The following is a 576,716-nucleotide window of genomic DNA, read 5'->3' on the forward strand; positions in this document are numbered from 1 at the left end:
TTGGCCAATCAGGGATGATGTCATCTCACGTATGCACACACAAGTCAGTCATTTTGGCACAGCCTGAGTGTGCTGGGAATGCTTAGGAGTTAAACTGTGAGCGGACAGGTAAGTGTATATTATTGTGGAGGAGACAACATAGCATGTTTTCTGCAAAAAAGAGTTGCCTGCGCACAGTCTTCAAGTTAGGTTTCGTTCCACTTTATTCCTTATTCCTTGCTAACTCGAAGTTGGAGGGGTTATATGGTGGTCCTAACAGACAGAAACCGTTTTTTTCCTCCCCAAACATAGCAGTGCTGCATTCTTTTTAATTTATTTGTATCGGAACTGATGTAAACTGGGGCTATCCGTTTACATCTGTTTCATTTGTCTGTTTGGCAAGGTATATTTTTTGTATACTTTTGTCACCTCTACAACACCTTCTACAATAAAAAAAAAAAAAAAAGCGAAACACAAAATAATTGCAGGCAGATGTAAACTGAAGTGCACTACTTTTGGCAACTTTGGGGGCAATTTCAATGGACATCGTGCATGAACCCGTACAGATGTCTTTCAAATTGCCCCCGAAGTCGGACTGAAATGCTGAACTCTCATAATTTCAAACTTGCCCTCAGTGTGAACGTGGGCTAAAACCTGGAAGCTAATTGGACATTATGCACAGCTGCACCAGATTCTGTGTCCACCAGTTTTAGTAAATCTCTGCCAATGACTTTATCTGTTTTTCTTGAATTGCACTCCTTGTTATGCAATAGGTTTAAGCTAAATTTGTAATGTTTTCGTCTGCTGCTTTGACCCTTATTGGGATGAAGATGCAGAATCCCTTTATTTTTCAGTTAGTATGATTTTATATTGACGTATTTTAGTATTATATTTTGTGACTGCTCTTCACTGACCTTTTAAGTTTCTTTGTAATATCCTCACCCTGTGGCGCTTTTAAGCACACTTTTGATATTAATGTAAAAAAAAAAAAAAAAACACATGCGCTTTCACTGGAATGTTTAGATTGTGTTGTGTGTAGACGAGTGCATTTTTTCCATTTTGGTTAGATTAAAAAAACTTCCATTGTATCAGTTGGTCACACATATCAACTAACATTTTTACATTCTGAATAAAAGCTCACGTCAGGGTTCCCCCTCATTAACATACACTGCCAGAAGCCAAAGTGTCTAAAACTTTATTCCTGTTAGGACAGAAAATGTTCAAATCTAGTGTACAACTCAAAGTTGAGATCTGCCTGCACAGTACAGACAGGATTAATTATGGCAAACACAGCTGCCCATCCACCTTTTAGGATTTTTACAGTTCTGGAGGTTCCAGAATAGAGCATTTAAAAAGGGTTTGCTGCATTTTTTAAATGTAGGTTGTGATTGAGGACAAGTAACAAATATAAAGTAGTTATCCTAATATGGCTGCAAAGGTGGAAATACACTATAGGCACAAGAGTTGTTCTTGAAAAATGATTGGCTATGCCTGCCCTATCTACATGTATCCTTGCATGAAAACAAGTTAATAAAAATTACATTTTAATAAGATTTGCGTAAACCTGGTCACTGTTAAGTTTTAGACGTTCAATGTACTGTATATTCCAGGAATTGGTTATTCAGCCCCCACATTACTGAGGAGTTGTGTATTAATGTTTTAATTTCAACAATGCAGGAAAAAAAGATATAAGACCAGGCAGGAGGTTCGATGAACCCAGCGGAATGTTTGCGAACCTTAAACATAGTACGAAACCCTGGTGAAGTCTATGGGGGCCAAATCTTGCTATTTTTTTTTGCCTTTTTTCAAGGCCAATTTGCAAGCTATTTAAAAAAAAAAAAAAAAATGTTGCTGGGCACTGCCTTGGGGAACATGTACATTTAAAAAAAAAAAATAATTCCATTCAGCTAGACAGGAATTTTACTGCAGCTTGAAAGCGCAGTTCTGAAAATACACAAATCCTGATGCTTAGGGATGTTTTAAAGTTGCACATTTTACAGAACAGTACAATGTAGTCCATAACCTCTTTACGACTGCCCGACACTTATATGCGGCAGGGGCAAAAGGGTAGGATTTAAGTTTTATCTGCGTACACTTAGCACCAAGACTGAGCTGTCTCAGACAGCTCTCTGTCTGGGCTACAGATCTGTATCCGGAGCGACTACTTTCTGATCATGTGACCACTTATTTCTCCTTGTGCTTTTTGAAGTGTTTAAAGGAAATGCTGGAGAGAGCAAGAATTAGTTGACATTTAAAAAAAAAAAAAAAAACTTGAACAAAACAATGTAGTATCCCTTAAAATTTAAGAAAAGAAAAGGGCAGCAAGTGTGTGCCCTTGCTCAACTGTACCTGGCCACATGCCATTCAACATTGGAGGGTAACTGGGTCGGGGGCAGCAAGACACCTTGTTTCATGTTGTGGGGGCATCATGTTGTGGGGGCAGCAAGTCGCAATGTTCTCATGTTGTGACATATGTTTAGGGAGACACACCTACATGGATATCACATTGGGAGCAGCGGCAGTATCCATGCATCTGCTGCATCCCAATTTGACAGCAATTGGACTGTTTTATACAGGGATGCACAGAACATCCTCATGAAGGTAGACATGAACCTCCATGAGCATACGGTTATGTAGGCTTGCTTCCTGACAGCATTGCTGAAATAGGAAACAAACTGGTGTGTGTTTAAGCCTTATCTACATTTTTAAAAAAAATGTAAATATCCATTTTGACTGAATTTGCCCTTTAAGCCTTACACGGTGACAATAGCTTGTGCAAATTATAGTCAGGTTTGCTTTGAAGACGTGAGTAAATTATTTAATACGACTTTTTCATGTCCTCTGCAGATGCTTCATCATTTTGTGTCTTGGGACTTTTTCGTGTCATTAAATGAATAGAGAAGGCAGTGTGCCCAAGATGCATTTATGAGAGCACTTGAGGCAGACAAGTGTCTTTGCTTATTTAATAAATCATTGTTTAATGTACAGTGGTGTTGCTTAGGGGAATGCATGTGTTTTATTTAAACTTTATTCTGTTTGCCTTTCTTCACAGGGTATTGCTGGAACAGATGTTGCAAAAGAAGCCTCTGATATTATTCTCACAGATGACAACTTCTCCAGCATTGTGAAAGCAGTAATGTGGGGAAGAAATGTGTATGACAGCATCTCGAAATTTCTACAATTCCAGCTTACCGTCAATGTAGTTGCGGTTATTGTAGCTTTTACTGGAGCTTGTATCACACAAGTAAGCACAGTGTTTCTCATTCACATTAAATATGCAGTACTTGACAGATGACAGTGCATACACAAGTGCTGTGACCTAGATGTATCTAGGAAGGTTAAGGTTACTTGCTCTTACTACTTTTCATACACAAGTTGAACAGCTATTTTCAGGGATATACCTCTACCCCAACCCCACATAAAATAACCTAAGCGTTCTACTCCTATGGTAAATACCTATTCTCACCGAAGGGAGTCCTTTTTCAGCTCTTAGTCATGTACCCCTAAATCAAGATTGAGTCCACTCTATGAAGCAATCCTCGGGTCCCTAAAACCCTCCAAACCTACCTAGATGTCCTATTCACAGTGATGAATTGCATTTGCACCAGTCTGGATCAGAGATGTCCCAATCACTGCGTTTAAGTTGTTTCTAGGGACTACAAAATATAATTTCTCTTTTGTTCATTGACGGACACAGCTCTCTATTATTCAGAACCATAGGGTTATATTGTCCCCTCCAGGAGTAGGACACTAGGCAGAAAAAGACTTGGCTACACCTATTGGCTGTCCCAGGTGGTATACTCTCCCTCTCTGCTATAGGTCTAAAGCTTTTTTCTGCCTAGTCAGAAGGACCTAGTTCCCTGCCGGGATTGCTGGTCCTGGCAATTTTTTCTTTTTATAAATGGCATGTGCCGATTGGAAGTGCCGATCTATCATTCTTCGCAGTCGCTGACTTTGACAGCCTGGCTGTTGGAAGCCAGGAGTTGGGGGAAAGAGGTTTGCCTGGGTTGGTGTTTCAGACACTGCTGAAGGCTAGGACGTCTACCTCTAGGAAGATCTACCATCGTACGTGGAAAGCATACACTTCGTGGTGGGAGTTAGTTGGAGTTCACCCTCGCTCTTTTTCGGTGGCTCGGATTTTGACCTTTCTTCAAAAAGGTGTTGAGCAGAAATTGGCCTTGATTAACATCAACGGCCAGGTTGTCGGCCTTAGTGGTCTTTCTTCAGCGACCTTGGTCACACTCCCATCTGACTCCACTGGTGCGGTCTGTACCACCTTTGGATTTGAACTTGGTGCTTTCAGTTCTCCATAAGCCTCCCTTTAATAATGTTTGGGAGACTCCCCTGCTTACGCTGTCTCAGAAGGTAGCCTGTTTGGTGGCTATCGCCTCTGCTTGCAGGGTGTCAGAGCTGGCGGCCTTATCTGGTCGTATCCCTTGGTGGTCCACAAGATAAGGGGTTTCTTCGCCCATGTCCTTCTTTCCTTCCTAAGGTTGTCTCTGATTTCCATTTAAATGAAGACCTTGTGTTGCCTTCCCTGTGTCCCAGGCCCAAACAGCCTAAGGATTTTGATTTGCATACCCTGGATGTAGTTTGGGCGATTCAGGTGTATTTGAAAGCAATGGAGTCTTTTCAGAGGTCGGACTCACTGTCTGGGATCACAGATGGGCCAAGAATAGGGCTGTCCACTTTGTCTGTGTCCAATTCCAGATGGATCAGACAGGTGGTGTCTAAAGCCTATTCTATCAAGGGTCGGGTTCCTTCTTTCCCTGTAACCGCGCACTCTACTTGGGCGCTTAGTGCTTCTGGGCCTTCCGTCATCAGGCGTCAGTGGCGCAAGTTTGCAAGGCGGCCACTACATAGTGGTCCCTTCGAAAAAGTCAGTAAGTGACGAAACATCAGGGATGTGGCCATACGACGTGCTTGGTGATAGGGTGAGCGGCGGTGTCTCACCGTAGAATCCTGGACCTGAACGCGTCCGGAGCAATTGGCTCTCCACTTTTATGGTATATGTGGAGCGGCATCTTGAGAATTACCAAGGATCCATTATATCCTGTGCAGTGGTGCATATTCCAAAGCGTAATCAGCCCTATCCATGAGAGTAAAGGGCAAAAAGTGGGGGTGAGTGTTCTAGCTGAGGGGAGTGGAGCACAAAGGTGGCGGAACTCTTTGTTGGTGTTTTTCTGTTCAGCTTGCACTAGAATCTCACTGGATCATCACATATAACTATTCTCCTACTATTGGACTTTTAGTTATACATTGATTTATTCAGGTGTGTTTCACTGGAATTTTTTCACTGATTTTTTTTTCACTATTTTGGGATTGGATTTTCAGTGATTATTTGAACACAAATATTGATTCAATTGTTTGTTAATTTTGTTCACATATATTGTGTGCACTTTTCTGAGTTGAGCGCTGCTAGGTTGGATTATTTTTGTTTTTCACTTTTTTGGTATATTTTTAAGCAGCAGCACAATCATTAAAATATTTTTTTTCTGATGCAGGATCAGCTCATTAGTGCAGGAGCCTGCTAAATATAATATAACCCTATGGTTCTGAATAATGGAGCGTTGTGTCCGTCAGTGAACTCAAGGAAATTGATTTTTTGGTAGGTACAAAAATCCAATTTTCCTTTTTGTTCATTAATGGACACAGCTCCAGAATATTACCCATTGGGTTATGCTGCCCCCTACAGGTGTAAGACACTAGGCTGGAAAAAGCTGTGTCACGCCTATGGGGCAGTCCCAGGGAATATACTCCCACACTCTGCTATAGGCATTCAGTTTTTTTTCTGCCTAGTCAGGAGTAAGGACCTAGTTCCTTGCTGGGATCTCTGGTCCTAGCATTTTTTCCTTTTTTTAAATGGAATTCCTATGGGCTTTAACGGCTTTGCGCGGGTACAGAAGTCCCGAATGGAATCCATTTGTACAGTCGTGGCGTCTTTATATCGGGGGGTTCTCGCTTCTATCGATATCAAGGATGCTTACATTCATATTCCTATATATGCAGGTCATAAGGGTTTCCTCAGTTTTGCCATTGGCAAGGAGCATTATCCGTTTGTGGCGTTAGCCCTTGGCCTCCTTTCCACTTTTTGGGCCTTCACGACCGGGTTGACCCAGGTGCTGGCCTTGTTGCGTCCGCGAGGGATCGCGGTACTGGAGTACCTGGATGATCATCTTCTGCGAAGTGTCCCCAACAGTTCCGATGGACTACGGGGAAAGTATTCTGCAAACTCTGAAGGAGTCTGGTGGGATTCTGATTTTCCGAAGTCTGTTCTGGTTCATTCCACCAAGTTGGACTGTCTGGGTCTGTCTCTGGTCTGGACCTCAGCCACAGTGTCTTGCCTCTGGACGAGCTTCAGAAATTGCAGGATGCAATTCTGCTGTTCAGCAGACTGTCGTCTTTCTAGACCTCCATGCACAGTTCCATTCGAGATCTCTGCAAAAGGATTTCTGTCAAATGGGACAAGGTCACCACAGTCTCTAGACAACCTGATCCTGTTGAGTTAGTGTACAAAAGGATCCCTGCATTGGTGGCTTTGTTCTCTGGCATGTCGACAGGGGTGTTCTTTCCTTCCTTTATACTGGACAGTGGCCATCCCGGATGCTAGCCTGTCCCAGTGGGGAGGCGTTCTCGGCACAGATTGTGCTCAGGGGGTCTGGATTCTGGAGGAGTCTAGACTGTCTGTCAATCAATGTACTGGAACTTCGAGTGTTCAGACCTTGTCTGGATCTTCGATAAATCATCTTAGGCGAATTCAAGTGGCCAATGCCTTGGCTGTGGCCTATGTCAGTCAAAAATGGATTTAAGCTCAACCTCCTTCCCATATATACAAATTCAAACTCAAACTTGAGTTTGAATTTGTATATATGGGAAGGAGGTTGAGCTTAAACCTATTTTCTTTTGTGGTCCTATTGTGGAGAAGCTCCCCCTATCTGTGACCTTGTAGGACTTCAGGAGTTTGTTGGTTGGTGCAATCACCAAAGGGGCACAATAAATGTCCTGGCGGCTTGGAAGGTAGCCGGAATTCTAAGGTGGGCATAACATTTGTTCCAGCCCTCTCTGCTGTACACTCTCCAGGAGGGGATAATTGGCAGATTACCTCAGTTGGACCAGGCGGAATGGTCACTTCATCTGAAGGTGTTCTTCAGTTGGGTCTCCGGTGGAGTATTCCCGAGGTGGGGCTGTTGGCCCCACGTCTTAACAGTAAGGTCCAGGGATATGGTCTCGGGATCCTCTAGCCGACGCCTCAGACGCACTAGTGGCTCCCTGGGGTCAGTATTTTCTGACTACGCCTTCTCCCCTTTTAAGCTTCTGCGCAGGATCGAGGCAGAAGGGGAATCCTGGTCATTCTTGAGAATTCTCCAGACTGGCCTTGCCGGTCTTGGTACTCTGATCTGGTATGGCTGGTCGCCGCTGCTTCTTGGAGACTTCCTCTCGGAGAAGATCTATTGGCCCAAGGGCCAATCTTCCATCCTGCTTACAGTCGCTGGCTTTAACGGCTTGGCTGTTGAAAGCCAGGTGCTGAAGGATAGGGGGTTGTCTGAATCGGTGATTCCCATGCTATTAAAGGCTAGAACATCTACCTTCTAGGAAGATTTACCCTCGTGCCTGGAAGACGTACATTTCGTGGTGTGAGTCTCTTGGTCACCCCCGTTCCCTTTCGGTGGCTTGGATTTTGGCATTCCTCCAACGAGGTGTTGATCAGCGCCTGGCCTTGGGGTACCATCAAGGGCCAGGTTTTTCGGCCTTGGCGGTCTTTTATCATTTTGGCTATGCATTCTTTAGTTTGCACCTTTATTCGGGGGTTTACCCCTTGGCTCCCCCAATACGGTCTCCTTTGCCTCCGTGGGATCTCAATTTGGTGCTGTCTGTTTTCCAGTAACCGCCTTTCAAAGATATTCGCAAGCTTTCTCTGCTTACTTTGTCTCAGAAGGTAGCCTTCTTGGTGGCTATTACTTCTGCATGCAGGGTGTCAGAGCTGGCAGCGTTGTCTTGTCGTTCACCTTACCTGGTGGCTTACAGAGATAAAGTGGTGCTTCGCCCTTGTCAGTCTTTCCTTCATAAGGTTGTTTCTAGTTTCCATCTGAATGAAGACATTGTGTTGCCTTCCCTGTGCCCGAAGCCTAAACATCCTAGGGAGATTGCCTTGCACTCTCTGAATGTGGGTCGGGCACCCAGGGTGTACCTTGCGGGCAACTGAGTAGTTTAGGAAATCAGCCTGTTTGTCCTTAAGGATAGACCTCGCAAAGGGTTGGTCGCGTTTGCCGCGACCATTTCCAGATGGACAACACAGAGGGTGGTGCAAGCCTATTCCATCAAGGGCAGGTTCCCCTGTTCCTGTTAAGGCGCTTTCTAAGCAGGCGCTTAGTGCCTCTTGGGCTTTCCGCCATCAGGCGTCAGTGAAGCAGGTTTGCCAGGTGGCCATCTGGTCGTCTGTGCACACTTTCACAAAATGTTATAAAGTGGATGTACTGGCATCTGCGGATGCTGCTGTTGGCCGCAAGGTTTTGCAGGCCGCTATTTGAGAGGACTTGGTTCTCTTTGAGGTTGTATTGTTTTCAGGTCAGCTCCAGTTGTTCCTGGTTGAGCTCCATGTTACCTGGAGCTCAAGCAGTCCAAAAACTAAACCTAGCCAAAAGGCTAGGTTTAGCCTTTTGGGATTTTTTTCTGCTGTTTTTCCCCACCCCTCATGTTTAACACTGCTTTGGGACATCCCAATAGATAAGATTCTGGAGCTGTGTCCGTCAATGAACGAAAGATAAAATTGAATTTTTGTCTTACTGTAAAATCCTTTTCTCTGATCATTGATGTACACCGCACCCACCCCTCTATTGAGTTGGGTTATTTTTCTTCTGACACTACTTGCAACAACATTGAATGCCTATAGCAGTGTGTAGGATTATATCCCCTGGGACTGCCCCATAGGCGTGGTAAAACTTTTTCCTGCCTAGTATCCTACTCCTGTAGGGGGCATGACCCAATGGTTAAGAAGATTTTGGAGCTGTATCCGCTAATGAACATTAGAGAAAAAATTTCCGGTGAGACAGAAATCCAATTTCCTGAATTCCTACTCTGTCTGCCAGTTTCACCTTAAAAACACCCAGACCCAAGGGTATCTCTATTACCTTTAACGTTAGGGAATAATGACCCCAGTTCCTGCAAAGGAAAGGTTTAGAGTTTTTTCAAACCTACTCATGGCCTCAAAACCGAATGGAGGCATTTGTTCCGTTTTTAGACCTATGCCCTGAACAGATATTGGAGTGTCCCCAAATTCTGCATGGAATTCCGAATGATTATCGCTTCATTCAGATAAGGGGAATTTCTGGCATCAATGGACATCTTCATTGATGTCTATCTTCATATTCCTATTTTTACCCACACACCACACAGTCCGCACTTTGCCATAGGAAATGAAGGCTTTCAATTTGTCCCCCTGACTTTTTTATGCACTACCCGTCTTTACAAAGTTAGTTGCTCTGCCTCTTGCCCTGCTAAGATCTCAGGGTGTCAATGTCGTGCCAGCTTTCTCATCACCTGGAGTATCTGGGACTGATTTTTAGATATGGCCCAGGCAAAAAGATTGCTTCTCTGTGGTCCAACTGTCGAACTGTTAGATCAACCAGGTATCCCTCAACTCGACACTGGACAGGCTTGCACCTACATGTAGGAATCCCCTGGCTTTTACAGTGGATTCCCCCTTCATCTCCATTCAAACTGGTGTATACATTCCCTCCAGTGAAACCCCACCACCCACTGCTCTCCAAGATTGGATAACTGATTCTGGTTATCCTTATTCCTCTAAAATCAGGGGTGTCCAAACTTTTTTCAAAGAGGGCCAGATTTGATAAAGTGAACATCCGTGAGGGCCGACCATTTTGCCTGACATTCTTTGGACCATTAAAATTAAATGCAAATTAACTATTTTATGCAAAGTTTATTGCAAATGGCATACTTTTCCATTGCATCACATGGATGACAAATCGAAACGGGTGTTATGCCAGTTCTCATGGAGAGAGCGCTGGTCCTGTCATAGTAGCGCCAAATTTATTTGTGTTTTTAGTGCTCCCTAATCAGGCTAAGTCTGAGGCCATATTGAGCAAAGGATATAAAGCTGGTGGGGATGGGCGGTGGGTGTTAACAGTCTATTCACAAGTAACATGGGCGTTGAAAGATCCAGAGATCCCAGTGGTCCTGAGCAGTGCTCTGGGATTCACAGGGGCCACAACAATAGACTTTTCCAAATGACCTGTGGGGCCGTATTAAAGCAGCCTGGGGGCAGCAATTGGCCTGCGGGCCGGACTTTGGAAATGCCTGCTCTAAATTGATCCAAGAGATCTTGGCACACAGGCATACTCATACTTCTGGTGGATGGGCCCTGGCCAAACAGGCCAGTCCTCCCTCCATGTAGTCAGTGTATTTTTTTTTTTTTTTTCCTTCTTTTTTTTACAAAATGCATGTTTAGCACATAGTTGCACATAAAGATGTTAAATGATAGAGAAATATATTGAAACACAGCCAGATTAACTAGAAGGGTTTGTTGTCGTTAGAATGCTAGGTGCACTAAATGCAGTCTAGGGAGCTGTACCCCCCTACGACTTGAATCCACTCTTGTTTGGATGCTTAATCAGTTCCTGTAAAATTAAAACTAATAGGAAAAACTAAGTCCTCCCAGGGCGTATTATAAAGGGACAGGTGTCTTGGCACTTCTAGGGTCTGTTATTCTTTAGGGAAACCAAACCTGATAGCACTAGGAAGTTTTTTGTCAATCGATGAAATATTTAACCACCCCCCTCCATGAAATGCAATATGTGGTGTCAGAGAGGGTGGGCTTTAACACCGCACATATGCATCTATGGGCATCAGAAGCTTTTGTGCTAAGAGCACTCTTACTGCACGCTCCCAGCACAGAGACAGACTGCCTCCTGGTCATGTGACCATTGGCGAGCACAGTGGTCACATGATTAGGCAGACCTTCCTGCCTGCCCCACCCCCCCAGTGTACAAACCCACTTAAAGGGGTGGCTGGGAAGAGGTGAATAAGATCATTGTACAACGTTTAGGACTTTGCAATTTCAGTGTTCCATGCAACACTTTTCATAATTTTTTTTAACTTTTTTTTTTTTTTTATTTTGTCTCTCTCTCAGGACTCTCCACTTAAGGCTGTTCAGATGTTATGGGTAAATCTTATTATGGACACATTTGCATCACTTGCTTTGGCAACTGAACCTCCAACAGAATCTCTATTATTGAGAAAACCTTATGGGAGAAATAAACCCCTCATATCTCGCACAATGATGAAAAATATTTTAGGCCATGCAGTCTACCAGTTAATTGTGGTCTTCACACTACTATTTGCGGGTAAGTGTGTTTTTGCATTGCTTATTGTTATACTTTTTTTCTCTATCATCCATTGACAGACGCAGCTCTCATACTAAGACCATTGGGTTATGCTGCCTACTGCAGGAATAGTACAAAGCAGTGAAAAAATTCACTGACACACCTACAGGGGCTGTTCTTCACGGCATAACCTAACACACACTCTGCCACAAGTCAGTTTCTTGCTGCCTAGTGAAGGAGTAGGACTTAGGTTTCCTGCTGGGACTTCGGTCTGTTTTTTTTGTTCTTTTTAAGAATTTTTCTGTTTATTTCTCTTTACTCACTAACGCTAGCTAGTGTCAGGGGGATCCTCCTGGGGAACTACAAGCGACAGCCGGCTGAGGTTTTGCACTGGATAATATAGATCCTTACGGTCTCCCAGCCTGGCCGAAGAGCGTGAGCAGGTTATAGTCCCGCCCTAGGCCTCACCCCGACTGAGCCCCTGTAGACGGGGACGAGCCTGCGAGTGGATGTCTCGCTAGGACACATCGACCAGGAACGCCCTGAGTTGCAGCGTACCCCTCGGCTGGCAGCACCCCAACTCAGGGTGGGAGGTGGTCCATGGTATGGTGAGTAAACTGAGCCCCTCATGTCCCTAGTGGTATCTGGGGGGGGGGGGGGGGTTGGGCCCACTCCTGGGGATAATAGGACCCCGTTTTCCCAAAAGATCCCCTGGCCTATCAGGATTTCGGCCCTGCCCTCCCTGCACTATCATGGGGGCGCTATATTCAGCGCCTGGCGCCCGAGGGGGGGCTGTACAGCGGTACCTTATCCTGTGGGGTCTTTTTAGGTAGATCCCTGGTGTGGCCTTGTATTTGCAGGTTAACCACATTGCAGCGTTCGGCTGCTATCTTAGGTGTGGGCTTCGGCTCCTTGTGTGTGAGGTGATGTGGCCATTTTCCCTGGGCTTGCTATACATTGTATTGGCGCCATTTTGTTGTAGCCTGGAGCTACACAAGCAGATGGGCCTCTTGTAGATTGATGTCACTTCCTGTGCTCAGTTCTCCATGTGCAGAGGTTGCTGGTTCCTCTGTGAGGTGATACAGTATTGGGGGTCGTTTCTGGGCATTCCCTGCAAACTCTGCTACCTGCAGAGTACAGCGCGATTGGGCAGTGCGGACCGCGATCGTGAATTTAAAGTGACAGTGCACGTTTTTTGTAACCTTGCAAAATTTAGTCCCAGGCGGTAAATTTTGCATCAGACCCCCTCAGTGCGCCTGCCGGTACGTCCGGCTCGCAGTCCATAGTGTCTTTCTGCAGCATTGGAAAATGGCATCAAAGGTTGATTTTGTCTTGAAACAAGTTGCTAGCCAAAAACTGACACTGCCTTCTCTGTCTTCCGACTCAGTCTAATATGATCATCATGTACAACGCCCTCCCTGAGGGATCCCTGTCCTCGCAATCAGATGGCGAAGAGGACCTGTCCTCAGCCACAGCACGGGAACGCGCTATGATGGAAGCACTGATTTGTTGAGTGAGGGAAACTTTACAATTGACGGATAAGCCCACACGGTCAGGAACACGGGTAGTTTTTGGCTCCTGCAAAGCCCAGAAATCGGGTCAGGTGTTTTCTTGTCTCGAGGAATTTCACGATATTGTGAATGAACAATGACGGCACATTAAGCACGGTCTCGAACCGATGGACAGTGCCACCTCGAGTGGACCACCCTGTTTCCAGGTTTAACAAATCTACTGTGGTACCTTTGGAAGTTTCCCCGGACTTCAAGGACCTAGTGGACAGATGGGTGGAATCCCTTTTCCTGCCACTTCCATGTTTTGGTGGGTTCGGTACTAAAACCGATCCTTGTGTCCGTTCTGGTTTCACAGATGGTAACGGAATGGGTTAAAGTGCTAAAGTTCCCCCGTCCCCCCTGGTGTTTGTGTGATGCATCCTTGGACGCGGCCCATCTGGTTGCCAGAGTCAGCGGTAGGGATTGCCATACGCCGCATGGTGTGGCTTAAGAGCTGGTCGGCTGACCAGGCTTCTAAGAAGGCCTTAACAGAGCTCCCCTTTCTGGGTGAGCGATTGTTTGGAGGCTCCTTGAATGAGTTGATATAAGGCTTAATGGGGGGTAAGGGTATTCTTCTTCCCCAATACTCCAAAGGTAAGGAACCCTGAGGTAGGCGGGGGCCGCCTTTCACGGCTCATAGGTGTTTTTTTCATGCCTCGGGCACAAGCGAAAGGTAAACCGTTCAGCGCCTCTGGAGGGAGCAAAAAGGCTTGGTGGGGTAAGCCCAAGACCAGTCAGTCCGGTTCAGCAGACAAATCCTCTTCTGCATGAAGGGGCGCCCTCACCCCTTTTGGGGATGGGGGGGGGGGGAGGTCTGCGATTCTTTCAAGAATCCTGGATGTCCTTGATCCAGGACAAATGGGTTCACCAACCGATTCGTTCAGGATACAAGATCGAATTTCGCTCTCGGCCAGCAAACAGATTCTTTCCCCTTAAATCTTGGTCTGTCTCCAGATCGCTTGAAGGATCTCAGGGAGGCAGTGCAGGACCTCCTTGCACAAGGAGTGATTGTGTCGGTTCCTCTGCAGGAACGATTTTTAGGTTTTTATTTAAACCTGTTCACGGTGCCCAGGAAAGAGGGCAAGGTCCGTTCTATTTTGGACCTCAGTCTCTGAACCGCTTTGTGCATTTGCAGACGTTTCGGATGGAATCCATTCGGTCGGTAGTAGCGTCTTTAAATCAGGGGGATTTTCTAGCCTCCCATCGACATCAAAGATGCGTATCTGCACATCCCTATATACGGGGGGACACGTATCTCTGTTTTGCGGTGGCAGAGGAGCACTTTCAATTTTTGGCATTACCCTTTGGTCTCTCCTCCGCTCCGAGTCTTCACCAAGGTTTTGGCCGCCTGTGTTGGCATTGCTGCGCAAAAGAGGGATTGTGATCCTAAGCTATCTGGACGATCTCCTGTTGAGCAAATTCTCACTCTTGTTGGGCAATCTGTCAATCATGGTTCAGACCCTTCAAGAGTTCAGGTGTACCATCAATTCGAAAAAATCGGTGCGACTGGATTACCTGGGACTAATGCTAGACTCCTCCGTGGCGAGGGTCTGTCTTCCTGGGACAAACTTCAGAAATTTCGGGGAGAGATCCGGTTGCTGCTGGAAAGAAATCTCTTTTCTCTAAGGACATGCAGGAGAGCCCTGGGTCTGATGGTGTTTACCGTCAGACCTTATCAAAATAAGTAAAAAAGGCGGTCCCATTCGTTCAGTTTAATTCCAGGCCTCTTCAAAAGGAGATCCTTGTCAAGTGGAGAGGGAAGGGGCTGAGATCCTCCTCTGACAGCTATGAGAGGAGAAAACAGCAGAGTGGGAGATTAGCGAGGAGAGCCCGGAGCAGCGATGTAATGAAGGTATTTCCCACTATTCTATTACAAAAACACAAACTGGACATTATATAAAACACTAATAATGTGGATTCTAGGATTTTGACACTAAACTAGGTTCACACGGGATTCCTGGCAGGAAGGGAAGACCGCACATGTTCAGTACCAGATTTGTGTCAAAAATTTCTTGTTTTCAAAACTTTAAATGTAAAAAATATCGGCCCATACCGAAACTTAGTGACTAAAATATCGGTAATCGGTATCGGCCCTGGAAAAACCATATCGGTCTATCCCTACTCCAGACTGGTCCCCTCGGTCTTGGTACGCAGACCTGGTAAAGATGGTCGTCAAGCCTCACTGGCGGTTGCCTCTGAGGGAGGACCTGCTGTCTCATGGGCCGATCTTCCATCCTGCTTTATGGTCGCTGGCTTTAACAGCATGGCTGTTGAAGGCCTGATGCTGAAGAATAGAGGTCTCTCGGAGTCTGTGATTCTTATCCTGCTGAGGCCTAGAAAAAGGACTTCCAGAAAGATTTATCATCGCACTTGGCAAATGTATATTTCATGGTGTGAATCGCAAAAATTTCACCCTCGCCTTTTTTCGGGGGCTAGGGTCTTGGCTTTCTTGCAGAAAGGAATTGAGCAACGGTTGGCCTTGGGCACAATCAAGGGCCAAGTGTCGGCCTTGGCGATCTACTTCCAACGCCCATGGGCTGCCAATACCTTAATTCGCACCTTTATTCAGGGGGTGCGTCATATGGCTCCTCCGAGAAGATCCCCCTTGCCTCCGTAGGAATTTACTTTTGGTTTTGTCTATTCTTCAAAAGCCTCCTTTTGAGAATATTAGGGACATCTCTGCCTTTATCTCAGAAGGTTGCCTTTTTGGTGGTTATTACTTCTGCCCGCAGGGAGTATCTGAGTTGGCTGCCCTTTCCTGTCGTTCGCCTTATTTTGTCGTCCACAGAGATTTAAGTGCCTCTCCGACCTAATCCGTCTTTTCTTCCTAAGGATGTCTCTGATTTCCATTTAAATGAAGACATTGTTTTGCCTTCACTGTCCTAAGCCTAAGCATCCCAAGGAAATTGCCTTGCACTCTGGATGTGGTTCGGGTGATCAGGTTTTACCGGTCGGCCACAGGAGCCCTTTAGGAAATCAGACACTGTCCTTACTGAGGGATCTCGTGAGGGTTTCGCTGCGTCTGCTGCGACTATATTCAGATGGATAAGGCAAACTGTTGTATAGGCTTAATCAATAATGATTAAGCACACATAGTAGTGTGTGAAACGCGTCTACCTTGCCACTTTTTGTCACATTGGGATGTCCAGCAATAAACCTGGATTTTGACCATATCTGGAGTGCAGCCATTTCTTTTCATTATTGATTATCCACGGAGGCGAGCCGGGGCGTGCACCGCTGTTGGTCATCAAGCTTCCTAATCACCTTGAGCAGTGAGTCTCTTTTCCTTGTTTGGAAAAATGTTACCTGTTTTTTTGGTTGCATTCCTCCCACCCCTCATGCCTACACTGCTTTGGGACATCCCAATGGTCTCAGAAGTATGAGAGCTGCGTCTGTCAATTGACGATAGAGAAAATTGGATTTTTGTAAGAACTTACCGTAAAATCCTTTTCTCTGAAGTCCGTTGACAGACGCAGCACCCACCCTTCTGTTATGGGGATGGTTTGTGTCTTCTTTTTCACTGCTTGCTATGAAACTGGCTTATGGCAGAGTGTGTGTGTGGGCTTATGCCATGAAGGACAGCCCCTGTATAGGCGTGTCAGTTAATTTTTTCACTGCCTAGTACTACTCCTGTAGGGGACAGCATAACCAATGGTCTAAGAAGTATGAGAGCTGCGTCTGTCAATGGATTTTAGAGAAAAGGATTTTATGGTAAGTTCTTACAAAAATTCAGTTTTTTTATCTTTACACTAAGGCCCCTTTCACACGGGTTTTCCGATCCGGTCTGCCTGTCATTTATTCAGGCGGACCTGATCGGATGCCCCATGCTGCTATCCGATCCTGTCCGTGAAATCCGTATGGATGGAAACCTTTATTTTCCATCCGTCTGGAGGATCAGATGAAAACTGACAGGCGATCCGTTCTCATCTGATCTCCCATAGAGGAGAGCGGGGCTCTAACTGCTCCGTTTCCACAAAGTAAGTAGAGACGGAGCGGTCATCCGCCTGCTCAGTGGGGATCGGCGGATCGGTCCCCACTGAGGAAAACTAGTCCATCGGGCGCACCGCCCGTGTGAAAGGGGCCCAATGGCCCATTTACTCTAATTTGTTGTAATGTGCGGTGTATTCATTTCAGTCGGCTGCCTAGCGTACCAAAACACCAGAAAAGTGCATGTACAGTTTCTAAGAAGGGGACTGCAATACACATGCATTGGCAATGTGCATTGGGATGCCATTCAAAATAAATGGCACCATAGTGTATCAACGCGAGTAACGTGTCACAACGCATTATTGTGAATGAATGAATGGGTAACAGTTGTGTTTAACAGTTCTTGGTTACATACATTCTTGATCATATTGTTTCAAACAACGATAACCCCATCATGTGCACCCTGATAACCCCATCATGTGCATATCAGTTGGTTGCTATCACTAAGGATTATGTGACTCATGACATATGAGCAGGTGATCTATAGATGGGTTAAAAGCAGTAGTTAGGAGTTAGTGTAACTAAAGGCAAAATGTTTTTGTAACGGAACCGCATCCCACACTGTACTTGTGGACTTCTGTCAGTATATGGCTTCCTCGTAGTTGTGAACATAGATATCAGATTTTCCAGCCGCCCCCATACAAAGCTATCCGACAACTTTGCTTGTACTGGAATCTTCCATTTATTAAACAGTCACACAGAAGTTATATACAGCAGTGGTCCTCAACCCTGGCCTACAGGGCCCACTACCAGGCCAGATTTTCAAGGTAACTGAAATACATCCCAAGTGATAGCATTTGCTGCTCAGTGATTGCAGTACTCTAGTCTGCATCTCCCAAAGGTAATACCCAAAATCTGGCCTGTTAGTGGGCTTATATACAGCATGGACCCCTCCTGTTCAGATTACCACACACAGGTCAGGGGTTGCCTGATTACATTATCATATGCAGATGAAATGGTATACAGAAATATAATTAACCTGAACTAATTATCTAGCCATCTGGACCGAAACAATGTGAGTTCATTAACATTTAACAATGGGACAGCCAGGCTTAACAGAATGCACAACACATCTCAATACACAAACAATAGGGAGAGCCTGTCTCTGCCATTGAAGTACAATACACATTAGCATAAGTGTAAATACAGACCCCATTTGAAGCAATCCAAGCCATATTCTCAGTGTCCATTAAGTATCTGTCTTTCACTCCCAGTGACGGTGACTACTGTCAGTTTTCTTTAGTTTTGAATAGTGGAGAGGGGTTAAAAGACCTGTCAAGTTTTTATAGCTGTCTGTGCCCCATTAGGGAGATGCACCTTCTCTATTTGTCCTGTTTTTACCTTTCGCATTGAAAGTGAAAAGAAAATCCCACATTTTGGGTTGTCCCCAGACAAGGAATAGAGGGGAAATGTTCCACTGGGGACATTAGTTCTAATGGCCTGGGAGCCCCCAGAGGAAATCACTTAATTTTCAGGGATTTCCCTTTGACTTCCTGTTTGGCTATGGAACAGGAAGTGGAGGTAAATCTCCCTGATGGAGACACAGATGGCAAAAAAAACACCAACGGGTTCCAACACTTCCTTACTCCAAAATTTATACATTTGCCTATAGTTCTACTTTAATGGAAATTAAATAAGATCATCCTTTACTTGTAGCCTATTGAAGTCCTAGGTCAGGGGTCGGTAATCTTTTTGGCTGACAGAACCATGAACACCACATATTTTCAAATGTAATTCAGTGAGAGCCATACACTATATTTCAGGGGTTGGGAACCTTTATTTCATATTCATGGGCCGCAGCTATACAGTGAGTAGATGGAGCCGTGTGAAATTGCCTGGAGTCCAGTCGGGAAGAGAGCGGAGCAGGCAGGTATGCAAAAAGGCCGGAGTGGTGAAGCGCCTGCAGGCCTGCGAGTGGTGGAGGTGAGTATAGGCCCTGAGAAAATGGCGGCCGGCCGCTGAAGGCCTCAGAAGTGGATGTGAGAGGCAGCTTCGCGGGTCCCCGGGTGTCGGAGGGGAAGGAGATCGTGTCAGAGGGGCACAGGGAGCGGATGGCAGGTCTCCTTACCGGGCAGTGATTGCCAAGGCCCTCAGATGCACAGCACACACACCGGCTGTGGGGTCCATAGCGCGGCAATCCTGTCACTCAGAGATGAACTGAGGGTAGCGGTGGGTAGCCCACAAAGTGTACCGTCGATGGGTGCAGAAATCTCCTTGGCACCGGGCACAGCTACGCAGATGGCATTGGATTGAGTGGCGGAGCTCTGAGACTACATGTCCAGCGCGGCTCGCGTCCGGACACGCCCCCCTTTATTAAAGATTTGTCTGCGAGCCAGATGCAGCCATCAAGAGCCACGTCTGGCTCGCGAGCCATAGGTTCCCTGCCCTAGGTGGTGGTATACTTTTTGTCAGAAATGTGGGATTATTCTTTAGGAAATATATCAAATAGTCATTTTTAGTGAACTACAGCAACATTTTTAGAACCCTTATGCCTAGTACATACGATCAGAAAATCTGATAACAAAAATCGCTTTCGGGCGATCGTATGATCTGATCGTTATTACACCGCTTTCAAAAGCCGATCACAACAGTTCTTACAACAATTACTGAAGGGACAAGCACGAAAACTGGTTCTCGTACGTTACCCAATCATATGATTTTTTCCTTCAATCAGTACATTATTCTAAAAAAAATATTGGAAGATTAAGATCACGCATGCTCCTAAATGAGAGAATGCATTACAATACATTACATCACTTCCCAAGTTGTATTCTGTCGTACGAGAATTTTCGTAACTTCAGTAGCCTCTTCAGTTTCGATACAAGACCAGCATGCAACAAAAACAGACGATCATTCGTCCGATAATCTCATGGTGTGTACGAGGCATAAGATAAGTGATTAAAAGTTATCTTTTCACAGAGACAGTAATTTTGGTTAAGTATGTGAATTCTTTTTAACAGGCGAGAAACTTTTTGATATCGACAGTGGTAGAAACGCTCCCCTCCATGCACCTCCATCGCAGCATTATACTATTGTGTTCAACACCTTCGTTATGATGCAGCTTTTCAACGAAATTAATGCTAGGAAGATTCATGGAGAAAGAAATGTGTTTGAAGGGATATTTAACAATATTATATTCTGCAGCATTGTATTAGGTACTTTTATAATACAGGTAAGTGAACAATGTTTTCGGTGTTAAACTGTAAACAATACATGTCTGTATGTAATAAAACTGCTGTCTCCCAAGTCTACGATAGCATTCCTTTTTTTTTGTAAGTAGAAGTACAGAACCCTCTCATCTGACTAAAGTTAACATGAATTTTTATGACTTTTTGCACTACTAGAATTTGTATGACTGTATAATGCATTTGCTGCACTTCTAGTATGTCTGTTTGATAAGCATTGCTTTTAACCAATTTGTGTATTTGTAGAAGTCCTCTTCGTCAATATTAAATGTAGTGACTAAACAATTTTTCTTATCCCTTTTGTAGATCGTAATTGTTCAGTTTGGCGGAAAACCTTTTAGTTGTGCAGAATTGACAGTAGATCAGTGGCTTTGGTCGGTTTTCCTGGGTATGGGAACATTACTTTGGGGCCAGGTAACTTTTTTTTTTTTTTTTTTTTTTTAACTTTAGGTTTTGAGATTTTGCATATTCTGTTGAATTCAAGCAAGACCTTCCCTGCCCCATTTAAAAAAACATTTTCTTGCTAGATCAGTATGTGCTTTCCACAATCATGTTTTGCCTTCAGAATCTCCTTGATTGGTTATTAGATTGTGCACAGGTTGTATTTTAATATTTGATTCTTAGTTTCGGATTTAAAAGAATGTCAAAGCTTTAGAGGTAAATGAAAGGTAAAGTTTAAAAATGCATGTTGTATTAACTTTTTACATTAAGCATGCTTTATGGTTTTTCATTTTTTTTGGTGCATTTATTCGGATTATATTACCTATGTTTGTACATATGTATACAAACTTAGAATAAGGAGATTAACTTAGGTAAAGATGTTGCTAATTGATAAGCTTGCATTTTTTCTGCTAAACTGACATATTTTTGCCTTTGTTTAGCTGGTAACCACGATACCAACGAGTCGTTTGAAGTTCCTCAAAGAGGCAGGACATGGGACACATAAGGATGAAATTCCAGAAGAAGAGCTTGCTGAAGATGCAGAGGAGATTGATCATGCAGAGAGGGAGTTACGCCGTGGTCAGATCTTATGGTTTAGGGGCCTAAACAGAATTCAGACTCAGGTATGGTCTTGAATAAGGCAAACCCTTTATTTGGGCTAAGGGAATATATTTAAAGTTGTAGCTCATTTGTTAGCGCTAACTAAGTTTAGGTGGCTGATTCAGAATGGTGTGCGTGAGCTCTCTACCTTCTTTGTATTTTCCCTAAATACGCTTGAAAGAATCTTAGTTTCTTTTGATCTTCTTTTAAGCTTTCTTCAATTTGCTTTTATTAGCTACTCTATAAAAGTGCCTTTCTCTTTTTTTTGCTTTTTTTTATTTGTTGTAGATGGGATGGTCCTTTCTCTTGTTCTCTCTCTCTCTTGCTGAGCAAGCTGTCACAATCTCTGATTCCTTGCAGATGGATGTAGTGAATGCTTTCCAAAGTGGAAGTTCCATTCAGGGGGCTTTAAGGCGGCAACCCTCCATCGCCAGCCAGCATCATGATGTAACAAATATTTCTACCCCTACACATGTAGTGTTTTCCTCCTCTACCGCTTCTACTACTGTGGGGTGTGAGTGTGTGTTCCTAAGTGCATGAAATTAACACATCCTAATCCACACACCTAACCTTTCTCATTTTCTCCTCAGTAATCTCATTGTTCAGGCTGTTCATAAAGCTTTCCCTTCACAAGGATAATACACCCTGTGTGTTTATTTTTAGAGGGCTAATGGACTGGTTTGATTATTAGCAAATGCAAGCTTAAAGTCTGATATCCTGCACGTTTAATTTATAGATCTTGCTTCATCAGTTATTTGTTTTATATTGATGTTTTTGTATATATGGAAGGTGGCAGTGTTGGTAAATTTTCGAGTATATGCCTAGTGTTGTGAATATTTGTTTTGGTTGTCCAGATCTTTACATCCATGGCACACTGATTGTCCTTTGTGCTTTTATACACAGGTCTGCTTTAGGAACTTTTTTTTTTTTGGAAGTGTATTGAACAGTGATATATTTGACAACAAATGTATATTGATAAACATTTCTTAACACCATATTAATAAGACCCCTTTCACGCTTGTACAACCTGAAAGTCGTGAGACTTTGCCGCGCCTTGAAGCAATGCCTGTGTAATCTTTAGGTCTATGGACCTCAAGTCGCATCAGTCGGACCAAAGTAGTGCAGAGACCACTTTGAAGTCACACAGAAATTAATGGTACCCATTGAAAATCATGAGGTACGACTTGTCATGCCACTTCGCAGTCCCAAGTTGCAGGACAAGTTGCACAAGTGTGAAGAGGCCTTAGTTCCACATACCTTAATTTTTTTCCTCTTTCAATAAGTAGCACAGTATTCCTCCCCTTTGATCTTAGCAGTCGGACATTTACATCTGTATTATGGAGGTGGCTTCCTTTTTTAGGTCCGTGCTTTCCTAAACTGTCCTAGTCTTGTAAGCAGTGCAATGAGACTTAAAAGAACAAGTCCATTAGTAAGCATCACTTAGAAATAAAATTCCTTGACCATTTTAATGGGAAAAATGCAGGGATACCAAATGTGCATAACAGCCCGTATATTTTCTACAACTACATAATAAAATCATAGAACAAAGTCTGAGATATAAATCAATGCTGTCCCAACCTCATGTAATCTGCTTTCTCCTGTCCTACTGCTTAATAGCCATAAACACTAATCATTTTTGGTTCTATATATTTGGTATATCAGTTGCCTTCAAAATAAAGTACATTCATGATCCTAAATGATGCATCCAGTTACCAAAGTTCCAGAAGATCAGTTTTCATACAAATGTATTTATACAAATAAAAATAAAAACTAGACATGAACTGATGGTGAGACTGTAACAGTTTTCGAAAACGCTGCTGTAAAGTGAATAGCTATAATTTGCTTAAGAAAAACACCTTTAAAATGCTGGACATGCCCAACACCCAGGTTGTTGACTCACCTGAAATGACACCTGGAGGCCTACATTTCTTGAGCTGTTCCTATAGGTGGCAAGAACTATTTCCTGTCTCTTTAGTTGCCCACTGTCTGCTAAATTTAAAGCGGAGCTCTAGCTTCTAGGGAAGTTTAAATAGTTTGGACCAAGCCTCTGGTACATTCAGTATACAGAGCCATATTCGATAAGTCGCCTGGGAATGGTTACAAAGTAAAACTTTTTTAAATAAAGAACCACAAATATTGTAACAAAAATACTTTAATAGATTGAATGAAGCTACAAATTAGCCAAATTGCATAACAATTCACAAGGAAAAGACCTTCCTGCCATCCTCATTAAAAAAGACAAAGTTGTCTCAAAAATAAAATAAAAAAGAAACACCATACATACTCTGGGCCCCAACAACCCACATACAAAGCAACTCAAAATCAATATGAAATCGCTACCAAGCAATAATCAAAGTGAGGAGTGCATAATATCCACCTACTGAGACTCATTGAAAGCTGCAGCAAATAAAGGGTAAATTATCTTATGAGTATACTCAATGCTAAATGATGCAATCTGTATCCTTGAAAGATGCAGGACTGAGTCACCGGGAGCGCACCACATATATAGAGTAGATAGTACACTGTATCTGCTGACTTGGGAACCCCATGGCTGGATCCGTGAAATCGTCCAGAAGTAAAAATAACTGTATATACCCTGAACTGTAAATAACCACAATTGGTTATAGATAAAGGCAATTGTAAAGAGTCAAATCAGCAACCACATAAAGTGGCAGGTAAGCAGTAGTGAGTATTGCAACATGAAATAATATGTCATCCACTGACAGTAATGTGTAACCATAAGAAAGGCAAGAAGTGATCTGCAGAGAGTAGCAAGCAGACAGTGCCTGAGTCTATCAGAGCAGCGGGAGCAGAGGCGGCAGGCAAGTGGTATAAACTTTTAAATATGAGACAATCCACAGGCATATAGATAAATATACTAGAGTGCGGCAATCTTAGGTGCGGAGTGGAGGAGCCTGCAGAATGATCATACAGGTCAATGGAAGTATGTGCACCACAGATCAATGTAGACCAAACTCCACATCCCATAGCTGTTTCCAACAATTCAAATGAACAAGCCGATTCCATGGTAAAGCGACAAGTAGGCAGAGACGCGTTTGCATCCCTGGCAGGTTTGGATGTCTCTCCCGATGAGCCTGCCGCATGCAGTCACTGTCTCCGACTGGAAGTCCACTCTATCTGGTGTGCTGTGCCTGTAGGTAACTCACATCCCATAGACCCAGGATCGGCCGTAAGTTGGCTGCTCCCTAGTTAATCACGTGGCGCCTCCAAATTGGTGAAAGCGTGGTCAGTAGCGTTCAGTAGGCATGGCGCGTTTCGATGAGAAAACCGCTTCTTCAGGACGTAGCGCCCCCTAGCTGATCCGTGTTTAAATACACATTCCACCCTCATTTCAAAGATTGTTTAAAGGGAACTAGCAACGTGTCACATTCAATATTCATATAGACATGATTGACTGCAGTCATGCACCCGGAATTCTAAAAGGGTAATTACATAATTTTATACAGGTTTAAATGGGGAACACACAAAAAAAAAGCCAAAGCAAAAAATCCAAAACGTACTAGATAAAATGCAATAGATTACAAACTACACAAAATAAATATTTTGGGTCAAATAAGACATAAGCTATGTCCTTTTTAAATGATCAATGTATTGTCAGTCTAAAAAGACTTGCAGATTAATTTTTCTATTTAACCCATGAGGTACCAGAGTATTTAATTCATAAATCTACAATTTCTCCTTTTTAAGGAGAATCCTGCCGAAATTACCTTGTCTGCTACTAATCTTTAAAGAAATACCTTTCACACCTAAGTCCCATAGCACTTGAGCCATGAAATTCAAGGAAATGTTGTGCTAGTGAGCTTTCTGGTTCTTTCTTCTTGCTATCTCTAAGGTGTTCCCTGATGCAGATGCACAACTGCCTTACTTAGTTTTCCCTATGTACATTTTGTTACATGGGCATTGGATACTGTAGATCACACGAGTGGTGGCACAGTTAATTAAACTTTTGCTAGAAGAGACATTTAACCCATCCGCATTGGTGAAAACATCCGTACGTTCCACATGTGAACAAATCTGACAGTGACCAAATTGGACCATCCCCAAGATTCTAGAAATTGTAGAAAGCCAGGTCTCATCTTGGGACTGCATATACTCTGAGTTAATCTATCTTTGAGATTAGGGGCACGGCGAGCAGCCATATTTGGGTAATCACCCACAGCCTTAGATAAAAGGGGACATTGGCGTACAACAAGACCAGTGAGGTGTTAAGGTCTCCTTCACTTTGTTCCATTGGGCAACCATACTCTGTGATGAATCTTACCGGTTCACGGGCTTCCTTAGAGGGGGTAACATGCACTTTATTAACAAAGTAAAACGATTTCTAATTGAAGCAGCCTTTTTAGCTTTCTTTAATACTTTTAGTATAACCTCTTTCTTTGAATCTGGTATAGATTCTGTGTGCTTCTTTGTTGAAATCTGTTTTTTGGTACAGTTTCTTCGAATTCGAAGAAACTGGCCCACCGGAATACCTTGTATCAAAGGTAAGAGATGGAAGCTGTCTGCCCTCCAAAGCCCTAGCCGCAGTTTGTTTACAAAATGTAGACGTTATTAGTTGATTTTTTTCCTTGGTGATCTTGGAGGTCTAGGAAGGAAATCTTGACCTGATCATAAGCATAGGTCAGTTTGATTTAGTTCTTTCATGAACCTATTTAATTCATCCTCTTGGCCCCTCCAGCACACCAGCATATCCTCAATGTAACATATCCAGAGGGCCACTAACACAACGTTGTATTGTGTGAATGAATTCAAAGCTTCCACTGATTGGCTAAGTTGGAGATCTTGACATTATCTGCCTACCTATAGAATATAAAGCTTCCCTGTGGGTGTCAGGCCAGCACTCATCCTGACTAGATTTTCTTCTAGTAGTGGGACAGGGAGCTCTCATCCCACTGACAGAAAACAATGCTGTATACTGTATGCAGTTGAGGCTACATGGTTTATACAGCACTTCCAGCCAGTGCAACATAATAGTTTAATTTGTGGACCAGCTTAGTCCAAAAAAGCTATTTAAACTTCACTAAAAGCTGAAGATCAGCTTTAAGTATACAGGATTGTAGGAAAAGTTCTAGCTTTAATGTTTTATGGACTAGAAAGCCGCGTGGGTCAGGCCCAAACATAGAGCTTTGTGCTATACATTTTTTTTTTTCTAATTCTGCCTTGCAGATACCTCATCTCTTCAAGCAAGATTGGCCACAAATTGTGTTTTTTAAAGTGGTTTATTTTGCTTTACTATGGTATTAGGATTTTTTTTTACTCCACCTATTTTTTAGTACACATTTAAAAACACTGAAATCAATGAACGATGACAATGCATAAAAAGCTCCCTTAGTAGGACATGGTATATACAATTACATACATTACAATGCCTGCTGGCTTAAGGTAGCGCATTGTTTTTCCTGCTGTAGATGGCTTGACGTGTTTGGCGGTAATCACATCTTCAGGAGCTTCTTTGGATGCGTGTGAAGAATCAGATGCATTTGTGGTTTGGAAGGATATGGCCGGGCCAATAAAGGGATCTACCTATAAATCATGGCCCACAACCACATAGGGTACTGTTTTTTAGAAGTATTTATAAAGACCTGGGTCAATCTAAGGTCAAAATCTGAAGGCTCACTCATTAAGTGCGGTTTGAGCCCAAGTACTAATGGTAATTATGTTGCTTGCGGCATTATATTTTTTTATCAGGGACCAACAAATTCCCATGACTAGTCTAATGCAAATCCACCACTGGGAAAGCCCCTAGATCATCTTCATTATTGAAGACTGTCAGTGTAGCTGGAAGTGTTCTGGGGGGTCGCAGCTCAGTCTACAATGATCATAGTACAGGCAACCACGCTAAGTCTACGTTTCCACTAGTGTGACTTGTCATGCGACTTTGGACACAGTTACATGATCAGTCACAGCCTATTGATTGCAATGGCACCCGTTCCCATCTATGCGACTTTGAAAAGGTACCTGCATTACTTTGATGCAACTTTGATGTGACTTTAAACCATAGAGTGTAAAGTTGGATCAAAGCTGTGCTCTAGCCTAGTGGCTAGGTTTCCACTAATGCGAATCATAAGTTGTTGTGCAGCTTTAATTCAACTTTACACTCTCTGAATCAAAGTCACATCAAAATAGTGCAGGCACCTTTTCAAAGTTGCTGATTTTCAAAGTGGCATATATGGGAACGGTTGCCATTGAAATCAATAGGCTGTGACCAATGTTCCCTCTAATTTTTTACTGTGCTGAGCAAATAAAAAAAATTTCTGAGCGCAAACCTTTAGATTGAGCAATGGGGGGGGGGGGGGGGGACGTCAATGCAGAGTGACCAGCTTGCCCCAATCAACTGCAGAGTGCCACAGCAATGCCCCCAATAAACTGCAGAGTGCCACAGCAATGCCCCCAATAAACTGCAGAGTGCCACAGCAATGCCCCCAATAAATTGCAGAGTGTCACAGCAATGCCCCCAATAAACTGCAGAGTGCCACAGCAATGCCCCCAATACATTGCAGAGTGCCACAGCAATGCCCCCAATACATTGCAGAGTGCCACAGCAATGCCCCCAATACATTGCAGAGTGCCACAGCATTGCCCCCAATAAACTGCAGAGTGCCACAGCAATGCCCCCAATAAATTGCAGAGTGTCACAGCAATGCCCCCAATAAACTGCAGAGTGCCACAGCATTGCCCCCAATAAACTGCAGAGTGCCACAGCATTGCCCCCAATAAATTGCAGAGTGCCACAGCAATGCCCCCAATAAAATGCAGAGTGCCACAGCATTGCCCCCAATAAAATGCAGAGTGCCACAGCAATGCCCCCAATAAAATGCAGAGTGCCACAGCATTGCCCCCAATAAAATGCAGAGTGCCACAGCATTGCCCCCAATAAACTGCAGAGTGCCACAGCATTGCCCCCAATAAATTGCAGAGTGCCACAGCAATGCCCACAATAAACTGCAGAGTGCCACAGCAATGCCCCCAATAAACTGCAGAGTGCCACAGCAATGCCCCCAATACATTGCAGAGTGCCACAGCAATGCCCCCAATACATTGCAGAGTGCCACAGCAATGCCCCCAATAAATTGCAGAGTGCCACAGCAATGCCCCCAATAAACTGCAGAGTGCCACAGCAATGCCCCCAATAAACTGCAGAGTGCCACAGCAATGCCCCCAATAAACTGCAGAGTGCCACAGCAATGCCCCCAATAAACTGCAGAGTGCCACAGCAATGCCCCCAATAAAATGCAGAGTGCCACAGCAATGCCCCCAATACATTGCAGAGTGCCACAGCAATGCCCCCAATAAACTGCAGAGTGCCACATCAATGCCCCCAATAAACTGCAGAGTGCCACAGCATTGCCCCCAATAAATTGCAGAGTGTCACATCAATGCCCCCAATAAACTGCAGAGTGCCACAGCATTGCCCCCAATAAACTGCAGAGTGCCACAGCAATGCCCCCAATAAATTGCAGAGTGTCACAGCAATGCCCCCAATAAACTGCAGAGTGCCACAGCATTGCCCCCAATAAACTGCAGAGTGCCACAGCATTGCCCCCAATAAATTGCAGAGTGCCACAGCAATGCCCCCAATAAAATGCAGAGTGCCACAGCATTGCCCCCAATAAAATGCAGAGTGCCACAGCAATGCCCCCAATAAAATGCAGAGTGCCACAGCATTGCCCCCAATAAAATGCAGAGTGCCACAGCATTGCCCCCAATAAACTGCAGAGTGCCACAGCATTGCCCCCAATAAACTGCAGAGTGCCACAGCAATGCCCCCAATAAACTGCAGAGTGCCACAGCAATGCCCCCAATAAACTGCAGAGTGCCGCAGCAATGCCCCCAATAAACTGCAGAGTGCCACAGCAATGCCCCCAATAAACTGCAGAGTGCCACAGCAATGCCCCCAATAAACTGCAGAGTGCCACAGCAATGCCCCCAATAAACTGCAGAGTGCCACAGCAATGCCCCCAATAAACTGCAGAGTGCCACAGCAATGCCCCCAATAAACTGCAGAGTGCCGCAGCAATGCCCCCAATAAACTGCAGAGTGCCGCAGCAATGCCCCCAATAAACTGCAGAGTGCCACAGCAATGCCCCCAATAAACTGCAGAGTGCCGCAGCAATGCCCCCAATAAACTGCAGAGTGCCACAGCAATGCCCCCAATAAACTGCAGAGTGCCACAGCAATGCCCCCAATACATTGCAGAGTGCCACAGCAATGCCCCCAATACATTGCAGAGTGCCACAGCAATGCCCCCAATACATTGCAGAGTGCCACAGCAATGCCCCCAATACATTGCAGAGTGCCACAGCAATGCCCCCAATAAACTGCAGAGTGCCACAGCAATGCCCCCAATAAACTGCAGAGTGCCACAGCAATGCCACCAATAAAATGCAGAGTGCCACAGCAATGCCCCCAATAAAATGCAGAGTGCCACAGCAATGCCCCCAATAAAATGCAGAGTGCCACAGCAATGCCCCCAATAAAATGCAGAGTGCCACAGCAATGCCCCCAATAAACTGCAGAGTGCCACAGCAATGCCCCCAATAAATTGCAGAGTGCCACAGCAATGCCCCCCCGCGACCCCGTGCACTTACCTCACGGACGGTCACGGCACTCTGTCTTCAGTCCCCGGCTTCCAGCTTCCCGCGTCTCCATCCTCCCGAGTCCCGGCGCCTCCTCCTCGGCCAATGGCATGAAGTTGGCCTTTCGGCCAATCAGGAAGCGGGAGGACCCGCTCCCTGATTGGCCAGGAGGAGGATCCGTATGACAATAGCGAATTTTCATTCGCTATTGTCACACGATGGGCGTGCTCTCGGGGGGTGCACGCTCTGCTCCCTGGCCGCTCTGTCTGCGGCTGCGCCGTCTAACTAGGTGCTTGCGCGGGACGTAATTTCCACTGCGCGTCCGCGCACGCGCGCACCTTAAAGGGAACACTGGCTGTGACCCCCCTCTCAGGACAAGCTGCTGGCCTAAACAAGGCTAAGACCGGAGGAGATCATGGTGAATGATAGGAGGGGTGGCGCTGGGCCGGTCTAGGCATGCCTGTCTAAGAAAGACCGACAACCTTTTAAGGAAGTGAAAGACAGCTTAGCAAATTCAGATAAAGTGAGATAACGTTGTAGGTGAAGAACAGGAAGACGCTGATTGTCCAGCTTAGATAAGTCTTTCTAAGCAACACAAGCAGCTAGACAGAAAATGAATAATATCAAAGCTAAAGGTATTTAACATACTATTAATAGGAAAATTTTCATTTTTGACTAGCATTTCCCTTTAAGCAGTAAACCTAAGCTATAATGTCCGGAGACAGCTTTCAGTTTGAAATACCTAATAAACTGACTTCCAAACTAATAATCAGGTGCCAGTCAAGTTTCCAGTTTTATTCAAGTTGGTCATCAGGTGCGTGCGTGTCTTACATTCAGCTTAAAGGGGTTGTAAATGACCCACTCAGTTTGAAAAAAAAAAAAATGAAAAGCAAAACATTTTGTGTATATATGAAAAAAATAAAAAACATAAGTACATTTTGTTTTCCCTATTTTTAGAAGTGATTACCTTCCCTCTGTTCTTCTGCAGCTGAGGGCTGGTGGGAGGGGAAGCAGCAGTACACAGAGCTTCCCAGTGGAAGCTGCATGCAGAACGTTTTTTTACTTTAATGCATAGAATGCATTAAGATAAAAAAAAAACTTTCTGCCTTTTAGACCCAATTTATTTTAGTTTCAAGTTGACAGAAAAGGGTTTAGTCATCTGCCACTATAGCTTTGAAAGGGCCCCAGGAGTTGGGAAGCAGTTGAAGTCAAGGAGATAATCTTACCGTAAAAGTCCCTGAGAGTGCTGAGAGATCCCCATCTGGTTTTACATGCCAGCAGACACATAAAAATATTTGTTGGAAAAATTACCTTCTAGTGTGCAGATGTGTAACAAATGTGACAAATTTCATTTAAGGCATGGCAACAAAAGAATTTGAAATGAAGTAAAACTTATAGTAGAATTCCAACCTAACTAGCCCTAGAAAGGACCCATCCCCTCACAACACCTATAATGACAAACCTGTGTGAAAGATGTGTGTGTGTGTATATATATATATATATATATATATATATATATATATATATATATATATATATATATATACATGACCCCTAAGATGTATATATGTGCCTATTTTCGGCTTGCCTCAGTCCAGTCACGTTATCCCCTTGTGAAGGCTGCAGGGGAAAGCAGTGACATCAATCATTGGCTCCCATGTCTCAGCCTTTGGCATTGCTTCCTCCTCTCCATTGTAGCTGCTGCTGGCTGACACAGGGAAGCCAGATCATGTGACTGGACCAGAGTGGGGTGAAAATGGGTAAGTATATACATTTTACACAGGTTAGCCAGCTTAGGTGTTTGAAACATTTCAAAGGCTAGTTGGGTTTTTGCTGAAATTTTACTTTAACCACTTAAGCCCCAGAAGATTTTACCCCCTTCCTGACCAGGGGGTATTTTACGATTCGGGTACGAGCGGGGGCGCGCCTCCAGCGGCGCGCGCTCGCCCCTATTCGCTCCCAGGCTAGTGACGTACCAGTACGTCACTTTGCCTGGGAGGGGCTGACCGCCGCCGTATATATTCGGGTGGCGGTCGGCAAGTGGTTCATAAACTGTTTACTCATTCTAGTTCTGAAGATGGTTACAGTACCAAGTTGGCTTTGTGTGATATTAACTCTGCAGTTATGAGTTTTTTTAAATATTTTGCCTAGTTTTAAAGTGGTTGTAAACCTCCAACCATGAAATATGCACAAAGCATAACCCTCTATAGTGTGTACTTGTCACAATCCAGAGCATTAAGTGTCATTTCTGTCTGCTGCTTCATTCCTCTATCAGCATGAATCACTTCTGACAAGTTTTCTTGACACCAAGAGAAAAATGGGGGCAGGGAAGGGACCTCCAGCTGATAGCCTCAGTGCTGTGTGGAGGGGTCCTTTCCCTCCACTCCCAATAAGATGTAGGAGCTGTTCTCAGTGAGCTCTGAAGAGTCTTACTTGAGCTCTCTGCTGCTTTTTCTGAACTGTCAAACAAGCTTTATAAATTCAGCACTTTGAACATAGTAGAGAAGACTTCACAGATAATCAGGTACAACGTATGTAGGGGGATTTGTTTCATCTGTGTATCACTTGAGGCCAGTCACTCTACTGGGTATATGTAAGGGTTTTCAACCACTTTAATGTGCAGTTTGGTCTAGCCCAAGAGTGTTTTTTTGGCTTAATACAGATTTCATTCTGCAGTCTGCCTCTGTGACCAAATAAATCTTTTAAAATCGTGTAGAGAAATATTCTGTTGAGTAAGACCCAACTTCAGACAAAACGTTTTTTGTTCTAGATAAAATGGGGAAGGGTTTGAACCAGGTTTTATTGTCCCTATTTTGATTGCCCTGGTGACAGGTTCATATTGATTGGAATGAGCTTTACAGAGATGGGAATTGTTTTCTATGGAGAACAAGACCGCAATAAAACCTTATTAGAGGGTAAAGGTTTGAACCACTGTGGTTTTTACTAGTCTTTGAACATTTTCTCAAAGGGCTTATTTTATGCTATGTACACATTTATGTAAGCAAATTTTTCTTTTGGCTCCTCATATGCTGCTTAATTAGTATCTGGACCATCTAGCATATATGGGCATCTTCTTTAGCGGAAAGTAAAATGCTTTAGAACTGATAGAATTGGTAATGATTTTTTAGGGAACTGGTCAGTTTTGTAAAGTTAGCTTTTGTAAAGAGCACCTAATTAAATGTATAATCTGGCAAAACATGGTGGTTTGCCACCTTCTATTCAGCATATACTGAACATTCTCATACTGGGGACACCAAAATATAAAATAAAACCTACGGCATATAAGTGCCACTTTTTTTTTTTTCTGTCCCCTTCTGGGAGGGGACTCGGAGAGTGAATATTTTCTTTAATGCTCTTTACAGGGATGCATGGTGCCTGTTTAATTTTATTTCACTTCATCCACATTTATCCATCCTAAAATAACTTATTGCTTCTATTGAACCTTTGGCAACGGACAGTGAAATGTTTGACTGCCAGTCTATGTATACAGATCATATACTGTATATTTAAATCTAGTGCGCCACAAAAAGCCAAATAGTTTCATGTTTTTGCTTAACACTATACAGTGTATAAATGCATATGTAATTCTGCATGAGGTTTAAAATATTAGGCGATATTTGGTTGCTGATCCTTAGGCCTGACAAAGGAAGACTTCTGTAAAACATTGCAATGTGCTAAACATGGAAATAGTCTCTGTGCTGCACTGCCAACTTGTGCAGTATAATAGGCATAGTGTAAAAAGCGAAGAATACAAAACTGACCATTGTTGGTGTCTGGTAGAACAGTTAGTGCTGCCCATGGTATGTAAACAGATTCCCACATACTGCTATGGTTTTCTATGTGAAAAAGGAGAAAAAAAATAAACCTTTTTCTTTTAAACACTTTAGATCATGTAGTCTGTCACTTGTAGTGCTCATGAGTTATGCTTCCATTTTTTTATTTTTTGCTTTGGTTGTTTCTAGTTATACAAATCATAAGCAGATTTTTAATGATTTGGTATATACTCGAATATTTACACTCGTGAGATATATTACACAGTTGTGTGTTTTTGTTTGCTTTACTGCATGACTTTCTGCAGCTCCAAGTTCATTGTGCCATTCAGCTTACATAATGCTTGGCTTCATAGTTGGTATCCTAATTCCTGGCATGAGAATTGGTTTACCTGTTGTGCCAATATTTTTTTTTTTCCTCAATTTGTTTATAAAAAGCATCTAAACGTTTTTAGCACTTGTAAAATATTTTGGCACTGATTTTTTTTTTTTTTCTATAGTGTTCGTCACTAAATGCAGTATGAAAGTAATGACTTTATGTTCTCCACCACAAAAAAAATACATCAGTGTTCTTTTATATTGACTAAAATGTCTGTTTATTTTTACAGTGTGTTGCAAGTCCACTGCATTTTGCACAGTTTTGACTCATTGTTGTAGTATTTGTGAATTCAAAATCACATACAAACCATATCCAGACCACTTTTATGCCTATGCTCATTAAAATCTCTTTTTTCTTTCCCTTTGCTCTATGACTTTGACAGATTCGAGTGGTGAATGCATTTCGTAGTTCTCTGTATGAAGGATTGGAAAAGCCTGAATCCCGAAGCTCTATCCACAATTTCATGACACACCCAGAGTTTAGAATAGAAGACTCCGAGCCTCATATTCCGCTCATTGATGACACAGATGCTGAAGATGATGCTCCCACAAAACGTCACTCTACTCCACCTCCCTCTCCCAATCAAAATAATAATGCTGTCGATAGTGGAATACATCTTACTATAGAACCGAACAAGTCAGCTACCTCTTCATCCCCAGGCAGTCCACTACATAGTCTGGAGACTTCACTCTGATTGTAAGATGAATGTCAACATTCTAGCTGATTTGAAAAGAAAACTGGGTCCTTTAAACACAGTGCAGTGGGCAGATGAGTGCCTGCTCCTTGGACTTCAAATGAAGACTCACTTGTATGAATGTAGATTTATTTTTTTAAAAAATGCTTTCTGCCAGACTGAGGGTGCTTTTCTTGGGAAGGAAAAGGGATGGGATAATGGGGATGAACTCTTTGACAAGATACTTTGTAACCCAGCAAAAGCAACCTGCAGAGCATCAGTTACACTAAACGGTGATTGGCCTGGACTGTATGTTAGGAACATTCTAGTTTATATTGATCCACATTATTATTTTTTTGGGGGGCCCGGGGTTGTTCATTTGATTATTTATGTTATAAATGATACAGATCTGTTTACAAGGTTTATAGATATTTTTTTCCTGTTCATAGAAGGGAAGTTTCCTTATTTGCAATGAAAGCGAACATGTCCTTTAAACACTGCTGTATTTTCAAGAAAAAAGGGGTGTTTCTATTGAAATTGTTTGAAAAACTTTGCCTGCAATTTACTCAATATGGTAGATAAATGAACTAATAGCCAAATAGAAAAAAAAAAAAAAAAAAACACTAATGCTTCACAGAAGATGAGAGCAGCAGTGTTATAATGAGAACGACGGCCTCTGTCCTTAGTTTCTTTAAAAAAAAAAAAGAAATAAAAAAATAAAAAAAAGAAAAAAAACTCACATTTACTACTTAATGGTTTTCAAATGATTTTTTTTTTTTATGTTCAAGAAATGAAAACTTTTTGTTCCAAAGCTCAACAGAATTTTGTGAAATGCAGGACATCCATGTGTGACGGATCTTGCTTGAAACCTTTTTCTTATCTCCGTCAAAATATATAAAATCAAAATACATCAAAACTTTAGTCTTCTTAATTTTCTTTTTTTTTTTTTGTTTGTCTAAACATGTTAGTTTTAGATCTGTCTTGGTGAACTGTGAGTGGAACCGTGTTGATTTTCTAATAAATCTTTAGATGACCTTCATGCAGCATGAGGGCCTGTTGGCATTTTGGGAAAAAACACAGATACTACTAGGAAGTAGTAGTCATACATGTTTCCCTTTTTTGTTTTTGGAACTTGTTTGTAAACACAATAAACATGCCCTTTTACTAAATACAAATGCAGCAATGTTTTCTTGCTTATGTTGCCACTGTGCATTTCAGTGGCTGTACATGTTTCAAGATAACACCAATAATGTGTTTTTGAAATATGTATGTAATTTAGTAGTTGCTGAATTCAGCCAGATCGCGGACTGCTCTAACATTTTATTTAGCAGTTAAATAAAAAATAAAAAAAGTTGAAATGAAGGGCTTTAAGGGCTTGTCCACCTAATAAGAGTTTATCTTTGTGTAGACGTTGATGGGCTAAATTTTCCTTTTATCTCTTGGAATGTTTAAGTAAAACATACCTGGAGCTCTTGCTCTTTTACCCTTACATTAGCATGCAGCGTACATTGTTTGTTTTTTGTTGCATTGCTTTAGTATTTTGTTGCATTCTCTGTGAGGGAAGTGAGAGCAGTGAACAAACCTGGTCACCTGTGAGCAGGGCCACTTTCTCCATATTCTTCAGTAGATAGAAATTGACAAGACTTTGACGAAAACCCAAATAATTATGTTTTGGTTCTGCATGAATGTGTTCATGTACTCTATTGGTGTTGTCTTTTAAGGGTATACAAATTTTCTGTTTGGATTCATAATCTAAAACAAGAACATTATTTTAATTATTGGCTTAGCATTACCCACTGTACTATTGTATTCTGAAAGCAGGAAATCTCCAGAACACACGGATTAGTGTCTGCAGCCGACGGGCGTTGATTGATAAAACTTGTCCCATGTGACCGAAGTTCACCTATTGATAGACTTCTGTCAAACAGGAGGTGCCACACAGAGATAGAAATTCAGCTGAACCAGCCAAGTTTTGATCTGTGTACCTACCTTAAGTCAGTCATTAGAGTGTACCTCAAGGCTACTGCTCAATCAGACTGATGGATTCCCCTTTGTCAGGTTTTCTGGACCTCGCAAGTGACACCTGCTTCAAGGTCCACCATTGTACAATGCATATAGAATCTGATTGCAGTAACCTACATTCGTAAAGAAATCGCCTCCTGCACTTCTACACGCCCATTCCACTAGATCTGTGGGTGTTTAATGGGCATTTTAGCACCAAGCCTTGATAGCACAGTTGTGTAAGGCCACAGTCTCATCTTCTGTTTATACTTTTCCAAAGGTATACCAGTTGGACATCCAATCTTCTGCTAATGCAGCTTTTGGCTGCAAGGTTCTCGAAGTTGCTCTCTGAAATTGGGTGTTTCGACCCTTGTTGGACCTGTTGGCACAGTTCTGAATGCCTCCTTGTTGCCCACCCTTCCTATTCATTGCTTAGGGATGTCCCATGGTGTATAAATATTCTACCTGTGTCCTGTACTGTACAATTAAGATAAGAATTGACTTGCCTGTAAATTCTATATTCTGGAGTACTGTACTGGACACAGGTCACTCTCCCAATTCCACTGCTTGCTACAAAACTGAGGATTCACGGACTGGGGTCGGGTCACAGGGGAGGTGCCCAGGGGGCATGTCCACTAAAGCTTTTCCAGTATCTAGTAACCTGAACGTACATATAACCCATGGTGTATGAATATCCTGCCTGTGTTATGTATTGTAGTCTAAGATATGGAAATTACAGGTAAGCCAAAATTCCTCTTTTGTGTTTTGTGTAGTTATCTTTTAGGCTTTTCCCTTTTAAGTAGAACAATTTATTTTCTTGTAATCTCAGTAAAATAGCTAGAAAAAAACTGCATGTATGCATACCTTCCCTGTGGTGGTATCAGAAACTAACCATCTTGCAAAAAAAAACCTTTGTTATTGATGGTGGTGCCTTTGTTCGGTTACCTCCCTTACAGAATTAATCTTCAGCAATTACTTTCATGTTGTGTATACAGTATATATTATATATACATTTTTTTCCCCTCAACCATTACTTTACCCACGCAACCCCCGTATACTCCTCTTGCCTGTGCTCCCTTAGTTGCCGCTGTTGACATTACCTGGTGCTTCCAGGTATCCGTGAGCATGTGACCTACTCCCCTGTACAGTGTGCTTGGGTCTAGCAGGCACTTGCTAGGCACGAGCACTGTCACATGACCAAAGAATTGATGTCCACTCTTTACCTCCCCTTTTTAAAGTGGAGTTCCACCTATTTTAATAAGTTTAGATGTACGTAATCCCCTTTTTAAAAATGCTTTTACCAATGTAAACTTTTTTTTTTGCAAGGAAATACCTTTTCTCTTACTTCCTCTGACAGTCGTCGCCCACTCATACAGTCTTCGCTACTGGGTATTTGTCTTATCCACAGGAGTAAGCTAGGCAGAAGATTTTGTTAGAAACATTCACAAAAACTTTGCATAGACACGCCTATAGGGGGCTGTCCCTCTGGTCCAATACCCCCCTGCTAGCAGCATTCTCATTTCAGTTTGTCTTTTGCCTAGTTAGGAGTAGGCAGGCTTCCCTTGGCTGGGGCTGCAGCCTCAGCATTTTCTTCTGCTTCTTAATTTTTATTTCTGCTAAGTGATTTTTCTTTACACTGATAGCTTTTTATTTGTTCCTGTGCTTAGTTTGCCAGACTTCGGAAGACTACAGCATTTGTGGAGCTGGGAATCGCACTGGTTGTACTAGAGCCTTACGGAATCCCAGCCTGCCATCGAGCGTTAGCAGGCTATGCGTACGCCTTGGCCTCGCAAACGACCTGTCCCTGTCCTCAGGGACAAAGCCTGCGGAGTGGCAACTTCGCTAGGATGTCTCAACTGCGGTACGCCGCGTGTTGCTAGCGTCCTGTTCGGCTGACGGCACCCTCATCCAGAGTGGGAGGCTTTCCGTCGCAGAGTGGCACCCCCGTTTTCGCTGGATCGGTGAGTACCATGCTACCCCTCTGTCTATGGCATTTTCTGTCGGGGGGTGTATGTGGGGGGCCTCTGTTATGGGGATGACCGTCTAGTTGGAGTCTGTTATCCCCCTCATGTCTGTATGGTTCCTCATGGTCCCTGCGGGGGCGCTATAGCGTTCCTGCCACGGTGTGGGGGGTTTGCGGGGGTCCCTGTGTCCCTTGTGGTGCTTGTGCTACATTTTGGGGCTACAGACATGTTGGTGGGAGCCGCAGCGGTGTAAAATCGCGGGGCCGCCATTTCGGGTGTGGGCAGGCTATTTGGCCTCATGTAAGGGCAGCAGTTATTTGCTCTGTAATGCTTGGCGCCCTTTCGGGCACCATCTTTAGTGTGGGCAATGTGTTTCCCCATGTGCTCAGTGGCCATTTTCTCGGAGCCTTCCCCATAGATTTACATTGGCAACCATTTTCTTGTAGCTCAGACCTATGTCCGGCCTTTAGTGACGTGACATTTCCTCTCTCCAAGCACAGATCGAGCTGGCAGCGTGCTATTGTATAGATACACTTCTGGGGGGCTTTTCTGCTATTTTTTGGGTTTCTATCTCTGCTGGCAGTTATATCCTTCAGTGCTTAGTAGCACAGGCTAGTCACTCATTGTGGTGGGAACCGCCGCTATCGCCAATTTAAAGGGCCAGCGCCATACAATTTCTAAGTGTGTTTTATGGAGTCCCAGGATAGCAAATTCCCCCCACCTCTGGTGGAGGGTTCAGGTACTCCTGAATTCTCTGCAATAGTCTCACTTCTGCACTCGTGACTTTAGCATCAAAAGTGGATCTGTTGATGTCTGAGCGGGATTTTAAGAAAAGTCCCAGGCTTTCTCAATCTTCTGATTCGGAGCTAGATATGGTTGCCACGGACAGTGTACCCCCTGAGGGGTCTGTCTGATGGGGAGGAGGAGGGGAGGATTCCCCCTCGGGTCGGCCAGAGAATGCGCTGCAATGTCTGCGCTCATTAGCTCTGTTAAACACACGTTACATTTAGAGGATGAGCCCCACCCTTTGGGACCCGCAGAACCCAGAAGTCGGTTCAGGTGTTTCCCTGTCCCGCTGAGTTTCACGAAACCGTGAACGAGCAAATGCGCAATTATGTGTTACCTAAGCGGTTTCAGTACCGTTATCCCTTTGTGTCTCCGACGGATTTGCGCTGGACTGTGGCCCCTAAGGTGGACCACACGTTATCCAGGTTAAATAAAGCCACTCTGCCCGCGGAGGATTCTCCGGTGTTCCGGGACCTGGCGGATAGGCAGGTGGAATCTCTTACCCGCCACTCCTATATGGTGGCAGGTTCCTTGATGAAACCTGTGTTCGCCTTAGTAATGGTCTCTCAGGCTGTGGTGTAGTGGACTAAGGTGCTAAGACGCACCCTTGTGGCTGATTCCGCCCTCCGGCTACTCTAGAGATGGTGGACCAAATTATTCAGGCTGTTTTATACCTGTGTGACGCGGCCTTGGATGAGGCCCCTTTTGTCTCCCGCTTATCTGCGGTCGCACTGATGATCCGTCGCATCGTGTGGTTGAAAAGCTGGTCGGCCGACCAGACTTCCAAGAAGACGGTGTCTGACATCCCTTATGCAGGGAATCGCTTTTTTGGGGACTCATTGGACGAATTGGTTAAGGGGGTCACTGGGGGTAAAAAGCACACTGCTGCCCCAGGTGTCCAGGGGCAAGTCTTTCCGTGGTAAGCGGGGCCCTTCCTTTAAACCTAACCAGGGGTCCTTTCGTGCCTTCAAGGCACAAGACAAGGGCAAATGCTTCAAGGCCTCTGGTGGCCAGAAGAAGCCTTGGGCGGGCAAGCCTAAAGCCGCCCACACTGGCACGGCGGCCCAGTCCGCCTCGACCATAAGGGGCGCCCTCACCCGTTTCCGGGGTGGGGGAACATCTGCGCTGTTTTCCCGGACCTTGGCTGGCCAAGATTCAGGACAGATGTGTTCAGGAACTCATTCGGTCAGGGTACAAGATCGAATTTCGATCGCGCCCAGCAGACAGATTCTTTCCCTCAAATCTTCATTTGACCCCAGATCATTTCTGCGATCTTCAACGGGCGGTTCAGGATGTCCTCGCCCAGGGCGTGATAGTCCTGGCGCCACATCGGGACAGGTTTCACAGTTTCTACTCGAATCTGTTCACGGTGCCCAGAAAGGAGGGCAAGTTGCGTCCAATTCTGGACTTAAAGTTTCTGAACCGCTTTGTGCGGGTTCAAAAGTTCCGCATGGAATCCATATGATCGGTGGTGGCCTCCCTGAGCCTGGGAGCTTTCCTGGCTTCCATCGACCTCAAGGATGCGTATTTACACATCCCCATTTATGAAGGTTATCAGAGGTACCTCCGATTCGCAATCGCAGAGGAGCACTATCAGTTCGTGGCGTTGCCTTTCGGTCTCGCTTCGGCTCCAAGGGTGTTTACCAAAGTATTGGCTCCTGTCCTGGCCCTGTTGCGGGCGCAGGGGATTGCAATCCTTGGATATCTGGACGATCTCCTTTTAGGATCGAGCTCCAGTGCCACTCTGTTGCACGATCTGTCAACCACGGTTCAGATGCTCCAGGAGTTCGGTTGGACCATCAATTTTCAGAAGTCAACATTGTCTCCTTTTGTTCGCCTCCCTTACCTGGGGATGGTTCTGGACTCGGCCCAGGCGAAAGTCTTGCTGCCGGAGGACAAACTCCGGACTCTATAGAACGAGGTCAGGTCCCTCAGGGACAACGAATCCTCATCGCTCAGAACATGCATGCGGTCCCTGGGATTGATGGTGTCAGCCTTCAAGGCGATACCATTTACACAGTTCCACACACGATCTCTGCAAGCGGAGATTCTGGCCAGGTGGGACAGGCATCCTCAGTCCTTGCACAGGAGGATATCTTTGAGCCACCAAGTCAGAGCGGATCTTCTGTGGTGGCTCCACTCTCCGGATCTGACGGAAGGGAAATCCTTCCGGCCGTTATGGACAGTGATCACCACGGACGCCAGCCTATCGGGCTGGGGTGGCGTTCTGGGCAATTTGTCTGCCCAGGGCACTTGGTCGGAGGAGGAATCCTCTACCGATCAATGTCTTGGAACTGAGAGAGATCAGACTGTTTGCTCCATTGGTCAGATCGGCTTCGGGGCCGCCCTGTGCGTGTGCAGACGGACAACGCAACTGCGGTGGCTTACATCAATCACCAAGGGGGCACCAGGAGTGCCCGGGCAGCCAAGGAAGTGGCCGAGATTCTGTCTTGGTCCGAGACGCAGGTCTCAGAGCTTTTGGCAGTTCACATTCCAGGTGTGGAGCAGGGGAAATGGTCTCTACACCCGGAGGTGTTTCAGCTGCTGTGTGCGCGATGGGGATCCCCGAAAGTGGATCTGTACACGTCTCGTCTAAACAAGGTGGGAAGGTTCATGGCAAGAACATGCAATCCTCTGGCACAGCCTTGTTCAACCAGGATGCCTTAAGGTTTCTTCAGGGGTGCCTTGGCAAAATGCCTAAAAATTGCCCAAAAATTGTATACAACTTGGCATGTGGATGAAGCCTACCTTTTAGTTACACAAAGCCACAGGTTTTCTTTGTGCACCATTACAATCTTCTTGCTGCCAGCGTCCTAACGACCAATGACATCATCAGTTGATAAGGAGGATGTCAGTCGCCTGCACAGCATCCTTGTTTGACCCTCTGCTGCCCCTCTCCATCAGTGCTGGGGTCCCATTAGCTGACTTAGGGAGAAGGGAACATTGGATTACTAGTCGGTATCAGTTTGCAAAAGTTTAATTGCTTTGGAAGAAATCACCTCTAACGTTTGGTTTCCTGTGTGTTTGGGTGTTGCTTCATTATGTAAGCGATTAGAATAGTTTTTACATATTAGAATGTGGTGCCTCAAGACTGTCCCTACTTTTAAAGGGTGCCTTTTGATTGTCCATAATTTTTAAAGGGTGCCTTGACGGAAAAAAGGTTGAGAAACGCTGCTCTGGCAGACACCTCGGACGCGCTGGTGGTGCCATGAAATCTGTATCGCCTGATTTATGCCTTCCCCCCGATTCAGTTGTTGTCCAGGTTCCTTCGCAGGTTGGTCTCGGAACCGAGGTTGGTGATTATAGTGGCCCCAGACTGGGCGCGCCGGTCTTGGTACGCGGACATCATGCAACTGGTCGTCGAGCCTCCTTGGCGGCTCCCACTATGGGATGATCTGCTGTCTCAGGGGCCGATCTTTCATCCTGCTTTACAGTCGCTGGCTTTAATGACGTGGCTGTTGAAAGCCAGGTCTTGAGAGATCGGGGTCTCTCGCCGGCGGTCATTCCTACCTTACTCAAGGCAAGGAAGGCCTCGTCCGGTAAGATTTATTATCGTACCTGGAAGGCCTATTTCGCCTGGTGCGAATTGCAGGGTTTCCATCCTTGCTCCTTTTCGGTGGCAAGGGTTTTGGCCTTTCTGCAATCTGGTGTGGACCAGCGTCTTGCACTGACGACTATCAAGGGTCAGTTATCTGCGCTGGCCATTCTTTTACAGCGCCCCTTTGCGTCACACTCCTTGTTCCGCACCTTTATTCAAGGGGTGCGTCATCTGGCTCCCCCCTAGGAGGGCACCCTTGCCTCCTTGGGACTTGAACTTGGTTTTGTCCATTTTGCAACATCCTCCAGGTGGTGTCTGATTTCCATCTCAATGAGGACATTGTCTTGCCTTCGCTGTGTGCGAATCCTAAGCATCCTAAGGAGTTTGCCATGCATTCCTTGGATGTGGTCCGGGCGATCGGGGTTTACCTATCTACTGAATCCTTCAGAAAGTTGGATTCTTTTTGTCCTTCCTGAGGGACCTCGGAAGGGTATGGCTGCGTCTGCGGCAACCATTTCTAAATGGATCAGACAGACGATTGTACAAGCTTATTCGCTTAGGGAACGGGCTCCACCCTTCCCTGTCACTGCGCACTCTACCAGAGCGGTGAGTGCGTCTTGGGCCTTCCGCCATCAGGCCAGGCGACCTGGTCGTCAGTGCACACCTTTACAAACTCGATGTTTTGACGTCGGCAGATGCCTCCTTTGGCCGCCAAGTTCTGAGTGCGGCAGTGCCTTAGGGGAGACATGGCATTTTTTAGCCTGTGTCCTCCTGTTGGGGTTTTTTTTCCCTGGTTATTTTGCTTTCCTGGGTTTGTTCGCTCCTGTTGAGCTTTCCTGTTACCCAGTGTGTTACCTTTCTGGTTCAGATAAGGTTCTTTTCTCTGATTTGGGTGCTGCGTTGCGTTTGAGACGGTTACGTTTCCCACCCCTCACATCTACACTGCTTTGGGACATCCCAGTAGTGAAAACTGTATGAGTGGGCGGCGTCTATCAGAGGATGTAAGAGAAAATAGAATTTTTGTAAGAACTTACCGTAAAATTCTTTTCTCTGAGCCCTCTGACAGTCGCCGCCCCCCACCCCTCTTTTGGGGTTCATGGACTATCTACTGCTTGCTACCAAACTGAATTGGGAATGCTGCTAGCAGGGGGGTATTGGACCAGAGGGACAGCCCCCTATAGGGGTGTGTATGCAAAGTTTTTGTGAATGTTTCTAACAAAATCTTCTGCCTAGCTTACTCTTGTGGATGAGACCAATACCCATTAGTGAAGACTGAGTGGCGGGGACTGTCAGGACTCAGAGAAAATAATTTTTACGGTAAGTTCTTACAACAATTATTTTTTTCTTCATTATTCACCCGCACTTCCGGGTCCGGCCGCCTAAAGGCGATTTAAGTCACTAGGTGATTCGCAAGGGCTGCTGGGATGTATCCCAGCAGCCTGTGCATTCACCTAGTGACGAAATCTCGCATTATTACACCGGCACCAGCTGTACTCGGGGTTGGATTGCTTGGAGTTCGCGCTTCGCCCCGCCGCCTCTCAGTGAGCTCTACGGGATGTATTGCTTGGAGTCTGCGCTCCGCCTCCTCAGTGAGCGTGGACTGAAAGCATTACATCCCATAGAGCTCACTGAGAGGGGGCGGAGCACGGACTCCAAGCAATCTGAGTACACCTGGTGCTGGTGTAATGCGAGATTTCGTCACTAGGCGATTCGCAAGGGCTGCTGGGATAGTGACGTAATCGCCTATAGGCGGCCGGACCTGGAAGTGCAGATGAATAAAGAAGAAAAAAAAGGTATTTCCTTGCACAAAAAAAAAAGTTTACATTGGTAAAAGCATTTTTAAAGGGGATTACGTACGACTAAACGTATTATAATGGGTGGAACTCCACTTTTTAACACTGCTGATTTTAGTGCAGACTGCAGTTGAGAGGGGAACTCAGGCAAAGTGAGTCTATACAGGGGAAGAGGGATAGGGAGGGTCCATTTGCAGAGACACTGTCACTTTGCCTTGCATGAGCAAGTTGACCATGTCAAGATATTTTTTCGTTTATGTATTTTAATTAAAGACAGTGCATTGTACACAGATGTATACAAAACTATAGTTGCTCAAAAGTCATTTTAGATTTGGCTGGAAGAAAAAAGCACCGGAGTTGCAAAACCATACCCTATGCATTCCTGGCTATAAAGCTCATTTATTAAATTCTAATCTGCTTAATGTTCCACAAAAACTTTACTGCACAGTTTCTACATGTTCGTTCTCATAGGGCGATATTTATTCTAAGTGTAGAAAAAGAAACCAAAACAGAAGTTATCTTGTTACCCAATGACCAAACAAATGTGTGTATTTCTTTTCTGAGAAATTTAAGTCTAGAATCCTCACTCATATTCATTCTTATTTCTAAAGTTTTTATAAATGGTTCATTTATTATGCCATTTCAGGTTTGAAACTTGCTGGGTTGAATGGGGAAAGATAGATATTGACAGTGGAGTCTAAACAAAGCTGGTATTTACAGCTTTACTTCCTCAGCCTTTATTTACCACACAATTATAAAAATGCTATGGGTAGGATTTTTGCTAATACATATAGAGCAGCATATGTTAAAATAGCAGGGTTTGAGTTTACAGAAAATCCACATTGTGTCGGGTAAGTATGCATCTGTTGTAGGTAGTGTTACTGATGCTTATCAGAATTTGCGCTGAGTATGGTAAAGACCAAAGACTGATAACATCACACAAGTTCATTTTAGAGTAATGTTCATACATAGTTGTAAATGAATAAAGCTATTGCGAGTCATTGTCATGACCAAACACTGGTAAAAATTCACATTGCAGCAGCTATAAAGTGTTTTTAAACTTTGTGTAATATATATTGCGTAATATCTATAATAAAGGATTACACTTTGAAATACTTCTAAATGTTACTTTGTGAGACTTGAGGAGAGGTTTGATGGTCATTTGCAGGGATGTTGCCTTATACTCATTTAATAGGAGGTATGGACATGTTTATTTGGATTCTGGTAGTCATTTCAGACCTCTTCCACATAACTTAAAGGGTAAGTCCACCCTAACACTAAAATGGCTACATCTGCAGTCACCCACAATCTAAGACTAACCTATCTAGCCCTGTAAAGAAGAAATATATATATTCGATCCAGCGGCGGAAGCTCTGCAGAGGACCCAGCTGACAACGGCTGTAAAGTGAATGGGAAGTGATATCACCCATAGAGTTTTATTATGGGGCTTCCATTTTCGGCTGTCTCCTCTGCACCTGCCTTCACAGCAAAGCCACCGCTGATAGCCCAGGACTAGACCAGAGTGGCTTCAGAGAAGGTATGTATACTGATTTCTTTTTTTACAGGGTTAGATAGGTCTTAGATCATGGATGCCTGTAGATGTAGCAATTTTAGTGTTAGGGTGGACTTTAATATTTAAGTGTGTCCATTTACAAAAACAATTTTATAAATTCTCATTGACACTTGTGATGTATATATTACAGTGGGACAGTCCAGGGTCTTATCTATGTCCAGTTTTTTCTGCAATCTAAATTCAGATACCCTTTTGGTTGGAAAAAAAAAACTGCAGTTTTAAGGTACAGGTTTTTGCAGTACGACAACACTGTTTATTACTGGTCTAGCTGTTATAGTCCCTCAACTTTACCTAGTTTGTCAGTGTCCAAACCCTCTGTACTGAGGGAGATTTCAGTACTTTGAGTTGTGGAAACCGAAGTAGGCAGATTAGAAGTTCTGACTTAAAGCTGATCCCAGTGTTTTAGTGAACTTTAAATATTATGTCTGGACCAAGCTGATCCAAGTGAACTATTTCCTTCAGTAAGAGATACGACTGTGTGCGCTGTATAAACTGTATACAGCACTATCTTCCAGCAGCTGGATGGCGAGTTGGTCCCGCAACAAAATCGAGCCAGACTGAGCGCTCCTCAGCCATTCACAGGGAACTTTGGATTCTATGGATGAATACAAAGCTTCCTCTAGTTGGCCATTGTGACATAATTGGTCTGTTTCATTCAGAGGAAGATTTATATTCATCCATAGAATACAAAGCTCCCTGTGAATGGCCGAGCACAGCTCAGGCCAACTCTGTTTTGTTCAGTTGGATAGGAAGTTCCCGTCCTGCATGTAGCAGAGGCTACTGCATACAGTTTATACAGCACTCTCAGCTACTGCATCTGTTAGTGAAGTCATTTTTGTTTGGACCAGCTTCACTGCAACCTGGAGTTCTGCTTTACTTTTACCTTTTCGGATCTGCATGCTTGTTCCAGGTCAGTGAATCAAAGTACTGAAGCCATTGGATCTGCACAAGATGCAGTTAGTAGTTTTAGGAGGTGTTCGGCAGTGGTATCAAGCCATAGTACAGATTTTCCTTTAGGCCTCATGCACATGGGACGTTTTTACAGCGGCTTTTTTTGCCATCAGATGTTTTCTTTTCCTGCAGGCAGTAAACTCCCCAGCATGTTATCTTATGTGTCCATGCACACATAGGCTGTTAAAAGCAGTTTTTGGCAGTGGCATTTGCTTGCTAGAAACCCCCCCCCCCCTCCCCAGAACTAGTGGGTTTTAGGATGTGTTTTTCAGCTGTATAAACGCTCTAACTCTAATGGCTGAAAAATGCTAAACACGGCTATTCTGCGTTTATCAATGTTTTTGAGCCATAAGCTTTTGTTGGAGTATAGTTTTGTTATAAAAAGCTCAAACGCTACAGCTGAAAAACTCCTACAGCTACAGCTTTCTTCAGACGTTTTGAAAACGTCCAGTGTGCATGAGGCCTTTAAAGTCTAGAAATCACAATTTTTTTTTTCTCCATATTGTCAGTTAAATTATGTTGTCTACAGACCCAAACTGCACCAGGAGTCATTGCTAAACACAATTCAATGCAATTTTTCAAATTCATCAATGCTGAATTTTCTTTAGTGGCTTAGTATTGGAGCTCAATGCTGTTAGGCTCCTGTATGAAAGTGGCAGGTAACACAAACATTCAACTTTTGAGGCTGCTGAAGACACAGGAACATACAAGGTGTATATTCCAACATATCAACATTTTTTTTACCCTGTATTGAATGTAGACTTTAAACAAAAGGGAAATCTCCTATCAGCACTGAGCATAGGCTTTTTTATTTGAGTGTGTCATGACTAATACAGAAAGCAGCAAATTGACTTGACACCAGTACATATAGAGTAAACACTGTATTTTTGTGCTCCTTTTGAGGTAGCAATGACAATTTGACCCTGCATTTTAGGGTATGAAACAAAAATATTCAAGCAAATTGTTGAACAAGTGACTCTTGACACTTGTTTGCTTACAAGTTAAAATCCAAACTTGCATATATATATATATATATATATATATATATATATATATATATATATACAGAAACCCTAGGGGAAAAAATGGTGGTTGTTGCAATATTTTGTTACACTGTATTTGAGCAGAGGTCTTTCAAACGCTATTTTCTCTTGCCTCCTCTGACAGACGCAGCTCTGGAAGTTCCTTCACTAATGGGTTATGCGCGCCCTCTTCAGTAGCTAGGCAGTGAAAGCTTTCACCAGGCACGCCTTTAGGGGCCGTCCTATTCACATGACCCCAGACACACCTGCTCATAGTTTCTTGCTGCCTAGCTTAGGAGTAGGACCTAGGTTCCCTGCTGGGACTTCGGTCTCAGTTTTCATTTCTTTTAAGACATGTTTTTATTTTTCTTTACTCACAAGCTAGTGTCAGGAGGATCCTCCTCTAGAACTATAAGCGACAGCTGGACTGAGGTTTCGCACTGGATAATCTAGATCCTTACGGTCTCCCAGCCTGGCCAACGAGCGTGAGCAGGTTGTGGTCCGCCATGACAGAGCCCCAACAGATGGAGACGAGCCTGCGAACAGATGCTTTTGCTGGGATGCCTCAACCTGGAACGCCTGGAGTTGCAGCGTACCCCTCTTGGCTGGCAGCACCCCCACTCAGGGTGGGAGGCGAGCTGTATCTGAGCAGAGCCCCAAGGTTCATGGTATGGTGAGTGCTACAAGCCCCCCCCCCCCCCGTGTCCCTGGGATAGATGCCTATGAGGGAGCTTTGGGCCCACTCCTAGGGATAAAATGGCTGGGTTTCCTAAAATATCAGTCTGTCTCCGAATCATTTGGCCGATCTCAGAGAGGGGCAGTGCAGGATCTCCTTACACAGGGCGTTGTCCCGGTTCCTCAGCTGGACAGGTTTGTGGTTTTTATTCGAACCTGTTCACTGTGCCCAGGAAGAAGGGCAAGGTGCGTCCGATTCTGGACCTCAAATCGCTGAACCGCTTTGTGCGGGTACAGAAGTTTTGGATGGAATCCATCCGATCAGGGGTGGCGTCTTTGCAACAAGGAGACTTTCTGGCCTCCATCGATTTAAAAAAAAAAAAAAAAAGTATCTGCACATCCCTATTTACGAGGGCCACCAACGATATCTCAGTTTTGCGGTGGCGGAAGAGCACTATAAATTTGTGGCATTACCCTTTGGTCTTGCCTCCGCTCCCAGGGTCTTCACCAAGATTTTGGCCCCGGTGTTGGCTTTGCTCCGCAAGAAGGATTGCGGTCCTCGGTTATCTGAACGATCTCCTGTTAAGGGCGAGCTCTTGTGTCACCCTGTCCGCGCGACCTGGCATTCACAATTCAGACGCTTCAGGAGTTTGGGTGGACCATCAACTTCCTGAAATCTATGCCGACTCAGTCGGTACGACTGAGTTATCTGGGCATGATCTTGGACTCCGCTTAAGCGAGGGTCCTTCTCCCAGAGGAAAAGCTCCAGACCTTGCAGGGTGAGATCAGGATCCTGAAGGACAACGATCTCTCCTCTGCGGACCTGTGTGAAGGCTCTGGGGCTGATAGTGTCCGCCTTCGAGGCAGGCCCGTTTGCCTAATTTCATACGAGACCTCTGCAAGCAGAGATTCTTGCCAAGTGGAACAAGGATCCGCAGTCTTTGGACAGGAGGATTTGTCTGAGCGGTCAGAGCTCTCGTGGTGGCTTCTGTCGCCCGTTCTGAGCCAGTGCAGGTCCTTTCTACTGCTGTTGGGGACGGTGATCACCATGGATGCCAGCCTGACAGGCTGGGGTGGAGTACTGGACACTCTTTGCATCCAAGGAACGTGGTCAACAGTGGAGTCGTCTCTATCGATCAATGTCCTGGATCTCAGGGCGATCAAGCTCTGCCTGCTCCATTGGGCACCTCGGTTACAGGGTCTCCTGGTTTGAGTTCAAACCGACAATGCCACGGCTGTGGCTTACATTAATCGCCAAGGGGGCACCAAGAGTGCTCGGGCAGGCAAGGAAGTGGCCGAGATTTTGACCTGGGCTGAGGCGCACGTTCCTGCTCTTTCTGCAGTTCACATCCCAGGGGGTGGAGAACTGGCAGGAGGATTACCCGAGTCATCAGACTCTAGATCAGGGGGAATGGTCCTTGCATCTGGAGGTCTTTCGCCTCCTGTATGCCCGATGGGGAACTCCGGAGGTGGATCTGGATCTGTTTGCATCTCGTCTAAACAGAAAAGTAGAGCAGTTTGTGGCCAGGGCTCGAGATCCTCTGGCCAACGCCACGGACGCACTGGTGGTGCCTTGGAGCCGTTATCGGCTGATCTATGCTTTTCCTCCGCTACAGCTGTTGTCTCGGTTCCTCCGCAGGTTGGCGGTGGAGACGGTGCAGTTGATCCTAGTAGCGTTAGACTGGCCTTGCCGGTTTTGGTACGCAGACGTGGTGAGGATGGCTGTCGAGCCTCCATGGCGGCTCCCTCTGAGAGAAGATCTGCTGTCTCGAGAACCGATCTTCCATCCTGCCTTACAGTCGCTGGCTTTAACGGCTTGGCGCAAGGACGCTCAGAGCGCTCCCTCTTTTATTGGGGTCCCGCTGTATACCACCCCTCATTTGTCCACACCTAGCTCACCCCTCCTACCCCCCTAGGGGTGTCCATACAAACCTGGCTGTTTTGGGGATGAGAGCAGGCGATGGGGGCCGGGGGGGGGGGGGCGCCTCCGGCTGCTACTTACGCCATCTCGTTTCTGGGGGTCCCGGGAGCCGCCATTTTGTCGTGGTCTCTGCTGTAGCTATCGGCAGCCATGTTCAGTCCGGCGGCCATTTTCTTGAAGTTTCCCATTGCATAAAGCGGCAGCCATGTTTTTAGAAGCTACAGAGCGGTGATTCAGCGGTGGGCCTCTAGTGTTAACTCCAGCACTTCCTCCTCTCTGATCGTCACACTGCATGCAGCAGAACACTCTGTACCTGGGTTGGTGTGGTGAGTCCCTGTGGGGGTAAATGGCTCTCCCTCTTCTCTGCTATAGCAGCAACTTGGTGGGCTGGGACCTTTTTTTAGCAGCATTTTTTCCTATCTGCTAAGGGTAGTCCCTGGGTTAACCATGGAGCCCTCTGGAGCATGTATCAGCACCTGACCCTCTCTGAGGCTGCAGGGCCCTCTGGGGCCAAATCCGCTTTCTCTGCTATGATGGCGGTCCTGGAGTCACTAGTGTCCAAGGTGAAGGTTGATTTGGCTGCTGCGGACACGAGTCTCCCTACTGGGTCTGCATCCACGTACCCTGAGTGCTCTGATAGTGAGGATGATTCCTCTTTCACTACAGCCATGCACGAAAAGCCGCTAGTGGATGCATTGGTTGTAGCAGTGCAGGAAATTTTATAACTGGAGGACGCGGCTGCCGCGGCGTCGGAGGAGGTGATATGTTTCAGTACCCGCAAATCCTCTAAGGCGACAAGGGTGTTTCCTTTTCCTGCCTATTTTTGACAAAATTGTCAAGGCAGTGGGGTTCACCTAAACGCAATGTCGGGGTGCCAAAGTGTTTCACTAGAAGGTACCCATTTGAAGAATCTCTGTTAATAAACCTGACTGTCCCTCCCGTGCTTCCAGGTTAAATAAAGCCACCCTTCTCCCGGTGGAGGACTCTGTCTTTTAAAGACCCTTTTGACAGGAGAGTGGAGTCTCTGGTCAGACATCTTTTTATTATGGCCAGTTCCATCCTTAGACCCGTGTTTACCATAACTTTGGTCTCCTAGACCTTAACGGAATGGGCAAAACTTTTGCACCAGGATTTGGAGGGGGAACGGATTTCCCCCTAACCTCACGGAGCTGGTGGACCAGTTGGTCCAGGGTTTGCAGTTCATCTGTGATGACTCTCTGGATGTGGCTCCTTTAGTCTGCAGGGTATCTGTAACAGCAGTGACCCTGAGGCGCATGAATTGGCTCAAACACTGGTCTGTGAACAAGGCTTCCATGAAGGTCCTGTCTGAGCTTGCCTGTTTGAGGTTTCCATGGATGAGATCATAAAGGTTCTCACGGGGAGGCACTCCTCTTCTCCCACAGGCTACCAGAAGCAAGGAGGCTCATCGCAAAGGTGGACCTTTTCTTCTCTGTTCACAAGCATCCCTTTCGTTTCTCAGGACACAGGATCTAAATCCCCTCAAACCCCTCCGGGAGGTTCCAAGAGGCCCTGGTCTGGTAAGTTGAGAGCGAGTCCCTTCAGACTCAGACATGCCCTCTTCTGCCTAAAGGGGCGCCCTCACCCGTATCTGTGGTTGGGGGGGGCGTCTTCGCTTTTTTCCAGGCCGTGGACCGCCTTGATGAAAGACAGGTGGGTCCACGAGCTGATCCAGTTTGGTTACAAGATAAAGTTTCGGTCTTTGCCTCCGGCAAGGTTCTTCCCTTCCAACCTGCGTTTGTCCCCCAGATTGCCTGTGCGGTCTACTCAGGCGGTGCAAGATTTACTTGAACAAGGGGTCATTGTACCGGTTCCTGAGTTGGAATGTTTTCAGGGGTTTTACTCAAACCTGTTTACTGTTCCCAGGAAGGAGGAAAAGGTTCATCCGATCTTGGACCTCAAGGCCTTGAACAGCTTTGTGTGGGTACAAAAATTCCTGGATGGAGTCAATTTGCAATGGTGGTGGCATTCCTTAATCAAAGGGATCTTCTGGCCCCCCAAAGATATCAAGGACGCTTGCCTTCATATCCCAATATATGTCTGGCATCATCGTTTTCTTTGCTTTGCCGTGGGCGAGGAGCATTATCAATTTGTGGCATTACCCTTTGGTCTAGCCTCAGCTCCTTGGGTGTTCACAAAAGTGTCGGCCCCGGTGTTAGCATTGTTGCGTCAGCGGTGGATTGCGGTACTAAGGTACCTGGAAGACCACCTTCTGCGAGCAGTCTTCTACTGCCTTGAAGGACTACCTGGACATCACTGTGAGAACCCTGCAAGAGTTCGGATGGAAACTGAATTTCCAAATTCTGCTCTCTGGTTCCGTCCACCAAGCTGGACTACCTGGGCCTGACCTTGAACTCTGCCTCAGCCTGGGTGTGTGTTCCGGGGGAAAAAAAAAATTCCAAAAGTTGCAGGTTGTGATTCGGCTCCTGTTGTCCAACAGGAGGTTATCTCTCAGGGCTTGTATGCAAGTGCTGGGCCTGATGGTTTCCACGAGGCTGTTCCGTTTGCACAGTTCCAATACAAGACCTCTGCAAAGGGAGATTCTTGCCAAGTGGGACAAGAATCCACGTTCTCTAGACAATGTGATCCTGTTGAGTCGGGGTAAGAGAAGGTCCCTGATTTGGTGGCTTCGCTCTCTGGCTCTTCGACAGTAAACATCCTTTCTTTCCCTGTATTAGACAGTCGTCCCCATGGATGCCAGCCTGTGCGGGTGGGGAGGCATCTTAGGCACAGATTGTGTGCTCAGGGAGTTTGAACTCTGGAGGAGTCCAGGCTGCCGATTCCATATCCTGGAACTTCGGGCGACCAGGCTTTGCCTGACCCATTGGACGGATTGTCTGCAGGGGCGCCTGGTCTGGATTCAGTTGGACAATGCCACGGCCGTGGCATATGTCAATTACTAAGGAGGCACAAAATGTGTCCTAGCGGCCCGGTAAGTTGCCGACACTCTACAGTGGGCAGAATGCTTTGTACCAGTCCTCTCTGCTATGCATATTCCAGGGGTGGAAAATTGGCAGGCAGACTACCTCAGTCGACAGGCGTTGGAGCAGAGAGAATTATCTCTTCAGGGGTGTTTCATCAACTGTGTTGCTGGTGGGGGACTCTCGAAGTGGACCTGTTGGCCTCTCATTTCAACAGGAAGGTACAGAGGTTTGTAGCACTGTCTTGGGATCCTCTGGCCGACACCACAGATGCTCTGGTGGCCCCTTGGGGCCAGTGTCGTCTGATATACGCATTTTTTCCTCTGAAACTTCCGCCAAGATTGCTGCGTAGAGTTGAGGCAGAAGGGATTCCGATCATCCTAGTGGCCCCAGACTGGCCTCGCCAGCCTTGGTACTCAGATCTGATTCTGATGTCCCTTGGAGACTCCCTCCTAGAGAGGATCTTTTGGCTTAAGGGTCGATCTTCCATCCTGCTTTAGTCGCTGGCTTTAACGGCGTGGCTTTTGAAAGCCAGGTGCTAAAGGATAGGGAGGTGTCAGAATCTGCGATTCCCGCGTTTGTTAAAAGCTAGAAAATCTACTTCTAGGAAGATTTATCATGGCGTCTGGAAGGCCTATATTGCGTGGGGGGGTTCCCTGTTCCTTTTCGGTGGCTAGAATTTTGGAGTTTCTCCAAAAAGGGGTAGATCAACGCTTGGCCTTGGGAACCATCAAGGACCAAGTTTCAGCCTTGGCGATTTTCTTTCAATGCCCTTTTGGCTATGCACTCCTTGATTCATACTTTTATTCAGGGGGTCTGCCACTTGGCTCCCCCCCTGAGGTATCTGTTGCCGACGTGAGACCTCAATTTGGTGCAGTCGGTTCTTCATAAACCGCCTTTTGAAAATAATTGTGAGATTCCTCTGCTCACTTTTACACAGAAGGTTAGCGTTCTTGGTGGCTAATCTGCATGCAGGGTGTCTGAGTTGGGTTGTTGTTCCCCTTATCTGGTGGTCCACAGAGACAATGTAGTACTTCGTCCCTGTCAGTTGTTCCTTCCTAAGGTCGTTTCTGGTTTCCATTTAAATGAAGACATGGTGTTGCCTTCCTTGTGTCCTAAGAGTAAACACTGTAAAGAGCTTGCCTTACCTTCACTGGATGTGGTTCAGGCAATCAGGGTGTATCTGGCAGTGACTGAGTCGTTTAGAAAATCTCAATATTTGTCCTTACTGATGGACCTTGTAAGGGCTGGCTGTGTCTGCTGCGACTATTTCCAGATGGATCAGGCAGACGGTCGTGCAGGCCTATTCTATTATGGGTCAGGAGGATCCTCCTTTCCCATTTCAGGTGCATTATACAAGGGCGCTTAGTGCCTCTTGGGCCTTTCGTCATGAGACGTCCATGATGCAGGTTTGCAAGGCCACCACCTGGTGGTGTGTGCACACTTTTTCAAAAAATTTTACAAAGTGGATGTGTTGGCATTTGTGGATGCTGCCTTTGGCCGCAAAGTTTTGCAGGCTGTTGTTCGAGAGGACTAGTCCTCTTTGAGGGTGTAATTTTCAAGTGCGCTCCGATTGTTCTTGGTTGAGCTATTGTTACCTGGTTGGCTAGGTTTTAGCATTTCTGGGAATTTTTTCTGCTGTTTTTTTTTTTTTTCTACCCCTCATGTTTGACACTGCCTTGGGACATCCCAATGGTCAAGAAGATCTGGAGCTGTGTCCGTTAATGAACAAAAGCAAAAACTGTTTTTTTTTTTTTTTTTTTGTCCTACCGAAAAATCCTTTTCTTTGATGTTCATTGACGGACACAGCACCCACCCCTGTATTGAGTTGGGTTATATATTCTTCTGACACTGCTTGCAACAAAACTGAGTGCCTATAGTGGGAAGTGGGAGTATACCCCCTGGGACTGCCTCATAGGTGTGGTAAAGTTTTTTTTTTTTTTTTTTTTTTTTTTTTTCCTGCCTAGTGTCCTACTTCTGTAGGGAGCAGCATACCCCAATGGTCAAAAAGATCTGAAGCTGTATCCGTCATTGAACATAAAAGAAAAGGATTTTAAGACAAAAATCTAATTATTTTTGGAAAAAATAATTTCATGAATTAAAAAAAAAAAAAATAACAGTAAAGTTGGCACATTGTTTTCTATGATGTGTAAGATCTTACACCAAGCAAATAGATACCGAACATGTCATGCATTAAAACTGCGCACACACTTGGAATGGAGACAAATGACGATACTTAACAACATTAAGACCGGGCCTATTTTTGACACTTGGTGTCGACAAGCTAAAAGCATTTTTTTTTTTTTGCTAGAAAACTTAGAACCCCCAAACATATAGTTTTTTTTTTTCTTAGCAGAGACCCTAGAGAATAAAATGTAGATTGTTGTAATATTTTTTATCACACTGTATTTGCGCAGCGATCTTCCAACCGCAATTCTTTTGGAAAAATTTTTTTTTTTAAATTGGATAAGAAAACAGTAAAGTTAGCCCATTTTTTCCCCCATAATGTGATAACGTTATGCCGAGTAAATAAGATACCCAACATGTCTTGCTTCAAAATTGCGTGCGCTCGCGGCATGGCGACAAACATTGGTACTTAAAAATCCCCTTTTCTCTTACGTCCTCCGACAGTCGCCGCCCATTCACACAGTCTTCACCAATGGGTATTGACCTTTGCTCCGCAGGAGTAGCTAGGCACAAGACTTGTTAGTAACAAAAGCTTTTAGCATAGACACACCCCTAGGGGCTGTCCCACTAGTCAATACCTCCCTGCACCAGCATTCCCAACTCAGTTTGATCTTGCCTAGCTCAGGAGTAGCAGGCTTTCCTGGGCTGGGGCTTCAGTCTCAGCCTTCTACCCTTTTTTTGATTTTATTTCAAGTGTTTTTCTCTTTACTTTACTAGCTGTTATTTTGTCAGCTCTTAGTTAGGGATCTTCGGATGAAGATGCATCATGCGGAGCTGGGTATCGGACTGGCCGCCCTGGATCACAGGGCTGAGGGCCAGATTGATCCCCAGCCTGCCATCGAGCATTCAGCTACGGTTCGTCCTGGCGCCATGAACGACCCATCCCTGCTCGCTGCAGGGATGCTGCCTGTGAGGTGGCTACCTCACTGGACGCCCTCTGCGGTCATGTGCTGCAGTATCCTGCGTCCCGGCTGCGGCACTCCCTGTCAAAAAGGATAGCGGTTTGTCGTTTTTGAGACGGTTCCCCACGCCATCCGGTACCGTAAGCACCTTCTGTGTGGGGACCATTTGTCTGGGGTGTCAGTCTGTGGCTGTGTTCCCCCCATGTCTGTTATGTGCGGGCTCCCTGCTACGATCCCCCTGGGGGTTACATGCCTTTATTTGTGCTGTAGGGAGGGGCCCCTCTCGCTCTGCTGGAAAATTCCTTTTGGGGCGATGTGAGTGCAGACATGCCGTGGCGGCGACCGCCATTGCGGTCCGCCATTTTTTTGTAATACTGTAGGCGGCCTGTTTCTGGGCTTTGTGCAGAGTGCGGTAGTGCTTTGGCGCCAATCGGCGCCATTTTGGCGGTGACATGTGCGCTCGATCCGAGCACATGTCGGCGGCCATCTTCCTGTAGCCTCTATTCCCTTATGCCGGGCAGCCATTTTCCCTGAGCCTCGTGGGTTATATAGTTCAGCCTCTTCTTGCATCACTTCCTCTTTCTCTGGAACCGCGATCGGTGGCAGCAGCCTGCAGTGCTCTCTCCAGGTTTTTTCTCTGTACTATCCTTCCTAACTCAGTGTCTTCCTGTCCCTGCGGGGGTCGGTGCATACAGTTAGTGTACGGTGGGCTGCGCTCGCCGTAGTGTTAAAGGGCCTGTGCCTATTTTAGACATGGATTCTCAGGATAGCAAGTTTCCCCCCGCCCTGGTGGGGGACCAGGGGACTGCTGCACCCCCCGAGGGGGCTCATCTGGCCACTGTAGTGGCGTCCTTGGTGTCACAGATGCAGGTGCTGATGGCTGAACGTTCTGCTAAGAGGGCCAGGTTATCTATTTCCTCTGATTCAGAGGGTGATGGGGTTGCTGTGGCTGGCGTGCCCTTTTCAGGGTCTCGCTCATCTCTGGACCTTATGGAGTCTGAGGCGGAGGTGGAAGGGGTTGATACTTCTCCCCCTGGCTCGCCTGAAGAGTTTGCACTCATGGATGAGCTGATTGCCTCCATAAAGGATACGCTGCACCTGGAGGATGAGCCCACTCCTCCTGCTAGGGTGTCCTCCTTTGGGACACATAGAACTCGCAAATCAGCGCAGGTTTTCCCCTGCCCTGCGGAGTTTCATCATACTCTTAATGAGCAATTGCGCACTTTGAAGAAGCCCTTTACAGTGCCCAGCAGGTTTAAATTGCTTTATCCCTTTGCGCCTTCCACCGACGAGCGCTGGTGTGTTGCCCCTCAAGTGGATCACGCTGTAGCAGTTTTAAACAAGGCTACCCTGGTTCCTACTGAGGATACCCCGGTTTTCCGGGACCCTACGGACAGGAGATTGGAGTCTCTTGCCCGTCATGCATATATGGTGGCTGGCTCTATGCTCAAGCCTATTTTTGCTTCGGTTATGGCAGCCCAGGCGGTGGCCGATTGGACAAAGGTGCTCAGACGCACTCTGGTGGCTGATTCGGCTCCGCCGACCACGCTGGCTATGGTGGACCAGATCCATCAGGAAGTCATGTACTTGTGCGATGCGGCCTTGAATGAGGCCCCTTTGGCTGCACGCCTGTCTAGTGTTGCGGTACTTAACCGTCGTCTGATATGGCTGAAGAGTTGGTCTGCCGACCAATCATCTCGCAAGACGGTAGCGGATTTTCCCTACGCTGGTTCTCGCCTTTTCGGTGAGGCTTTGGATACTCTAGTAAAAGGAGTTACTGGGGGCAAGAGTACTCTCTTGCCCCAGAATCCCAAGAACAAGTCATTTCGTGGCAAGCGGAACCCTTCATTTAGGCCCTCTCAAGGGTCCTTTCGTGCCTTTAGGTCGCAATCCAAGGGCAAGTCCTTCAAAGGCCAAGGCACCCAGAAGAAGCCGTGGGCAGGTAAGCAGAAATCCGGACAGGTCGGTTCTGCGACCCACTCCGCTTCCGCCTGAAGGGACGCCCTTACCCATTTCTGGGGTGGGGGGACATTTGCGCTGTTTCCTCCAACCTTGGCTGCTCCGCATCCAGGACAGGTGGGTTCAGGAGATCATTCGATCGGGTTACGAGATCGAATTCCTTTCTCGGCCGGCGGGCAGATTTTTTTCCTCAAATCTTCACTTGCCTCCGGAGCGTTTGCGGGATCTGCACCTAGCGGTGCGGGACCTGCGGGCCCAGGGGGTGGTGGTTCCGGTGCCTCATCAGGACAGATTTCGGGGGTTTTACTCCAATCTGTTCACTGTGCCCAGAAAGGAGGGCAAGGTGCGTCCGATTCTGGACTTAAAAGCTCTGAACCGCTTCGTGCGTGTTCGGAAGTTCCGCATGGAATCCCTGCGCTCAGTGGTGGCTGCCCTGAGCCCGGGAGAATTCATGGCCTCCATCGATTTGAAGGATGCGTACCTACACATCCCCATTTTGAAGGGCCACCAGAGGTACCTTCGATTCGCCATTGCGGAGGAACACTACCAGTTCGTGGCGTTACCTTTCGGTCTCGCTTCGGCTCCGCGGGTTTTCACCAAGACTCTGGCGCCGGTTCTGGCACTGTTACGTGCCCAGGGCATTGCGGTCTTGGGATATCTGGACGATCTTCTGTTAAGGTCGAATGCCAGCCAGAGCCTGCTGACCGACCTGTCCGTCATGGTGCAGACTCTTCAGGAGTTCGGTTGGACCATAAATGTTCCGAAGTCAACTCTGTGTCCTTCGGTTCGCCTTCCCTATCTGGGGATGATTTTGGACTCTGTTCAGGCGAAGGTTTTCCTGCCGGAGGACAAGCTCCGGACGCTTCAGGACGAAGTCAGGTCCCTCAGGGACAACCGATTCTCGTCAATCAGGACATGCATGAGATGCCTGGGGTTGATGGTCTTGACCTTCGAGGCGATCCCTTTTGCTCAGTTTCACATGCGGGGTCTCCAAGCGGAGATTCTTGCCAAGTGGGACGGGCGACCGCAGTCTCTTGATCTGCGAGTCTCATTGAGCCACCGCACCAGAAGGAGTCTTCTGTGGTGGCTCCAGTCCCCGGCGGTGTCGGGGGGCAAGTCTTTTCGTCCATTGTTCTGGATGGTCACCACGGATGCCAGCCTGTCGGGCTGGGGTGGTGTTCTGGGCAATCTGTCCGCCCAGGGAACTTGGTCGAAGGAGGAGTCCTCCCTTCCGATCAACATTCTGGAGTTGAGAGCGATAAAGCTTTGCCTTCTCCAATGATCGGGACGGCTTCAGGGCCGTCCGGTTCGGGTTCAGACGGACAATGCCACCGCGGTGGCTTACATCAACCACCAAGGGGGCACCAGGAGTGCCCGAGCGGCTCGGGAAGTGGCCGACATTCTGTTTTGGGCCGAGACTCACGTCCCGGCGATAACGGCGGTACACATACCGGGGGTGGAGAACTGGATTATCTGAGTCGCCATGTTGTGCGCGAGGTGAGGTTCACCAGATGTGGACCTGTTTGCGTCTCGTCTAAACAACAAGGTGGAAAGGTTCGTGGCAAGGACGCGCGATCCTCGGGCGGACGCGTTGGTGGCGCCCTGGCATCAGTATCGTCTGATGTATGCCTTTCCTCCAATTCAGCTGCTGTCCAGGCTCCTTCGCAGGTTGGCCTCGGAACCGCACACGGTGATTCTGGTGGCACCGGACTGGCCTCGCCGGTCTTGGTACGCAGACCTCGTTCATCTGGCAGTCGAGCCTCCGTGGCGCCTGCCGATCCGGGGAGACCTTCTGTCTCAAGGGCCGATATTCCATCCTGCTTTACAGTCACTGGCTTTAACGGCCTGGCTGTTGAGTGCCAGGTCCTGAGGGACAAGGGTCTCTCCCCTGAGGTGATTCCCACTTTGATCAAGGCTAGAAAGGCCTCTTCGGGGAAGATTTATTACCGTACTTGGAAAGCGTATTTTGCCTGGTGTGAGTCCAGGGGGTTTTCCCCATCGCTCATACTCGGTGTCGAGAGTGTTGGCTTTCCTCCAAACGGGTGTGGACCAGCGTTTGGCGCTGGCCACGATAAAGGGCCAGATTTCTGCATTGGCCGTTCTTTTTCAGCGCCCTGTGGCGTCTAATTCCCACCTTTGTTCAAGGGGTGCGTCATTTGGCCCCTCCTAGGAGGGAGCCCTTACCTCCGTGGGACTTGAACTTAGTTCTGTCCGTGTTGCAACACGCTCCCTTTGAAAGGATCAGGGAGATCTCGTTACCTCTGCTGTCCAAGAAGGTCGCCTTTTTGGTGGCGATCACCTCGGCTCGCAGGGTGTCGGAGCTGGCAGCGTTGTCCTGCAGCTCTCCCTACTTGGTGCTTCACAAGGATAAAGTGGTCTTGCGACCTAACCCGTCCTTTCTTCTGAAAGTGATCTCAGATTTTCACCTTAATGAAGACATTGTATTGCCTTCGCTCTGCGCAAAGCCAAAACATCCTAAGGAGGTTGCCTTGCATTCCTTGGATGTTGTCCGGGCAATCAGGGTTTTAAACCTTTTCGCAAGTCGGATTCCCTCTTTGTCCTTCCGGAGGGACCTCGGAAGGGCATGGCAGCGTCGGCTGCGACCATCGCCAAATGGATCAGACAAACCATTGTGCAGGCCTATGCCTTAAAGGAAAGGGTTCCGCCCTTCCCTGTGAAGGCGCACTCTACCAGGTCTTTGAGTGCGTCTTGGGCTTTCCGGCATCAGGCTTCAGTGGCCCAGGTGTGTAAGGCGGCGACTTGGTCGTCCGTGCACACATTCTCTAAGTTTTATAAGGTGGATGTTCAGGCATCGGCCGATGCCTCCTTTGGCCGTAAAGTTCTCAGTGCGGCAGTGCCTTAGGGACCCTGGTTTTTTGTTTGGGTCCTTGACTGTTGGGGTGTTTTACCCCTGGGTTACTTGTTTTTCCTGGGTTGTTTCTCCTGTTGAGCACGTTTACTGTTGCCCAGCTGGTTCTCTTACCATGTGTAAGGTTCCTTTCTCTAATGTGGGTACTGCGTTGCCTTTTCTGCGGCTGCGTCTCCCACCCCTCATGTCTACACTGCTTTGGGACATCCCATTGGTGAAGACGGCAACTGTCGGAGGACGTAAGAGAAAACTGAATTTTTGTAAAATCTTACCGTAAAATTCCTTTCTCTGAGTCCTCCGACAGTCGCCGTCCCCCGCCCCTCTTTTGGGGTTTTTGTGTACTCTTACTGCTATGCTACCAAACTGAGTTGGGAATGCTGGTGCAGGGAGGTATTGACTAGTGGGACAGCCCCTAGGGGTGTGTCTATGCTAAAAGCTTTTGTTACTAACAAGTCTTGTGCCTAGCTACTCCTGCGGAGCAAAGGTCAATACCCATTGGTGAAGACTGTGTGAATGGGCGGCGACTGTCGGAGGACTCAGAGAAAGGAATTTTACGGTAAGATTTTACAAAAATTCTGTTTACAAATTTCTACAGGTTACCAGCTTAGAGTTAAGAGGTCTAGGGCTCATATTATTGCTCTCGCTCTATTGATTGCGGTGATACCTCACATGTGTGGTTTGAACGCCTTTTACATATGTGGGCCGGACTTCCGTATACGTTCGCTTCTGCGCGCAAGCTCACGGGAACGGCGCTTTAATTTTTTTCCCTATTTATTTTTACAGTTTTTAAGAAAAAAAATTTTTTTTTATCATTTTTATTCCTATTACAAGGAATGTAAACATCCCTTGTACTAGAAATAGCCATGACAGGACCTCTTTATTGTGAGATCTGTTGTCAAAAAGACCTTTAGATCTCACAACTACACTAACAAAGAAAAAAAAATGTCCCTTTAAACTGGTTGCTAGGCAACGACGTTTGACGTCGCTCCCGTCCTCCAAGACCATAGAATCGAGTGAGGGCGATCTTGCCCTCACTTGACTTCCTGTCTTCGAGGATCCGGGACTGGATTGTTTTCCCCGCTGCCGGCGGGTCCGGTAAGGGGTGAAAACAGCCGGGAGAGGCACCTATTCCGCCGCACCGTAAGGGTGATCCCACGGCGAATCCGTTGCTGGGACCGCCCTTATCTGAAAGCCGATCGCCTGCCGTTTTAAAAAAATACTGGGGTTATGGCAGCTATCTGCTGCCATGACCCTGGTATTTAGCATCAAAGGACCAGCTTAAATAGACTGCGGGCGGTTGGTAAGTGGTTAAAAATCTCTATAGGCGACACTTTAAACAATTTTACCAGTTACCTGCGTTACAGAGGAGGTCTAGGGCTAGAATTGCTCTTGCTTGAACTGGCAGTATCCCACGTGTGGTTTGAACACGGTTTACATTTGTGGGTGTGACTTACGTATGCGTTTGTTTCTGCACGTGAGCACACAGGGATGGGGTGCTTAAAGTTTGGTAATTTTTTTTTTTTTTCTTCTTACTGTTCCATTAAAAAAAATGATCACTATTTTTTGCTGTCACAAAGATTTAAACATCCATGTGACAGCAATAGTCACGTGTTGGATATTTTTTTTGATGGATTTGGGATTCTAAAAGACCCCAGATTCCTCCTTTGCACTTAAAAGTAAGTTTGACTGTTTTGAATATTGACTTTTTTTTTTTTTTTAAATCTGGTGCCTTTAGGGCTTCAGTAAACCAGAAGAGATGTCATGACATCACGTCCGGGTTACTAGATCCAAGACCCAAATAATGCAGATTTTGTTTGGGTCTATGGCCAGCCGGTGGATGTGCTGGCTGGTCGCTCAGGCCTCCTGGTGGGACAGGAGAGCCTGGGCAAGTAGTTGCAGGCATCACCCCAGTACAACCACTTGAAGCAGAAGGCTGCATATGAGTTGCATTAGTGTGAAGGGGTTAATGTTGCAGTTACTATTTCACTTACGTCCTCTTGACAGTTGCCGCCCGATGGTGTTAGCCTTCACTAATGGGTAATGGCGAACTCTGCAGGAGCAGACTAGGCAGATAATTATCAGGTTAATACAAAAAACTTTTGTACCTCAGCACGCCACTAGAGGGTCATCCCACAGCCATTACCAGCAACCCAATCTGATATTACTTCAGATTCATTCTGCCTAGCGTCAGGAGCAGAGCTTAGGTCTTTCCCTGCTGAGACCTAGCGTCTTGGCTTTCTTATATTTTTTTCTGAATTTCAGTGTTTTTTCTTTCCACACTAAATTTTTCTCTCCCTATCACTAGTTATTCAGGGATTCCTCTCCTGGAGGACTACAAGTGACTGCAGAGCTGGGCCTCTGACTGGGTAATATAGATCCTTCTAGAGTCCCAGCCTCGCAACGATTTTAGTATTCTTTTTTTTTTTCTTTTTAGAGAGCGCTAGAATTCCTGCATCTCCAGCCCATGTCTTTACCATTAGCTTCCTCGCCCCTGCCCCCTTGTTAACGTCTATGGACGAAAAGCTTCGGGAGGTGCCGTATCCACGTCTCTCGTCACGCCCCAACATCGGAATTGCCTGCCCTGTGCTTTGGTGTTATCTATCTTGCTTTTGGCTCATGTTCACCTCAGGGTGAGTGCATGTCCTTTCCTATTTTAATAAATTAAGTTTTAAGCGGTATTATGCTATGGGCTTGTTTCCGTTTTGTATCCTATGCAAACTTTAGTGAAAGAGGATCCAGCCCATTCCAGCTGATTTGGAACCTATCCCTGGTGGTCTCCTCCCTTTTGGGCGAGTTTGTTTGAAGTCTACTGGAGCTGTCTTGCAGGATATAGGTGGTAGTAGCCCTAAACTACTCACTGCTTTATTCCTTCCATCCTCTGGTAAGAGGCTTCATGTGGTGGAGGGTTTCACGGAGTGTTTTGTGTCATCCTAACACACACCAGGGTGTATATCTTCACAGAGCATCACTTTTATGAACTAAAATTGTTCGCTTGAACGTATAGAGGACTTTGCATCTCTTGTTATGATTGTTGATGTTTCCTTGTGTCCATTCTTATGATTTAGGGACTAGAGAAGTCTACACATGAGAGAACACACTTTAAAATATCTAGTGCGACTCTTGTTGTACATCATGTCTTTACCATTAGTTTCCTGAAATTTTTTTTGAAAAAAAAAAAGCACGGTTAGATCGTTGGTGTAAACTATAGAGGCTGGAACAATTCTCTCGCTCACATGCCTTTAATCAGATCAGAAAAATTAACTCCGATGGGGTACATTGTAAACAGCAGAAGTTTACCTTAATTGTGATAGTATTTTTACTAGCCTGAGCTAACCCCACATTACCAAAGCTAAAGGGTTGGAATTGCCCACAACTGCCCTGATGGTCAAACAACATGTCTTCCTAAATTGACTATCTCCCACAAAATGTTTTGCCATTCTGTTCACATTCTCCTGGCACACTGCATTGCCAGGGGTGAGAATTTGTTTCTTTATAACAGATGAACATTACAGCTTGATTGCTGTTTTACCCCAACCTGCTAACTGGAAAATTTAGTAATGTAAGGATATTATAGATTTTTATGGAAGAGCTGATTGTCACGGCAAAGTGAACATGGGCATTGCCAATGCAGAGAAAAGCAACAGGTTCACCGTAATTGTGACCCCACTGATAGAAGTACCTTCCCTTCAATATTCTGTTCAGCCACTGAGCGCTAAGAAAAATACTGAATTTTTTGGGGATATGGTGAGCATGTGATTAATTCCTCTCCTTTTCATGTGACATGCACAGAACAGCTTGGAGATTAAGAAAAGAGGAGGCCAATGCGCTACCAATGGGGTATAAGATAGAATAGGAGTGGGGATTAGTCTGTATATTTCAACCAAAATTCCTGAAACAGACAGCCAATTCTGAAGTGTCACCACTTAGAAATAGGAAAAAGAAGGGGGGGATCGGTGCTTGTTTCACTAAATAATGATCCAAAAATAGGTTCCTAGCACTAAGTATGGCACAAAATCCTAGTTGCAGTGTAATACACGCTCCAATGGGTAAATGTGATGAAGCAAAATAATAATAAAGTGGATACAAATCGAATATGTGACATCAGTGAAAGGTCTTTGTGACTTTAGTGAAAAAATAAAACATTCATAGGTGCATAAAACCTATATGAGAAAAGGTAGGTTAATGCAATATAACAAAATATCCACAATAGGAAAATGATAATCCATAAATAAATGGATGAATAAATATATAATTGTGGGGTGATATTAAATAAACAGTCCATGTGCAGGAAAGTGCAAATATTGCTTGAAAGGAAAGGTGACTTTTGTGACTCTTCACAGTAATTTAAGTGACTTTCGTGGAACTCCTGAAAACCGTGTCCCTAGAAGTGAGCTAGATCCTTTAATAGGTGTAATGGCCGCTCACATCCAAAAACACCTTTAAAGGCGTTTAGTGATAACAATCACTGGACCAGGATATCTAATCCTCATCCACTGGGGGACACAGATGGCTGACATGGTGACAGGAATCTATTTTTTTTACAATCCAGTTGCAGATGGCTGACATTCATTAGCGGTTTTTATTTTCTTAGCTCTACAGTGAAGCACTCACTTCTAGGCTCCTTGGAGATTGGTAGCTCAGAGCAGCACTCTGTGCGCGGAGTGTCACCACAATGAATAATTCTAAATCTGGCCTAAATGTTGCTGAAAGCCTGCTAACCACTTGAATATATGATTGAAACTCCAATAACCTTTGTTCAACATCTTTAAACTGGAGATGATCTTGTAGGGTCTTGTTCACACAATCCTACTGTAGTAACGTGTATTGATGCGATGTGGTGCCATTTATTACCTCAGAGCACCTTCTCAACACACCTACGTTGCGCTGCTGTAAATGCTCCATGCACCTTTGCTGAAGTGGACAGCCAATTCAAATGAGGTAGGTGCTAAGTAAAATATAGTGGGCCTTGTCTGCTTATCAGCAGGACCATGTTTTGTTCACCTAGGTTGTCATGGTTCCCAGCTGTGGCTGTTGAGACTGGGGAGTCTCCCCACTGTGTCCCAATGAGGGTTTTCATTGGGCAGTGGAGGAAACCCGGCCAATGGCACACCCAGGCTTGTATCTATCCCAGGAGGGTAGATTATGCTACACAGCATTCTGGGAGGGGGTATAATTTTGAGGGGAGCACATGACACAGAATCTTTGGTGGGAAGCAGAGTCCCAGGAGGGAGGGTATGGCTGTCACTCCTCCTGTCAGGAAGAATCAGGTATCCCAGGTGGCTGCCTGAGGGAATACAGGGCTGAGCTGAGTTGCCAGAAGGATCCAGTGTGCTGAGGACCAGCAGAGCGGTGAGGGATCGAGTTCCAGGAAAGCATTCTGAGCCGTGAGTACTGCAAACTGTCCCTGGGGGTCTGCCTAGTCAGAGGGGACCTGGAGCGAGCTAGCCGGTGCAGGAATAGAGTAAAGGGGGTGCCAGCGGTTGGACCCTATAGTATACAGTATTACAGTGTTGAGAGTTGCAGCAGTGTCTACAAGTGGCTACCTCAGTCAGGAAGGACTGGAGGAAGCAGTGTAAAGGACTTTTGAGCTAACCAGAGTGTCAGAAGTCAGTCTTCAGTTCAGTGACAGCAAGTCAGTATCTACAAGCGCCAGCTGGCATTCAGCCGGCGTCAAGCCAGCGTTTGATGGCATTTTTCGTCAAGTGTCCCAATTTGTACCTAGTTGAGTCAGAGAAGTATCCCACTCATTCTCTTCTCCCATCCCCATATAAAATAAACAAAACAAACCAAAGATGCCGGACTGTTCATTGTCTCAGACCTAACACTTGGGAAATCAGCTTAAATGTGCTGTTAGTGTTACCGGTGACCATGGCAGACCCACATCAGGCTCAATGTCTGGAAATACTGCTACATAGCTGTCTTAATGCAAAGTTAACGTGCATGATCTAATTGAGTGCAACAGTGGGAAAAGACCAAAGAGTAACGTTGGTTTTTATTAACCCCTTCTGGACCAGAAGGATTTGCCCCCTTTATGACCAGGCCATTTTTTGCGATTCTGCACTGCGTTACTTTAACAGACAATTGTGTGGTCACGCAATGCTGTACCGAAATTAAATTAATGTCCTTTTTTTCCCCACAAACAGAGCATTCTTTTTGTGGTATTTGATCACCTGTGTGATCATTTTTTGCGCTATAAATAAAAAAAGAGAGACAATTCTGGGAAATAAAAAAAAACATTTTCACTTTCTGCTATATAACATTCCCCCCAAAATGTAAAAAAAAAATTTTTTTCATCCTTTTAGGCCAATTTGTATTCTGATACTTGTTTTTGGTAAAAAAAAAATCCCAATAAGCGTATCTTGATTGGTTTGCGCAAAAGCTATCGCGTCTACAAACTAGGGGAAAGATTTGTCGTCTTTTTTTTTTTTTTTTTAACTAGTAATGGCGGTGATCTGTGTTTTTTTAGCGGGGCTGCAACATTAAGGTGAACAGACCGGACCCTTGGGGGAAGGATTTGTGAAATCAATACAAAGACCTGTGATCCTATATAGGAGGATCACAGGCGCTCTGTGATAATTTCAGAGAGAACAATGGTCTGCTGTGTTTACAACAGCTGACCGTCGTTCTCTCTCAGCGGGGAGTGATCACAGATGCCCAGAGGCAATCGTTGTAACCGGCCCCATGGATCAGCTTCCCCTGATAACTGTAACAAAAGTGACCTCGCGCTTATGGATAAAATTATAAAAAGAGTAAAGTGCTTGTGTGGCAAAATCTAAACAAATATGAGCTGCTGCTAACAAAAAAGTGCCTGTGCCTTTAAATAAAAAATACCAAAAAAAAATGTCAGCGCTGCTACAAATACGGATAAAGTGCCAATATTGCTGAATCTTGAAGTGCAATAAAGAGTGCAATCCTCTATAACATTAAATAAATACCGTATTTATCGGCATATAAATAAATAATTTTTATTTAACCACTTTACTACCAGTCACGTAACCTCTACGTCGGCTGACTTTGAGTGGTTATACCGGGATGATGCCTCTAGCTAGAGGCATCATCCCGGTACCGTTGTTTGAAGCCGACGGTCGGCTTTCCGTCGGTAACGATCGATGCGGCTCGGGAGCCGCTCGATCGTTACCCGGGGGGGCGGGAGGGGACGTCCCCCCCCTCCCGCCGCCTTCCGCGGCTTTGCTCGGGGCTACCGTCCCACCGGGAGCCCCGAGCACCCAGCCGGCACGTCCGCCGGCTGGATGGAGTCCCGATGAATGCCGGAAACGGCATCGATCGGGTCTCCGATGACGTAACCCGGAGGTGGCGTCCATGACGTCACGTCCGGGTTACTGTGCTGCAAAAGGCGGCAGATTTGAAAAACGGCTGTATGCAAAAATGCCGTTTTCGGCGTTTTGCATACAGGGAAGTGTAGTGGAGGGGTCTAGGGTCTTTTAGACCCTCGATCCCTCCATAAAGTGTACCTGTCACGACATATTGCTGTCACCAGGGATGTTTACATTGCTTGTGACAGCAATAAAAGTGATCAGATTTTTTTTTTTTTTAAAAACCTGTAATAAAGTTTAAAAAAAAAGAAAAAATAAATAGGAAAAAAAAAAAAAAAAAAAATTTAGCCGTCCCCGTCACCGTTAGCTCGCGCACAAAAAAAAACGTATACGCAAGTCGAGCCGCAAATGAAATCGCTGTTCAAACCACACATGTGAGGTATCGCCTCGATCGCCAGAGCGTGGGCAATAATTAAAAAAAAAGAGCTACACTCTAACTCTAAACTGGTAACCGTTAAATAAATTTAAAGCGTCGCAGATTGAGATCTCTATTGACCGTAGTTTGTCGCCATCCCACGGGGGGGCGCAATTTTAAACCGTAACATGTTTGGTATCTATTTACTCGGCGTGACATCATCTTTCACAATATACAAAAAAAATGGGCTAACTTTACTGTTTAGTATTTTTTAAATGCAGTGAAATGTGATTTTTCAAATTTTTTCCAAAAAAATGGCGTTTTAAAGACCGCTGCGCAAATACCGCGTGACAAAAAATTTTGCAATGACCGACATTTTATTCTCCAGAGTCTTTGCTAAAAAAATATATATAATGTTTGGGGGTTCTAAGTAGTTTTCTAGGAAAAAATACTGGTTTTAACTTGTGAACAAAAAGTGTCCGAAATAGGGCTGGGGCTAAAGTGGTTAATAATAAAAATGGAGGAAAAAGCAATAGTGCGTGTTATACGCCGATATTTTTAAAAAAAAGGCCAGGAAGCAGCGCAGAGGAGAAGGAAGGACGAGCTGTCATAGGAAGTCCCGCCTCCTCTGCCGAGACCTGTGACGTCTATCATAGGCGGGACTTCCAAAGACAACGAGCGCTCGTTCTCCCTTCTCGGCCCGGCCCGCCCCCCTTCTGCTCTCGGCGCTGCTTCCCGGCCTTTTTAAAAACTGATAGTGGCAATGGCGCTTGCGAGGCTGCATTAGTGGATACTGCGCTGGCGAGGCTGCATTGCTGGACACTGGTGAGATGTCATTTGATTAAAAACAAATGTTCTGAGTTCAAAGCTGTTTATTTTAAATTTAAACTTTTTTTCCTGAAATTTCTCTCCTAATATTGAGGTGCGTGTTGTATGCCGATAAATACGATATACTCGTGTAGCACCACCCCCGCAGGAGCTGCTGATTATGTTATTGGGTCTACACCCTGCCTAACAACCCTATAGAACTGGCTCGATCCCTCCTCAGGCACAACTGACCAGAATAGGACTGGACCTTCAAATGGATACACAGATTGGACTACAATACTTCAATATGCAACAGTGACTTATTACCTTCTTCAATGGTAGTCTTTCTGGGTGACACAATGGAACAGCACACAGGATTGTAATTAACCAAAGCTTAATTTACTGTATATCAAATTAAGCAAGTGAGATACAATGAAATACGGTTATTTTAAAGGGTTACTTAAATCGGCTTTAAAAAGATAAAAGAAATATCCCACACTACTCCCTCATTGATGCTAGACACAGTACAAGATAGATAGGCCTATCTGAGTCCCTTCCCCAAAGTCCTCTTCTTTCTTCTTCTTGAATCTTCGCTAGCAAGATAACTGCGCAGATATATTTGTAATCCGCATTAGGAATGAAGATCAAGAGAGAGAAAAAGAGCAGTGAGCTGTTGGTTGTCACCACAGGGTATCTGTGTAGCTGAGCAATAACTTCTGTGAGAGAGATGGGCCTCTGGCGACTCCTTTACAGATATTATTGTTTGTCTATGAATCTCCTGAGTATGCTGATCTACCCCGGGGTTTATCACCTTCTGTTACACTATAGCTATCTGTGGATAACGTTACTTCTTTTGGTAGATAAAGTCAGGTTTGGGCAAGTGCCCTCTCACCAACAGGATTTTCCCTTAGAACTCTCCACGGCTGTCTTAGTCTCTGTTCTCTGTCCCCAGCCGCGCGAGGTGTTTGGGGTGGATGGCTCCGGTCTCTGCAAACAGCGATGGGACCTCTGGGAAGGGTCTCTTGCTTTGCATGGAACGTTTCAGCGTCGTCACTTCAGGCCCAGAGGCTTCGGCCTAGCATGCAGCATCAGCCCACAGCGCTGGCTTCCTGCTTGTCTCACTGTGTCTCTCCCAAGAGACTGAGCCTGGCTCCTCCCTTCCTTTATAAAGCTTCCCCCAGAAGGCTGTGCGGTGAAGCAGTGCATCCTGGTAGTCCAAGAGCACTATGGATGATGAAGTCTCTCAACTTCCTGAAAGGAAAATCACATCACAAGAAATTCCATAGTAGCTGCAGTGTGTCGTTTGGCCACTAGATGGAGCCGAGTTCCTCTCAAATGTCAAACAATCATCTTTCAGGCATATTAAACACCGCTACACACTCCCCCCACTTAAGAAACTTTGGTCCCCAAAGAGGACAACAGCATGTACTCCAGTGCATATGTTGGCAGTACACAACAAAAACATTAACATATGCATAACAGGGAATTATCTTCCTTTTCATAAGCAGAATTCAAACTCAACAACTGCATATTACAACACAGGTTCGACATAGGAACCTCCCACCAATTGTCAGGGGAGGGAAGGTAATTCTGTTCACAGACCCCTGACACTTGGGTGGCTTGTACAGATGTGCCTGGGGGTGAGCTAGGGTTGTCCTCCACCAAATCTGCGGTGGAAGAACTAGGCTGATCAAGAGATCGTTTGGAAGTAAAGATAGCTTCTTCCGAGCATTCACCCAATTGGTCATAGGTCAGTCTTTTGGGTGGGTGAATGACTCTCCTGTCCCTCTGTTCTTTGGGAGGCACGATCTCAGAGGTACTAGGACCAGCCACTTCTGGGGATTCTTCAATGTCCTCCTCCTCATGTTCCAACACACAGGAATCTGATGTTTCAAGAGCGGTCAGTTCTTCTTCAGAGAAAGGTGCAACCTCCTCCTCAGGATCTTCATCATCAACTACTTCTTCTGGAAGCATGTGAAAAGGTATGAATTCGGGGGCTTCTGCCCGAAGGGTTCCTCTTTCAGCCAATTCGGATGAAGACAGGGAGGCAGGTGTGGGTTCTGGTAACTGAGATGACCACATCCAGTCAGGTACCTCCTCTTCATCTTCCAGATCTTCAGATGAAGAATTTCCCTCCCTCACATCTGGGAGTGTCGACTGAGATCTGGTGACTGGTCTGGATAGGCGGGAGGTCGAAGGGGTATCTGGCGAATCTACGACAGGAGGCATGCGAACTGCTTCAGAGAGAGGCAGTAGATGGTTCCTATGCCAAGTCTTCAATGGGCCCACACTTCCTTCAGGCCGAATTTGATACACAGGGAGGTTTGGTAGTTGCTTGCAGATAACATAAGGTTGGGATTTCCAGCGGTCTGCCAACTTGTGTTTTCCCGGGACACCCAAGTTCCTCAACAATACCCTGTCCCCGGGTTGCAAGTCTTGGATCCGAACTTTTAAGTCGAAATTCCTTTTATTCCTCAGTCCACGTTGATCAGATGTGGCCTGAGCTTTATCATAGGCCGATTTCAGACTCTTCCGCAGTCGGTCCACATATCCCTTGTGCGATGCTGAAGAGGTGTGATCGGGCGAGATGCCAAAGGCCAAATCCACTGGCAACCGAGCCTCTCGTCCAAACATTAGACGATAAGGGGAATATCCAGTAGCATCACTGACAGTACTGTTGTAGGCATGCACAATGGCAGCTACATGTTTGCCCCAATGCTGTTTCTTCTCTGAGCTCAAAGTCCCCAACATGTCCAAAAGAGTCCTGTTAAATCTTTCCGGCTGGGCATCCCCTTGTGGATGGTAGGGAGTAGTTCTAGTCTTTTGGATGCCTAACAGATCTAACAGTCTCTTGATCAGTCTGCTTTCAAAGTCTCTTCCCTGATCTGAATGGAGGCGTTGTGGTAACCCATAGTGTACAAAGAACTTTTCTACAAGAACTTTGGCTACCGTTGAGGCCTTCTGATCCTTTGTTGGGAATGCTTGGGCGTATCTGGTAAAATGGTCTGTTATCACAAGGACATTCCCTTGGCCACTCAGATCAGGCTCTAGGCAAAGGAAATCAATGCACACCAGTTCCATGGGTCCCTGGCTTTGCAGATGGCCCATTGGGGCTGCTTGACGTGGCAGAGTCTTCCTTTGTATACATCGGACACAAGAATGACAGTATCCTTCAACTTCGGCCCTCATACAGGGCCAGTAGAACCTGTCTCTGACAAGCTGAAAAGTTCTTTCAGGTCCCAGATGGCCATGATTATCATGAAGAGCAGCCAGAACTCTCTCCCTGTATTTAGCTGGTAAGAACAGTTGCCACTTCTCCTCCAGATCTTCAGATGGGCCTCTTCGGTAGGCCACCCCTTCTCGGATCTGTAACCGGGTCCACTCTCTATGCAACAGGCGGGCCCCCTGAGGAGAATCGGTTAGAAGCAACTCAGGGCGCTGGATCTCCAAGGCTTCCAAAAGAAGTTTTCCCAGAGGGTCTTCCAGCTGCTCCTTCCTCAAGTCCCTTTTGGATAGCCGGGGTAAATCTTCCCCTTCAACCTGGGTCCCCCTGCAATAGTATTTGGGTACCCCGACAGCCGAAACCCCAATCTCTTCGGCTCTTGATCCTCCTCTGGATCGAAGTTCAGTTCCCTGATATAGGGCACGCACCCCTTCTGGAGCCAAATGGGTCCATTCTTCATCAGGTTCGTGTGGTGCATGCAACCTTCTGGATAGGGCATCTGCATCCCTGTTCCCGATTCCTGGCCGATACTTCAGGCTGAAGTTGAAGCTAGAGAGGGCAGCCAACCATCTGTGTCCTGTGGCATCCAGCTTGGCTGTAGTCAACAGATAGGTAAGGGGATTATTATCCGTCTTGACAATGAATTCAGCTCCGTACAGGTAATCTTTCAATTTGTCAACCACTGCCCACTTCAAGGCCAAGAATTCAAGTTTGTGGGTAGGATAATTCCTTTCAGCAGGTAGTAGACTCCTGCTCACGTAGGCGACAGGTCGCAAGTGACCCTCATGTTCCTGGTAGAGTACCCCACCCAGCCCATCTCGGCTGGCATCGACATGCAGTTCATATGGTTTCATGGGGTCTGCATAGGCCAACACAGGGGCAGTGGTTAGATTCTTTTTCAGCTGAATGAAAGCCCCTTCACATTCTGGGGTCCACTGATCCTGGATGGATTCCTTAGCCTTCCGGGGTCCCATGGTGGACTTCGTCGGCTTGACCAGTTCAGGAACGTCATCTTCCTCGTTCTTTAGTAGCTCATTGAGGGGTCGGGCAATCTTGGCGAACCCCTCCACAAACCTCCTGTAATAGGAGCAAAAGCCCAGGAATGACCGAAGTTCGGTCACATTTGTAGGTCTCGGCCAGGAGGAGACAGCATCCAGCTTGTCCGGGTCGGTGGCTACCCCTTCTGCAGACACGATGTGGCCCAGGTAATGGACCGAGGATTGATAGAACTGACACTTCTCAGGAGAAAGTTTCAGGCCTTCTTCGTGTAGCCTCTTCAGGACCTTTTCCAACCTCTCCTCGTGTTCTTCCAAAGTCCTGCCAAACACGATAACATCATCCAAGTATACCAGTACCTCTATCAAATTCATATCCCCAACAGTCCTTTCCATCAGCCTCTGGAAAGTAGCAGGGGCTCCTGACAACCCCTGCGGCATGCGATTGAACTCAAAGAACCCCACGGGGGTTATGAAGGCTGTCTTCTCCCGGTCTTCAGGGTGCATGGGGATCTGATAGTACCCACTCTTTAAGTCCATCACACTGAACCACTTCGCCCCTGACAGGCTCTGTAGGGCGTCTTCAATTCGAGGAGTGGTATACTGGTCTGGGATGGTTCTTCTGTTCAGTGTTCGGTAGTCGATACAAAGCCTCAAAGATCCGTTTTTCTTCCGGACTACCACTATCGGAGAAGCATATGGGCTCCTGGATTCTCGAATAACCCCAGTCTTCTTGAGTTCCGCCAGCTGCTGACGTAGATCTTCTAAGTCACCCAAGGGAACTCGCCGGACTCTTTCTCGGAAAGGTTTGTCCTCACTCAGGCGGATCTTATGAGTGGCACTCCTGGCGCAGCCCACGTCAAACTCATCCTTAGAAAATATTCCTCGCCATCGAGCAAGTTGTGCCTTGGCCCTCTTCACCCATTCCGGTGGGAGGGCAGCGCTTCCAGAGCAGAGCTCTTCTATGACAACTTCACCACTTCCCTCCTCTTTAAGATCAGATGGGACAACTGGGGTAGCCGGGTTAACTTGGCCCAACAGCAATCTGGCCGGTACCTTCACCGGTGTAGTAGAGGTGTTTCTGACACTCACTAAAACCCTTCCACGGTTTTTCTGTAACACCTTCAAAGGGATCACTTCAGGGATTACTTCTATCCCTCTCTCCTCTTCCTGTGGACCTGATTCAAAGATGATAAAAGGGCCAGGCTGTTTCCATGTGAGTTTAACTGAAGCTTTCAGACAAGCCACCTCTCCTGGCTGCAAGACCTTTTCTGTTCTGTCCAACTTCCAGAGTCTTCCAACTCCTTCTGCAGGAGTCTCTTGCTCCAATACTAGTCGTTGATAGGCCTGCCGTAGCATGGGGTGAATCCTTGGCGCTGGAGAATCCTGTCCCTGGACCAGTTGTGTCAGGAGGCGCCTTACTAGGTCAGTGTTGGTCCCTACAATGAGAGAGCTTTTGTTGGCCCCTGGCGGACGAGGACAGACCACCGCTAGGGTGTCAAAGGTTTCAGCTTCACCAGCCACTGATGGGTCAAAGGTCAACTTGATTGGCAGATACCCGTCATAGGGAAAACTTTGAGTCCCGATACCCCATATCTCCAGATCTTCCAACTTCTGCAGAGGTAGATGGGTAAGGTGTTTATCATAGAAGTCTCTATACAGAAGAGTCACTTGGGCCCCAGTGTCGAGGAGGGCTCTTGTGTAAATTCCTTCTACCTGGACGGAGACTACAGGGGAAGGCCCGACCAAGTTAGTTGGGAATTCTCTTGAAGTGGCCTTGTTGTCTGATTCAGTTCTCTGCACCCAAGCTCTTTTCTTCTTTCTTTTTTTTCTTGGATTCAGTCCCCGCTGGGCACGGTGTGCATTGATTTTCCTCCCCCCAGTAGCCTGGAGTATAGAACGAGGGGCGTTGTACCTAGATCTTACTCCCTGACTCAGTTTCCCTGAACCAGTGAGCCTCCTGGAGTCCCTTGAAACTGGCGGGCACCCGGTTGACTCCTTCACCGGGGGCCCTCTGAAGTTTTCCGCTGGCTTGCGAGGTTTTGAGACAACCTTTCCTGGGCTGGGACATACTCCTCTAACATGACCTACTCCCCCACAGTTGAAACAAGTTAACAATCTTGTAGGTCTCGGTTCCGGATCTGCTCTAAGGTTAGCAGGTTCATCTGGCTTCTCTGATATGTTCCCATTAGGTAGAGTGGATGCCTGACTAGTCAGGATAGACACCATTTCTATCAACTGGGACACCTGGGTCTTTAGGAGTTCAACTTGCGAATCACCTTCTTCTACACTTATCACTCTGACTCGAGCAGTTGAGTCAAACTGCCGACTCTTCTTTTTGTTGTCCAACATGACCTCTTCCTCTCTGACCATTCGAATCAGGTCAGGGTATTCTAGAATGCCACCGTCTTGACGAGTTCGCAACAGTATGGCAATGGGATCTAAAGGTTGAGCCCCTCTCAGCACCTGCCGTGCACGAGTCTCATCTACCTTCCGGGGGTCTATCCCTTTCTTTAACAGGATCTGGTGGATGATCTTATCCAGGCGTCTAATAAATTCGGACAACTTCTCTTCCTCTTCTTGGTAACAGTAGTCTAACTGGTAAAGAAGTTCAGCCACGTTCTCCGTCCGACCAAATACATCTTGTAGAATGTCTAGATAATCCTGTGCAGTACAGTTCTTTTTGCTTAGCTTGAGATTACGTACGGCCTCTAGTGCAGGTCCCCTTAAACTTTCTGTGATTCTCTGTTTCTTATGCTGTTCTGGTACCTCCCACTCTTCCAAAGCCTGAGTGGCGGTATCTAACCACTCTTCAAACCCATCTTCTGTTGAAGGCACAGGCTGTTTCCCAGAGAATGTCCTGAGCTTCCTATATCCAGTCATCAGATAGTTTGGGGAGTCCTTACTACATTTTGCTACGATTTCCCCGAGAACAGCACACAGTTCTGAGCTAAAGGTAGACAAAGGTGGTGACTCTGGACTTCCTTCTTGGACACCTTTTTCTTTGCTGGATCCCCCAGGAGTGGTGGATGAGGGACCTTCAGTAAGGACTTCTGGATGTATTAAAAAAAGTTCTGTTTGGTCAGTAGTCTTTACACTGGTTCCCTTAAAGTAATCGGGGACCCCCTTCCTCCACTCACACAATGCATACGTGTGTGGAACGGTGGTGTCTGTCTTTATGTCAGTCACCCAGAATTTCCTGTCTGTGGACAGTGCCCTTAAAACTGGGAGGAGTTTTTCCTCAGTCCAGACCTCTCCCTTGATTTCAACCACCAGGCCATTTTCCACTACGACATTCTCTTCCCTGCACCACTCGGCTGCAGCGGTAGGATCCATTTCTGCGTTGAGGGGGATTCTGTGGCTGAGAGGGTTGTGTTGCAGGACTGTAGAGATCCCGGACGAGCCCCCACGTGTAGCACCACCCCCGCAGGAGCTGCTGATTATGTTATTGGGTCTACACCCTGCCTAACAACCCTATAGAACTGGCTCGATCCCTCCTCAGGCACAACTGACCAGAATAGGACTGGACCTTCAAATGGATACACAGATTGGACTACAATACTTCAATATGCAACAGTGACTTATTACCTTCTTCAATGGTAGTCTTTCTGGGTGACACAATGGAACAGCACACAGGATTGTAATTAACCAAAGCTTAATTTACTGTATATCAAATTAAGCAAGTGAGATACAATGAAATACGGTTATTTTAAAGGGTTACTTAAATCGGCTTTAAAAAGATAAAAGAAATATCCCACACTACTCCCTCATTGATGCTAGACACAGTACAAGATAGATAGGCCTATCTGAGTCCCTTCCCCAAAGTCCTCTTCTTTCTTCTTCTTGAATCTTCGCTAGCAAGATAACTGCGCAGATATATTTGTAATCCGCATTAGGAATGAAGATCAAGAGAGAGAAAAAGAGCAGTGAGCTGTTGGTTGTCACCACAGGGTATCTGTGTAGCTGAGCAATAACTTCTGTGAGAGAGATGGGCCTCTGGCGACTCCTTTACAGATATTATTGTTTGTCTATGAATCTCCTGAGAGAGTATGCTGATCTACCCCGGGGTTTATCACCTTCTGTTACACTATAGCTATCTGTGGATAACGTTACTTCTTTTGGTAGATAAAGTCAGGTTTGGGCAAGTGCCCTCTCACCAACAGGATTTTCCCTTAGAACTCTCCACGGCTGTCTTAGTCTCTGTTCTCTGTCCCCAGCCGCGCGAGGTGTTTGGGGTGGAGGGCTCCGGTCTCTGCAAACAGCGATGGGACCTCTGGGAAGGGTCTCTTGCTTTGCATGGAACGTTTCAGCGTCGTCACTTCAGGCCCAGAGGCTTCGGCCTAGCATGCAGCATCAGCCCACAGCGCTGGCTTCCTGCTTGTCTCACTGTGTCTCTCCCAAGAGACTGAGCCTGGCTCCTCCCTTCCTTTATAAAGCTTCCCCCAGAAGGCTGTGCGGTGAAGCAGTGCATCCTGGTAGTCCAAGAGCACTATGGATGATGAAGTCTCTCAACTTCCTGAAAGGAAAATCACATCACAAGAAATTCCATAGTAGCTGCAGTGTGTCGTTTTGGCCACTAGATGGAGCCGAGTTCCTCTCAAATGTCAAACAATCATCTTTCAGGCATATTAAACACCGCTACACTCATATCTGTGCTAAAATATAAATAATGAATAACTAACAATCAATAATCAATATTCAAGTACAGCAAATAAATACAATAAATAAAAGTCCATATAAAGTGCTCTCAGTGCTTTAAGTGCTGGGTAAACGTTTTTTGATCCCCTGGTGCCTACTGTGGGCAGGTGTGTGCTTGCCCCCAGGAGCGCCACTGCGAATCGCTGTACCTGGAGCCAGTCTGCCGCAGTATATATATGCAAGTGGTTAAGCAAAAAAATTCCCCTCTGGGTGATTTAACAAACTTGGAAGCAGATCCCTATCTTTAGGGCTCTTTCACACGGCCGCTCCGTGTGAGAGCTCCGCTGCGGTCCTTTTTTTTTTTTTTTCACGGAGCGGATGACATTTCTGTCATCCGCTCCGTAGGTCCGCATATCATCCCATCCGTTTGCGGATGATATGCGGACCTAATGTAAGTCTATGGGGATTGCGGATGACACCGCTGACATCCGATTTTCCTTCCTTTCCGTTTTTTGAACGGAGGAAAAATAGGGTTCTGTTCCGTTCCAAAAAACGGAAAAAAGAACTGAAAGGAAGAAAATCGGATGTCAGCAAATGGTATTCCGCTGACATCCGCAATGCCATAGACTTACATTATGTCCGCAAATCATCCGCAAAAAAATAGGATGATTTGCGGACATACGGAAAGCTCGTGTGAAAGAGCCCTAAGTTGCATTGAAGAGATAGCTAGCTGCTTGTTTCAACAGACTGATAAGTGCACCATCTGAATACAATGAACCAGCCACTTCCATTTGGAATCAGTATGCTGTGTTGGAAAGCCGCAGTGTCTGAGAAGTATTTAACCCTTTGGTATCTCAGCAAAGCGTAATGGCTTTTTAGAGGGTGGTGTCTAAAATTTGACTTGTATCTTAGTGAGGACTTTAGGGAAAATCCGTGAGCCAAACCTACAAGCAGGAAAGGACATTTATGGAGTTGTATGGTACAACAACAGCGTAACAAACTCCTCCAGGTTGCATTGAATTTTACAGAGGCTATAGATTTGAAAATGAAAGGTAGTTTTTAACAACCTTAAATTACAGCATGGCTTGTGTAGCAATAGTGTATGCAATATTTTATCTTAGTACAGTACGGAGCAAGAGAATGTCACCAGCACATGGTGCTGCTGCTCTGACTATACATGGTTTCAGCGGGTGGTCGCGTCAGCACCCACTTATATGCACAGCCATTTCCACAAGAAACGTGTGCGTTGGGATCTTGGTACAGTACAGGACACAAGCTAAATATTCATAGTCCCTGGTTATTGGACCCTGGCAATCTTTTGAGGACATGCCCCTGTGTGTCCCTCTATTACCATTTACTTTGTGGATCCTCTCCTTTTTTTTACATGAATGTGGAGTTCCTGCAAACCCACTAAACTAAACCCATTGATTTAACAGTTTAAAAAAAAAAAACGGTTGCATTCCTGGCATGTGCTGGGAATGTAACTGTCACACTGGTGTGCTCCCAAACATACTGTCAAACCATCCAATGGCTGGTGTCATAACTGATCACATGTGCAGCACCATGGCAGCTTAAGATCAAACAGAGGCCAAGATGGCAGCTTCCTTGGCTGAAAACGATAGGAAGGTTTAGTTCTGTTAAGAAAACTGGCTAAAAGTGGTGCACACTGTTCTTCAGACTACGGTTTACACCCACAGGAACTAGTAACCGTGCACAAAAGAGGTATTTCTAAATCATTGTGTAGTTAAAAGTTAAAATGACACCGGTCCATCCAGTTAAACCTGTGTTTGTGTGTTTGGATCTCTAAGAATTCTATATCCCTATAGATTATGCTTACTAAAGAAGACATCTAAACTTTTTTGGCTTTTATTAACGCACTCAGCAAAGACCATTATCTGGGAAGGGAGCTCCACATTTTCACTGCTCTAATAGTAAAAATCCCCTTACACAATTTAGGATTAACTGCATCCCATCCAGCATACATATATAAATGTTCTGGATGGTAAGTGGCTAAACCAGCTGCAGCCAGGATCCTAGTGTAATTTTTTTCAGCTAGCGATCTTTTTTTATGGAAAACTTATCTTAGCAGCTTTGCAGCTGTCTAATCCCTTTTTGGCCCCTTTCACACTAGTGCGACTTGTCCTGCGATTTCGGACTGCAAAATCGCATGATAAGTCGTTTTCCATTATTTTCAATGAGCCCCATTCATATCGGTGCGACTTGAAGTCGCACCGACTTCAAAGTAGTCCCTGCACTACTTTGGCACGATTTTGAGGCCACAGACATTCCAGCCCAGTCAAAATCGCGGTAAATCGCGCGACTTTGAAGTCGCACAAGTGTGAAAGGGGCCTTACAGGGCTCAGAAGTGAGAGTTATAATGGTAACGCTAGAGATCACGTTTAACTCTAAACTGGTAACCTGTAAACGCTTTTAAGTTTAATTTGAGTTATTGAAATTTGTTTCAATAACAAAATAGACAAAGAAACATAGCAAATATATACCAAGTCCATTCTTCTACACTAAAGAAGGTAATAGCATAGTACAAGCAGTCTCATTCAAAGGTCAAGTGGGGTATCTTCCATAACAAGGCAGAGATTAACAAAGAGATTACATACAGTGGGGGAAAAAATTATTATATCCCCGGCAGATTTTCTAGGTTTTCCCACTTGCAAAGAAATGAAGGATCTATAATTTTTATCATAGGTGTATTTTAAATGATAGAGACAGAATATCAACCAAAAATTCAGAAAAAAAACACATTATTTGAGCCCCAAGCAAAACATGCCTTAGTACTTGGTGGAGAAACCCTTGTTGGCAAGCACAGAGGTAAGAGGTTTCTTGTAGTTGGTTACCAGGTTTGCACACATCTCAGAAGGGATTTTGGTCCACTCTTTACAGATCTTCTCGAAATCCTTAAGATTGGTAGTCACTTGGTAACTTGAAGTTTCAGGTCCCTTTGTATATTCCTTATAGGATTCAGGTCTGGAGACTGGCTAGGCCACTCTATGAACTTAATGAGCTTCTTCTTGAACCACTCCTTTGTTGCCTTGGCGGCACGTTTTGGGTCATAGTCGTGCTGGAAAACCCATCCACGACCCATCTTCAGTGTTCTGGCTGAGGGAAGAAAGTTTTACAGCGCCGTCCATTGGCCCTCTCAATGTGACAAAGTCAGCCTGTACCTTTAGCAGAGAAATAGCCCCAAAGCATAATGTTTTCACCTCTGTGCTTGACTGTAGGGATAGTGCTCTTAGAGTCATAGTCAGCATTTTACTTCCTCCAAACAGAGTTGGGTTAATGCCAAAGAGCTCAATTTTTGGTCTCATCTGACCACAATACTTTATCCCAAACCTTCTCTGAATCATTTGGATGTTCATTGGCAAACTTCGGAGGGGGCCTGTACATGTGGCTTCTTGAGGAGGGAGACTTATTGTGTTACCAATGGTTTGGTGACTGAGGCAACTGCCTTGAGATTCTTCCCATGTAGTTCTGGGCTCACTTTTTTCATGATTATCCTTACCCCATGAGGTGAAATCTTGCATGGAGCTCCATACCAAAGGCAATTAATGGTTATCTTGCATTTCTTCCATTTGCGAATAATGGCTCCAACGATTATCTCCTTCTCACCAAGCTTCTTGCTGATGGTCTGGTAGCCAATTCCAGCCTTGTGCAGGTATACAATCTTGTCCCTGATGTCCTTGTTTTGTGTTTTGGTCTTGTCCATGCTCTTGAGGTTTGAATGGAAGAAAGAGATTCTGTGGACAGGTGTCTTTATACATATGAGTTGTCGGTCGGGGCACCTTCTTAAATTGATAGGACCAATCTGTGTACCACATGAGCACATACTGTAGCAAGTCTGTGGGAGTCAGAATTATTGTTGGTTGGTGGGGGATCAAATACTTATTTTATTGACTGAACTGCAACTCAATTTATAAAATTTGTATCATGTTTTTTTTCTGGATTTGTGGTTGATTTTCTGTCTCATTTAAAATACACCTATAATAACAATTATAGACCCTTCATTTCTTTGTAAGTGGGCAAACTTAAAAAAGCTGCAGGGGTTTAAATAATTCTCTTTCGTTCATTGACGGACACAGCTCCTGAGAATCTTGACCTGTAGGTTATACTGCCCCATACAGGAGTAGGACACTAGGCAGGAAAAACACTCCACTACGCCTATGGGCAGTCCCAGGAGGTATACTCCCCCTCTCTGCTACAGGTACTTTGTTTTTTTTCTGCCTAGTCAAGAGTAGTAAGAGACCTAGTTCTTTGCTGGGATCTCTAAATAAAAAGAAGAGGGAAGCGCCTCTTGAGTGTGGTAAAAAGCACAATTTATTACAAGACAATGTAGTAACTTACATATAAGTAAGCTGGTAAGTGCATGGCTCTCCGAGGGCGGCTGCTGGAGATTGCATCCAAGTATCCAGGTGTCCAGGCGTAGGCTTAATGTCCAGGAACTGGTGGAGACTTAGCTCAATCGTTCCGGAAGTGCCGTGCAGCGGTGGAGACTTGTGCGGCAGCCGGGAGTCAGCGGAGGCGTCTGACGTCACTGGTAGGTGTGGGCAGTCTGGGCTTCACAACTAGTGTCAGAGCATGCGCGAAAGTCCTGTCCTGGACCTGCGCTCTCCTTTTTCAAGTGTCCAGACAATGGTGCTGAGCGGTGTATATACCCCTCGAGGGGGGCGTGTTCAATAACAATCATTCAGTGCAGGTGGAAGCAATGAGAGTCTTACAGCAATGCAAGGAGTCAGATGAAGACTCCCAGATGGGTAAATTAAAAGTTAAGAAATGTAAGCTTAAAATTATATAAAAGTATATAAAAGCTGTATGGGTGAAAATAATCCAATAGAAATAAAAGGAATATATTTGTAAATAGGTTAGTACATTATCTCTAAGACTTCTAGCACGACTCTGTAGCAAAAGTAAACTGCGGCTTTCAGTGCGACTTGTCCCTCATTATAGAGGGAAGTCGCACTGAAGCCGGCTCAAAAGTAGTGCACGAACTACCCTTGAAGTCGCCGCAACTGAAGTCGCGGCAGTGGAAACGGGCCGAATTGAAATCAATGGCTCTTGACTTGCTGTGCGATTTGACATGTGTCAAGTCGCACTAGTGGAAACCGGCCTTAAACGTTATGGAATGGCCAAATATATTGGAAGTGCAACCACTGAAATCCCAATATAGGGGACTAGGGACTGTGGGGGAGGAAAAAAATAAAAAAAGGGGGGGGAAGAAGGGAAAGGGGGAAGGGGATGTAATTAAATAATTAATAAAAGGAAATTAGGGGAGAAAGGGAAAAACTGGGATGGTGGGGGATGGTGGGTATGTTATACTTACTAGGGGGTCCAGTGGTTATGAACGGTGTGTTGGGCAAAGTGGAGATGCCTGGAATAATAACAACAACAACACATGTAAGTAGGGAGAGGTATGTGAGCAGATAGGATGGGGGGGGGGGGAAGGATAGGACGGGGGAAGGGAATTGAATATAATTGTATATCATAATGGGATTCACAGAATGGTGTTAACGTCCAGTTCCTCATTGAGCCCATTGGGGCTGAGGCTATCAAAGGTGTATATCCAGAACGTTTCCCTCTCACAAAGTAAGGAGAAACGTTCTGCAGCTGGTAGATCCCTGGGGATGGACTCCAGGATCCAAACCTGTAATCCAGTGGTGGATTTTTGGTGGGCCTCCAGGAAATGACGAGGGACACTATGTTGGTCGCAGCCAGTTTCAATGAAACGTCGGTGTTTCCCAAAGCGCTGTCTTAGGGGACAGATGGTGCGACCGACATAAAGAAGTGGACATGGACAAGTGAGACAGTAAACCACGTGGTCTGTGGAGCAGTTGTGGAAGTCATTGAAGGTGTATGTTTTGCCTTTGTGGCTAAATGATTTTTGGCCATGGTGGACAAATTCGCAAGTTTTGCATAGGGCTTTTTTACATTGGAACATCCCCTTAAGGGGTACAAGGCAAAGGGGGTTGGGCCTGGGATTTTTTAATTTGCTGGGGGCTATTTTGTTTTTGAGGGAGGGGGCCCTCCGGTAAGTGATGCGGGGTTTGTCAGGGATGTTATCGGACAGATGGGGATCTTGTTTGAGAATACCCCAATGTTTTGAAAAGATGCTTTCCATCTTTTTATGGCGGGCATGAAACCTAGTGATGAATCGGGTAGTGGAGTCAGATATAGGGTTTGATTTTTTGGGGGGGCTTGTCAGAGATATAAGTGTTATAAGCTGCATCAATAAGACTGTTGGGATAACCTTTATCCAAAAATTTCTGTTTAAGGTGGTTGCTCTGGGCGGTGTAATCCGAGATTTTTGTACAGTTTTGCCGTAGACGGCAGAACTGACCCTTGGGGATGTTTTTGATCCACAAAGGGTGTGTGTAATTATGAATTACCAGCAGTCGGTTTTGAATAATTGCGAGAAATGATGGTGCCACCATCATGGCTGAGTTCTAAATCTAGAAAAGGGAATACGTCTTGGTGCCAAGCAGAAGTGAATGATAGGCCAAAAGGATTATTGTTGCAATGTTGAATAAAGTCCTGAATGATATTGGATGGGCCGTCCCAGATGTGCCTGTGGTTTGACGGTAATATGCATCTTGAAACAGGAAATAGTTGAGGGTGAGGCAGAATTGTATGGCTTGTAGTATGAAGAGGGCTTGATCCGGATTAATCATATTGTTGTTGGTTAGGAAGTATTCGGTGGCTCTTAGTCCTACGTCGTGGGGGATGGACGTATATAGAGAATTTACGTCCAAAGAGAACCATAAATACTGCTCTTCCCAGGTGTATGGGCCCAACATCTCCATAAGGTGGGCTGAGTCTCAGATATATGATGGGAGGGCTTGGGCAAGGGGTTGAAGGAAGGTGTCTACATATTGGGAAAGGCTGCTGGTGACGCTATCTATGGAGGCGACTATGGGACGGCCAGGGGGGACGGTGGGGTGTTTGTGTATTTTTGGTAAATGGTAAAAGTAGGGTGTTTTATAGTAGTTTCTATTCAGGAACAATGTTTCTTTTTGATCAATAATGTTTAGTTGATTGGCAGTGTTTGAGTTGTTGAACCTCAGTTTGGAAATTTGGTAGTCTCTGGTCCTGGCAATTTATTTTCTTTTTTTTTCTTGTAGTTTATTTTCCTGTGAGATCTATATTCAACTGCCAGAATGGACGACATGCTGGATAAATCCAGATCCAGTGGACACACACACGCACACACACACACACACGCACACCTTAACCCTTTGCTCGCCCCTGTTATCCCCTGTGCCTAATGTTAACACATTTAACACACCGCTCTGTACACAGTTAAAGCGGAGTTCCACCCTAAAATTCTACTTACCTCCATCTTCATGCCCGGGGTCACCTGAAAAACAAATGGATAATCGCAATTTTTTTTTTTTTATTTACCTGGTTTAGAAGAAAATATACTCCCCTTACTTCCTCTTCCTCCCCTCGGCGGCCACGGCGATTCGTCACTTCCTGGCTTGCAATGATTCCTGGGAGCTGAACGTCATCGCTGGAAGGTAGTTTCAGATTGCTGGATATTTATCACTTTGTAGTAGAGCGCACAGGGTGTGCCAGGTGTGCACACCCCTTGTACATTAACATTATCACTTTTTGTGTTGGCAGGAAGATGGGAAAAATCTCTATCTTACTGGCTCTGCCATATAAGAAGTCTTTAAGCACTTCCCTTTCAATGTGTCGGCAGGGAGATAAATGTGCTGGGATCATATATACGTAGACACACACAAACACGTGTGTTTGAGCTTTGGGGTGCACACCCTAATTTAATAGACTGCACAACTCTGGATAAAATGAGAATCACAATTTTATTTTTTTTGCTTAAATCAAAGATCACGATTCTTTTAACATCTTTTACATTAAACAAAAAATTGGGCTAACTGTTTGTTTTTTTTTTAATTCATTAAAGTGTATTTTTTCCCCCAAAAACTGTGTTTGAAAGACTTCTACGCAAATACAGTGACATAAAAGATTGCAACGATCGCCATTTTATTTTCTAGGGTCTCCGCTAAAAAGAAATATATATATAATGTTTGGGGGTTCTAAATAATTTTATAGCAAAAAATATTGATTTTTAACTTGTAAGCAGCAAGTGTCAGAAAAAGGCTTGGTCTTTAAGAGGTTAAACTGCCCTCCCTTACAGACAGAAGTTCAATTGATCCAAAAGAATGAAAAGATACATTGTAAAGCATTGTGTTTAGCTTTATCTAGCAGCCTTAATAATGTTGGTAAGTATTTGCAGGGGCTCTTTTTTTTTTTTTTTTTGACAGCTGTGAGTGAGCGAGAACGACTCTGTAAGAATTGAGGACATGCTGTTTTAAGATTGTGAGGTGGGGTTGGGGGGGGGTGAATCGAGATTGCGATTTTTTTAGAATTAGTCGTGCATCGCTACTTTGGTTTGCATAAAAGTTATAGTGCCTACAATCAATATACACTTATTGGAAATTTTTATTTTTTTTTAGCAAAAACTGGTAGCAGGATACATTTTGGCCAACATTTATGAAGAAATTTGTTTTTTTTTCTTTTTTTTTTTCTTTTTTTTACTGGATGTTTTATGGCAGAAAAAAAAAAAAAAAAAAAAAAAAAATATATATATATATATATATATATATATATATAAACTTTGTTTTTTTTTTTTTTATAGCGCAAAAAATTAAAAACCCAGTGGTGATCAAATAGCACCAATAGAAAAAAATATAAATTTTGTTTGGGTACAGCATTGCAAAACTGCGCAATCGTCAGTTAAAGATGCACAGTGGTGAATAGCAAAAAATGGGAGGGGGTAAATCTTCCAGAGCTGAAGTGTTTAACAAATTGCCGGTTTGTGCTCCACCTGTGTTCCAGCTGACCTGAGGAAATCAGACATAGACTTACGAAACAGCGTTGGGTGGTGTTTGAGATACGTAATTTCCGGTCAGCTGAAATGCAGTTGCAACGCAAAACGGTGATTCCTATATAATACATGCTGATCCCTGTCTTCTTTGATGTAAGTGCAATACAACCTTTTTTTTTTAAAATAAATGATTTCAAATACTGCACCATGAGAGTGTTCTTTCCACTCCCTCTCTATATGGCAACAACGGGGCTTTGAATACGCTATGTATATACACATTGAATGGATGCCAGCAGCGGTTTGAATTCATTCCTGTGACCTCATGTATGACATCTTGGATTTTCCCCTATGCGTAATTTGACTCCCTGTAATAGGGGGTCAATTAAGTATCGTTATTGTATAGTGCGTCTGCATGCGGGTGGAGAGGAACCTTTCCTATACTCACTGAGGACCAGGGCTGCGGAGTCGGAGGAAATTTTGGGTACCTGGAGTCGGAGTCGGCAAACAATGCACCGACTCCTACTAAATTTAGATTGGAATTTAAAAAAAAGCAAGTTTAAATGTCCCAATTCACAAAAAGTTATAATTAATGACTTAGTATAATGAAACTTACAATTGAGGAGGCCAAATGTAAAAAGGAAGAACTACAGAAAGTTCTGAAAGGACGTTTTGTCTTCCTTAAAATGGATGCATGCACACGTCAGAGTCAATTATTTTGCTATTAATGTTAGATTTGTGGATGAAAATAACAAAACAATAACACGGACCCTCGGATTAAAGGACACTCAGGGACATCACACCAGTGATTACCTTCAGAAGTTAGTGGAGGGTGTTCTAGAAGATTTTGAAATTACAAAGGAACAGATTTTATGTGTTGTGACAGATAACGCTTCTAACTTGTTAAGCACAATTGAGAAGATGAACGCAGATGAAGAAGGTAACAAACAGATATTATAGTTAGATGAAGAAGACAGCTCTGCAAGTATTGGAGAAAGTTTAGAAACTGAAGAGAATGTTGACATTTTTTTAGACAACTTTGTTGAAAAAGGATTAAAGCTTGCTACTATTCATCATATGCAATGTGCTGGTCATACACTGCAACTTGCCATATGAGATGGATTAAAAGATCGCCATGCAGCTACACTAATTGGCAAATTACGGCAAGTAACTGTTGCAGCCAGGGCCCCGAAAACAGATGCAATTTTGAAAAGATGTGCAGGAAAAGGAGCCATTTTGGATCAAACAACTCGCTGGGGAAGCACTTATTTAATGGTGAAGCGTTTGCTTGAACTTAAAGACTTCATAGAAGAAATGTACAATGAAAATCTTGCATTAACTGAAGGTTGCAATGTGACGATCTAACCACCAGTAAATTCCTCTGGAATGGAAGAGCCTGTTATATCGCCTGAACAAAAATGGAGGGTTAATAGCTGAGGGCATTGCATCTTCAATGATGAAAAGAGAGTGTCTTTTGCTGGAAAATGAAATCTTGTTAGCGGCTATTTATGTCGACCCAATGAGCCAACTTTTGTTGAACAGTGAACAGACTGATACTGGGAAAAAGGCCCTCTATGATGTAGCAGTTCGCATTAAGGGATTACGACCTGAAATACCTCCACAGGATGAAGTTCTTTTAACCACTTAAGCCCCAAAAGATTTTACCCCCTTCCTGACCAGGCCCTATTTTGCGATTCGGCACTGCGTGAATTTAACGGACAATTTCGCGGTCGTGCGACGCTGTACCCAAATGAAATTGACGTCCTTTTTTTCCCACAAACAGAGCTTTCTTTTGGTGGTATTTGATCACCTGTGCGATTGTTACTTTTTGCGCTATAAACAAAAAAACAGCGACAATTTTGAAAAAAATAACAATATTTTTCAAATTTTTTTATATGAAATTTTCCCCCAAAAAAATGTAAAAATCAAAATTTTTTAACATTTTAGGCCAATTTGTTTTCTGCTACATATGTTTGGTAAAAAAAGATCGCAATAAGCGTATTTTGATTGGTTTGCACAAAAGTTATTGCGTTTACTAAGGGAAAGATTTCTGTCATTTTTGGTGTTTTCTTTTTTAACGAGTAATGGCAGCGATCTGCGATTTTTATTGCGGGACTGCGACATTGCGGCGGACAGATAGGACCCTTGACTGACATTTTTGACACTTTTGGGGGTACCAGTGACATTACCACAGTAATCAGTGCTATACATATGCACTGTTACTGTAAAAATGACACTGGCAGGGAAGGAGTTAACTTTATTGGTGATGCAGGGGTTAAGTGTGTCCCTAGGGGCGTGCTTCTAACTGTAAAGGGGTGTGGCTAGTGATGTAACCACAGAGACATACGATCCTACATAGCAGGATCGTATGATCTCTGCAGTTAGATCAGGGAGAATGACAGGTGGCTTTGTTTACATCAGCTGCCTGCCTTTCTCCCTCTCCACGGGGAGATCGCGAGTGACCGGCGGACATCGGGTCCGCCGGACACATGCGCGGACTTGTTAGGGAACGAGCGGGGGTGGGAGCGTGCCTCTGGTGACGCGTGCTCGCCCCCTAGAGGCTCTCAGGCTAGCAACGTAGTACTACGTCACTTTGCCTGTACGGGGCTGACCGCCGCGGTAAATAGTCGGCAAGTGGTTAAGCAATAGTGGTAACTCAGGATCATCTTCAATCGAAGAATTAGACTTTGATTCCTTCTTAGACAAAATGGAAGTTGTTAAAGGAAAGCGACGTCGCATAAGCGTTACAGAACCAGTAAATGTCCAAATAAAAAAATTCCAACAGGAGTTTTATAAAGCACTAAAAGAAGTTAAAAAGTATGATCGCTCATCAAAACTTACTGTTGAAGAAGCCATCCTTGTTTATCCAGAGATCGTTAGTGATGTGGCCAGAATAGTTACCGCAATGCCACCCACCATAGTCAGTGTCGAAAGATTAATACATATTAATACAGAGGAGTCGGGAGTACAAAAGACTGAGGAGTCTTAACATTTATCTACCGACTCCACAGCCCTGCTGAGGACGCTATTCACGTGTGGGATCAGATATGAACTTCACAATTTTTATGTATTTCCTATAATTTAAATGAAGATTTGTTTATTCACTATGGTGATATGTATTTTATATTATAAGAGCGCCGTTCCTTTGTCTCAGGTTGGCTACAGTCACTCCTTCACTGTGAAAAGAATCAAAGTGTGTTACTGGCTGATCACCACATGAAAACATAAGAATAAAACGTGGAAAACGAAAAATGACAGGAGAGTGTGCCCAGCTCCCACATCTCCGTGGCAGATGCAGAGCAGATTGCACAGGGGTTGTGCGTGTCAGGTCTGAATTCAGGTAAACATTCAGGCCTTATTCGTCCCTGAAACAGAGAACAGGGACGCACCGGACTCCTGCTGTGAGCCACATCAGATGTAAGTGTGAACCCAGCTTTAAGATTGAAAGCTGTTTTCAAGTCCTTTCTCCCCAGCAGGTCCTGCCCTGTAACCTGTCATTGATGTCATGCTCATCTGCCAGACTTTGTGTGTCTGGTCCAGGGAAATATTTAAGGCTGCACTGACACTAGAATGGACAGCTGCTGGAGTGTTTTACCTCTCTGGTAGCTGTCCATTAGGGGGCAGTGTGGTGTGTAATTCAGCACATCACGCAGCTTACTTTAGTTTTTTTGTACAAACTTATTTTTAAAAAAATGTACAAAAGTACACTTCATTCATGGTGCTGTACAGCAGCATGCTGCAATACCATGCAGCATGTCTACATTTTATCACAGCTCCAGTTTTCTGTGTATCCATGTGGTGGCAGGCATTTTACAATGCAGTAAAACACCTTCACTATATGTGAATTAACCCTAAAGCTCATGGATCAGTCTTAATTGATAATTGAACAAAACATTAGATAAATAAAAACTCTTTTGCATAAGCCATTTGGTGATGAACACTTCTTCAAACACCTTTATCAAGGTTATTAGTGAAGGAGAACTTCCCCTTCTGCTCCAGTCAAAAACAAAAAAAAAACATAAGCCTCAGGATGGAAGGCCTTCTACTTCTTAGGCTAAAAAGAGCGCTTTGATTTCTCCCAGACCTCTAAGTCAATTTCCAAAAACCTTCCAAACCTGTCAGCAAGTTAATAAGGGGATGTCCCCACCTTTCAAAATGGGGGGGGAGTTTGTTGGCTAATGACTTATCAAGCGTACATTCATATAGTCCTGATTATCAGTGTCACAAGAACACATATAATAAATTGTGATCGCAATATTCCACCACAATACAAGTTTAAAACGCAATTGAGTATATGCAATATGTGAGTTCAAAAGTCCAATGTGCAAGTGAGAGGGGAGGGTTCCACCACAATTGTAATACTGTAAATGTAATACACAGCTTCTGAAATCCAGACTAGTGTTATGTTTAGCAATATGTGAAATGTTCCATGTACCCCAATGTGACCACTCTTCAGTGAGTTCCACCACCAATCACTCTCCGCACTCACCCTAATGACCAAACCTACTACAGATCACCAAAAAAGCTCCTTATGCCACCCCAGAGACGAGCAGATCCCTGATCAGTGACCTGTATTAGGTTTGGGCATTATACAGGACTTCATACATGTCGCTGTGACCAAATGCTTAGGGTGGCACAATGAGTGGCAGCCATCTTTGGTGCTGGCAAGCTGGGACATTTGAGTGTATGAAGCGCTATATTATCCACAATCATTTATAAGTGCATTTTACATAATAAAAACTAGTTTACTGTTAGTTTTACACTATAGATGTTTCTTTTATTGCACATGTGGTTACATTTCCGGTCTCATTGAGCTAATCCTTGGGTGAGCTGGTGGTTCTGGAGAGGTTGTAGAGGGGCACTGTGACAGTCTGCTGCATCCCCCTCATGGTATTAAAGGTTGGAGAGGTTATATTTACCTGCGAAATGCATATTCACAAGCTCTTTTTGACCACTCTTTCACTCAGGGTCGCAATCTATTGGGTAAGTCTAACTTGCATGTAGAGTGAAGGGTTTCACATTGGAGGCTTAGGAATATTAAAACTGCTTTGCTACCAGCACTGAATAAAGGACTGCTCATCTTCCCAATAATGTGGATGGAAATTTCCTGCATGGACTCCATTGATGTTATATTGATGCAAGATATATGTTAATATTTTTGTGTTGACCATGCATTTTTCACTGTTTGCATTTTAAGTTTATAGATTTTTGATAAATGTTTACATTTCTATACAAGTGGGATATACTGCTTTGGACTCATTTTGAGATGAGTTGCCCTTTACATTTATGTACACTGCTCATAAAAATGAAAGGAACACTTTTTAATCAGAGTTTAGCATCAAGTCAATTACACTCCTGGGATATTGATCTGGCCAGTTAAGCAGCAGAGGGGGTTATTAATCAGTTTTAGCTGCTTTGGTGTTAATGAAATTAACAAGTGCACTAGATGGGCAACAATGAGACGACCTCCAAAGCAGGAATGTTTTTGTTTTTTTATATACAGGTCCCTCTCAAAAAATTAGCATATTGTGATAACGTTCATTATTTTCTGTAATGTACTGATAAACATTAGACTTTCATATATTTTAGATTCATTATACACAACTGAAGTAGTGCAAGCCTTTTATTGTTTTAATATTGATGATTTTGGCATACAGCTCATGAAAACCCAAAATTCCTAGCTCAAAAAATTAGCATATCATGAAAAGGTTCTCTAAACGAGCTATTAACCTAATCAGAGGCGGCTCTAGACTTTTTGAGGCCTTAGGCGAAAATCATGTAGGAGGCCCCCCCACGCACGATAAAATAAATAAATAAGCAGGTGATATTAAAATGAACTGCATATTGTGGCAGCGGTGGTGATGGGGGGTGGGATGTGTGGCAGCGGTGGAGATGGGGGGGTGGGATGAGTGACAGCCGTGGTGATGGGGGGTGGGATGAGTGGCAGCAGTGGCGATGGGGGGTGGGATGAGTGGCAGCAGTGGTGATGGGGGGTGGGATGAGTGGCAGCCGTGGTGATGGGGGGTGGGATGAGTGGCAGCAGTGGTGATGTGGGGGGTGGGATGAGTGGCAGCAGTGGTGATGTGGGGGGTGGGATGAGTGGCAGCGGTGGTAATGTGGGGGTGGGATGAGTGGCAGCGGTGGTGATGGTGCCTGGGATGAGTGGCAGCGGTGTTGATGGGGGGTGGGATGAGTGGCAGCGGTGGTGATGGTGCGTGGGATGAGTGGCAGCGGTGGTGATGGGGGGTGGGATGAGTGGCAGCGGTGGTGATGGGGGGTGGGATGTGTGGCAGCGGTGGTGATGGGGGGTGGGATGTGTGGCAGCGGTGGTGATGGGGGGTGGGATGAGTGGCAGCGGTGGTGATGGGGGGTGGGATGTGTGGCAGCGGTGGTGATAGGGGGTGGGATGTGTGGCAGCGTTGGTGATGGAGGGTGGGATGTGTGGCAGCGGTGGTGATGTGGGGGTGGGATGAGTGGCAGCTGTAGTGGTGAGGGGGCATGTGGTAATGGGGGGGGTGCCATCCTCCCCCACCACCACCACCTCTTACTAATCCCCCCCCCCAAACAGGGATGAGATCTGTGAAGGTTGTGGGGGGATGGGATCAGAAAGAGGCAGTGGGGATGGTGGGGGAGAACGGCACCAATTACCAATCAATTGCACTGGCAATTACTTACTTTGTCAGTCGATTTCCTCCTCAGCTTCAGACGGTCGTTCAGCCTCAGCGCTTCTGCCTCTCCCGACTTCCTGGATGCCTTTTCTTCATGGGGTCTCCATGCAGAGCCAGCCAGAGCTCCTCCCGCCTCACTCTATTGGCCGTCAGGCGTCAGCTGACTTTCTCCTTTCCTTTCAGTGTCCAGATTCTCTCTGGATCTATGGCCGGAGGATAGGCGGGGCGGTCCGCACTTCACAGTGACACAGTGCTTAGCCTCCCCTCTGCAACGAGCGGACAATAGCGTCTCTGCCCCTCCATCACACAGTCTCAGACAGTAATTTTGTGCCCCCTCCAAGCGGCGGAACGGATGGGCAGGACGCGGGCAGGCTCCGGGAACAAACAGAGACAGCGCCGCACCGGCCCTGACTACATGGATTATGCGGCCGCGAGGCCCCTCTTAGCGCGAGGCCTTCGGCGGCCACCTAAACTGCCTAATTAGAGAGCCGCCTCTGAACCTAATCATCTGAATCAACTAATTAACTCTAAACACCTGCAAAAGATTCCTGAGGCTTTTAAAAACTCCCAGCCTGGTTCATTACTCAAAACCGCAATCATGGGTAAGACTGCCGACCTGACTGCTGTCCAGAAGGCCATCATTGACACCCTCAAGCTGGTCACTGGCACTGCATTGATGATGGGGGCACGGCAAGCTGGTCACTGGCACTGTATTGATGATGGGGGCACGGCAAGCTGGTCACTGGCACTGATGATGGGCGCACGGCAAGCTGGTCACTGCATTGATGATGGGGGCACGGCAAGCTGGTCACTGCATTGATAATGGGGGCATGGCAAGCTGGTCACTGCATTGATGATGGGGGCACGGCAAGCTGGTCACTGCATTGATGATGGGGGCACGGCTAGTTGGTCACTGCATTGATGATGGGGGCACGGCAAGCTGGTCACTGCATTGATGGGGGCACGGCAAGCTGGTCTGTGCATTTATGATGGGGGCAGACAAGCTGGTCACTGCATTAATGGGGGCACGGCAAGCTGGTCATGTCTAAGGCATGAACCAAACTGTTACCACGGAACCCCCCAGGGGGATGTGTCTGAGAGATCAAGCCTGGTGGATGGGTTGTCCTTGACTAGTGTCATTCTTATATCAAGTAAGATGGTATGATCCAACTTGGGAACCATCTTATACCAGGCAGCTGTGTGCCATTTACTATTAACCACTTAAGCCCCGGAAGATTTTACCGCCATTCCGACCAGGGGGTATTTTGCGATTCGGCACTGCGTGACTTTAACGGACAATTGCGCGGTCGTGCGACGCTGTACCTAGACAAATTTGGCGTCCTTTTTTTCCCACAAACAGAGCTTTCTTTTGGTGGTATTTGATCACCTGTGCGATTTTTTGATCACGCGCTATAAACAAAAAAAGAGCGTCATTTTGCAAAAATAGCAATATTTTTCACATTTTTTTATATGAAATTCCCCCCCAAAAAAATGTAAAAATCAAAATTTTTTAACATTTTCGGCCAATTTGTTTTATGCTACCTATGTTTGGTAAAAAAAATCGCAAAAAGCGTATTTTGATTGGTTTGCGCAAAAGTTATCGCGTTTACTAACAAAGGGAAAGATTTTTGTCATTTTTGTTGTTTTTTTTTTAACGCGTAATGGCGGCGATCTGCGATTTTTTTTGCGGGACTGCGACATTGCGGCGGACAGATCAGACCCTTGACTGACATTTTTGACACTTTTGGGGTTACCAGTGACATTTCTACAGTAATCAGTGCTATACATATGCACTGTTACTGTAAAAATACACTGGTAGTGAAGGGGTTAACTTTATTTGGGAGGGAGGGGCTGTGTGTGTCCCTAGGGGCGTGCTTTCTACTGTGATTGGCTGTGGCTTCAGCTGTAAGGACACTGATCAACGGATCTACATAGTAGATCCGTGTGCTCAGTGTCTTTACACCGAGGAGAATGACAGGTGGCTTGTTTACACAAGCTGCCTGCCTTTCTCCCTCTCCCCCGCCGATCGCCGAGTGACCGGCTGACATCGGGTCCGCTGGTCACACGCGCGGGGGGGTCCGTGACCACGCGCCTCCGGGGGCGCACGCTCGCTCCCTCCCTAGACCCTCACAAGCTAGTGACGTAGCCCTACGTCACTTTGCCTGTGAGGGGCTGACTGCCGATGTAGATCGGCGTTAGGCAGTCAGCAAGTGGTTAAAGTGGAGTTCCGGCCTCAAATACCTTTTTTAACTAAAAATACCCCTATAATACTAATCCATCGCCCTTTACAGAACCGCTATTCTCATACTTACAAGGTGTACAGTATTGTATTCTAGTCAAAATCTTACTTTTAAAAACGCTGCCTGAGCGTGGCCATCTTGGATGTGGGCATCTGAAGCCGCAGTGTAATCTGCTGTGTCCTTCTTCCTGATTCCAGGGAGTGTTCTGGGAGTTCTTCCTGATTCCAGCCTCCTGGGAGTGATGACAAACAGCTCCCAGGATGCAATGCAAAGCAAAGGCGGAAGTGATGTCGGTGGCCGTGGCCAAAGAGGGGGTTGAAGGAGGAAGTACAATGAAAAATGCCCTGAAAATAAGGTAAGGGACCCCAGAAAAAATTGAAAATGTCCAATTGTTGATCAGCATAGTGAGCACTCCAGGAATCACTAAAGTTGCAAAATAGGCCGGAACTCCACTTTAATAAATATATAGTGCCAGCCAGGCCAGCAGCCTGCTTAGCAGTGTACACAATATAAGACAGTTCAGGCCAGGCCAATTACATTGTACACAGGTAAAGTACTATGCTAAGTGGGATTTGTGCTAGGGGGTCTGTACTGTGGGATAAGTGCTAGGCAGTCTGTACTGTGGGATTAGTGCTAGGGGGTCTGTACTGTGGGATTAGTGCTAGGGGGTCTGTACTGTGGGATTAGTGCTAGGGGGTCTGTACTGTGGGGTTTGTGCTAGGGGGCCTGTACTGTGTGGTTTGTGCTAGGGGGCCTGTACTGTGTGGTTTGTGCCAGGGGGCCTGTACTGTGGGGTTTGTGCTAGGGGGCCTGCACTGTTGGATTAGTGCTAGGGGGCCTGCACTGTGGGGTTTGTGCTAGGGGGCCTGTACTGTGGGGTTTGTGCCACTCTCAGTCAGTGTATCCCATAATAGGGTGTCTCTCACAGTATATCCCATAATAGGGCCCCTGCTCCCTATTATGGGATATACTAGTACTGATGGACCCCTTAATATGTGATATATTGGGAGAATTTGTTCACGCAAGCAAAATACAGGGGACAAAATGGGTGGAGTCTAAGGGGTGGGGCTCCTGAGAAATGGGTGGGGTCAAATGCAAGGGCGGGGTCTTGCACCCCACCATCTTAAAACTTCACCAGCCGCCACTGTATATATATATATATATATATATATATATACATACACATATACAGGTGAGGGCCTCTGACATTTTTTTGGCTAGGGTCAGTGTCACTACTGGTAGTGTGAAGCGATACCTGGACCATATAGAGGTTGCACAGGAAGAGTCCATCTCCTCCAGGATGGCACATCAATGCGTATCATTGCCAGAAGATATGCTGTGTCTCCCAGCACAGTTTTAAGAGCATGGAGGAGATTCCAGGAGACAGGTAGTTACTCTGGGAGAGCTGGACAGGGCCGTAGAAGGTCCTTAACCCATCAGCAGGACCGGTATCTGCTCCTTTGTGCAAGGAGGAATATGATGAACACTGCCAGAGCGCTACAAAATGATCTCCAGCAGGCCACTGGTGTGAATGTCTCTGACCAAACAATCAGAAACTGACTTCATGTGGGAGGCCTGAGTGCCCGACGTCCTCTAGTGGGCCCTGTGCTCATTGTCTGGCACCGTGCGGCTCAATTGCATTTGCCTTTGAACACCAGAATTAGCAGGTCCGCCACTGGCTCCCTGTGCTTTTCACAGAAGAGAGCAGGTTCACCCTGAGCACATGTGGCAGACAGGAAAGGGTCTGGAGAAGCAGCGGAGAACGTTATGGTGCCTGTAACATCGTTGAGCATGACTGGTTTGGTGGTGGGTCAGTGATGGTCTGGGGAGGCATATGCATGGATGGACGCACAGACCACTACAGGCTAGACAAGGGCCCCCATTGTCAGACCCTACGCTGGTGCAGTCTTTGAGTCCTGGTGCACAACAATGCCCAACCTCATGTGGTGAGAGTATGCAGCCAGTTCCTGGAGGATAAAGAGATTGATACCATTGAATTGCCCCCACGATTGCCTGACCTAAATGCAATAGTACAACTCTAGGACATTATGTTTCGGTCCATCCGACGCTGTCATGTTGCACCTCAGTCAGTTCAGGAGCTCAGTGATGCCCTGGTCCAGATCTGGGAGGAAATACCCCAGGACACCATCCATCTTCTCATTAGGAGCATGCCCCAACATTGTCAGGAATACAAGCACGTGGGGGGCCATACAAACTACTGAGTACAATTTTGAGTTGCTGCAATGAAATTTCAGCAAAATGGACTAGTCTGCAGTATCATTTTTCACTTTGATTTCCGGGGTTTCTTTAAATTCAGCCCTCTGTAGGTTGATAATTTCCATTTCCATCAAAGGACATGGCATTCCTTTGTTCCAAACAAATTACGCAGTCCATATCAGTATAGATATCCAGCATGATATTGTTCCCCATTAGGATCTAATGTGGTTTCAAAGTGTTCCTTCATTTTTCTTTTTGAGCAGTGTCTATAGAAAAGGACAAATACAGCCTTAGCTGTCTGTTTTCTTTTTTTTTTTTTTAAGATCTATTTATTGAGTTTCATAAAAAAAAAAAAAAAATACAGAGTTCATAAAAAAAACCCAACCTGGCAAAAGAAAACTCTAATGCAGAGAAAAAAAAAAACCCTGAGATGTTTCTCAATGCTTCACAAGTCATACCAGAGTAGTAGCAGAGTCAATACACCAAATACCACGAGTCATATCAAAAATGAGGTTATAATAAAAAGCATGGAAATACAATTAGTAACTGTCTGGAGTAGTAACTGTCTGGAGTAGCAGGGGCAAGAGCAAAGCCGGCCATAGATGGAGCAATTTTGTTTCTTGCATCCATGGGTTGCAGGAAAGAAAAACAGCGTGATTACCCCATGAACACTGACTGGGGAGCTATTGTGTTCTCCTGGCAGGGGGGAGAACGGTAAGCCGTCCCCACAGGAGAACACAGTGATTATTGCTAGTGGCTGGTCGTACACATGTTGATTGGTCCATAAACTTGGGTACATTCAGCTTGACCATACATGGTTCAAATCTTGGCCAGTTCAGCAGGGCATTCAAACTGTCTATGGCTGGCTTTAGCAGGTTAGAAAGCCAGCGGTCCCAAACATCATCGAACAAGCATGGCTTCTTTCGAAGCTCATCTATTATAATAAAGTAGAAATGTCTCTGCATCCAGTCCCTGTGTGAGTGGGATTGCGCTACTGCGCATGTGCCCCATGGACAGCCATTGGGACTTGGAGCGCAGAGACTTCGGGCGGTCGGACGAAAATGTTGAAGCGGCGGGCGCCTTCGCCCTGCCCTACTTCAAACTGTTAGGGCATGAGCTGAGCCCCTCCTACCCCCGTAATGCCCTGCCCAGTCTGCCCGCGCTGCTCTCTGGGAGATGTAGTCCCGGCGCCTCGCTCCCCGGGGAGAAGCCGGCGGTGTCGGGAACTACAACTCCCAGAGTTCCCCCCGCGGGCCGCTTGGCCAGTCTGTGTGTGTGTGTGTGTGTGTGTGAGAGAGAGAGCGCGTGTTCCTCCGCTCACCTCCACACCCCCTCTTGGCTGACGTTTGCACCCTACTCTGTGCGAATCTCTGCATCCCAACCCCTCCTCTGATACCCTCTTTGCCTCTTTGCTCACCAATGCTTTAGGGCAGGATTGTGTGTGTGCAGCATCCACGAGGCTGTGGGTGGTGCTGGCCAAGGTGATCATGCTAGCTGTCTGGGGAAAGCAGTGCTGCGAGGAACTGTAACTGTAGAAGGCAGTCCAAACCCAGGGCACTTAGTAGCATTTAGGGTGCTTGCATGGCAAACCCCCACCCCCCGTTTGTCTCAGAACTTTCCCTGCATCTTCTGCATGGTGCACTGATTCCCCGCCTTTGATCCCCTGCCAGCTGCCACTGCAGTAGTTGCATCTCTCTCTGCCAGAAAATTAAGTTAAGGGAGCCAAGAACCTGTTCTGGCCTTCTGCTGTGGTATACAGCCCAGACCTGTGGGACTTCGGGACTTGCTTCAAGTTCCAGGAAGGGCCTGCAGGATCCGTGACAGTTGGAAGGTATGTTTTTATACAATGTCCTAGGTTTCCTCTGGAAAGCAACTCAAGTTACTACTAGAGTTCTGAAGTTTACTTCTGTTCTCAGTTTATAAAGTTTTTATATAGGTTTACTTTAATAGTTAAGCTGGTCTCACTTCACTGAGCTAAATTGGATAAGTAACAAAGCAGATTAATATCAAGAGAACAGTCACAGCTGTATTCAGAATGGGTAAATGTTCCTCCTTTTGTCCCCAGTCATTTTAGTACGGAGAAAATTAAAATAAGTTAGAATTATGTCTGATTTATATGCAGATACACGTAAACATTACAGTTTAGAAATCAATAATTTTTTTTTTGCTTTGTGAATTGTTTTTGGAGGCGATGGCTGTCACCAAAGAAGAGCCTAACTGGAAAAGATGGTAGCTGAGAGTGAATTTAATCTCAAATGTATAATTTCTGGTTATGATATGTGGGCTAAATAGCACTCTATCAGATGGGTAATTCCAAAAAGGCACTATTAGGCTTAGCTGCTTTCTACTCTAGGGAGTTTATTAGTCTCCCAAATATTAGAGCTTTATTGAGCTTTCTACCAGAGGACTGGTCCTGGTTTACTGTGTCAGTAAGTTGCACTGGGTCTCTTATTGTTTACTTGGCATCAGTGATACAAAGGAGCTAATTTTACTATATAAAGTACAAGTGTCTCTGCGTCCAGTCCCTGTGTCCGTGGGATTGCGCTACTGCGCATGTGCCCCACGGACAGCCGTTGGGACTTGGGAGCGCAGAAACTTTGGGCGGCCAGGCGAAAATGTTGAAGCGTGCGGGCACCTTCGCCCCGCCCTACTTCAGTCTGTTAGGGCATGAGCTGAGCCCCGCCACCCCCCATAATGCCCCGCCCAGTCTGCCCGCGCTGCTCTCTGGGAGATGTAGTACCCGGCGCCTCGCTCCCCGAGGAGAAGCCGGCGGTGTCGGGAACTACAACTCCCAGAGTTCCCCCCGCGGGGTCGCTCGGCCAGTCTGTGTGTGTGTGTGAGAGAGAGAGAGTGTTGAGGTGGGGGGGGGGGGTGGAAGGTGCGCGGTGCTGAGTGTCAACATGGCGGCCGGGAGACAGACAAAGACGAGTCAGGTGGCTGGGATGTGAGCGGCAGGGGAGCGCAGAGGAGCTCAGGCTTGGAGGGCGGATATCACCACCCGGAGAGGGCCCACCGCCGCCCGGATACAGGGCTGTACACCGCTACTGTACAGGTGAGCGACATCCCCTCCCCCTTCCTCCTGTCATATCATCACACATCAGGTGAGCGGCCCGACAAAACTTCACCTCACCGTCACCGTAGAGACCCCCCCATTACACAGACAGGTCACCCCCTCCCCCCATTGTAATCTTACTATATAAAGTACAAGTGTCTCTGCGTCCAGTCCCTGTGTCCATGGGATTGCGCTACTGCACATGTGCCCCACGGACAGCCGTTGGGACTTGGAGCGCAGAGACTTCGGGCGGCCGGGCAAAAATGTTGAAGCGGCGGGTGCGCGCTCGCACGCGAAAGCCGCTCGGTCAGCTCTGCGCGTGTCCCCAATGTTGCTAGGGCAACAGGGACGCTACATATGTTCTAGCGCCCATTAATTTAACGGGCTTAATGTCTAGTAAATAAATAAATATAAAGTGTCTGTGCGACTAAGCTGCTTTATATTTATATTTATTTATTCACATTTGACAAAATCACTGTTTGATTTTACATTTACCATAAGCGCGGGGTTTTTTACTGTTACACATTAATGTCTAGTAAGTTTATAAAGTGGGAGGCTATTGTCAATTAATTATAGCCAATGGGTATAGTGGAGCAGTGACACCTTTCCACGTAAGTAGGAGGGTCTTTTTAGCATAAATATACAGTATAATATCCGCAGTAAGTGCTTCTCATATTTGGAAAACAGGTCTCCTAAAATACCATGGAGACAGTTTTTATGGTGGAAAATATTGGGCAGGCCCAAGGTTGAGGAGATAAAGGTGTTGGCCTTAGACCAAAAGGCCTTGACAACTGGGCTGGTCCAAAGGCAGTGGAGGAAGTCAGCCACATCTTCGCAACCTCTGAAGCAGGAAGTGTCTGGTTGCATGCCCATTTTATGTAGACTTACGGGTTAAAGTGACTATGGTGGAATAGTGTGTAACGCTCTAGCGTTTGTTTAGAGAGTTGGATTTGCAGCTGCAGAATCTCCACTCAGTAGTCATGTAGAGATGTGTTGAATCACCATGTCCAACTCTCCAGACTCATCATTGTGGCCAGCCTGCTTCAGCATACAATATACAAACACTCAATAAGATGTTCCTGGAGTGATAGGTTGTATATGATAGTATAGAGGTGATGTGCTGAAAGGACAGGCGTGAGTTGTGATAGCAATGATGAGTACTCAATAGTAATGTTCAGGAGAGTAGTAGATGATGGTAGATAGGTTAGCAATCATGTGCAATAACAGGTGGTAGGGGACAGCAGATGGAGTGTACAAGAGAGGCTAACTTAGTGCAAGGATATAGATGGTAGTAGACTCAAGAGCTAGCAATCTATGTAACAGTGCAGATGATAGAAATAGTAATGCATAGATAGTAACAGTCCTTAGTATGCAGAAGTAGATAGTGTAAGTTTGATAAGAAGGAATCCCCTGTGGGGTACTTATCACTAGTTAGATTAGTAAGCTGAAGGGTCCGGTAATGAGTGAATGATCGGGTAGCGAGATACGGGATCAATAGCGAGGTTCCGGTCTATCCAGGTATGGCAATAGCTGGAGGCTCCGGCAGCGTAAGACAAGGCTGTATACCATGCGGTTTGAACGAACAATTTGTGAGAGAGAAGCCGGCGATTGAAATAGCCGCTCAGAGCGGCGCTTAGTGAGGACGTCATGCGGCTTAAAGGTATATGCGTTCCACCTAGCTGAAAATGTGGGACGCAATATGAAGAAGGAAATGACCTATAAGGGTACCGAAGGTATCGGAATCTTACAGTACCCCCCCCCTTAAGGCCGGCTCCGGAAGGCCTATAGCACTGGTCTCTCCGGGTATTTGGAGTGAAACCTTCGTATAAGCCTGGGTGCGCGAACGTCAGAAGTATCCAACCAGGTGTCGTCTTGGGGTCCATAGTTCTTCCATCTTATGAGATATTGGAGTTTTCCTCTGTGGATACGAGAATCCAAAATCTCCCTAATCTCAAATTCCTCTCCACCTTCAACTTGTACTGGAGGTAGAGGTGAGATGGTAGGCCTTATTCCTTGGTTGGGAACATGTGGTTTCAGTAACGACACGTGAAAGAAGGGATGTATTCTAAGATCTGCCGGTAAAGTGAGTTGCACTGCAGCTCTTCCAATGAGCTTTTTAATTGGAAAAGGTCCAAGAAATAGAGGTCCAAGCTTTTTACTGGGTATCTTTAACCTCAAATTTTTTGTAGATAGCCAAACGAGATCCCTAATAGCGTATTGAGGAGAAGGTTTTCTACGAAGGTCGTAATACCTTTTTTGTTGGCTATGAGCATGTGAGATGGTGGTGTTAAGTAAACCCAGAGAGTCTTTTATTTGGGTAAGATAATCTGAGGCTACTGGGTTACTTGATGGAAGGATGCGTGGTGGAAGAAGTGTTGGATGAAACCCATAGTTTAAGTAGAACGGACTCTGCTTAGTAGTACTGTGGGTTGCATTGTTATAAGCAAATTCTGCCAGAGGGAGGAGGTCCACCCAATCATCCTGTAGGTATGAGGTATAGCAACGTAGGTATTGTTCAATGCACTGATTGACTCTTTCAGTTTGTCCGTTGGTCTGAGGATGGTAAGGAGAAGTGAGTTTTTGCTCAATACGTAGTATCTGACATAGAGCTTGCCAGAACTTGGAGATGAACTGTGAACCTCGGTCAGATAGAAGAGTCTTTGGAATTCCATGTAGCTTGAACACATGTTTCACTAGTAATTCCGCTGTTTGTTTAGATGAAGGTAGTCTGCGAATAGAAATGAAATGTGCCATCTTTGTCAGATGGTCCACTGACACTAGAATGGTATTAAATCCCCTGGAAGGTGGTAATTCTACTATAAAGTCCAATGATACAACTTCCCATGGAACCTGGGGTATTGGTAGACTGCAAAGTAGACCAGATGGTTTTGTAGTGTCAATTTTGGACCTTGCACAGATGTCACATGAGGAAACAAACTTTTGTACAGACGTTTTCATATCAGGCCACCAAAACTGCCTGGTGAGCAAATGAAATGTCTTAGTCATACCCATATGTCCTGCCATAGGTACGTCATGTGATAATTCCAAGATCTTGGTACACATACTAGGAGGTATGTAGAGTTTGTCGTTAAAGTAGAGGAAGCCTTCTGCATCAGCAGTTAGTTGTGGTGGAGGTGAATCCAGTCCTATACTGTGCAGAATCTCTTCCTTCAGGGAGCGAACAACACCAACAATACGATCATAGGGTATTATAGGAAATGAAGGGATTTCGGCGCAGTTATCTTCGGTTAATCGTGATAGCGCATCCGCTTTTTTGTTTTTGTCTGCAGGCATGTAGGTCACTAGGAAGTTGAATCTTAGGAAGAATAGTGACCAACGTACCTGCCGGTGGGAAAGGGTCTTGTTAGTCTGAAGGTATTGGAGATTTTTATGATCTGTATATATGAGTATTGGCAATCGAGTACCTTCAAGTAGATGTCGCCAATTCTCTAGTGCCAGTTTTATGGCAAGCAACTCTTTTTCACCCACTGGGTAATTCACCTCTGGGTTGCTTAATGATTTAGAGAAGAAAGCAACTGGGTGAAGTGGTGAAGTATTTGTTGGTCGTTGGGAGAGAACTGCTCCTACTGCCATATTTGACGCATCTACCTCCAGTATATATTGGAGGGATGGGTCTGGATGGCGTAGTATGGGAGCGGAAGTGAAGCTTGATTTTAACAAGCGGAAAGCTCCATTGGCTTCTTCAGACCATTTAAATGGTTTCTTTACACTTGTAAGTTGTGTGAGAGGTCTCACAATAGCAGAGAAGTTCTTGATGAACTTCCTATAGAAGTTTGAGAATCCAAGGAATCGTTGTAATGCTTTACGAGTTGTTGGTACAGGCCAATCCAGAATACACAATATCTTGCTCATATCCATTTTGATTCCGTTCTTAGATATGATGTATCCTAAGAATAGTACTTCTTTATGAAATAGGCATTTTTTTAATTTTACGTATAAATTGTGTGCGAGTAATCTGGACAACACAAGTCTTACATGTTTTATATGTTCAGACAAAGATTGAGAATAAATGAGTATATCATCCAGATATACCACAACACAAACATCAAGTAAGTCTCTGAAGATGTCATTTATGAATCGCTGAAAAGCTGCGGGAGCATTACACAACCCGAAAGGCATCACAAGATATTCGAATAATCCGTATCTGGTTCTGAATGCTGTTTTCCACTCATCCCCGTCACGGATTCGGATTAGGTTGTATGCCCCTTTTAGGTCCAATTTAGAGAAGTAGGTAGCTCCGCGCACTTGTTCAATGAGTTCAGGAATGAGAGGTAAAGGATAGCGATCCTTTATCGTAATGGTATTTAATTGCCTATAGTCAATAATAGGCCTAAGACTTGAATCCTTATTGCGGACAAAGAAAAGGCCTGCAGCTGTGGAAGAAGTAGAGGGTCTGATGAACCCTTTCGCTAAATTCTCATCCAAGTATTCCTTGAGATGAGAAAGTTCATCCTGAGAAAGAGGATAAACATGACCGAAAGGTAATTTGCTATTAGGGAGTAGATCAATAGAACAATCATAGTCCCTATGGGGAGGCAACACTTGAGCGTTTTTTTCAAGGAAGACTTCTGACAGATCCTGGTAGCATGGTGGTGGTGTAATTTCATCTGACACCAAAGACAGGATTTTTTTATATGATTGGAGGTTACACGTGATCTCGCAATAGTGAGAAGGGAAGGTTAGAGTCCGTGTCTTCCAATCAATGGTTGGTTGATGTATGTGTAACCAGGGAAGTCCCAAAATAATGGGAAAATGTGGTGAAGGTAATACATCAAAAGTGGTTGTCTCCGCATGAGACTCGTTAGCAGTAACAAGGAGTGCTTGTGTCTGATTGGTGATTGGACCAGAAGATAACGGGAGACCGTTAATGAAATTAACAGAGACAGGTTTAGGTTTTGAAATAATAGGTATTTTATTTAAGGTAACAAAACGAGTATCGATGTAGTTCCCACAAGATCCTGTGTCGATCATAGCCTTGGTGGTGATCCTAATTTGGTCCCACTGTAGTGTCAAATGAATAAAGAGATAGGGATTAGAAAAGGAAGTCGTTAAACCCCCCAGCAAGACATGTGAACACTCACCGTCTTTTTTGCGGACAAGGGGACAGACGCTTATCAAATGATCCGAGGAGGCGCAGTACATGCAGAGGTTTTCGGATCTTCTCCTGGCTCGTTCAGTAGTCGATAAAGGTGGGCGTATCGTTCCTACCTCCATAGGAGTAGGGTCAATGGGCGAAACCCGAGAAGGACTGGACAATGGCATTCCCATCTTCTCAGCCTTTCTTTCTCGCAGTCACCTGTCAATATTGATGCTGAGCTGTATTAAGGCATCCAAAGTGCCAGGTAAATCCGCTCGGGCGAGCTCGTCTTTAATGGCTTCTGATAACCCGAGTCTGAACTGAGTTCGCAGAGATGCATCATTCCACCCAGAATCAAGGGTCCATCTTTTGAACTCTGCTATGAAGTCTTCAACAGGTCTCCTTCCTTGTTTTAAAGCCCTCAATTGGCTATCAGCAGTACTCTGCCTATTGGGGTCTTCATATAAGCTAGCAAGTTCCGCTATGAACAAAGGATAGGAGTTGAGAAGAGGGTCCTCTTTCTCAAAGAGAGAGTCTGCCCAAGCCCGTGGATCACCCGATAAATATGAAATAGTAGTACAGACTTTAATTTGGTCTGTAGTATAAGTACGAGGTTTTAAATTAAAAAGCAATTGACATGCGTTTTTAAATTCACTAAATTTTTTCCGATCACCTGTAAACACTAGAGGAGGGTTTATTTTAGGCTCACGAGGTTGAGCAGCAGTGAGTTGTGAAACAGGGGCTATCTGCTGTCTTAAAGTCTGATTTTCATTTTTTACTTCAGCAAGAGCAAGGATTATTGCATCTACCTTTTGTGTTAATTGTATCACTTGAGTGGCTAATTCTGCTGAATCCATTTTTTAAAGGTTCGTTCAATCTGTAACGCTCTAGCGTTTGTTTAGAGAGTTGGATTTGCAGCTGCAGAATCTCCACTCAGTAGTCATGTAGAGCTGTGTTGAATCACCATGTCCAACTCTCCAGACTCATCATTGTGGCCAGCCTGCTTCAGCATACAATATACAAACACTCAATAAGATGTTCCTGGAGCGATAGGTTGTATATGATAGTATAGAGGTGATGTGCTGAAAGGACAGGCGTGAGTTGTGATAGCAATGATGAGTACTCAATAGTAATGTTCAGGAGAGTAGTAGATGATGGTAGATAGGTTAGCAATCATGTGCAATAACAGGTGGTAGGGGACAGCAGATGGAGTGTACAAGAGAGGCTAACTTAGTGCAAGGATATAGATGGTAGTAGACTCAAGAGCTAGCAATCTATGTAACAGTGCAGATGATAGAAATAGTAATGCATAGATAGTAACAGTCCTTAGTATGCAGAAGTAGATAGTGTAAGTTTGATAGGAAGGAATCCCCTGTGGGGTTCTTATCACTAGTTAGATTAGTAAGCTGAAGGGTCCGGTAATGAGTGAATGATCGGGTAGCGAGATACGGGATCAATAGCGAGGTTCCGGTCTATCCAGGTATGGCAATAGCTGGAGGCTCTGGCAGCGTAAGACAAGGCTGTATACCATGCGGTTTGAACGAACAATTTGTGAGAGAGAAGCCGGCGATTGAAATAGCCGCTCAGAGCGGCGCTTAGTGATGACCTCATGCGGCTTAAAGGTATATCGTTCCACCTAGCTGAAAAGGTGGGACGCAATATAAAGAAGGAAATGACCTATAAGGGTACCGAAGGTACCAGAATCTTACATAGTGTAAGTTGGATGACCCTATCTTTAGAGGAGATGACGGAGGATTTGTATGTCCTTTCAAACTCCAACCATTCTGCCTCTGTAATGTGTAATTCAAATGACAGCCATTTTCGTTGGGCCACTGAGAATATATTAGTAGTATCACTAGTAAGAGCGGAATAATACAAGGATGCTAACCCAGTGGTTTCAGATCTATGCAGTAGCTTTTCTAGATGAGTAACTCCTATATGGCTGGAATAGGGGCCAAATTGAGCTCTAATGGTATGGCAAAGTTGGCTGGGAGTTTAAATCTTTCACGTAACTGATCGAAGGTCTTGGAACCCGGTGAGAGTATATACTGTATGTTGCAAACAAATACTTTTAGAGTACCACAACTGCACATCGGGAATAGTACTTCGTTCCTGAAGGGAAGGATTTGACCACAGGGGAAAATTAGGTCAAGTAGACCATTGGGCAGGCATAAGACATTTCTGAATACGGTGGGGCCTGGCGACTGTAAACAATATTATGCCTCAAAGGAGGAAGCTATGGCAGCCTCAGTGGCTGTACAAGCATTGATAGCAGTAGGATAAAGCCAATCATGTACATTCATGAGTTGGGAGGCTTGATAAAAAGCAGAAATTTTGATAGACTAGTCTCATCTTCAAGGTTAGACACTTAAGACTACCCAAGGGTTGCGTTTCTGGTATAGAAGTTCAGTACATATTGCATCTGTCTGTTTGCACAAGGACATGGACACTCTACAGTGGCAGTTAGCCAGTATACATTGCCTTGAAAAAGTATTCATACCCCTTAACATTTTCTACATTTTGTCATGTTACAACCAAAATGTAAATGTATTTTATTGGGATATTATGTGACAGACCAACACAGAGGTTGATTTACTAAAACTGGAGAGTGCAAAATCTGGTGCAGCGCTGCATGGTAACCAATCAGCTTCCAGGTTGTTTTATCAAAGCTTAATTGAATGAGCTGAAGTTAGAACCTAATTGACTACCATGCACAGCTGTACCAGATTTGGCACTCTCCAGTTTAAATCAACTCCAATGTGGCACATAATTGTGCAGTTCAAGGAAAATGATAAATAGTTTTCGAAACTTTTTACAAATAAAGATCTAAAAAGTTTGGCGTGCATTTGTATTCAGCCCCCTCTACTCTCTCTGATACCCCTAACTAAAATCTAGTGGAACCAATTGTCTTCAGAAGTCACCTAATTAGTAAATAGAGTCCACCTGTGTCTAATTTAATTCCAGTATGAATACAGCTGTTCTGTGAAGCCCTCAGAAGTTTGTTAGAGAAACTTGGTGAACAAAAAGCATCATGAAGGCCAAGGAACACCAGACAGGTCAGGGATAAAGCTGTAGGAAAGTTTAAAGCAGGGTTGTTTTAAAAAAATATCCCAAGCTTTGAACATCTCATAGAGCACTGTTCAATCCATCACCCGAAAATGGAAAGAGTATGGCACAACTGTAAACCAACCAAGACATGTCTACCTAAACTGAGCGACCTGGCAAGGAGAGCAACAATCAGAGAAGCAGCCAAGAGGCCCATGGTAACTCTGGGGAAGCTGCAGAAATCCACAGCTCAGGCGGGACAATCTGTCCACAGGACAACTATTAGTTGTGCACTCCACAAACCTGGCCTTTATGAAAGAGTGGCAAAAAGAAAGCTATTGTTGAAAGAAAGCTATAAGAAGTCCCGTTAGCAGTTTGTGAGGAGCCATGTGGGGGACACAGCAAACACGTGGAAGAAGGTGCTCTGGTCAGATGAGACCAAAATTGAACTTTTTGGCTTAAAAGCAAAACACTGTGTGGCAGAAAACTAACACTGCACATCACCCTGAACACACCAACCCCACCGTCTAATGTGGTGATGGCAGCATCATGTTGTGGGAATGCTTTGCAGCAGGGACAGGGAAGCTGGTCAGAGTGGATGGGAAGATGGATGGAGCCAAATCCAGAGCAATCTTAGAAGAAAACCTGTTAGGAGTCTGCCAAAGTCTGGAGTGACTGGGGTGGGATTTCACTTTCCAGCAGGACAACGACCCTGAACATACAGCCAGAGCTATAATGGAATATTTTAGATCAAAGCATATTCATTTGTTAGAATGGCCCAGTCAAAGTCCAGACCTAAATTTGATTGAGAATCTGTGGCAAGATGTGGAAATTGCTGTTCACAGACGCTCTCCATACAATCTGGCAGAGCTTGAGCTATTTTGCAAAAAAGAACAAGCAAAAATTTCACTCTAGATGTGCAAACCTGGTAGAGACATACCCAAAACGACTAGCAACTGTAATTGCAGCGAAAGTTGGTTCTACAAAATATTGACTTAGGAGGGCTGAATACAAATGCACGCCACACTTTTCGGATAATAATTTGTAAAACATTTTTGAAAACCATATAAAATTTTCATACCACTTCACAATTATGTGCCAGTTTGTGTTGGTCCATCACATAAAATACCAATAAAATACATTTATGTTTTTGGTTGTAACATGACAAAATGTGGAAAATTTCAAGGGGTATAAATACTTTTTCAAGGCACTGTATAAAGCAATTTAGGTAGCAAGATCATGTTGATCATTGCTTAGCTTTCTGTTGCAGCAGGGAGATTTGGGGGTATAGATTATTAGCGATGAAAGCACAGTGAAGTAGTTGGACCATGACATCAAGATATTTAAAGGAGTGAGTGAAGCTGCAAGCACATCTCAAGAACCTGAAAAGCCCCCGGATTAATGGAGAAAAGTCTGGTAACTACTCCGGCTTCCGGGCTAACTTGGAGAAATCCAAACACCTTGACTAAATCAAGTAAACAGTTTAGAATACTCATTAGGGTCCGCTAAATATATTAGGGTGTCGGTGGCATAAAGTGAGACACGCTTATTCAGATTGCCAAAGGCAAGACCTTTTATGTCCGAGGGGTTGCGGATAGGAATGGCCAGTAGTTAAATGGCTAAATCAAACAACAGGTTGCCTGGTACCTCGGTGTATTTTAAAAGGGTCAGAGATATAAATATTAATCTGTCCCATGGCGGGTCAGGACATGCAATAGAAAGGACCATTTAACAATAAATGAGCACGTGGAAATTGGAGATTTTAAAACAATCTACAGATATTCATCCTTGTGGATCTACCAGGAATGAAGCCCCCATAATCACTGTCCACCAGGAGGGTAATTATTGTATTGATACTGTTTGCCTAAACTTTCTCCTGAATCTTGGCATCTACGTTAATAAAGGAGATAGTGTCAAGGTCTTACCTTGCCTTCCTGTTGGCAGCCATCCTGGATATGTGCAGACTGCTGTCTCTTATAAACTCTGTTTGCATCATCACTTGCCTGCTGCCTGGGCATTGTTCAGTGATGATGTTGCACACCTGACTATATATATGACTTGAGGGCTTGCCTTCCTTGCCCTAGTGTTTGTGCTCCAAGGTGCATCACTGCTTGCAGTCTTCTGTTCTCCGTGTTCCTCTGTGCATGACCTGGCTTGGCTGACGACTTTCCTGGCTCTCGATTCCGCATCGGGAGGCGATCCGGCATTGGCAGACTACCCACTACTGGACTTGACCCCAGCTTAGATGACTACCTGCTTCTGGACTTGACCCCGGCTGTTCCTGATTTCGCTCCTCATTCTTGCTGTGTGTTTTTTTTTGTTGCCCTAATAAACTGCTTTATTTTACTTGCATCTTTGTATGGTCTGGTTTCCTGGCACCCTGACAGATAGGTCAGTAAGATTCACATCTGGTAGGTGTGCTCCACCTGAAGCATAGCCGAGTCAAGCTCCTCAGTGACTATGTGGTTATTTTTATGCAAGATACCTATCATGAACATGAGAGTTGATTTACAGGACTCCCACTCGAGCTAGGGGAAGCGGTATCAGTGTTAAGTTGCCAGTAGTCGGCTATACCCTTAGCGCATTCACCAAACACACCCTGGTCCAACAACCATTGAGAGTGAAGATGCCACATACCCCTACTCGGGGGTAAAATGTGGAGAGTCATTACCAGAGGAGCGTGATCTGAAATACCCCTGGGGAGGTATGTAGCATCAACTATCAAAGGAGAGAGGTCTGGGAGGTAGCAAGGACTAGGTTAATTCTAGGCGTAGTGTTGAAGGTGTCTCAATGACAAGAGAACTGCCTGGTGCCCAGGTGCTTGCACCTCCATACTTCAGTAAGATCAAACGTATGCAACCAATCAAGTAACATATGTATATACTGCTTACACAAACCCGGAACCAACACTAATTGGTAAGCAACCAAGCGCTTAGTGAGGATAGCTACCTCTAATCTGGTGTGATAACAAATGCTGCTACTTAATAAAAATGCATGAATAAATAGAATATGTGTAAATACAAACTATATGTAGATACAAAATATATTCCAGTAGCGCAAACGAGAATGATCAGCTCACTCCCCAATCACAATCAATGAAAACTTAATAAAATCCAGTATAAAATGTATAAAATAATATGTAGTCCCAACATGGATCAGTCCACCAAAGCAGCGTAGGAAAACATATGACAAATGACGATACTCCACACTGAAGTATCCCTTGGGAAGTTATAATGGTGCAGATATACAGGATCACCTTGACCACCACCACTGTGCTCTGAAGGGGGGAAGGTAATGCACACTCACCGACTTCACTGGCCCAGTGATTCTCACCACTGAGCAAACAAGCCAAATTACAGCCACATCCGCTTAGGACTCCGGAATAAGACCAATAACAGGCTCAGCTACATCCACTTAGGATTCCAGGATAAGACCGATAATAGGCTCATTCAGGTGCAAGTGACATGTAAAGGAAGGAATAGAGCTCCACTAGTGTGATAACGTATAACACTCACTTTATTCCAAAATCAAAATTATTGAGGAAGTATTTGGCGCATCAAGCACTTCCTTCTTCCCAGGTCGGCGAGGGTTCCATATGTGTGGGAGGTGCAGGACGTGTTCCTTCACTACCATGAACCTGAGGAGACGGTATTCCTTTTATGTGTGGGCCATTGATAAGGAGTTTGACGTTAAACATCTAATTACGTGCGATACCACCCATGTGGTCTACGCACTAATGTGTCCCTGCCAACTAATATATATTGGCCGCACAAAACGTACCCTGAGCATAAGGGTTGGTGAGCATATCACTAACATTATTAAAGGTAAAAAAGAACACAGTGTGCCGGCTCATTTCCGGTTACACCACCAACGTGACCCAAGTTGCCTACAGTTCTGGGGCATAGAACGTGTCACACCATCATGGAGGGGGGCCAATTGGGTGAGAGAGTTGTCCAAGTGCGAAACTAAATGGATATATATGACCCAATCTCTCAGCCTGATTGGCTTGAATATCGAATTGGACTTAAATTGTTTCATTAGTGATTTTTAATTAGATATTGATTTTTAATTAGTTATCCTTTTCTCAGTGGTTTTAGGAGTTTATATGTCAGATTTTTGGAATATTTTAAACATTTCCTGAACTGTTATTGATGATCTCTTACTTTTATTTATATTTTATTCATATATTTTAGAGAAGATATATTATATATGATACACAATTATATGTTATATTTGTACAATTTTAATATTTTCTGAGGTATATCCCAGTTTTAAATTGTACTAGTGCTCCTTGTTGTATTGATGTACAATGGCAACAGTGGTGTTAATATTGTTGTAGGATGTGTGCATTTACTATAATTCACTATATGGTGTTACCAGTAATTATGGAGTGCAGCACAGTTCATGGCGTTATACATTTCCCCTGTTCGCAGTGAGGCGCCTTATTGCCCGTGTTAACTATGTTCCCTAGTTTGATAGCCGATGAGCTATGTGAGGCGCATTGAAGTCTCCTCAAAGTGGTACTGGGAGCGGAACATTTGGCCAAAATCCACGGGAGTCGTGGTTGCTTGGCAACCGCGTCTGTTGGTGTCCGTCCGGAACAGGAAATGTTTAGCCATTGACAGATTACGTACACCACGGCCCCGCCCAGATGGGCGGAGAGTCTTAGGTATTTAGTTTGCTGCCATACCGCCGCGGCCACGCCCCCGTGAGGAAGTCGGAAGTACGAAACGCGTCGGGGCGTGGCCAGGCGGCGTAACCTAGTCGAAGTGTACGAGGAGTGTGAGCACCCGGAAGGCGCGATCCACGGCGTGGAGTCAGGATACGGGTCCCAATGGGTATACACCTCCAGACATGCGAATATCCAACTGATGCAATGTGAATGTGATGTATTTTGATTTTGGAATAAAGTGAGTGTTATACGTTATCACACTAATGGAGCTCTATTCCTTCCTTTACATGTCACTTGCACCTGACTGAGCCTATTATCGGTCTTATCCCGGAATCCTAAGTGGATGTAGCTGAGCCTGTTATTGGTCTTATTCCGGAGTCCTAAGCGGATGTGGCTGTAATTTGGCTTGTTTGCTCAGTGGTGAGAATCACTGGGCCAGTGAAGTCGGTGAGTGTGCATTACCTTCCCCCCTTCAGAGCACAGTGGTGGTGGTCAAGGTGATCCTGTATATCTGCACCATTAGAACTTCCCAAGGGATACATCAGTGTGGAGTATCGTCATTTGTCATATGTTTTCCTACGCTGCTTTGGTGGACTGATCCATGTTGGGACTACATATTATTTTATACATTTTATACTGGATTTTATTAAGTTTTCAGTGATTGTGATTGGGGAGTGAGCTTATCATTCTCGTTTGCGCTACTGGAATATATTTTGTATCTACATATAGTTTGTATTTACACATATTCTATTTATTCAATCAAGTAACATAGGCTGAGTTTTAATAAAAAAGGGGGCAGAGGTTTGTGTTCCAAAATAGGCCTAAACAGGGGACCCACTCAAAAGGTTTTGGAAGGAAAATTAACCCTGTACTAATGCAATATATTAAAACATGTCATGGATGGTGACCGTTGGTCAGACAATGTCATATAAGGAAAAGGGGGTTGTTGAGTTGACAGGCTAGGGTCTGGCAATCTCAAACAAAGAGACCAACTAAGGGCACTCCAGACAATGTGGTATGAAAAATAACCAATGAATTTTATTAGGCACGTATGCCTTGAAAACACATGAACACAGATAGAAAAATCGGGGTGGCAAAGTAGACACTACACAACAACACATTAAAACCATAAAAATACATGAATGCACATAGAAGTTGGGGATTCACCACATGAATAGATATCACAGGACCAGACAGGCATCAACATACCTAGTAGGCTGTTTGCCCTGAATGGTGGTGTGAGAGGACCTCATAAATGTAGTGCTAAGAGCTCATGATCCCTTGGACTTGTGGGCCGGCATCAAGGTGAAGACCCAGTGTGGTGCACACAATATATTTGCCCAATGAAAAGGAGAAATGGAGGGTATGTATGCTGGACCGTGCCACAGGTGTGGATGCTAGGGAAATGGCAGGTATGCAACACTGTGTTGGTCTGTAGCCAGAGAGTCCCCTCAATGTCCGTATATAAGGATTAGGGGATGTGCGCCAATCCAATTGAGGGCTGCAGAAGTAAAATAGTGGTCACAACAGGGGACAGTCGGACTTTGAGGATGCCCAGAGTCAGGACTTCAGCAGAAAGAAACTTAGTTATTAAAATGGAGACCCCTCTTAAATATGAAATATGGGTGGCATGAAATGATTTAGCTATCCAGAATTTGTTAAGGGCTAAAATTCTAGTGCCTGTAAGAGGAGTCTCCTTGAGGCAAATAAAGTGTGGCTTATATTTCTTAACCTCTTGCCAACCGCCGCACGACTATTTACGTCGGCAGTCAGCCCCTCACAGGCAAAGTCACGTAGTACTACGTCACTAGCCTGTGAGGCTCTAGGGGGCGAGCGCACGCCGCCGGAGGCGCGCTCCCGCCCCCGCTCGTTCACGGACCCCCCCCCCCCCATGTCCGCCGCTCACTCGCGATCGTCCGGTACAGCGGGAGAAAGGCAGGCGGCTAATGTAAACAAAATCGCCTGTCATTCTCCCCTGTGTAAGTGCAGAGATCATACGGTTCGTATTTCTCTGTAGTTACACAAACAGCCACATCCAATAACAGTAAGAAGCACGCCCCTAGGGACACACTTAACCCCTCCTTCTCAAATAAAGTTAACCCCTTCCCTGCCAGTGTCATTTTTATAGTAACAGTGCATATGTATAGCACTGATTACTGTAGTAATGTCACTGGTACCCCCAAAAGTGTCAAAAATGTCAGTCAAGGGTCGATCTGTCTGCCGCAATGTCGCAGTCCCGCAAAAAAAAAAAAAAAAAATCGCAGATCGCCGCCATTACTCGTTTAAAAAAAAAAACATCAAAAATCATTCCCTTAGTTAGTAAACGCAATAACTTTTGTGCAAACCAATCAAATTACGCTTTTTGCGATTTTTTTTTACCACATATATGTAGCAGAAAACAAATTGGCCTAAAATGTTAAAAAATTTTGATTTTTACATTTTTTTAGGGGAATTTCCTATAAAAAATGTGAAAAATATTGTTATTTTTGCAAAACTGTCGCTCTTTTTTTGTTTATAGCGCATGATCAAAAAATCGCACAGGTGACCAAATACCACCAAAAGAAAGCTCTGTTTGTGGGAAAAAAAAAGGACGTCAATTTCATTTGGGTACAACGTCGCACGACCGCGCAATTGTCCGTTAAAGTCACGCAGTGCCGAATCGCAAAATAGGCCCTGGTCAGGAAGGGGGTAAAATCTTCCGGGGCTTAAGTGGTTTTAAGGAAGGAGAAAACCAGGGAGCGCTTATGTGGAGTACCAAGGCCTCTGACATTCCAGAATACAATTTAAGATAGAGACCTTGTTTACATAAAGACCTATGAATGCAGGATACAAAACAGTAAAAAGGTGTACCACATACAATAAGGAGGTAGTTTCCAAGCAACATATAATGCATAGCATGAGAAACAAAAAGTATCTAAACTCTAGACATACAAACAATAGAAAAAGCCCATTCTGTCCCACCCTGCTCATCCATCCCAATCACATAGAGCATATAATACCAAAACAATAAATAGACAAGAAATTAAACTTGGGATGGGGAGGGGGGGGGGGGGTAGCAAAGGCCAGTCAAAAGTTAAGTAGTCCTTTCTAAAACAACAGAATGGAAGCATAGAAAATAAAGGCAGCATTCGGTCACAAAGTTCCAGCGTGCCACAATGAGTTAGTTATGGGATGGGCAGAGAGGTGGCAGTATAAGCAAGAGCATCAGGCTGCAGAGTTGGAGTAGTGTAGATAAGTTGGCAATTATGGGGAGTGCAACCCCCCTAACTAGCACAATGAAAACAGGGCAGTAGACACAAGGATACCAGAAAAAGGGGGCAGGGGCCGCTGAGACCCCGGGATCTAGGGTCATCACAACAGTTCAATAATAAGAAAAAAGTGGTATACTCAGCAAAGGAATCAGGAACAGCCAACTTATGCAGGAAGTCAGAAGGACTCATTCAGCCATTACGTGCCTTACAAGAGGTTTTGAAGAATATCACCTTGCCCGCCAAGATGACCCGAAGCTTGGCTGGATAAAACATGGAGTATTGTAGGCCTTGGGCCGTGTTTTACTATCAGGGTAGTAGGCTCGCTGCTTCTGTACCTCCGTCGAGAAGTCAGGGTAGAAGTAAATCTGATTACAGAGTGTCAGCGGCATCCACAGGTTGAAGAGCAGGAGAGGAGGAGGAGAAGGCTTGCAGATCAGATGGCAACTGCAGAGATGTTGAAGCCTCGTGGAAGCCAGCACCATGTTGCCAACAGAACCCGGCAAGTTTCTCAGCAGGGGTAGGTTGGTTTTTCTGTCCTATCTTTACCATGCCAGCAGCGGGTAGGCAGAGCAGGGGTGGAGGAGCAGTGTCCCGGCACTGGAGGAGGCAAAGGAAGTGCAGGACACCTGGATGGATGGAGCAAAAGGCTCGAAGATCAGTTCTCTGCCAGGTCCGCCATCAAACCACGACCCCCTGAGCACTTGTGGGTTTCATTAATCATTTTTTTCCCCCATAATTCTCCTTTAACCTTTTCCCGCCCACATGACGTCATTTGACGCCGTGGACTTTAGGTGGAGATATCTGGATAATGCCTGCAGCTACAGGCATCATCCAAAAATCTTTTTTTTTTTCAGCCAGCCATTCCCTGCAATGTAAAAGCCATCCTAGTGGCTTATTAGCAGCTGGATTGCTTTTACAGGCAGCAGGAGGGGACACACCCCCCTCCCCCGCCAGTGCCTCTTTGGGCTGTCCCGTGTGATTGGGAAGCCGGAGATCTGATCCTGTGGTGGCACTAGTTTAACACAGAGCTAGCTGAAGACTGGATGGTCCCCGGCCATCTCTATGACCATGGGGAGGACAGAAGCGTTGTAATAACAACACTTCCGGCTTCGGAAGATGTAAACACTGCCTTTTTTTCTAACCTAGAAACCAGAGATCAATGTTTTTTTTTTTTTTTGATCTCATGCTTTCCAAAGTAAAGGAGATATCTGTGGTCTTATGGACCCCCAATCTCTATCTTCTATCACAAGGGATGTTTACATTTCTTGTGATAGGAATAAAAGTGATCAAAAAAATTTAAATAAATAAAAGGACAGTGTAAAAATAAAATAAATAATGAATAAAAAAAAGTTTTAAAGCGCCTCGTCCCCTCATACTCGCACGCAGAAGCAAACACATACGTAGGTTGTGCCCGCATATGTAAACCGTGTTCACACATGTGAGGTATCGCCATGAATGTTAGAGCAAAAGCAATAATTCTAGTGCTAGATCTCCTCTGTAACTGGTCCTCTTAGCTGGTAACCTGTTAAAATGTTTAAAGTGTTGCCTATGAAGATTTTTAAAGTGATTATAAAGTCTTTTTTTTTTTTAAATAACAAATATGTTATACTTACCTCCTCTGTGCAGTTGGTTTTGCACAGAGTAGCCCAGATCCTCCTCTTCTCAGTTCCCTCTTCATTGCTCATGGCCCCTCCCTCCTGTTGAGTGCCCCCACAGCAAGCAGCTTGCTATGGGGGCACCCGAGCCAAGCTGCAGCTCCGTGTGTCCATTTAGACACAGAGGTGCGGTTCGACCCCACCTCCTCTCCCCTTTTGATTGGCTTCCACAGCTTTATTTCAGCCAATCAGGAGGGAGGGTCCTGAATGGCTGAGGGGCTCGTGGACATCGCTGGACAGAGATGGGGCACAGGTAATAGGAGGGGCTGGGGAAGCTGCTGCACACAGAAGGCATAGAATGCATTAGGATATAAAACCTTCTGTCCTTACAACTCCTTTACATACTGTAGTTTGGCCCCATTCCATAGGTGTGTGCAATTTTAAAGCGTAACATGTTAGGTATCTATTTACGCAACTTCATCTTTTAGATCTTACAAAAAAAATGGGTTATCTATTATGTTTTTTGCATTAAAATTCATGTGTACACACTTCAGCTCTTTGGACGTACTTGAATCTTAAATCACAAGCAGTAGCAGCCATCAGCTTGTGTGGGTTTTGTTCAGCTGACTTCAAAGGGAAAGTGATGTGGTGGCTCCATAGCTTTCACAGAGCCAGCAGTGCGGTGACTCCTCCCCCTCCTGCTGACAGCCCCCTCCTCCTGTAGTTACTGGGCTCTCCCGCTATTACCGGTGCCTGGGAACACAGCTGCCGGCTAGGAGAGAGAGAGTGCATTGAGACCGAGTCACTTCCAGTTTCAGATGCACCATTTCCTGGCCAGTACAGTCAGGGGACACATCTAACCGAGCCGATCTGAGCTTTGTTAGATGGTGTGAAGAGCAGGGGAGACATTGGGGTCTATTAGACCCTTAATGTCTCCATAAAGAGTACCTGTCACCTGCCCAATGCTATTATGTGTGTTTATTAGACCCCGTTCAGACAGGGGCAACACGACTTCATGGGGCGACCTATGAAGTGCACGCTGTGCACCGCGACCTTGGCGCGACTTGCACGGACTTCATATCATTGAAGTCAATGCAAGTTGCCTCCAGGTCGCCCCAAAGTAGTACAGGACACTTTTTCTAAGTCGGAGCGACTTGTGTCGCTCCTATTAGAACGGGTCCTGTGCTAATCAATGGCGAGCGACCCACCGCGACTTGTCAGGCGACCAAGTCGCGCTAGTGTGAATGGGGTCTTAGGCCCCGTTCACATGCACGTGATCCGACTTCGGGTGGCGACCTCCGAGGTCGCGGTGCGAGCAGCACGCCGCGACCTCGGAGCGGCCGCCACGGACTTCATAACATTGAAGTCTATGGCGGTCGCCTCCTGGTCGCCCCAAAGAAGCTCCGGACCCTTTTTCTAGGTCGGAGCGACTTGTGTCGCTCCTATTAGAACGGGTCCGCAGCTTCCCTATGGGAGGCGACCTGTGGCGACCTGTGAGGCGACCAGGTCGCCCTAGTGTGAACCGGGACTTAACCCCTTGCAATAGCAAACAAGTAAAAATAAATAAAAAAGTTTAAAAAAATAAAATTATAATAAAATATATTACAATGAAAAAAAAAAAAATTGCCAAAACCCCCGTTGCCCTGCAACACCTGAGCAAACACAAGTCCAGAGTGTGCATGTGTATGTAAACCCTCGGTCGCACCACATGTGTACTATATCACCGCGAATGTCAGAGCAAGAGCAATAATTCTAGCACAGGAGCTCCTAGTTAACTCTAAAATGATGAGCTGTGAAGGCTTTAAAGCGTCGCTCATGGTGATTTGTGGGCATTATAGTTTTTGGCAATATCGCAGGCGCACACATTTTTAAGTCATAAGATGTTTGGTATGTATTTACTCTATGCAACCTCATCTTTTATATTTTTTTGTCCAAAAATGGGTATTATAGGGTTTTTTTTTTTGCATTTTATTACATTTTGTGTTTCTGACAATTTGCATTTAATAAACAGCTGCACAATAATCACGTGACACAAAAATAGAAAAAGAACAGAAAATATAAAATGTTCTGGGTGTGTAAGTAATTTTATTGCCACAAATTAAGATTTTTTACATGTATGCAAAAAAAAAAAAAATTGCTCTGGAGCTGAACTGGGTATATTTTTCCCTAAAAAAAATTGCTGCGCAAATACTGTGTTGCATAACAAATTGCAACGATCATCATTTTATTCTCTAGGGTCTCTGCTAAAAAAAAGAAAAAAGCATATATAATGTTTGGGGGTTCTGAGTCATTTTCTAGCAAAAAAAAAAAAAAAACAATTGCTCTGGAGCTGAACTGGGTATATTTTTCCCTAAAAATACTGTGTTGCATAACAAATTGCAACGATCATCATTTTATTCTCTAGGGTCTCTGCTTAAAAAAAAAAAAAAAAGCATGTATAATGTTTGGGGGTTCTGAGTCATTTTCTAGCAAAAAAAAAAATACTGATTTTTACAAGATAGAAATGTCAGAAATGACCTGGGTGGGAACAAGTTAAGTGGGCGTGGCAAAGGGTGTGTCCTATGCCTGCATACTTTTGCTTATTGGCGTCCCTCATTCCAGTCTCAAAAAGTGGGGAGGTGTGGCTTATGCTGAGGGCAAACAAAGATGGCCACTAGCATCGTGCTTTCAGATAGTATTTGCGCCTCCGATACGTCCCGTGACCAGCGAGTCAAGCGTTTGTTCTCTTCCACTGGTGTCCGCGTTTGGAAATGACTCTCCATACATACACATGAATCATACCTCATCCGCTCTTCTCAGATACACCTCTCTGTGCTGTTCTTATAAACACCGCCCCCGTAACCCAGCCTGACCAATGAGCGCAACTTCTTCCAATAGTCCCGATGCAGTTTTCTTATTGGCGCTCTACAATCACATGGTAGAGAACGTCACCTCCCAACCCGGTCATGTGACGCGAAGGTTGTTGTGACGGAGATTTGAATGTGGCGCTTTTGGGCTCCATGGCGTCTGTTCTGGTGAGACCTTGTCAGTCGGCCTTCAGACATAACATGATTGTTTACGCCTGGGGGCGCTGTGTTTCCATATGAGAGAAACCTGTAGGGTGTCATAGACTACTCCCGGACAATGGACCGGTGACTGCATGGAAAGGACTCCTGGTACAGTTAGTTCCTGTCTGACAGTGGGGTTACCACCTTTTAAACCAGGACACATAATAATTACACAGGTTCTGAGGCTAATATAAGGCACTAAGTAAGTTTAATTACTCCCTTACCACTTTTAGACCGGAAGGTTTACCCCCCTTCACGACCAGGACATTTTTTGCGATACGGCACTACGTTACTTTGACAATTTTGCGGTCATGCAACGCTGTACCCAAATAAAATAGGTGTCCTTTTTTTTCCCCACACATAGAGTTTTCTTTTAGTGGTGTTTGATCACCTCTGCGATTTTTATTTTTGGCATTATAAAAAAAAAGAGCGACAATTCTGAAAAAAAAAAAAAAACTATTTTTTTTTACCTTCTGCTATAAAACATTCCTCTTAACCACTTAAGCCCCGAAAGATTTTACCCCCTTCCTGACCAGGGCCTATTTTGCGATTCGGCACTGCGTGACTTTAATGGACAATTGCGCGGTCGTGCAACGTTGTACCCAAATGAAATTGACGTCCTTTTTTTCCCACAAACAAGGCTTTCTTTTGGTGGTATTTGATCACCTGTGCGATTTTTTTGATCATGCGCTATAAACAAAAAAAGAGCGACAATTTTGCAAAAATAACAATATTTTTCACATTTTTTTATATGAAATTCCCCCCAAAAAAATGTAAAAATCAAAATTTTTTAACATTTTCGGCCAATTTGTTTCATGCTACATATGTTTGGTAAAAAAAAAAAACGCAAAAAGCGTATTTTGATTGGTTTGCGCAAAAGTTATCGCATTTACTAACAAAGGGAAAGATTTTTGTTGTTTTTTTTTCAAGGCGTAATGGCGGCAATCTGGGATTTTCTTTGCGGCACTGCGACATTGTGGAGGACAGATCAGACCCTTGACATTTTTTACACCTTTGGGGTTACCAGTGACATTACTACAGTAATCAGTGCTATACATATGCACTGTTACTGTAAAATTACACTGGCAGTGAAGGGGTTAACTTTTTTTGAGAGGGAGGAGTTATGTGTGTCCCTAGGGGCGTGATTCTAACCGTGATTGGCTGTGGCTTGAGGTGTAGGAACAGTGATTAACGGTCCTACATAGTAGAACCATATGATCACTATTTCTACACAGGGGAGAATGACAGGCAACTTTGATTACATCAGCCGCCTGCCTTTCTCCCTCTCCACCCGACGATCACAGAGTGACCGGCGAACATCGGGTCCGGCGGTCACACGCGCGGGGGGGTCCGTGACCGCGTGGGAGCGGGAGTGTGCCTCCGGGGGCGCATGCTCGCTCCCTAGACCCTCACAGGCTAGCGACGTAGATCTACGTCACTCTGCCTGTGAGGGGCTGACTGCCGACATAAATAGTCGTGCGGCAGTCGGCAAGTGGTTAAAAAAAAAAATTAAAAATATTTTTTTTTTTCATCATTTTAGGCACATATGCTTACTGCTACATACTTTTTGTAAACAAAAAAAAAATCCTAATAAGTGTATATTAATTGGTTTGCGCAAAAGTTATTGCGTCTACAAACTAGAGGAAATTTGTCAAAATTGTCAATTTGTCTCCAGCGGGAGAACACGAGTGACCGGCGGACATCGGAGCCGCTGGTCACTCGCGCGGGGGCGGGAGCACGCCGCCGGTCACTCGCGTGGGGGCGGGGAGCATGCCCGCCCTCTAGAGGCTCGTGGGCGAGTAAGGTACCGGTACGTCACTTTGCCCAGGAGGGGCTTACCGCCGCCGTATATAGTCGTGCGGCGGTCGGCAAGTGGTTAAAGAGATGAGGTGGCAACCCTAGCTGGCAGTGCTGTTCGTATACAGATTTCAGTCTATTTAGATTAGCTGGGTGGCAGTGTCCCAGCCTAGTCCTGTAATATCAGGAACACTGGGGGAGATGTACTAAATGTGGTGCACACAGAGTCTAATGCAGTTGTGCATAGTAACCAGTCAGCTTCTACGTTTTAGCCCACGTTCACATTGGGCCGATTTAACAGTTCAAATTGCAGCCTATTGTGGGCAATGGCACTGTCCCAACTGGTGTGATGCCGACTTTCCGGTGCCGCACCGTTTACCAAAAGTAGTTCCTGCAATATTGGCATCCTCAGGCGGCTATTTCAATAGACACCTGTGCAGAAACCCACACCGATGTCTGCCAAATCGCCTCCCGAAGTTGGACTGAAAATGCTGGTTTTAAATCCTGCGAGTTAAGCTGAACCCACCCTCTGTGAACCTACACTTTGGGTACGTTCACACTAAAAGCGGATATGAAATGGTGCGAGTTCGGATTTAAAACCCGCATTTCAGTGCGAGTTCTGGTGTGAATTTAATGAACCTGCACAGATGTCATGTCTTTTGGAATTGCCCCTGAAGTCGCCAAAAGTAGTGCAGTACATACTTTTGGAAATCGGTGCTGCGCCGCATAGTCAACGTCGCACCAATTGGGACAGTGCCGTTACCAACAATAAGCTGCGACTTGACAGTTCAAACCGCATGTACAATTGCGTAGATGTGAACGGGTGAGATTTTGGCAAGTGATTGTAAAGTTTTTTTTTTTTTTTCCTATAAAAAAAAAAAACATTATATTTACAGTATTAACAGGGATGGGCCAGAATTCTCGGCGCTCCTCTGATCGGTAGGGTGAGTCCTTGGGGGTCCTTGTTGTATCTCTCTCTCTCTCTCTCTCTCTCTGCTGACCGCCCACAGTATATTGCCGACCGCCCACAGTATATTTACTGCGGCAGTCAGCCCCATACTGGTAAAGTGACGTAGTACTACGTTGCTAGCCTGAGAGCCTCTAGGGGGCGAGCCCCCGCTCATTCCCTAACATGTCCGCGCGGTCACTCGCGATCTCCCAGTGGAGAGGGAGAAAGGCAGGCGGCTGATGTAAACAAAGCCACCTGTCATTCTCCCTGATCTAACTGCAGAGATCATACAATCCTGCTATGTAGGATCGTATGTCTCTGTGGTTACATCACTAGTTACACCCCTTTACAGTTAGAAGCACGCCCCTAGGGACGCACTTAACCCCTGCATTACCAATAAAGTTAACCCCTTCCCTGCCAGTGTCATTTTTACAGTAACAGTGCATATGTATAGCACTGATTACTGTAGTAATGTCACTGGTACCCCCAAAAGTGTCAAAAATGTCAGTCAAGGGTCCGATCTGTCCGTCGCAATGTCGCAGTTCGGCAAAAAAAAAAAATCGCAAATCACCGACATTACTCGTTAAAAATAAAAACAATAAAAATGACATAAATCTTTCCCTTAGTTAGTAAACGCAATAACTTTTGCGCAAACCAATCAAAATACGCTTATTGCGATTTTCTTTACCAAACATATGTAGCAGAAAACAAATTGGCCTAAAATGTTAAAAAATTTAGATTTTTACATTTTTTTTTTGGGGAATTTCATATAAAAAAATGTGAAAAATATTATTATTTTTTCAAAATTGTTGCTCTTTTTTTGTTTATAGCGCAAAAAGTAAAAATCGCACAGGTGATCAAATACCACCAAAAGAAAGCTCTGTTTGTGGGAAAAAAAGGATTTCAATTTAATTTGGGTACAGCGTCGCACGACCGGGCAATTGTCCGTTAAAGTCACGCAGTGCCGAATCGCAAAATAGGGCCTGGTCTTTGGGCAGCCAAATCCTCCGGGGCTTAAGTGGTTAATGGTGCCAAAAGATCGTTTTTGTACTGCAAGGTCTTCCTTTCCTTATGGAGCCTCAGAGTCACATCTCCCCCACTGACCCCCTATGAAAGTGGCAGGTCCCTCAGAACCCAAGCTTCCCAAGGTTGCACTGATGGTGGTCCTGCAGTCCTTAGTGTCCCGGTGGAAGTGGCGTGTGGGCAAGGGCCCAGGAGGAAGTGCCCCACGCCTTTCCCTGCTCAGTCTGTCTCATCTGGGCCTGATTCCGCTGTGGACGCGGCCCATCCAGGGGGCTTAATATCACACCCCCACATCCATCCAGCAAATTAAAAAGCGTGCTTCTGGGATGGAGAATAAGGGAAATAGGTCTTTCAAATCCTCCCCGGGCGGTTCCATGCATCCTTAGTCCGGTAAACCTAGAGCTAGCTTTTCCGGACCCTCAGATAAGACCCCTTCAGCACAAAGGTCTGCCGTCACCCATGCTGCAGGTGATTAAATCACTGTAATTTAAGACATATGCACCAGCAAAATACACCTGCAGTGTAAATGTCACATTCACTGCTATATACAGTAAATATGCCCCTTAAGTGTGTATGTATTCTTACCTGTTCTGTCCTATAATAAACCAGTTTAGCAGCATCTTTCCAGCAACCTTTTTTTTAGCTCATTTAATAATATTAGTACTCTAGTGTACTGATCCCAATATTTGTATTTTTCCCCCAGGAAGATCCAGCTCTGCAGCAGCATTTCAGAGGACATAAAGATGCAGTCACATCTATTGACTTTAGTCCAGACAACAAACAACTTGGTATTTTTTATCATCATATATATTGTAAATGTAGATCAAATATTTTCCTAGGAAGGAGTCTGCAAGTTTGAGTAATTGATATAGTAAAATGTGATTTAAACCACAATTATATAGATAAAGAGATGGAAACATAGATGTCAGTCACATGAGCTGTGATATTGTGTGAAATGGCTTTATAACACACTGTGAATTACCCAAAAAGGATGATATATCTGAAATAGAATAAAAGTGATTAAAGTAAGGCGCTGTTAGAATGTGATAATTCCATACTGTATCCGTGTAAAGAAAGGCCCTTTTAGCCAGTGCGTGTTATAAATGGATATGTGACCAGCTATAAAGAATATATTATATATATATACATATATATGTGTCCCTTTTTATATATATATTTTAATACTTGAGAGCCGTAAGTGAAAAAACATAGATAACAGTCCATAATTCAATGCTAATATGAATGCTCTTCATTTATAAACTTCCACCAGCACAGAGATTTCTTCTTTTATATTTGGGTGCTCCACCACGTGAATTACAAGTAAAAATGCTCACCCCAAGTCCCCAGGTCCCGTTAATCAGAAAACTACAAGGTCTGACAGCCTTTGTGGCTGTCGGCTTCTAGTCCTCAATGAACTACCATGGGGCTACCCAGGAACCAAAAAGCTTTCACAACTCCCCAGAATACCCAGACTATAACTGGTATTCTACGGGGATGCAAATATATATGCCATTCAAGCTGGTGGTGGTCTGGGCACTATTGATGTAAACAGAACCATTGGCTGTGCTCCTGGTGACCAATATTCAATAAAAGCAGGGTTGCACTATTATGTGGGGTTTTGTTTGCCTACATGTACATGTCACCGGTTACCTGAGAGAAGATTGGGGAGGAGTTTTTTTCTGGTCGATCTGTGGGATCTGAGTTGTGAAAGCTTTTGGGTCCCTGGGTAGCCCCGTGGTAGTTCATTGAAGACTAGAAGCCGAAAGCCACAAAGGCTGTCGGACCTTGTAGTTTTCGGATTAACAAAAATCAGATTGAGACTGCTAGCGGGGCATTTGTAACAGACACAGATTTAACCGTTGTGATATATAACGTCTTTAAAAATAAAATCAAGTTTCATAAACAAACAGAAGTGCAAATCTAAGGGTCCTTTCACACGGCCGCTCCGCTGCTTAAGTCCGCTGCAGGACTTTTTTTTTTTTTTTTCACGGAGCGGATGACATTTCTGTCATCCGCTCCGTGTGCCCGCATATCATCCCATCCGTTTGCGGATGATATGCGGACATAATGTAAGTATATGGCATTGCGGATGTCAGCGGATGACACCGCTGACATCCGATTTTCCTTCCTTTCCGTTTTTTACACGGATGAAAAAATGGGGTTCTGTTCCATTCGAAAAAAACTGAACAGAACTGAAAGGAGGAAAATCGGATGTCAGTGGATGGTATTCCGCTGACATCCGCAGTGCCATTCACTTACATTATGTCCGCAAATCATCCGCAAACGGATGGGATGATTTGCGGACACACAGAGCGGCCGTGTGAAAGGACCCTAAGGCCTCATGTACACTGCTACTTGTAAGCGGACGTTTAGAAGCAGTTGGGTGTTTCTTTCAGAAGCCCCTGAACCCTCCTCTATGTTATCTTATCTGTCCATGTACACTGGGTCGTTTACAGTCATTTAGAGGCAGTTGAGTTTAGTGTCGTTTTTTGGAAGGCAATTATTTGCGTTCAGGATGTTCAGAACGTGTGTTTACCGGCGTTTCAAAGGCAAAACACGACCGAACCCGATCACCCGCGTTTAGCGCTTGTGTTTTTACTGTTTAAAGGCTAATGATTTTTTGACCTCTAAATGCCGCTAAACGCGGCTGCAAATGCGACACAACGGACGTTTTAAACGTCCTTTACATAGCTGTAAAATTCCAGCGTTCAAAGGACTTTTTAAAACGTCCTGTGTACATGTAGCCTAAAACATAAAAACAAAAACTGTTAAGTCTATTGGCTGTAATGCCATTGTACATATTACCTGAATATATTACTAACATTCAATATTAAGAAAAAAATAAAGCCTTTTTCTTATTTTATTTTTCTTTCAGCAGCTTAGTAGATGCCCCCTACTTATTCTTATGTGGTAGTGTAATATTAAAGGGGTGATAAACACTTGTGTTTTTTTTTTTTAATAAAAATAACAAATACACCTGCTCTGTGCAATCATGTTGCACAGAGCAGCCCCAATCCTCTTCTTCTGGGGTGCTCCACCAGCGCTCCAGGCCCCTCTTCTTCATCTGGAGCCCCCACAGGAAGCCGCTTTTCCTGGAGGCACCCATGCGTGCTCTCTCCCGAGTCCTGCAGCTGGTTCCATGGACACAGACAATGGGAATGGGCCGCTCCCATGTCACTGGATTTGATTGATCACAGCGGGAGCCAATGGCTCCTGCTGCTATTAATTTGTCCAGTGAGGAGAGGCACAGCGGCTGAAGCACATCACTGGAACGGATCGGGCTCAGGTAAGAAAAAAGGGGGATCTGGGGGGAGCTGCAGTACAGAGGGTTTTAATGTGTTAAATTGAAAACCTTGAGGCTTTACAACCACTTTTAACTTTAATGTGCTATTAATATAGGCTGGGGATGGAATCGTGTTGCCGATTTAGAAAACGCCAGCAGATGAGTGTTAATTTTGATGTCCAAATTGGATTGTTTTAGTCATAGTCTTTTGACAAAAAAGCCATTTTAGTTTTAGTCGTATTTTAGTCAAATTAATTGTTTTAGTCAACTAAAATTTCCAGTACCAGGTTTAAAATATTTTTGTCAACTAAATTAACACAGGTGGACCTTTCGTTTAAAAAATGACTTTTGACTTAATAACATTTTTGTAGATGATCTTGCAGTGCCAATGTGCTTAAGGAACCTTAAAGGGGGCTATGCTATGTGATAAAATAACTAAAAATCAACTTGGGCAACTATGTATCAAAGAAGGTACTAGGAACAACATGTAGCTCAATATATATAGTTACATGGATGGTAAGGTTAAAAAAAGACACTCTGATTCACAGAACACAGATTGTGACAGCTAGCGGGAGGGAGACGATCCCCCGCTAGCTGTCAGACTAGGGGGAGCGGGGGCTGGTGTATCTGTAGCATGTTGCACCCTGAATATGGGTGTACAACCAGTCCTCGCTCACTAACACCACTATTAACCACTTCAGCCCCGGAAGATTTTACCCCCTTCCTGACCAGGCCCTATTCGGAACTGCGTTTCAAATAGAGCTTTCTTTTGGTGGTATTTGATCACCTGTGCGATTTTTATTTTTTGCGCTATAAACAAAAAAAGAGCGACAATTTTGAGAAAAAAAAAACAATATTTTTCGCATTCTGCTATATGATATTCCCCCAAAAGAATTTAAAAATCAACATTTTTTAACATTTTAGTCCAATTTGTTTTCTGCTACATATTTTTGGTAAAACATAATCGCAATAAGCGTATTTTGATTGGTTTGCACAAAAGTTATCGCGTCTACTAACAACGGGAAAGATTTGTCATTTTTTTTTTTTACTAGTAATGGCAGCGATCTGCCATTACTAGTAAAAATTCTATGGATTGCACAGTGATTTTGTTGTATGGTCACATGGAATCCACAGAGAATTTTAGTGTATGTTCACAATCAGTCACACTCATTAAAAATATATGCACCAGGAAGATTCACCTGCAGACAATGTTGGATTAACTGCTTTATAAATATACCCCCAAGGGTTTTGATCACATGGGCAGCCAGGGAGTGTTAAAAGTAGGCAGTTGATCCGCAGTATTGCCGCCTGCGTAAATGCAGCTGCTCAGGGCATATGCTGCAGACATATGAAAAATTAAATGGCATTTCACATTAGGCAGGCGTTACTGCAGGTGAAGGTGCCCACTTAAGTAAATGGGGCCGTGCCACAACTGTTTGCAATGCACGTGGTTGCGGCGCGTTGGTTCGACATTTTGAGTCTTCACCGCTAGTCAAATGCCCACTAAGAAGCAATCACTCTTCAGAAGGGTGGCAATATTAGCCACCATTGTGATCAAGCCCTAAGAGTGCATGGTTAAGGATTACGCAATCAAAATCTTTTGTGCAGTATGTAATCGGGGTTTTTCTGCTGAACTTTATGCTGGTGCTTTGACTTCCACTTTAAGGCACAATTTAGTGCAGGTATGTCTGAAGAGTTTGACAAATTGAATAGAAAAAAATATTTCTAATGCAGACAATTAATATAGAACTATAACTTGTTGAGAAATACTTCTCTGTAACATTTTGAGGTGAGTAGAAAAGCTGGCAGCTACATTCATTCATTTACAAAATTGCTGATGTTCATCTTGGCATGATACCTCTATGTATACAGTATATCATCATATATTAAAGAGTAACTCCAAATGGAATTGTGAAGCAAGTACATCTTTTTTTTACTTAATGTAAAATCCTTATTTTAGCCACAATTTATGCTAGTTTAAGAAGTTTTCCTAATTTTAGATAATCACATAATGGGTTTGTTGGCACATACAGTACCTTTTGTATCTAAAATGACTGACTGAAAGAGGTGTTCATTTAATAACAATAAAGCCATATTCACATAATGTATTTTTAGCTTTGTTTAGCTTAAAAAGCCTAATGTAGTTTGGGAACAATTCCTGAAAAAGCATAAACCTTTAATGTTTAGAATTTAGGGCACCCATTGGCCTAAAATTATATCTGTAGGTTTAAAAAGCAATAAGAAATTCCCCAGTACACTCTCTAGCTAGTCAGCCCGAACGCCTAGGAAATTCAAAATGTGAGACTGCACTCAGGTTGTTGTTTTGTTGAAATCAAAAAGTTTTCTTTTATTCCTCAAATAAAATGGACAGACAGTGTACAGGCAGATGTGTCAGGTTGACGCGTTTCACGACATTGCTAGTCGCTTACTCATAACCACATTTATATCTGTAAGTTTAAAAAGACGCAAAGCAATAAGAAATTCCCCAGTACACTCTCTAGCTAGTCAGCCCGAATGCCTAACTAAACTGTTTTAACATCTCGTGTATAAATAATTAAATAAAAAGCTTCTCTTCTTTTTTCCTCGGCTAAGATATTGATTGTGTTTTACTTTTGTAGCAACGTCTGCAGCTGATACATTTGTCATGATCTGGAACTTCAAGCCTCAGTCACGTGCCTTCAGGTTTATTGGACACAAGGAGGCAGTACTGAGCGTGCAGTTTTCTCCAATAGGATACTTGGTGGCATCAGCTGCTAAAGACAGGACAGTGAGACTCTGGACCCCTAATATGTAAGTAAGGTTTTTTTTTTTTTTTAAACAAATTTTATTGAAAATTTTCAAACCATACAACATTATGCAACAGCCTTCAAATAGCAAAGATATCAACAAATAAACAATACTGATAAGACAAACATGGTCAATAACAACCAGAGGGGATAAGGCGAGGATGGGGGGGATACTGCAGACGACAGAAGAGTGGAGTGGAGGGAAGGGACCAGTTAGAAGAGAGAGGGGGGGGGGGGAAGAGTTGGGAAATGAAGAGGGAGTCAAGAAGGGAGGAAGAAACAAAGGGGGGGGAGGAAGAAGGGGTAGACAGGTATGGCTCAGGAAAACAAGTGGAATATGGCCAGTGGGGGGTAATTAAACAAAAAGAACAGGCCCGAGGCCTTCAGGGAACACATGTAAATCTGAAAACCACTGGTAGTTTGATTCTGAGGAGGGGCTTTTCATTTCAGTCTGGGGGGGTAAACAGGTAGTGGTGAGTTAGAGCTACTGGACGAATGTAGAAAAAAAAAAAATCCACAGTTTCAATGTGGGAATTCCCTCTAGGGGAAGACCACACTAGGTATTACCAGTAAATACAAAGAGTCGCTGGGTGCTTGTTGCACTTATCTTGCTGTTGAAGTGGGGGGGGTCCATAGTGGTAGGAAGTCTCAGGTTTGCATGGCAAATCAATCTGAAAAGGAAGTGTTGGAGTGACTAGAGGGAAGGGAAGTCGGCCCGGGCACAGAGGAATGCCCAGCTATTGTTGTGGAAGGTTGATCCAACTCTTGCTGTGAGATCAAGGGCAAGGGGTGATAAGTAAGGTTTTAATTTACATTTTTGTGCACTACACCCAAAGCCCTGATGTATCCACCTTGGCAGCGGTGCTGATAACAAGCCACTTTTACATACATGTTTTTGATGTTGATGTGAAACTAGGCTAACTATATAACTGCAGCTACCACTAATGGAAAGTTGCAGCTAATGTGGTCCTCCTTAGAAGGGCAGACCTGAAGCTCTGTGAAGTATTCTTGATATAGTATATTGCTACAAACATTTAGTATAAATTGCATTTGCAACACTGTATTAATTGCATTAGAAAAATATGCAGCATTAGGCCTCACTTATATTATATGGTACTGTCAGTGCTTTGCTTGCATGGCAATAATTATCCCTGTTGTCAACCCTTCCAACTAAATTGGGACTCCCCACAACTGCATGCATTTGAGGTTTGTTGTTTAACTACTTCAATACCAGACAACACTGTACCCAAGTGAAAATTTTATCAAATTCTTTTGGAGGTATTTAATCACCACTGGGTTTCTTCTTCTTCTTCTTATTATTTTTTTTTTTTTTTAAGAATTATTCTTTATAAATTTTGGCCAAAATTTATACTGCTACATTTTTTGGTGAAATTAACCCAAATCAGGGTATATTATTTAGTCTGTAGGAATGTTAGAGTGAGACTATGGTATATATGAAAATTGATCAGTCCTGATGTACTGTGTCATTTCTTGAGACCCTATAATGCAAGGACACTACAAATATCCAAGACATTTAGTAAGAGGCATGGTAAGTTTTTTTTTTTTTTAAGTTGTAATTTTTGTTTTCTCAATTTTTTAAAAAATAAATAAAAATTTCACAATTTTTAAAATTATTTTACATACTGTCACCCGTTGTTGTACAGCACCATCATATAACTGGTGTGGCGGTGATCAGGGACACTGACTGGTGACAAAATATAAAAAAAAAAAATACATGTTGTTTTAATTTATTATCTTTTTTATTACATTTTTTTTTCATATTGTGACCATAGCAATACGGTGTTATCATTTGGCGCTTTTCCACTGCATAGAACCGTACCGGCTCGGCACGCTTTTGTGCTTTTCTACTGCGGTACCGCATGGTATAGGGTCGGAACGGTTCGGTACGGTACGGTATAGGTTTGCTTTTCTACTGCATGGAACCGAATGGTACGGTACGGTACGGCTCGGCTCTGAAAAAACAGTACCTACTCGATTGTGGTTCCAACAGGTACCAAACTGGTACCATATCCCACAATCCTTTGCATGCAGTCACTACTAGCCACTGATTGGTCAGAGAATCACACCCACCCCGTTGTTATCCCACCCACTTAACTTTAGTACTACTTTAGTGGAAAAGCAAACCTATACTGTACCGAACCGTTCTGACACTATACCATGCGGTACCGCAGTGGAAAAGCAAAACGGGCCAAGCAGGGCCGAGTAGAGCCGAGCCGGTACTAGCCGGTACTTGCAGTGGAAAAGAGCCAATAGTAACAGTACTACTTTGTGGAGGACAACTGGGAATTTTACAGTTATAGGCAACCATATATTCATTGTTTACTATTGTGATTAGCTGTGTTTGGCCCAAGCTAATCACATGCTACAGATGGGCTGTAATTGGCCCTATCTTTATCATGTGATCACTGTGAGCAATCACAGAGCTCATCACAATAGTACACAATAAAAGGCATGAATCAAAGCTGTTCATTGTGTAAAGCTGTCATGTGATTGGCCACAGCGATCACATGGTACTGGCAAAGGGCCAGTACAGTGATCTGTCATCACCTGTATCCAGCGGACAAAGCAGGTAACAAATCACACCAGAACGTGGCCTATGGCGCGATCCTAGGAGGAAATTATATTACAATAGTCCGGGCAGGAGAGGGTTAAAACTGGCAGTAAGGAAGTGATATAACACCTCCCCACCGCCTGCCAAGTGCCCTCTGAAGAGCGATCAAATGGTGGCTCGCTCTTTGGAGTGTACACGTGTAAACGAGCCCTTAGGGCTTTGGTCTGTGTCCATGGCATCAGTTTGAGATGCTTCTGTGATCATGTATAATTGACTGACACATGCAGTGGACCTCCTTCTGACTTCTTGAACTGTTTCAAGTGGGTTTTGTATTCTCATAGACTTGTATGGGATTTTAAATCCCATTTGAAAAAAAAAAAAACAACCTGGTCAACACAGGCCCATAAAGTACCAAGAAAAACAAGCTAAAGAAAAATGGAGGTGTCAAAGAAAATAATCAGCCAAAGAAGTAGGACAAAAAAATCAATAGGACAAATTTGAGTGAACAAGAAGGGGAGGGAAAATTAGTTACAGAAATGAATATGCGGGGCTACAAAAAAAAAAAGCCCCAGTATTTGTACAGTTAAAAAGATTGGCTTTGTCAGGCCCCGAGGCAGTGGATGAGTCACCCGCTCAGTGGCTTCATTGAGATCTCCAGCATTAGATGCAACTGTAAATTCCCAGTTTTATCACATGCATTGAACATACGGAACACATATCCACCGGCCAGTACATTAAAAAAAGGAGGTTGTGAAAAGCAAATAATATTGAAAATAAGAAGGGAATTAATATGGTTGAAACATAAAATACAGTATCTCACAAAAGTGAGTACACCCCTCACATTTTTGTAAATATTTTATTATATCTTTTCATGTGACAACACTGAAGAAATGACAATAAAATCAATAAACCCTATGAGCAACAAATCATTTTTTTTTTTTTATACTGAAGAAATAACACTTTGCTACAATGTAAAGTAGTGAGTGTACAGCTTGTATAACCGTGTAAATTTGCTGTCCCCTCAAAATAACTCAACACACAACCATTAATGTCTAAACCGCTGGCAACATAAGTGAGTACACCCCTAAGTTAAAATGTCCAAATTGGGTCCAAAGTGTCAATATTTTGTGTAGCCACCATTCTTTTCCAGCACTGCCTTAACCCTCTTGGGCATGGAGTTCACCAGAGCTTCACAGGTTGCCAGTGGATTCCTCTTCTACTCCTCCATGACAACATCACAAAGCTGGTGAATGTTAGAGAGCTTGCGCTTCTCCACCTTCTGTTTGAAGATGCTCAATAGGGTTTAGGTCTGGAGACATGCTTGGCCAGTCCATCACTATTAGCTTTTTTTAGCAAGGCAGTGGGCGTCTTGGAGGTGTGTTTGGGGTCGTTATCATGTTGGAATAATGCCCTGCAGCCCAGTCCCTGAAGGGAGGGGGATCATGCTCTGCTTCAGTATGTCACAGTACATGTTGACATTCATGGTTCCTTCAATGAACTGTAGCTCCCCAGTGCCGGCAGCACTCATGCAGCCCCAGACCATGACACTCCCACCACCATTCTTGACCGTGGGCAAGACACACTTGTCTTTGTACTCCTCACCTTGCTGCCACCACACACGCTTGACACCAGCTGAACCAAATAAGTTTATCTTGGTCTCATCAGACCACAGGACATGGTTCCAGTAATCCATGCACTTAATCTGCTTGTCTTCAGCAAACTGTTTGTAGGCTTTCTTGTGCATCATCTTTAGAAGAGGCTTCCTTCTGGGACGACAGCCATGCAGACCAATTTGATGCAGTGTGAAGCGCATTGTCTGAACACTGACAGGCTGGCCCCCACCCCTTCAACCTCTGCAGCAATGCTGGCAGCACTCATACGTCTATTTCCCGAAAACAACCTCTGGATATGACGCAGAGCACGTGCACTCAACCTCTTTGGTTGACCATGGCGAGGCCTGTTCTGAGTGGAACCTGTCCTGTTAATCCACTGTATGGTCTTAACCACCGTGCTGCAGCTCAGTTTCAGGGTCTTGGCAATCTTCTTAAAGCCTAGGCCATCTTTATGTAGATCAACAATTCTTTTTTTCAGATCTTCAGAGAGTTTTTTGCCATGAGGTGCCATGTTGAACTTCCAGTGACCAGTATGAGAGAGTGAGAGTGATAACACCAAATTTAACACACCTGCTCCCCATTCACACCTGAGACCTTGTAACACTAACGAGTCACATGACATAGGGAGGGAAAATGGCTAACTGGGCCCAATTTGGACATTTTAACTTAGGGGTGTAATCACTTTTGTTGCCAGCAATTTAGACATTATTGGTTGTTTGTATAGTTATTGTGAGGGGACAGCAAATTTACACTGTTATACAAGCTGTACACTCACTACTTTACATTGTAGCAAAGTGTAATTTCTTCAGTGTTGTCACATGAAAAGATATAATAAAATATTTACAAAAATGTGAGGGGTCTACTCACATTTGTGAGGTACTGTATATCCTGAAGAGTAAAATGGTTGTAGTTCCAATTTTTTAAGTCACACAATATTAGTACAACAGTTTCTCAAATGCAAGCTTTCAGTAAAAATACTATTAAGTTAATTTTTTTGCACACAAATGCAATTTTCTTTTAGTAAAATATAAAAGGTGAGGTTGCGTGCCCATAAAACCACAAAAAATGTCAGTACCCAAATTTTTTATTGACCCGTGCTTTAAAAGCACTTACAGATCATTAATTTAGAGGTAACTGAATAGTGGCCCTAGAAGTATTGCTCCAACTCTGATGTGTGCTACAATATGTAACATGTATAGAACAATTAACGTTTTTGTGCGCTTGACGGTTTTTGTATGTATGTACGGGGGGCTCAAAAAATAGTTTCGTTTTTTTGGTGGTTGGATGTACCTTTTTAATTTCTTCGCAAGGTTTTTCATTTATTGCTCTATTGCTTTTACATAATTGACAAATAGTCCTCTATGTGATAGCATGTTTATAGTGACAGGTTGTCTTTAATGAATCACCAGGGTTCTATTAGACCCCTGATGTTTCCCCTGCCTTCCGACTCTGAACAAGTAGGCAGTTAGAAAATTCTGATTGCATTCTGCTGTATGCTTGTTTTAGCTATTTGCTGGTTCATCTTTTACTACAAAAAGTATTGGAAACCCTTTTACCAACCTAAAAAATTATAGGTAAAAAACAGAGACAAATTGGGCTCCTTTCTCATCCATTAAAGGACACAGAAAATCTTTAACCTTCATGTTATACTGGCACCTAGGGGAGGGATGGACACTGGCCCAGTATTTATTGTGTTTCTCTCTGTACAGCGAAACATTGTTTTTTTTTTTTTTTTGTTTTTTTTTTTTTTTTGTTTTTTTTTTTTTGAGAATGGTAAGGCATTGCTAGTGACTTTTTGTACAGTTTGGATCCCAGGATAACTGGGTGTGTATACTGCTGGTGCATTGTGAGACACAGCCTAACTTAGCAGCTCTCCAGGAGGGACAGCAGCTTGGAGGGGAGAGTGATTTTGGCCACTATCCTCCTCCTCATGTGGACCCTGAGAATGGAAAAGCAAGCCATGTGGCTAAGTGGGAAAACATCGGTGAGTACCTCCTTTTGCCTTGGGAATTTAGCAGCAGAATTCCTAATAGCAGCCAGGTGGTTTCTGGGCATTTTGAGATAGCTTTTTCCCTTGGGCTGGAAACAAATAGCCCAGAAGCTTCAGCTAATCCTCTGTCTACAGCTTTCTCTATGTCCGTAGATACTGTGCTTATTGCAACATTAGGTGGCCAGCCTACCACTATAAGCCCTATTGTAGTCCATTATTAAGGGTGAATCCAGTGAAGAGTTGAGACCTGTTAGATGCAAAAACGCAAACAAAAAATATGGGACTTTGAAAGAGATCAACTGGACATATAATTTTATTGAATGGATACATGTATAGTATAAACAATGATATATGGATACATACAGAGATGACATAACAAATTGTAATACATATTGAATATGGGTAAATACAGTACAACATGGATCTCCAAGAGGTATAGCGAATTCAATATGACATCATGTCTCTGTAAACTCACAGTCCCTAAATAAATCAAAATTAGATAAAACATCTAAGTTATTGTAGTCTCTACGCGTTTCATGGACCTCTGTCCATTCGCCAGGAGCTTAGATATAAATAATATCTGAAATTGGAAGTAAAAGTTGTGTTGAAATAATTGTTGGACAAAAAATTGGAATCTAAAAAATATGATAAAAAGGTGTGTGGAATTCCATTACCTTAAGTAATGTCATATGCCAAAACACATCCAGTTCTGGAACAGGAGAGCAAAGCCAATCAGGGGAGTGCCCGACCCGGGGCTGAGGCATGGACACCATTGACATCAAAAGGGGAAAGGGCCAGCGGAGAGGAGGGGACCACATGCAGAGTGGGGCTCAAAAAGGAATGATGGAGGCAGACTAGGGCCAACAGGATCTAAAAGTATAGATGTAAATATGTAGGATCATTAGGATAATACGAAAAACAATTTAGAGATTAGCATGGGTTGAAAGGTATAAATAATACAACCATTTAAGCCCAGGGAATGCCAAAATATAATCACCAAGATAGTATCCTAATAGGAGATGCCAAGAGATTATGCATAAAAATGGACATGCCATATAGAGGTGAGAAATGTAGGGGGAAAAAAGAGTGTACTAGAAAGTGATGAGGCAAAAGAAAGGCACCTCATAACCTGTAAGGAGAGCCAAAGTGGAGTTCTGGAGTAGGGGGGGGGGGGGGGAAGAAAAAATGAGAACATAGTGGGGATAAGTGAGAAAAAAATAGATTGAGGTGCTCGATAGAAGTGCTTATAAGAATAAAAGCATTGAAACTCATTAACCACTTTACCACCGAAGGATTTTGCTCTTACGTCCAGGCCACTTTTTGCGATTCGGCACTGTGCGACTTTAACTGACAATTGCGCGGTCATGCAACGCTGTACCCAAACTAAATTTACGTCCTTTTTTTCCCACAAACAGAGCTTTCTTTTAGTGGTATTTGATCACCTCTGTGCTTTTTATTTTTTGCGATATTCATAAAAACAAATGCGAAAATTTTGAAAAAATAACAATATTTTTCTACTTTGACAGTTCAAAAATATCCAATATATTACATTTTTGTCATATATTTAGGCCAAAATGTATTTAGCTACATGTCTTTGACAAAAAAATTCTCAATGAGCCTATTTTTAACTGCTTTATGACCGGAAGGTTTTACCCCATTCCTGACCAGGCCATATTTTGCGATTCGGCACTGTGTTACTTTAACGGACAATTGCACGGACGTGCGATGCTGTACCCAAATTAAATTGACATCCTTTTTTTCCCCACAAATCGAACTTTCTTTTGGTGGTATTTGATCACCTGTGGGATTTTTACTTTTTGCGCTATAAACAAAAAAAGAGCGACAATTTTGAAAAAATAACAATATTTTTCACATTTTTTTTTTATATGAAATTCCCCAAAAGAAAATGTAAAAATCTTTTTTTATTATTTTAGGCCAATTTGTTTTCTGCTACATATTTTTGGTAAAAAAAATCACAAAAAGCGTATTTTGATTGGTTTGCGCAAAAGTTATTGCGTTTACTAAGGGAAAGATTTTTGTCATTTTTATTGTTGTTTTTTTTTTTTTTAACGAGTAATGGCGATCTGCGATTTTTTTTTTTGCGGGACTGTGACATTGTGGCGGACAGATCGGACCCTTGACTGACATTTTTGACACTTTTGGGGGTACCAGTAACATTACTACAATAATCAGTGCTATACATATGCACTGTTACTGTAAAAATGACACTGGCAGGGAAGGGGTTAATTTTTATTGGAGAGGGAGGGGTTAATGTATGCCTGGTGCTTACTAACGTGTGTGGGTGGAGGTGACTGAGTGACACAGGGACAGATCGCAGGTTCAGCTATGCTGAACCCTGTAATCTGTCCCTGCCTGTCACTTAGGAGATCCGCCCGCTTTCCGAGCCGCCCACAAGGGGGGGGGGGGAGTCCAGCAACGTAGGTCTATGCCGCTGGACAAGATCGAGCCACTTTGCCGCAGTACGCTCAACGTGAGTGGTCGGCAAGTGGTTAAAGTGATAATACCAGAATTGCCAAAACATAAGTAAAGAGATCGTCCAAAAGAGTCTAGTGAAGGTGAAGACCGGTCCGATCGAAGCTGGATACCCCGATGTGTGCAAATGAGTCCACGCCAACGCCATGCTGGCGTCAACATTTATGGACGGAAGCTGCTCCTCCCAACATCCGGTCTACCAGACCGGAAGTCGGTAGGAGCAAGCCGCCCATGACGCAGATGGACGTAAGAGGTAGCCCTGGTAACATGACGCCAAATAGGCGCCACGCACCAGGTACACCAGGCATGTCGCCAATGGGAGGCATGACACCCCGCCCCCAGCCCGGATGCACCCGCAGAGGCGGGAGAGGAAGCAGGCCTCCCATCGCAGCCCCAGATCAGGAGACCCATACCGACTTAAAGGCTCCCGTTGCACACTGGATGGTGGAAGAATTTGATTGAACACAAAATAGTATTAAAGGTACACAATGTATAATGGAAATATTGGGTAATGAATAAAGATTTAAAAGGATGTGGCAGTGCAAAAAAATACGGGTGACTTCCACCCAATGCAATATGAACAAAACAAACTATGAACTGCCACATGCGAAGTCTAGTTGTCTCCATCCCTAATATATGCAAAAACACAAACAAAAAATATGGGTCTTTGAATGAGTTCAACTGGACATATAACATTTTATTGAATGGATACATGTATAAACAATGATATATGGATACATACAGAGAGATGACATAACAAGAAATTGTAATACATATTGAATATGGGTAAATACAGTACAACAGGGATCAAACATGGATCTCCAAGAGGTATAGCGAATTCAATATGACATCATGTCTCTGTAAACTCACAGTTTCTAAATATATCAAAATTAGATAAAACATCTGAGTTATTGTAGGCTCTACGCGTTTCATGGGCCGTTTTCAAGCTCCTGACGAATGGACGGAGGTCCATGAAACGTATTTACTGTATTTTGCTGTATATCAGAAAAACACAACAGTGTAGGGTGTTTTGTCTCTTCTGTTTCTTATTGTTTTACTTTGTTGCACTACAGAAATACACAGCAGTGAAGGTTATTTGTGTCCTGTAATTATAGCCTCATTTTTGCTGCACACCAGAAGAACACAACAGTGGAGGTTGTTTGTCTTTTTTGGTTTGTTTTGCTGCACAGCAGAAATGTTTACCATTGAGGTTGTGGCAGCTCTGGTCATATTTTGTTTCATTGCTGCACATCAGAATTACACAACATTGATGGTTGTTTGTGTCTTTTCTGACCTATAGGTATTACCTTACTTTGCTGCAAGCCAGGAAAACACAGCAGTAAAGGTTGTCTGTCTGTTTGGTTTATGGTTTTTCTACACAGCAGAAATACATAACATTAAAGGTTATTGGTGTATTCTGTTTCATATTGCCTCACCTAGCTGCACTTCAGAAAATTACAACACTGAAGGTTGCTTGTGTCCTTTTTCTATTTTGGTTCTATTTCCTTACTGGTTGCACTTCAGAACTACATAATAGTAAAGGTTGTTTTGTGTTTCATATAATTTATTAGAAATGCACAACATGGAAGTTTGTTGGTGTCTTTTCTGTTTTCATATTGGTTAAATAGCTGTATTGGTTGCTCGTCAGAAATACACAACATCGAAGGTTGTTGTGTCTTTCTGTCTTATATTTATTAGCTTATTTTGCTGTACATCAGAAAAACACCACAGTAAAGAGTCTTGGTGTCCTTTGTGTTACATAGTGGTTATATGGCTTCGCTTTCTGCACAACATTGAAGTTCAGGTTTGATATGTCGGTTTATCTAGCTGCACTTCAGAAATAAACAACATTGTTCTGGCTGCAGAGACTTCAGATGTCAGAAAATTCAGCCCCTTACATTCAGGAAAGCCAGAATCATTCCCTGTGCTTGAAACCCGTTATAGGGCACTGGAAAAAAGGTTATAAAATCACCCTTTTTAGTAATAACTTGGGAGTTCTGTTCAGAGGAGGGAAAATTATTATGGCTGGGAAATGAAGTATAAGAACTTATAGCCTAACCCGTATACCCAACTTGGCAGGTTTATGGCTTGGTACATAGCCTTCATATCCCCCTCCTAGGAGAGCTGGATGTAGCAATGCGACTGTTCTGCTCCTGCTATGGACTTAATCCTCTGAAGTAAGCATTCATCTGCAGGTGTATGGGGAGCTTGGGTATATAGAACACTTTCACAGCTGACATGCCAGCATTCAGATTTAAGGAAAGCATAGGTTGGGTGTGCCTTCTAAACCCAGGGATTAAGCTTCTGTTAATCCATTATCCTTAAAGTAGAACTTCACTCTCCCAATCACAATTGATTAGCTTTATTCCTTATACTGCTAGCATTAGTAAATAGATAGAAAAATATGTCATATTTACTTGTTTTAAACTTTTTTTTTTTTTTTTACATTTCTTCAGTTACTTCCTGTTTTCATGCCTACGCCAATTATGTCATACATCCCAGGAGTCTTCAGGAGGGCAGAAGGGGGTTTTCACAGCTCAGCACACTCTCATGTATGCATACTTGAGCTAAGGGCAGAAAGTAAATGCTACATGAATCATTTGCCCTTATTCAAGATGACCACGGTCAGAAATGCTATTGGATGTTTTTCAAAGGGACTTCTCACCAAAGTATAAAGCATGGAGACATGGATGGATGGGGGAGTTTGCTTTAAATGTTAAAAATGAATTAGATAGTGTTTTTGTTTTGTGGCGCTCAGATGCACCGAAGATCCGTTTAAGTGGGATTTCCCTTAGCCTTCACTGACGTCATAATAAAAAATAAAAAATGAATAAAAGGGGACCTGCAAGGGTTGTCTATCAGAAGCCTTTTGTAAAATCATTCTCCTGAACACACAGAGTAATGTTTAAAACCAACCTTATTTGTTGGCCAAAGTAGTGTCCTTGTCTTACAGAACAAGTCTCTGATTAGTCCTGTTAGCAGTCCTGAGAAGCAGATACAGGCATGATAGGTCGCATTGGCTTGATGGTTGAGAGTCAGCATTGCTAAACTACAAGAGTAACACGATTTCTGATTCCATCTTTAAGAGCCCACTCCACCTAGAGCCTGCATCTAAAACGGAGAAGGCAGGGACATCGGTGGAGCAGACCTGCAGATCAACCACATGATCTAGCTAAAATACCTTCACCAGGCATTATGGAATGGAGGTAAAACTTACTGCTGAACCTTACATTCGGCAAGAAGGTCCTACCTTAAGGTAGGCCTGCGGTTACTTGTTTATCCTCTCAGGTTGGTTGTCCTGGAAGGTGATAGAAGAAAACCTACATTAGATTTATCGGTAACGTTATTTCTACGAACCTCCCAGGACAGCAGGCCTACTTTGCACCCATTGGAGAAGGGAAAATTGTTGAACACTAGGTGGTAAGTACCTATGAGGAATAATTCCCCTTATGAACCGGGTTCAGAAGTTACTTTATTACAAAAAATTTATGTTGAAAATAATGAGCCTCCAGACAGCAGCTATCTGGGCCATTATATATAGCACCTGGTGGTGCCCCTATCCTTAATTATATCATTAGAATGGAAGGGTTAGGAGACAAGGATTTCGGGCACAGAACTTATAAAAAATTCACTTTTTATTAAACAAATTATTTAAAAACATACACTGTTGCAGGCAGATAAGTTTTCTACATTGAAAACGAGACCTATACATTGGTCTACATCATAGAATGTAGGTGTTATGCCTCAACTTTGCATAGTAATATATATGTACAGAAAGATTTACAATTAGTATAGATCAGACATAGTATACTTCAAATCAGGAGATTCCTGCCAACGGATACCCGAATAGTCAAGGTGCCGGTCAACAGGGTCAGCTGAGAAATGTAGTAGGTTTACATCATACATTACTTTACGTTTTTGCTCATCATGTTTCGCTTTGCTGTGAAAAGCTTCGTCTGGAGCATACTATTTGACTTATCTGTGTGAAGATGTAAATATATTCAAACAAACAATATGTAATTTTTATGTACATTCTTACAATTGTAGTTACTTTCTATCAGTATACATTGCATTAGTGAGTTGCACAGGGTAATTAACATCAATGTAGAAACACATCTAAATATTTAAATTTCTTCTAGAGCCAGGAGGAGGCTGCCGGGGGCACAGAGGAGCAGCCATTTGTGAGTGCATGTGGGGACCCACACCGTACATTTTGGATAACTAATGGTCTATACATATGAATAAATTTTATAAAAAACCATATGCATACCTGTACATTGTATATTTCAAACTTCTCTGATAGTTAACGAGGAGGACTATTAAGTGATCAACAGCTCATATACTGGAGAACGAATATTCACATAGGTGTGAGGGTAATCACCCCATGTGTTATATCTGGGCAAAATATAAAAGATACATGTTATATCTTGCTTGTCATCCACATATTATAGTTTAAATATGAAGACACCCGGTGTTCATATTTTTAAGAAAAGGTTTCTAGAGTGCCAGCCCCTATATAATGGATGAAAAAATCCATATATAGTAGATTAAAAAAGGGAAGAAACAAGAAAAAAGAATAAAATAAAATGAAATAAAAGAAAAAACGGCATCCCAAGGGGAGGTAGGTATGCATAGACATTCGCCGCGGGGGGAACAAGGTGTTTTTGTGATACAGCACTCTCAAACACATCGATAAATGCGTAGATATTAGAGAGTTACCACGTGTTTGTATGTATACGGTTCTGTGGGGAGATATAAATGGTCATTTATCGACCACATCATAGATTTCTGTAAATATCTTCAATTTAATATATAATTTGTCCACAGACTGCAACACTATAGCCTAATAAGGACCATTTTAATTACCCCCTCTGGCAAGTGTCTATGCATAAAGTCAGTTTTGACCCAGTTTAAGCCCAAAGGCCAGCCAGATAGTAGTATTAAAGGAATGCAGAGTAACTGTATATGACACACTGATAATTTAAATGCTCACCGGTCTTTAGAAGGTAAAGCACATATGGTATAAAGTTTTGGACCCAAACTACAAGTAATGGATGCTAGCAAACAAGAGAAGATGGGAGTAACGCTGTAAGTATCGAGTTTGTATCAATTGCCCAGTATTTCAGAGAATCAAAGTCAGGCTTACCCCATGTTGAGCTGTATTGAACGCCACAAGAGTCCTCCCCGGATGGGGAACCGCCGCCATACCAGGACACTTGTGCGGCGCCCCTATATGGCGTGGATCCCGGGCGGTTCGTTAGATGACGTCGCCGCCCCGGCCACTCCCCCTGGACGTGACGATGTAGCAGGGGCGGAGATAACTCCGCTCCAACCAATCACCAGCGTCAACGGGGGTAGATTAGACCCCCAGAGCCGCAACTGCTCCCAAAGTCCGCTCTAGTGCCACAGGAAGCTCCGCCAGCACAGGGCGAGACTATACTGTGGCCTACCTGGCCGCACATACCTCACCTGATCGGCTGACTTCCTCCATGCCCCACAGCGCCCCCAAAGGCGTCAAACGACAATTACATGGAAATATCTCATCTGCAAAGATAGAAAACAAATACAATATGAGATTACATATGCTAGTAAAAGAGTTTATGTTTCCATTTACTCATATTGTACGGCAATCATCTACTATTAAGATAATATCACAAAGAGAAAAGAAAATTATATCTACAAAAATATTTAGAGAATACCTTAAAAAAAACAAAGGATATATTATCGCCCGAGGTAATGGTGATTATCCTATAGGAAGGATAGGGCTAATAGACGCCCAAAATAAGAAACACTCGCTACATTTATTCCTAAATCAGGGAATCTCACCTATGAATTATATTTCCACAAATTTTGTTCCCATGGCAGCTAAATTCTTTCAGGACTTTTATATAGGACGCTATTTTTCAGAAATTGTGACTTCTAATTTAATAGGGAATAAAAACCCTGTTGTAGGCATCAGGAAAGGGGAGGGAAAGATGATCACACCAACCGAGTGCCCCACCCCTACAGGTTCCATTATTCATAAGAAAGGAAGAAGAGACCCCATATTGTAATATATGTTATTTAATGGGGTAAAACGGCTCTAAACTTATAAGAATGATCTATAGGACTGAGTTTCATTCAGGCCTGGTCTGCTAGTAGCATTTAGGCGTTCAATCCAGATAGTTTCCTTCTGGAGAATTCTTTTATCCCAGTTGCCTCCCCGTGGGTCTTGGGGGATGACATCAAGAACGTAAAATCTTGCTTTCTTTGGATTGAACCTGTGGTATAGGTTTAGATGTCTACTCACGGGTGTGATCATCTTTCCCCCCTCTGATACGTATACATGATCGTTAATTCTCTGGCGTAGCTCTCTCATTGTTTTACCAACGTAAAACATACCGCAGGCACAATGCATGAGATATACTAGTCCGCGGGTATTGCAGTCGGCATGGAACCTAGGGGAAAAGGTTTCACCATTTGGTAAAGTAAATTGAGACCCCTCCTCTACCCAAGGACAAAGGGCACAGCTGCTGCATTTATATGTTCCTCTAGAGATTGTTTTGTGGTTTTTAATGGGTTGGTAATGGCTCGCTGTCAATTGATCTCGCAGAGATCTGGTTCGTCTAAATACGATCTGTGGGTGTTTGCCTACATATTTTCTCGTAATAGGGTCGTCACGTAGCAAGTGCCAGTGTCGTTCGAGGATGCCTCTAAGGACATTCTCATGATTAGAGTACTTGGTTATAAGCTTAACCGTTGGTTGTGTATTGCGTGATTTTGTTCTAAAGATAAGGCTGTTTCGATTCTGTGAAAAAGCCCTATTATAGGCTGTTCATAAGAGACGTTTGCTGTAACCCCGAGCTGTTAAACGTTCACGTAGGAGATTGGCCTGAATTTTAAAATCACTATCAGTTGTACAGTTTCGCCGAAGGCGTATGTACTGGGCATATGGGATGCTACGTATTAGTGCCGCTGGATGGGCACTAGATGCGTGCAATATTACATTTCCAGATGTTTCTTTTCGATATAGGTTAGTAGCAAGCTGTCCGTTATCGTGTTTGACCACCGTCAGGTCAAGGAAATTAACTCTCGAATTATCTATAGTACATGTCAGTTTTAGATTGAAATCATTTGTGTTTAGGGCCAAAATAAATTCTTCCAGTAGTTGTTTTGAACCCATCCAGACCCCAAACACATTTTCCGCCACATACATGAAAAAATTTGACAATGTTTCGCCTGATATAATTTGTCGCTCCCACCCCCCCCAGGTACAAGTTCGCGTAGGCCGGGGCACAGCATGTGCCCATGGCCACGCCTTGCACCTGGAGGTAGTGGGACCCGTTGAATGTAAACCAATTATGTTGCAAAATGAACAGAAGTAGTTCTAACAAAAACTCACAGAAAGGCCAAGTACGGTGGTTTTGTTCATATAAGAAGGTGCGTATCATCCCGACGCCCTGCTCGTGAGGGATGCTAGAGTATAATGCCTCTACATCCAAAGTCACGAGCAGGGCGTCGGGAGGAACCACCATATCTTCAATCATTTTCAGAAATTCGAGTGTGTCCTTGACGTATGACGGTAGTCGAACAACGTGAGGTAGTAGGAAGAAGTCTACCAGGCGACTAGCGTTTTCAGTTAAATTCCCAATGCCTGATACAATAGGTCTCCCTGGTGGCATCGTCAGATTTTTATGAGTTTTAGGGAGAGAATAAAACATGGCTTGTCTCGGGAATTTATTATTCAAGTAATTATAACAGTCCTTATCTATTAGACCCGATTGGTATGCGCGTCCGAACTCAGGACAGAGGGAAACCGATTGGGAATCGGACTCGTCCTCGATTTCTGTACAATCTGACAGATCCAAAGCGTCGGCGAGATTCAATCAGGACACTAGACCTAAAATAGATTCAGGAACACGAAAACGGGACCCACAAGAGGGGGGTACCTATACACCACGTTCTAAAAAACGACCAGACGAGAGGTCCAAGTTCCAGCCCCCCCTACTCGGGGCTGGTCAGATTTGACACACGTCTAGGCCGGCTGACACTGTGACACATGAAGCCTTGGAGGCCCAGGACCCCTATCTTGGGGGCCTGGCCCTCCAAGCAATACAAATGTTGGAGCCATCCTCCACCAACACTAGTTCAACCACCTCAGTATCACATGGACTTATTTCCAACCTTCACACCCAACCTTTAGGAGCGAGTTCACTTGTTTCACTTAATAGCACATTGCCAACTAGCACGCCTCACGCTGTCACACAGAGACAGACCACTATTGATGCTCACTTTTCGGCCTCACAGGCACAAGCTTCAAATTTTCAGTTAAACACAGCACTAAACCTTCCCACTTAAAATTATCCATTATTAATTTAACCCCATATCAACTATCCCCGCAAGAACAAGAAATTCTTGAATTAGGCCTTACTTTTTGTCCATCAGTTTCTATGGATAGATACGAAACCATAAAAGACATTTACATGTTTGCCAGGAATTTGACTTATAAACACATTTTTGACCCTGAACGAAAACGGAATGCGCAAGATAAGGAAATTTCCGAAAAAATTAAGCACTTCACGATGCAGGAGTTTCGAGCTCTACGTGACCTAATCCTATTACTAGAAGAGGGGGACCCCTCTGATTCTCAATCCTTTAGCCAACCTCCACCAAGTGTTACCCCTAATGAAAGACAGGCATCTTTCAAACCAAAATCGAATAATTTCCCTGATCTAACCACAAATCCCAATATATGGGCTTTTCTAACCATGGTGGTGGGTGAGATTAAGAACTGTGAACTACAACCCACACAACATAATTTATCCAAACAACAAACGCAAATAATCAATAAGTTAAAAAATCATACAGACCTGGTTATAAAGCCCTCGGATAAGGGAGGAAACTTAGTATTAATGACCCGGGAGGGATATGAAAAAATATGTTTAGACATTCTTACAAACAAAATATGGTACAAAAAAATTTCTCTGTCAGCTACAAAAAGATTTCAGGTCGAGTACTTGGATATAATCGGACGCGCATACCAATCGGGTCTAATAGATAGGACTGTTATAATTACTTGAATAATAAATTCCCGAGACAAGCCACGTTTTATTCTCTCCCTAAAACTCATAAAAATCTGACAATGCCACCAGGGAGACCTATTGTATCAGGCATTGGGAATTTAACTGAAAACGCTAGTCGCCTGGTAGACTTCTTCCTACTACCTCACGTTGTTCGACTACCGTCGAGGACACACTCGAATTTCTGAAAATGATTGAAGATATGGTGGTTCCTCCCGACGCCCTGCTCGTGACTTTGGATGTAGAGGCATTATACTCTAGCATCCCTCACGAGCAGGGCGTCGGGATGATACGCACCTTCTTATATGAACAAAACCACCGTACTTGGCCTTTCTGTGAGTTTTTTTGTTAGAACTACTTCTGTTCCTTTTGCAACATAATTGGTTTACATTCAACGGGTCCCACTACCTCCAGGTGCAAGGCGTGGCCATGGGCACATGCTGTGCCCCGGCCTACGCGAACTTGTACCTGGGGGGGTGGGAGCGACAAATTACATCGGACAAAACATTGTCAAATTTTTTCATGTATGTGGCGGTTTGGTATCGTTATATAGACGATGTGTTTGTGGTCTGGACGGGTTCAAAACAACTACTGGAAGAATTTATTTTGGCCCTAAACACAAATGATTTCAATCTAAAACTGACATGTACTATAGATAATTCGAGAGTTAATTTCCTTGACCTGACGGTGGTCAAACACGATAATGGACAGCTTGCTACTAACCTATAACCTATATCGAAAAGAAACATCTGTAAATGTAATATTGCACCCATCTAGTGCCCATCCAGCGGCACTAATACGTAGCATCCCATATGCCCAGTACATACGCCTTCGGCGAAACTGTACAACTGATAGTGATTTTAAAATTCAGGCCAATCTCCTACGTGAACGTTTAACAGCTCGGGGGTTACAGCAAACGTCTCTTATGAACAGCCTATAATAGGGCTTTTTCACAGAATCGAAACAGCCTTATCTTTAGAACAAAATCACGCAATACACAACCAACGGTTAAGCTTATAACCAAGTACTCTAATCATGAGAATGTCCTTAGAGGCATCCTCGAACGACACTGGCACTTGCTACGTGACGACCCTATTACGAGAAAATATGTAGGCAAACACCCACAGATCGTATTTAGACGAACCAGATCTCTGCGAGATCAATTGACAGCGAGCCATTACCAACCCATTAAAAACCACAAAACAATCTCTAGAGGAACATATAAATGCAGCAGCTGTGCCCTTTGTCCTTGGGTAGAGGAGGGGTCTCAATTTACTTTACCAAATGGTGAAACCTTTTCCCCTAGGTTCCATGCCGACTGCAATACCCGCGGACTAGTATATCTCATGCATTGTGCCTGCGGTATGTTTTACGTTGGTAAAACAATGAGAGAGCTACGCCAGAGAATTAACGATCATGTATACGTATCAGAGGGGGGAAAGATGATCACACCCGTGAGTAGACATCTAGACCTATACCACAGGTTCAATCCAAAGAAAGCAAGATTTTACGTTCTTGATGTCATCCCCCAAGACCCACGGGGAGGCAACTGGGATAAAAGAATTCTCCAGAAGGAAACTATCTGGATTGAACGCCTAAATGCTACTAGCAGACCAGGCCTGAATGAAACTCAGTCCTATAGATCATTCTTATAAGTTTAGAGCCGTTTTACCCCATTAAATAACATATATTACAATATGGGGTCTCTTCTTCCTTTCTTATGAATAATGGAACCTGTAGGGGTGGGGCACTCGGTTGGTGTGATCATCTTTCCCTCCCCTTTCCTGATGCCTACAACAGGGTTTTTATTCCCTATTAAATTAGAAGTCACAATTTCTGAAAAATAGCACGTGTCCTATATAAAAGTCCTGAAAGAATTTAGCTGCCATGGGAACAAGATTTGTGGAAATATAATTCATAGGTGAGATTCCCTGATTTAGGAATAAATGTAGCGAGTGTTTCTTATTTTGGGCGTCTATTAGCCCTATCCTTCCTATAGGATAATCACCATTACCTCGGGCGATAATATATCCTTTGTTTTTTTTAAGGTATTCTCTAAATAAAAAGGGTCTAATCTACCCCCGTTGACGCTGGTGATTGGTTGGAGCGGAGTTATCTCCGCCCCTGCTACATCGTCACGTCCGGTGGGAATGGCCGGGGCGGCGACGTCACCTGACGAACCGCCCGGGATCCACGCCATATAAGGGCGCCGCACAAGCGTCCTGGTATGGCGGCGGTTCCCCATCCGGGGAGGACTCTTGTGGCGTTCAATACAGCTCAACATGGGGTAAGCCGGACTTTGATTCTCTGAAATACTGGGCAATTGATACAAACTCGATACTTACAGCGTTACTCCCATCTTCTCTTGTTTGCTAGCATCCATTACTTGTAGTTTGGGTCCAAAACTTTATACCATATGTGCTTTACCTTCTAAAGACCGGTGAGCATTTAAATTATCAGTGTGTCATATACAGTTACTCTGCATGTCTTTAATACTACTATCTGGCTGGCCTTTGGGCTTAAACTGGGTCAAAACTGACTTTATGCATAGACACTTGCCAGAGGGGGTAATTAAAATGGTCCTTATTAGGCTATAGTGTTGCAGTCTGTGGACAAATTATATATTAAATTGAAGATATTTACAGAAATCTATGATGTGGTCGATAAATGACCATTTATATCTCCCCACAGAACCGTATACATACAAACACGTGGTAACTCTCTAATATCTACGCATTTATCGATGTGTTTGAGAGTGCTGTATCACAAAAACACCTTGTTCCCCCCGCGGCGAATGTCTATGCATACCTACCTCCCCTTGGGATGCCGGTTTTTCTTTTATTTTCTTTTTTTCTTTTTTCTTGTTTCTTCCCTTTTTTAATCTACTATATATGGATTTTTTCATCCATTATATAGGGGCTGGCACTCTAGAAACCTTTTCTTAAAAATATGAACACCGGGTGTCTTCATATTTAAACTATAATATGTGGATGACAAGCAAGATATAACATGTATCTTTTATATTTTGCCCAGATATAACACATGGGGTGATTACCCTCACACCTATGTGAATATTCGTTCTCCAGTATATGAGCTGTTGATCACTTAATAGTCCTCCTCGTTAACTATCAGAGAAGTTTGAAATATACAATGTACAGGTATGCATATGGTTTTTTATAAAATGTATTCATATGTATAGACCATTAGTTATCCAAATGTACGGTGTGGGTCCCCACATGCGCTCACAAATGGCTGCTCCTCTGTGCCCCCGGCAGCCTCCTGGCTCTAGAAGAAATTTAAATATTTAGATGTGTTTCTACATTGATGTTAATTACCCTGTGCAACTCACTAATGCAATGTATACTGATAGAAAGTAACTACAATTGTAAGAATGTACATAAAAATTACATATTGTTTGTTTGAATATATTTACATCTTCACACAGATAAGTCAAATAGTATGCTCCAGACGAAGCTTTCCACAGCAAAGCGAAACATGTTGAGCAAAAACGTAAAGTAATGTATGATGTAAACCTACTACATTTCTCAGCTGACCCTGTTGACCGGCACCTTGACTATTCGGGTATCTGTCGGCAGGAATCTCCTGATTTGAAGTATACTATGTCTGATCTATACTAATTGTAAATCTTTCTGTACATATATATTACTATGCAAAGTTGAGGCATAACACCTCATGAGCTATTGTATTCTATGATGTAGACCAATGTATAGGTCTCGTTTTCAATGTAGAAAACGTATCTGCCTGCAACAGTGTATGTTTTTAAATAATTTGTTTAATAAAAAGTGAATTTTTTTATAAGTTCTGTGCCCGAAATCCTTGTCTCCCAACCCTTCCATTCTATTTTATTACAAAACTTAGGTTCAAGGGGAAGGGTGGAGACTTTAAACAGCTGTCAAGTGATAGTGTTTCTTGTAGGGAGAAGCCTCTCATCTCTCAGGTGTGCCGTCCTGGAGGGATCGTAGAAATAATGTTACTGGTAAGTCTAACATAGGTTTTTTTTTTCAGCTCTGCTGTGTTAAAAGACTAACCAATCTTTAGCTACCACTTTTTTTTTTTTTTCTCAATATATTTTTACTTCAAGCAAGACTCATCTCTGCATCACTGTTGAAGTTTATCTCTTTGCAGTCTGACTTTTGGAATACCGCCTCTGGACCCCAGTGCACTGGACTTTGCAGGGAAAGCCTGGAAGTGACCGCCGAAGGACGCTGTGGGACCAAGCACTGACGTCATTCACTGGGTGGGGTCCATACATTGCATTACCATCACACAGTTGTAACATGTACATGTCAGATTCTTGACGTGGGGGGCAGCAGTCTGTTGTACCGGATGTCCCTAGCTCATTATCTATTAATGGTTCTGCGGCTATCCTTTTTTAGCTTTGTTGGGTATGGCTGAGTTTCTCTGCCTTTCCAGCTGAGGATTTTGCTATAGTCATGCAAGATTTTAGTGCCCAAATCACTTAGGTTTTTGCTGACTCTGATCACAGAGGCCATAAATATGGTCCTGCGCCCTCTCATGTACATTCTATATCTGATTTTCTCACAGCCTTAATTGCTTCCAAGCCAGAGGCTGCAGAGGCTCTGATTCCAGTCCTTGTTCCATAAGGTCACCCCTGGGGTGTCACTTTCTACAGTATTTTTATTACTTTCAAGTTAAAGGGGGCCTTTTGGGCTTTTTATTTACCTCTACCTATTCTGATGCTTGTACAGCTTACATCTCAGAAGTTTGATGCAGGAGGTGGTATCCTTTGGTTACGAACTGAAGTATTGATTCCTGCCTTCTCACCTCCTCCAACCTTCCTTGCCCTTGCATAAATTAGTGAATCTTCAAGAGGCTGTAAACCTCCAAAAAACAAATAAAACCTGAAAGACAAAGGCATAATGAGCTAGTATGCATCGCATACTAGCTCTTTATGAAAAACTTACCTTAGAACGAAGCCCCCGCAGCGGTGCCTGCCCACTGCTGACATTGCCAACATGTTCACCTGTCCTTCTCCCGGGTTCTCCGGCCATCTGATTGGCCGGAACCGCAATGACGTCACTACCGTGCATGCGCGCGGGAGTCGCCGTTCATGACACAGGGCTATGAAGGAACAGCTCAGGCAGCTGTTCCTTTAGAGCGCTTGCACCAGTGATGTCACTGGCTGCATGCAAAGTAAATATCTCCTAAAAGGTGCATGTTTAGGAGATATTTACAGTACCTATAGGTAAGCCTTATAGGCTTACCTATACGTACAAGTTACAGAAGAAGCTTGCCTCTTTCATTGAGCCCCCTTGGGATTTCAGGATGAAGATGTTGTTGCCCCAGTTCATGTGCACCTTTTAAACTGCAGGCAGTTCCTAGATTTTCTGTTGCTTTTTTTTTTTCCAGGGCTGCTGATTGTCTGCTGCTTTGCCCACCCCTAAATTGGACTTTCTTTGGATGTACCAGGGTTAAAGACTTCCTATATCCCCCAATGGATGAGAAAGGGAATATGATTTTTCTTCAAGTTAAAAATCCTTTTCTTTGATTCATTGAGGGACATAGGTCCTACTGCACTGTGTTAATGGTCATGCTTCCAGAACTGCTTTCCTACTAAGCTGAGGCATGCTGGTATATCCTGGTCTTGCCTATAGTTGCAAGCTTTTTTTTTGTTTTGTTTTTGTGGCAGTGTCCAATATCACAGGAGGTGGCAGTATAACCTGAAGGTGTCCCTCAATGCACTCCAAGAAAAAGATTTTATGGTTAGAAGTAAGTGTCTTTTTACTCTTGTATTAGCCAAAATCCTCTTCCTCCTACATATCCTTTCACATAGCTATTAGGAGAGGAGCAAAGGGGAATAGTATAGAGTTTATCCTAACGGCTCTGAGGCTGGTGGCATCATATCCAAGAAGGCAGTGCCCAGCCCAGCAGCAGTTTTTGGGGCATTTGGATGTCTACACAAGGAAGGCTTTTACTGATAGATTGCAAATAACATGTCTAAAAAAAATGCGAATGAACATACAGGATATTCTTAAGGGAAGATTTTTGTTAAAAGGAATCACCTGGCTATCTTCTAAATTAGCATTACCTGACAGCTGTCAGAAATCAGCAGTTGAAGCCTCCTTATTTTCTCTACCATTCATCGACAGACGCAGCTCCTTATCTTCATGACTCCTAGGGAGATGCTCCTCCTCCTAGGAATAGGCACTAGGCAGGAAAAAAATGTAACCACGCTGTCCATGTGGGCTGTCCCTGCAGGCATAACCCCTCAGATTCTGCTATCATCAAACAGTTTGTTCTGCCTAGTGTTAGGAATAGGACCTAGCTCCGTGCTGGGACTTTCGGTCTTAGCTGTAACAGGGAAAGATTGTGATTTTTTTTTTTTATTCTTTAACTAGTTAGTTCCTGAGGACCAAGTACCAGAGGAACTACAAGCAACAGCCAGCTGCGGTTTCGCACTGGATAAACTAGATCCTTAAGGTCTCCCAGCCTGGCCATCGAGCGTGAGCAGGTTATAGTCCAGAACTAGGCCTCGCCATGACAGTGCCTGGATGGATGGGGACGAGCCTGCGGGTGGAGAGTCTTGCTGGGACGCATCAACCTGGAACGCCCCGAGTCGCAGCTTCCCCTTGGCTGACAGCCCCCCCATCCCGGGTGGGAGGTAATTTGTTTTGGAGTGGCGCCCACCTGGTACCGTGGTATGGTCAGTAAAATTGTCCCCCCAAACACCCTTGGTGGTCACGGGGCGGACGCGGGCCCCTCCCTGAGATGGTCGGACCTTAGGTACTCCCTCAGTTCCCTGGCACCCCAGAGGACGAATCTGTTGTACCCCTTGGCATTCCCCTACCTCTAGCAGATTTTACCTTTGGGGGGGGGAGGCGGTAATAATGTGGCCGTTATGGCGCTTATTTGAGGGGGGTGGATTGTCCTGAGTGGGTCCCTGGCTAGGGACCTTTTAGATGCTGATTGTTCTGGGACACCTTTTGGGGGTCCTGGAGACCGCATGGTGCACCGTGGGGGCCACCATTTTGCTGTGGTTCGTGATCTCTGTGTTCCCATTAGTTTGCATGGGCAGCCATTTTCTATATTTCCCCATTGAGAATGTATGATCGGCCATTTTCTTGAGGTCTTTGGGATGGACAGGCATGCGGCATGGCTTGTAATGATAGAGGCAGAGCTTCTTCCTCTTCCTGTGCAGACAGTGTTGGTTTTGTTTTTACACTTTTCAGGCTGGATGCTTCTCTGTGGTCTGGTAACGTTCCTGGGTTTCCTGTGGGTTTGTTCCTCTTCTGCTCTGCTATTATTACATTATAATGAGGGATTGTGAATCTGCAGTAATAGCAGTGGGACCGTGTTTTTCACGGACTTAAGGGGACATTACACAAAAAAATGTTTTATTTGAGCAATGGAGTCCCAGGATAAAAATTCACCTGCAGACCCCCCAGAAGCGACTGCAGGACCCTCCCTTTCAGTCGCAGCCAGAAATTGCAGTTTTCTCTTACGTCCTCGGACAGTCGCCGCCCACTCATACAGTCTTCACCAATGGGGTATTGACTTCCTCTCCTTAGGAGTAGCTAGGCAAAAGGTTTCAACTTCTCTATCCTTTTGCGTCTACTACGGTTGCACGCTGGTGTGTGGCTCCTCGAGTGGATCACACTGTAGCCAGATTGAACAAGGCTACTCTGGTTCCTACCAAAGATTCTCCGGTATTTAGGGATCCTACGGATAGGAGGCTGGAATCACTTGCCCGCCACACCTATGTGGTGGCGGGTTCCATGCTCAAGCCTATTTTCGCCTCTGTCATGGCGGCTCAGGCTGTGGCGGATTGGACCAAGGTGCTGAGATGCACACTCGTGGCTGATTCTGCCCCCCCCACTACCGTGGAGATGGTGGACCAGATTTATCAAGGGGTCATGTATTTGTGCGATGCGGCCTAAAATGAGGCCCCTTTGGCTGCGCGCCTGTCCAGTGTCGCGGTGCTTAACCGTCGGCTGATATGGTTGAAGAGCTGGTCGGCTGACCAGAAATCTAGAAAGGCGGTGGCTGATATTCCCTATGTGGGGTCTCGCCTTTTTGGAGAATCCCTGGATGAATTGGTTAATGGAGTCACTGGGGGCAAGAGCACTCTGCTGCCCCAGAATCCTAAGGGCAAGTTTTTCCACGCAAGCGGGGTCCCGCCTCTAAACCTAATCAGGGGTCCTTTTGTGCCTTCAAGACACAGTACAAGGGGAAACCCTTCAAGGGCCAGGGTGGCCTCTGCCTGAAGGGGCACCCTCACCCATTTCAGGGGTGGGGGGACGTTTGTGCGGTTTCCTCCAACCTTGGCTGCTCTGAGTTCAGGACAGGTGAGTTCAGGAAATCATTCGATCAGGGTACAAGATCGAATTTCTTTCACGGCCGGCAGACAGATTCTTTCCCTCAAATCTTCATTTGACCCCAGGGCGGTTACAAGACCTGCATCAAGCGGTACAGGATCTCCTCGCTCAGGGGGTAATCGTCACGGTGCCTCATCGGGACAGGTTTCGGGGGTTTTTACTCAAATCTGTTCACTGTGCCCAGAAAGTAGGGCAAAGTGCGCCGATTCTGGACTTGAAAGCTCTGAACCGCTTTGTGCGCGTTCGAAAGTTCCGCATGGAATCGCTCCGCTCGGTGGTGGCCTCTCTGAGTCCAGGATAATTCCTGGCCTCTATTGACCTGAAGGATGCGTATCTTCACATCCCTATTTTCGAGGGTCATCAGAGGTATCTCCGATTCGCTATCGCGGAGGATCATTATCAGTTTGTGGCATTACCTTTCGGTCTCGCTTCGGCTCCAAGGGTCTTTACCAAGGTGTTGGCGCCTGTTCTGGGCCTGTTACAGGCACAGGGCATTGCGGTCTTGGGTTATCTGGACGATCTCCTGTTAAGATCGAGTTCCAGTCAGAGCCTGCTGCGCGATCGGTCCACTACGGTCCAGACGCTCCAGGAGTTCGGTTGGACCATCAACGTTCAGATGTCGACCTTGTCTCTTTCGGTTCGTCTCCCGTATTTGGGAATGGTTCTGGACTCTGCTCAAGCAAAGGTGTTCTTGCCGGAGGACAAGTTCCGGACCCTGCAGTCCAAGATCAGGTCCCTCAGGGACAACGAATCCTCGTCACTCAGGATCTGTATGCGGCCCCTGGGGTTGATGGTATCGGCCTTCGAGGCGATACCATTTGCACAGTTTCACACGCGGTCTCTCCAAGCGGGAGATCCTGGCCAGATGGGACAGACTACCTCAGTCCTTGGACGTGAGAATATCTGAGTCGCCAAACCAGAATGGATCTCTTGTGGTGGGCTTCAGTCCCCGGCTGTTTCGGAAGGGAAGTCCTTCCGGCCGTTACTGTGGACGGTGATTACCATGAATGCCAGCCTGTCGGGCTGGGGTGGCGTCCTGGGCAACCTATCTGCCCAGGGCACTTGGTCGGAGGAGGAATCCTCCCTTCCGATAAACATATTGGAATTGAGAGCGATCAGGCTGTGCCTGCTCCATTGGTCGGATCGTCTTCAGGGCCGTCCTGTACGGGTGCAGATGGACAATGCCACTGTGGTGGCATACATCCACCACCAAGGGGGCACCAGAAGTGCCCGGGTGGCCCAGGAAGTGACCAGTATTCTGTCTTGGGCCGAGACTCATGTCCCGGCGATATCGGCAGTTCACATTCCGGGTGTGGAGAATTGACAGGCAGATTATCTGAGCCGCCAGACCCTGGACCAGGGGGAATGGTCCCTGCACCCGGAGGTTTTTCAAATGCTGTGTGCGAAGTGGGGATTCCCGGATGTGGATCTGTTCGCGTCTTGGCTAAACCCCTAGGTGGAAAGGTTTGTGGCAAGAACGCGCGATCCTCTGGCAGACGCCTCGGATGCGTTGGTAGTGCCTTGGCATCAGTATCGTCTGATCTATGCCTTTCCTCCAATTCAGTTGTTGTCCAGGTTCCTTCGCAGGTTGGCCTCGGAACAAACACTGGTGATTCTGGTGGCGCCGGACTGGCCAATGCCGGTCCTGGTATGCGGACATCGTTCACATGGCTGTCGAGCCTCCATGGCGGCTGCCAATGCAGGAAGATCTGCTGTGTCAGGGACCGATCTTCCATCCTGCTTTACAGGTGCTGGCTTTAACGGCATGGCTGTTGAAAGCCAGGTCCTGAGAGACAGGGGTCTCTCCTCAGAGGTCATTCCTACTTTAATCAAGGCTAGAAAAGCCTTGTCTGGTAAGATTTATTACCGAACATGGAAAGCTTATTTTGCCTGGTGAGTCCAGGGGTTTCTCTCCTCGTTCATACTCGGTGGCGAGAGTGTTGGCTTTCCTTCAGTCTGGTGTGGACCAGCGCCTTGCGTTGGCCACGATTAAGACCAGGTTTCTGCACTTGCTGTTCTTTTTCAGTGCCCTGTGGCGTCTAATTCTTTCATTTGCACCTTCATTCAAGGTGTGCGTCACTTGGCCCCTCCTAGAAGGGAGCCTCTGCCTCCAGGGGACTTGAACTTGGTTCTGTCCGTGTTACAACATTCCCCGTTTGAAAACATCAGGGAAATTTCGTTGCGTTGCCTTTCTGGTAGCGATCACTTCTGCTCGCAGAGTGTCGGAGTTGGCGGCGTTGTCTTGCCGCTCCCCTTACCTGGTGGTTCATAGGGATAAGGTGGTCTTGCGACCTAACCCGTCCTTTCTTCCAAAGGTGGTTTTGGATTTTCACCTCAATGAGGACATTGTCTTACCTTCGCTCTGTGCGAATCCTAAACATCCTAAAGAGATTGCCTTGCATTCTTTGGATGTTGTCAGGGTGATCAGGGTTTACCTGTCGTCGACTGAATCCTTTCGAAAATCGGATTCTCTCTTTGTCCTTCCTGAGGGACCTGGAAGGGTATGGCTGCGTCTGCGGCGACCATTTCAAAATGGATCAGACAATTGTTCAGGCCTATTCGTTGAGGGAACGGGTACCACCTTCCCGGTCAAGGCGCACTCTACCAGGTCGGTGAGTACATCCTGGGCCCTCCGGCATCAGGCTTCGGTGGCCCAGGTGTGCAAGGCTGCGACTTGGTCGTCAGTGCACACTTTTTCAAAATTCTACAAAATTGATGTTCTGGCATCAGCTGATGCCTCCTTTTGCCGCAAAGTTCTCTGTGCGGCAGTACCGTAGGGGACCCAGGTTATGTGTGGGTCCCTGGCTGTTGGCTGTCCACCTTAACGTAGCCCTATCAGAGGGAGTGGGTCTCTCGTATGCCTGTGCTGTAGGCTGGGGAATAGACCATGAGCAGGAAGTGACGAGGGACACCGGTGCAGGCGCATTGACTCCTGGGATTAATGACACTCCTCTCCCAGGAGTCAATACAAAGCAGGAAATGATGTTGGCGGTCAGGGCCGCATGAGGAAGTGGCAGGAAGGTGAGTAATTTTGATTAAAAATAAGGTAAGTGAAACAAAAAAAAAAATAACTATCCAATTCGTTTTTAGAATGTTTTAATGTTATTGATTGTGTAAAGTTCAAAATTAGGGTGAAACTCCGCTTTAATCGATAGACGCAGCACCCGCCCCTCTGCTTCTGAGTGAATGGGGTTTTTTTGTCTTCTAAACACCGCTTGCAACAAAACTGGCTGCTATAGCAGAGTGTGTGGGGTTATGCCTGCAAGGACAGCCCCCATAGGCGTGGTAAAGCTTTTTCCTGCCTAGTGTCCTATTCCTGATTGGAGGATGAACTTCAGAGAAAAGGATTTTAAGGTAAGTACAAAAATCCAGTTTTTCCCTCCCCGGTGTCATGTGACTCGTTAGTGTTACAAGGTCTCAGGTGTGAATGGGGAGCATGCGTGTTAAATTTGGTGTTATCGCTCTCATTATCTCATACTGTTTACTGGAAGTTCAACATGGCACCTTATGGCAAAGCACTATCTGAGGATCTGAAAAATGAATTGTTGCTCTACATAAAGATGGCCTAGGCTATAAGAAGATTGCCAAGATCCTGGAACTGAGCTGCAGCACAGTGGCCAAGACCATACAGCGGTTTAACAGGACAGGTCCCACTCAGAAAAGCACTCGCCATGGTCAACCAAAGAGGTTGAATGTACGTGCCCAGCGTCATATCCAGAGGTTGTCTTTGGGAAATAGACGTATGAGTGCTGCCAGCTGCAGAGGTTGAAGGGATGGGAGGTCAGCCTGTCAGTGCTCAGACCACACGCCGCACACTGCATCAAATTGGTCTGCATGGCTGTCGTCCCAGAAGGAAGCCTCTTCAAAAGATGATGCACAAGAAAGCCCGCAAACAGTTTGCTGAAGACAAGCAGACTAAGGACATGTGAGGGGTGTACTCACTTTTGTGAGATACTGTAGGTACTAATGACTGATAAAATATATTTACTGGTCTTGTCTTTACAAGCCCTCTTATTTTTTGTTTTACAGATTTGTGTTTGTAATGTGTTTTTAGCTTTTACAGTCAGCAGTCCAGTGCCAGCTAAATTATTCATAAGTGTCTAGTTTTGGGTGTCGGTAAAACGACATACACAGTGCACTTTAAACAGCGTTCATACTTTCTGCCTACTAATTGTAATAGCTTGTTTTACACAGTACCTATGGGAAGCTCGTTTCAGAACACAATGTGCTTGAAGGTGTTCTGGGAATCCTTCCAAAAGTTACATCTAGCTTTACTTACATTTTTATAGATGTCCCTTAGAGTAAATTGCCATTGAATGCTTTGCTGTAAAATTACATTTAGAAACATCTGAACTCAACCATGACTTGCATACCCTCATGTATAAATGGAGTATATTTTATTCTGTTACAGGAGAATTTATTTTATTGGTTTATCTATATTTGAACATCTAAATTGATTTGTTTTTCTTGTATTCAGCAAAGGTGAATCAACCATATTTAAGGCTCATACATCCTCTGTGCGATGCGTTGACTTCTCGAGTGATGGTCAAACCATTATCACTGCATCCGATGACAAGTCAATCAAAGCGTGGAATGTGCATCACCAAGGTTTCCTTTTCTCACTTAGCCAGCATACAAACTGGGTGAGATGTGCCAAGTAGGTATTGTATAATATTTACATGTTTTGGTGTGATTGCATTGATTATGCTGAAAATATTTTCACCTTAACAAATTTTTCCTTTTAAAAAAAGTAGTAAAGTATTAAATTGTTTTCATTGATTAATGCAGAGTTTTGGCGTTTAAATTATAATATTTATTGACTAACTTGGGACCTGTTAAGTCGTTTCCCTGGGTTTATACAATTCTTAAAATGGTTTTAAATGCACATACAGGGAATGCAGAATTATTAGGCAAATTAGTATTTTTGAGGATTAATTTTATTATTGAACAACAACCATGTTCTCAATGAACCCAAAAAACTCATTAATATCAAAGCTGACTATTTTTGGAAGTAGTTTTTATTTTGTTTTTAGTTTTAGCTATTTTAGGGGGATATCTGTGTGTGCAGGTGACTATTACTGTGCATAATTATTAGGCAACTTAACAAAAATAAAATATACTGTACAGTATACCCATTTCAATTATTTATGTTTACCAGTGAAACCAATATAACATCTCAACATTCACAAATATACATTTCTGACATTCAAAAACAAAACAAAAACAAATCAGTGACCAATATAGCCACCTTTCTTTGCAAGGACACTCAAAAGCCTGCCATCCATGGATTCTGTCAGTGTTTTGATCTGTTCACCATCAACATTGCGTGCAGCAGCAACCACAGCCTCACAGACACTGTTCAGAGAGGTGTACTGTTTTCCCTCCTTGTAAATCTCACATTTGATGATGGACCACAGGTTCTCAATGGGGTTCAGATCAGGTGACAAGGAGGCCATATCATTAGCTTTTCTTCTTTTATACCCTTTCTTGCCAGCCATGCTGTGGAGTACTTGGACGTGTGTGATGGAGCATTGTCCTGCATGAAAATCATGTTTTTCTTGAAGGATGCAGACTTCTTCCTGTACCACTGCTTGAAGAAGGTGTCTTCCAGAAACTGGCAGTAGGACTGGGAGTTGAGCTTGACTCCATCCTCAACCCGAAAAGGCCCCACAAGCTCATCTTTGATGATACCAGCCCAAACCAGTACTCCACCTCCACTTTGCTGGCGTCTGAGTCGGACTGGAGCTCTCTGCCCTTTACCAATCCAGCCACGGGCCCATCCATCTGGCCCATCAAGACTCACTCTCATTTCATCAGTCCATAAAACCTTTGAAAAATCAGTCTTGAGATATTTCTTGGCCCAGTCTTGACGTTTCAGCTTGTGTGTCTTGTTCAGTGGTGGTCGTCTTTCAGCCTTTCTTACCTTGGCCATGTCTCTGAGTATTGCACACCTTGTGCTTTTGGACACTCCAGTGATGTTGCAGCTCTGAAATATGGCCAAACTGGTGGCAAGTGGCATCTTGGCAGCTGCACGCTTGACTTTTCTCAGTTCATGGGCTGTTATTTTGCGCCTTGGTTTTTCCACATGCTTCTTGCGACCCTGTTGACTATTTTGAATGAAATGCTTGATTGTTCGATGATCACGCTTCAGAAGCTTTGCAATTTTAAGAGTGCTGCATCCCTCTGCAAGATATCTCACTATTTTTGACTTTTCTGAGCCTGTCAAGTCCTTCTTTTGACCCATTTTGCCCAAGGAAAGGAAGTTGCCTAATAATTATGCACACCTGATATAGGGTGTTGATGTCATTAGACCACACCCCTTCTCATTGCAGAGATGCACATCACCTAATATGCTTAATTGGTAGTAGGCTTTCGAGCCTATACAGCTTGGAGTAAGACAACATGCATAAAGAGGATGATGTGGTCAAAATACTCATTTGCCTAATAATTCTGCACTCCCTGTACTGTATACAAAGAAAAGCAATAAAATACAACCATTAAACAAAATAAAAATATTGTTTCTCTATCGTCCATTGACAGACGCAGTCTCCATCTTCATTAGCTGAATGGGTTATGTTGCCCCCTGCAGGAGTAGTCTAGGCAGGAAAAATGTTACATGTACACGCCTACTGGGCCTTCCCCACATGCATAACCCACACACCCTCTGCTCAGCAAACCAGTTTGTTTATGCCTAGAGAAGGAGTAGGACCTAGGTTTCCTGGTGGGACTTCGGTCTCATTTTTTTGTTCTTTTCAGAATATTTTGTTTTATTTCTCTTTACTCACTTTGCTAGCTGGTGTTCAGGGGGATCTCCTGGGGATCTACAAGCAATGCCGGCTGGGGCTTCGCACTGGATAATCTTGATCCTTATATTCCCCCCAGCCTGGCCTACAAGCGTGAGCAGGTTATAATTCTGCACTAGGCCTCACCACGGCAATGCCCCTTTCCGGATGGGGACGAGCCTGTGAGCGGATGCCTCGCCGAGACGCTACGACCTGGAATGCCCTGAGTCGCAGCGTACCCCTCGGCTGGCAGCACCTCCAGGGTGGGAGGAGGTCTGCCCGGAGCGAAGCCCACCCGATCCATGGTATGGTGAGTAAATGTGACCCCCCCTTGCCCCTAGTGGCCTGGGGGGGATGTGAGCCCTATAACGCGATTTTTTTTTTCCCCACTTTTTGCTACAGGGTACCACTGGTGCAACATGGACCCTGCGGAACATTTTTCCCCATCTGACCCCCCTCAAGGAGGCCTCGGGCCCTCCGGATCCCAGCTATCCATAGATGCACTGTCGTCGGTCTTGAAATCCTTTGTGTCCCGGTGGAGATGGCCTGTAAAGGACGGGTTGCCAAAAAACGCCCCCCTCCTACCCCTGCCTCATCTGATGTATCAGATTCTGTATCTGGTTCAGCCACTGCAGACGTGGGTCTTCCTGCCAGGTCTGCTACCTCGTGCCCTGTCTCCTCTGATAGTGAGGATGACACCTCTCCCTCCGCCACAGCGCAAGAAAAGGCACAAGTGGACGCACTGGTTGTATCTGTACGTGACACCCTGAAAATGGAGGATACTGCTGCAACTGAGGCGCATGTTACTTTTGGCACTCACAAGCCATCCAGAGCGGTTAAGGTTTTCCCCTTTCCCGTGTATTTTGACACCATGGTCAAGAGTGGGACCGCCCAAAGCACCCCCCTGGGGTGCCTAAGGGGATTGCTAGGCACTACCCCTTTTGAAGATTCCGTTGTTAAGAAGTGGACTGTGCCACCTACAGTGGACCCTCCGGTCTCCAGACTGAATGACGCTACCATGATTCCAGTGGAGGATCCCCTGTCCTTTAGGATCCGGCAGGTAGAAAGGCGGAGTCTGTGGTCCGCAATATGTACTCCGTGGCGGGGTCTGCGCTCACACCAGTGTTTACTATTGCCCTTGTGTCGCAAACTTTGACTGAATGGGCTAAGTTACTACGCCTTGACCTGGAGGGGGTAACAACTACACCCTGCCTTTAAGGAGCTGACGGACCATTTGATCCAGGGGCTGCATTTTTTTTACAATGCCTCGCTGGATGCGACTCCAATATTGGCACAACTGTCGATGTCGGCAGTGGTCCTCCGGGATATACTTTGGCTAAAATGCTGGTCTGCGCATCGCTTACAGGCGCTCTTTGGGGCGGTACAGGACCTGGAACAACAAGGAGTAATCGTTCCGTTCTCGGAACGTTTTCAGGGCTTTTACTCAAATCTGTTTATGGTCCCCAGGAAGGAGGGCAAGGTGCATCCAATTCTGGACCTAAAGGCACTGAATTGCTTTGTGCGAGTTCAAAAATTCAAGATGAAATCCATTCGCACGATGGTGGCCTCCCTACACCAGGGGGGCTTTCCTGGCCTCGGTAGACATCAAAGATGCCTACCTTCACATCCCAATCTGCAAGACATCAGCAGTTTCTACGTTTTGCCGTGGGAAAGGATCACTATCAGTTTGTGGCGTTACCCTTTGGTCTCGCCTCTGCTCCTCGGGTCTTCACAAAGGTGTTGGCTCCGGTCCTGGCTTTGTTACGCCAGCGGGGGATATCGGTCCTGAGATACCTGGACGATCTGCTTCTCCGTGTGGATTCTCCATCTGGCACTGGTGACAAACTTAGAGATCACCGTGAGAACTCTGGAGGAGTTTGGGGGGATTGTTAATCTCCAGAAGTCGTCCCTGGTTCCTTCCATGAGGCTGGACTATCTGGGCCTGACTTTGGACTCGTCCTCAGCCAGGGTGTTTCTTCCTCCCGACAAACTTCAAAAACTCCAGTCTGCAATTCAGCTATTGCTGTCCAGCAAATGGTCATCCCTTCGGATCTTTATGAGAGTTCTGGGACTGATGGTATCGTCCTTCGAGGCGGTGCTTAACGCTCAATTTCATAGGAGAATACTCCAGAAGGAAATTCTTCTCAAATGGAACAAAGATCCAAGTTCTCTGGACAAATCCAGTTGAGCCAGATGACCCCTGATATGGTGGCTTCAGTCCCCGACGCTCAAACAAAGAAAATCTTTCCTCCCTATATATTGGACAGTGATCACCACGGTTGCCAATCTGTCTGGGTGGCGAGGTGTTCTCGGCATGCTTTCTGCTCAAGGGGTCTGGTCTCTGGAGGTATCCAGGTTACTGATCAATGTTCTGGAACTGAGAGCGATCAGGTTTTCCTTAAGCCACTGTACAGAGCACCTTCGGGGCTGTCCAGTGCGCGTTCAACGGATAATACCACGGCTGTGGCTTATGTCAATCACCAAGGGGGCACCAGAAGTGTTCTTGCGGCCTTCTTCGGTTGGCGGAACACTTTGTTTTCCGGCTCTCTCCGTCGTTTACATTCCAGGAGTGGAAAATTGGCAGGCAGATTACCTCAGTCGGCAGACCTTGGCTCCAGGGGAATTGTCTCTCCATCCGGAGGTGTTCCAGCAACTGTGCCTTCGTTGGGGCACTCCAGACGTATATTTGTTGGCATCTCGGAACAACAGAAAAGTGCAGAGGTTTGTGGCCCGTTCTCAGGACCCTCTGGCAGACGCCACAGACGCGTTGGTGGCTCAGTTGGGTCAGTGTCGGCTGAAGTGTGTGTTTCCTCCGCTCAAGTTACTGCCAAAACTTCTTCACAGGATAGCAGCAGGAAGGGATTCTGCTCATCCTTGTGGCTCTGGAATGGCCTCGTCGGGCTTGATACGTCGACCTGGTCAGGCTAGTCGCAGACGTTCCTTGGAGACTTTCTCTCAGGGAGGATCTGCTTTCTCTTATGTCCTCTGACAGAGGCAGCTCTCAATGCTTCTTCACTAATGGGTTATGCACCATCTACAGGAGTAGACTAGGCAGTGAAAAACTTTCACTCAATACGCCTATAGGGGCTGTCCCTCATGACATAACCCCAAACACACTGAGCTCTAAAACCAGTTTCTTGCTGCCGAGTAGGACCTAGGTTCCCTGCTGCAACTTTGGTCTCGGTTTTTATTTTCTTTTGAGAATGTTTGTTTGTTTATCTTTACTCACTATCGCTAGCTAGTGTCAGGTGGGCCGGACTGAGGTTTTGCAGTGGATAATCTAGATCCTTGCGGTCTCCCAGCCTGGCCAACGAGCGTGAGCAGGTTGTGGTCTGCCCAGGCCTCCCCACGATGGAGCCCCGGTGGTTGGGGACGAGCCTGCGAGCGGATGCTTTGCTGGGACACATCGAGCTGGAACGCCCTGAGTCGCAGCGTGACCCTTTTTGGGTGGCACTCAGGGTGGGAGGCGAGCTGTTTCGGGGCAGAGACCCCTGGTCCATGGTATAGTGAGTGATGCAATGTCCCCCGTGTCCCTGAGACAAACCTCTGAGGGTGAGATGGGGCCCATTCCTGGGGATATCAGGGCTGTGTCTCTCTGGAAGATCCCCCAGGCCTGTCAGGACAGGTTTTGCCCTCCCCGCTCCCGCTGGGGGCGCTATAGCGGTGTCTGATGCCCAGGGGCTGGGGGGGGGGTATTTAAGATGTAGCCTTGTCCTGGGGGGTCCTTTTAGGTGGATTCCCACGGTGGCCTTCATTCCTGGGTTTCTGTGTGCTTGGTGCAGTTTTCGGCCGCCATCTCAGGTATGGGCATGGGCCGCTTCTGTGTTAGGGCAGCAGCCATTTTCCCTTAGTTTCCTGAGTGCTTGGCATCGTTTTTGGCCACCATTTTTAGTGTGGGCATAGGCTGCGCTGTCTGGGCGGCTGCCATTTTCCCTTTGCTTCCTATACTTTTCTATTGGCACCATTTTATTGTAGCTTTTAGACTACACAGGTGAGCTCGGCCTCTAGTGATGTTTGGTCACTTCCTCAGAAGTTTCACATGCTGAAGACTGCTTGCAGAGCGGCTGCTTCTCAGGGTTGCTGGTACAGTAAGGGGGTTTTTAATCCTTTGGGCATTCCTCGGACACACTTCACTCCTGTCAGGGCACATACAAACCTTAAAGGGGGACTCCGGCTTTAGCGTGGTATTGCGGTGCGGATCGCGTTTTAAAGGGGCAGTGTACTCATTTTCTTCTTTGCTGCAAAATGGAGTCCCAAGGTGAACATTTTCCCTCTGATTTTATTTGTGCGTCCGGATCGCCATCTCTCCTGTCTCTGTCTGCAGCCTTAGAAACTCTGGCGTCAAAGGTGGATCTTGTGATGAAACAAGTTACTACCCAAAAACGGCAGATGCCCTCTCTGTCTTGTGAATCAGAGCCTGATGTGGTTGCCACGGACATTACCATTTCTGAGGGATCCATGTCCTCACAGTCAGACAGTGAGGAGGATGAGTCGTCCTCATCTGCAGCTCGGGAACGCGCTCTGGTGGAAGCACTGATTCGTTCAGTAAGGGAAACGTTGCATCTGGATGATGAGCCCACACAGTCAGGAAAGCGGGTTGTCTTCGGCTCACGCAAAGCCCAGAATTCGGGTCAGGTTTTTCCTTGTCCCGAGGAATTTCACAATATTGTGAATGAGCAAAGGCGGTGCATTAAGCACATGCTGGTGGTGCCCAAGCGCTTTCAATGCCATTACCCTTTGCAGACTCAATTTCCAATCGTTGGACAGTGTCACCTAAGGTGGATCACACTGTTTCCCCGTTGAATAAATTTACTGTGGTGCCTATTGAAGACTTCCCGGTGTTTAAGGACCCGGTGGACAGGCAAATTAAATCCCTTTCCCACCACCTGCACTTAATGGCGAGTTCGCTTCTAAAACCTGTTTTCGCCTCCGTCCTGGTTTCTCAGACGGTTACAGAATGGGTCAAGGTGCTTAGGAGCAACTTGAATGCTGAGTCGGTTCCTCCTACTCTAATTGAGCTCAGTAGATCAGATGGCCCAGGCCATGGTGTACTTGTGTGATGCGGCCCTGGACGTGGCTCCTCTGGTTGCCAGAGCATCTGCGGTGGGGATGGCCATACTCTACATGGTGTGGGTGAAGAGCTGGTCGGCTGACCAGGCTTCTAAGAAGGCCGTAACGGATCTTCCCATTTTAGGTTAACGTCTGTTTGGTGACTCCTTGGATGAGTTAATCAAGGGTCTAACAGAAGGTAGAGTACTCTTCTCCCCCAATCCGCGAACGGTAAGGTACCTTGCAGTAAGCACATAGAGGGCTTTATCGTGCCTCCGGTGTGCAGGAAAAAGGCAAAAACGTTCAGAGCCCCAGGAGGACACAAGAAGGCTTGGTCGGGTTAGCCCAAGGCCGGCCAGTCCGGTGGATAAATCATCCTCTGCATGACGGGACGCCCTCACCCGATTCAGGGGTGGGGGGACGTCTGTGTTACTTTCAGGAACCCTGGACGTCTCTGATTCAAGACAAATGGGTTCAGAAACTGATTTGTACAGGGCACAAGATCGAATATATCAGTCTCGCCCAGCAGACAGGTTCTTTCCATCAAATCTCCATCTGTCTCCAGGACGTTTGACAGATCTCAGGGAGGCAGTGCAGGATCTCCTTGCACAGGGCGTAATCATCCCGGTTTCTCAGCAGGACAGGTTTCAAGGTTTTTTACTCAAAACTGATCACTGTGCCCAGGAAGGAGGGCAAGGTGCGTCCAATCCTGGACCTCAAATAGATGAACTGCTTTGTGCGGGTGCAGAAGTTTCGGATGGAATCCATTCGGTCGGTAGTGTCATCTTTAAATCAAGGGGATTTTCTGGCCTGCATCGATTTAAAGGATGCATATCTGCACATCCCTATTTACGATGGTCATCAGCGGTATCTCCGTTTCGCAGTGGCGAAGGAGCACTTTCAGTTTGTGGCATTATCCTTTGGTCTAGCTTCTGCTCCCAGAGTCTTCACCAAGGTTTTGGCCCCGGTGCTGGCTTTGCTGCGCAAAAGGGGGATTGCGGTCCTCGGTTATCTGGACGATCTCCCATTAAGGGCGAGCTCTTGTGCCACCCTGTCAGGCGACCTGACATTTACGGTTCAGACGCTTCAGGAGTTCGGGTGGACCATCAACTTCCAGAAGTCTGCGCTGACCCTGTCAGTATGTCTGAGTTATCTGGGCATGGTCTTAGACTCCTCTCGAGCGAGGGTCTTTCTTCCAGGGGAAATACTCCAGACCTTGCAGGGCGAGATCAGGGTCCTGATGGACAACGATCTCTCCTCCCTGCGGACGTGTATGAGATCCCTGGGACTGATGGTGTCGGCCTTCGGGGCGGTCCCGTTTGCCCAGTTTCACACAAGGCCTCTACAAGCAAAGATTCTTGCCAAGTGGAACAAGGATCCTCAGTCCTTGGACAGGATGATATGTCTAAGCCGTGTCACAAGGTCGGAGCTCACGTGGTGGCTTCAGTCTCCAGCTCTGAGCCAGGGCAGGTCGTTTTCTGCCGCTGTTGTGGACGGTGATCACCATGGATGCCAGCCTGACGGGCTGGGGTGGAGTGCTGGACACCCTTTGTGCCCAAGGAAGGTGGTCGCTGGAAGAATCGTCTTTACCGATAAATGTACTGGAGCTCAGGGCGCTCAAACTCTGCCTGCTCCATTGGACGCCTTGGCTACATGGTCTTTCGGTTCGGGTGTAATCCGACAATGCCACGGCTGTAGCTTACATCAATCACCAAGAGGGCACCAAGAGTGCCCTGGCAGCCAAGGAAGTGGCTGCGATTGTGACTTGGGCCGAGGGACATGTTCCGGCTCTCTCCACAGTTCACATTCCAGGAGTGGAGAACTGGCAGGTGGATTACCTGAGTCGTCAGGTTCTGGATCAGGGGGAATGGTCCCTGCATCCGGAAGTTTTTCGCCTCCTGTGTGCATGATGGGGAACTCCCAAGGTGGATCGGTTTGTGTCTCGTCTAAACAAAATGGTAGAGCGGTTTGTGGCCAGGGCTCGAGATCCTCTGGCCGACGCCACAGACCCATTGGTTGTGCCTTGGGGCCAATATCGGCTTCTTGGTGGCGAGGGTCTTAGCCTTCTTGCAAAAGGGGGTGGAGCAACGTTTGGCTTTAGGCACCATTAAAGGTCAGGTGTCGGCCTTAGCCATTTACTTCCAACGTCCCTTGGCAACTAATTCCTTGATTCGCACCTTTATTTAAGGGGTGCATTTTTTCGCTCCGCCGAGGAGATCCCCTTTACCTCCGTGGGATCTGAATTTGGTTTTGTCCATTCTTCAACGACCTCCCTTTGAAAATATCAGAGAAATTTCTCTGCCGTTGTTGTCTCAGAAGGTTGCCTTTTTGGCGCCTATCACCTCGCAGGGTGTCTGAGTTGGCGGCTCTGTCCTGCCGTTCTCCTTATGTAGTTGTTCATAGGGATAAGGTTGTTCTGCGTCCTAACCAATCTTTTCTCCCTAAGGTGGTGTCAGATTTCTACCTTAATGAAGATATTGTTTTGCCTTCGCTCTGTGCTAAGCCCAAGCATCCCAAGAAATTTGCCTTGCATTCGCTGTATGTGGTTCGGGCGATCAGGGTCTACTTGTCAGCCACGGAGTCCTTTCGGACATCTGATTCTCTGTTTGTCCTTACTGAGGGATCTCGTAAGGGTTCGGCTGCATCTGCTGCACCCATATCAAAGTGGATCAGACAGACTATTGTTCAGGTCTATTCTTTGAAGGGTCAGGTTCCTCTTTTCCCTGTGAGGGCACATTCTACTAGAGCGCTGAGTGCCTCTTGGGCTTTTTGCCATCAGGCTTCTGTGGCTCAGGTTTGTAAAGCGGTGACCTGGTCGTCTGTACACACTTTTACAAAATTCTACAAGATTGTTTTGATGGCATCCTCGGATGCTTCCTTTGGCCACAAAGTTTTGAAGGCTGCTGTTTAAAGAGACTTGGTCTTTTCACTTTAAGGGGTTGTATTTTTTCTTTTGTGGGTACGCTCCTATTGTTATTGGTTGAGCTTTTTGTTGCCCAGTTGGCTATGTTTTTGGCCTTGGAAATACGTTAACAATTTTTGGTTGCGTTCTTCCACCCCTCATGCCTACACTGCTTTTGGACGTCCCATTAGTGAAGAAGCATTGAGAGTTGCCTCTTTTAGAGGACGTAAGAGAAAATTGGATTTTTGTAAGAACTTACCGTAAAATCCTTTTCTCTGAGTCCTCTGACAGACGCAGCTCCCACCCCTCTATTTTGGAGTTGGTTGTGTCTTCTTTCACTGCTTGCTACAAAACTGATTTTAGAGCACAGTATGTCTGGGGTTATGTCATGAGGGACAGCCCCTATAGGTGTGCCGAGTGAATATTTTTGACTGCCTATTCTACTCCTGTAGATGGCGCATAACCCATTAGTGAAAAAGCATTGAGAGCTGCATCTGTCAGAGGACTCAGAGAAAAGGTTTTTACGGTAAGTTACAGTCGCTGGCTTTGACAGCTTGGCTGTTGAAAGCCAGGTGCTGAAGTACGGGATTGTCTGCTTCTGTGATTCCCACTCTGGGAGAAAAGAGAAAAGCGACTTCTAGAAAGATCTATCATCTCACGTGGAAGTCGTATATTGCATAGTGTGAGTTTCTAAGGGTTCCCCCCTTGCTCTTACTCGGTGGCTGGGATCTTGGCTTTCCTTCAACGTGGTGTTGAGCAAAAGTTGGCCTTGAGCACTATTAAGGGTCAGGTCTCAGCCTTGTCAATTTTCTTCCAAAGACCATTAGCCACCCATTCCCTGGTATGTAGCTTTATCCAGGGGGTGCGACATTTGGTTCCTCCGGTGCGGTCTCCGTTGCCACCTTGGGATCTGAATTTGGTGCTGTCGGTTCTCCAGAAACGTCCCTTTGAAAATTTTCAGAATTTACTTCTGCGCGCAGGGTGTCGGAACTGGTGGCGTTGTCCTGTCGTTCTCCCTATCTGGTAGTTCACAGGCATAAAGTGGTACTTCGTCTGGATCCGTCCCTCCTTCCGAAGGTGGTTTCCATTTAAGTGAGGACATTGTGCTGCCCTCCTTGTGTCCTAAGCCTAAACTTCCTAAGGAATTTGCATTGCATACTTTGGATGTGGTTCGGGCAATCGGGCTGTACTTGACGACTACTGAGTCTTTTCGAAAATCAGATTCTCTTTTTGATCTCACGAATGGACCAAAGAAAGGGCTGCCTGCATCTGCTGCGACTATTTCCAGATGGATCAGACAGACGGTTGTGCAGGCTTATTCAATTAAGGATTAGGTTCCTCCTTTCCCTGTTGAGGCACATTCTACTTGGGCGCTTAGTGCTTCCTGGGCCTTTCACCATCAGGCATCTGTGGTTCAGGTTTGCAAGGCGGGTACCTTGTTGTCTGTTCATACTTTCACAAAGTTTTATAGGGTGGATGTGCTGGCATCTGCGGATGCTTCTTTTTTGCAGGCCGCCATTTAAGGGTGTTTTTAGTCTCCCTTGAGGGTGTTTAACCACTTTAAGACCGGAGGATTTTGCTGCTCAATGACCAGGCCACTTTTTTCAACTTGGCACTGTGTGACTTTAACTGACAATCGCGCGGTCATGCAATGCTGTACCCAAACGAAATTTATGTCCTTTTTTCCTCACAAACAGAGCTTTCTTTAGGTGGTATTTAATCACCTCTACGCTTTTTATTTTTTTGCGATTATTAATAAAAAAAGAGCGAAAATTTTGCAAGAAATTTATATTTTCTACTTTGACAGTTAAAAATATCCAATATATTCAATTTTTGTCATATATTTAGGCCAAAATGTATTTAGCTACATGTCTTTGACAAAAAAATTCTCAATGAGCGTATTTTTATACACTTAAAGACCGGAAGATTTTACCCCCTTCCTGAACAGGCCATATTTTGCGATTCGGCACTGCATTACTTTAACAGACAATTGCGCGGTCGTGCGACACTGTACCCAAATTAATTTACGTCCTTTTTTCCCCACAAATAGGGATTTCTTTTGATGGTATTTGATCACCTGCGCGATTTTTAATGTTTGAAAAAAAGAGCGACAATTTTGAAAAAAAAACAATACTTTTAGTATTCGGCCCCATTGATTTTTGCGACCTTTTGCCACATTTCAGGCTTCAAACATAAAGATAAAAAAATGTACTTTTTTGTGAAGAATCAACAAGTGGGACACAATCATGAAGTGGAATGAAATTTATTGGATATTTCAAACTTTGTTAACAAATAAAAAACTGAAAAATTGGGCGTGCAAAATTATTCAGCCCCTTTACTTTCAGTGCAGCAAACTCTCTCCAGAAGTTCAGTGAGGATCTCTGAATGATCCAATGTTGACCTAAATGACTAATGATGATAAATAGAATCCACCTTTGTGTAATCAAGTCTCCGTATAAATGCACCTGCACTGTGATAGTCTCAGAGGTCCGTTTAAAGGGCAGAAAGCACCATGAAGAACAAGGAACATACCAGGCAGGTCCGAGATACTGTTGTGGAGAAGTTTAAAGCTGGATTTGGATACAAAAAGATTTCCCAAGCTTTAAACATCCCAAGGAGCACTATGTAAGCGATAATATTGAAATGGAAGGAGTATCAGACCACTGCAAATCTACGAAGACCTGGCCGTCCCTCTAAACTTTCAGCTCATACAAGACTGATCAGAGATGCAGCCAAGAGGCCCATGATCACTCTGGATGAACTGCAGAGATCTACAGCTGAGGTGGGAGACTCTGTCCATAGGACAACAATCAGTCATATACTGCACAAATCTGGCCTTTATGGAAGAGTGGCAAGAAGAAAGCCATTTCTTAAAGATATCCATAAAAAGTGTAGTATAAGTTTGCCACAAGTCACCTGGGAGACACACCAAACATGTGGAAGAAGGTGCTCTGGTCAGAGGAAACCAAAATCAAACTTTTTGGCAACAATGCAAAACGTTATGCTTGGCGTAAAAGCAACACAGCTCATCACCCTGAACCCACCATCCCCACTGTCAAACATGGTGGTGGCAGTATCATGGTTTGGGCCTGCTTTTCTTCAGCAGGGACAGGGAAGATGGTTAAAATTGATGGAAGATGGATGGAGCCAAATACAGGACCATTCTGGAAGAAAACCTGATGGAGTCTGCAAAAGACCTGAGACTGGGACGGAGATTTGTCTTCCAACAAGACAATGATCCAAAACATAAAGCAAAATCTACAATGGAATGGTTCACAAATAAACCTATCCAGGTGTTAGAATGGCCAAGTCAAAGTCCAGACCTGAATCCAATCGAGAATCTGTGGAAAGAATTGAAAACTGCTGTTCACAAACGCTCTCCATCCAACCTCACTGAGCTCAAGCTGTTTTGCAAGGAGGAATGGGCAAAAATTTCAGTCTCTCGATGTGCAAAACTGATAGAGACGCCAAAGACACCACTGACAAATACTACAAATCGTGGGCACCTTGGATACATTTTACGACCCTACCAGAATTTCAGAGTCTTAGTGCTGCCCCATAACCCGACACCACCGCCTGCTGCTTGCTTCCCTAAATCGGTATTTGGTATTCTCCCCTCAGGGTTAGCTGCTACAATTTTCTATATTTCACTGTCAGCTCCTCTGTAACCCTTTATTCCTTCACACCCCTTTTCAACCTCCCCCCACCCAGTTCTCCCTCCCTCCCTCCCTCCCTTCCCCCCTCCCATCTCCCCTCTCTCCTTTCCTCCCCCTCCTCCCTCTCCCCGCCCCTCACTGACAGACCCGTATCGCTTATGGGCCGCCAAGCTTTACCCTCACTGATGGTCCCTACCGGCCAGTTCTTGCCGATCAGCACTAGCTTGGGTACTATACCTGAATGGTGACTGCCCCCTGTGCTCTGACACAGCAAGTTCCCCGTTGGGGGTGTCGGTACACAGGTGGCACCGCCGCCGCCCGCATTTGCTCTAATACCCACTGCCTCCATGTTCCTGCGGAGGTTGTCGCTGCTGTGGCCCAGGGGACAAACCCTTAGCCCCAATCAGTACTACAGTCACCCACATGACTTCAGTACGATTGTGGTCGTACCATTGCAAACTCATAACCGTCATGTATGTTTCTGTAGTTTTGTAAGCGACCGAGTTCGGGTCTGTTTCAACCCGTCTCGTCTAGCACCATGTTCTTCTAACTCATGTTATTGTTCCTTCATTTACTGTGTGCTTTCCGACTGTCCGATTGTCTGATGTTTTGTACATTTGCTTTACTGAGATTTCAATAAAATGTTTTGGAAAAAAAAAAAAAACTGATAGAGACATACCCCAAGCGACTTACAGCTGTAATTGCAGCAAAAGGTGGCGCTACAAAGTATTAACTTCAGGGGGCTGAATAATTTTGCACGCCCAATTTTCAGTTTTTTTATTTGTTAAAAAAGTTTGAAATATCCACTAAATTTAAATTTGTTCCACTTCATGATTGTGTCCCACTTGTTGATTCTTCTAATGCCTGAAATGTGGCAAAAGGTCGCAAATTTCAAGGCAAGGCACTGTATATAACATTCCCAAAAAAAAATGTAAAATCTAAATTTTTTAACATTTTAGGCCAATTTGTTTTCTGCTACATATTTTTGGTAAAAAAAATCGCAGTAAGCTTATTTTGATTGGTTTGAGCAAAAGTTATCGTGTTTACTAACTACGGGAAAGATTTGTCATTTTCATTGTTTTTTTTACTACTAGTAATAGTGGCAATCTGCGATTTTTTTTTTTGCGGGACTGTGACATTGCGGCAGACAGATCAGACCCCTAACTGACATTTTTGATACTTTTGGGGGGACCAGTGACATTACTACAGTAATCAGTACTAAAAATATGCACTGTTACTGTAATAATGACACTGGCAGGGAAGGGTTTAACACTGTTGGTGATCAAGGGGTAAAATGTATGCCTCATGCTTACTGACGTGTGTGGGGGGAGGGGGTTCTGTGACAGAGACCGAGATCGCAGGTTCAGCTATGCTGAATCCTGTGATCTGTCTGTCACAGAGAAGATCCGCCTGCTTTGTTTACACAAGTGGGCGGATCTTCTCACTTTCTCCGATGATCGGGGAAGAGAGACGGTGATCGCCGCATCTCCTCCTCTGGCCCGACTCCCGCTGTGTCTAAACGCAGCCGCCGGAGGCTCGCTCCCGCTGTGTCTAGACACAGTGCCGCAGTAGCAGCACAGTGAGCAGTCGGAAAGTGGTTTATGTTTTTCAGGTGGATCTCATCTTCTGTTCTGATGGGTCCTATGTTGCCTGGTGGTTCATCCTTGGGGACTTATTTTCTTCTGTTCCCACCCCTCGTGTTTTTATGACACTGCTTTGGGATGTCCCCTACTGCTTTTGAGAATAAGAAGACTGCGTCCATCAATGAACGATAGAGAAAATGGGATTTTTTTTTTTACCGTTAAAGTTCATTGACGGACATAGTACCGCCCCTCTATTATTGAGTTGGGTTGGTATTGTTTTCTTTGACACTGCTTTTATACAAAACTGACATCCTATAGCAGGGAGAGAGGGTATACCCCCCGGGACTGCCCATAGGCGTAGTCAGAACTTTTTTCTGCCTAATGTCTTACTCCTGTAGGGGGCAGCATAACCCTACTGCTATTGAGAACAAGAAGACTGCGTCTGTCAATGAACTTCAGAGAAAAGGATTCTACGGTAAGACAAAAATCCCATTTTTACCTTAATGCGTTCTAGTGCATTAAGGTAAAAAACCTTCTAGATGCAGCTCCTTCCCCAGCCCCCCTCTTAATCTTGCCATTGGCTCCTGCTGCTGTCAGTCATAGCCAGTGAGTCAATGAGGACAGAGCGGGGGGTGGGCCCAAGCCACGCATAGTATGTGAATGGACAAGAGCCTGCTCAAGTGCCCCCCATAGTAAGAGACTTGCTATTGGGGCACTCGGCGGGGGGGAGGAGCCAGGTTTGCCGATGGGGGACTCAAAAAGAAGAGGATCTGGGCTGTTCTGTGAAAACCCATTGCACAGAGCAGGAAAGTATAACCTGTTTATTTTAGTTTTTTAAACGACAACCTTTAGAATCACTTTAAAGTTAGAGGATCTCTTATAAGAGAGAAATCGTAATCTGTATATAGAATACTAGGCAGAAGTCATGCTGCTGAGGATTGCTGCAGTAATTAGAATAGAAGTTTTTAGGAGCATGATAGGACATGCATTGTAAGTGAATAAAAGTCCTTGTGATGAAAAATCCTTGTAATTCACCCTAAGAGAGAAGGAGATGACGATCATTGAAAGATGCAAGTGTAGGAAAAACAGTCTTCCTTGTGAAGCAGCAAGTAAGAAAGTGTAGCAGAGAAAAAAAACAGGACATCAATAAAGACCTCCAAAAGGGGAGTTTACCTTTAAAAGAGGTGCAAAAGGGACCTTTCATAGAGGCATTCTGCCAACTAGGCTCTAAAGTGTTGGTAAAAGGCTAAGTATAACTATTCTTTAAAATGTTCCTTTCCCCCTCCTACCTATCCTGCATAACCTGTATAAAAAAAAAAAAGATCTGTGTACGTACTTTTTTTTTTTTTAATCCGGTCTGATCATGTGATTCAGTAGTATTTTATCCTCTGTGCAAGGGAGCGCTCGACAACGGCTGTAAATTCGCCAACCCATGATGTCACCCCGAGGTTCTCATGGTCCAGCTGTTGCGGGCAGTCCCCATCATTCCTACAGCAGCTGCTCACTGGCCCAGGGAAGCCAGAGCTGCTGGATAATGTGACCGGACTTGATTTAAAAAGGGGAAGTAGACAGATTTTTTTTTTTTTTTTTTACAGGGTGTGCAGGATAGGAAGGTAGAGGGCGAGGAAATAGTTTTAAGATTAGTTATAGTTAGCCTTAACTTCCACTTTAAGCCAAAAGATTCTGCACATATGTACAGAAAGTAAGGACATTCTGAAGATCTCCATGGTGTCACCCAGAAAAGCGGTGCTGAGTTCAATAGTTACATAGTATTACATAGTAGGTGAGGTTGAATAAAGACAATTGTCCATCCAGTTCAACCTGTGTAGGTGTGTGTGGCTGTAATCATCTCACATAGCCCTGAATGTTCTGATCCTTGAGATGTACGTCTAAGAGTCTTTTGAAAGCCACCATACTACCCGCAGAAACCACCTCTTGTGGTAGAGAATTCCACAATCTTGTAGCCCTAACAGTAAAGAACCCCCCCACGTTGCCTGAGGTTAAAACGCTTCTCCTCTAATCGCATTGTATGCCCTCATGCAATCCCTTCGACTGAACAGCTTATTTTCTAAGCTGAGATCCCCATTGAGATATTTAAAGATTGCTATCATGTCCCCCCTCAGGCGTCTCTTCTCCAGGGAGAATAAATCAAGCGATTGCAGACGCTCTTCATAATTAAGGTCCTCCAATCCCCTAATTAGTTTAGTTGCCCTTCTCTGGACTCTCTCCAGCTCCAACACATCCCTCCTGAGGACCGGCGACCAGAACTGGACAAAATACTCCAGATGCGGTCGGACCAGAGTTTTATAAAGTGGAAGGATTATAGACTTATCTCTGGAATACATACCTTTCTTTATGCATGCTAATATTCTGCCGGCTTTGGCAGCTGCCGCTTGACATTGCATGCTATTGCCTAGTCTATCATCAACCAAGACTCCCAGATCTTTCTACATTTTTGATTCCCCCAAGGATTCCCCTCCTAATGTGTATTGTGCTTTTATGTTTCCAGTCCCCAAGTGCAAAACCTTACACTTCTCCAAATTAAACCTCATTTGCCAAGTCGTTTCCCATTCCGTTATTTTGTCCAGGTCATCCTGTAGGATATCTGCTTCATGCTGTGCAGGTATTGCCCTGCCTAATTTTGTGTCATCTGCAAAAACTGATATCGAACTACTGATCCCGTCCTCAATGCTGTTTATGAATAAATTGAACAAGGTTGGTCCCAGGACTGAGCCTTGGGGCACCCCGCTTGCCACCTCAGACCAGTCTGAGTATGCGCTGTTTATTACCACCCTTTGGACACGCCCTTTTAGCCAGTTCCGTATCCAAGAGCAAACCCTGCTGTCGATACCTGCAGACCTTATTTTATAAATTAAGTGCTTATGGGGAACTGTATCAAAAGCCTTAGCGAAATCTAAGTACACCACATCTACTGGTCTGCCCCTATCTAGCTCACAGCTCACCTCCTCGTAGAATGTTAGGAGATTGGTTTGACAAGAACGCCCATTTGTAAACCCATGCTGATTACTGCTGATGATGTTGTTGTCTTTAGCAAACTCTACGATATAGTCCCTTATCATCCCCTCCAGAAGTTTACATATTATTGATGTCAAACTGACAGGCCTATAATTTCCCGGTATATGCCTCTGACCCTTTTTGAATATCGGAATCACGTTTGCTTTCCTCCACTCCCCTGGTACATCTCCTGTCCTAATACTGTCAGCAAAGATCAGGAACAACCTTACTAATAATAATAACCTTACTGAGTTCCTTGAGTACTCTCGGATGTACGCCATCCGGGCCTGGTGATTTGTTTGTGTTAAGTTTATCCAGCCTTTCCCTGATTTCACCCTCTGTAAGCCATAGTGGCAAGTCCTGTGTATTACTACTAACCATACAGTCATGGTCAGTGTACCCCTCCGTTTCCTGTGTAAATACTGATAAAAGCATTCAACACGGTTGCTTTTTCAGTGTCCTCTGTAACCATCCTCCCATCATCGTTGATTATGTGTGCAATATGCTCTGCCCTAGTTTTTTCGCTGTTGATATATTTAAAGAATTTCTTTGGGTTTTTGTTACTATCCCAAGCTATTTGTCTCTCAAATTTTATTTTAGCCATCTTGATTTCGTGTTTACTTTTCTTATTTGCCTCCTTGTTGCAATCTTGCAACCAGATTAGGATCAGCTATAAGTGGGGAAAGTTCCCTATCAATGCATTATTAAGAATTGTCAGGTCCACAGCAGGAACAGACCATTTCTTCTTAAACTACCTTTCCATAGGGTACAAGTCATCAAGATTATCAGGAGAAAGGCATACCCAATCTAAATTGTGCCAATCATTATATAAGGCCTTCTTGGCTTTATTAAGAAATGGGAAAGGCTTTTAGGAATAGTCTTTTATTTTGTTATTTGAAGGATACGTGGGGATGAGCAACACTAGGTGTATCTATCCAGAGACTAGAACAGACTGCTTAATCTAGTGAGTCCAAAGTAGCTAGCATGTGGCGAGAAGCTGAAGAAGTAACTTCATTAAATTTTGGGGCTGAAAAAGCATCTGCAGCCTCTGCTAAAAAATCAGTGTCCCCCTTGCCTTCTGCAAATAGAAGTGCACAAAGCAGTTTAGGTTCTAAGTTCTGAAGATCATCAGAGGGTGCAAAGGCAGAAGAACATATATTGGTGTTAGTACCTGCCGATTTCCAGAATTGGCGATAGGCTTTAGAATAGGTCTTCAGGGTCTGGGTGCCATAGAGATGTGCCATGGCTCTAGACCTGTATAGCCACCTTCGACTAACTTGTTGCATGTACCGAGGTGAGCCCTGAAAGCAGGATCCAGTGCCCAAACATTACAAGCTGGCCTCACTGTTGCGGGATTCGGTTACAGTTCCCAAGATGTGCATTGAGGGTATTTGATCTGAAAACTGCTAGTGAGCCATAATGTAATAAGCAGTCAGATCTTTATAGAAGTGGAGCCTCGTAGAGTAGGCAGGGTTATATACTGTAGGTACACTGGAGAGGGGGGGCGGCTCTAATCAGCTAAACGTAATGTAATGGCATATAATCCATGGTCAAGGAATGATCTCATGTGTCCTGTACTGTTTGCATAAGATAACAAATACTGTATTATGTAGTGGTATTACCAATGGCTCATTTTTTGCACTTAGTTGTTTAATAGTAATTGTCCTTTATATTGTTGTCTTGTATATCTTCCCTTTTTCAGTGACTGTGCCCTGCTGTTACCCAATTTGACTGATTTTCTGATCTTATATGAGGTTTAGTTTTACCCCAACCTACCCGCTGTTCTTTGTCTGTACTGTCTCAATGGTTCCCTTTTTTCTACGGTGCTAAAAAATATAACTATTTTTTTTTATTCATCAACCTCTCTGCTGTTCTCTCCACATGTTTCTTCATTTACAGATTTTCCCCAGATGGAAGACTAATCACCTCATGCAGTGATGACAAGACTGTAAGAATCTGGGACACAACAAACAGAGTTTGCATTAACACTTTCATGGATTACAAAGGGTAACAAAGTTCCTCTACTTGACTGAACATTTGACCATTGAGTTGTAGTCATAATCTAACATGAATAATTTTACTTCCCATACAAGTTTCATACTGTACTGTGTTTATAACCATGCCTAAATTTTCATTCATGTTGGACAAACGCTACAAAAAATGGCATTACTGTACATTTTCTTTTCTTTTTATAGTTTCTATAAAAGCATATAGTATCCTATTGTGTGAGTGATAGTCAAATCGCTTCATGACTACCAGAAACCATGTTCTGGCCTATGTATTAAAAAGTAGAGCGAATGTCGATTACTGAGTGTAAAATCATAACCCAGAGCAGGCTTTTAGTTTTCAAGTTTGTGTGACTGTAAATGGCCAGATGTCATCCTAATTTAATGGCCTGATGTAATAAAAAAAAAAAAAAACCAGTTGTGTTAAAAAAAAAACACATTTATTGCAAGCATATCAAACTGGTGTTTTTTTTGGGATGCAGAGAGGCCAAATGCTCTTATGCCCTAACTACCCTTTTGCTAGGTTCACACTTGCAGTTTGATCATACACAATAGCTGTGACCACTCGCCGCTAAAACAATAGTACAACCTGTAAGTGAATGGATGCCATTCATAAAAATGATTGGTTATAACAGTGATAATCAAATTCTGATCACCTCCCCAGAGCAGAACAGTGTCAGTATGTTCACAATGTACTGCTCTGGTCACAGTATGTGTAAAAAAAAAAAAAAAAAAAAACTTTTTTTTTTTTTTTTTTAACATACTGTTACCAGTCAGTGGCCCTAATCACCACTATACCTGTCATAAGATGACTGTACTGCTCTGGTGACAGTATGTAAAAAAGAAAAAAAATATGCAAAACAAAACTGATTTAATTTCATTTTACAAAAAATTACAACTTCAAAAATTCACCATGCCTTAGTACATCAGGGTCAATTTTATACCTTAGTTTAGAGAATGTAAAACTTTAACACAGACAAAATAATATACACTGATTTGAGTTGTTACCAAATGTAAACAAAACTGGCTAATTACGGTACCCTTTATCATCATTAACAGCCAAAAAAACTAATAGAAACCTACTGGACTTTACTGGTACCCGAGAAGGACGGTGACAACAATGTAGATAAGAAAATACATTTTATTACAAATTCAAAAAAAAAACATTTTTTTTTTTTAAAAGCATAGAAAAATTCTAGTTTTGGCCAGTTAATAATATTAATATTATTACTAGCACTGCTTGTATTGCTTCATGTACTGCTAGGGGTCGACACATTTCGCCAACATTGCTTCTTCAAGACCTCTTAGTCTTTGCAGCTAAAAGCATTGGCCTGTATGCTTGCACCAAAAAATTACAACTATATGTGGTGATCTAATATTAGGGTAGACTTCTTTAGTTAGTTGCTGAATGTGTTAATCAGCTGTCATGTCATATGATGCAAAATGTTTTTCTTTACTGTAACAGACTTCATCAGAAAAATAGAGACAGTCTGTTTTCAGGCATAGGTTACCACTGTAAATAATTAGCAGCAGCATTGATGCATATAATGTGTGTCAGATGGTGCAATAAGGCCTATCTGTGATGCATACTCTCCATCTCCAGAAACTCATCCTCAAGCCCACAGTAGATGCAGATGGTGATATGCATCAGGATAGGCCTTATTGCACCATCTGATGCACATTATTTGCATCAATGCTGCTGCTAATTATTTACAGTGGTAACCTATGCCTGATAACAGACTGTCTCTATTTTTCGGATGATGTGTGATGTTTCTTTCAGGAAACAGTAAAGAAACACATTTTGCATCATATGATATTACAGCTGATTAACACATTCAGCAACTTACTACGGAACTCTACCCTAAAATTATATCACCATCTATAGCTGGGCTCTGGTACAGGTATACAGGCCAATGCTTTGCTGCTAAGGCTAAGAGGTCCTGAAGAAGCCATGTTGGCGAAACGCATTGACCTTTAGCAGTACATTAGGCAATACAAGCAGTTCTAGTAATTATATCTGTACTGGCCAAACCAAGCATTTTCCTATGTTTTAAAAATAATGTGTTTTATTTTTTATGGATTTGCAAAAAAATTTTATTTCTTGTCTACATTGTTGTCACTGTCCTTCTCTGGTACCAGTAAAGTCCAGTAGGTTTCTATTTGTTTTTTGGCTGTTATTGTTACCAAATTAACATGCAGAATACATTTTATCCTAAACTTATGAAGAAAAATGTTTCTCTTTCGTTCATTGACGGACATAGCTCTTCAGGATTCTTGAACCATTGGGTTATACTGCCCCCTACAGTAGTATAACACTAGGCAGAAAAAAAAGAGCTCGACTATGCCTAGGTCCTCAGTTTTTCTTTTCTGCCTAGTCAGGAGTAAGGTCTTAGTTCTCTGCTGGAATCTCTGTTCCTGGCAATTTTTTTCTTTTTGAATTACTTTTTTCTCCCAGATTTTTCCTGCGAAATCTACAATCAACTCCCGGACTGGGCGACGGGCTGGATAATCTAGATCCATTGGTCACCCCAGTCTGGCCAGCGAGCATGCGTAGACCACAGCTCCATGCTAGGTCAGCCGCGACATAGCCCCACTGGACCGGGGCTTGCCTGCGAGTTAAATGCCCTGCAAAGTCGCATATGACCTGGTCTCGGCCTGAGTCGCAGCGTTTCTCCTTGTTGACAGCCCCCACCATTGCAATGGTGATGAGTTTTTGTCTGAAGCGGTGCCTGCCTGGTTACTGGTATGGTGATTAGCTGTCCCCCCCCCTCCCTCTGGAGGGTTTTAGCGTGGACGCGGGCCCCTCCCTGGGACGGTCAGATCCTTGGGTTCCCCTCCTTCCCATCAGAGCCTGCATACTGGTGGTCCTTGTGGATTACTGGTGGTCCTTGTGGATCATCTAGATCCCCAGCCACCCTCTCCTATCTGGGGTAGCGTGGTGGTCTGTAATGTGTCTGGGGCTGGGGTATGGGACTGTATTGTTAGTGGGGGCGGGTGGGTGCACTGTCGGCGATCTGGCTATCCGCCAGGGGAAGAGCTCTACCTGCTGTGGGGCCCTGTGCCCGGTTCCTTTTTCTCCTTGGGTTGCAGACTGGGCTCCAGGGATCCCTCCTGGGTGCCTCATGGAGGCATGCACCGCAGCCATTTTGTCGTAGCTTGTTTCAGTGACCGGCGGTCATGTTGGTGTAATCCGGCGGCCATTTTTCATTGGTCCGGCATTCTACAAGGCTGAGGCCATTACAGGGGAGCCTGTGGGCAGCAGTCTCGGCTGTCAGGGCTCCTCCTTTTCCCCTGGTGCTGATTCCTGGGTTTTTCTTTCCCTTGGACCCTGCATGTGGAGCAAGTGATATCCCTGGTGCAGCCGGTGCTTCTTTGGTGGGTCCCTCCCTCTCTCTGCTGCAGGATAGTGGGGTGCTCTGTTGCTGGCGACCTGGTGGTGCTTCTAGCGCGGTGGGGGTGTTCTTTTGCAGTGCTAGATACTTTTGTGGGGGTCCCCCTCTTTACCAAATGGAGTCTCTGGAGCATGTTTCCCCACCTGACCCCCTCTCAGAGGCTGCCGGTCTCTCAGGGTCCCAACCATCTATTGATGCACTGACAGCGGTCCTGGAGTCCTTTGTGTCCCGGGTGGAGGTGGCTTAGTGGCAGCGGGCTAGCAAAAAGCGCCCACTGCCTTCCCTTGCCTCATCTGTCTCCTCAGATCCTGAAACAGATTCGGCCGCCGTAGACATGGCCCACCATGCTGGGGTCTGCGGCCACGCTCCCTGACTTATTAGACAGTGAGGATGATTACTTCACACCTGTAGCTGTGCATGAGAAGGCGCTGGTGAATGCACTGATCTATTAATTTGTTGTCCCACCCCTTATGTTTGCCACTGCTTTGGGATGTCCTAATGGTTCAAGAATCATGAAGAGCTGTCCATCAATGAACAAAAGAGAAAATTAGATTGTTTGACTTACCGTAAAATCCATTTCTTTGCGTTCATTGATGGACACAGCACCCACCCCTCTATGAAGTTAAAATACTTCTGACATTGCTTGTTACAAAACTGAGGACCTATAGCAGAGAGGGGGAGTATACCACCAGGGACTGCCCATAGGCATATTCAAGCTCTTTTTTCTGCCTAGTGTTCTACTCCTTTAGGGGCCAGAATAACCCAATGGTTCAAGAATCCTGAAGAGCTGTGTCCATCAATGAACCCACAGAAATGGATGGTAAGTCAAACAATCTCGTTATTTGCTAACTTTTATAACAGAAACGAAGAAAACCATGTTTTCTCTATCGTTCATTGACAGACGCAGCTCCATATTCTTCTTGACCATTGGGTTATGCCACCCCCTACAGGAGTAGGACACTAGGCAGGAAAAATCGTTAACACGCCTATGGGGCAGTCCCTGCAGGCATACGCCCACTCACTGCTATAGGATTCAGTTTGTTTCTGCCTAGTTTAGGAGTAGGACCTAGTTCCCAGCTGGGACTTCGGTCTTAGCTTCTTTTTTTTGTACTTTAAAGGGAACCTTTGTTAAAAAATTAAATTTTTTAGCTATTTATGTTCCTGAGAGAATTGCGATCAACAGCCGGACTGGGCTTTCGGACTGGATATCCTAGATCCTTAAGGTCTCCCAGCCCGGCCAGCGAGCGTGTGCAGGTTATAGCCCAGCGCTAGGCCTCGCCACGACAGAGCCCCAATGGACTGGGGCTGGCCTGCGAAGGAAACGCCTCGCGGGACGCACACGTCCTGGTTCGGCCTGAGTCGCAGCGTACCCTTTGGCCGCCAGCACCCCCACCCCGAGTGGAGAGGTAGTCTGTCCGGAGTGGCGCCCACCCGATGTCGTTGGTATGGTGAGTAGTGTCCCCCCCCCATAGCTCTGGCGGTCTCAGGGCAGGACGTGGGCCCCTCCCTGGGAAGTTTAGACCCTTGGGTACCCCTCATTCCCCCTGGCCTCTTGGTATGTACCAGGCTCCCCCAAGGCCTTCCTCCCCACCATCTTAGAGGTTGGATGCGCCAATGCCACCATAGCAGGGGGGGGGGGTTAATCCTGGCGGGGGTCCCTTACGGGGACCCCCCAATGCCACTAATGGCTCGGACCTCTTCGGGGGTCCTGGAAACCACATGGCACACCGAGGGGGCCTATTGAAATGGATGGGCAGCTATGTTTTTGTGGTTTCTCCATAGGAATGCATTGGGCGGCCATTTTCTCCGTGAACGCTGGATAGCAAAGAGCAGCTAGGCCTTTACTCTAGTGATGACCCAGTTACTTCCTCTTCCTGTGAAGATTGTTTTCTCTGCACAGCAGACCGATCCTGTTCTCCTCCATATCAAATGGTAGTATGTCTATTGGGTCCCTGTAGGTCTCTCTCTCACCCTGCTACCTGCAGTGCTAGTGGCTGGGACTTGTAGTACCGCTGGTGCAGTGGTGTAGGTCCGTTTTTCACTGTTTTCTTAAAGTGACACTGCGCTATTGCAGGGTTCATATGGAGTCCCAGGAACAAATTTCACCTACAGATCTCCTCCTTGCGGTTGCGGGGACCTCTGGGTCGCAACCCCTGTCTACCTTAACAGCGGTTTTGGAAAACCTGGTGTCAAAAGTGGATTTGGTTTTAAAAAATGTCGCTAGTAAAAAGCGCCCTATGCCCTCCCCGGCCTCTCCTGTATCCTCAGATTATGAGGTAGATATAGCCTCCGTGGATGCATGTCACCCTGAGGGGTCTGCGTCATCGCACTCGAATGGCGAGGACGACATATCCTTGTCTGCAGCCGTGTGGGGAAGCGCGCTGGTGGAGGCACTTATAGTGTCAGTGCGGGAAACTCTAAAAATGTCTGATTCTGCAGCGTCAGGAAGCAGGTGTCATTTGGCACTCGCAAATCCCAGAAGTCGGGCAAGGTTTTCTATTGTCTGGAACCTTTTGACAAAATTGTTTCTGACCAATGGGGGCGCCTCAAATAGAAGTTAGTGGTGCCGAAGCGTTTTAAGAGGCGCTATTCATTCGCGGATGCGCTATCCGAAAAATGGACTGTTCCACTGAAGGTGGACCATCCGGTCTCCAGATTGAACAAATCTACTGTGATCCAGGTGGAGTAGTCCGTAGTCTTTACAGATCCTGTGGATAGAAGGATTGAGTCTCTGTCCTGCCACTTACATGTGATAGCGGGCTCAATACTTAAACCGATCTTCGTGATCACTCTGGTGTCCCAGACCATAACTGAATGGGCAAAGTTACTAAAAAGTGACCTAGAAACAGAATAGCTCCCTCCGGGCCTGTCAGAGCTAACGGACCAAATGGTCCAAGCCTTACTATTTATGTGATGCATCGCTAGATGCGGCCCCTCTTGTAGCCAGAGTATCCGCGGTGGGGGTAGCTATTAGACGCATGGTGTGGCTAAAAAGCTGGTCTGTGGATCAGGCTTCAAAAAAGGCTCTATCAGAGCTCCCCTTTACAGGGGACCGTTTGTTTGGATCCTCATTGGATGAACTGATCAAGGGTCTTACAGGTGGGAAGAGTACTCTTCTTCCTCAATCCTCCAAGGGCAAGTCACCACATAATAGACGGGGGCCTTATTTTACAGTCCACAGGCGGCCCTTTCGTGCCTCCAGCACGCAGGAGAAAGGATCTAAGCCATTTAGGTCTTCTGGGGGTTCCAAGAAGACATGGTCGGGTAAGCCGAGAGCAGACCAATCCAGATCTACAGACATCCCCGTCTGCATGAAAGGACGCCCTCACCGGTAACTAGGGTGGGGGTACGTCTTCGCTCCTTTCCGGAACCATGGACCTCCTTGATTTTGGACAAATGGGTCCACAAACTGATCCAATAGGGTTACAAGATCGAATTCAGGTCTCAACCTTTGGACAGATTCTTGCTGTACAATCTACGCCTATCTGCAGATCGGTTAAGGGATCTACGAGAGGCGGTATAAGATCTGCTGTCGCAAGGGGTGATTGTGCCGGTTCCATCTCGGGAACGCTTTCAGGGGTTCTATTCAAACCTATTCACTGTTCCCAGGAAAGAAGACAAAGTGCGTCCAATCCTTGACCTCAAGTCTCTGAACCACTTTGTGTGGGTACAGAAGTTTCAAATGGAGTCTATTTGCACGATAGTGGCATCCCTACACCAAGGAGACTTTTTGGCCTCCATCGATATCAAGGACGCATATCTACACATCACTTTTTACGCTGGACACCAGCATTTTATTCACTTCACTGTAGGAGAGGAGCATTATCAATTTGTGGCATTACCCTTTGGTCTCACCTCCGCTGCCAGGGTCTTCACCAAAGTGTTGGCTCCGGTATTGGCATTACTGCGACAACAGGGGATTGCGGTACTGGGGTATCTGGACGATCTCCTTTTGCGACAAACGGGGGATTGCGGTACTGGGGTATCTGGACGATCTCCTTTTAGGAGCAGACTCACGTTCGCTACTGTTGGGTGACTTGACAATCACCGTAAGGACTTTGCAAGAGTTCGGTTGGAACATCAATTTAAAAAAATCTGCTCTGGTACCATCTTCAAAACTGGATTTTCTGGGCCTGACTCTGGACTCCACGTCGGCGAGGGTGTTTCTTTCCCCCAGAAAAGCTGCACATTTCTGCATTTGCAGAGGGCAATTTGCTGTTATCCAGAAACCTGTCCTCTCTGCAGACTTGCATGCGAGCATTAGGTCTGATGGTGTCAACCTTCAAGGCTGTTCAGTTTGCTCAGTTCCACACGAGACCCTTACAAAGGGAAATTCTTGTCAAGTGGAACAAAGATCCTAAATCCTTGGACACTATGATTCGAGTGAGTCACAGCACAGTTCTGTGGTGGCTTTGTTGGCCCTACGCCAGGACAAATCCTTCCTCCCATTGTATTGGACGGTGGTAACCACAGATGCCAGCCTGTCTGGCTGGGGAGGAGTGCTTGGGAAGCTGTGTATCCAGGAGTCCTCGACCATTGAGTCCAGACTACCGATCAATATTCTGGAACTCAGAGAGATAAAGCTTTGCCTGAGTTACTGGACAAATCGTCTTCAGGGTTGTCCAGTTCGGATTCAATCGGACAATGCCACGGCCGTGGCTTATGTCAATCATCAGGGGGCACCAAGAGTGTCTTGGCAGCCCGGGAGGTGGCCGAGATCCTGAAATGGGCAGAAAATGTTGTTCCAGCCCTTTCGGCTGTGCATATCCCAGGAGTGAAGAACTGGCAGGCGGATTACCAGAGTCGTCAGGTGTTGGATCAGGGGGCATGGTCCCTGCACCCAGAGGTGTTTCACCTGCTGTGTGTACGGTAGGGGACACCCGACGTTGACCTGTTAGCCTCTCAACTCAACAAGAAAGGTGCAGAGGTTTGTAACCAGGTCTCGGGATCCTCTGGCCAACGCCACAGATGCACTGGTAGCTCCTTGGGGTCAGTATTGGCTGATCTATGCATTCCCTCCGCTGAAACTCCTGCCGAGGCTTCTGCACAGAATAGAGGTGGAAGGGATTTCGGTCATTCTGGTGCCCCCAGACTGGCCTCGCCAGTCTTGGTATGCAGATCTGGTAAGGTTGGTCACCGATGCTCCTTGGAGACTTCCTCTCAGGTAAGATCTGCTGTCTCAAGGGCCAATCTTCCATCCTGCTTTACAGCCGCTGGCTTTAATGGTGTGGCTGTTGAAAGCCAGGTATTGAAGGGCAGGGGTCTTTCTGACTCAGTGATTCCTACACTGTTAAAGGCTAGAAAATCTACCTCCAGGAAGATCTATCATTGTACGTTGAAATCGTACATCTCATGATGTGAATTGCTAAAGGTGCATCCTCGCCTTTTTTTAGTGGCTAGGATTTTGACCTTTCTCCAAAGAGGGGTTGAACAGCGGTTGGCCTTGGATACTATTAAAGGCCAAGTGTCAGCTTTAGCAAAAAACAGGGAAGGGGGGACTCCTCTGGGTTGCCACTGGATAGGGGTTCCTGAAAAGTTAACAGGAGAAAATACGCCCCTCCAATTTACACCTGATTGGTGGGCGTTGATAGACAACAGTAAATACTACAAAGGGCAGGAGACACAGAGGTTCTCCTAAAAGATCAACTGGGGAAACCAGGGGTAGGTGAAAAAGAAAATGAACTTTATTAGGCACAAAAGGTCACACATGGAAGATACAGGGTGTAGCACAACTCACTGGTAAAAAACATTATTAAAAACAAGGCAAACACAATGGGACATGAGTAGCAACCCGGGTTGTACAATGAATGCACGCTGGAGGGAGAATGGTGTAAGATAATGGGGGGGGGCGGGCAGGATGGTCCTGCTCAAAACATGAAAACACACATTCCCTGCAGCAAGAATGTTATTCAAAACAGCCGCGTATGGACAGAGGATTGAATCCTAGTGAGAACAGATCCAATAATATTAGTGTAATGTTCCGGTACCTTTGGTACCCTAAATTACACTTTCCACAAGTGTATGCGCCCTACCATTTACTTTTGGAAAGGTGCGCATACACCTTTAAGACTGGAGCTGTCATCACTCAGCGCCGGACTAGATGGCTATTTAAGGCGTCGGCTCTCACTCACATGTGTTCGTTCAAACACCCTTATCTGGATGCTAACCTTGCTTGAAGCTTCCATGCTTGCAAGCTTACTTCGCTGACGGAACCTCGCTGCGCTGATCCCTGTATCCCGCTACTGGATCATCCGCCTCTCCTGAACCACCCTTCGGCTGTATCGCTAATAGTGCTAAGTACCCCGCAGGGGAATTCTCTATAAACTTATACTAAGCTTACACTATCTAGCTCTGCATAGTAGAGACTGTTTATCACATCTGCATAAACTAGATTGCTAGCTCTTGAGACTACTGCTACTTTTCTGCACTGGGTTGATCTCTTTTGTATGTCCACCTGCTATTCTATCATCTGCTATCATACAACATTGTTAAACCTTCCTGCATCCATCTGCTACTGTCTCACCTTCAAGTGTCTATCACCTACCACCTCCACTCAACCTATCCCTCAAACCTTCATCATTGTGTTACCACATATATAAAGTCACTCTAGGAACCAGCTTGCTAATTGTGTGTATTTACTGGCTGAAATAAGACCTTCCACACATGATGAGTCATTGAGGTTGGGAATGGTATCTCAGCATATCTCTTACATGACAACTGACGTGGAACTATTTCTGCAGCTGAAAATCCACACCATATAAGAAACGCAGGAGCGTTACAGATTGAACGAACCTAAAAAATGGATTCAGCAGAAATAGCCACTCAGGTGACACAATTAAAACAGCAAGTATCTGCGTTAATACACGCACTTGCTGAATTAAAAGAAGACAATCAGGCTCTGTCGCAGCAGGTAATTAGACTGACACAACTTACCTCTGCTCAGTCCCCTGAACCCAAGATAAATCCCCCTTTGGTATTTACAGGCGATCGCAAAAAATTTTGCGAATTTAAAAACGCATGTGAGTTACTTTTTTTGCTAAAACCTCGTACCTACCTTACTGATCACATTAAGGTTTTTACTATTATTTCTTACCTATCAAGCGATCCTTGAGCCTGGGCAGATTCTCTTTTTGAGAAAAACGACCAGCTTCTCAACTCCTATGCCTTGTTCCTGGCAGAGCTCACTAGCCTATATGATGACCCCAATAGGCAGAGTACTGCTGATCTTCAGTTAAGATCCTTGAAACAAGGAAGGAGGCCTGTGGAAGACTTTGTCGCAGAGTTCAAGAGATGGACCCTTGATTCAGAATGGAATGATGCATCTCTGAAAACCCAATTTAGGCTTGGCCTATCAGAAGCCGAGCTCGCTCGAGCGGATCTGCCAAAAACCCTGGATGCATTAATACAACTCAGTATTACCATAGATAGAAGACTACGAGAAAGAAAGGCTGAAAAGATGGGAATGCCATTATCCGTTTCCTCTCGGAGTCTGGCCGTTGACCCCGTTCCTATGGAGATAGGAACCATACGCCCACCGCTATCAACTATGGAAAAAGCCAAAAGACGAAATGAAAATCTCTGCTTGTACTGTGCATCCCCGGATCACAAGATAAACGTCTGTCCCCTAGTCAACAAAAAGAAGGGTGAGTGTTCACATGTCTCTCTAGGAGGATTGACAACTTCATTCACTAACCCCTACATTTCTGTTTTTTTGACATTACAGTGGGACCAGAACAGGATTACTACTAAGGCCATGATTGACACAGGATCTTGTGGAAATTATATGGATATATGTTTTGCTGCTTTAAATAAAATTCCTATTATTTCTAAACTCAAACCTGTCTCAGTAAGTCTTATTACCGGTGTTCCGTTATCCTCTGGTCCGATCACCGATCAGACACAAGCACTTCTAGTCACTATTAACGAGTCTCATAGGGAGACTTCTACCTTCGATTTAATACCATCACCCCACTTTCCCATTGTGTTGGGACTTCCCTGGTTGCACACACACCAACCAACCATAGATTGGAAGAAACGGTCCTTGACCTTCCCTTCTTGTTATTGCGAGGAAACGTGTAACCTCCCGTTTTCCGGGAAGATTCTGTCTGTGGTGACAGATGAGATTGCACCACTATGTTATCAGGATCTTTCTGAGGTTTTTCTTGAGAAAAATGCTCAAGCATTACCTCCTCATCGAGACTATGATTGTAGCATTGATCTACTCCCAAATAGCAAATTGCCGTTCGGTCATGTTTATCCTCTTTCACAGGATGAACTTGCCCATCTCAAAACCTATTTGGATGAGAACTTGGAAAAAGGTTTTATTAGACCTTCCACTTCTTCCACAGCAGCAGGACTCTTTTTTGTTCGCAATAAAGATTCAAGTCTCAGACCTATCATCGACTACAGGAAATTGAATGCTATCACAATAAAAGATCGCTATCCTCTACCGCTTATCCCTGAGCTCATTGAGCAGGTGCGTGGAGCTACCTATTTTTCAAAATTAGACCTGAAAGGAGCATACAATCTCATTCGAATCCGTGATGGACACGAGTGGAAGACTGCGTTCAGAACTAGATACGGATTGTTCGAGTATCTTGTGATGCCATTCGGCCTATGCAATGCCCCTGCAGTTTTCCAACGATTTATAAACGATATTTTTAAAGACTTACTAGATGTCTGTGTTGTGGTATATCTGGACGATATACTTATATATTCACGGACCCTGTCTGAACACATAAGACATGTAAGACTTGTATTATCGAGATTGCTTGCACATAATCTTTATGTGAAGCTGAAGAAATGCTTGTTCCATAAAGATGAGGTACTCTTTCTAGGCTACATCATATCCAAAACAGGAATCGAGATGGACATGAGTAAAATATCCTGCATTCAGGATTGGCCTACACCAACTACACGCAAGGCGCTACAGCGATTCCTGGGATTTTCAAATTTCTACAGGAAGTTCATAAAAAACTTTTCTGCTATTGTGAGACCCCTCACACAGCTCACTAGCATAAAAATACCATTTAAATGGTCAGAAGAAGCAAATAAGGCTTTCCACTTGTTAAAGACGAGGTTTACTTCCGCTCCCATATTACGCCATCCAGACCCATCCCTCCAATACATTCTGGAGGTAGATGCGTCAAACCTGGCAGTAGGAGCAATACTCTCCCAACGACCTACCCCCACTTCACCACTTCATCCAGTCGCCTTTTTTTCGAAATCCCTGAGCAGTCCCGAGATAAATTACCCCGTGGGTGAGAAGGAACTGCTTGCTATGAAATTGGCTCTGGAGAATTGGCGACATTTACTCGAAGGCACCCAATTACCAATAATTATATACACGGACCATAAAAACCTCCAGTATCTTCAGACTAGCAAAACTCTCTCGCATCGACAGGTACGATGGTCACTATTCTTTCTAAGGTTTAACTTCCTAGTGACCTACACACCTGCAGATAAGAACAAAAAGGCGGATGCACTATCACGACTAACTGAAGAAAATTACTTTGAAATTCCTTCCGTTCCTATAATACCTCACAAACGCATTATTGGAGTTGTCCGTTCCTTGAAGGAAGAGGTTCTGCATGGTATAAGGTTGGATTCACCCCCACCACAACTAAATACCGATGCAGAAGGCTTCCTCTACTACAACAACAAACTTTACATACCACCTACCCTATGCACCAAGATCTTGGAATTATCGCATGATGTGCCTATGACAGGACATATGGGTATGACAAAGACTTTCAATTTGATTTCTCGGCAATTCTGGTGGCCTGACATGAAAACATCTATACAAAAATTCGTCTCTTCATGCAATGTCTGTGCCAGGTCCAAAATTGACACTACGAGACCATCCGGCCTACTATGCAGTCTACCAATACCCCAAACTCCATGGGAGGTTCTGTCATTGGACTTCATCGTAGAATTGCCTCCTTCCAAAGGATTTAATACCATCTTGGTGTCAGTGGACCATCTGACAAAGATGGCACATTTCATTGCTATTTGCAGACTACCTTCGTCCAAACAAACGGCAGAACTCCTATGAAACATGTCTTCAGATTACATGGAATCCCAAAAACTCTTCTGTCTGACCGTGGATCCCAATTTATTTCTAAATTCTGGCAAGAACTATGTCACATACTACGGATTGAGCGGAAGCTCACTTCTCCTTACCATCTGCAGACCAACGGACAGACTGAAAGAGTCAACCAATGCATCGAGCAGTATTTACGTTGTTACACTTCTTACCAACAGGATGATTGGTTGGATCTTCTCCCCCTGGCAGAATTTGCCTACAACAACGCAACTCACAGTACAACCAAGCAGAGTTCGTTCTACTTGAACTATGGGTTCCATCCCTCTTTTCTCCCTCCACGCATCCTTCCTTCAAATAACCCAGTAGCCTCAGACTATCTTTCCCAAATAAAGGATTCTCTGGGTTTACTAAATACTACCATTGCACACACTCACAGTCAACAAAAGAAGTACTATGATCTTCGTAGAAGACCTTCTCCACAGTATACTATCGGGGACCTCGTTTGGCTCTCAACAAAAAACTTGAGACTGAAGATCCCTAGCAAAAAGCTTGGACCTCTGTTCTTGGGACCTTTCCCAATCAAGAAACTTATTGGAAAAGCTGCAGTGCAGCTTACATTGCCAATGGACCTAAAAATCCATCCCATTTTCCATGTGTCGCTACTAAAACCCCATGTTCCGGACCAAGGAATAAGGCCTAATATTCCACCTCCCCCTCCTGTACAAGTTGAAGGTGGAGAAGAATACGAGATAAGAGATTCTGGATTCTCGTATCTACAGAAGAAGACTTCAGTACTTGGTTAGATGGAAGAACTATGGGCCCCAAGACGACACCTGGCTAAACACCTCTGACATACATGCCCCTAGATTAATCCGCAATTTTCATGCGAGATACCCAGACAAACCAGCTCCAGAGGCCTTCAGGAGCAGGCCTTAAAGGGGGGGTATTGTAATGTTCCGGTACCTTTGGTACCCTAAATTACACTTTCCACAAGTGTATGCGCCCTACCATTTACTTTTGGAAAGGTGCGCATACACCTTTAAGACTGGAGCTGTCATCACTCAGCGCCGGACTAGATGGCTATTTAAGGCGTCGGCTCTCACTCACATGTGTTCGTTCAAACACCCTTATCTGGATGCTAACCTTGCTTGAAGCTTCCATGCTTGCAAGCTTACTTCGCTGACGGAACCTCGCTGCGCTGATCCCTGTATCCCGCTACTGGATCATCCGCCTCTCCTGAACCACCCTTCGGCTGTATCGCTAATAGTGCTAAGTACCCCGCAGGGGAATTCTCTATAAACTTATACTAAGCTTACACTATCTAGCTCTGCATAGTAGAGACTGTTTATCACATCTGCATAAACTAGATTGCTAGCTCTTGAGACTACTGCTACTTTTCTGCACTGGGTTGATCTCTTTTGTATGTCCACCTGCTATTCTATCATCTGCTATCATACAACATTGTTAAACCTTCCTGCATCCATCTGCTACTGTCTCACCTTCAAGTGTCTATCACCTACCACCTCCACTCAACCTATCCCTCAAACCTTCATCATTGTGTTACCACATATATAAAGTCACTCTAGGAACCAGCTTGCTAATTGTGTGTATTTACTGGCTGAAATAAGACCTTCCACACATGATGAGTCATTGAGGTTGGGAATGGTATCTCAGCATATCTCTTACATGACAACTGACGTGGAACTATTTCTGCAGCTGAAAATCCACACCATATAAGAAACGCAGGAGCGTTACAATTAGAGGTAAAAAGGTTTGGTGGGGTAAGTCAATGTGCCAGTTGTGAAGACTGACCAGAATGTATGCCGGTAACTGAGGTCCTGCAGAATTGGTAGTACTTGTGGGGGAGAAGCAAGTCAGCGCTCGTTGGCAGGATGACTCCGTATGGAAGGGCAGGGTGGACAGTACCGGAGTACGTAAGTTCAGATAACTGACACAGTACCTATTGGAGCAATGACCATTTACTGGTTAAGCATGCTGGCTAGTAGAGGTCCCGGGAGAAGACAGCAGAATCTCGCTCAGTGCAGCCCGCTGTTCCTGCCAGTCCTCCTTCGCTCATCCGAGCTTCCTAGGGAGTGGGCGGGCTTTCAGGTGGTGGCCCGACGTCATGCCGGACGTAGAGGGCGGGTAATGTTGGAAGTGTCAGCTTTGGCTGCGTTTTTCCAACGCCCTTTAGCTACACATGCTTTCATTCGCATTATTATTCAAGGGTACATCATATGGCTCCTCCGATATGATCTCTGTTACCTCCGTGGGATCTTAACTTGGTACTGTCTGTTCTTATGAAACCTCCCTTTGAGAACATTAGGGAGATTCCTCTGCTTACACTGTCACAGAAGGTAGCCTTTTTGGTGGCTATTACCTCTGTTCGCAGAGTATCTGAATTGGCAGCACTATCCTGCCGTTCACCTTCTCTGGTGGTCCACAGAGATAAGATGGTACTTTGACCTAATCAGTCGTTTCTTCCTAAGGTGGAAGAAGCCAAAGCATCCCAAGGAAATTGCCTTGCATTCTTTGGATGTGGTTCAGGCAATTAGGGTTTACCTGGCGGTTACTGAATCTTTAAGGAAATCAGACTGACTTTTTGTACACTCACGGAAGGACCTTGAAAAGGGTTGGCTGCGTCTGCCGAGATCCATATCCAGATGGATCAGGCAGACGGTGGTACAGGCTTATTCACTGTGAAGGCTCATTCTACTAGGGCGCTGAGTGCCTCTTGGGCTTTTCGCCATCAGGCGTCAGTAATGCATGTTTGCAAAGCGGCAACGTCTGTGCACACGTTCACAAAATTCTACAAAATAAATGTGTTGGCATCCTCGGATGCTTCTTTTGGCCGTAAGGTTTTGAAGGCTGCTGTTTAAAAGAGAAAATATTCTCTTTGAGGGTGTATGTTTTCTAGGTGAACTCCAGTTGTTCCTGGTTGAGCTCCATGTTCACTGGTTGGCTAAGTTTAGTCTTTGGGAAATTTATGTTCTTTTCTGCGTTGTTTTCCAACCCCTCAGGCAAATACTGCTTTGGGACGTCCCAATGGTCAAGAAGAATATGGAGCTGCGTCTGTCAATCAACGATAGAGAAAACTGGATTTTTGACTTACCGTAAAATCCTTTTCTCTGAAGTTCATTGACAGACGCAGCACCCACCTCTCTATTTCTAAATGGGGGGTATTTTCTTCTAAACACTGCTTGCAGCAAAACGAAAATCTTATAGCAGAGTGAGTGGGTGTATGCCTGCAGGGACTGCTCCATAGGTGTGGTAAAGATTTTTCCTGCCTAGTGTCCTACTCCTGTAGGGGGCAGTATAACCCAATGGTCAAGAAAAATATGAAGCTGCGTCTGTCAATGAACTTCAGAGAAAAGGATTTTACGGTAAGTCAAAAATCCCGTTTTTTTGTTTTTTCGCTTATATATTATTTGGATACAGTGTTGCATGACTGAGTAATTTTAATCCAACTTGTGACAGCACTCAAATCTGAAAATAGGCTTAGGCAGGAAGGGGGTATAAGTGTCTGATATTGAGGTGGTTAAATCTCATGCTTTTATATAATTTCCAAGGATTACCATAGCATTCTATTTGCAGAATAACAGACTTTCTTTATCATACATCACGGGACACAGAGCCATATTCATTACCATATGGGTTATACGCCACCTATAGGTGAATGGACACTGGCAACCAATCCGAAAGGCAGTCCCCCCTATATAACCCCTCCTACACAGGAAGTACCTCCATTTTTTTGCCAGTGTCTTAAAGGGGATGGTCACGGTGGAGAAGCTCTCCACATTTTTTGCTTTTTTCAAAAAAGAAGAAAGAAACATTATGCTACAATCCCTGATCAAAGATCTCTGAATCGAAGAGGTTAGCAATCCGATCCATCCCAAAGAGTCAAAGACTAAAAGCATGGTACCTGAGCCTCGGGAAAGGAGATACAGGGTTTTACCTGTAATGTTGTCCTTTTTAGGCACTGGACCCTGGGATCTGGACCCTTGGTAAAACCAACCCCAAAGGCGCTCCGGCAGGGTGCTCTACAGGTCCAAGGGAGTGGCCCCTCAAAAACAAGGGGACCCAGTCCTTGAAGGTCGGCAAGTGACAGAAACTCACCATGATGGGTGAAGATTGGATTCTTGTTAGAAGACAGAATCCTACGGCGGGACTGGTAAGTCCACTTTAAAAATATTTTTATGCACTGTTCTCTTTAAAAGACAACAGATACCGTGTGCCATGTTGGTCTCTATAAAGAGACAATAGGGGTATTAGCTGTATCAAAGCAGACCTTGTTTGTTTAAACGTTTTTTGCTCTACCTATGCAAAACAGTAGGTGTATCAGCTATGTTAAAGCACACCCTGTTTGTTTAAACATATTGTTTTCACCCTGTGCTGATCACCTGTAAGGTGTATCAGCTGTGACAAAACGCACTTTGTTTGCTTAATCTGCTCTCACCTTATGTTGTTTGGCGTACAGAATTTTGCCTTGGTGCGAAAGTGCCCACGCATTTTTCTCCTCGGAAAGCTCCGGCAATGCAACGCCTTCACTGGCGTGTCTGTGGCGAAGGATCGTCCGCGCACGTGAATGTTCACCATTTAAGCACAAGCGTACGCATGAAGTCAGGAGGGGCGTGCCATGATGTGATTGGCGTGCACGTGGACGTCACGTAGCACACCACACTTGCACAGGAAAAGTGCAAACTGCGCAATTTCTTAAGGAAGTGTTTCCAGCGCGCAAGTCTCTGTCAAGGCTGGAGGAGACACAGAGCAGCAGCAGCTGGGTTGCGCGAGTCACTGCTTGCTGGTTCTGTTATTTTGGGATAAGCAGTGCTGTGTAAGCAGTGCTGTGTGTGATAAGCTGTATAGCTTGGCACAAGCCTTGAGTGCACTAAAGTTAGTACCTCAAGTTTGTCTTGCCTAAGAGCAATGTCCTGAAAGAGGAGTGGGGGGGGGGGGGCACAGCTGGAACGGGCACTGTGGTGCCGCCGAAAGGACTTGAAGATCCTAGTTGTGCTTTCTTCGTGTTTACCTCCCCTGAAGGGCCAGAGGCGACTAGCCAGTCTGAGCCATTACTGTTTTCAGGCATAGTAGCCACATCTAGTGCTTCTGCCGCAGCATACATCACCAAGGAAGATTTGGCATCAGCATTGGCCAGCTTTGAGGGTAAGATTGCTGGCCTGATTGCAGCTTCACAAGGATGAAGAAATCGTAATAGATCCCCCTTACCTGAGCCACCCTGCGAGCTGTAAAGAAGTAGTTGTAAATTACCCTGTAGAAGGTCAAGCTGAGGTTTCCACTTCTGGGGAGTCAGGACCCGAGGAGTCCTACTCGGCCTCTCAATCCCAGAGATTGTTAATTCAGGCTGGATTCTGAACTTGGCAATGTCAGCATTACAGCCGGTCCAGCCTCTGGAATATCTGTGTTTCCTTGTGGACACAATGCAGGCAAAGGTATTCTTGCCATCAAGAAAGGTCACAGACCTGAAAGATCTGGTTCGATCCATAGGAAGGTTATTAGGGAGATGGGATCCTCATTCAGAGCAGTTCCCTCTGCTCGATTCCATGCCAGACCTTTACAGAACAACATTCCTTCAGCATGGACCAGAAAGGTCCAGTCCCTAGACTGGTGCATGTCTTTGGTACCAAGAGTAAGTCAGTGTCTTAAGTTGGTGGTTGATGACCAGAAATTTGGAGAAAGGGAATTCCTTTCTTCCGGTAGTCTGGAAAGTAGTGACTACAGATGCCAGTCTCTCCGGCTGGGGGGCAGTTCTGGAGGGAGCCATCAATGTCTTGGAAATCCGAGCAGTTTGTCTGACATTAAAGTACTGGACGTCCAGACTTCGGGGTTACCCTGTCAGGTTACAATCCGACAATGCCACAGCCGTGGCTTATATCAACCATCAGGGGGGCACCAAAAGTCAGTTAGCCCAGAAGGAGGTGGAGATCATCCTATCTTTGGCAGAAAAATTTGTTCCATGCCTATCAGCAGTTTTCATTCCAGGAATAGAAAACTGGCAGGCAGACTTTCTAAGTCATCAACAGATGTTTCCAGGAGAATGGTCCCTACAACCAAGATCTTTGCATTGATTTGCCAACGCTGGGGGCTCCCAGATGTGGAACTATTGGCATCCAGGTTCAACAAGTAGAAGAGATTTGTGTCTTGGACCAGGGATCCACTCGCAGTCGGAGTAGATGCCTTGGTGACTCCTTGGGAGGAGTTTTCCCTGATCTATGCCTTTCTTTCGGTTCAGCTGCTGCCACGTCTGTTACGCAGAATCCAGCTAGAGGGGAAAACCAGTGATCCTGGTTGCTCCAGCATGGCTGAGGAGGTTTTGATATGCACAAATTCAAAAATTGCCAGTAGCAAGGCCTTGGGCTCTTCCACTGCGTCCAGACCTGCTCTCTCAAGGTCTGATATTCTACCCTGCTTTACAGTCCCTAAATTTGATAGCTTGGCTATTGAAACCTTGATTTTGAAAGACCGGGGTATATCTGGCCCTGCAGTTTCTATCCTGATAAATGCTAGAAAAACAGTCTCTAGAGGCATTTATTACAGAGTCTGGAAATCTTACATTACTTGGTGTGAGGCCAGGAAATTACATCCCTGCAAATATATTGTCGGGAGAATTCTAGCCTTCTTACAAGTAGGTGTAGATATGAAATTAGCCTTAGGCACTATTAATGGTCAAATTTCAGCCTTATCAGTTTTTTCCAGAGAACAATTGCATTACATTCCTTGGTTCAAGCCTTCCTTAAAGGGGTATTGCATATGCTTCCACCAGTGAAGCCACCATTGTGTCCTTGGGATCTAAATTTGGTGCTGGCAGTTTTACAGAAACAGACTTTTGAGCCCATGGGGCATATTCCCCTGGTTCTTTTGGCCAGAAAATTGGTCTTTTTGATTTTGATAACTTCAGCCAGAAGAGTATCAGAACTAGCAGCTCTTTCTTGTAAAGAGCCATTCTTGATTTTACATCAAGATAGGGTGATTCTAAGTCCACACCCAGGTTTTTTGCCCAAGATGGTGTCCGCTTTTCATTGAAATCAGGACATTCTAGTGCCTTCCTTGTTTCCAAATCCTCAAACAGCGGAGGAAAAGTTATTACATTCTCTTGATGTAGTTCGTGCATTTAAGATTTACTTGAAAAAGTAAGCTCAGATTCGAAAGACCGACCTTTTTTTTCATGCTGTCAGAAGGGTCCAGGAAAGGGCAAGCAGCATATAAGTCTTCGATTTCTCAATGGATTACCCAGGTTATTATGCAGGCGTATGGTTTGAAAGGGAAGGTGCCACCTTTTCCAATAAAGGCACACTCTACCAGAAGAGTAGCTGCCTCTTGGACAGTTCGTCATCAAGCTTCTATGGCTCAGATTTGCAAGGCCACGACTTGGTCATCAGTGCATACGTCACTAGATTCTATCAAGTGGATGATAGGACCCGGGAGGAGTCTGCATTGGGTCACAGTGTTCTGCAGGCAGCTATGTAGATCTTGTGGTCTGATGGCGGTATTTACGGTGTGCCCCTGCCCTCAAGTGCATTGCTATGGGACGTCCCATATGGTAATGAAAATGGCTCTGTGTCCTGTGATGTACGATAAAGAAATGTGGATTTTTCTTACAGCTGACCTGTAAAATCAATTTCTTGGAGTACATCATAGGACACAGAGGTCCCCTCCCCTTTTGTATGGGACGTCTATTGCTGGCTAAAAAACTGAGGTACTTCCTGTGTAGGAGGGGTTATATAGGGCAACTTCCTGTCTGATTGGTTGCCAGTGCCCATTCACCTATAGGTGGCGTATAACCCATATAGTAATGGATATGGCTCTGTGTCCCATGATGTATGGATTTTACAGGTAAGCTATAAAAAAATCCACTTTTTTACATCATTGTGAAATGACTGCTTATTCTCTTTGATTTCAGGCATTCCAACTATGTGAACTTCAACCCATCGGGAACATGTGTAGCGTCTGCTGGTGCGGATAGTACAGTAAAAGTATGGGATATTCGAATAAACAAATTGCTGCAGCATTATCAAGGTAAAATGTCAGTATAATAAATAGTTTACCAAGAAAGGCAGGTTTTAGATTAAAACTTCAGGTATTGCAGCGCTGGGCTTGATATTCATGGCTAGTTGGGTTGTATTACTACATGTCAGGTGAATGGACAGTGGCCAAAAAAAGACAGAAATTCCTATTCAGACATTAACCCTCCCAACTCAGTTAATCATTGTTTTTGTTAGCTTGTATCCATAGACGATGGATGTGTCTACAGGTTTTTCTGAAGATTTTCCTATCATGGGATTTATCATGTCTTATTCCTAACTCTCCTTTTGGGGTACAGAGGGCTTCATGTTGAATCGGCTGCTATGGCCTAATGGCAAAGAGGGACTGTACCAGGACCCTGCACGCAAGAGCAGGAATGGCCTGTAATGTCTGCCAGTCTGTGCAGGTTCCTGTGTTCCTTCCTTCTTTAACCACTTCTGGACCGAAAGGTTTTGCCCCCTTAATGACCAAGCGATTCGGCACTGCGTTACTTTAACTGACAATTGCGCAGTCGTGCAACACTGTACCCTTATAAAATTGATGTCCTTTTTTCCCCACAAATAGAGCTTTCTTTTGGTGATATTTGATCACCTGTGATATTTCTATTTTTTGCGCTATAAATAAAATAAAGTGACAATTCTGGAAAAAAAAACCACAATACTTTCTCTTATGTCCTCTGACAGTCGCCGCCCACTCATACAGTCTTCACTAAAGGGTATTGGTCTTATCCACAGGAGTAAGCTAGGCAGAAGATTTTGTTAGAAACATTCACAAAAACTTTGCATAGACACACCTATAGGGGGCTATCCCTCTGGTCCAATACCCCCCTGCTGGCAGCATTCCCAATTCAGTTTGTCTTTTGCCTAGTTAGGAATAGGCAGGCTTCCCTTGGCTGGGGCTGCAGTCTCAGCCTTTTCTTCTGCTTCTTGATTTTTATTTCTGCTAAGTGATTTTTCTTTACACCGATAGCTTTTTATTTATTCCTGCGCTTAGTTAGTCAGACTTCGGAAGACTACAGCGTTTGCGGAGCTGGGAATCGCACTGGTTGTACTAAAGCCTTACGGAATCCCAGCCTGCCATTGAGCGTTAGCAGGCTATGCGTACGTCCTGGCCTCGCAAACGACCTGTCCCTGTCCTCAGGGACAAAGCCTGTAGAGTGGCTACTTCGCTAGGATGTCTCAACTGCGGTACGCCGCGTGTTGCTAGTGTCCTGTTCGACTGACGGCACCCCCACCCTGAGTGGGAGGCTTTCAGTCAGAGTGGCACCCACGTTTTCGCTGGATCGGTGAGTACCATGCTACCACTCTGTCTATGGCATTTTCTGTCGGGGGGGTGTATGTGGGGCCTCTGTTATGGGGATGGCAATCTATTTGGAGTCTGTGTTTTCCCCCTCATGTCTGTCTGTATGGTTCCCGTGTGTCCCTCATGGTCCCTGCGGGGGCGCTATAGTGGTCCTGCCGCAGTGTGGGGGTCCCTGTGTCCCTTGTGGTGCTTGTGCTACATTTTGGGGGTACAGACCAGCAGCGGTGTAAAATCGCTGGGCCGCCATTTCAGGTGTGGGCAGGCTGTTTGGCCTCATGTAAGGGTAGCAGCCATTTCCTCTGTAATGCTTGGCGCCCTTTCGGGCACCATCTTTAGTGTGGGCAATGTGTTTCCCCATGTGCTCGGCGGCCATTTTCTCTGAGCCTCCCACAGACTTACATTGGCAACCATTTTCTTGTGGCTCAGACCTATGTTCAGCCTCTAGTGGCGTGACATAATTTCCTCTCTCCAAGCACTCAGATTGAGCTGGCAGCGTGGTATTGTATAGATACACTTCTGGGGGGCTTTTCTGCTATTTTTACGGGTTTCCATCTCTGCTGGCAGTTATATCCTTCAGTGCTTAGTAGCACAGGCTAGTCACTCATTGCGGTACATTGCGGTGGGAACCGCCGCTATCGCCAATTTAAAGGGCCAGCGCCATAAAATTTCTAAGTTTGTTTTATGGAGTCCCAGGATAGCAAATTCCCCCCAGCTCTGATGGAGGGTTCTGGTACTCCTGAATCCTCTGCAATAGTCTCGCTTACTGCTGCACTCGCGACTTTAGCTTCAAAAGTGGATCTGTTGATGTCTAAGCGGGCTTCTAAGAAAAGGCCCAGGCTTCCTCAATCTTCTGATTCGGAGCTAGATATGGTTGCCACGGACAGTGTACCCCCTGGGTCTCAGTCGGATGGGGAGGAGGGGGAGGATTCCCCCCTCCGGGTTGGCCAGAGAACGCGCTGCAATGTCTGCGCTCATTAGCTCTGTTAAAGACACGCTACATTTAGAGGATGAGCCCCACCCGCCGGGTAAGCGGTCTTCTTTTGGGACCCGCAGAACCCAGAAGTCGGTTCAGGTGTTTCCCTGTCCCGCTGAGTTTCACGAAACCGTGAACGAACAATGGCGCAATTTAAAGCGCAATTTTGTGGTACCTAAGCGGTTTCAGTACCATTATGCCTTTGCGTCTCCGACAGATTCGCGCTGGACTGTGGCCCCTAACACGGTATCCAGGTTAAATAAAGCCACTCTGATGCCCGCGGAGGATTCTCCGGTGTTCCTGGACCCGGCGGGTGGAATCTCTTACCCGCCACTCCTATATGGTGGCAGGTTCCTTGATGAAACCTGTGTTCGCCTCAGTAATGGTCTCTCAGGCTGTGGTGGAGTGGACTAAGGTGCTAAGACGCACCCTTGTGGCTGATTCCGCCCCTCCGGCTACTCTGCAAATGGTGGACCAAATTATTCAGGCTGTTTTATACCTGTGTGACGCGGCCTTGGATAAGGCCCCTTTAGTCTCCCGCTTTTCTGCGGTTGCAGGGACGATCCGTCGCATCGTGTGGTTAAAAAGCTGGTCGGCCGACCAGACTTCCAAGAAGACTGTGTCTGACATCCCTTATGCAGGGAATCGCCATTTTGGGGACTCACTAGACGAATTGGTTAAGAGGGTCACTGGGGGTAAAAGCACACTGCTGCCCCAGGTGTCCAGGGGCAAGTCTTTCCGTGGTAGGCGGGGCCCTTCCTTTAAACTCTTTCGTGCCTTCAAGGCACAAGACAAGGGCAAATCCTTCAAGGCTTCTGGGGGCCAGAAGAAGCCTTGGGTGGGCAAGCCTAAAGCCGCCCACACTGGCACGGCGGCCCAGTCCGCCTCGACCTGAAGGGGCGCCCTCACCCGTTTCCGGGGTGGGGGGACGTCTGCGCTGTTTTCCCTGACCTTGGCTGGCCAAGATTCAAGACAGATGGGTTCAGGAACTCATTCGGTCAGGGTACAAGATCGAATTTCGATCGCACCCAGCAGACAGATTCTTTCCTTCAAATCTTCATTTGACCCCAGATCGTTTCCACGATCTTCAACGGGCGGTTCAGGATCTCCTTGCCCAGGGGGTGATAGTCCTGGTGCCACATCGGGACAGGTTTCGGGGTCTCTACTCAAATCTGTTCACGGTGCCCAGAAAGGAGGGCAAGGTGCGTCCAATTCTGGACTTAAAGTTTCTGAACCGCTTCGTGCGGGTTCAAAAGTTCCGCATGGAATCCCTCCGATTGGTGGTGGCCTCCCTGAGCCCGGGAGATTTCCAGGCTTCCATTGACCTCAAGGATGCGTATTTACACATCCCCATTTACAAAGGTCATCAGAGGTACCTCCGATTCACAATCGGGGAGGAGCACTATCAGTTCATGGCGTTGCCTTTCGGTCTCGCTTCGGCTCCAAGGGTGTTTACCAAAGTATTGGCTCCTGTCAATGCAATCCTTGGATATCTGGACGATATCCTGTTAAGGTCGAGCTCCAGTGCCACTCTGTTGCACGATCTGTCAACCACGGTTCAGATGCTCCAGGAGTTCGGGTGGACCATCAATTTTCAGAAGTCGACATTGTCTCCTTCTGTTCACCTCCCTTACCTGGGGATGGTTCTGGACTACGCCGAGGTGAAAGTCTTCCTGCCGGAGGACAAACTCCAGACTCTACAGAACGAGGTCAGGTTCCTCAGGGACAACGAATCCTCATCGCTCAGAACCTGCATGCGGTCCCTGGGATTGATGGTGTCAGCCTTCGAGGCGGTACCATTTGCACAGTTCCACACACGATCTCTGCAAGCGGAGATTCTGGCCAGGTGGGACAGGCATCCTCAGTCCTTGGACAGGAGGATATCTTTGAGCCACCAAGTCAGAGCAGATCTTCTGTGGTGGCTCCGGTCTCCGGCTCTGACGGAAGGGAAATCCTTCCGGCTGTTATGGACGGTGATCACCACGGACGCCATCCTGTCGGGCTGGGGTGGCGTTCTGGGCAATTTGTCTGCCTAGGGCACTTGGTCGGAGGAGGAATCCTCTCTACCGATCAATGTCTTGGAACTGAGAGCGATCAGACTGCGTTTGCTCCGTTGGTCGGATCAGCTTCGGGGCCGCCCTGTGCGTGTGCAGACGGACAACGCGACTGCGGTGGCTTTCATCAATCACCAAGGGGGCACCAGGAGTGCACGGGCGGCCAAGGAAGTGGTCGAGATTCTGTCTTGGGCCGAGATACAGGTCTCGGCGCTTTCGGCAGTTCACATTCCAGGTGTGGAGAACTGGCAGACCGACTATCTGAGCCGTCAGTCCCTGGACCAGGGGGAATGGTCCCTACACCCGGAGGTGTTTCAGATGCTGTGTGCGTGATGGGGATCCCCGGACGTGGATCTGTTCGCGTCTCGTCTAATCAACAAGGTGGGAAGGTTCGTGGCAAAAACACGCGATCCTCTGGCAGATGCCTCGGAAGCGCTGGTGGTGCCTTGGAATCGGTATCGCCTGATTTATGCCTTCCCCATGATTCAGTTGTTGTCCAGGTTCCTTCGCAGGTTGGTGATTCTAGTGGCCCCAGACTGTCGGCGCCGGTCTTGGTACGCGGACATCATGCAACTGTCGTCGAGCCTCCTTGGCGGCTCCCACTACGTGACGATCTGCTGTCTCAGGGGCCGATCTTCCACCCTGCTTTACAGTTGCTGGCTTTAACAGTGTGGCTGTTGAAAGCCAGGTCTTGAGAGATCGGGGTCTCTCGTCGGCGGTCATTCCTACCTTACTCAAGGCAAGGAAGGCCTTGTCCGGTAAGATTTATTATTGTACCTGGAAGGCCTATTTCGCCTGGTGCGAATCGCAGGGTTTCCATCCTCGCTCCTTTTCGGTGGCGAGGGTGTTGGCCTTTCTGCAATCTGGTGTGGACCAGCCAGCGTCTTGCACTGACGACTATCAAGGGTCAGGTATCTGCGCTGGCCATTCTTTTCCAGCGCCCCTTGGCGTCACACTCCTTGATCCGCACCTTTATTCAAGGGGTGCGTCATCTGGCTCCCCCCTAGGCGGGCACCCTTGCCTTTTTGGGACTTGAACTTGGTTTTGTCCGTTTTGCATCCTGTTTGCATTTTGTTCCTCCATTTGAGAACATCCGGGAGATTCCTCTGCCTGTGCTGTCACGGACAGTCGCTTTTCTGGTGGCGATCACATCTGCTCGCAGGGTGTTGGAGTTGGCGGCCCTATCTTGCCGCTCCCCCTACCTGGTTGTTCATAGGGATAAGGTGGTCTTGCGACCTCATCAATCTTTCCTTCCAAAGGTGGTGTCTGATTTCCATCTCAATGAGGACATTGTCTTGCCTTCGCTGTGTGCGAATCCTAAGCATCCTAAGGAGTTTGCCTTGCATTCCTTGGATGTGGTCCGGGTGATCAGGGTTTACCTGTCGTCTACTGAATCCTTCAGAAAGTCGGATTCTCTTTTTGTCCTTCTTGAGTGACCTCGCAAGGGTATGGCTGCGTCTGCGGCAACCATTTCTAAATGGATCAGACAGACGATTGTACAAGCTTATAAGCTTACGGAACGGGCTCCGCCCTTCCCTGTCACGGTGCACTCTACCAGAGCGGTGAGTGCGTCTTGGGCCTTCTGCAATCAGGCGTTGGTGTCCCAGGTGTGCAAAGCTTGATGTTTTAGCGTCGGCAGATGCCTCCCTTGGCCGCAAAGTGCGGCAGTGCCTTAGGGGAGACATGGCGTTTTTTAGCCTATCCCTTCCTGTTGGGGTTTTTTCCCTGGTTAATTTGCTTTCCTGGGTTTGTTCGCTCCTGTTGAGCTTTCCTGTTACCCATTGTGTTACTTTTCTGGTTCAGATAAGGTTCTTTTCTCTGATTTGGGTGCTGCGTTGCCTTTGAGACAGTTACGTTTCCCACCCCTCACATCTACACTGCTTTGGGACATCCCAGTAGTGAAGACTGTATGAGTGGGCGGCGACTGTCAGAGAACGTAAGAGAAAATAGAATTTTTGTAAGAACTTACCGTAAAATTATTTTCTCTGAGTCCTCTGACAGTCGCCGCCGCCCCCCGCCCCTCTTTTGGGGTTCATGGACTATCCACTGCTTGCTACCAAACTGAATTGGGAATGCTGCTAGCAAGGGGGTATTGGACCAGAGGGACAGCCCCCTATAGGTGTGTCTATGCAAAGTTTTTGTGAATGTTTTCTAACAAAATCTTCTGCCTAGCTTACTCCTGTGGATAAGACCAATACCCAGTAGTGAAGACTGTATGAGTGGGCGGCGACTGTCAGAGGACTCAGAAAAAGAATTTTACGGTAAGTTCTTACAAAAATTCTATTTTTTCACTTTCTGCTATATAACATTCCTCAAAATGTGTTTTGATTGGTTTGCGCAAAAGTTATCGTGTCTATGAACTAAGGGAAAGATTTTTATTCATTTGGTTTTTTACTCATAATGGCGGCGATCTGCGATTTTTAGCGAGACTGCAACATTGCGCTGACAGATCGGACCCCTAACTGACATTTTTTACACTTTTGGGGGGGACCAGTGACATTACTACAGTTATTTTTTTTAGTACAGTTTTTACTACTAAAAATATGCACTGTTACTGTAATAATGACGATGGCAGGGAAGGGGTTAACCCAGGGGTGATCAAAGGGTTAATTGTGAGCCTAGGGGGTGTTTTCTAACCGTATGGTGGAGGGACTTGTGGAATCAACACAGACCTGTGATCCTAAATAGGAGGATCACAGGCGCTCTGTGTTCATTCCAGAGAGAACAACGGTCTGCTGTGTTTACAATAGCAGACCGTAGTTCTCTTTCTACGGGGAGCGATCACGGGTGCCCGGCATCAATTGCGCCCGCCGGCCCGTGGATCGGCTTTCTAATGGGTGCAGTCGCGTGGCTCCGACGGTGCGCCCGCGCCTCCAGGAGCGCTCCCTGTGAACCGAGCCAGCCTGCCGCAGTATATCTGCGGCGGTCGGCAAGTGGTTAATAAGATTGGTGCTTGAGTTCCTGGTCTTTAAAGACACAACAAATAAAAAGTCTCTCTCTCTCCCCCCTCTCTCTCTCCCCCCACCCTCTCTCTCTCTCCCCCTCTCTCCCCCTCTCCCCCCCTCTCCCCCCTCTCCCCCTCTCTCTCTCTCTCTCTCTCTCTCCCCTCTCTCTCTCTCCCCCCTCTCTCTCTTCTCTCTCCCCCCTCTCTCTCTCCCCCTCCCTATCTTTCGCCCTCCCTTCCTCTTCCCCTCCCCCTTCTTTTGAGACAACGTATGTGTACTGGGGTATTTCCTCCCAAATCTGGACCAGGGGGAGACACAGCAAACCTTATTGCAATGGCACATAATTATGTGCCATCCCTGAGGAGTTGGAATGCCCATGCAACCTCTATAGGGCCCAGGTATCGCCACATGCTACCAGTAGTGACACTGACCTTTGCCAAACTAGTGAAAAACAGTCAGAAGAGATGAGTAGGGAAAAAAAAATCTCAGTGGCCTCCACCTGTAAAACCATTCTGTTTTGGAGGTTGTCTCATTGTTTCCCATCTAGCGCCCCTGTTATTAATTTCAGTAACACCAAGGCAGCTGAACCTGATTAACAACTACCTCTGACACTTAACTTGCTACCTAACTGACCAGATCAATATTCCAGGAGTTTAATTGACTTGATGCTATACTCTGATTAAAAAGTGTTCCTTTAATTTTTTTCAGCATTGTGTAAATATGTATGTGTGTGTGTGTGTATGTGTGTGTATATATATATATATATATAATATACATACATACACAGTTAGGTCCATATATATATACAGCTGCAAGAAAAAAAGTATGTGAACCCTTTAGAATGATATGGATTTCTGCACAAATTGGTCATAAAATGTGATCTGATCATCATCTAAGTCACAACAATAGACAATCACAATCTGCTTAAACTAATAACACACAAAGAATGAAATGTTGCCATTTTTTTATTGAACACACCATGTAAACATTCACAGTGCAAGTGGAAAAAGTATGTCAACCCCTAGACAAATGACATCTCCAAGAGCTAATTGGAGTGAGATGTCAGCCAACTGGAGTCCAATCAATGAGATGAGATTGGAGGTGTTGGTTACAGCTGCCCTGCCCTATAAAAAACACACACCAGTTCTGGGTTTGCTTTTCACAAAGAGCATTGCCTGATGTGAATGATGCCTCGCACAAAAGAGCTCTCAGAAGACCTACGATTAAGAATTGTCGACTTGCATAAAGCTGGAAAGGGTTATAAAAGTATCCCCAAAAGCCTTGCTGTTAATCAGTCCACTGTAAGACAAATTGTCTATAAATGGAGAAAGTTCAGCACTGCTGCTACTCTCCCTAGGAGTGGTCGTCCTGGAAAGATGACTGCAAGAGCAAAGCGCAGACTGCTCAATGAGGTGAAGAAGAATCCTAGAGTGTCAGCTAAAGACTTACAAAAGTCACTGGCAAATGCTAACATCCCTGTTAGCGAATCTACAATATGTAAAACACTAAACAAGAATGGATTTCATGGGAGGATACCACAGAGGAAGCCACTGCTGTCCAAACAAAATATTGCTGCACGTTTACAGTTTGCACAAGAGCACCTGGTCGTTCCACAGCAGTACTGGCAAAATATTCTGTGGACAGATGAAACCAAAGTTGAGTTGTTTGGAAGAACAACACTATGTGTGGTGAAAAAGTGGCACAGCACACCAACATCAAAACCTCATCCCAACTGTGAATTATGGTGGTGGGGGCATCATGGTTTGAGGCTGCTTTGCTGTGTCAGGGCCTTGACTGATTGCTATCATCGAAGGAAAAATGAATTCCCTAGTTTATCAAGACATTTTGCAGGAGAACTTCAGGCCATCTGTCTACCAGCTGAAGCTTAACAGAAGATGGGTCTTGCAACAGGACAATGACCCAAAGCATAGAAGTAAATCAACAACAGAATGGCTTAAACAGAAGAAAATACGCCTTCTGAAGTGGCCCAGTCAGAGTCCTGACCTCAACTCGATTGAGATGCTGTGGTATGACCTCAAGAAAGCGATTAACAGCAGACATCCCAAGAATATTGCTCAACTGAAACAGTTCTGTAAAGAGGAATGGTCAAGAATTACTCCTGACCGTTGTGCACGTCTGATCTGCAACTACAGGAAACTGGTTGAAGTTATTGCTGCCAATGGAGGTTCAACCAGTTATTAAATCCAAGGGTTCACATACTTTTTCCACCTGCACTGTGAATGTTTACATGGTGTGTTCAATAAAAACATGGCAACATTTCATTCTTTGTGTGTTATTAGTTTAAGCAGACTGTGATTGCCTATTGTGACTTAGATGATGATCAGATCACATTTTATGACCAGTTTGTTCAGAAATCCATATCATTCCAAAGGGTTCACATACTTTTTCTTGCAGCTGTGTGTGTATGTATGTGTATATATGTATACAGTATGTATGTATGTGTGTGTGTGTGTGTGTGTGTGTGTGTATATATATATATATATATATATATATATATATATATATATATGGACACAGGCACAATTTTCATACTTTTGGCTCTGTATGCCACTAGGATAAAATTTAAATTAAACCATCCAAATGAATTTGAAGTGCAGACTTTTAGCTTTAATTCGAGGGGTTGAACATAAATATCAAGTACAAATTTTAGGAACTGCAAACATTTTTATACACAGTCCCCCCATTTTCAGGGGCTCAAATGTATTTGAACAAATGAATATAATCATGTATGCCAGGCGCTAACTGCAGCTGTCTTCAGTTGTTCTTTGTTTGTGGGTCTTTCTGCCTTTAGTTTTTCCTTCAGCAAGTGAAATGCATGCTCAATTGGGTTGAGATCAGGCGATTGACTCGGCCATTGCAGAACATTCCACTTATTTTCCTTCAAAAGCTACTGGGTTGCTTTTTGTGTTTTTGATCATTGTCCATCTGTACTGTGAAGCACCATCCAATCAACTTTGCTGCATTTGTCTGAACCTGGGCTGACAGAATATCTCTAAACATTGCAGAATTAATCCGGCTACTTCTGTCTTCTGTCACATCATCAATAAACACAAATGACCCAGTGCCACTGAAAGCAATGCATACCCATGCCATCACACTGCCTCCACCATGTTTTACATGTTGTGTGCTTTGGATCATGAGCTGTTCCAAGCCTTCTCCATACTTTTTTCTTCCTGTCTTTCTGGTACAGATTAATCTAAGTTTCATCCATCCAAAGAATGCTTTTTCAGAACTGGTCTGGCTTTTTTAGATGTTTTTTTGGCAAAGTCAGATCTGTCTTTTCTATTCTTCAGGCTTATGAATGTTTTGCACCTTGTATTTAACCCTCTGTATTTGCTCTAGTAAAGTCTTCTCTTGTAGACTTTAACAATGATACGCCCACCTCCTGGAGAGTGTCTTTCACTTGTCTGGATGTTGTGAATATGTTTTTCTTTACCATAGAGAGGATCCTGCGATCATCTACCACTTGTCTTCTGTGGACTTCCAGGCTTTTTTATGTTGCTGAGCACACCAGTGCGTCCTTCTTTCCTAATAATGTACCAAACTGTTGATTTGGCCACTCCTAATGTTGCTGCTATCTCTCTGATGGATTTGTTTAATTTTTTTAGCTTTACAATGGCCTGCTTCACTTGCATGGACAACTCCTTTAAAAGCATGATGTAGGTTAACAGCAATAGATTCCAAATGCAAATACTACACCTAGAATCAACACCAGACCTTTTACCTGCTTATTTGATGAAGAAACAATGAAGCGGTAACCTACACCTGGCCATGAAACAGCTTTTGATTTAATTGCAAATTACTTTTGGTCCCTTGAAAAAGGGGGGGGGGGCTATTTCTATGAGCTGTAATTCCTGAACCCTTCGTCCTATTTGGATGATACCCTCAAATTAAACCTGAGAGTATACTTTCAGCCCATATCCATTCTATAACTATAGCGACTCAGCTTTGAAGGAAAATGTAGGACCTAGGGTGGAGATAAATGGCAGGAAGTGCTCTGGACTGAGGAGTCAAATGTGAAATATTTGGCTGTAAAAAGAGGCAGTTTGTTTGCCAAAAGGCCGGAGAGAGGTACAATAATGAGTGTCTGCAGGCAACACTGAAGAATGGTGGAAGTTGCTTGGAAGCTTGGTTCTTGCATTTCTGCAAAAGGAGTTGGAGATTTGGTCAGGATCAATGGTATCCTCCAATGCTCAGAAATACAGGCACATATTTCTCCATCATGCTATACAATCAGGGAGGAGTGCGACTGGCCCCAAATTTATTCTGCAGCAGGAAAACAACCCCAAACATGCAGCCAATGTCATTAAGAGCTATCTTAAGTGTAAAGAAGAACAAGGAGTCCTGGAAGTGATGCTTTGGCCCCCACAGAGCCCTGATCTCAACATTGATTCTTTCTGGAATTACATGAAGAGGGAAGGATTCGAGGCACCCTATATCCACAGAAGATTTGTGGTTAGTTCTCCAGGATGTTTGAAACAATCTACTTGCCAAATGCCTTCAAAAACTGTGTGCAAGTGAACCTAGAAGAATTGCTGCTTTTAAAGGCAAAGGGTGGTCACATCAAATTTTTGATTTGATTTGGATTTCTCTTCTGTTTACTTTCCATTTTGTTGATTGCTAAAAAAATATATATATATAAATAACCCTTTAATTCCTGCATTCTTAATCTATAGCATTTTTTCAGACCTGCCTACGACTTTTGTGTGTGTGTATGTATATTCGAGCTGCATGATTAAAAACTTGTGATCTCAATCCTCCCCCCTCTCACAATCTTAAAACTGCATATTCTCAATTCATACAGAGCTGTTCTCTGCTCATTCAAAAAAAAAAGAGCCTCCAAATGTTTATCAACATTGTTAAGGCTACTAGATAACTATAAACACAATGTTTTACAATGCAATGCATTATTTTATTCTTTTAGATCAGGGATATACAAACTGTGGCCCTCCAGCTGTTGCAGAACTAAAAGTCCCATAAAGGCATAGCAAGACTCTGACAGCCACAAGCATGACACCCAGAGACAGAGGCATGATGGGACTTGTAGTTTTGCAACAGCTGGAGGGCCACAGTTTGCATATCCATATTTTAGATCAAAGGAATTAACTTTCGACTGTAAGTGAGGGTAGTTTAATCTCTTAAAAACTAACCCTTTTTCTGACACTTATTGCTTACAAGTTAAAATCAGTATTTTCTCTTTCGTTCATTTATGGACACAGCTCCATATCTTTTTTGACCCTTGGGTTATGCTGCTCTCCATAGGAGTAGGACTAGGCGGAAACAAATTTGACTACGCCCCTAGAGCAGTCCTAGGGAGTATACTCCCACTTCCTGCCACAGGACTTCAGTTTTTTCTGCCAGGAGTCAGTCAGGAGTAAGGACCTGGTTCCTTGCTGGGATCACTGGTCCTGGCATTTTTTTCCTTTTTTAAATGGAATTTTTTTTCTTTTATTTATTTCTATCCCCGTGAGAACCTCAATCAGTTTGGTTCCTGTGAGAACTACAATCAACTGCCGGACTGGGCAACGCATTGAATATCCTAGATCTTTATGGTCTTCCCAGTCTGGCCAGTGAGTGCGACCCAACTTTAGCTCCGTGCTAGGTTGACCACGACATAGCCCCACTGGATGGGGGCTGGCCGGTGAGTGAAACACCTCACGAGGACGCATAGCCCTGGTCACGACCTTAGTTGCAGCGTACCTCTGGCCCACAGCACCCTCATTCCAAGATGGTGCGGTGGACTGCCCAGAGTGGTGCCCGCTCAGTTCCAGGGTGTGGGGAGTAGTGTCATCTATTTCCTCTGGGGAAATGTTCGGGTAGAACGTGGGACCTTACCTCAGGTTGGTAGGCCCCCTATGTGCCCTTCCTTCCCATTTAGTGGTTTCCCTGTACATGTCACCCTCCCCTACCCCCTTAGTTCCCCCTCCCCGTGGTGGCTAGGCTACTTTCAGGTATGGTGTCATGCAGTGTTGGGCTGCAGAGGAAGGAGCGCGCCTCAGACAGCTCACAATAAAATTTTTATGTGGCAATGTCAGAGTGGGGGCCCCGGTTAGGGCCCCCCTGGCGGATTACAAGTACATGGAGGGCTGTTGGGGGTCCTGGGTGCTGTGCCACGCCACATGGCACTGCCATTTTACTGTAGATGGCTGTTCTGAAGCTTGAGCGGCAATGTTTGTGTAGTCTGGCGGCCATGTTTTTGGAGTTTCCCATTGAAATCAATGTGGTGGCCATTTTCTTGTAGACTGGAGCGGTGATGCGGCGGTGGGCCTCTAGTGGCAGGGACGGTGCTTCCTCCTCCTCTCTGATCGTCGCATGGCTAGCAGCTTGGCGCTCTGTATCCTTCCCTAAGTCAGTGGTGGTGAGTCCCTGCAGGTGTACAGCTCCCTCCTTCTATAGCAGCGCCGCTGTTGCGCTGGGGCTTGTAGTACTACCACTGCAGCGGTGAGGGGTTTTTTTTGCAATTTTTTTTCACATATTGCGAGCGGTCTCTGGGTTAACCATGAAGTCCCTGGAGCATGGGTCACCACTCTCGGAAGCTGTGGGACCCTCTGGGTCTCAGTCTGCCCTGGCGGCCATGATGGTGGTCCTGCAGTCACTAGTTTCCAAATTTGATATCACATCAGTTGATATCAAAAGTGGCCTAGCAAGAAGCGCCCTCGCCTTCACCTGTATCCTCTGCTTTTTCAGATTCTGAGGTTGATTTGGCCACCACGGACGTGAGTCATCCCACGGGGTCTGCGTCAGCACACCCTGAGTGTTGTGACAGTGAGGATGAATCCTCTTCCACTCCGGCCACACATGAAAAGGCGCTTGTGGAGGAACTGATTGTATCAGTGTGGGAAACTTTAAAACTGGAGGACACAGCTAATGCAGCTGCGGCTGAGCCGGTGCAATTTGGCACCCATAGACCATCCAAGGTGACTAAAGTGTTCCCTTTTCCTGCCTATTTCGACAAAATTGTCGCTAGTCAGTGGGGATTACTGAAACACATGGTTGGCATACCTAAACGTTTCGCTAGGAGAGATCTCTTTGAGGAGTCTCTATTGAAGAGGTTGATGGTTCCTCCGGTGGTGGATTCCCTGTCTTTTAAGGACCCTGTGGACAAGAGAGCTGAGGCTCTGATCCAATACCTTTTCACCGTGGCAGGTTCACTTTTGTGGCCGGTGTTTGCCATCACCTTGGTCTCCCAGACCACCATGGATTGGGCAAAGCTTCTGTGCCCGGATCTGAAAGGGCGTCAACATCCCCTTGAACTGGCAGAGCTGGTGGATCAGTTGATAACGGGGGTTTCAGTTTATCTGTGATACCTCCCTGGATGTGGCCCCTTTGGCTTGCAGGGTGTCTGTGACAGCTGTGATTCTTCACAGCATGATTTGGTTGAAATACTGGTCTGCGGACAAGGCTTTCAAAAAGGTGCTGGCTGATCTACCCTTTGCAGGAGACCGTCTTTGTGGGAGGTAAGGGTACGATGCTTCTTCAGGTTGCAAAGAGCCTCGTCGTAAACTTGGTCCTTTCTTCTTTGCTCGCAAACGGCCCTTTTGTCCAGCAGGTTCGCAGGACAAGGGATCAATTTCCACCCGTAACTTTGCGGGAGGCTCCAAGAGACCCTGGGTTGGGAAGTCAAAAGCAGGTTCCGCTGGCCCCACAGACAAGCCCTCCTCTGCCTGAAGGGATGCCCTCGCCCGTATCTGCGGTGGGGGGACGTCTTTGTTTCTTTCCTGACCTGTGGACCTCACTCATTCAAGACAAATGGGTCCACAGGTGGAATCGGTCCGGTTACAAGATTGAGTTTTGGTCCTTGCCTCCAGCGCAGTTCTTTCCTTCCACTGTTATCACAGGGAGTAATTGTGCCGGTTCCAGAGTTGGAACGTTTTCAGGGATTTTATTCAAATCCGTTTACTGTTCCCAGGAAGGAAGGATAAGTACGTCTGATCTTGGCCCTCAAGGCTCTGAACCGCTTTGTGCGGGTTCAGAAATTTCGGATGGAGTCCATTCGCACGGTAGTGGCATCCTTTCATCAAGGGGATTTTCCGGCTTCTATCGTTATCAAGGACGCTTACCTTCATATCCCAATTTATGTCGGGCATCAGCGTTTCCTTCGCCTTGCCGTGGGAGAGGAGCATTATCAATTTTGGGCGTTACCCTTTGGTCTCGCCTCAGCTCCTCAGGTGTTTACAAAAGTGTTGGCCTTGCTCAGGCTGAGGGGGATCGCAGTACTAGGCAATCTCTTTCTTTGAGCAGAGTCTTTGTCTGCTCTAAAGGAGGATTTGGACATCACTGTGCGAACTCTGCAAGAGTTCGGCTGGACACTGAATTTTCAGAAATCAGTTTTGACTCTGTCCAACAAACTGGATTACCTGGGCCTGACTCTGGATTCAGCTTCAGTCCAGGTGTTTCTTCCATAGGAACAACTGCTGAAGTTGCATCATGTGATTCGACTCCTCTTGTCCGTTGGTCATTTCTCAGGACTTGCATGCAATTGCTGGGTTTGATGGTCTCCACCTTCGAGGTTTGCTCAGTTCCATACCAGGTCTCTGCAAAAGGAGCTTCTTCCCAAATTGGACAAGAAACCTCAATCCTTGGACAATCTGATCCTGTTGAGCCGGGGTGCGAAGAGATCCTTGATTTGGTGGCTCCGTTCCCTGGTGCCCCCTGTATTGGACAGTGGTTTCCACAGATGTCAACCTGTCCGGGTGGGGAGTTGTCTTGGGCACAGACTCTGCTCAAGGATTTTGGACTTGGGAGAAGTCCAGTCTGCCAATCAACATCCTGGAGATTTGGGCGATCAGGCTTTGCCTGTCCCTGTAGACAGATTGTTTGCAGGGATGCCCGGTAAGGGTTCACGGCTGTGGCACATGTCAATCATCAAGGAGGCACAAGAAGTGCCCTAGCAGCCCGGGAAGTAGCCGGCATTCTAATGTGGGCAGAATGATATGTCCTGGCCCTCTCTGCTGTGCACATTCCAGGGGTGGAAAATTGTCAGACGGACTACCTCAGTCGACAGGCGTTGGAGCTGGGCGAATGGTCTCTTCACCCGGAAGTGTTTCAACAACTGTGTCTCCAGTGGGGGACCCCCGATGTGGACCTGTTAGCCTCTTGTTTCAACCGAAAGGTTTGGAGGTTCATGGCAAGGTCTCGGGATCCTTTGGCCGATGCCGCAGACGTTCTGGTGGCCCCTTGGGGTCAGTATTGTCTGATTTCCGAGACGTCTGCGCAGAATCGAGGCAGAAGGGATTCCAGTCATTCTGGCGGCTCCAGACTGGCCACGTTGGTCTTGGTATGCAGGCCTAGTAAGGCTGGTAGCTGATGCTCCTTGGAGACTCCCTCAGATAAGATATTTTGTCTCCAGGACCGATCTTCCATCCTGCTTTACAGTCGCTGGCATTAATGGCCTGGCTATTGAAAGCCAGGTACTGAAGACAGAGGGTTGTCGGATTCGGTGATTTCTACGCTGTTAAAAGCTAAAAAACCTACTTCAAGGAAGATTTATCATCGGGTTTGGAGGGCGTACAACAGGGAGTAGATCAGCGCTTGGCTCTGGGCACTATCAAGGGCCAGATTTCAGCTTTGGCATTTTTTTTTCCAACGCCCATTGGCTGCAATTTCAGGGGGTTCACCATTTGGCTTCTCCAGTGAGGTCTCTGGTACCTCCGTGGGTACTCAATTTAGTACGGTTGGTTCTTCAAAAAACGCCTTTTGAAAATATTCGTGAACTTCCTCTGCTCACTCTGTCACAGAAGGTGGCTTTCTTGGTGGCTATTACTTCTGCACGCAATGAGTCGGAGCTAGCTGCGTTGTCCTGTCGGTCTCCTTATCTGGTGGTTCACAGGGACAAAGAGGTGTTATGTCCCTGTCAGTCGTTCCTTCCTAAGGTTGTCTCAGGTTTCCACTTAAATGAAGACATTGTGTTGCCTTCCTTGTGCCCTAAGCAGAAACATCCTAAAGAAATTGCCTTGAATTCCCTGGATGTGGTTCGGGAAATCAGGGTGTACCTGGGGGCGACTGAGTCGATTGGAAAATCTGATTCTTTCTTTGTCCTTACAGATGGATCTCGTAAGGAGCAAGGCCTCATCTGCTGCGACCATTTCTAGATAGATCAGGCAGATGGTGGTGCAGGCCTATTCCATCAGGGGTCAGGTTCCTCCTTTCCCTGTCAAGGCGCATTCTATAAGGGCGCTTAGTGCCTCCTGGGCCTTCCGTCTTCAGTCGTCTGTGATCCAGGTGTGCAAGGCGGCCACGTGGTCGTCTGTGCACACATTCACAAAGTTTTACAAGGTGGATGTACTTGCATCTGCGGATGCTGCATTCCACGGCAAGTTTTGCAGACTGCCAATGCAGAGGCCCCTACCTCTTGAGGGTGTATTTTTTCCTGGTTGGTGAGCTCCAGTTGTTCCTGGTTGAGCACCTAGTTTACCTGGTTGGCTGTGTTTAGCCTTTTTAGAAATTATATCTACTGCTTGTTTTCCCACCTCTCATATTGACATTGCTTTGGAACGTCCCAGGGGTTAAAGAAGATATGGCGCTGTGTCCGTCAATGAACAAAAGAGAAATCTGGATTTTTATCTTACCGTAAAATCCTTTTCTCTGGTGTTCATTGGCGGACACAGCACCCACCCCTCTGTTGAGTTGGGTTATGTATTCTTCTAACACTGCTTGTTACAAACTGAAGTCCTATAGCAGGAAGTGGGAGTATACCCCCTAGGACTGCCCTAGGGGCGTAGTCAAATTTGTTTCCACCTAGTCCTATTCCTATGGAGGGCAGCATAGCCCAAGGGTCAAAGAAGATATGGAGCTGTGTCCGTCAATGAACATCAGAGAAAATAATTTTACGGTAAGACAAAAATCAAGTTTTTGCTAGAAAATTACTTAGAACCCCTAAACATTATATATATATATATATATATATATATATATATATATATATATATATATATATATATATATATATATATATATTCTTAGCAGAGACCCTAGAGAATAAAATGGTCATCTTTGCAATCTTTTATGTCACACTGTATTTGTGCAGCGGCTTTTCCAACGCAGTTTTTGGGGAAAAAAATACCCTTTAATAAATTTAATAAAAAGAACGAATCCGTAAAGTTGGCCCAATTTTTTGTATAATGTGAAACATGATGTTACGCCGAGAATCGTGATCTTTATTCTAAGCAAAAAAATTGTGATTCTCAATTTATGCAGAATTGTGCAGCTCTAGTGTGTGTGTGTGTGTGTATCTATGTATCTATATTATGATGAAAGAAAGAATGCCCATGAATTCAAAATACTATCAATATAATGAAGATGTTTCTGTTTATTTTCTAGTTCACAGCGCAGGTGTCAACAGTTTGTCATTTCACCCATCTGGTAACTATTTACTTTCTGCATCTAATGATGGCACTGTGAAGGTGCTCGACCTTCTTGAAGGAAGACTCCTGTACACACTTCATGGGCACCAGGTAATTGTTTCACATAGTTACAGCAAGGAAAGCTTTTACTTTTTAGTATAGCTTTACATTAAAAAAAATATACCTTCATGGCACTGATAGTTCACAGATAAAGAATCTAAAGCGGTATTAAACCCAAAACAAAAATGTTTTATATTTCATTTTACCAGTTATTAGATGCGATGTCTGCATCCATTTTCATTTTCTTTGGCTTTTTCCCCTCTGTTTTCACCTAGTAGTCTGGCTAGTAACACACCACCTGTATTATTGAGACACAATTCTGGATGAATGAGCTCAGGAGGCACAGCAGATAGCAGCATTGTCAGCTTAGGGGAAGTGTATTGTTAAATGTATTTGCAGATTTAAATATACTAAACCAATTTGAGATAAACTCCAGCTCACACTTTATAATCCTTTTGGAATAAAGGTTTTGTATTATTAAATAAATGTGGATCTTTTTAACCACTTCCATACCGAGTCATAGTAATATGACGTAGGCATAGTGGTTGTACGGATCCGGGCGGACGTAGTGGTTGTACGGATCCGGGGGCGCGCAGCGCAGCGATCAGGGATGAGGCTCGTCCCTCGGACATAGCCCATCCCTGATCAAGGTAAACAGCCAATAGAAATTGGCTGTTTACCATGTGATCGGCTGTGTCAATCACAGCCGATCACATGAGCGGCTCCAGCATGAGCCGCTCGTTCTCTCTGCAATGCGCGCCCCCGGGGGCGCGCAGAGCAGCGATCGGGGACGAGGCTCGTCCCTCGGACAGAGTCGATCCCCGATCTAGGTAAAGAGCCAATGAAATTGGCTCTTTACCACGTGACCGGCTGTGTCCAATCACAGCCGGTCACAAATGTCAACAGAGAACACGGTAACTAGCTGTCACCGTGTTCTCCTCCTCACACACTGATCCTGTGTGAGGAAGAGAGTGTGGTAACAGCTAGTTACCAATTACAGTGCACCCCAACCACACTGATTGCCCCCCCCCCCCCAATAAAGAGTACCTGTCACTAGCCCATCAAAGTACCTGAGTACCTGTCACCAGCCCATCAGGTACTCTGATGACAGGTACTCGGGTACTCTGATGGGCTGGTGACAGGTATTCGGGTACTCTGATGGGCTGGTGACAGGTATTCAGGTACTCTGATGACGGGTACTCTGATGACAGGTACTCGGGTACTCTGATGACGGGTACTCGGGTACTCTGATGACGGGTACTCTGATGACAGGTACTCAGGTACTCTGATGACGGGTACTCGGGTACTCTGATGACGGATACTCGGGTACTCTGATGACAGGTACTCGGGTACTTCGAGTACCTGTCAACGGAGTACACGTCATCAGAGTACCTGAGTACCTGTCACCTACCCATCAGAGTACCCGAGTACCTGTCACCTACCCATCAGAGTACCCGAGTACCTTCCACCTGCTCATCAGAGTACCTGACGCCTGAAGTACCCGAGTACTTGCCGCCTGCTAATCAGTACCCATCACTACTCATCAGTACTCATCAGTACCTATCACGTATCAGTACTGATCATCAGTACCCATCAGTACAGTATCACCTATCAGTATCAGTACTACTCATCAGTACCTATCACCTGCCTGTCACCTGCCTATCGGAGTACCCGAGTACCTGTCACCTGCCTATCGGAGTACCCGAGTACCTGCCACCTGCTCATCAGTACCAGAGTACATGTCACCTGCCTGTCACCTGCCCAACAAAGTACCTGAGTACCTGTCACCCTTCATACAGCCACCATGTCCAAGTCCAAAAAGGTTTGTATACGTCCTCCGTTTAAACCTAAATACCGGTGTTATGGCAGCAGATACCTGCCATAACCCTGGTATTTTTTTAAATGGTGGACGGTTGGCTTTCCGATAAGGGTGGTCCCAGCGGCGGATTCGCCTGGGGTTTCACCCTTCCGGGATGGCGGAAGAGGTGCCCCCCCCCTCCCGATCCGGTCCTGGATCCTCACAGACAGGATGTCGAGTGAGGGCAAGCTTGCCCTCACTCGACTCTATGGTCTTGGAGGACCGGAGCTACGGAAAATGTTGTTGCCTAGCAACCGGTTTAAAGGTCCTTTTTTTTTTTTTTCATTTTATATAATAATTTTTTTTTTTTTGTTTTCTATCTTTTAGTGTACTTGTGAGATCTGAGGACTTTTTGACCCCAGATCTCACAAAAAAGAGGTCCTGTCGTGCCTTTTTCTATTACAAGTAATGTTTACATTTCTTGTAATAGAAATAAAAATGATCCATTTTTTTTTTTTTTTGTTAAACGGTGTAAAAATAAAAAATAATAAATAAAATAAATAGTAAAAAAAAAAAAAAAATTAAAGCGCCCTCTCCCCGTTAGCTCGCGCGCAGAAGCGACGCATACGGAAACCCCGCCCACATATGTAAACGGTGTTCAAACCACACATGTGAGATATCGCCGCGATCGTTAGAGCAAGGGGAATAATGTGAGCCCTAGACCTCCTCTGTAACTCAAAGATGGCAACCTGTAGAAATTTTTAAATTGTCGCCTATGGGGATTTTTAAGTACCAAAGTTTGTCGCCATTCCGTGAGCGTGCGCAATTTTGAAACATGACATGTTGGGTATCTATTTACTCGGCGTAACATTATCTTTCACATTATGGAAAAAAATTGGGCTAACTTTACTGGTTTCTTATTTTTTAATTAAAAAAAGTTAATTTTTTCCAAAATGCGTTTGGAAGACCGCTGCGCAAATACGGTGTGATAAAAAATATTGCAATAATTTCCATTTTAATCTCTAGGGTCTCTGCTAAAAAAAAATATATAATGTTTGGGGGTTCTAATCAGTTTTCTAGCAAAACAACTGATTTTAGCTTGTAAACACCAAATGTCAAAAATAGGCCTAGGCAAGTGGCTAGGATGCATGATGATGCTCCTTGGATGTTGGGCCCCTCTATATGGCTAGGCTGTGAAAAAGTCTCACACATGTGGTATTGCCATACTCAGGAGGAGTGGCATAATGTATTTTGGGGTGTCATTTTTGCTGTGTACATGCTATGTGTTAGGAATATCCTATAAATTGACAAATTTGTGTAAAAAAAAAAAAAAAAAAAGTTATTATTTTTTTCCCACATTTTCCAAAAACTTGTGGAAAAAAATGACATGTTCAAAGGACCCATAATGCCTCATAGAATATACGTTGGAGTGTTTGCTTTCCAAAATGGGGTCATTTTGTGGACTTTTCCATTGTATTGGTGCTCTAGGGCCTTGAAAAGTGTGATAGGTAGTAAGAAAGTTTTATGTGTATTTATGCTCCTAAAATGCCTTATGGTGCTACTTGGACGTGGAGTCTCTTTGTGGCCAGGCTGTGTAAAAGTCTCACACATGTGGTATCACCATACTCAGAAGGAGTAGCAGAATGTATTTTGGGGTGTCATTTTTGCTGTGTACATGCTATGTGTTAGAAATAGCTTATAAATTGACAACGTTTTGGGAAAAAAAGAAAAAAACATTTTTTTCTTCATTTTCCCAAGGATTGTGGGAAAAAATTATAACTTCAAAAAACTCACCATGCCTCTTACTAAATACCTTGGACTGTCTACTTTACAAAAAGGGGTCATTTGGGGGGTATTTGTACTGTCCTGACATTTCAGGGCCTCAAGAAAGGAGATAGGCCATCAGTACATCTGGTGTGATCAATTTTCAGTAATTGGTACCATAGCTTCTAGACTCAATAACTTTCACACAGACTAAATAATATACACTAATTTGGGTTTATTTTACCAGAGATATGTAGCAGTATAAATTTTGGCCCAAATGTATGAAGAAAAATTAATTTTTTGCAAAATTGTATAATAGAAACTAAAAAAAAAGTGGGTTTTTTTTTCAAAATTTTTGCTCTTTTTTTGCTTAGATCACGAGAAAAAAAAAAAAACCCAGTTGTGATCAAATACCACCAAAAGAAAGCTCTATTTGTGTGAAAAATGATAAAAATTTTGTTTGGTTACAGTGTAGCATGACTGTGCAATTGTCATTCAAAGTGTGAGAGTGCTGAAAGCTGAAAATTGGTCTGGGAAGGAAGGGGGTCTAACTGCTCTGTATGGAAGTGGTTAACCACCCCTGTCGGTGTTAAGTAGTTTGTCTCTGAGCTAATAAAATTGTACATGGCATGTATATTGTAATTCCACTATGTGGAGTTTTAATGTTTACTATCCTGCTCGGCTACACATTTCCATGGATTTCCAGTCACGTGATCAAATAGATAAGCCTGTTTAGAAGGTGTGGCTACTGCTTTTTTTAAGGTTATCTGCTTTGGCCCAAATGTTAAATGATTAATATTATGTTCCCTACGGCAACATTGTTTTTGCATCCTTAAAATGAACCTGACCAACCTTCAAACGTCTGTAAGATAATGGACCAGTGGTGTGGAGTACGGTTCTACCTTGTGATTCCATCAAGCTTTCAAATTGGACCCTGTGGAGAGTCCTAGGCCAAGGCTGTACACAAGGCCTACACTTCTCCCTAAATTGGGTTTAAGCCCTAACCCCTATCTTTTATTTGTCACATATCAATTGATAGGGTCAGGGTTTTACTGTGGGAGGGAGTGGGAGGTAACTTTGACTTGGTGTTTCGCTTGAGTCTTTTAACCCCCTGGAGCCAGTGCCTCCTTGTCCTTTAGGGGTTTAGGATGCCTGGAGGCTGGGCGGGGTTTATGATCATGGGACCGCCATGATTGGCTGTCGGCAAGCAGCAATGGGGAGCTTTCCGGAAGCCACTGGTATTAGTGACCGGAGTGCGCAGGGTGCACGCTCTCAGCACAGCTGTATTTGCACTAATGAATGCAAATATGCAAAATGACTGGGGTGAGGCACTGGACACATGTAAAGCGGTCTCACCTAAATGTGCCCGTTGGCACCAGGCATGGGCATGTTCTACCACCCCCTATGGTCCTGCCTCTACGTGCAGGGCTTCTGAAAACAGGTGGTGGATTTTCTCCTTGACAATATGGGGTCTTCCTTTACCTTGGACCCCAAATTATGTTTACTGGGAATCTTTCTGGATGCCGATATCGACAAACGCACACAAAATTTTCTGCATGAAACGCTTTTTTCTGCTCGAAAAACGATAGCTAAATTATGGATGAGGCAAACTCCCCCCAGATTTCCTGACTGGAAAGCTGACCTAAACTACACCTTATCTTCTAAAAAATTAATTTACATTAATAGGGGATGTTCTGTGAAATATAACAAGGTCTGGGACCGCTGGCTCAATGTATCTGACACGTGTATAGTGATAGTGGCACTGTATCCTCCCTCTAAGTACTTCTCACTTGTACCTGAAAAAAAATTAATGCAAATATGCGGTGCCTCTGAACCAAGGCCCCGCCCGCTAAGAGGCCGCATATTTGCATACGATCAATGCTTAGGGGGTTAAGGTTCTTTGCGGTATAAGCCAAAGAAGCTTAGACCTCTAGTGTAATAATATTTACTTTACTAAATAAAAAAGCTGGATATAAAACTGCAGGAAACACAATTCATAGCATGTATAGTATTACACAAAATATGCCTACAACATGCACAAGCTAATTATCCTTACTAGCAAAAAAAGTTTTACAATATGTATGCAATAGGTATACCGAACCACTTAAACAACTTAACTGGGGCCTTACATTGATGGAATATTCTCATGGCTCCTTGCTTGCTAGAGTCCAGCACTAAACATCTGTTTATTCTGAAGTCTCAAAACAACTCTTGCCTCTTTGTCTTCCAGAACAACACTGTCTTTGAGCACATGGCCTGTTCAAAGTCCTATTTCCCACCTCCATTTACTACTACATCATATTCTGTAAGGATTTTCACAAACTAACTGAACGGGTTCAATAGCATATCAATAGGGAAAGCTTCGCTTCTAAAACAGCATATGGGCCTAAACATTTAACTATTCACCTATGAAAATCACCAAGAAGTAGCCAAGCAATACACTTGGGCATATTTAGGTCCAGTGGGCAGCATGGGTCTAGGTTTTAAAGCCTAAATGCCGCCAAAATCACAAACCGAAAAATCAGCACAAAGGACATAACTTACACTCAGTAGAATGTGTCCCTTGTGCTGATTTCTCTTCTGTTAGTGAAAATCTTCCTTCGTCCTGCCCCCTACCCCCACCCCTGCTGTTGTATTATTCCAGTATGATGGGAGTTAAAACAACTAATGGGCTGTCACAAGCTCTGACCAAAAAAAGCCTTACTATGCCCTCTCTTTCTGCCTACTTGCTTTATTCATAGAAACCGGTACTGCGGCTTCTATAAAAAGGCACATGATCTATGAATCAGAAGGGTGAAGCAGCTATCAATCATACCTCCTGTCCTCCATTCATAGATCTTGTTTCGTTTATAGGCCTTGCTGCCATTCGCCTGTCAATCTATGACAAGCTAAAATAAGCCACCGTTGGATACTGTATTGAGTGTTAACTGTGTTTAGGGCTGTATCCTCCAAATGCAGGAAGTCTGCGAAAACGCTGGGATTTGTTGCAGTCAGGCCAAGACTAACCTTTTGTATACACAGAACAGCATAGCTTTCCTATTATAAAAAAAATGGTACTGATATAGGTCTAAACATGATAATGCTGAAATAAGAATGCTTTTTTTCCATATTAGGTTGTTTGTGTTTGTCTTGCAGGGCCCTGTTTTGTCAGTGGCTTTCTCTAAAGGGGGAGAAAAGTTTGCCTCTGGAGGGACGGATGCACAGGTGTGTTACACTATACAAACTACTAAAGTAAAATAGCACAAAAAAGTGAAAAATTCAGCACTGTATCTTTATTCCTATGGCCATGGTCTGAACAAGAAGCCTGTTGAAGTACAGTATCAGAGGTTGTGACCTCCATATTTAACTGCTGATAAAATCAGAGACATGTTTTGAAACTAGCAGAGTTTTACTATGGTGGGTTTGTTTTCAGTGACAGTAAATCATTTAGGAGTCTTTAAAATTTGCTATGCCAACTGTGTTTGTCCAACCTGAGTTAATTATAACATGCAGAAATTTAACCATGTGAATAAAATAAATGTCCATAACAAATATGTTCATGCTGCTCAATCATAGGTTTTCTTAACTGTTCAAGAGGGACAAGCAGTCAGTCATCAATATGAAAACCTTGCAGTGTTTCGCACATAAAAGTGCTTGCTCCCTAATGTTCCTGGGAGAAAGCTCCTTTATTATCCTAGCACAAGGTTTTCATATTGATGACTGACTGTGAGACAAGGCAAGGTTTGGGAGCCGTAATCTGCAAGTGCCAGGGTGGATGATGTTTGCTGGTCTCCCTTATGGCAGAAATGTGTTAACTGTGAACATAGTGAGTTAAAAATAATTTTTTGTGGACTTAAAAAAAAAGTGACATTGCGAAAGCCAACAGCAATGTTTTCATCCTAAGCTTTGCTCATCCATATTTCATCTTTTTGAAGCAATGTTTTAAGCATAGTAGCAAAAATTCATTCTACATTGTGCCAAAATGCATTTTAGCTCATTTAAATTTGCTGTTACCAACAATTTTCTTGACTGCCTCCTGAATGTTGGTAGAATATTTGAAATGTATTTTAAAGTGTATGTGAACCCTTACCTTGTAAAACAATACTAATTCCGTTCTAGAGCAAATGTTTACATTTTTTTTTGCAAATGTAAAAATCTTAAATTTTGGCAATAAAAATACTTAAACCCACAAAAAATGTATATTTCTCTTACGTCCTCCGACAGTCGCCGCCCCCTCCAAGTCCTCACCAACCTTTGCTCCGTAGGAGTAGCTAGGCAACAAGAATTGTTAATACAAAAGCTTTTAGCATAGACACACCCCTAGTGGCTGTCCCCTCAGTCAATACCTCCCTGCACCAGCATTCCCAACTCAGTTTGATCTTGCCTAGCTTAGGAGTAGCTGGCTTTCCTGTGCTGGGGCTCAGTCTCAGCCTTCTACCCTTTTTTTGATTTTATTTCAAGTATTTTTTCTTTTCTTTACTAGCTGTTATTTTGTCAGCTTTAGTTTTAGGGATCTTCGGATGAAGAATCGTCATGCGGAGCTGGGTCTCGGACTGGCCGCCCTGGATCCCAGGGCTGAGAGCCAGATGGATCCCCAGCCTGCCATCGAGCGTTCAGCCTAGGTTTGCCCTGGCACATTGAACGACCCATCCCTGTTCGCTGCAGGGATGCTGCCTGTGAGGTGGCTACCTCACTGGACGCCATACTGCGGTCTATGGCTGCAGTTCACCAGCGTCCTGGCTGCGGCACTCCCTGTTTGCCGCTGGAGACGGCTCCCCACGCCATCTGGTATGGTAAGCACCTTCTAGGTGGGGACCTTCTGTGTGGGTGTCAGTCTGTGGCTGTGTAGTACCCCCCATGTCTGTGTAACTGCGGGCTCCCTGTCAGATCCCTGTGTGGCTGCACTGCCTGTGGGCTGCGAGGGGGGGCCATCCTGCTCTGCTGTGAATTATGCTCTGGGTGCAGTTTTTGTGTGCGGACGTGTGTGTGCGGCGGTCGCTGCGGCGATCCGCCATTTTCTTTGCCTGAATGCTGTGACCGGCCCTGTCCCTGTGCAGCGCCGTGTTTTGGCGCCATTCGCCGCCATTTTGGCGGGCGGTGCTCGTCCGAGCACATGTTGGCGCCATTTTCCTGTAACCTTCTCCCCCAGCCGAGCGGCCATTTTGCCGGAGCCTTCATAGGCTACATCAGTCAGCCAGCATTGCATCACTTCCTCTTTCTCTGGGAACAGCGATCGGTGGCAGCGGTCTGTTGTGCTCTCTCCAGGTTTTTACCTTCTTGTCCTGTCATTCCTTGCTCAATGTTATCTATCCCTGCGTTGTCGGTGCATACAGTAGTGTGCGGTGGGCTGCGCTCGCCGTGGTATTAAAGGGCCAGTACCTTTATTACTTTTCTGTGCTGGGGCATGGATTCTCAGGATAGCAAGTTTCCCCCCGCCCTGGTGGGGGACCAGGGGGCTGCTGCACCCCCGATCTGACCGCTGTAGTGGCTTCCTTAGTGTCTCAGGTGCAGATGCTGATGGGTGAACGATCCGCAAAAAGGGCCAGGGTGTCCGTTTCCTCTGATTCAGAGGGCGATGTGGCTGCTGTGGCTGGCGTACCCTTCTCGGGGTCCCGCTCATCTTTGGACCTTCTGGGGTCCGAGGGGGAGGCAGAGATGGAGGGGGTTGATGTTTCTCCCCCTGGCTCGCCTGAAGAGCTTGCATTCATTAATGAGCTGATTGCTTCCATAAAAGATACCTTGCACCTGGAGGATGAGCCTACTCCTCCTGCTAGGGTGTCCTCTTTTGGAACGCAGAGGACTCGCATATCAGCGCAGGTTTTTCCCTGTCCTGCTGAATTTCACCATACGGTTAATGAACAGTGGCGCAATTTAAAGAAGCCCTTTACTGTGCCAAATAAGTTTAAACTGCTTTATCCGTTTGCGCCCTCCACCGACGAGCGTTGGTGTGTGGCGCCTCAGGTGGATCACGCGGTGGCCATTTTAAACAAGGCTACTGCGGTGCCTTCTGAGGATACCCCGGTTTTCCGGGACCCTACGGACAGGAGAATGGAGTCTCTTGCCCGTCATGCCTATATGGTTGCTGGCTCTATGCTGAAGCCTATTTTTGCTTCCATTATGGCGGCGCAGGCTGTTGCAGATTGGACTAAGATGCTCAGGCGCACCTTGGTGGCTGACTCAGCTTCACCTACCACGTTGGCTATGGTGGACCAGATCCATCAGGGTGTCATGTACCTGTGCGATGCGGACTTGAATTTAGCTCCCTTGGCTGCGCGCCTGTCCAGCGTGGCGATACTGAACCGTCGTCTGATTTGGCTGAAGAATTGGTCGGTCGACCAATCTTTTCGCAAGACGCTGGTGGATTTTCCCTACGCGGGATCTCGCCTTTTTGGCGAGGCTTTGGATACTCTGATAAAAGGGGTTTATAAAAGGGGTTATGCTTGTGAGACTGGGGCAAGAGTACTCTCCTGCCCCAGTCTCACAAGCATAAGTCTTTCCGTGGTAAACGGAATTCCTCGTCTAGACCCTCTCAGGGGTCCTTTCGTGCCTTTCGGTCACAATCCAAGGGCAAGCCCTTCAAAGGCCAGGGCTCCCAGAAGAAGCCGTGGGCAGGGAAGCAGAAGTCCGGCCAGTCTGGGTCAACTTCCCATACCACTTCCGCCTGAAGGGGCGCCCTCACCCGTTTCTGGGGTGGGGGGACGTCTGCGCGGTTTCCTAAAACCTTGGCTGACCCGCATTCGGGACAGTTGGGTTCAGGAAATCGTTCTATCTGGTTACAAGATCGAATTTCTCTCTCGGCTGGCGGGCAGATTTTTTCCCTCAAATCTTCAGCTGCCTCCGGAGCGCTTGCAGGATCTGCACCTGGCGGTGCGGGACCTGCGGGCCCAGGGGGTGGTGGTTCCGGTGCCTCATCGGGACAGATTTCGGGGGTTTTACTCCAATCTGTTCACTGTGCCCAGAAAGGAGGGCAAGGTGCGTCCGATTCTGGACTTGAAAGCTCTGAACCGCTTTGTGCGGGTTCGCAAGTTCCGCATGGAATCCCTGCGCTCTGGTGGCTGTCCTGAGTCCGGGGGAATTCATGGCCTCCATCGATCTGAAGGATGCGTACCTACACATCCCCATTTTCGAGGGTCACCAGAGGTACCTTCGATTCGCCATTGCGGAGGATCACTACCAATTTGTGGCGTTACCCTTCGGTCTCGCTTCGGCTCCGCGGGTTTTTACCAAGGTGCTGGCGCCGGTTCTGGCCCTGTTGCGAGCACAGGGCATTGCTGTCTTGGGGTATCTGGATGATATCCTGATACGGTCAAACGCCAGTCAGAGCCTGGTGACCGACCTGTCCACCACGATGCGGACTCTGCAGGAGTTCGGTTGGGCTATAAACATTCCGAAGTCGACTCTGCGTCCTTCGGTTCGTCTTCCCTACTTGGGAATGATTCTGGACTCTGTCCAAGCGAAGGTTTTCCTGCCGGAAGACAAGCTTCGGACTCTTCAGGACGAGGTCAGGTCCCTCAGGGACAACTGGCACTCGTCTCTCCGGACATGCATGAGATGTCTAGGGTTGATGGTCTCGGCTTTCGAAGCGATCTCCTTTGCCCAGTTTCACACGCGGGGTCTCCAAGCGGAGATTCTTGCCGAGTGGGACGGGCGGCCGCAATCCCTGGATCTGCGGATCTCGTTGAGCCACTGCACCAGAAGGGATCTTCTGTGGTGGCTCCAGTCCCCGGCGGTGTCGGGGGGCAAGTCTTTTCGTCCGTTATTGTGGACGGTGATCACCACGGATGCCAGCCTGTCTGGCTGGGGTGGTGTTCTGGGTGTTTTGTCCGCCCAGGGAACTTGGTCGGAGGAGGAGTCCTCCCTTCCGATCAACATTCTGGAATTGAGGGCGATAAAGCTTTGCCTTCTACGATGGATGGACCGGCTTCGGGGCCGTCCAGTTCGGGTTCAGACGGACAAGGCCACCGCGGTGGCCTACGTCAACCATCAAGGGGGCACCAGGGGTGCCCGAGCGGCTCCGGAAGTGGCCGACATTCTGTCTTGGGCACGTCCCAGCGATAACGGCAGTCCACATTCCGGGGGTGGAGAACTGGCAGGCGGACTATCTTGAGTCGCCAGTCCCTGGACCAGGGAGAATGGTCCCTTCACCCGGATGTCTTCCAGATGTTGTGCGAGAAGTGGGGTTCCCCAGATGTGGACCTGTTCGGGTCTCGTCTGAACAACAAGGTGGAAAGGTTCGTGGCAAGGACGTGCGATCCTCGGGCAGACGCCTCAGACGCGTTAGTGGCGCCCTGGCATCAGTATCGTCTGATGTATGCCTTTCCACCGATTCAGCTGCTGTCCAGGCTCCTTCGCAGTTTGGCCTCGGAACCCCACACGTTGATTCTGGTGGCACCGGACTGGCCTCGCCGGTCTTGGTACGCAGACCTTGTAAATCTGGCAGTCAACGCTCCGTGGCGTCTGCCGCTTCGAGAAGACCTTCTGTCTCAAGGACCGATATTCCATCCTGCTTTACAGTCGCTGGCTTTAACGGCCTGGTTGTTGAAAGCCAGGTCCTGAAGGATAGGGGTCTCTCCCCTGAGGTCATTCCCACTTTGATCAAGGCTAGAAAAGCCTCTTCGGGAAAAATTTACTACCGTACTTGGAAAGCGTATTTTGCCTGGTGTGAGTCCAGGGGGTATTCCCCTCGCTCATACTCGGTGTCGAGAGTGTTGGCTTTCCTCCAAACTGGAGTGGACCAGCGTTTGGCGTTGGCCACGATTAAGGGTCAGATTTCTGCGCTGGCCGTTCTCTTTCAACGCCCTGTGGCGTCTAATTCATTGGTTAGCACCTTTGTTCAGGGGGTGCGACATTTGGCCCCTCCTAGGAGGGAACCTTTGCCTCCGTGGGACTTGAACTTGGTTCTGTCCGTGTTACAACAGGCTCCTTTTGAAAAGATCAGGGAGATCTCGTTGTCTCTGTTGTCCAAGAAGGTTGCCTTTTTGGTGGCGATCACTTCGGCTCGCAGGGTGTCGGAGCTGGCGGCCTTGTCCTGCAGCTCTCCCTACCTGGTGATTCACAAGGATAAGGTGGTCCTGCATCCTAACCCATCCTTTCTTCCGAAAAGGATCTCGTATTTTCACCTTAATGAAGACATTGTCTTGCCTTCGCTCTGCGCGAAGCCTAAGCATCCGAAGGAGGTTTCCTTACATTCCTTGGATGTTGTCCGGGCGATCAGGGTTTACCTGTGGTCCATTAAATCCTTTTGCAAGTCGCATTCCCTCTTTGTCCTTCCTGAGGGACCTCGGAAGGGCATGGCGGCGTCGGCTGCAGCCATCGCCAAATGGATCAGACAGATCATTGAGCAAGCCTATGCCTTGAAGGGGAAGGTTCCTCCTTTCCCTGTGAAGGCGCACTCTACCAGATCTTTGAGTACGTCTTGGGCTTACCGTCATCAGGCTTCTGTGGCCCAGGTGTGTAAGGCAGCGACTTGGTCGTCCGTTCACACCTTCTCAAAATTCTATAAGGTGGATGTTCAGGCATCGGTTGATGCCTCCTTTGGCCGTAAAGTTCTCAGTGCGGCAGTTTCTTAGGGACCCTTGTTTTTTGTGGGCCCTTGGTTATTGGGGTGTTTTACCCCTGGGTTACTTGTTTTCCTGGGTTGTTGCTCCTGTTGAGCACGTTTTTCCTGTTGCCCAGTTGGTTCTCTTACTGTGGTAAGGTTCCTTTCTCTGATGTGGGTACTGCGTTGCTTTTTTTCTACGGTTGCGTCTCCCACCCCTCATGTCTACACTGCTTTGGGACGTCCCATTGGTGAGGACTTGGAGGGGGCGGCGACTGTCGGAGGACGTAAGAGAAAACGGAATTTTTGTAAAATCTTACCGTAAAATTCCTTTCTCTGAGTCCTCCGACAGTCGCCGCCCCCCGCCCCTCTTTTGGGGGTTTTTATGTACTCTTACTGCTATGCTACCAAACTGAGTTGGGAATGCTGGTGCAGGGAGGTATTGACTGAGGGGACAGCCACTAGGGGTGTGTCTATGCTAAAAGCTTTTGTATTAACAATTCTTGTTGCCTAGCTACTCCTACGGAGCAAAGGTCAATACCCATTGGTGAGGACTTGGAGGGGGCGGCGACTGTCGGAGGACTCAGAGAAAGGAATTTTACGGTAAGATTTTACAAAAATTCCGTTATTTTCTAAAGCAAGGTCCTGTAGAAAAAAAAAATGATAGAAACACATACCAAACATCTCAAGTCTTAAAATTGTGTGCAACTGCAATATCACAAAAAATTAGAGTACCCACAAATCTCAATAGGTGAAGATTTAAAAGCCTTTACATCTCATCAGTTTAGAGTTAACCAGAAGCTCTTGTGCTAGAATTAATGCTCTTACTCTGATGTTAGTGATGATATGTCACACGTATGATGCAACCGCAGTTTACATACGTGAGTACACCCTGGGCATACGTTTGTGTTTGCGCATTTGTGTGTGGGGCAACGGTGGTTATGGCATTTTATTTTTATTTATTTTTTTCAGATATATACATTTTATTATTTTCTTTTCTTTTTACTTGAATGCTATCACAAGGGGGTAATAAACCCCCATGTGATAACATTGGGCTCTTTTTGGAGACATTTGGGGTCTAGTAGACCTCAATGTCTCCCCCTACCCTTCACAACATCTAACCAAGCATAGATCGGCTTGGTTAGATGTGTCCCCTGGCTGGTAAATGGTGAGATCCGAAAGTGACAAAATCATCATCACTTCCATTTTTCTTAGTTTACAGGGGGGGGTTAGGCATAAATATCCCTCACTCACACTGCTCCTCATCCTGAAGCCAGCGGTTGTAATCTAAGCACGGTAGAGCCTGGGAACCACAGGGGATGTCAGCCGGTGGAAAGGCATCACGCCACCCATTGTGTGAAAATGATCAGCAGCTATGGACCTGTCGCCTAACTTTCAGGTTGAACAAAACCCACACAAGCGGATGGCTGCTACTGCATTGCCAATACTTCTGAGCTCTTATGCATAGGGTGGTCAGTTTTTATTAGTAAAGCTGGGGGACTGCCAAGAACACCAGGTATTTTGCACAGAGGAAGCAATACAAGGAGAAAAGGATACTTTTCCATACAAGTACATGGTACAGCAGGCATATAAAAGGAATTTGAAATGTTGGGTTGACATACTCTTTTATGCTTTATTACTGCTACTGGCATGTGTTTCAAGGTAATCTTGAGCCTCTTTCTAAAACAAGATTATCCATATAGCCTTTGGCTTACTTACAGAAGTCCTCAAGAACTGTTATCTATTTTTAAGTATACTGTCTTTTGTGATTTTTTTTTTTTTTTCTTCAGGTTTTAGTTTGGAGGACAAATTTTGACAAGTTTGGCAATAAGGAAGTTGTGAAACTGCAACAAAAAAGGTTGTGCCCTGAAGCACCGCCTCATTTAAATGATATTTATCCACGGTCTTCACATTTGCATACAAGCACTGGTCATTCTATTAAGGTAAGATGGCTTCTTCGCCAGAAATGTACTTAATGCAATGAAATGTTTTTTTTTCTTTTTTTTTTAATGTGTAGCTGTGCCTTTGGTGCAGTTATATTTTTATACTAGCCCCTCTCAGCCCAGTCTTATAGTTGCCTATCCTTAATCCAGATATCATTGCCTAGACCATAGCTGTGTGTCAAAATCTTCACATGTGGGGCCAGCACATGCACTCTGCATTCTCCTTTATTCCACTAGAGAGTGAGTTCAAAGTATGAGCTTTTAATTGGAAGCTCCATATCACTGAATGGGAGTGCAGAACATTTGTGTGCCCATCTGGGAAAATTCTGATAAGCGACTGTGAGCTCCAGTTCACAGTGTCTCTCTGGTTCGGGGTTGGGTAAGTATGTGATTAGAGTGAAAGGCTGGAAGACTACAGTGTAAGTGTATCTGCACTAGATGGGCAGTTATATTTTAAGCAAACCAAACAAACACTTTTAACAGAAATCTAGTTATCTATTTTAAGTTCTCCTGAAAGGGGGAGTAAGCAAAGACCAACCAGGGGCTAAATAATTTTGCATTGTTTGAATTACTTGTTTCTGTTTTATGTGTTAACCTTAGCTTGTATTTGTTATTCAGATCACAGTCTTAATGCTACTCTTGGGCAGAATCCTTTATGTAAGCAGTGTACAATTACTTCCACGCAAACCTTGCTTTATAAAACACCTCTGTAACCCTTTGCTGCTTCTTTGTATCATAAATGCCATACAGTTAAAAACTTTGGTTCGATTTTATGCAAAACATACCTGACAAGCTTGCCTCGGAGGAGTCGCAGCCCTCTGCTATTACTCCAAAAATAAGAACGACCATTATAATGTAGTGCCCACCATTCTGAAACTATAGGATCAGCCTATTGGTTTTACCAGTGCAGTTCCCAGTCTTGGGTCCTTTAGAACCCCCAAAACCACAATGACTTTCCCAGTGCACCCACTGTTCCAAGTCTTCCTCTTTGGATACTAACTACTATATGTTTGATTTGCATGGCCTTTGAGTGACAATATCTCTTTAGATCTACTTTTGAAACCATTTTCAAAGACACTGTTGTTGGCAAGAGTGTCCATTTTCCACAGCGAAAGAAGCCTAAGAAACAGTCTCCAAAAATGTCTTCCTCTCGTACTACACCATCCACCTCCAGACTGCCTAAGCTTTGTTTCCAGTCCATCTTCAAGGTTTTGAGCTCAAAATCTGTCAAATCTTCAGATAATCCTTTCTCAACATGAAGATGCACCCCCACTTTGCAGAGTAGGGAGTTGTTTAACATTTGCAGACACTTGGACTGCTTATGCTCCAGACATCTGGGTGTGGCAAGTGGCATCTAAGGGCTAAAAGTTGGAGTTTCTCACCTCCAGCCTTCTTCTGTCATGGTACAGATTAGCAGATCTACATCAAGCCCATCCAGAGTCTTCTAGATCAAGGCAAATTTGCCTCAGTTTTGTGATAGAATGGCTTCAAGCGTTTTACTCCAACCTGTTCACTGTTCCCATACCAGAGCTCAGAAATTCTATATTGCATCCGCCAGGACCATCGCCTCTCTTTAACAGGGACACTTTATAGCTCCAGTGGACATCAAGGACACATGCCTTTGCTTTGGGACCCCTGCACTATCATTTTGTGGCCCTGCCCATCAGTTTATCATCTGCACCTAAAGTATTTACCAATTTTTGGCCCCAGTATTAGCCCTGCTGCACTCCAGTTGCATCCCTTTTGTAGGATACTTGGATGACCTGTTGAGAAAACAGTTGGAGTAGGCTTACAGGGTTGCTTCAACTGTCCAGACTTTACAATTGGATGAATCCTGAGCCTTCAGAAATGTTTGCTGTAACTGACTCATTTTAAAGTATCTGGGTCTAGTTTAAGACACAGCACAGGCTGGGGTGTTTCTTCCACAGGACAAACTTCAGAGACTCTGCTTTCAGATTCAATCTGTCCAGATCAGGAGTTGTCCGATTCTCCGCTTTTGCATGAGAGTCTCAGGTCTAATGGTAGCCTCATTTGAGGCAGTTCCATTTGCCCATTTTAAGGCTGAGAATCAGCAATTCAGCTGCTTTTGTAATATATGCTGGTTTGCTATGACTTGAGTCCATCGAGGTGCATGTCACCTGGTGGACTTTTCTCTTTTATTTACAATGACCGTTCTATTGGGCTGTGGGTTGTAATGCTATCGCATACTCCTGGAGCTCTGATTCTGGACCTTCTGGTCTCAGCTCCTGTAGCTGCAGAGTCACTTGCAGCTGCTTTGCCTCCTTCTGCCAAATCACAGAGCGCTTTATGTTATGGGAACCTATTCACAGCATACAAAACCTATTCTTTAAATGGGCAGTGCAGTGGAGGTGTGGGCACAACTGCTGTGTCGAAAAGACAGCATTTCTCCTGAGAGTGTGAACTCCGGAGCTACTATAATGAAAATAAAATAAATAAGTCCATGAGGTGACATGCCCCTAGTATGCCTGCATATATTGCAAGTCATTGAATTCCTTGAGTTCAGCTTTAACTCCAGACCTCTATAATTCAACACTATGTCTCTGTGGAACAAGTCAGAATTTATGCTATGGTTTTTTTCTCCTGTTTACTTCTGTGTATTATCAGAAACTTTATTATGTGATCCTGGAGACAAGGTTTGAAGCAAGGAAAGTTGTCAGATTGGATCTGGATCTCAAATATTGGGATTTTTTGCTTTTGTGACTTGCATTTAAGTTAAATCCTTGTGGAGCGACAGAGCCTCTGCGCTTTACGCTAGTTTACTGGAAAATGCAGAGGCTTCATTTCTGGATGGGTGACTTCATCACATGGCACTGGAGGCAGCGGTTCTGAGCTTCAGAGTGGCACAAGCAGATTGGATATTAGGGTGCCGGTGCTCTGTGGCAGGCGGTTCCCAGCAGAGGTTGTGGTGCACTGCCCCAAGAAAGCAATGCAGCCTTCCGTGTAGAGATGCAAGCTCCTCCAGTGCCAGCTTTTCACACGTAAGCCTGTGGTGTCTGCATGCCAGCTTAACCTGTGTTTTTCTGTCGTCCATTGACACACACGCAGCTCTCATACTTCTTAGCCATTGGGTTATGCTGCCCCCTGCAGGAGTAGTACTAGGCAGGAAAAAAGGCAATTCACCACGCCCATGGGGCTGTCACTATAGGCATAACCCCACACACCCTGCTCCAGAAAAACAGTTTGTTTCTACCTAGTGAAGGAGTAGGACCTAGGTTTCCTGCTGGGACTTCGGTGTCAGTTTTTTTTATTTTTTTTTAAGAATATTTTTTTATATTTCTCTTTAGGGTTTTTTTCTTTCATTGGTGAGCTCCTGCTGTTCCTGGGTGAGCTCCTTGTTACCTAGTTGGCTAAGTTTAGCCTTTGGAGTTTACGTTTACAATCTGGTTGAGAGCTGCGTCTGTCAATGGATGATGAAGAAAACAGGATTTTTGTAAAAACTTACCGTAAAATCCTTTTCTCTTGAGTCCATTGACAGACGCAGCACCCGCCCCTCTGATATGGGGATGATTTTGTGTCTTCTTTCACTGCTTGCAACGAAACTGTTTTGCTGGAGCAGGCTGTGTGGGGTGATGCCTATAGGGACAGCCCCGTGAGTGTTGTGAATTTTTTTCCTGCCTAGTACTACTCCTGCAGGGGACAGCATAACCCAAGAAGTAGGAGAGCTGTGTCTGTCAATGGACTCAAGAGAAAAGTATTTTACGGTAAGTTCTTACAAAAATCCCGTTATTTTCATTCATTTTGCTATGCAGTCATCTGGGGCTCCTTGGTGTTGGGTTCAGGCTGGCAGTGCACTTCACCCTTCTGACATTTAGTACATGGTGGCTAGGGAGCTGCTGGTCTAGTTTGCTAGTTTTTCATTTTAAGTGTTTCAGGCAAAGGCCCAAGATAAAGGTCCAGGTCATGCTTCCAAAAAGAAATGTTCAGTTTGTGCGGATAATTTAGGATCTTCCTGGGGCAAACCCTTTTGCCACTGCGGTATTGACAGTCTGGTTAATGTGATTGTAAAGTCTCGTTTTTTTTTCCTACTAAAATAACAAACATGTTATACTTACCTCCTCTGTGCAGTGGTTTTGCACAGAGCAGCCCAGATCCTCCTCTTCTCGGGTCCCTGGCTGTAGCTCCTGGCCCCTCTCTCCTGTTTAGTGCCCCCACAGCAAGCAGCTTGCTGTGGGGGCACCTGAGCCGAGCTGCAGCTCCATGTATCCATTCAGACACAAAGCTGCTGTTTGGCCTCTCTCTCCTGATTGACTAACTGAGTTTGATTGTTCTCAGCAAATCAGGAGAGAAAATCCTGGACGGCTGAGGCATTCGTGGACATCGCTGGACAGAAATGGGGCTCAGGTAAGTATTAGGGGAGCTGAGGGGGGTTGGTGCACACAGAAGGCTTTTTATCTTATTGCATAGCGTGCATTAGGATAAAATACCTTCTGACTTTAAAACCCATTTAAGGATGAGTTGGCTATGGCCTGTAGGAAACTGATGTCACCATTTAAAGAAGAGTTGGTTCCCTTCTGGCCAGCATTAGGACCCCTTCAGTGGTTGCTTGTCACCCTCTGGTAATGCCTAGGCCCTCTTCAGCTGTAATTTCAACAGCTTTGGAGGAAGTTTTGCATATGGAGGTGGCAGAAGATGCATCTGGTGCCTTGTCATCCTCTTAGGTAGAATCAGGCAGTGATGCTGATTCCAGGGATGAAGCCAAGCCTTCTAAAGGGTCTAAATACAAACTTTCCCTTGAAAACGTTGATGATCTGCTAAAAGCGATCGCTGAAACATTAGAAATTGAAGAAAAGGTATGTTTTTTTTGGCATAAGCTAATGTACCAAGGTCTGCATAAAAAGAGGTCCAGGGTTTTTCCAGTATATAAAACTTTTACAGACACTATCCAGCAGAAGTGGTCAGACCTGGAAAAAAGTCTCTTTTCCAAAAGTTTAAATCATAGGTTGCCCTTCGATAAAGATCCTATGCATCTTTGGAACAAATGTCCTATGCTGGATGCAGCCCTTTCCAAGATTTTCAAAACAGCAGATTTAGCTTTAAGGATATGGGAGCCCTCAAGGATCCAATGGATAAGAAACGGGATATACTTCTGCGTATAGCTTGGAATTCCTCCATCTCTAATCTCATGCCTGTCATATCCACTACTTGCGTGGCAAGGAGCCTTGAGTTCTGGCTTACACAGTTGCAGTCACACTTAGTGATACTCCTAGGGATCATCTCTTAGACTCCGTTCCTATGCTTTTTAAAGCTGTAGATTTTGTTGCAGATGCTTCTGCTGAATCCATCAAGATATTAGCCAGATCTTTTGCCTTAATCAATTCAGCTGGGCAGGTCCTCTAGCTGAAGACTTGGTCCCGGCATTTGGCTTCAAAATTGCACTTGTGAGGCCTTCTGTTCTCTAGAGATTACCTCTTTTTTTTCATAGCCACAGGTTCCAGTACCAGGAAGAAAAGGAGTCCACACCTAAAAAAATATGGGGCAGGCCATGAAGGCAGAAGTAAGGGTAGAATCTTGTTTTACCTCTCCACAGCAGTCCTCCAAGCCCCAATGACTCGGTTAAGAGGGTTCCTTCCACAATGAGAATCAGTTACCTCCCAATCATTTCTGTACCTGATCAGGAGAATACAAGCTGAGAAAGCAAGAGCCTTATGTCTACAAGTAGAAGAGTTAATCCATCAGAGAGTATTGGCTCCCCTAGAGGAACAAGGCTGTGGATTTTATTCCCATGTCTTTGTGGTGAAGAAGCCTTCTGGGAAATTTCAGTTGATTCTCAATCTCAGACCTCTCAACAGGTCAAAAAATACAAGTTCGAACTTTTGGAGTTGAACTTTTCTGTCAGGTCTATCCTCCAGCCAGATTGTTTCATGGCTACATTGTGTCTGAAGAACACTTTCATATTATTGTAAAGCCAGTGTTTTAGAAATTCCTGTGAATAGTGATAAAGGTAGAGTACAGAATCCATGATTACCAATTTCAAAAATCCTGGGGGAACCTCTGGCACCTTTGCGGTTATCCCTATCTTCCAACACCTTTGAGATATAGTGCCAATGTACTCTATCAAACACCTCTGCATCTATAGAAAGAAGCAGAGGGAGGCATGATGAATCAGGTTCAAAATCCTCCTGGTTGCGTCTGGTTCTTGTCTTCCAGTCATAAATTCCATTTGATCATGTTCAATTAAAGATGGTAATATCATTGCTAAACGTTTGGCTAATAATTTGGGATAAAGTTTAGTATCCGTGTTTAATAACGAAATGGGCCTGAAATTTGCAGGGGTGTCTGGGCCTTTACCTGGTTTAGGGAGTGTGATTATGTGCACTTTTAACATTTCAGTAGGCAGGGAAGTTGAGGAAGAAAGCTCCTGAAGTAGGCGTAGTAAGTACGGTGAGAGGGAGGATTTAAAAGTCTTAAGATATGAATTTGTAAAACTGCCAGGGCCTGGTGACTTGTCGTTAGGCAAGGAATCGAGTCTCTTGATGAGTTCCTCCATAGTGAATGGAGAATTAAGAAACGAGAGTTGGGATGTGGAGATGGCAGGGAGATTAATACTCTCTAAGAAAGTATTGTAATTTTCATTAGGCTGGTGATTAGTAGAATCATCTTTTAGGTTGTATAGGGAACCATAATAGTCCGCAAAACGCGTTTGCTATATCTTGGGGGTTTATAAGTTTTGTTTTGGTAAAAAGGTGATAAATGAAGGGAATTTTAGCCTTGGTATTGTGGGCTTTCAGTTTTGCTGCCAGGAATTTTCCTGCTTTATTATTTAAATAATATTTAAGTTTTAGAGATCGAAGATACTTGTCATGGTCTTTAATCAGAAGCAGACATAGGTCACCATGTAGTTTGGTCAGGCATTCAGATAAATGTGTCGTGGGACACAGCATATTTTGTTGTTCTAAGAGATGAATATCATGTAGTATTTTGGAGATAGAGTGTTGATGTTGTTTTTTTGCTTTGGCTCTAAGTTGAATTAGAATTCCCCTCATATAGGCCTTATGGGTATTCCAAAGCATCGTAGGTGATATTTCAGGGGTGTCATTGTTAGAGAAAAATTTATCCAAGTGTCGGGTCAATGGGGCGTGGCCTCAAGCTGCATGTGAGCGGATGTCTGTGAGCGGAGCTCTCCCATCGATTCTCCGGTTCTTCAATCCTGCACCCTTTCCATCGAGCTGTATCGCCCTCTCCACACGGCCGACACACCGATATACCTCAGCAGCATGTCACTGCCTGGTAAAGTTTCGGAGGCAGCCACGAAACTTGACAAATTCCTGCGCCAAGACGGAGTTACACAGTCTAAAGATGGCGGCTCCCCGTCGTCCTCCCCTGCTCCGGCCGCGCCACCGCCTGATCAATGTAAGATCCTGGAGGCTATTACCAACTGCCAAACCTCTCTTACTACTAAACTGGAGGAGGTGAAGATGGATATCTCCCTCCTCCGCCAGGATCTCCAGAAACTCAGGGTCCACGTGTCGGAGGCGGAGGACCGCCTTGGATGATATCCCTCCCGTGAGAAGTGCTGTGGAACAGGCATCCCGTGACATTGTGCATCTCTTCCTGAAACAAGACGATCTTGAGAACAGGGTCTCCCTTAGGGTGCTGAAGGCACCAACCCGGCCCACGTTTTTGGAGAACCTGCTGGTCAAAACTTGCGGCAGAGCCGCCTTCTCCCAGGCCTTTATCGTGGAGCAAGCTCACCGTATGCCAGCTAAGCGACCCCCGCAAGGAGCTCCACCACACGTTTTTATTGCAAAGCTCCTGAACTACACGGACCGCGATGCTGTACTTCGCCTGGCCAGGAGAAGGACATCATCCCGCTGGACAACCACCACGTGCTGGCTTTCCCTGACTTCTCTGCGGAGGTGCAGAGACCACGCAGCCGTTTTACAGAGATTAAAAGGCGCCTCCAAGTTCGTAATTTAAAATACTCTATGCTTTACCCTGCCCGCCTGCGAGTTGTGGGAGAGGACCGTATCCACTTTTTTGAAGACCCAGATACTGCTGTCGCCTGGCTTGACCAACTGCTGTGAGTCCTGAGACTGCTTCGACCAGAATGTTTTCTCTCCTGGATCTTCTTCCCCTGCTACTCAGGTGCCTGTTGTCCTTACCTGCTCTCATTGTCCTTCTATGCTGTCCACTGCCGTTTGTTACCTCTGACTCCCAACCTTGGCCCCTTGGTGGAGTCTGACCATTGTTCCTTCTGTTACTTTTCCTATGTGTGCCCCTGATGTGCCCTCAACTGGGTCGGCCATGCTGGGGTGCTGCAGTGCCATTGCTTATGCTTGGACTTCTATCCTTTGCTGGCTGGGAGATCTTCTGGCTCACCCTAGGTATTGTGACAATGTGTTCGTCCACTGCTAAGTCCCGCTGCTGGAACCACTCTTCGGAGATTGCTCCTCCCCCAGTCTGTCAGCTCCTAGGGGTTGATTTTTCCCACAAGTGTTATGCCCCAGCTGGTGCTGCCCGGATGTCCAGGACTTGCAGCGCCATGCTGGCGACCGGCACTGTTTGCTCATCTATATTTTGTTTGTTATAAGACATATATGCTCACATAAGTTGGGGTTTGTGTAGAGCTGGGTGTGATGGGAGGGTTATTTTATTTGGGTCTTGTTCTTGTACAATCTACTTAGTACTTGGGTATATGGAAGGGCAGATGTGGCCTCTGCCTTTGCCAATAACACTGTGTACTTTGTGTGTTTCTGTGCTAGTGGGGGCAGTGTCTGCTCTGGGGAACCCTGAACTCCTGTCAAGCCTAATCATTTCATTCTCACTATGGCGCAGTTAAAAATACTTACTTGGAATGTGCGTGGACTACACAATAAAGTCAAGCGTTGAGTCATATTTTCCTATCTAAAAGAGCAATGAGCTGAGATCGTTGCTCTGGTGGAGACTCATGCTGAGGACTCCCTGAGGGGCGCGCTGCGACACCCATGGGTGGGATGGTCCTTTCATGCAACCTACTCTCCCTACTCCAGGGGGTGTTATGTTGCTTATTTCTAAATCAGTGTCCTTTGAAATGCAGGAGGTGGTGACGGATTCCCAGGGCAGGTATGTCTTCGTTTATGGTAGAATTCGTAGTAATGGAATACTGTTGCTAGCATGGTATGTACCCCTCCTTACAATGCCTCTATTCTCAGTGAGGGTCTGACATTTATCTCCATATTTCCTGCAATCCCTGCGCTCTGGTTGGGGGGACTTTAACATGGTATCTAATCTACGCTTAGACAGACTAGGTCCACCATCAGCAGTAGAAGCTCCCGACCATGAAACGAGATTCAGCAGGCTTCTCTGTAGCTTTACTCTCCTTGACTCATGGAGACATCTTCATCCCACAACCCGAGCCTATTCGTGTTTTTCCACCACTCATTCCACTATGTCCAGAATTGACTTTGGCCCCCGTTTGCTTTCCGATCACGCCCCCTACTGGATTACACTTACCCCATTTACGGATCCCCCGATGAAGCACTGGCGCCTGAACCCCTTTTGGCTTACTGTTGTGCCGGACCTCAAAATCCTGGATAGGGAATGGGATTTTTACTTTACAGTCAATACTGCATCTGCCTCACCGTTACTTTTTTTGGGAAGCTTTTAAGAAACATGTGCGTCTACTCCTGACAGGACGCATTTGTAGATTCAAAAGGGTGTCGCAGATTGAGTATCAGCAGGCGTAATCACAGTTAGCTGACTTGGAGGGCCGATACGTGCATTCCCCTTCCCCAGACCTGTTGGCGCAAATAAAACTCCAGACCACAGCAGTTGAACAGATTTGTCGCGAGCAAGCCAATCATAAAATGTTTTTCTGTAAACAACGGGCCTTTGAACACAGCGAAAAACCGAGTAAGCTTCTGGCCTACTTGGCACACCTAGATGCTAGACCCCCAGTGGTTATTACGCTTCACCAGTCTGTGTCGGGTGTCCCTACAGATCCAGCGGTTGTTGCGGAGGAATTTGCCTCTTTCTTCAGTGGGGTTTACACCTCCAAGGTACATTTTGCCCCTCATGATCTTTCGCAGCTGCTGGACTCTCTTGCTTTCCCCACGTTGACTTTTGAACAGTTTACTATGCTAGAGGCTCCTATATCCATTGACGATGTCGTCCTTGCAATCTCCCACTTTGCTAGGGCTAAGGCTCCGGGCTCCGATGGGCTGCCCATGGAGTTCTTTTCCCAGTTCTCCAATACCCAGACTGTTGGAGGTTTACAAAGCTATGTACGAGGCGGGTACTCTACCAGACTCCATGAGTAAGGCCCTGATAGTATTAATACCCAAACCTGGGAAAAATGCCCACTATCCTGAATCTTACAGGCCCATATCACTGCTCCAAAGCAACATCAAGATACTAGCCAAAATTCTAGCCTTGCGACTTAATAAGGTGATTCTATCCATTATACATCCTGATCAAACCGGTTTCATGCCCACTAAAAACACTGCATTTAATACGAGAGGCCTATTTATGAACATCCAGACTTCCCATGACCATATAGGATCTAGGGTGATTGTGACGCTGCCAAGGCTTTTGCTTCTGTGGAATGGCAGCATCTTTGGCTGTGCCTCCGTAGGTTTGGCTTTGGGCCTAATTTCAATTAAATGGCTCACAATCCTCTTATCGTCAACCCGGGGCTCGGGTGGTGGCCAATGGCTGGACCTCCCAGCCGTTCCCCCTTTCACAGGGGACACGGCAGGGATGCCCAATTTCACCCCTTTTGTATGCCCTTGCATTGGAGCCCTTGGCGATAGCTATAAGGAATCACACTGATTTACATGGACTATGCTGTGGGGAACACGTAGAAAAGATAGGACTCTATGCGGACGATATGATCCTTTATTTAGCCGACTCCGGACCCTCCCTGCTGACAGCCCTACAATTTATTAGGCATTTTGGTAAATTTTCGGGTCTTACGGTCAATTGGGACAAATCTCAAGTTCTCCCCATAGATGTGTTCCCTCCATCTGCTGAGCGAGCTGCGCTCTCGAGTCGCTACTTTTAAGCACCTCGGTGTACACATTTCACGTTCCCTTCCCGACTATATCCCACTCAATATTGAACCTCTCTACGACCTAAGTGTCGGGTCAATAAGGTTTTGTTTTCAGGGGATCGTACTACCCTATTGTTACATCGCCAAATAAAAGTTTTGGGGGTGTAATGACCCAGATGAAGGGTAATGCGAATTCCTGCATGGTCAGACCATGTAATGTCGTGAATGGAGGTTGATGTTATTTGTTGAAGAAGTCATTTATCTACCACAAATAGATCAATTCTGGAATAGGATTTATGCCTGGATGAGAAAAAGGTGAAATCTCGTTCGTTTGAGTGTAAGCATCGCCATGCATCATATAGATCTTCCTTGTGTAGCAGGTCTCCTAACGAAGGTACCCGACCCTACCCAAGGAAAAGGAGTCCAGGAATGGTTCAGGTACAATATTAAAATCACCACACATTAGTAAATTGCCCTCTAGAGTTTTTGATCATAAGTTTATTGATAACTCTCAAAGGGTGTGAATTGGGAGCGTACAAGGAAGATAGTGTGAATAACTTGTTATCAATAGTGCAAATCAGGACAATATATCTACCATCTTCATCAACGATGGATGCATGTAAGGTAAAGTATACAGAGTCCTTGATTGCCAGAAGGATCCCTCTTTTCTTGACAGGAGTGGTGGATAGGAAGATGTGGGGATAGTTGGGTGTTTACAGGATGGAACAGTGTCTCCCTGGAAATTAGTTTCCTGGATCGTCAGAATGCCTGCTTTATGTTTTTCAGCTTCCTTCCATACAGATCTTTGTTTTGCTGGATGGTTGAGGCCATTGACATTTAAGGATAACATTTTAAGTCCCATAGTCATTTGGAAATAGATGTAGATTCAGTTGGCGTACATTATATAGAGGAGAAAAGTGAAGTAGTCCATCATACACAAACTAAATTGTGAAAAAGGTGTGCAAACAAAAAAGATGGGGTTATCAGCTGCTACCGAAACTCCAACCTGGGTGGAGTGATGTGAAATGGAAAAAGAATAAGGTGCGCTTGATATGAATCGTGTACTAACTAAAGTACACTCTAAAGATGTGTAAATATCCACAAAAATAAACACAAATAAATAACCAGATGTGACATGTACAATGACATAAATAAAAAGTCTCTTGTGAAAAAGGGAGAGTGGCAAATGCGAGACTCCCAAATAAAGTCTCAAAAACTGGTGCAGATAAATATTCTTAGTGTTGAAGTGCTCATAAACCAAGGCGCAGATGCTGAATACACAGATCTCTCATATCACCAAAATATGAAGGAGGAAGAGGTACCCTTACCAACTGACAGTTTGAGCATACATGAAAGATGTCATGAACCCATGGGATACAGCAAGGAATCTTCAGACCAAAATCCTTCACCCAGTGCAAGAAATGTAAATGGACTCTTACCAGATGTCACATGAACAATCGCTTGAAGGGTTAAAGATGGACGTCTAGAATCCCCCGCTGTCCAGGAATTGGTGTTCCTTAAACGATCCTATCTCTTTATATTGAGCATAGGGACCTCTTCCTTAGAATAGCCTCCCAAAGGTGCCCGCAGGATAGCTCCCCTCATGACAAGAAAATATAAACAGGCAATAGTGCATTATCTTCTTGATGAGGAATTTATTAAAGGAATCACACTTACATGAACGGAAAAAATTTGGACAGGTGACAGATGTTCGCGGCCACTCTGCAGTGCGGTCCGCAAGTAGTGATGGCTTCTCCACCCGACGCGTTTCCCCTTACGAAGGCGTCCACTGGGATTGGAGTGTAAGCCGCGCCATCACCATCCGCTCTTTTATGTTGTCAGTGATTGAATCCAGCACTTCCTGTGTCACGGGAGGTCAACCCGGAACAGGAAGTGACGCAACACATCTACTTCCTGTGGTGTACTTCCTCTGTGGAGCTTCATGACACGGAAGATAAATATTATACATTCTGGTGTTTAACTTCCTGTTAAGCTGCCATAGAAATGCAGCACTATGGTGGCATAAGAGGCGGTAATTACATAAATGGCCACAAGAGGTCGCAATGTGTCAAAGATTAAATAAAAAATTATAAGGTTACGATTATACTGGGGGCAATAGATCATAATAAGTATCTCTAAAACTCAGGCTCACAAGTATAAACTGGATAGTGAAATATGCATATATCGGTATAAATACATTAATAAATACATAACAGATTAAAATAGAGTAATAATGTATAAAAATTGTGTATGTATAAAAGTGGAGAATGACTAAAAATGGATATTTAACAGTTATTAATGTGGGCGTTGATGTCCCATTCTATATTGAGACCTAAAGGTTGGTAGCACTTAAGAAGATGTATCCAAAAGGTCTCCCTTTTTGATATTGTTCTCCTAAGGTTACTGCCTCTCCAGTGTGGAGTATATTTTTCAATAGCAACCACTTGAAGATTGGCAGAATTAGGATGGTGGAATTTAGTGTAATGTTGAGATACGCTATGACCTACAAAACCTTTTTTAATATTGGATATGTGTTCTCCGACCCGAATGCTCAAAGTGCGAATGGTCCTACCCACATATTGGAAACCGCAACTACAACTCAGAAGGTAAACTACGCCTTTCGTGTGGCATGAGATAAAATCTTTTATATTATAGGTTTTTCCAGTGACATTGGAGGAGAACCTTTGGGTCCTGATTGTCTTAGACTCCATGCAAGTATTGCATTTTTTACAAGGAAAGAAACCTTTCATATTCCCAAACATTACCGGAACTGAAGGTTTTTCAGTAGGGCTCTGTGCAACCAAATCCTTCAGATTCTGGGATCTTTTAAAGATCACCTGGGGTCTTTCCGGGAGTGTGGGACCCAAAGTCTTATCTTCTTTTAAGACTTTCCAATGTTTTTGAAGAGTTTGTTTAATCCACTGGTGATGGTTGGAAAAGGTGGCCAAGAAAGCAAACTCGAACTTACAAGAGTCTTTACTGCTGTTTGCTATTTCTTTTGGTCTCACCATGTCTGTTTGCTCATAACTTGCTACCACTTGTATATCCTCTTCTAAAACCTCAGCGTTATACCGTTTTTGAATGAATGCTTCTTTCAGAATTTCTGCCTGAAGCTTAAAGTCTGCATCATTGGTGCAGTTGCGGCGAATTCTTCTGAATTGTCCTTTGGGGACAGCTTTCAACCATGTAGGGTGGTGGCAGCTGTCAAGGGGAATGAAACCATTCCTATCAGTAGGTTTGAAATAAGATTTGGTTTCAAAACCCAGACCTTGCCTAGGGATCACCAGATCCAAAAAAATGATGAATTTGTCACTATATTGGTATGAAAATCTTATTCCCCAATTATTGCAGTTCAATTGGTCCATAAACTGATGTAATGAGTCAGCATCTCCTCTCCACACTAGCAAAGCATCGTTGATATATCTTCTCCAAAAGATTAGTTCATTTGTTCGATCCGTGTAAATGTTACAGTCTTCCCAAAGAGCCATGAAAAGATTGGCGAGGCTGGGGGCAAATTTGGCCCCCATAGCCACGCCAGTCTTTTGTAAATAAAATTCTCCACCATATTAAAAAAAAAGAAGTGTTCCATACCAAATGTCAGGAGTTCCAAAATAAACATTTTTTTTTTTTTGCTTGAGAGGAATCTCATGATTCAAATCTAGAAATGTCCTAACTGCCTCATAACCCATGTCGTGTGGTATAACAGTATATAAGGATGCAACGTCCGCGGTCACTAGTAAGATATTACCTTCAACTTCTAATGCAGTAATTTCTCTTATGCATTGGGTAGTGTCCTTTTAAAAAGGCTGGAGTATCTTGAACCATGGGTTGAAGGAAATAATCTATGTACTTGCCAATACGGGCGGTGACCGAGTCTATACCACTAACTATGGGTCTTCCCAGTGGTTTAATAAGGCTCTTGTGGACCTTCGGAAGGTAATAGATGGTAGGGATTCTTGGAGCTAGTGGGACAAGATATTCCTTCTCCTTTTTATCCAGAATACCATCTAGATAACCTTTATTGACCAGTTTTTCCAATTTTCTTTTGTAACTGTAGGTTGGATCTTTCCTAAGAACGTCGTAGGTGTTAGAATCAGCCAACAAGTTGTTTATCTCTTCCAGGTAATCTTCCTTTCTGAGTAGGACTATACCTCCACCCTTATCCGCAGGGCGAATAATGAGGTCTTTGCGGCTACAAAGTGTTTTCACTCCTAGTGCTAAATCACTTTGGGAACAAAATTGGAAATGTTTTTCTTCAAGGTCTTTTAAAACAAGGTCTCTGAAGACTAAAACATTATTCCCTTGGTTGACGGGGGGATTGAATAAGGAAGCATTCCTCAATCCAATGTGGGTGCAGGTCGAAGTTTGATATGATATGTGGTTTCTTTCACTGGCTTTTGAAAGGAAGTGTTTCTTGATGTTAAGTTTCTTTACAAACTTATGAACATCAATGAACGTTTCAAACTTATTTAGTGATTTTTTTTTTTGGGTGCATATTTGAGACCTTATCAAAGGTTCTTTTTTCGGCATCTGTTAAATCAATTCCGCTTAAATTGAAAATGCCTTGACCCTTTATCTTTTCTTTTTTCTTGTTGCCTGCTCCTCTGCATCCCCTTGTTTTTTTCGTTTTCCTTTTGTGGGTCCCCGGCCTAAAAAAACCTCTAGGTTTGGAGCTGATTGGGGTTCTCGTGTCATATTTTGGTGAGGAATCACGATAGTCCCTTTCCATTCTCTCATTCTCATGATGGAGAGGTTGAAACCTATTACTGTTGTGAAACGGTCTAGGAGTGTATGGCGGATCTTGATATCCCCCTGTATAGTCTACTGAGACTCTCCTAGGGGGTCTAAAGGACTGTCTATCTGGTGAGAAATATCTATTAACTCCATCATCCCGAGAGGGTTCATGATGGTAGCCTTTAGAATTATTTCCCTTCCTGCCTTTTCCTTTTTTAACCTGGTTCTGGTTCGGATTGGTCTCACGCAATGGTTTGAAATTACCATTGGAGGTGGAGGGACCCAAAGGTTGTAACGAATATTCCCCTTATCTTGGAGTAACTTGCTCTCTTTGCACAGGTTCCTTGAAACCAATGTTAGGGAGTCTTTCCTCTATGGCAGCACCTGAGGACGTACTCATAGGTTCCGATCTCTGGTCGGTAATTTCCTGCATATTAATCTGCCATTTAAAGACCTTGGTATTTTGATAGTCCTCTAGGTCTCTAAAATACTTCTTTCTTTTTTTAATCTTTTGTTCCTCCTCCTCCATCGCTAGGATTTCTCTCAGCTCTTGATTATAAATCTTGTACGCTTCCTCCTGATTGGATGAAGCTAATTTTTCTTTAATTTCCAGTATTTCTTTAATCTTGTAACCTTACATTTTTTTTACGCTTTGCTAGTGTGGAGAGGAGATGCTGACTCATTACATCAGTTTATGGACCAATTGAACTGCAATCATTGGGGAATAAGATTGCCATACCAATAAAATGACAAATCCATCTTTTTGTATCTGGTGATCACTTGGCAAGGTCTGGGTTTTGAAACCAAATCTTATTTCAAACCCACTGATAGGAATGGTTTCATTCCCCTTGACAGCTGCCACCACCCTACATGGTTGAAAGCCGCCCCCAAAGGACAGTTCAGAAGAATTCGCCGCAACTGCACCAATGATGCAGACTTAAAGCTTCAGGCAGAAATTCTGAAAGAAACATTCATTCAAAAAGGGTATAACGCTGAGGTTTTAGAAGAGGATATACAAGCGGTAGCAAGTTATAAACAAACAGACATGGTGAGACCAAAAGAAGTCGCAAACAGCAGTAAAGACTCTTGTAAGTTCATTTGCTTTCTTGACCACCTTTTCCAACCATCACCAGTGGATTAAACAAACTTCAAAAACATTGGAAAGTCTTAAAAGAAGATAAGACTTTGGGTCCCACACTCCCGGAAAGAGCCCAGGTGATCTTTAAAAGATCCCAGAATCACAAGGATTTGGTTGCACAGAACCCTATTAAAAAAAAACCTTCAGTTCCGGTAATGTTTGGGAATATGAAAGGTTTCTTTCCTTGTAAAAAATGCAATACTTGCATGGAGTCTAAGACATTCAGGACCCAAATGATCTCCTCCAATGTCACTGGAAAAACCTATAATATAAAAGATTTTATCTCATGCCACATGAAAGGCGTAGTTTACCTTCTGAGTTGTAGTTGCAGTTTCCAATATGTGGGTAGGACCATTCACATTTTGAGCATTCGGGTCGGAGAACACACATCCAATATTAAAAAAAGGTTTTGTAGGTCATAGCGTATCTCAACATTACGCTAAATTCCATCATCGTAATTCTGCCAATCTTCAAGTGGTTGCTATTGAAAAATATACTCCACACTGGTGAGGCAGTAACCTTAGGAGAACAATATCAAAAAGGGAGACGTTTTGGATACATCTTCTTAAGTGCTACCGACCTTTAGGTCTCAATATAGAATGGGACATCAACGCCCACATTAATAACTGTTAAATATCCATTTTTAGTCGTTCTCCACTTTTTATATACATAATTTTCATACATTATATTATTACTCCATTTTAATCTGTTATGTATTAATGTATTTATACCGATATATGCATATTTCACTATCCAGTTTATACTTGTGTGCCTGAGTCTTAGAGATACTTATTATGATCTATTGCCCACAGTATAATCTTAACCCTATAATTATTTATTTAATCTTTGACACATTGTATATTTTAGATTATGTATTTTATGTGTCTATAATATCGTGCATATGTATATTTGTTACACGCACTTTATTTCCATTTTAACATACCAAGTTCTTCAAATGAATTCAGCACATAGTGCTGCATTTCTATGGCAGCTTAACAGGAAGTTAAACACCAGAATGTATAATATTTATCTTCCGGGTCGTGAAGCCCCACAGAGGAAGTACACCACAGGAAGTAGATGTGTTGCGTCACTTCCTGTTCTGGGTTGACCTCCCGTGACACAGGAAGTGCTGGATTCAATCACTGATGACATAAAAGAGCGGATGGTGATGGTGCAGCTTACACTCCAATCCCAGTGGACGCCTTCGTAAGGGGAAACGCGTCGGGTGGAGAAGCCGCGCTATCACTACTTGCGGACCGCGCTGCAGAGTGCCCGCGAACATCTGTCACCTGTCCAAATTTTTTCCATTCATGTAAGTGTGATTCCTTTTATAAATTCATTATCAAGAAGATAATGCACTATTGCCTGCTTATTTTTTCTTGTCATATGGGGAGCTATCCTGCGGGCACCTTTGGGCGGCTATTCTAAGGAAGAGGTCCCTATGCTCAATAATAGAGGCAGGATCCTTTAAGGAACACCAATTCCTGGACAGCGGGGGATTCTAGACGTCCATCTTTAACTCTTCATCCAAGCGATTGTTCATGTGACATCTGGTAAGAGTCCATTTACATTTCATGCACTGGTTGAAGGATTTTGGTCTAAAGATTCCTTGCTGTATCCCATGGGTTCATGACATCTTTCATGCATGCTCAAACTGTCAGTTGGTAAGGGTACCTCTTCCTCCTTCATATTTTGGTGATATGAGAGATCTGTGTATTCAGCATCTGCGCCTTAGTTTATGAGCACTTCAACACTAAGGATATTTATCTGCACCAGTTTTTGGGACTTTATTTGGGAGTCTTGCATTTGCCACTCTCCCTTTTTCACAAGAGACTTTTTATTTATGTCATTATACATGTCACATCTGGTTATTTATTTGTGTTTATTTTTGTGGATATTTACACATCTTTAGAGTGTACTTTAGTTAGTATAAGCTTCATATCAAGCGCACCTTATTCTTTTTCCATCATACTCAAACTGACACCAGTTAATTAGCATTTTGAACTTGGGTAAGCTCGTTATAATGGATACGTGAAACAAACTATGATCATAAGGAGTTTGGGCATTGTGCTCATTGTCTTGAATGAAACCCCGTAAAAGTGAAGAAATAACAGAAAACCGAAGTATGTAACATCTGTTACAACAGGAACAGGTTGAAAGAGTAATCTCTATAAAGAGGTTTAAATACCCAAACAATAAGGGCTTCGAGCAGCCTGAGCTGCGATAACTTTGGGGAAATAACTGTAGTTATTTGAAAGTAAGTAGAAGATCAGGGATTGCCTGCAACATGAGTTGAGACAGGTTGGAATCACGGGACCTCCAAAGTATGTGGATGTTGCCTTTGCGGAACCTTCGACCACACCTCCTGTACTTTGTGTGAAGGTGCGTGTCCGGTGAGTGCCTGGTTGTGTGGGAGAATGTTCCAGCTCTTAAGTAGGTTGAGTCCCTCCTCCAGCAAGCATACCGTTTTGGTCCTTCCCTCGTTGGTAATCACCAGGTTAGCCAGATATTTCCATTTATAGACAATTTTGTGGTTACACAAAGCTTTGGTAATACTGACGAGGTTGCTGCGTGTTTGCATAGTGTGCCGTGAAATGTCAGGGAAGACTTGTATGGTTCTGAGCTTTTCTTGGAGTCCACTTTTCTGAAGGTGTCTAGCATTTTCTCTTTCACTTGAAAAAAGTATACTCTAAGAAGAAACACATCTATTGGGATTTCCTTCGGAAGACGTGGGGGTTTGGAAATATGATGAATGCGATCAATGGTAAGGTCTGCTGATGATAGTTTAGGAATCTCAGTTAGGAAGATATCCTTCAAAAAAAGGGGATTTGAGCTTGAGTAACAGATTCAGGAACGCCACGCACTTTAAGGTTATTTCGTTGTGATCTATCTTCCAAATCTGCGCTTTCTTTGGTTTGATCCATTGAGTGTGCGTCATGTGCATCCACCATTGTTTTAAATGAAGTAGCAAATTCTGAAACTTGTTCCTCCACGTGTCTATCTCCTAATTCTTGCATCTCTACTCTGGATTGGTTTATACTGATAGGATTGCCGTGAGGCTCTTAGAGATAATAGCATCTCTTTTTATGTGGTGTCTCAAATGGGTTGACCGCTGGAGGGAAATGAGGCTATGGGATCAGCTGGGACAATGTTAATGTTATGGTGTATGTCCATTCCACTCACCTCTGCAGTGTTACAGATATCTGTGTGGTTGTCCATCTCCCGCCTGGCTTTAGATTTGACTGGGCTGCCGGACGTCGGGGTGGAGTGTCCAGAACCATCTGTGACAAGGTCTGCATTTTTGGTTGTTAGCGTGTGAGCCGGCAGTGCTCTAAGCGCTAGAACACTGCTTCCTGGAAGAGATGAGCAGGCGGTGCCTCCGCCATTTTGGCGGAGACCAGCCGCAAAGAAATATTGTATTTTCTTCAGTTGCGGTACTTCGTCTCCGGGGCATGTCTGCGAATGCGGCAGATGGTCAGGCAGGGAGCTGTAGTATAGGTAGCTAATGGAGGTCCTTCGATCCGAGGCAATCCCCGATCTTTGTGGAGAGCTCTCAGAACATGCGGCCGGTTGCTTCAGCGCCACTCCCCGCTTCTTATAATCCCCTCTCTTGATGGCTTGCTAATCTCTCCCTCTCAGGCAAAGTTGCATTTGGTCCTTCGGTTCACTTAGGATTGGCTCCAGTATCTGGGTTGATCAATGTGGAAAAGCTGGTTCCAATTAGGATAATCATTGCAGCAGTAGGCCTTATGACAGCTTGCATTCCATTGGTGCCTTGGGCATATCTTCATCAAACACCTCTTCAATTATTCCTCCTAAGAGGTTGGGATGGGTTCAAGAAGCTAGACTGGTTGGTTCACGTTTGAATAAGAGTGAAACATTCTCTGTGGTCGAGATTTTAGGCTTATCTCTCTCTTTTTTTGAATGGCCGAACTCTTTAGAAACTCTTTAGAAATGACTACGGATGCAAGCTCTTAGGCTCGGTTTCCACTAGTGCGACTTGACACATGTCAAGTCGCACAGCAAGTCAAAACCCATTATTTTCAATGGGGCACGTTTCCACTGCCGCGGCTTCAGTTGCCGCGACCTCAAAAGTAAATTGTGTGCTACTTTTGAGCGCGACTTCCCTCTATATATGAGGGACAAGTCTAACTGAAGCCGCGGTTTACTTTTGCTACGAAGTCGTGCTAGAAGTAGCACGACTTCGTAGCCGCACTAGTGGAAACCTAGCCTTAGTGTTGGGGAGCTCATCTGGAGGACATTAGCTCAAAGTCAGTGATACAAAAACAAAGCCAGGGCCTCTTCAAACTGAAGAAAACTCATGACAGTATATTGAGCACTGAAGCTTTTTAGAAGGATGTGAAGGACTGTCATTTAAGGTTCTTTCAGACATTACTATGGTTACCTATAGGAGCAAGCAGGAGGTACAAGGAGTCCGGCTTTACAAAGAGTAGCACATGACTTTCTGGGTTAAACTCAATTCAGTCTGGCTTTGATTTTGGCAAAGTATCTGAAAGGCAAGAAAAAAACTCTAGTGGATTTCCTCAGTCATCAGGTGTTGCAACATGAATGGTCACGCAATCCAGAAGATTTCTCCTCTCTGGTAGACATCTGGAACAACCAGATGTGGATCTCTTTGCCTATATATTAAGAATACACAGCGTTCAGGGTGAAAACATGTATGCCAAGACTACCAATCAAATATGCTGTCCCTGAAACTGGAAAAATCTTGTTCTCCCTTGGACAGTTGAAACACATTTTATAAAAAAAAAAAAAAAAAGCTAGAAAAGAGCCAATTATTGAACAATCCTAGTGTGTGTAAAATATTAAAACCTGAAAGTTTTGTAAATCAATGCTCGTGTGTCTATCAGTCTTTCATACAAACATTCAAATAGATCAAACTCTCATCAGATAAGACCCTTATATTTCAATGGATTGTAGCAAGGATGATTTAACAGCAAGCACGGCCTCCAGATGTTGCTCTAGTTCATCAGTGTTTATCTCTGCCATGAATTCTCCAAGGAGTATTAAAGGGAAAACCACAAGAGAGTGGTGAGAGAGGGCATAGTTTCTCAAGGTCAAGTGCAGCATCCTCGAGTGGCTACTGTACAGCAATCAGTGTTTTTCTACAGGTTCCCCTTTTGGAAGACCCCACAGTTTCCAGACTTTTCAAAGGAGGAGACCTATATTTGCAAAGACTAGCCCCACACAGGACATATCCTTGGTCCTTTTGAACCTTGTGAAGAGGCTTCTATCAAGCTTCCTACTTTAAAGACTGACCCAGGGTTTCTAACCAAAGTTTTTTTCTCAGGACATTATATTACTTACCTATATTTACCCAATTGGAGACCGAGAGATAAGCTTCAGTTTAACTGGACATAGGAAGATGTATTTTGGCCTAACTGAAAGCTACTAGACATTTCAGAATGTCAAACTACTTTTCTTTTCTTTTCCGGGTAGCACAAAGGTGCACAAGCCTCAAAGTCTTTTATAACCAGATGAATCAGACAGGTCATATGCAAAGCCTACCAGAGGATACAATCATTTCCACCTTTTGTTAATGCTCACTGTACTAGGGCCTTTTTTCCCTTTTGGAAAGAGAAAGCTGGTGCCACACCTGAGCAGATATGTAGAGTGACTTGGTCCAGATTTTGTGAAGCATTACAATTTTGACTTCTTATCTTGTTAAAACCACGAGTTTGGTAGGAAGGTCCTCCAGTTGGTGGTCCTCACCAGGGACTCTTCATGGTAATGTGTTTCTGGAGCCCCATATCTCATAGGCTGTCCTGGAAGACTACTGGAAATAGAGTTACCGGTAAGCCTAACTCCAATTTACATCTGCTTCACAGAATCGAGATAGAGGGCAATCGAGTAAAACCCCTGGTGGACACTTTGTGGGTTGTGAAAGCTTGTCATGATCTTCATGGTTGATGGCTTTACTGGCATGGCTGTTAAAGATTTTGAGAGACAGAGTTGATCATTGCTATTATGCTAAAAGAAAGCAAAGCTAGATTTTGTAAGGTATGTCTCTATACATTAAAGCAGGGCTAAAAAAAAACCCAGGCGCCAGGTCGCATCGGTGACTAGAATTAGCGGCCTGGGCTACACTGCGGCAGTTGTCTTGTCCCAGACATCCCAAGTCTCCAGCGAGGTGCAGGAGTCTTCCACATGCGGGCTGCGGCTCCCTGACACCCACAAGTGCCGCCCTGTCTGTGTCAGTTGTCAGAACGGAGCTGATGATTCCTGTATATTTCTGGCTCCGTCCTGTCACAGGCGAAGTGATATCAAATGCACTCCGCCTGTGAGGAGACCGAGAAATACAGGAAGCATCGGCTCTGCAAGCTTCCTCCAGAGCCGCTTCTCACACTCTCCGCCAGTATTTCCCACAAGCAGTACCCACAGCAGGACCAGCCAGCTTTACCCATCAGCAGTAACCGCCAGCAGTAACCACCAGCAGTAGCAGCCAGCAGTAACCGCCAGCAGTAAGTCACATGTGCTAGGGGTGCAACCAGCCCCCAGCACATAATTGTAAATATCCCAGCATGTGCAGTGTTTCTGACTCCTACCACCATGACCACTTCAGATCACTGAAGTGGTCATTGTAGTTAGAGTGTTCCTTTAACCACTTGCCGACTGCTCACAGTAATATTACTGCGGCAGTGCGGGCTCCCTGGGTCCAGCCATGTAGACCTACGTCACTGGACTGCTAATGATTTCCGCAGCGCCTTTAGACACGTCGGGAGTCTGAACGCAGGAGGAGCGGCTCCAATTGCGGCTGCCCTCCCCCAATCCCCCAGATTTGCAAGGCTGCCACCTGGTATTCTGTTCCCATTTTCTCTAAAGTTTACCAGGTGGGCATTTCGGCTTTGTTGCAAGTTCTCAGCGGCAGGCAGTTCCTACTTCCTGAGCTTATTGCCATTCATAGCCTGCGTTACCCACCCTTCTTTGAACTGCTTTTGGACATCCCGAAGGTCAAAGACTTTCTGTGTCCCTAAATAGACCACAAATTAAAGTAAATATGCCCCCTCTATACCTCTAGTATAGGTATACTATTAATGGGAAGGAATATCCTGATCTGGCCTAGAGTTTTTTTTTTTTTGGTGTCTAATACTCCTCTAGATAGCCGCATAAGGTGAAAGACTTGTATACTGCAATGGAATCTTAGAAAAGGATTTTACAAAAGTATAAAAATTCTATTTCTCTTTCGTTCATTGACGAACACAGCTCCAGATCTTCTTGACCGATGGGCTTATGCTGCCCCCTACAGGAGTAGGACACTAGGCAGAAAAAGATTTGACTACGCCTATAGGGCAGTCCCAGGGGGTATACTCCCACTTCCTGCTATAGGACTTCAGTTTTTTTTTCCTGCCTAGTCAGGAGTAAGGACCTAGTTCCTTCCTGGGATCCCTGGTCCTGGAATTTCTTCATTTTTAAACGGAATCCTTTTCCTTTATTTTCTGTTCCTGTGGGAACTATAACCAATTCAGTTTCTGTGAGAACTACAATCTACTGCCAGACTAGGCGACGGACTGGATATTCTAGATCCTAACGGTCTTCCCAGTGTGGCTAACTCTGCGCTGGGTTGGTCGCAACATAGCCCCACTGGCCAGCGAATTAAAATTCTTGCGAGGACACATAGCCCTGGTCACGACCTGAGTCGCAGCGTACCTTTGCCCGCAGCCCCTCCATTCCAAGATGGTGCTGTGGTCTGCCTGGAGCGGTGCCCACCCGGTTCCAAGGTGTGGAGAGTAGTGTCCCCCCCCCCTTCTGTTGGTATCTCCCTTCCTGGGTTGGTCAGACCCCTGAGTGCCCTTCCTTCCCATGTTACGCTCCCCCTCACTAATCGGATCCCTCTGCGGACCATGCCCCATTCACCCACACCTAGGGGTGCCTGTTTTTATGTGTGGGGGTGTGGAGCGGGAGCTGGGGGCGCAAACACTTTTGTTTTTGGGGGGGGGGGTGGTCATGGTGGGGGTCCCTAGCGGGGTTCCCCTTACTGTCCATATGTACCTGGTGGTCCTCTGAGGGTCCCAGGAGCCACGTGGGTGCTTCGTGTAGCTGCCATTTTGTTGTGGATGTCTGCTGTATGTATCGGCGGCCATGTTTGTGTAGTCCAGCGGCCATTTTCTTATAGTTTCCAATTGCTATCACACGACCATATTTTTTAAGTCTATGGGGAGGTGAATCAGCAGTGGGCCTCTAGTGGCAGTTCACTGAACTTCCACTTTCTCTCTGATCGCTGCACTGCGTACAGCCCAACACTCTGCATCTGAGTAGGGGGTGGTGCAGCGGTGGGATGGTACTTTTCACAGCAATTTTTACACTTTTTTGCTGGCAACCCCAGGTTAACCCATGGAGTCCCTGGAGCTTATGTCACCACCTGACCCCCTCTCAGAGGCTGCAGGGTCCCAGTCCACTCTACGTCAGTCCTGCAGTCACTGGTGTCCAAAGTAGATATGGACGAGTAAAAAGCGCCCTCCGTCTTCACCTGCATCCTCTGCTTCCTCAGATTCTGAGGTAGGATTGGCCACCGCGGACACAAGTCACCCTACTGGGTCTGCGTCTATGCACCCTGAGTGCTCTGATAGTGAGAATGAAGACTCTTCCACTACAGTAGCGCATGAAAAAGCACTAGCGGATGCATTGATTGTATCAGTGTGGGAAACTTTAAAATTGGAGGACGCAGCTACTGCTGAGTCGGCTGTGGCGGTGCAATTCAGTGCCCGCAGAGCCTCCATGACAACAAAGGTATTTCCCTTTCCTGCCTATTTCGACAATATTGTCGCAAGTCAGTGGGGTTCCCGCAAACACAATGTCGGGGTCCCTAAGTGTTTTTCTAGAAGGTATCCTTTTGCAGAGTCCCTGCTAAAGAAACTGACAGTACTACAGTACCACCTGTGGTGGACTCTCAGGTTTCCAGGTTGAATAAAGCCACCCTTTTTCAGGTAGAGGACTCTCCATCCTTTAAGGACAAAAGAGCTGAATCTCTGGTCCGATACCTTTTTACTATGGCTGGTTTTATTCTGCAGCCGGTTTTAGCCATAACCTTGGTTTCCCAGACCTTAACAGAATGGGCTAAGCTCCTGCGCCAATTCCCAATGGCGGCCCCCCCCCACCTGGCGGAGCTGGTGGACCAGTTGGTACATAGGTTTCAGTACATCTGTGATGCCTCTCTTGATGCGGACCCCCTAGCCTGCAGGTGTCCGTGACAGCAGTGACTCTTCGCTGCATGATTTGGCTGAAATACTGGTCTGTGGACCAGGCTTCCAGGAAGGTATTGACGGATCTCCCTTTTGTCGGAGACCGCTTGTTCGGAGCTTCCATGAAGGAGATCATTAAAGGTCTTGCTGGAGGCAAGAGTACTCTGCTTCTGCAGACTGCCAGGAGTAAAGAGGCATGGCCCTTTCTTCTCTGCCCATAAGCAGTCCTTTCGTCCCTCGGGATCTAAGGACCAGGGATCAAAATCCACCTCTAACCCTGCAGCGGGTTCCAAGAGGCCCTGGCCTCGTAAGTCAAGAGCTGGCCCCTCCTGGGTCTGCAGACAAGCCCACTTCTGCATAAAGGGGCACCCTCACCCCTATCTGGGCTGGGGGGAAGTTTTTGCTTCTTTCTGGATCCGTGGACCTCCTGGATTCAAGACAAATGGGTCCACGAGTTGATTCGGTCCGGTTACAAGATCAAGTTTCGATCCTTGCCTCCAGCAAGGTTCTTTCCTTCCAATCTGCGTTCGTCCCCAAATTGCCTATGACGTCGTCTGTGAGCGGTGCAGAATCTGCTCTCACAAGGGGTTATTGTGCCAGTTCTGGAATCGGAACGCTTTCAGGGGATTTATTTAAACCTATTTACTGTTCCCAGGAAGGAAGGTAAGGTCCGTCCAATTCTCGACCTCAAGGCTTTGAACCGTTTGTGCGGGTTTAGAAATTTTGAATTTTGAATTATTGGCATTCCTTCATCAAGGGGATTTCTTGGCCTCTATCGATATCAAGGACACTTACCTTCATATCCAAATATATGTCGGGCATCAGCGTTTCCTTCATTTTGCCGTGGGCAAGGATCACTATCAATTCATGGCATTACCCTTTGGTCTCACCTCAGCTCCTCGGGTGTTTACATAAATTTTGGCCCCGGTGTTGAGATTACGAAGGCAGAAGGGGATTGCGGTTCTGGGGTACCTGGACGATCTCCTTCTGCGAGTAGAGTCTCCGAATGCCTTAAAAGACAATCTGGATATTTTGGTGCAAACCTTGCAAGAGTTCGGATGGAAACTGAATTTCCAAAAATCTGTTCTGGTCCCTTCCACCAAACTGGACTATCTGGGCCTGACCCAGGACACGACCTCAGCCAGGGTTTTTCTTCCGGAGGTGAAACTCCAGAAGTTGCAGGATGCGGTGAGGCTCCTGTTGTCGGACCTGCGATCATCCCTCAGGACTTGCATGCAAGTGCTGGGCCTGATGGTTTCCACCTTTGTGGCGGTTCCTCTTGCTCAGTTCCATACCAGGTCTCTACAGAAGGAGATTCTTGCCAAATGGAACAAGAATCCACAGTCTCTAGACAATCTGATCCTGTTGAGCCAGGATACGAGAGGGTCTCTGATCTGGTGACTCCGCTCTCTGGGGCTTCAACAGGAAAAATCTTTTCTCCTCCTGTACTGGATGGTGGTCACCATGGATGCCAGCCTGTCCAGGTGGGGAGGTGTCTTGAGCACGAATCTGTCTCAGGGGGTTTGGACTCTGAAGGAGTCCAGTCTGCCGATCAGTATCCTTGAAATTCGGACGATCAGGCTTTGCCTAACCCATTGAACGCATCGTCTGCAGGGGTGCCCAGTAAGGATTCAATCAAACAATGCCACAGCCGTGGCTTATGACACTTATCATGGGGGTACCAAAAGAGCTCTAGCGGCCCAGGAAGTAGCCGGCATTCTAAGGTGGGCAGAACGCTTTGTTCCAGCCATCTTTGCTGTACATATTGCAGGTGTGGAAAATTGTCAAGCGGACTACCTCAGTTGGCAAACATTGGCTTGGGAAGAATGGTCTCTCTGCCAGATGGTGTTTCATCAATTGTGTCTCCAGTGGGTGTGGCTTCTACATGGCGCCAGCTGGACGTGTCTGAACCGAGCTCCGTGTAAACTCCGGCATTCTTACCTCACAACATGCCTGCTAAAACTCCAGGATCCGCGCTGACTTTGGTAAGAAGACAGGGAGGGGGTCGACCATGAAAAAAGCAACCTCCGACTCCATAAAACGCTTTTTAGCTGCCGACAATCCCAGCACACTGATCTGGCAGGCCCCAGCCTCGCGGTCGAGCAGATCGCCTTCTGTGCATGGCGCGTCTCCTCGCAGAGCCTCACCAACATCTACATGCAGCTCGGAGCTCATGGAGGAACCCCTCTCCCCATCAGGCTCGGACATGGCTTCCCTGATCCACGGCCTAAAAGGTGAGATGGCTGGCATGTTCCGCACACTGGAAAAGTCTATTAAAAAAATAAATAACTGCTGTGTGGGCAGATATGTCTCATTTCCTGGGGAGGGTGGAGGAGACAGAGAAGAGACCGGACCTGCATGAGGGGGCCATAAAAGAGCTGCAAGAGAAAGTTACTCAGCTAGCAATGGCACACCGATCTGCTCTGTATAAGCTTGAGGACCTTGAAAATAGGAATCAGAGAAACAATTTAAGAATCCGAGGCCTTCCTGAGGCCACTAAGGACTGTGATTTGGAAGACACTTTCAGGGGCATATTTAATTCCATACTGAACCGAGCTGCCACAGACACCCTCAGTTTTGACCGGGTACACAGGGCCCTACGTTCACGCAACCTCTCCACAGACCTCCCCAGGGATGTTATCTGCCGCCTTCATTATTTTGAGGATAAAAACGCCATAATTATAATACTATGTGGCACTCAGAACATTGACTTTGATGGGGCGTCTCTCAACGTATACCCTGACCTCTCCAAAGAGACCCTAGAGAGTCACAGAGCTTTGAAACCCCCTTTGGAACAGCTGAGAGAAGAGGGATCTACCTACCGCTGGGGGTTCCCCTCATGCCTCATTGCCACCATAGGAGGCCGATCCTCTACCTTAAGGTTCCCTGAGGACCTCCCCGCCTTTTTCCATGAAACCGGAGTAAAGCCAGTGGAACTTCCCGGGTGGACTCCCAGTGGCATAAAACACCATAGAAGAAAAGGCGCACTGGTACACCGGGCTCTTCACAGAAACATGGGTGAGAAAGCAATCCCTGCTCTCCAGAGGATCTCTAGCACTTTGCCAAATGCACACCTTGTGATCCACACAGCCCTGATGTTGTGGCTTTGAACGTGCCCGCTCTAATTCCTCATTGTTTTTGTTACCCGGAGTTTTTCTTTTCTTTTTGGACATTTTTTTTCTCCGGTTTGTGAGGTAAAACTTATTCAATCCTGTGTTTTACATGATGCCGGAAGTTTATTACTGAGTTGGTTCCATCACGGTACCCTTTGTGTTCTACACTGTTATTTTATGCCCCACTTCGTTGGGGGATGGGGTTACTGTTCTTGTTTTAGTCTACTATACTCTCACAGGGACTTGGCTGTCGGATACCCCAATGCCCCTGGGGTTAACCGCAATATGTTGCGTGACTCGCTTATGTTACCCACATGTATTGACAGGACTTCCTGTGCTGTAATGGTTCTCCTTTTCTTCTTTTTTCTTTTCTCCTCTCCCCCCTCCTCCTCCTCTCCCAACCCCCCTCCCTTTCCTATGCACGCTGGATCAGGTGGACGTTCCTCCGATGAGATTATGCCTTGCTGACATGATGGCCACACTAAAAGTTATATCCTACAATGTCAGGGGCCTAAACTCCGCTTCTAAACGGCACCAGGTACTCAGAGAATTACAGAGATCTGCTTGCTCCATAGCATTTTGCAAGAAACACATGTAACCCATTCTACTTCAGTTAGATTATCATCAACGGGTACACCCAATGGTACTATAGCTTACCTGACACAAACAAGGCAAAAGGCGTGGCCAACGGGTCCAGCAGGGACATGTCTTTTCAACTTTCTGAAATGTTGGCCGATATCCACGGTCGATATTTATTCCTACGAGGCGTTGCCCGAACCACAACCAACCTGCCTTCATGTCACAAGTTCTAACAAAACTTCAGTAAAGGAATGATAATTCTAGCAGGTGACATTAATATGCCTCTAGACCCAGTGTTGGACACTTCTCGGGCCCGATCCTTCATCCCTTTTAAAATCTGTCCCTGATTCGGAAAAAAACTCTTAGACATGCAACTGATGTGTGGTGAATACTTCATCCCAAGACGAAGGATTATTCTTACTACTCTAAAACACACAACTCCTACTCCCGCATCGACAATATCTTCATTGACCACTTCCACCTCCCCCTTTTGCATTCAGCCTCCATTGGAACAGCTTCTATTTCAGACCACGCACCTGTCTTTGTTACCTTGACCATACCCTCTCTGCTGCCCAAAGTTACTAATTGGAAACTGAATGACTCACTTCTTTCTAATCCTGTTAATGTCTCCATGCTATCTGCTTCGATCCGACAGTATATTGAGGAAAATTCTGCGGCAGATGTGGAACCATCTCTACTGTGGGAGGCCCACAAAGCCACGATAAGGGGTAAACTTATTGAACTCAGGGCACGGAAAATGAGAGAACATGGTCAATTGCTAAAAGATTAACACAAAATAAAAGCAATGTGGGACTTTAAATGAGGTGTGTCCAGCTGGAAAATTAAATTATAAATGTATGGTAGAATAAACCAGATAGGTAGAGATATAGTAAATCATTTATTAAAAAGTCTATGGACCAAATATAGGTAGGACCACAGTATTCACTATACAAATGTATCCCATGGTAGTGGGAATTACATAAATGAAATACATATGGGTATAAATGATCTAAAGACAATAATAATGGTATTCAGATAATACAATTACATTTGATACATTCTGGTATATGGTAAAGCACGTAAAAAGGGTCAAAAAATAAAAATACATAATTAGCATTTGTAATGGATGGATTGCCTGTATATAACTCAACGCGTTTCGTGAACACAATTCACTTCGTCAGGAGTAGGCAGTAAAAGTAAGTACAGTTCAAAAATCTGAAAAAAGAGAAATGCATAAGGTAAATAACAATATATGTCCCGTAAGCCGGTAAACCTGAGGCACCTGACAATGATGTAACTTACAGTGCGATATCAGTTTAGGTTTTCAAAGGGTAACCAGATTGCTCGGGAATATGTCCAACCCGGGAGCTGAGGGAGCGAAACCCACGTGCATCGAGCAGGTGTATATAGTGTAGAGTAAGAAAGGCGGCTCTCAAACATGGGGGGATCTCAGAAATTAACCATAGTAATAGTTAATTTCTGAGATCCCCCCATGTTTGAGAGCCGCCTTTCTTACTCTACACTATATACACCTGCTCGATGCACGTGGGTTTCGCTCCCTCAGCTCCCGGGTTGGACATATTCCCGAGCAATCTGGTTACCCTTTGAAAACCTAAACTGATATCGCACTGTAAGTTACATCATTGTCAGGTGCCTCAGGTTTACCGACTTACGGGACATATATTGTTATTTACCTTATGCATTTCTCTTTTTTCAGATTTTTGAACTGTACTTACTTTTACTGCCTACTCCTGACGAAGTGAATTGTGTTCACGAAACGCGTTGAGTTATATACAGGCAATCCATCCATTACAAATGCTAATTATGTATTTTTATTTTTTGACCCTTTTTACGTGCTTTACCATATACCAGAATGTATCAAATGTAATTGTATTATCTGAATACCATTATTATTGTCTTTAGATCATTTATACCCATATGTATTTCATTTATGTAATTCCCACTACCATGGGATACATTTGTATAGTGAATACTGTGGTCCTACCTATATTTGGTCCATAGACTTTTTAATAAATGATTTACTATATCTCTACCTATCTGGTTTATTCTACCATACATTTATAATTTAATTTTCCAGCTGGACACACCTCATTTAAAGTCCCACATTGCTTTTATTTTGTGTTAATCAAATTAGGGATGGAGACTCTTTTGGTCAGGAGTCTCATTAAGACCCGGTTCACACTGATGCGAGTGCCGGGTTCGCATGTAATGTCGGAGCGCACTGCTCCGACATTACATGCGATCAGCTGTGCGGTGCGAGTTTAGCCATACAGTTTGTATGGCTAAATTCGCATCGCACCCGGTGCAAACACGCACAGGAGGCATTTTTGCAGCCGCATCAGGATCGGATCGCACAGCGGTTCACACTTGTGCGATCCCATCCTGTGCGAACTGCACGATCGCACTGCGATATGCGATCAAACTGGGGGTGTCGTTAAGATTACATTGACACCCCCAGCGGATCGCATATGGCAGTGTGAACTGCCGGGGGTGCGTGTGCGATGCGGGAACAGGCTGCGAATTCGCAGCCTTCCCGCATCGCAATAGTGTGACCCGAGCCTTAAAGTCCCATTTTCCCTCCCCTTTGCTTCAATTGCTAAAAGAGATGATGCAACAGGTGTCGGTAGAGAGCACACAAGTTTTCGCAGCATAAATGACTTTTGGAGGCTTTAACGAAAAAGAGAGAGGAGCTCAAAGACCTTCTGCATTTAGACACTAAAAGACAATTCCACCTTATCTCGCAAAAAATATATGAATGGGGCAACAAACCCAGTAAACAACTAGCTAGATCAGGCATGTCCAACCTGCGGCCCGAGGGCCGTATGCGGCCCAGAACCGCAGGCAATGCGGCCCACTGCCCCCTGGCAATCTTTTTTTGCTGGGGAGGAAGGAAGTCGGGTCGGGGGCACGGCCACAGCAGCTTTCAACTAACGGTAGGCAGAGGCTGAGGGGGGGGGGGGCGAGCATGTGCAGTTTCTGACTCTTACCACCATGACCACATCAAATCACTGAAGTGGTCATGGTGGTTAGAGTGTTCCTTTATTGTCTCTCAGAAGAAGTAAACCTCTGTATACTGATTCCATTTAATTTGATCATCCTCTAGTTGTGTTAAATTAGTGTGGGGGGGCGCGGCGGCATTTTATTAAATGCCTTAACTATAGTATATATTTTATATGCGGCCCGAGAAAATTTCTCTACACTCAATGTGGCCCAGAGAGGCCAAAAGGTTGGACACCCATGAGCTAGATCCTTACAAGCTAAAAAGTCAGCAACATTTGTGTCAAAAATTAAACTCCCCTCTAGAGACATAGCTCACACTTCCCCAAAAATCACAGCTGCATTGAAAGAGTACTACACTACCCTCTATAATATAGACACTCAACCCTCACAACCAAGACAGACACAAACTCATCTCCGCTTTTCTTACACAGGTTAACTTGCCACGATTACCTAAACCCTCCCTCCTAAAATTGGAAGCTGATTTCTCCGTTGAGGAATTCCAAGCTGCCTTACATTCGATGCCACAGGGCAAAACCCCTGGCACGGACGGTCTAACGACCAAATACTAGAAGACCTTCAGTGATGTTCTACTCCCACACTTAACCTATGCAAATTCTGTTTCCATCACCTAGGGACTGCGCCCTGAATCCCTTTCTGCCAACATCTCAATCATACAGAAACTGGGCAAAGACCCCACCTGTTGCTGCAGTTATTGTCCAATATCGTTGCTCAACCTGGACATGAAATTGTACTCAAAGATTCTGGCCAACCGGTTACTGCCACTAACTCCAAAATGGACTTCTGCAGACCAAGCTGGTTTCATATCAGGCAGGGAAGCCAGAGATAACTTGTTACGTGCCATTTCCCGATACACACTACGTCCGTAGATACTCCCAGCCCACCCTACTATTATCAACAGACGCCAAAAAGGCCTTTGACCGGGTGGCCTGGGACTATCTGATGCTAACATTTGGAACACCTGGGCATCGGGCCAAAATGTACCACCGAATTTCCTCTTTGTACTCATCTCCCACGGCTAAAATCAGAGTAAATGGTTACTTAGTGACTCTTTCCCCCTACATAATGGCACCAGGCAAGGATGCCTCCTGTGCCCCATATTATTCGCCATATCGCTGGAACCCTTCCTTGCTTCCGTTAGACAAAACAATGACATACACGGTGTTAACATTGGTCACAGACCCCACAAATATGCTGCCTACACAGACGACATCTTGTTCTTTATCCAGCAACTCGGCGTCTCCATACCCGTAGCTCCCCCGGTGAGGTCTTCGTTGCCTCCGTGGAACCTCAATTTGGTGTTGTCAGTTCTTCAGAAACCGCCTTTTTGAAAATATTCTTGAGATTCCTCTGCTCACTTTGACACAGAAGGTAGCTTTCTTGGTGGCTATTACTTCTGCGTGCAGGGTGTCGAAGCTGGCTGCGTTCTCCTGTCGTTCATTCACCCTACCTGGTGGTTCACAGAGACAAAGTGGAGCTTCGTACCTGCCAGTCATTCCTTCCTAAGGTCGTTCCTGGTTTCCATTTACATGAAGACATTGTGTTGCCTTCATTGTGTCCTAAGCCTAAGCATCCTAAAGAGATTTTTACATTCTTTGGATGTGGTTCGGGCAATTAGGGTGTACATTGCTGTAACTGGGTCGTGCCGAAAATTGGATTCTCTATTTGTTCTTACAGATGGACCCCATAAGGGGATGGCTGCGTCTGCTGCGACCATTTCCAGATGGTTCAGGCAGACGGTGGTGCAGGCCTATTCCATTAAGGCTCAAGATCTTCCTTTCCCTGTTAAGGTGCATTCTATGAGGGCGCTTAGTGCCTCCTGGGCCTTCTGTCATCAGGCATCGGTAGTACAGGTTTGCAAGGCGGCCACCTGGTCGTCCGTGCACACTTTCACAAAATTTTATAAGGTGGATGTGTTGGCATCTGCGGGGGCTTCTTTTGGCCGCAAGATTTTGCAGGCCGCTGTTGGGCAGGTTAGTCCTCTTTGAGGGTGTATTGCAGGTGAACTCCAGTTGTTCTTGGTTGAGCTCCTGTTTTGCCTGGTTGACTATGTTTAGCCTTTAGGGAGTGTGTTTTCTTGGTGTATTCTTCCTACCCCTCATGTTGACACTGCTTTGGGACGTCCCATTGGTCAAGAAGATCTGGAGCTGTGTCCGTCAATGAATAATAGAGAAAACTGGATTTTTGTCTTATCGTAAAATCCTTTTCTCTGATGTTCATTGACGGACACAGCACCCGGCCCCTCTAATTGAGTTGGGTTTTATGTCCTTCTGACACTGCTTGTTACAAAACTGAAGTCCTATAGCAGGAAGTGGGAGTATACCCCCTGGACTGCCCTATAGGTGTAGTCAAATCTTTTTCCACCTAGTGTCCTACTCCTGTAGGGGGCAGCATAAACCCACTGGTTAAGAAGATCTGGAGCTGTGTCCCTCAATGAACATCACGGAAAAGGATTTTTTGGTTATTTTCTGTTCCTGTGAGAACTAAAATCAACTGCTGGACTAGGCGATGGACTAGATATTCTAGATCCTTCTAGATCCTTAAGGTCTCCCCAGTCTGGCCAGCGAGCGTGCACAGGCCTCAGCTCCGCGCTAGGTTGGCCGCGACATAGCCCCACTGAACAGGGGCTGGCCTGCGAGTTAAATATCTCACGAAGGCGCATATGACCTGGTTTCGGCCTGAGTTGCAGCGTGCCTCTTGGACCGCATCATCCCCATTCCAATGGTGTGGTGGTCTGCCTGGAGCAGTGCCCAACGGGTCCCATGGTGTGGTAAGGGGTTTCCACCCTTTCCCCTGGTGGGGTTTTGGGGTGGACATGGGCCCCTCCCTGAGACGGTCAAACCCCCAGGTTCCCCTCCCTTTGCCCAAGCCCCTCTAAACTGTCACTGCGGGTCTTTCGGCACCCCACCCACCCTCCCCGGGTGCAGTTGTGAGCTGGCTTTGGCACATGCTCCTATGGGGCGGTTGGCTGTAATTGCTGCTGACCGGGCTGCTGGTCGAGCTGCTGATGCTGACTGGGTACAACGGGGGGTTGAGCAGGGTTCCCTGTCATCCTGGGGGTTGGTGACTAGGACAGAGATGTCCTCGGGGCTCCCTGAGGCGTGGTCGGGCTCGGGGGGAAGAGTACTCTTCTTCCACAGGCTGCGAGGGGCAAGGAGTCTCCTCTCAGATGTGGGCCCTTTTTTTCTCGACTCATATGCAGCCTTTTCGTCTCTCAGGATCTCAAGACAAAGGATCCAAGTCTGTCAGGACCTCCTCCGGAGGATCCAAGAGGACCTGGTCTGGTAAGCCGAGATTGGGTTCTTCCAGACCTGCAGACAAGCCCTCTTTTGCGCCCTCACCCGTGTCTGAGGTGGGGGGACGTCTTTGCTTCTTTACGCACCCATGGACCTCCCCAATTAAAGACAGGGAGGGGGGGGCACAAGCTGATTCGGTCCGGCTCCAAGATTGAGTTTCAATCTTATCTTCCAGTGAGGTTTTTTCCTTCCAATCTGCGTTTGTTCCCGGACTGCCTGCAGGGTCTCTTGGGGGCGGTGCAAGACTTTCTGCTACAAGGGGTGATTGTGCTGGATTCAAAATCTGAACATTTTCAAGGTTTTTAGTCAAACCTGTTTACAATTCCCATGAAGAAAGGCAAGGTACATCCAATCCTGGACCTCAGGGCTTTGAACCACTTTGTGCGGGTACAGAAATCTTGAATGGCGTCCATTCAAGCGGTAGTGGCATCCCCACATCAAAGGGCGCTTACCTTCATATTCCAATATACTGTCAGGTCCATAAATATTGGGACATCAATACAATTCTAATCTTTTTGGCTCTATAATGGATTTGGAATGAAACAAACAAGATGTGCTTTAACTGCAGACTTTCAGCTTTAATTTGAGGTATTTACATCCAAATCAGGTGAAAGGTTTAGGAATTACAACAGTTTGTATATGTGCCTCCCACTTTTTAAGAGACCAAAGTAATGGGACAATTGGCTGCTCAGCTGTTCCATGGCCAGGTGTGTGCTATTCCCTCATTATCCCATTTACAAGGACTAGATCAAAGGTCCAGAGTTCATTTCAAGTGTGCTATTTGCATTTGGAATGTGTTGCTGTCAACTCTCAATATGAGATCCAAAGAGCTGTCACTGTCAGTGAAGCAAGCCATCATTAGGCTAAAAAAACAAAACAAACCCATCAGAGAGATAGCAAAAACATTAGGTGTGGCCAAATCAACAGTTTAGAACATCCTTAAAAAGAAAGAAGGCACCGGTGAGCTCAGCAACACCAAGACCCAGAAGATCACAGAAAACAAGTGTGGTGGATGACCGAATAATTATTTCCCTGGTGAAGAAAACACCCTTCACAACAGTTGGCCAGATCAAGAACACTCTCCAGGAGGTAGGTGCATGTGTCAAAGTCAACAATCAAGAGAAGACTTCACCAGAGTGAATACAAGATGTAAACCATTGGTGAGCCTCAAAAACAGGAAGGCCAGATTAGAGTTTGCCAAACAACATCTAAAAAAGCCTTCACAGTTCTGGAACAACATCCTATGGACAGATGAGACCAAGATCAACTTGTACCAGAGTGATAGGAAGAGAAGAGTATGGAGAAGGAAAGGAGCTGCTCATGATCCAAAGCATACCACCTCATCAGTGAAGCATGGTGGTGATAGTGTCATGGCGTGGGCATGTATGGCTGCCAATGGAACTGGTTCTCTTGCATTTATTGATGATGTGACTGCTGACAAAAGCAGCAGGATGTATTCTGAAGTGTTTCGGGCAATATTATCTGCTCATATTCAGCCAAATGCTTCAGAACTCATTGGACGGCGCTTCACAGTGCTGATGGACAATGACCCGAAGCATACTGCGAAAGCAACCAGAGTTTTTTAAAGGAAAGAAGTGGAATGTTATGCAATGGCCAAGTCAATCACCTGACCTGAATCCGATTGAGCATGCATTTCATTTGCTGAAGACAAAACTGAAGGGAAAATCCCCCAAGAACAAGCAGGAACTGAAGACAGTTGCAGTAGAGTTCTGGCAGGGCATCACCAGGGATGAAATTCAGCGTCTGGTGATGTCTATGCGTTCCAGACTTCAGGCTGTAATTGACTGCAAAGGATTTGCAACCAAGTATTAAAAAGTGAAAGTTTGATTTATGATTGTTAATCTGTTCCATTACTTTTGGTCCCTTAAAAAGTGGGAGGCACATATACAAACTGTTGTAATGCCTACACCGTTCACCTGACTTGACACTCGGTCATCAGTGTTTCCTCCGCTTTGCTGTGGGCGAGGAGCATTATCAATTCATGGCATTACCCTTTGGTTTCACCTCAGCTGCTTGGGTATTCACAAAAGTGTTGGCCCCGGTGTTGGCATTGTAGCGGCAGCAGGGGGATTGCGGTACTGGGTTCCTGGACGCTTTTCTTCTACGAGCAGAATCTCCGACCGATCTAAAGGACAACCTGGAAATTACTGTACGGACTCTGCAGGAGTTCGGTTGGAAATTGAACTTCCAAAATTCGGCTTCAGCCAGGGTGTTTCTTCAGGGGGAAAAAACGTCAAAAGCTGCAGGATGCGATTTGGCTCCTGTTGTCCAGCAGTCGGTCATCTTTCAGGACTTGCATGTGGGTGCTGTGCCTGATCCTCTGATGTCTATGTGGACGATACGCGTCAGGAGCTCGCAATAGAATCTTCACCTTTATTTACATTGCCTGTTACCATGCGAACATTGTAAGTGCAAGTCTTTTTTTATTAAAAGCCTTTTTTAGCAATATTATCAGTGTTGGGGTAGTTACTCAAAAAATTTAACTAGTTACTAGTTATTAGTTACTTCTGTAAATTGTAATGAGATTACTTTACTAGTTACTGCATTTGAAAAGTAACTTTACTACTTATTACTTTACTCTCCTCTTTCTTAATTGACCGTGTAGAAGAAGATACATGACACTCTTTCTGCATAGAGTTTATTGTATAAACACAGGCTTTGGGAAACATGAGAACAAAACCTGAAAAAAACAGAATAAAACATAAAGTGCAACAAAAAGTCATAAACTTCATCCCTCTCTATTCTTCGAAATAACGATTGTATCACACGGCTTGGGTAACGCAGGAAAACGCGTTCCTATAGTCTAGTAAAATAGTGTAGTTACCTCCTATAGCCTAGTAAAGTAATGTAGTTACCTCCTATAGCCTAGTAAAGTAGTGTAGTTACCTCCTATAGCCTAGTAAAGTAGTGTAGTTACTAGGGATGATCGAACAGTTCGGGTCGACCATCGGTTCGACCCGAACATTGACTGTTCGAAGTTCGGCCGAATTCCGAACTTTTTGCTTAAAAAGTTCGGAATTCGGCAACCAGAACCGACCAAAATGCAATGGGACAGGAACTGGGCTTTAAAAGCCCGTGGTTGGACCAGAACCATCAGTAAAAGCCAATTGAGGGGGCAGGAGAATGCTAGGAATGTGATTGGAGTGACTAGGGGGTCCAGAGGCCAATCATTAGTAAATACGCCCCCCAGTATATAAGATAGCCCCGCCAAATCTCTACCATTGTAATACAGGGATGTGGAAGAGAGTGGAAGCAGTTCTGTTACTTCTGCTCTCAAAGTGTCATTTAGCAATTATTAGTGTGAGGAAAGGGATATCTAGTGTAGTTAGGGTACTATTTTCCACTATAGTTCGATTTAATAATCTAGTTTCTGTAGGGAAAGTGTTAAGTGTAAGGGGACCATAGTGTAGTGTAGGGTTAACTGACCCTGACTGCTATGGCACGGTGACAAAACCCTTCCATGTCAGGGTGACCGCTATAGAGAAAAGATCGTTTCTCTTAGAACACTTATAGAACCGGATAGTGGCTTCGCCCCTGTCACCCTGCTTTTTGTTGCAGGCGTTTTTTTGGGCATTTTTTGGGGGTCTTTGGAGGCAGGCATGACATCTGAACTTCTGTGTAGGGGTATATATATACACACACACATGTATGTATATATACACATACACATATATAGATGTGAAAGTAGCAGAAACCTATGCTTGCGCTAATGAAATAATTAACACCCATATGGCTTCTCTGCTATAACACCTATATATGTGTATGTGTATAAATACATATAAGTGTGTGTGTATATATACCCCTATACAGAAGTTCAGATGTTATGCCTGCCTCCAAAGACCCCCAAAAAATGCCCAAAAAAAACGCCTGCAACAACACACCTGGGCGTTTTCTTTTGGCGCAGGCATTTTTTGGGGGTCTTTGGAGGCAGGCAAAACATCTGAAATTCTGTATAGGGGTATATATACACACACACTTCTATGTATTTATACACATACACATATATAGGTGTTATAGCAGAGAAGCCATATGGGTGTTAATTATTTCATTAGCGCAAGCATATTGTTCTGCTACTTTCACACCTATATATGTGTATGTGTATATATACATACGTGTGTGTGTATATATACCCCTACACAGAAGTTCTGATGTTATGCCTGCCTCCAAAGACCCCCAAAAAATGCCCAAAAAAACGCTTGCTACAAAACCGGCAAGGTGTGAAAATAGCGGAGCCACTATCCTGTTCTATTGCAATTCTAATACAAACAAACTTTTTTTTTTCTGGTTCTGGACATGCTACAGAGCTGAAACTTCACAGGTACACTTTTTAGACCCCACAGTCACTAAATCCAAAGAAATCCCTTTTTTTTTTTTTATTTCAATAATTTTTTCAATAATTGGCTCTCTATCAAAAATGACAATTTTTAAGAACTTTTTTTGTGTGATTAATAGTCCCTGGGGCATGACCCAGAACCCTAGGCACTTTTTAGGGGCACTCATTGGGTTTTAGGGCTTCAAAATTGTGTTTTTGATTACCGAAGTTCGGGTCTCATTGATTTCAATGGGGTTCTGAAATCCGGACCGAACTTTCGGGAAGTTCGGGTGTTCTGGTCGAACCGAACTTTTGAAAAGTTCGATCATCCCTAGTAGTTACCTCCTATAGCCTAGTAAAGTAGTGTAGTTACCAATATTAGTATTGTAACTAGTTACTTTACTTAGTTACCAAAAAAAGTAATGTAGTTACTGTAATTAGTTACTTTGTAACTAGTTACCCCCAACACTGAATATTATGCTATATGCACTCTTCTTTTTGGCTTTATGTAACCTGGCTATGAGAAATTTCCATCCCTCTCCATACCACTTCATGAACCTGAAAGTACATCCATGGTCGCATCTATAGGAGGAATCTGGATCATCTTTCAATGCCTAGTTGGTCTGCTTGTTATGACATTGCAGACCCATGGGATCTGGTGAGCGCCTAATTCATTTATTTATCTGGTGATGGGATGTTCCTCTTCACTTTATATCACTGTGTTCACCGACAAGATACATCACGTTTTTCTTTGGAACTCTAATTTCAATTTGATTTATTTCCATATTTTTGACATGGGACTTTATTTGAACTATTTTGTCATTTATTATGTCATCACAAGTTGGTATTATCATGTGTATACCTTTTTATAATTTTTTTTAGCGCTGCACATATTTTTTTCCTACATAGAATTGAGGCAAGGTCTCTGGATCCTCTGGCCGAAGCCACAGACGTGCTGGTGGCTCCTTGGGGCCAGTATCATCTGATATACGTTTTTCCCCCCCGCTAAAACTTCTGCCGAGTCTTCTGTGAAGGATCGAGTCAAAAGGGATCTGGTCATCCTAGTGGCTACAGACTGGCTTTGCCGGTCTTGGTACAATGATCTGATACGGCCAGTCCCAGATGCCCCTTGAAGACTTCCTCTCAAAGAAGATCTATTGGCCCAAGGGCCAATCTTCCATCCTGCTTTAAAGTTGCTGTCTTTAACAGGTTGGCTGTTGAAAGTCAGGTGCGGAAGAATAGGGGGTTGTCTGAATCGGGGATTCCCACGCTGTTAAAGGCTAGAAAATCTACCTCTAGGAAGATTTACCATCGCTCCTGGAAGACGCACCTTACGTAGTGTGAGTTTCTTGGGGGTCATACCCGCTCCCTTTCGGTGTCTCGGATTTTGGCATTCCTCTGAGGTGTTGAGCAGCGCCTGGTCTTGGGTACCGTCAAGGGCCAGGTTTTTGGCCTTGGCGGTCTTCTTTTACTGTTCTTTGGTTACGCATTCTTTGGTTCGCACCTTTATTCAGGGGGTTTGCCTTTGGCTCCCCCCAGTACAATCTCTGTTGCCTCCGTGGGATCTCATTTTGGTGCTCTCTGTTCTCAGGTATCCCCCTTTCAAAAATATTTGTGAGCTTCCTCTGCTTACATTGCCCCAGAAGGTAGCCTTCTTGGTGGCTATTACTTCTGCACGCAGGGTGTCGGAGCTGGCGGCGTTGTCTTGTCGTTTACCTTACCTGGTGGCTCAGAGAGATAAAGTGGTGCTTCGCCCTTTTTCATTATTATTATTCAGGAATTATATAGCGCCAGCAGTTTACGCAGCACTTTACAATATAAAAGGGAGACAATACAGTTACAATACAATAAAATTAAGAGGATTAAGAGGGCCCTGCTCAGAAGAGCTTACAATCTAATGGGGTGGGGCAGGTGTTACAAGAGGTTGTAACAGTAGGGAATGAGCTGATGGAAGATTAGTGATATGCTTCCCCGAAGAGATGAGTTTTCAGGGATCGCCTGAAAGCAGCTAGAGTAGGAGATAGCCGTACAGGTTGAGGTAGAGCGTTACAGAGGATGGGAGAGGCCCTGGAGACGAGCATGGGAGGAAGAGACAAGGGAGCTTGAGAGTATGAGGTCTTGAGAGGAGCAGAGAGGACAGTCTGGGTGATATTTGGAGACAAAATTGGTAATGTAGCTCGGGGCAGAGTTGTGAATGGCTTTGTATGTTGTGGTTAGTATTTTGAATTTAATTCGCTGGGCAATCGGGAGCCAGTGTAGGGATTGGCAGAGAGGGGAGGCAGACACTGAGCAGTTGGTAAGGTGGACAAGCCTGGCAGCAGCATTCATGATAGACTGAAGAGGGGATAGCCTATGGAGTGGTAGGCCTATGAGAAGGGAGTTGCAATAGTGGAGGCGAGAAATAACAAGGGAGTTAATAAGTTGCTTGGTGGTTTCAGTTGTTAAAAAGGGGCGAATTTTAGAGATGTTGCAGAGGTGAAGTCTACAAGCTTTTGACAATGATTGGATTTGGGGCTGAAAGGACAGGTCAGAGTCTAGGATTACACCTAGTACCCTGGCTTGAGGGGAGGGATTGATGGTTGCCTAACTAATTTTCATGGAAAAGTCATGGAGGGGGCATGGGCAGGGGCGAATATTAACAGCTCAGTTTTAGAGAGATTTAGTTTGAGGAAGTATGTGGAGAAGGGTTTCCGCGCTGATGGAGGAGTTTAAATAAATGACTGCAGCCTACCTCAAAATATAGCAAGCTATATTTAGCAAGTGTGGGGGGAATGGAGGTAAATGGCGCTGTCAGACGTATGAATTAGGGAATATAAATATATCGGTGGGTACAATTCTGATGTGAAATAAATAAGGTAAAATGTGTCCGATTATAAAATCCACAAATTAAAGCGTGATATGCAGTGAATCCTTATAAATATAAAAATGTAAAAAAATCTAAAAAATCACTGTGTGTAAATGGTGGGAAATAGAAACAAATATGTGTAAAATTATTCAGATATAGGTGACACAAAAATAAATTCCGTGTGTAACAATAAAGAGTAAAAATCTGATCCACTTATAAACCACGCTAATAGAATCAATACATAAGGTGATATAATATTGCATAAATTAAGTAGCATAAATAAATAACTATTAAACAATTAAGGTGCTCTTATTCCAGTGCATCAATAGGCTAGTGATCCAAAAACTGTATAGCAATGTATAAATTGGGTAGGCAAAAATGTGAAAAAATCAAATCATAAACAGTGTCCCAGCAAATTGCATAAAATGTCCATAAAGGTAACTGGTGCCACAAATATACAATCAGATGTAGATAAGTCCCAAAATATAGAGGGAGAAGAGATTATCAGGAGGAAGTGGATTCCAGAGGTTCCAAAATGGTGGGGGTGCTCAATAAGGAAATAAGTGCTCCCCTCCTATTGATCCCGCACTCACCAGATAGTGGTACCCCTACAGGGGTAAACAGCGTTTGGGGTGACTCTCAGGGGTCCCTCCGAAGGCTGGTTAATTATCCACTTAATCCCGACCTCTTATAGTGTACTCTTCTCCAGGGAAATTAGTAGGTGATAACTCCTCATAAGCACTCCGATATATGTGGGAGATATCCGGATGAAAGGAAGAAAAAAAGGCTCCAATAGTGAAGTATTGTAATACCAAAGTGCTTTATTAAATCATAAATTACAATACTCACATTCAGCATAAGAGAAAATGTGCATGTATGTCCTAGGGACCGCAACACCCTCGTGTAGCGGTTGTTCCGGGACGCGGTGCGTTCCACCGGCCGGATGTGCGTCTCAGTCAACAGGAAGCGGAACTGACGTGACGCTTCCTGTTGACTGAGACGCACATCCGGCCGGTGGAACGCACCGCGTCCCGGAACAACCGCTACACGAGGGTGTTGCGGTCCCTAGGACATACATGCACATTTTCTCTTATGCTGAATGTGAGTATTGTAATTTATGATTTAATAAAGCACTTTGGTATTACAATACTTCACTATTGGAGCCTTTTTTTCTTCCTTTCATCCGGATATCTCCCACATATATCGGAGTGCTTATGAGGAGTTATCACCTACTAATTTCCCTGGAGAAGAGTACACTATAAGAGGTCGGGATTATGTGGATAATTAACCAGCCTTCGGAGGGACCCCTGAGAGTCACCCCAAACGCTGTTTACCCCTGTAGGGGTACCACTATCTGGTAAGTGCGGGATCAATAGGAGGGGAGCACTTATTTCCTTATTGAGCACCCCCACCATTTTGGAACCTCTGGAATCCACTTCCTCCTGATAATCTCTTCTCCCTCTATATTTTGGGACTTATCTACATCTGATTGTATATTTGTGGCACCAGTTACCTTTATGGACATTTTATGCAATTTGCTGGGACACTGTTTATGATTTGATTTTTTCACATTGTTGCCAACCCAATTTATACTTTGCTATACAGTTTTTGGATCACTAGCCTATTGATGCACTGGAATAAGAGCACCTTAATTGTTTAATATTTATTTATGCTACTTAATGTATGCAATATTATATCACCTTATGTATTGATTCTATTAGCGTGGTTTATAAGTGGATCAGATTTTTACTCTTTATTGTTACACACGGAATTTATTTATTTTTGTGTCACCTATATCTGAATAATTTTACACATATTTGTTTCTATTTCCCACCATTTACACACGGTGATTTTTTAGATTTTTTACATTTTTATATTTATAAGGATTCACTGCATATCACGCTTTAATTTGTGGATTTTATAATCTGACACATTTTACCTTATTTATTTCACATCATAAGTGTACCCACCGATATATTTATATTCCCTAGTTTGAGGAAGTGGTGCGACATCCATGTTGATATGTCATTAAGTAAGTTAGCAATGCGAGAGGAGACTGAAGGAGTGAGGTGAGGAGTAGACAGATAGATTTGAGTGTCTTCAGCGTATAGATGGTATTGGAAGCCGTGGGCAGTTATCAAGTGACCAAGGGAGGCGGTGTAGATAGAGAAGAGGAGGGTCCAAGAACAGAGCCTTGGGGAACCCCCACAGAAAGGGGCAATGGGGAGGAGGAGGTAGAGATGTGGGTAACTGAAGGAGCGCTGTGATAGGTAGGAGGAGAACCAAGATAGAGCAGAATCTTGGAGGCCAAGGGAACGGAGTTTATTAAGAAGGAGCGGGTAGTCAGTATCAAAGGCCGCAGAGAGGTCAAATAATAGGAGTATGGAGTAGTGGCCATTGGTTTAGCAGTTAGTAAATCGTTGGTGAGTTTTAGTAAGGCAGTTTCTGTGGAGTGCTGCGAGTGAAAGCCAGACTGTTAGGAATCAGGAAGGTTATTTTCACTGAGGTAGGAGCTGAGACGATTGTAGATTAAGCGTTCTAGAAGTTTAGTGAATGGGAGCAGTGAAATGGGGGCCCTTGTCAGTCTTTCTTTCCTAAGGTTGTTTCTGGTTTCCATCTCAATGAAGACATTGTATTGCCTTCCCTGTGTCCCAAGTCTAAACATTCTAGGGCAGGGCTTCCCAAACTTTTTTGGGCCGAGACCCACTTATGAATACAGATTTTTTTTCGGGACCCACTTACTTGTAATTGAATTGTAAAGCGCTACAGAATTAAGGTATAGCGTGCCCCCTTTCAATGCAGAGAGACCAGCGTGCCCCCTTCAATGCAGAGATACCAGCATCCCCCCTTTTAAATGCAGAGATGCCAGCATGCCCCCTTTCAATGCAGAGATGCCAGCATGCCCCCTTTCAATGCAGAGATACCAGAATGCCCCCTTTCAATGCAGAGATACCAGCATGCCCCCTTTCAATGCAGAGATGCCAGCATGCCCCCTTTCAATGCAGAGATGCCAGCATGCCCCCTTTCAATGCAGAGATGCCAGCATGCCCCCTTTCAATGCAGAAATGCCAGCATGCCCCCTTTCAGTGCAGAGATACCAGCATGCCCCCTTTCAATGCAGAGATGCCAGCATGCCCTCTTTTCAATGCAGAGATGCCAGCATGCCCCCTTTTCAATGCAGAGATGCCAGCATGCCCCCTTTTCAATGCAGAGATGCCAGCATGCCCCCTTTCAATGGCATGGCACAGATGATGGTATAGGCATGGCACAGGTCATGGTAAGGGCATGGCACAGGTGATGGTACAGGCATGTCACAGTTCATGGTACAGGAGATGGTATAGGCATGGCACAGGTGATGGTATAGGCATGGTACAGTAGGTATAGGCATGGCACAGGTGATGGTATAGGCATGGCACAGTAGGTACAGGCATGGCACAGTATGTGCAGGCATGGCACAGTAGGTACAGGCATGGCACAGTAGGTATAGGCATGGCACAGTAGGTATAGGCATGGCACAGTATGTACAGGCATGGCACAGTAGGTATAGCACAGTATGTACAGGCATGGCACAGTAGGTATAGGCACGGCACAGTAGGTATAGGCATGGCACAGTATGTACAGGCATGGCACAGTATGTATAGGCATGGCACAGTATGTACAGGCAGGGCACAGTATGTATAGGCATGGCATAGTAGTATGTACAGGCATGGCATAGTAGTATGTACAGGCATGGCACAGTAGGTACAGGCATGGCACAATAGGTATAGGCATGTCACAGTATGTACAGGCATGGCACAGCACTGCTACTTACCCACTGCAGCAGCTTCAATCACTTACCTGCTGTCCTGGGCAGTGGGCTGGCTCGCTGGCTCGACTCCTGTCACTCCACACTCCGGCGCGCTGCTCCTCTCTTCGCTGACCACGGCGGAACGGGCGGGAAGGTGACTGAGTCGGACATTGCATGCGTCAGTCACTGCCCCCAACGACGTCAGACGGGAACCCCACCCCCCCTCCCAGCAATACGTCCGGCGCCCCTAGTGGGTGTATTAAATGGTATTTTTTTTTTCCCCTCACTGCTGATCTGACTGCTACGTTGTCAGCGACCCACTCAGATGCGGGTCGCGACCCACAGTTTGGGAAGTCCTTTTCTAGGGGGATTGCGTTGCACTCTCTGGATGTGGGTAGGGCGCTCAGGGTGTACCTTGCGGCAACCGAGTCATTTAGGAAATCAGCCTTACTGTTTGTCCTTACGGATGGACCTCGCAAAGGGTTGGTTGCGCCTGCCTGACCATTTCCAGATAGACAAGACAGGTGGTGGTGCAGGCCTATTCCATCAAGGGTCAGGTTCCTCAATTCCCTGTTAAGGAGCTTTCTACACGGGCGCTTAGTGCCTCTTGGTCTTTCCGCCATCAGGCGCAAGTGATACAGGTTTGCAAGGCGGCCACCTGGTCGTCTGTGCACACTTTCACAAAATTTTATAAAGTGGATGTTCTGGCATCTGCGGATGCTGCTTTTGGCCGCAAGGTTTTACAGGCCGCTGTTTGAGAGGACCTGGTCCTCTTTGAGGGTGTGTTGTTGTCACGTGAGCTCCAGTTGTTCTTGGTTGAGCTCCATGTTACCTAGTTGGCTTGGGAATTTTTTCTGCTGTTTTTTTCCCACCCCTCATGTTTAACACTGTTTTGGGATGTCCCAATGGTTAAGAAGATTCTGGAGCTGTGTCCATCAAGGAACGAAAGAGAAAATTGGATTTTCTCTGATGTTCATTGATGGACACAGCACCCACCCTCTTGATTTGGGTTATTTTTCTTCTGACACTGCTTGCAACAAAACTGAATGCCTATAGCAGAGTGTGGGAGTATATCCCCCGGTACTGCCCTATAGGCATTGTAAAGCTTTTTCCTGCCTAGTGTCCTACTCCTGTAGGGGGCAGCATAACCCAATGGTTAAGAAGATTCTGGAGCTGTGTCCCTCAATGAACATCCAAGAAAAAGATTTTACAATAAGACAAAAATCTAATTTTTGCACATTGTAAAAATAATTTGCAACACAATAAAAAAAAGAAAACCGAACTCACCCATAGCCACCATTTAGACTCAATTTTGTAGATTGTATTTCTGGTGGATTTTTATTTTCACATGTCCTTTTTTCCATTTGAGTGGTGTTCTAGAATGAGGCTTTAATTTGCTGTGATCTAGTAGATGTTGTAACACACATAACTGAACAGTAGGTGTCACTGTTTGTTTTCTGTAGAGGTTTCAGATTTTATTCTCGATGTGAAAAATTCCATAAACCTATGTATCCTGTCTTGATTCATGAAACCTGTTCAGATTTCAGCCAGTAATGCACTTGGCAGAATGAGAACAATCCCTCCTCTATAGTGTGCACAAAAAAAGCTGCTCAGTTGACTGCTGAAATAACTATTTAAGGCTGTTATCTGGACCCTAAATGTCATACTGCATTGAAATGTAATACATGGTGATTGACATTTGTCTCTTGCATCGCTAATGTGCTCATGTAAGGAGATTTTATTAACTGATAAATAATAAAACTGCTTATTGCATTATACGGTATAGACTTTATATACATGCTTTTAGGGAACACACATAGCCATGTGCTAGAATACATTTTATCTGCAACAGCAAATACATATGTATTATATGTAGGTTTATGTGTGTAAATATATGCAGTATATTTCTTGTTCTTGCATTTTTAAAATACTTCATTGTTTGCATGAGTAGACTTGCTTTCATGACTGCATAAATGTGGTCATAGATAATAGTTAGGACATTGGTAAATGACCAGACTGCCGGAAGAGAACTAGTTTGTCATCCTAACTGCTGGAAACTACCTCTAGTAAATGGTCACCATCTAATGTCTACCCATAATCACATGTAATCCCCATTTTGTCTATGTATTATTAAAATTGTCTGATTCACCTGGTGACCAGATAGTGTATCTCTATTCAATATGTTGTTGCCCCACGGGTGCCTCAAGCTGCTGGGAGAGTTGAAAATGGTTTAAATGTATTTATTGGTATGCAACATGTCACAAAAGGAAAAAAAAAAAAAAACTTCCTTCTTGAAATCAAGACCCACTATGGAATTATTCAGTTAAAGTGGTTGAAAACCCACTTTAATTACGTTTACCTATAGGTAAGCCTATATTAAGGCTTACCTATAGGGGCTGTAAATATCTCCTAAACTTGCACCGTTTAGGAGATATTTGCAGTGCATGCAGCCGATGCCGTCCGTGCCATTTCTTCAGAGCCCAGTGCTGTGACTAGCGGCTGCTCAGGAGTGACGTCAGGCGGCTCCGGGCAATAATACTGCCGGAGTCCGCAGACCCGAAAGAAGACGGGTGAACATGGATGCGGCCAGCAGCGTGGACATTGTGGGCTTCGTTGGAGGTGAATGTCACATAATGTGCTAGTATGCAATGCATACTAGCGCATTATGCATTTACTTTGCAGGGAAGAAAAAAAGAAAACAAAATTTGAGGAGTTTACTTCCTCTTTAAGCTGGATACACACTATACAACTTTTGTTGTTAGATTTCCTTTGGATTTACCTTCAACTATGTAGTGCAAGGGCCTGCCTGACTGCATAAAAAGTGATAGTGTTTAGGTTTGACCTCATATTATATGGTTTTGGTAAATCTAAAGGAAAAAAATCTAAAGACAATTGTATAGTGTGTATGGCCCATTAGTAATATGGTTCTGAAAAGCTTAGCTGAGACTAGAATTCTAGATCCTATCATGCAGGAAACATGTTCTTGCTTACTTATAAAGGACGATTATTTTGCATCTTGGTGTGTGGCATTCCTGTCTCTAAAACAGTTAGTTGCTTTGGTTGGCGATGAGCTGAGCCATCTCCTGAGATGTGAGACTTAAGCTGCAATAGGCAGCAGATGGGGATGTTTACATGATGTGTCCACGATGCTTTGCACCCATGGACAAGTTGACCTGACATGTAGCGGTCGGCAAGCCCCCAAACGCTACACAAGTCCATGGGGAAGTGCCGCAAATGCTTTCGACCGCATACAATGCACATGGCTGTGGTGCGTTTGTAGGCGAAAATGGGGTTAAAACAGGTGGTGAGGAGGCATCTCATTCAAGGTGGATTTGATTTAAATCACTAGTAAAAAGGCTTAATATAAATCCACTTGATTTAAATCATAATTTCTCTTACGTCCTCCGACAGTCGCCGCCCATTCACACAGTCTTCACTAATGGGGTATTGCTTCCTCTCCACAGGAGTTTCTAGGCATAAGACTTGTAAAATAACAATTTATCTACATAGTCACACCCATGGGGGCTGTCCTTCTAGTCCAATACCCCCCTGCAATAGCCATCCCAATTCAGTTTGTCTTCTGCCTAGCTTAGGAGTGGATAGGCTTCCCTGTGCTGAGGCTGCAGTCTTAGCCTTCCTCTTTTTCTTTTATGATTTATTTTCTGAAAATGTCATTTTTCTTTACATTGCTAGCTGTTTATTTTTTCAGCGCTAATTAGTTAGATCTTCGGATGAAGACGGCGTTTGCGGAGCCGGGAATCGGACTGACCGTCCTGGTTTTCCAGGACAGAGGGTCAGATGGAATCACAGCCCGCCATCGAGCGTTTTGCAGGCTATGTGTTTGCCCTGGCCTCGCAAACGACCCATCCCTGTCCATCAGGGATGCAGCCATGGGAGGTGACTACCTCACTGGACACAGCATAGGTTCGTCCGTGCACTACTAGTGTCCTGCGTTTCTGGCCGGCGGCACTCCCCTGCCATCTGAGGGTGGGCGGTTTCCCGCTTGTTATGAGGCACCCCACGCCATCAGGTACAGGTAAGTACATTCTGTGTGGGGCCTCTGTCTGGGGTCGGCAGTCCTGTGTGTTTGTGGTGTCCCCTATGTCTGTGCATTTTGGGCTCCCTTTTCCCGGTCCCTGCGGGGGTTTTTATTTTCTCACAGCAGCGCTGTGTGGGGGATCCCTCTCCTAAGGTCACTTTAGGGTGCTGGAGGTGCAGACACATGTGGCGACCGCTGCGGGGTTAAAAACCGCTGGTCCGCCATTTTAAGTGTGGGCAGCATGTCTGGCTTCTTTATGGGCGTTTATGCAGCATGCTATGTAGTGATTTTGGCACCTTGCGGCGCCATCTTGCGTGTGGCATGCAATCGTTTCAGAGCAGATGTCGGCGGCCATCTTGCCGAAGCCTCCCATTAGTTTTCAATAGGCATCCATTATCCCTTGGCCTGCAGCCTAGTTCAGCCTCCAGAGGTGACATCACTTCCTTCTTTCTTCTCAGAGCCGACCGAAGGAGCTGGTAACACCACTGTGGGGTTCTGTCCTGCTGTTCTTTTCCTGTCCTACTTTGTGCAATCTTCCTGGTCAGTTTTTGTCCCTGTGGGGGGCCAGTTTACAAAAAAAAAAAAAAAAATGTATTTCTTTTATGGAATCCCAGGACAGTAAATTCCCTCCAGGTTTGGTGGGGGATTCAGGATCCTCTGAATCCTCTAACCAGACTAATTTGGCGGCTATTGTGGCAACTTTGGTGTAAAAAATGGATGTGTTGATGTCTGAACGTGCTGCTAGGAAAAGGCCTAGGATTTCCTTTTCTTCTGATTCTGAGTGTGACATGGTTGCTGTAGGTAGCGTGGCCCTTTCGGGGTCTCGCTCTTCTCAGGACCCGCAAGAGTCTGAGGGGGAGGCGAAGGTCACAGGGGTGGATGACTCTCCCCCTGGGTCGCCCGAGGAACGCGCAGCTATGGATGAGTTGATCCTAGCAGTAAAGGAAACACTACACTTGGAGGATGAGCCCACCCCTCCGGGCGTTGTGCCCTCTTTTGGTACACACAGGACCCGCAAGACTGCGCAGGTTTTTCCTTGCCCCGCAGAGTTTCACCATAAGGTGAATGAGCTATGGCGCAACTTAAAACACACCTTCGTGGTGCCTAAGAAGTTTCAACTTCTCTACCCTTTTTCGGCCACTACGGCTGCGCGCTGGTGTGTGCCTCCTCAAGTGGATCACACGGTGGCCAGATTGAACAAGGCTACCTTGGTCCCCACCGAGGACTCCCTGGTGTTTAGGGACCCTACTGATAGGAGGCTGGAATCTCTTGCCCGACATTCCTACATGGTGGCGGGTTCCATGCTCAAGCTTATTTTTGCCTCTGTAATGGTGGCTCAGGCTGCGGCGGATTGGACCAAAGTGCTCAAACGCACCCTCGTGGCTGACTCTGCCACTCCCACTACAGTGGAGATGGTGGATCAGATTTATTGAGGGGTCATGTATTTGTGTGATGCGGCTCTAAATGAGGCCCATTTGGCGGTACGCCTGTCCAGCGTCGCAGTGATTAACCGTCGCTTAATCTGGTGCGGCTGACCAGAAATCCAGGAAGACGGTGGCTGACATTCGCCTTTTTGGGGAATCCTTGGATGAATTGGTTAAAGGAGTCACTGGGGGCAAGAGTACTTTGCTGCCCCAGAACTTTTCCGCGGTAAGCGGGCCCCCTCCTTTAAACCTAATCAAGGGTCCTTTCGTGCCTTCAAGGCGCAGAACAAGGGAAAACCCTTCAAGGGCCAAGGTGGCCAGAAAAAGCCCTGGTTCGGCAAACAAAAATCCGCCCAGGCTGGGACGGCGACTCAGTCCGCCTCTGCCTGAAGGGACGCCCTCACCCGTTTCAGGGGTGGGGGGACTTTTGCACGGTTTCCTCCAACCTTGGCTGCTCCGAATCACGGACAGATGGGTTCAGGAAATCATTCGGTCAGGGTACAAGATCAAATTTCTTTCACGGCCGGCGAACAGATTCTTTCCCCCAAATCTTCATTTGACCCCAGGGCGGTTGCAGGACCTGCATCAGGCGGTGCAGGATCTCATCGTCCAGGGGGTTGTCGTCCCAGTGCCTCATCGGGACAGGTTTCTGGGTTTTTATTCAAATCTGTTCACTTTTCTCAGAAAGAAGGACAAAGTGCGTCCGATTCTGGACTTGAAAGCGCTGGACCGCTTTGTGCACGTTCGTAAATTCCACATGGAATCACTTCGCTCGGTGGTGGCCTCTCTGAATCCAGGGGAGTTCCTGGCCTCTATAGACCTGAAGGATGCGTATCTGCACATCCCCATTTTCGAGGGTCATCAGAGGTACCTCCGATTCGCTATCGCAGAGGATCATTACCAGTTTGTGGTGTTACCTTTCGGTCTCGCTTCGGCTCCAAGGGTCTTTACCAAAGTCTTGGCGCCTGTTCTGGGCCTGTTGCGGGCACAGGGCATTGCGGTCTTGGGATGTCTGGACGATCTCCTGGTTAGATCGAGTGCCAGTCAGAGCCTGTTGCGCGATCTGTCCACTACGGTCCAGACGCTTCAGGAGTTCGGTTGGACAATCAACATTCAGAAGTCGACCTTGTAGCCTTCGGTTCGTCTCCCGTATCTGGAGGACAAGCTCCGGACCCTGCAGAGCGAGGTCAGGTCCCTCAGGGACAACAAATCCTTGTCACTCCGGACCTGTATGCGGTCCCTGGGATTGATGGTGTCAGCCTTCGAGGCGATACCGTTTGCACAGTTTCACACGCAATCTCTCCAAGCGGAGATCCTGGCCAGGTGGGACAGACTACCTCAGTCCTTGGACCTGAGAGTGTCTCTGAGTCACCAAACCAGAATGGATCTTTTGTGGTGGCTTCAGTCCCCGGCGGTGTCGGACGGAAAATCCTTCCGGCCAATTTTGTGGACGGTAATAACCACGGATGCCAGCCTGTCGGGCTGGGGTGGAGTTCTGGAGTTCTGGGCAACCTGTCTGCCCAGAGCATTTTGTCGGTAGAGGAATCCTCTCTTCCGATCAACATTTTGGAATTAAGAGCGATCAGGCTGTGCCTGCTCCACTGGTCGGATCGTCTTCAGGGCCGCCCTGTACGGGTGCAGACGGACAATGCCACTGTGGTGGCATACATCAACCACCAAGGGGGCACCAGGAGTGCCTGGGCGGCCCAGGAAGTGACCAGTATTCTGTCTTGGGCCGAGGCTCATGTCCCGTCGTTATCGGCAGTGCACATTCCGGGTGTGGAGAATTGGCAGGCGGATTATCTGAGCCACCAGACCCTGGACCAGGGGGAATGGTCCCTACACCTGGAGGTATTTCAAATGCTGTGCGCGAAGTGGGGTTCCCCGGATGTGGATCTGTTCGCGTCTCGGCTAAACCACAAGGTGGAAAGGTTCGTGGCAAGAATGCGCGATCCTCTGGCAGATGCCTCGGACGCGTTGGTGGTGCTTTGGCATCAGTATCGTCTGATTTATGTCTTTCCTCCGATTCAGTTGTTGTCCAGGTTCCTTCGCAGGTTGGCCTCGGAACTAACACTGATGATTCTGGTAGCCCCCCGGACTGGCCTCACCGGTCCTGGTACGCGGACATCGTTCACCTGGCCGTAGAGCCTCCATGGCGGCTGCCAATGCGGGAAGATCTACTGTCTCAGGGACCGATCTTCCATCCTGCTTTACAGTCGCTGGCTTTAATGGCATGGCTGTTGAAAGCCAGGTCCTGAGAGACAGGGGTCTCTCCTCAGAGGTCATTCCTACTTTAATCAAGGCTAGAAAAGCCTAGACTGATAAGATTTATTACCGAACTTGGAAAGCTTATTTTGCCTGGTGTGAGTCCAGGGGTTTCTCTCCTCGTTCATACTCGGTGGCGAGAGTGTTGGCTTTCCTCCAAACGGGTGTAGACCAGCGCCTTGCATTGGCCACGATTAAGCGCCAGGTATCTGCACTGGCTGTTCTTTTCCAGCGCCCTGTGGCGTCTAATTCCTTGATTCGCACCTTTATTCAGGGTGTGCGTCACTTGGCCCCTCCCAGAAGGGAGCCCTTACCTCCATGGGACTTGAACTTGGTTCTGTCCGTGTTGCAACGGTCCCCGTTTGAAAACATCAGGGAAATCTCGTTATCTCTGCTGTCTAATAAGGTTGCTTTTCTGGTGGCGATCACTTCTGCTCGCAGAGTGTTGGATTTGGCGGCGTTGTCCTGCCATTCCCCTTACCTGGTGGTTCATAGGGATAAGGTGGTCTTGCGACCTAATCCGTCCTTTCTGCCAAAGGTGGTTTCGGATTTTCACCTCAATGTGGACATTATCTTGCCTTCGCTTTGTGCGAACCCTAAGCATCCAAAAGAGGTTGCTTTGCATTCTCTGGATGTTGTCAGGGCGATCAGGGTTTACCTGTCGTCGACTGAATCCTTTCGCAAGTCGGATTTTCTCTTTGTACTTCCTGAGGGTCCTCGGAAGGGTATGGCTTTGTCTGCGGCAACCATTGCCAAATGGATCAGACAGACCATTATACAGGCCTCCTAGTTGCAGGAACGGGTTCCTCCATTCCCTGTCAAGGCGCATTCTACCAGGTCGGTGAGTGCGTCCTGGGCTTTCCAGCATCAGGCTTCGGTGGCCCAGGTGTGCAAGGTTGCGACTTGGTCGTCGGTGCACACCTTTTCCAAATTTTATAAAATTGATGTTCTGGCATCAGCTGATTCCCTTTTTTGGCCGCAAAGTTCTCTGTGCGGCAGTGCCATAGGGGACTCTGGTTTGTACGGGTCCCTGGCTGTTGGGGTTGTTTTTCCCCTTGGTTATTTGTTTTCCTGGGTTGTTGCTCATGTTGAGCCCTTTTTTGTTACCCAGAAGGTTCCCTTGCTGTTCATGTAAGGTTCCTTTCTCTGATGTGGGTACTGCGTTGCTTTTCTGGCAGTTGCGTTGCCCACCCCTCATGTCTACACTGCTTTGGGACATCCCCATTAGTGAAGACTGTGTGAATGGGCGGCGACTGCCGGAGGACGTAAGAGAAAACTGAATTTTTGTAAAATCTTACCGTCAAATTCCTTTCTCTGAGTCCTCCGACAGTCGCCGCCCCCACCCCTCTTTGGGGGTTTTTATACACTATCACTGCTTGCGACCAAGCCATGAATTGGGATGGCTATTGCAGGGGGGTATTGGACTAGAAGGACAGCCCCCATGGGTGTGACTATGTAGATAAATTGTTCTTTTACAAGTCTTATGCCTAGAAACTCCTGTGGAGAGGAAGCAATACCCCATTAGTGAAGACTGTGTGAATGGGTGGCGACTGTCGGAGGACTCAGAGAAAGGAATTTTACTGTAAGATTTTAAAAACATTCAGTTTTTTAAAGAACAACTGTCGTCTGTCACGCAGCGGCTCCCCCTCTGACAAGCTGTTTACTCACCGACAGTCCCTTTCACTTTAATGGGACAGCTTGTGATGTGGTGGTGACACAAGCTGAGGGAAGTGGCAGGAGCAGGTGAGTGGATGCCCGCTAACAGGCACTGCAATGATGGATCTGAAATGACAGGTGCTCTTTAAATGTAAGGACTCATATTATATATATATATATATATATATATATATATATATATAATATGCTACATAACTAAGCTCCATTTGATGCTGAATAAACTCAATTATTGTTCTGTCTTAATTAAAAAACTATCCTTAGATAGATTTGTACTCCAAAAACATTTAATTAAAATAAATTTGATTAAAAATAAAAACAAATCAGATTTAAATAAAAACAGATATTTTTTTTTTTTTTAAATCATGATTTTTTTATTCTGTCTGGTCTCATTGCTTCCTTACCCCTTGTCAGTAGCCTCTGGAGTGCAATCTGAGCTCGGATCAGGTTTCAGAGGCAAGAGAGATTTTTATGTGTGTCTAAATCTACCCTTAGAAATCTGTAAAATAAAAGTGAGGATTCTTTGGAAAATAATGCAGTGAATAGTATTTACTTATTAAGTAACAGCCTTCAGAGTGTATCAATTGAAAATCTAAATCAAGTCAGTATCTGGTGTGTCCACTCTCTTCCTTTAAAACAGCATAAATTCTCCAAGATACTTGCACATTTTTTTAGGATCTCAACAGGGAGGTTTTTAAAAACATCTAGAACATCTGTTGATTAGGGCTGTCTCAGTTCTCTCTTCCTGACAGATTTAATTATGTTAACATCAGGGCTCTATGAAGGCCAAACCATCACTTCAAAGACTTCTTGTTCTTTTCGATATGCGGCTGTAGGCTTGAGGTAATTGTCCTGCTGCAAAATGAATTTAGGACCGATCAGATCTTGCTTGATGGTATTGCATCATGGATAAGTATCTGCCTGTAATTTTTAGCATTAAGGAGCCTGTAATTGTTACCGAATTTCCCTGTGCAGAAATGTAGCCCCAGACCTGCAAGGTATCTTCACAATGCTTCACTGTTGCCTTTAGACACTTAACTTTGTACTGCCATCGATGCCTTTTGCAAACAAATTACCTTCTGCTACAGCCATATAATTTATTTTTTTAATTGTCAGTCCAGTGCATCTACTGCTATTTTCTGCACACCAGTTCTTTTGGTTTTATGCTAGGCCTTGTTTGATGCCAGAGATGTTTTTTTTAGGCACAAGTCTTCCAAGAACCGGCTTCTCCGGACTGTAAATGGGTTTGCAAGGTTCCCACTGGTTTCTGCCACGTTTGAGCGGACGGTGTTGCTAAACATCTTTCGTGTAACTCAGTATGTCATATCTTTCATCCTACACTGTTTCCTTGGCCGACTACTGTGTTTGTGGTCCACAATGTTGCCTGTTTCTTTGTCTGTAAGAGATTACATTGATGACACCATCCTGTGTCTTGCTGCGGTGCTTAATCTTGCCTTTTTGTAACATTTTTTAGCGTTGAACTGTCTTCAGCAACCTTAGCTTGTTAGCTTAGTTCGCTTTTCTGCATCCAGAAAGGCATTTACACTTGCATTGCTCTCTGAAGAGTGATTGATGTTCAAATCACTATTTAGAGAGCATTTGACAGGCTGTGAGGAGGCATTTATTGCCTCCTCACCACCTGTTTTAACATCCTAACTGCCGGACTACCAGGCCACAACTGCATTCTTTGGCTCGGTTGCAGCTCAGCCCTAATCGATTGAATGAGTCACACTCAGCAGGCAGTAGTGGCTGCCAAACGTGATAGGGCTAAAATAGCAAAATATTGTGGCCGCAGTATGTGTACATCCCTGACCACTACCTTCCTAGTTAAAAGGAGATTGGCTGATCAGTTGTAAAAATCTGGCCCAGCTGCTTGGTTTTATGCACCCCCCCAACCACTAGTATAAACAAGCCCTTACATTCTGCCTTTGCAATTGATTATTTTTTGTTTAAATCAGGACTACCCTGCATCTGAACATTACAAACCAAAAAGGCTATTTAAATCATTTTTAACCACTTCTGCCCATAGAAAGTCATATGCCATCTTGGACTTTGAGTGGAAATATCTGAATGATGCCTGTAGCTGCAGGCATCATTCAGATATCTTTTTTTTTTTTTTTTTTTTTGAGCAGGCAATTCTCTGCAAAGTAAAGAACATCATAGCAGGTATGATTGCTTTTTACAGGCAGCGGGAGAAGACCCCCGTGGCAGTTTACCATAGAGCTGATCACGGACCATGGTCCATCTCTTTGACCCTTGGAGGCTGGAAGCGGCTTCATGACGTCACTTCTGGTGTCGGCAGATGTAAACACTTCCGGTTTTTTTTTTTGGTTTTTTTTTTTGGAAGCCTGAGATAAGTGTTTTTTTTTCTCTATATCTCAGGCTTTCCAGCATAGAGGAGAGATCTGGGTACTTATAGAGCCCATATCTCTCTGTGAAGGGCACCTGTCATGCCCTATTCCTATTACATTTCTTGTATTAGAAATAAAAGTGATAAAAAAATAAATAATTAAAGGCAAAGTGTAAAAATAAAAAAATAAAATAAACAATAAAAAAATGTAAAGCACCCCTGTCCCCTCGTACTCACATGCAGAAGTGAACGCATACGTAGGTCGCGCCAGCATATGTAAAAGGCATTCAAATCACACATGTGAGGTATTGCCACAAAAGTTCTAGCGAGAGCCATAATTTCAGCACTAAATCTTCTCTAACTTTAAACTGGTAACTTGTAGAGATTATAAAGCGTGACACGTTAAGTATCTATTTACTCAGCATAACATTATCTTTCATATTATACAAAACAATTTGGGCTAGCTTTGATGTGTTTTTTTTTTAATACATTAAATCACGTTTAAAAAATTGCTGCCCAAAACCGTGTGACATAAAAAATTGCAATGCCTGCCATTTTAGTAAAAGTAGTTGAGACTAGGATGTAAAAATAGATGCAGGATCTAAAAATAGTTTGAACAGTTGAAACCAGGATCTAAAAATAGATCAAACTGTTTAGACTAGGATGTAAAAGTAGATTGAACTGTTTAGACTAGGATCTAAAAATAGATCTAGGATTTAAAAGTAGATTAAACAGTGGAAACGATCTAAAAATAAATCTAAGATCTAAAAATAGATTGAATAGTTGAAACCAGGATCTAAAAATAGATTGAACAATTGAGACCAGGATCGAAAAATACATCCAGGATAGAAAACATAGATCCAGGGTCTAAAAATAGATTACATAATTGAGACAAGGATCTAAAAAATGGATACAGGATCTAAAAACAGATCAAACAGTTGAGACTAGAATCTAAAAATAGATCCAGGATCCAAAAATAGATCTAGGGTATAAAAATAGATTACACAATTGAGACCAGAGTCTAAAAATAGATACAGGATCTAAAATTAGATCAAACAGTTGAGACCGGGATCTAAAATTAGATCAAACAGTTGAGACTGGGATCTAAAATTAGATCAAACAGTTGAGACCGGGATCTAAAATTAGATCAAACAGTTGAGACTGGGATCTAAAATTAGATCAAACAGTTGAGACTGGGATCTAAAATTAGATCAAACAGTTGAGACCGGGATCTAAAATTAGATCAAACAGTTGAGACCGGGATCTAAAAATAGACCAAACAGTCGAGACCAGGATGTAAAAAGAGATCAAACAGTTGAGATCAAGGCTCTAAAAATAGATCCAAATGTTGAAATCAGGATCTATAAATAGATTGAACAATTGAGACTAGGATCTAAAAATAGATCAAGCAGTTGGGACCAGGATCTAAAAATAATTTGAAAAGTTGAGGCCAGGATCTAACAATAGATCAAACAGTTGAGACTAGAATCTAAAAATAGATCCAGGGTATAAAAACAGATTACACAATTGAGACCAGGATCTAGGAATAGATACAGAATCTAAAAATAGGTCAAACAGTTGAGACCAGGATCGAAAAATAAATCCAGGATCGAAAAATAGATTGAAAAGTTGAAACCAGGATCTATAAATAGATTGAACAATTAAGACCATAATCTAAAAATAGATTGAACAATGAGACCAGGATCTAAAATTAGATCAAACAGTTGAGAACAGTATCTACAAATAGATCGAACAGTTGAGAACAGTATCTAAAAATAGATCCAGGTTTTAAAAATAGATTGAACAATTGAAACCAGGATCTAAAAATAGACTGAACTGTTTAGACCAGGATTCAAAAATAGATCCAGGATCATAACTAGATCAAACACTTGAGACTTGAGTTTATTTTTATTGATTTAATCAATTAGGTGGCAGATTATTCTTTTGAATAATCAGATAAAAAGCTAAAAAAGAAAGAAAAAGTGTAATGTGCAATTTTAGTTAATACGAAAACTTAAAAAAAAAATAAGAAAATTTCTCTTTCGTTCATTGACGGACGCAGCTCTATATCTTTTTTGACCCTTGGGGTTATGCTGCTTTCCATAGGAGTAGAACTGTGTAAACAAATTTGACTACGCCCCCTAGGGCAGTCCTAGGGGGGTATACTTCCCACTTCCTGCTATAGGACTTCAGTTTTTTTCTGCCTAGTCAGGAGTAAGGACCTAGTTCCTTGCTGGGATTTCTGGTCCTGGCATTTTTTCCTTTTTGAATTAAATTTGTTTCTTCCTTTATTATTTTCTGTTCCTGTGAGAACTAGAATCAACTGCCGGACTGGGCGACGCACTGGTTATCCAAGATCCTTATGGTCTTCCCAATCTGTCCAGCAAGTGTGACCCAGCTTTAGCACCGCGCTAGGTTTACCGTGACCTAGCCCCACTGGATGGGGGCGGGCCAGCGAATGAAACGTCTCAGGAGGATGCATAGTCCTGGTCACAACACTGGTCACGACCTGAGTCGCAGCATAGCTCTGGACGCAGCCTCCCCTTTCCAAGATGATGCGATGGACTGCCCTGAGTGGTGTCCGCTTGGTTTCCAGGTGTAGTAAGTAGTGTCCCCCCTCTTTCCCCTGCGGGAAAATGTTGGGGTGTACGCGGGCCCTTTCCTTGGGTTGGTAGGCCCCCTATGTTCCCTTCCTTCCCACATGGTGCCCCCCCTGCACAAGTCGCCCTCACCTACCCCCCTTAGTCCCCCCTCTGCGGGGTGGCCAGGCTGTTCTCAGGTGTGCTTGTCATGTGGTAATGGGCTGCAGGGGGGAGGGAGCGCGCCGCGGGCGGCTCACAAAAATCTTTTATATGACAGGGGTCCCTGTTAGGGCCCCTCTAGAGCAGGGCTCAAAATTTTAAGTCCTGAGCTACTAGCCAGGCCTTAAGTGTTACTCGCCACCAGTTGCCCCACACAACTCCTACCCTGCCCCTAATTCCGCCCCTAAACACACCTTGATAAATTATCTCATAGAATGATACTGTTAAATGTTTTTGCATTAATGTAGAAGTTATAAAAATAAATATTAATAACAACATTATCCGTGCCCATCAATGCAGCCTACCAGTGCCCATCAGTGCAGCAGCATCAATGAAGCTTATCAGTGCGGTCTGATCAGTGCCCATCAGTGAAACCTCAACAGTGCCCATCAGTGCAGCCTGACCAGCGCCCATCAATGCAGCCTCACAAGCGCCCATCAATGCAGCCTCACAAGCGCCCATCAATGCAGCCTCACAAGCGCCCATCAATGCAGCCTCCCCTGTGCCCATCAATGCAGCCTCCCCTGTGCCCATCAATGCAGCCTCCCCTGTGCCCATCAATGCAGCCTCCCCTGTGCCCATCAATGCAGCATCACCTGTGCCCTTCAATGCAGCTTCACCTGTGCCATCAATGCAGCTTTACATGGGCCCCGTAATGCAGCTTCACCTGTGCCATCAATGCAGCTTCACCTGTGCCATCAATGCAGCTTCACCTGTGCCCTTCAATGCAGCTTCACCTGTGCCTTTCAGTGCAGCTTCACCTGTGCCTTTCAATGCAGCTTCACCTGTGCCCTTCAATGCAGCTTCACCTGTGCCCTTCAATGCAGCTTCACCTGTGCCCTTCAATGCTGCTTCACCTGTGTCATCAATGCAGCTTTACATGGGCCATCAATGCAGCTTTACCTGTGCCATCAATGCAGCTTTACCTGGGCCCCGTAATGCAGCTTCACTTGTGCCATCAATGCACTGACCAGTGCAGAAAAGAGAGAGGAGAGGAAGAGGATATCTGGCCGGATAATCGTCCCGCTGTAACAGCTTTAATTTTAATGGCCGGGCACTGCTCCGGGTGTCGCTCAGGGGAAGAGAGTGGAAGAGGAAAGCCGATGGATGGGATTACCATAGAGCGGGGATCGTTCCGCTGTAACAGCATTCATTGTAATTGCCGGGCACTCGCCGACACACACAGTCCCGCCTCCTGGCCCGACTCCTTTGATAGACAGAACACGTCCCGGTTGATCATCCCTTGATAAATTATCTCATAGAATGATACTGTTAAATGTTTTTGCATTAATGTAGAAGTTATAAAAATAAATATTAATAACAACATTATCCGTGCCCATCAATGCAGCCTACCAGTGCCCATCAGTGCAGCAGCATCAATGAAGCTTATCAGTGCGGTCTGATCAGTGCCCATCAGTGAAACCTCAACAGTGCCCATCAGTGCAGCCTGACCAGCGCCCATCAATGCAGCCTCCCAAGCACCCATCAATGCAGCCTCACAAGCGCCCATCAATGCAGCCTCACAAGCGCCCATCAATGCAGCCTCCCCTGTGCCCATCAATGCAGCCTCCCCTGTGCCCATCAATGCAGCCTCCCCTGTGCCCATCAATGCAGCATCACCTGTGCCCTTCAATGCAGCTTCACCTGTGCCATCAATGCAGCTTTACATGGGCCCCGTAATGCAGCTTCACCTGTGCCATCAATGCAGCTTCACCTGTGCCATCAATGCAGCTTCACCTGTGCCCTTCAATGCAGCTTCACCTGTGCCCATCAATGCAGCTTCACCTGTGCCTTTCAGTGCAGCTTCATCTGTGCCTTTCAATGCAGCTTCACCTGTGCCCTTCAATGCAGCTTCACCTGTGCCCTTCAATGCAGCTTCACCTGTGCCCTTCAATGCTGCTTCACCTGTGTCATCAATGCAGCTTTACATGGGCCCCGTAATGCAGCTTCACCTGTGCCATCAATGCAGCTTCACCTGTGCCATCAATGCAGCTTCACCTGTGCCCTTCAATGCAGCTTCACCTGTGCCCTTCAATGCAGCTTCACCTGTGCCTTTCAGTGCAGCTTCACCTGTGCCTTTCAATGCAGCTTCACCTGTGCCCTTCAATGCAGCTTCACCTGTGCCCTTCAATGCTGCTTCACCTGTGTCATCAATGCAGCTTTACATGGGCCATCAATGCAGCTTTACCTGTGCCATCAATGCAGCTTTACCTGGGCCCCGTAATGCAGCTTCACTTGTGCCATCAATGCACTGACCAGTGCAGAAAAGAGAGAGGAGAGGAAGAGGATATCTGGCCGGATAATCAAAAAGCGGGATCGTCCCGCTGTAACAGCTTTAATTTTAATGGCCGGGCACTGCTCCGGGTGTCGCTCAGGGGAAGAGAGTGGAAGAGGAAAGCCGATGGATGGGATTACCATAGAGCGGGGATCGTTCCGCTGTAACAGCATTCATTGTAATTGCCGGGCACTCGCCGACACACACAGTCCCGCCTCCTGGCCCGACTCCTTTGATAGACAGAACACGTCCCGGTTGGCCAGGTGTTCTGTCTATCAAAGAAGCCGGGCTAGGAGGCGGGACTGTGTGTGTCGGCGAGTGCCGGCAATTACAATGAATGCTGTTACAGCGGAACGATCCCCGCTCCTATGGTAATCCCGTCCATCGGCTTTCATCTTTCACTCTCTTCCCAGAGCAGCCCCACGCTCGCCCTAAATAATTTTCCACTCGCAAAATGCGAGTAGGCGAGTGGAAAATTTGAGGGCTGCTCTAGAGAACTACATGTACCTGAAGGGCTGTTGGTGGTCCTGGGTGCCACACCGCGTGGCGCCCCCATTTTGCTGTTGATGGCTATACTGCAGCTTCGCCGGCCATGTTTGTGTAGTCCAGCGGCCATGTTTTCGGTGTTTCCCATTTTAAATTAATGCAGCGTCCATTTTCTTGTAGCCTGTGGAGCAGTGATGCAGCGTTTGGCCTCTAGTAGCAGTGTTGGCGCTTCCTTCTTCTCTCTGATCGCCACATTGCAAGCTTGGCGCTCTGCATCCTTTCCTAAGTTGGTGGTGGTGAGTCCTTGCGGGGTAGCTTCCTCTTTCTGCTATAGCAGCGCTGCAGGTGCCCTGGGACTTAGTAGTAGTACTACCTAGTAGTACTACTAGTACTACTAGTACAGACTAGTAGTACTACCTCTGCAGCGGTGAAGGTTTTTTTAAATTGCACTGTTTTCACAATATTGCGGGTGGCCTCTGGGTTAACCATGGAGTCCCTGGAGCATGTTCACCACCTGAACCACTCTCTGAAGCTGCGGGACCCTCTGGGTCTCAGTCTGCCCTGGTGGCTATGACAGCGGTCTTGCAGTCATTAGTGTCAAAAGTCGATATGGCCATTTCAAAGCGGCCTAGCAAAAAGTGCCCTCCGCCTTCACCTGTCTCCTCTGCCTCCTCATGGAGGCCGCTGCAAGATGTATTTGGCCTCAGCGGACGGGAGTCTACCCACCTGGTCTGCTTCTACTCACCCTGAGTGCTCTGCTAATTGTATCAGTACAGGAAACTTTCAAATGGGAAGACACAGCTAATGCTGCGTCGGTGCAATTTGGTACCTGCAGACCATCCAAGGTGCCTATTTTGACGAGATTGTCGCAAGTCAGTGGGGATTCCCGAAACGCATGGTTGGGATACCTAAGCATTTCACTAGGAGGTATCCTTTTGAAGAAACTGGCGGTTCCACCGGTGGTGGATTCACAGGTTTCAAGATTGAATAATGTCACGCGATGTCATGCGATGCATACTAGCTCATTACGTATTTGTCTTACAGGTGTTCGTTTTAAAAAAAAATTTTGAGGTTTACAATCTCTTTAACCTCTGCATCTTCAACAGTAGAGTCCTGCAACTGTTTTGCCCCCCCCCCCCCTCCTCCTCCTCCTTCCCAATCACAGAAGCCTTGGTATTATATAAACATATTTACAAAATAGAAAAGCTTCTGTGAAAATGCAGCAGAGGGGAGGGGTGGGCATAGCTACTCTGTGTGCTTTTCTCAGATCCCAGAGTGTCTCTCGGCATAGCAATAAACCTGTCAAATGTAAATAACAAAGAAAAGGCCAGGAGATGCCATGCACCTAGGTGGACTTTAACTCATAGTGTGCTTTCATAAACTGCAATGCATTACATTTTTTGCTTTGGGTTTAGATGCGCTTTAAGGGTTCATTCACACAGGTGGCTGAACCACTCTTTTACCACCCGTAGACTGCACATCTAAAAAAGGGCATGCAGCTGTTCAGACCTGAGCCTGCTGCCAGTCCAGGCATCTGAGTGGATCCCGACTTTAAAGTTGGGGTCTTTCCCCAGCCTGGGCCGGCTGAGGGACATCAGTCAACAGCGGACTTTAGCCCACTGTCAGCTGAAAAGGGGTCACAGTAGTGCAGAACAAACTACACTCCTATGATCAATAGCAGAAGTTTAGCCACAAAAGCTTTGGCCATACTTCTCCTGTAAGTCCCCATACACACTTGAGCATTTTTCTGCCCATTTCCCTAAGCCTGACTATGCAGAGTTGCATTCTTTCCAATTGTGCCTGTGTACACTTGTAGTTGCTCTACACTCAAAACAGTACCTGAGCGGATTGCTTTTTAAAGAGGCGGCATGGGTGGCCACACATCAGAAAAAGCCCTAAGGGGGTGCAAGTGTACCTAGGAGAATTGATGCTGTTTTAGAGTGTTGGTAAACTTCACTATTGCATTTTTGCCCAGACTGCTTCTCTTTTACCAGGTTGATCCCTGCCAGTTCCCATCTTCCTGGTAGTAAACTGACCATGCTAATCATTGCAGCCGACCCGTGCTAGCATGGTCAGTTTATGCCCCCTGTCATTCTGCTGTTAGATACAGGTACGCTGTGCGGTTGCACAGCATGCCTGTATCTTCCGTGGTCAGTGTAAATCCAGGCCTCGCTCCTCCCTCTCCCTTTGATCAAAGGCAGCTTCTCCAGCCGATCCTCCTCCTCTTTGTGAAACGTCAGGGGAAAGGGGGAAGTGACATCATGCCATCGGGTAAGATTGCATTTCATTACCATTATCATGATAACATTGACATTAGGCGGCGAACGTCACTTCCTGCAATGATGTGAATGCCCAGCTTTGTGCACACCCACCCGCAGGTCCGTAAATCGTTTTGAAATAAAAAGCGATCACGTGACCTGCATTTCCAAGACGGAAAATAAATTATTGGCAAGTGCATACATGTATGAATTTAAATAGGTTTATGTGATTACTGAGTTTTACAACTACTTTAAAGGCAAATGGTGTACACACTAAATATTGACATGATTTTTCTGCGCTTTGAAGGTTGTTAATTGATCAATAAAGACTATTCATTTTATTATTTTTTAAAGCATCCTCGCTTTACAGTTTTTTCCACAAGTGCCTACGTGTGAATATATACCTAATGTTTCTTATGTGAAATGTTTATCTTTAACAAGTGGTATAAAAATCATAAGGAATATATACAAAATATATATATAAAATTAAAAGTGCTGAATGTGCTGTTTTTTAATAGGGTATAACTTCTAAAGTGCACATGTGACTCATGGTTTTTCAAAAACCAGTCTTAGTGAGAGTACATACTCTGTGCCTTTTAAAATTGCAAATAACAAAGTGCAGAGTGCTGATGCAGAAAAAAGACACAAAACTAAAGACAAGACGGTGATTTTTTATTTTTCATTAAAGGAGTGACCTGTTTAAAAGACAGGTTTAAAGTGATTGTGCACAATAAAGAAATCTTAAACCCTCTGTGCTTTGGTGAACAAAAGTGAAAAGATAGATTTTAAAGCCATTCAATGCAAGCAATTTGCGGGTAAATCAGAAGAAATCTGGGTTGCAGATACCTGCGTGGCCGCTAGGTGTCGCACCCTATATACAACCTGGTGAGTCTTTTCTATAGTGGATATCGTCTAGAGGCTCCTTAACTCCCTCTGATTTCCTGAAGTGTGGTCCTCAAAGAAAAATACAGAGAGGGGAACCCCCTGGTACCATATTGCAAACGTGTATTGAAAAAACGTATAGTAACTCACAGGGAAGAATCAGGCTGTCCTCGATCAGTGGTGGTGTACGCCGGGAAGCTTTCGCGTTCCACGGCTCTGGCTCCGGAAATGACGTAATGACGTCGAAGACTCCGCCCTACCGGTTTCGTCGATAGACGTCTACTTGGAGCGGCGTCAACGTACTAACTTCCCGGCCATTAAATAGCATCCCATCTCCTAGCAACAACACGGCCTCCCCCGCCGCCATATTGGTGCTGACAGCCGAAGCTGGACCGAGGCCATCTTATGCCTCAATGCAATGCCCGCCTCGCTGTCAATGGTAGGAGTGTTAGGCTATTCATTCATCATTTCAGGGACAGCCTGTTCGGATCACTATATCGATTAAAAATTAAACTTTATTGGTGACAAAATATAAGAACTGTAAGAATGTTAAAAAATTGTAAAAAAATTCTTTTAAAATTGTGAAAAAATTAAAAACATGTAATTGACGATATTATCTACTATAATATCTTTTTTAATAAAAAGTACTAAAACACTGGTAAATGTCTTTTCTCAGAAGAGAAAGTTTTAATTTAGGGACTGGGGAAAGATTTTTTGTAGGTTACTAACAAAAAAGTGCATCAAAAAAGGACTTTTGATGCGCAAAAAAGTGCATCAAAGAAGAACTTTTATTACATCATGTACATGACGGATGTTGGATGAGAAGGTTCAAATAATAAAACATAAAAAATAGGATGTGAAAATTGTAATAAAAATAATTTTTATATATAAAAATCATCAAAGAAGAACTTTTATTATATCATGTACATGACGGATGTTGGATGAGAAGGTTCAAATAATAAAACAGGATATGAAAATTATAAAAATGGAAATTGAGGAAAAATGCAAATTCCCATCGAGGTGCTATAAGGGCTTTCCACTACGTGGAAAATTTAAGGTTATAGACACTTCTTATTTCTGAGAGGGATTTTTTGGGGGAAAACCTTCAGAAGACATTATTTCATGGATAATTATGGTTATCGGTCCCCGTTATAGCAGAGTTTGGTTTGCACCATAAGGACTTTGGTAAATATTAGTTATTCCGGTTAGTGGAAGAAAAAAGGGAGAAAGGATGTGGGATGAGAAGGCTTATGCTGGATTTTTATTTTAAATTCCTTTCATATGTTCGGTCCCTCAATAGAGGGTATGTTTGTAAAGGTGTGTTTTTATCTTCACCTTTTGGAAGGTGTATGTGAGAAAAAAGTAAAAAATGTGGCTGGGAGGATGGTCTGTTCCTATAACAATATGGCAGCCATTTTAGTAAAATTATTTAAGGTAAAATTTAAAATATTGCAAGATTTGTTTTTTTAAAACTTTAGAACTTTTTTTGCGGAAAACTGACTAGTGCTCAAAGGTTTAGAACGTATACCTTATGAATATTAATTTCTTTATATAAAATTACGTATATAAAAATCCTTTCAAAATATTATATTAAAAGGGTAAAAACTTGGAAAGGACTAAAAAGGAATAAAAAAATCTAAAAATTTACACATCTGTGATAAAACAATTCAGGTCTATGTCCACGTTTAATCCATCGGGGGGGAGAGATCTCATTAGAAAAATCCACTTGGTTTCGTTTCTGGACACCATTCTTTTTTTATTTCCCCCTCTCCAATCCCCTTTTATTTTATCTATGCCATAGAACACCAGACCTGATGGGTCTTTTGAGTGTTTTTCTTTAAAGTGCCTGGACAAATTGTGTTTATCAAACCCCTTTTTTATGTTTTTTATGTGTTCCCTGATTCTGACGTACAGGGTCGGGTGGTCCTCCCAATATATTGCATGTGGCAGGGGCACTCAATGACGTAGGTCACATGTGTGCTATTACAGGTGATGGTGTCTTTTATTTTGTATGAAGCACCCGTGGTATGTGATCTGAAATTGTTGGTTCGTCTCTGTTGAGTTGGATTATTTCTACAGGGTAAACATTTACGGCACCTAAAGAAACCATTTATACTGGTGGGTAAAGAAATGGTTTTTGGTGGATTAACCACGTTGTGTACCACCTTATCCTTTTAGTGTTGGTGCCCTTCTATAGACAAAGGAAGGTTTGTTGGGTAAAATCTTTTTGAGTGTTCTGTCGGCAGTGAGAATAGGCCAATATTTTTAAATATTTTCTCTACTTCCTTGTGTTGTCTATTGAATCCTGTGATGAACGCAAACTCATGTTTGTTTTGGTTTTCTCTTTTCGGATTTTCTTTAATAAGGTCTTTTCTGTCCATATTCCTTATTGTTCTCTTTAAATGTTCCAAGTTTTTCTTTTTATATATCCCTTTTCTACGAATCTCTGAATGAGCATGTCCGCTTGAGTGTCAAAATCTTGAGGGTTACTGCAGTTTCTCCTTATCCGTAGCAACTGTCCCTTGGGAATATTTCCTAACCATTGTGGATGGTGACAGCTCCTGTTAGGGATATTTCCATTTTTGTCAGTTTTCTTAAAAAAAGTTTTACTAGCCAGTCTTCCGTCATGTTTAAATAATTCTAAGTCTAAAAACGCAATTTTTTGTTTATCTCAATTTCCTTTGAAGGTGATCCCATAGGCATTGCTGCTGATCTCATCAAAAAAGTTTTGTAGTGAGTCCAAGTTGCCTCTCCATACTAAGATGATGTCATCGATGTATCTTTGGTAATACCTGAGGTTGGGTCTTTCTACACTAAAGACTTGCTCCTCCTCCCCTTTTTGCATGAATATGTTTGCAACGCTGGGGGCGTATTTAGCCCCCATAGCCACTCCTTTTGTTTGTGCATAATACCTTCCCTTATGCCAAAAATAATTTGATTCCATAGCCATCTTGAGACCTTCTAAAATAAAGTGCACTTGTGCGTTTTTTAAATCTGTTTGTTTAAAAAGTGCCCATTCGACGCTATCCAGGCCATCTTGTTGTGCTATATTCGTATACAATGAGTTGACGTCGATGGTTACTAAAAAATCTTCTTCCGTGACATCTAAATTTTGAATATCCGACAATAGTTGTTTGCTATCCCTAAGGTAGGACTTGCCTTTAGGTACCAAGGGTTGCAGGAATTTGTCCAAATATTCTCCCAAACGGGAGTGGACCGAATTGATGCCACTTACTATTGGGCGACCTGGGGGTTTCTCTTCATTTTTGTGTATCTTTGGTAGATAGTATATTATGGGCGTCCTGGCAGCTTCTATTTGTAGGTATTTGGCCTCTTTCTTATCCAATATTCCGAAGTCCTTTCCCTTCTGGATATATATATTGAGGTCCTTTATGAATTTCGCTTTGGGGTCTCTCGGAAGTTTTTTGTATGTGTTTTCTGCGCTTAGGAGGTGTTCCAATTCTTCCTCGTAGTCCTTCTGGTTTAAGATGACCAGACCTCCCCCTTTGTCAGCAGGTCTGATGACAATACCTTTTCTCTTTTCAAGCTTCCTGATGGTGTCCCAGATGTCTTTTTCCTTTTTGTTTTTGATTTTTAGGGCTCTAATTTCTTCCTCCACCATTCGTTTAAAAACTTCTAGATTTTCATTGTGTGGATTCTTTGGGTTAAAGACCGATTTGTAAACACCACCCTTACCCTTACCACTTACTCCACCCTGAAAAGGAGATACATTACTGAAGGAGTCTTTTCTCCTTCTTTTCAAGTGTGACCCAGCTGGAAACCGCATGGGACAACACTTGTTGCAAAGTGATAATGAAGGTAAAAACAAACCCAAATGTTATATACTGTATACTGCATCATTGCATCACAGATATAAAATCTTCCTATACATGTACCTGTCTTATATAGAACTGTACCATTTAAAGGCACAAGGATATCCTTGCCCAGAACCGGTTTCACACACACCGGAATCAAAACTAACCACCAGGGGAGATTCATATGATCTACTCCAGATATGAGACACAGCCCATGTAAGTTCAACTACACACCTGTAGAACCACTATCAACCTTGTAGCTGTATCTCATAAATATATACACGTATAATTTTTCAGGAAACCGCATGGTTCTCGCTGTGCTAAAGAGGGAGCCATTTCAACACAAAAGGATTCAAAGAAAACAACATGTATGTACTATTTTTGAAAAATTCACCACTATTATTTAATTTTTTAAAAAAAGTGGTGATACTTATATTTAATAAAAACCTGCATTTTATCAACAGAAATAGTGACAATCAACCTTGAAAAAGGCCCAATTAAAGGCCGAAACGCGTAGGATATAGGAGACACCTCTGATCTGAACCATCCAAGCTTAACAGCAGGAACAGACAGAGAAATACCCTCAAAAGTCACTATTTCGCACATGTCACTAACCCTCCTTCTATTACACAACTTCACAAGGGTCTATAACCCTTTCACGCAACTGTACTTCACTGTACATATGTTTTAAGAATTAAACATTTATTATTATTATCATTATTATTATTATTTAGTTACTATTAGCAATTTTTGCTTGTACTTTATCTTATACCCCATACCTGCCTTAAAAGTCCCACTTCTTATTGGCCTGAGGTACCAACAAACCGATACAATACTCAACCAGGGACGACGGCAAACCCAACTATACATAGGGTCATAGAGATCAAAAAACCCCTTTTACATTATTACCCGGATGGAAAACACATCCAAAACCTCACGATCTCTATAACACCTCACCTCCCCTACTCACCTATGGTAGCCGATTAGCAGGACTACCATCACATCGCATTTCATTAGACACAAGTGGAATCACACAATGATCTTCTCCAAACTGTATGCCCAAGGGCAGTAACAACAGAGAGGAATTTGATCAACGACACCCCACTGTGTAAAAAATCCAAAGACACCCAATTTCCCAAAGAATAATAATTGTCTTTGGATTAAAAAGGATAAAGACAAAATGGAGGAGGAGACAAACGGAAATCTAATTGGCAATGAGTGGGAGAGCCTTATGACCGGGATTCAAAAAGACTTTCAGGGCAATGAACAACAGAATTCTGACGTCACGGCACTCTTTAATACACTACGGAGACATCTTGAAAGAAAATCAGCCTTGTATTGGCACATCAAATCTTTTCAACGCTACATAAAGGAAAACATCAACCCAGTGGGACTTAGAATACAAATCTTTCCCACTATGGATAATATCACCCTACAAATGAAAAAAGACTGGGAGGCCATACTCAACGAATGTTCAAAAAATCTGATGATACTCCTACAAAATGAGTATGAAAGACAACTCAAAAATCTAGATGAAGAAATAAAAGAAACATATGATCTGTTGACCCCCCTCAAACCACTCCCCCTATATTCGGAACAAGAAAAAAAGTTAAAAACACATATTGAACAACACAGCCTGGACATCCTAAGGAAGAAAGAGAAAAAGTATTGGCGCGATAAGAACGCATTTGGCCAAAACAGAGCATACCGCTGGAACAACAACAAAAACCAGAGGAAAAATGCACCATCCGGACAGAGAAAGAACCCACAAAATTACATCTCCTCAGACTCATCGTCCTACACATCTGGAACAGAGGCAAACCCTCAGAGGAGAAGATTCCCACCCAAAAACAGAGAACAAAGGGAAAACCAATATGAAACAGAAAGATCCAATGAAGACCCACAAAACACGGATGAGGATAATGAAACCACAGAACAGAATGCACAAGAGACTGAGGAGACCAACCCACCAGCAAAACTTCATAAAATCTTCACAAGATCTCAACGGGAAAATCAGAGACTGCAACCTCCAAATAAACAAGGACCTTTTTTAGGGAAGGCGCGGAAACAAACGAAAGAAAAATAACACACCAACAACCAAACACAGGAATGAACAAAGAAACCATCACGATAATCAATCTCTCCTCACACACACTAACCAAGGAACAAATAGAAGTCCTTACATTAGGACTCTCCTTCTGCCCCAACAAACCAGCAGACAAGTTTGAGGCCATAAAAGATGTAAACCTTTTTGCAAGGAACCTATTACAAAAAATTATGTACAGCAAGAAACCCGAAACAGCAGAACCTCAAACAGCACTATCGGCGGCAGAATACAGGGCTATACGGGACCTAAACCTCCTCCTAGAAGAAGGGGGACTAGAATGTTGGACTGACAGCGATGAGGAAGAAACCACAACCTCCACTAATACTAGTAAAACAATAGTTGAAAAAATCAACGCACAGTTTAAGAAAAAATCACATAAATTCCCGTCGATCAACCAGAACCCAGCCATAGCCCTGTTTGTCAGGGAAACCACGAAAGACCTTGAAAAAATGACCATGACAAGAAACAAACAAAACTTAACCAAAAGTCAAAGAAAAGCCCTAAGAGAGTTACAAGACAACGAAAACATAACCATCAAACCTGCGGATAAAGGAGGGAATGTTGTCGTGATGGACAACACCAAGTATAAAGACATGTGTGAAACAATTCTAAACAACCGAAAATGTTATAAACAAATCATGCCCATCATGATTGAACAATACAAAGAAGAATTTTATGCCAAAGTTGACAAAGCTGGAATTGAAGGAACTATCTCCCCCACACTTTGGAACTATATCCGATCAAGACACCCGAAGACACCAACTTTCTACTCACTCCCAAAGATTCACAAAAACCCGATCGATCCACCCGGGAGGCCAATAGTATCTGGGAATGGCAACATCACCGAAGCCATAAGCAAAGTGATTGACGCATATCTAAAACCACATGTCTCAAAACTGACCTCCTATACTAGAGACACCATGCATCTGTTACAGATAATGAACGACATGACCATCCCCAGTGATTCCTTTCTTATCACTGTGGATGTCGAGGCCTTGTATAACAATATACCGCACAATAAAGGACTGGAAACAATCAAGAATGCTCTCAACCAGCTAAGCCCACAGGATGAAAAATTTAACACCTTTATAATTACTATGCTTGAATTCATCTTAAATCGGAATTTCTTTACGTTCGATGGTCGCTACTACCTTCAAACCTGCGGGGTGGCGATGGGCACAAGCTGTGCCCCCACCTACGCCAATTTATATCTAGGAGAGTGGGAAGAAGACTTTCTCATCAAAGAAGAAAATGCCTGGCTAACTGATAACATACTTCTATGGCAAAGATACATAGACGATATTCTGATAGTGTGGACAGGACCAGAAAACCAAATCAAAGATCTAAAAAACGCATTAAACAACAACACATACAATATGTATTTCACCTTAAATTACAGTAACAAAAAAGTTCCATTCCTTGACACATGGATCCACAAGGAACACGATGGACGCATACAAACCGCACTCTATAGGAAGGAAACCGCAGGCAATTCAATTCTACATGCCACGAGCTTCCATCCACCCCCACTAAAAAAAGCCATACCTTACAGTCAATACTTAAGGATTAAAAGGAATTGCACCAAAAAAGAAGTATACAAAAAAGAAGCTGATGCACTCACCACAAGACTGCTGGAAAGGGGTTACACCAAAACCTCACTAAGGAAAGCCTACAACAAGGCCAACTCCAAGGAAAGACAAGAGTTACTATTTAAAAAACCATCCCAGGACCCCAAACAACCCGACCAAAAAACGCGAATCATTTTAAGATACACCAACGAAAATAAAAAAATCAAAGCAATTTTGGAAAAACATTGGGCAATTCTGAAAGAGGACCCAACAGTGAAAGACTTCCTCACAGACCACCCGCCAATCACGTACAGAAAAGCAGGATCTGTCAAACAAGGACTAGTTCATAGCGACTTTAAAGAAGGTTCACGCAAAGACCCATGCAAGACAAAAGGCACATACCCATGTGGGTCATGTGACCAATGCAAAGTCATAAAAAAATGCACTAAAACCACTCTACCGAATGGAGAAACTTTTGAACCCAAACACTTCACCAATTGTCGGACTAAAGGCGTGGTGTATATGATGAGATGCGAATGTAACGCATTCTACATAGGTAAGACAAGACAGGAATTCGGAAAGAGGATCAACAAACACGTAAATTCAATGGAAATGTGCAATTTCCATCTACCACTGGGTCGACACGTGGCCTATAAACACGCCCATAAGATGCCAAAAATATCGTTCATGGCCCTAGAACGGATCCACATCCCAAGGAGGGGGGGTGATTGGAACAAAACCCTGCTTCAATTAGAGATGAGATGGATAAAACGTCTCAACGCAACCACCTTTCCAGGCCTAAATGAAGCAGAAAGCTATGCCCCCTTTTTAGAAGGTTTCTCATCAGGGAAAACTGATTAGAATAAAAAACCTTCATCAAAAAATGAAAAAATCATAAAACTGTGAGAAAGTCCATTCACAAAAACTCTTGTTCAAAAAACATCAACCACACAAATCTCGCTACCAAAAGGAAAAAATTCAATGAAGCAATCATTGACACACCCCATACTTATAATCATCCTCCATTTACATCATCCAATCCATTCACAAAAAAACTCGTCCAAAGATGTATATATATATATATACACCTTATATCTTTTATCAAAAACACGAATTGAAGATGCGGAATTCCGTCCCTTTTTAGATTCCATAAGCTTTGAGAAGACCGATCTGACAGACTTTCCCCACTCTTTTCCAATGGGGATATAACCGGAAAATTCCCCCTCCTTTCCCTTTATACCTGACTTTTCATTACACTGCTATTAAAACTGCTAATAATTTCATGGAATGTACTCCCCTGTTTTTTCCTTTATATACCTCTTGTTTGCAAATTATAATGCACTTATGCCTTGTACTGAATCCTTGTTGAAGAAATCTCCACATACTTTTAGCACACCCGGCACGGTAAGCCCCTGGGGGGATCTCTCACTGTTTTCCCTCCCAGGGGCTTTTTACAGGCACAACGTAACAGCCAGCGACATCGGCGCCTCAGACTCTGCCAGTCTGTGACCTGTGTCCTCTCCGTGTCGGCGGCCGCGCCAGTGAGCAACAGCGGTGGAAACTGGAAGCGCACTCGTCCATAGGACGCAGGCGCACCAGAGACACACACCAGCTGTATGTAATCTGGTTTCAGACGTGCGGCGCTCACAGCGCATGCGCGAGCCTGATAAAAGGCCGGGGAACCTCTGCCTCTCTCACTCCACAACTGAATGGGGACGAGAGAGGACCAAGAGCGGCGCACGAAAAATTGTAAGTTTTGAAACACCACCCTTACCACTTACTCCACCCTGAAAAGGAGATACATTACTGAAGGAGTCTTTTCTCCTTCTTTTCAAGTGTGACCCAGCTGGAAACCGCATGGGACAACACTTGTTGCAAAGTGATAATGAAGGTAAAAACAAACCCAAATGTTATATACTGTATACTGCATCATTGCATCACAGATATAAAATCTTCCTATACATGTACCTGTCTTATATAGAACTGTACCATTTAAAGGCACAAGGATATCCTTGCCCAGAACCGGTTTCACACACACCGGAATCAAAACTAACCACCAGGGGAGATTCATATGATCTACCCCAGGTGTGAGACACAGCCCATGTAAGTTCAACTACACACCTGTAGAACCACTATCAACCTTGTAGCTGTATCTCATAAATATATACACGTATAATTTTTCAGGAAACCGCATGGTTCTCGCTGTGCTAAAGAGGGAGCCATTTCAACACAAAAGGATTCAAAGAAAACAACATGTATGTACTATTTTTGAAAAATTCACCACTATTATTTAATTTTTTAAAAAAAGTGGTGATACTTATATTTAATAAAAACCTGCATTTTATCAACAGAAATAGTGACAATCAACCTTGAAAAAGGCCCAATTAAAGGCCGAAACGCGTAGGATATAGGAGACACCTCTGATCTGAACCATCCAAGCTTAACAGCAGGAACAGACAGAGATATACCCTCAAAAGTCACTATTTCGCACATGTCACTAACCCTCCTTCTATTACACAACTTCACAAGGGTCTATAACCCTTTCACGCAACTGTACTTCACTGTACATATGTTTTAAGAATTAAACATTTATTATTATTATCATTATTATTATTATTTAGTTACTATTAGCAATTTTTGCTTGTACTTTATCTTATACCCCATACCTGCCTTAAAAGTCCCACTTCTTATTGGCCTGAGGTACCAACAAACCGATACAAAGACCGATTTGTTCCTAAGTGATGTGTGTTTAAATTCAGCATTTCTCTGAAGGGGGTCAATGTTCTTCTTAATTTCAAAGAATTTTTTGATGTTTATCTTCCTTATGTATTTTTGAAGGTCTATGTACGCTTCAAATTTATCTAAATTCTTGTCCGGTGCGTATTTTAACCCCAGATCTAGAAGTTTCAATTCGTCCTCATCGAAGACTGCATTGCTCAGATTGAAGATCCCTTTTCCTTATATTTCCTTCTTCTTTTTCTTTGCCCCCCCCCCTCGTTTGCCCCTTGGTCTCCGTTTCTTGTATGCTCGTAATACCTTGGGGGTTCCTCTCTCCTGTGTGGGTCGAAATCTCCTTGTCTGGGGGGTCCTCTGTAGTTCTCCTGTTGGGGTCTTCTTCCATCTTCCCTCCAATTTACGTGGTATCCCCCTTGTGGTCTGTATGTTCCTCTGAAACCTCTTTGGTGATTTTCTCGTCTCCATGGCTGTGACCAGCCTTGGTTCCTCCAGTTGCCATGTTGTCCTTGGGGTCCCCTGCCACCTCTTGGGGGTCTCCCTCTGTTCCCTCTGGGAAAAAAAACTGTTTCTCGGGGGTGGGCCTCTGTTTTCATAAAACTCATCCTGGTACTGGTATAGTGGAGAAAATCTGTTATATGTGTCTACTCTGTTGTAGGGGGTGGTTGGTGTTCTATCCGTTCCTGGGTTCCTGACGTGGGTGTTGTCCCTACGTTCATCAGGAAATCTATCCCCATTGTGTCTAATTCCAGTTACTGGTGTCATGGGGGTTCTGGGGGTCCTAGGTGTCCCGACTTCCATCCACGAGTCATCTTCATCTTCATCTCCCATTTCCGATGATTCTCTGGAATCCAAATTCACAGGGTCCACACTGGTGCCCTGTCCATTGTATGTTTCATCAGATTGCCATTTATATACATCCCTGTTTCTGTAGTCCAGAACATCTCTTTTATATTTCTTTTGTTTTTTGGCTTGTATTGCTTTATCATATTTTTGTATGGCCTCCTGGAGTGCTTTCTCCTTGTTCTTGTATTCCGCTGTGTCTGCATAGGGGGCTAATTGTTCTTTTAGCTGTACAATGGCGCTCTCTATCTTTTTGAGTTTAAATTGCCTTCTCTTGATGATCATTAAAAGTAGTTCCTTTTCACATTTATTAAAAAATGCATACCATTGGTCCAATAGGGCTGGGTCAGATATATGGTCATTAGGGGATATATCCCATCTTAATCTCCTTGGTGCTATACTTTCCTTAGTGTATTTTTCTAAGGATACTATATCCCACCAGACCCCGTAGTTGCTTCTCCATACTGTGTTTTAATTGTTTGAAGGAACCTTTCATATCTTGTCTCTGTATAATAATGTCCTGATCAAAGATATCTTCTACATTCACTGCTCTGGAGGTCATGTATTTAAATATTTCCATTATGCAGCTAGGTCTGGATGTTACCACAAGTGGTACCACAGAGAATAATAAAAACTAAGGTGACCAGCGCTATGGAATATGCAGTGAGTGTAGGTTGAAAGATCACGGTGTAAGCTGCCAACAACCAAACCCAAATTGTTATTTGCAATTTTAAAGGCACAGAGTATGTACTCTCACTAAAACTGGTTTTTGAAAAACCATGAGTCACATGTGCACTTTATAAGTTATACCCTATTAAAAAACAGCACATTCAGCACTTTTAATTTTATATATATATTTTGTATATATTCCTTATGATTTTTATACCACTATTTATGACATTTACTCACCAAATGTATTTATGCTTTTAACACGGTAGCGCCGTTCACAACCCCGCTTGCACACATTTCATTCTTTTATCCTTTTGGGTTTGGTTGTTGGCAGCTTACACCGTGATCTTTCAACCTACACTCACTGCATATTCCATAGCGCTGGTCACCTTAGTTTTTATTATTTATCTTTAACAAGACTCTTTCCTGTTTTTCCATTTCCTTTTTTCAGATTAATCCAGGGTTTGAAGTACCAAATACACAAAATCTACATCCTTCAATTATCGATGTAAAGAAGAAACCATCTTCCAAACAGCAGGTAATGAAAATGGTTACATCATAACAGCCTATATTCAAATATGATTGAGCTTGATTTTTTTTTCCTTACTTGTGATAAAACAAGGGGTTTCTGCCTTTATAAAACTCAAAATGGCCTCTGCTGGTAGCATTACAGCTCTAAACTGGTTGAAGAGATAGAAGGTTTTCACCTTAATGCATTCAATGCATTAAAGTGGTTGTAAACGATCACCTTGCAAATCAACCCATTCAGTTTAACCACTTGCCGACCAGCCGCCGTACTTATATGGCAGCAGGTCGGCTCTGTCCCGTGAGACGACGTACCTGTACAACGTTTCGCGGACAGCTAGTGGGGGCGCACGCACGCCGCTGCAGGCACGTGCCGATTGGCCACAGGGGAAGCCACTCAGCTGGTCCGGCGGAAGTGATGTCCGCCGTGCACCCGCGATTGCTTCTAGAGGAGACAGAATGGCGGCCTGCCAATGTAAACACGGCAGACCACTGTTCTGTCAGTGATGAACACGGATCCTGTGTTCTGCCTATTTAGGAACACAGGTCTCTGTGTTCATCCAGCCAGCCCATCCCCCACACAGTTAGAAAGCACCCCCTAGGGTCACATTTAACCCTTTGCTCGCCCCTAGTGTTAACCCCTTCTTGCCAGTGTCATTAGTACAGTAACAGTGCATATTTTTAGCACTGATTACTATAGTAATGTCTCCGGTCTCCCCAAAAATGTAAATTAGGTGTCCGATCTGTTCGCCACAATGTCGCAGTCCCGCTAAAAATCGCTGACCACTGCTATTACTAGTAAAAAAAAAAAAAAAAAGACATAAATCTTTCCCCTAGTTTGTAGACACTATAACTTTTGCGCAAAACAATATACACTCATTAGGATTTTTTGTATCAAAAATACGTAGCAGAATACATATTGGCCTAAAATGATGAAAAATTTTGATTTTTAAATATTTTTTTGTTGGGAATGTTTTATAGCAGAAAGTAAAAAATATATTGTTTTTTTTTTCAGAATTGTCGCTCTTTTTTTTTTTTTTTTTTTTTTGTTTTTGTTTATAGCGCACAAAATAAAAATCACACAGGTAATCAAATGCCACCAAAAGAAAGCTCTATTTGTGGGGAAAAAAAGGGCATCAATTTTATTTGGGTACAGTGTCGCACAACCGCGCAATTGTCAGTTAAATTAACGCAGTGCCGTATCGCAAAAAATTGCATGGTCATTAAGGGGGTAAAACCTTCCGGTCCAGAAGTGGTTAAAATATAAATTAAAATTAAAACATTTTTGCATAGATATAAATAAATAAATAAATAAAACACTATAAATACCTTTTTTCCCTTTTTTTATAAGTGAACACATTCCCTGTTCTCAGCTGCATAGGAGCTGGGGGAAGGAGAAGCAGCATTACACTGAGCTTCCCAGTGAATGGCTGTGCAGCTGAGGGGAGCAGGACAAGTCTGATCATTGGGAGAGCAGGCTGAGTTCCCAGCACAGCTAGAGAACTGTACATGGTGTTCTCCTGTTTAGTGTGGACAGTTTATAATAGGAAAGCCGAGGGACTAACAGGAGCACCAGGAATTTTACATAAAGGAAGCAATACAAAGAGAATAGAAGACTTTGAAGCAATACAAAGAGAATAGAAGACTTTCTCATACAAGTACATGGTATAGCAGGCACATATCAGGAACATGAAATGTTGGGGTAACAAACTCTTTAAGATGTGTGTGCATCTCAAAAAAAATCTGTAGCTATTATTTTCATAAACTGCATTCTGTTCATTGTTTGTCTATAAAAACATTCTTGCGCTGCAAAGATATTATTGCTTTCTCTTACGTCCTCTGACAGTCGCCGCCCCTCATATAGTCTTCACCAACGGGTATTGACCTCTTATCCACAGGAGTAAGCTAGGCAGAAGATTTTGTTAAAAACACAAAACTTTGCATAGACACACCTACAGGGGGCTGTCCCTCTGATCCAATACCCCTGGCTAGCCTCATTCCCAATTCAGTTTGTCTTTTGCCTAGATCGGAGTAGGCAGGCTTCCCTGTGCTGGGGCTACAGTCTCAGCCTTTTCTCTGTTTTATTACATTTTATTTTCTGCTAAGTGTGTTTTTCTTTGCACTAGTAGCTTTTTATTTGTTCCTGCGCTTAGTCAGACTTCGGTAGACTACAGCGTTGCGGAGCTGGGAATCGGACTGGTTGTCCTGGTGTCCCAGGACAGAGAACCTTAGCAGGCTATGCGTACGCCCAGGCCTCGCAAATGACCTGTCCCTGTCATCAGGGACAATGGCACTTCGCTAGGATGTCTCTACTGCGGTACGCCGCGTGTAGCTAGCGTCCTGTTCGGCTGACGGTACCCCCACCCGGGGTGGGAGGCTCCCCGTCTCACGGCGGCACCCACGCTATCGCTGGTCAGTGAGTACCATTTTCCCCTCTGACTGTGGCATTGTCTGTCGGGGGGTTCTGTGGGGCCTCTGTGCTGGGAATGGCAGTCTCTTTTGGTGTCTGTGTTGTTCCCTCATGTCTGTCGGTGTACCTCCCGTGTGTCCCTCCCGGTCCCTCTGGGGGCGCTGTAGCGGTTATGCCGCGCTCGGGGGGAGTTGCGGGGGTCCCTCTCCCCTGTGGGTGTTTGAACTACTTTGGGGTGTCAGACGTGTGTGTGGGGCCCGCTGCGGGTGAAAACCGCGGGGCCGCCATTTTTAGTGTGGGCTGCTTGCTTGGCTTCATGTATGGGCAATAGCACTCCTCCCCTGTAGCAAAATCGCGCCCTTTTCGGCGCCATCTTTGTTGGGGCAAGGTCCTTTCTCACATGTGCTCGGCGGCCATTTACCCAGAGCCTCCCCATAGACTTTCATTGGCAACCATTTTTCCTTAGTCTAGTCCTCTAGCAGAGTGACATCACTTCCTCTCCTCAGACTCTCTGATCGATCCTGCGGCGTGGGTAACTGTATGCACATACTTCTGGGGGTTTTTAAGCTTCTTCTGGGTACTTTTCATGCTGGCTACTTTTTTCCTGCAGTTTTTCAAACTTGTGCTATTACTTCCGCTATTGCGGTAGCGGTGCGATCCGCGGCTGTCGTGATTTAAAGGGCCAGCGCCATAGAAGTTTTAAGTGTGTTCTTAATGGATTCCCAGGAAAGCAAATTCCCCCTAGCTCTGGTGGAGGGTTCGGGTACTCCTGAATCCTCTGTGCCCAGCTCCCTTACTGCTGCATTTGCGATTTTCGCATCAAAGGTGGATCTGCTAATGTCTGAGCGCACTTATAGAAGAAGGCCCAGGCCTTCACCTTCCTCTGATTCAGATTCTGTCATGGTTGCCACAGATAGTGTACCCCCCTGAGGGGTCTCAGTTGGAGGGGGAGGGGGAAGTGGAGGAGGAGGAAGTTTTCCCCCCGCCAGGACGGCCAGTGATCGCGCTGCTATGGCTGCGCTCATTGTTCTGTAAAAGAACCGCTGCATTTGGAGGATGAGCCCCTCCAGCAGGGTAAGCGGTCGTCTTTTGGGACCCGCAGAAACCAGAAATCGGTTCAGGTTTTTCCCTGTCACGCCGAATTTCATGAAATGATAAACAAACAGTGGCGCAATCTCAAGCGCAACTTTGTGGTACCTAAGCGGTTTCCGTACTGTTGTCCCCTTGCGTCTCCAATGGATTCGCACTGGATTGTGAGCCCTAAGGTGGACCACACGTATCCAGATTACACAAGGCCACTCTGATGCCCATGGAGGCTTGTCCGGTGCTTAGAGACCCGGCGGATGGGCTGGTGGACTCTCTTGCCAGCCCCTCCTGCTACTTTGGAGATGGTGGACCAAATTGTTCAGGCGGTTTTATGCCTGTGTGATGCGGCTTTGGATCAGGCCCCTTTAGTCTTACACTTTGCTGTTGCAGTGATAATCTGTCACCTTGTGTGGCTGTAGAGCTGGTCGGCCGACCAGGCTTCCAGGAAGACGGTGTCTAACATCCCTTATGCAGGGAATCGCCTTTTTGGCTCCCTGGACGAGTTGGTGAAGGGGGTCACTGGGGGTAGAAGCACTCTGCTGCCCCATGTGTCCAAGGGTAAGTTTTTCCGCGGTAAGCGGGACCCTTCCTTTAAACCTAACCAAGGGTCTTTTCATGCCTTTAAGGCACATGACAAGGGCGAATCCTTCAAGGCCTCTGGTGGCCGGAAGAAGCCTTGGGCGGGCAGGTCTATAGCCGCCCACTCTGGCACGGCAGCCCCGTCCGCCATTCCGGACAGATGGGTTCAGGAACTCATTCGGTTGGGGTACAAGTTCGAATTTTCGATCGCGCCCAGCAGACAGATTCTTTCCCTCAAATCTTCATTGGCCCCAGATCATTTCCAAGATCTCCAACGGGCGGCTCAGGTTCTCCTCGCCCGAGGGGTGATTGTCCCGGTGTCACATCGGGACAGGTTTTTGGGGGTTCTTACTCGAATCTGTTCACGGTGCCCTGAAAGGAGGGCAAGGTGTGTCCGCTTCTGGACCTAAAGTTTCTAAACCGCTTTGTGCGGGTTCAAGAATTCCGTAAGGAATCCCTCTGATCGGTTGTGGCCTCTCTGAGCCCGGGAGATTCCTGGCTTTAATCAACCTCAAGGCTGCGTTTCTACACATCCTTGTATTCGAGGGTCATCAGAGGTACCTCCGATTCGCAATCACGGAGGAGCGCTATCAGTTCGTGGCGTTACCTTTTGGTCTCGCTTCGGCTCCATGGGTGTTTACCAAAGCTTTGTCTCCTGTTCTGGCCCTGTTGCGGGCGCGGGGGATCGCTATCCTTGGATATCTGGACGATCTCCTGTTAAGATTGTTTAAAAGAAGAAAAGTGTCGCGCTCAAACATAAATATAAAGTGCCTGTGCAGATATTAGATCAACAATTCATAATTAGTACCAATCCAAATTCAAAACATCAATCAATCTGTGCCCAACATTATAAAGTGCAAACATTCCATATGCAGCATCAACCAGTCCACATATCATTGGTGTCACACAATGTAGCAGAGACTTGATAGTTAGTGCAGATTAAGCCTTCACCTCCACACTTCACCCAGTGATCTAGTAAGGTACTCCTTACCGGAAATATATGACCCCTTGATTATAGGGGGTCACATAGACATTTTCTCCAACTCAATGCACGATCCTCAGCTCCTCTGTCACACAATAGGTTCCAGTAACAAGCCTTTAGAGCATAGCTCGGATCAGGTGGCAAACATGGGTGGAATGAAAAGAGACTCTCATGGTGCAGTAAATCAAAACATGTCGCTTTATTTAAAACATGCATATTTGGCACCCATTGCCACACCCTTGATTTGGTTGTAGTGGCTACCATCGTGCCAAAAATAGTTATTGCCCATTGCCAGGCCAAGGGCATCACATATAAACTTTTTTTGTATTGGTGGAAGGTTGGTTTTTGAGTTTAGAGCAGCGATGGTAGTGTCTATCACATCTGATTGCTTTAAACTCGTGTACAACGATTCCACGTCCGCCCATGCGAGAGTTTTCCTGCCGGAGGACATACTCCGGACTCTGCTGAACGAGGTCAGGTCCCTCAAGGACAACGAATCCTCATCACTCAGGACCCGCATGCGGTCCCTAGGATTGATGGTGTCAGCCTTCGAGGCGGTCCCATTTGCACAGTTCCACACGCAATTTCTGCAAGCGGAGATCCTAGCCAGGTGGGACGGGCATCCTCAGTCATTGGACAGGAGGATATCTTTGAGTCACTGGGCCAGAGCGGACCTTCTGTGGTGGCTCCAGTCTCCGGCTCTGATGGAAGGGAAATCCTTCCGGCCGTTGTTTTGAATGGTACTCGCCACGGTAGCCAGCCTGTCGGGTTGGGGTGGCGTTCTGGGCGAATTGTCTGCCCAGGGCACTTGGTTGGAGGAGGAATCCTCCCTACCGCTACATGCCTGGGAACTGAGAATGATCAGACTCTGTTTGCTCCGTTGGAGGGATCGTCTTCAGGGCCACCCTGTGCGGGTGCAGGCGGACTACACCACTGCGGTGGCGTACATCAATCACCAAAGGGGCACCAGGAGTGCCCGGGCGGCCAAGGAAGTGGCCGAGATTTTGCCTTGGGCCGAGACGCGGGTCTCTGCGCTTTCGGCAGTTCACATTCCGGGTATGGAACGCTGGCAGGCCGACTATCGGAGTCGCCAGACCATGGGGAATGGTCCCTATACCCGGAGGTGTTTTCAGATACTGTGTGCGCGATGGCAGGCCCTGTTGTCTCAGGGGCTGTTCTTCCATCCTGCTTTACAGTCGCTGGCCTTAACGACGTGACTGTTAAAAGCCAGATCTTGAGAGATCGGGGTCTCTCGTCGGAGGTCACTCCTACCTTGCTTAGAGCTAGGGAGGCCTCGTCCGGTAAGATTTATTATCGTACCTGGAAGGCTTGCTTCGCCTGGTGCGAATCGTGGGGTTTCCATCCTCACTACTTTTCGGTGGCAAGGGTGTTAGCCTTCCTACAATCTGGTGTGGACCTACGTCTTGCACTGCCCACTGTTGAGGGTCAGTTATCTGCACTGGCCATTCTTTCCAGCGCCCTTATTCAAGGGGTGCGTCATTTGTTCCCCTCTGTGGGCGCCCTCAACCCCTTGGGACTTGAATTTGGTTCTGTCGTTTTGCAACGTCTTCCCTTTGAGAACATCCGGGAGATTCCTCTGCTTGCACTGTCACGGAAAGTTGCCTTTCTGGTGGTGATCGCATCTGCTTGCAGTGTGTCGGAGTTGGCGGTCCTATCTTGCCGCTCCCCCTACCTGGTGGTTCATAGGGATAAGGTGGTCTTGCGACCTCATCAATCCTTCTTTCCGAAGGTGGTGTCTGATGTCCATCTCCATGAGGACTTTGTTTTGCTTTCGCTGTGTGCGAATCCTACGCATCCTATGGAGTTTTGCCTTGCATTCCTTGGATGTTGTCAGGGCGATCAGGGTTACCTGACGTCTACTGAATCCTTCAGAAGGTCGGATTCTCTTTTTTGCCCTTCCTGAGGGTCTCGGAACGGTATGGCTGCGTCTGCAGCAACCGTTCCTGTCTGGTTCAGATGGACGATTGTACAGGCTTATTCGCCTAGGGATCGGGTTCTGCCCTTCCCTGTCATTCTTCGGAGCGGAGGGTGCGTTTTGGGCCTTTCGCCATCAGGCGTCGGTGTCCCGGATGTGCAGTGCGGTGACCTGGTCGTCCCTGTACACCTTGAGGCTCGGTTCACACTTATGCGATGTGGGAAGGCTGCGAATTTGCAGCCTGTTCCCGCATCGCAAACGCACCCTTGGCAGTTCACACTGCTATTTGCGATACGCTGGGGGTGTCAATGTAATCTTAACAACACCCCCAGTTTGATCGCATATCGCAGTGCGATCTTACAGTTCGCACAGGATCGGATCGCACAAGTGTGAACCACTGTGCGATCCGATCCTGATGCGGCTCAAAAAAAGGGTCCTGTGCATCTTTGCTGCGGGTGCATTGTGAATTTAGCCATACAGAGTGTATGGCTGAATTCGCACCGCACACCCGATCGCATATAATGAAGGAGCAGTGCGCTCCGATATTATATGCGATCGCCGCAGCCGCACATATGTGAACCGGCACTTACAGATTTTACAAACTTGATGTTTCGGCATCGGCAGATGCCTCCTTTGGCCGCAAAGTTCTGTGTGCGGCAGTACTTTGGGGGAGACATGGCGTTTTTAGCCTGTCCCCTCCTGTGGGGGTTTTTTTTACCCCTTTGGTTATTTTACCTTCCTGGGTTTGTTCGCTCCTGTTGAGCTTTCCTGTTGCCCAGTGGGTTACATTTCTGGTTCAGATAAGGTTCCTTTATCTGACCTTGGGTGCTTCGTTACTTTGAGACGGTTGCGTTTCCCACCCCTCATGTCTACACTGCTTTGGGACATTCCATTGGTGAAGACTATATGAGGGGCGGCGACTGTCAGAGGACGTAAGAGAAAACTGAATTTTTGTAAAATCTTACCGTAAAATTCCTTTCTCTGAGTCCTCTGACAGTCGCCGCCCCCGCCCCTCTTTTGGGGTTCATGGACTATCTACTGCTTGCTACCAAACTGAATTGGGAATGAGGCTAGCCGGGGGTATTGGACCAGAGGGACAGTCCCCTGTAGGTGTGTCTATGCAAAGTTTTGTGTTTTTAACAAAATCTTCTGCCTAGCTTATTCCTGTGGATGAGAGGTCAATACCCGTTGGTGAAGACTATATGAGGGGCGGTGACTGTCAGAGGACTCAGAGAACGGAATTTTACGGTAAGAAAATTCAGTTTTGCCCTGCATGAGTGAGGTGACAGCATGTCTTTTAAGAGGCAAAGCCTTCCACTCAGCACTTAGGAAGTGACTGCAATGCATGAGTCTTTTAATAAAGCACCTGGAAATGACCTGAAGTGTATTGTATTTTTCTTTCAGTAAAGTCCTATATTAAAGATACTCTAAATTTATATTTTATGTCATATTTTTTAATTATTTTTGTAGGTTGTTTCTTGTTGCATGGAGGTTATTTGTCACCAGAGCACATTATTTCTTTTTGCTGAAAGTTTAATCTGAAAGAGTGTACTTTAGAATACAAGTTGATGATGACACTACTCTAAAATTTAAATAATCCAGAGACTCCACAAAAAATTAAGTCACTAAATACTTTTATTCAGGAAGTCACTGGCAGAAAAAGCAGTTTGTTACCTGGTAAGAAGAAAATGAAGCTGCCCACAGCAAAGTCTGCAGATTTCAAAACAGTTCATTTTGTCCCTTCTAGACCTCTGCTTCAAAAGCCATATCCTCCAACCAATTCCATAGTAAGTCCGTGGCGCCTAAGCCAGCCAAATCTGGCACAAAATTCTCCTGACAACAAACAGGCACCTCTGCTTTTGCAGGTGGTGGTGAAAGTCTACCGGGCCTTTCGGCCACCTGGGCTCAGGGCATTTCAGATCTTTGGGATCCAGAGGTACAGTCCAGAGTTCACTTCCTACCACCTCCTCACTTTGTCCTTAAATCTGCCCACCTGTCTGAGGTTGTGGGTTTTTCAGACTGCCTTGTAGCAGCTTCACTCTTTGGAAGTGATTGTTTGTTCCTTCTGAGGAAGGGTTTCAGGGCTTTAATTCAAACCTAAATACGATTCCAACTTGAAGGTCCTCAATGCCTTGATGTGGGTTCAAAAGTTCCGGATGAATTGGCTCAGTCTGTAATTACATTGCTGGAACACAGGTAACTTCTAGCATTGATAGACCTCAATGATACATATTGCCATTTCTGCCCTTTATCAGCGGTTCTTTCAATTTGCGATGGGCAAGCAGCATTTCCAGTTTGTGGCTCTTCCCCCTTGGCCGGTCCTCACCAAGATGACTGCCCCCAAAGCTTGCAGTGCTGTCAGGGAATCCATATTATTCGATATCTCGATGACCTTCTCTTACCAGATCACTTTGTCCTAGCCCTGGCAGCCAGTGTGCGGTGGATGACAAGACATTTCAGGGCTTTGGGGTTTACATCCTATTTAAGGGTGGCTTTTTCTTTCCACTGTATTAAGCACATTGTCCTGCCCCAAGGACTTCAATGATCTTTCTACACTGTTTAATGCTAGTGCTAGCTTCAGCAGTATGGCTTCAAGCCCGTGTTGTGTAATGTAAACTATTTTACAGGTAAGTAAAAAATCCCTATTTCTCTTTCGTTCATTGACGGACACAGCTCCTCATCTTCTTGACTACATGGGTTATACTGACCCCTAAAGGAGTAGGACACTAGCGCTTCCTCTGTCTTGCCATTGGCTAGGAGCATTATCAGTTTGTGGTGTTACCCTTTGGTCTCGCCTCCGCTCCTCGTGTCTTCACAAAAGTATTGGCCCCGGTGCTAGCATTTCTACATCAGCAGGGGGTAGCGGTGCTGGGGTATCTGGACGATCTGCTTTTGCGAGCAGTCTTCGACTGCTCTGTTGGGCAACTTGGAGATTGCTCTGCCAAGTCTGAGGAAGTTCGGTTTGATTCTGTATCTTCAGAAGTCTGCTCTGGTTCCGCTCACAAGCCTGTATTGTCTGGGTCTGACTCTGGACTCGTCCTCAACCAGAGTGTTTCTTCCTGAGGAAAAACTTCAGAAATTGCAGGAGGCAATTCAGCTTCTGCTGTCCAGCAGACCGCTATCTCTTCGATTTTTTTATGAGGTTACTGGGCCTGGTGGTGTCTACCTTTATGGCGGTTCCATTTACACAGTTCCACACTAGATCTCTGCAAAAAGAGATTCTGGTGAAATGGAACAAGAATCCTCAGTCTCTAGACAATCTGATCCTGTTGAGCCGGAGTATGAGGGGGTCCGTGGATTGGTGACTTTGTTCTCCGGCACTTCGTCAGGGCAAATAGTTTCTTCCCCTGTACTGGACGGTCATCACCATGGACGCCAGCCTGTCCGGGTGGGAAGGCCTCCTTGGCACAGAGTGTGCTCAGGGGGGTCTGGACTCCGATAAATGTACTGGAACTCCGAGCTCCAGACTTTGTCTGGATCATTGGACATGTCGTCTCCAGGGGTGTATGGCACATATTCAATCGGACAATGCCACGGCCATGGCCTATGTCAATCACCAAGGGGGCACGAGCTGTGTCCCGGTGGCTCGGGAAGTAGCCAGCATTCTAAGGCGGGCAGAACGATTCGTTCCAGCCCTCTCTGCTGTGCACATTCCAGGGGTGGAAAATTTGCAGGCGGATTACCTTATTTGACAGGCGTTGGACCAGGGGGGAATGGTCACTTCATCCGGAGGTGTTTCAGCAGTTGTGTCTCCGGTGGGGTACTCTTGAGGTGGATCCGTTGGCCTCTCGCCTCAACAGAAAAGTGCAGAGGTTTGTGGCATAGTCTCAGGTCTTGGCATTCTTTCAAGGAGGGGTTGAGCAGGGCCTACCCTTGAGTACCATTAAGGGCCGGGTTTCGGCTTTGGCAGTTTTCTTTCAACGTCTGTTGGCCACACACTCCTTGGTGCGTACCTTTCTCCAAGAAGTGAGACACTTGGTTCATCCATTGCAGCCGTGAGACCTCAATTTGGGGTTGTCAGTTCTCCGGAAGCCTCCCTTTGAACATATTTGGGGGATTTTCCTGCTTACATTGTCCCAGAAGGTGGCCTTTTTGGTGGCTTTTATTTCTGCGTGCAGGGTCTCAGAGCTGGTGGCGCTGTCTTGTCGTTCGCCTTACCTGGTGGTTCATAAGGATAAGGTGTTCTTCATCCATGTCCGTCGTCCCTTTCAAAAGTCGTGTGGATGCTTCCTTTAGCTGCAAGGTTTTGCAGGCTGCTGTTTAGAGGACTTGGTCCTCTTTGAGGGTGTTTTAATTTTTTTCAGGTGAGCTCCAGTTGTTTTATGGTTGAGCTCCATGTTACCTGGTTGGCTATATTTAACCTTGGGAAGTATTTTTTTTCTTGCTGTTCCCACCCCTTATGTTTGACACTGCTTTGAGACGTCCCACATAGTCAAGAAGATGAGGAGCTGTGTCCGTCAATGAACGAAAGTGAAAATGGGATTTTTGACTTACCATAAAATCCATTTCTCTGATGTTTAACGGACACAGCACCTGCCCCTCTATGGAGTTGGGTTTTTTCTCTTCTGTCACTGCTTATAACAAAACTGAGTACCTATAGCAGAGAGTGGGCATATACCCTCTGGGACTGCCCCATAGGCGTAGTCAAGTTCTTTTCTGCCTAGTGTCCTACTCCTTCAGGGGGCAGTTTAACCCACGTAGTCAAGTAGATGAGGAGCTGTGTCTGTCAAGGAACATCAGAGAAATGGATTATACAGTAAGTCAAAAATCACCTTTTTTTTTTCACTTGAAATTTGTCTTTTTTTTTGAAAGGTGTTTATTTAAATTTTTGCATAACAGTAACAAAAAGAAAACACAAGGGCAACATTGCCCATAAAACAAGTGTAAGGCAAGCATGTAAATTACACAAGGGTATCAGAAGACATCTTAACCTAACACCACAGAAGGGGGGGGGAAAGGGGGGGGAATAGAGAGGGCCCTGACGGCCCAAAACAAGGGGGGGAAGGGGAAAAAATGTGATGCGTACCACAAAGAGCCAGGAGGGCCAAGCAACTGCGAGGCTACACTCCCAACCGGTTGTCACAGAGATGGGGGGGGGGGGAGGAGAAAGGAACATACCAACAAGACTAACCATACCATACACACCCACACATCCACAATCACACACCATCCCCTACCTCCAGGTACCCACCCCCCAAGATAAGGGGGGGGGGTATAGAACAAACAACTCATGTAATAAAACAAATATAAACCGCATAACATCCGGGGCTACTCAGACTCAGTCGAGAGATAAGCTGGAGGGCAAAGGGGCATCTGCCCAATACGAGTCTTCCACATCAAGCCAGGGCTGCCAGACATTAGTGAACTTTTTAGGACACCCTCTACTCTTATAAATTAGCTTATAAAGCGGAACATCACTGCGCACCAAAGTATAGAACTCCTGTATGGTAGGCGGTTCAGCCCTCCTCCAATGTAACAAAATAAGTTTCCTGGCATAGAACAGTAAGATGCGGAGCAGGATCCTAGGGCGTACACGATGTACAATGTCATTCAACACACCCAGCAGGCCTACCTCAGGAGTAAGAGGGACCGACAGGTGCAGTTTATTAGTAAAAAAGGCAAAAATAGATGTCCAGTAACCTTTAACATGGGGACAGGACCAGAACATGTGGAGCAAGTCCGCAGCAGGACAGCCGCACCTAGGGCAAGCGGCTCCCGGGGCTACCCCCATACGGACCAACTTCTGGGGTGTATAATGCAGATGATGGATAAATTTAAACTGTATTAACCTATTATTCGAACTAATAAGATCCTGAAAACAAACCTCCGTGGCCTCCTCCCATGTCTCCTCTGTCAGGTCGGGCAAGAGCGCGACCCACCGGCCCATGGCCGTTTTAAACGGGTCAGCACCCGCCGCCTGCAGCCTCATGTAAAACGTAGTGACCATTTTATTAATCCCTTCAATAGACAATAACAGCTCCATCGGGGATTCCCCGAGCTCCAGGGTCAGTCCCGCAAACTGTGCACGGGCGGCGTGGCGTAATAACAGGTATTTAAAGAAAAAACGGTTGCTCACACCATGGTGGGCCTTCAGGTCATCAAAGGAAACAAAATGAGACTACCAAAAGACGTGAGAGACATGGGTCACCCCAAGTCCAGACCACCAGCCCGAATCCGGATGACCATAGAGCTCGGGGAAGTTGTGATTATCCCATAATGGGGCATTGGGAGACACAGCAGGCGTCCCCACTAACAACTTATTACCAGCATGCCAGGCCAACCACCCTACCTCCATAGGAGAGTCACGGGAGCAGCGTCTAGGGACAGATCTGTGCAGGGCATCCGTAGCCTGTGCCTGCGAGCCATGCATGGCCAATACGAGAATGGTGGAGGAGTTACCCGGAGAATCGCCGAGGCCATCATACAAGTACGTAAGCTGGGATGCAATGAAGTACTTATAAAGGTCTGGACACGCCAGGCCCCCCTGGAATTTGGAGGCCTGGAGAGAGGACCTGGCTATGCGAGGGCGGGAGCCCTGCCAAAAAAAGGAGGTAAGGGCAGAGTCAATTTTGTTGAACAACCGCCTAGGTAGAAAAACTGGGGAAGCCCGAAAAACATAAAGGAATTTAGGTAAGTAAATCATCTTAAAAATGTTAATCCTGCCAATGAGATTCAGTGGCAGTGAAGACCAGGTACGCAACCGAACCTCCATGTGGGCGATAATAGGCTGTACATTCAAAGAGCTATAGACCTGGAGATCCGTGTGTACCCGTATCCCTAAGTATTTAAACGCTGTAGAGAGGGAGACGCCAAAACGCTGTAAAAAACTATAATCCGCGGGTGGGCCAAGCGGAAAAGCCACCGATTTATCCCATCCCACTCTAAGGCCGGACACCCCGCCGAACTCCTCCACCACTCCCAGCAAGGCTTCAAAGGAGGACTCGGTGCCATCCAGATATATGAGGGCATCATCCGCGTACAGCGAAATTTTCTCCTCCAGGCCACCACAAAGGATACCACCCACCGTCACCGTCTGTCGCACCGCCAGAGCCAACGGCTCAATGGCAAGGGCAAACAGTAGCGGCGACAGAGGGCAGCCCTGCCTAGTACCACGGTGGAGGGAAAAGGTCGCAGACACATCCTTATTCGTACAAATTCTGGCTAGCGGCCTTGAGTAGAGCAGACGCACCCATCTGATAAACTGGAGGCCAAACCCCATCTTCGACATAACCTGCCAAAGGAAGTCCCATCTCACAGTATCAAAGGCCTTCCGAATATCGAGAGACAACACCAGGCCACTCCTCGCCTCCTTAGTTGCAGTGTATTGGTGTATATGGAGCCTGCGAATATTATCATACGTGCTCTTCCCAGGCATGAACCCATTCTGATCGGGATGGATAAGGGTAGTTATAGCTTTAGCGAGGCGGGTAGCCAAAAGTTTTGCAAGAATCTTCACATCACTGTTAAGCAGCGAAATGGGTCGATATGAGTCACACAGTAAGCCGTCCTTGTCCGGTTTGGGCAGTACCACGATGAGTGCCTCCCGCATAGATGCCGGGAGTTCACCCTCATCCAGGGCCACCTTATAAAGGTCCCGCAATCTACTGGCAAGATCCCCGGGGTACTCCTGGTACCATTCCGCGGGCAAGCCATCGAGTCCTGGTGTCTTATTAGATGGCAGGGAGCCAATAGCCGTCTCGATCTCCTTAGTTGTCAAAGGAGCGTCCAACATCAGCCTGTGGGCATCGGACAACACCGGAAAGACCAACGAGTCCAAAAACCCCACAAGCTCGGTCTCGTCAACCGCCCCCCGCTCCGAATATAAATCAGAGTAAAAGGAGCGGAATGTCTCATTAATTCGCAGTGGGTCCGCCACTACCGAACCATCAGTCGTTCTAATCTGGGCAATCGATCGGTCCACGTAATCCGCCCGGGAGAGAAAGGCCAGAAGTTTACCATTCTTCCCACTATGTTCATGCAGTCTAGCAGCAAGATACAGTTGCTGTTTACGAGTCATGTCAATCAAGTGTAGTTTAAGGGCCGTATGAGCCCCAACCAGGGCATCCCGGAGCACCGGAGTAGGGTCGGCAGCGTAACGAGCACGCGCAGTAGCCAGGGAGCCTTCCAGCTCACGCAAAGCAGCCCGGCTGGAACAGCGATGGGCCGCGATGCGGGAGATGTAGGCGCCCCGAGTAGAGGCCTTAAAGGCATCCCAGCGGGACCCCGCGGTAGAGGAGTGAGCATTAAATTCCCAGTAGGAATTCATATCCTGGAGGACCAAGTCCCGCAGTTCAGGCGCAGAGACCCATAAAGGGCTGAGCCTCCACGTCCGAAAAGCGACCCTGTGGCCCAACATCAATTCAACCGTAAGTATAGAATGGTCCGAAAGCGTCTGAGCAACGTAGTCCACAGAGTGAACCAAAGGTGTCATGTCAGAGGAAGTCAGGGCATAGTCAAGCCTGGAAAGAGCATTGTACGTTCTAGATTGGCAAGAATAAACCCTCGCCACCGGGTGGCGCAGGCGCCAGACATCAACATAGTTACACGAGGCACACCACTGACTGAACAGCCTAGACTCATGTTGGAGGGGCCGCAAGCGGTCCAGGATAGGGTCCAGGACCGAATTAAAGTCCCCCAACAGGAGAGTAGGAACACAGGGAAATTCAGCCAACCCCACACTCAGGTCCGAGAAGAAGGCAGCCGTAACAGGAGGAGACACGTACACCACCACCAGGAGGAGCTGTACCGCATGTATTTGGCAATGTAAAAATATGTAGCGGCCAAACGGGTCCGTGAGCACCCTGGAACACACAAAGGGCAACCCCTTACGGATCAGTATGGAGACCCCCCTAGCGTAATTAGAGTAAGTGGAGTGGTAGGAACTAGAGACCCAATATTTGTGTAGCGCACGGGTGCGAGAGCCAGTCAGGTGCGTCTCCTGCAAACACAGGACATGCGGCTTATGGCTCTTCAGGAAATCAAACAACATGGCCCTCTTAAATTTTGAGTTCAGACCCCTCACGTTCCAGGAGACACACGTGACCCGTGACATAGATAAATCATCAAATAAGCAATGAAGGGCTGTAAAACCCAACAAACCAAATCCCCAGGAACTGCAGCGTGATCCCGGAGGCAGAGGAAGGCCACAGAAAAACAGTCACACACATACACCTCATACACACAAACACACACCCAACCAAACAGAAAAGACATAAGACAAGAGGGGGGACAGGGCTCACAAAAAGAACAGCCCCAGCCCCCCAGCACACAAACAATCAGGGAGAAAAAAGGAGGGGGGAGGGGGGAAAAAACAAAATAACCCCTCAGAATCCCCTGCCCGGACGCCCAAAAGAAAAAGAACAAAAAAAACAAACTAGGCGCGGGCTTTATCCCAAAAACTTGTACTGGAAGCGAGAGAACGTGGCCAGCCAGGGTCAGTCGGCTAAGACCAACCTGGGCAATGTCCCCAGCATGTAACCAAAGGAAAGTACACAACTGTAGTGTTCAACAAGTCAAGGGGAAAAAAAAATGTAGAACAAGGGGGAATCAAAAACAAGGCAGCCCCTAGCTCTAGGAGGGGGAGCTCCCCTCACCAGAAGGGCTGTAAGGCATCCTAACACTCCCAGAAAAAGAGTCCAAGTGGTCCTGGGCGGGAGACGGCCATCACCAAACTGAACCAAAACAGCATCCGAGAAGACAGATCAGGTATCAGGGGCTCGGTGTCCAGACCCCCGGTCTTGGCGAGGCAGGGACTCCAACCAGGAAACAACAGCAGCAGGAGACTGGAAAAAATGTGCTTTATCTTGATAGGTGACTCGAAGGGTAGCAGGAAACATCATGGAGTATTGCATAGCCCTTTCCCGGAGCATCTGCTTGGCTTGTTGATACTTAGCCCGCAGAGTGCGGACCACAGGAGAGTAATCTGGGTAAAGAGAGACCACCGCATTGTTAATCTTCAGGTTCCCTTTAATCCTGGCAGAACGAAGGATAGAGTCCCTGTCCCTGTAGTTCAGGAAGCGAATTATCACTGTGCGGGGGGGGCTGCCCACAGGGAGAGGCCTACCTGGTACCCTGTGAGCCCGCTCAATCACAAAGCATGCGGACAGGGAATTTTGGCCAAATTCCTCCTGGAACCAGCTTTCCAGGAAGGACACAGGGTCAGACCCCTCAACCCGCTCTGGCAGCCCCACCAGCCGTACGTTATTACGGCGTAAACGGTTTTCCAAATCGTCCATCTTGTCCTCCACACTTTTAAGCCTCTTCCCGCACTGTCTCAAATCAGGGACCAGGGGGTGTACAGTGTCCTCCAAATCACTAATGCGACGTTCCGTTTCAGTAACCCGGTCCCGGACTTTGCTCATGTCCTGGCGCATGATAGTAATGTCCAGCTTGAGCTCTGCCACCTTCCCCATAAGATCGGAATGGTTTACCTTGAGGGCCTGCAGAACGTCCTTCAGGGTGGGTTCCTGCACCGGATCGTCATCCATCCCATCCGCGCTGGGGGACGTCTGGGAGAGAAGCTCCGGAGGAGCCGAGGCACCCGGTGAATGCGGTGGAGAGGCTCCGGATGCCTCCCCAAACAGATCCGGAGTGGAGGCTGGGGAAGGCAGAGGCATGGTGGAGCGGCGGCCATCTTGGCAGGACCGGGTGGTAACGCTCATCCTGGCCGGAGGCTGCTTTTTCCTCTTGCCCATCCACCGAAATGGCAACCGGAGGCACCCAGAACACTGCACCGAACTCCCGCAGCAAGAAAAAACGAAAAAGGAGCGTAGGATTCCAAGGATGGAGCAGGATTACAGCGAGGGGAGCTCAGAGCCGCCAAAAGCACGTCCGCTCACATGTCCCGCTAGCCACGCCTCTGAAATTTGTCTTTGAACCTTAGGGAATTCGACCATTACAGGATGAGTGAATTCGCTTGCAGCACTTGAGTGACCTTTTACTTGAGTGACAGTTAGGAGTCTGCTGCCATCACAGCTAAGATGACGGGGCACAGCAGCAGTTCCAAGCGTTTTAGATAAATAACATGCATACAATACATTAAATGCCCATGCCATCTTTAAAGAAGATTGTGGTTGAAATGAATGGTCTCTTTAAATTGCTGGCTTGCTTGTACAAAATTACAAATTCTTTGGCGGGTTAATGAGTAAGGGACCGTTCACACTGCTCCAACGGCTGCCACACACTAAACGGGTTGTTGTTTAACATATATATTTTTTTGTCAGTGAAAGCACATAGTTTGGATTCCTAAAAGTAGCTTCCGGCATTAGATTGAACAGCACTCCCATTTCATTCTGGGTTATTGCTATAAACATAACATAAGCTTAGACGCGTTATAGAGCATTGTCTTTTTATGATGTGGTAAAGTAAGATATGTTTTTTTTTTTTTTTTTACTGTATTAACATTGTATCTGCCTTAAGATTCCAGCTCTCGAAAGTAAGGGAGTGAAAAGCTAAACTTCCGCAGGCCTGTTATTAATAGCAACAGCACTAGTGTTGGTTTTCTTACGGTTTTCTCCACTGGTTCTCTGCACACTACAGCTGAAAATAGTTCTGTTCAAAGTGACATCCCTCTACTCATCAGAGCCTGATCCTTCTCTCATGGGAACCTGTCATAGTTAAGGCTTGTCTTTTAGAGATTCATTTAGAGAGTATACTTCTGCAGGAGCCCACGGCTGACACAATTCAAATCCCAGATGTGTTGGCCAATCTGATGTAGTAATGTAATAGTCCTTGTCCATAGACCTTTAACAAATCAAATGTTACATAATAAGGGATTTATTTGCTTCACTGTTTCGTAGTAACATACCACAACAAATAGACTTTGGCTGTATTGCAGGGTTTTATTTGGGTGTTAAGTGCCTTTTTTAAAGTAAGTATTCAGTTATGTTTTTTAAAGCTGTCCATACACTAGTAGAATTTCCGAAAATGTTTTTAGAACCTTTGACTTTCTAATCATTAGTTTGGCCAAATCGGTATTTGTTTTTGACCACGGTGAAAAGAAAATTTGGGGGAGCAGGATGAGAAATTTTCTTTAGCAACTAAATGTCTAACAGTGAATGTGGTCATACATAGAGTTTAGATAGGTAATCAGGAGCAGCGTTCAGCCCTCTGCTGATGATGTCCTGATCTTTACTTCAAACCTCAAATCGGACATACCTCTCATTCGCGACAGCTTCACAATATTTCGTACATGCTCAGGACTCCGGATTTATTTCTCAAAAAGTGAAATTTTGCCCCTCCATCATGCCCGGTCTCCCCCTTGTCGCAAAACATTACTTACCTAGGCATCAAAATCGGAAAATCACCCTCTTCCCTATACAACCTTAACTACCCCCCTATCATCAACAAAATCACTAGTCAGCTTGAAACGTGGTCAGAACTTCCCCTCTCTCTCTTCGGTAGATGCCACCTGTTTAAGATGGTCAGTTTTCCTAAACTTCTCTACCCTCTACAAACCATTCCCCATTTGCTCATACACAAGGATATCCAAATTCCCTATAAGGCCCACTACCTTCCTGTGGCATAAAAAGCGCCCCCGCATATCCCTCCAAAAATTATTTCTGCCCAAGCGGGAGGGAGGAGCGAATATACCTAACATTAGGTTGTACAATCTAGCATGCCTCCTTAGGTTGGGTTTGGACTGGTTGTCGGGGGATCATTCAGGTAATCTAACTTTGACTTTGAATTTCAAATGGTAGACCCCTGTGGACTGGCTGCACTGCGGGATGTCTTCCCTCCCAAGGCCCCTTAAAAATAATCTCTTATTACGAGACACAATGGTTGCTTGGAGGAAGGTCAGAAAGAGACTGGGGCTGTCCCCTTTTGTGTCTAGACATTTGCTAGTATATACGGCCACCCTCTATTTCTGCACACGCGGCAATACGCAGCTTTTTCCACATGGGCCTCCCACGGGTTGACAAAGCTGGCACAGCTCTTTAACCTTTTATCTGGCTTACCCCTCCCTGTCATGGAAATCTCTCGCTACAACCTTCTGGCCCACCACTTTCTGCATATCCAGCAAGTTATCAAATTTGTGGCAAGTTTGTGCCCGGATAAGGTCAAACTTATTTGCACGCCCATAATAGACACTCTCCTTGCCTTTGAATGCCTCAGAATTTCAGACAAGCCCCTCTCTACTCATCTATTCAGGCCCCTTGGGCCGGAGCAGACATCTCCATGGAGTAAAGACTTTTCTCTACCTCAACTGAAACAATGCATACTGCTGGGCTACAACACCACATGCAAATTAATCGTCAACGAATTTTGGAGGAACTAAAAATCATGCCTACTCATCTTTCTCAATGTCCTCTGCCTCTCTTGCACAACAATTGTGTGCCTGGTGCCTCCATCATAGGCCCACTTTGGCTCATAGGATGTGGTTCTGTCCCCCCATTTCAAAATTCTGGAACCAAGTGGAGAAGCTTGCAGCTACTGTCACTAGCTATGAGCCATGCAGGAACCCTCTTCCCCTCCTATTTGGATACCTTCATGGACCCTGCCTCACCCACACAAAATCGCTATCTTTGATAATCAGTCGAAACAAAGCCTGGATCTCTACATGCTCATGTTGGCCAGAAGAGACATCCTAAAGCAATGGACATCCCCAGGTCCACCCACTGTTCTTGATGTAAAAACTGAACTTTCCAGTCTTCTTCACAAAGAACTCCTTAACCTGCGACTCTCCTCATGTAACTCCTCACGTTTTCATATTAAATGGGACTCCTATTTGATTAAATTTCCACTCTCCACAGACCCCCCTCCCCCTGATAAATTGGTGCTACCTTGACCCTTCTCTCCCACTCTTTTCCCCCCTCATTTATTTTCTTGACTACTACCCATGCATCAATCTCTTTGAAGAGCTAGACGCCATGCACTGAGTTTTCCCACCAAGATAACAGGAATGTTACCTACAGCCAATTCTTGGCCCATTTCCACCCTGTTTTCCTTTTACTTTAGCAGTCACACTGATCTGTTTTTTCTTACACCGCATTTGGTGCTCATTCCCTTCCACCTAGATCTATTACTTTTGTTGCCAAACCTGCTTCATGCCTCTATTCTCTCTCTTACTCAAATGTTTGCCCACTTTCTAACCACAAGTTGGTTATACTCTCTCATACCTCTCAAGCGGTTACATATCCCCCTTCTACTCCTTTCCTCCATCCCCCCCCCCCCCCCCCAGTTACTGTTTACAGTTTATTTGTTCATGTTATCGACATGTACTTCTTAAAAATCTCTGGGTGATCCCCAGATCTTACGATGTCTGTTCAGCACCATGCTAAGAAAATCCTAATAAAATATGCTTAAAAAAAAAAAAAAGAACATTCTAATAGGACAAGAGAGTTGCTGTTCTTTTATTGTCCAATCTCAGGTTGTGGCAATGACAAGAACTCAGAGGCAGGCCATGGGTGATTCCCTTTTTATTTCCTGCAACCACGGGTTGCTGGAAAGAAAATGGCTTGATTCCCCCATCAACACCGTCAGTGTTGATAGGGAAATCCCTCTTGCAGCGCTATTGTGTTCTGCTGGTGGGAGCCTTCCTGCTGGCAAAACATGATTATTACTGTTAGCGGCTATAGCTGACGTCAGTAATCGCATGCAAAAAAGTGCAACAGGCTGGTTTTACTGAAGTCGATTAATGGATCAATTTAGTACAATCAGTCTGTCCATGGATGGATTGAATCTCAGCCAGTCCCTGTTAAACTGGCTGAAATTTAGTTAATCTATGGTTGCCTTAAGTGTTTAACTATGTAGCAAAAAAGATCAGGTGTTCTGCCCTGCCAGACTGGGCTGTAATATGTGGCAGAGCTGTGTAACTCTCCAGACTGCATCTTTGAGATACATTTCTTTTAGCTGGTGAAACTACTGTCTTATACTTATGAAATTTTCCACATTTTGTCATGTTACAACCAAAAAATGTAAATGTATTTTATTGGGATTTTATGTGAGACCAATACAAAGTGGCACATAATTGTGAAGTGGAAGGAAAATGATAAATGGTTTTCAAAATGTTTTACAAATATCTGAAAAGTGTGGTGTGTATTTGTATTAAGCCCTCTTTACTCTGATACCCCTAACTAAAATCTAGTGGAACCAATGGCCTTTAGAAGTAGTGTAATTAATAGAGTCCACCTGTGTGTAATTTATTTCTGAGTATAAATACAGCTGTTCCGTGAAGCCCTCTGAGGTTTGTTAGAGAACCTTAGTGAACTAACAGCATCATGATAGCCAAGGAACACACCAGACAGGTAAGGGACAAAGTTGTGGAGAAGTTTAAAGCAGGGTTTGGTTATAAAAAATATCCCAAGCTTTGAACACCTCACGTAGCATTGTTCAATCCACTATCCGAAAATGTAAAGCGTATGGCACAACTACAAACCTACCAAGACATGGCCATCAACCTAAACTGACAGGCAGGGCAAGGAGAGCATTAATCATAGAAGCAGCCAAGAGGCCCATGGTAACTCTGGTGGAGCTGCAGAGATCCACAGCTCAGGTAGGAAAATCTGTCCACAGGACTACTATCAGTCGTTCACTCCACAAATCTGGCCTTTATGGAGGAGTGGCAAAAATAAAGCCATTGTTGAAAGAAAGCCAAAAGAAGTCCCTTTTAATGCTTGTGAGAAGCCATGTGGGGGACACAGCAAGCATGTGGAAGAAGGTGCTCTGGTCAGAGAAAACCAAAACTGAACTTTTTTGCCTAAAAGCAAAACGCTGTGTGTGGCAGAAAACTAACACTGCACATCACCAAGAACACACCATCCCCACTGCAAAACATGGTGATGGCAGCATCATGTTGTGAGACTGCTTTTCTTCAGCAGGCACAGGGAAGCTGGTTAGAGTTGATGGTAACATAGATGGAGCCAAATATAGGGCAATCTTAGAAGAAGACCTGTTAGAATCTGCAAAAGACTTGAGACTGAAGCGGAGGTTCATCTTCCAGCAGGACAACAACTCCAAACATACAGCCAGAGCTACAATGGAATGGTTTAGAATAAAGCATTTTCATGTGTTAGAATGGCCTAGTCAAAGTCCAGACCTAAATCCAATTAAGAATCGGTGGCAAGACATGACAAATGATGCTCACAGACGCTCTCCTTTCAATCTGACAGAGCTTGAGTTATTTTGCAAAGAATGGGCAAAAATGTCACTCGCTAGATGTGCAAAGCTGGTAGAGACATGTGAGAAAATATTTGCAGCTGTAATTGCAGCGAAAGGTGGTTCTACAAAGTATTGACTCAGGGGGGATTGAATACAAATGCATGCCACACTTTTCACATATTTATTTGTAAAAATTTTGAAAACATTTATAATTTTCCTTCCACTTCACAATTATGTGCTACTTTGTGTTGGTCTATCACAGGCATCACTAAATGGTGGCCCGAGGTCCAGATCCGGCCCCAATCACTCTCCCACCTGGACCATTTAGGAGACTGTTCTTCTCCCAGCTGTAACGCTTTCATCTTCACAGAGGCGACAGCGGGAGGCGGGACAGTTCTGGAGGGAGGGCGGAAGCTAAACAAGCCAGTGATTGGTTGCGAAGATAAAGGGCGTTCCAAGCAACCAATCACCAGCTTGCAGCTTCCGCTCTCCATTCAGAGCTACTGTGCCTCCCGTCTGTGTAAGGCAGGGGAAATGTCATGTGCGAAGGTAGAGAGGCGCTGAGTGGTGAGGTGGGAGTAGGAGGAAGCAGGGAGTGCAACAGAACAAGGTGGAGTGTTTACATATTTCACTATTTTTACAGCATACGAAAACCATGAGTACCCTGAGTGGGGAGAGATGTAGGAGCAGTGATCACTGTGAAGGAGGTAGTAGGCAGTGATCACTGCTGCTGTTAGGCAGAAGATCGCTGTCTAAAGCCTACATCTGGTGCCTTCCATGTCTGTTGTGTGTGATTGAAGGCTGCAGTAGGCATTGAAAAGGATCAAAATGCTAATTGTCAGCTTGCTATAGTGCTTTTTTTCTCCTATCTCAATCCTAAGTGCAGTCATTGTTTGCTGCCCCTTGTTTTATGTTAAGGGGCACACTGATGGGCACAGCAAAATGTACCCATCAGCATGCCCCTTAAAGTGGTTGTAAACCCCCAAGTAGTGTTTGTACCTATAGGTAAGCCTATGATAAGGCTTACCTATAGGTACTGTAAATATCTCCTAAACTTGCACCGTTTAGGAGAAATTTACATTGCATGCAGCCGATGACGTAATCAGCACATGCGCTCTGAATGAATGGCCGCCCGTGCCGTTTCTTCAGAGCCCTGTGCCGTAAACGGCGGCTCCCGCGTGGGAGTGACGTCATCGCTGCCCTGACCAATCAGATGGCTGGATGATGCAAACCCAGAAGTAAGGCGGCTGAACATGTCAGCCATGTTACTGGTGAGCGGGCGGTGCTGCGGGTGCTTAATTTTTAAGTTAAGTATTTCATAATGAGCTAGTTTAGAACCTCTTTAACATAAAATGTACCCAACAGAGTGCCCCTTAACATAAAATAAGGGGCATGCTGATGGGCACATATTATGTAGGTGGGCTCACGCTGATGGGCAAATATGTTAAGGGGGCACCTGATGTAAGGTGGTACTTTGATGAGGACACCTGATGAAAGGTGGCACTTTGATGAGGACACCTGATGTAAGGGGGCACACTGATGGGAATACCTGATGTAAGGTGGCACTGTGATGGCGCCACCTGAAGTAAGGGGGCACTCTGATGGGGGCACCTGATGTAAAGAGGCACCATGATGGGCACACCTAATTAAAGGAGCACTCTGACCTGATTTGATGGGGACAAATGATGTAAGGGGGCACTCTGATGGCACCTAATGTAAGGGGGCCTTATGATAAAGAAACTGATGTAAGGGGACACTCTGATGGGGACACCTGATATAAGGGGGTACCTTGACAGTGGCAACTGTTTTATGGGGGACTCAATGTAATGAATCACTCTGGTAGGGGCACCTGATGTAAGGGGGAACACTATTGGGGACATTTACAGAGTATTACCAAAGTGTGTGGAGAAAACAGTAAAAAAAGCATCATAGAACATGGCTGTGCCAAAAAAAAGGAAAGTAGAAACGTACAATCTTTCATGGCACAGACTTGAGATTCGGACCTCAACCAGAAGAAAATTTTAGTGACCGGACGGACCTACTTGAATTTTAATTCACTACCCCTGGTCTATGACATAAAATCCCAATAAAATACATTTACCTTTTTGATTGTAACATGACAAAATGTGGAAAATTTCAAGGGGTATGAATACTTTTTTAAGGCACTGTATATGTATAAGATTTTGTAAATATCTGTATATTTAGATGTTTGCCTAGAGTTTGAAAAAAACTGGCTGATGAATGCAAATTTTTCTAAAACTGCGTGTCAAAGTGATATATAAGGGTAATCTAAAAACCTCTACATTACTTGTTGCATCCCATGTATGTGATTCTGTAGCCACAAAGCATCTGGTTTCAAGAGATGTATATGCAGTGCAGTTAAAACAGTTGTCTAATCAAAAGGGTGTTGTGTCTTATCAGTGCCAGGCTTTTGGTGTCCATTACCTAGGGTTTCAAGATGTAAGCCCAATCCCCCTGTGAATGTTCAGGAGCAGAATGTGTTGTCGCTGCCCCTGCCATTAGATTTACTTGCTGATGACTTGATATCCTTTTGCATTTATGAAGTTAATCCAATTACAACATCCGCAAGAATGCTCTTGTGAGATAATAATCCTTGAGCCAATCCATAAATCTCAGAGAAGCATATTTCTGAGAGTGTCAGTACCCAAAAGAGGGCAGCCATACAATCCTCATGTTACCATAGTGCTAAATGGAATACATTTGCAATTTATTACACTGAATTTATGCATGCCAATATATCAAATGCTGGCTAATCTGTCCTGAATGTTCGTGGTAAAAAAAAATTTACATTGATATTGCATTGATCAATTCTTTCAATAAGGTATTCAGTTTTACTTTTTTTTTTTTTTTAGTTTGAATACAGTATTGGAATTTATATGTTAGAATATTGTTTAAAAACAGCATTGTTTTTTTTCTCCACAGTATGTTCCTATACCCAGTGCAATTTTAATTTTCTTTCCTGCAGGTTGCTCCCACAGACCCATTGTGTTCTCTTCGGGGGGGGGGGGGGGGGGCAGGAGAACACAGTGATTACTGCAATAATTGCCACTAGCAATAATCACATGTAAAATCTGGCAGGCTGATTGTACCCAAGTTGATCGATCAACCAAATTGGGTACATCCAGCCTGCCCAGTCATTGTTCGAATCTCGACTGATCCCTGCTAAACCAGTTGAGATTTGAACCGTCAATGACCGACTTTACACTTGTAGTACATTATCTGTTAACTGCTAGGGATGATCGAACGGTTCGGGTCCACCATCGGTTCGGCCCGAACATTGGGTGTTCGAGGTTCGGCCGAATTTAGAACTTTTTGCCCAAAAAGTTCGGAATTCGGCAACCAGAACCGCCCAAAATGCAATGCTTCAGGAAATGGGCTTTAAAAGCCCGTGATTGGACCAGAACCATTAGCAAAAGCCAATTGAGGGGGCAGGAGAATGCTAGGAATGTGATTGGAGTGACTAGGGGGTCCCTAGACCAATCATTAGTGAATACGCCCCCCAGTATATAAGATCGCCCCCGCCATATTCCCAGCATTGTTATACTGGACATGGAAGAGAGTGGAAGCAGTTCTGTTAATTTTACTTTAAAAGTGTCATTTAGCTATTTTTAGTGTGAGGAAAGGGATATCTAGTGTAGTTAGAGTGCTCCTTTACACTTAAGTTAGCTTCAAAAATTTAGTTTCTGTAGGGAAAGTGTTAAGTGTCAGGGGACCGTAGTGTAGTGTAGGGTTAACTGACAGTGACTGCTATGGCAGGGTGACAAAACCCTTCCATAGCAGGGTGACCGCTATAGAGAAATGATCATTTCTCTGAGTTGCTTCGGGACAGGTATGTGGCTTCTCACCAGCAAGCATTTTTTATGCTGCAGGGGCTGCCACTGCCAGTGCTTTTTTGAGGACATGTTTGATGTCAGACATGACATCTGAACATGTGTATAGGGGGTATATATAGACATATATGTCTGAATATATACCCCTAGACATATATAGGTGTGATAGTAGCAGAAATAAATGCTTGCGCTAATGAAATCATTTACAGTAATATATTTCTGCTACTATCACACCTATATATGTCTAGGGGTATATATTCAGACATATATGCCTATATATACCCCCTATACACATGTTCAGATGTTTTGCCTGCCTCAAAAGAACCCCAAAAAATGCCAAAAAAAACGCTAGCGTCAAAAAAAAAATGCCCAGGTGTGTTTTTGCTGGCATTTTTTGGGGGGTTTTGGAGGCAGGCAAAACATCAGAACTTGTGCACAGTACCACTATACACAAGTTCAGATGTTTTTCCTGACTGCAAAGAACCCAAAAAAATGCCTGCTATTAAACCGGCAAGGTGTTACAGCAGAGAAGCCATATTCCTGTGCTTAAAGTTTTCTAATACAAACGATCTTTTTTTTTATGGTTCTGGACATGCTACAGAGCTGAAACTTCACAGGTACACCTTTTAGACCCCCCAGACACAAAATCACACAAAAAAAAGTTCTTAAAAATTGTAATTTTTGATAAAAAAGCCAATGATTGAAAAATTATAAAAAAAAAATAAAAAGAGATTTTTTGATTTTTACTTTGGATTTAGTATCTGGGGGGTCTAAAAAGTGTACATGTGAAGTTTCAGCTCTGTAGCATGTCCAGAACCCCCCAAAAATTAGCATTTTCTTATAATTTTTATTAGAACAGGTATACGGCTTCTCTACAGCGCTTTTTCTTGCATTTATCGGGCATTTTTGGAGGCAGGCATGACTTTTTTTGGATTTAGTGTCTGGGGGGTCTAAAACGTATACCTGTGAAGTTTCAGCTCTGTAGCATGTCCAGATCCAGAAAAAAGATCATTTTTCAGTAGAGCAGGGATGGTGGGACCCCTCTTTTACACTTATATGATCTTTTTTTGGGGTTCTGGACATGCTACAGAGCTGAAACTTCACAGGTACACCTTTTAGACCCCCCCAGACACAAAATCACACAAAAAAAGTTCTTAAAAATTGTCATTTTTGATAAAAAAAGCCAATGATTGAAAAATTATAAAAAAAAAAAAAAAAAAAGAGATTTTTTTATTTTTACTTTGGATTTCAGATCTGGGGGGTCTAAAAAGTGTACATGTGAAGTTTCAGCTCTGTAGCATGTCCAGAACCATAAAAAAAAAGATTGTTTGTATTAGAAAACTTTAAGCACAGGAATATGGCTTCTCTGCTGTAACACCTTGCCGGTTTAATAGCAGGCATTTTTTTGGGTTCTTTGCAGTCAGGAAAAACATCTGAACTTGTGTATAGTGGTACTGTGCACAAGTTCTGATGTTTTGCCTGCCTCCAAAACCCCCCAAAAAATGCCAGCAAAAACACACCTGGGCATTTTTTTTTTTGACGCTAGCGTTTTTTTTGGCATTTTTTGGGGTTCTTTTGAGGCGGGCAAAACATCTGAACTTGTGTATAGTGGTACTGTGCACAAGTTCTGATGTTTTGCCTGCCTCCAAAACCCCCCCAAAAATGCCAGCAAAAACACACCTGGGCATTTTTTTTTTTTTTGACGCTAGCGTTTTTTTTGGCATTTTTTGGGGTTCTTTTGAGGCAGGCAAAACATCTGAACTTGTGTATAGTGGTACTGTGCACAAGTTCTGATGTTTTGCCTGCCTCCAAAACCCCCCCAAAAATGCCAGCAAAAACACACCTGGGCATTTTTTTTTTTTTTTGACGCTAGCGTTTTTTTTGGCATTTTTTGGGGTTCTTTTGAGGCAGGCAAAACATCTGAACATGTGTATAGGGGGTATATATAGGCATATATGTCTGAATATATACCCCTAGACATATATAGGTGTGATAGTAGCAGAAATATATTACTGTAAATTATTTCATTAGCGCAAGCATTTATTTCTGTTCTACTGAAAAATTATCTCTTTTTTTTCATGGTTCTGGACATGCTACAGAGCTGAAACTTCACATGCACACCTTTTAGACCCCCCAGATACTAAATCCAAAGTAAAAATCAAAAAATCTCTTTTTTTTTTTTTTTTTAATTTTTCAATAATTGGCTTTTTTATCAAAAATGACAATTTTTAAGAACTTTTTTTTGTGTGATTAATAGTTAATGGGGCATGACCCAGAACCCTAGGCACTTTTTAGGGGCATTTATTGGGTTTTGGGGCTTCAAAATGGTGTTTTTTGATTACCGAAGTTCGGGTCCCATTGATTTCAATGGGGTTCTGAAATCCGAACCGAACTTTCGTGAAGTTCGGGTGTTCTGGTCGAACCGAACTTTTCAAAAGTTCGATCATCCCTATTAACTGCCCTCCCTCCTAAAGTTTAAGCCCTCTTCACATTGTTGTGTTATGGTAGCACACAGTAAAACACAGTGGTAGACAACAAACCCACTCACTGCATGCTTTGATCTACTTTAAAAAAATATATAATAAATAATGCATCATATTAGTGCACTGCCAGTTTTTAACAGTAACTCTACTTTTGTTGAGGAAATTATAATCCCCTTTAGGTGATCTATGTACTTTACATGGATAATAAACTCTGTTGTAGATACTTTCTGTTTATGCCCTGAAGAAAAAAACTTTTTTTTTTAATGTGTATGGTGACTCTAAATGGGGGTGGCTTTTTCATTATTCAGCTGATAAACTTTGTTTTCCTAAGAGGAATTTTGCAGTGTTAGCATCCCTTTAGAAGTGCTTAACCCTTTGGGAATATCTCACCAAAATATGTTTTGTTGCAGAGGATGACTACAACCTGTACCTTTTGGGCAGATGCCTAGAACTTGTTCCTTAGTGGGCAGCACGGTGGCTAAGTGGTTAGCACTTCTGCCTAGCAGCACTCAGGTTGCTAGTTTGAATCCCAGCCACGGCACTACCTGCTTAAGGTTTGCATGTTCTCCCTGTGGGTTTCCTCCTTCACTCCAAAGACAAGCTGATAGGTTAATTGGTACTAGTATGTGTAGATATGAATGTGTGTTAGGGAGCTTAGATTGTAAGCTCCTCGAGGGGAGGAACTGATGTGAATGTACAGTAAATATGTAAAGCGCTGTGTAAATTGATGGTGCTGTATAAGAAAATATGACTAGTTCAGTTCAGTAAGCCAACCCTACGAGCAGCAAATTTCATTTCTGGGGAAGTTTTGTACATCGAGAGTAGAGAATGCTTCTAGGTTTCCATATTACCTTGGATTTTACTGAAAATTAAAGTAGCTGTAGATTAAAAGAGAAATGTAATTTTTAATAATAAATTACAATTAGGCTTTTGTAGCCTTTGTATGTGCTATATTTATGTTTTTTGTTTTGCTATATTTTTTCCCTACATAAGTGGAGTTGCCCTTTAGGCCCCTTTCACACTTGTGCGACTTGCAAGTCGCGCGATTTTGCCGCAATTTTACCACGATTTTGACTGGACTTGAAGCAATGTCTATGTCTTTGGACCTCAAAACACATTAAAATCGGGCCAAAGTAGTGCAGGAACTACTTTGAAGTTGCTGCAACTTTAAGTTGCGCATATATGAATGGGTATCATTGGAAAACATGGCAAACGACATGTCGTGCAACTCTGCTGTCCAAAGTTGCATGACAAGTTGCACAAGTGTGAAAGGGGCCTTAACGCTGTGCATCCCCACTTGACTGCTGCTATAGAACCTAATACTACATAAGCAATCTTCTGCTTCTGGCTTCATTCCTAAAACACACAGGTTCATTAATGTTTATACCACTCAATACAACCTTCAGCCTTGTCCAGCCACAGCCTGCCCCATAGACTGACCTGCTACTTGCAGCAAGGCTGGACACTGCACCTCCGTCTCCCACAGCAAAAATACGACAGTACCATGTGCACATATAATTAAAAACTCAGTTGTTTCATTTTGGCACAAAGCTTTAAATGCAAGATTATTAGTGTTGCTATTTTGGTACACCATTAGGTGAAGAAGCATTATTGCATGACATTTTCATTGTGATGCTCTGTTTGCTGCTAATTTTTTTGGTATAATGTTTATCACTGCAAGAGCACACATGTGTCGCTGGAGGTTAGTGTTTATTATTTGTTTTTGACTTGGTTTGAGCTAGAATTAGGTTGTGTTTAGGTTTATGATGAGGTTGTTGCTGAATATATGTATAGGCAAATTTCTGGTGCCAAATTTTCTAATTTTTTTTTCAGTTAGTATAATTACATTAAATGAGTCACATTCATTTAAAAAAATGTCATACATTTAACCACTTGCCGACCGCCGCACGACTATCTACGTCGGCGGTCAGCCCCTCACAGGCAAATCGACGTAGGTCTACGTCGCTAGCCTGTGAGGGTCTAGGGAGCGAGCGTGCGCCGCCGGAGGACCCCCCCGCGCGTGTGACCGGCGGACCCGATGTCCGCCGGTCACTATGCGATCGGCGGGGGAGAGGGAGAAAGTCAGGCGGCTTGTGTAAACAAGCTGCCTGTCATTCTCCCCTGTGTATGAAGGATGATCATACGGTTCTACTATGTAGAACCGTTGATCACTGTTCATACATCTGAAGCCACAGCCAATCACAGTAGAAAGCACGCCCCTAGGGACACACAGCCCCTCCCTTTCAAAAAAAAGTTAACCCCTTCACTGCCAGTGTATTTTTACAGTAACAGTGCATATGTATAGCACTGATTACTGTAGAAATGTCACTGGTAACCCCAAAAGTGTCAAAAATGTCAGTCAAGGGTCCGATCTGTCCGCCGCAATGTCGCAGTACCGCAAAAAAAAACGCAGATCGCCGCCATTACGCGTTAAAAAAAAACAACAAAAATGACAAAAATCTTTCCCTTTGTTAGTAAACGCGATAACTTTTGCGCAAACCAATCAAAATACGCTTTTTGCGATTTTTTTTTTACCAAACATAGGTAGCATAAAACAAATTGGCCGAAAATGTTAAAAAATTTTGATTTTTACATTTTTTTGGGGGGGAATTTCATATAAAAAAATGTGAAAAATATTGCTATTTTTGCAAAATTTACGCTCTTTTTTTGTTTATAGCGCATGATCAAAAAATCGCACAGGTGATCAAATACCACCAAAAGAAAGCTCTGTTTGTGGGGAAAAAAAGGACGCCAAATTCATTTAGATACAGCGTCGCACGACCGCGCAATTGTCCGTTAAAGTCACGCAGTGCCGAATCGCAAAATACCCCCTGGTCAGGAAGGGGGTAAAATCTTCCGGGGCTTAAGTGGTTAAACGTAGCTGTATGCTCAATGCCCCCACACTGTCTGAGGGGACATGTAGCATGTTTTTTTAGAAATCATAACAAACTCTCATAGGTGAGTGTAAATTGTGTGGGTGTATAGAGCCACGTAGAGGCGTTTTTAAAATGAATATTTCCTAAAAAAAAAACAAAAAAAAACATCAGGGTGGCCATTGCTGGCCTAATTTTGAAAATGCTATTTACCTGGCTACCATGCTGACCAATTGACCTTTAATGCCGGAGTCACTGATCTGGATCCTCTGCCTTCTTGTTCAGGTCTGTGACTAATTAAAAAGAATAAAGAATAAGCTTAAATAATAATGAAGCTAGATGATCAGCATGACAGCCAGGCAAATAGAAGTTGCAGAATTAAGGCATCAGTAATGACAACTTACTGCCCCCCTTAATGAGCATATTTTGAATGCCGGGAGCCCCTGTGCAAATCCCGGTGTGAAGGAAAAGAAGGAAGGGATCTAAATCTATGAATCACTTTTATTTGTGGCCTGGAATTCAGAGATAATCACAGCCGACCCCATGTCCTAACAAGAACAACAGGTAGTTAAGCAATCTTCCCATCTTAATAACAGTGTATGGCCATCGTAATGTACAAACCACACGGAAATCATTTCTGCCACAACATAAATCATCTGTCCCGTGGACTGAGGTGGCTATATTAAGATTATTTTCCTAAGCTGTTTATATTACAGGAACACCCACAAGTGAGTCATTCTCTGCAGAAGAGAGTTAGTCTTAATTAAATTCTTTCAGACATCCGTTTACAAAATTTAGATTGCAGATAAGCTTTAACACTGTATCACTATTTGCTTATGTAACCTTTGGTAGGTGTTACACAAGTGATACATACATTTAGTCCTTGAAGTCTAATGGGAATGCATGAAAAGAATATACAGTAAATTGGAACAGATTTATATCAGTGTAATTATAAGCTTTTTTATATAACAGATCGATATATATGGTATTTTCAACAATCCTCCTACAGTAATGTACTGTAGCTGTAAATATGTGTTAAAAAAAATTTCATGACGCATCTAGGAGGGAAAAGAAAAGGATATTGCATTTTCAGTGGGCATTATTACCATAGTAAATATAGCATTTTGTAGACTGGTCACTAGAGGGAACCATCAGTGACTCAGTGCAGCTATTTTGTCTCTCAATGAAAACTTGTGCTGAAAGAAACATGTGCACAGCATTTGCTGACCTCTCCCTCCTAAACTGCTAGATGAACTGCTAGATACAGTGCCCTAAAAAAAGTATTCATACACCTTGAAATTTTCCACATTTTTTCATGTTGCAACCAAATACCTTAATGTATTTTATTGGGATTTTATGTGATAGACCAACACAAAGTGGCACATAATTGTGAAGTGAAAGGAAAATGATAAATTATTTTAAAAATTGTTAACAAATAAATATCTGAAAATGTTGGCGTGCATTTGTGTTCAGCCCCCCTTTACTCTGATACCCCTAACTAAAATCTAGTGGAACCAATTGCCTTTAGAAGTCATCTTATTATTAAATAGAGTCCACCTGTGTGTAATTTAATCTCGGTGTACAGTATCTCACAAAAGTGAGTACACCCCTCACATTTTTGTAAATATTTTATTATATCTTTTCATGTGACAACACTGAAGAAATGACACTTTGCTACAATGTAAAGTAGTGAGTTTACAGCTTGTATAACAGTGTACATTTGCTGTCCCCTCAAAATAACTCAACATACAGACATTAATGTCTAAACCGCTGGAAACAAAAGTGAGTACACCCCTAAGTGAAAATGTCCCAATTAGCCCTTTTCCTTCCCCGCTGTCATGTGACTCATTGGTGTAAATGGGGAGCAGGTGTGTTAAATTTTTAGCATTGATTATTGTAGTAGTGTCACTGGTCCCCCCCAAAAATGTCAGTTAGGGGTCCGATCTGTCCGTCGCAGATCGCCGCTATTACTAGTAAAAAAATAAAAATCTTTCCCCTAGTTTCTAGATGCGATAACTTTTGCGCAAACCAATCAAGATACGCTTATTGCAATTTTTTTCTTTACCAAAATTATGTAGCAAAATACAAATTGACTTAAAATTATGAAAAATTTAGATTTTTACAGTTTTTTTATTGGGAATGTTATATAGCAGAATGTGAAAAATATATATATATTTTTTTAAAACTGTTGCTCTTATTTTGTTTATAGTGCAAAAAATAAAAATCGCACAGGTGATCAAATACCACCAGAGAAAGCTCTGTTTGTGGGAAAAAAGGACATCAATTTTATTTGGGTACAGCGTCGCACGACCGGGCAATTGTCTGTTAAAGTAACGCAGTGCCGAATCGCAAAAAATGGCCTGGTCATTAAGGGGGCAAAGGCTTCAGTGGGTGGGGGTGGGGGTTCAGACACAGCCCACATATCCCCTCCCTCCACTGAATGCTGCAACCAGAACATCCACAGCCATCCATGCCATATATCCCTGATCCCATAATCAATTTGTAGAAATAAGACTCAACCTCAGCCCAAAGCCTCTTCTCCATTCTGCTATATAACATTCCCAGTTTTTTATTGGGAATGTTATATAGCAGAATGTGAAAAATATATATATATTTTTTTAAAACTGTTGCTCTTATTTTGTTTATAGTGCAAAAAATAAAAATCGCACAGGTGATCAAATACCACCAGAGAAAGCTCTGTTTGTGGGAAAAAAGGACATCAATTTTATTTGGGTACAGCGTCGCACGACCGGGCAATTGTCTGTTAAAGTAACGCAGTGCCGAATCGCAAAAAATGGCCTGGTCATTAAGGGGGCAAAGGCTTCAGTGGGTGGGGGTGGGGGTTCAGACACAGCCCACATATCCCCTCCCTCCACTGAATGCTGCAACCAGAACATCCACAGCCATCCATGCCATATATCCCTGATCCCATAATCAATTTGTAGAAATAAGACTCAACCTCAGCCCAAAGCCTCTTCTCCATTCTTCAGCTGTGCTGCCTCTGCTACTGTTAAGACTGAGCCCAAAGCCTCCCGCAGCCTCAAACTAGTTTTGAGGAAATCATTACAGTAGATAATCTCACCTGAACTAGCTGGCGGCTGTGGTGGGTTGAGAATTTTGTTGTAACAGGCATGGCTGCAGATTTGAGAGGGGGCTGTGTGGAGGAGTGCAAGCTCAACCTTTTATTTGAACAAATGTAGCAGATGGGGCACAGGGATTCATAGCAAAGGAGGCTGAAGAATTGAGAGGGGGCTGTGGCTTTGCTGCTGCCTCTATCTCCCACATAGTGGCACCCACTTGGACTTCTGCCTAGGGTGGAGCGGCAGTCAGCATTGACAGTAAAAACTGCATTTTACTTCCAACCCACAGCACTGTATTAATGGGGACAAGTGCTCAGGGTTCCCTGGGAGATTTAACATTCCTTTCTAACTTCTGGTAAGATTTCCTCTTTAAGTGCAGCATGCAAAACTTTAGTGTAATACTTTAGATATTTATTATGGACTTGTCACCTACCTGCTCTGATCAGCAGGGGATCAGCGGACAGACCCCCTGGTGATCGAAACTGACTTTGCCCCATGATACAGGGGGCTTAATTACATTAGCTATATGCTTGGGCTGGTTGTCCTACTGCAGAACAAATTTAGGCCAATCACATGCCTCCCTGATGGTATGGCGCGATGGTGAAGTATCTACCTGTATTTCCCAGCATTGAGGACACCATTGATCATGCCCAAATCTCCAACTTCATTTGCAGAAATGCAGCCCCAAATCTAGCCCCTTCGGTGAACAAACTGCCTCCTGCTACAGCCAAATATTTAAAATTTGGACTCACCAATCCAGAGCACCTGCTTATATTTTTCTGCACCCCAGTTTCTATGTTTTCATGCGTAGTTGAGTCGCTTAGCCTTGTTTCCACATTGGAGATATGGCTCTTTGCCCACAATTCTTCCATAAACTCTACTTCTTGCCAGACTTCTCCAGACAATAGATATGTATACCTAGGTCCCACTGGAATCCACCAGTTCTGTGCTGAGGGCACTGGTGGACATCATCTGATGTTGATGGAAAATAAGCATGATATGTTTTTCATCTGCTGCATTAAGTTTCCTTGGCCAACCACTGCGTCTGTGGTTCTCAACGTTGCCTATTTTCTTTGTGCTTCTTCAAAAGAGCTTCAGCAGCAGATCTTGAAACCCCAGTCTGCTTTGAAATCTTTGCCTAGAAGAGACTTTGCTGGTGCAGTATAACTGTGTTGTTTTTTTTTTTTGCTGTGCTCATTCTTGCTGTGGCGTATGACCTGTGACACAACTTCACCTTTAGTAACAAAGTATGGCAGTTCCTCACCCAGTTTTAAGCCTCCTACACAGCTGTTTCTGTTTCAGTTAATGTCTAATGTTTTAACCTACAAATAAAATTGATGATCATTAGCACCTGTTCGGTGTAATTGGTTAACCACTTGCCGACCACCCACAGTATATTTACTGTGGCAGTCAGCCCCTCACAGGCAAAGCGACGTAGGTCTACGTCGCTAGCCTGTGAGGCTCTAGGGAGCGAGCGCGCGCCGCCGGAGGCACGCTCCTGCTCACTCACGGACCCCCCCAGCGTGTGAGCAGCGGACCCGATGTCCGCCGCTCACTCGTGATCGTCGGTTACACCGGGAGAAAGGCAGGCAGCTAATGTAAACAAAGCCGCCTGTCATTCTCCCTTTTGTAACAGCAGAGATCATACGGTCCTGCTATGTAGGACAGTAGATCTCTGCTGTTACATCACAAGCCACATCCAATCACAGTTAGAATCACGCCCCTAGGGACACACTTAACCCCTCCTTCTCAAATAAAGTTAACCCCTTCCCTGCCGGTGTAATTTTTACAGTAACAGTGCATATGTATAGCACTGATTACTGTAGTAATGTCACTGGTAACCCCAAAAGTGTCAAAAATGTCAGTCAGGGGTCCGATCTGTCCGCCGCAATGTCGCAGTCCCACAAAACAAAATCGCAGCTCGCCGCCATTACTCGTTAAAAAAAAAAAACAAATATGACAAAAATCTTTCCCTTAGTAAACGCAGTAACTTTTGCGCAAACCAATCGAAATACGCTTTTTGCGATTTATTTTTACCAAACATATGTAGCAGAAAACAAATTGGCCTAATATGTTAAAAAATTTTGATTTTTTCATTTTTTGGGGGGGAATTTCATATAAAAAATGTGAAAAATATTGTTATTTTTGCAAAATTTACGCTTTTTTTTTGTTTATAGCGCATGATCAAAAAATCGCACAGGTGATCAAATACCACCAAAAGAAAGCTCTGTTTGTGGGAAAAAAAGGACGTCCAATTCCTTTAGGTGCAGCGTCGCACGACCGCGCAATTGTCCGTTAAAGTCACGCAGTGCCGAATCGCAAAATAGGCCCTGGTCAGGAAGGGGGTAAAATCTTCCGGGGCTTAAGTGGTAAATAATACACCTGACTCTAATCCTACAAAATATCATGTTCCATGTGTGCAAGTGTAAGAATTGAGGCTGGTTTGAAGCCAAAAGAAGTCACACCAAATATGTATTTAATTTAGATTTGTCTTCTGTTCGCTCACTTTGCATTTTGTAAAATAATAAAATAAACAATTAAAATTTTTATTTTTGAAAGCATTCAGACATTAATATATTTGTTCGCAACTGTATAGTACCGCATATTGTAACACTTTAGGAAACAGATTTGAGAAATTACAGAATGGTGTGTTTTTTCTATATGCTTGGAAGTTGTTGGCACCGTTTACAAGTTTACTGTCCTATTTTCCTCAAGAACACCATTCTAAGCATGGAAAATGCTGTAAAACCTGAAAAGTAACTTTAATGCATAACTGTGCCTGCTGTTGTTTGTACAAACACTAAAATAGAATATGTGTGACATCCATTATAGCTTAAAGGATAAGTTCACCTTTACAAAAAAAAATAATAAATACACATTTTTGCAGGTCCAGAAATGTGAATTTATTATTTTTTCTTTTTTAGGAGCCTATAAAGCATTGCACCCACAATCAGCGACAAGGCTGCTGCAGGCTGTCAGTATAGCTGTCCGCCCGTACCTCCGATATGGGCAGGCAGTTACTGAATGACCAGAAGCTCATTGAACTACCTAGAGCTCTCATCAGCGCCCTGGTAGTTCATTGAAAGCCACAAGCCGTCAGCCACAAAGGCTGACTGTAGTTGTAGTTCATTGATTCACAGGGATCCTCTGCCCTTACTCAAAATGGTCATAGCTAGAAATGCTGGGGTGTGTTTTAAAATGATTTATTAACAAAATGGATATGGATGAGTTTGCTTTATTTATTAAAAATGGATTAAATAACGTTTTCAGGTTAGGGTGATTAGATACAGTTAAAGGAGTTGTAAAGGCAGAAAGTTTGTTTATCTTAATGCATTCTCTTCTGTGTTCCTGGCCCCAGGAGGGAGGGGCCAGGAATACAGAAGAGAGACCCGAGAAGAGGAGGATCCAGGCCGCTCTGTGGAAAACCAACTGCACAGAGCAGGTAAGTATAAGATGTTTGTTATTTTTTAAAAAAGGGGACTTTACAATCATTTTAAGTTCTGATTGAACCAAAGTACATGTTATTGTTGCAGCTTTCCAGTCCTTTGATGTGGGGGGCTGCATTAGTTTGAAGGTTTTGACTAAGAACATAAGAACATACCTGTTGGTGTTGCCAGAAATGCAGTTATCACTTCTTGTGGGATGAACTAGAATCAAAAAAAATGTTATCTTTCTGTAACTACTAATTCCCTCAGCTCTCATGTAATGGAGAAGCACAAAGGGCAAACAGAAGTCAAACATTGCCTCCTTTCATAGATACCCTGAAGGTGTGAACATACCCACCCAGGGACAGGAATTGTGTTATTGGCAGGTTTACCTGGTGAAAGTAAGGCCCCGTACATATTTGGGATTTTGGGCAGAATCCCTGAAGTAGTGGCAAAACGCACCATATGTGATCAAGTGCCATTCATTTTCAATGGCACCTAACCGCCGTGCAGTTTTGCCATGATTGTCGAGTGAGAAATAATGGCAAACCTTTCCCTCCAAAAGAAGCACCTGCTCATTTTTGGGCGACAAGCTTTGAGCGACGTGGTTTGCAGTGCATTTAATGACGGGACAATCACTGCAGAACCGCACCGCATTTATGTGCCATTAAATATGAATGACACCCAAACACGTGTGGTGCATTTTGGCACTATTGCAGTGCGATTTGAGGAATTGTTGCAAAAAACGCCAAATGTGAGCGGGACCTAAAAAAGAAAATCTTGAAATGAAACCTAATGTAGTCTTCTCATTTAAGGACCCACCCAGACACAGGAAGTGTGTTACTAGCAAGATCACCTGGTAAAAGTAAAGGAAGAAAAGCTTGAAAAGAACACTAGTGTAGTCATCTTATCTAAGGATTTATTATATTTATGTTTACATTTTGTATATTTATTTTCATATTTATATATTTTACCATTGCTCATTGGTTTCCGATAGATTCTAGTTCTTTTTTCTGTGGTGATTTTGTGCATTTTTAATGACTTTTAATGATGAACAAACCATCCTTAGTGTTGTAACACTGGCCCATTGGTAGGTGGTGCTGCTGTGCTCGTTTCTCAGGGTGTACTGTGTACACATTAAACTCTTGCTTATGCGGGTTGTATTCCGGTGGGTGGAGTCTACACATCCGGCCGTGGTTTCATATTATTGTTCCGGGCCATAGGTTAAATCAGGAGGATGTGAGTTGATTGGTCTAGGCACTGAGATACTATTGGCTAGAGCACGACAGTAACCACCAATGGGAAGTGACAGTATGTATAGCGTCATAGTTGCTGTTTATACACACTATTTATTTGTTATGTGAAACATCGGTCCATCGGTTGGTGAAGGTATGGTGTCTGGCAGGAATATCTCTTCATAGTCTGCTCCCCGCAGAGTGTGAGATAAACTTCCGGTTGTGAGGTGAGTTACACTTCCGGTTGACAGGGCGACCTACCATAGATATCAGCGGCAGGATAGAAGGTCATCTGGCAAGCCTAGTCCGCTATTGGTTAACACACCTTAGTAACCACCAATGGCCGATGATGCGAATCCTGGCCCCGCCCTGCGGGGTGATGGGCATGGGTATTTAAGGTTACCACCGAGCCGCCGCGGTCACGCTCCCGGGGAAGAAGTGGAAATCACGAAACGCGTCGGGGCGTGACCAGGCGGTGTAACCAGGTTTTTCTCAGAGGAGTTTTGGATTACCCGGAAGGCGCGAGGTCCACGGCGTGGAGCCTGGACATCATCTCCCGAAGGGCATTCCTCTCCTAATGGTGACTGTGATATGCGATTGATGACATGTAAGAAATGTGAGTGTGCTACCTTATGTTTTTTATTGAATAAAGCCTTTTGAAAATGGTATCACGCTATTGGGAATGTGCTTTTTCTCTCCATATGCTGCCGAGCTTTTTAGTGGCTATGCTGGTGTGACTCCCGGTGTGGATAATTCGGATCAGTGACCATTACTATAAGCTTGAATGCTCAAACACGAAAGTGGGTTGGGCCACAGCATCTGGTGAGTGGGCATTTCTCCTCCCCCCCCTTTTGAAGCACGGTGGTGGTGGTGATCCCTTTGAGGAATACACGTGTTTATCCAATCATTCCAGGAGATAGATTGAAGGAGCATGGACTGTTTTATGTCATCTTGATCATTTCCTGCTGCTAGTGTGACATCTGTGGAACAGTTGGACTGTGTGCAGATTTTGTACATTATTTTTGGCACTTTCTTTTTGCAAAGTTTGCGCTACTGGTATATTTAGAGATATTGTGTAATATCTATTATATATCTATTTTCTACATTTTTAAGTTAAGTAGCTGCATAGCCATATCATTCCTTGGTGAGTGGTCCTCATTTTAGCGCTAGGGTTAGCTTATTTACATTTTTTGGTTTTCGGTGGGCATTTAAGCTTTCTTATTATACATTTCTTCATGATTGGCACACAGTAAGGTGTTTCTTGTAGTTGGTTACCAGGTTTGCACACTTCTCAAGAGGGATTTTGGTCCGCTCTTCTTTACAGATCTTCTGTAAATCATTGCGGTTTCTTGGCTGTCGCTTGGCAACTCGAAGTTTCAGGTCCCTCCATAAATATTCTATAGGATTAAGGTCTGGAGACTGGTTAGGCCACTCCATGACATTAATGTGCTTCTTCTTGAGCCACTCCTTTCTTGCCTTGGCAGTATGTTTTGGGTCATTGTCATGCTGTAGAACCCATCCACGACCCATCTTTAGTGTTCTGGCTGAGGGAAGAAGGTTTTCATCCAAGATTTTACAATACATGGCCTCGTTTATTGGCCCCTCAATGCGGCAAAGTCGGTCTGTACCTTTAGTAGAGAAACAGCCCCAAAGTATCATTTTTCCACTTCCGTGCTTGACTGTAGGGATGGTGTTCTAGGGTCAGCATTTTTCTTCCTCCAAACATGGCGAGTCGAGTTAATGCCAAAAAGATTAATTTTGGACTCTTCTTAACACAGCACTTTCTCACAATCCTTCTCTGAATCCATTAGATATTCATTGGCAAACTTCAGACGGGCCTGCATGGAGCTCCAGACCGAGAGCGATTGATGGTTATTTTGTATTTCAGAAAAAATTATCCCCTGGGTCCGCTGAGAGCAAATTCTTTTCGTTATTTTGTATTTCTTCCATTTGTAAATAATCGCTCCAACAGTTGTCTCTATCTCACCAAGCTTCTTGCTGATGGTCTTGTAGCCCATTCCAGCCTTGTGCAGGTCTGCAATCTTGTCCCTGACGCCCCTTTCAAAGCTCTTTGGTCTTTCCTATGATGGTGAGGTTTGAATGGAAGAAGATGATTTGGTGGACAGGTGTCTTTTATACACATAACGAGTTGTCAGAAGCAGCTTATTAAATTGACAGGACTAATCTGTGTACCGCATGAGCACATACTGTAGCCAGTCTTTGGGACCCTGAATTAATGTTGGTTGGTAGGCGTTTAAATACTTATTTTACTCACTGAACTGCAACTCAATCTATAACATTTGTATTGTGTTTTTTTCTGGATTTTTGTTTGGTATTCTGTCTCCTTTATTTAAATTACACCTACTGTAAATTATAGACCCTTAATTTCTTTGTAAGTGGGCAAACTTACAAAATCTGCAGGGGATCAAATAATTATTTTCCCCACTATACAGGAGTCAATTTGTCACTTTCCCTAGGATACATTTAGCTACACAAATAGGGCATGAAAAAAAGGGAACAGGGAAAACTGATATTTGATTTCAGGTTTCCAGATAAGGCTCGGTTCATACTGATGCGACATAGGATCTGACTTGTTAGACCCCATTTAGATAACATGTGAAATTCAGGCTGGGTTCACACTTATGCGAATTGGAAGCGGGTTTCCTCGCATCCAATTCGCATGACAGGAGAGTGTGACCGGCTGTCAATAGAGCCAGTTTACACAGCTCCGAGGTGGCCACGATCAGCGTTTGGAAAGGGTCCTGTGCATCTTTGGCTCCAAATCAGGTGTAAATTTAGGCAGAAATTTGGACCTGATTCACACTTAAATCAGTGAGCAGGGACGCACCGAACCCCCTGCTGTGAGCCGCGGCTGCAGCATGTGTGAACCCAGCCTTAATGTTTCCCTGTGGGAGCTGTTTTAACGGATACTACACAAGTCTGTCTTTAAAAAAGGTTCCTGCACTATTTTGGCCCGACTTTGATAATACTTCAATGCCACAGAGTGTAAAAAGTCACATCAAAGCCGAACACCAAAGTTGCACGAGTTTGCAGTTGGGCTAGAGTGAACCAAGCCTTATTCTGGAAAAGTGATTGTAAGAAAAACAGGAAGGCATGTATTTTTATTAATGATTTTGCCTGTTTCATACCTTTCATATTCCGAATACCCACTCAAATATACCAATAATTAAACATGCTACCTAAGGAAAGCCACAACATACACAAAACTATGTCTTGAAGGCCCCTAAATCCTCTGGCTTTGAAGGGCTCTAAAAATTTTCCAGATCTGAAAAAAGAAATACCAGCTTGCTAACATTTAGAAAACAGGCCATGATTTTAACTGTTTTTGCTTTTCTATGCCTGCAGATGTCAATTGTTTTAGAAGCTTCTCTGGGATCATGTTAGCAGGTCAAAAGCAGGGTTTGTAGCTTTCTTCCCCCTTGCACAACCCACATTAAATAGGTGTTATTTTCTTATTGAGCACTGGTAGCAAGGCAACAAAGCATAGATGTCAGTAAAAGGCTTAAGTAATGTTTATGTCAACATGATTTATTTCTTTGTGCTGGTCTGAGATTAAATGAGCAATTTCCTGGCAGTTGGAGGTTTAGACGTTCCAGGTGTTATTTCTGTCTCTGAGCTTCCTGAGATCACTGTACTTGTAAACCGTGACCCTGTCTTTACAGCCATCATTTGATTTTCCTCACTGGACTGGGAACTTGAGCTCAAGCCATCACTCTCACACAGCTGATACTGAGGCATGCAAAAAATGCCCGACAGCTATCATCCCACACATCCAGCAACAACTGGTTCCTTCCTCTCTTCCTGGGGAAGAGTAACATCCTCTTATAAGAAATATACCCTGAGGAATGCATCTCTAACAGGAGGGCTTTCACACAGGAAATTATTCATGTGCCACTTACAAAAAGTGCTTTGGTAGCTCCAACTGTCAATTCATAATGAGCCTCCTGCTGACCTAGAACATGCTCCATCTGAATCTGGCACCATGGAAAATACCAGAGCTTGTTTTCTGCGCCTTTGGAAATATGCAACCACTTTGTTATGTAACTTTTGTTAATTGTTTACACTGGCAAAAACCATTATGTTTTTATGGTTCTTAGTCACCTGTTAAGGACTCGTGTTTTTGTTTACTTAAACTTTGAAGCTTTCTGAAAGCCCCCTTTGCCCCTATAACGCCTGTTTTGTTTACTTGAATGAGCCAGGCTAGAGGTAAAAGTTTAAATAAACACTAAAATCACTGTGGGTTAAGCCTCGTACACATGAGAACAGCAGGCAAATGATCATCCATTTTTTTATTTATTTATTTTATTGCATGCTAGTCTCATATCGAAATCCAATAGTTTACTAAAGGTTCTGGTACAACAGAATACAACTTCGGAAATTATGTAATGTGTTGTTTTGTAATGTATTCTTTGATTTTCCTGCGTGTGGGGTCTTGGTCTTCCGATTATTTTCAGACGGACACTGTACTGATTAAATGAAAATTGTTAATTCTGTTCTGTCACTAACTGCATTTCAGCTCCATGCAAAAATACAGAATTTCTCTTTCGTTCATTGATGGACACAGCTCCTGTCATTCTTGAACATTGGGTTATACTGCCCCTTACAGGAGTAGGACACTAGGCAGAAAAAACTTCTGGCTACACCCAAGAGCAGTCCCAGGGGGTATATTCCCTCTCCCTGCTATAGTCACTCAGTTTTTTTCAGCCTAGTCAGGAGAAAGAACCTAGTTCCTTGCTGTGATCTTTTGATCCTGGCAAAATTTTTTAGATAGAAATTTTTTTCTCCTGGATTTTTCCTGTGAGATCTACTATCCACATCAACTACTGGACTGGGCGACAAGCTGGATAATCTAGATCTAGTGGTCACCCCAGTCTGGCCAGTGAGCATGCACAGGCCTCAGCTCTGCGCTAGGTAGGCCGCGACATAGCCCCACTGGACGTGGGCTGGACCTGCGAATTAAATGTCTAGCGAGGTCGCATATGATCTTGCCTCGGCCTGAGTTGCATTGTTCCTCCTGGCCGACAGCCCCCCCATTTTAATGGTGAGGAGGATCTGTCTGGAGCGATGCCCACCTGGTTCCTGGTATGGTGAGTAGCTGTCCCCCCACTACCCCTGGAGGGTTTTGGGGTGCACATGGGCCCATCCTTGGGATGGTCCGACCCCTGGGTTCCCCTATTTCCCGCAGGCATCCCCCCCCTTGTCAAGTCCCTAATCCTGCTCTCCCCTCCACATACGCTGGGTATGTATTTTGTTGGGTGGTCTGTCCACCTTCCTGGGGTTGGGGGGAGGGAGCTAATGGCGATAGGGACCAGGGGGGGTTTGACGCCGGTGGCCAGACGATCAATTGTGCGGGGGGGTTATACCTGTTTGGGGATCCTGCCAGGGACCCCCATCCTGCCTGGTTCTGTTCTGAGGCCTGGTCCCCCCATTTTGGGTCCCTGTATGCCTCGTGGTGCCGTGCAGGTCCACCATTTTGTTGTAGCCTGTGTGTTTTTACACACAGCGGCCATGTTTGTGTAGTCCGGCAGCCATTTTCTCGTTTACAATTGCAAATAGTGGCAGCCATGACACTGAAGCCCTGTGAGCGACGATTTTGACAGTGGGAGCCCCTCCTTATCCCCTGGTGCTGACTCTTGGATCATTTAGGTTCCTAAACACAGCACGTGTAGTGCAGAATTTCCTGCTGCTCGCAGATGCCTGTGTTGGCGGATGGTGAGTCTGGTGGGGTCCTCTCCCTCCCTGCTGAGGATCGCTCTGTGCCTTGTGCTTGGCGACCGGGTGTGGGGTCCCCCTGGTGACTCATGGAGTCCTTGGAGCACATTTCCCCACCTGATCCCCTCTCTGAGGCTGCAGGGCCCTCCAGGTCCCAACCATCCATCCATGCACCGACGGTGGTCCTGGAGTCCCCTGTGTCCTGGGTGAGGCGACTTGCGAGCGAGGGGCTAGCAAAAAGTGCCCGCAGCCTTCCCCTGCCTCATCTGTGTCATCAGATCCTGAATCTGATTCAGCCGCCGCGGACGTGGGTCACCCTGCTGGGTCTGCGACCATGCGCCTGGAATCCTCTGATAGCAAGGATGATTTTTCCACGTCTGCGACTGCACACGAAAAGGCACTGGTGGACGCACTGATTATATCTGTGCGTGAGACCCTGAAGATGGAGGACGTAACTGAAGCTGCGATGGAGGCACAGGTATCCTTTGGCACTCACAAGTCACCCAGAGCGGCAAAGATGTTTCCTTTCCCCGCCTATTTTTAAAGAATTGTTGCTAAAGAGTGGGGACAACCAAAGCGTCCCCATGGGGTTCCAAACCACTTTACTAGGCGTTACCCCCTATGAGGAGTCCCTTCTTAAGAAGAGGACTGTGCCACCAGTGGTGAACCCTCCGGTTTCCAGATTAAACAAGGCAACCATGATTCCGGTGGAAGAGTCCCTGGCCTTTAAGGATCTGGCTGACCGAAAGACGAAGACTGTGGCCCGCAATATGTACACATTAGTGAGTTTGACAATGAGGCTGGTATTTACCATTGCCCTAGTGTCGCAAACTCTGACAGAGTGAGCTAAGCTCCTACGCTATGATGGCTCTCCTCTCTGTTTTGGCGGTGGTTCTTTGGCTTGTCTTTTGGCTTAAATGCTGGTCTGCGGACCAGACTTTTAAGAAGGCCTTGACTGATCTTCCCTTTGGATGCTACCCTGGATGACATCATTAAAGGTCTCAGGGGGGAAGAGTACCTTTCTTTCACAGGCTACTAAGAGTAAGGAACCTCATTGTAGACGTGGACCTTCCTTCTCGGCTCATAAGAAGTTTTTTCGCCCCTTAGGGTCGCCTAACAAAGGCTCAAAGCCTTTCAGGGCCGCCTCTGGCGGCTCCAAAGGAACCTGGTCTGGCAAGCCAAGAGCGGGTTCTCCAGACCCACGGAAAAGGCTCCTTCAGCATGAAGGTGCGCCCTCACCTGGATCAGAGGTGGTGGGATGTCTTCACTGGTTTCCAGACCCGTGGACTTCCCTGGTGCAAAACAAGTGGGTCCACAAAGTTATTCAGTCCAGTAACAAGATGGAATTTCGCTCTTCTTCCCCGGCAAGGTTTTTTCCTTCCAACCTGCGCCTGCCCGCAGACCGATTACAGGGTCTGTTTTGGGCGGTACAAGACCTGTTCCTTCAAGGGGCGATTGTCCCAGTTCCGACTTCAGAACGTTTTCAGGGTTTTTACTCAAACCCGTTGACAGTCCCCAGGAAGGAAGGCAAAGTGTGTCCAATCCTTGACCACAAGACGCTAAACTGCTTTGTGCAGGTACAGAAGTTCAGAACGGAGTCCAGTCGAAGGGTGGTGGCATCCCTGCGTCAGGTGGGATTTTCTTTCCTCCATCAACATCAAGGATGCTTACCTTCACATTCCAATATGTGCCAGTCTTCGCAGTACTGGGCTACTTGGACGATCTCCTTCTGCTAGCGGAGTCTCCATCTGCTCTGGTAGAGAACCTGGAGATCACAATACGAACTCTGCGGGAGTTTAGCTAGATTCTGAACTTTCAGAAGTCTGCCCTGGTTCCGCCCACAAAACTGGACTATTTGGGCCTGGCTCTGGACTCCACCGTAGCCAGAGTGCTCCTTCCTCTGGACAAACTCCAGAAATTGCAGGCTGCAATTCGCCTCCTGCTGTCCAACAAATGGTGATCCCTCCGACCCTTTAATGCGGGTGCTGGGCCTGATGGTATCTACCTTCGAGGTGGTTCTGTTTGGGCAGTTCCATACGAGGTCCCTGCAAAAGGAGATTCTGTAAAAATGAGTCAGGGCTCCGCAGTCTCTGGACAATCAGATCCGGCTGAGTGGGGGAACAAAGGAATCCCTGATATGGTGGCTTCACTCTCTAGCGCTTTAGCTGGGAAAATCCTTCCTCCCCTTGGACAGTGATCACCACGGATGCCAGTCTGTCTGGCTGGGGAGGTGTCCTCGGCAAGCATTCTGTTCAGGGGATATGGACGCTGGAAGAGTCCAGACTACCAATCAATGTCCTGGAACTCAGAGCGATCAGACTGTGTCTGAATTATTAGACGGATCGTCTTCAGGGATGCCCTGTGCACATTCCAGAGGACAATGCCACGGCCGTGGCTTATGTCAATCGCCAAGGGGGCACAAGAAGTGCCCTGGTGGCTCTGGAGGTAGCCAGCTTTCTAAGGTGGGCAGAACGGTTCGTTCCAGCTCTCTCCACCATGCACATTCCTGGGGTGGAAAATTGGCAGGCGGATTTCCTCAATTGGCAGGTGTTGGATCAAGGGGAGTGGTCCCTTCATCCGGAGGTGTTTAATCAGCTGTGTCTCCGGTAGGGCATCCCTGAGGTGGATTTTTAAGGATGTTTGAATAAAATGTATTGTGACGGTACCCACCGTCACTGGGAGTGAAATACAGATACTTAATGGTTTGGATTGCTTCAAGTGGGACAGTAATATTTGTCAACAATATATCTCAAAGAATATATGAAGACTCTGGGACTCTAGGCCTAGCTGCCTATTGCCAATAAGGCTTTACACAGTCAGACTCCTAGCAGATACTAATATCATCAGCTCAATCACCTGTCTTCTACACCTAGTAATTATGCTGATTTAATCTGTGTTTACACTTCTAATAAATGTGTATTGTATTTTGTTTTAGCCTTGTTGCCGGCAGTCTAGTCTTCCAGTCTGGTTTAAGTGCGCTGAGTTTATTAGTATGTTAATGAATATTTTTGCAAAGCACTGTAGATGGGATTAGCCATGAGTCAGCTGTACCTTGTTATCAAACCATTGTGTTATGTTTTGGGTAAATATTCCGGTCATTGTTCATGTAGTGACTGACATACTTCTCAAGTGTATAAAAGGCTGTTTCTTGTTCAATAAAGGAGTTGATGTTTTCAGACACATACAAGCTAAGTGGTCAGGCTAGTTTTGTATGTAGGGCGGCTGGAATATCTATATATGTTCGTGACTGCAAGGAAGCCGTATACTGAAGGAAGACCACAAACACAGTGTGGGTCGGCGGTTCCCTTACATGTATCTTAATACTTGAGTTTGGCTTTTCCACAGGGTTACAAGTGGCTGCGTTTAAAGTCCCATACGTTCTCTTCTCCTCTTTTTTATTTTTCCCTGAGGTGGATCTGCTGGAGTCTCGGCTCAACAAAAAGGTGCAGAGGTTTGTGGCTCGGCCATGGGATACTCTGGTGGACGCCACAGATGCTCTGGTGGCCACGTGGGGTCAGTATGGTCTGATTTACGCCTTCCCTCCTCTCAAGCTTCTGCCAATATTTCTACACAGGATCGAGGCAGAAGGGATTCCGGTCATCTTAGTGACTCCGGATGGACCTGACAGGGGGGGTCTGCACTGGTAATCAGATCATTGATTACCAGTGCAGACCCTCGGGGGGGGGGGTGCCACTAGAACCACCAGGGATGCCCATCCATGACCTCAGGGATGCCCACCCATGACCACAGGGATACCCACTATGGCCACCAGGGATGGCAATCAGGGCTCAGGGAGCCCCCCAGTGCCCTCCCCATCAGTGCTGCCCACCAGTGCCCTCCCCATCAGTGCTGCTTACCAGTGCCCATCTTTGCCATCTATCAGTGCCGGCCACCTGTGCCCATTATTGCCCACCAGTGCCACCTATCAGTGCCCATCAGTGCCATCCGTCAGTGCCCACCAGTGCCGCCTATCAGTGTTCATCAGTGCCTCCTATCAGTCCCCATCAGTGCCACCTATCAATGCCCACCAATGCTGCATATCAGTGCTACCTATCAGTGCCGCCTATCAGTGCCACCCCATCAGTGCCTGTCAGTGCAGCCTCATCAGTGCAGGGAAAAACATTTATTTACAAAATTGTATAGCATAAACAAAAAAACTTTTTTTTTCAAACTTTTCAGTCTTTTTTTTTTATTTGTTTAGCAAAAAAGAAAAAACCTTGCGGTGATCAAATACCACCAAAAGAAAGCTCTATTTGTGGGGGGAAAATGACATAAATTTGGTTTCGGTACAGTGTTGCATGAATGCGCAATTGTCATTCAAAATGCAACAGCGCTAAAAGCTGAAAATTGGCCTGGGCAGGAAGGGGGTGAAAGTGCCCTGTATTGAAGTGGTTAAAGGCCGTAAAGATAAAGGAATAATGACATTGCCCTCTTCCTCACTTGTCCTGAACCCTATTTAGAACTTGTGAGCCCTTCTTAAACAGGAGATTTACAGTAAAGGAAAATAGTACACCTCTCTGAACAGTGTCTGGGAGGCTGTGGTTGCTGCTGCACAAATATCTGTCACTAACAGATTAAGAAACTAAGAAAATTACAGACTCCATGAATGGAAGGCCTTTGACTCTCATTAAAAACAAGGGTGGGTAAATTGGTCTCTGATTTATTTATTTAATTTTTTTTTTTTGGGGGGGGGGGGGGGAATGTCAGAAATGTTTACTTGTAAATTTTGAGTTTTTTGTTTATTATTCTCACTTTTAGGCTCGGTTCACACTGGGGCGGCACGACTCCTTACTACTTCGGGGGCGACTTGTGCATTCCCATGCACCACGGCGTCGGAGCGACTTGCATGGACTTCACATAATGGAAGTCTATGCAAGTCGCTCCGAGGTCGCCCTGAAGTAGTACAGGACCCTTTTTCTAAGTCGGAGCGACTTGTGTCGCTCCTATTAGAACGGGTCCTGTAGCAGTCAATGGACCGCCAGGGAGCGCGACTTGTCAGGCTGACAAGTCACCTGACAAGTCGCTCTAGTGTGAATCGAGTCTTAGGCTACATGTACACGGGACATTTTAAAAAGTCCTTTGAACGCTGGAATTTTACAGCTATGTAAAGGACGTTTAAAACGTCCGTTGTGTCACGTTTGCAGCCGCGTTTAGTGGCATTTAGTGGGCGTTTGCGCTCAGACCCATTTTTAGAGGTCAAAAAAATCATTCCCCTTTAAAATGGAAAAACGCAAGCGCTAAACGCGGGTGATCGCGTTCGGTTGCATTTTGCATTTGAATCGCCGGTAAACACACGTTCTGAACATCCTGAATGCAAATAATTGTTTTCCAAAAAAACGACACTGAACTCAACTGCCTCTCAATGACTGTAAACGACCCAGTGTACATGGACAGATAAGATAACACAGAGGAGGGTTCAGGGGCTTCTGAAAAAAACGCCCAACTGCTCCTAAACGTCCGTTTACAAGTAGCAGTGTACATGAGGCCTAACAGATGAAAATAAACAAGTGAGATGGGAAAATCCCCTTTTTTCATTTAGTTGCATTATAAGGCCCCTTTCACACAGGTGGACCATTCAGATCCGCCTGTCCGTTTTTTTGGCGGATCTGGACGGATGCCCCATGCCTCTCTATGGGGCATCGGATGTCAGCGGAGACATACATGTCCGATCCGATCCATCAAATCTGGACGGATGGAAACCCTATTTTCCATCCATCCAGCGGATCGGATGAGAACGGATAGGCGGTCCATTCTCATCCGATTCCCCCATAGAGAACAGCGGGGACCTGACAGCTCTGTCTCCACACACAGCGCGGAGACAGAGCTGCCATCCGCCTGCTCAGCGGGGGATCGGCAGATCGATCCCCCGCTGAGAAAAACGGAGTCCGCCGACGGACTCTACAGTGTGAAAGGGGCCTAATTGTGCACACTTATAGTTGCCCAGTAATTGTGCACACAGAGATATCCTCCTAAGAAAGCTAAAATCTCACATTTACTTTCATAAATATTCAGGTTTGAGGTTTATAAACATTTTTGATTGACTGAGAGCACTGTAGTTGTTCAATAATTAAATGAATCCTCAAAAATATAACTTGCCTAATATTTGTGCACACCATGTGCAATTGGATAAAACAAAAACTGCCTCTGTCTTCATTTCTAGCTGCAAAGCAACAAAATGTGAATATTTTAAAGTGGGGGGATTCTTTTCTATACCCACTATAGGTCTAAAAAAATGGGCAAGCTTGCTCATTTACATCCCCCTGCCCAAAGAATGACATTGATGGCCAGTTAACACTAGTCCGACATACGCTTCGACTTGGAGAGCACAAGAAGCATGACATGTCAAAATCAATGGTTCCCTATGAGAGACGTTTTTAACTGGTCTGACCTGTGTCGGTCCAAATTTTAACCACTTAAGGAGCGGGCCTATTTCTGACACTTCTTTACAAGTTAAAATAAATTTTTTTTTTGCTAGAAAATTACTTAGAACCCCCAAACAGTATATATATTTTTTTTACAGAGACCCTAGAGAATAAAATGGAGATCGCTATTTTTTAACACACCGTATTTGCATCTTACAAATGCAATTTTTTTGATTTTTGTAAATAAGAAAACAGTAAAGTTAGCCAAATTTCTTCTATAATGTGAAAGATAATGTTACGCCGAGTAAATAGATACCCAAAATGTCATGCTTCAAAATTGCGCACGCTCGTGGAATGGCGACAAACATTGGTACTTAAAAATCCCCGTAGGTGACACTTTAAAAATTTCTACATGTTACCAGTTTAGAGTTACAGAGGAGGTCTAGGGCTCTAATTATTGCTCTCGCTTTAACGATCACAGGGATCCCTCACATGTGTGGTTTAAACATCGTTTACATATGTGGGCACGACTTGCATATGCGTTCACTTCCGCACGCAAGCTAAAGTGTATGGGGCACTTTTGATTTTTTTGATCACTTTTATTCCTATTACAAGAGAAATAAGCAGGACGGGACCTATTTATTGTTAGATCTGGGGTTAAAAAGACCTCAGATCTTACATCTACACTAAAAAGCAAAAAAAGACATTTTTTTTTCATGAAAAAAAAAAATGGGCTCTTTAAGACCGTTGGGAGGAAGCAACATATGATGTTGCTCCAGTTCTCCAAGGTCATAGTCGAGTGGGGGCCATCTTGCCCTCACTCAACTTCCTGCCTAAAAGAGAGCAGACCGGGTTGTTTTACCTGCTACTGACGGTTCCTTTAAGCGGGGAAAACGACCGGGAGAGGGGGGGGGGGGCACCTCTCCTGCCGCCCATAAAGTTGATTCCGCCGCCGGGACCACCCTTATGCTAAAGCAGACCGCCGCCAATTAAAAAATTACCAGGGTTATGGCAGCTATCTGCTGCCATAACTCTGGTATTTAATGTCAAAGTACTGACGTAAATACATAGTGGGCAGGTCCGTAAGTGGTTAAAAAGGTTCCTGCACTACTTTGGTCTGACTTGGGCCCAATTTAAGCTTATTGATTTGAATGTAAGTCACATCCAAGTCGGATCATCATCTTAACTGATCCGACTTGTGGCATGCGACTTGAAGATCTTGAAAGGGAACCCCACTCCAGAATGAAAAATAAATGGCGTGGGGTCCCCCCCAAGACCATAATAGACCCCCCAAATCCATACCAGACCCTTATCCGAGCATGCAGCCCGGCAGGTCAGGAAAGCGAGCGTACCCCCCTCCTTGACCATACCAGGCCACATGCCCTCAACATGGGGGAGTGGGTGCTTTGGAGCATGTGGGTCTCTGCGCCCCCCACCCCAAAGCACCTTGTCCCCATGTTGATAGGGACAAGGTCCTCTTCCTGACAACCCTGGGCAGTGGTTGTGTGGGTCTGCGGGCAGGGGGCTTATCGGAAACTGGCAAGTTTAACAAGAAAAAAAAAAGAAATAGGGGTTACAAAATCAAGAGATGGTTTTTGACGAGTCCTTTATTAAAAATGAAGAATGTCCCTGTTGTAGCTCCTTGTCTTCTTTCTCCAGGTACACCACCGCTGTCTTCTTCCTCCTGTCTTCTCTATCTGCTGATGTCCTCTCCCTCTTGTGATGTCTTCTTCTTCTGTTTTTCTCCATCCACTGATGTCTTCTCCCTCCGGGTATGTCTTCTGCTGCCGTCGATGGAAAAAATAATATCTTTCTCCAACGCTGGCTCCCTCAGTTGTGTGAGCTCTGTTGTCTGCCGATTACATAGCTATGGGGTGTGGCCATCCAATGACGTCATCCAGAGATGGGGCGGGGTCTCCGGGTGACGTCACCAGATGGCCACAGCCCATAGCTATATAAGAACTAGCATAATACGGAGCTCACACAACGGAGGGCGCCAACGTTGGAGGAAGATCTTTTTTTTTTACAAGTTCAAAAGACTCATTATGTCTCAAAAATTATACGTTGGGCTGTTTGCTTTCCAAAATGGGGTCATTTTATGGGGGTTTCCATTGTCCTGGTGCTCCAGGGCCTTCAAAAGTGCGATAGGTTGTCAGGAAATTATATGTGTAATTTGTGCTCCTAGAATGCCGGACGGTGCTACTTGGATGTTAGGCCTCTGTATGTGGCCAGGCTGTGAAAAAGTCTCACACATGTGGTATTGCCATACTCAGGAGGAGTAGTAGAATGTGTTTTGGGGTGTAGTTGCAAGTATACATATGCTGTGTGAGAGAAATAACCGGTTAATACGTCAATTTGTAAAAAAAAAAAAAAATCTTCATTTTGCAAAGAGTTGTGGGAAAAAATTACAACTTCAAAAAACTCACCATGCCCCTTATTAAATACCTTGGAATGTCTACTTTCCAAAAAGGGGTCATTTGGGGGGTATTTGTACTTTCCTGACTTTTTAATGTCTCAAGAAATGAGATAGGCCTTCAGTACATCAGGTGTGATCAAGTGTGATCAATTTTCAATGAATAACACCATAGCTTGTGGACTCTATAACTTTCACAAAGACCAAATAATATATACTTATTTGGGTTATTTTTACCAAAGATAAGTAGCAGTATAAATTTTGGCCAAAATTTGTGAAGAAAAATTACTCATTTGCTAAATTTTATGACAGAAACAAAGAAAAATGCGTTTTTTCACAATATTTTCAGTCTTTTTTTATTTATAGCACAAAAAATAAAAAACCCAGTAGTGATTAAATACCATCAAAAGAAAGCTCTATTTGTGTGAAAAAAAGGACGCAAATTTTTTATGGGTACAGTGTTGCATGACTGAGTAATTGTCATTCAAAGTGTGAGAGCGCTAAAAGCTGAAAATCAGTCTGGGCAGGAAGGGGGTGAAAGTGCACTGTAGGCAAGTGGTTAAGCCTGGTTTGAAAGATTTTAAACAGGCATTTTCAGTCTGACTTCAGGAGAAAATTAACAGACAAATGTGCGTAGGGTTGCCAACCGTTCCGTAAAATACGGAATCGTCCCGTATTTTACACAGATAAGTGCTGTTCCGTATCAAACTGATACGGAACGCACTTTGTTCCGTATTCCGCCGCTCCGCGGTATTTGTTGTTGTTCGTCACTTTCGTAGTAGTGTACTACACTGACTACACTGTCTTCTGTGACTGACTGTGCTTGCGTCCCCGGCCCGAGTCCGACCCCTCCCCTCTCCGCCTTCTGACCAATAACAATTCCGCAATGCCGGCCCGTGCCGATGACATCGTGACATCACGACGTAACCCCTCCCTTCCCCGCCCGGCGCCCGTGGTACCTGCTGCTGCAGAAAGCGAGCGCAGACTCTGCCAGTCTGCCAGAGGCAGAGCACAAAAAAAGGTAAGCAGAACTGAAGAAAAGGGGAGAAGAGCAGAGGAAAGGAAGGTTGAGGCGAGCAAAGAAAAGGGATATATTCATTTCAAGCCTCTACATGTAATTATATACAGTAATAGTGCTGTCAGTGTACAGACAAGGCATAGAGTGACAGTGCTGTCAGTGGCCCAGTGCTGTTGGTGGGTTCAGTGTATGGATCAGGTGCTGACACAAAGCTGTGTCCTCTGATTGGGTTCATGCCATGCTAATCATTCCGTCCTCCTGCAGAGCCGACCAGCCAGCAGCTCCCTCCTCCTCAGGAACTCACAATGGAACGTTAGCAGAACTCATGAATCCTCAGCACTGCCCAGGGAATCATGGCCCAAATATACGGTGTGAGATGGGCCAGCCAGCACATGTCTAATGATCAGCCCCTGAACAAGGACCACACAGTGTGCAGGGACTGCGAGCCTGATCTGTGGTTAGATGATAGGAATGTAACCTTAGATTTATTTCCTCCTTCTCCTTTGTGCAATGCCAACCCAACCTGATGGAATGGGAGAACCGAGGAAAATAGGTGCAACTTATAATTATATAAAGATATTTGCACTACACTTCCTTAAAATGTTGTCTTATTTTTTGCACTGGAAAAACATCCCCGCCCCCTTCCCACCCCGCCCCCTCCCCCCGTTCCTTATTTCCATTTCAGAAAGTTGGCAACCCTATCTGTGCGGGTTCTTGCACAGATGTCTATTGAAATCGCCTCCCAAAGTCACCAAAAGTAGTGCAGAATCTACTTTTGGGAAACGGTGCGGCGCCGCAATGTCGGCATTTCACCGATTCGGACAGTGCTATTGCCAGAAATTGGCTCTGTCAAATCGGACTGATGTGAAATTGGGCTCATTAAGCTTTGATAATAATCCTAAAAACTGCTTTGTTTTTAAGCAGAGCTGCTCCAGATTTTGCACTCTCCAGTTTTAGTAAATCCGCTACCATTCTGACAAGCCTAAAAAAATGCACTGGTGCATCTGTATAGAACGGCCGTGGGAAAGTGGCATATTAAAAGGCCATAAACCTATCTAATCAGAATTTTCAGCTGTGTCTGGTCCCTATGAAACCTGAGGCGAGTAGTGCAACCCATTGTTCCCCTGTAGTCTTTTGTCATTTACCTAAAATGCAGACTTTTATGGTTGCATCTAAGTTGGCAGTGCAAAGATCAATTTAAGCAGTAGTCTTTTGTTAGTAGGAAAAGACCAATGCACAAATTACATTAACCTGCAGCAAAGATTACTACATGTTTTGCACATTGGTCTTTGCTATTTGAAATAAGCCAGATACAGTGCCTTGCAAAAGTATTCGGCCCCCTTGAGCTTTGCGACCTTTTGCCACATTTCAGGTTTCAAACATAAAGATATAAAACTGTAATTTTTTGTGAAGAATCAACAAGTGGGACACAATCATGAAGTGGAACAAAATTTATTGGATATTTCATACTATGTTAAAAAATAAAAAACTGAAAAATCAGGCGTGCAAAATTATTCAGCCCCTTTACTTTTAGTGCAACAAACTCTCTCCAGAAGTTCAGTGAGCATCTCTGAATGATCCAATGTTGACCTAAATGACTAATGATGATAAATAGAATCCACCTGTTTGTAATCAAGTCTCCGTATAAATGCACCTGCACTGTGATAGTCTCAGAGGTCCGTTTAAAGTGCAGAGAGCATCATGAAGAACAAGGAACACACCAGGCAGGTCCGAGATACTGTTGTGGAGAAGCTTAAAGCCTGATTTGGATACAAAAAGATTTCCCAAGCTTTAAACATCCCAAGGAGCACTGTGCAAGCGATAATATTGAAATGGAAGGAGTATCAGACCACTGCAAATCTACGAAGACCTGGCCATCCCTCTAAACTTTCAGCTCCTACAAGGAGAAGACTGATCAGAGATGCAGCCAAGAGGCCCATGGTCACTCTGGATGAACTGCAGAGATCTACAGCTGAGGTGGGAGATTCTGTCCATAGGACAACAATCAGTCGTATACTGCACAAATCTGGCCTTTATGGAAGAGTGGCAAGAAGAAAGCCATTTCTCAAAGATATCCATAAAAAGTGTAGTTTAAAGTTTGCCACAAGCCACCTGGGAGACACACCAAACATGTGGAAGATGAAACCAAAATCAAACTTTTTGGCAACAATGCAAAACGTTATGTTTGGCGTAAAAGCAACACAGCTCATCACCCTGAACACACCATCCCCACTGTCAAACATGGTGGTGGCAGCATCATGGTTTGGGCCTGCTTTTTTTCAGCAGGGACAGGGAAGATGGTTAAAATTGATGGGAAGATGGATGAAGCCAAATACAGGACCATTCTGGAAGAAAACCTGATGGAGTCGGCAAAAGACCTGAGACTGGGACAAAGATTTGTCTTCCAACAAGACAATGATCCAAAACATAAAGCAAAATCTACAATGGAATGGCTCACAAATAAACATATCCAGGTGTTAGAATGGCCAAGTCAAATTCCAGGCCTAAATCCAATCGAGAATCTGTGGAAAGAACTGAAAACTGCTGTTCACAAATGCTCTCCATCCAACCTCACTGAGCTCGAGCTGTTTTGCAAGGAGGAATGGGCAAAAATTTCAGTCTCTCGATGTGCAAAACTGATAGAGACATACCCCAAACGACTTACAGCTGTAATGACAAATGGGGGAGGGGAATGTAATTAAAAAATACATAGGACAGACGGCATATATGCCGTCTGTCCTATGTATTTTTTAATTACATTCCCCTCCCCCATTTGTCATTAATGACCAGGGATGGAGGCACCCAGCTTTGTCTAGGTGATGCCTCATATAAAGTCCCAAACCTCTCTTTGTTTGGACTTACAGCTGTAATCGCAGCAAAAGGTGGCGCTACAAAGTATTAACTTAAGGGGGCTGAATAATTTTGCACGCCCAATTTTTCAGTTTTTTATTTGTTAAAAAAGTTTGAAATATTCAATAAATTTCGTTCCACTTCATGATTGTGTCCCACTTGTTGTTGATTCTTCACATAAAAAATACAGTTTTATATCTTTGAAGCCTGAAATGTGGCAAAAGGTCACAAAGTGCAAGGGGGCCGAATATTTTCGCAAAGCACTGTAGATACTTGAAGGAAAGTATATGTTTTCAGTGACTAAACCTTTGAAGGTTTATTTCATAAAGCAAAGAACAAACCTTTTTCCAGCCAATCAGAATTCGTTTTTCACAGCTTTTGGTGGCGCGGGTTACTGCAGCTTCTACTAATTTATTAGGTAGGCCAGGTTTAACGATTATTGTAATGTTTTCTTGATATTCATTTTTCATGACCTTTACCATTTCTACTTGCTTGCCATGTTTCCATGTGAGTTCATGATGGTATTTACAATTTAAGATATTTTTCTATAGTAGTGGGTGTGTATGGAACTATTTGCATTCTTACAGAATATAAAAATCAGTTAAAATTGATTGCCATTAAGAGTGCAATAAAGCATAGTCAGTGTGTTGCACCACTGAACAGAAGCACGGTACACTGAAAAAATAAATATGTAAATATCCAAAACATATTTTGGGTGATGACTGAAATATTGAAGATGTTATTCTTTAATTCCACCAAAACTAAATTACTGGCAACCTACCTTAAAATAATTTGTGCGTCAATAAGGACCCTGGATCTAAGGCCCATGCTGACTCTTCTCCAACATGAAATTAATTCCTGTCTCCTCCTTGAGATAAAACCTATCTTTGTGTTCAGGGCCAGGACAAGGGGTGGGTAGAATGGACAGCTGCCTTGGGCACTGTGGTATCATGTGAGGTGGGGAGGGTCCCGCAAGGAGATTTTGGCAGGGGGCAAGAGGGGTTCCTGCTCCCACTTCCGTGTAAGATCGCTGCGGCGATCTCTGAGCATTTACGACCCCTCCTTCAACCCGCTGCCTATTGGGACACACACAGGTCCCAGAAGACGGTGGGACCATTCAGAAAGGGCAGCGCGGCTCGCGCATACACAGTAAGAAACTGGCTGTGAAGCCTGAAGGTTTTACTGCTGGTTTCCCTTACTTACACTGACAGCACCTGCACCCAAAGCCGATTGATGAATCTGCTCTGGGTGCTGATCGGGGTGCTCAGGAATCTGATCAGGGGATCCCTGAACAGGTAAGTGTCCTTAAATTTAAAAATGCATAGAATTAAATGACATTTTTAGTTCTTACATGCACAGTTAATGTCGCTGTGTTTATAGGTAAGACCATAACTGATAATACCCAACCAATGTTGCATAGTTTTACCTTTTTTTCCATACATTTTCTTCTGGCCTAGAGCTTAATAAAATGTGCAAAGAGTGTAAAAAGCAGTTCCCATTACACTGCTGCGCTACTTATGCCACACACCTCACAATGTTATTTTTAGCACTTACTGTGTGCTTCAGTGTTTTTGTAATTTATGTAAGTGTTGGAGTGTTATCCTTCCTGGTCTGTTAAATTTAGACTTGGCTGTCTGTTAGGGAATTTCTCACCTTTAGAAATCTGCAGCCTTTCAATTGCTTCAGTCAGCTCACATTGCTTTACTCAATAGTAATGTATTTTGGAACTATGTTAATATGTTTAGTTGAGGTTATGTTTTAACTGCTTAAAAGATATCTAAACCCCCCCCCAAAAAAAAAAAAAAACTTATATTACAGCTTATCAATATTCCAATATTTGCTTTGGTGACTGCATTGGTCTTCTTTGGTCAAGCTTATTTTGCTTTATTTTCACCTGGTCATCCTGTGAATAACACACTTCATGTCCCTGGGTGGCTACATCACCCCTAAATTTTATCTATCGAGGTAGCCATGGTTGTCACCCTGGACTGCTGCCATTATATTAAATACAAACGTGTCCTTATCTCTTCATCTCTATTACATGGGAAAGCAGAGCAATAGATAGTTTACAGAAGATAGCTAGGAAGAAATATACTGTATTATTCAATGCAGCCCACAGTAAGTGACAAGATCACAGCATTTCTGACCGGTATTTTCTGAAAATGTTTTTTGCTTTAAAGCACTGTGAAAGTCCCATTGGTTCAAATCACAACAACAGCGTTACCTGCCTGGAGTTTGCCTGTTCTCCCTTTGCCTGCGTGGGTGTCCTCCGGGTACTCTATTTTTCTCCCACACTTCAAAGACATGCTGGAAGGTTGGCTCCTATCTAAACTGGCCCTAGTATGTGTATGTATGAATGTGGGTTAGGGACCTTTAGGCTGTAAGATCCTTGAGGGGAGGGACTGATGTGAATGTACAATATTAAATTGACCGCATTATAGAAGTATTATAGAAAAGACTGTAAGATGCTATACTGTATATTACAGTGTTGTTTTTGGGGTTATATATTACAGTGTTGTTTTTGGGGTTATATATGCCTTATTTAGGATTGTTTACCTTCATATCAAAGAAAAATGTAAAAACCCATATAATTAAAGTGGCTTTAAACCTCAGACATGAAATATGAACACAGCATACTGTATTCTTCTATAGTGTGCACTTGTCTCAATTGGACTTAGTGTCATTTCTGTCTGCTGCTTCGTTCCTCTGCTATTAGCATGAATCACTTCTGACAGCTTTTCCTGACCTCCCAAAAAAAAAGCTACAGGGGAGGGACCTCTAGCTGGGTGACAATCTCAGCTCTCTTGTGTGAAGGGGGGGGGGGGGTCTCTTCCCTCCAGTCAGCTCTCAGTGCTCTTCTCACTGAGCTCTGTTGAGTGTAATTTCAACTCTCTGACCCCCTTTTTTTCTGACCGCTCAAAGAAGCTTTATAAATTATGGACTTTGAATGGCTGTTGAGAAAACTGCAGATAAACAGGCCCAAATTATGTAGGTGGATTTGTTTCATCTCTATGTATAACCTGAAGCCAGTCACTTCATTGGGTATAAGTAAGGGCTTACAACCACCTTAAGCGTAACTACACTGTTTCTAAACACCACAATTTAATTCATTTTTTATATTTAAAGCAAACGCGCTCACCCATCCATGTCTCCTGGGATGTATGACATCATTTGTCTTGGCCTGGAAACCAGTAGGTAAGTGAACAAACCTATAAAAAAAAAAAAGTATATAAACCAATAAATATGATATACTTTCCTATCTATTTACAAATGCTAGCAGTATAATGATTAAAATGGTCATTGATTGAGAGAATGAAGTTCCATTAATAGTGATTGATAAAATGTAGTTTACCTCTTCAACGGGCAACTGTGTAAGTATTTGTGGATTGTCTTTCTACTTTTATGTGTTACTTTAGACTTCCTCCTGTGATCTCTCATTTCACTGTTGTCTAATGTTACTGCCTCTCTTTTACCCCTTTCATGATACTTCCTTCCTACCCAAAGCTCTGTCTCTTGAAAGAGAAGGAAAACTGACATGGCACAGTACAGTGTTTCATGTACAAGCAGCATGCCTGTATTTGTATATTGACACCCGCACCAAATATAGGCTGATAAGACTGTCTTATTGAACCCTGAATGTTGTTTCAGCTATGCTCCGCTTGCCCTGCAGCAAATAGCAGGTGAGTCAGAGGTACTCAGTGATGATTAAAGTGAAAATCCAAGTAAACACATGTAAAGATTTTGCAGTTTAGCTTTGGGTTTTAACCTGAATATGCTATAGTAAACATCAGCTAGAAGTTGAGACTTATCCCCTGACCTCTCAGTAGACTAGACTGCAGATTAGGTATACAGCCTGGACCAGGACCCCTTTTAGCTTGGAAGTAGGCAATAAGGCTTCATTCACACATGTGCTAGTTGACATGTGACTTTGGACACACAAAGTCAAATGACAAGTCACATCCCATTGTTTTCAGTGACACCCATTCAGATCAATGCGACTTTTAAAAGGTTCCTGCACTACTTTGATGCAACTTGAGTACCCTTAGAGTGAAATGTCACATCACTTTGGAGTCACACAATTGTGATCTGAGCCTTAGGGGAGCATCAGCAGTTTTATGATACATAGGCTATCCTTTCCTGTTAAGACTAAAACTTTAAGACTGACAGCAGTGTGCATGCAATAGAACTATGATTTGCTACGGGTTCTGAGCTTCCCCCCTGCAGTAGATTGCAGGGAGCAATATCAAGATACATTTAGGTGCATATGTTCGTTGTATGTAAAATGGGGGAAAAAATTAATTGTACTTCTTCTATTGTACTAAATTGTACTACAAATTACTTTTTGTTAATCTTTCTGAGGTTCAGCTTTTAAAGCAGAACTCAGTCCTCCTTTTGCAGACGAAAGACACTACCATCTTTTTTTAGATCTGCAGTGGCCTTGGTGCTACACATGTGATCAGCTATGATGCCAGCCATTTCAGGCCTTGAAAGTTCGATTGAGATCTGCCCTATACACACTTTCAACTGTGACCCTTCCTACCATCAGCATGTCTTGAATGTAACAGTCTCTGGAAACTTTGTTCAATCAGTGAGTTTAATTCAGCTTTAACCAATTCACCTCCGGAAAGTTTACCCACTCCCTTCCTGACCAGTCCATTTTTGTGATACTGCACTGCGTTACTTCAACTGACAATTGCTCGGTAGAGCGACACTGTACCCAAATAAAATGTATTTCCTTTTTCTCTTTCGTTCATTGAAGGCTCCTGATTCTTCTTAACCATTGGGTTATACTGCCCCCTACTGGAGTAGGACACTAGGCAGGAAAAAGCTTGACTACGCCTATGGGCAGTCCCAGGGGGGCTGTAGGCACTCCGTTTTTTTCTGCCTAGTCAGGAGTAAGGACCTAGTTCCTTGCTGGGATCTCTGGTCCTGGCAATTTTTTCTTTTTAAATATAATTTTTTCCTCCTTTTATTATTTTGTTCCAGTGATCTACAACCAAGTGCCAGACTGTGCAACAAACTGGATAATCTAGATCCTTAGGGTCCCTGCAGTCTGGCCAGCGAGTGCATGCAGACTGCTAGGTTGGCCTCGACACAGCCCCACTGGACGGGGGCTGGCCTGCGAGTTAAACAGTTTGCGAGGGCACATACGAACTGAGTCGCAGCATTTCCTCCTGGCTGACAGCACCCACATTACGATGGAGCGGTGCCCATCCTGTTCCTGGTATGGTAAGTAGCTGTCCCCCTCTACTCCTCTACCTCTACTAGGGTTTTGGGTGGACCTGGGCCCCTCCCTGGGACAGTGGGACCCCCTCCCCCCCCAATGAGTTTTTGAGCTGGCTGTTGCCACATGCTCTTAAGGGGGGCTGGTTGGAGTTGCTGCTGACTGGGTTTTCCTGGTGCGCAACGGGGGGGTTGAGCAGGATTCTCTGCCATCCTGAGGGTTGGTGACTAAAACAGGGATGTCCTTTGGGCTTCCTGCAGCAGTTGTTGGGCTGGGGGAGTAGATGGTTTAACATCTGCTTTTACACGTCTCAGGAGGCCGGATCCGGCCAAAGATTTTGGCCCGCCAATTTGCGGCCTACTCGTTGGAAACTTTGTAAGGCGGCCCCTGTGAGGGTTGCTAAGACTACTGCCTCCCGTTTGGGCATCCACCTTCCCCTCCGCTGCCATTGGGTGGTCGGCTCTGCTGGGGCTCGCGTCTAACCGGCTGGGTGCCCACAAAAATTTAAGCAGCAGCTTTGGGGCCTATGGCCTACTAAGCCATGCAGCTGAGTGGGACGCTTCTGTTGGGGGACAGCCCCAATGCGTTTAGTTAAAGCCCCTGCTCTGCCTTTGGGAATCTGCCGGGCTGAGGCCTCCACAAAAATTTAGACCAAGCTTGGCACCTCCCTTTTGAAGGGGTGGCGCAGTGGGGGGCGCTTCATATGTGAATTATAGCCTTGCCGTCACTATAGTGTGGGGCACCTGCCCCTTTTAGCACTGCGAGACCATCCGGGTACCCTGCCTGCGCGTCCGCGTCCCGGCAGGCGGCCCCTTTTAGGGGGGTTATTACCTATTATGCCCTCTATGGAGGGTGACCCCCTTTTTGTGGGGTTCAGTAGATGGTCTGTTCATGGGCCCTTGGTCGGCGTCCCCTTTGCGGGATCACAGTGGCGGCCTCCCCTGATTATGTTTTCGGGGTAAGCATGGTATATAATGACCCTACTAGGTCTGCGCCCACACACCCTGAGTGTTCAGATAGTGAGGATGATTCCTCTGCTCTAGCCATGCAGGAAAAGGCGCTGGCTGTTTATGTCAGTGCGTGTCACTTTGAAATTGGAGGTTACGGCTGATGCTGCATTGGAGGCGCCAGTCCCTTTTTGGCACCCACAGGCCCTCCAAAGCAGCAAGGGTGTTCTCTTTTCCGCTCACTTTGACAACATTGCCACAAAACAGTGGGGTTGTCCAAAACGCAGTGATTCCTAAGCGCTTTTTCCTTGCGGTGTCCTTATGAGGCCAACTGCGGTAAAGCTACCTTAATTCCAGTTGGGGAGTCCCTGGCCTTTAAAGATTCGGCTGATAGAAGAGCGGAAAATCTTTCCTGCCATATATTCACTGTGGCTGGTTCGGCACTTAGGCCGGTATTTACTATTGCCCTGGTTGGGCTCAACATCTATGCTGGGACCTGGAGGGGAAACAACTTCCCACTGTCTTTGCAGAGCTGGTGGATCAGTTGGTCCAGGGGCTACAGTTTTTCTGTGATGCCTTTTTGGATGGGGCTCCTTTGATTTCTATGCTGTCAGTATCAGCAGTGGTCCTTCAGGGTATTATCTGGCTGAACTGCTGGTCTGCAGACTAGACTTCTAAGTAGGCCTTATCTGATCTCCCCCTTGTATGCGATCGCCTGTTTGGAGATTCCTTGGTTGACATTGTTAAGGGTTTCGCAGTGGGGAAGAGTACTCTTCTTCCACAGGCTACCAAGGGCAAGGAGCCCCATCATAGATGTGGCCATTCTCCTCGGCTAATAAGAGGGCCTAGCCTCTCAGGGTCTCAAGACAAGGGATCAAAAGTCAGGGCCTCCACCAGAGGTTCCAAGAGGACCTGGTCTGGCAAGCCACGAGCAGGCTCTTCCAGACCAGTGGACAAGGCTGCCTCTGCATGCAGGGGCACCCTCACCCGCTTCTGGGGTGTGGGGACGTCTTTGCTGGTTTCTGGATCCATGGACCTCCCTGGTACAGGACAAGTGAGTCCACTAAGTTATTCGGTCAGGCTACAAGATCGAGTTCGGTCTTATCCTTCGGAAAGAGTGATTGTTCCAGTTCCGACTTCGGATTGCTTTCAGGGGTTTTTACTCAAACCTCTTTACAGTCCCCAGGAAGGAAGGCAAGGTACGTCCAATTCTGGACCTTAAGGCGCTAAACTGCTTTGTGCGAGTACAGAAGTTCCGCATGGAGTCTATTCACTTGGTAGTGGCGTCCCTACCTCAGGGGGATTTCTTCTTGCTTCTATCTACATAAAAGACGCCTACCTGCACATTCTAATATGTGCTAGTCACCAGTGCTTCCTCCGTTTTGCCGTGGGCGGAGAGTATTATCAGTTTGTGGCGTTAACCTTGGTCTCACCTCAGCTCCTCAGGTCTTCATAAGAGTGTTGGCCCCGGTGCTGGCATGGTACTAGGGTACTTGGATGATCTTCTTCTGCGAGCAGAGCTTCTGTTGTTCAGCAGGCGGTCATCCCTCCAAGCTTGCATGCGGGTGCTGGGCCTGATGGTGTCCACCTTCAAGGCGGTCTGTTTACACAGTTCCACACAAGATCTCTGCTAAAGAGATTCTGGTAAAATGGAACAGAATCCATGGTCTCTAGAGGTGGCTTTGTTCTCCAGTACTTCGACAGGGAAAATCCTTTCTCCCCCTGTACTAGATGGTTGTCACCACGGATGCCAGCCTGTCTGGGTGGGAAGGCGCCCTCAGCACAGACGTGTCCAGAGTGCCGATTTAATGTTCTGGAACTCCGAGCGATCAGACTTTGTCTGGCTCATCTGAAAATTCGTCTTCAGGGGTGTACGGTATGAATAAATTCGGACATTGCCACAGCCGTGGTCTATATCAGTCTATATCATTTGCCAAGGTAGCACAAGAAGAGTTCGGCTGACATTCTAAGGTGGGCTGACCGATTTTTTCCACCCTCTCAAACTTCTGCCACGACTCCTGTGCAGGATCCAGGCAGAAGGGATTTGTGTCATTCTAATGGATCCAGACTGGCCTCACCGGCCTTGGTACGCTGATCTGTTACGGCTGGTCATCGATCTCATTGGGACTTCCTCTCAGGGAGGATCTGCTGTCCCAAGGACCAATCTTTCATCCTACTTTACAGTCGCTGGTTTTGACGGCTTGGCTGTTGAACGCTAGGTGCTGAAGGATGGAAGTTTGTCTGAGTCAGTGATTCCTACACTGTTAAAAGCTAGGAAATCTACTTCTAGGAAGATCTACCATCGTATGTGGAAGACGTACATTGTGTTGTGTGAGTCTCTTGGGGTTCATACTCACTCCTTCTCGGTGGATCGGATCCTAACTTTCCTTCAACGGGGGGTTTAACAGTAATTGGCCTTGAGTACCATCAAGGGCCAGATATCTTTTTTTCGCAGTCTTTTTCTAACAACCTTTGACCACACACTCCCTAGTGTGTACCTTTTCTTCAGGGTGTCCGACATTTGGTTCCTTCAGTGCGGGCTCTGTTGCCACCCTGGAATTCTAATGTGGTGCTTTCAGCTCTACAGAAGCCTCCTTTTGAAAATATTCAGGAGGTTTCCCTGCTTCGCTGCCCCAGAAAGTCGCCTTCTTTGGTGGCTATCACCTCTTTGAGCAGGGTGTCGGAACTAGCAGTGTTATCCTGTCCACCTTATGGTGATTGCCAAGGATAAGGTGGTGCTTTGCCTCTCTCCATCATTCCTTCCTAAGGTGTTGTCTGACTGTCATTTGAATGAAGACATTGTGTGGCCTCCCCTGTGTCCCAGGCATAAACATCCTAAGGAACATGCCTTGGATGTGGTTTGGGCAATTAGGGTGTACCTGACAGCTATGGAGTCTTTTAGGAAGTCATACTCTCTATTTGTGCTCACAGACAGGCCTTACAAAGTGTTGTCCGCTTTTTTGCGACCATTTCTAGATGGAGCAGACGGTGGTTTAGGCCTATTGCATCAAGGGTCAGATTCCTCCTTTCCCTGTTAAGGCGCACTCTACTAGTGCGCTTAGTGTCTCCTGGGCTTTCCGTCATCCAGCGTCAGTAACGCAGGTTTGCAAGGCGGCCACACTTTTACAATGTTTTTTGCAAAGTGGATGTGTTGGCATTTGCGGATGCTTCTTTTGACCGCAAGGTTTTGCTAGCTTCTGTTTAGAGGACCTTGTTTTTTTCAGGTGTGCTTTAGTTATGGTTGAGCTCCATGTTACCTGGTTGGCTATTGTTAGCCTTGGGAATTTTTTTTTCTGCTGTTTCCCACCCCTCATGTTTTACACTCATGTTTTGGACGCCCCAATGGTTAAGAAGAATCAGGAGCTGTGTCCATCAATGAACGAAAGAGAAAATGGGATTTTTGACTTACCGTAAAATCCATTTCTCTGGTGTTCATCGACGGACCCTCTCCCACCCCTCTGTGGAGTTGGCTTTCTTCTGACAATGCTTGAAACAAAACTGAGTGCCTATAGCTGAGAGTGGGTCAAGCTTTTTCCTGCCTAGTGTCCTACTGCTGTAGAGGGTAGTATAACCCAATGTTTAAGAAGAATCAGGAGCTGTGTCCATCAATGAACATCAGAGAAATGGATTTTACGGTAAGTTAAAAATCCAATTTTTTCCACAAATAGACCTTTGGTGGTATTTAATCACCTCTGCATTTTAAATTTTTTTGCGCTATAAACGAAGAACCGACAACTTTGAAAATAAAAACAATATTTTTTACTTTCTGGTCTAACACATATCAAATAAAACATTTAAAAAATATCTAATTTCTTCATCAATTTAGGCCAATATGTTTTCTGCTACATGTTTTTTTGCTAGTAATGGCTGCGATAAGCGACTTATAGCAGGACTAGGTAATTGCAGCGGACAAATCGGACACCTAACTGACACTTTTATGGGGACCAGTGATCAGTGCTAAAAATATGCACGGTCACTGTACTAATGACACTGGCAGGGAAGGGGATAACATCACAGGCAATCTAATGTTTCAGTGTAGTGGGGGAGGTGCTTTTACTAGTGGAAGACATGGATCAGTGTTTCTGCTTTACAGAAACACAGAATCCATATCTTCAGTACTGACAGAGTGACAATCTGCCTTGTTTGGCATTCTGTCAGTGTACCGAACATTGGACGGATCCCGGCGGACATCGGGTCCGTGGGACCCACTGTGTAAAATGACAGCGGGAGCACTCGCACCCAAAACCCTGAAGTACAGAATCACATATATATATATATATATATATATATATATATACGTGATTCTGCATAGCGCAGCCGCCCTGTAGCAATTAAATCTGCTATGGGGTGGTCGGCCAGTGGTTAAAGCGAAACTAAACCCATTAATTTAAAATAGAACTAAATCTTTCAATTTATCGGATTCCCAAAACAGTCAAGGTATGCCATGAATGATATCTGTCACAGTTGTTTGTGCTCTCAACTGAACTGTCAAGCCATCAAATGGCTGGTGTTATAACTGATCACATGTGCAGCACCATGGGAACTGCAGATTTGGCTAAGATGACATCTTCCTTTACTTTACTACAAAGGATAAAAGGGTTTTGTTCCGCTTTAAAGCGGAACTTCAGTCTCCCAATCAACAATGTCTATTTTTAATCCTTATGCTGCTAACATTAGTAAATGGATATCATATTTAATTGTTTTCAACTTTTTTTATTAAATTTCTTCAGTTACTTTCTGGTTTCTGGACCTAAGCAAATGATGTCGAACAACCCAGGATTTTTTAAGGCGAGGAGGAGGGGTTTTCTTAGCTATTGCATGCTTGTGCTAAGGGCAGATGATTTCCAGGAAGTAAATGCTACATGAATGATTTTCCTAAACTCAAGATGCCCACAGCCAGAAATGCTAGGGGGTGTTTTCAAAGTGATTTCTCAGCAAAATAAAGCACAGAGACTTGGATGAATGGGTGAGATTGATTTTAAATATTTAAAATTAATTAATTGCTTTCTGCCTGCCCTGTAGCTGCCTTTCGCTTTTGGAAAGATGTCCATTGACATCCTCCCATGTGAGCGCCTCCCGTGCGCCCCCTGGGGTGCTTATTGGGGCACTCTGTGATTGCTGTGTCCTTTGGACACTGCTGATCGCAGTAAAGGGCCAATTACAGCGCCCATTTATCATGTGATCAACTGTGTCCAATCACTGCTGAACAGTCTTGCCAGTTATCGGCATTTCTTTTCTCACATGCTTTCTGTGTGAGGAAAGGAGATCTGATAAACAGAAAGCCTGATAGGGCACAGTGAGTACATTGTTTACAGTGATGCCTATCAGTACAGCTTATCAGTGCAGTCTCTTCAACGCCACCCTGTGAAGCATCATCACCACACATCAGTGAAAAAGAAAAACAAAACTACTTTTTTGGGGGGAAAAAAACTACTTGTTTGCAACATTTTATAACAGAAACTAAGACATATTTTTTTTTTTTTTAATTTATCAAAAAAATAAAATAATAATCAGTATTGAACAAATACCACCAAAAGAAAGCTCTGTCTCAAAAAAAATGATACAAATTTCATTTGGGTACAGTGTTGGGTGACCACGAAATTGTCATTCATAGTGCGACAGCACTGATAGCTGAAAATTGGGCTGGTCAGGAAGGGGGTGAAAGGGTCCAGCATTGAAGTAGTTAAATAGCGTTTTTACTTTGTTGGTGCTCAGATGCAGTGTGGTTCTGCTGTTTACGCTGGCAGTGTTGCTCTGTAAGGTGTGCGGTAGGTTATGTCACATTTGGTCCAGCATAGTGTGCATACATTAATATTGCCAGGCAAAAGTTTTCATGTTACAAAATTTGTATTTACCTTTTTGGCTGGAGCTGCCCTTTAATAGGTTTCAATTCTGAAGTTAATCAATTCCATGGGTATGAAGGGCCATGAAAGTTTGCAGTGTGCACCCTTTTTATAAGCCTGCAATACAACCCATACTGTCCTACGTTGTGCCACAAAACGCCTCTAAATTTGTACATCTTTGCTTGTTACTATTTTGCTGCTGTGTAGCTAAAAGGAAGCATTTTCATTCTACAGAATTTTTTCATTTAAAAGAAATGCAGGCAATATATCAGTTTTATTCTGCTTTTTGCTCCCAGTGTTCTGTAGTTTTAACCTATGGGTTGGCAGTTTTTCCTGCTATTTCACAACACAAGTATCTATTTTAATGACTCAGTACTGATCATCTAAAATGACTAGAGACCATCTTAAAAGCTTAGGTTTATGTAATATACTGTATTTTAGCTATATGAGATGTGACCCAGATGAATATTGAGGTAATGTATTTCTCACCACATAACCGCCCCTGCTCTTTTTATTTCTTTACTGAATTTATTAAATTCAGCTCAGACATTAGTACTTTTTTTTTTTTTAACAGGAAGCCGCTCTGGAGAGACAATGAAGTGACAGTATAAAGACCCTATAGGCAATTTTCAGTTTAGTTCTTCACACAGCATGTGTATAATGACCTTTAAGTCTCTGGTGTGAGAAAGCACATGGACATTAGGAATGCAGTCCATTTTTACATACATATGTACTGTATATAGCATAAATGTGTCTGGCTCCTAGATTGGACCAAATGGCTGCTAAATTACTCATTAATTTGTATACCTCCAGTCCTATAATTTAAGATGGCCAGATTATCAAAAAGAAATCTAGAAACACCCTACTGACTACACCTAAAATAACCACACACACATAAATCACTCCTTTATTTTAGTCATTATTTAAACAATGTGTACATGTTAAAGTGATTGCAAATTCAAATTTTTTAACAAAACAACAAACATGTTATACTTACCTGCTCTGTGCAATGGTTTTGCACAGAGCAGCCCAAATCCTTCTCGGGTCCCCTGCTGATGCTCCTGGCTCTCATCTCCCCCCCCCCCCCCCGCCAAATGCTCCAGTAGCAAAACACTTCCTTTGGGGGCACTTGTGCATGCTTGCTCCTGAACCCTGCTCTGTTTGTCCATTAACACACACAGCGTAGCTCTGCCCTGCCCCCTCCTTTTTTTTAACTCAAGAAAAAGCTTTATTGAGAAAGAAATACACACCATTGCAAATAAGACTGTCAGAAGACAGCAACAGACTACAAACATTATGCAAGTAACCCACAACACTCCCCACAGTAATAGCGCAAAGGATGATAGTACAAGGCACATAAGACATAAAATGATATAAGGAAATGCGTGTAACACACTCAAGCCCTCCACCCCTACAAAAAGCAGAACGGATATGCATCCCCGAGATCTACATTAGCAATCGATCCAGAATGAGATCATTAGGGGCCATGCCCGGACTGTTCAACCATACACCCCACACCTTGGAGAACTTCTGAGGTGCCCCTCTATGCTGGTAAATAACCTTCTCCATACGCAGAGCATTACCCATCTGTTCCAACCACATCCTGTAAGTAGGTGGCCCTGGAGCTATCCAATGTCTCAGGATAAGTAAACGGCCTGAAAGAGAGCCCGAGATGCGGCCTCTCAAAAAAACCTGTCCTCCACTATTTGATCCAAGATCCCTAAGATACAGTGACGGGGATCCCCGGGAATGTCCACCCCCAGAGCCCTAGTTATGGCAGATAACACAGTGGACCAATATCTATGCAGCTTTGGACATCGCCACAACAAATTAATCAAATCCCCGTCTCTCTCCGGCATCGTCCACAAAGGTCGTCGTCACGAAAGCCCATGCCATGAAGTTTTAGGGGAGTGTGATGCACTCGGAGTAGGATGTAAAGCTGTGAAACCTGATGGGAAATGTTGAGAGAGCAGCTACGTACTGCCTCCAAGGCCTCCTCCCACTGTTCTCCCGGGATCTCCCCCACATCCATGCTCCAGTGGTGGCAGGCCCTACCGGGGTACTTCTCCAAAAACGTGCCCAGGAGAGAGGCATAGCAACTGGATATGAAACCTTTGGTGCCCGTAAACTATTGCATAAGAAAGAAGACCGGGGTCGGGGACAGAAAAATTTGTCCCCGGGCTGTCTGCACCCGCATCGCGTGCTGTAGTTGGAGATAATAGAACTGCATACTGTCCGGCAGCAAGAAGCGCGCCTTAAGCTGCTCAAAGGACAGGAGGGACCCCTCCCACAGGATGTGAGTAAGATGGGTCACCCCATGTGCTCGCCATCTGCCCGCCTGATCTAGTTTACACAATTTAGAGTATGTCTTGTTGCCCCAAATCGGACTAAATTTAGTGTAGCCGGAGGCCCGTTGAATGTGCTTGGTTTTTTCCCACACCTATTGAAGCAATCTGTACGTCGGGAAACGTTTGTTTGGTTTTGCAAAAAGTTGCGCCTCAAGTCCCTCTGGCACCGCGTCCGCACCAGTAAACCACTGCATGATCGTGAGCGCCGCACCTGTTCGCGTCCCGAATACCGCCCCTGCCCCCTCCTTACTTGCCAAAGGCTCCCGCTGCTGTAAAAAAACTGATGAATATTAATAAAAATAAAGCGACCATCTCATTAAAATGTATTGCATATATTCCATCTTAAAGTATAACTAAGGTTTTGTTTTTTTTTTTGGATAGAGTGGAGAGGGTTAACAACACCTATCAGGTTTTTATTGCTGCCTGTGCCCCCGTTAGGGAGATCCCCACTCTCTATTTGTCCTATTTACTATTATCACCAAAAGTGAAAGCAAAAAAGAAAAAAAAACGCACATTTTGGGTTGTTCTCAAAACAGTAATAGAGGGGAAAATCTTCCAACTGGGACACAAGTTCCAGTAAGCCAGGTGACAACCAGGTATTCACCTACTTTGGAGGCATTTCCTCTCACTTCCTCTTTTGGCTGTGGGAAGTGACAGGAAATCTCCCCAATGGGACACAGGTTGTGGATTGTCCCTGTGGACATCTGGTCGCCTTACTATAAATGCACTCAACAGAATCCGTAGTGCATACTTTGTATTTTATAGGTTAAGGCTGAACTCCAGGGAAATAAAGATATCCCTAGTAACTCAATTAATGATTTAATTAAAAAGTTAAATATATGTATTTAAATACAGCTAACTCAGGTACCTTAATCTGTCTTTTAAAATTGTTTTCTGTAAGCAGGAATTTTAAGTGATTGTAATCCCTCACCTTGTAAATCAACCCATTCAGTTTAAATAGAAATGAAAGGCAAGACATTTGTGTATAGAGGGAAAAAAAATGATATACCGCCGACATTTTTTTCCTTATAAGCAGGATGGGCTACAAAAAAGCTGTCCAGTATGGATATAAAAGCATAGTGTGCTAAACCTACCTACCAGCTCCCTTTCTGTTTAAACAGTTTAGTTCATAACCACATTTAGAATAAGCTTCTTAAAATCATCATCAGCCAGTAAAGGCTTTGTCCCAAGTTACTGTAGAGACAGAGCAACCATTGGGGGAAGCACCATCCTGTTTTTTTGGGACGCACATGTGCAGTGTGTTCTCGCTCCTGTTGCAGGAGCTAAGCTGCTTATAGGCAGCCGGAGCAAATACACACTGTGCATGTGCAGCCCAAAAGAAAAAGATGGCGCTCTGGTCCCAACAGCTGCTCCAACCTATGTCATTGCTGAATGTAGAGGATTTTACAAGCTTCTTCTAAATGCAGTTGAGGACTTTTGTTTAAGCAGAAAGGGAGCCCCGGCTGGTAGATAAGTTTTGGAACACTATGCTGCTATGCCCATAAGGCAAAAAGCATAGTGTGTTTTTTTTTTTTTTTTTTAATAAAGCTGAACTTACACTTTACCCATCCTTGCTGAAAAGTTGCTTTCAGAAAATCACATAAACTCTCTTTAGTGTATAATTCAATGAAAGGTCATTTGCACTTTGTAGTAACCGTAAAACACAATTATGCTGCCTTGCGGAGCACATATAATCTGCAAATGTGGTTGCTCACATGGACAGATATGTTCATGGGCTACAAGAGACAACATTTTCAAAAATATTAAAATACATAGATGAGTTATTTCTTATTATGTTGATCACATACATAAAAATGTGAAAAAGACTGGAGTCCCCTGTATAGTGCACATCTTGTGCAATTGTTGGTATGATCGGCTGGATTGCATGCTGTGTGTAACATTAAATGGCTTAGAGCCATGAAGCGGAACCATTTTGCAGTGCTCAGAGCCTCATGATTATTTTAGCACAGGCTATTTTTTTCTGAGAGGAAGCGCAACAGCCTTTTGTTATCTCTGTGGCAGAACTAACTAATAGTAAGGGGATGTGGTCTGGGGTGACACAATTGCACATCCAGGATGTGGTGTACTGTTATGTACATGCAAAAACTTGTTTCCCAAATTAACTGGTAAATAGGTTCTTTGTAATCAGCGTCTCTTTGGCTGTGACTAAGTTTTTTTATTTCTTGTCAATGGAAATGTGTGCATCTGTGGCTTAGACAAACTTGAACAAAGGTTTGAGTATTTGTGATCAACATAAGAGATAGAAATACTGTATTTTATTTAATTTATATTATTATTATTGTTGTATATGTACTGATAGGGATGATTCTAGCCTTTGTTTTTCTCCCATTGCAAACATAAAAGTGCTACTAACTTCTAAAGTTAACAATCACTGTTTTTAATCTTCATGCAGCTAGCATTAGTAAATGGATAAGAAGGTATATTTACTTGCTTTAAACTTTTGATGTATACAGTGGCTTGCAAAAGTATTCACCCCCTTGGCATTTTTTGGAATTAACATGGATTGTTTGAGGATTTGCATCATTTAATTTACAGAACATGTCTATACTTTGAAGATGTTTTTTTTTTTTTTTTAAGCGAACAACAAATAGGAAAAAAAAAAGTAACATAAAAAGTAAATGTGCATAACTATTCACCCCCCTAAAGTCAATAATTTCTTGAGCCACCTTTTGCAGCAATCACAGCTCCAAGTCACTTTGGATAAGTCTCTATGAGCTTACCACATCTTACCACTGGGATTTTTGCCCATTCCTCCTTGCAAAACTGCTCCAGCTCCTTCAAGTTGGATGGTTTGCACTATTGAACAGCAATCTTTAAGTCTGAGAAAAACAAAACTTATAACAGCGCTCAACACCTGCATGTGAATAAGAAGTTTTTAAAGTGCAATATTATCAATCTGTGTATAAAATAATGTGCAGCTGCTGTGCATCCAAAACCATTATTGGAAAAACGTGTGTAAAAATATATTAAAACAGCGCTAGCAAAAAAGCATGTGATATATAGATAATTAAAATTATTATAAACAATGTTAAATTCTCTATATAGACAATACTGTTGATACTGTATAAAGTCTTTCTTTTTATTAAATATAATATATAATTAAAGTGCTCAAGTGCAGATCTTTATTCTTCGGTATAAATAATAAATAAAGGTGCTCGGGTGCAGATCCGTCCAGATATACAAAGTGCTCTCATGAGTGACCCTCCAGGTCCCCTACTCACCACACTGTGGATATATCAACGTTTGAAGTAAACTGATGGGACTTGTAATGTCTGAGCTCCAATGTTTCCTCCAAGTTATAGGGAGTGCCTCTGATGGGATCGCTCCAATGGGATAAAGTTCGTGTATCCAGATATATGTATATGAAAAAAGGGGCCAATAGTGTAATACGTTCAAAATAATTTATTGTCCCCCAAAGGTTAAAATATATACTCACAAGAAGAAATGTTAAAAATCGCAATTGAAACAGACAGGAACACCGCAATTGGCGTGCGTTCCACCAAATCCAGGAAGCCCGACCGGAAGTGACGTCGCGTGGCTCCACGCCGGACATTACGTCAACGCGTTTCACCCTGTGTGGGCATTTTCAAAAAGACATGCTAGGGGGTGTTTTTAAAAGTGATTTCTCTACTAAATGAAGCACGGAGACATGGATGTAAGGGTGAATTTACTTTGAAAGGTAAAAATAAATTAAATTGTGTCTTCAGATTCTGGTGCTTTTTCAGAGTTCTGCTTTTAAAAGTGCCCCCCCCCCCCCTCCAAAAAAAAAAAAAAAATGGAGGTGACTTTGCATAATCTGTTGTATGTAAGTGTAATTTGCATACTCCATGCACCTCTGAATTTGTGGTTTTCAAGAAATAGCAGGAGTAATGGGTGCGAGATTGAAGTTTACAAAAAAGTTTGTGATACGTGACCTAGTGCAAATAAAAGCCATGGTTAATTAGTAACATCTTCAGATGATTTTTAGAGACATACCCCCCTCAATCCCCAGCATCATCATATCACTGTTTTGGTCTATACTGTGAATGAGTATAGAGACACTGATATACCTTCAGCAGTAAACCAATGGCAAGCCTAAAATGTGAGCTGGTGAGCCAGAGCTTTGATAATCCGTTATCAGGAAGGATCCCAGGTCTACTGACATGCAAAGGTGTACAGAACCTCAACTTTCATACCGAACGTCTTCATTTAGGATAAATGCTACGATGCATGCCAATGCTGATACATTTCCCAATAATAATTCAGGCATCAGTTTAAAAGAAAAACAGAATGCCTATTGCAGTGTACAAACCACAACATCTATAACATACCACTTAGAGCCATTGGCTGAGAGCACTGATCGGGAGTCAGTCGGCTGCTGGTTTTCCAGCATGCTCGTCTGACAGAAGCCAGCGAAATGGCCGGCTTCTGTCAGACCTGCTGCAAAACACATGGGCCAAATATCGGCCGTTTTTTATTGAACCGGCCAATGTCACCTGGCATTCAGCCCGTGTTTACGAGACTTGAGGCCTCATTGATGCTGCAGCTCAAAAACTCCTGTTTTTACAGATATTTGACTTTTTTTTCTTCTTTTGCTTCGAAACACCCTTTATGCTAGTTTAATAATAATCTGGGCAATAAAAAATGAATAGGTGCTTAAGCGCTAAGCATGGCTAAACACAGCTCTAGGTGCTTTTTTGTTGCTTCTTTTCTCCTGGTGGTTAGAAGAGCTAGGCAAATGCACAGTGCGCATGGGGCCTAAAAGAAAAGTGGTTATATTGTTGTCTTTGTTCCTGTCTTGGTGACCACTGTTACTGTGGAAAAAAGTGAGCGGAAATCCATCCCAGTAGGGGAATATACAGCAGTAAAACCTGACCGAGAAGAACAGTCATTGATTTGAGTACCATTTTTACCATGCTGTGAGTATAGGTGGGATTACAGAAACAACTGTTAAGTTAAGAGTATAGATTGCACCCATGACAAAGATCTAGTGGGCGAGGGTCAGGATAATCAAGATCCAGTGGTCACCCCAGTCTGATCAGCGAGTACGTGCAGACCTCAGCTCCGCGCTAGGTCGGCCACGACATAGCCCCACTGGACTTGGGCTGGCCTGCGAGTTAAACGCCTCGCAAGGTCGCATACGACCGGGTCTTGGCCCAAGTCGCAGCGTTCCTCATGGCTGACAGCTCCCCCCATTTCGATGGAGAGGGGTTCTGTCTGGAGTGGTGCTTTCCTGGTTCCTGGTATGGTGAGCTATCAACCTCCTCCCCCTGGAGGGTTTGGGGCGGACGTGGGCCCCTCCTTGGGACGGTCAGTCCCCCGGGTTCCCCTCCTTTCCGTCAGGCACCCCCCCTTGTCAAACACAAGGGCGCAGCGGCCTAGTGCATTATCCTTTAAGCAGGTTTATTAAAAGTAATGGAATAAAAATACTCACAAACAAGTTCTTGATAAAAAGCACATCAAACAAAGTTTAAAATCTTCAGCATCAAGATCAGAATTGGATCGTCCCCTGAAGCTGTATAGGCTTACGCGTTTCGAGGCAGCGCCTCTTCTTCCGAGCCTAGAAAGCATGTCTAAGCCCATGCTTTATATAATGGGCAATGACCAGATACAATTGGGTAGGGCCCCTCCCTCTCCAGGGCGTATGCATGAGGTCGGCGCCCAGACTCCCATCTACCATGATAAAATAATACCCACAGAGAGAGAGAGGGGGGGAGCGTGATGGTAGGTAGTAATCAAATTGAATTAGATTAATTAAACTGGACGGTCGGGTCCACAAGATCAAACAGTTTATCAACTGCGGGACAAAGTTTGTCATCTGCGATCTCCTCTGCCCATGTGGTCTGACCTATGTGGGTCGTACGATACGCCCCTTAAGAGTTAGGTTCGGGGAACATTAAAATAATATCTTATGCAATGACACCAAGGAGGAGTGCACCAACTACTCGGTCCCGAGACATTTTTGTGAATGCCATAATGGTGATCCGTCCGGTCTTAGGGTCTTTGGAATTGAGGCCATTAGCAAACAATATGATGATGGTGCCAGGTTCCAAAGATTATGCAAAAGGAAAACCTTCTGGATCTTTACCTTAGGATCTTTGGCCCCAGGGGGGTTGAATGTGGACCTAGAGGTTCATGGGGTCATCTAACTGGCCTAGGGGGCGTCGAACTAGAGCACTGATAGTTGGGGTTTGACATCCTCTTTTTGAGAATATATGGAACACTCCCGCTCTTGGGTGTGCTAGCTATCTATCACCTTTTCTTTTTCTTTTTCATTTTTTTGTCTTGTGGGCCTTTTCCAATGTGAATTGCACCCCTGGGCTACCCCTGCTCCCATCCATAGTAAAGGGTGAAGTGCATTCACTTCTAAACATCTTCCACAGCGCATCTCCCCCTGTAGGAAAGGGAGGTGCATTCTAACTCAGGTACACTTCGGGAAATAGGGAACGTGTGCATATATGACTATGCGTGTACATATGTGCCTGCATGTGTATATGTATATATGGCCATGTACATGTGTATGTATGTGGGCCCAGGGCTTACATAGGTCAACTACTGTCATGTGATACCATCTTCTCTTAATATAGTTATGTAGTATTTGCTAGTTTAAGTACAGATATTTGTTATAGCCCTCACCCTCTGCAAGTTTTCATGTCGATAGGAGTCGTTTCAGAGTTTAGGCATCTGAAGGTTGGTCCAGCTGCCTCATTTACATTAATTCACGGTATAGCAACTGTTAGTGGTATATATTAAGGTATACAATAGTACTATAGGGGATAATAGGTCTTTTACATATTTATGTATTTAGCAATGTGTGTTCAAGTCCAGGGCGTGTGTGCGGGGTGCTCGGAGCACTTATTATTACCAAGAGCGCTTACAATATCAATTGGTATAATACTCTTATACATAATGTGGTATATAGAGAGAAATACAGCCTATTTGGGGAGGAGCACTTTAGTTTAGCAGTGCCTCTAGACTGCTGTGTGAGCATCTGTGCTCATGGGACATCCCGATGGGTGCGTTAACTGGTAGCATGAAGGAGGAGAGTGTCTGTATTGAGCTGTCTATTGAGGAGGAGGAGAATGTCTGCATTGAGCTGCTATTCCCAATCATCCTCTCTCCTGCTGCCCAAGCCTCGCCCAGCTGCGCGGGGCGCCGGATGGTCGCAGGTACGATTTGTCCTTGGAAAAGAGGCATGAAGCGCTCCGCCCACTTACGGGAGTGGCGGTATGCTTTCCACGGTCTGTGGGACGCATACAACAGTTTATTATGAAGGATGCTATCCCTACAATGCTAACTGTAGCATTAGGGTCCTGGGCAGCTCTGGGGACCAGCAGTCATGTGCCTCGAGTGAGTGGGAAACTATACACTCTGACCTTGATGAGGAAACAGCTGTGGATACCCCTGGGACCATCTGGTGAGCTGCCCATTGTATTTATTTATTTTGGTATCAATATGTATGCCCCCCCCCCCCCCCAATCACAAAGTCCATGACATTTTGGTGTTAGAACGTACATGAACACCTAGTAGGTGCAAGGCTCCTCCCGGTTGATCATTGTTGAAGAGTGGTCAAGGCTGGTGAGATGGGGGTCTTCGTCATCATTATTATTATTATTATTATCATTGATATGATCACTTCCACTTTTGATAGCTATGCCTTTCATGAATTTTATGCACTATGCTGACCAGGTTTGTTGTAACTTTTTTGACTTCTTTGAATCTGCTGCCCGAAGCCTGTCTTCTGCTTGCTACCTTGTTCTCTGGGTTCTGGCAGTGATGCTAGTATTAATATCAATATTAATATTTTTATTTGCATTTTAATTTAATTTTGTTTCTTCCAGTTATATTTATACTTTTGTATATTACATTTAGTGTCTATTAATCAAATTAATCTAATTCAATTTGATTACTACCTACCATCACGCTCCCCCTCCTCTGTCTCTGGGGGTATTATTTTATCATGGCAGATGGGAGTCTGTGGGCGGGGACCTCATGCACACGGCCTGGAGAGGGAGGGGCCCTATCCAATTGTATCTGGTCCACTGAATCATTGTCCGTTTATATAAAGCATGGGCTTAGACATGCTTTCTAGGCTCTAAAACGCGTAAGCCTATACAGCTTCGGGGGACGATCCAATCCCGATCTCGATGCTGAGGATTTTAAACTTTGTTTGATGTGCTTTTTATCAAGAACTCGTTTGTGAGTATTTTTATTCCATTACTTTTAATAAACCTGCTTAAAGGATAATGTACTAGGCCGGTGCGCCCTTGTGTTTGTTTATCGTTTTTAGTGTCCCCAGACCACCCTGGTCTTGTGAGTGGCTGCAAGACTGAAGCATTCCAAGGTTGCCCTGTCAACAGTTCTCGACATCTGCAAATCTGTAGCCAAGTTGGATTGCACAGGGGATAGGTGCTTTGCGCCAACAGTTTACTTATTTACCCCCCTTGTCATCTGTCCCCCATCCTACCCCCTCTCCCTCTCCACATATTTTGGGGCTGTTTGGGTTGTCTGGTCCACATCCTGGGGTGGGGGCAGGGCGCTATGCTGGTGATGGGGGCCAGGGGGGTGCGCCGCAGGCGACCAGACAATCTACTGTGCAGGGGGGTTGTACCTGCCAGGGCCCCCTTCTGACCTGGGTCTGTCCTTGAGGGCTGGGTTCCCTCCTGGGTCCCTGTAAGCCTCGTGGTGCCATTTTGTTGTAGCCTGTGTGTTTCGATAAAAGGCGGCCATGTTGCTGTGGTTTGCCATTGAAAATAGCGGCAACCATGATAGTGGAGCCCTGTGGGTGGCGATTTAGGCGGAGGGAGCCCTTCCTCATCCCCTTGTGCTGAGTACTGGATCCTTTTACTTCCTGATCCCTGCGTGTGGAGTGCAGATTATACTGGTTGCTGCAGGTGCCTGTTTCTGCTGGGTGGTGAGTCTGGTGGGGTTCTCTCACTCTCTGCTATGGATCACTTGGTGCTTGTGCCTGGTGACCGGGTGGTGCTGCCAGCGCGGTGGGGGTAGTCCTTTGCAGTGTTTTACACTTTTTGTGGGGTCCCCCTGGTAACTAATGGAGTCTTTGGAGCACATATCCCCACCTGATCCCCTCTCTGATGCCCTCCAGTTCCCAACCATCTATCGATGTACTGACAGTGGTCCTGGAGACCTTTGTGTCCCAGGTTGAGGTGGTCTTCGGGCGACAGGCTAGCAAGAAGCGGCCCGCCTTCCCCTGCCTCATCTGTCTCATCAGATCCTGAATCTGATTCAGCCACTACGGACGTTGGTCACCCTGCTTGGTCTGCAACCACGCGCTCTGGAAACCTCTGATAGTGAGGATGATTATCAGTTTGTGGCGTTACCCTTTGGTCTCGCCTCTGCTCCTCAGGTCTTCACAAAAGTGTTAGCCCCAGTGCTAGCTTTGCTAAGCTAACGAGGGATCGCGGTACTGTGCTACTTGAACGATCTCCTTCTGCGAGCAAAGCCTCCTTCTGCTTTAGTGAAAAACCTGGAGATCAAGTACGAACTCTGCAGGAGTTTGGCTGAATTCTCAATTTTCAGAAGTCTGTCCTGATTCCATCCACAAAGCTGGACTATCTGGGCCTGACTCTGGATTCGGCCTTAGCCAGAGTGTTACTTCCTCTTGACAAACTCCAGAAATTGCAGGTTGCAATTTGTCTCCTGCAGTCCAATAGATGGTCATCCCTCCGGACTTGTATGCGGGTGCTGGGCCTCGTGTCTACCTTCGAGGCGGTTCTGTTTGCACAGTTCCATACGAGGTCCCTGCAAAGGGAGATTTTGACCAAATGGGACAAGGCTCCGCAGTCTCTGGACAAGCAGATCCGGCTGAGTCGGGACACGCAGGAGTCCCTAATAGGGTGGCTTCGTTCTCTGGCGCTTCGGCTGAGTAAATCCCTCCTCCCCTTGTATTGGACAGTGGTCACCATGGATGCCAGCCTGTCCAGCTGGGGAGGCATCCTCAGCAAGCATTCTGCTCAGGGGAAATGGACGCTGGAAGAGTCCAGACTACCGATCAATGTCTTGGATCTCCGAGCGATCAGACTGTGTCTGGACCATTGGACGAATCATCTTCAGGGTTGTCCAGTGCTCATTCAATCAGACAATGCCACAGCTGTGGCTTATGTCAATCACCAAGGGGGCACAAAAGGTCTCCTGGCAGCTCTGGAGGTAGCCGGAATTCCAAGGTGGGCAGAACAGGTCGTTCCAGCCCTCTCCGCCGTACACATTCCCAGGGTGGAAAACTGGCAGGCGGATTACCTCAGTCGGCAGGATTTGGACCAAGGGGAGTGGTCCCTTCATCCAGAGGTGTTTCATCAGTTGTGTCTCTAGTGGGGCAACCCCAAGGTGGATCTGTTGGCGTCTCGCCTCAACAGAAAGATGCTGAGGTTTGTGGCTTGGTCAAGAGACCCTCTGACGGACGCCACAGATGCGCTGGTGGCCCCGTGGGGGTCAGCATCGTCTTATTTACGCCTTCCCTCCGCTCAAGCTTCTGCCAAGACTTCTTTTTTTTTTTTTTTTTTTTAAATGATTTTTATTGGATTTTCAAGAAAGTACAAAACATGTAGTACCATGGTGTACAAAACAACATACAAATTTGACTTGTGAACATATTGATAGAAAGAGTGTAGAAAACATTTTTAACCACAACTGTCAGTAATATGGCTTTGATTGCCATGCATTTAAGAAAATTTGCATAGTAGACCATACACAAAAAAAACAGAAAGAAAAAGAAGGGGAGGGGAAAAACAATGGAAAAATGGTGACTAGCAAGGCGAAGTAGTAGCCATACCACCCCACGTTGCCCGCCATCTGTTGCAGTTACCACGAGACACGCGCAGACCCCAGGAAGCACCCAAATGGGAACATTTCCGCCCCCTGGAGTCGCACACGCCCAAGAATTATATTTTTATAGAAAAGGAAAAAGAACAGGGTTACATTCTAGATGCTCGGAATACCTCCCATAATTGCCACCTGCTGTTGAATTGTTTGAAGTTTTGAGCAGAGCGGGAAATAATTTTTTCGTATTCATATGACTCTCCTACGATCTGTAATACTTCTCTTTTGGAGGGCAATACCTGGCTTTTCCGGTTGCGAGCTATCGCCAATCTGGCTGCATAGAGGACATGTTGGACTATTACTCTACAGGAAGGCAGGTACCAGTTTAGCCCAATACCCAGTAAGGCTTGTTCCACTCTTAGTTTGTTGAGAATACCCGTAATATCAGCTATTAGTCTGTGTATTGAAGTCCAGAAACTTCGTAAGGATAAGCATGACCACAACATGTGCACTAATGTACCGACTTGCCCGCATCCTCTCCAGCACAGGTTAGAGCAGGAATCACTGTATTTAGCTAAAACATACGGAGTCCTATACCACCGCAGGTGGATCTTTTGTGCCCCTTCCCTGAAGGTGGAGCATTTAGTAAGTGAGTAGTTCAGCTTAAAGGCTTTCAGCCATTGGGCATCAGTAAACGTCTGTTGTAGATCTTTTTCCCATTTCAGTAAATGGGAAAGTTTTAAAAATGAGGATCTGTCATGCAGCGAGTTGTAGAAAATGCTGATCCCCCTCTTGCCTACGGTGTCAGTAAAGCAAAACTTGTGAACTAGGCGAGGGAAAGTGATATGCAGCTCCGGCAGAGTGTGTAAAATATGTGTAACTCTGTGGTAAGTTAGAAATTCAGTCTTAAAGTCTGGGAATCTCAGGCATAAGTCAGTGAACGGTATTAGGGTGGAGTGAGTGTACAGATCTGGGACCTGATGTAGTCCGTATTTTCCCCAGTGTGCAGTGCATAAGTCTGGGGACAATGCTCTTAACGTGGACAATGCAATAGGTGCCTGAGTCTGATCCCCACTCTTAGATCTGTGTGCATAGAAGAATGTCCATGCTTGGATCGTGGCCGAGATAGTGGGGTGGCTAATTATCCTCGACTTCCCTATAAAGGGGAGTGCCAAAATTAGGTCCTTCAAAGAGGGCTGTGGTGCAAAGGAATGCTCCAAAGAGCACCACAAAGGTGTCTGTCCTGTGGAGAACCAGTGCTTGGACTGTGCCAATATAGCCGCCATGTGATAATCCTTTACATCTGGAACTCCCATACCCCCCACCAGGACGTGTCTGGTGAGAGTTTTGTGTGGCGTTCTAGGCGGTTTACCAGACCAGAGAAATTTACTGAGTAGTGTCTGCAGTGCTTTGTAAAAGTGATTTGGGATCTGAATAGGTAACGCTCGGAAAATGTACAATATTTTGGGTAGTATTAACATCTTGAAGGCCGCATTTTTACCCGACCATGAAAGGTAAAACTTCTGGAGTCTGAGAGTGTCCTGAGTTGTGGAGGTCAGTAGGGGAAGAAAATTAGCCTTGAACAAGGATGTCGTGGAGTTAGTCAGTTTGATATCTAAATAGTCCATGGATTCTTCCTGCCATTGATAATGTACCAAGCTCCGGAGCCGGGCTCGGAGCTTGGGGTCCACTGCTACTCCAAGGAGATTAGATTTAAGCTCATTCACCTTGTAGTAAGAAACTGACTGAAATTCCTCTAGTATGCGTCTAACATGTGTCAATGATGTCTCTGGGTCTGTGCAGTCTGCCAAGACTTCTACGCAGGATCGAGGCAGAAGGGATTCCAGTCATCTTAGTGGCTCCAGACTGGCTGCTCCTGTGCGGGCTCCGTTGCTGCCTTGGGACTTCAATTTGGTGCTTTCCGTCCTCCAGAAGGCTCACTTTGAGAATTCCCCTGCTTACGCTGTCCCAGAAGGTGGTCTTTTTGATGACTATCACCTATGTGCACAGGGTGTCGGAACTGGCGATTCACTTTGGCTGGTGATTCACAGAGATAAGGTTGTTCTTCGCCCTTGTCCGTTGTTCCTTCCAAAGGTTGTCTCTGATTTTCATTTGAATGAAGACATTGTGTTGCCTTCCCTGTGTCCCAGGCCTAAACATCCAAAGGAAATTGCCTTGCATGCCTTTTATGTGGTCCTGGCAATTAGGGTGTACCTGGCAGCTACAGAGTATTTCAGGAAGTCAGACTCTTTGTGCTCACAGATGGGCCTCGTAAAGGGTTGTCCGCTTTCTCTGTGCATATTTCCAGAGGGATCAGACAGACAGTGATTCAGGCTTATTCCATCAGGGGTCAGGTTCCTCCTTTCCCTATTAAGGCGCATTCTACTCAGGCGCCTAATGTCCCCTGGGCTTTCCGTCATCAGGCGTCAGTGACACGGGTTTCCAAGGTGGCCACTTGGTCGTCTGTGCAGACTTTAACAAAGTTTTATAAAAATGGATGTGTTGGCATCTGCGGATGCTTCTTTTGGCTGCAAGGTTTTGCAGGCTGCTGTTGAGAGGACCCGATGCTCTCCTGTTGCCTGGTTCGCTACTGTTTAGCCTTGGGAATTTTTTTCTGTTCCCACCCCTCATGTTTAACACTGCTTTGGGTTGCCCCAACGGTTCTGAAGATCTGAAGCTGTGTCCGTTAATGAACAAAAGAGAAAATGGGATTTTTGACTTACCATAAAATCTATTTCTCTGATGTCCATTGCAGGACACAGCACCCACCCCTCTGTGGAGTTGTAATTCTTCTGACACTGCTTGTTACTAAACTGAGTGCCTATAGCAGAGAGAGGGAGTAAACCCCCTGGGACTGCCCATGGGCGTAGCCAGACTTTTTTTCTGCCTAGTGTCCTACTTCTATAGGGGGCAGTAGACCCCAACCGTTATCAAGATCTGAAGCTGTGTCTGTCAATGAACATCAGAGAAATGTATTTTACGGTCAAACATCCCATTTTTTTCTTGATGGCAAATTTTAGGAGTATGTATGTACATGTTTTTTATGATTATATCTGACAAGTTTCCTCTGCGTTGTTTTTTTTTTCTTTTTTTTTTTTTATCTTATAAAAGTGTACTTCCTCCATTGATGTGTCATTTTGTGTAATAATGTGGTTTGCTGATAAAGGAAAATAAGAATTTATTTCGTAAGATGCTCTTAGTGTTCAGAGAAATGCCCTCCGCTGAACTCTTCATGAGACATTTAAGAACCTTCTAAGTATGTAAATATCAAGTATTCTATGTAATCAATCTGGCAGTGTACAATAGAAAAAATAATTTTTTAAATTTCCAGGAAAGTTGCTGTGTTTCTTTAGGGCGTTTATGTAGTTTAGCTGTTCATACTAGTAACTTGACTGATTCTTTAGAATCTGATGACCTGTCAGAACTGACATACAGTCATGGCCAAAAATATTGGCACCCCTGCATTTCTGTCAGATAATGCACTACTTCACCCAGAAAATTGTTGCCATTAAAAATGTTTAGGCATTCTCATACCAATACAAACAAAATAAATAAACATGACACAAAAAAGTGGAGAAGCAAAAAGCCAACTCTGACTTATTCCATGCAAAAATTGTGTATTTTATTTTCATATTTTAGCTGCAAATGCTCCTTCCAAGAAAGTAAAGGAGGGTTCTCTGAATAGCCATGCAATTGGATCTTCATTTAAATAGATGTAAACCCCATTAATGAAATCTGACCTATGCACATATATCTGTAGAGTTTACTTATCTCTATCCAAATCTCTAAGTCTGTGTCTTTCTGCTGCTCTGTTCCTCGGTTATCAACATGATAACTTCTGACAAGTTCTTCGACACACGAGATAACAGCAGCTGGAAATTTGTGTCGGGGAGGTAGTTTAGAGATAGACCAGCAGAAAGCTTCTCTGTATACAGCGCAGCTCTGCAAGTTTCTTCGTATGTGGAGGGGGGGAGTCTTTCCTCCAATCAGCTCACAGATTGTATGTCCAGACTCCCTTCCCACTGCGGAATGAGGAAACAAAATTTGTAACACGATGTGCACTTTCTAAACAGGTAGAAAGCTGAAGACGGCAGATATGCAATTAAAACTTATGTAGGAGGATTGTTTAATCTCTGTATCATCTGAGGCTGTTCACCTCACTGGGAATACGTGAGGGTTTACATCCATTTTAAGATGAGTAATAATATAAACACAAGTAATTCAAGAATTTGGAACCATTTATATTTCAAAGCAAGTGGATTGAAACTTGGTTGGCTGCTATGGACAAAGCCTCCACCTTCTTTTCTAACTGCTTGCTATAAAGGAGCCCCAATGAGTACAGCAAATATTTAAAGTGCAACTCCAGCTTTACCTTCCCAATAGCAACACACCTAAGCCATGGGATTTGATGTAAATCAGCTCAAATGAATTCATAAAAGGAAAAAAAAGTGTACATTGTATTTTAAAACCAACTATCTGTGATTTTTGCATGTTTTAGATGAGTTAATAGTAGATACCAAACCCAACCATCTGCATATCTCCTAATATTTTTTTAAATATTTTTCTTGAATAATATTTACAGAAATAGGAGATAATCAATGGGTAAAATTGCTGCGCTAATATCAAAAAACATAAATCAATATAATAAAACCATAAATGAAAATCCGCTGACACAAAAAGATATGAATACAGTATCTTCAACGTATAGTGGTGGAAAGGTGTCGCGCTAATCTCAAATATATAGACCGATCTAACAGTGTGAAAGTCCACGTGAGGAATAATATCCACACCAGTCCAACAGAAGTGCAGGGAGAGAAAAAGGATCCACCACCAAATGGAATCACTAGACACTCTTACCAGCATTGGGAAAAAAGCTGCGCTAATTTAGCGCAGCTTTTTTCCCAATACTTGTTACACATATGTTTGTCACATTCAAGTTGCAGCTATTAGAGTTTGATATTTAGCGCATTTTTTTCTTTCTACACTCTTACCAGCAACTTAGACCCGAGCGGGTTATGCAGCGCCTAAAGTACAAATATGTGGAATGCAGGTAAAATCCACTCCTCTCTCAGCTTCCTGGTACTGTGGTCTAGAATCCACCTTGATGACCTCGCCACTCTCAGAAAACATAAACAAGAATGCCCCTCATAGTGTAGCAATTCTAAGCAAGTTTATTAAAAGAATATAGAAAGCAGCTTACATCAAGGCATCCAAATGTCAGCGTTTAGTTGTAGCAAACACAGGCAATCGTTGGTTTCCCCACCAACAAGATGGCCGTCGCGTCCCTCGTCTGCGCATGCGTCAGCCAATCCCGACGCGTTTCGTCATACAGTGACGTCGTCAGGGGTGTGGCTAGACAGAGACCCCGCACCAATAAATAGCCGAGGGAGGCGGAGCAATCAGACGATACCCGGAAGCGCACGCTCATCACAAGCGTTCCAGCCACCGGAAACCGCTAATGTAAACAAAGGAATGTTGTTACACAACAGGCCTTCAAAATAATATATGCATTCAATCATAAGATCGAAATGAATGATGGGCCACATAAAATAACTGATTTATAATAGATCTCAATCTACCATAGTATAACACAGCTCAAACCGGGAAGCGGCTCCATCTAGTGGTGGGAAACCAATAGAGCACATCAAGCTAACCTTAGAACACCTACAAATTGATATATAAATACATATAAAACACATAAAAATGCTGAATCCATCATAAAATCACCAAATTAATTATTAATATAAAAAGTTTTGATCAATAAAATGGAAATAGTAATCAAACCACTCCACTCAATTAATCATAAAACACTTTTACATTACAGCTGGATGTCCAAAAAAAGGAACCAATAATTTAAACTCTGATATCAAAAGTATGCAAATGCAGGGAGGGAACATGACATTTAGGAGTTATGCGTTTTGCGTTTTAGGATGAATGCGTTTATTTCCCAATCGATGTTAAGACCGAACGGGGCATAAGATTTTATTTTATATATCCAGGTTGTCTCCAACCTGGATACACCTCTAGTCATGTTGCTTCCTCTCCAGCTACCGGTACAACGGTCAATCCCAAGGAACAACGTGCCACTAAGATCCCTATTGTGGCATAAATCATAGTGCCGGGAGACACTGTGCTTCGGAAATCCTTTAATTATATTGGCCACGTGTTCCTTCAATCGAACATGAAGTTTCCGAATAGTTCAACCAACGTATTCCAAGCCGCATGGACACCTAATCATGTATACAACATGTATAGTACAGCAAGAAATAAATGGTTGAATCTTATGGGTTTCATGAGTTGATTCCAATTGAAACAAATCTATCCTCCTACTGCCTGCGATATTTAGTTTGCAGATGGCACATCTCCTGCAAGGATAGAAGCCACCCCTCTCCTGAAAGAAGGAAACCCTTTTAGGTGGATTCAAGATGTTCGGGGCCACCTGCAACCGCAAGGAAGGTACCGCCCTAAACACCACAGAGGGTGTATCTGGTAGGAGAGGGCCAAGCACACTATCGTTTCGCAGTGCCTGCCAGTGCTTGCGTAAAATTTTCTTTACTGAATAGTGCTGCACCGAATATGAGGAGAAGGCGGCATGTTGAAAGGAATCATTCCTCTCTCTTACCCTCGACTGCAACAATTCAGTTCTCTCTCGTTGGTCTGCCCTTATAAAGGCACTATCCAGCTCAGTTTCTCTATAGCCCTTCTCCAAAAACTTCTCCCAAAGCAAGGATGCCTCCCTCAAAAAATCACCCCTATTAGAGCAATTTCGTTTGAGTCTAAGGAATTGACTGACAGGAACGGATTTCAACCAAGCCTCAAGATGACAACTGATGGTTTCTATAAATCCGTTCCTGTCAGTCTCCTTAAAGAAGGTGAAAGTGACAATATGACCGTCAACCACTCTAATATTTAGATCCAAAAAGTGTATCTCGGTTCTGCTGCACTCATACTGCAGAGATATACCCTTATCATTGGCATTCAGGGTTGCCATGAATTGACTCAAGGATTCAAAATCGCCATCCCATAGGAGGAGGATGTCATCAATGTACCTGCGCCAGAGCACCAGCTCAGGCACAGGTACACTTCCGACGACATCCTCCTCCCACCTGGCCATAAATAAGTTGGCCATACTCGGCGCGAATTTCGCGCCCATAGCCCGCGACTTTGCCGGTAGAAGGTGTCATTATACCAGAAGTAATTGTGACTCATTGCAAAGTCTAACAAAGACAACAGGAACATTCTTTGAAAACTCAAGAGTGTATCCTGCTCCAAGTAATGGGCAACCGCTTCTCTACCGTGTTGATGGGAAATTATGGTGTATAGGGACGATACGTCAGCAGTTGCCAGGATATAGTCATCCTTCCATGTTACTTTTGCAAGTTCATTAATGACTTGCGTGGAGTCTCTAAGAAATGAGGGCGTTTTCAATACCAAAAGTATTTTTATGTGTTTTATATGTATTTATATATCAATTTGTAGGTGTTCTAAGGTTAGCTTGATAGGCTCAATTGGTTTCCCGCCACTAGATGGAGCCGCTTCCCGGTCTGAGCTGTGTTATACTATGGTAGATTGAGATCTATTATAAATCAGTTATTTTATGTGGCCCATCATTCATTTCGATCTTATGATTGAATGCATATATTATTTTGAAGGCCCGCTGTGTAACAACATTCCTTTGTTTACATTAGCGGTTTCCGGTGGCTGGAACGCTTGTGATGAGCATCCGCTTCCGGGTATCGTCTGATTGCTCCGCCTCCCTCGGCTATTTATTGGTGCGGCATCTCCATCTAGCCACACCCCTGACGACGTCACTGTATGACGAAATGCGTAGGGATTGGCTGACGCATGCGCAGACGAGGGACGCGGTGGCCATCTTGTTGGTGGGGAAACCAACGATTGCCTGTATTTGCTACAACTGAACGCTGACATTTGGACGCCTTGATGTAAGCCGCTTTCTATATTCTTTTTAATAAACTTGCTTAGAATTGCTACACTATGAGGGGCATTCTTGTTTGTTTTCTGAGAGTGGTGAGGTCATCAAGGTGGATTCTAGACCACAGTACCAGGAAGCTGAGAGAGGAGGAGTGGATTTCACCTGCCTTCCACATATTTGTACTTTTGGCGCTGCATGACCCTTTCGGGTCTAAGTTGCTGGTAAGAGTGTCTAGTGATTCCATTTGGTGGTGGATCCTTTTTCTCTCCCTGCACTTCTGTTGGACTGGTGTGGATATTATTCCTCACGTGGACTTTCACACTGTTAGATCGGTCTATATATTTGAGATTACACCTTTCCACCACTCGAAATAGGAGATGAACATTTCACTTTAAAATGAAAATACCACAGTTTTATATTACATTTGTTGGAGCACTGAACCCAAGCAGGGTCAGGCAGTTTTAGTTTGGAAATATTGAAAGACGCTTGAGAAAAGCAAGTGATATAATTATTACACATCATAATAATTAATGATTAAAGTGGTTGTAAACACCATTCATGAAATTTAAACTAAGTACATATATCTGTAGTGTTTACTTATCTCTCTCCAAACCTATAAGTGTGGTTTCTCTCTGGTGCTTCATTCCTGTGTTATCAGCATGAGTCACTTCTGACAAGTTCTCTGACACATGAGATAACACGAGCTAAAAAAATTTGTCAGGAGGGTGCTTAAAGAGAGATAAGCACTGAGCTTGTCTATACAGAATACAGCTCTGCATGTTCCTTGGTTCCTCAGCTATGTGGAGGGGGTATGTGTCCCTTTCCCCCAATCGGCTGTCACACAGTGTACTGTAACTACAGTCTCCCCGTCCTCTTCACTCTGCTTAGACAGATGAAGAAAGATTTTTAACATGATATGCACTTCTGAAAGGGTGTAGAAAGGGGAAGACAACAAATATACATGTAAAACTTGTTAGGGGGATTTGTTTAATCTGTGTATCATCTGAGGCTATTCACTTCACTGGGCATTTGTAAGGGTTTACAACCACTTTAATTTCTTTCATGGTCAAAACAGCAGTTGGATGCCATTTGACTCTGAAATTAGCCATGTAGTATTTGTTCAATAGCAAAGCATACAAAGGGTTTAAACAGTATCTTAATCAGCCCTCAAATTTTCACTCGCCTGCTCGCATTTTGCGAGTGGAAAATTATGTTGGGCGAGCTCTGGGGAAGAGAGGAGAGGAAAGCCGGATAATGTCAGAATGGCGGATCATCCCGCTGTAACAGCTTCAATTGTAATTTGCGGGGCGCTCGCCGACACACACAGTCCCGCCTCCTAGCCCTGCTTCTTTGATAGACAGAACACCTGGCCAACCAGGACGTGTGACGTCTATCAAAGGAGCCGGGCTAGGAGGCGGGACTGTGTGTGTCAGCGAGCGCCCGGCAATTACAATTGAAGCTATTACAGTGGGATGATCCGCTGCTCTGACATTATCCGGCCAGCAGTGGCATACCGATGGGTGTCAAGCCGGTGTAGCGTGAAAATCGATCTCCCAGAGCTACACCGATACTCGCGCCGATCATCTCATGTGAAGGCAGCTGCTCCCTTTGTCTGTGCTGCGCTGCTCACAGGTGCTGGAAGCAGGTGAGTGTCCAAGGATTTAGCAGCCTCCCTGTGTGACTGGATAGGAGCAGCGGTGGGGCGGCTGCATATAGAGGAATTGATCTTTCCAGCTGTATGCCTGATTCTCCTCTCTGCAGGCATTCAGCAGCTGCAGGAGGAATATGCAAAGATCAATTGCTCTATATGCAGCCCCCCCAGTGCTCTTCAGTCCACCCCTCCAGCCCCCCCAGTGCTCTTCAGCCCACCCCTCCAGCCCCCCCAGTGCTCTTCAGCCCCCCCCTCCAGCCCCTTAGTGCTCTCAGCCCCCCCCCAGTGCTCTTCAGCCCCCCCTCCAGCCCCTTAGTGCTCTTCAGCCCACCCCTCCCGCCCCTTAATGCTCTTCAGCCCACCCCTCCAGCCCCCCCCAGTGCTCTTCAGCCCACCCCTCCAGCCCCCCCAGTGCTCTTCAGCCCCCCCCCCTCCAGCCCCCCCAGTGCTCTCAGCCCCCCAGTGCTCTTCAGCCCCCCCTCCAGCCCCCTAGTGCTCTTAAGCCCCCCTCCAGCCCCTTAGTGCTCTTAATCCCCCCTCCAGCCCCTTAGTGCTCTTCAGCCCCCCCTTTAGCCCCCCCCAGTGCTCTTCAGCCTTCTGCCCTCCAGACCCTTGATGGGCACTGATGAAGCTGCACTGATGGGCACTTAAAACGTTGTTATTAATATTTATTTTTGTAACTTCTGCATTAATTCAAAAACATTTAACAGTGTAATTTTGAGATAATTTATGATGGCGTGTTTAGGGGCGGGATTAGGGGCGGGGCATGGTAGGGGTTGGGTGGGGCAACTGGTGGCGAGTAACCCTTAAGGACTGGCTAGTAGTTTAGGACTTTAAATTTTGAGCCCTGATCTTAATCATACAGTACAGGGCTTGTATTCATTTTTTAACCATTCCATATTATTCTCTGATCCTTCTATGAAGATCTGACTGCTTATTGCCCTGGGCAATCTAGCAGTTTCCTGGTTCCCGGTTACCCTTGGTATATGTCTTGGGGACCGTATCTTTGAGGGGCCGGCCTGTTAAGTTTCTTTTGTGCACTGGATCAATGGTGTCAGTGAGAACTTATCTGAGAAGCAGAAATTGCTAAAAGAACCCCTAGCAACCTCCGGAGGAACCCTAGTTGAGATACCCTGCGCTAAACTTTATCAAATCCTGTTCAAATTTGTTTTATTTATTTTTTTATTACAGACTTCTTTTCTAGCAAGGATGAAAATGTACAATATATGTGAATGATCACTGTGATAGCTAATCACAGGCTATAGCAGCAATCATGTAGGTTCTCCTGACACTTGATCATTACTACAAGACCCAGAGCTGTTGGTAACAGCTTGGCCTCAGTTATGGGAGATCAGTACCAGCAAAAATTCAATCATGAATATATGTAGCCAGGAATAAGGCTTACTTCCCAGCGGTGGCTGGGTACACAGAAGAGCGGGACGGTGCGCCGTGAGCTGAGACAGAGGGGAGGAGCGTCAAAGTCTTCTTCTCCCTCCTCCCCTCCTTGTGTACGACACAGTGGCATAATTATAGCAGCCTGCAGGGGGCCCACACAGGTCCTCTGTCAAGTTTGGACATAGCTTGCCTTAGCCGGAGCTGTGGGCGGAGCTGGGGGCGGTCCTAGGTACGGATAACTGTGGATACAGCTAGCATGAGAGTGTATAGGCGGGCAGGAGGGGCGACATATCGGAGAACCGATCTCCTCCATTTTCCTCCTGGCTCCTGCAGGGCTTTCAGTGGCTGCAGAGGCGGGATCATTTCTACCATATGCCTCCCCACCGGACCTCCTATCCAGCCTGGCGCTAGTTGTATTTATGATGTTGACAAGTAGTCATCTGTTCCTAGGACCGCCTCCCAGCTCCGCCTCCGGCTTCAACTCCCGCTTCTTGTTTCAAAGCTGTTCCTGCCACTGGTCAGGTAGGAGAAATACTCCCTGCCCCGAGGCCGGTCAAGTAGATACAAACATAATCTCTGCCACAGCAGAGTGTCAGGAAATACACTGCCCAGCAAGTATAGTGTTCCAGGTGTCCAACTGACTGTCACTCTGCTCCCCCCGCCCCATACTGTCCTCCATTGTCCCCCCTCCCATCATGCTGCCCCCCCATACTGTCTCCCTATACGGCTCTCCACTGCCCCCCTCCCAGCCACCACCACCGCTGCCACCGATGGCATCTCTGCATTGAAAGGGGGCATGCTGGCATCTCTGCATTGAAAGGGGGCATGCTGGCATCTCTGCATTGAAAGGGGACATGCTGGTATCTCTGCATTGAAGGGGGCACGCTGGTCTCTCTGCATTGAAAGGGGGCACGCTGGTCTCTCTGCATTGAAAGGGGGCACGCTATACCTTAATTCTGTAGCGCTTTACAATTAAATTACAAGCAAGTGGGTCCCGAAAAAAATCTGTATTCATAAGTGGGTCTCGGCCCAAAAAAGTTTGGGAAGCCCTGCACTAGATCTTTTAGCCACATTGGTACTCTGTTGTTTTCAGTCAGTCTGACTACACAGATAGGCTGCAGCATGATTCAATGGCAAAATAGGAAGTTCTCAACTATTAGTTCAACCTGCTCAAAATGGCCTTGCTGTACGTTGTCATCCCTGGCCAATCAGTCAAATACAGATATTGTACTGGAAAATGCCTAATATCTGAAATATACATACATGGTTACTGACAATACAGTGTTGACATGTCAAACTTGCACATATTTGAGGTCCGTGTACTTAGGCATAAATAGGATAAAATACCTGAGCAAGAATATTTAGAGTTGTTATACAAATGATGTTACACATTAACCACTTGAGCTCCAGAAGGTTTACCCTCCTTAATAACCAGGCCATGTTTTGCGATACGGCACTGCGTTACTTTAACTGACGGTTGCATGGTCATGTGACGCTGTACCCAAATAAAATTGATGTCCTTTTTTCTCACATAGCGTTTTCTTTTGGTGGTATTTGATCACCTCTGCAGTTTTTATATTTTGAAAAAGGTGTATGAGTGCGCTTGATAGTATATATAATCAAAATCATCAAAAATGTGATCAAAATTGAAAAGTGATACTCCAAAAAACATCAAAGGTTATAAATTATTTAAAAAAATAAAAGGATAAAATATAAAGTAGATATATAAAATTCACAACAAAGGTGCACTGTGTATGTGAAAACACACATATAATATTCAAGTCCCGAGAGTACATAAATGTGTACATGAAACTTCCTAATGATAAAGTGCAAATGAGAAAGTGCAATAATGGTCCACAGACTTGTGTCCTTCACAACACCACGTGAAAAGTGGGAATGGTGATGGTACCCTTACCAGCTAACAAGATAGCATACACTTTATAACTTGCAAGGGCTGGTGTAGCGCAGCAAGAAATCTTCCCACAACCAAATCTTTCACCTCGTAAAATAGGGAGGATGAAACTCTTACCAGATGTAAATTTTCTCTATCGCTCATTGACAGACGTAGTCCTCAGTGATACAGCACCTTCGGGTTATGTTGCCTCCACAGGAGCAGGACTAGACAGGAAATAAAAATGCTCTGGCCACACCCCAGGGGCAGTCCCCGAGGGTATATCCTCTCTCTCTCCGCCACAGCAAATCAGTTTTTTTCTGTCTAGTCAGGAGTAAGGACCTAGATACCTTGCTGGGATCTTCGGTCCTGGCAAGATTTTTTTCTTAAAAAGATTTTTTAGACAGCTTTTTTCTTCAGTGTTCCTGTGAGATCTTCAAGCAAGAAAGCTGAACTGGGCGACGGGCTGGATGTTGAGATCCGGTGGTCACCCCAGTTCAGCCTACGAGCGCGTGCAGGCCATAGCTCCGCGCTGGGTCGGCCGCGACATAGTCCCACTGGGGGACTGACCCCGCGAGTTAAACGTCTCGCTGAAACGCCAAGGACCATGAGTCACGGCGTCCGTATTGGTCGACAGCCCTCCCGCCCCGGTGGAGAGGGGTACTGTCAGGAGTTGGTGCCCGCCTGGTTCCGGTATGGTGAGTAGTATGTTCCCCCTTTTCCCCTGACGGGTCTTGTGGTGAACGCGGGCCCCTCTCTGTATGGTAAGATAGAGTCCCCCTCTATCCTATAACATGGCACAGATCCCCCTACTTTGAGTGTGATTTTATGTGCAAAAAGCCAGGAGGCTTGGTTTGGGAGCTAACAATCTAATTGTATACATGTTAAAAAGATTGTAATCAGTGGCAGTCTGGGAATCTTACTATGATAATAATAAAGTACCTACCAGTCAGAAGCCACGGACATGTAGACTGCCTTCCTAGTCAAATCTCCAGCTATAGCAGGCCTTCCGAACGGCCATGCGGTCCGCCAGGGCCGGTACCGCCAACCACGCCAAATCCCCATGCAGAGAAGTTGTTGTGTGCTCTGCAGCACACCGCTATTCGGTACAGGCCGCCGCCATTTTTTTTGCTGGATCGCACGAGCCGCCATTTTGGCGTAGCCTCGTGTCTCCAGCATGGGGGCGGCCATGTTTGAGGTGATCCAAACACCTCGTGGAGCTAGGGGAGGCGCCGGAAGGCGTGCAGAGGGGCGGAGCCGCCTCCTTTCTTCCTGGGCAGCCAGCCAAAAGACTTCCTGTTTGTGAAGACAGCGCTGTAACCTGTTGCAGTTAAACTCTGAGCATCAAGTGGTGAGCCTGGGGGTCTATCTCTCTCTCTCTCGATCGATAGGGATCCCTAGCAGGTAACACTAAGGGGCTTTTGTGGCGCTGGGGGTCTGAAAAAAAAAAACATTTTTTTATTTAATTGAATTGTATTATCCGGGAAGTTACTGGAATAATCATGGACCCTGCCACACAAATTCCCCCACCTGTTTCCCTCGAGGGGGCCAAGGGACCCGCCGGTGCACAGAGTATGGATGCATTTACAGCAGTTTTGGAGTCTTTGGTGGCTCGGGTGGAGGCAGCCTGTCAGGGACGGGGGTCAAGGAAGCGACCCCCGCCTACCCCTATATTATCTGACACCTCTGACTCAGATTCAGAGATGGTCACTGCAGCTGCAGGTCCCTCTGCAAGGGCTGTTACCTCAGGTAAAGCTCCCTCAGACAGTGAGGAGGATGTTCCTTCTCCCGCTATAATTCAGGAAGAAGCATTGGTGGACGCACTAGTTGTGGCAGTGCGGGAAACCTTAAGACTTGAGGTTTTACCGGCAGAGGCAACTGAAACAGAGATTCCCTTTGGTACTAACAAGCCCATCAAAACGGTGAAGGTTTTTCCTGTACCCAAGTGTTTTGGTAATAAAATTAAAGGAGAATGGGAGCATTCTAAGCGTACCTTTACGATTTCCAAGCGTATTGCTAGACGCTATCCATTTGAGGAATCCTTCATTAAGAAATGGACGGTACCACCAGTAGTGGATCCACCTATTTCCAGGCTGAATAAAGCCACGGTTATCCCAGTGGAGGACACTTCGTCCTTTAAGGATCCGGTGGATCGGAAGATGGAAGCAGAGTCCCGCACTATCTTCTCTCTGATAGGGTCAGCATTTAGACCAGTAATTGTTATTGGTCTAGTTTCCCAGACACTTACGGAATGGGCGAGATTGGTACGCCAAGACCTTAGGGGAAAAGATATTCCCCAGGAAACATCTGATTTGATGGAACAGATTATACAAGGGCTACAGTTTATCTGTGACGCAGCCTTGGACACTACTCCCCTATTAGGGCATGCATCTATGTCAGCGGTAATCCTCAGACGTGTGCTGTGGTTAAAATGCTGGTCAGCTGACCTAGGTTCCAAAAAGACCTTGACGAATCTCCCCTTTCAGGGGAATCGTCTATTTGGGGCCACCCTAGATGAAATTATTAAGGATGCCACTGGGGGCAAGAGCACTTTTTTGCCACAGGCTGCTAAAGCTAAGGGACCTCGCAACAAGCGAGGACCTTTCTTTACCGCCCATAAAGGGTACGTACGCCCGGCTGGAACAAGCGGGAAAGGCAAGACTCCTCCAGGAGGCTTCAAGAAAGGCTGGTCGGACAAACAGAGGACCGACTCAGCCAAACCCGAAGCAAAGGATTACACAGCCTGAAGGTGCGCCCCCACCCGAGTTAAGGGTGGGGGGACGTTTTCACCGGTATTCAGGATATTAGATCGAGCATCGACTACCACTACCGGTGCGATTCTTCCCTTCCAACATTTAAGTACTACAGGGAGCGGTAGTCACCGTTCCCTGAATAGATCTTTTCCTTTACCTTTTCCTAAGATTAGTCTCTATTCTCCACAGGAATCGGATCTGGTTGACCAGACAGACCAAGAAGCCTCTAGCCGGGTGACTTCGGTCCCTGAGGTTCAACCAGAAAAGATCACCCTTCCTGATAGGAATCAGGTATCTGATAAATGTGTGGGAACAGAAAACGACCAGACTTTCTCGGATGGTCGGGGCCAGATAGCTCTAGGGACGCCTGGTTCAGATCCAGTCAGCGCCAGTGGTCCTAGAAATTCTAGGCTGGCCTCGTCAAGCCGGCCTGGCCGACTTGGACATGCTAGTCGCAGACGTTCCGTGGGAACTTCGTCTCAGGGAATGTCTGTGGTCTCAAGGACCAATTTACCATTGTGCTTTACAGTCGCTGGTTTTAATGGCCTGGCCATTGAGACCCAAGTACTGAAGGACAGAGGGTTGTCAGCTTCAGTCATTCCTACCCTTATTAAAGCAAGGAAAGCGACTTCCAGCAAGGTCTATTATCACACATGGAAGACTTATATTGCGTGGTGCGAATCTTTAGGATTTCCTCCACGTACCTATTCGGTGACTCGAATATTGGCTTTTTTGCAAAAAGGGGTTGAGCAGAAACTAGCCTTGAGCACCATCAAGGGTCAAGTTTCAGCATTAGCAATCTTCTTTCAGAAACCTTTAGCTACCAAGTCCTTGGTGCGGAATTTCATCCAGGGGGTGCGGCACCTGGCTCCACCAGTCCGCGCGCCCTTACCGCCCTGGGATCTTAATTTAGACTTAATTTTTGTCGGTTCTACAGAAACCTCCCTTTGAAAACATCAGGGAGATTCCCTTGCTTACTTTATCCCAGAAGGTGGCCTTCTTGGTGGCTATCACTTCTGCTCGCAGGGTGTCAGAACTGGCTGCATTATCATGCCAGTCCCCATACCTAGTGATTCATAGGGATAAGGTAGTACTTCATCCTAAGCCATCCTTTCTTCCTAAGGTGGTTTCAGATTTTCATCTGAATGAAGATATTGTACTACCTTCCTTGTGTCCTCAGCCCAATCATCATCGGGAACATGCGTTGCATTCCTTGGATGTGGTTCGGGCAATCAGGGTATACCTGAAAGCTACGGAATCATTCTGTAAGACGGATTCACTTTTTGTGATCACGGATGGCCCCAGAAAGGGGTTGCCTGCATCTGCCGCGACCATTGCCAAATGGATTAAGACAGACGGTGGTACAGGCTTATTCTATTAAGGGTCAGAGTCCTCCGTTCCCTGTTAGGGCGCACTCCACTCGAGCGCTCAGTACTTCCTGGGCCTTTCGCCATCAGGCGTCAGTGGTCCAGGTATGTAAGGCGGCCACCTGGTCGTCGGTACATACCTTTACAAAATTCTATAAAATTGATGTGATGGCATCGGCGGATGCCTCATTTGGCCGCAAGGTTTTGCAGGCCGCAATTTGAGGAGACCGGTGGTCTACCTCGAGGGTTTTTTTCTGTTTGAAAAATGTATTTTTGTTGAGTCTCATCATTAAGGATGAGCATTGTAAACTTCTAGTTGGCACCGGTTGGGCCTTCTAGATTGGGATTTGATTTCCATTTTCCCACCCCTCATTTGTGATACTGCTCTGGGACTTCCCGAAGGTGCTGTATCACCGAGGACTACGTCTGTCAATGAGCGATAGAGAAAAATGGATTTTTGTAAAATCTTACCGTAAAATCCTTTTCTCTTAGCTCATTGACAGACGTAGTCCCCGCCCCTCTGTTTTTGAGTTGGGTTGGGTTAAATTCTCTAAGCACTGCTTTGTGACATAACTGATTTGCTGTGGCGGAGAGAGAGAGGATATACCCTCGGGGACTGCCCCTGGGGTGTGGCCAGAGCATTTTTATTTCCTGTCTAGTCCTGCTCCTGTGGAGGCAACATAACCCGAAGGTGCTGTATCACCGAGGACTACGTCTGTCAATGAGCTAAGAGAAAAGGATTTTACGGTAAGATTTTACAAAAATCCATTTATTACTGGTCAGGTATGGGAAATATTGCCAACAACCACTGGTATCTCTGATATCCAAGTTGTCTCCCTCTGAACAATCCTACTGCGGCTCCGTATCAGTATGGGTCTATGGGTTACTCCCGGTGTGTCTCATTTACAGTGATAGTCCCCACATAAGAAAGTAAGGAGCAGGCAATAGTGCGTTATCTCAATGATAAGTTTAATGCAAATAAAGGTAGAACACTTACATAGACAGACAATAAGATGGGCGAGTAGATGATAACAGATGATTTCGGCCGCTCTGCAGCGCGGACCACGAGAAGTGACAGCGCGGTTTCTCCACCCGACGCGTTTCCCCTAAGAAGGCATCCACTGGGATTGGAGGGAAGCCGCGCCATCACCATCCGCTTTTTATGAAGCATGTAATCAAACACTTCCGGCATCACTTGGGTGGAACCCGGAACAGGAAGCGTAAAGTGAACATCCTGTAGAGTTCACTTCCTCTGAGCTATTGAGACCCGAAACAAAAACAAACGACCGACTTCCTGCAGGACTCCCTTCCTCTCAGAAAGCAAAACCTGGATAAGGACTTTTTAAATTGAAAAACTGATGTATAGAGGGGTGATGATGTATTTAGATGTTAGCTACAAATGCAGCAACAAAACCCCTACGATATAAATTCTTATCATGCAGGTGGATTGGCAAAATTTCGGGATGAAAATGCTGGATGTTCCAATTGAATCAAAAATCTTTAATACTATAAAAACTTTAATTAGTGATGCCTGGAAAAGCTGAATAGTATAATTATAATTTAAGATTCCGGATGTGTTATTCACAATAAATACATGCACACTAAAGTTCCGAAATCCAAAAATGCAATATGAAATACATATATGAACATATGAAGAAAAAGGTCACAGAGAATGGATATATGAAAAAAAATGATAAAATGTTCACTTTTTAAAAAAATTTAAAAAAGCATATGCGGTTTACCAATATATCAAAAAAACATGAAGAAGCTAAAAACATACATATGTAGAAGCATAAAAAATTATAAAACATTACGCCTAGTAATAGGTTAAAAAGATTATGTGGAGATATAATGGAATAATCATAAAAATGATTTGGAGTAAGTAATAACTAGAATTTAATATACGATCTTAACTGTTGTTAATATGGGCATTAATGTGCCAGTCGATGTTAAGGCCCAGTGGTCTATAACTTTTGAGGTCATGGATCCAAAATGTTTCTCTTTTCTAAAATTGATGTCCTTTTTTCTCACACAGTTTTCTTTTGGTGGTATTTGATCACCTATTTTGCACTATAAACAAAAAAGACCATTAATTTTGAAAAAAAAAAAACCCCATACCCCACAGCTCCTGGTATTTATAACCATTGGGTTTTACTGCCACCTACAGGAGTAGGACACTAGGTAGAAAAAAAATTCTGGCTACACCCATGGGCAGTCAGGAATAAGGACCTAGTTCCTTACTGGAATCTTTGGTCCTTTCAAAAATTTTTAGATAGGACATTTTTTCCTCCTGGATTTTTCCTGTGAGATCTACGATCAACTGTTGGACTGGGTGACAGGCTGGATAACTAAATCCAGTGGTCACCCCAGTCTCCCTGGAGGGTCTTGGGGTGAATGTGGGTCCCTCCTTGGGACGGTCGGAATCCCAGGTTCCCCTCCTTCCCGCAGGCACCCCCCCTATTGCTGAGTCCCTCATCCTGCCCCCCCCTTTTACATACGCTGGGACTGTTTGGGTGGTCTGGCCACTTTCTTGGGGTGGGGGCAGGGCGATGACTGGTGTTGGGGGCCGGGGGGTGCGCTGCTGGCAACCGGACGATCAACTGCAGGGGAGGTTGTACCTGGCAGGGGCTCCTGCCAGGGCCCCCCGGCCTGACTGAATCTGTCCTTGAGGTCTTGACCAGTATTCTGTCTTGGGCCGAGACTCATGTCCCGGTGATATCGGCAGTGCACATTCTGGGTGTGGAGAATTGGCAGGCAGATTATCTGAGCTGCCAGACCCTGGACCAGGGGGAATGGTCCCTGCACCCGGAGGTATTTCAAATGCTGTGCGCGAAGTGGGGATCCCCGGATGTGGATCTGTTCGCGTCTCGGCTAAACCACAAGGTGGAATGGTTCGTGGCAAGAACGCGCGATCCTCTGGCAGACGCCTCGGATGCGATGGTGGTGCCTTGGCATCAGTATCGTCTGATCTATGCCTTTCCTCCGATTCAGTTGTTGTCCAGGTTCCTTCGCAGGTTGGCCTCGGAACAAACACTGGTGATTCTGGTGGCGCCGGACTGGCCACGCCGGTCCTGGTACACGGACATCGTTCACCTGGCTGTCGAGCCTCCGTGGCGGCTGCCAATGCGGGAAGATCTGCTGGCAGGGCTCTCTCTACAGGGGTCTCTCCTCCGAGGTTATTCCCACTTTACTCAAGGCTAGAAAAGCCTCGTCTGGTAAGATTTATTACTGTACCTGGAAAGCTTATTTTGCCTGGTGTGAGTCCAGGGGTTTCTCTCCTTGTTCCTACTCGGTGGCGAGAGTGTTGGCTTTCCTCCAGTCTGGTGTGGACCAGCGCCTTGCGCTGGCTACGGTTAAGGGCCAGGTATCTGCACTGGCTGTTCTTTTCCAGCGCCCTGTGGCGTCTAATTCTTTGATTCACACCTTTATTCAAGGTGTGCATCACTTGGCCCCTCCTAGAAGGGAGCCCCTACCTCCATGGGATTTGAACTTGGTTCTGTCCATGTTACAACGTTCCCCGTTTGAAAACATCAGGGAAATTTCATTACCTCTGCTGTCTAAAAAGGGTTGCTTTTCTGGTAGCGATCACTTCTGCTCGCAGAGTGTCGGAGTTGGTGGCGTTGTCTTGCCGCTCCCCTTACCTGGTGGTTCATAGGGATAAGGTGGTCTTGCGACCTAACCCGTCCTTTCTTCCAAAGATGGTCTCGGATTTTCACCCTAATGAGGACATAGTCTTACCTTCGCTCTGTGCGAATCCTAAGCATCCTAAGGAGATTGCCTTGCATTCTTTGGATGTTGTCAGGGCGATCAGGGTTTACCTGTCGTCGACTGAATCCTTTCGAAAATCGGATTCTCTTTTTGTCCTTCCTGAGGGACCTCAGAAGGGCATGGCTGCGTCTGCGGCGACCATTGCAAAATGGATCAGACAGACAATTGTTCAGGCCTATTCGTTGAGGGAACGGGTACCACCCTTCCCTGTCAAGGCGCACTTTACCAGGTCGGTGAGTACGTCCTGGGCTTTCCGGCATCAGGCCTCGGTGGCCCAGGTGTGCAAGGCTGCGACTTGGTCGTCGGTGCACACCTTTTCCAAATTCTACAAAATTGATGTTCTGGCATCAGCTGATGCCTCCTTTGGCCGCAAAGTTCTCTGTGCGGCAGTACAGTAGGGGACCCAGGTTTTATTGCGGGTTCCTGGCTGTTGGGGTTGTTTACCCCCTTGGTTATTTGCTTTCCTGGGTTGTTGCTCCTGTTGAGCCTTTTTGTTACCCAGAAGGTTCCCTTGCTGTTCATGTAAGGTTCCTTTCTCTGATATGGGTACTGCGTTGCCCTTTTCTGATGGTTGCGTTTCCCACCCCTCATGTCTACACTGCTTTGGGACATCCCCATTGGTGAAGACTGTATGAATGGGCGGCGACTGTCGGAGGACGTAAGAGAAAACAGAATTTTTGTAAAATTCCCTTCTCTGAGTCCTCCGACACTCGCCGCCCCCACCCCTCTTTTGGGGTTCTTATACTCTTAACCGCTTGCTACCAAACTGAGTTGGGATGGCTATTGCAGGGGGGGTTATTGGACCAGTGGGACAGCCCCCATGGGTGTGTCTATGTAAATGCTTTTGTTTTAACAAGTCTTTTGCCTAGCTACTCCTAAGGAGAGGAAGTCAATACCCCATTGGTGAAGACTGTATGAGTGGGCGGCGACTGTCGGAGGACTCAGAGAAAGGAATTTTTACGGTAAGATTTTACAAAAATTCTGTTTTTCATCATCAATTTTCAGCCAATATGTATTCTTCTACATGTTTTTGATAAAGAAAAAAATCCCGAAAAGCGTATATAGAATTGGGTTTGGGAAAATGTCATAGCATCTACAAACTATGGAATATTTTTATGGATTTTTTTTTTTTACTAGTAATAGCTGCGATCAGCGACTTATAGCGGCACTGCAACATTGCGGCAGAGAAATCAGAAACTAAGCGATACTTTTTTGGGGACCGTGTTTACATAGGCAGACGACCATCGTTCTGCCTCTCTCTGATTAGCTCCTGCTGTGTCCAATCACATGTGTGCCTCAGACCCGAAAATAAAGATGACGTACATGTATGTTTTTTCGTGCTGAAGGGCCGTCCTGCCACAGTATATGTATGTGGGGCGGTCCGGAAGCGATTAAACAAACACTGCTTATTATAAAATATATATTTAAGGTTGTTTTTAAAAACACGTGTTAAATCAATTTTGGTGTGCAAAGTGATAGAAAAACTGATGCTTACCAGAATTTGGTCTGGTCATGAAGATTTACTTACCCTGGAATTTGACAGGCTTGAAAGGATACGTTATAGCAAAGGAAAGAAAGAGGGTTATAAGGAGTGACAAATGAACCAGAGCTATGTTTACATATTTGAAAATTCATATCTACCGTAAAATTATTACATTATATGTATAAATCGCTAGGACAAAGTCCTCTGACTCTCAGTGCCAAAGCATGTTTAATGTCTCATCCCATTGTGATGGATGGAGCTCTCTCGCCTGCACATAACAGTGGTCAGGCCAGCACATGATTTAGAAATGATAGCCAGTGTCCACCAGTTCTATAGCTACCACCTTTTAACCTATGTAAGGCCAAACTGAATGGGTAGAGTGTTGTTACATGTTAAACTAGTGTAATTTGTTCATAGTGAGCAAGTTAAAATGTTTGTTCAGTCTAGGAACAAAGGTACTTACTTTATAACTCATCAAAAGTGCAAATGTTATTCTGTGATTTGTTCATTTATTAAGGCACAAAAATGATGTTTCTGGCACAAAGTACCATATTTTTTTCTTTGATGCAGCAAAAGTGAATGAACTCAAATGCATATGGTTAAAAAAAAAGCCAAATGCCCCTAGGAGCAGCAGAAAAAACTGTGTGTGAATGAGGCCTAAAAACCACATTGCTGATCAGCCTAACTGTAATCAATACATTTTTTAGGTGGCTGCATCCCTGACCAACATTATCATTGGCACATTTACAAGACTTCTGAAATACCTTTTATATTCACAGTGCATCTTTTGATACATCTGTATTCTTATACAGGAACAAGATCGTAGCAATCATCAAAGAAGTGAAGCCATGCCTCATGTGCCTTTATCATTACCAAGCACCAGCATGAAGAAACATGGTCACACAGGAAGACCTCTGACAGATGAACAATTAGTTCCCAACCCTTCACTGACTAGCACTTTGGAACACATTCTAGATCAACTGAATGTGTTGACTCAGGTGAGTGTATCTGCTACTCCTAAGATAGGTGGATGGGATTTGTCACACCTGTCATTGTAATACATGATTTTCCCTTTTGACCTATTTTTATACAGATTATCTCTGTGCTTTTTTTGTAAGAATCATAAAAGGTTGTGTACACACCATTCTCCTGTTCATTCATATACCAAATATGAACTCATTGATCCTGCTGCCTGAACAAAACCTGTACTCTAATATCTATACCTGTAAAAGTAATGGGTCGCTATCTACAAGGTCTCTACTTCCTTTATGCCCAGTCTTTACACAACGGCGTCATTGTGTTTACTGTGGGTCTAAAGAAATATGAAGAAATACACACTGCATATTAAACTTAGGCCTTGAAAGTCCTAAAATAAACACTTGAAAACCTGTAAGGATGTATTATGAGCACATCATTAATGCTAGAAGGTGGCACATACAAGATACTAGTGTCAGCAAGATAAACAGGAGGAAATAATAATAAAAAAATGTATACAGGAAGAAATAAAAAAAAAATAATTACAGTATACACTTCTAAGCAGTTAAGTGTACAGCTAAGGAAATCTTTTCTGCTATAACTGAATATTTGTATATAGCAGGAGCTCTTCTGTAGTAATTACTGTATTTTAATAAAGTTGTACGTTAAATACATTTTAGTGCACCTAATCTTATACTGTAAGATCGTTTGGCTGTCAGCATCACCACTTTAATTCTTAAACTATGAAGCCTGTGCTTCAGCACTTTTTTGTTTTTAGAGATTTTTGACATTGTCTAAATTGATGCTTTTGCTAATGGTTTAACATAACCACTCAAGTACTAGAATGTACAGTGGTGATCGAAAGTTTGGGCACCCCAGGTAAAAATTTGTATTAATGTGCATAAAGAAGCCAAGGAAAGATGGACAAATCTCCAAAAGGCATCAAATTACATATTAGACATTCTTATAATAAGTCAACAAGTGTTAGATTTTATTTCCATCATTTACACTTTCAAAATAAAAGAAAACCAAAAAATGGCGTCTGCAAAAGTTTGGGCACCCTGCAGAATTTATAGCATGCACTGCCCCCTTTGCAAGGCTGAGGCCTGCCAGTGTCATGGATTGTTCTCAATCATCGTCTGGGAAGACCAGGTGATGTCAATCTCAAAGGTTTTAAATGCCCAGACTCATCTGACCTTGCCCCAACAATCAGCATCATGGGATCTTCTAAGCAGTTGTCTAGAAAACTGAAACTGAAAATAGTTGACGCTCACAAAGCTGGAGAAGGCTATAAGAAGATAGCAAAGCATTTTCAGATGTCAATATCCTTTGTTCGGAATGTAATTAAGAAATGGCAGTCATCAGGAACACTGGAAGTTAAAGCAAGATCTGGAAGACCAAGAAAAATATCAGACAGAACAGCTCGCAGGATTGTGAGAAAAACAATTCAAAACCCACGTTTGACTGCACAATCCCTCCAGAAAGATCTGGCAGACACTGGAGTTGTGGTACACTATTCCACTATAAAGAGATACTTGTACAAATATGGTCTTCATGGAAGAGTCATCAGAAGAAAACCTCTTCTACGTCCTCACCACAAAAATCAGCGTTTGAACTTTGCAAATGAACATATAGACAAGCCTGATGCATTTTGGAAACAAATTCTGTGGACCGATGAGGTTAAAATTGAACTTTTTGGCCGGAATGAGCAAAGGTACGTTTGGAGAAGGGGCATAGAATTGAATGAAAAGAACCTCTGTCCAACTGTTAAGCATGGGGGTGGATCAATCATGCTTTGGGGTTGTATTGCAGCCAGTGGCACAGGGAACATCTCACGAGTAGAAGGAAAAATGGATTCAATAAAATTTCAGCAAATTTTGGATGGTAACTTGATGCCATCTGTGAAAAAGCTGAATTCAAAGAGAGGATGGCTTCTACAAATGAATAATGATCCTAAACACACCTCGAAATCCACAGGGGATTACATCAAGAGGCGTAAACTGAAGGTTTTGCCATGGCCTTCACAATCTCCTGACCTCAACATAATTGAAAATCTATGGATAGACCTTAAAAAAGCAGTGCGTGACAGACAGCCCAGAAATCTCAAAGAACTGGAAGACTTTTGTAAGGAAGAATGGGCAAAGATACCTCAAACAAGAATTGAAAGACTCTTGGCTGGCTACAAAAAGCGTTTCCAAGCTGTGATACTTGTCAAAGGGGGCAGTACAAGATATTAACTCTGCAGGGTGCCCAAACTTTTGCAGATGCCATTTTTTTGTTTTCTGTAATTTTGAAAGTGTCAATGATGGAAATAAAATCTAACTTTTGTTGACATATTATAAGAATGTCTAATCTGTAATTTGATGCCTTTTGGAGATTTTTCCATCTTTCCTTGGCTTCTTTATGCAAATTTTTACCTGGGGTGCCCAAACTTTCGATCACCACTGTATATATTCCTTCATTAACAGACCATTTTTTTTAGTTTTCAGCGCTGTGAAAGTTTGACTGACATTTACTCAATTCTTCAACACTGTACCCAATTGAATTTAGATAATTTTTTGAGACAGAGCTTTCATTTAGTGGTTTTTAATAACCAGGCATGTAAAAAAACACTAAAATATAAGGTATATACTAGGGATTGACCGATTATCTGCAAAGCCGATATATCGAGGGCCATAATGCACTTTCCCTAATATATCGGAATCGGCCACCAAGGTGACCGATATTGCCAATATTTCGGAAAGTGCTTGTACCGGAGTGATGCCTGCAGCTAGAGGCATCACCCCGGTACCAGCGTCCATAGACGATGGTTAGCTGTCTTGTAATGACAACCGATGCGGCTGAGAAGCCGCTCGGCTTTCATTACAGGGAATGGGAGGGGACAAGCAACCAGCCTGCACGGCCGCCGAAGACCTAATCAAAGCCGTATTCAGCTCTGATCGGTTTTACATGTAAAAACCTGGAAGTGACATCACTTCCGGGTACTCGGTGCCAGATTGAAAAAAAAATGACAGCATTCAAAACAGCCAAACTTGGCTTTTTGAATGCTTTTAAGTGCAGAGGAGGGGTTTGGGGTCTTTTAGACCCCCAGATCCCTCCACAAGAGTACCTGTCAAGTGATCAAAATAAAAAAAAAATATTTTTTTAAATGTACGAAAATATCGGCCGATACCGATATGCAATGGCCAAAATATCGGTATCGGCAACGAAAAACCGATATCGGTCGATTACTAGTATATACACAGCAGTTTTTGATAAGGATCCATGCAGATCCATGGGGGAAAAGGGGAGGACATTCTTAAATGTTGGTTTGTAGTTAGCCTTTCCTGCTACTTTAAAGAAGAATTCCAGGTGTGGTATATTTTTACATAGTTACTATGTATATACCATACTTTGCTGAAGCCCCTGGAAGCTGGAAATCTCTGCTACTCCAGTGATCTCTATTTGCGTCCAAGCTTCCAGGTCTGGCTCTGAGCGTCTGGCCTGAAAAATTCTGAACCCAAGAGGTTGGCCACTTGGCACGGGTGCCATTTAGAGAATGCTTTGCATTTTCTAAATTAATGCAAAGTGTTCTCTGAGTGGACAAGGTTGAGAGCATGATGTGACTGCCCCACCTCCTGCAATCAGAGAACACATTCTTCTCTGTGCATTCATTCAAAGAGAAGTATGGCCAAAGCTATTATGGCTATACTTTTCTTGTGGGTCACAGGATTGTAAAGTTTACATCACGGAGCCGTTCCATGTTGTAACAGAATCCTGACCATTTTGCCAGGATCCACCCAGCTGCCTGATTGACAGTTGGCTGTACTCAGCTAAGAGCTGAACCCAGCTACTCCCAGCCCCCTCTCCAAGCCTGGTGCTCCAGTGAGTGCTGGAGGAGAAGAGCAGATAGCAGTGACTGAAAGTCATCACACTGTTCAGAGCTGACCGAGAACTGAATGATCAGCAGTCACGTGATCCTCAGTTCTCAGGCTTAGATCAGGCAGGGGACATCTGCAGTATGTATGTTTGTTTGTTTTTTAGCAGCCCCAAACTTCTCCTTTCAAAAAAATGCAAAGCATTCTCTGAATGGCCCCCATGCTGGGTGGCTGATCTCCTGTATTCACAATGTATCAGGCCAGCCACTCAGCACAGAACCCAGAAGAAAGTGATGATCATTGAAATAGCAATGTCTGCTTTCGTGATTTTCAGGTTCCAGGGGCATTGGCCAGGTATGGTATATGAATAGTTACGCTGGTCTAAGCTGGGCCGATATCATTTTGCAAAAATATACCATGCCTTCTTTGGGAACCACTTTGCTGATTTGTACATATGTTTTTTAGTTGCACTGCATTACATGCCATTAATCTAACAGGTTCCCTTTATCTGCTTTCTTACAATATGAACAATCCTCCTTATATATCCACCAAAAGGGGAAGGAATTATTGGCAATAATCAAATAATTAGGTATAATTCAAATTTTTATGGTCGTAGGGTCATAAGGGTTCTGGAACACTGGGCGTTTGTGGCCTGTGTAGTCCATGTGCACCCAAGATATGGTGGGCTGGAGAAACATTTTCCTCTAAGAAGAGGACATATAGTATCCATCAAAGCGTAACTCCACTTTTGTTGAGAAAAAAACATTTCTTTATGGGTGATCTATGTACATTGCAAAGATTTTAACAAACTTTGTTGCAGATTCCTACCTTTTGTTATTCTGAAATCACTGTTTCTCTGTGCCCCTGTGCTGAGTGAGTCTAATGGGAGTGATTTCATAATTATCAACCAGCTGCTGCACCTGCAGGGCTCCAATGAGGAAAGATGCAGGGTCTGCATCCCTTTAGAAGTTATTTCCTTTTGGGAATAGGGGATGCCTGAAATCCAACTTGTATCTTAGACAATCTTTTGAGAAAATCAGTGAGCCAATCACACAAGCAGCTGTGTACAGAACACCTCCAGGTAGCCATATTGTATAATTATGTTTGTTGCCACTAAAGTCCTAAAAGAGGTTTTTGTATGGACTCCTATTGAGTATAGGGATTGTGGCAACTTCTGTCCACACCAGAAACTTCATTTGAATACAAATTCACAAAGACAAGAAACCTTTTAGTGACAATTAAACCAAATAATATCATATGCTTTGTTTAACAGACTGTTTCCATCTTGGAGCGTCGACTGACAATGACCGAAGATAAACTGAAAGAATATCTAGAAAATCAGCAGAATATCCCATCACAAGTTTCAGACACGGAGTGAAGTAGAACAATCTACTAATCTCACAGTCATAAGCTCCTCCATTTTAAATTAAATATTTAATATGTATTTATTATATATTTTTTTTTTTTATATTCGTGCCAGCCTTCTTAAATGAAATTTAGACTGGGTATGTGGCTTTATTTTTACAATTGCTTCCAAAGATGAATTGAAAGAATAATTTACAAAATGTCACAGGTACAGTAACACTCTTATTGTATAAAGAGTTTTAAGTATGGCAATCCATAGCAACCAGTCACTGCTGAAGTCAAACCAGTACAAGATTTAATTGTTGTTGGCTGCAATGGGTCACTAGGTGAACCTGAACTTTAGCAATGCAGGGCAAGGCAAAAAGGTCACTAAAATGTTTTCCCATTCAAGTTGCATATACTGTGAACTTTGAGAGGGAGAACAGAATCCCTGTATAAATGTGGTTATTCACTAGTAGATGTTCCAATGAAAATTATTTGTACATTTGATAAGTGGATGAAAGTTGTTCAAAACTACTTCAAGGTTTCATTTACTTTTAATATTCCATTTTTGGAATAAATGTAATTTCCCAAAAGAAAACGTTCACAAATGTTCACTGTTAGAAAATCTCCTGATGACGCGTTGGACGCGAAACGGCCGTAGAGCTTTTATCTCAAACACCTAAGGTCCAGCCATCACTCCGGTTTGCAGTGGTGGCTCTAGATGTGAGTCCTTTTTATTGTTTGATTTTAGGGTTCATTTTTAATTTATGTACACTGTATTGGTTGTCAGTGGTACAAAAAATATATCTTTTTTAATAAATTTATATCACTTCTTACTACACCATGAGCCTCTTCCTTTTGCATTTTTAAACTCTCATATGACGTGCTGAGTCGATAAATCAATTGGAGGTTGTTCCCAGGGCCGGAGGTCGCTGATTACCCAGACGTCCTAAGATCTTGAAGCTTGTCGCATAATACCCTATTGCTGTCCTATAATATAGACAGCATCTGGCTCTGGTGAGTTTTGAACTTTACTCATATGGTGGTGGACACAACATCCTTTTTGTCATCATTTACACCGGGATGTACTCATTGAAATTTGCTACATCTTTTGAATGAACATTTATTATAAGAGACGTTTTTATTCCCTCATTGGAAGAATGTGTATACATTTGTTGCACTTTAATTGGTGTACTATCTACTCATTTTCAGCGCTGCAATTTCCATTTTTATTCTTGCATTTTTGTTTATGTATATTTTACACTCCTTTGCTAGCTGCTCATCCTTCACATCATAAGCGCTGATTCATATTCTTTGTTTTTTAATTGTTAGAAATTACTTTGTTCGGGAACAATGTTCCATCCTGCTCCTTCAAATTTTCTTGTTACTGTGATTTAAAGCAAATGTCTAACGAAATTCTACTATGAATAGCCAGCTTAAATTCCAAGTGGCTCTGACTTAAACTTACACAGAGCTAAAGATTCTCTCTCTGTCCCCATATGACATTGTTGGTGCAGTGGCAAAATGGAGAAGAATTTTACTGTATGGGAAAGGAGGGCATTAAAGTGAATATGTTGTTTTTTCCTGCCTAGACAAATCACACTTTCAGTATAAGAATTAGTACTTGGGAGTTGGAACTCTTTATTAAATAATAGTGGGTATCACAAATAATTTGTTAACTCAAAATCATTTAATTTAGAACAATGTAACGTATAATATTTTAGAATATGTGATAATCTAAAAATATTAGGTTTTTAGAGATTAATTTAAAAGTGCACTTTTTTTTTATCTACCCTCTGCTATACTAACCTAATTATCATCCCAAAATGCATACTTCATGCAATCATGTCTGCAGCCTCTAAATCTTAAGGTGATACTAAACATATACTGTTTAATTGACATTTACATTATCCCTTCTCTTTCTGTATATGGCACTGTAATTATTTTAATAAAAAAAAAAAACATCTTTTCCTAATTGATATATGACCCAGGTCTTTTCCAGCCTGTCTGCAGGGAAACATAAGCAGGAGGAGCTCCTAGTCCTCTGCCGCTGGTCACATGTTAAAAAAGAAAAAAAAACTGCCTTTGGAATGCAGAGTAAGAATAATTAATGTAAATAAACTGTTTTAAATTGGCATAGAAATATATATTTGAAATCAAATATTTTAGGACAATAACATTGTGTGGGTGGATTTTTGACAGTCACGGGCTGTGTCAAGCCCCTCCAGCTTGTGTCTGGAATAAGAGGGAGGTGAAGGCTCCACCAATATACATGTAATATCCTGCCCCCATTGTGTTTGTGTTTAGCTGGTTAGTGGGCATAGGGGAGGAGCGAGGGAGTGGGCTTTCATTTACCACTGTGTATACACCCACATGTGTGAATCTATAGTCACATGGGCTGCTCAGATGTGATAGGGAGGAAATACTTAGCATAAATATTCACTGAGAACTAAGTGTGTGCAGAACTGCAAACAATGCTCTGCAAAATGCCTAGCAGAATTGGGGACTTGCACAAAAGGTGGAGAGAAAGAGCAGCGTGATAAACCAGGTTTTTAGCAGAATACAGAAAACAAACCCCATATTGAGTGAGTGAGCATGAACAGCATGTAATACAGCATTTATTGATAGTTTGTTATGATGTGGGTTTAGTGGCCACTTTATAGTCTTCATTGCAATATCGCAGTGGCTTTCCATATGGTTCTGTGAGACCATCTCTTGAACACGCACTTTTCCTTGGACATAACAATTTTGATAGCGGCCTAAATAGATATTTGTGTGTGTCCTGCATACATGAGAGGGTAGTAAAGAAAGGGTGAATGTGACATCCCCTGGGGTTACAATTAAAAAATAATTGTCTGTAAGCTCCTTGAAGTATTTTAGGACTAATAGGGAAATATCTTATCACTAAGAACAAAGTGCCTTGAATCCATATTCCAGGAAACGTGAAAATTCTCCCTGGGAGTGGAGCTGCACCCACAATGCAATAGTTAACTGCTCTTTTAAGTCTAGGGAAGAAATGAAAAGTAAATTCATTTGCCCAGCTCTCTGCTCCTCCACTCTGCTAGACTGGTCTTACATTCATAGCCCTGCATTAGACAGTCCTCTGATGGAGCATAGGGGAGTGCCCTGGAATAAATGGGCAGTGAACCTTTGCAGTGCAGGTGCTGCCTCAATGCATGGGAGAGTTTTTAGATTTCTCAGTTTGGCTTTAAAGTGGTTGTAAAGACAGAAGGTTTTTTTTTTATTATCTTAATGCATTCTATGCATTAAGATAAAAAGCCTTCTGTGTGCAGCAGCCCCCCTAATACCTAAGCCCCATCTCGATCCAGCAATGTTGCACGAGAAACTTTGCTGCCTGGGACTCCCTTCATTGGCTGAGACAGCAGCGAAGCGCCATTGACTCCGGCTGCTGTCAATCAAAGTCAGTGAGCTAATGAACTGAGAGAGGGGACGGGGCCAGGCCATAGCTCTGTGTCTGAATGGACACAGGAAGCTTCCGCTCCGGTGCCCCCATAGCCCTGAGTTTGCTGTGGGGGCACGCAACAGGAGGGGGGGGGGGGTTGGGAGAGCCAAAGAGGGACCTGAGAAAAGGAGGAATCTTGGCTGCTCTGTGCAAAACCACTACACAGAGCAGGTAAGTATGACATGTTAGTAATTTTTAACAAAAAAAAAACTGACTTTAGTAGCACTATAAAAGGTAGATCTTTTATTACGTTACACAAAATAGAATTAATCATTCCTACTGTTTGTAGCTGTATGCAGCTGTGAAAAGCACACAACCCAGGACCCTGCATTCACTATATCTGGTCTCCCACAGTACATAGAACATGGAAATGCAATTATTTTTGTAAATCTAAACTGCTAAATACCTTTTCTCATCAGCAGTATTTAGCAGCTTGTGACTGCTATCAGTGTCTGGTTGAAGCTTGTAGGAGGTTTTTTCGTTCTGCACTGACTGTCCTATCAGGATGCAGAGCCCCTGACCCTCAGTCTGGACAGTGCTAATCACATGCACCCTTCCAAGAGGAAAAAAAAAACTCTAGCAATACACACCAAACTGAGCATGTGTAGCTTGTCCCCCTGGCTCTGTATTATCAGGAATATATTGGGGATGGTGGAAGAAGGGGAGGGTTAGAGGAGACAGGCTTAAAAACAGCCTTTCTCTTATGTCCTCTGGCAGTCGCCGCCCATCCATTTAGCCTTCACAATTGGGTAATGGTGCCCTCTGCAGGAGTAAGCTAGGCAGTTAGAAATGTTATGGGGGATGCCATAGCTGCGTGGGGGTCTTCCTGGGGTCCCCTGTGGTGGCCAGACCGAATGTATATGCTTAATTTGGTGCCGTTTAGCGCGGCCGCCATTTTGGAGGTGGGCAGGTGGCTGAGCTGTGTGTGAGGGCAGCAGCCATTTTAAGACCTGTCCTGGCGCCAATCGGGTGCCATCTCGGCTAAGGGCACATGCCTATTAAGGGCAGCAGCCATCTTGCCAGTGACTTTTGGCATTGAGTTTCATTAGGCACTATTTTGTTGTGGCTCATGGGCTAGGCCTCTAGGGGCGTGAGGTCATTTCCTCCTTTCCTTCCATTTTCTCACTGAGCAGCGTGTGACAGTTACTGATACTGTGGGGGGATTTTTACTAATGCCAAGGGCATTTTTCTGCCAAAACTGTTGTTTCTTGTGGATTCTGCATTGTCTGAAGGGGCTCTTTCAAATAGTGCAGGCTGCGGTGGGGTTCCGCGGGAACCGCTGATTTAAAGGGCCAGCGTCACATTAATTTTATATTGGCATTCTGGACTCCCAGGCTCCCAATTTCCCTGCAGGCCTGGTGGGGGCTTCGGGTATTCCTGAAACCTCTTCCACTGCCTCATCTGCTGCTCTTGTGGTTTTTTTGCGTCCAAAGTGGGTCTGCTGCTGTCGGAAAGCTCCTCCAAACCAACGGCCTATGCCCTCCCATTCCTCTGACTCAGAGCCTAAATTTGGTTGCCACAGATGACGTCCCCCTTGAGGGGTCCTTGTCCTCAGCTTCTAAAGGGGGTGGAGGAGGAATCTTCCTCCTCGGTGGCACGGAACGCGCTGCGATGGAGGCCCTCATTAGCGCCATTAGGGAGACTCAATATCTTGACGATAAGCATCTCAGTCAAGTAAGCATGCTGCTTTCGGGTTCTGAAGGGCCCAGGAATCGGGTCAGGTTTTTTTCCTGTCCTGAGGAGTTTTCACACAATTGTGAATGACCAGTGGCGTCGCATAAAACATATGCTGGTAGTGCCTAAGCGTTTTCACCACCGCTATCCCTTTTTGGAGGCTGGGGCTAAACGTTGGACCTCCCTGTCTCTAGGCTGAATATATCACCTTGATGCCGGGGGAGAACTCCCCGGTGTTCACGCATCCAGCTGATAGGCGCGTGGAGGTGCTTTCTCACCGCTTTCATTGGGGGCGGGCTCCCTGCTAAAACCTGTGTTTGCCTTGGTGATGGCCGCTCAGGCTCTCACTGCGTGGTCCAAGGTGCTTTGAAGCACCCGGGTGGCGGAGTCGGCCTCTCTGACTGCCCTTGACATGGTGGATCAGATTACCCAGACTGGTATGTACCTGTGTGACGCGGCCTTGGACGAGGTTCCATTAGTCGCTCGGTTGTCTGCGGTCTGGGTCCCGATCCACCGCATTATTTGGCTAGAAAAGCTGGTCGGCTGACCACGCTTCCAAAAAGACAGTGTCTGATATTCCTTATGGGGAGTTGTCTTTTTGGGGACACTCTGGATGAGTTTATACTGGGGGTTACGGGGGGTAAGAGTAGTCTGTTGCCCCAGGTCACTAAGGGTAATGCCTCCCACGCTAGGCGGGGGCCTCCCTTCAAAGCTCAGCGTGGGTCCTTTTGTGCCTTCGGGGCGCAGGACCAGGGCAAGCCATTAAGGCCCTCCGGTGGTCACAAGAATCCATGGTCAGGTAAGCCAAAGACCAGTCAGTCCAGCTCGGCGGCCCAGTCCACCTCTTCCTGGAGGAACGCCCTCACCCATCTTAGGGGTGGGGGGACGTCTGCGTTGCTTTCAGGAACCCTGGTTGTTCAGCATTTGGGACAGGTGGGTTCACAAGCTGTTTAGTTCAGGGTAGAAGATCGAGTTTCGATCTCGCCCCACAGACAGGTTCTTCCGTCCAATCTCCACCTGACTCCCGATCGTCTCAGAGATCTCATGGGGGCGGTGCAAGATTGTGCCCGTGCCTTCACGGGACGGTTTTCACTGTTTTTTATTCCAACCTGTTCATGGTGCCCAGGAAAGATGAAATTTGGTAGCCTCGAACTCTGCCGAGGTAGCCTCGAAATCTGCCGAGGTAGCCTCGAACTCTGCCGAGGTAACCCCGAACTCCGTCAAGGTAGCCCCGAACTCTACCAAGGTAGCCCCGAACTCTACCAAGGTAGCCTCGAACTCTACCAAGGTAGCCTCAGCGCATGCGCATAGGCGTTCGTTGGTTAGCGACGCCAGTGCGCCTGCGCAGGGTATTGAGTCACTGACAACCTGTTTGTGGCGTTTCCCCCTCTGCCTCGCTTCGGCTCCCAGGGTTTTCACCAAGGTTCTGGCTCCAGTGCTGGCTTTACTGCATTTAAAGGGGATTGCGGTCCTCGGTTATCTGGACGACCTCCGGTTAAGGTCGAGCTCGTGTGCAGTTTTGACGAGCGATCTGGCTCTGATGATTCAGACACTCCAGGAGTTTAGGGTGGACCATCAATTTTCAAAAGTCTGCACTGACTCCTTCAGTTTGTCTTCAGTACCTGGGGATGGTCCTGGACTCGGCTCAGGCACGAGTTTTTCCTTCCGGAGGACAAACTCCGGACCCTGCAGGACGAGATCAGGTCCCTCGGGGCCAACGATCTCTCCTCCTTGCAGACCTGTATGCGGTCTCTGGGTCTGATGGTTTCAGCTTTCGAAGCCATCCCGTTTGCTCATTTTCACACAAGGACTGCAAGCGGAGATCCTGGCCAGGTGGGACAGAACGCCTCAGTCTTTGGACAGGAGGTTTTCTCTGAGCCACCAAGTGCGGTTGGATCTTTTGTGGTGGCTCCGGTCACTGACCCAAACACAGGGCCAGTCCTTCCGGCCTCTGCTGTGGACGGTGCTCACCACGGATGCCAGCCTGTTGGGCTGGGGAGGAGTTTCTGGGCATGCTTTGTGCCCAGGGGACGTGGTCGGCAGAGGAGGCTTCCTTGCCGATAAACGTTTTGGAGCTCCGAGCAATCAAGCTTTGTCTGTTCCGTTGGTCATCGACTTCAGGGGTGTCTGGTTCACGGCTGTGGCTTATATCAATCACCAAGGGGGCACCAAGCATGCCTGGGCGGCCAAGGAAGTGGCCGAGATCCTGTCTTGGGCAGAATCGCACGTTCTGGCAATTTTGGCGGCTCACATTCCAGGTGTGGAGAACTGGCAGGCAGACTATCTGAGTCGCCAGACCTTGGACCGGGGAGAATGGTCCCTGCATCCGGAGGTGTTTTCGCCTCCTGTGTCCCGGTGGGAGACTCCGGACGTGGATCTGTTCGCGTCCTGTCTCAACAAAAAGGTGGGATGGTTCGTGGCCAGAACCCGCGATCCTCTGTCGGACGCCACGGATGCGTTAGTGGTGCCTTGACACCGGTATTGGCCGATGTATGCCTTCCCTCCGATTCAAATGTTATTCGGGTTCCTCCGCAGGTTGGTGTCGGAACGGATACAGGTCATTCTGGTGGCTCCAGACTGGCCGCGTTGGTCCTGGTACGCGGACATCGTTCAGATGGTCGTCGAGCCTCCCTGGCCGCTTCCGCTGAGAGACGATCTTCTGTCTCAAGGGCCGATCTTTCATCCTGCTTTAGTCTCTGGCTTTAACGGCGTAGCTGTTGTAAGCCAGGTCTTGAGTAATAGGGGTCTTCCGCATGCGGTCATCCCTACCTTGTTGAAGGCTCATAAAGTTTATTCTAGAAAGATTTGTCATCGAACCTGGAAAGCGTATATTTCCGAGTGCGAATCGTATGGTTTCCATCCTCGCTCCTTCTCGGTGGCAAAGGTTTTGCCATATGTACTTGTACCCTCTTCTGCCCTAGTCAGGAGTAAGGACCTAGTTCCTTGCTGGGTTCTTTTGGTCCTTGCAATTTTTTCTTTTTTTGATTTTTTTTTTTCTACTTTTTCCCTGCGAGATCTACAATCAACTGCAGGACTGGGTGAGGGGTTGGATAATCTTGACCCAGTGGTCACCCCAGTCTGGCCAGCGAGTGCGTGCAGACCTCAGCTCCGCGCTAGGTAGGCTGTGACATAGCCCCACCGGACGGGGGCGGCCTGCGAGTTAAACGCCTTGCAAGATCGCATACAACCCGATTTTGGCCTGCGTCGCAGAATTCCTCCTTGCCAACAGCCTACCATTTCGACAGAGAAGAGGTTCTGTCTGGGGCGGTGCCTGCCTGGTTAATGGTATGGTAAGTAGTTGTCCCCCCCTCTCCCCCTAGGGGGTCTTGGGGTAGACACGGGCCCCTCCATGGGACGGTCGGACCCCCGTGTTCCCCTCCTTCTCATTAGGCACCCCCTCATCTGTGTCTGGTCGTCCCTGTAAACCATCTAGTCCCCCATCCGCCCCTCCACCTGTGCTGGGGTTGTGGGGTGGTCTGGCCTACCTGCTGGGGCAGAGTACTGTACTGGTGGGGGGTTTGTGCCACTGGCGACAAGTCGATCGGCTGTGGGGGGGGGCTGTATTTGGTGGGGGCTCCTGCCAGGGCCCCCCCTTCTTGCCTGTGCCTGTTTCTGAGGCCTAGGGATCCCTCCTTGGTCTCTGGGAGCCTTGTGGTGTTGCCATTTTCTTGTAGCCCGTGTGCTGTATTGCAAGGCGGCCATGTTTGTGTAGTCCGGTGGCCATTTTGCGGTAGTTAGGCATTGGAAATAGCAGGTAGCCATGACAGTGGAGCTTTTCTGGGTGGCAATTTCGGCTGTGGTGCTGACTCCTGGGTCTTTTCATTCCCTGGACGCCACACGTGGAGTGCAGATTATCCTGGTGCTGCCGGTGCTTGTTCTGTGGGGTGGTGAGTCTGGTGGGGTCCTCTCCCTCTCTGCTGCAGGATCGATTGGTGCTCTGTTACAGGCAACCGGGTGGTTCTGCCAGAGCGGTGGGGGTGTCCCTTAGCAGGGTTTTGCACTATTTTTTGCGGGGATACCCCTAATTAGCCATGGAGTCTTTGGAGCACAATTCTCCACCTGACCCCCTCTGAGGCTGCGGGGACCTCTAAGTCCCAACCGTTCATTGATGCCCTGACGGCGGTCCTGGAGCCCTTTTTGTCCCGGGTGGAGGTGGCTTTTGGGCGGCGGGGCTACCAAAAAGCTCCTCTGCCTTCCCCTCCCTCATCTGTCTCCTCAGATCCTGAATCTGATTCGGCCACCACCGCGGACGTGGCTCACCCTGCTGGGTCTGCGACCACGCATCCTGAGTTGCGAGATAGTGAGGATGATTCCCCTACACCTGTAGCTGCACACGAAAAGGTGCTGGTTTGACGCACTGATTGTGTCTGTGCGTGAGACTTTAAAGATAGAGGACGCAGCTGAAGCTACAACGGAGGCATCGGTTCCTTTTGGCGCTCACAAGCCTTCCAGAGAGGTAAAGGTGTTTCCTTTCCCCTCCTATTTTGGCAGGATTGTCGAAAGAGTGGAGACGGCCAAAACGTCCCTTTGTGGTCCGTAAGCGATCTGCTATATGGTACCCCTTTGAGGAGTCCCTTCTTAAAACATGGACTGTTCCACCGTTGGTGGACCCTCTGGTTTGCAAATTGAACAAGGCAACCATGATTCCGGAGAAGGCTGTGGCCCGTAATATGTACACTGTGGCTGGTTTGGCACTTAGGCCCGTGTTCACCATTGCCCTGGTGTCGCAAACTCTGACCAAGTGACCTGGAGAGGGAGAAGCTTCCCCCTGCTTTTGCTGAACTAGCGGGCCAGTTGGTCCAGGGGCTGCAGTTTATCTGTGATGCGGCTCCACTACTTGCTAGGCTCTCCTGTTTCGGCAGTGGCGTGTTTTTTGGCTCAAATGTTGGTCTGCAGACCAGACTTCTAAAAAGACCTTAACTGATCTTCCTTTTCAAGGAGATCACCTGTTTGGAGCTACCCTGATGACATCATTATGGGTCTTACAGGGGGGAAGAGTACTTTTCTTCCGTAGGCTAGTATTGGCACTTTTCCACTGCAAGTACCGGCTCGGCTCTACTCGGCCCTGCTTGGCCCAGCTTGGCCCGGTTTGCTTTTCCACTGCTGGTACCGCATGGTACGGTGTTGGAACGGTTCGGTACGGTATGGTATGGTTTGCTTTTCCACTAAAGTAGTACTAAAGTTAAGTGGGTGGGATAACAACGGGGTGGGTGGGATTCTCTGACCAATCAGTGGCTAGTAGTGACTGCATGCAAAGGATTGTGGGATATGGTACCGGGTATGGTACCTCTTGGAACCACAATCGAGGTGGTACTGTTTTTGAGAGCCGTACCGTTCGGTTCCATGCAGTGGAAAAGCACCGCTGTACCGTACCGTACCGAACCGTTCCTACACCATACCATGCGGTACCAGCAGTGGAAAAGCACAAAAGCGAGTTGAACTGTTCGGTTCCATGCAGTGGAAAAGCGCCATAAGGGTAAAGATCCTCGTTGTAGACATGGCCCGTCCTCAGGTCACACAAAGTTTTTTCATTCCTCAGGGTCGAATGACAAGGGATCAAAGCCTTTCAAGGCCTCCTCAGGAGGATCTTGGCGGTACAAGACCTGTTCCTTCAAGGGTTGATTTTCCCGGTTCTGACTTCGGAACGTTTTCAGGGTTTTTACTCTCCAGAGTTCGTTCTTACCCTCCAGAAAGGTTCTTTCCTTCCAATGTGCGCCTGACCCAGGACTGCTTACAGGCTCTCTTTGGGGTGTGCAAGACCTAGTACTTCAAGGAGTGATAGTCCTGCGTCCGACTTCAGAACATTTTCAGGGTTTTATTCAAACCTGTTTACAGTTCCCAGGAAGGAGGGGCAAGGTGCATCCAATCCTGGACCTCAAGGAACTAAACTGCTTTGTGCAGGTTCAGGATGGAGTCTATTTACATGGTGGTGGCATCAGAGGATTGCCACTTGCCTCTATCGACATCAAGGATGCTTACCTTCACATTCCAATATGTGTCTGTCACCAGCGCTTCCTCCGCTTTGCCATGGGAAAGGAGCATTATCAGTTTGTGGCGTTACCCTTCAGTTTCGCCTTCGCTCCTGGAGTCTTCAGAAAATTGTTGGCCCCGGTGCTATCATTGTTACGTCAGCGGGGAATCACAGTACTAGCCTATTTGGACCACCTTCTCCTGCGAGCGGAGTCTATATGGACTCTGAGGGAGTTCGGCTGGATTCTGAATTTTCAGAAGTCTGCTCTGGTTCCTTCCACAAAACTGGACTATCTGGGTCTGACTTTGCACTCGGCTCTAGCCAGAGTGTTCCTTCCTCTGGACAAACTCCAGAAACTGCAGGCTGCAATTCATCTTCTGCTGTCCAGCAGATGGTCATGCCTCTGGCCTTGCATGCGGGTGCTGGGCCTGATGCTCTCTACCAATTGAGGTGGTTCGGTTTGCACAGTTTCATACGGGGTCCCTGCAAAGGGAGATTCTGGCCAAATGGGACAAGTGTCCACAGTCTCTGGACAATCCGATCCGGCTAAGCCGGGGGAACAAGAGGGTCCCTGATATGGTGGCTTTGTTCTCCGGTGCTTCGACAGGGCAAATCCTTTCTTCCCTCGTATTGGACAGTGGTCAGCACAGATGCCAGCCTGTCCAGGTGGGGAGGTGTCCTGGGTTGGAGCTCTGCTCAGAGTGTTTGGACACTGGAAGAGTCAAGACTACCGATCAATATCCTGGAACTCTGAGCGATCAGACTGTGTCTGGACGAATCTTCTTCTGGGGTGTCTAGTGCGAATTCAATTAAACAACGTTATGGCCATGGCTTATGTCAATTACCAGGGGGGCACAATAAGTGTCTTGGCTGCTCTGGAGGTAGCCGGCATACTATGTTGGGCAGAACGTTTAGTTCTAGCCCTCTCCACCATACACATTCCGGGGGTGGAGAACTGGCATGCGGATTATATCAGTTGGCAGGCGTTGGATCAAGGGGAGTGGTCCCTTCATCTGGAGGTGTTTCATCAGTTGTGTCTCCGGTGGAGCACCCCTTAGGTGAATCTATTGGTGTCTCGGCTCAAAAGAAAGGTGCATAGGTTTGTGGCACAGTCACGGGATCCTCTGACAGACACACAGACGCTGGTGGCCCCATGGGGCCAGTATCGTCTGATTTACGCCTTCTCTTCTCTCAAGCTTCTGCAGAGATTCTTGCGCAGGATCGAGGCAGAAGGGGTTTTCGGTCGATCTAGTGGCTCCAGACTGGCCTCGGCGATCTTGGTACACCGACCTGGTGTGGCTGGTCGCCGACATCCCTTGGAGACTACCTCTCAGGGAGAAACTGCTTTTGCAAGGGCCGATCTTCCATCTTGCTTTACAGTCGCTTGCTTTGACGGCTTGGCTGTTGAAAGCCAGGTGCTGAAGGATAGGGGCTTATCTGCGTCAGTGATTCCAACGCTGAAGAGAAAGAAAGAGATACCCTCGTATGTGGAAAATGTACATTTCATGGTGTGAGTCTTGTGGGGTTCATCCTCGCTCTTTCTCAGTGGCTTGGGTCTTGACCTTCCTTCAACGGGGGGTTGAGCAGAAATTAGCTTTGAGTACCATCAAGGGCCAGGTGTCGGCCTTGGCGGTCTTTTTTCAATGACCTTTGGCCACATACTCTGTGGTATGTACTTTTCTTCAGGGGGTTAGACACTTGGCTTCTTCAGTGCGGTCTCCATTACCACCATGAGACCTCAACTTGGTGCTCTCAGTTCTCCAGAAGCCTCCCTTTGAAAATCTTTGGGAGATTCCCCTGCTTACGCTCTTCCAGAAGGTGGCATTTTTGGTGGCGATCACCTCTGCGCGCAGGGTGTCTGAATTGGCGGTGTTATCTTGTCGTTCACCTTACTTGGTGGTTCACAGAAATAAGTTGGTGCTTAGCCCCTGTCCATAGTTCCTTCCATAGGATGTCTCTGATTTCCATTTGAACGAAGACATTGTGTTGCCTTCCCTGTGTCCTAGGCCAAAACATCCTAAGGAAATTGCTTTGCATGGCTTGGATGTGGTTCAGGCAATTCAGGTGTACCTGGCAGCTATGGAGCCTTTTAGGAAGTCAAACTCGCTATTTGTGCTCACGGATGGGCCTCGGAAAAGACTGTCCGCCATCTCTGTGACCATTTCCAGATAGATCAGACAGACGGTGACTCAGGCTTATTCAATCAATGGTCAGATTCCTCTTTTCCCTGTCAAGGCACACTCTACTTGGGCATTCAGTGCCTCCTGGGTCTTCGGTCATCAGGCGTCAGTGACGCAGGTTTGCAAGGCGGCCACCCGGTCGTCGGTGCACACTTTCACAAAAGTTTATAAAGTTGATGTGTTGGCATCTGCGGATGCTTCTTTTGGCCACAAGGCTTTGCAGGCTGCTGTTAAGAGGACCTGGTCCTCTTTGAGGGTGTAATGTTTTTCAGGTGGGTTTCAGTTGTTTTTGGTTGAGCTCCTGTTTCCTGGTTGGCAATGGTTTAGTCTTGGGAGTTTTTTCTTGCTGTTCCCACCCCTCATGTTTGACACTGCTTTGGGACGTCCCAATGGTTAAAAAGATCAGGAGCTGTGTCTGTCAATGAATGAAAGAGAAAATGGGAATTCTCTATGGTCCATTGACAGATGCAGCCTCCATCTTCATTAGCTGAATGGGTTATGCTGCCCCCTGCAGTAGTAGTCTAGGCAGGAAAAACTTTAAATGTACACGCCTACTGGGCCGTCCCCACATGCATAACCCACACACCCTCTGCTCAGTTTGTTTTGCCTAGAGAAGGAGTAGGACCTAGGTTTCCTGCTTGAACTTCGTCTCAGTTTTTTATTATTTTCAGAATATTTTGTTTTATTTCTCTTTACTCACTGTGCTAGCTAGTGTTCAGGGGAATCCTCCTGATCTACAAGCAATGCCGGCTGGGGCTTCGCACTGGATAATCTAGATCCTTATGGTCCCCCCAGCCTGGCCTATGAGCGTGAGCAGGTTATAGTCCTGCACTAGGCCTCGACACGACGGTGGATGCTGGGACGCGACGACCTGGAACGCCCCTGAGTTGCAGTGTACCCCTCGGCTGGCAGCACCCCCTACTTCGGGTGGGAGGAGGTCTGCCCGGAGCGGAGCCCACCCGGTCCATGGTATGGTGAATAAATGTGCCCCCCTTGCCCCTTGTGGCCTTGGGGGGATGTAGGCTCTTTCCTGGGGATAATAGGATTTGTACCTCCTAAAAGATCCTCCTGGCCTGTCAGGTACCCCGGCCTCTGCGCCCTGTCTCCCCCTCCCAACCCCACGAAGGGCTATGTCACTGGGGCGCCTGGCGTCCTGAGGCGGGTGGCAATAGTGCCTTGTTCTTGCTGGGTCTTCTTTTAGATCCTTGAGGCCTTCTTGGTGGGGGTCCCTAGGCCGCATGGCACGCAGTGGGCGCCGCCATCTTAAGTGTGGGCAAGGTGTTTTATTTCCCATTGACTTGTATGGAGCAGCCATTTTCCCTGAGCTTCCTATTAAAATGAATTAGCACCCATTTATGTGTAGTCCTGTGGTACTGCACTAGCAGCGTGACCTTTTACATCCAGGCCGAGGTCACTTCCTGTGATTCCGCCAGGCCGCTCAGGAGGGTTCTCTCTGGAGTTGGTACAGTACTAGGAGTCTCTGCGGGCATATCCTTACACACTCTGCTGTTAGTGCATACTTAAGGGGGACTCTGCAGACCGCTGCAATCGGCGGTGGGAACCGCGATCGGCGCTTCTTAAAGTGACAGTACTCCATTTTTCTACAACTTTGAATATGAAGTCCCAGGCTGTAATTTCTCCATCAGACCCACTCTGTGCAACTCCCGGACAGTCCAGATCGCAGTCACTGGCTGCGATTTCAGCAGCTCTGGAAAGCCTGGCGACAAAAGTTGATTTTGTCATGAAAAAGGTTAATAGTTGTAAACGCCTGCTGCCTTCTCTATCCTTGGTGGAATCCTCTGATTCAGAGGCTGATGTGGTTGCCACGGACACCCTCCTACCTGAGGGATCACTGTCCTAGCAGTCAGATGGTGAAGAGGACCTGGGTTTTCCAGCTGCAGCATGGGAACGGGCTTTTGTGGAAGCCCTGATTGTTTCAGTGAGGGAAACTTTGAAATTGGCTTATCAGCCCACACCGGCAGAGACACGGGTGGCCTTTGGCTCCTGCAAGACCCAAAAGTCTGGCAAGGTTTTTCCCTGTCCCGAGACTTTTCATGATATTGTGAATGACCAATGGCGGCGCGTTAAGCACATTGTGCCAAAACGCTTTAAACGCTGGTATCCTTTTGCTCATATGGTCTCCAACCACTGGATGGGGCCACCTAAGGTGGACCACCCGGTTTCCAGGTTGAACAAATCTACTGTTGTGCCTGTGGGAGATTTCCCAGTTTTCACGGATCTGGTGGACAGGCGGGTGAAATCCCTTTCCTGCCATCTTCACGTGTTGGCGGGCTCCATCTTGAAACCAGTCTTTGTGTCTGTGTTGATATCATAGACAGTTAGGGAATGGACTAGGGTTCTGAAAGGGAGCTTGGACCCTGATGTAGTTCCCCCAGAGCTGATGGAACTTTTGGACCAGATGGCCCAGGCCCTGGTGTTCCTGTGTGATGCGTCCCTGGATGCGACTCCCCTGGTGGCCAGAGTTTCGGCCGTGGGGATTGCCCTAAGGCGTATGGTTTGGCTGAAGAGCTGGTCGGCTGACCAAGCTTCCAAGAAAGCCTTGACAGATCTCCCTTTTCTGGGAGAGCGTTTGTTTGGCGACTCACTGGATGAGTTGATCAAGGGTCTGACTGGCGGGAAGAGTACTTTTCTTCCTCAATCCTCCAAAGGTAAAACACCCCGTGCTAAGCGGGGTCCTTCCTTTACTGCTCATGGACGTTTTTTTCGTGCCCCCGCAGCACAAGAAAAAGGTAAGCCGTTCAGAGCTTCCGGAGGGGCTAAGAAGCCCTGGGGTAAGCCCAAGAATAGTCAGTCCGGTGCTGCGGACAAGTCCTCCTCAGCATGAAGGGGTGACCTCACCCGTGTCTGGGGTGGGGCGACGTCTGGGCTTCTTTCAGGAACCCTGGACCTCCTTTGTTCAAGACAAATGGGTTCGCAAACTGATTTGTTCCGGGTACAAAATCAAATTCTGGTCCCGGCCGGGGGGGGGGAAGGTTTTTCAGTCAAATCTTCACCTGTCTCCAGAGAGTTTGAAAGATCTTCGGGAAGCTGTGCGGGACCTCCTGGTTCAAGGAGTGATTGTGCCAGTTCCTCTGCAGGAACCCTCTCAAGGTTTCTATTCAAACCTGTTCACGGTGCCCAGAAAGGAAGGCAAGGTGCGTCTAATCCTGGATCTCAAGGTTCTTAACCGCTTTGTGCGGGTGCAGAAGTTTTGAATGGAGTTCATTCTATCAGTGGTGGCGTCCTTGAATCAGGGATATTTCTTGGCCTCTATCGATAGCAAGGATGCGTATCTCCACGTCCCCATATTCAAGAGACATCGGCGATTTCTCTGCTTTGCGGTGGCAGAGGAGCACTTTCAATTTGTGGCGTTACCCTTTAGTCTTGCCTCCGCTCCCAGAGTTTTTAACCAAGGTCCTGGCCCCTGTGCTGGCCTTGTTACGTTAAGAGAGGAATCTTAATTTTGGGATATCTGGACGATCTCCTGTTGCGAGCAGACTCTCAATTCTGATCTGTTGGACAACATCTCTATTTCAGTTCAGTTGGAAAAGCTTCAGAAGTTGCAAGGGGCGATCAGGCTGCTGATAGAAACCAATCAGTCCTGCATGAGGGCCCTGGGTCTGATGGGGTTGACCTTCAAAATGGTCCCGTTTGGTCAGTCTCATTTCAGGTCTCTGCAGAAAGAGATTTTGGCAAAATGGAACAGGGACCCTCGGTCATTGGACCGGAAGATTCATTTGAGTCATCTCAGGAAGTCGACCCTATCCTGGTGGATACAGTCTCCTGCTCTGTGTCAGGGCAAGTCCTTCCTGACGCTGTTCTGGATGGTGGTCACCACGGATGCCAGCCTGTCCGGCTGGGGTGGGGTACTAGGGAAACCCTGTGCCCAGGGGACTTGGGTGTCAGAGGAGTCCTCCTTTCCAATCAACATTCTGTAGCTCAGAGCGATCAAGCTCTGCCTGTCCCACTGGACGAGCCGGCTACGCGGTGCTCCGGTTCGGATACAGTCGGACAATGCCACGGCTGTGGCCTACATCAGTCATCAAAGGGGCACCAAGAGTGCCCTGGCGGCCAAGGAGGTGGCCGAGATTCTTGTTTGGGCGAAAGCCAATGTTCCAGCTCTTTCCGCTGTCCACATCCCAGGTGTGGAGAATTGGCCATCGGATTACCTCAGTCCTCAGGTGTTGGATCAATGGGAATGGTCCCTTCATCCGGAGGTGTTTCATTTCCTGTGTGCTCAGTGGGGGACTCCGGAGGTGGATCTGTTTGCATCTTGCCTCAACAGGAAACTCCGGAGGTTTGTGGCCAGGTCTCGGGATCCTCTGGCCAACGCCACAGACGCTCTGGTGGCTCCTTGGAGCCAGTATCGGCTGATTTATGCCCCCCCCCCCCACTCGTACTACTGCCAAGGTTCCTTCGCCGGGAAGTGGTGGAAGGCATTCCGATCGTTCTGGTGGCACCAGACTGGCCTCGGCGGTCTCTTAGTATGCTGTATGCTGACCTGATAAGATTGGTCGTAGCTCCTCCATGGAGACTTCCTCTGCGGGAAGATCTGCTGTCTCAGGGACCGATCTTCCATCCTGCTTTATGGGCGCTGGCTTTAACGGCTTGGCTGTTGAAAGCAAGGTGTTAAGGGATAGAGGCCTTTCTGACTTGGTGATTCCTACCCTTTTGAAGGCCAGGAAGTCGACGTCTAGGAAGATCTATCATTGTATGTGGAAATCGTACATTTATGGTGTGAATCTCTGCAACTGCACCCTCGCTTGTTTTCTGTAGCTAGGGTTTTAGCTTTTTTACAAAAAGGGGTTGAACAGCAGTTGGCATGGGGTACTATCAAGGGCCAGGTGTCGGCCTTGGCTATTTACTTCCAATGTGCCTTGGCTACTAATAGCTTGATTTGCACTTTTGTTCAGGAGGTGCGTCATCTGGCTCCTCCGAGGAGATCTCCATTACCTCCGTGGGATCTTAATCTGGTTTTGTCTGTTTTTCAAATGCCTCCTTTTGAGAATATTAGGGAGATTTCTCTGCTTTTCTTGTCGCAGAAGGTTGCCTTCCTGGTGGCTATTACTTCTGCTCACAGAGTGTCTGAAATGGCTGTGCTGTCCTGTCGTTCACTTTATTTGGTGGTCCACAGGGATAAAGCGGTTCTCCAACCAAATCCGTTTTATCTCCCTAAGGTAGTGTTGGATTTTCATCTTGATGAAGACATTGTGTTGCCTTCCTTATGTCCTAAGCCTAAGCATCCCAAGGAAATTGCCTTGCATTCTTTGGATGTGATTTGGGCAATAAGAGTTTATCTGACAGTTACTGAATCTTTTAGGAAATCGGACTCTCTCTTTGTCCTTACAGAAGGTCCTCTCAAAGGTTTGGCTGCATCTGCTGTGACCATTTCGAAGTGGATCAGGCAGATGGTTGTTCAGGCTTATTCAATCAAGGGTCAGGTTCCTCCTTTCCCTGTGAGGGTGCATTCTACTAGAGCGCTGAGTGCCTCTTGGGATTTTCGCCACCAGGCCTCTGTTGTACAAGTTTGTAATGCAGCGACTTGGTCATCTGTGCACACTTTTACAAAATTCTACAAGGTGGATTTATTGACTTCTTCGGATACCTCTTTTGGCCGCAAGGTTTTGCAGGCTGCTGTTGCGCAAGATAATGTTTTTTCGTTTCTCTTGGGAGTCTTTAACCTAGGTGAGCTCCTGTTGTTTGGTTGAGCTTCGTGTTACCCAGTTGGCTAAGTTTAGCCTTGGAGTTTACGCTACTTTCTGGTTGCGGTCTTCCCACCCCTCATGCCTATACTGCTTTGGGACGTCCCATTCAGCTCATGAAGATGGAGGCTGCGTCTGTCAATGGACGATAGAGAAAATAAGATTTTTGTAAGATCTTACTGTAAAATCTTTTTCTCTGAAGTCCATTGGCAGATGCAGCACCTGCCTCTCTGAAGATGTTATTTCCTTCACTGCTTACAACTAAACTGGTTTGCTGAGCAGAGAATGTGTGAGTTATGTCTCAAATCCACGTAGTGTAGAGAAACAAATCCCTCAGAGGGCCTCTTCAGCAACATGGGATGATAGGTGCGACGTTTTCGCTCAAATGTCTTCCTCCTCCGGCTCTCCACTCTCCTCACGTAATACATGAGCCTAAAGCATGTCACATCATCCCAAAATCGGGAAGGGGCCATTTCTCGTTTTGCTATAAATCACAGGAAAGACACAAGAACACACAGGAAAAACACTGTATGCACACAGTCATTCACTGGCACCACAAAGCAGCATGGGAAACCCAATGCATGCTGGGGAAGAGCAAAGTGACAAAATGTTAAAAAAGGATGTCAGCGGATGTAAAACGGACGTCGGCGGATGTAAAACGGACGTCGGCGGATGAAAAAACGGACGTCGGCGGATGTAAAATGGATGTATTTATTGACATCCATGTCCGTTTCGGAACAAAAAAAACGCGACTGAACTGTCGATAAAAACCGAACGCCCGTGTGAAAGAGGCCTTACTGTGCTTATCTGGACTTGTCAAGAGTGAATATGCAGGGGGGGAGGATCACGTAGCCTTTTTACACAATGCATAGGATTAATCACTTAAGTTACACAGTGAGTATAACAAGCATGCCATTCTGAATCTATAGACAGATTTTACTGTTGCTGGTTTAGTAACACTTTTTAAGGATTTAGAGAAGATCTGTAAAGAAAGGTGGACCAAAATCCCTCCTGAGATGTGTGCAAACCTGATAACCAACTTAAAGAAACCATTATTAAAATGTGTGATCGTGCTGCCTCTAAATCAAGGTGAAAATAATAACTAGAAAGTGACAAAAAATGTCTAGATAGATAAGTGTTTCATATTTATAAAGTGCCAATGCAAATTTAATCCATAAACAAACATATAATACAAAAAAGGCCAATGCAATAAATAAAGCTTCTTATAGCTTGTGCAATCAAAAAAGTATTTAATAAGGTGCTTCATAGGGATGACACCACAGTGTAACGACAATTTTCCACTCGTGCTCCTTTCACCAGGTGAAGTGCAAGCTCACCTCCATTATAGACACTTAAGGGTCAAAGCATAAACGCAGATCAATCTGATGGATCAAACTCTGGTGTTTGGGTTCCTTTAAGAACAATGGAATTCCCTCTCCAAGATGGCTCCACACAGCTCACACATAGGTCATAAGCAACAAACAGAAAAAACAGCCTACAATAGTGCAGTACCTGGTTTATTAAGCTCAACACATCGCACAGAACCCACTTTATAAAATGCACTCACATTTATTAGGTAAAAAAACAAGCATATAGTAAAACCCATCCTCTCACGTAATCCAGTGAAAACTTCCGCTGCCAGGCTCAACCTCCACCCATTACCCCACCAACCAAAGTTGCTTCATCTGGAGATGAAACGCTTTCCTTTGTGCTTGCCAATAAGGGTTTCTCCACCAAGCACTAAGTCATATTTTTCTTAGGGATCAAATACCTATTTCTTATTCGCTCATCGACAGACACAGCACTCCATAAATCATAACTACTGGGTTATATTGCCTTCTCCAGGAGTAGGACTAGGCAAATAAAAAAACTTGGCTACGCCCATGGGCCATCCTCCGCTGGTATATAACCCCCTCTCTGCTCTAGGTATTCAGTTGTAATCTGTCTAGTCAGGAATAAGGATCTAGGCTCCCTGCTGGGATCTGTTGGTAGTAGCAATTTTTTTTCTTCTTCCTTGCATCTTTTTTTGCTTTTTTTTTTTTCTTGGAAAAGCTACAATCAACTGCTGGGCTGGGCTGGGCGACGGGCTGGATAATCTAGATCCAGTGGTCCTCCGAGCCCTGCCAGCAAGTGCGTGCAAACCGCAGCTACACGCTAGGTTGGCTGTGACATAGCCTTATGGACAGAGGCTGGCCTGCGGGTTAACCGACTCGCAGGGTTGGATACAGCCGGGTGCTGGTCCGAGACACAGCAGTCCCTTGGCCAACAACTCCCCTGCTTCAGTGGTGAGAAGTTCTGTCTGGAGCATCACACGCACCACGGAAAGGTAAGTATGGTCCCCCCCCCCCCCTCTCCCCCTATTGTAATTCCCCTTCTGCAAAGGTCTTGATGTGGTGTGTGTCTTTCCCTGGCTGTATGGGAGGGTTCCAATGCAGAGGGCGCAGCAGAGACCCCTAGGTGCATGCCCTACTGTGTGGTGCAGTGTGGGGTATAGTGCAGTTTGGGTGTCCCATTGCAGATGGTGCAAAGTGCAGAGCAGAATCCTATTAAATGTTTACCCTGCCTGGTGAAGTACAGTACCTTTGGGGGGGTCCCCTTGCAGAGGGCGCAGCAGGTGTTTAGGGCACAGAGAGGATCCTAGTAGCATGCTTCGGCATATGGAGCGGCCGGTGGCCATGTTTGAGAAGTTTGATGACATTGCGGTGGCCAGTCTCTGGCCGGCGGCCATGTTTCTTTCTAGAATAATGATGTCACAGCAGCCATTTTCTCTTGGCACAGCGAGGCACTGGAGAGGGAACCTCATGGGGATGCCAGGGCTCCTTCTCTTCCAACTATTTCTCCTCTTCCTTTTCTGGGATATATGAAGTAGATGGCGTCCATGGTGTTGCTGGGTCCAAATTATGACACTCCCCTGGCTGGTAGGGTGAGTCCTTGGGGGTTCCTGTGTATCTCTCTCTCTGCTGATAGGTACCCTGAGCATTCTTTAGTGTTTCCAAAATCTTTTTGTACTGCAGAATCTTCCTTTTTCCTATAGAGCCTCAGGGTCACATCTCCCCCACTGACCCCCTCATGGAGGTGGCAGGTCCCTCGGAAACCCAGCTTCCCATTGTTGCACTGATGGCGGTCCTACAGTCCTTAGTATCCTGGGTGGAAGTGGCGTGTGGGCAACAGCCCGGGAGGAAGCATCCCCCACCTTCCCCTGCTCAGACTCTCTCATCTGATTCTGAGCCTGATTCCGCCATGGACACGGCCTGTCCAGGGGGGCTGAATATCACAGCCCCCGACCCATCCAATAGGATGATTCCTCCATGGTCACAGCAGCGAATGAGAAAGCACTGGTAGACGCACGTATTACTGCAGTGAGTGAGAATTTAAAAATGGAGGATGCGGCTGATGTGGCCACGGAATTGGCTGTGTCTTTTGATACGCATAAGTCACCTTGTACACCAAATGTGTTTCCTTATCTTGCTTATTTTGACAGGTTTACCTATAAGGAATGGGAACAACCAAAGTTACCCTTTGTGGTCCCCAAACATTTCTCAGTACGTTACCCCTTTGAGGAATCACTTTTTAAATAGTGGACTACTCCACCAGTGGTGGACCTTCCTGTTTCCAGGTTGAAACAAGCAACAATGATCCTGATAGAGAAAGCCCCGTTATTTAAAGACCCGGGTGACAGGAAAGCGGAGGCTGTGGCATTCAGCATGTTTACTATGGCTGGTTCGGCACTGCGGCCAGTCTTGGCCTCAGCCCTGGTGTCTCAGACAGGTTCCTGCTACTTATGTTGATTTAGCAAACCAGTTGGTCCAGGGGCTGCAGTTTATTTGTGATGCAGCTTTGGATACAGCTCCGGTGCTGTCCAAACTTTCTGTCTCAGTGGTGGTGATTAGGCGCTTGCTGTGGCTTAAGGATTGGTCTACAGACCAAGCCTCTAAGAAAGCTCTTATTGATCTGCCCTTTAAAGAAGATTGTCTATTGGAGCTACTCAGGATGACATCATTAAGGGTCTCATGGGGGGGGGGGGGGGGTGTACCTTTCTACCACAATCTGGGAAAGGGAAGGAGCCTCGTCTTAGCCCATAGAAAGTTCTTTTGTGCTCCTGGGGCTGAGATTAAGGGAAATAGATCCTTCAAGTCTTCTTTGGGAGGTTCCAAACAACCTTGGTCTGGTAAGCCTAGAACTGGCTTCTCCAGACCCACAAACAAGTCCCCTTCAGCATGAAGGTCTGCCCTCAACCATAACTGGTGTGGGGGACATCTTCGCTGGTTTCCAGCCCCACTGACCTCCTTCATAAACGTCAAGAAGATCCACAAAATGATTATTTTGGGGGTACCCAGAAAACTGTTCTTTTCAGTTTTTTTTAGTCCCTGAATTTCCTTGTGCTGATATAACTACTGCAAAGGTCACTACCAAAGGTTACAACTATCCCTGTCCAGAAAATTGAATTACCTAGGTCTGATTTTAATTCTGACCAGGGTGGTCCTTCCTCTGGACAAACTTCAGGTACCACAGGTTGTGATTCACCGGCTGCTGTCACACAGTTCTCTCTCCCAACTTGCATACAGATTCTGGGTCTGGTGGTATCCACCTTCAAGACAGGTCAGTTTGCACAGACCTGCATGCAGCTCAATAAGGGTTCTAAACAGGGTGTTATCAACAAAAAAGAAACATTTTTGGTGCCAAATGTGCCTTGTATCCCGGTAATATATTATTTACCAAAGATCCACAAGAGTCAAACTTGCCCACCCAGACGTCCAATTGTCAGCGGGTTAGACTCAATCACTTTCCGAGTGGGTAAATATATAGATTATTATCTTCAACCTTTGGTACGGAATATGCCATCATACATCAAAGACACTAGAAATACTATTAATTTGTTATCAAATCATACACTGAAAGAGGGATTATGGTTGGTTACAGCAGACATATCTTCACTGTACACAATCATACCACACCATCTCTGCCTTGCGGCTGTGAAATATTATTTAAATAGGGATTCAGGTCTTCCCAATAGACAGTTGGATTTTATTATGGAGCTTCTTGAGTTTGCGGCAACGCACAACTATTTCTGGTTCGAAAACCAGTTTTATCACCAAGACAAAGGAGTGGCCATGGGGGCTCAGTATGCTTATGTTTATGGCCAAGTGGGAGGAGGATGTCATCTATGCCCAACATAGACCTCAGATTGTCTTGTGGGCTAGGTATATAGATCACATCCTCTTCCTATGACATGGGAGTGGCCAGGAACTAAGGGAATGGAATAACTCAATAGAAATGAGAGGGGAATTAATTTAAGTTTTGAGGCCAGTATGGAGGAGATCTGTTTTTTTGATTTGAGGATTTTAGTTAAAGTTTGTTACTTCCACATTCTTCAAACCCACAGACAGAAACTCCTAAACCCCTTTAGATAGTTGCCATCATGGTTGCGATCAGTACCCAAAAGTCAGTACATGCGAATAAGCCGTAATTGTACTGAGATGGAGCAATTTAAAGCACAGATAACTGTTCTGACAAATAGGTTCATTGAGAAGGGATACAATCCTGAGTCCCTTGGTAGGATTTTAAAGGAGGTCCAAGAATTAGACAGATCATCATTCTTGAACAACAGACCGAAAGAGTTAAGAGTAGGTACCAGTACACAATTTATTCCATTCATTACGACATTCTCAACACAGCATGACAGTGTGAAGAGGTTGATACAAAAACATTGGCACATATTGGATAATGACAGGGTGTTGAGTTCTGTCCTACCTAAGAGGCCTCAGATTATTTAAAAGGGGCCCCTCTCTTAGGGATAGAATAGCTCTGAATGTTCAGAATCCACCTTTTGAGCAATCACATTTTTTCACAACTTCACAGGGTTTTATCAATGTAAAATATGTCAGATTTGTACTATTAATAACTTTAAGAGTAAGAGAACTAGTTGTTTCATTTCAACAAGTACTTCTTGTGCCTTTCAGATAGAACCCTTTATTACATGCTCCACTGTAGGAGTTGTCTATTTGTTGCAATGCCCTTGTGGACTGCAATATGTGGTCAGGACCAAGAGGGCTCTGCAGGTAAAGATTGAACAAACATATTTCTAATATCAGAAAAGAGTTCAGTAATCACTCTGTGTCTAAGCACTATGCTGTGGTGCACAATAGGGATCCTACTAATACCCTGTTTCTTGGTATAGATAAATACAGACCCCATTGGAGAGGTAGCTCTTTAGTTAGGGAGATTTCCAAATCTGAAATGGCTTGAGATTATAGGTTGGAATCTTATGTTCCTTATGGTTTAAATGTGGATAATGATGTAAATGCATTTATTAATAATGCATAAAGTAATATAATATCTTCAATTTTGTGAACTCTATTCTGAGTCTTGGTTGGTCCTGGTTGGAGGAATACTTTGAAAAGAGGATTATTTTGTAGTTTATTTTATTATATGGTTTGGGGTTATGTTTAACAATATTACTAAATTATTTCAGCCCATTAGTGGTTACTTTTTAGGTTATCTAGGTGACACTGTTGATTCGATATTTCCCTTTTCCTGCGGTCCTGACGATTTTTAGGTAATTTTTAGTTGCCTACTAGGGGCCACTAAGGAGTTCCGATGGGTTTAGATTGGGGTAGGTTATCACCTAATATTTGTCACTATTATTAATCTACTTTGTGATTTATTTTGAGCCAACATTCGAGCTTAATTTTATTAATTCATGGTATTATGAGTAGATTGGTCTAATGTGGGGTGTTGTGTGTACATGACATAATCCTTATTTGATTGACAGATTGGGTAAATCTTACTCCTCTATTTAGTGGAAATGAAGCTTGGTTTAGATCCAGGCGAATGGTTGGGCCATGTTGGAGCCATCTGAGGTTCAGAACGAGGCGTGGTTCTCTGTATATGGTATAACTAGTGGTGACTCAGCGCGCTGCCTGTGCCCCTGGATGACATCAACATACGACGAAATGCTTAGGGCGGAGTGACGCGCTGACGTTATTGAATCCCGCAAGTACCGGAAGAACTGGTTATTGTGTGTGTACCTGCTGACATGCATAATTTTAGGCATTTTAATATTCCTTTTGATGTAGGCGCAATCCATTACTTTATTTAATACATTTTAAACAAGTACACTATGTGGAGCCTTTTGTTTTCTGGGTAATTTCCATGATACTGAATTGAGGAGAGTGTGGAGTCTGAATGGAGGACCTACACGGATGGTTTAAAGGCCTTGGCTGGGTTTGGAATCACAAGCGATTGTTGACCTTTTGTAATGAGGGATCAATAACATCTGGTAAAGGCGTTTTTCATCCATTAGTGGCGGTATCTGATCACTCTTCATGGTGGTGGATGGTGTTATCATCAACTTCGATCAATCACATTTATGGGACTTTTTGACATGATATTAATGGATTTGATTTGTGCTGCACATTTAGGCACTAATTAGCGCAACTTGAATGTACTTTTTGGATTTGAACTGTGAAGTTATCACACAGTAGTTGCTGCTTATTTAGTATTTGTTATATTAAACTTTTTAGCGCATTTTTTTTTTTTTTAGTGGCTCAAGCTTCTTCCACTGTTCATGCGAGGAATCAGGTGCGAGGGTCTTCCAATCAGTCTGCTGGCTGTAAACGTCCCTTGGGGGCTTCCTCTCAGAGAAGACCAATTATCCCAAGGGCTGATCTACCATCCTGCTTTAAATGGCTTAGCTATTGAAAGCCAGGTACTGAGGGATAGAGGTTTGTCTGGATCAGTGATCCCTACTATGTTGAAGGCGAGGAAGTCGACTTCTAGCAAGATATATCATCGTATGTGGAAAGAATACATTTCTTGGTGTGAGTCGAATGGCGCTCATCCTCGCTCCTTTTCTGTTTCTTGGATCTTAGCCTTTCTTCAACAGGGTATTGATTATAAGTTGGCCTTGAATACCAAGGGCCAGCTGTCTGCCTTGGCAATATTCTTTCAGCTATGGGATTTAAAGTTAGTACTCTTGGTTCTCCAGAAACCTTCACTTGAGAATATTTGGGTGATTTCCTTGCCTATGTTGTCCCAGAAGGTAGTATTCTTGGTGGCCATTTCATCGGCCTGCAGGGTTTTGAAGTTGGCAGCACTATCCTGTCATACTCCCTATTTAGTGGTCTATAGGGATAAAGTGGTTCTTCGTCCTGGTCCCTCATTCCTACCCAAAGTTGTCTCTGATTTGCATTTGAATGAAGACATTGTGTTGCCTTCCTTGTGTCCCAAGCTGGCTCATCCCAAGGAATTTGCTTTGCACACCTTTGATGTCATGGTCAGACTCGCTCTTTGTAGTAATACAAGGAACAAGGAAAGGGCTGGCCGCTTTTTCGGCTACCATCTCCAGAAGGATCAGACAGACAGTGACTCAGGCCTATTCTATTAAATCTCGGGTTCCTGCTTTTCCTGTCACGGTGCATTCTACTTGGGCGCTGGGCACTTCCTGGGCCTTCCATCATCAAGCATCAGTTTCTCAAATTTGCAAGGCGGCCACTTGGTGGTTGGTGCATACTTTCACCAAGTTCTACAAAGTATGTACTTTGGATCTGCGGATGCTTCTTTTGGCCGCAAGGTTTTGCAGGCTGCTGTTTAAGAAGGGTCACTCTTGAGGGGCGTTTTTCTTAAAATTTTTATTTTTCAGATGGGGCTCCTATGACCCGGTTAAGGCCCCTGTACCCTGGTTAGGGCTCTTGTGTTTAGCCTTGGGGCATTTTCCCTACCCCTCATTTTTCTTTTGGTACTGTTTTTGGACATCCCAGTAGTTATGATTTATGGAGTGCTGTGTCCGTCGATGAACGAAAGAGAAAATGTGACTTTTGTACTCGCCGTGAAATACATTTTTCTGCGTTCATTGACGGACACAGTACCCACCCCTCTAAGGAGTTCTGATGCTTCTAAAACTGCTTGCTACTAAACTAAATACCTAGAGCAGTTAGGGGGGTTATTTACCAGCTGAGGACGGTCCATGGGCGTAGCCAAGTGTTTTTAGTTCTGCTTAGTCCTACTCCTGGAGGAGGCAATATGACCCAGTAGTTATGATTTATGGAGCGCTGTGCCAGTAGATGAACTCAGAGAAATGGATTTTACAGTGAGTACAAAAATCCCATTTTTCCTCACTGAAATGTAACTCAATTTATAAAATTTGTATCATGTGTTTTTTTTTTTTCTGCATTTTTGGTTGATAGTCTGTCTCTATCTTTTAAAATACACCTATTATAAAATGTATAGACCCTTGGTTTCTTTGTAAGTAGGCAAACTTACAAAATCTGCAAGGGATTACTGTGTGTATGTGTGTGTATATGTATATATATTGTGAGGGATTAGCTCGGTGGCGGGTGTGGATGACCCCTTTGGGGGGTGCGTTTTCACAGAGAGATAGCTGAGCAGTGGTTGCAAACAACACTTTGTTTTATTCATGCAATTTACTTCACACAATTGCAAGCCTCAAAACAGCCAAAATAAAATAAAACAAAATAAATCCTTGCCACTGTGGGCAGCTACCTTCTCACACACTGGAATCTAATGAAGTCTGTCCCCAACCTACTGTTGGGCAGACTTGGCTGGTCATACAGCAGACTCTCAATAGTCCATGTTTTATCTCTTCACCACAGCACATGTTCATTTAAGCTGTCCCTTTGTTTTTCTCTTTGCTTGGCAAACATTCCTTTATTTCTTCCACATGGAAATAGTTTGTTTATTTACCTTGAGAAGTCTTCACAACTGGTTACCCTCCTTAGCACACATCACTTCAGGGGGTCTTCTCCCATGCTCACCAGCTTGTCGGGAGGCACTTATCTGTCTGTCCCCCTCTCCCAGCCCACACGGCGACAGGAGGCAGCAGTCCTTCTCCCATGCCCACAAGGCGTCGGGAGGAACACGTATGTCTGTCCTCCTCTCCCAGCCCACATGGCGACAGGAGGCAGCAATCCTTTAGACTTCCTTTGGACAAATTATAGAGGCCTTCATTTCCTCATTCTGAACAGCTGAAGGCCTTTCAACTTCCTTAGACAGTTCTGGCTACCTCTGCAGCCGACACCCTATAGTAATTGGTGATTTGTCTAACCCAGGTGGAAGTGTAGCTCCTGTCTGTGACTACATTCACAGATTTACCTGACTTCCTGTCACAATATATATATATATATATATATATATATATATATATACACACACAGCTGCAAGAAAAAGTATGTGAACCCTTTGGAATGATATGGATTTATGCACAGATTGGTCATAAAATGTGATCTGATCATCATCGTCTAAGTCACAACAATAGACAACCACAGTCTGCTTAAACTAATAACACACAAAGAATGAAATGTTGCCATGTTTTTATTGAACACACCATGTAAACATTCACAGTGCAGGTGGAAAAAGTATGTGAACCCTTGGATTTAATAACTGGTTGAACCTCCTTTGGCAGCAATAACTTCAACCAAACGTTTCCTGTAGTTGCAGATCAGACGTGCACTACATTGGCCAGCCTTCTCTCCCCACATGCATCAATGAGCCTTGGTCACCCATGTCCCTGTCACTGGTTTGCTGCTTTTCCTTTTTTGAAACACTTTTGGTAGGTCCTTACTACTCCAGACTAGGAACATCCCACAAGAGCTGCAGTTTTGGAGTTGTTCTGACCCAGTCATCTACCATTACAATTTCATCCTTGTCAAAGTCACTCAAATCCTTAGAAGCACCTATTTTTTTCTGCTTTCAACACATCAAATTCAGGGACAACTTGTTCACTTGCTATCTAATATATCCCACCCACTTTCAGATGTCATTGTAACAAATTATGAAGTATGTAAAATTAAATTGCTTATTAGATGCTGTTGGTTGTTTGCCAGTGTTCAAATGAAATGGCTAAACACAAAAAGTGCTGAACATCACAATTATCTTTTATTTGTTTTTTTTGGTTAGAATTGTGCATTTAAATAAAAAAGATGGATCTTTAGAAATCTGTAGAATTTCTAATCTTGAAAATGGTTAAGAAAGGAAAGAAAAGTCATTATTCTTGCTTTTTTTGCGTCAGCTGTAAGGCATCAGTTTTTTTTTTGTCAAAAATAAACCACATAGGCAACATATTCTGCTGTCAACCAGCCGTAAAAGTCATTTTTTGTGCATGAACAAAAAAATTAAGAACATCAAAGATGAGAACGGATTAACCGTGCAAATTTACTTGACACAGTACTTAGTACAGCCTTTTTTGATTAACTGCTTAGAAAGGTCACCATGGCAGACCAAACACATTTTATAGATTTAGCAATAATTTTTAACAGTTTTCAAGCTGATGCATTAGCTGTGTCTATGAGTTGACCACCAGAAAGGACAGCTACTCTGGCAATGAAAAAAACGGATTATTTATTATTGGTATTCATATAGCGCAAACTATTTGTGTAGCACTTTCCATATTGTGCATTAACATCCGTCCCTCCCCTCAAACAGCTTACAAACTAAGGTCCCAAACTCACATTTATACATACACATACTGGGGCCAATTTAAACAGGAGCTAAATAACCTACCAACATGTCTTTGGAATGTGGGAGGAAACCAATGCGGACATGGGAAGAACATGCAAACTCCAAGCAGGTAGTGTTATGGGTTGGGATTCCATCTGTTGGACTAGTCATGTTGAAGATACTTTGCAATTGTGAAGCAGTTCAGTAGTGGTACTTTTATTAATTTTTCCTTGAACACAATTGATTCTGCTTGAATAATCTAGATATGAATGCATTAACTCACTTGCATATGATAGTTACAGTATCTCAAGAAAGTGAGTACACCCCTCACATTTTTGTAAATATTTTATTATATCTTTTCATGTGACAACACTGAAGAAGTGACACTTTGCTACAATGTAAAGTAGTGAGTGTACAGCTTGTATAACAGTGTAAATTTGCTGTCCCTTCAAATTAACTCAACACAGTCATTAATGTCTAAACCACTGGCAACAAAAGTACACCCCTAAGTAAAAATGTCCAAATTGGGCCCAATTAGCCATTTTCCCTCCCCGGTGTCATGTGACTCGTTAGTGTTACAAGGTTTAGGTGTGAATGGGGAGCAGGTGCATTAAATTTGGTGTTATCGCTCTCACTCTCTCATACCGGTCACTGGAAGTTCAACAGTTATTGCGTCTGCTAACTACAGGAAAGATTTATGTCATTTTTATTGGGTTTTTTTTGCTAGTAATGGTGGCGATCTGTGATTTTTTGAGGGACTGCGACATTGCGGCGGACAGATTGGACCCCTAACTGACATTTTTGACACTTTTGGGGGGACCAGTGACATTACTACAGTAATCAGTGCTAAAAATATGCACTGTTACTGTAATAATGACACTGGCAGGGAAGGGGTAAACACTGTTGGTGATCAAGGGGTTAAATATATGCCTCATGCTTACTGACTTGTGTTGGGGTAGGGGGTTCTGTGACAAACACAGAGATTGCAGTCTCAGCTATGCTGAGTCTGCAGGTCCCTTCCTGTCTGTCACTGAGAAGACCCGTCTGCTTTGTTTACATAAGCAGACGGGTATTCTCACCGTTTTCACAACGATCGGGGGAGGGAGGCAGCAATCACCGCCTCTCCTCCCCCGGCCTGACGGGGCTCCCGATGTGAACTCCACATGAACTCCAGCGATGCAGGTCTACGTCGCTGGACCCAGGAGAGCTGCACTGCCCCAGTAGGATTACTGTGAGGAGTCGGCAAGTGGTTAAACAGTTTGCTTTAGACAAGCCGACCAAGGGCATGGATTACTGGAACCATATCCTGTGGTCTGAGACCAAGATAAACTTGTTTGGTTCAGATTGTGTCAAGCGTGTGTGGTGGCAACCAGGTCAGAAGTACAAAGAAAAGTGTGTCTTGCCTACGGTCAAGCATGGTGGTGGGAGTGTCATAGTCTGGGGCTGCATAAATGCTGCCCGCAGTGGGGAGCTACAGTTCATTGAGGGAACCATAAATGCCGACATGTACTGTGACATACTGAAGCAGAGCATGACCCCCTCCCTTGGAGACTGGGCCGCAGGGCAGTATTCCAACATGATAACGACCCCAAATACACCTCCAAGATGACCACTGCCTTGCTAAAGAAGCTGAGTGTAAAGGTGATGGACTGGCCAAGCATGTCTCTAGACCTAAACCCTATTGAGCATCTGTGGGGCATCCTCAAACGGAAGGTGGATGAGCGCAAGGTCTCTAACATCCACCAGCTCTGTGATTTCATCATGGAGGAGTGGAAGAAAACTCCAGTGGCAACCTGTGAAGCTCCAGTGAACTCCATGCCCAAGAGGGTTGGGATGCACCATGCTGCAGCTCATTTTCAGGGTCTTGGCAATCTTCTTAAAACCTAGGCCATCTTTCTGTAGAGCAACAATTCTTTTTTCAGATCCTCAGAGAGGTCTTTGCCATGAGGTGCCATGTTGAACTTCCAGTGACCAGTATGAGAGAGTGAGAGGGATAACACCAAATGTAACACACCTACTTCCCATTCACACCTGAGACCTTGTAACACTAATGAGTCACATGACAACGGGGAGGGAAAATGGCTAATTGGGCCCAATTTTGACATTTTCACTTAGGGGTTTACTCACTTTTGTTGCCAGCGGTTTAGACATTAATGGCTGTGTGTTGAGTTATTTTGAGGGGACAGCAAATGTACACTGTTATACAAGCTGTACATTCACTACTTTACATTGTAGCAAAGTGTCATTTCTTTAGTATTGTCACATGAAAAGATATAAAAATATTTACAAAAATGTGAGGGGTGTATTCACTTTTGTGAGATACTGTATATAAAAATTTTAAGAGCTCACATATAAGAAATTCATGTTGGAGTAAATTCATATTGTTCTAGTATTCAATGGTATATTCATGAAAAAATACAAGATTAACACAAATTATAGTGATATCTTGGCATCCTAAGACTCTACGCGTTTTGTGGGTCGCTGTCCACTTCCTCAGGAGTTTTGATGCAAGAAGGTATCTATAAATATAGGTAAGTATTAGAGAAAGTCCATGTGTATAAATGATAATGAATACCTTCATACAAAGGGAGGGGAAGAAGAAAGGTAATTATTGCGAAAAGCACTAATACTTACACGTCAGCTCAAAGAGTGAACCCAGCATCTAAAAGGGGGGATAAGGGCATAGGACAAACGTCTATCCCAGGGCTGTGACAGGAGAACCAATCCAGGCCAAGGGGGTAGCCAGAGGGTAGGCCAGGTTTCCAAAGTGTAATCTATGAAATCTCAAGGATAATAAAGACACATCTGTCCCACATTTATCTAAAATAAATGAATGTGTATATATGTAAAAGTGTGTAAGATATATATTCAGGGGAAGTGTTGGTGCCTGGGTGAGGTGTCCAGCAAACCAAAAAAAAAGCTCCAAAGTATTGGAAGTAAAAGGGAAGCACATCAATCCCTGGTGACCAGGAAGTGAAAAGGGGAAGTAAACTAGGTAATATGGCTTGAGTTTTTTTTTTTTTTTTATTAAAACTGACACTTAATAAAGCAGCACTTGAGCTTCAGCCCAGTGATTTTGCCTAGGGTCAGATAATGTAATTTGTCAAATGCAGGCAGAAGGAAAGATTTCCTCTGTCTCCTCTTCTACACTGAACAGCCTGCCACATTAAAACCTCGTAGAATGTTGAGAAGCAGATGCCTGATCTGTGTCCTACATTTGTGGCCATAGCCAAGAACTGAAATAACACCATGATTTTTATGATTGAGTCATCTCTGAGCCAATGTCACAACTATAAATAGATGCTGACAATGGATGATGACTGAACAAAGGTGTCGGAAGAATGTATTGTCAAGAAGAGTACTATGCTGTTTATGAGGGGTAACAAATACCTGCAAATGTTACACTTATAATGTTACACTCTAATTTAGATTTTGCTCCCTTCTTATTCCCATGACCAAACCGAAAGGAAAAATTCTAGTGGAAGCACATAAAAAACCTGTAGGTTCTAAGCCTTTTGCACATAAAGTAGCACAGTGGTCTCCCATCAAAAAAAAAATGTGTTGGTATACCTTTCTTTTAGTGTCCCAGCAAAGTCCCACAAATACCCCATCAGCCTGCCAGTGAAATCCACCTAATGCATCTTCCTGGGATCAATGGCAACAATGTTTCGCTTCTTGAGAATTCAGAGCAGAGGTGCTACTCCCATGTAGGCTATGCTTGCTTGCTCTGCAGCGGCCTTTCTCGGCCAGGGTTCCTCCAGAGGTTGCTAGGGGCTTCTTGGGCAATAAGCTATTTCTTCCCAATAGCCACATGTGTAAGGAGCATTCTTCCAACTAACCATTAGGCTAATATACTGCGAGCCTTATCTTTAGTAATTATTAGCAGGGGTTCCCTGAGACCAGAAGGGTTTCTTGAAAAGAAACTTATTGAGAAGGGCTGCTCTACAGTGTAAGCAAACAAATTTCTTGGGGTGCAGTTATCAACATTATCACTGCTACATTGACTCTGTTACTGAAACCCACCCATTGTGAGATGCAGATGCCTGGGAGAGGGAGCATGTGAGAAAAAAATTAAGAGGATTTGGCTCAGTCATGGAAGGTAAAGGAAGTTTTTGTTAAAGTGGAATACAGTCAAATTTAGTCAAACTAACCTTAGTTAGTTCAACTAAATGCTTTAGTTGTTTTAGGCTTAGTTAGAATTTGACTGTAATTACACTTTACTTTCATTAAGCTGTGCATCACATAGTAACTGGATTTTTGGTGCTATTTCCATTTAGCATCATAGTTGAAATTTAAACAAAAACTACTAATTCAACACATTTACCCTTTTCCCCTTTAAAAAAGAATTAGTAGGTGTGTTATCTGTAATTTTTGCAAAGGTTCTCATGTACTGCAAAATATAGCTGCACCTTTGGGAGGGGTATATGCAGTGCACATTAATGCAAATATTAAACACAGCTGCTATGTCAGCACCAGAAGATTAGTGAAATCACTGATGACAGCAGTAACATATATGGCATACCTTAGCTTTATCAGGTCACTACAGGTAGTCGCACTACCATACAGATGCATCACCTGGTTTTGAGGTCAAATAGGTTTTTTAAAAATCTGGTCTGAGCTCATAAACAAAAGTGTTCTTATTAAAGTGGTTGTAAACCTCAGTTTTGAAATATGAACAAAACATATCCCTCTTTAGTGTGTACTTGCCTCAAGAGCACTAAGTGTCACCTTTGTCTGCTGCTTTGTTCCTCTGCTATCAGCATTAATCACCTCTAACAAGTTTTCCTGACACCAAAAGAAAAATGGTGACAGGGGAGGGACCTTGTGCTGATTGACAGCCTCAGCTCTGTTCCTGTGAGCTGTGTGAAGGGGGGTGTGTCCTTTCCCTCCAATCAGCTGTTAGAGCTCTTCTCACTAAGTTTTCTAGATTGTAACTTTAGCTCTCTGTCGTCTTTTTTTTCTGGACTCGCAGACAAGCTTTATAATTCAGCATTTTGAATGGATGTAGTGAAGAGAGGGCTACAGTTAGTTAGACAGGTACAACTTATGTAGGAGGATTTGTTTCATCTCCGTGTATCGCCTAAGGCCAGTCACTTCACTGGGTATATGTAAGGATTTACAACCATTTTAACTTGCAAAGAGATTTTGTATATGATTATTTACATTTTGGAACTTAATACAGACATAAATAATACCACACGCAAGAGTCACAAATAAAAAAATGTACTATAGTACATAAAAATATTTATTCATATCATCTTAATAGTTGTATTCTTTATTCCCATGTGGTTTGATCTTTTAAACAGAGTTCCAGTCAAGCAACATGCATTGCTGCAATACCTATCTGTGGCTAAACTTTGCTCAACTTCCTCTGCCTCCAGCTTTCTCCTTGTACAATGAATTGTCATCATTTGTCCAATAAAGAATGCAAGTGACTCATAGCTAAAGCAGGAAACAGGAGTGTCATCTGCCTGGCTGTGTAGTATGGTAGAAGCATGTGAAATACAAGGATAGCTGAACAAAATGTACAAATCCTTTCAAAGTTTATACAATATATATATATATATATATATATATATATATATATATATATATATATATACTGTGTCAATATATACACACATATATATATATATATACTGTATAATACATGTGTATATATACAGTGGGTACCGAAAGTATTCAGACCCCCTTAAATTTTTCACTCTTTGTTATATTGTAGCCATTTGCTAAAATCATTTAAGTTCATTCTTCTTCCTCATGAATGTACACATAGCACCCCATACTGACAGAAAAACACAGAATTGTTGACATTGTTGCAGATTTATTAAAAAAGAAAAACTGAAATATCACATGGTCCTAAGTATTCAGACCCTTTGCTCAGTATTTAGTAGAAGCCCCCTTTTGATCTAATACAGCCAGGAGTCTTTTTGGGAAAGATGCAACAAGTCTTTCACACCTGGATTTGGGGATCCTCTGCCATTCCTCCTTGCAGATCCTCTCCAGTTCTGTCAGGTTGGATGGTAAACGTTGGTGGACAGCCATTTTTAGGTCTCTCCAGAGATGCTCAATTGGGTTTAAGTCAGGGCTCTGGCTGGGCCATTCAAGAACAGTCACTGAGTTGTTGTGAAGCCACTCCTTCGTTATTTTAGCTGTGTGCTTAGGGTCATTGTCTTGTTGGAAGGTAAACCTTCGGCCCAGTCTGAGGTCCAGAGCACTCTGGAGAAGGTTTTTGTCCAGGATATCCCTGTACTTGGCCGCATTCATCTTTCCTTCGATTGCAACCAGTCGTCCTGTCCCTGCAGCTGAAAAACACCTCCACAGCATGATGCTGCCACCACCATGATTCACTGTTGGGACTGTATTGGACAGGTGATGAGCAGTGCCTGGTTTTCTCCACACATACCGCTTAGAATTAAGGCCAAAAAGTTCTATTTTGGTCTCCTCAGACCAGAGAATCTTATTTCTCACCATCTTGGAGTCCTTCAGGTGTTTTTTTAGCAAACTGCATGCGGGCTTTCATGTGTCTTACACTGAGGAGAGGCTTCCGTCGGGCCACTCTGCCATAAAGCCCCGACTGGTGGAGGGCTGCTGTGATGGTTGACTTTCTACAACTTTCTCCCATCTCCTGACTGTATCTCTGGAGCTCAGCCACAGTGATCTTTGGGTTCTTCTTTACCTCTCTAACCAAGGCTCTTCTCCCCCGATAGCTCAGTTTGGCCGGACGGCCAGCTCTAGGAAGGGTTCTGGTCGTCCCAAACGTCTTCCATTTGAGGATTATGGAGGCCACTGTGCTCTTAGGAACCTTAAGTGCAGCAGAAATCTTTTTGTAACCTTGGCCAGATCTGTGCCTTGCCACAATTCTGTCTCTGAGCTCTTCAGGCAGTTCCTTTGTCCTCATGATTCTCATTTGCACTGACATGCATTGTGATCTGGAAGGTCTTATATAGACAGGTGTGTGGCTTTCCTAATCAAGTCCAATCAGTATAATCAAACACAGCTGGACTCAAATGAAGGTGTAGAACCATCTCAAGAATGATCAGAAGAAATGGAAAGCACCTGAGTTAAATATATGAGTGTCACAGCAAAGGGTCTGAATACTTAGGACCATGTGATATTTCAGTTTTTCTTTTTTAATAAATCTGCAACAATGTCAACAATTCTGTGTTTTTCTGTCAGTATGGGGTGCTATGTGTACATTCGTGAGGAAGGAAGAAGAATGAACCTAAATGATTTTATCAAATGGCTGCAATATAACAAAGAGTGAAAAATTTAAGGGGGTCTGAATACTTTCCGTACCCACTGTATATATATATAAATATATATATATATATATATATATATATATATATTGCAGTTTAACAGGACTTCCACTTTAATGTTAAGCAACAGTGGAGGACATTACAAAAGATGTGACACCAAATCTTTTTTTCAAGTATAGAGTGAGCCGTTCAGAATAATGCGCCTTAAATGTATTTATTTTTCAAGTGGTTTTTTATTGAATTCAAATTTACCAGATGATATATTAGTAGTCATCTGAATTTTTCCACAGTCACAAGTCAAATTGGGGTCTCAAGGTTATTGGCTTGGCAGATTTTTCCAGCAAGGGTCCTAGATATTTCCAGAGACTGTTGTCCATCTTTCATTGAGTAATCAGATGATTTTGCAACATACTTAGAATAGGTATTCTTTCTCATATCTGTGGAGTGAGAAATTAAAATGACCATATCTAGTAAGTGTCTAATGTATTGGAATATTGCAATGTTATGTAAAAAGCAGCCTGGTGGTTACATAATTTCTTCTCTGTAAACTCTCTCTTAAATAGTTTACAAATAAAATAATTTCCACTAATAAAGTGTTGTCTGGTCACAATGAAATTTATTATGGGATCAATTAGTTTTTTGGGCCTGTATTGTTTATAACCACTGCAAAATAAGCACTTGACCTCAAGAAGGTTTTTACCCCCTTCATAACCAGGGCATTTTCTTTTTCATTCATTGACGGACACCGCTCCTTATTTTCTTGACCGATGTGTTTATGCTGCTCTCCATAGGAGTAGGACACTAGGCGGGAAAAAAATGTGACCACGCCTATAGGGCAGTCCCAGGGGGTATATTCCCACTTTCTGCTATAGGACTTCAGTTTTCTTACTGCCTAGTCAGGAGTAAGGACCTAGTTCCTTGCTGGGATCTCTGGTCCTAGCAATTTTTGCCTTTCTAAATAACATTTATTTCCTTTTATTATTTTCTGTTCCTGTGAAAAATAACTGCTGGACTGGGCGACGGACTGGATATTCTAGATCCTTACGGTCTTCCCAATCTGGCCAGAGAGCGCGACCCGATCTTGGCTCCGTGCTGGGTTGGCCGCAACATAGCCCCTCTGGCGGGCGAGTTAGACATCTCATGAGGACGCATAGCCCTGGTCATGATCCTTGTCATGATCTGAGTCGCAGCGTACCTCTAGCCGGCAGCACACCTATGCCAAGATGATGGATGGTCTGTCTGGAGTGGTGCCTGCCTGATCCCCCCGCCACTCTGGTGGCCCCCTCGGGGTGGACGTGGGCCCCACTTTACGCTCCACCTCAATATTGGGGTCCCTCTGCGGACCACCCCCCATTCACCCATACCTAGCTCCCGCCTGGGGCGGCCATGCCTGATTTCTATGGTGGGGGTGTCAAGCGCGTGTTGGGGTCGGGGGGGCGCGCCACGAGTAGGACAAACGTGTTTTTTTTGGGGGGGGGGAGTGGTCCTGAAGGGGGACCCTAGCGGGGGCCCCCTTGCTGTCCAACTGTACCTGGTGGTTCTCAGAGGGTCTCGGGAGCCGCGTGCAGCCATCATTTTGTTGTGGATGACTGCTGTATCTCTGTTTGTGTAGTCCAGTGGCCATTTTCTTGTAGTTTCCCAATTACTATCAATCGGCGGCCATGTTTTTAGAGACTATGGGGAGGTGATTAGGCGGTGGGCCTCTAGTGGAAGTTCTATGAACTTCCTCTTCCTCTCTGATCACCGCACAGTGTGCAGCCTGACACTCTGCATCCGCATCTGTGAAGGGGGTGATGAGCCCCTGCGGGGGTTATTTTGGCTCTATCTTGCTGCTATAGCAATTTTGGTGCACTAGGACCTAAAGTACCGCTGGTGCAGCGGTGGGTTGGTATTTTTTTAACAGCAATCTTACACATTTTGCTGGCAGGTTCCAGGTTAACCCATGGAGTCCCTTGAGCACGTGTCACTATCTGACCCCCTCTCTGAGGCTGCGGGACCTGCGGGTCCCAGTCCGCCTTGTCTGCTATGACGGGGATCCTGCAGTCACTGGTGTCTAAAGTCGATTTGGCCCTCCAAAATAGGACGAGTAAAAAGGGTCCCTCGCTGTGACCTTAATCCTCTGCTTCCTCAGATTCTGAAGTGAATTTGGCGCACGCGAGTCACCCTACTGGGTCTGCGTCCACGCACCCTGAGTGTTATGATAGGATGATTCCTCTTCCACTACAGTCACGCATGAAAAGGCCCTGGTGGATGCATTGATTGTATAAACTTTAAAATTGGAGGACGCAGCTACTACTGCGTCGGCTGCGATGGTGCAGTTTGGTACCCGCAGAATCACCAAGGTGGCAAAGGTATTCCCTTTTCCCGCCTATTTTGACAACATTGTCACAAGTCAGTGGGGTTCCTCCAAACAAACTGTTGGGGTCCCTAAGCACTTTGCTAGATTCTGGATTTCAAGGCTTTGAACCGCTTTGTGCGGGTTCAGAAATTTTGTCCCTAAGCACTTTGCTAGAAGGTCTCCGTTTTAAGATTCCCTGCTAAAGAAACTGACAGTACCACCCGTGGTGAACTCTTAGGTTTCCAAGTTGAATAAAGCGACCCTCCTTCCGGTGGAGGACTCTCCGTCCTTTAAGGACCCCTTTGACAAGAGAGCTGAATATCTGGTACGATACCTTTTCACCATGGCTGGTTCCATTCTGCAGCCAGCGTTTGCCATAGCCTTGGTTTCACAGACATTAATGGAATGGGCTAAGCTCCTGCCACAGGATTTGGAGGGTGGACTAACTTCTTACCTGATGGACCAGTTGGTCCAGGGGTTGCAGTATATCTGTGATGCCTCTCTGGATGTGGCCCCCTTAGCCTGCAGGGTATCCGTGACGGCGGTTACTCTGCGCTGCATGATATGGCTGAAATACTGGTCTGCGGACCAGGCTTCCAAGAAGGTATTGACTGATCTCCCTTTTGTAGGAGACCGCTTGTTAGGTGCTTCCATGGAGGAGATCATTAAGGGTCTTACAGGAAGTAAGAGTAATCTGCTTCCGCAGTCTGCCAGGAGTAAAGAGACTCGCCACAAGCGTGGTTCTTTCTTCTCGGCCCATAAGCGGTCCTTTCATCCTTCAGGATCTAAGGACCAGGGATCAAAATCCACCCATAACCCCACAGCAGGTTCCAAGGGGCCCTGGCTAGGTAAGTCAAGAGCGGGCCCCTCCGGGTCCGCAGACAAGCATGTTTCTGCCTCAAGGGGCGCCCTCATCCATACTTGGGGTGAGGGGACATCTTCCCTTCTTTCCGGATTCGTGGACCTCCTGGATTCAAGACAAATGGGTCCACGAGTTGATTCGGTCCAGGTACAAGATCGAGTTTCAGTCCTTGCATCCGGCAAGGTTCTTTCCTTCCAAACTGCATTTGTCACCAGATAGTCTACAAGGTCCTGTTGGGGCAGTACAGGATCTGCTCTCACAGGGGGTCATTGTACCAGTTCTGGAGTAAGAACGCTTTCAGGAGTTTTATTCAAACCTGTTTACTGTTCCCAGGAAGGAAGGCAAGGTCTGTCCCATTTTGGATTTGAAGGTTTTGAACCTCTTTGGGCGGGTTCAGGAATTTTGAATGGAATCCATTCGCACGGTGGTGGCATTCCTTCATCAAGGGGATTTCCTGGCCTCTATCGATATCAAGGACGCTTATCTTCATATCCCAATAAATGTCAGGCATCAGCGCTTCCTTCGCTCTGCCATAGGCGAGGAGCACTATCAATTTGTGGCATTACCCTATGGTGTATTTGTGGCTCCTCGGGTGTTTCCAAAAGTGTTGGCCCCGGTGTTGGCTTTACTGAGGCAGAAGAGGATTGCAGTGCTGGGGTACCTGGATGATCTCCTCCTACGAGCAGAGTCTCCAAATGCCCTTATGGACAATCTGGACATTTCGATGCAAACTTTGCAAGATTTCGGATGGAAACTGAATTTCCAAAAATCTGTTCTGGTTCTGTCCACAAAACTGGACTATCTGGGCCTGACCCTGGACACGACCTTTGCCTGGGTGTTTCTTCCAGAGGTCAAACTCAAGAAGTTGCAGGATGCCACACGGCTCCTGTTGTCCAACCAGCGATCATCCCTCAGGACTTGCATGCAAGTGCTGGGTCTGATGGTCTCCACCTTCGAGGTGGTTCCATTTGCTCAGTTCCATACTAGGTCTCTATAGAAGGTGATCCTTCTCAAATGGAACAAGAATCCACAGGCTTTAGACAATCTGATCCTGTTGAGCCGGAGTATGAGGGGATCCCTGATCTGGTGGCTCCGCTCTCCAGTGCTTCAACAGGGAAATCCTTTCTCCCCTGTACTGGACGGTGGTCACAACGGATGTCTTGGGTACGGATCCGGCTCAGGGGTTTGGACTCTGGAGGAGTCCAGTCTGCATATCAAAATTCGGGCGATTGGGCTTTGCCTAATTCATTGGACGGATCGTCTGCAGGGGCGCTCGGTGAGGATTTAATTGGACAATGCCATGGCTGTGGCATATGTCAATCATCAAGGAGCCACCAAAAGTGCCTTAGCGGCCCGGGAAGTAGCCGGCATTCTAAGCGGGGCAGAATGCTTTGTTCCAGCCATCTCTGCCGTTCATATTCCAGGGGTGAAAATTGGCAGGTGGATTACCTCAGTCGGCAGAATTTGGATCAAGGAGAATGGTTTCTCCACCAGGAGGTGTTTCATCAACTGTGCCTCAGGTGGGGGACTCCCGATGTCCCGAGGTGCAGAGGTTCGAAGCAAGGTCTTGGGATCCTCTGGCCGACGCCACAGACGCTCTTGTAGCTCCTTGGAGCCAGTATCGTTTAATGTACACATTTCCACCACAGACTCTTCTGCCGAGACTTCTGCAAATATTCGAGGCAGAAGGGATTCCGATCATCCTAGTGGCACCAGACTGGCCTCGCAGGTCCTGGTACGCAGACCTAGTACGTTTGGTTGCCAATGTCCCTTGGAGACTCCGTCTCAGAGAAGATCTGTTAACTTAGGGACGGCCTGCTTAGTGAAAGCTAGGTGTTGAAGGATAGAGGGGTGTCTGAATCGGTGATTCCTACATTGTTAAAAGCCAGAAAATCTACTTCTAGGAAGATTTATTGATTCTGGAGGGCGTACATTACTTGGTGTGAGTCTCGGGAGATTTTCCCCCGTTCCTTCTCGGTGTCTCGTGTCTTGTAGTTTCTCCAAAGAGGTGTAGATCAGCGTTTGGCCTTGGGTACCATCAAAGGCCAGATATCGGCCCTGGCGATTTTCTTTCAATGCCTGTTGGCCTCAAATTCCTTGGTTCAAACCTTTGTTCAGGGGGTCCGCCAGACCTCCCCTTGAGGTCTCCATTGCCTCTGTGGGACCTCAATTTGGTGCTGTCGGTTGTTCAGAAACTGCCCTTTGAAAATATTTGTGAGATTCCTCTGCTTACTTTGACACAGAAGGTAGCTTTCTTGGTGACTATTACTTCTGCGTGCAGGGTGTCGGAGCTGTCTGCGTTGTCCTGTTGTTCACCTTACCAAGTGGTTCACAGAGACAAGGTGGTGCTTGTCAGACGTTCCTTCCTAAAGTTGTCTCTGGTTTCCATTTAAATGAAGACATTGTATTTCATTCTCTGTGTCCTAAGCCTAAGCATCCTAAAGAGATTGCCTTACATTCTTTGGATGTGGTTCGGGCAATCAGGGTGTACCTGGCGGCGACTGAGTAGTTCTGGAAATCGGATTCTCTGTTTGTCCTTATGGATGGATCCCGTAAGGGGGTGGCCGCATCTGCTGTGACCATTTCCAGATGGATCAGACTCACGGTGGTGCAGGCCTATTCCATTAAGGGTCAGGATCCTTCTTTTTCTGTTAAGGCACATTCTACGAGGGCACTTAGTGCCTCCTGGGCCTTCTGTCATCAGGCCTCAATGATGCAGGTATGCAAGGCGGTCACATGATGGTTGTCTGTGCACACTTTCACAACATTTTATAAGGTGGATGTGTTGGCATCTGCGGATGCTTCTTTTGGTTTTGCAGGCCACTGTTGGAGAGGTTTAGTCCTCTTTGAGGGTGTATTTGTTATTTTCGTCAAGTGAGCTCCAATTGTTCCTGGTTGAGCTCTTGTTTTGCCTGGTTGGTTATGTTTAGCCTTTGGGAAGTGTGTTATTTTCCTTGCTGTGTTATTCCCACCCCTCATAGTGACACTGCTTTGGGATGTCCTATCGGTCAAGAAGATATGGAGCTGTGCCTGTCAAAGAACGAAAGAGAAAACTGGATTTTTGTTCTACCAAAAAATCCTTTTCTCTGATGTTCATTGACAGACACAGCACCTGCCCCTCTATTGAGGTTTTATGTTCTTCTGACACTGCTTGTTACAAAACTGAAGTCCTATAGCAGGAAGTGGGAGTATACCCCCTGGGACTGCCCTATAGGCGTGGTCAAAAATGTTTCCGCCTAGTGTCCTACTCCTATGGAGAGCAGCATAAACCCATCAGTCAAGAAGATACTGAGCTGTGTCCGTCAATGAACATCAGAGAAAAGGATTTTACAGTAGGACAAAAATCAATTTTTTTGCGATTCAGCACTGTGTTAATTTAACTGGCAATTGTACAGTCATGCAACACTGTATGCAAATTAGATTTATGTAATTTTTTTCCCACGCAAATAGAGCTTTTTTTCTGGTGGTATTTGATCACCACTGGGGTTTATTTTTATTATTATATAATAAAATAAAACAGAATTTCTTAAAAAAAAATACAATATTTTTGACTTCTAAAACATATACAATAAAAAATGTAAATTTCTTTAAACCATTTAGGGAAAAATGTATTCTGCTGTCTTTGGTAAAAAAAAAAAAAAAAATCTCTGTATATTAATTGGTTTGGGAAAAAGTTATAGCATCTACAAACTCATATATACACTGGAATTTACACAACTACGGTGCCATACTGGTAATGGCAGTGATCAGCGACTTATACTGGGACTGTGATAGCGTGGCAGGCAATCTGGCGCTAACAGACACTATCTAGGAGGGTCACTAACTGATTCTGATGGTGCTAGTGACACTAATACAGTGATCTGTGATAATACTGTACACTGACACTGTACTAATGACACTAGCTGGGAAGGGGTTAACATCTAGGGTCACTCAAGGGGTTAACTGTGTGCCTAACAATGTCTAACGTGCTGCTTATACTTTACTATCTGGCTGTTTTTTCTCCATCCTTTGCTAGGAGAAGAAACAGCCAGAACTCGGTGTGTGATTGGACACAACCTATCAGCTCATTTTAGCCAAAATCAATGGCTGAAATCAGTTGCCAAACTTGTGCTGTGTCCAGTCACAGCACGGGTCAGCAGGGGGTGCGCACATGCACGCCCCAAACCCGGAAGAAGGCCGATCATGTACATGTATAGTTACTGTGAACGGTCAGCATATAGTTAAACAACCTCTATGTATACAAAAAGTGCAGACCATTCAGTTCCAGTCAGTAGACAGAAGTAGCACCATGAGTGTTACGAATACAAGTGTTGTAGCAAATAAGTGTAACCAAGCACAGTAGTATGCCTAGCCATCAATGATGTTATATCAGTGTCTATGGCACTAAGAAGATAATAGATGCCCTGTGCATAAAATTCCTGTAATTTGGAAAATAATTCAAGTTAAATTCATGTATATACGTTTTAATCTTCAAATTTCCTTAAACTACTGTTGCATAACTTGCCTTTCTCAGTATTTATTATAACAAAAAAAACTTGCCAAATAGTAAAATTATTTTTAGTTTGCTTCAGAATTTTTTTTCTTATTTGACAAATTCAGAAAAGGGCACATTATACTTGACAAATGTTTTGCTTTGCTTTGTACTGTTAAACTCATGGTTGTTACTTAATATGGTAGAAACGGCTCTAGTACAAAGACCAGTGCTTTTTTTCATGGTAATGAAGAATTTCTGGTATTTTGTGTGTATATAGGATAAATCGTAAGACGTCACTTACCATGGGTGTTCGCTGCTAGTGTTTAAGGATCACAGCCATGCAATTCAAAACAAACGCAAGATTGCAGTAAAAGGAAATGTTTGGGTTTGTTATGCTTTTATTAACCTTTTATTTAGGAAAAATATGGAATCGGAAATACTGTAGGATATTTGTTTTTCTATTTCCATTTAATCTAAACTGTAGTGTATATTTTCATAAGTATGACTTTTCAAGACTAAGTTTGGCAAAGTAATTACTGGTACTTGTAAATTAGGGTGCTCTGTAAAGTGTTTTTTTTCTTTATTCCTAATGAGTGAACTTGATGGACTTGTGCCTTTTCCTAACCATTACATAAGGGGACATAGGGTCAAAAGGTATTTTGAGACAATTGGTTATTCCACTTACTTCAGGAGAATTAAAAAAAAAAAAATTCCTGGACAGGCAGTATAAACCCTCCCACGCCCAACATGCTTGAGTTTTTTGCTAGTATTCTAGATAAAAGCAAACGCAATTTTTCCCATTTTATCACATCAAGCTCCTTTTGCAGTTTTCCATGTTGGCTGTTCCTCTAAATATAAATAATAAAAATAAATAAATATTTCCTTTAAATATTCCAAAACCCGCATCTTGGTTTAACAACCTATACAAAATATCAAAGCTGCTGTGTTACTCTGTGTATACTATATAACAGCGCTATGTCACCACCACTCATGCACATTTATAATAATACAATAAAATATCAACAAACAAAGTGCATCTGTCATCAAAATGTCAAACAAATATCACAAAAGAAAAAGTGTCTAGTGCCTATTTGTGATGCAGTTAAATTGATGAAAGTGTCCAGTGTCTTCTAAATAAAGTGTTCAGTGCTTTTGCTCCATTATCTCTTTTCTTGCAATAATTCACATGGTGCGTCTTTCCCTTAATGGAACTTATCCCCCACGTGCCAACACCTACACAGCAAAACACTCACCAGGTGACCATCGCTTTTATATTTAAAATGCTATCAATAAAACCAATGTACATCCACAAACCTTTAATTGTGCATAACCTTGCACCATGAATGACTCTTTTAAGACATGGGTTCCGCAATCTGTGCTGCTCTTTCTCCTGGGACTTCCAGGTGTACCTCGTCACTTGGTGTACATAGCAGAATGATGCCTTTTCTTGTATCTCCGGTCTGTGATATAGTATACACATAGAGTAACACAAGGTTGTGCTTGGCACAGCAGCTTTGAGATTTTGTATAGATTTTTAAACTGTAGCGTGGGGTTTTGTAATATATATTTTCACACTTCTCTAAGAAGGTATCACCAGCAGCCCTGGATGTATTTAAATGTTTACAAAATAGAGGTTTTAATGCAGAAGAAGTATTTGATAGCGAGAAAGGTGATAAAATGGATTGCGATACCATTTTTAAATATCTGAAACACAACATGTTTACATTTCAGCACTATCCAGCATGCATATTCCAGGGTAGTCTTTCTAAACCGGGATTTCGCTGCACCCTGGGGTACTGCCTGTGGTTTTTGCAGCAAAATGCTAAAAAATGCACAAAATGCTAAAAACTGTGCAAACGTAGGTTGATCAAGTAGCTAAATACAAGCTCTGCCCCTGTGCAAGGTTGCCTGCCCACGTCCTATCAATCAATGATGTAATTGGTTGCTAAGGAGCACATCAAGCTCCTGTACAGTGTGCTTAGGTTCCTCACACCTGCCTCTAAAGCCACTAATTTGATACTATTTTTTAACATTTGAAACGGAACATGGAAAAGAAGGTAAAAACCATGTGAGGCAGCATTATAAAGCTATCATAAAGAGAAAATAACCCCCTGGAGGTTAAGATGGGCACACTGATAAACATGTAGAGGAAAGGTTTCACTATTGTAACCATTATGATAAGGACATTTTTGGAAATATTAATAAAGAGGAGGAAAGAAAAAATAAAAAGTGGTTTTACACTATATAAGATTTTCTTTTCCAGCTATGCAAGGAAAATAATCCAAGCTGCGGCAAAAAAGCTCATGAAAGAATAGGAATATGGCCATAGTGCAGTATTTTATTAAACCAATGCATACATTAAAAAACAAAGCTTCCATGGAACACAATAACACTAAAAAGATAGAGCCATTCCAAACCTACAGCTAAAGATTTGTGCAGCAGCATGACGTTAGCACATAGAATCCACTCTGACACGTTTCATCCAGCCTTTCAGTTCTGCAAATATTTACAGTACTTCTATATATAGGTGTTCTGGGCATCCCCATGCAGACAGTCCCATTGCTGTCAACTAAGATGCAGTGGCTGCTTGGACACAGCCGCTGCTCCAAATGTGTCATTTCTGTGGGTGCAGGTCCACGGGCTGCCTAAAAGAGGCCATACCTGGGCCCTGCCATGAGAAACATGAAGGCTGGCCTGTAATGTGACCCTAGGGCACTGGACTCTGTTGTTGACTATGTGACCTATGTTAGCCGCAGAGTGCTTTACAGGTTCAGGGACATGATACAACCACTGGTGTAAGTCTGTCGATAAAGACTCTTTTGGGGTGTGCTCACTGAAAGCACAAATACTGTCTGGACTATTGACTGTCACTTGTAGAACTGCCATTGTGGTAAGTGTGGGGGCTCCCTCTTCTGCGTCATCCAGTGAGCACTTTCCATGACTTTGTCAGAATTAATGCAACAGATCAGTGCCATGATTGCTGATTCAGGATTCAGGGGCTGCAAGCGTATTTCTATACCACCTTTTCCAGAGTCTGTCTTTTGCACATACTGCACAGGATGACAAGGAGTCTAATCTATTCTATTTGTATGATCTAGCACCCAAGGAGTTTCAGCCTGCTGACATAACTCTAAAGGCCCGTACACACGTAGCGATTGTCGGCCGTAAATATTCGGCCGCCGAACGATCGGCCGATTGTCGGCTTGTTAGTATTATGCTTCCGACAACCAAGAGCGAATTTTCGGCCGAACAGAATCTGGCGTGCAGACGTTAAAATTTTTGTTGGCAGTCACCAGAACAGCCGATTGTTCGCCAGTCAGTACAGAATTCGGCCGACAAACAGCAGATTAGCAAGACTGGGCATGCTCAGAAAAGAAAAAACACACGGAAAGTTAACCATCACATGACATCACTTCTGCAGTCGGCTGTTGTTGGCCGACAAAATTCGTGTGCAGTCTTTAGCACTTTTCAGCCGACAGGACAGCATCGGACAAAAGACGGCCGATCGTTCGGCCGACAATAGCTACGTGTGTACGTGGCTTTAGGCTTAAAGGTACGGTGTGTACATGTTTGGAGCTGCTACTCTGAGCTCCCTTAAAAGTGCCTAATCCTTCAAAACTTTCCCAGTACAGGCGTTACTAAAACTGGTCAACTTCCCCTCCCAAATATTTTGCCCAACAATACCCTATTGAGGAGGCTTTTTTCAAGTAAAGGTCCCTTCCCATGGTGGATCTGGCCTTTTCTTGCCTTAACAAAACCCTGACATCCCCTTTTGAGGACATACCAGTGTTTATTTTTGATGTTGATACATGTAGTAATGCACTCTGGCCCTGAAAACATGCAAGCATCATAGACTTAATAATCACATGCAATGCCAAGCTGCAGTTTCTAAAGCTAGCAAAATACTTTCTTGTATATAGAGTTGCTCATTCAATCTTTATTTCTGGAGGAAAAGAAATTGAACCTACAGAAAGGCTTCTTCACAGTAAGAGCTGTAAAACAGTGGAATAGACTCCCTCAAGAACTAGTTCTGGCCAGTTTAGTAGAAGTAAAACTAAAAAAGAGCTGGATGCATTCCTAAATGCACAAAATATAAATTGATATTAACTTTTCTAGGTAATAACACCAGGGTTAGTTGATCCATGGAATATCTGATTGCCCCCTCGGGTGCGTCAGAACATTTTTTTTCCTGCTGGAGCAAATTGGATCATACTTTATTTATTTATTTATTTATTTATTTATTTATTTTTACCTTTCTCTTGATCAACTGTGGGTATATGATTGTGTATATGGTGATTTTATATTTGTTTGTTTTTTTTCTATTGGGTGAACTAGATGGACTTGTTTTTTTTTTTCAACCTGACTAACTTCATACATATGTTTAAAAATCCAGTTGATAAATAACTGGAAACTTTTCCGAATTCCCCTTTTTCCTTGCAGGCCCAGCTCTGCAACCTGTTTTTGCTGTTATGGTCATTTTTCAAACCTTTGAGGTAAAGAACATATCAAATTCTGACACAAATTTATTGGATCCTTTGATTTTGAATAGTTAGAATTCATGCCTGTTGACTTAAACCACTATGCTGATGGGCTTGTAGATACTGGAACTGGAGTATCTCAGATTATTTCTAGATACTGCTCTGTCCAGAATAAATATTATTCAGTCCTTCTGCAGGAGAAACCCTTGACCTTCTTCTGTTTCCAGATTTGGACCTTGTAGTCTACTCTTAGCTTCAGCTTAAGAGATCTGAAACTGATGGGGTCCTCTTTTAAGACCATCCTGATTCCCCTCCATATTCCTGGCCTGGTGGTTCTCAAATCCAGATTTGAAATCTGAAAAAAACATCTTCTCCCGTTGGTCTGGAAGATTGTTATGATGGATGCAGCCTGAGAAATTCTCGACACGTCGAGAATCACGTTGTTGTGAAACTTGGTCTCCTGGGAGAAGCTTGACTCACATCAATATTCTGTAGTTATGAGCAATTAAATTTTCTCTCTGATGCTGGACCTCTCGACTTCATGGACATTTAATCTTGATTCAGCCAGACAATGCCATGGCAGTGGCATACATCAATTACCAAGAAGAAATCAGAAGTCTTGTAGCTCAAATAAAAGCTGTCCAGATTGTGATTTGAGCAAAGTTTCCCATTTCAGCACTATCCACCCTGCATATTCTAGGCTAGCCTTTCTCAACTGGGGTGCCATGGCACCCTGGGGTACTGCCTGTGCTCTTCAGGGGTGCTGTGGCAAAATGTTAAAAACAGTACAAATGTACACTACCGTTCAAAATTTTGGGGTTACCCAGACAATTTCATGTTTTCCATCAAAACTCACACTTTTATTCATCAAATGAGTTGCAAAATGAATAGAAAATATAGTCAAGACATTGGCAAGGTTAGAAATAATGATTTTTATTTGAAATAATAATTTTGTCTTCAAACTTTGCTTTTGTCAAAGAATTCTCCATTTGCGGCAATTACAGCCTTGCATACCGTTGGCATTCTAGCTGTCAATTTGTTGAGGTAATCTGAAGAAATTTCACCCCACGCTTCCTGAAGCACCTCTCACAAGTTATATTGGCTTGATGGGCACTTCTTACGTACTTTACGGTCAAGCTGCCCCCACAACAGCTCAATAGGGTTGAGATCTGGTGACTGCGCTGGCCACTCCATTACAGACAGAATACCAGCTGACTGCTTCTTCCCTAAATAGTGCTTGCATCGTTTGGAGGTGTGCTTTGGGTCATTGTCCTGTTGTAGGATGAACATTTTCTCCAATCAAGTGCTGTCCACAGAGTATGACATGGTGTTGCAAAATGGAGTGATAGCTTTCTCTATTCAAAATCCCATTTACCTTGTACAAATCTCCCACTTTACCAGCACCAAAGCTGCCCCAGCCCATCACATTACCTCCTCCATGCTTGACAGATGGCGTCAGGCACTCCTTCAGCATCTGTTCACTTGTTCTGTGTCTCACAAATGTTCTGTGTGAACACCTCAAACTTAGATTTGTCTGTCCATAACACTTTTTTCCAATCTTCCTCTGTCCAATGTCTGTGTTCTTTTGCCCATCTTAATCTTTTCCTTTTATTGGCCAGTCTCAGATATGGCTTTTTCTTTGCCACTCTGCCTATAGGGCCAGCATCCCGGAGTCGCCTCTTAACTGTGGACATGGAGACTGGCGTTTTGCGGGTACCATTTAATGAAGCTGCCAGTTGAGGACCTGTTAGGCATCTATTTCTCAAACTAGAGACTCTAAATGTACTTGTCCTCTTGCTTAGTTGTGCATCAGGGCCTCCCACTTCTCTTTCTATTCTGGTTAGAGCCCGTTTGTGCTGTTCTCTGAAGAGAGTAGTACACACCGTTGTAGGAAATCTTCAGTGTCTTGGAAATTTCTCGCATGGAATAGCCTTCATTTCTCAGGAGAAGAATAGACTGTCGAGTTTCAGAAGAAAGTTCTCTTTTTCTGGCCATTTTGAGAGTATGATTGAACCCACAAATGCTGATGCTCCAGATACTCAACTAGCTCAAAGGAAGGCCAGTTTTATAGCTTCTCTTATCATAACAACAGTTTTCAGCTGTGCTAACATAATTGCACAAGGTTTTTTAATCATCAATTAGCCTTTTAACACAATTAGATAACACAATGTACCATTAGAACACGGGAGTGATGGTTGCTGGAAATAGGCCTCTGCACACCTATGTAGATATTCCATTAAAAATCAGCAGTTTCCAGCTAGAATAGTCATTTACCACATTAACAATGTCTAGACTGTATTTCTGATTTATTTTATGGTATCTTCATTGAAAAAAACAGTGCTTTTCTTTCAAAAATAAGGACATTTCTAAGTGACCCTAAACTTTTGAACGGTAGTGTAGATGGATTAGGTCGCTTGATCCATGCCACCTTAATACAAGCCCTGCCCCTGTTAAGGGCTGCCTGCCTATGTCCTATCAACCAATTAGGTAATTGGGTGCTAAGGAGCACATCAAGCTCCTGTGCAGTGTTCTTAAGTTCTCCTCATCTGCCTCCAAAGACGCAGAATAAGAGGTACAGATAGGGGGGTGGGGGGGGGGGTAGTTTGCCTATGGCTCTCCCCAAAGTTTAGGATGTTTGGTTTCTCCTCCCCGGTGACCCTGTAAAGTATCATGGGGCCCGCCTGTTCTGATGCTGGGCAGCTTTTCCTTGGTCAGTCAGAGGTGGTGGGCCGGGCCAGGGGAGTGGCCACCAGCTTTCCTCTTTGTACAGGATCCAGCGGCTGGAAATGGGGAAAAGAGATGGACACCCCAGACATCTTCCATCTTATGCCCAGTGGTAAGTGGTTGATAGGGAGAAACTTCCCTTACAGGAATTCTGTCTGTCTGCTCACTGACTGTCCTACTACTACATGCTGCTAATTGACTGCCCTGCCACTAGGAAATCAGGCTCTTCCAAGGTATAGCCTTGCACTTGGAAAGTGTACTTTGCATGTTGCAAGGCACTGAGGCATTCAATCTCATGAAATGCATCCCGACTTTTCTCCAGTCTGGTATGTATCAACGATTGGCCCTCCTTTTTCGTACAGGGGATCACCCTCATAGTTCCGCCTATACCTATACCTGTGTAGGACCTCAACCTGGTTCTGTTTTATCTCTAAAAATTGCCCTTTGAACCTATCAGAGTTATCCCTCTGGCTTCCCTCACTCACAAGCTGGCTTTCCATCGCCATCAATTCGGTGAGACATTTTTCCTCACTGACAGCCTTGTCATGTAAGGAATCTTTTCCCCTATGGAATTTTAGGGGCCAGGCCACGTATCCCCCACTTGCGTGCCTGTCAAATTAGGACTTGTGGCAATGTTCGCACAGCTTCTGCATCCCCATAGGGCAACAGGGGGCTCCAGACGCACAAATTAAATGCTCATTTACACTGTATGGGCCAGTGGACCCATGTGAATGAGCCCTTAATTTAACTTAAAGCCCTTAAAACTATTTCTTTACAGTATTTTTTGCAATTTTCTCTTTTACAAATCTGTTGGGGGGCTTTGGTGAAATATCAGGGTTCTAAACAGATCCCTGATATCCCACTTTTGAGACAGAAAAAGGAATTAAGGACATAACTCTCCAATCATTTCTTTGCAGCCTCAGCTACACTGCAGAATGACTGACTGAACAGCAAGCACAAAACAATTTTTACATTTTTAAAAACAGTAGAGAATATTAAAACAACAATAAATAACTACATATATAATATATAAAATACAAAGTATAATACAAAGTGAAAGTTTGTATTTTTTGCTAGAAAATCACTTAGAATCCCCAAACACTATATGCTTTTTTTTTTAGCAGAGACCCTAGAGAATAAAATGGCGGCCATTGCAATATTTTATGTCACACTGTATTTGTGCAGCGGTCTTTCAAATGCAATTGTTTTGGAAAAAATATACTTAAATAAATTAAAAAAAAAAACATTAAAGTTGGCCTTTATTTTATAATGTAAAAGATGATATTAAGCTGACTAAATAGATACCCAACATGTCATGCTTTAAAATTGCGCACACTCGTGACAAACTACGGTATTTAAAAATCTCCATAGGCGACCATTTAAAATTTTTTACAGGTTACCATTTTAGAATTACAGAGGAAGTCTAGTGCTAAAATTATTGCTCTCATTCTAACGATCGTGGCAATACCTCACATGTGTGGTTGGTGAACACGGTTTACATATGCGGGTATGACTTACTTATGTGTTTGCCTATGCACGGAGCTCAGAGGGATTGGGCACTTCAAAATTTACTTTACTTTTTATTTTTACACCGTTCTTTTAATTTTTTTAATCACTTTTATTTCTATTACAAGGAATGTAAACATCCCTTGTAATAGAAATAAGCACAACAGGTCATCTTTATTAAGAGATATGGGGTCAAAAAGACCCCAGATCTCCCATTTAGCTTTTAAAGGAAAAAAAAAAAGAAATTTTGCCATTTCGGAAAAAAAAATCCATTGTTTATGCCAGAGAGGCGGAAGGGACGTCAGACATTGCTCCAGTCCTCCAAGGGCATAGAGCCGAGTGTGGCCCATCTTGATCTAACTCGGCTTCCTGCCTAGCCATTAACCGCAAGGGATCGGTTCTCAGTTTACCGATGGCTCCGGTAAGCTCGGGAACTACCTGGAAGTGATGGAAGGGGGCAACTCTCCCGCAGCCTATAAAAGTGATCCCATGGCGAATCTGCCGCCGGGATCACTTTTATCTGAAAGCCGACTGCCAGACTTAAAAAAAAAAAAGATATCGGGGGTTATTGCAGCTAGCTGCTGCCATAACCCAGTATTTAATGTAAAAAAACATGACATATATTTACAGTTAGGGGGGGCGGCAAGTGGTTAAAGGATTTCAGACACCACCAAGCACTCTGACATCCTCACACACAAGATGGATCAGTCCTGCCTTGTATCAATGGTTCTGGCTGGTGGTGGTGTAATGTTGTGGGGGATATTTTCTTTGCACACTTTGGGCCCTTTGCCTTAGTACCAATTGAACATTGTTTAAATGCCACAGCCTACCTGAGTATTGTTGGTAACCATGTCCATCCCTTTATGACTACAGTATACCCATCTTCCGATGGCTACTTCCAGCAGCATAATGCGCCATGTCACAAAGCTCAAATCATCTCAAACTGGTTTCTTGAACATGACAATGAGTTTACTGTACTCCAATGGCCTCCACAGTCACCAGATCTCTATCCAATAGAGCACCTTTGGGATGTGATGAAATGGGAGATTTGCAGCATGGATGTGCAGCCAACAAATCTGCAGCAACTGCGTGATGCTATAATGTCAATATGGACCAAAATCTCTGAGGAATGCTTCCAAAACCTTGTTGAATCTATTCAATGAGGAATTAAGGCAGTTCTGAAGGCAAAGGGAGGTGCAGTTACACCAGGGAGAATGACAGGCGGCCTTGTTTACATTAGCCGCCTGCCTTTCTCCCTCTCCAGCAGGAGATCGCGAGTGGCCAGCGGACATCGGAGCCGCCGGTCACTCGCGTGGGGATGTTAGTGAACGAGCGGGGGCGGGAGCGTGCACCCGGCGGCGCGCGCTCGCCCCCTAGAGGCTCGTTGCCCAGTAGGGGCTGACCGCCGCAGTAATAGTCGTGCGGCGGTCGGCAAGTGGTTAATGCAGCAGATGAAAGACACATCATGCTTACTTCCTTTTGACATAAAAAGATGCCCAGCAGTGCCATCAGCACAGAACGGGTGGGAAACAGTGGGACCCAGGTACACCCATCTACTGTCTGGTGAAGTTTGGCCAGAAGTGGTCTTCATGGAAAAACTGCAGGCATAAAGTCATACCTCTGATGTGGAAACAAGACTAAGCAACTCAACTTATGCACAAAAACATACTGAGGTGCAGAAAAATAGCAGCAGGTGCTCTGGACTGATGAGTGAACATTTTTAATTTTTGCCTGTAACAGGAGTTGGAGGTTCCTTGCAAGTTTGAGGCTGCATTTCTGCAAATGGAGTTGGAGATTTGGTCAGGATCGATGGTATCCTCCTGGGAAATGCAGACAAATACTTATCCATTATGTCATACCATTAGAGATAGAGAATCCATCCTCAAGGTTTGTGATAAAACCCATAGAAATAAAATGATATGCAAAATGATGAAGGGAAATTATTTAATGAATCAGTGGTTAAGTGAAAAGCAGGAAATCACATTTAAAACACAAACTGTGTGGGAGCATGTGACTTTTTATACTTTTTTTACCAAATATAATTGGGATATCTGGAACAGGAATTATGCTCGTGAGTATAGCAAGAACAGATGCTATAACAGAACAATAACCACAAGGCCATCTGTGTTTAATTGGCAAACCCACTTTTTCTGGGATGCTAATAGGACTATGGGATCCATGTGTGGGTTTAATAACAAAGCCAAGTTTTAATTCAAACAATTTGAAATCATGTTTTTAGTGAAAAATGCCATGCAAGGGCATATGGTAATTTTATTTACATATTGTCAACTTAGCAAAACAACACCACAGCCATGTCAGATTTTAGGAATCGGATCACTGTGTTATATCCTTCTTCTTCTCTTCTGAAAAATACACTGTGAATAGCAATGCAAAAGTAACTTGAATTTTAGAAGCACTGAAGAACACTTGTAGGTGTAATCTGTTTTAAAAGCTCACAGTTATTTTGTTATATAGCAGTAATTCTAGGAATACCTACAGCATGCTCTACCATTCTAGGTTGGTGTAGGGTGGATTAAGGCCACTGCGGCAAAAATGGTGTATGGGATTGAGAATGACATGGTAGACTCAAATTGGATATAAGAGTGAGAACATAAATAACATCCGATGATGAAGAAGTAGGATACATTGGACAAACCCATTAGTGGTCATTGGATAGTTTGGGGTCATAGTATAAAAATGGGAATAGCATTTTAGAGTGTGAGAACTGAGAAATTGTGTACTTGCCGAATGGGTAAAAGAGACTTTGAATAGGAGAAAGATCAATTTGACTGGGCAGGTGAAAGAAGCATTGTAACATATAAATGACTGGATTCATGGGGGTTGCATTGGGGTAGTGTCCATTAGAGTGGGGGTTGAGAACTGGCACTTCTGTCTGGAGCGGGGGAGATTAGGCTAGCAAGTGGACAGGAGATCACAGTAGCAATCCTGTACTGTACTGATACAAGTAGACATTACTCAATTGCGCATGTGTCAGTACTATAATTGGTCTAGTCCAACACAGTACCAACCTTATATCCCATTGCATGTTGGATTGGAATATCCAAACATCCTGGTCTATCATCAATACCATCAAAAAAAAAAATGTCAATGCTCAAGTTACGCAAGTAAATTCTCTCTCCATAAGAATGTCTCATATGTTGGAGGATCATACCATCAGTTACATGTGGTCTTTCAAAAAAGGAATTACGGGAGAAAGGGTCTGTGGAATTTTATAGTGATTACAATTGTATGAACCACCTTGTGTGGTTTATGCTATCATGAAGGTTTTAAAAGCCTCCCTACACAGTCAATACATTACATAATCCCTAGGTTCTTGCTGAGAGACAGGAATTGTAAGTTTATTGAACCCTGAGTGGAAATACCAACCAATAATCATTAACGGCGTCAATCTGTACTGTTAGCTCAACTATAATGTAGATGGGGGAAACCAGGTAAAATAGGCAACTACTGTATTTCTTTTTATGATTACACATTTCTTCTCTGCACAGGGCATTACCAATTATCAACTACACTATATATAGTGTTTGGTTAGACATTCTTCCTGTTCTGGGTTATTTAGAGTTTTTACAAGCACATAATGTCTTGTAAGATGTATTGATTTCTCAATGTAAAACACTTCTGGTTTTCATCCTGCCACTCTGCATACAATACTAACAAGCTGACTTCTCTAAACAATTCACTAAATATCTGTAGCATCAAAGGAATGTTCATCGTAACTGGGTTCATTTGACAGTGGAAGGGACCTTGTGCAGAAGAAGAATTGTGGTTGAGGGACAGCTTGATATACACGTTATGTAGTGGTAACTTCTTTGGAGTAAAGACAAACTTCTGTGGATGCTTGCTCACCTAAAAAATTGTATTCTGATCATTTTATGGGGTTAATACATATATTGATCTTATTTAGTATAGGCATTGCTTTAGTTCACAAACCTATATATTTTTCTCCACATTTACTTTTAAATGAAGCGGAAAGTGTCAATAATGGGTTAAAATATGCTGTAACGATGCAGGAGTACTTTCACAGTTGCAGCTACAGTTTTTATTTTTTTATTTTTTTTAGAGTAGCTTTACCCAAGAATGATATATTAGTTGCAGCTAGAACCCAGTAAGCTTAGTCATTGTCTCCTTTTATGTTTTACTGTAGACATTCCAAGAGCGGGCTTCCTCTGTCATAATGCCCAATTCTGTTCTACTGCTGGAAATGTAGGATATTCCTTCCTACCTGTGCATGTCCCCTCATAATGGCTTACAATAATTTAATTGTACCTAATCTATCATAATTTTATGCTGTGCATTCTCCCCTTATTATTCTAGTGTATTGAGGAGAGACAGAAATTTAGTTGCTGAAACCTTGTATAAGTTGGGTCTGGATTTTGGAAATGTAAATATGGAGTTGTTCAGAAGAGGACAATGGAAATGACATGGGTTGCACTGGCAGGGCAGCCAACTGCAAATTATGAATGCTAAGATATAAATTAGAGCTCTTCAGTCTATCTTGTTCTATGCCCTAAATGATAATTATGTATTTAATTATCATCTGCCTAGAGTCTTACCCTTTCTTTTCATAAAGCTATATTTTTCAGCTACTGCAAAGCTTAACCTAATAACCTATAAAGGGTAACTCCACCTGTTATAAAAGATGTAACATGCTTTATGGTCATTAAAGATATTTTGTAATGAAATGACTTCAGAATGTATCTTTGTACTGTACTTTGTGCAGCTATGATATTTAAAAAAAAGTATAACACTTATAGCAAAATTAGTGGCATGTACAGAACTGCTTTCAGAAATATCATTTCTTAATTGTAGAGACACAGGATGAAGTAATTCAGATATTTTGGGTCATGCGGATGCCCTCAGGAAATTGGACATTGCAAAGCAAAGCTGTAAATGCAGCTTTTCGCTAGTGCCCCAAAAGAAAGGACATCTTCTTTCCTCTGAGTTTTTAATTAGGATTTCTTTTTGTCTAGAACGTTTCTTCAGTTGCTGAAGAGTACGAAGGGGCTCATTTTGCAGTATTTCAGATTGACTGATCCTTTGTATTGCTACAGAAACCATACCCAGAGTCGACTGAGAAGAAAAAGTGGGTCCAGCCTGTAATGTGTCTTTTGGTATGGATATTGTGTTGGGCGCTTGCTTATGTACCTGTGGCGCAATCTGCTGAGTCAGCTGCAGAGTGCCTTACAGGTCCAGGGCTGTGCTGCACCTATTGGTGGGAGCCAGTCACTGAAGACTCCCTAGGGGAATACCCACCAGAGGGGCAAGGGCTGTCTGAATGGGTATTGTAACATGGGTCCTGCCTGCCTCTCTAACATGATTAGTAGGGACCACACCAATGTTGAGGTGAGAAAGGCTTTGCCTTTATGGGCATTGCAGATGCTTGGGTCCAGGTTGTTGTTTTGAAGGGCTACAAACTGGAAATTTGGTATCTGCCTCCATCCTGCCCCATGCTGTCAAACTAGCCAACATGTCCTCAAAGAATGACAGACCTTCATGCTGCTCTAGCAAAGTTCCTCTATCAAAGGGTCGTGGCCACTGCCCTGTAATGTATGATTAGGAAAAAAAGCAAAATGCTCTTTTTTTGTTGACTGCACTGGAACACACTGCACTGTCCATGAGTCCCACGAGCACCAACTTACATCAGTGTCTGCAAAGTGCCACTTTACATCAGTGTCCCCAGAGTGACCCCTTACACCAGTGTCCCCCAGAGTGCCCTCTTACATCATTGTCCCGAATAGCGCCCTCTTACATCAGTATCCCCTGAATGTCCCTTACATTATTGCCCCCAAAGTGCCCCTTATATCAATGTCTCCCAGAGTGCCCCCTTACATTATTGCCCCCAGTGTGCCCTCTTTTATCAGTGCCTCCTTACATCAGTTTTTCACAGAGTGTCCCCTTACATCAGTACCTCCAGATTGCCCCTTTAAATCAGTGGCCCCAGAGTGCCCCCTTAAATCAGTACCCCAAGAGTGCCTATTTAAATCAGTGCCTCCAGTGTGCCCACTTACATCAGTGCCTCCAGATTGGTCCTTATATCAGGGCAACTAGAGTTTCCCTTTAAATCAGTGCCTCTAGAGCAGGGGTGTCAAACTCAGTTTCATCGTGGGCCACATTGGCATTATGGTCGCCCTCAAAGGGCCAGTTGTATCTGTAAGACTAGATGTCCGAGCACCCCCCCCCACTCCTTTACATCAAATGTCAAGAGCCCCCCCACTATCAAAAGTCAAGAGTCCCTGACCCTCCCTTACATCAGAGCGCACCCCCCCTCCTTACTTTGTGCTGCTTCCAGGAAGAAGCTGGGGGCAGAGCTGGAAAGCAGAAAGTGCAGGGTCTAGAGCAGGATCAAGGGAAGGCTGTTGTCAGCTGCTAGAGTCTGAATGCTAAAACCAAGGAAGGCAGAGAGGGGTGCTGCGGCTGCACAGAGAAGCACATAATCTAGTGGAGGAGTTCTGTCCACCTCTTTGCTGTCAACTGCAGAGACAAGGAGGGGTGAGGGGGGTGCCGCAACTGCAGGAAAGGTGCGAGGGCCACATGAAATGGCCCAGAGGGCCGGATTCAGCCCCTGGGCCTTGTGTTTGACATGTGCTCTAGAGTGCCCTCTTAAATGAGTGGCCTCCGATTTCCCCTTACCTCAGTGCCTCCAGAATGCCCTTTTAAAGCGGTTCTTTAGTCTTAACGAAAAAAAAAAAGTCAGCAGCTACGAATACTGTCCAAGGATCCAGTGTTGTTCTTCTTTGGGACCCCGGCACCAGCATGTTTAGTAAGGAAAGGCGGCTGTGACTCCTTGCAGCTTCACAGTCGGCTTCCCACTGCGCATGCGCGAGTTGCACTGTGCTTCATAAATTTGCCCACTGCCCATGATCTGAAATTCGTGGCGATACCTGACATGTGTGAGATGATCGCTGTTTGCCTGCTTGCGGGACTGACGCACACGTTGGCCTTTGCACGGGGGAACAGGGGAACTTTAATTTTTGTTTTTTTAATGATCAATTCATTGCTTTTTTTACATTGTTGCTTTATTATTATTATTTTTTTTTAATCACTTTTATTGTTGTCACAAGGAATGTAAACATCCTTGTGACAGCAATAGGCATGTAATGTAACAGCTACTCTTTTTGAAGCGATTTGGAGTCTTTAAGCCTTGTACACATGTCATGCCTCCTCCAAGATGGCCAACATGTTTCGTCATAAGAATGTGTCGTCCTCAGTAGCTGACTCTGACTTAAGCTATTGAATACTGTTTATTGCGTAAGTTGAACTTTTAGACATTTTTATTCTAGACCAGGCCTTTTCTGGAATTTTTTGTTTACACGTTTAAATTAGTATTTTTTGCTAGAAAATTACTTAGAACCCCATACATTATATATATATATATATATATATATATATATATATATATATATATATATATATATATTTTTTAGCAGAGACTCTAGAGCATAAAAGGGCAATTGTTTTATGTCACCGTATGTGCTCAGCGGTCTTTCAAACAATATATATATTTTTTAAACATACACTTTAATGATTTAAGAACAAAACACAATAGTTACCCTAATTTTTCTTGTGTAATGTGAAAGATGATATGCCGAGTAAACAGATACCTAACATGTCATGCTTTAAAATTGTGCACGCTTGTCAAATGACAACAAACTACATTACTCAAAAATCTCTAAAGGCAATGCTTTGAAATTTTTACAGGTTATCTGCTTAAGCCCCGTACACACGTACCGATCGTCGGCATACAAATGTTCGTCTTTTCTCCCCGGGATGTCGGTGTCTGTTGAAAAGTGCAAAGACAGCACAAGGACAGCACAAGAATTTTGTCTGCAGACTTCAGCTGACTGCAGAAGTGATGTCATGTAATGGTTAACTTTCCCTGTGTTTTTAATTTTCTGAGAATGCCCAGTCTTGCAAATCTGCGGTCTGTCGGCCGAATTCTGTACTGACAGGCGAACAATCGTCCGTTCTGGTGTCCGCAGACAAAAATTTTCATGTTTGCACGAAAGACTTTTGTCCGCGGATTGTGCGCAGACATCTGTCGGAGGCACCATACTAACACGCGTACAATCGGCAGATCTTTCGTCCGCCGACGTTTGTATGCCGACGATCGGTACGTGTGTACGGGCCTTTAGAGTTACAGAAGAGATCTTGTGCTAGAATCATTGATCTCACTCTAGCGATTGTGGTGATACCTCATGTGTGGATTGAACACCGTTTACATATGCTTGCGTGACTTACTTATGCGTTTGCTTCTGGGGCTCTTTAAAAAAAAAATGTCTTATTTATTTTACTTTTTATTTTTATACTGTTCCTTTATTTTTATTTTTTTAATCATTTTTATTCCTATTACAAGGAATGTAAACATCCTTTGTAATAGAATTAAGGATTCCAGGTCCTCTTTATTAATAGATCTTGGGTCAAAAAGACCCCCCAGATCTCTCATTGACCTTTAAAGGCAAAAGAAAAATTTTTTTTTTTTTACTTTTTTAAAAAGTTTAAATTGTTTATTATGGCCCGGGAAGTGGAAGTGACATCAGACTTCGCCCTGGTTCTCGAAGGGCATAGAGATGAGTGGCGGCCATCTTGGCCTCACTTGTCTTCCCGCCCAACTAATGGCCGCATCGGATCCTTCTTGGGCTTTACCGATCGGTCAGGTATGCCCGGGAACAACCAGGAGGGGCACTTCTAAAAAGTGATCCAGTTGCAAATCCGCCAATGGGACCACGTTTATATACATAGTTACATAGTATTTTAGGTTGAATAAAGACTACAGTCCATCCAGTTCAACCTGTGCAGGTGTGTGTGGACGTATTCATTTCCCATACCCTTGAATATTTTGATCTTGGAGATGTATGTCCAAGAGTCTTTTAAAAGTATCCATACTCCCTGCAGTTACCACCATTTGTGGAAGAGAATTCCACTATCTTATTGCCCTTACTGTAAAAAAAAAAAAAAAACCTTATGCAGCCTAAGGTTAAATCGCTTCTCCTCTAATCGCATTGTATGGCCTCGTGTCCTTTTACATTCCTTGCGACTGAATTGTTTTTTTTATATGCTGAGATCACTGTTGAGGTATTTGTAAATCGCTATCATGTCCCCTCTCAGGCGTCTCTTCCCTAGGGAGAATAAATCAAGTGCTTGTAAACGCTCCTCATAATTTAGGTCCTTCAATCCCCTAATTAACTTAGTTGCCCTTCTTTGGACTCTTTCCAGTTCCAACACATTCTTTCTGAGGATTGGTGACCAGAACTGGACAGAGTACTCCAGGTGTGCCCGGACCAGAGTTTTATAAAGTGGTAGGATTATAGATTTATCTCTGGTATATATTCCCTTGTTTATGCATGCCAATATTCTGTCGGCTTTGGCAGCAGCAGCTTCACTTTGCATGCTATTGCTTAGCCTTCTAATAAGACTCCCAGATCTTTATCCATTCTTGGTTCCCCCAGAGGTTCCCCCCTAATGCGTATTTTGCGTCTATGTTTTTGGTCCCCAAGTGCAATACCTTACACTTCTCCACAGTCGAGAGGAGCCATCACCAGCCCAGAGGACTACCTACAAGGGAAAAGCCACTTGGCCCAGGGGGCCACTAAAGCCTGAAAGGTCTTAGTGTCATATAATACATAAGACCCACGTCATTTGGTAAGTGACCCACCTTATTTAGAACTGGATCAAGCATCTTTGAACGATCAAGCCAGAGCACTTGCACTTTGTATGGATAGATATTCACTGAGGACATTAACTATTTGAGCACCAGTCACGATTATTGGACTTTTTTATATATATATATATATATATTTTAGCGTTGATTATATATATATATATCTAATTCAGTCACAGTCATCTATTTTATGGAATATTAATCATTGTCATATCAATGTCCAATAACATTTATCACATTTCATTTCACGCTTCTTAAACATGTTTTTTCTGCTTAAAGTGGTAGTTATGGAGACATATTAAGCACTTTACAAGCATTAGCATTTATTTGTAAATTTTAGAACAATAGTGAGACAGCAAGCGCTGTAATTGGCCTTTTTTAAAAAGACCATTCCTTGGCAAACTATTTAAAAAGCTGTTGTTGATTCGCTTGGTAAAACAAGAGGTCAAAACAATCTGGTAAGTGCGGCGTGTTACTTCTATCTTTAGGATTTTTTCTCTGCTTGGATCTATCCAGCTTGGGAGTTCTTCACACTATCAGCACTTTGTTTGCACAGAAAGGAGAGTGAACTGTTGTGAACACTGAGTACATACACGTGTGGAATATTATATATTATGAACTTTAATTTGTGGATTACATATTTCATCACAATTAGTTCACTGTTTATTTATTTGGAAAGCACCGTCATCCCTTGTATAGTATCTATGGAATATATGGTACATGGTCTATTAGATGATTCATTACTAGTGCACAGCAGCTACCAGCATTGATTTGATTTTTAAATATATAAATAATTTTTGGTTTGTCATTTGAAGTATTTGTATCACCATCAGCGCAGGTACATTGGTTTCCGATAAAGATGTCCCACTCACTGCACTGCACTTATGGGTTATGGTCTGTATTAGCGCTGGCCTTTCTTCAGGAAGAGACCTTTCTTTCTCCTTCCACCTGGGAAAATTGCTGCTTTGCCTCCCTTTTAATATCTCTCTTGGGAACTGTAGTTTTCCTGGAAACCTGTGGTAATAGATCAGTCTCTCTTATAAACTACACTTCCCACAATCCTCCACAATTTTTCTCAGAGTCTCTCTTGTATTCCATGTTCTCCAGGGCGCCCTATAGTGGATGGAGGCAGAAATAACACCACCTGTGTCTGTGTAGAAGTCTTGTGTGGATTTACACAGAGAGTAGAAACCGCACAGTGAGACCGCAGCTGCTCCTCTTCGGCGAGTTAAGTACCATTCTACCTATACTTTATGTGACTGAAGATCCAATGATAGCTTGAATAACTAAGCCAAGCAGCCCTTTGTGAAGAGGATGAGTCCACAATACTTTTTTGTTTTCCTTGTTTTTTTTCCAAATATTCTTGATAACAGAAATTAAGGTAATGGCTCTGTCTATAGAGCCTGTATGGGCTAGCCTTTAAAAAAAAAAACTGTTCACAGGGAAGAGTTAAGTGCAGACTATGAAGCAAAGTCACGAATCAGTAACAAGAGGAAATTGGAGTCCCATGACTCATATTGCTGGTAATCTAAATGACTTATTGGAAAAACATATAAACACACCAGTTGCACTTGAATGGCAATTCTGAAAACAAAAGCATAACAGTTTTTACGTTTTGTCATCCAGCTTTTGATAGGTAAGTGTAAGGGCCTGGCTGTAGAAACCTCTTATATGAAAAAACGTTTTTGGACTTGGTCTGTAGAGATACCTATGGCTGATCCACAGCATATCTATGTCTCTCTAATTCAGAGCTTGGTGCTTGTAATATGAAATAGACCATTTTTTTTTTGTTAGTTTGGGAGAAAGCCTGGGAAGTGTACAACCTTTGTTAGGTTTTAAATGCTTTCTGTGTTCCTGTTACTATTTTCCCTCCTTCTCTTCCTCCTGTAACCCCTCTTAGGGTATGCATTGGTGGATAAAGTTGCATTTGCTGACTCGAATGCCATTTTTTTACAAAAAACAAAAACAACTTTATTTAAAAGCGAATGGAAGCCGTACATAGTAAATACATATCAAGTAAATTACATTACATGCTAAGAGCATAAAGGCCATAATAAGATGTTTCCAGGCTTGATATCACTGCCTCTAAATTAAATGCAGTTTGAGTCTAAGCTTCAAAGTGGAATGCATAAGTATTAGTAGGAGATTCTCAATGAATAGTGGAAGGAGTACATTTTCTGGTCCGATGTTAAGATCGTAAACATCCATTATACAGAGATCGTAAACAATTCACTATTTAATCAGTGCATGTGTTGACAAGGAAAGTAATCTATTCCAAACCTTTAGATACTTATGAGGACATCCTCTGTATTTATATATTAGCTTTTTACATATGAGCAAAACATTAACCTCTCTCAACCAAGTTTGAAAGGTTGGGGGTATCAGTTGCATCCAGACCCTTGCTATCTTCTTTCTAGTGATGTATAATGTCTCCCTCACGAATACAGCAAGGAAGTTATCTATGTCTAAATCTGATAGCAAGCCTAATAAGCATAATTTGGGGTCCAGGGTAACCAGGGAGCCCATTTCATCATGTAAGAAATTAATCACCTGGAGCCAGAATGTTTGTATTAGAGGACAGGCCCATAGTAAGTGGTAGAAGGTCAACAGATAATTCTCCTGCACTTAAGTGCTGTGCTATAGGGGAAGGCTGTGTTAATGGCGTCTAGGTTCTTGCTACCCTCTCAGGACCATGGGCATCCGCATCTACTAGAAGACAACAAAAACAAGAGAAGGGTGCATAAACATAGTGCAACATCATAAAACATTTATTGAAGAATAAAAAGAGTTCCATACATCATACTCACAAGCGCTTGCTGTAAATACACACATAAAATCCTAATACGGTCGGGTGACCTCCAGGAATAGGATTCTTTTCAGTATTGCAGGAGGACCGGAAGGCATCGCCCTTCTCTTGTTTTTGTTGTCTCCAAGTGGTAGAAGGTACCAGGGACTGAAACACACAATAAGCATAGTGGGTTGTGTGTGTAGGTTCAAAATGGGCAATTCTTTGGGGAGTGAGGTAAGTTCAGTGTATGATATATAATTGCGTTAACCAGTCAGGTAGTCTGGGGGAGACCAGTTTGACGATATCTAACATCTCGTCCCAGTCAGTATCATCTATGACACCAAGGTCACCTTCCCATCTTGTTTTAGCAGCATATGCTAACGTGGTGACAGTGGGAAGGTGTGTCAAGGTATAGAGAGAGAGGAGATCAATTTAGCAGGTTCTGTGCCAAGTACAACATCTAGAATAGAGGGGGTAGTCATGAAAGAAGATGTTCCTTGGACCTGGGTTTGTAGTGCTTGTCTAAGTTGAAGGTACCTGAGCAGTAAGTGATTAGGGAGAGAGAACTCCTTTTTTAGCGTTTGAAACATTTTGGTTCCAGTAGAGGTCAATACATGGTGTATGTATACTACCATTTATTGACCTCTGCCACCACTTGCCCATATAATGGGATCTGGGACCATAAGTAGTTCAGCTAAATTATTGTTGAACCATAGTGGAGTGTGGGAGTTAGGAGACGTTACATTTAGTTTACACATAACAATGTCCCATATCTGCTGATGGTGGCAAGCCATGTCATCTTTGCATTGGGTACGGTATGGTGGGGTGTACCTCGCATAATAACCTGGAGTGGGGTAAATGCAGGATTGGTCAGTTCCTTGCAGACTAGAGATTGATAGCGTGGGCAGTCAGTTTTATCAAACTAGTAAAAATGGAATACTTGAGAGGCCAAGTAGTAATCACGGAAATCAGGTAGGGCGGCTACCCAAGGGATGTGGGGTTCTTCAGAATAGGCCAGGAAAGTTTATGTCTACTATGTCCCCAAATACAATATTTCAAAATAGATTCAAGTGTTTTAAAGAATATAGCACTTTGGGTAACAGTATAATTTTAACAATATTGAGACGAACCATTACCTCTAGCGGGAGTCAACTTGAATGCCATTTTAAAGATTTTATAAGATTCTTGCTATTTCACTTTTGCTGTTCAAAGTAAGTTATTTGTGAATACACAATATACATGTATACGATGATGTAATATTATAAATCCTATTCTGAGACTTTGTATTCTACCTGAAGAAGGGTATCAGGACAATATCCCCCCGGACAATATCCCCCCGGATATTATCCCCCGGGCAATATCCCCCTGGAAAACATCCCCCTGGAAAAAATCCCCCTGGACATAATCCCCCGGGACAACATCCCCCCAGATAATATTCCCCCGGCCATTTTCCCTGGGCCAATATTCCCCCGGAAAACATCCCCCGGACATAGGGTTAGGGTTAGAGGGGGGATATTGTCTAGGGGGAAATTGTCCATGGAGGATATTTTCGGGGGGGATGTTGTCCAGGGGGATTTTGTCCAGGGGGGATATTGTCCGGGGGGATATTGTCTGGGGGATATTGTCCTAGAATCCTGAAGAAGTGGGCTCGTTGCCCAAGAAAAGTGTTGGGAGAAGTTCTTCCATCAACCAAGTGATAGTGTTTGATATATTATGTATTATGTTGTGATATTGCTATTAGCAAACCTAGTTTGATTGATTGTTAGAACTATGTATCAGAGGCTATGTGATGTATAGAGTTTTGTAAAATATATATATATATATATATGAACAGTTTTAAGAGTGTATATACAAATTTTTAAGAAAACGTTTTTTTAAATTGCAAAATAATACAGATAGATGGAAATTTTATAATACTGGCAATTTACTTATGTAGTACTACTCCACAAGAGCCACTGTACTTTAACCAGTTCTCCAGAATAAGTGCAAAGGCGGCCAGGCACACAGCAACAACTCGTCCACTCTGGCTCAATAATCAGTCTTGGAGGTCTTTTTAGGGTTTTTTATTGTTGAAGAACTTGGATGGGGTGGGGGGAGATATGGGGTACTCCAGGTTCACTAAATTATTACAAGAGGACACTTCACTTTTTTTGAATCTCCCTTAACAGTCTCTATGCAGAAAACAGGTGGCTGCCCCAGTCAGGAATACTACTGCTCCTCCACCCAAGGTATACAGCACATAGTCACTGGAATCATGAGCTCAGGTCTGTACTCTTAATGTCACAGGATCACTTGATGCCTCCCTTAGTATCCACTGGAAAATCTTCACTGAGGGAGAGGATAGTTTTCACAATGCCACAAGACAGTTTGACTCCTTCTAACTTCCCCTGGGCACTCTTTAGTCCTAGGGTGAGGGTTCCCTTGATTAGCTGCAAAAATGTATCTCTGGAAGAAGCCCTGCCAGCTATGTCCCAGCAGGGACCTCAATGAGTATTCAGGAGAGCTGATGCAGATAAGGGTAGCCACCCCCACCCAAATGGGTGCATTTCCTTCAACAGGCAGAAGAAGAAACGCTTCTTCCTGTTGTTCTAAGTCTCAGACTATTTATATGCCTCTCCAACCACCTACTGGGCACACCTCCCCAGGGATTTGCTGCAGCACAATCAATTTCCAGGCTGTCCATTTGCCTTGCTACACCTTTTATGTTCCAGAAACTTCTGGAAGACAGGGGAGAGCAATTAACAACTGCTCCACTGATTACAGAAAGAACTAAATGTACCTAATATCCTAGCAACCGAACTAGAAGGATGCTACACTTAAAACATCCACAAACTCCAAATTGGTGGGTGTTCTATTTTTCTGGTCTTTCCCTATTCCTGCTAAGGAGATTTTTCAGATTTTAGCCAGAATTTAGATGATGCCTGCATCCTTATAGAAGAGGATCTTCTTTTTTCCCTGTTCTTTTGGATGCATATCACCATAACTGAAGAGGCAGTAGAGCTCTGTGAAGACAGGACATGACAAGTACAGATGGTAGACAGATACTGTATACTGCTGAGGAGCAGACGGAGAGCACTGAATGCTGAACTAGTGTTATTGGCCATGCTGGTGGTGGTAGCTGGAGTACGAGTATATTAGGACATGCAGTGCTAAGAGTTCCAATGAGTGCATTTCACTGGCAAATGCTAAAAAGCTATGCAAAATATAACCTTTCTTTGATGGTTGCTTCTGCTTCACGTGTGGACTTGGAGCAGCTCTCACTATCACCCATATGGGCAATAACACCAGTATAGCCTTTAATGCTCTCCCTCTACTTCTCAGCAGTGTATCTCTCTATCATTCCCTTCCCTGTACTCTTCATGTCTGCATAGAACTCCATAGCTTCTTCAATTATAACTTGTGGAGTAAAGCTGGATGTCACTTTTACCATTAATGGAAATACTATGGCTATAGAGAGAATATTGACAACCTGAGTTATGAGGTAGAATTTTGGCATTGGCTTTGAATGAGATGCATTAAGTCCCCAATAAGGTCCCAAATTACATATGTTATGATGAAGAGTGTTTGCATTGGCTGAGGAAGAGAAGGACTGAGTGTTGGGCCCATGTGACTCATGTGATGAGGGAGAGTTTGTGCAAATTTGGAGAAGGAATGAGCTTTGTGCCAAAGTCACATGAGTGATTTTTGTAGCTATGTTAGCCAATGCAGCTGCCGATAGTACACCAGAGATTTGCGGATGCACAGAGAAGCATGGCAGCCAGCTACAGAAGCAACTGTGTAACATCTACAAATAAGCAGAAAATGTAAGCTGAGAAAAATGTAGCTGCTTTAAGTGTCTACTAAAGTGGCTTGTATAGCATTGTCTTTACCCTGGCTCTAAGTCATCCTATTCTTCACCATAAGGTTCCAGTTGAGACTGGGAAAAATATTTAGTTAAAGTGGTAGTAAACTCATTTTGTGATCTTGTACCTACAGATAAGCCTATAATCAGACAGTAACTATCTCCTAAACTTGCAGTGTTTAGGAGATATTCACACTTAATGCAGAGGGTGATGTCCCTGGCAACTGCTCTCTGAAGGTCCGGCATACCATGCCAGACCTTCAAAGCTCGGTGCCGGAGCTGAGGGGAGTCACTTTATCACGACCCTAGCCACTCATACAGCTGGAGCCCACAAACCCAGAAGGAAGATCAGGAAAGATGGAAGTCCTGTCAGCAGTGACGGCGCACCTCTGGAGGGTTTCGTTCTAAGGTAAGTATTTCATAATGTGCTATTATGCGATGCATGCTAGCAAATTATGCCATTACCTTGCATGGGATTTTTCTTTTTTTTTTTAAATGCCTCAGTTTACTACCACTTTAGTTAGCAGTCTGAATAGCTTACTTGTGGTTAATAAGCTTTCCAGTACTAATAAAATAGTAGAAACAGCACCTGGGTCTTGCTGCAGTGGAGGTGACAATGATATTAGAATGGTATTTCTTGCAAATTTGATGGGATTCCATTATATGTGTTAAATTGAGGGCAAAATAATAGAATATGGACCACTGGAAAATATAAATACTGAGGAAGTATATAGACTGCCATTGTTGGCATTTCCTGAAAATCCTAGTTGCCTGGCTGCCATTCTGATCCAATGGATTTCAGTAGTTTCTGAACAGTTCTGACTTCACTTTAACCATCCTGATCCATGTTTGCCCAAGCTCAGCGACTAAGAGATGACTGAAGCAAGAAGTAGTCTGAGAAGTATCCTATTCAGGAGGTCAGCAATGACAAGCTCTTTGTTTCAGCACGTTTCAGCACATTTCCTTGAATTTTTTGTATTAGTCAGCAGAGAACCCAAAAATAAGTGAGCTGGCTTCAATGCTTTCAAAATACAAGTAAATCTGTTTGCAGCTCTTGGAAGTCCCCAACCTTTAACTTTGCAGGAGTAATAAAACCCTTTTTTACTGCCTCATTCTAACATGCTTAGCAACATTTTGTTATGCATTATATAAAAACACACTGTGTGAAGATGTCCTATTTTTTTTTTTTACTGAATCCATGAGTTTAGGTCCTAGGCACCCAACAAGCAATCCACCAGCACTTAGTGTAAGGTGCCATCATGCCTCACTAATGGGGCATTAAAGCGGAGTTCCGGGCACACAAATCATTTTTCAACAAACATACCTCCGGGACAGTCAGGGCTAGTACATTCCACAATGGCTAGCCTCTGATCTGTCCCGGTTCGCACTTACCTTTTAGAAAAAATACTCACTTATAAAATTTCTTCCACAGCGTTTCCATCTCTCTTGTGGGCAGCTGAAGCTGGCACGGTCCTCTTCGGCGTCTTCTTCCGCGTCTTCTTCTCCCAGAATGCGCCTGCACCGGCCCCTCTCGTCACTTCCGGTGCGGCGCCGCATTCCTCCACAGCTTCTGGGCATGCCCAGAAGCTGTTTAGCAGGGGAATGCGGCGTCGCCCAGAAGTGACGAGCAGGGCCGGTGCCGTCGCATTGATTCCTGGGAGCGATGACGTTCAGCTCCCAGGAATCAGTGCAAGCCCGGAAGTGACGACGGGGCTGCGGCACAGAGGGAGGAAGTGAAGACTAGGTGAGTATATTCGATCTTCAATTACAAGGTGAGTAAATAAAAAAAAAAAAGCCTAACTATCCAATTCTGTTTCAGGTGAAGGTGAACAAGCAGAACGGGCACAAAAAAAAAATATCGATTTTGTGCCCGGGGCATTGGGCTCTTATCTCAGCTACAATCAGAGGGCACAGGTATCCCATAGTATATCAAACTCTATGAGAGGCTGACAGCTGCTGGGGTTGGATGGTGCACCTAGTGTTATGAATGTTTAGGGCAGTATACTCCCAGAGACGAATGCACAGAACACAAGAAGTCTGTGTTTTGAATATTTTGTTCCTAGGTGCATACTGCCCTGATCATTCATACCTTTAGGTGCATTATCCAGCCACAGCAGCTGTCAGCTCCTCATAGCATTTGACAGACTGTGGGACAGCTGTGCCCTCTGCCCGCAACTCATTATATTGACAGTGAACCTTAAAACACTAAAAATCGGATATGTATTTTTAACACAGCTGTGCGCTATATGTGCTGTGGTGCACTGCAGTGCATATGCATACCCCACTACTGTAACAGCATTGGGGTGCTGTTTAAAATAATGGAACTGCAACACATGTAAAACAGCACACACATATTTTACACACATTAATTCAATGCAACCTTTGAAAAACGAAACTTTAGTTTGGCCCACTGGGCATGTTGAGGGCCGCACTTGAGGTCCCTGTATTTACTGATGCGAATGTACAATATGTATACAATATTGTGTAAATGTTAAGAGGGGGGGGGGGGGTGAGGTACTTGGCGCTGCCTAATATATTAAACACGTTAGACCAGATATGTCAGAGCAATAAGCAGAAAATACGATAAAAAACAAAAGGTCTTAAATAAAATATAACATATAAAAAGTGTCATAAGGTGCAAGTGGAAGGTTAAACTACTGTAGTCTTAAGACAGTGTGGGGGTGGAGGTGAGTACGATGAGGACAATTTTAAAATGAATGTACATATGTTGTACGTGGCTATAGGTGAATATAAATGGTGGATAAAAAGATATTAAATATATAAAAAAATATAAAAAAATATATTAAAGTGCAATGTGATTCTGGTGTGCTGTAATAATATAGGTGACTGGTGCAGCAAAAAAAAACAATAGTGCAATAATTCCAGCAATGTCACTAGAGAGAAAGTGACTAAAGTGCTCAGGTAAATGTAATTATAAAGTCCACAAAGTGATGCTGATGTGGAATCCCAGCAAATTAACCACTTGCTGACTGCCGCACGACTATACCGTGGGTACGGAAAGTATTCAGACCCCCTTACATTTTTCACTCTTTGTTATATTGCAGCCATTTGCTAAAATCATTTAAGTTCATTCTTCTTCCTCATGAATGTACACATAGCACCCCATACTGACAGAAAAACACAGAATTGTTGACATTGTTGCAGATTTATTAAAAAAGAAAAACTGAAATATCACATGGTCCTAAGTATTCAGACCCTTTGCTCAGTATTTAGTAGAAGCCCCCTTTTGATCTAATACAGCCAGGAGTCTTTTTGGGAAAGATGCAACAAGTCTTTCACACCTGGATTTGGGGATCCTCTGCCATTCCTCCTTGCAGATCCTCTCCAGTTCTGTCAGGTTGGATGGTAAACGTTGGTGGACAGTCATTTTTAGGTCTCTCCAGAGATGCTCAATTGGGTTTAAGTCAGGGCTCTGGCTGGGCCATTGAAGAACAGTCACGGAGTTGTTGTGAAGCCACTCCTTCGTTATTTTAGCTGTGTGCTTAGGGTCATTGTCTTGTTGGAAGGTAAACCTTCGGCCCAGTCTGAGGTCCAGAGCACTCTGGAGAAGGTTTTTGTCCAGGATATCCCTGTACTTGGCCGCATTCATCTTTCCCTCGATTGCAACCAGTCGTCCTGTCCCTGCAGCTGAAAAACACCCCCACAGCATGATGCTGCCACCACCATGCTTCACTGTTGGGACTGTATTGGACAGGTGATGAGCAGTGTCTGGTTTTCTCCACACATACCGCTTAGAATTAAGGCCAAAAAGTTCTATTTTGGTCTCATCAGACCAGAGAATCTTATTTCTCACCATCTTGGAGTCCTTCAGGTGTTTTTTTAGCAAACTCCATGCAGGCTTTCATGTGTCTTACACTGAGGAGAGGCTTCCGTCGGGCCACTCTGCCATAAAGCCCCGACTGGTGGAGGGCTGCAGTGATGGTTGACTTTCTACAACTTTCTCCCATCTCCTGACTGCATCTCTGGAGCTCAGCCACAGTGATCTTTGGGTTCTTCTTTACCTCTCTCACCAAGGCTCTTCTCCCCCGATAGCTCAGTTTGGCCGGACGGCCAGCTCTAGGAAGGGTTCTGGTCGTCCCAAACGTCTTCCATTTGAGGATTATGGAGGCCACTGTGCTCTTAGGATCCTTAAGTGCAGCAGAAATCTTTTTGTAACCTTGGCCAGATCTGTGCCTTGCCACAATTCTGTCTCTGAGCCCTTTAGGCAGTTCCTTTGACCTCATGATTCTCATTTGCTCTGACATGCATTGTGATCTGGAAGGTCTTATATAGACAGGTGTGTGGCTTTCCTAATCAAGTCCAATCAGTATAATCAAACACAGCTGGACTCAAATGAAGGTGTAGAACCATCTCAAGGATGATCAGAAGAAATGGAAAGCACCTGAGTTAAATATATGAGTGTCACAGCAAAGGGTCTGAATACTTAGGACCATGTGATATTTCAGTTTTAATAAATCTGCAACAATGTCAACAATTCTGTGTTTTTCTGTCAGTATGGGGTGCTATGTGTACATTCATGAGGAAGAAGAATGAACTTAAATGATTTTAGCAAATGGCTGCAATATAACAAAGAGTGAAAAATTTAAGGGGGTCTGAATACTTTCCGTACCCACTGTATACTGCGGCAGTCAGCCTCTCCTAGGCAAAGTGACGTATGGGTACGTCATTCGCCCACGATCCTGTAGGGGGGTGAGCTCCCACCCCCGCTCTTTCACTGACATCCCTGCGCATGTGATCGGTGGCTCTGAAGTCTGCCAGCCACTCGCGATCTCCCGCAGGAGAGGGAGAAAGATGTAAACACAGCCGTCTGTCATTCTCCTTTAGATCATGACAGAGGCAATGCGATCCTGCTATGTAGGATCATATGTCTCTGTGATGATCTAACAAGTCACGCCCCTTGACAGTTAGAATCACGCCCCTAGGGACACACTTAACCCCTTGATCACCAATAAAGTTAATCCCTTCCCTGCCAGTGTCATTTTTACAGTAACAGTGCATATTTATAGCACTGAATACTGTAGTAATGTCACTGGTACCCCCAAAAGTGTAAAAAATGTCGGGGGTCCGATCTGTCCACCGCAATGTCGCATTCCCGCAAAAAAAATCGCAGATCGCCGCCATTACTAGTTTAAAAAAAAAACAATAAAAATGACATAAATCTTTCCCTTAGTTAGTAAACGCAATAACTTTTGTGCAAACCAATCAAAATACGCTTATTGCGATTTTTTTTACCAAAAATATGTAGCAGAAAACAAATTGGCCTAAAATGTTAAAAAAATGTTGATTTTTACATTTTTCTTTGAGAATTTCATATATAAAAAAATGTGAAAAATATTGTTATTTTTTCAAAATTGTCGCTGTTTTTTTGTTTATAGCGCAAAAAGTAAAAATCGCACAGGTGATCAAATACCACCAAAAGAAAGCTCTGTTTGTGGGAAAAAAAGGACATCAATTTCATTTGGGTACAGCGTCGCAGGACCGCGCAATTGTCCATTACAGTCACGCAGTCCTGAATCACAAAATAGGGCCTGGTCTTTGAGCAGCCAAATCCTCCGGGGCTTAAGTGGTTAAGGTGACCCTTGATATGATCCAATTCGGGGTGTGCAGGTGAGGAAACCAAGTGCTCCCCTTGCAATATGGCCCGCACTCACCGGAACTCTGTACCCCTACAGGGGTAAAAGGCGTTGTACCCTCAAGGGGTGAGATCCTTTACGATAAGTAACCCTGCGTTCCCTGGTATGGATCATCCAATTGGGTCATCAAGGTATAGGGTAGGCTATGGCTTCCAAAGGAGTCAGCACAGGTCAAATGGGGTAAAGGAAAATCCAGACCATGAAGAGAAAAAGACTCACATAGTGAAGTATTAAAATAAAAGTGCTTTATTAAATATAAAAAAGGTACTCATAAAGGTATGAGGTAAACAAGCATAGGAAAACCGGGACCGCAATGTTCCTGTGTGCAGCAGAGCTTCCGGAACGCGATGCGTTCCAAACACCGGAAGTGCGTCCCAACAGCAGTGGATGTGATGTGATTACGCCTATATATTTAATTTAATTTAATTATAAGTAATTTTTTTTTTTACTTTTTAGGTTGATTTGGTTAAGAGATCCTTGTACTATGCATTTTTAATATACTTTTAATATATGGATAACAATGTCCGTTTATCTGCAGTATCTGGCCAGATCAAGTCTACCTTATACTGTACATCCTTCAGCTACACATAGACGAATTTTACCGTTATATTGGTGCGGTGCCTGTAGTGAATACACTGCTCAACATGTACAATAAATTCCACAATGTGCACAAAAAACATGGACAATATGGCTTCTTATAGTTACAGCTTGTCCTATTATTGTCCATAACCTCCTTTGTACTACATCCTGGGAAACTATAATTTCATATTTATTAACATGCTGCCAAAAGTTTGTTCCCCTCTTTTATTTGACAAGCAGCAATTATTCCACAAGTGAATGATTCATTGGTATTCCTGCTGAAACATTTTCTTTGAAATAAAAAGGGCCAGGCTTAGTCACTCTTTGAATTCAATGCTGCTGTTCCATTCAGCCCGATAGTGTAACACCCCCATAAGTATATTTAACATGTGTTTTTCATCCTTTTTTTGTCCCATTAAATTGTTCTCAATATTTTTTTCAGATTTTTACTCTTCAAAACAATGTTACAGACATATTCTAATTTGTAGAGTTCCCTTCTCTGGTCAATATAACCACTCCCCTCTTTTGAATCTCGCACTTTGGTTTTTAAAATAGACTTAAAGTTGACCTAAATCAGGGGTGTCAAACTAAATTTCTTCGCGGGCCACATCAGCATTATGATTGCCCTCAAAGGGCCAGATGTATCTGTAAGATTAGATGTCCAGGGCACCCACCCCCTATTACATCAGATGTCAAGAACCCCCCCCCACCATCAGAAGTCAAGAGTTCCCCACCCTCCCTTACCCTTACCTTGCTGCTGCTGGGAAGAAGCTGGGGCATTGCTGGGAAGCAGAAAGTGCAGGGTCTAGAGAAGGACCAAAGGAGGGCTGGAACTCTCCTGCAGCTGCAGGAGAGGTGCGAGGGCCACATGAAATGGCCTGGAGGGCCGGATTCGGCCCGCGGGCCTTGTGTTTGACACCTGTGACCTAAATGATTTAAATCTTTTATAAGCTATAGCATGTTAATGCAATCTTAAGAGCCGGTTCACATTAGCGTGACTTGTCAGCCTGACAAGTCGCGCTCCCCGCTACAGGACCCGTTCTAATAGGAGCGACACAAGTCGCTCCGACTTAGAAAAAGGGTCCTGTACTATTTCGGGGCGACCTCGGAGCGACTTGCATAGACTTCCATTATGTGAAGTCCCTGCAAGTTGCTCCGAAATCGTGGTGCAATGTAATGCACAAGTCGCCCCCGAAGTAGTAAGGAGTCATGTCGCCTCAGTGTGAACCGCCAGAGCCGGTTCACATTAGCGTGACTTGTCAGCCTAACAAGTCACGCTCCCTCGCGGTCTATTGACCGCTACAGGACCCGTTCTAATAGGAGCGGCACAAGTCGCTCCGACTTGGAAAAAGGGTCCTGTACTATTTCAGGGCGACCTCGGAGCGACTTGCATAGACTTCCATTATGTGAAGTCCCTGCAAGTCGCTCCGAAGTCGTGGTGCAATGTAATGCACAAGTCTCCCCTGAAGTAGTAAGGAGTCGTGTCGCCTCAGTGTGAACCGGCTCTAAAAGTCAGTTGAAATTGTTTTAAATCTGCAGCTTTCATTAAACTAATACCCGGTGATTCTGCTACAAAGGTCCTTGTTTAGGCACTTCTTGTTATACATTGATAATGTTCTGTCCCTGTCTCCCAATTGTGCTCCAATGTTGTCACCCTGTCACTCTTCCTATAGAGCCTACAACCAGATGTTTCATGGTTACCATCAGTAAATCCCAACCAATTTGCATGTGGCCGTCAGGACAGCAGGAGACCAGCACTGCAGCACTAAGATGTAAAAAAGGTGAAAATAAATATTTTATAAAAATTCAGGGAACCCGAACTGCACCCGGGCCACCACCTTCATAAAACAGCTATTAACCCCACATAGCTATTTCCCTTTGTACCACCTCCCCCTCCCTTTTGATTGTAAGCTCAACGAGCAGGGCCCTCCTATTCCTTCTGTATTATAATCTTACTGTCTCCCCTCTACATTGTAAATTGCTGCACAAACTGTTGGCACTATATAAATCCTGTATACTAATAATAATAATACAATTAAAATGACAGTTATTTATGATACACAGTGCTTTAACAAACTGGATGCCATTTAGCTAGTTTTTATATCATTTTAAAACACAAAAATCATGAGAAACATATGTAGGCTGCTTTAGATGATCTGTCCTTTTTGTTGCCTGGCTGTCACGCCAACATTTTGACTTTATACTTACCGAGTTACTGGTTTGAAACAAGTATACAGTACAGACAAAGAGATCTGAGATTTCTCAGATTTTGTAAGCTCCGTGTTTGTTCTGGGTTAGAAAAGTATTAATGCCATGCACAGCTAGATAGCTATTATATTAAAATAGGAATAACAATGGCAGCTTTTATAATTCTTTCATGATAAATGCACTTTAAATGACATTAAGACATCTTAATTGGTCTCATAGAGTTTTCTATGTTAACTAACATAGTGTATACCCTTGATACAGTTATGGAAGCAGGTCATTTGTAGTTCATATGAAAATTTAATTGGGCTGCCTATCAGGTCGCACATGCCTCCTGCAGAACTGACAAGCAGCCTAAAGTCAACTGAAGGAGCATGGACAACATTCTGACAATGCTGCTGCTAATTGCTAGGCAGTAGCTTAGTGGTGTCATCCTTTAACAACAAGTGCTGTTACTGGCAGGATCTCCAGGTAAGATGCTTTGCCACAGATTCAGATTTGCTTAGGAAACGAATGCACAGTGAGGTACGAAGGCTGAAAAACAGATTTAAGGCTCACATACGTAAAAGGATTCAATATTTACCATCACGTGGGCCAAATTTTTAATACCTTTCCAACATTGTTCAATATAATACAAAATCTGACTGTCTTTTGCAGATTATGTAAATATTAGTCTACACCTTTTATATAGCATGGAAAATACCATTTTTTTTGCAATTGCGCGGTCATGCAACGCTGTACCAAAATAAAATTGATCTCCTTTTTTCCCCAAAAATAGAGCTTTCTTTTGGTGGTATTTGATTACCTGTGCGATTTTTACTTTTTGCGCTATAAACAAAAAAAGAGTGACAATTCTGAAAAAAAAAATATATATTTTTCAGATTCTGCTATATGACATTCCCAGAAAAAAATTTAAAAATCTAAATTTTTTAACATTTTAGGCTAATTTGTTTACTGCTACATATTTTTGGTCAAAAAAAAATCGTAATAAGCGCAAAAGTTATCACGTCTACCAACTACGGGAGAGATTTATGTCATTTTTATTGTTTTTTTACTAGTTATGGCGGCGATCTGAGATTTTATTGCGGGACTGCGACATTGCGGAGGACAGATCAGACCCCTAACTGACATTTTTGACAATTTTGGGGGGACCAGTGACATTACTACAGTAATCAGTGCTAAAAAATATGCACTGTTACTGTAATAATGACACTAGCAGGGAAGGGGTTAACATTTTGGGTGATCAAGGGGTTAAATGTGAGCCTAGGGGAGTGATTCTAACTGTGGGGGGCGTGACTTGTGAAATGACCATAGAGACCTGCGATCCTATATAAAAGGATCACAGGGGCTTTGTGATCATTCCAGGGAGAAGAACGGTCAGCTGTGTTTACAACAGCTGACCGTTCTTCTCTCTCAGCGGGGAACGATCACCGGTGTCAGGCGGCAATCGGAGCCGCTTGCGCCATGGAAAATACAATTTGCATCCCCTATTGCATGCTTACAAATAGCACTTTTATATTTATTTACCTTTGTGTGTATGTATATATATATTTATATATATATATATATATATATATATATATAAAAGTTCATGTACTTCCTCCTGTTTCATTTATTCATAAATGATCTGAAAGATGGGATGACCAGCACAATCTCAGTATTTGTGGACAATACTAAGCTATGCAGGGCAATATCTTCTTTAAAGGACATGGAGAACTTATAAGAAGACCTGAACAAAATAACGGGGTGGGCATTTACATGGCAAATGAGGTTTAATGTAGAAAAATGTAAGGAAATGCATTTGGATGCCAGAAATACAAATGCAAGTTACTCGCAAGGGGGAGAACCTTTGGGGGAATCTAAAATGGAAAAGGACCTGGGGGCCCTAGAAGACAACAAGCTCCTCAGCAATGGCATATAATGCCAAGCTGCTGCAAGCAAAATCAACGGAATACTGGCATGTATAAAAAAGAGGATTCACTATAATTATTCTCCCACTCTACAAGACGTCGGGTCCGGCTGCATCTCAAGTAAGCCGTCCAGTTCTGGGCACCGGTCCTCAGGAAAGATGTGCTGGAACTGGAGAGAGTCCAGAGAAGGGCAACAAAGATAAATAGGGGAATGGAGGACATCAGCTACGAGGAAAGACTACAAGCACTGAACTTATTCTCTCTGGAGAAGAGACGATTGAGAGGGGATATGATATCAATGTTCAAATACTGTACTGGTGACCCTAGCATAGGGAACAAACTTTTCAGCGAAAGGGAATTTAAAAAGACACGCGGCCATTCACTAAAATTAGAAGAGAAGCAGTTTAACATTAAACTGCGTAAAGGGTTCTTTACTGTCAGAGTGGTAAGGATGTGGAATTCTCTTCCAAAAGCAGTGGTATCAGCAGGGAGCATTAATAGTTTAAAAAAACTATTAAATGGGCACCTTAACGACCACAACATGCAGGGATATACGATGTACTGTTAACTGCAAACACACACACATACACACATCATAGGTTGAACTGGATAGATTGGTGTCTTTTTTCAACCTTTAACTATGTTACATAGTTGTATGTGTTTGCTGTTAACAGTACATTGTATACCGCTGTATGTGTGTGTGTGTGTTTGCTGTTAACAGTACATTGTATACCCCTGTATGTTGTGGTCTTTAAGGTGCCCATCTAATAGTTTTTTGATCCTATCGATGCTCCCCGCTGATACTACTGCTTGTGGAAGAGAATTCCACATCCTTACTGCTCTGACAGTAAAGAACCCCTTACGTATTAACGTTACAAGGGGATGTTAGGAGACTACATACAAGACTTTAGTAATGAAAACGTTATTATTAGAAGTAATCAGCATGGATTCATGAAAAATCATTCTTGCCAGACCAATCTATTAACTTGTAACTGCAAGCGTATACGTGTTCTTACCCAGAGTTGTGAAGAATTACTGATGTAGCCCTCTTTTAGGGGGGGGGGGGGGTTATGGACCAGCTTGGATCAATGTAACTATGTATACTTTATTACCAAAAGTATTGGGACGCGTGCCTTTCCACGCACATGAACTTTAATGGCATCCCAGTCTTAGGCCGTAGGGTTCAATAATGATTTGGCCCACCCTTTGCAGCTATAACAGCTTCCGCTCTTATGGGAAGGCTGTCCACAAGGATTAGGAGTGTGTCTATGGTAATGTTTGACCATTCTTCCAGAAGCCCATTTGTGAGGTCAGGCACTAATAGTGGACGAGAAGGCCTGGCTCGCAGTCTCCACTCTAATTGATCCCAAAGGTGTTCTATCTGGTTTAGGTCAGGACTATGTGAAGGCCAGTCAAGTTGCTTTGTGCACTGGTGTGCAGTCATGTTGGAACAGGAAGGGGCCATCCCCAAACAGGTTATAGAAAGTTGGGAGCATAAAATTGTCCAAAATGTCTTGGAATGCTGACGCCTTAACAGTTCCCTTCACTGGATCTAAAGGGCCTAGCCCAACGCATGAAAAACAACCCCACTCCATAATCCCCCCTCCACCAAATGATTTGGACCAGTGCAAAAGCAAGGTCCATAAAGACATGAAAGAGCAAGTTTGGAGTGGAGGAACTTGACTGGCCTGCAGAGTCCTGACCTTTTGATTGGGCGAGACATGACATCAAGGCCCCGCCGTTCCATCTCTTCCAAATAGAGAACACTTTGCATTTGTTCAAAAAATCCAAAGCATTCTCTGAATGGTGCCCATGCTGAGCAACTGACTTTCTGTAAATGCATCAGGCCAGCCGCTCAGCACAGGACCCGGATGTAAGTGGAAAATCTCTAAAGTAGTGGTGCCTACTCCAGCGATTTCCACCTATCAGGGTCAATGCCCAGGCATGATATATAATTAGACTGGTCCCAGTGGTACCATGCCCGGAATTCATCTTTAACAATGAAAGCATACCTGAATACTTTCAGTTCAGCCCTGTAAGTGAAGCTTCTGCCTGTCGGAGTTACCAAGAATATTATCATCTATACCTACCTTAGTCATGAGGTTTAAACAAGTGGTATTCCAAATTTGATTACACTAGTGTTTACTATGTAGCAGAGTCTACCTGTTTAAAAAAACCTAACTTGAGTGCAGTTAGTTTAACCTCCCCGGCAGGATTCCCGAGTGTGGCTCAGGGTTAACTTTCAGTACCAAAAGCGGTAACCCCGAGCCACACTCGGGATTACCCCAGAAGAACACTCACCTTTCCTGTGATCCCCCGCCGTCCTCACACTTGCCTTCCGGTTCCCTTCCCTACGAGCGCTGCGACGAGGGGGGTGGAACTGGCGGCAAATTCAAAACAGATCCTAACAGATTACACTTTATCAAGCCATTTCACCACAGGATTTCACCTGTTGACTTTTCCAGTGCCCTACCTGTGCTTTTCCAGTGCTTTGTACCTAGGAAATAGAGAACGACCATGGCGTCCATAAAGCATTTTTTTTGCGCAAAAGCGCTTTTAGACGAACTGGAAAACAGTGACAGTGAAATGGAGATACTTGAAGAACTGAGCGATAGCGATTCGTGGGAAAATTCATCATCAGGTACGGAAAGTGACGACAGTGACGATTCTGATGTCTCTTTCTGGCACATAGTCTGCTTACAAGAGGGGCTGCAGGCAAATCTATATTGCTCTTTGCTTACCAGAGAGCAGGATCTGTTAGTGAGGTCTGCTCAGTGTGCTCAGTATGCGATTCATTGTGTCTAGAGAGTGTTTCACACTGGTCCAATAGGGAGGTATGTTGGACAGTGGGAGGAAACCTGACGAATTAATGCATAGGCTTTGATACAGTCCTGGTGATTGGCAGTGGCAGGTCGCATCTGTGCATTCTGGGATCTGTTAGTGAGGTCTGCTCAGTGTGCTCAGTATGCGATTCATTGTGTCTAGAGAGTGTCTCACACTGGTCCAATAGGGAGGTATGTTGAACAGTGGGAGGAAACCTGAGGAATGAATGCATAGGCTTTCATACAGTCCTGGTGATTGGCAGTAGCAGGTCGCGTCAGTGCATTCTGGGATACTATTTAAAAGCCAGGAGCACGCATGCTGCGGGGTCTTTGGCTGGAGAGCAGAGTCCTGGAGGGAGGGGGTGGCTGCCTTCTCCTCTGTAGCAGTTGCACGTGGTGGCAGGAGGTCGTCCTGAGGGCCGGAGGAATGGATGAGAGGAGCTGAACCCAGAGGTTCAGGAGAGCTGACTGAAGGGGAGACACTGGAGACCCTGGAAAAACAGTATCATGAGTACAGGGACTCGTGTCAAGGTGCCTGACCTGAGGGGGGCCCCCACGTGTAGAATAGTCAGAAGATGGGTGTCAGCAGTAAAGAGAGAGAGAGGATGCTGAGGAGAGTATCCTGAAGATAATCAATAGTTCAACAAGTCGTCTTAGGAAAAAAGACTTAATTCAAATTCATCTTTAGTGGCAGGGTGCATCAACAGCCTACAGCCTGGCTGTACATGAGGATAGAAGTCCTCCAACATTGTGCATAGTTAATTCGGAGTATCCCATTATTCCCTTCTCCTATCCCTAATTTATAATAAAACACAAAACAACCAAATACCCCTTGACTGGTTATTGGAGCGAGCCAAGGAGGAAAAGTGAGAAACTGTTCATGTCGAGGTTGCTGTTGGTTGATGTTTCTGTTGCTCAGGGGGATCCGCAGGTGTCAAATCTGGCAGTCCTTACGGGGGCAGTGCTACACAGGTATGGATATTTTATACCTAGTTACATTAGTCAAGCCTGGATCAATGTACCTATACATATACCATACCTGGCTGATGCCTCTGAAAGCTGTAAATCACTGACATAGACACCACTACCCCAGCAATCTCCACTTGCTTCCAGATCCTGTGCTGAGTAGCTGCCCTCAGTGCTGTATCTTGGCCTAGGCCAACAAGGCCCAGGCCTAGGGCGGCACTTTGCAGGGGGGCAGCAAAAAAAGCTGCACCCCGCACAAAACAAACCCAGCCTTCTCCTGGCTCCCGCACCAAAAGGGTCCCTGCCGGCTTGTGCTACACTTTTAGTATAGTGCCAGTCTTAAGGGGTGAATTGGGTGGGAGGGCAGGGTCCAGGATGCAAATCAGTCTGGCCGCCCCATAAAGCGGTCACATTGCTACCTGCCAGTATGATAATACCGGCCAGTGAGGACATTCAGACAGACCGCAGCCCGCCGACCACACTTAATACAACTGGCCTGACGGCCGGCAATGCTCATAGTTGTGGCACTGCAGCCTAATGCTCCACCTACCCTCCTCCTCCCCCAGGTATGGCAGGAATCATACGGATAAAAAGCTGTGCTGTGGATGGGATCCAGTCGCCTTAAGGTCAGTAAATTCTGACCTTATTGAAGCATACCCATACGGATCGTTTAATCCGGGAACCCTACGCAACCAGGCATGTAACCAAAAACACAAAGATAGAGAGAGGGAAGGTACCCTCTCTGGAAGGTTGCTAAAGAAGAGCTCACAGGGATTGGTTTGTGCAAAAACAAAGTATAACCTTTATTAAATTTGGGTGCAGTACATACAAAAAATATGGAAATCAATAGGATAGATACAAAAAGTAAAAAACTACCTAGTTACAGATTGAGACTCGGTAGCTGATGGCCGACCCCTCGGGTCGGTGTCGGTTGTGCATGAAATGCAAATGCATCAACCTTGCCTGGCACCTGTGGCACCTACTGGGGTTCTGTTTTAGGAGCTTACTATGGGGAGCGGGTGACGTATGATTAAGCCATTTGAGTCACCAAATTCGCTCAACCCTGTGTGTAGAGGTGTCTACTGCTCTGTATTCAAATTAAGTAAAAATGGTGTGTACCTTGGAAAAGCTCAATGATGAGTATGGTAATGACCGGCAGAGGGCAAACGGACCTGCTTAAGGTAAGCAAGGACTGTCCATGTTCGGGTGATATAGAATGCACATAATTGCAACCAATCTAAGATTGAGGAAGAATATGGTATATCACAAATCTAAATATACACATAAAAAGGGTGGCCACCCAATATGTAAACAGTTGCTGATTCCCTGTGGAGATCTCAGGGACTGTTCGGCACTTCCATAATCATAGGGACAGAGAGTCCAATCATGTGATGGGGGTGGTGTATGTATCACCCGATAGGTATGGGACACGGACAAGATCTTGCTGGATCTACAGTTGGCGGGGGCAATGAAGTATTAATGGGACTTCAGTCTCAGCCTGTGGTGCACGGAGGGAGCAGGCCAATCCGGAACTGGGGAGGTGTTACCACAGCAAAGATAGGGATACAGGATATACCTGTCCTGAAGTGTGTGTAGTGATACTGATCAGGGATGGGGCCCACCTAGTCAGAGGAAAAAGGGTTTAATAGCAGTGATCCATCCATAATCCTGGGTCAGTCCATCAAGGATATGTAACATACAGTGTCTGTGTGTGGGGATCGGATCGCTCACCTTACCTCTCTGATTGACTCAAATGTGGGATGAAGAAGTCCAGTACCTCTGATCAGTCATCTACTCACAGTGGATGGTGTGTCTCCTCTTGTCCCTTGCAGTGGGATGCTCACCCTGGCCGGTGCACAGACCTTACCTACCTTCTAGAGGACCAGCACGGCCAGCACAGCACACCCACGTGGGACGCCAGAAGCAAGCAGCGCCGCCGGTGCGGCGGCATCTCACTGCCTGATACAGAGCATCGGAGCGAGAGAGCTTCCCGGCTGCACTTCCGGAGGTCTGAGCACCGGCCAGGGTGAGCATCCCACTGCAAGGGACAAGAGGAGACACACCATCCACTGTGAGTAGATGACTGATCAGAGGTACTGGACTTCTTCATCCCACATTTGAGTCAATCAGAGAGGTAAGGTGAGCGATACGATCCCCACACACAGACACTGTATGTTACATATCCTTGATGGACTGACCCAGGATTATGGATGGATCACTGCTATTAAACCCTTTTTCCTCTGACTAGGTGGGCCCCATCCCTGATCAGTATCACTACACACACTTCAGGACAGGTATATCCTGTATCCCTATCTTTGCTGTGGTAATACCTCCCCAGTTCCGGATTGGCCTGCTCCCTCCGTGCACCACAGGCTGAGACTGAAGTCCCATTAATACTTCATTGCCCCCGCCAACTGTAGATCCAGCAAGATCTTGTCCGTGTCCCATACCTATCGGGTGATACATACACCACCCCCATCACATGATTGGACTCTCTGTCCCTATGATTTTGGAAGTGCCGAACAGTCCCTGAGATCTCCACAGGGAATCAGCAACTGTTTACATGTTGGGTGGCCACCCTTTTTGTGTGTATATTTAGATTTGTGATATACCATATTCTTCCTCAATCTTAGATTGGTTGCAATTATGTGCATTCTATATCACCCGAACATGGACAGTCCTTGCTTACCTTAAGCGGGTCAGTTTGCCCTCTGCCGGTCATTACCATACTCACCATTGAGCTTTTCCAAGGTACACACCATTTTTACTTAATTTGAATACAGAGCAGTAGACACCTCTACACACAGGGTTGAGCGAATTTGGTGACTCAAATGGCTTAATCATACGTCACCCGCTCCCCATAGTAAGCTCCTAAAACAGAACCCCAGTAGGTGCCACAGGTGCCAGGCAAGGTTGATGCATTTGCATTTCATGCACAACCGACACCGACCCGAGGGGTCGGCCATCAGCTACCGAGTCTCAATCTGTAACTAGGTAGTTTTTTACTTTTTGTATCTATCCTATTGATTTCCATATTTTTTGTATGTACTGCACCCAAATTTAATAAAGGTTATACTTTGTTTTTGCACAAACCAATCCCTGTGAGCTCTTCTTTAGCAACCTTCCAGAGAGGGTACCTTCCCTCTCTCTATCTTTGTGTTTATGGCAGGAATCATGTCAACAATATCATTTAATTTCTTTAAACATCCTTGTCCTTGAGCGAGCATATTGAATTGCATCATATACAATTAAAACTTTTAATTGTATATGATGGCAATAATATTTTCAGTAATGAGGCTGCACTGATGGGCACTGATGAGGCTGTACAGATGGGCACTGATAGACTGTGGTTGTGGTCTGTGGTTTACAGATGACAAGGCTGGTCTTAAACAGGAAGGGGTGTGGCCTTTACAGGAAGGGGTGGGTCATATTTAAATTAGGGGGTGCCTACGTTTAGTCAGGCCTAGGGCAGCACAAAACTTAAATACACCACTGGCTGCCCTGCTGTATTCTAAATGCAAATACAAAGCATTCTCTGATTGAATGATGTGGAGCTCTGATTGGTGCCTGGGCGCAATGGCCCACCTCCTCTGTTCAGAATGCAGCAAGGCAGCTGGCCAAGTTTGGTATATGCACAGTTACTTTGAGCTAAGCTGGACCAATGTATCTATGTATAAAATATTCATAGCCAGAATTCCACTTCAAGTCTATGGCACAGTTGCCATGTATCCCAAATCATTTAGGACTGTCACACACCATATCTGACAATGATATAGGACATAGGACATTATGACTTTTAAAACCGCAATCACATTTTGGCTATGCCCACAATGCATATTGTGTGTCATTAACGTCTTCTGACCAAGAAAGGTGCCTCTTGTAATTTTTTTTGTGAAATGCTGGTAACTATACCGTGGTTACTGTTAAGTAGTGCACAAGTTCTTGAGAATGTAATCAAGTCAAGTTACAAAACTGGAGCATCTACTAATTTATAAAAGCATTTATCTTTCCTACCTGTATTTAATGAACTCTACTTTGTAGTCTTCTGTTCATGAGCAAACTCAATATCTATGTGGCTACCATAAACATCATCTTATATTCAATATTTTATGTTCAGATGAAAAGGAACACACACACAGCAAGGTTTATATTGTTAATGCCAACAGGAAATCTCCGTGCTTTTTAAATAGGATAAAAATTTAGATCCTGTGACGGGAACTGGCTGTCAACATTCGGAAGATTTTCACAGAACTTTTTCCAGTTGTGGAAGCCTCTGACTTATAACATGTCTTCAGCACCTGTATAATAATATGCTTGAGGTTTATGTTCTCAGGGTAAATACAGGCTATAGCAGTTCCACAGGAACAACATTTATTATTATTCCATGGTAAGGTAAAGATAAAAGACTAAAATGCTAGGACAAGTAATGCGACTCGAGGTGTTTATATACTCACACCTGCTAAGGCTATGTGTATTTTAGGTGCAGGTGCATGGAACAGAAGGTTTCCAGACCCACCACATTGCACCTGGGAAATACCAAGACTTTTCTTCATCAATAAAATGATAAATGTACAATGAAAATGAGTATTTTTCCTTTTGGATAGATTTGGAAGAATTAACCACTTAAGCCCCAGAGGATTTGGCTGCTCAAAGACCAGGGCCTATTTTGCAATTCGGCACTGCGTGACTTTAATGGACAGTTGCGTGGTCGTGCGACGCTGTACCCAAATGAAATTGACGTCCTTTCTTTCCCACAAACAGCTTTATTTTGGTGGTATTTGATCACCAGTGCGATTTTTACTTTTTGCGCTATAAGCAAAAAAAGAGCGACAATTTTGAAAAGATAACAATATTTTTCACACGAAATTCACAAAAAAATGTAAAAATCTAAATTTTTTTACATTTTAGGCCATTTGTTTTCTGCTACATATTTTTGGTGGAAAAAAAATCACAATAAGCATATTTTGATTGGTTTGCGCAAAAGTTATTGCGTTTACTAACTACGGGAAAGATTTATGTAATTTCTTAACTAGTAATGACGGCGATCTGCGATTTTTTTTTTTTGTGGGACTGCGACATTGCTGCGGACAGATCGGACCCTTGACTGACATTTTTTACACTTTTGGGGGTACCAGTGACATTACTACAGTAATCAGTGCTATAAATATGCACTGTTACTGTAAAAATGACACTGGCAGGGTAGTGGTTAACTTTATTGCTGATCAGTGGGTTAAAGGTATCCTTAGGGATTACTGTGGGGGGGGGGCGTGGCTTGTGATGTAACCACAGAGACATACGATCCTACATAGCAGGATCGTACAGTCTCTGCAGTTACACCAAGGAGAATGACAGGAGGCTTTGTTTACATCAGCCGCCTGCCTTTCTCCCTCTCCAGCGGGAGATTGCGAGTGGCCGGCGGACATCGGAACCGCCGGTCACTCGCGTGGGGATGTTAGTGAACGAGCAGGGGCGGGAGCGCGCTCGCCCCCTAGAGGCTCGGGGCGAGCGACGTAGCCCTACGTTGCTTTGCCCAGTAGGGGCTGACTGCGGCAGTAAATAGTCGTGCGGCGGTCGGCAAGTGGTTAAAGGAGTTGTAAATTCAGGAAGGTTTTTTGCATTCTATGCATTAAGATAAAAAGCCTTTTGTGTGTAGCAGCCCCCCCGGGACCTCTAATACTTACCTGTGCCTCCTCTCTGTCCAGTGATGTCCACGAGTCCCTCAGCCGTCCTGGGACTCTCCCTCCTGATTGGCTGAGATACAACCGCGACACCGTTGGCTCCTGCGGCTGTCAATCAAAGTCAGTGAGCCAATCAGGAGAGAGAGGGGGTGGGGTTGAACGGCAGCTCCATGTCTGAATGGACACACGGAACTGCAGTTCGGCTTGGATGCCGCCATAGCAAGCTGCATGCTGTGGGGGGGCACTCGACAGGAGGGAGGGGCCAGGAACAGCAACGGGGGACCCAAGAAGAGGAGGATCCGGGCTGATCTGTGCAAAACCACTGCACAGAGCAGGTAAGTATAATATGTTTGTTATTTAAAAAAAATAATTCAGACTTTACAATCAGTTTAAAGTTGAAATCTTGGCAGATATCATAGGCACAGCTAATGAGGCAGTCACAGGTTGGGGTAGGTCCAGGACAATCTGAGCTCAAGGAAGTGGATTGAATGATGTTCAGACTGGAGGACATCTTGGTGTGGAAAGGAAGTACTGCAAGGGAGAGCTCTGGATTAAAATTGAATATTGCAAAACGTTGTATCTTGTTTCTCGGTGAAGTTCTGCTTCAATACTTTTGCAAAGTTTTTAGTGCTTTTTGTGTCCCTGCTTGGGAGATTTAACCTCACTTACTATCCCTGGACAGGACAAGAAATGCAGCACACAGGAAGACACAAGCAATGGTAATAATCTGACACAGTTTCTATCCCTCCTTAAATATGATGAAAACAGTGTTTTGTTGTTGTCGTTGTCTCTATTTGGAGAGATTTTCCATCACTTCCTTTTTCCTCAGGCTTGCAAGTGTGTACAGAGTTGTGCCTCAATGAAAAAAAACACCAATAAGCAGAACTAAACCCATCAACTTAACTCTTTACCAAAACAGTTAAGGGCCATATACACGGGCCGAATATTGGGCGGCATCGACCATTACAAAAGAAACCAGCTGACATTCGACCTGTATGTACGGCAATCAATATGGTAGAAGCTGGCCATTCCACTGGCTTCTGTCAAAGGGGCATGACTGAAAAAATCTGCTGATCGGCATTCAATCAGTGCTCTCAGCCAGTTGCTGAGAGTGCTGACCAGTGTGTTATGGTGGGGGGGTTCGCATAGTTAGTACAGCGGCTCCTCCTGAGCTCCTCCATTTTTTTCGTTAAGCCCACTAAGTTGAACAAAAAAAAATGAATAATGTGTACCAGTCTTTCCATTCAAAGCATGCAGTGAATGATAATTGTTACAGTTGCTCGTGCTGCCAACCAAACAGTCAAGCCATCAAATGACTGGTGCCATAACTGATCAAATATGTAGCTCCATGGCAACTGAAGTCCAAACAGAGGCTAAGATGGCAGCTTCCTTGGCTGCAAGGTCCATCCTTTTGCAGAACTAAATCATCCTATCCTTTAGGCCCCTTTCAATTTGTTGTGACTGTTGGATTCCTGTGGCAAGAATCTGTGGACTAATGTCGGTCTAACAGCGGCTGCTGCTGATCGCATGTAGCTGCACACAGAGCGATTAGCTGCGATTTGGGACAGATGCCCTACACTGGACGCAGTGCAGCCATGCCCCATCTGCCCTTTCTCCTAAATTTGGACCCTATACTATTTAGGTATGTTTTGCTCTCCTGCATAATTATTAATTTGAGTGTTTTTTTAGGGATCCTTCTAATTTTCTAAAGCTGTATACTATATGTATATATCCCTTGTTGCCCATTAACCTGCTACCATGCTTGCCTGGCAAGGACTGCCTTGACGCCTCTGTGGTGGTTGCCTGCTGACTTCACCTGGCTCTTGGGGTAGGCTAGACTGGCCAACATCTCCAGCAATTACCTGTTTATATAAATGTGCTTTCTATTTGAGTACTCTACAACATTTAGTATTGGTAATATTCTGTACATTTTTTGTTCCTTTGTTAAAGAACTTTCCTCACTGCTCAAGAAGCAGGTCACCGTGAAAAATGATGAGTTAGACTGATTACCTGAATACCTCCTTTATGTATTGACATCTGTATGGTGCAAGTGGCACTATTTGCATGGGTGTACCACAGCCTTATAGAGGGATTTTTATCTTTAATAATACTTTAACTGAAAAGTATATTTTTTGAAATGTCATTTACTTTGTAATACAACCATGTGATTTTACTCTAGTATAATATCCTTTGACTGTACCAAGTAAAATCCTGCTACCCCTTCAACTCTTCTTTGTCCAAATTCATAAAATACTATAGAGAGTACATTATCCTTTATCTACAGTATACAACATGCGTTGCTTCACATAAAGATTAGTAGAATAAAGTCAGAAACATCTGAGGTCGTTCCTGGTCATAAAAATATTGGGAATTAAATAGGAACCTTAACGTACAACTAAAGGCAAAACTAGGATTGGAGAGGGATTAGAATGCTTGTCCATTTTTTATTGCTGTCTGTGCCTCCGTTAAGGAGATTCCCCCTCTCTTTTTGTCCTGTTTACCATTATTATTGAAAGTGAAAGTAAGAGAAAATCCCAAAATTTGGGTTGTCCCCAGAAAAGTAACAGAGGGGAAATCTTCCAATGGAGACATTAGTTCTGGTGACCTGGGGGTCCCCAAGGAATTCCCTTAATTTTCAGGGATTTTCTCGCACTTACTGTTTGACTATGGGCCTCAAAGTGAAGGGAAATCTCTGCAATGGAACACAGATGGCGAAAATAAATTCTGATAGGGGTCTATCGAAAATGAAAAAAAAAGTCTTCAATATATAAGTCTTATATTTATAAGCCTTAAAGCGGTTGTAAACCCCCCAAAAAAAATTAAAAATAACCTGCAAGACAAAGGCATAATGAGCTAGTATGCATCGCGATGACGTCATTTTCTGGCAAGCTCCCGGCAAGGGAAGCTGAAGGTCCACCGGACCTTCAGAGCGCATGCGCCACTCGCGTGAGCGGCTGCATACACTGCAAATATCTCCTAAACCGTGCCGGTTTAGGAGATATTAATCGTACCTACAGGTAAGCCTTATTATAGGCTTACCTGTAGTTAAAAGTGAAAAAAAGCGGGATACTACTGCTTTAAATATAAGTGAACACGAGGACAGCCATACTTGCTCATTATATAAATAGAGCCACACACAGTTTTTGTTCCTTTATTGGTCCTCTCACTGTTTGTCTACCAGACAGGATCTATCTGACTAAAACAAAAATCTTTGAAGTCTTGGATTAGAACTATCCACAATACTCTTGGTAACTACACACTATGTAAACTTTGCTTAGACCTTACAGCCCGTTAGAATGATCAGGATTTTTTTATGGCTTAAAAAGACTGAAAATCAAAATTTGACTTGTTAATGTGCCCTATTGATTCATGGTACATCTTAGTTTTATTGGTAAGTCTGCTTTATCAGAGAGTTGTGTATTCTTTTTAGACCCTGTTCAAACTGGTGCGACTTGCCATGTGATTTGACAGGTCAAAATTGCATGACAAGTCGCAACCTATTGTCGGCAATAGATCTATTCAAATCATTGCAACACCGACTTTGCAGTGCCTCCCCAATTTGAAAAAGCAGTTCCTGCACTACTTTTGACAATTTCAGGAGGGATTTGCATAGACATCTGTGTATGAAATCGCAAAGATGTCAGCCAAGTCGCACCTGAAGTCGCACTGACATGTGGCTTTGAAATCGTGCAATTTCAAGTGAAGTTGCATGATTAGGGTCCTGCCTGGTGGACTCCGTTTTGCTCAGCGGTGATCGATCCCTGCAAGCGGATCAGTCTCTGCTTACCTGTCAGACCCCCGCTCTCCTCTATGGGAGATTGGATGATAATGGACAGCCTGTCCATTTTCATCCGATCCTATACGATCCGATCCTCCAAACGGATGGAAAATAGGGTTTGCATCCATCTGGATTTCACGGACAGGATCAGATCGGATTGCATCGGGTGTCAGCGGACATGTCACCGCTGACATCCGCTGCTCTATAGGGCTGCATGGAGCGTCCAATCAGGTAAAAGGGGCCTTTAAAGTTGGATTCCGTGTGAACAGGGGGCTTAAGGTCTCTGATTAAGTTAGCCTTGAGCTAAAATAGGGAACGCTTTTTATACAACAAAAACAAATGTACATTACTTCTTACATTTTTACAATGGAGCTTCATATAACCAGTTATGCAGGTTAAAGCTTGATAAACAAAATATTTACAGTATGTGGCACTACTAGTTTGAATTAGGAAGTGGGAGTTTTACATCACTATTCTCAGATAAACTTTCTATACCTAAACAGAAATGTAAAGTCTGCCTGCTGCTTACTCCAAATCTGGCTCTCCCCAGTATGCATTACTCAGAAATGTCTGGAACAATGCATTGCTAGTTTATATAAGCCCTGAAAAGGGAACTGTACTTTTGGAAAAGGGAACTTTCCACTCTTGTCTAGTACAATTAAAGCTTATCTATTATTTAAAGGATAAGTCTAGTCAAGGCTAAACCTGCTCTATGTCACATTCTAAGACTATTCTATCTAACCCTGTAAAGCAAAAAGCTCTGTACTTACCTATTCTACACCCGATCGGGTCCGGTCCCCAGCGACGGAAGCTCTGTGCAGGAGAGGACAGATAACGGCTGTGAAATGAATGAGAAGTGATGTCACCCATAGACTTACTATGGGGCTTCCATTGTCGAGGGCCTCTCCTGCACCCGCCTCCATGCTGAAGCCGTCACTGACAGCTCAGCGTGGGACCGTACCGGATCGGTGTAGAAAAGGTAAGTACAGTTATTTTTGCTTTACAGGGTTAGATAGAATAGTCTTAGAATGTGGCACAGAGCAGGTTTAGCGTTAGGTTTTGACTGGACTTATGGCAGGTTTAGAATTAGTTAGATTTGACTGGACTTATCCTTTATTTATGTACAAAATATGGTACAAAAAATGACTTGAGGCCTGGTTCACACTGGTGCGACATGCGCTCCGACTTTGAGAGCAGTTAGAGAAAGTCGCATTACAAGTCACACCCCATTAAGTGCAATGGAACAGTTCTAATAGGAGTGATTTGAGTTGCTCCGACTTAAAGAAAGGTTCCTGCACTACTTTTGGTGCTACTTCAGCACGACTTGCATTGACTTCTAATAAAGTCGTGCTGGGATGTCGGATTCAAAGTCGAGTGAAAGTAGAGGCAATGTGAACGGGGTCTTAGCAAATAGAATAATAATGCTGTGATAAGAAATTGGACATTTTCAGTCTAATGAAAACATTTTTATTTTGCTTGATTAGACCTACTTTGTACAGTAATTAATAGTTACTATTCATTAGTTGTGTTTATTCTTTTTAGTACCTAACTACCTTTGTTGAGCACCTGGATTGGATCCCAGACTGGCCACATGTTGAGTCATACACTTCAGTCTCATAGTTAAGTAACCACCCCATCCTATGAATCACTATAGTCTTTCCTTACTGGAGATATTTCTAAAACAAAGTGCCTCTTTGTCATACCATTTGCTAAAAAAGAGCATGAAAATGCCTGCATGACTGTTTCATTTGAACTTTATTTTAATGGCCCTCTGAAAAGTTTATTGCAAATGTGAAAAATCTGCTTTACATGACTGCAGCATGGCAAAGACATTTGAACCCTGGACCCGCAGATATTGAACTTGAATGGTGAACTCTGATGTGTGAACAGACTTAGTGTTACTAAACCCAGGACCCTGCATTCACTATATCTGGTCTCCCACAGTATACAGAAGATGGAAATGCAATTATTTTAGCAAATATAAATTGCTAAATACCTTTTCTCATCAGCAGTATATGGCAGTCTTGTGAATTCTAACAGTGTCTGGTTAAAGCTTGTAGGAGGAGTTTTCATACTGCAATATTTGTCCTATCAGGATGCAGGACCCCTGGACCTCTGTATGGAAAATGCTGATTGGCTCCGTGCTGATCAGATGCACTCTCCCAAGAAAAAAATACTCTCTAGCAATACACACCAAACTGGGCATGTGCAGTCTGGCTCCAGTAACTCTGTCAGTATGTCACAGTACATGTTGGCATTCATGGTTCCCTCAATAAACTTTAGCTCCCCAGTGCCGGACCATGACACCCCACAAACAAGCTTGACTGTATGCAAGACACACTTGTTTTTGTACCCCTCACCTGGTTGCCGCCACACATGCTTGACACCATCTGAACCAAATAAGTTTCTCATCAGACCATAGAACATAGTTCCAATAATCCATGTCCTTAGTCTGCTTGTCCTCAGCAAACTGTTTGTGGGCTTTCGTGTGCATCACCTTTAGAAGAGGCTTCCTTCTGGGATGACAGCCATGCAGACCAATTTGATGCAGTGTGCGGCGTATGGTCTGAGCACTGACAGGCTGACCCCCCACCCCTTCAACCTCTGCAACAATGCTGGCAGCACTCATACCTCTATTTTCCAAAGACAACCTCTGGATATGACGCTGAGCACATGCACTCAACTTCTTTGGTCGACCATGGTAAGGCCTGTTCTGAGTGGAACCTGTCTTGTTTAACCGCTGTATGGTCTTGGCCACAATGTGGCAGCTCAGTTTTCAGGGTCTTAGCAATCTTCTTATAGCCTAGCCTATATGTAGAGCAACAATTCTTTTTTTCAGATCCTCAGGGAGTTCTTTGCCATGAGGTGCCATGTTGAACTTCCAGTGACCAGTATGAGAGAGTGAAAGCGATAACACCAAATTTAACACACCTGCTCCCCATTCACACCTTTTAACACTAACGAGTGACATGACACCAATTTGGACATTTTCACTTAGGGGTGTACTCACTTCTGTTGCCAGTGGTTTAGACATTAATGGCTGTGTGTTGAGTTATTCTGAGGGAACAGCAAATTTACACTGTTATACAAGCTGTACACTCACTACTTTACATTGTAGCAAAGTGTCATTTCTTCAGTGTTGTCACATGAAAAGATAGAATAAAATATATCACTGGAATCCTAACTGGGAGTCCGTACTTATGGCTCCTGGTCAGCTGGCTTTTGCATAAAAACTTTACAATTTTTATTGCACAATCCAAATTTTCTAAATGTATATCAAGGAATCTTATGATTTCACAACAGCAATGCCACCTGGGATTTTCCTAAATTGAGACTAGAGAGTCCCAAGGAGCTGCACTTTTTTTTTATTGCCTGCTTGTACAAAGTGATGTCCCATAATCTCTATGTGTTCTTCGTGCATTTCTTAACACAGTATCACATCTAAGGACTTAAGCTTCAAAATCTACAATTTTTGCTTTTGGGTTAAATTGTCCTTTTAACCTAGATTATATACAAACTATTATTCTTACATACAGGGATGAAATGTTAACAAAATGTGTTTAAAATACACATTGAGGCTTCTGTATGACAGTCTAAACAAGTTGCTATGTGATGCACAAGCTGGGGTGGATGCCCCCTAAGGCAGTCATTTTTGGGGCTGAGAAATAAAGCTTTTTAAATATTTTGGGGAATTACCAAAAAGTGGTATAATGTACTGTTACTTCTTATTACATAGATTTGCCCTTATCCCCCTGGAAACATTACTTGACCCCAAAGCTGTAACAGGCAGTGCAGTACTGGGCTATATTAAACACATAAAACTGTAGAATGGAGAGCCTGGCAACTCGTCCTTCCAATTAAATCCTTTTATTACATCGGGTGTAGTGTACACGTTACAGTGGCTTACACATTTCAGCAATAAGCCTTAATCATAGTCATAAAAAAAAAAAAAAAAGTCTTATATTGCATTAGTGTTGGGATGACACTCTGAGCAGGAGCACTGTCAGTCCACCTCCATGGGGAATCTATCTGGGCAATGTATCTCTCTATATTAAACACAGCTTAAACATAAATATATAGGTAATGGTTAGAAAGGGATTAATAAACATTTTGGGGTAATTCCTAATTTTCTGCCATATTAGCAAATACAAAAGCACTGAAATGTATTTATTTATTCCAGGTACTTCTATAGCACCGTCAATTTACACATTGCTTTACATACATATTGTACATTCTCATCAGTCCCTGCCCACAAGGAAAATTACATTTTAAAATGAAAATGGTTGCTTTGCTTGCCTGCTTAAAATTGATCTTGCTTCAGATATACATTTTTTTATGTTAAATGCATGCATTCTAATGCCTCGTACACACGATCAGATAATCGGACGACTTATCGTTCGCATTTTGTTGCATGATACTAGCTTTGAATTCAACAATGCGTACTAAACATATGATTTTTTTTTGTACGTTTCTGGAAAAGCTTCCTGGTTGTGTAGCTAAGTATCGGATAGTGTAAAAACAAAGCAATGGCAGTCAGGCTTTTTCCGGTTTCGTGTTTCTGATCATGCGCGTTCTTTTTCTATCGATTTTTAGCGGACGCATACTGTACTGATTAAACGATTGTCGTTAGCTAGGCTATCGTACGACAAAAGTTTTCGTGTTTGTCCCTTCGGATTTTGTAGGACGAAATGTCGTGATCGTCTGTCGAAAGCTGTGTACTAACGATCAGATTATCGTGCGATCAATTCAAAAGTGACTTTTTTCGTACGATTATCAGATCGTGTGTACGAGGCAAAAATCTTAAGAGTAACACCTTCAATTATTTTCTGCCTCTCACACATGTTGAAGCACTCTCCTCGACACTACCTTCATCTGCTTTTCTCTGTAGAAGGATGATGCCATCTTTGTTTAGGCATTATCCAGGGCCAGCATCTACTTTCTCAACTTATGAGTTGGCTCACAGATGCCAAAGCCATGGACATTCTGGTTTCTGTGCAGCTCTTGATTGTGTTTACAGAGGTCTGACATAGATCAGCCCCTGCTGTAGCTTCTGACTTTGTGACTTGCTATAAATTTACAATGTCTAATCACTGTTGGAAAGAAGGTTGAGAGAATGTTCCCTCCTGCCTGCAGCAAACTGATGGCCCCATCAAACCTCAAGCAAAGTCACTGGGCTGGAGATCAAGAATTGTCTTTTAATTAAAACATTTAATGCTTGCTGTACATTCCAACAGTCAGTAATTTCTTCATGCAAACTTGTAAAGATACTGAAAGGTTCACTTTAATCTGCATAGTGTGTCCTTTACTGTGGAATCTAGTGAATGAGTAGAACTCATTCTAGTAATATTACACAGGGCGGCATGCCAGTTACAAAGAAAATAATAAATTTTTAGATCTTTGTCAGCATCCAGCCTCCTGGCTACGATATTGGAAAACTTTACTGTGTGTCTAGATTAGTAAAGTACAACTGTGTGTTTGGTGAGTGACTCACAATAAGACATTGCACTCTCATGAATTTGCAAATTCTGTGAATCATTTGCCATTGTACTGTACTCTTTTATTGCAGCCCAAAAGTAAAAGTTACATAAAAAGTTTTTTTCACTGTAAAAAAAAAAAGTGGACTGAGATATTAACTCTTGTGTGTCCTTTTTTATCCATTTACAAGACACCATCGGAACGTTTGACACTGCTGTTTACACTGATAGAGCATGATCGGATGTATTTGAAGATATAACACCATCATGCACCTGCAGTGGAATGCATTTAGACTCTAAGAATAAAAAACAGCCTACGAATCCAGTATAATATTAATACTCTTGATTAGGAGCCTGACAGCATAGGAAAATAGGAGCTGCCTTTGCCAACATGTTTTTGAAGGTGCCATCTATTGAACTTACCCTTTCCTGCTTCGTATTTCTCTATCTTAGTAATCAGTGCTGTATCTTGGCCTAGGCCAACAATGCCTAGGCCTAGGGTGGCATTTTGCAGGGGGGCAGCAAAAAAGCTGCACACCGCAATTAAAAAAAAAACAGCCTCCTCCCAGCTCCCACACGAAAAGGGTCCCCACCAGCTTGCGCAACACTTTTAGTTTAGTGCCAGTATTATGGAGCGAATTGGGCCAGAGGGCAGGGTCCAGGAGGCAAATCAGTCTGGCACCCCCATAAAGCAGTCACACTGCTACCTGCCGGTATGATAGGCTGCACTAATGGGCACTGATAGGCAACACTGGTGGCCACTGATGGGGCTGTACTGATGGCCACTGATGAGGCCACACTGATGAGGCTGCACTGATGAGCAGTAATGAGACGGCACTGATGAGGCTGAACTTATGAGAACTAATAAGGCTATGCTGATGGGCACAGATAGACTGTGGTTGTGGTCTGTGGGTCATATTTAAATTAGGGGGTGCACAAACTTAGTCAGGCCTAGGGCAGCACAAAACCTAAATACACCACTGTTAGTAATGGTTGTGCATATCAGTTGTTAGGACACATACATTTTTCTTGTTTGGGGTGGCAGCCCTGGTCCTTGTGCCCTAAAAAAACAAGTCATCATTGGCAGCTCTCAAAGTTCTGTCCTGTCATTTTTTTTTTTAAAGAGTTTTCAGCTTTATACTTTTGTGCTGGAGACATGGAGGGCTATCACTTCTGTAGTTCCTTCTTTATCTATCAAATAGAATGTTTTATTTTAAATTGATAAAAAGGTTTGGCCTTTTTATGTAGAAGTTCCATAGGTTTCCCATATAGGGGATTTTACAAAAAAACACAGTACCCGAGATGTGAAGATCACTTTGAAGTAAACCTGTGATTTATTCATGTAGGGCAAAGCCAAAAGTTAACTTTAATTCTCCCATCTCCAGAAGTACATACCCCCCCCCCCGCCATTCCTTCTTTCCCCTGCCACTCCATTCAGCTAGCAGTCATCCCACGTGTAAGCTAGAGTCACCTAAGTTTCAAAACTTACAGAGGGATATGGACTTCTCCATGTGATAGGTCTGGTGCTAGATGATTGAAATCCATGTGACACTGTCGCCTGGGGGTTAATTTCCTAAAACTGGAGAGTACAAAATCTGGGGCAGGTGAGCATGGTAGCCAATCAGCTTCTAAGTTCAGCTTATTCAGTTAAGCTTTGACAATAAAACCTGGAAGCTGATTGATTACAATGCACAGCTTCATCAGATTCTAGGTGCACCAGTTTTAGTAAATCTCCCCCATGGAGTGAATTACATGCTTTCTTATACCCCATATCAGAGAAGTATATTATTTTCTTTTAGATCAGAATGAAGTGGCAAGAGAGTAAAGGAAAGTAAGTGAATGAGTAAGTAATGCTGGGGAGGGGCCATGGAAGCAAACCTGTTTTTTTACCCTGCATTGGCAAATAACAGATTCATTTTCAAGATAGAAAAAGCATATTTCTCTGCATTATTTGTAATTCTCTATGTACACAGGGACAGTCCTTTTCATCTCACTGCTGATAGCAAACAATAGACTTTCTGCATTATTGCTTGGTAGCCAGAGACTGTGCCTGCCTTGGCTGGGAGATTGAGAAGGTCAGTTTTTCTTAAAATAATAATGTGATTTGGGTAATATGCCCTACAGATTCAAATAGTGGGAATTTTATTGATAGGTCCACTTTAAAAGAAAACCTCCTGGTCTGCTAACACTGCCTCAAGTATACAGGAGCAGATTTTGAAACAAGAATTTGATCCATATTTCACAGTCCTTTGCGTCAAGGCTTTCTGCATTTACTCTGAAACCACTGTAAACTGATTGCTCATTTTCCCAAATTATATTAATTATATTCTGTGGATGGGTATGAGTGTGTTTAAAAATCTGCCCCATGTTGAAAATATTATTGTCCCTTTAAGCTTTGGGCCCTTGTTGTGTTCAATTATAACCAGCAATGCTGTGCACAGCACAAAGGTGAGGGAATATTTTACCAGGAATTTGATTGGAGGGCAATGCTAAGCGTCTTTATTATAATTTTGTTGCATTTTAAATTATATTGTTATATTGCATTGGTCATGACATGTGCTTTATATATCAGTAATGTAAATTAGGACGCTAATGATAACTATCTTGTTAGCTGCCCAGACTTTGAATATATAGCCAATTGTTTCAGTACCCCCTAGACATCATTTTTTATCCTCTAACAACCATCCGCCAGGCAGTCTGCAGTAGGATACATCTAACAATGTTTAATCTTTGCAGAGTACAACATGTTCTATTTAACTACACCAGTCATTTCCTCTTTCTGCAAGTGGAATTGTTTTTTTGAGAATGCATTAAAAAAGCTCTTGCCAAAGATTACTTCTATATTCATAAATGACCAGCACACTCACTTGAAAATTAACCAGGCTTTTTTTTTTCTTATTATATTTTATTTTTTATGATAATTTAAAAAATAATAGAGTTGGTTTCATGATGATTTGACATACAGTTTAGGTTCGATGTGATCATCTTGAGTATGGATTTTCCATCGGTCCTTTGCAACATCATAATGACCTGCCATATAGTCTGTATTTAACAAATTCATTAAATTTGGCACATGTTAAGATTCAGGCAACTGTCCCACAAACATAGAAGTAATGATTAGTCATTAGGCGCTGGTCAGATTATAGTATGACTTTTCTTTTTTCATGAAATATCCATAGACACTTGCAATGGGTCATTTTTATTGCTGTTAACAAACTGCCTCTTCCAAATTCACCTATCTGTCACACTGAGCTTGTGTATTTAATGAATGCTTGGATGTTGTCCGTAGATTTCCATCCACACCCACTGTACTATGACAGATGGAGGTAAAATAATTTCTTACTGGGTCAATCAACTTCTTGTTTATTGGATTATTGTTCTTTGATTTAAACTATACACACTCATACTTGGTCTGAAGGAGAGCATTTTGCCCAGTGTTGGACTTCAATTAATTTGTTTGTGTTACTCAATAAACGGGACTTTGCATGAAGATTGCCGTACCCTGCATGCTGTTTGTGATTCCAGATCCATGTATGTATATGTATATATATATATATATATATATATATAGTCCAAAGAGTCAACGCACACCAAAATTCTTACTTACTTTTGTCAGGTACACAGGTCTGTCTCCTGCACCTTTTTCTGATAGAATGTGAGCACATGTGCACCTCACCTTTTTTTGGCTTATACGTATATATGCATATATCGCTTTACCATGATCAAAATAATTATTAACTAAAGGCAATTTTTTTTTTTTTTTTTTAGTTTTCAATAGAGTGGAGAGGGATTACAACATCTGTCAGGTTTTTATTACTTTCTGTACCACCTAAGGGAGGTTCACCCACTCTATCTGTCATACTTACAGGTATTACTTGTTCTTCCCAAACTGTACAGAGGTTGACCGTGCCCACAAGCACCAGTCCAAGCACACTGGCTCCAATAACTCGGTCTAGGGGATATTTTATTGCCTAAAGAACTTTGAACAGGAGAGGAGTTAGGGCATGGGATACTCCAAAATGCTTGTACATTGATAGGAGGACACTCTTCTCTAGGCTCACACACATAGATTCTTATGGGGACACCAGAGAATAGGCAGTACTCTCAGACCCTATAAGAGGGGTCTCGGCTACCTCTGGTACTTACATCCCAAAGCACACAGTCATCAGGGATCATAATTCAGGGTCAGTACTCACAAGTCATCAGGACAGCTACACATCTTCCAGCTTCCTCTGGACACAGCCCAGTGAGGGAGACAACCCTTCTCCAGACCAGGTTCCTTATGGTGAAGTCCCACTGCCATATTACTTCAGGCTCTCAAATCTGCCACAGCTGAGGTCTCAAAAGCAGCAACACAGTCCACAGGCTGCTTCTAGGACAGCAGCCCCAGAGGATCTGGAACCCTCTCTGACAAGGAAAGAAGGATCTCTCCAGGGCTCCAAACCATTTATTGCCTCCCCAGTCACCTTCTGAGACTGGCTAGGGCATGAAAATATTAATTCTGATCATTTGACTCTCCCAACCCATGAAACTCTAAACTGACCAGAGTAATCAATCACTGCTTCTTTGACTAGAGAAGAGAAAAAAAAATAGCATCCTACGATAGGAGGATGCTAAATGAAAGTGAAAGAAAATCCCATATTTTGGGTTGTCCCCAGAACAGTAATAGAGGGAGAAATCTTCCAATGGGGACACTAGTTCTGGTGATCCTGGTGACAACCAGGGATTCACTCACTTGGGAGAAATTTCTTCTCACTTCCTGTTTTGGCCATGGGACAGAAAATGAAGGGAAATCTCTCCAATGCGAAACAGATGGAAAAAATCATTTTTTAGTTCTACTTTAAGTGTCCACGTGGTTTATGTTACAAGAGTGAAACTGCACACAAATTAGAAAAGCACAACATAAACATGCTACTAGAGATAAATGGGCTGAATTGCCACAAGCGAGACATTTTGTAGAGAATAATCATACAGTTTCCCAGCTACGCTTTATGGCGATTGATTTTATCCCTACATTGAGGAGAGCAGAATATAGAGAATTGATTTTAAGAAAGGGGGGGGGGGTAAATAGATTAATGATCTGGGTATGCTACAGTTGTTTGGGCTTAAAGAGGTCAGTCTACATTTATTTATTTTTTTGAAGGGGGTTTAGATATTTATTGTGTGTGTGTTTTATTTTAAAGGTGCACATTAGTATTGTTTTTTTTTTTGGAAGAGTTACTCCTGGGGCTGCTTTGGGATAATTGAGAAATTGAGAAAATAAAGGTAATGAATGAATTTATTAATTTGGTTGTTTCTGGTTAAATTGTGTCTGTATTTGTTTGCAATTGTGTAAAGATTTATCAATGGCTTGAAGGAAGATCCAGAACCCAAAACTGCTGCCTATTTGGAAATATTTGTTCTCTTTAACCACTTGCCGACCGCCGCACGACTATTTACTGTGGTGATCAGCCCCTACTGGGCAAAGCGCGCTCCCGCCCCCCTCTCGTTCACTACCATCCCCGCGCGAGTGACCGGCAGCTCCGATGTCCACCGACCATTCATGATCTCCCGCTGGAGAGGAAGGAAGGCAGGCAGCTAATGTAAACAAAGCTGCCTCTCATTCTCCCTGATGTAACTGCAGAGACTGCTATGTAGGATCGTATGTCTCTGTGGTTACATCACAAGCCACGCCCCCCACAGTTAGAGTCACGCCCCTAGGGATACATTTAACACACTGATCACAATTAAAGTTAACCCCTTCCCTACCAGTGTCATTTTTACAGTAACAGTGCATATTTATAGCACTGATTACTGTAGTAATGTCACTGGTACCCCCAAAAGTGTCAAAAATGTCAGTCAAGGGTCCTATCTGTCCGCCGCAATGTCGCAGTCCCGCAAAAAAATCATAGATCGCCGCCATTACTAGTTAAAAAAAAAACAATAAAAATGACATAAATCTTTCCCATAGATAGTAAACGCAATAACTTTTGCGCAAACCAATCAAAATACGCTTATTGCGATTTTTTTCACCAAAAAATATGTAGCAGAAAACAAATTGGCCTAAAATGTTAAAAAAATTTGATTTTTACATTTTTTTGGGGAATTTCATATAAAAAATTTGAAAAATATTGTTATTTTTTCAAAATTGTCGCTCTTTTTTTGTTTATAGCGCAAAAAGTAAAAATCGCACAACAATACCACCAAAAGAAAGCTCTGTTTGTGGGAAAAAAAGGACATCAATTTCATTTGGGTACAGTGTCGCATGACCGCGCAATTGTCCGTTAAAGTCACGCTTTGCCAAATCGCAAAATAGGCCCTGGTCTTTGAGCAGCCAAATTCTCCGGGGCTTAAGTGGTTAAGGGATGTTTGAATGACACAATTTTGGAACTAATAAGGAAGACCGAGTTCTGCAACTTCCTTGGCTGTTTTTATATATACTGTGTATTGTATGTATATCCGAAAACAAATGCTTGCTGCCCTGGTAAGAACAGTATGTTTGTGGTAAATAACAAGCTGTAAGATGATCAGTATGAAGAGGAAAATATTTCATAGGACAAGCTGTGATGTAATGAACTCAAGTAGGAATTCTCAATGCCAAGATATTTTGTTGCCTCATGTTAACTCGTACTGGGGCTCATGTGACAGCCATGAACTGGATGCTTCCTGCGTCATATAAAATACCCAGTGTTTCCTTTACATAGCAGTTTCTGAAGTAGACTTGTTCTTGGGCATACATGCACATTAAAGAGAATCATATGATCAAAAGCTGATGCAGGTATGATTACCTGTTGTAAGCACATAGAGAGGTGAGTAACGTAGATCTGTAATTGATAAATTATTCAGTAATAATAAATCGTAGATTTAAAATTAATAAAATGGCAATAGATATTCAATTGTTTATTTTTTGTTGCTATATTATGTTATACACCCTATTTATTGCACCATTGTGGGAAACTTAGGACCTTAGATCTAACAAGATCTAAATACCGTATTTTATAAGTGTACACATGTTATACTTAACTGCTCTGTGCAATGGTATTGCACAGGGCAGCCTGGAACCTCCTCTTCTGGGGTCCTCTGCCAGTGCTCTTGCTACACTTCTTCTCTGTGTGCCACCATGGGAAGCTGCTTCCTATAGTGGCACACCTGTGGGCTTGTTCCCAAGCCAGGCTGTGTGCGTCCATTGGCCCCAGCCCCCCACTTCCACCTCACAGCAGGTGCCTATGGCTCTGCCTGCTGCCTCTGTGTCCTGTGAGGAGAGAGACAGATCAGAATCGCTATAGACCGGCACAGTGCTAAATCAAGACAGGACTTGAGATAGGTAAGTAGGAAGGGAGGTGTGTGTGTGCGGGGGGTTGCGTCTGTAAAAAGCGTTACAATTGACTACAGTTTTCTTTCTTTTTTATTTTTTAAGTGTTTCTTAAAGCTAGAAGATTGGAATGAACTCAGCCCCAGCCCCCCACTTCCACCTCACAGCAGGTGCCTATGGCTCTGCCTGCTGCCTCTGTGTCCTGTGAGGAGAGAGACACATCAGAATCGCTATAGACCGACACAGTGCTAAATCAAGACAGGACTTGAGATAGGTAAGTAGGAAGGGAGGTGTGTGTGTGCGGGGGGTTGCGTCTGTAAAAAGCGTTACAATTGACTACAGTTTTCTTTCTTTTTTCTTTTTTAAGTGTTTCTTAAAGCTAGAAGATTGGAATGTTAAATGAAAACAGTTTTGAGGCATGTCTGTGATTAGTTTTTTTTTTCTACACAATTAAACAATTGAATGAACATTTTCCAAGTGGTGATTCTATATTTTTTGCCAGGGGTTGGCCTGTCTAAGTGGGGAATGTGTCGATCACTGCAGATAATGGTCCAACGATCTTCATAGGTACTGGCAACCAGCTCCCTGCAAGAAAGCCTCCTGTCTCTAATAACTTATTTGTGGTCTCTACATACTGTATCACATGAGAAACGGAAGAGAGCTGAAAATAAGTTATTAGTTATGGGAAACATCCTGTGCTGAAAGCTGATTGCTGGTATGTGCAGGGATCATTAGAGGTTAGAGGAGATCAGCAGAACTTTCCCTAAATGTCAGGTCTGGGTCCCACTTACTATACATGCACAGTAAAACTGCATAGACTTATAAAGGACCAGGAGACATAAGTCTGTGGGGTTCTACTGCACACATGCAGGCAGTAGAAAACATGCCATGCACAGTTAACATTAAGAGAGATGATACCATAACTGTTGGAGTATACAGGGAAAGAGGAGGGTGGGTTAGATATGTACAAAAAACACTGTTTGAAAGTTTCATTCTCCGTTAAATTAAAGTGTAACTCAACTTTTGCTGAGAAAACAAATTCCCGTCTGGGTGATCTAAGTTAATTTCAAAGATTTTAACAAATTTTTTTGTAGATTCCTACCCTTTCCTATTCTAACAAGAAATGTTCTTGTTTCACCATGTTCTGTGCAGACTGTTTGTTAAATGGAATGGTTTTTGTTTAGTATGTAGTGCCCTCTAGCACGTGCTACTAGTGTTAGTACAGGAAAAATATAGTTTGGCTCTGGGCTAAACCAGAGTCATTGAATCTGGGCCAGGGTTACTAGAAGCCAGGTCAGCATTAATCATACAGACAGCTCTCTGGTACCTCCCCCTGGTATCTGTAAAGTTGGAGAACATACTGGAACGAGTGGGTGGAAGTGGGGAGGGCTGTTCTGCATATTTATGGGACCTTAGGAGTGGGCCTGACAAGGGACTGAGGAGCCAATAAATAGGAATGAGGCATGCTGGGAAGGGAGTCGGGTGGAACCTGGAGAAGCAGTGCTGAGGGAGGGTGTGAGAATTTTTTTATTTATTTTTATTTTTTCAACACAAGTGTTTTTTTACTTTTAAAATCAACCAAGCAATCAATCTCCCTGCCACCCCGAACCCCTATGCACCCCTGACTCTGAACTTTTCTGTCACCAAGCACCCCTACCACTGAACTCCTCTACACCATTGACTTTAAACCTCCCTGCCTCCAGTCCTTCTTACACTCTACCCCAACACTTCAAACACTGCACCTTTCTGCCAACCAGAACCAAATTTGATTTGGGGGTTCAGTAAAAAACAGTCTGGGATAAAAATGTAAACTCTATGTGTGAGTCACTGACCGTCTGTCACACAGTATCATAACATGGTAAACACTAGTATGTATTAGGCTGTGTTTAGGTTAGGGTAATTAAACAGAACCTGTGCCCCCTAATATCAGATGTCCCTATCAAAGTCCCCCTTTACATCAGGAGTCCACATTAGAGTCTCTCTTTATATCATGAGTACTCAACAGAGAACCCTTCACACCAGGTTCCCACCAGTATCCCCCTTACATCAGGTGTCCCCATCAGAGTGCCTCCTTACATTAGGGCCCCCATCAGAGTGCCCCTTTACATCGGGATTCCCATCAGAGTGCCCTCTTAAATCAAATTTCCCCATCAGAGTCCATCTTGTATATGATCAGTTATCCCTTTCAGATTGTCCCCTTACAACAGGTGTCCCCATCTGAGTGCTCCCTTACATGGATTGCCCCATCAGGGTGCCTCCTTACATCAACTATCTGCATCAGACTGGTTCATGGATCAGTGGATCCACTCTCAAGATCTAGGTCGCACAGCCCACCTCAGCATCCCCCTAGATCTGGCTCTGGTGCCAACCAGCACTCCCTGCCTCCTAGAAACTCTGCATACTCCAACACTGCTCTACCTGTCCCTGCTGCCCCTGATCACCTTTGCAGGAACATGCAAAGAGGGGAAATGCTGAGCCAGCATTTTTGACTTTCTGGGCTCTCTGACCACTTCTTCTTCCCTATGGTGATATCACTTCCTCACCAGTACAGCCTTTCAAGGCCAGCCCGTCCTCTGTCCTCTAGGGGCACTTTGCACATTGTGTGTGTTTCCAGGAAAGGGGGAGATGGTGCACACTTCCAGGCTGAAAAGAAAAGGAAAGGCAAACTGTGAGAAGCTATTATAAACCTGCCCACCTCCTCCATTAGGACTGAACACTTCTAAAGTGGCATTTTCTAGAAGGTCAACATTCAACTTTTTATTTTTTTTTTTTTTGCTTCCAAGATAAGCATTTTATTTCAAAAATACAATGACACTATTTATCACTCATCACTCCTAAAGTATTGAAACCTCTATATTATTATAATTATTATGAACATGCAATCTTTATATCAAGCTAAAGCTGAAGGGGGAAACTAAAACACAATTTTATTTTCTGTATTCTTCTTTTGCAATAAGTATGGGGATGATATTTCACCTTAACAAACTAATGTGAAGCAAACTAAAAGGTAAAAAAAAAAAATACTCTAATAGTAGAAGTGCCTCTTTAAAAACCAAATAGTATGTAAAACCAAGTAAAAATTACCATTAGTGATGCATTTTTAAGAAAACAGGGAAAGCTGAAATATTAGGTGTCTAGCAACAAAATGTTACTCTAATTTCAAACGTTTATAAGACCTATAAAATATCTACTTTAAGCAGTGCAGATTACAGGTCTGTATGGTGGATTTCTCAGGGGAATATACCCCTACTACTAGTGGTTGAGGTGGATTACTCTGAGAAGCACAGTGCTTGTTCTTTGCTAAGGTTGTGACCAAGGTCATCAGGGCTAAAACGCATTACCATCTGCTGTACTTACCTGTTTTATGGAGTATCAATAAATTTCAAAAAATAAAAGAGCATGTATGGAGTTGCAGATCATCTTTATTGATTATCATTCTGGCAGCTTGCTGCTGCACCTGACAGCTCAGGAGGTTATTCGGATGATTTGGCGTTGTAGCACCTTTTCCTTCCTCTCTTTGTTAGGATTTTAAGTAGGATGGATTAGATTTTACAGCATTAGTCTGGCCTGCTGGCAACAGGCAGCCAAGATGAGGTACCAAGTTATTAGGCAAGAAGGTAGTGTATAAACAGGTAAAAGGTGTAGCAAGTAGCATTCAGTCAGTCATATTACAAACTGAATGTCAAAGCAGGCGGCAACAGGTGAGCAACCGGATTGAGAGAATGACGTGAGGTTGAACCTAGAGTGATAAACTGAATATAAAGATGGAAATGCACACAAAGACATTTTCTTCAAGATCTGTCCCAATGTGGAATTTATAGCTACCATTGGGCTCTTTGGTTTAATCCTGCTCTGCACTACAGTATTTTAATTAGTAGATGGATGTATGTCTTCTCACTAAATAGGAAAAAAGCTGGTGTGGATGAAGGGCTGGCAGTGGCCAAGAAGAGGTATGCGGTAGTTGCTTACATGTTGCTGTCAAGTGTTTCTGAGCTTTAAGATATCTCAAAATTCTTGTCTTCTCTTAGTGTACCAATAGATTCAAGATGACAGTAACCATCCTGGCTGGATCTGGCTATTTTTGGTGTGATCTGGCAAAAATTGTGTGTGATTAGCCCCCTAGCTCTTTGGTCAGTTGCCATCTGAGTGAACTTTCTACTTGACAGGCTACGAAACCTATTCTAGTCGATTTTTGTTTTCTTGCCGCTAATGCCTAGAACACATGAAAAGAAAATTGGACAAAAACAATGCATTTCAAGTGATCGTCCGATAATCGATCTGTTAGTACACAGCCGATCATGACAGTTTATATAAAAATATTCAAAGGGACAAGCATAAAAATGTTTCTCATAAGATAACAGAACAAATCATTTTTGTGTAATTAGTGTAGAATTTGTACGGAAAAAAAAATCGAGTGACCAAGACCACACATGCTCGGAAACTAAAGAATACTAGAGACTAGCATGCAAAAAAAAAAAAAAAAAACAATTTGTGTGCACGAGACTTAAGCTGGTGTCAACAGGCTTTCCTGAACTGCCTATGTGCTTTCAACTTCCTTTCTTTATTCACAACAGCTTTAAATGTCAAGCAAAGTTAGCATGATTGTGCAGCATGTACAACTGCCCTTTAAAGTCCATAGCCAGCTTTTATAATAGTGTTAGGGCTAATTTGTCTTGTTTTTTTTTTTTTTTTTTTTAATTATTTAAAGGATTTGCAACGTATATGAAAAGAGTGCATAACTCCGTACATGTATCCAACAAATTTTTCAAGGCATGTGAAAATAATGTTTCTGAAAATGTCCTCTGGAGAGAATAGCATTAATTATAGCCAAACATGGTGAAGATATTCATTAAAAGTGAACAGTTAGGTCTCTGGAGAAATAAAATATGTCCTTAAGTTGGAAGCTTTTCCTAGAAAATCTCAGAGCATAGTATATTCGAAAAGTAAAAGAGTCATATATGACTGTGTTTGACTTATTCCATGCACATCCATTAGTGTTTTGTTATAATACAAATAGTCGATAGAAAAAAGACAAAAGAGAGATAAAGTAGTAAAGAGAAGAAGAGAGAGAGAAAAAAAAAAGGGGGGGGGGAGAAGGGAGTTCACCACCGAGGGAGCCTTAGAAAAGTGAGTCAAGCCCATGACCTAGTAAAGCGCAGGCATCAAAAACACTACATGGAACGAGCGTAGTTCAGGTATTCACCTGAGAAGCAAAAGAGATTCCAGTAGAACCACCTGGTCTTATGTTCCTCAGTTTTGTCCCGCAGGGCCGAGGTGAGGTCCTCTAGTTGCTCAATTTTGTTCACCCTTGTAAGCCATTGCGCGACAGTAGGGGCAGACTGTTGTTTCCACATAGCAGGAATGCAAGCTCGTGCTGCATTTAACAAGTGTTTAAGTAAAGATTTGCGGTACCGTTTCTTTGACAGTGGTATGACATTAAGCAATATTGCAGCTGGGTCGTTCTGTAAAGAAATATCTGTGAATTTATGGATAAGTTGGAGCACAGGTTGCCAGAAAGTGCTGAGTACAGGGCAATCCCAAAAAATATGTAAGAGGGTGCCTTCAGATGAACTGCATCTCCAGCATCGATCACTTTGTTGTGGAAATAACTTGGCCAGGACCGATGGTGTTCTGTACTACCGAATCATTATCTTGTAGGTAGTCTCCTGGTATCAGCTGCTTAGGGAGGATTTGTGTGCAAAAAAGAGTATACGTTCCTTTTGAGGGTCAGAAAAAGTCACTGCAAGCTCCTTTTCCCACTCCGCGAGGGGGGGGGGATTAGACTGAGCATTAAGTTCAAGGAGCTATTTGTAGGAGGTAGAAATAGATCCTCGAATCTGGTCCTCTCCCAAACATAATTCTTCAAAAGTGTGTAATTTTCTAGGGAAAAGTGTACGTTTAGGTAGAGATTGCAGGAAGTGAGACAGCTGAAGGGATCTCCGGTGAGTTAGAAAGGAGGAAGGCGCCATCCATAGGTTAAAAAAGCAAAGGTGACCAGCGCTATGGAGTGTGCGGTGAATAGCAAATTGAATACTAGGTGTAAGCACCCAACAACCAAAACCCTGAGGGGTTAAGAATTAAAGTAAATGTGCAAAGAAGGTTGAAACGGCGCTACCTATAGGTGATCAGGTGTTATTAAAGTGCAATCATGTGTAAGAATCTCATAAATCAAATCCCATACCAAAAGGGGTGACACCCATAAATTATAATACCAAAGGAAAGGTAAAAACGCAATATTTGTGTTAATCCAGTCTAATCGGTTGGATTTCTTGGTGTATGGTAAAATTTATACAAAAAGTGCTGAAGTGCAATAAATAAACAAAATGTCATACAATGGTGAATTTATTCCAGTGATGAATAATACAGTGCAGAGGGTTAATAAATGGTGAAAAAATAATATATAATGCTTAGATTATTGTGAACAAATCGTGCCAAATAAAGAGGTTCCTGGTGGTAAAGTGGTGACAAATGGGAAGGTAATTCCCGAAAGTTATATTGGATGCTGCAATCACCTGTGTGACCACTAGGTGTCGCGCTGCATATACAACCTGTGGGTGAAGTGGTCAGGCTGATGTATATTCCAGAGCTCCCTCTCCACTGCATGCCTTACAGGCTGGCAGTTTTACATAGGGAAAAGAGAGGGGAACCCCATAAAGCAGTATTTGTGAAGGGTACTGGCAAAGAGTAGTGTACTCTCACAGTGAAAGCTGCCTCAGATCAGTGGATCGAATGCCGGGAAGCTTCCGCGTTCCACGGCTGCAAAGTCCGAAACCGGAAGTGACGCTATGACGCAATGGACCTGCCCTACGCGTTTCGTCAGAGGACGTCTGCTGGATGTCTACCTTCCCATTTGTCACCACTTTACCACCAGGAACCTCTTTATTTGGCACGATTTGTTCACAATAATCTAAGCATTATATATTATTTTTTCACCATTTATTAACCCTCTGCACTGTATTATTCATCACTGGAATAAATTCACCATTGTATGAAATTTTGTTTATTTATTGCACTTCAGCACTTTTTGTATAAATTTTACCATACACCAAGAAATCCAACCGATTAGACTGGATTAACACAAATATTGCGTTTTTATCTTTCTTTTGGTATTATAATTTATGGGTGTCACCCCTTTTGGTATGGGATTTGATTTATGAGATTCTTACACATGATTGCACTTTAATAACACCTGATCACCTATAGGTAGCGCCGTTTCAACCTTCTTTGCCATCCATAGGTACTTAAGAATTGAGAAACACGCAATAGGCCTCGCGGGATAATGATCTGAAATTGAGATCAGTAAGTCCAGGTAAAAATCCCAGATGTCCTATTACTGGAGTCATAAGGGAAGGGAAGCTCTCCAAGGAAGCTAATCTGAAAAACCTGTCCATTTCGGCTAGAACCGGACCTTGAAGTGGATGACTGGTAAGGTGTGACATATATTGTTTACCTGCCCAAGGAACCCCTGCAAGTGGCGCATTAGCCGTTTCCTGTTAAATTGTTACCCATAGTTTGAGATTCTACTAAACCAGTGTATGACTCTAGTCATTTGGACTGCTGTTTAGTAAAGCGCAGGGTCTGGAAAGCCTATGCCACCTTTTAGTTTAGACAGCTTAAGTGGTAAAGCCTGCAGCAAGTATAGCAACCTGGGGATGACATTAATTTTCAATTGCAGCAGCCAAACCATGATAAGGCAAGAGAATCCCATTTCTTTAGGTCGCTGAATAGGGCATTAGGGAAAGGTTGGAAATTTAGGCAAAGGATCTCATTCAGCTTCGCCAGGATTTTAGTCCCCAAGTATTGTATATATTGTGTTGCTCATTTAAAAGGAAAGTATGGGCGAAAGCTGTCAACGACAGTGGCTGGGAGGGATACGTTCAATGCCTCGATTTTTGCAGGTTAACCTTAAAATTAGATAGCGAGCCATATTGTTTCAGTTCAGATAATAGGGAAGGTCGAGAAGTAAGAGGGTTAGTAACATAAAAGAAAAGATCATCAGCATAGGCTGCTACTTTGTGATAATATTCTCTCGTATGACTGCCCTGCATGGAACTATTATTTCTTACGCGTTGAAGGAACAGTTCCAACATAAAAACAAAAAGTAATGGCGACAATGGACAGCCCTGTCTAGTGCCATTAGCTATCATAAATGGGTCTGAGTCAAAGCCATTCAAGCGAACAAATAGCAGAAGGAATTGAATATAGTGCCGTTATCCAAGAAAGCATTGGTAGTCGGTAGTCCCACTTGTCTTAAAATTTTGTGTAAAAAATTCCAGTTCACCCTGTCAAATGCCTTTTCGGCATTGGTAGACAAGAGTAAAAAGGGGGTGTGGGATCTCTGAACTTTGTCGATGATGTTAAGGGTTCGTATGGTGTTGTCTCGAGCTTCCAGTGTTTGGATAAATCCAACCTGATCAGGTGAGATAATGCGTGGGATCAGAGCAGCCAATCTCGTAGCAAGGATTTTAGTAAAAATTTTAATGTCACAGTTTAGGAGTGATATAGATCTGTAAATTGCGCATAGAAGGGGGTCTTTATCTGGTTTGGGGATTATCGCTATGCTAGCACTCAACATGTCTGGTGGCACATTTTTGTCTTCCGTAATGGCATTAAAGGCCTTGGTAAAATGGAGTGCAAGTATAGCTTGAAAGGTCTTATGATAAGCTCCAGAGAAGCTTTCTGGGCCAGGGGCCTTTCCTGGCTTGGTAGTGGCTATGGCTACAGCAAGTTCTTCTATGGAAATAGGTTGGGATAGAGTGTCTCTTTCTTCATCTGTAAGCGTGGCGAGATTTGCTTCTTGGGTGTAACTAATCAAGTCTGAAGACATTGCCAAACTTGGAGAAGATGGTGAAGTTGGTTCAAGATTATAGAGTGTCGAGTAGAAGTCTCTAAAAGCTTTTGCTAAGTTTGTAGTAGAATGAATCTTCGAGCCTGACCTAGAAAATAGGGCAGATACATAAGTCATAGACCATTTGGTCCTTAGGGCATTGGCCAGCAGATGGCCATATTTGTCCCCAAACTCATAAAAAGGAACGTTGGGCCTTCAACAGAACATGTTCTGCTTCGTAAAGGGAGTGCTCTCAGATAGATTCCCATACTTTCTGCTACGATAGCATGATCTGCTTCATTTTTGTGCTTGTGTTCAAGAGCGTGGAGACACGTCCGAAGGTCAGAAAGAGTTTTTGCTCTTTTCTGCTTGGTAAAATGGCCATATTTGATCCTGCGTATAAAACAATTGTGGGCAGCCCAAACAGAAAGCGGGTTATCCACTGAATCTATATTGTTGGCAAAGAATGCAGATATTTCCAGCAAAAAGTTTGCGACTATGGTAGGGTCTTTCAGAAGAGCTTCATTAAGTCACCAAGTGGGTGTTTTAGGTTGAGAGTTTTGTATGTCTAATTCCACAAAAATCTGTGCATGATCCGATAAAACAATGTGACCAATTTCCGCTTTAGATACCAAGGGAATGGTCGAATGTTTAAGCAGGAAAAAAATTGATCCTGGAGTAAGAGCCAGTAAGAGGAATAAAAGGTAAAGTCTCTCTCTCGTGGGTGGAATATCCTCCAGATGTCTATCAACTGATGTGAGTGGAAAAGGTCTTTAAGACAATGTCTTACTTTTCTGGGTAAGGGAGAGGAACCGATTGAGGAATCCCTTTGAGGGTATAGTGTTAAGTTAATGTCAGCACCCAATATCAGGGTTCCTTCTAGGAAGGAGTCTAGAGTACAAAGGAACCTTTCCAAAGTTGGAAGCTGGTTGCTATTGGGCAAATAGATGTTTGCGAAGGTGAACAAATGTGCATATATCTTACCTTTGAGCAAGAGGAACCTGCCCCCTTGGTCCGTGAGGACATCAAGGACTTGCCAGGGAAGAGACTTTGATATTAAAATGCTGGTCCCCTTGGATTTTGAGGACGAAGACGGACTGTGGTAGACCGTTGGAAAGTGTTTTTTATATAGTTTTAGAAGCTTGTCTGCTCTAAAGTGAGTTTCTTGGAAATAGACGGTTTGTGCTTTATGTCCCCAGAGCTCAGCTAGACAACTTGTTCGCTTCTCTGGGGAATTTAAACCTTTAACATTCCAGGAGAGGGCTTTCAGGGTCATAGCTGCTTCGGTAACGGGAGACAAACTTTACTCCTTCAGTGTGAGAAAGAGGGGGAAGGAAGAAAGAGAGAAAAAGAGGGGGGGAGGGGATCGGAGGAGTGGGAGAGTCTGAAGGGTAAGAAGAGGAGAATAAGAGGAAAGGTTAGGAAAAAGTAAGCCGAGTGGACTTGTCAAGAAAGAAATTGCCTAAAGGGGAATCTCTTAAGAGAGGTTTTGCTGCTACCAGGGCAGAGAAAACCTAGTAGGGGTTGTGGTAAGGCATTAATAGGCGCAGAGCCCCGGCCACATGGGCTCCCACAGTTCAAATGTAGCTCACCTGAGGTCCAGGCAAGGTTATTCTGTTAGAAACATCAGTAAAAAAAATTCTGAGTAAATAAATGTCAACTTAATATTTGAAATACCACAGAACGATTGATAAAAAAATAAAGTTAAAATTTTGAAAGGGCATAATGCACGGTTGGCTGGATCCGAAATGGAGTTCAATCCTAACAGAGGGTCAAAATGGAAATGGGGAGAAGAGTAGGAAGGGGGGTGGGAAGGAGAAACTAGGAAGGATTGAGAAGGCAATCCATCCCTGTATGTATACATTGTGTAATAAACTTAACACTTGTAAAGTCATCAATTTAGAGGGCATTAGACCTCGTAAGGAGGTCAATATTACTCAAAAGGCAGGACTATAGCCGCGACCCTTACCACAGGGTAAATGGGATTATCAAGTCTCCGTTCAGGGATAGACACTGTGGCGTAACCCAGTAAACATGCACAGGTGGTGGCATTCCCGGCACCAGCAGATCCACTCCCCGCAGCTAAGTTGCCACAGCGAGGGGGCCAACAGAGCCGCAGAAACACCCCCACATGAGGCGTACATCCCTCACGGAGGAATTGAACCATCATCCCACCCGGAAGGGCCGCTGTCTAGCCGCAATGTAAATTATGCAAAAGAACAAATGAAAACTTAAGGTGGACTTGCAAACACCAAGCCTGGGAACCCAGGAAAAAAAAACAAAAACAAAGTGGCAAGTTGTGGCAAACCGTGGAATTAGAACAGTATAGGGTGAAATTCGTCTTCTGGGTTAAGCTTTGTAAAGATGTCAAGTAGACCTCTGGGCTATGTTCAAAAAAAGATCATAGGTAACCTGCATGAGGTCTCCGAGTCCCCTTTGATGTCTCTAAATCAAATAGAGTAAGATCCTTTTTTTACACAGGTAAGTCCAGCTTGTATCTAAGGAAGAAGGGAAGGACTGAAGCTGCGGTCGCGGAGTAACCGTGTAGGAAATTTTGACGTGTGATAGTGTCTTCAAGTTGCAGCACGCTGAGAGTTACATCATCGGCTTCTGCGAGGGCGTCTATTGGTTCGCTCCCCTTGAGGTCTGTCTCTTAATGTTCCAGGACGTGGATCTGGTTTGACTGTTGTGTTCAGCCAGTTTGGAACTTGAATTAAATCCATTTCTGCAAACGTAAATAGATCTGGGAGCTCAGAAGGGTGATGTAAGGGGAAGGTACAATTTCCCTTCCGCACGATCACATGAAATGGATGGCCCTATTTATAGGTTAGGTCCAGTTCACTGAGCTGTTCGAGTAAGGGTTTAAGTGATTTGCGCAAAAAAAAAAAAGTCTTGCGGGAGACGTCAGGCAAAAGGTGGATGGCAGCTTCATCAAATTCTAGGAAGCCCACTCGCCAGGCCTGTTGCAAAATTTCTTCTTTGAGAGTATATGAGTGCAAGGGAAATAGCACATCCCTGGGTCTGTCTGGTATAGCGGGCTGGGGAACAAAGGTCCTGTGCCCTCTATCAATAACAATTTCCATAGCTGGCGGACGGTCTAAGTATCTGTTGAAGATGGATGTCATGGTCGAGCGAAGTTCCCCTTGAGGTATTGTTTCTGGAATTCCTCGAAGTTGGATGTTTTTTCTCCAGCTGCGATTTTCAAGGTAATCAAGTAGTATTTGAAGGTGAATGACTTGTTCAAAAAGATCTGCAGGGTCTGGAGAGCTTGGGATGTGGAGCTACACTCTTGTGCTACTAAAGACACCCGAGAGTCAAGCGCTGACATATCCTGTTTATCCTGTACCTCTCCTCTCAGGGCATTCTCCACTCTATTTGCCAGTAATTCAAAGGCAGCTCTGGTAGGTAATTGCTGCAGAAAGGACCATGTTGTCTGCTCTGTATGTGAAGCTGAGGAGAGCCCTCCTTTAAAACTGGGAAGTAGCAAGGTACTCACTGGGCCCTGTTAAGACAGTGCAGAGGGAAGATTCTCAGCTTTTTTAGTCAATTACCCAAATGACATCAGAATTCTGTCTTATTTTAAGACTCTATTTACACTTAGCAAACAGTGCTCGTATCTTAGAGCTCTGACATTGGTCTTTTTAATGCTCTTCTGTAGTTAGTTAGGCACTACCTCGGTTTTACATGTCAGTAGGGTTTAGTAAACACATATGCCCCATGGGACAATTCGGTGCACATTCTTTGCACAAGCTAGGCCCTTCCTACTACTTGGGGTATGCTGCCTCGTGGCATGTAAATATACATTTGAAGCAAAATATTTTCCCTTATATGTAGAAAATGATACATTGTTAAGAGTGTTAATATCTTCGAGCTTTGACGTTGGTCTTTTTAATGCTCTTCTAAAGTTAGTTAGGCACTACCTTGGTTTTACATGTCAGTAGGGTTTAGTACACACATATGCCCCATGGTACAATTCGGTGTGCATTCTTTGCACAAGCTAAGCCCTCCCTACTACTTAAGGAATGCTGTCTAGTGCCATGTAAATGTACATAAGAAGCAAAATGTTTTCCCTTATATTTAGAAAATGATACATTGTTAAGAGTGTTAATATCTTAGAGCTCTGACGTAGGTCTTTTTAATGCTCTTCTAAAGTTAGTTAGGCACTACCTTGGTTTTACATGTCAGTAGGGTTTAGTACACACATATGCCCCATGGTACAACCCGGTGTGCATTCTTTGCACAAGCTAAGCCCTCCCTACTACTTTAGGGAATGCTGCCTAGTGCCATGTAAATGTACATAAGAAGCAAAATATTTTCCCTTATATTTAGAAAATTATACATTGTTAAAATAAAATTAGTGTTTCAAAAAATATATTGAAAGTATCGGGAAATTTTGGTGTTTGTTTTGTAAATACAAATCTATTATCATCTGCTTCTCTCTTCTAACAATAACCTATTGCTGTGAGATTAGCCCCACAGCTGACAAATGGTATTGTCAGGGAACAGGATATGCCCTTAGAGCTGGCTAAAACCTGAGAAATAGTAATGCTCATCCCAGACATTTTATAAGTGGAAGTAATGCTGCTAAGGGCTTCGGCTTGCAGCCAGGAATGTTTTTTGTAGAGAGCCTACAGGACAAGTGTGAATGTGGGACTACAGATGGGAATATGCTTTCATTAAGCCACTTCCTGCATACACTGCAGTAGACCACCAAGTGAGCTGATTCTAATTTTATATTATGTAAGGTTCAGCCTTGAGTTAACTGATCCATCCTAAAGCAAACCCAGGCTTTGTCCATGTAGAGCAAAACAACAATTTTGCTTTAAAACCCCCCCATAGCACCCAATCCTACCCAAAAAGCACAAATTATATTGAATTACACACCCTATAAAATTAATATACAATCATGTGGACTCTCACACTACTCATACTTAATATATCTGTTGATTTGTCAAATCAAAACTGAAAGGAATCTCAATCCACATTCTTTAAAAGGTAGCTTTTCCTATGAGGATGAATTAGAGAACTTAAAGAGAATTAGATCTGACACAGGCACAGACACAATATACAGACAGCTCACTTGTTCATCACATTAGCTCTCCTACATTTATGATGCAACACAGAGGAAGTGGAAAGGCATGCACTAGATGCTACGTGACCTAGAACTAAAAGTTGCTATTATCATAGCGAATAAGGACAAGCTAGGCGAATGAATACACAGGCATAGGGCAATTGTTCAGCCATGACACTACAAACTACATCCACAACATGTGAGCCCATCATTACAAGTTAAAGTGTTACTAAACCCACAACAGTAAAAGTCTTTATATGTAGGAAAGCATTTTTATGTAGGAAAGCATGCTTGTTGTACTATCTGTGAAACCTAAGGGGTTTAACCTCTGCATTGTGTGGGCTGTTTGATCCTGTCTTCTCTGTTCCTCCCCTTCTTTCACTGTCCCCAAGCCATCTCCTGATAGAACAGAGGCTAGGGGACAAGCTGCACATGCTAAGGTTGGTGTGTATTGCTAAGAAGAAATTTTTTCTTTTCTTCTTGGGAGAGTGCATGTGATCAGCACAGGGCCAATCAGCATTTTCCAGACAGAGGATCGGTGGTCCTACAGCCTTTTTGGACAATCAGGGGAGAATAAAAACTCCTCCTACAAGTTTTAACCAGATACTGATAGAATTTACAAGACTCCTCTAACTGCTGATGAAAAAAGATATTTAGCAGTTTATATTTACTAAAATAATTGATTTTCCATGTTCTATGTACTGTGGGAGGCCAGATATTGTAAATGGGTTTAGTAACACTTTAACCACTTGCCGACTGCCGGTCGCCTTTTTACTGCGGCAGGGCGGCTCGGCTGCGTCCAGTCACGTATTACTATGAGACTGTAGTACATGTGGTTTCGGTGGCACATGCGTGCCGCCGCAGCTGCGCTCCCGCTGTGTTTAGAAACAGCAGGAGGCGGGCCGCGGGAGGAGCGGCAGCGATTGCCGCTGCTCTCCCGCAATCGTACGGGAAACCGAGAGAAGACCCGCCTGCTTATGTAAACAAAGCAGGCGGATCTTCTCTTAGACAGGCAGGGACAGATCAGCAGTTTCAGCTAAGCTGAAACTGCGATCTCTCTGTGCCTGTCACAGAACCCTCCCCCACACAGACAGTAAGCATACAGGCATACATTTAACCCATTTGATCACCCCCAGTATTAACCCCTTCCCTGCCAGTATCATTTATACAGTAACAGTACATATTACTTAGCACTGATTACTGTATTAGTGTCACCGGTCCCCAAAAAGTGTAAAAAATATCAGTTAGGTGTCCAATCTGTCCGCCGCAATGTCGCAGTCATCGCCGCCATTACTAATAAAAAATATAAATAAATAAAAAGTCCAAAAATCTATCCCATAATTTGTAAACGCTATAACTTTTGCGCAAACCAATTAAAATATGCTTTTTGGGATTTTGTTTTACCAAAAATATGTAGCAGAATACAAATTGGCCCAAACTGATAAAAAATGTAATTTAAAAAATGTTTTTATTGGGAATGTTTTATAGCAGAAAGTCAATTATATGGCGTTTTTTCAAAATTGTCGCTCTTTTTTTTTGTTTATAGCGCAAAATCTAAAAGCCGCACAGGTGATCAAATACCACCAAAAGAAAGCTCTATTTGTGGGAAAAAATGACATCAATTGTATTTTGGTACAGCATCGCATGACTGCGCAATTTTCTGTTAAAGTAACGCAGTGCCGAATCGCAAAAAATGGCCTGGTCAAATCCTTCTGGCAGACATGGGAGTAAATCACACATGTGCAAGTCACAAGCAAGTCTCAAGTCTTAACCTTCAAGTCTCAAGCAAGTCCCAAGTTACTGTGGCGAAAAGCAAGCAAGTCAAGTTGAGTCCCTGATAGAAGTCAAGTCAAGTCATTTATTTTGGTCAAGTCACAAATCAAGTCAAAATACTGATCTACCCCAATTTTCACCTTTAAATTAGTTAAAAGTCAGTGGTCAGGAAAGGTTTTGTTTTATTTTCAACATTAAAGCGGAGTTTCACCCTCAAAAGTGACTTTGGGCCATCCGCTTGCTCTGTGTCACCTGAAAAAGAAATAAATAATGACGATTTCTTTTCTTGTTTACTTACCTTGTTTTGGAAGAAAATATACTCACCTTCCTTCCACTTCCTCCCTCTGTGGCCGCGGCCCGTGCCATCACTTCCGGTTTGTGATGACTCCTGGGAGCTGAACGCCATCGCTACCAGGAGTCTATGCGTCTGCACCGGCCCCGCTCGTCACTTCCGGTGCAGGCGCGTCATTCTCTGCTAAACAGCTTCTGGGCATGCCCAGAAGATGTGCAGGGATGACGCGCCTGCCCCAGAACTGATGAGTGGAGCCGGTCAGGGCATTCTGGGAGAAGAGAACACTGAAGATTACGTGCTGGCTTTAGCTGCCCACACCTGAGATGGCAGCGCTGGAGAAGAAATTTTCAGGGTAAGTATTTCTTCTAAAAGGTAAGTGCAACCTGGGACAGTTCAGAGGCTATTCATTCTGAAATGCACTAGCCCCGACTGTCCCGGGGGTATTTTTATCTCAAAAACGGTTTTGAGGGTGGAACTCCGCTTTAACAAAACTGCTTAGTGCTTTTTTCTTGGCATATTAAAGAAACACTTTGAATGCCTAAACAGCTCAAAATCCTTCGTCCGGTCATGTTTCAACACCACAGTCACTAAAAACATGTTAAGTGTTTCCATTTTTAAACAGCCAGTGTCCTAAAAATCAGAACACACTGAGGTGTTTTAAGTGACTGTGGTGTCAGAAACATAACAGGCACATTAATTTTGCTTTAACACATCTTGAGAAAATGCAAATATTTTATAACTTTAAAAAGTAAAGTCATTTCGAGTCATATGTCTTAAGTCAAAGTCAAGTCTCAAGTCATGAATACCAAGTCAAAGTCAAGTCGAGTCTTTTATTAATTTTAGTCAAGCGAGTCTCAAGTCCTCAAATTGGTGACTTAAGTCTGACTTAAGTCAAGTCATGTGACTCAAGTCCCCCACCTCTTCCTTCTGGCCCAGAAGTGGTTAAAGTAGAAGTTTAGGCAAATTCTAACTAAGACCATATCTACTCCAACCCCCATTCTAAGTCTATTCTATCTAACCCTGTAAATAAAATATCTGTATACTTACCTATTTGGAAGCTGCTTTGGTCCAGGCCTATGATAAGCTGCCAGCGCCGGCTTCATTGTAGAGGAGGGGCAGCTGACAACAGATGCTCCATAGTAAGCAGGCATTTGCAGCTGTTGTCTCCAATTTCTCCTCTACACTAAAGCTTCCCTTGAAGAAATCAAGTGACCGGATAGAAGCGACTTCAGAATAGGTAAGTATACAGATTTTATATTTACAGGGTAAGATAGAATAGGCTTAGAATGAGGTGGGAGTAGGTTTAGTCTTAAGTTGGCCATAGACGGCTCGAATCTTGGCCAGTTTAGCAGGAACCTGCCAGGATTCGAACCATGAATGGGCAGGCTAAATGTACCCAAGTTGGTCGATCGATCAACTTGGGTACAACCAGCCTGTTATATTTTACATGCAATTATTGCTAGCGGATGTTATAGCCACTAGCAATAATCACTGTGTTCTCCCGGCAGGAACAGCTTTACCCCCCTTGCCGGGAGAACACAATGGTTCCACTGGAGGGTTTTCCCCATCAACACTGACTTGTGTTGATGGGGAAATTTTCTTTCCAGTAACCCGTATTTGCAGGAAATAAAATCACTCCATCAATGGCCAGCCTTATCATATGCCTGAACTTCCACTTTAGGGAAAATAAGCAACACATGGGATATAGCTACACGAATACCTAATTAAAACAACGAAAACATTTGAAAGTGTACAATGCCTTAAAATGCACTCCTCTGCAGAGGAAAATATTTAGGTTGCCACTCTTTCTGAAAAACTTAGATGCCTGACTGTTATTTCAATTCATTGGCTTCAATACTTATTGAGTCTTTCACCTAGAACAAGTTTACTTTTTACAAGTTCTGACCTCACTGACTGCATTCTTGTTCCAGGTCGGTGACTCAGAAAATATCAAAGCTATTGGATTGGCATGACAACCAAACAACAAGCATTTTCAGAAGAAAATCAGCTTAAATTTTATTTTAATGCAGGTTTGATGTATTTATTTTGTATATATTTAAGTCCAAATACATTTACTTTCCATTACTTAAGTATACTGTAAATAAACTTTTAATCATTTTGAAGATTTTATTCTGCTAGTTTGCCTAAATAACTATTTAGCGTATCTGTTATTTAAAATATGGTTCAAAAAGCATTTACTAGGTCACAGAAAATCAAGAATACCATCTTTTATATATATATATCTATATATATATATATATATATATATATATATATATATATATTTACTTAACAAAGCCACTAAACTTAGAAAATAAGGTATAGTTTTGTTCACTATACCCAATCACGTGCAACAACAATTGAAAAAAGTGAATTTTTCTTGCACATGATAACATGGCATCATCTTATTTACTATACGTATTCACTAAACACGGTGAATTGTTCAGTTTTAAAGTCAATATAAACCTTTAACAGTCTCTACTCTTACAGTCTTTAATTAACACAACACAAAAAAATCCCCTGATGTGTAGCCATCACTAATTAAACCATTGGTTAACCTTTTATTGGGTGTTCCACAGATGGTATAGCAGTCCTAATATTAGACTCCACTGTGCTAAATACATCACAGCTAATATTGTTGATTGATACTTTTGGAGGAAGGGGATCCCATATGCCACTGACCTAAGTGTAAGAAGTAAGACTATCCAAAGTGTTGATGGCCCTTGATGAAAATGGTTAGGGGTGTGTAATGCGGATGTCTGAATACATGACTGTGGAATTGCTGTTTTTAATTATAAGTATGTAAAGTGCTTTGTGTGATTCCTTTGGTAAACTTGTTATGGTTTTGATTGTGTATATCCTTTTTGATACATATAAAATCATTTTTTTCATATACTCCTATTACTTATCTTATTGAAGCCACAAGTGTCACCTAAGAAACTACTTTTATATTAGGCATCTTCTATGTTTCTCACCCAGATTTTTGCTTTGTAAGGCTGTTGGATTATGATGACCACACACTATTGTAGTGAATTGGCACTGAGATTCACCTTAACTTAATTTGAGCTATTTACCTTTGCTTTTTTGCCTAAATGTCACCAGGTGACCCCTTGTGGAGTGTCATTCGGCACCCGATAAGCTATGAAGAAGGGGCTAATCCTCGAAACTCGTTAGCCATCATCTATCAAGGACATTGTACCTGTCAACATGATACAGATTGTTCCAGATGTTCAGATTTGACGTGCCTTTTTAAACTTTTGTTTGTGAGTATATGCACTTACATTTAATAAAGCCTATTATTGAGGATAATGTGCTAGGCCAGTGCGCCCTCTGTTTGTTATTTGATTTTGGCACCCAATAAGCGATGGAAGTGTCCGAATGTCTGCATGGTTTTGTTTTTGTGCAGGTCCCTTACCCACAGACCCCAACAATCACTAGGCTAAGGTTAGGGGGAGGAGGCTCTTGTCCTCAACAACATGGGGACAAGGTGCTTTTCTGGAGGAGTTCTCTGTGCATGCTCGGATAAGAGTCTAGTATAGATTTTGGGGCAATTTTTTGGTGTGGGGTCCCCCTTAAAATCCATATTAGACCCAAAGAGCCTGTCCTTTATTTACATTCTGCTGTCAGCCAGGAATCCCCACCTGACAGCAGGGATGAGTCATTGGTTACTACAATGGCGGCAGGTGCCGGCTCCTTAACAAAGAACGCATGGGGTTTCATTCGAAGTCTATGGGGTAATAATCGCAGCTGCAGCAGAGGACACTTTTCCAAAAACACACTGTGCTGAATTGATGTGAAGGGGAACCATTGAGAATAATGTCACTTCCGTTATCATGCGATTCTGAGCTGCATCTGAAATCGCACTTGTGTGAACCAGGCCCTATATTGCAAACATTACTACTTTAGGGCTCATTTAGATTTGTGGTTGAGCTGCATTTTACTGCCCCTGAACTACTGCCATGCAAAGGCAGTGGACAGGGGTCTTCTCATGCCATGGTTGTATTGCTTTGCAACGCTTACAAAATGTATCTCCCCATTGTTGTGATGTGATAGTGCAGCATTTAATTGGTTAAAAAAGGCAGCAAAGGCCCTGTTGGTGCTGGCTGACCCATCCTTAGGTAGATTCCCACTGCTCCCCCCCCCCCCCCCCAGACCATCTCCAGTGCAGTATCTTAGGCTTCTGGATGGCATGGCTGGCCTTGTAGGAGTGTGGCACGCGGCGGGCTCCGGGTTTCGGCAGATATGACGCTTTTCTCCTTCTTTCCTATGTCTTCTTCTCTCTTTCCCTGCTTACTCTCTCCCTCTTTCTTCTTTCTCCCCTTTTCTTTCCCCTTTTATTGTATGATGCTTACTCTACCTCAGATGGTTTGTTTGTGGACCATGTTGGATCGTTTGCTGGAGCTATGACTGCCTTCCCTTTTTGGGCCGCAGGGGTTGCCTGAGAGCCGCCTGTGTTTCCTGTCCGGGACTGGGCTGCTGCTGTGCTCCACCCTCCTGCCCGTTTTGGGCGGAGGGACGAGTCCGGGGGAGCCCCTGGTCGTGGAGCCGCATGGGGGGAGGTCTGATGGAGGCTGTTGGCCCCCCTCTCCTGGGGTGGGTTCCGATCTGGGGCCCCTCGGAGCAAGCTCAATGTTCTGATTGGCGCCTGTGGTTGTACATAGTTACCCCTTGTTTATGGCTCCCGGCGTCCTGCCCTCTGTCCTCTGTCCTATAATGGTTATGAACATGCTATTTGCCTGTTTTTTGCACTATGTTCAGAATTGCAATAATGTACCCCATGAGGTGTGGCACTGTTTGGCCAAATCCTATTTTCTACCATTTGGTTTTGTTGTTTCCTTCTTTGTGTTTATCTGTTAAACTAAATAAAGATTCTTAAAAAAAAATAAAAAAACAGGCAGCAAGGTAGTGTGATATCGCCTCCTTACTGCCTGTCAAACGCCACTTAGAAGCAACCTAAACGTGGATCACTTTTCAGAAGTGTGGCATACTTAGCCGCACATCTAGACATAGCCTTAGTAGGCCAAGCCTATATGTATGAGTGTAGGAATTTGTAGCTGTGTTTTTTTTTTTTTGTCCACCATAAACCTATATATTGTTCATTGAAGGAAAATATCCAAGTATTTCACAAATTGCATCCACTAGAAAACAACAAGATGTTCTTCTGATAAACAGTGTCATGCTGTTTCGAAGAGACTTGAATTCTTGCTCCTCCTACACAAACTATACAACAGCGGTCTGTTCTGGAATTTGTTCTTTTCCTGAGGTCAAAGAAGGAGCAATGTTTATTTATTTCTAAGAGACTGTTGACTGGAGCTTGGCAGACGTTGATGACAAAACTTTCTGGATATCCCAGGAAGATTCTTATGTTGTGTTTTCTGTTCCTGAAACAAATGTGGTTTTGAGTGGTGCAGTTGTCATGAAAGAAGATCCTTGTCTAGTCGTACATCCTGTTTACATATATCACTGTTTTTTTGTACTCTTCCTAAGTAGGAAAAAATAGATATTCTTGGGTTTTTTTTCTTTACAGTGAAATATCACATTTGTTGTCTAATTTATTTATTTTTATAGCACTGGCAGTTTTATGCAGCACTTTATATTTTGTACATTCACGTCAGTCCATGTCCTTAACGAGCTTACATTCTAAGGCTGGCCATAGACAGAGCAAATTTCTTTCCTGGAATCACGGGTTGCAGGAAAGAAATTCTCTTGATTCCACCATCACAGACAGTGTTAATGCCAAAACATTGTGTGTGTGTGTGTGTGTGTGTGTGGGGGGGGGGGGGGGGTAGCTGTAACAGCCGCTTGCAATAATCGCATGTAAAAATCCAGCAGGCTGGTTTTACCTAAGCTGATTGATCGATTAACTTGGGTGCATTCAGCCTTGCCCATACAGGGTTCAAATCTTGTCCGGTTTCTGCTGGTCCAGCCGAAATATGAACCGTCTATGGTCAGCTTACGGTCCCTGTATCTCGTGCATATCATATACTAGGGCCAATTTAGACAGGATACAATTAAAGAAAATGTACAGCCAAATCTCGTTTGGTTGTACTTCTGTGGATCACAGGAGTGCAGTTTGTTCTGCGCTCCTGTGAACTGTTTTCAGCAGACAGCAGGCTAAAGCCCGCTGTCAGCTGATGTCCCAGAAATGGTCCAGGCTGGGGCAAGGTTGCGGCCACAAGGTTGGGATCCTACACAACCCTGGACTGCCACCTGGCTCATCCGCTCAGCAAGCCACTGAGAGCCTGAGCTGGCCACTCCCACCCCCTCCACAGCCGAGCGCTCCAGTGAACGCAGGGGAGGGGGGGGGGGGTGGACAGCAGTGACTGACAGTCACCAGCTCTCTGCTCACGGAGCCCTGAGAACTGAGTGATCAGTGGTGTTTGATCGCTGGGTTCTCTTAGAGCCAGCGGGGGACTGCTGCAAAACAGAGGTGCTAATCCATATTTAGATTTGCAGTGACATTACAAAGAATATCTCTATTTTCAGACAGCTGTAAGTATGGCTATAATTAATCATAATAAAAGTAGACATAAAGATAATGTTTTAGGCATGGGTGCTCAACCTGTGATCTTCCAGCTGTTGTGGAACTTCAAGTCCCAAGAGGCATTGCAAGGCTGACTTGTTTAGCAACAGATGAGGGCCACAGGTGGCGCACCCATGGTTTAAAGCCAGGATCTCCAAATTCTTGCCTGCCTGCTGTGATCTGCCCGAGGTGCCCTACTGCTGTACACACCTGCAGTGCTTACCTGTTGTTCCAGTCTGCGGTACTTACCTGCTGTGACCAGCCTATTGCACTTACTTGCTGCAACCTGCTTCCTGCTGTGTGCAGTCTCCACAACCACCAGTTCTTCTGGGTCCTGCTGCTCCTCTCATCTGATATCCACCTGTAAGGAGTTCTCCACACCAGCATCTCCCACCTGTGGCACAGCAAGCAATCCATGCCTCTTTGGGCTTAATGATCCCTGTTTCCACCTTCAGGGACACCGAGCACTCAGCTGCAAGGAGAGCCCTTCGGTTTCAGGACCAGGTACGTGATTTCAGTGCTCTTTTACTGTATCTGAGCCCTCAGAAAATGCCCAGTGCTTATGAGTATGGGGGAGCAAGTGATCTCCTCCAAGAAAGCAGTACTTGGGCTTGAGTGGTCAACCGCTAGACACACACAGCATTACATAGGTATGATTGAAAAGAAAATGAAGTAGCGGTATCCTGGGCGTCATTGTAACGTAATTAGTGCCACATCCTATTGAAGATTTGGAAAATAGAGAAAAAAAAGAGAGAAAAAAAGTCCAAGTTTCTTCTTTTTTTTCTCTATTTTACTTAGGTATGATGTCATTAACCCTGTACGAGCTCTGTGTTGGAGCTTACATAGGGTGTGGACTGCCTACTCCGACAGATCAACAGACTGACAGGGCAAGATAGCAAAGGTTCTGCCTAGATTTGATCTGTTAGTTCAGCAAAATGTACCAATTCCTAGGTACTGAAAGGTTCTTTCTAAACAATCCAGTTAATTAATGAAAAAAGGGTGTACCCTTGCCAGTGTAGATGTCCTCTGCCTATATAGGCAGGAGAAACGATGTTGCAACTTTTCTCTGTATCAGGCACACTATTTTGCCATAATGGGAAACACAGTCTTATCATAAAAGCGTGTTTCATGTTTTTACAATAAATTAAGCCAGATTAGGGGGTGCCTGAGGGAGCGGTAAAAAGATTGGCTGAGCCACGTTTTTTTCTGTCCCCCGGCCGCCTACCTAAAGTCTATAATACAGCTGGATGAAGTTGTGCACATGCTGCAGTCACGACACACGTGGCACGTTCGATTGACAAATGGCTCTGCCTGTCAAACTCAGATATTCAAGTCAATGGGGTCATGTGGATCACTTTCCAGTGCATGGGCTAGTGTAAGCCTAGAATAAAACCAGAAAACAGTTGTGTAAAACAGCTGGCCCTTATACTGTGACTGTGGCTTTTTGTGCCAGTGTGCATGCAGTGAAGAAAACCTGGTCCTGATCCTTACAGTCATGGTATTGGTAAATATTACTGGTCTGACGGATGAAATGTACGTAAAATCTGCCTTATGTATGGTCATTTCTCCATTATAAACTGGAGTAAGGTATGGAATCAAAATGTTTTCATCCACTTTGAACATTCAGCGTAAGTGATGTAAATCAAACTCTTTAATTCTGTACTGTATATATAACTTTAATTTTATAATTAAAGACCATATGCCAAAAACTAATAATAGTTGCCCCCAAAGATGAAACAGAACTGTTTATGTGATGGAACTAAAAGTATCTCTTTTGAATAATGGATAGTTTTTAGAAAAGGCTTTAATGCACAGATGAAGCTGATTGCATTTAGAGTTTTTATTGCAAGGATTAAATAACACATCATAGGTAGCAGGAAGGGAAGACCTAATCACTGTGTTTCGGCTGCAGTAATCCCAAAGTTAGTTGTGATGCGATAATCCATTCTTGGAAGGACATTATGGATCTTGGCAGGTAGTTGTTTCAGAGGCTTACTGAAAAATAAATGACACAGTTGCATGTGATGGTATTTGAAGCTGTACTACTACCGAGGGCACATGCTTCATTTATACAGTATATATATATATATATATATATATATATATATATATATATATATAATGTAGCACCCTTCTAGGCAGGTGCTAAAAAGAGAAAATATAGTTTTGAAACCTGTCTGTTTACCAGAGGGATTGCAGGTAAATCTATACTGTTCTCTGCCTACCAGAGAGCAGGATCTGTTAGAAAGGTCTGCTCAATGTGCTCAGGTGCAACTCATTCTGTCTGCAGAGTGTTTCTCACTGGTCCAATAGGGAGGCAAATTGGACAGTGGGAGGAAACCTGACAAATGAGTGCACAGGTGATTGATACAGCCCTGGTGATTTGGCAGAGGAAATGCCTCGTTGCATGCTGGGATACTGTATAAATGCCAGGAGCACATGTGCTCGGGATCTTTCAGCTGGATAGCGGAGTTCCGGAGGGAGGGAGCGGCTGCCTCCTCCTCTGTAGAGGTGCCATGTGGCCTCAGATTGTTAACCTGAGCGCCTAAGGAGTGCTAGAGAGGAACTGAACCCAGAGGTCCTGTAAAGCTGACTGAGAAGGGAGACACTGGAGGATCTAATTCTGCAGTACAGTGAGTACAGATCTGTGTCAGGGGGCCTGACCTGGGGGGGGGGGGGGGGGCACGCCTGCAGCTAGAAGAGTCAATGAACGAGTGCCAGTAAAGGGGATGCTAGTGAGTGTATTGAAGAAAATATAGTTCACCAAGTCTATTGCTGGAGAGAAAGAGCAAGGAGACTTAACCCTTTCCATACAAGTATGGTTTAAGCAGTGCAGCTGCTTCCACAAGCAATCTGGTGAGGCCAAGTGAGAATTGTCCTTATCCATTATCATTATCCAGCAAGCTCTACGGGGACAGTGCTATATATATATATACAGTATATATATATATATATATATATATATATATATATATATTTGCCCCCCAATGCCCTTTCCTGCAGTTTTACTGTACTGTATATTACTGTATATATGCATATATTATATATATATATATATATATATGTGTATATATATATATATATATATATATATATATATATATATATATATATATATATATATATATATATATAATATATGCATATATTATATATATATAATATATGCATATAGTTTGCCCCCCAGTGCCCTTTCCTGCAGTTTTACTGTCCCCTAGTATCATCACATACACTGCAAGACTATTAGCCCTACATTGTATGTGGAGGAGGCAACAGGCAAGTGTGCAAACAAGGCCCGGAGCACCTTATGAATTGGGCTGCAGGGGACTGGCCGCAAGGATCAAGGGGGCTGACTAGAGTGAGGAATGTAAATGCAGATGGGGTCCAGAAGTACCCAATCAGCATATATGGGGCTGTGGCTTGACACTAGTTAAAATAAAAATGTCAGTTTTTATTGTGCAAACAAATGATTGGTGAATTAACATAGGACTGCAATTGGTCAGTTAAGGGCTCATAAGTAATTGGATAAAGTACTGGTCACTACCTATAATTGGTCAGAAAAGGAAAATTTGGACACCTTGAGGTTTACAGTTGGTCTATAAAGGAAGAAGAAGATGTGAGCGGGAGCAGAGGAAGAAGAGTTTCCCTCCCTCCCGCCCTGAATTAGTCGCGGTCATTTATGTTTCTGAAGTTTTTCTGTGTTGGAATGTTTTTTTTTAATGGTTATTGTTGATGGGTAGTTTGAGCTGTTTGGCGAAACTACAAAAAGTTAATGTGTATAGTATGGTTTGTTCGAACTCCGGCTTGGCTGAACCACATTAAACATGTTTTTTGGAATTTTTAAATAAATGGCCGCGGCCAATCAACCAGCAAGTCTGTAGTCAGGTCTTTTCATTTTAATTAATATAGTTATTGTATTAATGTTCAAGCCTACAGCACCATAGGGTATTACTCAATCTTCCCCTAGACCTAACAAGCATTACATTCTTGCAGTGTGAGGGTCCTTATTGTAAGTGTATTTTTTTTTTGTGCACTGAATTTTTTTCCTGTGGGTCACAGCAGATGGTGGAGTGAGAAGCATCTTTCTAATTGAAGCAGTGGCTGAAATGTAAACCAGCATAGCAGAAACTACATCCAGGCAGTGAAGGGAAATCTCTTTCTGATGTGCTGAAGCCGAACATAGAGATAGAAGAACAATGTTCTGGTTCACATTAAATAAAGAGAAAAATAGGAGAGCGCCTCTAAGTGTAGTATTTATTAATCCAAAGTACATAGCACAATTAAAACTCACATTAAAGTAGGAGGAATAAGGTGAAGCTCTTCGAGGATGGGACTACAACAGCGGCGGGGAGAAGACCGGCATTAAAGTTCTGTGATGGATCTTCTATCTCCGTACAGCATGGTGTCTTCAGTGGCGAGATAGGCTGCTTCCGGCTCTCAGCTGTGCGGTCCACTGGTGGAGGCGTTATTTAAAATCATCTTGTACATTGCATGTAAATTGGTCTCCCCGCTGCTGTAGCAGTCTCATCCGCAAAGAGCTTCACCTTATTCCTCCTACTTTAATGTGAGTTTTAAATGTGCTATGTACTTTGGATTAATAAACACTACACTTAGAGGCGCTTTCCTATTTCTCTCTTTATTTCATATGGACCTGTGAGCTGGCTTCACTCTGGAGGAGATGCCTTAGCCCTAGTGTGGATTACTGACTTTTTACAGTCTACTATTTTTTTTTTTTTTTCAAAAACATTTTATTAAGGAATAAAGCATACATAGCACAAAAGAACAAAGCAGTAACGGGCAGGTTACAAAGCCCACAAAAAGTGATCAAATACAAAAGTGATACACATATAAACAGTACAATGCATGCATGGAGCAACAAGAGAGCACAGGCAATCCCACAAGGTGTCATGTGATAACTCGGTGTAAACACAGAGGGCCAGTGGGAGCACCAAGTGGACATAGGGCTATTGGAAGGGTTCGCTGGGTAGAGCGCCCATCCACCTGATGAGAACCGAAACAAGGGAGCTTCCTATGATAAAGCATAGTGGCGCCCCCATACCCGACACCCCGTAAAGGGAACTAACTGTGTCAAGGAGTGGGGGGTCCACCGCATACAGGTGGCGATCCGGTAAACACATCTCTGAACGTGGGCGCCATAGCTGTTGTCGGTGGAGGCCAAGCCACCACCGAGTGCGAAATAAAGAACCCTGAGTAATTTGTTGAAAGGCATAAAAGGGAGGGAATGAGGAAGGGGGGGATGAAAGGGAGGAGGATGAGGGAGGAGACAGGTAGGGTAAATAGGGGATACACGAAAGGAGGAAGGGAAGGACAACGTGTGGAAAGGGGCAATACACTCTGGCATAATACAAGCGTCAGAAAAGGCAGAGCGAACTGAACATCCAGGAAAGCACCCCAGGATAAGGGGTTAACCCCTAGTACAGGATCCAAAGAGCCACAAGGTGGACTATAAGTCTCAGGTGCTCAATCGTTGGAAATCTGGCAAGGATTGAAAGTGAGTCCAGGGCGCCCAAGTTGTACGATACTGGTGGTGAGTATCCTTGGCCTGGGCCACGATGTCCTCCATCTCCGCCACCCTGCTGAACCCTGCGAAGCCAGTCAGCAACTGACGGGGGTGTGGTGGACAGCCAATGGCACGGTACGCACATCCGGGCTGCATTGATCAGATGCAAGGTCAGGGACTTTTTGTAGCTGGCATAGGAGAGGGAGGTGTGGTGCAAAAGGAATTGCGCCGGTGAATAGTCAGGTGTGTACGTGGTAATACGACAGATTAAGGCGTGAACCATCTTCCAGAATGGTTGCAGAACTGGGCAATCCCACCATATGTGCAGCAGAGTCCCCTTATGTTGCAGACACCTCCAACACTGTGGGGAATTCGAGGCGGAAAACTTGTGCAAAAGGTCTGGAGTCCTATACCACCTAGAGTAAAGTTTATAGCCGGTTTCTTGGGTCAACACGTTTAAGGAACCCTTGTGCATGTGAAAAAGCACCCGAGACCAGTCCTCCTCCGTGAGGTCCACACCCAACTCACGTGCCCACCGTGCTCGAAGAGCTTCCGTGGGGGCGTGTGAGGGGGGGAACAGCATGGAATACAAAATCGAAACCATGTGCCGGTGCGGACCAGGGGCATCACAAATACGTTCCAGAGAGGTCAGGGGGCGGCCCCATTCTGGCAGTGGCTGCGTGTGAGTCAGGAAATGGCGAATTTGGAGATAGCAATAGAAGGGAATAGAAACCTTCGGAAAACGCTGACAGAGATCCTGGTAGGAGAGTAGTCCAGAGCTATCAAGAAAGTGACGAGCCTGAAAGGGTATATCCGAGGAAGGGCCCTCGGTAGGCACAAATGGAAGGCCAGGGGGGAAATCAGGGGAGGAGTGTAAGGGAGTCAAAGGGCTGCGCTTCGGCGAGAGATCCAACTGCTCACGGAGGGCATGAAATACCCTTACAGTAGCTCCAGTAAGGGGATTAGCTAATGTGGGGCGTGGAATCTTGGAAAGAGCCGACCAAGGCAAGTGGTGTGCTGGGAAAGAAGCCAAGGCCCCCTCAAGAGACACCCAATCCTTAGACAATGAGTGGGCATGCCAATCCACCACTCTGGATAGATGGCATGCCTGGTAGTACTTGAGTAAATGCGGGAATCCTAAACCGCCCTCCTGTTTAGGACGTGTAAGCAGATCCCAACTAAGCCTGGGTTTCTTAGAGGACCACAGAAATCTAGAGCACATAAGCCGGAAAGACTTAAAAAAGGCGGGCGGTATACGTATGGGTAGAGCTTGAAGGATATAGAGCAGGCGAGGTAGGACATTCATTTTGACAATGGCGACCCTGCCAAACCAAGAAAAATGACCCTGCAGCCAGGAGTGCAAGTCTCTTTCCACCGTGTTCAAGATCGCCAAGTGATTCTTGAAATAAAGGTCGGAAAGAGAACTAGGTAATTGGACACCCAGATACGTGATAGAGTGGGGGTCCCATTCAAATGGAAAATTGGATTGGCAGAGTTGTAAGAGAGAGGGAGGGAGGGAAATGTTGAGGGCCCGGGATTTAGAGTAATTGATTTTCAAATTGGAGAGATCTTGGAAACGTGCAAGAACGGATAAGAGATTTGGAACTGAGAGCAGAGGATCGGTGAGGAAGAGTAGGATATCGTCAGCGTATGCCGCCAGTTTGTATGTTTTGCCTTTCAAAGTCACCCCCTTGATATCTGGACTAGCTTGGATCTGGCGCAGGAGGGGTTCCAAAGTGAGGATATAGATCAAGGGGGACAGCGGGCAACCGTGCCTGGTACCGTTCGATACGGAGAAGGCGTCCGACAGGGACCCATTCACCTTGACCCTGGCAGAGGGGTTGGAGTAAAGGATAGAGACAAATCGCAAGAACCGGTCTTTTAGTCCAAGGGCTTCAAGTGTGGCAGACATGTAGTCCCAAGCCACCCTATCGAACGCCTTCTCCGCATCGAGGGATAAAAAGAAGCCAGGCGTACGCGATGTGGACAACCAATGGTGCAAGTGGATTGCCTTCGTGGTGTTGTCCCGGGCCTCTCGACCGGGGACAAAACCAACCTGATCAAGGGACACCACCTCGGGGATGGAGGGAAGAAGGCGGTTAGCCAACACTTTCGCAAACAATTTGATGTCCACATTAAGTAAAGATATGGGGCGGTAATTCGGTACCAACGTCGCATCCTTCCCAGGTTTGGGGAGGACAGCGACATGTGCCTCCAAAAAGTCCGGCCCCAAGGCAGGTATATCAGAGAAAGCGTTAAAAGCCCTCACCATGTGCGGAATCAGTTGATCTGCGAAAGACTTATAGTAACCAACCGTCAGTCCGTCCGGGCCGGGGGATTTCCCAGGTTTGGACTGCTTAAGGGCCGCCAAGACTTCCGTAGCAGATATAGGGGCGTTGAGAGGAGCTAATACTTCCTCCGAAAGTGGTGGGGGAGAGTGTTGGGATAAGAACTGGCGAATCTCACACGCCCTAGATTGTACAAGTTCAGGCGTGTTTGCCCGTGGCAGATTGTATAAGTCCGAGTAATATCGGACAAATTGTGCCGCTATGTCGGGGGTAGAGGCGTGCGCCTTGCCCGAGGAATCGGAAATGGAATGGATGGTGTTGGCCGCTCTTTTCTTTTTGAGAGCTCTGGCAAGGAGCTTACCCGATTTGTTGGAGTGCTCGTAGAAGAAGCCTTGAGAGAGAGCAAAGTTCCTGCGAACCGATCTACCAAGGTCCTCCAGCAACTCCTGACGGGTCTTAGTGAGTTCCTCCAGGGTATCAGACGCTAAAGACAGCTTGTGAGAACGTTCCAGCGAAGCTATCTTGGACAAGAGCGTCTCCGTGTGAGCCACACGCTCCTTTTTCCGTTTAGAGGCTAGGGCAATTAGTTCACCACGGATCACACACTTGTGTGCTGCCCACACATTGACAGGACTGACCTCTGGGGCCGCATTCTCCAAAAAGTACAGCTTTAGTCGGTCAGAGAGGGCCTTAACAAAAGTAGGGTCATTTAGGAGAGAGCCGTCCAGGCGCCACGCTCCATAGCGATGTGGTAGAGCCGTGAAGGAGAGGGTAGCACTGATGGGGTGGTGATCCGACAGGAGCATAGGTTCAATAGTCGCTGAAGAAAGAGCCGGCAACAAAGCCTGGGAGACGAAAATACAGTCGATACGCGAATATCGGTTGTGCGGCGAGGAAAAAAAGGTGAAATCCTTGACGCCCGGGTGGAGGGTACGCCACGAATCGTGGAGGAGCAGAGTAGTGAGCAACGTCTTAATAGACCGCAAGGCCGCATAGGGAATGGACGAGGACCCCAGAGAAGTGTCCAAGAGAGGCGACAAGGCAACGTTGAAGTCCCCGCCCAGAATAATCTGGCCGGAGTAAAAATCTGTCAACCGTTGAAGGGTAGAGCGGAAAAATGGGACTATGTGTTTGTTAGGCGCATAGATATTGGCCAGCGTCAGGGCCCTGCCATGGACGGAGCCGGTAAGGAAAAGGAAGCGTCCGTTCTCATCCGCCAAGGACTCAGACACCGCGAAGGGGCAGTTCCTGGACATGAGTATGGAGACCCCCTTAGACTTAGAATCCTTAGAAGTTGCATGATAAACTGTAGGATACTGTTTAGTGAAAAGTTTCTGGATATTATTTGAGCGAAAATGAGTCTCTTGTAGAAGAATCACATCAGCCTTCGTCCGACGAAGGGTAAGGAGAAGCTTTGAACGCTTTTCAGGGATGTTCAGTCCCCTCACGTTAAGGGAGTAAACCTTCAGGGAAGTATCCATGGCAGAGATGTATAAAATGAAAAAAAAAAAAAAAAAAAGGGAAGGGTGGGGAGTATCACAGTGGAAGACGTATGGGGTGGACAGACAGACACGACTGGGAGGGGAAGGGGGGAGGAAAGTATACACTGGGGAAAAGAGGGGGGTGGGATGAGACGGTGTAGGTTCGGGAGGGGACCACCACCAGACTCAACTAACCGAGACCGGGGGAGGTGGTCAAGTGGGAGATCAGAAACAAAGAAATTCAGCGGTAGGGGAAAGTAGCACTACTGTTAAACAAATTGATATATAGCAACAACCGCTGAGCGGGGTTGGAGTAGGACAAACCGGAAGACGGAGTGAAAACCAAGTACTCACCGAAAAGAGCCCGTCCTCGAGTCCAAAATAACAGGAGCCCATGTTCAGAGAGTGTTATAACATGCGGAGACCAGTAAGGGAAAGAAAAAAAAAAAAAAAAAAAAACACAGAGGTCATGGCAACCATAAAAACAGCAAGTGCAACAATAACAACAGTAAAAATAGTGTCGACAACCTTGCGGCCAAGGCCGTCTCCCCAGGGGGTTCCCAGCCTAGTATGTCGAGAAAGGGACAGGGAGAGGCATCCCGCCCGAGGGATGTGGTAACCTTATGGGCCACCGCCAACTAAGGTAAGGGAAGTGGGCTCGAGCAGGTGAACAGTGAGGATGAATGAGGAATGAGTGGTTATCGGCCCTCCAGAGGTCCCCCCTCCCGATTCCCAACCCCTGTTAAACCAGCTACTGCAATCTACCAACTGAAGGAGGAAGGGGCGGGTAGGAAGAGGTCTAGAGCGAAGCGCCTTTCAAGGGATCCTAAAGGGGGCTATAATATGGGGGAGACTAGGAGGGGAACCCGATGGAAACCTTAAAAAAAAAAAAAAAAAAATTATAAACACAGTAAGGACCGTAAATATGGACCACATAGCAGATAAACAATCAAACGATCAGATAACAATAACCTAAGCTAAGCTAAGTGCCCAGAGCTGGCTCAGATGAATCAAGAGTTAGAACTCATACCGAGCAGGTGCTGAAAGCAACTGTAGCCCCCGGAGCAACCACCCGTGCACCGCGCCCCATCTCACAGAATCAGGCGGAGGCAAACAGAGGCTGCTGGATGTACCGCCCGGGGCACGGGCACGGGGCAATAACAAGTGTCAACGGAGGGTGCAGAGACACAAGGTCTATTCAGAGTGTGACCCCCCGGGAGGCACATGTGAATACCACACCCCGGCGAATCAGTCCATGTGTAGGACACGAACATCTGACCCGCACGCCACCGCGGCCACACCAGTAGGCACCGTGGGCAGCAGCGCGCAGTCCAGACAAACGTGTGGTATCGTATAGTTCACCAGCACAAACTAACGTAATGATATCCGGGAAACAAAAACTGTTAAATAGGTAGATAAAGATATAACCACAATGAATACGGCAGTGCATCCCTGTACAACCAACCCACCCCATGAAGGACCCATCGTGATCTTCCGCTCGTTCCAAAGTACCTAAACTGAATCACTGCATGCTGGTGAAGGCCCGGGACGACCCGAGGGTAGCAAAGACTCCTATGCTCCGTGTCTGCACCTCAGGCCCGGTGCAAGAGTCCCGGAGCAACAGTTGCAGGCCCAGGGTAACGACAAGGGAGAGGGCGGGAGGCTACAACTACAAAGTCCGCAAAGAGCCATAGGGGGGTGTAAAATACTGCAAACATTGCAAAAAGAGGTAGAAGGGAAACAATACCAGTTCCAGCAGCAATCTAGGTGGATAACGGTAGATCAGGTCCAGTCACGTTGTCAGTTGCGGAGACGGTATGGTGTCGTCCCAAGGCTCCGTTAGGCTTAGCCAGCAGTCCTGAGCGATATGGGAGAGGTACCGGCACAAGGTATAGCCAATCCAGCGCTCGACAAGGAAGAGGACGGCAGAAAAGGGGCAGTGTAGCAAGGAGCAGTGTTGAACTAAGTGCTGCACCCGAGGGTGTCAACCCACAGTCGTTACGGCAGGTCAGTTATTTCTCCGAGCCCTGCTCCGTTGGGGAGGTTTGGTAGGGCTGAGGGCGTTAGCGGGACCAGCTCCACCATTCGCCGGTCTGTTCCAGGAGGGTGAGCGGGGTCTGCGAAAGCGCACTTCCTGGGCATCCATCGGTTCGCCCACCTGAGGCGGTTCAAGGTCAGCTGCATTCCTGAATTCCGCGTACCAATTTGGAAGCGCCATGAAGGGAATCCCCAGAGTGGAGCAAAAATTAGGTAAGTCTTCGGGCACCCTAAGGAGAGCCGTACGGCCCTGTAAGGACGCAGCCAGGCAGAAAGGGAACTTCCACTTGTATGTAATGTTTCGCGCTCTCAGGACATCCAGTAGGGGCCGGAGTTCACGCCTGCGTTGCAAGGTTATTCCAGATAAGTCTTGATAAAGTTGCACGGGTGCTCCCTCACATTCCAATTGTGGCCTGCTTCTGGCCTTCCGCAAAATGTCCTCCTTGAGGCGATAATCCACTAAGCAGCACACCACATCACGTGGCGGGTCACCCTCCCGACCCCGGGGCCGCAGGGCCCTATGAATGCGCTCCATATCGATGGGGGATAGTGGGGGTCTGTCCAGCAGGGAGTTGAACAGCGCAGTCACAGTGGGGGTGATGTGTTCCCCCTCTACCGACTCCGGCAGGCCCCGGATCCGCAGATTATGGCGCCTACCCCGATTGTCCAAGTCCTCCATGTGGCGCTGCATGTCCCTCATCTGCATGAGGTGGGAGTCAGATTTGAGATACAAGTCCCTTATGGCCACATCCTGCTGAGCAGTGGCATGTTCAACCTCCTGCACCCGGCCTGTTAGGGAGCGGATGTCACCCCTCAGCTCCAATATGGCTGCCCCCAACGTATTTTTAATGTCCGCTGCGATGAGGTGAAGATCCTCCATGCAGAGCTGCCTCGGGGCGGGTGGAGGAGGGGAAGCCGACTCCGTTCCCCCTATCGTGGCCGCCGCATCGGATCGGGCGGGGGATGAGGGGAGCGAGGGGGATGTGGAGGAGAGCCCGGGCTGGGACATGGTTGCGGCCTGGGTGCGGAAGAGCTCCGGGATGCTGGGGCTCAACTTGCTCGCCGGATCCCGCGGGGATCGGGAACGGGTGGCCGAGGAGGATCGGGCAGTCGTTGCCATCCTTACCGGCTTTCTAGCGGCAGTGTAGACTCTGAGCTAGGCTGATGAGGACTCGAGGCGGCGGGAGCTCCGTTCTCAGGCTGCCATCTTTCAGCGCGTCCAGACCTTTACTGTCTACTATTGACTCCTTGAACCATCCATGGTTTATTTATATTTATTTTAATTGCATTTTAATTGTATTTTAATTAATTTTACTGGTTATTATCATTTGATTTACCTATGCGCCAGCTTTCTATGTATATGGTTTACATTAAAGGCTAAAACCAAAAAAAACACCTTAGGAAGGAAGGGGGCTCTAGGCCTCAACACTCTAGGCCTTAACATCATCTTATCCTTGTGTAAAAGAAGGTAATGTTCTTGGAGGGAGAAGCTGAGCCCGTGACGTCACGCCGGAGTCACACCGTTAGCGGTGGTGAGACGGCAGGAGATTACTTTTGTACGAGTGCTTATCGTTGGATTATCTTGTGGGGGTTTTAAATAAATAGTTATATGGAGTACACCATGTCTGTGCCTTTCTGCCTTCTATGACATGGGAGCTGAGCCCTGGAAGTGCTGAGGCAAGTGGATGAGATAGAGCCCCCCCCCCCCCCCCCCCAAGGAGGAGCAGAGTGGGAACTCATGTCCATAACCTAAAAAAATATTATTGATGAGTATATTTTTATAATAATTGAGCTGAGGTGAGCAGGCCTTTCACCTGGTGGTGGATGAGCACTTATACATGAAGATTGAAGACACTGGGTGTTATTAATTCTATTGGAGATTATAAGGACTTAAGTTATGAATTTATGGTGAACATTATTTTTTTCACGATATACATACAATCTAATCATTGTTTATTCATTTTATATTAATCTATTAAGTTTTAGGTGTTGCACTACATTTGTTTCTGATCTGACTAATGTGCTTGGCGGTAGAACTTTTTTTTTTCCACAAGATGGCAGTAGCAAGTGAGCTTTATTTAGATTGTGACTGATTTTAGGCTGTGGCACTTTGGGGGATAGTGCTAGAGGATGATCCAAACCATGGCCATCACCGGGAAATCAACTACAATACCCAGCGATACCTGAGAGCAGGATGGGTATGATAAAAGGAACAGCTCAGGAAGGAGCAGGGCAGTTGGTGAAAGCGCTAACCTGAGAGAGGATGGGAGAAGAAGTGCTGTGCTATACTGTGCTATACTGTGCTGAGTTTTGCGGGATGCTGTTGCATCGACTTCTCTGGTGCCTGCTCTGAAGCACTAATCTGTGACCCAGGCCACTGCCGTCAACCAGGGGTGCTGGGAAACCACTGAAGCAAACTGCCAAGGTGGCTGCCTTATCAGTGATGGTTGAGGACAAAAAGGGGGCGCCTCTCCACTCAACAAATCAACTGCTACAGGGAATTACTAGGAGAAAGAGAGAGAGAGAGCAGTGAGCGGGTCGTAGACTCAAGGTTAAGTTCAAACCTTCGTGTTAGCCCCCACTTGCTAGAAACTGCAGATATAAACCCTACACCTTCCATTGTGCTGACCATTGTACTAACTGTACAATGTACTGATGTAGACTATGAGGCTCAATCCATTAAAGCTTTCTTTGAAGGGGGAAGCAGGACCTCCTAAACTTTTTACATCCTTTTGCATTGGATGCAGGACTGAGGCAAAACACCTTAACCACCTTAGCGGTAATCCCGAGCGTGACTCGGGGTTGATTTTTCATATCAGGAGCGGTAACCCCGAGTCACGCTCGGGGTGGATTGCAGAGAGCGCAGCGGTGTTCTCTTACCTTATCCTGGCGATCCAGCGATTAACTCTCATTGCTGTGACCGCCAGCCGAGAGTCCTGCCGCTCCTCCATCCCTCCGTCGGTCTGATCACTTCCTAGTTCCGTTCCCTGAAGCAGCAATGCTGCATGGGAGCGGAACTAGGGAGGGAAATTCAAAAAAAAAAAAAAAAAAAAAAAGTTACACAAAACACACTTTATATTATATTATATATATATATATATATATATATATATATATATGCATATATATATATATATATATATATATATGTATATATATATATGCATATATATATATGCATATGCATATATATATATATATATATATATATATATATATATATATATATATATATGCATGCATATATATATATATATATATATATATATATATATATGCATATATATATATATATGCGCATATATATATATATATATATATATATATATATATATATATATATATATATGCATATATATATATATATATATATATATATATATATATATATATATATATATGCATATATATATATATATATATATATAATATGCACACACACACACACATATATATATATAAAATTATATTATTGATTCAATTATAATTCATGCGTTATATATTATATATATATATATATGTGTGTGTGTATATATATCTATATATATATGTATATATATATATATATATATATACACACACACATATCTATATATAATATATAATGCATGAATTATAATCTAATCAATAATATAATTTTATTATATATTAAATAATAAAATAATATTATTGATTCGATTATAATTCATGCGTTTGCGTTTCAAATTTATCACATCTGGGATGTCTACTAGACTCTTGTTTTGGTCAGGTTTAAGTCAGTAATTACTAAGAATTATAGGCCTATAATACATAACGCCAAATTTCCATGAAAAGAATTGTACCGCTTTTGGTATGTAATTCCAGACATAATCATACCGCCAGGGAGGTTAATAGGACAAACTCCTCAATTTGGTTCTCTTCTTGATATTGCTCTCTTTATCTCTCTTTATTGCTCCATAATGAAGGGGGCTTTTTTTGGACCCCCAAAACACATTGGAAACTGTTTGGATTGTCCACCTGACTTTTATTGGAATAAAGTTGTAAGTGGACCTTTGAGGGGTGCTTTAATTTACATTTTGGCTAATAATGCTGGAATTGACACAGCCAATCTTTCCTGCAAGCCCGCTTCTCAATGTCAAGTTTTAAGCACCCATTACAATACCAATATCTACCCCCTTTCCTTTTTCTCATTTACCATTCTTATTTATACTACTTAGGCTGAGCTTTAAAACGACTGTCTAAAAGCTGTAAGTGCTTGATATGTCTGTAGGGCCGAGGGGCCCTGACCATGGCATTGACTATGCACTACACATAGGATTATGACAATGACCGTATACTACACATTGAATGCTACAGATTAAAAAAAAAATTACAGAAGAGACCAGTGGAGACCATTCACACAAATATAATATATTTCACTCAGTAAAGCAGAATGTATTTTTTTAAGAATATATACTGGCATATCTCACCCTAGTAGTCTTCATGTTGTTTTGGTTCTCCTAGTGAATGTATATTATGGCGGAGCCTCTGTTGTGGATATGTTTCTTTCTCTTGATGCTTCTACTGCTAGGCTACAGTTTGGAGCTTGAACATGTTATGGACTGCTAGAATTTCTGGTGAAATCTTTGACATTTTTTCCTGGCATGTGTCCATGGCAGCGTTCATCTGGTGTCCAAATCTCATTATGTTTGTTGGGCAATAAAATTAAGTTTTCCTTCTTTTAGTTTTTTAAGCAACTATTGGCTTTGTAAAAGAAAATGTTATTCTTTCAACTTGCTAAACTTTCATAGATAGGCTTTGCTGTTGTTTGTGACAGTTCTAAAAATGAAGGTACATCTGAAACCATAGATCATCAGCTTATGATTATTTAAAGGGTCCTCTTATAAATGGCATTTTGTTGTTTGGAAGATCTTGGAGAGTTAAACCCCTTTTTTATTTATATATATCTATAAGGGTGAGATCTCCTTGCTTGAGTTCCAGAGACTACACATCTTCTATGGCCATTGTGGACTTCCACTTAATCTCATTTAAAGTGTTAATGTTTTATATTATAGAGTAGTAGATGCTAGAGATACTATTAGATGCTAAGGATATTATTAGGCAAGAACACCTAAAACTACCAGCGGACTGGAAAATTGTGAAATATGCCAGGAAAAGCACCAAAACATGTAAGAAGCAAGGGGCTAACTTAGCCCATCAAGCTCCATTTAACAGTTAATTATCTGACTGTCATGCTTATCCAATGGCTTCAATACTCACTGAGTCATCAAAACAGCATAGTAAAGAAGTAGTATACAGATCAGAAAAGTCAGATTGAAGTCAGGTTACTGACTTTAGAAGCACTGAAGGTATTAGAACAGTATAGTAGCCAAGCTACTAGTCCCCAGTGGCAACTTCTTTACGTCCTCAATACAGGTTTTCTTTATGTGTCTGTTATGTATACTATGTGTTTTAAAAATGCTGAACATACAGAAAAATGTCCGTGGATTTGCCAGAAATCCTGTGAGTGCCTAACTTTTTGCAGTAAGGGCAGAGCTCTGCTTCTTCTCCATTTGAATTCCATGTTGTCAGCCCTGCCTGAGTTCCCTTACTGAAAAAGGAAAACTCTGGGACAAGATCTAGAGGAAGAAAGGCAGGTTTTAGGGTAAATTTAGG

General features: G+C 44.5%; 2 protein-coding genes across 6 annotated transcripts in view; both read left to right on the forward strand.

The window, feature by feature from the left end:
• ATP2B1 (ATPase plasma membrane Ca2+ transporting 1) overlaps positions 1 to 35,672 on the forward strand; it is a 369,470-nt gene extending 333,798 nt beyond the window's left edge. For 2 of the 4 annotated variants that reach the window (XM_082254546.1, XM_082254545.1), the window contains exons 16-22: positions 3,032 to 3,223; positions 11,126 to 11,339; positions 19,816 to 20,027; positions 20,347 to 20,454; positions 20,922 to 21,104; positions 21,442 to 21,528; positions 34,207 to 35,672. In XM_082254546.1, coding sequence (XP_082110672.1) covers positions 3,032 to 3,223; positions 11,126 to 11,339; positions 19,816 to 20,027; positions 20,347 to 20,454; positions 20,922 to 21,104; positions 21,442 to 21,528; positions 34,207 to 34,518 — 1,308 coding nt within the window. In that variant the 3' untranslated portion in view covers positions 34,519 to 35,672. Of the gene's footprint in view, positions 1 to 3,031; positions 3,224 to 11,125; positions 11,340 to 19,815; positions 20,028 to 20,346; positions 20,455 to 20,921; positions 21,105 to 21,441; positions 21,594 to 34,206 lie in introns of all 4 variants that reach the window. The other 2 variants (XM_082254548.1, XM_082254547.1) reach the window with 2 other exon arrangements.
• An 86,899-nt stretch (positions 35,673 to 122,571) lies between these two features.
• On the forward strand, positions 122,572 to 430,629 carry POC1B (POC1 centriolar protein B). 2 transcript variants are annotated; one of them, XM_082252686.1, is made up of 12 exons: positions 122,578 to 122,632; positions 127,138 to 127,222; positions 132,336 to 132,507; positions 163,065 to 163,244; positions 183,474 to 183,581; positions 204,936 to 205,051; positions 223,672 to 223,805; positions 230,452 to 230,520; positions 238,624 to 238,776; positions 318,471 to 318,557; positions 425,150 to 425,335; positions 430,443 to 430,629. In XM_082252686.1, the coding sequence occupies exons 1-12, from the start codon at positions 122,618 to 122,620 to the stop codon at positions 430,545 to 430,547; spliced, it is 1,410 nt and encodes a 469-aa protein (XP_082108812.1). In that variant the 5' UTR covers positions 122,578 to 122,617; the 3' UTR covers positions 430,548 to 430,629. The 2 variants fall into 2 exon arrangements, with proteins under 2 accessions (XP_082108813.1, XP_082108812.1); XM_082252687.1 differs by lacking the exon at positions 127,138 to 127,222 and having other exon boundaries at positions 122,572 to 122,632.
• The last annotated feature ends 146,087 nt before the right edge of the window (positions 430,630 to 576,716 follow it).

This window comes from Pelophylax lessonae, assembly GCF_965119305.1.
Source record: "Pelophylax lessonae genome assembly, chromosome: 4".
Lineage (NCBI taxonomy): Eukaryota > Metazoa > Chordata > Amphibia > Anura > Ranidae > Pelophylax > Pelophylax lessonae.

What these genes read in the sequence shown, in the direction of transcription:
- POC1B (XM_082252686.1), top strand. An exon ending in TCCAGACAACAAACAACTTG is followed by an intron (nt 127,223 to 132,335) that starts GTATTTTTTATC and finishes TTACTTTTGTAG; the next exon opens with CAACGTCTGCAGCTGATACA. An exon ending in ATTGCTGCAGCATTATCAAG is followed by an intron (nt 205,052 to 223,671) that starts GTAAAATGTCAG and finishes TTTATTTTCTAG; the next exon opens with TTCACAGCGCAGGTGTCAAC.